The 576,716-nt window shown below is 41.6% G+C and overlaps 5 protein-coding genes across 12 annotated transcripts; 3 read left to right on the top strand and 2 right to left on the bottom strand.

The window, feature by feature from the left end:
- Window positions 1-5,431: 5,431 nt before the first annotated feature.
- Window positions 5,432-40,917, top strand: RAP2A (RAP2A, member of RAS oncogene family). The gene is made up of 2 exons (XM_054844451.1): window positions 5,432-5,819; window positions 35,801-40,917. The coding sequence occupies exons 1-2, from the start codon at window positions 5,506-5,508 to the stop codon at window positions 36,036-36,038; spliced, it is 552 nt and encodes a 183-aa protein (XP_054700426.1). The 5' UTR covers window positions 5,432-5,505; the 3' UTR covers window positions 36,039-40,917.
- A 131,995-nt stretch (window positions 40,918-172,912) lies between these two features.
- Window positions 172,913-219,779, top strand: IPO5 (importin 5). The gene is made up of 26 exons (XM_054840332.1): window positions 172,913-173,109; window positions 177,917-177,997; window positions 183,950-184,142; window positions 184,639-184,741; window positions 184,992-185,088; window positions 186,211-186,315; window positions 189,619-189,741; window positions 189,827-189,947; window positions 193,564-193,651; window positions 196,859-196,965; window positions 199,350-199,474; window positions 199,564-199,653; window positions 199,743-199,916; window positions 200,142-200,360; window positions 201,609-201,692; window positions 203,642-203,774; window positions 203,873-203,994; window positions 204,509-204,605; window positions 205,112-205,284; window positions 205,750-205,861; window positions 206,470-206,525; window positions 210,186-210,308; window positions 210,924-211,143; window positions 214,461-214,689; window positions 216,264-216,405; window positions 219,039-219,779. The coding sequence occupies exons 1-26, from the start codon at window positions 173,017-173,019 to the stop codon at window positions 219,123-219,125; spliced, it is 3,297 nt and encodes a 1,098-aa protein (XP_054696307.1). The 5' UTR covers window positions 172,913-173,016; the 3' UTR covers window positions 219,126-219,779.
- A 16,660-nt stretch (window positions 219,780-236,439) lies between these two features.
- FARP1 (FERM, ARH/RhoGEF and pleckstrin domain protein 1) lies at window positions 236,440-456,581 on the top strand. Of its 4 annotated transcripts, none has more exons than XM_054822026.1 (27): window positions 236,440-236,866; window positions 283,196-283,391; window positions 383,910-384,014; window positions 388,467-388,509; window positions 389,623-389,701; window positions 392,166-392,263; window positions 396,985-397,099; window positions 398,260-398,407; window positions 402,956-403,051; window positions 403,570-403,733; window positions 405,374-405,442; window positions 406,196-406,259; window positions 408,451-408,691; window positions 422,590-422,780; window positions 424,322-424,411; window positions 426,623-426,756; window positions 437,577-437,658; window positions 440,336-440,573; window positions 442,849-442,979; window positions 446,347-446,415; window positions 448,402-448,491; window positions 449,622-449,704; window positions 450,227-450,339; window positions 450,809-450,972; window positions 453,384-453,491; window positions 454,564-454,715; window positions 455,632-456,581. In XM_054822026.1, exons 2-27 carry the CDS (start codon window positions 283,221-283,223, stop codon window positions 455,711-455,713), a joined length of 3,120 nt encoding a protein of 1,039 aa, XP_054678001.1. In that variant the 5' UTR covers window positions 236,440-236,866; window positions 283,196-283,220; the 3' UTR covers window positions 455,714-456,581. The 4 variants fall into 4 exon arrangements, with proteins under 4 accessions (XP_054678001.1, XP_054678010.1, XP_054677991.1 ...); XM_054822035.1 differs by having other exon boundaries at window positions 236,496-236,866; window positions 422,593-422,780; XM_054822016.1 differs by having other exon boundaries at window positions 236,496-236,866; window positions 406,196-406,271; window positions 422,593-422,780.
- A 3,205-nt stretch (window positions 456,582-459,786) lies between these two features.
- Window positions 459,787-532,834, bottom strand: STK24 (serine/threonine kinase 24). Of its 4 annotated transcripts, XM_054808023.1 has the most exons (13): window positions 532,801-532,834; window positions 531,787-531,858; window positions 522,931-523,221; window positions 509,167-509,397; window positions 486,711-486,767; window positions 482,890-482,998; window positions 482,617-482,774; window positions 472,944-473,129; window positions 472,544-472,689; window positions 470,220-470,343; window positions 469,203-469,271; window positions 466,129-466,265; window positions 459,787-463,721 (listed from the first exon to the last, which is right to left on the bottom strand). In XM_054808023.1, the coding sequence occupies exons 2-13, from the start codon at window positions 531,808-531,810 to the stop codon at window positions 463,685-463,687; spliced, it is 1,569 nt and encodes a 522-aa protein (XP_054663998.1). In that variant the 5' UTR covers window positions 531,811-531,858; window positions 532,801-532,834; the 3' UTR covers window positions 459,787-463,684. The 4 variants fall into 4 exon arrangements, with proteins under 4 accessions (XP_054663998.1, XP_054664016.1, XP_054664006.1 ...); XM_054808041.1 differs by lacking the exons at window positions 522,931-523,221; window positions 531,787-531,858; window positions 532,801-532,834 and adding exons at window positions 498,109-498,246; window positions 522,389-522,772 and having other exon boundaries at window positions 509,349-509,397; XM_054808031.1 differs by lacking the exons at window positions 522,931-523,221; window positions 531,787-531,858; window positions 532,801-532,834 and adding an exon at window positions 522,389-522,772.
- An 11,123-nt stretch (window positions 532,835-543,957) lies between these two features.
- Window positions 543,958-572,024, bottom strand: SLC15A1 (solute carrier family 15 member 1). 2 transcript variants are annotated; one of them, XM_054838445.1, is made up of 23 exons: window positions 571,954-572,024; window positions 568,537-568,559; window positions 565,372-565,456; window positions 565,136-565,277; window positions 562,213-562,332; window positions 561,941-562,040; window positions 561,617-561,707; window positions 559,280-559,363; window positions 558,016-558,098; window positions 556,786-556,872; window positions 555,656-555,745; window positions 554,436-554,480; window positions 554,302-554,334; window positions 554,083-554,171; window positions 552,843-552,924; window positions 551,273-551,398; window positions 549,176-549,325; window positions 548,687-548,736; window positions 547,979-548,086; window positions 547,748-547,844; window positions 547,162-547,308; window positions 546,204-546,311; window positions 543,958-544,891 (listed from the first exon to the last, which is right to left on the bottom strand). In XM_054838445.1, exons 1-23 carry the CDS (start codon window positions 571,955-571,957, stop codon window positions 544,703-544,705), a joined length of 2,133 nt encoding a protein of 710 aa, XP_054694420.1. In that variant the 5' UTR covers window positions 571,958-572,024; the 3' UTR covers window positions 543,958-544,702. The 2 variants fall into 2 exon arrangements, with proteins under 2 accessions (XP_054694420.1, XP_054694427.1); XM_054838452.1 differs by lacking the exons at window positions 565,136-565,277; window positions 565,372-565,456; window positions 568,537-568,559; window positions 571,954-572,024 and adding an exon at window positions 564,849-564,995.
- Between the last annotated feature and the right edge of the window lie 4,692 nt (window positions 572,025-576,716).

The raw sequence follows: 576,716 nt of genomic DNA, 5'->3' as shown, positions 1-576,716 counted from the left end.
ACCAGCATGGGTGTAAGAGGGAGAAAGGTGGTGTGGGTCTGGGCAGGGTGGGGGAGCTAATGCAGCAAGCAGGCAGGGTCTGCTTACACCCCTACAGAATTGCAGAAAGTGCAAGAGACCATTTCAGATTTTGGCTCCCTGACTCTAAATACACTTAAATTAAGGCTATAAGCAATTTAAACTGAGGAGAAAAGCGCTGCCCACACAACATTTCCCATCAGCTGGTTTAAGATCTCCCTGTTCAGCATGCCTGACTGCTGGGAATCCAAGTGCTGAAGTCTCAATTTTGCCAAGAATTTCCTAGTGCTTACCTCAGCTTTGTGAATTGTCTTCCCAAAATCAGGTACCAGAACTAAAGCACGGGAATGCTGATCACCATCACACTTACTACACTTGGTGGATCAGCTGAGCTTCACTCCCTGTGCACCCTTGTTTACCAGCTTAGGGTGCTAAGCCTGGGATGGCACACAGGGCAACTCCCTGCACTTAGAGAACTGTTAACCCCAACCAGTGCAGACACTGATGACTGCAGTTCATCACTGCAAATTTTGACTCTGATCTTACAATGAGGTCCATGAAGAACTGCTATCCCATCTTTGCACACAGCTCCCCTGACTTCAGTAAGGCATAATACAGACACAAAAGCCATCTCACTCAGAGCTCACACTAGGCTTCACCACTACAAAACAAAAGCATACCTACTATACCTTCAAAACCAAGTGTTCAGATTTCCTTAAGAACAAAACAAAAAACCCCAAACAACACAAACTGGCCTGCAAGCAGTGAAGTTAACAAAACTTAGCTCCTGTAACATATTCTTCCAGTGCAGGAAGTTAAATCCCACTCTATGCTCTCTGCCAGGCTGGACACGGCGCTTGCTGTCACTGGTCGGGCTCTTGGGTGATGAGAGGTGCTACCCGACCGCTGACAAACAGGACAGAGGAGGTCCAACCTCCTTTCCCTTTACAAGCACACACAGGTGGTCTCAGGTGGTTCCTTCTCTCCTCTAGAAAACTGCTGTTTTCAGGAACAAAGATGTCAAACACCTACAATTTTGTAGTCAGTAAAAAAAGGGGACACTTACTGCTGGGATGAAAGGGAAATCAACAGTGTGATCACCTGAAAATGGTAAGGATAGGGTAAGAAAAGTCAGTCATCTTCCACTCCAGTTAGTTGCATCCTGAATTTGATAACTTTATAGACAGTTCTAATAAGACAATTAATTTAGCAAGAAATATTAAAGACTAAACAATCTCAATCTTAACACTGGCTACACTTCCTAAAATACTGTAATGACACATGGTTAGGAGCAATCCATGTGATGACAGAACTGCATTGACAGCCTGAATGTAAAAATATGACAGTAAGCAAGGACAGGAAATCACTGTTATTTACTAACATGCACTTAAAAGAGCTCTTGACCAGGGAAAATACACAAGAATCATTTGTAGGCAGGCTCTATTATCACATGTTCTCTTGTGCTTCGCTGTCAGGAAACCATCATCAGCTCTCAGAGGGAGGTGGCTACAGATTTCCCCATTTTTTATATTGCTCTGGTTTACATCTTGCCACTGGTACTGTTACTACTGAAGAATCAGCAAACCCTGGCTTTGGAATGGAAATAGATATTAGAGACCTTGTTCCTCTTTCATACAGATACCCTAACATGTAGTCACAGGCTACAATAGGTAGCAAAAAACCTTATGAAACAGTATGTTGGTTTCTGCATAAGATAAAAATTCAGTATTTATTGAGAAACTCCAGCCTATCATAAGACAGTGTGGTTAGCTGCAGGCTGCTATAGTTTGAAATAAGACATAAAAATACTTAGGGAGTGAGCAATAAAACTGAAGTTTCTAAACCCTAGGAAGCCAGCAAAAACCCAGCTGGACAGCACAGAAGGACTACATGACTCCTGAGAATCCTGTGAGAAGCTGCAAAGGAAGTCATGCTGGGAAAGCACGCTGTGGGCTGAGAGCTTTGCCTGGCAAGCCTTGCCCAGTTCAATCTATTGTGACAGGAAGTTTCTCTTCCACTGAAATTTACCTCCCCTCCCTCCCCCCTTTTTGGTAGAGAATAGGAGAGGTATAAGCAATGTGCATAAAAGAAAGACTGGTAGCATCTCAATGGCCCCATGTTCTCCACCTCACTATAAATAACGTCACATAACTGATACTGTATTTGGTTTTAGGGCTGAGGCTCCAGCATCTATCAGCTGAATTTTCAATGTTGTTGCTTTCCCCAGATGAATCAAAAATCAACCAAGGGTGAAAAACAGAGCAATAATAAGGTGTTCAGCCTCACAAGTGAAGTGGCTGAGATCCTTGGGAACAGCCATCCATTCAAGGCATCCAGCACCTCCTCCAGTTGGCCATCCTGCCTTTTCTTTTCCATCCTCCATGCTATATATACTGTCCATCTATATTCTGGTTTTGTACATGTTTCTTTAGTCCCTGCACAAGTCACCCCACTATCATTCAGTGAAAAAACACTTTGCTGCCCATTAAACCCAGCAATCTATGAGACTGGTGTAAATCTCTCCAGTGGGAGTATTCCTGTTACCTCTTTCTAAACCATTGCCTTCTCAATCTAATCATCATCCTCATCACAAACTAGCAGTCGACAGCTTCCTTCTGAGATGTAGTGAACATCAGGAGATTGTTCCAGTCTCAGGATGAGTAAAAAGGGAGGCCCACATCTTCTCCCTTTAACACAGATCACTTAAACCTATTTTGTGTGATTGTACATCATCTTCCTGTTCTGATGCACAACACATTTCAAAGCCTGTTAGACATGTTCATCTTTCACTGTTCTTAACAGAAGGTGAAACCCTCAGTCCTCTGAGATAGCTCTTAGTATTCTATCTAGATTATAATCAGTTTAGATCCATGCTCTTCTATCAATATTGTTCATTAGCTTAAATGCCTACTCACTTGAGCTTGACTCTACCCTAGCTTATTGGTTACTCATAACCCTCCTCCGCATTTGATTTTCCTAGGTTAATCAGACAAATATTCCTAGTGTACTCTTGTAGATAAGCTTTGTTCTTTTCCAGTAACCCTCCTGGGTGTATTTCTGTACAAGTTCCTCTTTCCTGGACATGATTTATCAGAAATGGACACAGTAATGTCTCACTAGTCACTCTCACAGAAGCTTGACTGTGTGCACACCACAGTCGCATTTGTGTTTTCACAACTGCATTAAATTGGCAGCTTCCTTTCATTGTTGACTAATAAACCCAGGTATTTTCCCATTACTCTGCTGGAAGGTTCCTGGATTTATACTACAAATACTTATTAATCCATGCATGCAGTATCTTGCATTTTGTGCTATTACATGTTCTTGTAGGCTCATTCCTATTACTTGAAGGTCTCAATGCACCAACAGAAATAAGATTATTCATTGAAATTATTACTCATTTCTGACTAGAGTGACCAGGCTCTGCAACATTTACAAATGGATTCTGACAGCCCTGTAAAAATTTCCATGTATCTCTTTGGTATTGAATGTATTTACATCACACAGATGTGTGGGGTTTTTGTTTTGATTTGGTGGTTTTTGACTACATGGGCATTGCAAGAAGCCAGCGAATAATCTTCTTTCTTCTAGACAAGCCAAAGCTCTGGGCATCCTACTAAGATAAATTTGTCTCAAAGCTTTGCAGTTGAAAAAAAAAGACACCAAACAGCACACAGAGGAAAAGCGAAACTAACAGCAGAAGGCCCAAGCAAAAGACTAGAAACCTTAAAGAACTGCATGGGGCAAGCATTTAACCAAAAGACTTAGAGGACAAATGGGCTCCAAAAAGCCAGAAATACATCTGCCACTCAGAAATTCCCAGTTAGGAAACATGAAAACATGCCAACAAGGAAGCAGAACTGGACTTGCCTGGAAAGCAGGCTGACACCTTAGGCCTCACCTAAGCTGAAGACATGACAATGCAGAGGGAAGAACACCACAGTAAGAAATGCAACCACAGGAGTGAGCTCCTTTTCTGATAGCTTTTGGAAAATATCTGAACAGCAGACTAATGGCTCTGGCTGAATCTTAAGCCTCTAATACAAATAAAGACTTTTCTCCCTATATCAAATCATTCCAACCAGTGATGTTTGAGAAAAAAAAATGAAGGGTTAATGAGTCTGTCTCAAAGTAGAAAGATAAGCATACAAATGTGAGCATCTTTCCAGAGTGATACTGGTTCCCATGAGAAACTGTCTTCTCATCAATCATCTTCATTTTTGTTACTGTTTACATGGAGTATTTTTCTCAAATTGTATCACCATCTTTCCTGGCCATCAGTCTCTATCAGAATAAGGAGGTAGGCACTCGTTAGTAACAAACACATAACCCGTGCATTCACAGGATCAGTGCGTTAGATTTTAGGAATCCCCTTTATTTTTATATACAGGAGTGGGATTAACAGGGTGGCGTTGGGTCCTCCGCACACACCGCAGCGGCCCAGCCGCAGATACCTTCTGCCTCCGGAGAACTGCCAGGTTTAAAACAGCAAGAACTTAACACGCCAGAGCCCCCTCCCCCAGTACACCGGAACCGGGGAGCCTGCACGGGGATTTCCCCTCGGGCGGCTCAGAAAGGCCTCTCTCCCCTCCCCCACTCTCGCCCACCTACCGGGACAGGGGGCAGCGCGGGAGCAGCTGCCGCCTCACCCAACCGCCCTGCACCCCCCCTCGGTGCGACGCCAACTCCCCCTCGGGCTACAGGTCGCTCCCGGGGCCCGTGGCGATCGCGCCACCCCCGCCCCCGCGGGGCTGCCCCGGCACCGAGCCCCGGCACCGCCGCCGCGGGCCCCTCACAGGCACTTCCGGCCGCAGAGCCGCCGAGCGCCCGCGCGCCCAACCCCGTTCGCCCCCAGCCCGCGCTCCCATTGGCTCATCCCACCCGGCGCGTGACGGCTGCGCTGCCGCTGGTTGGCCCTCCGGGAAGCGCGTGTCGCGGAGCTGGTCCGAAGACCGGGTTGGGGGCGGGGGCGGGCCGCTGTCTCCACGGCGACAGCGCCGGGCGAGGGACGGGAGGAGACGGGCAACCGCCGCCGCGACCCGCCGAGTCGCTGCTGCCGTCGGCGTCACGTGCGGCTAGCCGTGCCCGCCGGTTGGCCGGCGCCCTCCGGCGGGGGAGGGGGGGAGACGCGGGGAGGTGCCACGTGACGAGGCGTCGCCCTCCCTCCTCACCGCTCTTTCTTCCTCCTTAGAGCCCCCCTCCCCGCGCCGGCCGGTTGGCTGTTGCCGTGGCGACAGGGGAAGGAGGGGGCGGGGCCGGCGCCCCACCTCAGCCGCGCCGCAGCCCGTGAGCGCGGCCCCGCCGCTGGCAGCGCCGCCCAGGAGCTGCTGCGGCCGGGAGCATCCGCCGGGCGAGCGGAGCGGAGCGGAGCAGAGTGGGGGCGGCGGGCAGGGAGGGGCGGCCCATGGCGGGGGGGTGAGGAGGGGCCGTCGGCAGGTGCGGGTCGGGCGGGCTGGGCGGGCGGTCCGCGCTGGCGGCGGCGGGAGGATGCGCGAGTACAAGGTGGTGGTGCTGGGCTCGGGCGGGGTGGGGAAGTCAGCGCTCACGGTGCAGTTCGTGACCGGCACCTTCATCGAGAAGTACGACCCCACCATCGAGGACTTCTACCGCAAGGAGATCGAGGTGGACGCCTCCCCCTCCGTCCTGGAGATCCTGGACACGGCGGGCACCGAGCAGTTCGCCTCCATGCGGGACCTCTACATCAAGAACGGGCAGGGCTTCATCCTCGTCTACAGCCTCGTCAACCAGCAGAGCTTCCAGGACATCCGACCCATGCGCGACCAGATCATCCGCGTCAAGAGGTGACTTGCCCGGCGGCCGCTCCTCCGATGGCCGCGCCCGACGCCCACCTGCGGCCCGGCCCGCCGGGGCCTGCGGGCCGCCCGTCTCCCCCTCCGTCCCCTCCTCCCCCGCGCCGGGCCGCCCCGCAGTGCCCGGATCTCCGGCCCGGGGGCTGCCCACGCCCTGCCCGCTGCCCGCTCAGGTGCCTGCCCCGCGGCTTCCTTCCCTCACCCGCCTCCCTCCCTCCCTCCCTCCTTCCTGGGTGGCGCCCCTGGGCGGCAGGACACCCCCCCGCACCCCCCCGCCGGCGTCCGCAGCCCCGGGCGGATGCCGGCCGCTAGCCGCAGGGGTGGCGGAGCGGGGGCAGGGGGCTCCAGCGGTTTCCGCTGCTCGCCCTCCCCCCTTGCCCCCCGTTTGCGTTTACGACGCGGTAAGTTTGGGGTGCTTCTGCGTGAAATATGGCAGGCAGGCTGGCCGCAGGCGGCAGTCAGTGCCACGGCTGTAACCGGGAGGCGGAAAAGCAGTTACCCGAATATTGCATCGGGTCAGTCCTCGAGTGTACTTTCTTAGTGGACGTGCCGTAGCTGGTTTGCAAGGGAAGCGCCTGGGTGTTTTCATGCAGCGTACATGTCTTCGAAGGCCAATAGAAATCTGCCTTTTCAGATACCTGCATAGGTATTTCCATGAACTTCCCACTCCTCTTAAAAGTGCAGAATGCAAAACGTCTTTTTTGGTAAAGAGATGACGCCTGTGAGCATTAGGCCTTATGTATGTTGGTGTTTCTCTTAAATTTCCCACGGTTGCGTTGCCAGCCACTCTATTACGAGTGAATCCACAGTGGTGAAACACCGGTGCCTGCTGCCAGTTTGTTTTTATAACCACTATGTTGTTTAGATATACGTCAATCAGTTAGATGTCAGCAGCTGAAATGCAGCCAGTCACGCTAAAATAAGGGTAGATGCACCATTTGAAATCATAGCAACCGTTTGAACCGTAGATGAGAAAATGCCGCTGGCCAGATCATCGCAGACAGGGATCTGTTATTGCCTGTGGAGGGAGGTTGTAATTATGTCGCAGAACTGGTTGTAGCTTTCCCTTGGACATCTGAAAGGGAAACCCTTGTAAATAACTTAGTTGGACCACAGCTGTTGGATTCGCATCTTAATGTAGAGTAGAGCATAAAAGGTGATAATTGCTAATCGTATTGTCGGGTATGGTCTGTTCACAGAAAGTATCCTTCCAGACCAAGGCCTGGGGAAGATGTATTTTGAAATTGGGGAGGAGGGTGAGTAGGGGAAAAGGGAGGGAGGAGACAAAGCGCTGATATTTTTTAGAGACTTGCAACTTACTCCTAGTAGGTGTTTCTTAATGTGTGTCCTAACTCTTTCACTAGAGGTTTCTAAAGACCAATGTAATAAAGTTATTTGGAATTTATTATGGAAAACGCATTTTCCATACCCTCGCAATCCTTATCGTTGACACATACCTCATAGAAGAACATTTTTTCTTTAAGTAGTTAGGATAGATTTTATTTGTTTATAAATGCTTTAGGTTTCCTGTATTTAATCAGTGATATAAATTCAGCTAGTCTCTGAATACCTAGCTGTGGCTTTTCCAGCTTGCATTGTACCTTGCAATGGAGCATCTGCATTCAGACCCCAGCTGGCAACTTGTACTTCCATAGTTACGTTGTCTCAGAACTGCTGAGAGTGGGTCTAAATGCTGCTCTTACTTTTCTTTCACTCTTTTACTGCAAGACTTCAACTTTTGGCTTTTGGTTAGGTACTTTGTGAAAGACATATGACCAATGTTTTAATCCTAAATTTCACTTTTGCACGATAATCTAAAAGCAGCTGAAATCCTGACAGCTTTAGCAAGTCCTGAAAATTGTAGTTGAGTTGTAGTTGACAGGGACGTGTTGTTGACTTGCAATATTAAAAAGGATGTAGTTTCAGCAAGTGTACCAGATCTTTCCTTGTCAACTTATATTTGTGGGTTTTGTTGGTGTTATGTTTTGGAACTTGACTTAAGTTCACAGGCAGTATGAGACCTTATGTGCTGTTGACTTCAGCTTGCATTCTTTTTATCAGTTAAACTGGAAGAATGCATGTTTACAGATATAATATATATCTGTACAAGGACTTCCAAATTATAATTTACAGTTGCACAAATGCATTTAATCCATGTTGAGAGACAAATAATCATAGTCCTCTTTACTCCAGGGATTCTGGATTAGATGTACCTGAAAACAGCAACTATATGCTTATATTGATACAAAACCATGATCTAAAAATCTCTGAACTTTCATTGTACCTGAAAACCAATTGGCCTGGGCTCTAACTCGTAGGTATGTCTGCATTTTACATGTTGTCCTTGTTATTTTTTTTTATGAGAGAATCCCTGTGTTATTACATAATTAGAGAGTAATTTTAATTACTCTCCCAAGAAGTTGAAAAGCCAGGTGAAATTCCCTCTTCAGGTTAAGAGACACATGCTTGAGTCTTCTGCCTGCCTGGTCTAACCACTACATGCCAGGCCAAACCCAGCTAAGGGAGTCCTTCGCTCCACCTGATGAAGTTGAGTTACTTTATAGGAATGAATGACATGTTCATGAATGAAAGAGAGGAAACAAGTGGACCTTTACTTAAGTCTGAAGCTAGTGGTTAGATGAGGTTGAGATCATTCTTGCCAGTATAGTTTCTGTTCTCAATAAACAACTATTTAATATTTTTAAAAATGCATAAATAGACTTAGAAACAGGACTGACATCCAGGTCTCCTAGTCTGCAGAGAAGTCTCCTAATGGCAAAACTATAAAGTCAAGCTTCCTTGTGTACTGTGGGAGCCTTGCATCCCTTTCGGGCATGGTGCGTGGCTTTATCAAGAGTGGAGGATGCCTCCATAGCTTTTACACAGGTAATTAAAGTTCTTTCCTGGGAAATGGTTTAAATATAAACCATATCCTTTGTTTCTAAGTAAATAAACATTTTTGTCTAGATCATTCTAAGAATGAGTCAAGGTGCTTTACCTTCAGCAAGGGAGCTCTGTCAGTTCTGAGTGGATGGGTGCGCCCCCAGCAGCTCTGCCTAGACACAGGATGAGGAGAAGGAAAAGGTTTCAGAAGTGCTTGCTGTACCCTGGTGCGGAGTTTTGCACTGCGCAGAATGCTGCCAGCGTTGGATGAAGGATCTCGGTGGTACAAAATCACAGCTGCTGTTCTTCTTCCTCCAGATGCTGCATTTTACAACAGTTTCTACCCAAGAAGTGGCTTGGCTATAGCTTGTGTTGTACAAAGTAATCACTTCTGTTATCAGCTCTTCTTGCAGCGCCTGCAACTAGCCCTGCTTATCTGGAACCTGTGCTTTAGTCTCAGTACATGGCGGGCAGGAAACCGATGAAAGGGGATGTGCCCTAGGTGAGTGAAGCTGTGGATGCCTTGTTTTGCTGGAAAAGGAGTGTGATCGGGAGGTAGGAGGACAGAGGGGTTGTGCCCTAATGTAGGCCGGTAGGTTGTGCAGAATGAGGCCAAAGGTATAGGGTTGGTCTCTGGGTTTAGGAACTTGAGAGTTCCTCCATGCTTGTTTGAAGCTGTTATCACTGACGATGATAGCTAAGTAAACAGTTTGGGAGCTATTCACTGTACAGTTCACTGCTTATCTGAAATGCATTGTTCCAACACCCTGATCTTAAAGTTTCAGGCACCTAGTACCGATTTCTGGATCCCACTTGTGCCAAATACATCCATTAAGCCTTGTTTCTTCTGATTCTTGCAAATGCAGAAGGTTTGTTCTGTTAGGAAGATGGAGTGTCTGTAAGCATAATATTTCTTTTATGTGGTAGCTTTGAAGGATACTCCTTACTTTCTGTATACAAGAAGGATAAAGGGATTCGAGTGCTGCTTTACTGCCTCCTGGTGAGACATTACACAAAATATATTATCTCTGTGCATTTGTAGGTGCTGCGACTCTGAGACCTTATTTCCCTCTGAAATGGATTTGCAAGCTTGGCAGCAAAGAGCTGTTTGTTGTTTATGCTGCAGACAGAACTCACTCTAGTTTCAGAATGAACTGTTTTCTTGAGAAACCTTTTATTTGTGAGAGCAAGGTTAAACTGGATGAGTGGGCCTATGCCAGCGAAGGTCCACAGTGAAGTAAGAACAGAAGCTGTCAAATGAAACAGATTGGAAGTGGTACACCCCAGTTAGATATCAAGATTTAGAAATAAGTAGTAAGTAGTGAGATTAAGAAATGTAATTTGTTTTGTGCAAAAATTAGTTTGGTAACTGCTAACACTGTTGTGTTTGTCTTTTGTGCGATTAGAAAGCTCTCTGAAGAGAATCTGCTGGTATTTACAATATACTGAATTTTAATTTTGGATATGACTTTGCCAGTATTTTTCTCCCATGAAGGTATGTTTAAACTTCATTGGGTATGTATTCTAGGTGCTTATGCAGACTTCAGTAATGTAGTTTCTTAATCTGTCCTAAAGGCTTTAATATATATATATATATATATATTAGTGGAACTCTATGAAATAGAGAAGTACTATTACTTTTATTCAAGCAGAAAATTAAAGCGCAGAAATAAAAAAGAACTCACAAAGTTAATTCAGAGTTCTTCACTTGCAATAGTTTCTCTAGGCACCTGACCAGTGCTTTAAAGACAGGACCACTGTGTTCATGTTTTGGAGAATCTAACAGATTCTCCTTACAATAGTATTTCTGAGAAATGCTTTATTTCAAGTAGTGGAAGCTTTTCATTAATCTATTGCTTTTTCTCTAGGAAGCAAAGAGCAGAAAACTTACTAATTTAGATTGTCTGAGAATGCAGACTAAACAATATAAGTATATTGCTATGAAATATCACAGAAATGTGTCTCTGAGTTGAGAATGTACTTTGTCATGGTGTTTATCAACAGCACGAAGGTCTGTCTCCTAGTCTAGGGATTCTGTGTGGTAATTTAAAACATACAAGAGAGGTAATTATTGAAATTTATTAATTGTGAAATCAGCATCTTGAGTCAATGTTAATTGATGTATTTAGTGACTTAATGCTGATTAAGTCTGAAAAATGATACTTGAAATTACAAATTGCTCAAATGTCTAGTTTGAAAATGTTGCTTTCCAAGTACTGTGAAAACTAAGTATGTTTTTTATTCAAAGCTTGTTTAGCACGTTGGGGTCCAGATTCTCATTAAAACTAGAGAATATGATCATACAAATGACTTTCAGTAAATATACAGTTTTGAGGACATGAAATTGTTTAGTTCTTTAGCTCTTCACTGTACTAAGTGCTCTTTAAGCAAGGTTGAATTTACCAGTTTTCTGAAATTTTATGTATTTCTCATATTTTTTTATTTTAAGAAAATATTTTTCTTTTGAAAAAAATTTTTTTTTGAGAACTATTTATAGAGAATTCATCATAAACATTACTATGACAAATTCAACCACAATCAGGCCTCCAGCGTTCCAGGAAGAAATACCTAAGTGTTCAGAAGTGAAACTTGGGAAATATTATTCCCTCTGAAGTACTGTATGCAAAAGGTTGACAAATGTCTGGGGACTTTCATAGGTGCTAGCTGTGTAGAGATGTTAAAATAAGAACAGATTGAAATCCTGAAATCTTGTTTAGCAAGAGTTCTTTGGTGGTTGTTTTTTTTTTCCTTGCAATAATCTCAATCTAGTGGATTAATTGGAGTACTCATCTTTAAGTGAAAAAGGCAGGGCAGGTAATAAGCATGGCCCCCATTCTCTATAGGATGCTGATCCAAGCTGCCAGCCACTCTTGTGCACCCATCAAATGAAACTTAGCACTTTATTGCAAAAATGGATTAATAGGTTTTAAAACCTGTCCCTTGTATGTATTTCTGAGAAAACGCAGGAAGCTGAATGGTGCAGACATCAGCCATTGTGTTAAAATATTTAAGTACAACAGAAGAGCTATACTGGCCTCTCGTTTTTGTTTTTTTTTTTTTTTTTTAAAGGGACATCTATGGATAGCTATTTCTCAGGCGAGAACCTTATTGATTTACAGGAAGAAAATGCAAATATTTTAAGTGTCTCTAGAGATATAAAGAAGTAGTAAACACAAGTAGTCAGTCATATCAAATTGACCCTGAATGTAACATCAGTTGTATGGCCATCTCCTGTGTCTTGTTGGGGAACTGATACATAGACTGTACCCTAGAAAGTGTCTATAATAGAAAGAGTACAAGTATGCAAGATACAGGACATTACTGTAAAATCTATTTAGTTTTAAACTCAGATTTTTAGTTTCTCTTTGTGCTCTCATGCTTTTAAAATAAATTTACAATGCTTCTTTCTGCCTCTATAGAGTTTAGATTATTAATTTTTTTTTAGTGAATCTACTTTTAATTTGAAATTAATGAACTAATTCTGTCAGACAAAATTATAGGTTTCTTGATTTAACTGGGGAATTCATACATAGACAGTCCTCTAAAAAATGTATCTGACAGAGTGCAATTTTAAGCTATAGAAGATTATTTTAAAGTTGCTTGGCTTAGTCTTAAACTTAGATATTTCAAGGTGCTCATACATCTTTGGAACATATTACCTTTAATGTTTTCCTGTAGAAGCTTTGGAATGAAATTCCATACTTGCACAGTTCTCTTGATGCCTTTTTTCAGTCACTCTCTTGATACTTTGAAATATTTATACTACTTTAAGTTACTTTCTGTAGAAACCATGAAAATTTGAGACAATGTTTATAACCAATGAGTCTTCTGATGTGGGCTGTTTTGGGGGGTTTTTTGGCTGCTTTCTCCCCCTCCATCCCACCACCCCCTGCTAATTGGATAGGTATTCCTTTCCAAGATCTGTTTATTTTTCTTTGTAAGGTAAAGTGAAGTGATAGTTTCTATATGTGGGCACTGAAAATAAATCTTTTTATCCCTTCCTGCTTTTTTAGGTGTTCTTTGGACTTTTATTGAAAAAGCCAGGTAGGCAAGCTCCTTTTGTATGCATGTTTAGTTTAGATTGTGCTAGTTTAGAGTATAGCATATCTTTTTTTTTTTTTTTTTTATGATGCCTGTATCACTTAGCATCATCTTCTCTTTTCAGGTCTTAATTGCTGCTGTAGCTTATGTTGTTGTAGTGGTGTGTGAATAAATATGGATAGCTACAATTGTCAAATAGTAGAACAGTATGTGGCAAGACTTCTTAAATTTGTTTTCAGTTGTGCAGTGTTGCTTGATCATGTCTGTGTCGTAAAAAAGCTATTTAACGTGTTAAAAGACCAAATATAACAGTGACTTTACTGGCTTTCATAGTTTATTACAATAATATAGCATTAATGCTTGGGGTTGAATGTTTTCTATCTTGCTCTTTATTAAGCTGCTTTGACACAGATTTTTGCAATAAATATTTGGCAAATTTTATAAAAAAATTATTGCTTATTAGAATTTCTGTTTTGCCTTTGAATTTCTGTTTTGCCTAGAGGACAATAATTCTTTAAATACTGTTTTTTATAGCCAACACAGTTGGCAGTAACTTGCATCTCTTCTTTCAAAATAACCACGATTCTCTGCTCTTCAGTTGGATAGTATGTGGATAGAAACAAATTTTGTTGTTTGGTCATACATAAAACATTCTGGATAACAGTATGTTTAGTTAAAACTCTTATGCTAGCAGGCATACTTTTTGGACTGAAACTTCAAAAATAGACATTCTTTAGCGATTGAAATTTTTCTTTTTAGATGAAGATTTGAAAAGTCTGAGTGGGTGGCTCTCCTAAAAAATTATTAAATCAATTCCTTTTCTAGTTTTCCCTTAATTTAGTGTCAGATTTTTATTTTTTTGCACCTAAGAACAAACCTGAGGTTACTGGTTATTTAATTTCTCAAATATTGCAAGTGTTGCTCAAACTTTTTTTTTTCCCTTTTTTCCTCCTTGTAAATTGTGTAGGTGGTATGTGATGATAACGTTTTGAGAGAGAACAGGGAAGCAATTGGGACTGCAGTGCTAAATTATCCTGGCACGTAGTGACTTGTACAAAGATTTACGTGATTGTGAAGGTAATAAGAACTATAGCTATCTGCTTCTTCATATTCTCTTATTTATTAGCTTCCTGCTGGTCTATTTTGGTTAGGGTTTTTTTGTTCCAGAGGTTTCCAATACAAGACTAAGTATTCAGTTTTTGTTGCGCTAAGGCAAACAGTGTAGTCTAGGTACAGTTTACAATGACGAGGGCAACTCGAACACTTTCTTTGTCAATGGGTTGCATTTTAGCAGCTGTGTTTTCTTAAATCCTAGTCTAGACAAGAGAATTAAAGGTGTGATATGAGCACATTATCCTTTCTTAACATTAATGTCATAGGGCTAGCTCAATTAGGTGGTGCTGTACTCTTGAAAAATGCAGCGATGTCGATATTTTTATTCTTGTCTTGATTAGGCCTAGACTAGGTGAAAGAAGAGGTGAAGGACAAAAAAAAAAGGACTAAGTGTTTTTAGAGTTGATTAGCTTGTTTTGAAACATCGCTTGCATCATGTAGACAGAGCTTTTAATGTCTTTTAAAATATTGTTATTATCTTCTGCAAGAAGTTAGGGTAATGAGGCAGACATTCAAGCATTTCAAAATATTAGAATGTAATAACTTAGGGTAGTGGTCGGGGGTAAAATAAAATATAATTCTTACTTTATAGAATGGCTTGGTGACTTCCCATTATTGCTCTGGTCAGCAGGTAGCCACCTTAACTAAAAGATTAATAGTGTTTGAGATTCCCATGTGAGTATCAACTCAACTACAATTTAATTTGAACTGGAAATGAACTGGATAAGGGTGCTGAACTTAAAGTGCTCTGAATGTTGTGAAGAAGAGCTTTGGGCCTGGATTTCTGATTAATTGCAAGAAAAGATGCTTTCAAGAAATAGCCACGTAGATCGCCTCTAGGCGATGTCTGTGTGCTTGTTGTGACGAGCAAGTTTTGGTAGGAGAATGTTTATACTGTTTGCCTTCTTACTCCTAATATATTTTATGGTATAGAGGATAAGCCAGGACTGATCAACCTACTTTATCTGATTAGATCTAGTTGCAGTTTCCCACATTGCTGTAACATCTTTTTAACTGCTATACGAAATCTTATTTGAAACATTTTATACATGTGCAAATAATTGGAATGCTTTTTTCTTTTTTGAAAAAGCCATGAACTTTGATACCTATCTAGAAATGCATAAATTCTTTCCTGAAGAACTGTTTTTCTTTTGAAATTTCTTTACCATGTTTTCAATTTCATTTTTAAATTTTAGAAGCTTGTTGTTAGAACTAAACAATGAATATGAAATGTTTGGGCTTTATACCATTTTCCCAAAACGTTATAGATGAGTGCATTTGTAGAAATCTGTTTGGGTGGTTTTTTTCCCCACCTCTGTATTTATTGCACTTGGCTATGATGCAGAACCCTGGACGCGTGTATTTTTTGAACTACATGACAGCAGTCCTTATTTATATACTGCTATTTGTACACTGTTTTTAAGAAGGTATGTTTTCAGTCTGGATTACTTTCCACTGCCAAAAAGGACTTGATGTTGTAAAGGGTTTTCCTAGTAGTAGTATTTTATCTCCAGGTTCAAAATTTGCCCCTCTTTTGCTGTAATAATTCTGCTGAAAGCCAGTCGAACAGTGGTGGTTTGTGTTTTTGTGGTTCAGGGGTTTTTTTTTTAACTTCAGGAATTTGGGGTTTTTTTTAAAATAATTTGGAGGGCAGATGATGATCATCTTGAACTATTTCTTCTGGAGCATTTTATCAGATGCCTTTCATACACACACCCCCAAAAAAGAAATAAATCTAACTAGTCTGAGGGCTTCTCAGTCTCTGATCAAATCCAGGCTCTCCATCTCGCTGCTTAAAGAAAGCATCTGCTCTGCTAGTCTCAGAAGCAGTTAGATTCTTGGTAGCTGACATGCAGGTTACTCCCTACAATGCCTGGAAGAGAGAAGCATGAGTCACCTTCTGCTGGCTTACTGCTGCGGTCCACAATCAAAATCTAAGCAGTGATTTGGAATGAATTCTCCCATTGCTTTCATCCATTTGAGTGGAGTGTTAGGTTTTTGGGGGGAGTGTCGATGTAGTGCTACTTAAACCTGTTTAATCTGCTTGAGTTCTTTAACAGATAACCTCCTCGATATACAGTGGGGGTTTGGGCGTAGGAGGGGTTGGTTTCAATTTTGTACCAAGTGTGCAGACTGCTGTCCAAAGCAGAATGGATGCAGGGAATCCTGGCATTCATCTTCTGAACATGCAATGTTATTTGCTTTTTTTCATTTTTTTCTCCAGTGTCAGCTTTCTCTTTTCTTGCATTTCATTGAGAAAGAAATGAGAAATGGGTCTTGCAAAATATCTTAATGTTTCTTTTCCATATCAGTTCTTTAGGAATTTGCTTTGCTTTGCTCTGAGGTGCGTAGTCCTGTTGCAGCAAACCACTTAAACTATCTCTTTATGTCTGTAGAATCTCTCCTCTTAAGAGGCAGGCCCTCTCACTGACCAAAACACTTATATTCTGAAAGAATGGGAGAAGAATGGAAGCCACTATGTCATCATGGAGCAACAACTGACCTTTCCTGAATTATTGTGGTCACCTGGACTAGGGAAGTCTTCTGGTGACCATTCACTGTATGGGATATTGATTTTGCATTTTTGCAGTGATTTCTTAATCTAAAGTGAATAAGCAGTCCTGAGAAATCCCTGGGTTTCAATCCCTACTATATTTCTTCAGCTTGTACACCTGATCTTTTTTCTGTTGTTGTTCCCTCAGGATTTGTGAATTTGCCCTCATGTACTTGAGAATGCGCCACTGTGAAGGCAAATACAACAGCAAGATTGAAGAGCGTTTTGTCAACCTCACTTGTAGCTTAGTGGTTAGAGCAGCCTTCTGGGAGAAGCAGATCTGGAACTCCTGTGACTAAAGAAGGTGTATGGTGCAGGTCTTTTGCCTCCTCGATCAGTGCTGTGGTCGCTGTACTGATACCTTAAATGCGAGAAACAGCATTGCCACTACTTGCTTTTATTCCCATGGCTTTGCATGGAAGTGATATCCGTCGTGTTTTGTTGAGTATCTTACTATTGGTGTGTTACTAGGCTCACAGAGAAATGTTTAGTGAATTAGGCCTCTCGAGGGACTTGACTGCTTGCATGCCTCATCTATAAATCTCAAAAAAGCTTAAGTGTGTGACCCTGTTGTGGTTCCAATATATGGCTCAGCTGGGCTTGCACAGCTGTAGGCCTTCAGGCAGCTACCTTGTGTTGACAAAAACCTTAGATGGATGTAGCTTGTCAAGAAATGAAGTGGGTAGGCAGAAATTTTGTGGAGCAATCTCTTGGACACGGTTCCCTAAATTTTTCTGGAGTCACAGTGTATTTACCTACCTCAGTTTTGCATTCAGGCCTAGAAGTATTTGCCGTCAAAATAGTTTTCCTCTTTTTACCTCCTGCCTTTTCACATCAGTTTCATTCCTTATGTTTTGAGCAGTGAATTCCTGAATGCCTTTGTATGGATCTTGTTAGTACAGAATATTGAGTAGACCACAGACTTGATGATCATATCATCCACAGCATGGCCTTGACAAATTTTGTACTTCAGAAGTCTTCCTTCTCTAAAAGAGAGTTCTATGCACAGGTTATGTTGCTGTCTATAACATTATATTTGGAGTAGAATCTGCTTAGGTGGTTATCCTCATACAAATAGTTGTCTAAGGGGATAATAGACTCTTTCCTAGGGAGAAACTGAAGAAGCAGATAATATCAAGATAGCCTGCCGAGAGTCCACAGAGTTTTAATGTTAGATATCAAACATGAAGAAACTTGATTAATTAGTCTTCATAGGCCTGTCTTCTGTGTTTCCCCTGATTTGGATCTGCTGCCTCACTTAACATTAAAAGCTGCAGATGCTCAGCAGGCTGTCTTCAGATCATCTGCTTCTCCAGTAGTTGTTAAGAGATTGGCCATGTGAGAATAGATAGCCTTCTGCTCCTTGATCCTTGATGTTCCATAAGATTTAGGCATAACGGCATGTTCTGTAATTTCACCCAATCCAAACATTCCCAAATTTGATTCAAGTTGTGGAGAAGCTAGGCTGCCTGTTGATGTGGTGAATGAGTGGCTATGTTTTGATGGGATTAGGTTGGAAGAACTGTCTGCTGCCTTTAAAGATAACATTATGGATCAGCTGATAATTTTGCCTGGACTGTGTAAATGGATATCTAATGGTCTTGCCTCTAGTCTGGCACTATATATACATTATTGTTGTTCCATCTGGGATTGTGTAGCCTCTGTTGCTTACTGAAGTATCACTATCATTACATAGCTGCTGCAAATTTCTGATGAGTCTTTTTACCATCTAGCAGTTTTTAGTCAAACCTCTTGTAACCCTTTTTTCTACTGCTCTCTGTAACCAGATTTCATAGCAACGAAAGTCAGATGCTTGCTACCCATCAGATGATGAGTCTGTCAGCAACTGTTGGCAAGGAATGCTATTCCTATTACCACTCTAAGTACCAGCCTTTGCTTAAAGGTCTGGTGTTATTTTGGAAATAGCCCTGCTGTCACCAGGTCCCGTGCTTCGGATTCTGCACTGACCGTGTAATTGGAGGGTAGCTGGACTTGCTCCGCATCTGTGCAAGGGTGGTTTTCAGGAATCATAGTGAGCTAATGCAGTCCTTGGACAGCCTCCTGATGGACTGGGGCTACTGTTATTTCCATCTTTTTGATTTACACTGTTGGTTATGTTTGTAATTGCCCAGAGTTCAACTATTGGGCAGCTGTAATGGTTTATAGACAGGACATATAATGTGAATAGTTAAAAGCAGGGCCCTTTCTTAAGGGAAGGAAGTGACTGGCACTTGCAGACCATATGAACCTTCAGTCATACTACTAACCTATAGTGGACATGTTTAAAATACCATTATCTGTCTAAAAATTGTATCACAAGAAGCTCAAGATAAGCATCATGGTAGTCTGATCTGGTGATGGAAAGATGGCTTCTCCTGACTGCTTCCTCTTACTACTTTCCCAAGTGTTTGATTAAACAAATCCACATAATTCAGTTTTTACCTACCAAAGTTTACAATATAACTGTGTTCTGAAAAGGAAAATAAAACATACAGAAAACTGGACACTTGAACTTAAAAGGCCTGGATCGCTCTGGAACATAAGGAAGAGGGAGGGAGGGTGACATGCATGCCATGTATTGCAGGGCTTACTGGTGTATCCCTAGGCCTAATATGGACACACTGGAAAAAAAACCAAACCTGTGGCTACAAAGTTTTCACCTCTGGGAAGAGTTGCTACCTTGTAGACTCAACATAGAAAAGAAAGTAGGATTTTTCTTTGGGGGGAGGGGGGAGTTTAACCTATATTCTTTCCATGGATTCTCAAGAACTTGGTCATTCAATATGATTTGCTGTTTATTACAGGATATTGCCTTTTTTTCTTTATCTTGTTTGATCCCTAGTAAGCAGTATTTGGCTAAAATATATAATAAAGCATCCTTTTTAAAATTTTGATGAGCATATTCAAGAAAGAAAGCAAATCACCTAAAGATGTGAAATCACTGAACTTGGCGTATGTTGAATTCTCCTCCAGATGGTTTTTATTTGGAAATAGTGTCTGCTATCACGGTAGCCTCATCTGCCAGAGAGGGACAATGGAAAGCTCAATCTTGGATGAAAGCTGTGAAGGCACACCTTGAAAGTCCCTTATTACTCTAAAATTAACCAATTGTATTGCCTTCCTAGCTGGGATAATTGGACTGGTAATTGAAGTCTACATTCTTCTCCCAGAGATGATCAAAACACCTTCCTTTGAAAGACTTTCTGTCTGTCAGCAAGAAATGTGGTTAGATTAAAAGGACTGGGAACAGTCTGGGCTTCACACCCCCATACACACCTTCATATTAATTGAAATGGCCTTTCTGCATAAGACAACTTAATGTGGAAAAAATAATTAATGGACTATTTTCAGGAAATTCTAGTTACCAATTAGTGATTCAACAAAGAAGGTGTAATGGACACTACAGTGTGTGGTACCTTTAAATATAGGCTCTTTCTTAAAAGAAATCCAGCTTTCTCAAATATTTTCTTACCATTATTACTGTCACTTTTGATGGTTAAGTATAGAAATTATTGTCTTTTCTGTACCTAGAATGTGACAAACAGACATTTAAATATTTGGGTGCTATTTTGTTTCTCAGAATAAAACAAAGTAGTTGTAGTTTAGTGTCTTTCGGAAACTGTTACCTACCTCAATGCTGACACATTAAAAATAAGTTTACCTAGAGAGACAGCTAAAATGTACCTGTATACACAAATATATGCATATATGTGCAGAGGCATTTTTCAGTCTTGGAGCCTGTAAGCTCAGAAGCCGGGACAAAAACCAAAATGTGGAGTTTGCCAGGTTCTGCAGTCGTCTTCTGTTTACAAGAGTTTAAAATAGGCTTTGTCCACATGAAAATTTTGTCACTGTTACTTTCTGAACAAGTTTGGTTAAACCAGTGTAAAGCCATGTTGTTTGTTTCCTGCCTAATTTAAGGAACATTAAAATTGATGTCCATGTGGGAATTTGCAATACTTTAAAGAAATTATTTAGGTTTGCCTGGCTTGTTTGGTTTTTTCCTCCGTCTGAAAAAAATGTCAGTAAGAGACATAGCCTCTTGTTTTGAAGGTTTTATGATGGCATGACTGGCTGGGTGGCTGAGGGGAGAGCAATAGATGATGTCTGCTTTGGTTTTGATGCTGTCTCCCATAACATCTTCATAGGTAAGCTTAGGACACGTGGGTTGGATGAGTGGACAGTGAGGTGGGTAGGGAACTGGCTGAATGGCAGAGCCCAGAGGGTTGTGATAAGCGGTGCAGAGTCTAGTTGGAGGCCTGTAGCTAGTGGTGTGCCCCAGGGGTCAGTGCTTGGTCTGCTCTTATTCAGCATATTCATCAATGATCTGGATGAGGGGACAGAGCGTACCTCAGCAAATTTGCTGACGATATGAAACTGGGAGGAGTGGCCAACACCAGAAGACTGCACTGCCATGGAGAGGCTAGAGAGCTGGGCAGAGAGGATCCTAATGAAGTTCAGCAAGGGCAAGTGTAGGGTCCTGCACCTAGGGAGGAACAACCCTAAGCACCAGTACAGGTTAGGGGTTGACCTGCTCGGAAGCAGTTCTGCAGAGAAGGACCTGGGAGTCCTGGTGGACAACAAGCTCTCCATGAGCCAGCAATGTGCCCTCATGGCCAAGAAGGCCAATGGTATCCTGGGGTGCATTCAGAAGAGTGTGGCCAGTAGGCCAAGGGAGGTTATCCTGCCCCTCTACTCTGCCCTGGTGAGGCCCCATCTGGAATATTGTGTCCAGTTCTGGGCTCCCCAGTTCAAGACAGACAGGGAACTGCTGGAGAGAGTCCAGTGGAGGGCTACAAAGATGATGAGGGGACTGGAGCATCTCTTGTATGAGGAAAGGCTGAGAGAGCTGGGTCTGTTTAGCCTGGGGAAGAGAAGACTGAGAGGGGATCTCATCAATACTTAGAAATATCTAAAGGGTGGGTGTCAAGAGGATGGGGCCAGACTCTTTTCAGTGGTGCCCAGTGACAGGACAAAGGGCAATGGGCACAAAGTGGAACACAGGAAGTTCCATCCGAACATGAGAAAAAAACTTCTTCACTGTGAGGGTGACCGAGCACTGGAACATGCTGCCCAGAGAGGTTGTGGAGTCTCCTTCTCTGGAGATATTCAAAACCCGCCTGGATGTGATCCTGTGCAACCTGCTCTGGGTGATCCTGCTCTAGCAGGGGGGTTGGACTAGGTGATCGCCAGAGGTCCCTTCCAACCCCTGCCATTCTATGATTTTTGTTCTTTTTTTTTTTCCTCTCTCCCTCTTTCACACACACATGCATGTGTTGCGCTTTGTGTCAGCTAGCAAAGCCCATCCTTTCCATCATCAGTTCAGCTGAGTAACCATGTCTTTGGGTGACACAGGCCATGAGCCAGCGTACAGCCACTGGCAAAATGCCGATGTGGAGATGCTCCAGTGTCCTAAGGATGCTGACAGCTGGGAGCCTTGGGCTCTGACCCTGGTGCACCCGTTCCACTGCTGACATAGTTTTGGCACTGACCAAAGCAGCCAGGTGCCTAAAGCCCCAGAGATGCAGTGGTGTGGGCAGCTGTGCAGTGATGGAGTCCCAGGGGCTAACCTCACCAGTGCAGGCATGGCCTAATAGCTGATAGGGTTAATGTGAGCAAGATAAATCGGTCTTCTAGGTGATTGAGTGTCACAAAGTGTCTTCATAGACAATAAAATGGCTGTCAGACATGTTAGTAAAACTCTTCTGGGAAAAGGGAGCTTTTTTTAACCTAGAGTAGACCCAAAGAAATTAACATTTATACAGTAGTTAAAATATATATAAATAGCTCAACATTTGAGATGATGAGTATATCTGAGCTCCTCATTCTAGCTGGCTTCATTTCAATAGTTACTCAAATATTAGATTTGAGATATACATACACACATGTAAGAAAGAATAAAATGTTTAGATTTTACTGTTTTATATACTAGATACCCTATATCTGATGTCATTTTATAAACAAGTCCTTAACAGGAAAGTTCTGGATACTAGAATGGGTAAACTTTAGTTTCATGCCTTCCAGTATATTCAGGCCACTGGTTTAGAATTAAGTAGTCTGTTGGGGTTTTTTATGTAATTGGTACATTATCATTATTATTATTATTCCTACATTATTGTAGGAAGAATGAAAAATGTTCCTAAGAAAATTATTTCTGAAGTTTAGGTTCAACATAGAAGAGAGGTTATCAGTAAATCATACTTTATATTCACTGCATAGAGGTAGTGTGCTGGGAGGCAGTATTTTATACTTCAAGATGAACCAAAAACTTATTTAAAGAAAAAAAACCCACCAACCAAATAACCAAAAAACCTCACATGACTTTGGAAGCTCTTATTTTTTTATATTCATGTTTAGATACGGAGAGAATTTCACTTAACTAGCTGATGTGCTCTGTTGAATCAAATTTCTAGATTAACAAAGTTGAGTTGTTACAGATGGAGGTCACTTCTGAAAACTGTGGAGAAGAAAAACTTCTTGGTGCTCTGTTCATTCAAACATTCCAATTATTTAAACCAGACTTATAGTAATTAGATAAATTATTCTGTAAGATGAGGGCCACCAACTTTCTGAAGTCATGTCAGAACATTTTTCTTTCCCAAGTTAGAAGTCAAATGTTCTGGTAGAAACTCAGCATGGGGGAAGAAGCTTTCAGAACATCTGCTAATGAAACTAGTCAAGGCTTTCGGATTCTCATCTGTTTTTTTAATTTGTTGGTGACAAGTTTTATTTTGGTAAAAGAGAGCTTGACTATATTCAAAAGGATATGAAGTCATAATACTACTTCTGAAGTAAAAGAGAAAATTATAGAGCTTGTCCTATTTTCTCCTAAATTGGTTCACTATACCAGCATGGCCACTGGCTTAGAGTTTCTCTAAAATAGTCTATCTTCTGAAAAATACCTAGAGTTGTAACCTAATCATAACATTGTGAGGAAAATCTGTCTCAACAGAGCATTTTTTGCAAAGTTTTCTTATAAGCATTGTAGGATATTTTTATTAGCTTGAAGGACATTAAGCTGTATTCTTCTTTGGTTACTAGGGCAACAAAGAAGTCTCTACTTTGTATGAGACACACAAATTCTCTTCAGGCTATGCAATATCATATAAAGTCTGGTACCTACCTGCCTTAGCTTCTACATGGGGATTGATGAGAGAGCAGAAATTTATGCCAGGTTGTTTGCCTTTGACTCATAATCCCATTATTTTTCTCTTTATCTTAAGTTTGAAGTGACCTGAAGCTAAGCTTGTTGCAAAAGGTCAAATTCTTTAAAAAATAAATAAATAAAAGCCACTATGGAAATGCGGTTCATATCATTCATTTAAGAGGTTTCCCAGGGAAGCTGTGGATGCCCCCTCCCTGGCAGTGTTCAAGGCCAGGTTGGATGGGGCTTTGGGCAACGTGGTCTAGTGGAGGGTGTCCCTGCCCATGGCAGGGGGGTTGGAACTTTGAGGTCCAAGGATGATCTTTGAGGTCCCTTCCAACCCAAACATATTCTCTGATATCCATATGTAATGCTCAATTCTACAGACCAGATAGAGGCAAACAAGTTGTCAGAGGTGAATTTTGTGATCCAGGCTTGCATATGCTTTCAGAGGCTCTATCTGGGTAGTGCTGAAAGTCAATAGATCTGATTTCTTGGAGTGAGAGAGCTCTTACCCTGACATGGAGAAGAAGCTGTTGCTTTTTGTGTGGTTCTGACTGGACGGCACAACATGATCATTCCTGAACTCTAATCCTTTGGAAGCAGGTGATGCTGCTAAGAAGGTTTTGAATTAATTGTTAGGCCTATTCTTGAAGACTGTAAAAGTGTAATTTTAATGAGCTGGAGAAAATCCTATTAGAATAGTTTAAATAAGTTTTACAGTGGGATTTCTATCAGTGATTATAAATTGGTTAAAGGAATGTAAGAGTGTTCACTGTGAAGAGTGAAATAGTATCTTACAGGACTATAGTCTTCTGGCCCTTTTAAAATGCATATGCATTTGACTATTTTTGCTAGCTGAAGTTTCTACTTTCTGTATCCGCTAAAAAGTTTTACTTTCTATAGTTTAAATAAACAAGGATAAAGAGATTGAAGTTGTCATTAACTTTATGGTTGAGCTTTAGTTAATTCTGTAAAATCTGGTTAATTCACTTTGCTTTCATAATGATAGGATATATGTCTATCTTGAGTCCTGTAAGTATGATTATCAGTTCCTCTACATGAATGGCTATAAATATTTGTATAGCTTTGGTATTCATTTCTCAGCTCATTTTCTATGGAAACAAGCCTTATGCAACTCAGTTGTCTGCTTGTCTCATCTTCCTCCATTACCTGCCAGTAAGTTTTGAATTCTGTGGCAAAGTTAAACTAAATTAATTGCTGGGACAAGTTCCAAAAAAGGTTGTGGAAGGTCTGTGCTTGGAGGTTCTCAATACTGAACCTGTACATGGCCCAGATATCTCCTGGCTGACCTTGCTCTGAGCAGGGAGTTGGACTAGAGACCTCCTGAGGCCCCGTCCTGCCCATGTGGTTCTGTGGTTTGAAGTCTGGAACGAATTAGAAATCTAAATAGTGGTTAAGGTCTATCTGAATTGTTGGTGGGAAGGAGACCCTGTCAGTGCTCTAGTTGTGGAAAAATACCGTGGCATGTGCTCAACCCTAATTATGGGCTGGAGAATGGCAAGGGGAAGAGTTGTAGGCAGAAGTTAAAACTAGAGCTTTAGATAACAGCATTGACCAAGGAAGGGCTGGATGCTGCTTCAGCTTTTCCAAATGGAGTATTAACAATTCCATTGTTAATGGATTATCGAAGATTTTTCTTTAACCCAGCTACAGGCATAACCTGTGATATATCTGAATTGGTACAACTCTGGTCACTTTTCTTCTCCTCCCCCACCTTTGTCAATGTTTCCTCGTGCAGTGGGTTTACTGTATATTTTAAATTATTATAATAATTCATCTAAAGGTTTGCATGACAAGAGATATGCTTCTGAGAGAAATTTCTTGTGACAAAGCATGTATTGATAGATAAATGGAATGCATTTTAGGGTCACTATTAAGTTCTTTGAACATAGCAATGTAATAAATTAAAAATGTGCAACAATTAGAATCCATAGATTTGCTGTATGATGTGCAAAAGGCTTATATTGCTTTTAATAGCATCATGGTTTAACCCCAGCCAGCTACTAAGCACCACACAGCTGTTCACTCGCTCCCACCCCAGGTGGGATGGGGGAGAGAACTGGAAGAGAAAAAGTGAGAAAACTCGTGGGTTGAGATAAAGACATTTTGATAGGTAAAGCAAAAGCCGCATATGCAACCAAAGCAAGACAAGGAATTCATTCTCCACTTCCCATGGGCAGGCAGGGGTTCAGCCATCTCCAGGAAAGCAGGGCTCCATCACACATAACAGTGACGTGGGAAGACAAACACCATCACTCTGAACATCCCCCCTTCCTCCTTCTTCCCCCAGCTTTATATGCTGAGCATGATGCCATATGGTATGGAATATCCCTTTGGTCAGTTGGGGTCAGCTGTCCCGGCTGTGTCCCCTCCCAACTCCTTGTGCACCCCCAGCCTCCTCACTGGTGGGGTGCTGTGAGGAGCAGAAAACGCCTTGGCTCTGTGTAAGCACTGCTCAGCAGTAACGAAAACATCTCTATATTAGCAACATTGTTTTCAGCATAAATCCAAACCATAGCCCCATAGTAGCTACTATGAAAAAAACTAACTCTATCCCAGCCAAACCCAGCACAAATAGGTATCTGCATTTTTCATTGCCTTTGCAAAGGGACTGATTCTATCCCACATCATCAGAATAGGCAAGCTTTTTGACCTTGTAGAAGTTTTGTATGGAGAAGAAAGGAGGAGGAGAAATCCCTCAATGTCAGCATATGTTTTAAGATATTGTGAGCCCTTGCAGTTTCTGCTCAAGCTGTTAGAGTTGAAGTGAGGTAACAACCTTGGCTTTGTCCCCCATGCTGGTGTTCTTGTTCCTGGTCTGAGGCACACCTAATCCAACAGCTTTATTCTTTCTGCTGGCAGGCTTGGTGTTGGTGCAAAATTTGCCCTAATGCATCTGTTCTCAATAGTTGTAAAGAAAACCTGAAGATTTGTGGTGTTACATAGCCTACTCCTGACAACAGGTGGAATGTGGAATGTTTTTCTCTTGAAGAGTGAGCAAAACTGTTAATGCATCCTTCAGGGTGTTCAGGTTGCCTCCATTGCTAAGGATGGAAGCCCTCAGAAGTGTTTACATGCCATAGGAATTCAGAGGATAAATCTGATGACTGTTGTTTTCTTCAGGTGGAGAACAGAGGTACAGCGTTCAAGGGACTTGCTAGAAATCACGCAGGAAGTCTGTAGCAGGGTATAGAACTGAACCCACATGGCTTAAATCGTGTCAGCACTCTTCTCACTGGATGTTTAATGTGTTTTCTGCAAGGTATCAGGATAAAGTTCAATTATAAGTGGTTATGTCTGAAAAAAAGTGGTCATTTTAAAGAATTGTCTTTTTTTAAGACTTAAAAATACAAATAAAGGAGAGATGGTAATCTCTTTACTTTTAGTATCTTCCATATGTTGTACATTTGGTAGGTACTGAAAACCTTGACATACCCAGCCATGCTCATTATGCTGGAATAAATATTAATATATTAGCATGGCATATGGCTTAAAAAATACTTAAGGTCAGAAAACTGATACAGTCATTAAGAATAATTTTAAATTATGGACCCAAAGTTTAAATACTTAAACATGAGGCCTAATTTTCAATATGTTGAGCCAATCCTACAGCTAGTAGCACCAATTTTTGAAAAATTAGATGCGTAGCTTTAGTGTCTGGAAATTCTGAGCAAGAATTTTGTACTTAAATAACCATACTGTGTCTCATAATCTTTTCATGGTTTTCTGGACAACTAGACTTCTTTCAATGCAAACTAAGTATAGAGACAGCAACTACATGAAATCGTTGCACCTGTAAGAATCTCAGATTTGTAGGACATTCTGATTTTCCTGTTGCTTTTAGAAACCAGAGAATTAGTCACAATGGAAAAAGTCAGGTAAAACACTTGCCTTGCATTTTATATAGACTTGAAACTTGTGGTTATTGCTTCTTAAACTGTACCAAAGAACAGAAAATTATTTGAAAATTCCAGTGTTTCTAATTTGCTGAATGTGGCCAGGACTTCAGGATTTCAACAAGATGATGTTGACACTCGATTATATAAGATGAGGATTTTGATTGTCATAGGGAGGGAACTCAAGGATTAAAATACTGTTTGAATGCACTCACAGCAAACCTGCTGCTGAGCAGGTTGATGTTACGTAGCATCTTTTCAGTCTTGATAATGGACTTCAATGTTAGATATGAAGTGTAGTGATAGATACTAAGGAGAGGTGTCCTGTTTAAGGTGAAAGCTAACCTCTTGTTTGCAAAGGCTTTCGAGCATCTGAAATGACAGTGGATGAGAACTGCTGTTACTCTTGTCATAGGCTCCTTGGTGTCATCCCCAGCACTCAGAGTGCTGTTTGCCCCTCACTTCCTATGCCAGAGCCTTACTGCAAGGGGTACTAGTGTTGTCACTGGACATAGCTTAAACATTTATAGTTCTGCAAAGGTGCTGAGAAAAGGTCTACCTAAGATCTTGCTGTTCAGGGATTTTTCTTTAGGACTTCCCTTTGGTGATCAGTGAACTCTTCTCCCATAGGGCACGTTGACAGGCCATTGAATTTTCAGGTGTAGCTGCTGGTTTACAATCTAAGCAGGTGACAGAGCTGAAGATAGGCTTTATCTGCAGTGACTTGCAGAACCAGGCTGAACACGTGGAAGGAGTTTATCGTTATTCTAGTTACCCCATGAGATCTTAGATGTGGAAAATCCTCTATAGATGAGAATTTCTCTCTGAAATGACTGGAAATAACCTAGAACAGTTTTTAGTGTGCTTCACACAGAAATGATATGCATCACCCTGTTGCCTCTGTTGCAGCAAAGGAATGCAGGTTTGCTAGATAGCCTTTGAGTATGTGTATCAAGTAGTACCATCCACTGGTCTTGTCCCTTGGACATTCTCAGCTGTAAGCTGCCTAGAAACGATGTATCCGAGCGCTGTGGTTGAAAAGTGCTTATAGTTACAGTTGGGAAGCAAAATATATATAGTGTTTCATTATATTGAGTTTTGTTGTTATTGTTTCTTGGGCTTTTGCTTGGAAGAGAACTATTTCCTCTAATTACTTACAAGCACAGTACCAAGGGTAAGCCTGCCAAACAATTTCAGCAGAACTGGCATTGGTTAAGACTTTTCCTAGACCTTGAAACCAAACTGGAAAGTGTAAGGTGACTATAACAACCACAGAACTGAATTGGCTTTGAAGTATTTTATTTAAGTTGAGATGATTATTTCCAGAAAGTTTCATGTACAAGAACAAAGTTTCTAAAGCCTCCTCAGAAGCGATATGGTGTGGTGGTTATTTATTATCCTAATAGTATTCTTCAGGTAGTTTTACATTATTATTTAATTTGCTGTCCGATGAGTAAGTACAATTATCCTGACTTTGTATACCTCAGTCTATCCATCTGAAGAGTTTGTTTCCCAAAGGCTATATAAGGAGTTTGTGTCAAAGCCTAGAATAAAATGTTAGATCCCCAGTCCTGCAATTAGGCCATACACTGTTCTTTATAGCAAAATAATTCATGACTCAGCCACCTAATTGCAGTGGGACTTCCAATAAGCTCTTTAACATCTACTCATTTATAAAAATTATTTTAAGACTCTTTTTTTTTAGTTGGGAGTTGTTGCTTAAGTAATTAAATCCTTACACAATATAGCTTACAAAACTGAATATTAAATGCAATTAATTGGTAAACTGGAATGACGTATTTGCATCAGAATGGTGGGGGTTTTACAGCTGTTCTGCATGGATTTACCTGAGAAGCTGTAATAATTGCCATTAGAGAGCAAAGTGCTCAAACTTTGCAGTAACCTACTTACTTTTAAATTTACATATTTATCTCCTGACACATTCTATACAGGTATAGGCACATCTTCATTGGTGTGTATTTGCAGGGCTCCGTGGAAAACGATATAACTCTGCAGACTGAGCCCCTGCTGTTGATTTAACTCATAATATTAAAATTTTTTAAGCTACCAAAATACAAGGAATCAGGGTTTGGAAAAAGTGCAGTGTCCTTTCTGCCTAAATTTCTTAAGACAGGGTAGTAATCGCTTTAGAAGTACGTATGTATTTTTCCTGCTGCTTTGGTTCAAGAATTGCAAGCTTTCAACAAAGGGTTAAGGTTGGTTGTTTTTCCCTTGACAATTCTGTGATCTTGCTTCCTCTCATCCTGGTGTTTGAGAGGCTCGGAATCAGACTAGGGAACACTGTGTGTCTTATCCTCTGAAGCTGATGTCAGTTTTAACTATTGAGGATTCTGCATTAAACACCCAAGGAATTGTGTGAAAGGGATAAGAAAAGGTCTTGATAGTTACATTTGGAATATACTCTTTCTACAGATGAGGAAATTTCAAGTTATGACAGATTTTACTGCAGGCAGTCAAAGTTTGCAAGTTACATTACAAAATAATGTTTAGTAATATTTATGTATGATTTTGTAAACAATCTAATAGATTTAACTTATTTTTAATACTTTATTTCATATTGCACAGAATTCTTATCACAATTTTTTTTGTAAGTCTAAAACGAAGAATAACTTTTTACCAACCTTCTGATCTTATTTGCATCATCATTGTCCCTAATATCTTTTTACCTTAAATTACTTTCCTTTTTGAAATACTATCAAAAATGCCAGAAATACATTTAAAAAAAAAAAAAAAAAGAAAAAAAAAAGAGGGAAAGACGCCCTTCATGTAGAAGGTGGTGGTAAGGGTGGTATAGTACTGGAGACTCCTTTTGATGATTAGGAATAGTTATCATGGATAGATACCTTTACATTTCAGTGGTCCCAGTATTTAACATGTAAAGCTAGAAATCATACATCTTTCCATAAATGTCAACAGGACACAAGCTAGTTATAAGAAATAGTCTTTAAGAATACAGTTGTTTTTTCCTCTTAATTTTTGTTATACAGAAAGTTTCTGCATTTTGGTTGAACGTATTTGATATGAAGCTCAGGCAAAAATCCTAGAAAAGATGCAACATTTTCAGAATGTGAAATTTGAAAGCAGGAACCCATTCAAATTTTTTAACATCTGTCTTGGTCCAGCTCGCTTCTTTCCCCTACCCCCAGTTTAGGGGTATTGGGCGATCTCTAGCACAGTTTAAGGGAATCAGATCAGTTTATTAGTCTTGGTGTACATAACTTTTTTAATTCTTGCTTTTTTTATTCTTCATTTTTATTATATTTTCACTGCACATCATCTTTGTTTTTATCTTTATACAATGACAGCTCTAACGAGAAATCTGAAAAGTACCTTGTAAAAGAGACTCAGATGTGATGTCATGTACTGCCCATGTTTTTCTCTCTCTGAATAAGATTGGAGGTAGACAAAATGAGAGGTAAAAATCTCTGAAGAGCATTTACATACCATTCATCTTGAGGCTTTCTAAATGTTTTAAGCTGTTATTCAAAGTATACATATTAATCTAAATAGAAATGTGGATGATGTATGTGCCGTGTGAGATAAGATAAAATGTAGAAACTGTTTATCACTGTGTAGCACTTAAAGCTGTGTGGTCAGTGGTGCATAGCTGGGCCACATAAAACATTTAATGTCCATGCATTTATTGATTCCACATGGCTATGGTGTCCATCCTCAGGGAAACTGAGGGATTTACTGTGGCCTGTTGGTCCCAGAAGCTCATTAAAGATGAATAACAGGGTGGGTTTTAGCATTGAATAGTTATCTGGGACTGGGAAATATATGCTGGTTCCCTTTTATGGAGCAACAACTGTGTCTTGCCAGTAGTGATATCCTAGATATGATGATATTTGACTCTGCACCAGTGTCTTTCATGAGGCTATAAATGACTGCAGTCGTGTTATCTCTTTGGGAGTTGCCACTGCTCAGTATCTGTCGTATTGGAGCTGAAGATAGTGAGATCATTTAAACAGGGTGAAGTACCTTGTTCTTTAAACGTGTTCTGCAAACATGTGTAATTGGTCTTGCAAAAATTTGTTCCTGAAGAGGTCTTGAAAAGTCAAGCCTTCCCGTGCTGCATTTGAATATATTTCTTACAGGCTCTGCTATGATGTTTGCCCTAGAATACATACTGTGCTGCACTGATGCAGAGGAAACTGGCAGCAGTTCCCATTTTCAGGTGGCCCTCATGCTTTTCATTAGGAATGATCAGTGCTGCTCAAAGCTTTTCAGCAGTCCTGAGAAACTTGGATTCTCCTTCTCCAGGAACAGAACAGAACTGTGCCACTTCTCCAGTGCCAAGGGCACAGGCAGGGGGAGATGCACTGTGCCGAAAGGCAAGACCTCTGCCCAGCTCCTGTGGTGGGCTGAGCTGCCCTGTCACGCATCCTGCCATGGCAGCAGCAGTCTGGCTTTTCAGGGCTCTGGTATAAGCGGTGGGGTTTTAGCCTCTACTACTCTGCTAAAAGTATTTGTGAGTAGGTTAGACCCTACTTGAAGCTTTTGGAAGGATTTGTGAATTCCTGAGTTTGATTTTTGTGGTTGTATGGAAGGGTTCTGCATTGCTGCTTGAGCGTTGCAAGGCAGCTCTTTGTTTCCTTTGTAAAGAAGGTATTTACCTCTTGAGTCACTGAAATGCAACAGGGTGAAAAGCCTATGAGCTTCTTCTTCCCTCCAAATTTCATTAGAATCATGTAATTCCGCCACATCTGAGAAATCACCCTTTCCCCTTGCGGGCCTGTGCCGCTGCACACCACCTCAGCGGCAGGTGTGCCAACGTCAGGCCAGTCCCAACCTCTGGGAACAGCGAGTGGAGCCTCCAGGGCAGGCAGAAGTCACCTCCAGCAAGATCAGCAGCCATGGTAGGGAGAGCATTGAACCAGGGATCTCCCATACTCATCAGAAATAAATTTGCCCAGGATGCTCAGTGAGGCAGGACGTTTTGGCAGTGTTGGGAGGTAAAGGCTGGAGAGCCAGCTTGACCTTCAGAGCTTGTAGAGCTTGATTTACTTGAGCGGTAGGGCTTCTGTGGTGTGTTACCAGAACCCGAAAGCTGGGAAGTACAGGGCGGAGACCCTTAGGGACTCGGAATGAAGACCAGCAGGGGCTGGAACCACTACATGGAACCACATAGTTTCTATAAAGGCCTATTAATTCACACACAGTCAATCCATCATCATCATCATATTTGGAGAGTACAATGCACAGATATCTGGTCTGGCTTTCCCATCCTCACCTTGGGTCTGGCAGGACTGATACTGAACTGGAGCTCATAAGCCCGTACTGGAGCCAGTCTTCTGCTCAGTATCCAGGGACTGTTTTCCCATTATTTGCCATATTCCAGCCTCCATTATTGTAGATAATGGATACTGACTTTTCCGTGTAGAAAGACAGATTGTGTGATATTATATATATATGTGTGTGTGTGTGTGTGTCTATTATAGACAGATTTTATATATATTATAGGCAGGCATAGGTATATATATTTTTATACATTTTATATTTATATATATATTTTATATATATATAAAATCACACAGAATATACATATATAAAAAGTATTTTCTCTGTAAAATTGACTACTCGAAATTTAGGTAATACAAGGATGTATTTTGCAAGAGCAACTTTATTTTTGCCCTGTGAGGAGATGTTTGATAAGATGACATAATGAGAGTTTTGCAGAAATGCTTTCTTACACAATTTAATGTTGTAAAGTGGTTATTGGACCACTGGATATAATCTGGATTATAAGGTAAATAAAGCTATTGACTGTAGTATTCCCATCTCATTTTAAGTAGTAAAGGTAGGTAATGATTAGGGTAAATGCAAGAGGCAAAAGCAGGAAAAAGCAATACAGAAAAGTGCTTCTATCTGTTCCACCTAATAGTTCCTAGATGGTCCTGTGCAAATAAATTAAATTAGACTTTTCGCATCTATCCTGTCAGCTCATCAATTCCTTTTGTTGTTCTGCAGTACAAAACTTCACTATTTCCACTGCTCCATGTCCCAGGTGTTGAGTACCTGTGGTAAACAGATCCTCAGATATTTAGCTGCCCAGGTTTCTAGGGTTCCTAAACCTTTTTAAGCACTTGAATATTTCAGTGTAACTCGTTATAAATCTGCAACAAGTGTGGGGTTTTTTTCCCTCATATGTTTCTCAACAAATTGGAGTGATCTTGCAGAACAAGTAGAGAGGTGATCTTGTGTTTTAATTCTGGCTCATTTACTTCTTTACTGAATGCTTCTCAAGTGGCTGCTTTGAATTTCTCAATTTTTCCCACTGGTAAAATTGAGAAGGTACAGAATACCTGGAGGAGCTGGCAGGGGGAAGTTTGGGGCCCTCAGATATCAAGATATCAAGAAATGCAGTGAAGGTGTACCTGATTTCACTTTTAATGCTGTACAGCAAATACAATAGGACACATGCATCTGAACAATAAAGATAAAAAGAAATATTGAATTGCTGTCTTATGTGTTGAATGCCATCCGTCTTCTGTAATTAAAGACTATGCTATCATGTGTTTAAACGCGGGAGGACAGATTTCAAGATGCTTGTGTGTATTTTGGTACTTAATTAATGGCAGCTTAGCTCTTGCAAGAGTTCCAAAGGTATCGTTGTGCGAAATACTGTATATCCACTGAGTAAGAAATGGATCGTATCTCTCCAGATGGTAAATGAGGATAGGATAAATGGTGAAAGGGTAGGGAATTCTCTACAATTATTGACCACAGCCCTAGACTGCAGATTAAATGACATTCCCATAGTTAGCAAGGAGACATAACAAAGTTTAGAATTTCAGCTGCATCTTACGACGTAGTTGGACCAGTTTTTGGTACTTCTGTGGTGGTGTAAGAGCTGCTGAGGTGGTTTGAGAAGTTCCTGCACTTCTATCCTTTCTGACTCTGTGGGACCTCACCGTCCCTGCAGTAGAGCTGACAGGAGCACAAAGGTTCCCTGTTCTAGTCTTGACAGCTGAGTTTCATCATGGCTGGTAGGTTAGACCACGCTGCTGGATGGTTCCCTCAACCAGCTGAAGCACGTGCACCAGCTCTGCTCTGCTGCCCTGCCTGGGAGGGAGGGATGAAGGAGGACTGATAGGTGGCTTAAGAACAGTGACATCTTCAACTGCTGCTGCAGCTGTCAGCTATGACTGTTGTCTGTCCACAGCGGAGTCTTACTCAAGTCATTTGACTTAAAGCAGTACTATTAAGCTAATACAAAGTAGAAAATCAGATTTAAATTGAGAGGGAACCATCTTGTTTCTCTTAGATCTTTGTTTAGTTTAAATGCTAAAAGCCATAATCTGGTGTTCTCTCAGTCCTTGTTGCTTTCATGAGAAAACCCATATAAGAGTCTTTTGGAAATAGGCCCAGTGTTTTCTTCTCTGCTATGGCAAATATGTAAATTTAAAACCTGACTGAATACTTATTTAGTTCCATGTCTGAAGAAGGGTTTGTGCATATGAGGTGGGGGAAAAAAAAAAAAAAAAGGCAGGCATTTTAATTTTAAAAAAAATTTGGCAAGGAGGTGCAAAGTAATAAATTCCTTCATAGCTTGTATGATCTATTGTGCTGTCCAAGTTGATTAGGAAGTAGAACTGTGATAGTATTGCCTGGAACTTTTTTTTTCTTTTCAGCTTGTTTAACTAGCGTAATGATATGAATGCTGCAAGACAGAGTTATATATTCTGCATTAGCTAATACATGTTTTTATAGAACAATACTTTTGTGTATATACAGTACTTGAAGTGGGCTACATTTCCTGAAATTTTAAACAAATTTACTGGCCCTCTGGTTTTCTCCCTTTTATTGCAAATCTGAGAGTTCCATATCTATTAACCAAAGATAAATGTACCTTTGAAAGGGAGAGTGAGGCATCCTTATCACAAGCAGGAAATACAACATGATACCTGTTCAGGGAGAAGGAGGACATAATGTTGAAGGGAGGGTTGGACATCCATCCTGTTCTTACACCCTAAATGAGATTGCCAACATACAAAATATTATTATATTCCTAGTTTTTGTAGTGTGGCAGTGTTTCTCCAGATTTCCTGGTGGGAAAGAAAATTCAGAGGAGGAAGCGTTCCCTAGAACTCTTAAGAAAGCTCTGGGGGGAAAGAGATGTGCAACAAATCGCTAGAATGTGAAATATGCAAAACATTTTATTCAACGTAAAATTTTAAGATCATCCAAATGTCTCTTTCTTGTTGGGTCTGTACTGTTTGCAAATGTTTATATTTAGAATGTTGCTGGTTTTTAAATATAATTATTGCTGTTGTTTTTGTTTTTTAAACTGTAGATATGAGAAGGTGCCAGTAATTCTGGTTGGTAATAAAGTGGACCTGGAGAGTGAGAGAGAAGTATCATCGAGTGAAGGCAGAGCCTTAGCTGAAGAATGGGGCTGCCCCTTTATGGAGACCTCTGCTAAAAGTAAAACAATGGTGGATGAGCTCTTTGCGGAAATTGTTAGACAAATGAACTATGCAGCACAGCCAGACAAAGATGATCCATGCTGTTCTGCGTGTAATATACAATAGCATTAAAAATGACCTAACCTGGACTTAATTTACAGAAATTTTGTAAGGTGGTAAAACTGTCTACTTCACTTCCTGGTTTGTGGGTCACTTGAAATACATCTGTAGTGAAGTAGCAACATTAACTCAGAGCTGAGCATTGGAAGTCAATCATTGACTCAATATAATTGGGTTAAATGACCACATCTCACCCGTTTTTCCCTTTGAGCACCTGCAATTTTGTGGCGTAGCCAGTTTATCTACAGGGTCGTTCCGGTTAAGCGTACGTGTATTGTGTTCTCGGATCGGACAGCAGCAACAGCAACTATTTCTGAAGAAGTTGGAAAACGTATGCAAATGGGAAACAAAAGCAGTGGAGAGAATATCTCTGAAGACCATTCACAACTAGCACAAGCATGAAAGGAGAGCCAAGTCTTTCAGTGTCTAATTACTGTACTTCAGGACGTGCGCTATCACTTGTGGCCAAGTTTGTTCAGTCAAATATGTTGATTTCACCAGAACTTCTGACAGTGTTAGAGGAAGAGGCTACCAGAGACCTGTATAGTTTGGATTTTTTTCCAAAAATCAATGCTATTATTTCTACGCTTTATCCCACATCTTGAAATAGAAAGCATTGCATCAGTGTGTGAAATGAGGGGCAAGATCTGAAAACAAATGACAGGTGAAGAAACAGTCTGGCATTGGAATGTTTTAAATCTTTTGTTTTGCTGCTCAAAAATGGAGGATCGCTTCAGGTTTTGGTCTGCAAAAAGCCAAACAAACCCTCTGTTTACAAAGCAGGAAGCATCTTTATTTATCACTTTACTGAACCAGGAGGAAGCAACTGTGATGAAAAAAAATTGCTGAGCCTTACTAACAAGGAACACTTTAATAGATTAACTAGTACCATCTTGTAAGGAAAATTAAGCCATGTTGCATCCATATGTTCCCTTCTGCAGAAACCTCGTGGGACAGTATGAACATCCTGCAGTTTTAAGTTTGTTAAAGACAACAGTTTATCTTGCCTTTAAGGGCTACATTCTCTGGTGTGATCCCTAACTAACCTTTGAAAATCAAGTTTGCTATTTGATAGCTTTAATGTTGAAAACTTAAATTGAATAACCACGTGAAATCATTTGGTTCAGAGGTGAAATAGTTACGGTTGTAATTCTTTAGGTGAGTGTGGAAATGGCTCTTTAATTGCCTGACACACTATTCAAAGGTTGCCCCAATTATTGGAGTGTTAAATGGTGGGAGCAAATATTTTATTTTGAAAGGATGCTCGAGCTCTGACTTGCTAGTTTCATAGCAGTGAAGTATTTATCATTTGCATGACTAATGGCACAGAAATACCTATTCCGAAGTCTTACAATCAAAGTATAGAAGAGTTTTCAATCACAATGTTTAGATTTTAAATGCTGGAGAGATTGTCTTGAGCTGGATCTTTTATAGGTAAAATTGGCCATAAAAATACAGAGTCACTGAGCCTGTGGTCTAAATAACACCATGCGTTGATTAGTTTTTCAATCTTGTGCAGTAACAGTGTAGTTCCTTGTGTTTAAATGAGTGAAACCAGGGGTGCTGGGGTGTGTGTGTGTGTGGTGAGCGTGTATGTGTGTGTGTATATGGCCCTTAGAAATGCTGTAATTGGAGTTAGGTTCGAGAGTTTTGCCTCCATCTGCAGAACTTCCTAAAAACGCTCTCATCTGCTACAAAGGAAACTTGAGCACAAAACGCCTTGCAGATTTTCATACATCAATATCCTTAACATTTTTAATTATAGTTCAGTGGATGATAACTAAAGGAAATCATATGAATGGAAGAGAACTGGTCATCTCTGCCCTTAATCTTTCAAGAGCTTTCCACAACCAATGTATCAAAGGGCATTAGATGTCGTGAAACATTAAGCCTTACTAGAACGTAAATGTAGCCCGTTTCCCATCTACCTTGCAGAGCTTTCGTTACTGTACTTTGTTCTCTTAGGGAGATAGGCACACCATTTATTTCTGGCATCTGAATGCCCATTTTGGGTGCTCTGAATCGCCCTCCTAGAGGCACCTACCTCTTTCCATTGACTATATAGCAAACTTAGGCTTTTAACTTTGGTCCTCTGAGTCATGCAACTTCTATGCCTAAACTAGATGGTATGAATGTTCTCTTCCCCCCGCCTGCCCAGTGTGTCAGCCACCATGCTTAAGCAAGATGCGAGATGTTGAATTAATGGTATCTCAATCTTTAAAATAGCTAGATTGGGAAATGGTTTATTGAGCAGTGCAACTTATCTGTAAAACAGCTTGTCAGTGTGAGAGCCACTGCATAAGCACTCAAAAAAACGCATAAAACCAAACCCAAATTTGAAACTGAGTTGGAAGTGCATGTTATTGCAATGCTATTTACAGAGATGTTAAAATCTTACCTCACAGATTGTTCATCAACCGAGAAAATGGCATGAAGGACAATGTGAACAGCCTAACATGAAGTTCATAATATAAAACAGATGGGCTTTTAATATAGGAAACATTGCACAGTAAAATTTTTAACAGAGAAAATATTAATGAAAATATCTCCCAGTCTTGTTTCTTCATTACACTCATATATTTTCAAAAACATAGGCTGTATGTAAGCTACCACACAATGTGGCGGGGCGGGGGGGTGGGGGGAAGCGTAAGTGTTGTTTTTCGTTATATAGTTCTGAGGAAGTAGTTATGCACTATTTGTGTTTCCACTAATGTGAAGATAGTGGAGCTTGAATCAATGACAGTTGCACTCAACAGAGATTTTTCAAATTATAGAGGTAGCAGAAAGGGAGGTAAGTGAGCCACGCCGCAGTTGCGTGGCCACCCTGCGGGAGTCATTGGTCTTGGGTCACACTTTCATTTGTACCCTGGTAGGATTACCAATTATAGTATTTGAAAGTTTCTTATAACATGCCTTAAAATATTATGATTTGTTCCAAAGACCCACTTTTCCTTTGGCTGTTCTTGTAGAGCTTTGTACTTTTCTACAAAGACAGCATTTCTCCAGTTTTGTTGTTTTGTTTTGCTTTTTTAAAACGTTGCAACTTTTATTCTTTTAAGCTATGATAGTGAGAGCAACTGTTTCCTCTTTCCCTTAAAAACACACACAAAAACTAGTCAAAGCAAACAAACCAGAATCAGATCAAGAGTATTAAACATAATTGCATTGGGTTTTTTTTGTTTCAGTTTTGTTTTGGTTTTTTCCCTGTCATGTCCGTCCCCCCGCCTGCCCTTTCAGAGCATCAGAAAAATTTTGGTGACATTTTCTGTTCTGGTTCTAGCCTCTCCCTAACCCCAGTGCTACAGTTGCCATTACTTTTCTGTGGGAAAACTACTGGTATTTGCTTTCCTGTATAGAATGTTGCCTAAAGATGTCAGCCATTTGGTTGGGGGGTTTTGTGCATGTTTGTTTTTTATTTTATTTTATTTTTTGTTACCAGTGTGCCGTCAGAGCACTGGTTAGGCTTTAATTGTGAAACTCCGCAACAAAAGCAAATGTTTGACAACTGCAGGAGGCTTTTATCTGCATTGTTGTGCATCTGTTAATTCTTGATCAGGGTTTGAAGAAAGACTGAAGTGGGTTCTGAAATCAGGCTTAGCGCTGTTGATTTGGAGTTTCCCAGGGGTGAGTCAATGTATTTCACAGTTACTTGTTGAACTCTAATACAACTGGCAACTTAAAATGGGGCAACAGTTTGTTTTGTAACAATGTCAGTTGTTTAAACCTTGATGTTTCAAATAAAACAAGAATTGTACATAGAACTCAATGCAAACTCAGCAGTTGTATTTGGAGTTAAATTATTTTAACAAATAAATTTATTTAATGAAACCTCCCTTGCATTTCTTGTATTGTCTATTTTGATTTGGTCAAAAAGTTCATCCAAAGCTGACTAGGGCTACCCAGTAATTTCAAACAAACACCACTGCCAACTATTAGCAGTTCAGCTAAGTATTTCTTGCCAAAATGCTCTTCTGGTACAAATTAAATAGCAATAAGTGAAAAGCAAATGTACTTTCATTTTTATGGATGGATGCATGTTGTGATTCAAGTTATAAGCTTGATAAAGAACCATAACGAAGGGGGGTTTTGTTTACTTCTTTTCTTAGAGGGGTATACATTGACAAAAATCAGTAAGACTTGGTATTTGATGAGCTATAGCTCTTGCTATAGCAAGAGAGTAATGCTTGCTGTAAAATATAATCAAATGATGTATGAACTTGGTCAATATCTGCTATAATTAATACGCAGAACTACTTTTATAACACTGAGGTTGTAAAGGGTTAAAAAAAGGATTGTTTGTTATATCAGCTGTTCAATTGATGAGTGTTTTGCAGGCTTTCAGCACCATACAAAAGGACTTAGTGTTAGAAAGAACTTCAAATACAATTAGCATGTCAGAGCCTTATAAATGAACAGTTGAGCTAATGCTAACAGGATTATTCTAGCTAATTGGCACTGATCAGCAGCTACATTTTAGTCATGCCAGTATCACTAAAATACCCTGTTTTCAGTAATGATGGGTGCCCTGTGGCCTCTTGTTTTCATGTCATGTATGCCATAAGGAATAAGAAACCTGAGGCTGGCACATCTTAAAAGCTCCTAATTCTATGGACAGTATAGAAGGCTGACACTGCTAATTTTATGGTTTTCATTTGCCCATTCATTCTGTAAACCAGTTCCAGGAGAACTTTTGCTAATGGGTTCTTGCAGTCCTGTTAATTTAGTATTATCCTTTTGTTTTACCTGAGAACGTACCTGTACAAGGACAGCAGGAATTCATTGGGCTGTTCTGAACAGTTCAGAAAAAATGCCAGTGTGCAACATGCGCTCTTTGCAAATACTGAACAACTAGAAAGCTTTGAATATTGTACTCTTAACAAATGCCTTCCCTAGGCTCTTTTTTTTTTTTCCTAGCTACTACAGGAAACTTGTTGACTCTCTGAGATAGCTTTGTAAAATATTTTGATTGGAAATAAATGTCTAGTTACCTATCCTCTACGGGTATCAGTCTTACTGGATCACCACTCTTTGGTCACTTCTTCTGTTGCTGACCAGGGAGTCACTGGACTACATCTTCTATCCCAAGTGAACTTCAGTAGCGTTCTCTCCCTTGCTGTTTACCTGCTGCCTTGTGCTTTCTTCTCCATTGAAACATCATCCTTCTTCTGAGAGCGGGAGGAATTATTCAAAATTGCTGACAACTGTTTCTGTTACTCTGGCTCACACGGTATGTAGTCTTGTCTCCCTTTTGCAGGCACCAACTTGATCATTCTCTTTTAACAAACATAAATTTCCAGTTTCTGCTGGCTCTGTTAAACGCACTAGCACCCTAGCCAGTTGTCTTGTTATACATAATTCTGGTTTTGCCATAAAACCTGCAGAAAGATATTTTCTGTCTTCTGTGCTAATTGCAGTCACTGAATTTGCAGAGATTTTGAGCTGCAGGTTTCTCATCTTTCTTCTTAGGGACATCAGTTAATGCCTGTGTGAATACATCTGGATTTTGAGTCCAGTTGTTACTTATTTGGGCTTTGGTCAACACAACGTATTTTTCTTACCTTCTCACATTGGAGGTAAAAAGAATCAAGTTAGTTTAACATTTAAAATGTCTGTATTTTTTTGCCTCTGCTGCTATAATTACACTCATCATGTAGTCTTTTAATATTTTCAAATGGCACTTTTACATGAAAAGTGACCATAAAAGCACTATCTCAATGGTTGGGCTACCTAAATATTCAGAGTTGTATCTGTGCAAGCTTTACTTTTACTACTTTTTCCCTGGGAAGTGTTCAAGGCCAGGTTGGATGGGGCCTTGGGCAACCTGGTCTACTGGAGGGTGTCCCTGCCCGCAGCAGGGGGGTTGGAACTAGGTGGTCTTTGAGGTCCCTTCCAACCCAAATCATTCTGTGATTCTATTCTATGATTTTGTGCCTATTTGCCCAGCAAAACCAACCCAGCTGGGAAGCAGGAATTGGTGTTGCTCTAGCTGTGTCTCTGAGGCAGAGACCAGGCAGAGCCCTCACCAACATTCGGACAATAGGTTGCATTTACGGGCTGGATTGCAAGTGTGTGGAAGGAAAAGCCACATAGCTGTGAACCAGGCACCGTGCAACAGTGGAATTGCTAACAGCAAATCTTCATCCCACTCTGCTGGAACTGTTTTTTCTGTGTACTTTCAAGCTTGCACCTTTTGGTTTGACTTGAATATGAAATAGTTTGGGGAGCACTGAGAATTTATTTCAGACTTTTCACGGTGCAGCGACCACATATGTAGGCAACTGGTTAACATGCCTGCCTGCTGCTCCTAGGAGTTTTTGCAAGGTCAGACAGACTCATAGGAATCTCACTGAGGAATGGGAAAGCGAGTGGTTAACTGGCAGGAGGGGAGGGGAATGGGGATGCATCTAGGTAAAGAGGTGAAAATATAAAACTGTGAAAGATTTGTTCAAGAAAAATATGTGGGTAGACTGAGAGAGTGTTGTGTTGAAGGAGAGAAATATAACGCTTTATCACAGATCAGGATTAAGAGTATTCCTACACAAAAACACTTATTAGCTAAAGTTAGTAGGTAAATCAGAGAACTGGATCTTAAGAGTAGCCTTCTACAAGACATTTCTTTTAGTTGAAAGAAGTATAAAGCTGCTTCTTGAGATGTTGAAGAGAAAGATTCTGAATACTCGGATATTTTTTTCTTCTTTTAGAATCCGTGTACAGTTTAATAGCCAAAAGATGTTATCCCCAAATGTCATCCCCCAATACTTGAGACATGGCACCTTAGCTTTCCAGTTGTACAACAGAGTTTAGAAAAATGAAACATGCTTTCATCCTACAGCTGACAATATACTCTAGATTACAGGTCTTTTGGCTATTATGTAGGCTTCTTTTTGCTATTCATCCTCTGTTCTGGCAGATAGAATAGATAATCGAACTGAATAAAAGTCACCTGGCACTTTCCAATATGAGACAAGGTGATCAGGGGTTTTTTATTGCTTTCCAAACTATCTACGAGAGCTCCAGTTTTCTCAGGGTGACCTATCTGTCCCAGATTTGGGAGTGATTGGTTGTTATGTCTTTTTTTTTTTTTTTTTCCCTCCAATGATTCAGCTGTTTCTACAGGTAAAACAAAGGAAGATGCATCATTCTGCATGTGCTAAATTCTTGAAAACATTCTGTTAAGACCTGGCACCTTTCTGGTTTGAACCACTGGGAAATTGCCCTAAAAAACCACTTAGGACATGAGTCTAAACTTGGCCGAGTTATAAGCCTCTGAAAAGATGGTTTACCTAGTATGAAGAGGGAGAGAAGTCTGCATCCAAACTTCAGCTGCCACTGGATATGCTTTTGGCCCTTCATAGTTCATACATAGTAACTGCTGCGTGCAAGGCACAGTCCTTGTGCATATACATATATATATGTACACACTGGGTAGGAGCTGAGAAACAGAGTGGGAATGAGTAGGACGAGACTGATCAGCAGGGAGGATTTCCAACTGTAGATCTTAATGTCTCTTGCTCAAGAAATAGAAATCAATCAGCTTTGCTGACAGAGAAGTCCTCTAGGAGCAGATTCAGAGGCAGACTTCATTAACACCGGTGGTAGAGGATTGGTTTGAATGCATGAACATCACAACCTGCCTGACGGCTCATGACCAACACAGTGACACAAGAAGAGCTTTCCAAAAGTCTTAGCATAATTTTACTTTGAAGTCTTTCTCTCTTTAAGTAAGGCAATAAGAAGTTAACCTTTACAGTATTTGCTGTGTGAGATTTTAATTACAGGAACGCAAGTAATTGATTAATCCAAAGAAGATGGGATTCTGCAAAGCAAAACAGATGACACGTAAGTGTCTATTGATAGAAAGTAAATGGATGAGGACTCTTAATGCAATATGCATTAACTCACTTCTCAAATTCTCCATGAAGCCTGAAGAGTTGTATGTATCTGGTGCTGCTATAACAGGGTAGGATTCTTTCCAGACCTGTGTATTTCTCTAACTGCTTTTTAGCTAAAGTTTACATTTTTCCTGTGTGGCTTTATTGTAAATTTCTTTTGGGGAAGGCAACCCTTAAAGCGAGTCAGATGATATCATAGTTAGCTTTGTGGTTTAAAATGGAGGGAGATAACAAAAAACTCTGCTGCTTCTGCCTAATTTTTCAGGGAAAGATACAGCTGTGAAGAATCAAGGCTTTCCAGAAGTCTTTATAAGAGTTGGCACCTCTTTATTAGCTGAACTCAAGCACCGTTTCTCGATGAAGGCGGTATTTGCCGTTATTTCTGGGAACATGCTTACTCGAACAGTCAGAGACCATGAAGTGCAGGTGTGCATTTACAGCGTGTTGTCTACTGGTTCCTCTTTTCAACAGGGGAATGCTATGTGTGACAATGCATGATTCTTTACTCAGATAATCCCTAATCTCTGATGGGTTAACTCTCACTTCAAATGCAGAGATTAGGAACCAGTAGACAACCCGCTATAAATTTGTGTCCATCCTTAATCCAGGAAGACACCATCTACCTGGAGACAAATTGTCGGAGATGACAATGGGGAGGGAGCTCATCTCCGCTTCAGATCTAAAGCAAGATGCTTATTCTCTGGATCACTTTTCACGGTTACAAGAAATCTGAAGAAGAATAAACATTATTTTCTCCCTATCAGGAGAAGGCAGCCCCAGTTTCAGAGCTCTTTGGTTTGTCCAGAAACATACATTGGTAAAAACTTCATGTTTGTCAGTATGGAGGAACGATAGTGACAGGGAGGATTTACTGCTCATCAAGGTACACAGCTCTTCACCCGAGGCAAGTCACCTCTGCGGTCAGGTGAGCATCCTGTTCTCATGTTCAGGGTTTTTTTAATGTGGAAAACAACTTGTTTCACACAGGACAAGAGAGACTCTTCCTCTTTTTTGTTTGTTTTTTTTGTTTGTTTGCGGTTTTTTTTGTTTTGTTTTGTTTTTTAATTTTTGTCTTGGCTTTGCACTTAGCAGCCACTCTGTGTTCTTCAATCAATAGTTCATGGCAGATGCTGCTTATCCCCTGCTCTCAGGAGACCTTCTGATTCAGAAACGTACAGAGCCTATGTATCACTAAAACTATAAACTTAGTTCGCTTGTTTATAAATGGCAACGTTTTCCAAGAAATTATGAAGACCACATTTTAAAAAAAGGTTGTAATGCTGCCTCCTCATTAAAATTTTTCACTTGTTCCATATTTTGGCATGTTTGTCTAAAGTTTAAAAAAAACAAACAAAGAACCCCAAGCAGTAAAAACTAAGCAAACAGGATAGAAAATAATCCAAGCCCAATTCAGGGCTTCAGATTTTCTCATCTTGGTAACTCCAATGAAAAAATATTTGCAGCTACTATTTCTTAACTCTATGTGGCCAGAAGCCTATAAATGCAAATAAAAAGGAGAGGAAAGGGAGGACTGGGTGGGTGTGGGTGTGTGTGTGGAGAGGGAGGATTCTGACTGCTCACTGAGTTTGGATGGCAATCTCAAAATAATGTATAAAGATCTCTGAACAAGTGTTAAAAGAAGATGATGGAAGCAGGTGATCACTCTGAGCTCGGTGGTAGTAATCATAAGAAAAGTTCAAGAAAAAAGAAAGTTCACTGTTCTCTACCTATACAAGTCTCACTGTAAGGAAGTGCATGAATGAAGAGAGTCTGCCACATTGTACGCGTGCTGGGTGACGAGCAGCTCGCGCCAGCAACGGTGCTGGGAGCATGGAGAAAGCTGGATTAGCATTGCAGCAGCTGCTAGATTCGCTGCCTTTAGCAAAGCTTCCCTGCAGACCACAGCTGGGACTTAGTATGTTTAGAAACACACAGCTACTTTAACTGATCCATGTCATCACTCTTAAACTTGTGTTTTCCTTAAAAAACAACCTTCACGTGCTGGCCATTGTGTAGGAAGGGTGGGGTGCCACCCTTTTCTTCAAGGTGTTGGTCAGGAACTGCACAACCAGAGCATGCTGAATACTTGCTCTGCCTCAAGAAGCCACCACAGAGGATATTTTGAGATAAGCTGGGCTAATTGGGCTGCTGTGATTTCAGAGGTCGCTGCTCTGCCACTCTGCGAGAGGGGTATGCTCGTGCTAGCTCCTGATCAGCCACGTATCGGTATTGTCCCCAAATATTTCTTCTACTGGCTTTCTTCTAGTTTGAAAGTCTTAACTTGTGCTGTTTTCTGTCACATCATCTGATACGTGCAGTAATTGACTGACCCAAAGATCACCTAGCAGCTCTTTTTGCTCTGTGTACGAAATAATTGTTGAGATCAGCCCTCTTGGACTAATTAAGCAGAGATTGCCTCTAATCCCCTTAGAGCAGACCTCCCATTGCCCTGGCTTAGTGCAGACAGACTCTGTAAAAGCTCTGGCCATTGCCTGATTGATGAAGCAACTGTGTACTGGCCGAGATAAACATGCTGCCAAAGGTGTATCGGCAGGGTAATTCAGCATCCGTGCTGTCAGGTTTATTAGGATGTTTGGATGCATTAATTTCACTGAGTTGCACCAAAAGCAAAGCAGCTTGATGCCCCGGAGTACGATGTCCTGCTTGTGTTGTTGCTAACACTGTGAAACATCTGCAATGCTTATTACGGGAGCTTTTCTGGCTGGCTTCATCCTGGATGTGCCTGCTGTGTTCCACTCTGACGACAGCCTTAACAAAACCTGTGTGCTACTACCTGTGGTCAAGCTGCAGACCACGCCACCTTGCAGGGTGGCTCAGGCTGTGGCCCTTGGCATGCCTGCCCTGCATCCAAGCCAGAGATATAGTGTCCTGGTGCTGGAAATGGTGTAGGTTGCAGTCCCAGGGCACCCTCTCCAGAGAGACACATCAAGTGAGATGCAGAAGTCAGTTCTCTACTCGGAGATGTTCAGAGCATGAGAAGACGACTTGGCCACCTGCAAGTCACTGAAGGCGCAGGCGGTGATAGAACACCTTGTGTCAGGGTAGCGTGTAGGATGTTCTCCCTCTCTCTGAATGTCTCTCTACCAGCACCTCTCAGGTTCTTCAAAGGACGGGGCACTTCTTACCTGCCCAACTCTCGATAGGCACAACTTACTGCTGTCACTGGCAAAACACTCCATGTTGGCTATCTTAATAGTGACCAAAGCAATTAGCTGAGAGCGCGGGATGGGAGTTTTTCCTGTCGTTAACTGAACGCTCATAGAGACTGAAGGGTTTCTGAGGCTCCTACAGAAAAGCCAAATTAAAATCTAGTGAAACTTGGCAAGGCTCCTCATCTACTGATTACAGTACAACAGCATTTAAAATGTTCTGCCAGGACCAGTCAGATGCTGATGGTAAAAGTAGGCCTTTGAAGGCCTGTCTTAAAAGTCTGTAAAAAATAAATTACCCTAGTAATATCTGTTGAACATTTCCAAGAAGGTAATAGTTGATCCTCAATTAAAACAAAGTTAGTTTCCAGCTAAGACTGATTTTTCTGACTTCTTTCTTCTGCACAACTATTGTAAAAAGACTTTGGAAAAGGTGAGCACTTGCTTTTCCATCATCTAAGAGCCTCAAAGGTGAGTTAAACTCAGCACCCCAGGGGCAAAGGATCTCAAATGATTTGTCTTTCCCAACTTTTTTCCTATTGCAGCAGGGACACACCTTTGCACACTTGTCATGTTCAAGTCTGGGAATAAGGAATCCTTTCTTCTGCTGGTACTTAAGAGATCCTTTACTGGTAATTTATCCGGACGTGCGGGTAACCTTTACCAGCAGCATTTTGTTTAATTTCTTGCAGTGAAATTTGTTTTAAAAAACATGATTTTTTAGCTTCTCTTTGTTGAGTTTATATTATGTTTATTGGTCTCAGGCAATGATCTTTAAACTCTTGAGCAAAATGGATGCATTACATCCTCATTTCATGCTTATGGAAAGGAAGTTGTAGAGACAGTTATTTGCCCAAAGGAGCACTCCATGGCACAATGGATCCCTAAACTCTTGTCTCTGAGCAAAATTCCCTCCTCTAGTAACAATAAACGACAATAAAAATTAAACTCTGAAACTAAAGAAACTTGAAAAACCACTGGTTTCAGAACTGATCTGCTTCTAAGTGCATTGACATATACAGAGTGTAAGGCAACAGAGGAGGAAAGGAAGTTTGTATTTTTGTTTGTTATAAAAACTCAGAGCTTCAATCTTTCTTATTTCTCTTGTTTGAAAAATACCGATGAAGAAAGAAGTTGCTCTGTAAGTCTTCTACTTATAAAAATAGTCTGAGTAAACATAAACTCTACTCTAGTCCTTTTAACGCTGTATGTGGTGAAAGAGACAAAAAGTATTTCAAGCGCTCGAATGGTGAGTCTCCGGGAAAGGAACAGCCTGAATAGAGCCAGCCTTTGCAATGCCAGGGAAACAGAAGATCAGGCTGAGTAAATTAGCTAGAATTATTTTTAAAGTGCTGTTATAAACTGCAAAGGGTGCGTTTGTGTGTAACTGCACATTTCTGCTCACAACTGTAATGGACAGAGGAAATATATAATGCTTTTTTCTTTTTTTGGTCTTCACGTTCTGACTTGGTGGATGGAAAAGGAGAAAGCGAGGAGGGAACTTGTTTCTTGTGCAAAGCTCGGTTCTAGATGCTGAATGCTTTCCCTGATCCTGAAATGGTGAGGGAGAAGGAAAAAATGAAACAATGCTTTGTGAACCTGATCTCGGAGGCTCCACATGTAAAAGCAAGCTCGCCAGGCTGTTTGGCAGCATGGTGGTGAATAGTGAGCCCCTTCAGGGACTCTCCAGCCCTCACCCAGGGAGGCAGATCATCCTACAGCCAATTATTTAAGCAATGAGTATGGGGCACTCTGGCTTATAAGTGCATGGGATACCCTGAACAGACTGAGGAAATAGTGATTCCACAGACAGACTTTGGTTGTCATGAAAACATGATAGGTGGGAAAAAGTTTGTAATGAGAGTAACTGCTTTTACTGATGGATAAATTTGCAGCTGGAGAGGGAGCAACAAGAAAATGACTACAGGAGAGAAGTCAGTGTATGAACTTCCCCCCACAGAAACCATGGCAATCCAAGGAAATCCACTGAAAAAACTCTAAATGCTCTTTCTTTCCTAAAGAGGAAAGCAAAAGCAGTAGCTGAAATAAATGCCTGTTCTCACCATCAAAATTGCCTGTGTCTGAGAGCTGCTCTGAAGGGTCCTTGTGAGGTGATTCAAGCAGGCAGTTTCCACTGAGCACATTCCTATCGGGAAATGCTTTCTTAGAGATGCTAAAAATTTTTCCAAAAACACATTTTCAGGCTGAGGCCAGCTAACATCTCCTAGTAAAATCTGTTTGCCTGAAATGGACTCCAAGGGGAAAAGAAATAATTAACATAATTCAGTCTTGGTTCAGACCCACGCACCTTTGAGTTGGGCAAGGAGGAGGAAGGCTCACGCAGAAATATCTTCCCAGATGAGGCCATCGAAGAGCTTCGGCGTTGTCAAGCCAGGCCTGGCAAGACATGGCCGACCCTCCTGAGGAAGGGTTTGGTCCTGGCCTGAGCAGAGAGGATGAAGAAACAAAGCAGAGGAAACACCAGAGGGATGGCAAGGTCCCAGCTGGCCGGTGCAGGTGAGCACCGTGGCAGAGCCAGCGTGAGTATGGGAGGCCTCTGGCCACCTCCACTAGCAGCAGGCCCAGCTGTGGTGCGGAGCTGCAGGAGCCATAACCATGGTGGCCCCTTCTCTCTGCTGGTGGAAAAAGGCTGGTGGTCAGGCCTCTGCTCCTCCACCCGCACCAGCGCTTGGCCCTTTTGTGAGATGCACACTGACGTGCCAGCTTGTGATGAAGGCCTCATCTGCCAAATATATTGGTTTGTGACTTGTTACATGAAGGTTGTGGTCAGGGAGGCCCTTGTACCTGCAGGCTGAGCAAGTGACCCGGTCATTTTGCAAAGTGTGCTGGTATGTCCTCGCTTTCTTCTTCTTCAGTGCAGAAAGAGTTTCGCTTTTCAGGCGAGAGAGTGGGTACAAGCTCCTCCGAGGCCACATGCAGAACCTGTGCTCACCACCTATCATGCAGGCAATAATTATGAGAAACTGTAAGCAGAAAAGCATGGCCTCCCCGTCTGACCTCCTTCAAACGGAGTCAGCAAGGGCCTCCTTAAGTCGGCAACAGGAGTTGGGCCTTGTATTTAATTTGTATTTCATTGTATTTCTCCGCATATTTTCAAGCTAAAAGCAGCTTTCATCGAAGCTCTCACAGACCCTGTCACTGTCTCCCATTTTGACAGGTGATAAGTTTTAGTGACAACGTGCTCTCTCCTGTTGCCGCCCAACGCCTTTTCAAAAAGTCATTCCAGCCCCTGAGATGCTCGTTTAATGTTTGCTGTGAGCATTGCCAGTGCTAATTGAGATTCATGGCACCAAGGTGGTGTTGATGGGATGCAAGGTCGCGGGGTATATCTATTCCCTGATTGAGTACGGCTTTTAGAATCAACTTCCTTCTGCCGGTGCTTGATGTGAATTTGAAATTCGTTTCCAGCGCCTGTTCTGCAGACGTTTGAAATCCACTGTTTTGTGAACCCTCCTGCCGGTTGTCTTTCTGGGTAGCAAATGTACCATACGCCTTTGCAGGCTGTCCTCCTCTCTGTGAGCCTCTTCTGCGGCTGTGGGAAGTATCGAGCATGTCCCACCTGGAGCTACCCTGGACATTGACGAACACACATCAAGTGATTGCCAAGGCTTCAAGGCCGGCCATCAAGCTGTTTGCCCAGCTGTAAGTGCAGGAAATAGTACTGCGAGTGCTGAATGGGGAATACGCTCAAGTCCTTCAATGAAATGCCAACTTACGCAGAGCACAGAAACCTGCTAAGGAGTTTATCTTCCCACCGCTCCCCGCTCTGCTCAGAGCTGGGCGCCATGCCCTGCCAGGGCCTTCTTCAGCGCTAACAACTCGGACTTGGTCAGCAAAAACCACCTGGCAGAAGAGCTCACTGGCACTGTCAAACCTGCCCTTCCCACTCCCTTAGTAAAGGTACTCAAGGCACCAAAATGGCAAGAGCGGGCAAAAGATTTTTCTGATTATCAACTGAAACAGGCAGGCGACAAAGGAGGAGGGAAAAATGATTCATTTAAATGCAGTGAGAGGTGAGGAATTGGGTATGCTCTCCTTCCAAACTGACGACAGTGATTAATAGAGCTGTTAATGACCTGGAACAGCAGTGTGGGGGCTGGTAGAAAAATATACAGTTAGCTTCATAAATACCAGGGAAGCCTGGGGGGCTCTGGTATGAACTGGGAAAACTAGATACCTAGCACAATGATGGATGGAGCTCCTTTTTGAGATACACATGGAAAGGGATGATTTGAAAGTTTTAATCGTATATGGACCATATGTCCTAGACTAATTCAAGCACTTGGATCCAGCCATCACTGTACTTTATTGTGTTCAATAACCTGGCCTCAAAAAAGACAGCAAATCTGAAAATTGTCAAACTATTGAGCTTCTTTATAAATTTATTGTGCCTCCACTTGAAATACTGTAGACCATTATTAACATGCCATTTAACAGCATACATCAGAAACAGCAAACCAAGCCAGCGACAAGAATGAGGATTAGTGATACGCAAAACTTCTGCAGTCAGCAATGAAAAAATGAGAATTGTTTGAGATGAGACAAATACAATGAGACTAAGAGGTGAAGATGTGACAATTGGTGAGTGGTACAGCAAATGTAGATCCAGCAGAGTCCATGCACCTTCTTACAGCAACACCAAAAGGGAAAACATCTAAAGACAGTATAAATACAAGGCAGTGGAGTTTATTGCACATGATAACCATGGTCAAGAGATTGATAATGCTGAAATGGATACAACACTTAAGTGGATAGTGATGAGAAGGAATAAAAGCACAGCAAGTCATAATACTCCAGAGCTGCCCAAACCAATGTCTTGAAATTTCAGTAGCCACTGCTGGAAACAGGGGAAAAGACAAAGTGTGTCAAATCATAGAATAATAGAATCATTTTGGTTGGAAAAGACCATTAAGATCATCAGATCCAAACCTAGCACTGCCAAGTCCACCACTAAATGCTCTGCCTTGGGTGGGATGGTCCAGTAGAGTCAGTCAAATGTACTTTATATGTTGATGCCAGGAATAGCACCTGACCCTTTCTGGTGACCTTCTTACCCAGTGACAGCGACAGCTGTACAGTATGGTACAAACATGATGAACAGAACCTGAGAGCGAGCGAAGGTCCTTCCAGGATGTGCTGGGCTGACCCTGGCTGGAGGCCAGGTGCCCCCCAAAGCTACTCTATCACTCCCCTCCTCAGCTGGACAGGGGAGAGAAAATATAACGAAAGGCTCCTGGGTCAAGATAAGGACAGGGAGAGATCACTCACCAATTACTGTCACGGGCAAAACAGACAACTCAGGAAAATTAATTTTATTTATTACCAAACAAATCAAAGTTGAGTAATGAGAAATAAAAACAAATCTTAAAAAAAACCTTCCACCCACCCCTCCTTTCTTCCCGGGCTCAACTTCACTCCTGATTTCTCTCCCTCCTCCCCCCAGCAGCACAGGGGGACAGGGAATGGGGGTTGCGGTCAGTTCATCACACGTTGTCCCTGCCGCTCCTTCCTCCTGAGGGGGAGGACTCCTCACACTCTGCCCCTGCTCCAGTGTGGGGTCCCTCCCATGGGAGACAGTCCTCACCAACTTCTCCAACGTGAGTCCTTCCCACAGGCTGCAGTTCTTCACCAACTCCTCCAACATGAGTCCTTCCCATGGGGTGCAGACCTTCAGGAACAGACTGCTCCAGCGTGGGTCCCCCACGGGGTCACAAGTCCTGCCAGCAAACCTGCTCCAGCCTGGGCTCCAATCTCCATGGGGCCACAGGTCCTGCTAGGAGCCTGCTCCAGCACAGGCTTCCCACGGGGTCACAGCCTCCTTTGGGGGCATCCACCTGCTCTGACATGGGGTCCTGCATGGGCTGCAGGTGGATATCTGCTCCACCATTAACCTCCATGGACTGCAGGGGAATCTCTGCTCTGGTGCCTGGAGCATCTCCTCCCCCTCCTTCTGCACTGACCTGGGTGTCTGCAGAGTTGTTCCTCTCACCAGCTGCAGTTGCTGTTGTCAGGTTTTTCACCCTTCTTAACAATGTTACCGCAGAGGTGCTACCACCGTGGCTGATGGGCTTGGCCTTGGCCAGCGATGGGTCCATCTTGGAGCTGGCTGGCATTGGCTCTGTTGGACATGGGGGAAACTTCTAGAAGCTTCTCGCTGAAGCCACCCTTGTAGCACCCCCACCCCATTACCAAAAACTTGCCACAGAAACCCAATACGCAGGAGCAGTGCTGGATCTGGATCCTTTAAGGAAAAGCAACTTGTTTTCAGAGGCAGTAAGGCTGAGAGCCCTGGCTCATTCTGAAAACATGGTTGATGCTTTGCATTTAATCCTGTGATTATTAATGATCAAAATACTCTGCCAGCTGGTGGGTATCTGGCAACCTGCAAGTCTGAGTCAGATCTCCATGCAGTGCCAGCTCCGAGCTGGCTCCAATGCCGAAGCCATCTACTTGTTGGAAACCTCCACGGAGGAGCCAGCTAGAGGACAGACGGCAGGTCCTCTGACCAAGGCAGTGCTGGCTGCCTGCGCCATGTCTGTCCTTGCACATCCCTCGCAGCCGGGCAGCGCTCTGGGTGATGTTTGAGTGGGGGCCCATCTGCAGTGGCAGCTGAGACAGAGGGCAGAGTTTTCCTGACACAAATGTCCCGCCACTGTGGAGGTCTTGTGTAACAGTGCATTTGGAAGAGCCCAAGATCTTTATGCTCCAGCAGCTGCATTGCTGCCTGTGTCCTGCCTGCAGCACCTCTCTCCTGCCACCATGTTTCCCTGGGGATCGGAGCCAGAGCAGAATGGGACAGCGGAGCACACACCAGTGCAAAGAAAGGCACAAAAAACCAACGGCAAACCCTTAAATTACAGAGATCTTCAGAATTTGTGTGGCTTGCTCAACAAAAGGCATGTTTTTCACTGTAAGAAAGCACCACGTAACAATAGCCACATAAGGAGGAAGGGAGAGGGAATGGGATGTGCAGCATCATGAAAATCAGGTAGGATTTTCTGGGGTGCATTTTCCTCATCTTGTACCGTTAAAGCTGATGGGAAATCGGTGACCATCTCCTGTGTATAGCAACAAGCCTTAGAGCAAGAAAAAGTAAATAATGTATTCTTAAAACTCATCTAAAAGTATTCGAGCATTTGCACACATGAAACTGGAAAGCTCACTGCCAGCCCGTTCTGTAAGCTGATCTCTGACAAGAGCAGCAAAATGCATCTAAGTTTTAAATGCAGCTTCTTGGTAAAGAGACGCTGTGCCTGGCTGGGACTTATTGTAATGTATGCCATATGCAAAAGGCAACGCTGACCTTGCGTGCCAAAAAAAGAGGCTCATTTGAACCTCGCATTATGATGCTGTGCTTACAAGCAAATAAGATAATTTCTCTGGATTGTTACTATTTGCTTTACCAGCTGTCCCTCAAAGAGCTGGAGCAGATAATCTGAATGGTTTTGTAGCAGTTCTGGTGCAAAATCATTGCTACCCAGACAGCAAAGATCAGCCTTGCTGGATGAAGGTGGGCTGACCGTCACCTCAAATGCCCCCCCAGATGGTGGTCTGTGGGTGTGCAAGGGAGAAGGGCTTTATGGTGGGAGTGGTGTAAGGAGCACATGTCTCTGCAGGGAAGAGGTTGGCAGCACCTGGCCTGTTCCCAGTGGTGCCACCAGTGCCAAATGGTGGGCAAATACAGGCAGGCACAGCCCTCTTTGCAGGATTGTGGTGAATTCCTGATATCAGTAATTTAAGCGCTACCACTCCAAGCGATGCTGTAGGACACTGGCTAGGATGGCAGCCGACGCCGACCGGCTGCTCAGGAAAAAAACACCCAGGAGAAGTGCTTTAGCCCAAACGGTAAATCGGAGGCTGATGTTGCCTCGGTTTTCACTACAAGGATGCATGAGCCCTTCTGTGTGTTTTGCTGGCAGAGGATGAGCAGGTGGTCAAGGAAGGCACCCTGACCCAACTTCAACACATTGCCGAAATAATCCATGAAATTGCCGCCTGCAAGCTGTGCTTCCCCGTGCAGCGTGCAGTGGCATTTGCTGAGGTGCGGGGAGAGGACCGGCGGTACCCAGCGCCCTACAGCCTCATACCGGCCAGAATTAAGATGAGGCGGTGTGGTGGTGCCTTCCTGAAGCAACAGCCTTTCTGATTGCATTTTTTCTAACTGGAGTTCCTGCCACGTTCCACTCAATGCTGGACAAGATGATGCATTAAAAATAGCACAGGAACAGGCGAAACAGCAGGGTTAGCCACACACGTTGCTTTTGCTCCTGCGAGGATGGGATTGTCGTATTCAATGTACTGGTAGAAAAGCTGGGTTTAGCATAAACACCCTGACCTCCTCCCTTTGGACCTATTCTGTCTCCTTCCATTCCCATCCCCAAAATACTTTACAAAGATGCTTAAGAAGTCATTTTTCAAGAAGAGGAAATTAATTCTGAATGAAAAAAGCACACCATCGCTTCTGCTATTCAAGCACAACAGGGTGATCTAGCTACTGTTCCAGCAACTTGTGTAGTTAAAGCAAAATCTAATTATTTCCTTCTACCTCGAACTCCAGCTTCATATCTTAGAGTTAAAATAGACAAAATGAGCCACTTTTCAGGAGAGAACTTTGTACCACTGGAAAAATGTGCCTGGCAGTCTCCCCAAAATTCTCATCATTTTTATTACAACGTTCATGTTTGTTTTCACTTTCCCCTTTGTTAAACGTTTTAGGCAACTCAAATGAAGCCCTCACCATCAAACCAGCCTTTTAGCAGTAATGACATAAATTACATTGTTCTCCTGGGCTTGCAGCACCCAGCTATTAAATCTAACCATGGGAGCTTGGCAAATCTTTTCATACGCGAGGCAGCTGTTTCCTTTCTCCCCTGCCTCTGCCCCCCCCCCCTCTTTTTTTTTGCCTTGCATGAGCATGCTGTGCGCTCTGAGGGATGTGCTGTACCCAAACCCCTTTGCCTAAGGCGCTCTGGTCCCAGCCCATTGCAGCCCTCCAGGAGCACAAGGTCAGGCACCCAAAGTGGTTTCATGGCACAGAGCTGGTCAAAGCGCCATGACTTATGCAGCTGCCTCCATCACCCGGGGGCAAATCCTGGCTCCTGCCATCAGAGCACCTCATCTTGGTGCAGCATGGCTCTGGGACCATCCATGATGGTGTTTAGACCATGCTGCCAAGTGTCCATGCTCAGTTAAACAATCCCAAGCAATTCTTTGTTTTCCCCAAGATCTGCTGAAAGCATTTTGATTCGTGTTTGCTCGGTGTGATTATCTGCCCAGATTGAGCTACCCCATGAAAGCCATCAGCTTGCAGAAGATGTAGCTGTGCATATCCTGCTTCAAAGGGCACTTATTTTCATCCTTAAATTACCCTACCATCAATGGCAATTTTCACACTGTGCGCAGTTATTCAATGACAATACTGTAATGCAGGCTAAAAGATTATTAATTTGCAATCAGTGCTGTTTAACGTACACATGAAAATGGTAAAGCACCAGTCTTGTACTTCCCTTCAGGATGGATGTCTCCCACGGGGACACATGGCACGTAGCCCTGGTCGGTACCCGGTGTAGCAGCATGAACTGGTTGGTGCACAGATCGTTCCCGACCATCTTTGTCCCCATGTGGCCGCGGGACAACCTGCTGGGTGGATGAATGTGCCCAGGGACACCAACCTGCTGCCTGCTGCCATCCTTCCCTGGTGCTGCTGCTGCATCGCTGCCAGATGGTCGGGAAATGGGTGATTTGCACCCATCATGGGAAGCCCCATGCTCCCAGCCAGCATCACCCAGAGGGTATCATGGCAGGCTCAGTGATGGAAATGAGGAGCCCTGTGACTGGTTTGGGGCTCTTTGCAATGAAAAAATGAAACCTAAAGCCTATTTTTCTTCAGTAAGCTCTGGCATGAGCAGAGAATCCTCTCTCTTGATGATTTTTTTTCTGTGCAACAACAGCCAAAATAAAAAAAATGGCACTTAAATGGGATTTGTTAGAAGACCAACAAAGTTAAACAGATTAAGTTGTGGAAATAAAAGTCTCTGCTGTTCATATCTCCAAGCAAAAAGATGCCTGAATGTGCATTCCAGGGATAAATGTTCCTGTCAGACATATTTGCTGGCACTGCAGTGCAGAAAGACAGGCACTGCAGCCCTTTGCCTCAACGAGGAAAACCTACCTGGGCTTGGAAGGGAAGGAAATGTTTTTCCTCCCAAGTTTCAGAAAGCTGGTTTTGAAGCAGAGGTTGGAGGAGGCAGCAATGGCAAGGAAAATGCACCTCCCTCGCGGCTTAGCTGGACAAAAGGAGAAGCAGCACTAAGCCGTTCTGACCTGGCTAACAGAGGCAGGGACAGGACCACACGTTTACACAGATGCCATCCTCACCCCAACACATGCTCTCTCCCCAAATACCAAACAGCATGACTAATAGGACATAGTGAATATTTCCCAGCCACTGTGTCTGCCACCCAACCATTGTGCTGACCTGCCCCAGCTGTGGCACAACACGTGGGGCACAACAGGAGCTGTTGCTGGTCTCTCTCCTGCTCTAGCATGAGAGCCATGGGGTGTGGAGTGGGGCCAGGCAGTAGTTGCTGCCTGAGGAGGGATGGAGAAAGTGTGTGTGGAGGGGTAACCATTAGCTTTGCTGGGTCTGTGATTGACCTTGCAGAAAAGCCTCCACCTGTTTACAAAGTGCCTGGGTTTACAGGCATAGTCATTTGGAAAACCCTTGGAGATGATGACATCATGGGTGACCACACAAGCAGCCTTGTAAAGGATTGCATGAGTGCACCCACTCCGTTTCAGTGCAACGTCCCCAGGGATTTTAGCATAATGAAGGGATGCCACAGTGACATGATGAGTGTTCACATGCCTTGTGATGGGGTCCCGCTGTCATGGTGACAACCCCAGCAAGTGGGGGGAACAGTCAGCTACCAGGGCTTGTTTTCACACCATCATACCAATTGGGTTTGCTCCCACTCTCCTGGGATCGCTTCTTTCCTGTTAGGGTTATTTCTGGCCAACTCAAGAGATACAACTGTCCATGTGATCCCAACAAGAGTCAGTGGCACTGCTATCTCAACACTTCCAGCCACAGCCAGGGGCCAGATGAGTTAAGATGCTGTGTCCTGTACATCTACACCTTCCTTGATAGACTTAAACCAGAAAAGCCATGAGCACCTACAGCGGTGGATAATACACAGCAGTTTGCTCAAGTTCAGCAAATAACTGCTGAAGAAGTAAACTCCAATAAAAGCAAAATGAAAGTGAATTAATGTAGTTAATCTACTTTTCAACTTGATTAGCTCATACCAAATAATCATAAAATTCTTAAAAATTATTGATAGTAATGCTGAAAAGCAATAGTTGCACTTCCTCAAGCATCCAGGACAAAGAAAACTCATGTGTCATCCCCCCATGGCAGCAGGGCATGAACTGAACATCACCACATTCTTGCTGCAATAGTAGATGTTTCCAGGAACAGGACTCCTCTTGGCAAAGGGACTTCACCTGCATGCCTAAGCTACCAGTTTGGGGGGATAAATGCTGGCAAGCCTAGAAACAGAAGAGTTTTCAAAAAAAAAAAAAAAAATCAGAGAAAGTGGTTATGTGAGACTTAGGAAAGCCATGTACTTGGTTTTACTAGAGACAGAGGAAAGTAATTTAAAAGCAGAGATATCAATGGACAAAGGAATGAGACAAGGAAAAACAGAGAGAAAATCCTACTGTTGAAAAAAGCTTTTGTGTAGCCAGAAATGCAGAGGGTGAAGGACTGGGCCTGCTACAGGTAGGAATGTGGACAGGATCAGAAGGCCACAACCACAGTGTTTGCACACTCGTTAGGGAGCTGATCAGCGAGTGAATGGAGGGAAGAACATGTGAATATTGTACAGACAACAGTGGAGCAACAGCAATGACCACAACAGGTACATAGAAGATAATAGATGGATAGATAGACAGATAGATACAGAGACAGACAGAAAGAACAAGTGACCAATCTGTGAGCTGTTAAGGAAACATAGAAACCAAAGTAAAAAGAGGAGTGTGGTATTATCTGCTAATTTTGCAAGAGATGATTAAGGAACCAGGGATTGTGAAAGGGGCTCAGCGTGCTCTGCCGCACACTACTAGTACTGGCTTTAGAAGTGGGAGAAAGCTTTGCAGTTTCGTCAGAAATAGGTGCTCTTGGGAATCACAAAGACTTAAAGTTCACAGCTACTAACTGGAAAATGGTCCTACTAATAGTCAGCAGCCCCAGATATTCTTGGATGCAGCAGCTTACTTGTAATTAAGCCAATCAAGGGTGAAATTACCTTAACCTATTTTGTTAGCCATACAGCTGGTATGAGCAAAACTCATTGTAGAAGATGACCTTGGAGCAAGTGGACATGAGCAGATTTGGTTTAAGTTAATGGAAAAATAACAAAAGTAAACTATAACAAGATAATGTGGAAAAGGGGGTTTCGACTTTCTGTGGTCATGGCTGTTGTATCCTGCCATGTCTCTTGCTCCTGCCACATGCCACTTCTCCCATCATATTGATGCAGGTGTTTGTATGGTCGCATCATGGCCCTGGACCAGGGAGACAGCATGATGAAGAAGAGTGCTCAGCAGAAACTGAGCTGGTGAGGTTGGTTCAGCTGTGGCAGGCAGAAGAGGTTGAGGAATGGCACATGGTGGCCAGGGAAGGCATCACTGCCACCACTGCTGTCCCTCTGTGCTCCATCCTGGCCAACCCACCAGAGACCACCAGGGTATGGTTCCTCAGGCAGGGCGGGAAAGGGGCATGGAAAGACTCCAGGCTTAACAGAACACGTCACAACTGTCTCATAAATGCTCTTGTGAGTGGAGACCAAGAAAGAAAAAAGGAAAGGGAAAAGAAAGAAACCATGCATTTGAGATCAGACTGTCTATGGCTAGTGTGAGAAACAACCCCAGTCAGGTCTGGTTAGACCTTGCAAAGAAACAAAAAGAAATAGCAGAGATCTCTGTAGACATTGCATCCCCCTAGAAGTGTTCAACAATGTGAAAATGCTGTGTACAACCGGAGCAAGAAGAGGTGGCCCACTCTTGCAGCAAGGGAGGGATCAGATGAAAACTAAGGTTCTCGGATTGCTTAACCCATGTTGAAATCAGGAGCTTAACCTTTCAATTTAAGGGGCTTGAAAGAAGATGCTAATAAGCAAATTTTCTCAAAGACGAACAAAATGTTGTGTGGGAGCTCGAGTGCTTGGGACCAGAGAAATTGCAGTTGGCTGCTGGTGGGGTGGCCACAGTGACAGTGGCCCCTGGCTCTGTGGGAAGCCCTGCCTGGGCTTGGCAGCTCCGGCACCGTTCATCTGGGCCTGGGCCAGGCAGCCAGGAACCCATTAGAGCTTTTCATTCTGGACTTCACACATCCGTGGAAGCAAGCAAACAAAACTGCTTCAGAGCCACTCGATTCCTCCTGTTGATTTACCCTCCTAAATGAAATTATCTGTGAGATCCTGACATTCAGCTTCCTGCTCAGGTTAAAAGGAGTAACAATTTATTTAGATCTCAAAAAATAAGAGACTAGCTTGTCTCTGCAATTCAATAAGAATAATTATCTAGACTGCAGGGTCAGAGCCAGGATGACTAATGGAAATGTTCAGAGAAATGGAAATTACCCCGCTACAGATTGAAGCTAAATTCAGAGTTTAATGTATTCCAGCTAGAAAGACCAGATAATCTCCATACCCAGTGCTGAGGGAACTGGCCCATGAAATTGCCAGTCTGATAGTAAGGATTTCTGATTTATCAAATCAGAGATAGATACCATGACATGGGAATCCAGCTAGTGTGAGAAATGGGAGGGAGTGATCCAAGCTGTTTACATACTCATTAATGCAACCTCATCTGTTTACGAGCCTGTAAAACAAATTTTGAGTCAACAAATAATTGAAGACATGGCAGAAAGTGGGGCTAAAATGTAGCATAAGCCAACCAAAGGTCAGCCAGATGGCAGCCTTAGTGGCTCAGTGCCCGTAGACCTGCGGGATAACTACAGGTTGCTTGTTGTAAACGTGGGAGCAAACTTGTTGCCTGTCCCTGGACTAGAAGTGGTGGCAAGGCAGGAGAGTGGGGGGTGGCACACACCTTGTTCCAGGGAGGTAGCCCGGTATTGCCAGAGACTAGTAAATGAGAGGCACGAGAGAGGTCACTCTGACCACCTTTACTGTAGTCCAAGTATGTCACCTTGTGCAAATGAGCAGCAGCCTTACTCCAGTAAATCTGGGCTTGGAGAAAAAAAACACCCAAAAAAATGAAGCAATTTTGTCAGAAAGCCCATGGGTATTTTGAGCTAGTGGGTGAATGCAAAGGCACTACTTCAAACTTTGCAAAAACACCCATCTCAAAGGTAATGTCTTTTTTTGAAGAGCAAAGGTACTTGAAACCTGGACCTGCATTTGTAGCAAACAGGCAACTGTACAGTCTCAAGCTCATGGAGGAAGGGCTGAGCCCTGCTCTATGGTCAGGGAACATTCTTTATTTTTGGTGCTCAGTAACTGAACAACTTTGTTGAAATACCCAGTCTTTGAGTTTGCCAGCATGAAAAATCTATAGATTTTATATGAAAGCCTAGCATAAATTTTAGCAACTCTTTCCTTCTTTCCACTGTAAAGAGTGATTTTTCTTTTTTCCTTTTTAGAGGCTACTGGCAGAAAACATTTAAGGACACTTATTGTTTTAACATGGAAATTTTGCTTAACTTGACTTTTGTAGCTTTATAAACACTTCCCCTGGTTGGTCTCCTGTGAGACCAGTGGCATTGCAAGGCCACACAGACATCGGTGCTGGGAGGTGCAGGCAGGAGTGACAGGAGGAGGGGAGGAGGTGAAATACTGCCAACCTGCACTTTCCCTGCGAGGTGCCCGATGCCCAGACCCCCCAGCTCCCACATCCCACCAGTGCTGCGCAGAGTGCCAGGAGGTATTATTTTGGGGGGTTTTTGTCATTGCCCAAGACATTCTCAGTCTGAATAGAAGATTTTCCAAGTCTTACAACTCTTCATAATAAAGCCTTGGCTGAAAATAGTATTTACAGCATGATGTAGATGTACAGAGACTATTGGTACGCCACAGTGCTTCCATGGGGCTGATCCTCCCGACTGTCCCACATCTCATTGCACATTACTGCTGAAATACTTTGGCCCTCGTTCAACAAAGTGCAGACCAAAATGAACTGTGCGATCTTCCACTGCTATGTTAGTTAATTATTTCTGAGCTCCATGGCTCCGTCCTAGCCCTGCTATAATTTGCCCATGGACAGTAGTACTGTAGCCAATAAGTATGTAGAGAATTAAGGGTCTAGTCCTGCATTAATTCTACTAATAAAGACAAGTTAGAGTAAAATCAAGGAAAAAGAAGTAGGAAAAAACCTAGAAAGTATTGCTGTGGCTGTTTCCCCAAACACCCTTTTTTCTGGACTGACCCATGATCTCAGAACAAAAAAAATCCACAACTCCATGCAGACCTCTCCATCTCTGTCTCCATAAACACACACAAGGGTTCCTCACGTAGATCTCGGCAGCCGCAAGGAGGCTCTTGGAGGGTTTGCTTTCCTATATCCCCTCACTTCCTTTCCTTGCTCCAGACACAGCGTTCCTCAGACTCGTTGCTCTCCTTCTTCAAGGTATTTTGCACTTTTTCTACCTTAATTTAACAGCAGAGCCCCTGTTACACCGTAGCTCAAGGATCTCGGGAGAGTACACGTGTACTTGCCAGAACTGCTTGCCGAAGCTGGGATGCTGCTCGTCAAGATGCCTGTGTTATAAGGATATTTCTGTTAGCTTTTGGCCTGTAAAAACTGTCTCCCAGCTCCATGCCTGGCCAGCCCAGCATCTCAGGGAACAGCAAGGCCAGCATTTACTTCCCTTGCAGCTGCAAGAGCAGCCATGGCTTGAGGTGGGATTTGGCTGAGAGGCTGCAGTCACTTCTTCCTTGCTGATGCTCCTGCGGCTGCCCGCTCCACCCGGAGCTGGAAGACGAGGCAGTGCTGGCTGCCCCAGGGGTGACCAGGGAGGTCCCATGGGAGCAAGCCCCTGGGGACGCCTCCTGGAACTGAAACCAAGTGAGGGTCATTTCAGTTAGGTATTTTCTGCCTGAAAGCATTGTGATAAATCCAGAGTATCCTGTTAGAACATACTGATTTTTATTATTTTTGTTTTGTTTTGTTTTAAAATGGAAGAAAAAAAACCACCAACCCTAAACATTTTGAGCAGCTCGAGATGTTACCTCCTAACATATTTTCTTTTAATATGGGGATGTGTTGAGAAACACACATTTTCTGATATGTATTTTCTAAGTAAATGTTGCAAAATCTTTTTTCCAATGAAAAAGATCCCAGTTCTAAATGAAAATCAATTTTTTGTGACCCTGAAGAGAATTTTTTTCCACCAGGAATGTGGTCTAAGGGGAAACTTCAAGCTTGCTTCAATCTGGAATTAAAACAATGTCAAAAATCTTGGAATCTGTCACAAGCTGGAAATTTGGACTTCCACCAGAGGAGTTTGGAGACTTCCATCCCCTGTGAGCAGGCTGAGTAAAGGAGGGCTGCTCTGCCCCACAGCAAATTCCTGTACCATATGAGGTGGAAAAAGCTGAAAACCAGCCCCCAGCGTTGGTTCTGGGGGGGCTGTGCCCATCACCACCTCCTGATAACGGGACCCGGGAGCATCACGTTTTCTTGGGTAAGCAAGAGCCCTCCCTAATCTGCTGGATGCTCTTGCTGAGATTTCTGAATTGGTTGAGGTCTCCTGTGTTGCCTTCTCACAACACCAATGGCAACCACAACCCTGGGCCTTGCTGGAAAGGGCTGCCTCTTTCCCTTCTCCCACCCCTAAGGCACCAAGGGAGACAAATGGGCAGAGCTGAGGTCTCTCAGGAGCTCGCCAGTCCTTCAGAAAGAACATTTGCTGGTGCAGAAGAGTGAGTGTGGCTGAGGCAGGTTCCCTGGGTACCAGGTCTCCTGTGCAAGGTCATTAGAGTATCCCCCATTATGTATTTTTTTACTTATACTTTCATGCAGGGAAAGCAGCAATTTTCTTAATTTGGCAGCTATGTGCACACACAAAAACATCTAACCGATAATCAAACTACTCACAGTACCAGCAGACAGCAACATGTACTTTTGCAGGTGAGTTATAATCCTTTTGACTCTGGTGCTATCAAACTCCAACTTCATACATATTTGTTTTAGTTTCATATATATTTGTTTTATGTAAATACAGATTTATGCACGTTTTATATACGTGCATATATATACACACACATACATATGAACACGCTTACTTATATTTACCTACAGATAGGTACAATGCATGGTACCTGTAGTTGTAAGCACAGTCACACCCTTAGCAAGGGCTGTATCATGAATGGTCAGGGTGAGTCATAGACCTCTAAGCACATGAATACACTTGTATTTTGCCTGACCTCATTAGATACCTATTCTGGATATGATTTTACAAAGGACGGTGCTAAGCTAAAGAAAGCGTCTCCCTTACAGCTTTGAACAGAAATACAGGCCTTTGAATAATAATAAGAACAGCACGAAGCAACCAGATGAAACTCAGTGAGTATTTCAGGCCACTGACAAATAGCCCAAAATTTGATATTTCACACAGGTATGATGTCTGCCTGGCAGCCTCCGACTGCCCTGGGGTGATGTACAGCCCCTCCAAGGAGCGCCCTCAGCACTCAACTGGCCCCATGCTGACCAAGGGGGCAACGTCATCCTGCGAACATGCAGTCCTGATGGAAAACCCCTACGGAAAACCCTTCACCTTTCCCTCACTCAGCTGCCACATAGCAATTTGGCAGCAGCGCCGTGCGGTGAGCCGACTCGCAGGCGCGGTTCGGTGATTCCCGCGGCCAGGTGCCGAAAGGCACAGCTGTGCAGATGTTTAATGTGCCCAGGAGCGAGCTGGGCTCTCAGCCTTGATGGTGATGTTAAAACACTCACCTGTCATCTGGAAGTGCTTCCTCCCTTGTGAAGGGGGCTGCGGCACGCGCTGCCCATTCAAACGGGGACCAGCACACAGTCTTTGGGCATTTCTCTTCCACTCCCAGATGATTTCCGAGGAGCAGGAAAACAATTTAGTGACTAAGCGAGTGGCTCACAGGAGGAGGAGGTCATTAAAATCCTGTGATTTTTAAGGCCTTATGAGGCTGATGCGAGACTCTCGCACGCATTTACTATCTCTTTGGCCTTAAAGTAATATGTTTGTAATGTACTTATTGCTGGGAGCACCGAGTGTGCACCAGCGTATGGCTTCTTTTTATGCACTGCCACGTTTCCTGAAGAAACAACCAGGATGGGATTTTTAGATAAACCCAAGTAAAAATATTTCTTGGGCTTTAACACCTTATTCTCTTTGTATTTGCTAAACAGCTTGGAGGGCTTTTTTGGCCATAAACTGTGTTTTGCTGTGTTTTGAGGCACCCTTGCTGTTTTAGGGCTGCTGGTCAGATGACAGCAAAAAACGTCAAGCAGTTGGGAGTGAGGCAGCATGGGGCTATTTTAGCTTGCGTGATCCCATGTCAGACCAGTGGCAATTTGTTTCACCCTTTGCAGGGATTATATTAGTGGGGTGTAAGTCTATACCTATAAATTATTAAAAGTTTATGGATATTGGGTTGTTTGGGGTTTTTTTCTGTTCTCAAGCCTGCAAACACACACACTTTCATTTAGCTGAATGCAGAGAAATCCCTCTGGCTTCAGTGAAACTAATGACAGTGCCAGATAGTTGATGGTAGCGACAGGCAGTGCATCAGAGCGGGTTTAGCCTCTCTTTGTGGGGAAAGGTAGAAAGAAACAATATAAATAAAGCCCAAATGATGACAACGCTGATAATCAGCAGGAGGATTTTTGTTCTTAGAAACTCAGGTTTGGGGTGCTGCAAAGAGAAATGATCACACCTATTAAAAGCAGATCTGGAAAACAGTTGGTTTCCAAGATGATGAACTAGGAATAAATAATTTCAGGGGAGAAAGGGCTTCTGTAATGGATGGAAGACAGATACTCCAGAAAAAAATATGAATATGATGAGCAAAGGGAGGAGTGGAATAAAAGATAGGGAAGATGCTCTGGGAAAACCATTAAATAGTGCAATGGGGGTTTTAAAGCTCTTGTTAAACTGCAGGCTGACCTCATGAAGCAAAAGGGAAAAAATGTGAGCTTTAAAGGAAAACAGAAACTCAAGTGGAGTGGCAGAGGAGCATTTCTGTAAGCCCAGCACAGGCAGCTTTGCTGAGTATGGGCAGAAAAAGGATCTGCATTTTTTCGTCGTCTTTCCCAAAAGCAATTTCAAGATTAACCAGCCCTGCCAGAAATTTTCCTGCAGTTGGGCTGATGCCCACCCTCCGCAGGAGCCAAGCTCTCAGGCAGGAGGCAATTACAGACCCACAGCCCCTTTGCCACCTCCGGGGGCCTGCAGACAGACCCACCATCTTCTCATCCTTCCCGCACCCCAGAGGAGGAAGAGGCTGTGTGGAAGGCCTCGTGGTGGCACTGGCACAGGTCTGGCATAAGAAACAGCAAGGGTTCCCAGGCACCTGCGCTCACTCCATCTTCTCTGTCATCATCACTCAGCTCGTGCGTCCCTCCACTGCGAGAGCCCCGCAGCACAACTCATGTGGAAGGTGTCTGCTGTGCTCTTCTGTTCCTTTGAACCTGTGATGGTAAGACATGAGAAGGAGGAGGCTGGACAGTGTAACTATGGAAAAGCAATGTTCAAAAAGCCCATCAGTAGCAGTCACGAGGTTGGTTTCTTTGAGGTGGTTCCTGTCAGTAGTGAGGACAGGAGATGGTATGAACCTTGTCTGTTCATCAAAGCCTGAGGGCCAGGGGAGGAAGGAACAGCGAGTATGCCTCTGGAGAGAGCCTTTCCAGACCTGCAGGTTCCCAGGTCACAACCGGTGATGCTGCCCCAGCCGTGGTGTGATGAGTGACAGTGCCCGAGACATTGACCCATCCATCCATCTACAAAGCACAGCCTTGTTCTCTCATATGAGAGCTGGGTGGGAGTAGCAACAACAGATGCCCAAAGGCTGCAGGAATGGGATGGCTGCCTAAATGCCTTAGTTCCTACTCAAATACAAGCTCCAAGCCTGAGGGTCATGTTTTGGGAAGAAGAGTGGAAGATTGAGGGCCTCGCTTGTGTGGACACAAGGTACAAATTTGGGATGGGATCTCAGGCCAGCTCTATTCTGGCAATGCGTCACTCTTCTCACAAGTAGGGGTGGGTTTTTTTATTAAAATGCTGGCATTGGCAACAGGTAAAACAAGGAGTTCAGCTGGTAAGCCCACTGGGTTAGCTAGCCACTGCGCTAGCATCTCACACCAGTGGTGAGCCCCAGGGCGCCTCGTGGACTAAAAGAGCTGCCAATGACAGAAAACTCCCATGCTCCATCTGTTTTTGTCGGAGGGGGACTGGGCACCCATCGCAAGCATGTTGAAAGCGTATGCTTCTGCTGTGGGCTGGGAAACACCCACTGAGCTTCCCAGCCTCGACGCATGTGACTCAGAGGACAGAGCTTTCCTTGCCCCAAACCTGCTGGGATGTAACCACGGGACCATCAGCATTAACCTGCTGGCTGTCACCACAGGACCTGAGGAAGCAGGGTCACAAGCAAGCATTCACAAAGCCACTAAACTTTCTGCTATTAAAGCAGCCACAAAAGAGGACAGCAACATTATAGGTATATTTTTATATATATATATGTATATAGTTATCAGCAGGGTGCTGATGACAGCAATTGAGCGGAGACGCAAGGCCAGGGAGCTTTGCTGCATGGACAAGAGCCAGGCAGTCCCAGTCGCCCTTGGGGGCAGGAGTCCCTCCTCTCCCTCCTTTATTTAGCAACTGTGTTTACAAAAACAGGCAAGGATCCCTGCAAGGATCAGCCTCACAGGCTGTCTAAAATAGGAGCATGAGGACCAGCATAAGTAGGCAAACACAGTTTGGGTAAGAGCCTGGTCATCTTCCACAAACTTATGGAAAGAAGTTGTTTCTTTGCTTCAATCTCATTTCTCTAACTGAACTTCAGAAATGTCCATTTACGATGGGCTGACCCTGGCTGGAGGCCAGGTGCCCCCCAAAGCCGCTCTATCACTCCCCTCAGCTGGACAGGGGAGAGAAAATAGAACAAAAGGCTCCTGAGTCGAGATAAGGACGGGGAGAGATCACTCACCAATTACTGTCACAGGCAAAAGAGACTTGACTCAGGGAAATTAATTTAATTTATTACCAATCAAATCAGAATCACGTAATGAGAAATAAAACCAAATCTTGAAAACACTTTCCCCCCATCCCTCCCTTCTTCCTGTGCTTAACTGCACTGCCGTTCATCACACGTTGTCTCTGTCGCTCCTTCCTCCTCAGGGGCAGGACTCCTCGCACTCTGCCCCTGCTCCAGCGTGGGGTCCCTCCCACGGGAGACAGTCCTCCACCAACTTCTCCAACATGAGTCCTTCCCACGGGGTGCAGACCTTCAGGAGCAGACTGCTCCAGCGTGGGTCCCCCACAGGGTCACAAGTCCTGCCAGCAAACCTGCTCTGGCGTGGGCTCCAATCTCCATGGGGCCACAGGTCCTGCCAGGAGCCTGCTCCAGTGTGGGCTTCCCACGGGGTCACAGCCTCCTCTGGGGGCATCCACCTGCTCTGGTGTGAGGCCCTCCACGGGCTGCAGGGGAATCTCTGCTCTGGAGCCTGGAGCACCACCTCCCCCTCCTTCTGCACTGACCTGGGTGTCTGCAGAGTTGTTCCTCTCACATCTTCTCACTCCTCTCTCCAGCTGCAATTGCTCCTGGTGTTGCACAGGGGTTTTTTTCCCCCTCCTTGACAATGTTACCCCAGAGGCACTACCACTGGCACTGATGGGCTTGGCCTTGGCCAGCAGCGGGTCCGTCTTGGAGCCGGCTGGCATTGGCTCTGTCAGACATGGGGGAAGCTTCTAGCAGCTTCTCACAGAAGCCACCTCCATACTGCCCCCCCAAACCCTTGCCACGCAGACCCAATACAGCATTTTGCCCTGTGTTCATTGGGGCTGGCCGACAGCCATTATGACAGCAAGGAGCAGAGCGAGCTGCGTGCTCTCCTCCGTGCCCTTGTGCAGGCGTGCTAGGATTTGTGTGGCTCTGCAGGGAGGTTACCAACTCATTTGGGCTGAGAGGCACCAGGGCAGGGCAGGACAAACTTGGCCAGACTTGTCCTCTTCCTGTTGCAGAGAGCCCACAGTAAGACTGTAAGGAAAAGGAAGAGTTTTTTGTGATCAAAAGTGAAAGAAAACACCTCCCTGAACCTACCAACATTATTTTTTCTGAGCGTTGCTGTTGTGTGCTGCAGCTCTAAATTAACACTTACAAATCATGAGGAAATGCTCATAAGTGACTCGTTCCTCTTTCAATTAATTTAATTTTATTTTTAAAAATGTGGCATACCACTTTATTTTTGAGCAAAACATATCACTGCAAAAGAGAGACTTTTTCCCCAGGAGGGACGAAGTGCTTCGTACCAGGCTGCCGTGGGACTCCCCCCATCCCCTGCCACCCTGCCAAGGTGGCACGTCGCTGGGTAGACATGGGGCTGGGGCTGGCCCCTGCCTCGGCTGTGCCCTGGCTTTCTCTGCCATCATTCTCTTTGGGGAGGGAGGGTTTTCTGCCTTGCTTGGATTCATACCAAAAAGAAGAAAAGATTTCTCCCAACAGAGCCCGGGAGCTACAGAGGTTTTGAGGACAGGCAGTTCTGCCTGGCTGAGGACAGGCGGTCTGTCTTACAGAACTTGATTTTAATGCCATCTAAAAAATGTTTGCAATGTTTTATGCATTTGGCTGCCTTTCATTAGCCAGAATGCAAAAGTGTGTAAATAGGAAAGGGGAGGCAAGGAGCGTCCATCCAGGGCCTTGTACAACTGATGCCCAAGCAGCAGCAGTGTGGGGTAACATGAATTGGTGCATAGGGAGGTGCTTTGTTTTCATGGTATTTTGTTTCTTTTTTTTCTTTTTTTTTTGTGGCTAATACATTTGTTGCTGAAGGTTTATTTTTAGCTGAAAGAGAAATCATTGTTACGCCATGGCAACCACACTTAGGAGGTAAGTTAGAGCAAGCTGGTCTGACTGAAATATGTCTGAAAGTATCCAAATTGATTAAATATCCTAAAAATAAAGATGATAGTTGTTAGCATAACACAATGCTGATTGTGATTTAGAAACACAAACTGTTTCCGTTATGGCATAATTTTTTTTCTCCTAGTTACCAGCTGCAAAGGGAGGCCTGGAAAAGCATTGCTGGTAGTCATAAATGACTAATACCACCAAAGGATTTGCAAAACGGGTGGGATGTTCTACTGGAGATGCAAGGAAATTAGGCTTTCTCTTTTGAGATGCAATAAAACCCTCCCCACAAGCCATGCCTCAGTAACCAGCTGCAGCGCCGAGCTGAGTGGCTGGCGGGTGGCAAGGGAGGTGGTGGGTGGGTTTTTCCCCTTCCTCACAGGGGCTTGCTTAATATGTGCTGAGCCAAGTCCTGGCTGCAACGATGCTGGTATCCATTGGGATGTCAGTGGTCATCCCTCTCATGTACCGGGCAGCATGACACCACTGGGTCCGGACACCCAGCATACCTGACAGTTTTCACCAGTGTTGAAGAGCAGAAGAGCTGCACGGGGTCTGACCAGAGCCCCTTCCAAACCCATCCCTGGCAGCTACCTCGGGATGCTGAGAAGACAGGAGTGGGCAGTGGTCCCTGAAAAACCTCCTGGTGATAGGTGATTTCAGGCACCTCTGGACCATGGATGTGTTGTGATGTTCACATGCCAGCGAGTGAAAGCACTGTCCCTTTGGGGTGAGGAAGACAGAGGGCCTTGAGGACCTGGACTTCAAGGGTGATCCCCAGCTGGCATCTGCTGTGTGGGCTCCTCCATGCCAATAAATCTCAAGGGGGATCCCAGCAGTGCAGATGCTGGACCATGAAAGCAAACCAAGGCAAAAGGGGCAGAGCCAGAGCTAGGATGAGAGGCCCCGAGCCCAGGGCTGGGTTCTCCATCCAAGGGAGGTGGCTCCCAGGGAGGTGCAGACACCAGCACAGCCCTGTCAGCCCTCTCCTCCTGGAGGCTCTTCTCTACCACTGGTGGGAGGGAGGAAAATGGTCTCCATGAGCAGCTCCTTTGGTTATGGGGTCACCTCTAGGATCTGGCTCATTTTATGTAGGGGAACAGGAGCAATGGAGCTCATAGGCACTGCAGACAGACAGCTTGTGCTCCTCTTGCCATGCACAGATCCTGTCTTGGTGAGGGACGAAGTTCCTCTGCCCTGGTCGTGAGCTCTGGGTTGTTCTGAGGTGGCCAGATTTGGCGAACTCTGAACTGATGTTGTCAGGTGTTTGGGAATGGGGGCTTTGCTATAAGGCCACATCCACTTTAAGCTGTGGTAGACCCATCCACTCTGAAGGACCAAGTCACTCAGGCGGCCAGGGACCTCAAGAGATCTCTAGTCCAACCTTCTGCTCAGAGCAAGGTCACCACTGTCTTCAGATCAAGTCGATTTGTCCTGTTGGGTGTTGGAAGCCTCTGTGAATGGAGACTACACAACTTGTCAGGACAACTTGTCCCATTTTTCAATTATCCTTGCAGTTACTATTTTTCCCTCATGCCCAGTCAGCCCCAGCATCAGGCTCTTTCACCCAAAACATTCTCCAATGTCAAATGCATTTAAACTCTTCCTCTTTATACCCTCTTCCAATTCATTAATCGAGCTCTGAAAGTCCTCCTTCCTCGCTGGCCCTGATCCTAGAAAAAGCATTCAGCCAAAATTACAGTAAAGGTCCTGGAATTAAACCTTCTTTCCCAGCAATTCATAATTTGGTACTGCCTAATTTTTACCACTCAGATGCTACTTGTTGAAAGGAAAAATACTTGGGGAATATTGCCATGGTCTGGAAAACTATTCAGACCATACTTTTTTGTTCTACTTGCAACAGACTATGTAGTCAAGTATGAAATTTTGACAAATAGTGTCAATATTTGTGAATAACTTACCATTTTCAAAGACCATCTGATGTGCTCTAGTATGTTTTAAATGATATGCACAACACAATCTTTATATTTTAAACTATGAAAACTTAACTTGTCCTTAGTTCTAGTTCACACAGAATAAATGACTGTGTTTTTTATAATTTAAAAATATATCCCAAAAATGATAAATGAATCTCTTTCAAAATGCACCCCATAATTAGACTCCTCTTGACCTGTTCTTTATGGATGTTATTGCACCATTTGTGCACATTGGTTTGATTGACCTTCTGTTCTGATATCTATTTAGAGTTGTTTGACACCATGGGACATACTCTTAATGAAAACATTAATAATTATGCACACACTTAGAAAATCAAGCCTTAGCACAAGTATGAACACCAAGACTGAGCCAACAAAGTTTTTACATGAATGTTTCAGTGGGCTGGAATAATTGTCTCTCTTTGCTACGGCTAAAGGGATGTGAAGCTTTTTATAAAAAGAGACCATCTTTGGTCCAAATAAACTACAAAGAAAGGCCTTGATCTTGCAAGTGGCTTTGAGCAGATTCCTGAACCAGTGTGCAGCCGGTCGTGGCAGCATGAATGAAGAGCCCAGCTGTGGCTTTGTGCTTCGAAATTTTCCTTATCTGAGGGCTGAAAATCTAGATGTGAACCTCCACGTATGTGCTAGGGGATCCATTCCTCTTCCTTGTTCCACAGGGGTGTCCTTCCCTCTCCAGCCCCTCTGGACACTCTGGTGTCCACGCATTGCTCAACATTACAGTTGATGAAATACTACCAACCACCTTGAGGGATAATGGTGGTCTTCCCTGGCCCCAGCTTCCACTTCTTGCCCTGGCCCAGGCTCAGCCATGTCCCTGCTCCAGTCCCCAACCAGCACAAGGGGAGTTTTCTGCCAGTTTAGCTCCCTGAACGGCAGCAAGGGCATTAGCAGGAGGTGGAGGGAGAGCAGGAATGGCTTTTGGTCGCTGGTAGTCATTAGCTGGGATTTGACGTAGTGTGACCCCACACTCCTGTCGCACCCAGGATAGGAACCATAGCATCCACTGGACCTAGGGTGGATGTCCAGGCACTGAGGGCATGGGTGTGCTCTCAAAAGATAAATATGGACCCAGCTAAACATGGCCTGAGCTTAGAGTGAGCCATTATCTTCAGGGTTTTGCTGCCTGAAGTCTCTAAGATGTTTTTTCCCCAGTGCTGTGAACAAACAAGATGATTCTGCAGGGCAGCTTAGCTAGGAGGGCGAGCGTCTGTGGGGTTTCCTTCCCTCAGAACTGCTGGTGGGTGGCCCCAGGTCAGCATCCACATCAGGGCAGACGTCAAAACCCAGGGCCTTCAGCATCCCCATCCTACCAAGTGTGTGGTGCCCATCTTGCATCTCCTCCCACTACACATCCCCTCCTTGGCTTGGGACCAGGCTCTGGCAGGGCCACGGAGGCACAACCCCTCCCTTGCCCTGGGGCACGGCAGGGTGGCTGTCTTTCTTTGCTCTCTGCTTGTAAAGCTCTCGTCACCACCCGGACTCTCAGACGCTGTGATAATGAAAATAAGATGAAATAGTGCTCGGTTCATTTGGTGAAACTAAAATTGATTTTTAATTTTTAATAGGTTGACTCACCACTTGTGGGCATTGCAGACAGTAGTTAAAAACTACTTTGCACTGGAGTCAGAAAGTCAGAACTAATTAAAGAATGTGTCCACAAAAACACTGCTAATAGACTGAAGGGAAGACCTTAATTAGAAATTTGGGAGGTAGTAACCCTCCTGTTAATAATGCTTAAATGACATTTGGGAGCCATGCAAAATAAGTAAACAGCTCCTCTCTGCAGAACTGCAGTCGAAGACAAGACACCAGAAGAAAAATCTAAATAGGGTCTGGATGCTGCCACTCCAGAGCTGAAACAACCTCCTTCTTAAAGCAGTCTTCAGTCTTGCTCTCCACTTAGTAACAAACAGCACTGCAGCACTTAAAAAAATCTGTAGAGTGAGGCAGCAAGGTGACTCCAAGGACGGTAAGGCATGAGCAATAGTATGCAGAAGCTAGAACACCTCAGCCTACACAATATGACTTAACTCTGTTCTTAAAGCAAAGCTCCAGGCGCATCTTCGATTATCTGGCATACACAGCCAGTCAGGGCTCAAGAGAAACGTAACTGAAGCAAGTGAAATATTTCAGCATGTCGACGGCGATGCAGTGATTTGGTAATGATCCATGCTGGAAGAATAACCAGGCTAGCAAAATACAATGCTTAATGAGATTTCATTTCTATTCAGGAGAAAAAAAAACCCCAAAACTCTGATTATAATGTGCCCATCAACGCAAGCCTGAAATCCTGTAATTATATGTTAGCAGACTTGGACAGTACCGTAAGCCCAAAAGTGCCCTCTCATAACCTGCCGTGGCTGACCCCAGTGCAACCTGTTCTGACTGACTGTCCCAAACTCGGCTTCTCTCCCTACTCCAGCTGGTGCCTAGGGCCGCGGCGCTGGGGTTGACACAGCTGGGAAGCCGCAAGGACCCGTGGGTGACCTGAGACTGGCTGCCGCGGCACCCGCACCTCCATCGGCACCCGCACCTCCATCAGCACCCGCACCTCCATCAGTACCCACACTTCCATCGGTACCCACACCTCCATCAGTACCCACACCTCCATCGGCACCCGCACCTCCATCAGCACCCACACCTCCATCAGTACCCACACTTCCATCGGTACCCACACCTCCATCAGTACCCGCACCTCTATCAGTACCCACACCTCCATCAGCACCCGCACCTCCATCAGCACCCGCACCTCCATCAGCACCCGCACCTCCATCGGTACCCACACCTCCATCGGTACCCGCACCTCCATCAGCACCCGCACTTCCATCGGCACCCACAGCCGGGGTGGGGAGCGTGGGTGCTGCGCACGCTGCGGGAGTCATCTTTCGACAAGTGCTGTGTCAGAGCTGAGACATTAAAAATAACCATCGACATGTTCAGGCACGGTACCTCTTATACAAAAGAAGTACCGTGAATTCTTCCATACCTTTTGTGTTGTGGCTGCCAGTACAGAAATCTGCCTAAATTATAATATTGCTTGGGGGGAAAAAAAACCACAGAAATTTAAAGTGTGATAAAAAGAAATGCTTTTACTAATTTTTAGCACATTACCAGAGGACCTAGAGCCATCCTCTTTCTCTTCTAATCCATGGAACAAGAGCAGCTTGAAGTTTGAGGTGTTTCATGATCTCTGGGTGTTGTGGGATACATAAGCACAAACTATCAAAATGTTGGTTTATCTGGTTGCTGATGCCTGGCAGTTTCATAGCACCCTTCCCTAGGCATTCCTTGCAACTAGGCATAAATATACTGTACCAGAAACATTTAAAAATGGAAAATTTTATCAAGGTCACAGTTCTTGCATCTTTCTGGTTTTCATTAGCAAGCCAATTTTATTTTAATTTTGCAAAACTTTCAACTAGTCATTTAAAAAATACCAAATATGGGTAATTACATGGCAGAGTGCACTAACGAGAGGCTTATCGTATGTCTCAACCAGGAGCATCCTTCAGTAACCATTTCTTCTGCCCCCACAAAGCAGCCACCATGGTGGAAGGAAGATGAGAGCCCAGTTACAGTCTGGAAGCTGCAGCTGGAGCAGTTAGGGTGGGGGGAAGAAAAAAAAAAGGAGGGGAAGATTAGTGACCTCCAGCCAAAACATGAGCACTTGAATTGGAGCATGATCAGGGAATGAAGGTGTGTTGCCGTGAAGCCACCTTGCAGAGTGACCCGTAAGGTGGCTGCAGCCATCGTGAGCCGTGGAGATGGGACATCTCCAGCAGTCAGAGCTCCACTTCTGGATGTGCTGGAGCTGTGGAGCCCAGAGAGGTTCTGCAGTCCCTGAGGCCTTTGCTTTGATGCAAATGGAGTGTCGGTTGTCTCTGAGATGTGCCTAGAGAGCAGCCACAGCTGTCGCTGTCTGAGTACGGCACTGCGTTCAATCTCCTTCACTCCCAGCCCTTCTTTCTGAAGTCTGGTCTTGGGGGCTGGTGGAGAAGTCCAGATTGTGTTCATGTCGCTTCTTCTGTCACGAAAGCCTTTGTTACACATTTGGGGCTCCCTATCTTAAAAAAAAAAAAAAAAAAAAAAAAAGAAGTAAAATAACTCTCAGCACAAGACATTACTGCCGTTCAGCAGTGATTAAAAACCTGCCAGCCATGACATTAAAATAATTCTGTATCAGCTTTCACCACCTTCTTGTAGGGGGAGGCCTCTTGTTACGCTACATCTTTTGAAGAACGGGAACCCTCACGATAGAGCTGTCCCTGTCCTTGAACACCGAACGGTAGAAATCTTGCCTAAATCACAGGCAGGAAAAAACAATTTAACTTGCTGCCTGAATCAACTATTTTCAATCTGCTTTGGTGTAACATGTAAGATTGCTAATTTCTGTTAAAACAACTCCGTTGTGCCCAAACACCCCACAGCGAAAACGCGGTAGACGTCAACGGGGAAGCTGGCATCTCACCCCCGAGAAAAGCTGAGGGTAATCTGCGCGTGTGCCCTTGCTCCACTTCACAAAGGCCTTCAAGAGAAGAAGTGAAAGGCAATGCAGCAGGCTGGTATTAACCAGCCCCAGCCATTCAGATGCTGAGCCGAATTATCAACTTAGTTTCAAAAAGAAAAGAATTCAAAACCAGACCATTGATGGTAATTAACAACTGCACTTTGTGGGCTTTCAGTCTAATGAATACACAAATGAAAAATCAATGGAGGAGGCTTCCAAAAATGAACACGGCAACAATCTTGATCTTAGAGTTGGCTCAAAGACAGCTCCTCCCAAACCAGCTCTAAGGCTGTGTTCTTACTGTACGTTTCTGTTATTTCATTGCAGAGCTTTCCCTCTGAGGAACTCATTAGTCCTTTTATTGATAAAAGAAAAACAAGTTTAATTTTCAAATTAAAAACATTAAAATAATTACATCTCCAAATCCCTAGTTCAAAAATGATAAGAGATCAAACCTGTCAAAGGCTGAAAATGATTCCCCATCTTCTGAGGGTCATTTGAAAAATTTGCTCAGAATGAAGCAGCCACACTGAATAAAACTTTAAATAAAGAGGATTAAGCTCTGCAAACCACCAAACTCGGCTGAAGCTGCAATTCAACATTATAAATTGCCAGCTTCATCTCTTTTTTGTTGGAGAAATACAATATACATTTGTCTTTGTTACAAAGAGGTTCTGCAGTACTGAGATGAATACACTATAGGGCTGACAATGGCAAATCGCATCCAAAGGCTGGGGGAAGGCACAAATCGCATCCCCCCGGCGTCGTTTTATGGGCTCTATTGCCTCTGTATGGCACAGTCAGGCAGACTTCTGCTTCATACCTGGTATCATTTCTGAATTATGTCTTTGCCTGGAACAATTTTTTGGCAATGAAAAACTCCGTTTTAGCCAGACTGAATTATCTGTGAATTCTGGGAAATACTCACTGCTTGAGAGAAAACTTAAGCAAATTCGTGCAACCTCCAGTCAGAAAACCACACAGGATGGGGAGGCACTCCCGGCGTTCAGGACATGCTTCTGAGATGTGACATGATTTAAATTTCCTTCTTTTATTTATTTTTAACCCCAGGTCAGAACCTTGGTCCGTCTGCATCCTCCTACCATTTCCACCATGCTGCTGAATACAACACTCCATCACCCCATCCTAGTGTTGCAAGCCCAACCCATTGGTCTGATGAATAAAAAGTATTTAAAGAAACATTTGAGGGTTGAATAGAATGTTTAATTTGATTTGAGAAGTCCTTTATATTTGTCCAGAATTCAGAAATATTTTGATCTGGGGTGGATCCAAAATGAAAATTTGCATTTGGTGTAGTTACAATATTGCAAAAGCAGTGATTCCCACAGCCTCTCCCTCCCTGACAGCAATTGAATCTGATCTCACATGGCACATTTTGTGCCGCTGCTGCCTTCATTGATTGCATTTTTCTGCAACCAAGAAGTTGCATCCATATGCAAGTAAGGAGAAAACTTGGCGTGATCTTTTCAGGTACTTTGGGTAAAGTGATAATTTGGCTGCCAAGAGCTCAGAGGCAAATATATCTGCTGTTATCCACTCGGCAGCAGTTCATCTGTATCAGCTTTCCAGCCATAGAAAAATTTTTGTAATTAGGAGGCCTTGGGACAGAGAGAAGTGGTTGGATGCAGGCTCAGACAGGCATTTTTCAAAATATTTGCTGTTTATGACCAGTATGTCATTCCTGCTTTCATCACGCTCAAAAGTGAGTGAAGAACAAAGCTCTCCCACCTCCTGCACTGGGGCAGAACAGCTCTGTTTGGACAGTTACGGTTTCTTCCTCACCATTCTAAGCCTGTCTCAAGCTCCTGCTCCTAATTTTGTGTGATGTTATCACCGCAGAAACATCCTTTACGGTTGGTTAGTCACTGCAGCAAGCGAAGGACTTCTTATGCATTGGATTGTGTTCAGTTTCTTCCAGTGCTCACTCAGTTTCTCAAACCATGCCCTGAGCAGGACTGAGACACGTTGAGGATGCCGAGCTTGCTGCTGCACCGGCTGATGGCCACGAGAGCCTGGGGATGCTCCACCCAGATGGGGTACGATGCCCGGATGACTGTGGCAAGACCACAGGGGCTGGTTTCCTGCTGCTCTGCCTGTCAAGGGAGCTAATCGGCACCACCGACTTTCATCTTTGAGGGCTGGACCGCTTTATCAAGAGGTTATTCAAAACTAGAAAATCTAGGCACATTGGAAAACAAAGGCAAAGGAGAGCAAATTTTTCAACAGTGCCTATTTCATTTCGACTTCACTGCTCTGAACTCTTAGCGCCTTTGCAGAGGCCATCCTGCAGAAAGAGGTGTAGCCTCGCCATGTGGGAGGCAAACTGTCAGATGCTTGCATTACTCTTGGCCCTCACCTGGAGCAGGTAGCTCAGACCAGCCAAGTAAGAATAAACAAAAGATGGTCTGAAGCACACGAAAGCTGGTGAGCCTACGTCGGTGCTTTGCCAGCGGGGAGAGCTTCTCGACTCCCAGTTCTATGAAGTGGAGCAGTTAAGTATAGCTTATCCAGATAAAAGGACTTTCCTCTGAGAACGTGAATTAACAAGCAAGTTATAACTGGTGCCTGGTCTTAAGCCTGTGCTTCCAGCATGCGATTAGCTGGGTTTCTTCTCCTTTTAGATTTTTACAGCCATGAAACCCACCACCCTGGTGAGATCCACATGCCAGCCCCAGCTGGAAAGTGTTGTGCCCCCACAGCACCCACCTGTGCCCCAACAGTCAAGCCTCTTTTCAAGAAAAATGTAGAAACAAAACCCACAGAAACGCAACCCTCTTCTGTGGGAAAGATGGGCGGAGAACTATTACGGAAACATAAAAGTTCTGCATTATAATATATCCTTGCACTTGGAAACACAAATAAAAGAAGTTTCATGATTTCTTGTTCCGAGAAGTGGAGTTGCAGCAGTTAAAGCTTGTTAGGCTCTGGAAGTTTCAAAGCATTTAAAGGATGAGATCACCGTTGTTCAAACAGCTGGTTTTGGGCACGATGTGGTAGGAAGGTGCAGCTAGTGCCAGGCTTTGCTCAGATCCCACTGAGCCCACTGACCCATCAGTGGTGGTACCTGCCCTGGGACCAGAGCAGCCTGGCTGTTTGCTGCTGACACTGCCATATCTGGCGAGGGACAGACGTTTTTCTCCGTAACTGGCTGCTTGTGATGTATAGTAAAAAATCGTATGGAAAGAAGCTGTAGCTAAGATAATTTCAGACCTAATATTTCACCAAAAGTTGTGTGGCACACTTCAAAACTGAGCTTGATCATTGCTTTTGCCACAGAGATGCACGGAGTTGCTCAAGAGTAGCAGAGCTCTGCTGTACCAGTCTCTGTCCACGTCCCATATGTCACCATCAAGAATGTATACTCTAAAAAGGTAAAGGGAACAAATCCTGCAAGAAAAGAAAAACACAAGTGAGAGGGACCTCTCCCAGGGCCATCACAGGGCAATTCATCCTCTTGTAGGTATCTGCTCACCTGAGTGAGGTGAGGGCATCAGCTCCCCAGAAGCTTAGGAGGAGCCAACATGACTATCTTTGAGTAGAAGACATCTAAGGCTAGAGGTAAGGTGAATGCACAGATTGGCATGGCAAAGTCCATAGCAATGCTTCAAGCTGACCCCGCGTGTTCCCAGACTGCCTTAATTATGTAATCAATATAGACAAACGAGATGCTAGATTAACTTTACTTGAAATAATGTTTGAGTATCATAAAGCAGAATGGTGCACAGGTTATTGCAGCAGCACCAGTCTATAATGACTTTAAATTGGTCTATTCAATTGGTTAGAAATTTCACTTGAAAGAATTCACTCCCCAGCAGACTGGGTTTTTTTGACAAGATATAGCTGTGGCAGGAATGTTTACGGTTGCTTTCTGCATCTCCAAAAGCTGCTAAATGAACATCTCCCCCCACATTCTGTGCGGCTGAATGGTGGACTGGGAAGGCGGTGCTGGACACCAGGGTGGGCGGTACTGAGCGGCCAGGTCAGCCCCAGCCAAGGTGAGCGGCAGGGAAAGCTGCGGCCATCTGCCGCACAGTTAGTTGACCCGCCTGGGATTAATCTGTTCTCGAGAGGATGTACAAAGGAAAGGTATCAGTGTCCTCCAGCCTACCACCACTAATTAACTGGCATCTTTGCTGATATTAATTGATACCATTGCTGCTGTGGGAGAGAAGCCAGAAACTGAGCAGGGATGATCATCTCTTCTTCCTGAAAATGAGCTTCTTTCCACATGGGCTGAGGTGTGTTAGCAAAAAGGTGAGAAGAAGTCATGCTCAGCCTCTGCCCAGATGGCACCTGCATACAGCAGTGCAGAGGATGCCAGTCCCACAGGGATGCCAGTCCCACAGGGATGGCAGTGCCACGGAGGATGCCAGTGCCATGGAGGATGCCCGGGGACGCCTTGCCCTCTGGCCACCAGAGCAAGGTAACCATGCAGCAATGCCACAGCAGATGAGCAACAGATGCACAGAAGAGTCAGAAAGTTGGTACCTCATGCTGGTTTCATTAGAGCCCATCATGGGCAAGCCAACCAGTCTCTGTTGCTTTTTCAGTCATGTAAATGAAGAGGTTTGATCTGTCTGACTTTACACCCATAGCCAGGCATTGCTGCTGGAGCTGCCTGTCCCTCCAAGTACCCCATTTTGTACGAATCAGAGGTTGGCTTTGAGAGGTAATGACTCTGGCACAGCTTGTCCAATTTGTGAAGGACTTCTGAGTGAAAAGAATAATTGTCTTTATCGCTGATCAGCTGTTAAAGTGATGATGATACTAAGTAAGCCTGGGACAGGGAACAGGACTTGCTCCACTTGGGAAACTGCGTGATGGCTGACACTGTGCTCCCCCAAACAATCAAGTGATTTTCCATGTAAGGAGATATTAAAGAATGGTGACATGGACCAATGTTGTCCTGCAGATGTGGCCGTGGCAGCTGTGGTTACGTCCTCTGCGCGTGCTCCCTCCTCTGCCTTGGCTTAGGCAAGCTGGGTTGGTGCAACTGCAGAGCTCTCCCGAAGCCCCTGAAGATGTGCTTTTGATGAACCTTTTGCTGGCAGAAGCATGAGGGGTAGGTGGTAACTTCCCTTGGAGAAGTCATGGCATTCAGCTGGAAGCAGCATGGCTTTCCGTCAGCTCATCTGTTTGTGAAACGAATGCTTGGCTGAGAGCTTGTTATGCAGAGTGGCCAAAATGAGAGAGGGAAACAAGAAGCAGAGCTGGATGGGGTGCATCTTGCCCACCATGCAGCCCTCCTGGTGCCTGCTTCCCTGCAGCCATTCTTTGCCCCCAGCCTCCTCCTGTTCCCTGGCTCCGAAATCCTGCAGAAGACCAGCCTACATTCGCCACATGCCGTGCAAAAATGAGTCAGTCATTAAGGCTTTTAAAGATGACGCAAGAACAACTGACACACACGTATCTAGTGCGTGGGATAGGCGAGTGGCAGAAAAATGTTGTGCAAGTGAGTGATGTGCCAAATTTGTTTTTACTTGCTGCAAAGAGCAATTTTGTCTGTTATAGGCGAGCAATAGGCAATTTTTAATTTTCTTTTTGTTAGCTGAAATTGCATAGTAATTTGTTCCACAAATGAGCCAAACTGCGTTCTTACAGGAAAGTGCAAGGATATTTTTATTTTTTAGGAAGACCAAAAAAAAAAAAAACCTGGCATGTTCTGCTACTCTATTTCATGTATTTGATTTTGCTGTCTCTCCTGGAAAGTGGTCATTTGATAGGAAACTTCCTTCGCTGCTTCCCTCAAATTTGGAGGGGATCAGTTTTCCTCTTATGTAATTATTCCAGTGTGCCCATGTTAGTAGCTGCCAGTCTTACAATTATAAAATTAAAATAGATGATGCCAAGTGGTGACTTGGGTAAGAAAGGAAAGGCCTGCTCAGCTTTCACCTATCTAGGTCTAGATGCTGTATTTTGTACGCCATGTGGTTTGCCTGTGTTTTGTTGGCTTGTTTTCAAGAAGTTTACAGTGTCTGTATTCTCCATTCTCAGGAAAAATCTTGGGGGGGGTGGGGATTGTATATAAACAATTCATGGATTATTATGCTTCAAGGTAGGAATAATTCTTATAAATGACAGCTAGACTATCTCAGCCCAAGAGAGCCACCTTCTTCCACTCACTTTGGAGTCACTCAGTTAAGCGCAGGACCCTCAGGCTGGGTTTCCAGACCTACCTGCTGCTTCCACATATTAGTGTTATCTCCTCCTAAAAAAAAAAAAAAAAGCTTATTTTAGCAGGTACAGCCTCAGTCACAATATTTACAGGCTGAAAAGTGTGAGAACCAGGGTGGTTTTTCACGCTAAGCATCTTTCCCCTCATCCCTGACTGCGGTTGTGGCTAACTCAGTGACGCATTGCAGGATGTCATCTGACAGCATTAAAAAAAAAAAAAACAACCAAAACCAAACCAAAACCCCACATCATGTAGCCACTTTCAGCGCTAAGAAAGGATCTGCGCTGGAAGAGCTGGGTGGTACCCAGGGCATCCCCCTCTGCCCCAGCCTGAGCCCTGCCTACAAACTTCTCCCCTTGCCCCTCCACCTGCCCCTCTCCCACTGCCCGTTTTCAGAGGGAGGTGGTGCCCTGAGCTGTTCACGCGTTACCTCAAACCCAGGGGAGGCTTTGGGAAGTATATAGCATATAGTTCCCTCCATATAGTTCTCTGCCACCCAGGAAAGGATGGTTTCTGGAGTGCATCCTGGTTGCTTCTGGAGAGCGGAGAGCTTGTCGCTGGAATGGCTCGGGGGGTGCAGAGGGTCCAGCAAACTGAAAGCAAAACCTCTCTGCAGAAAACATTTTTGGCAGCTCTTCTCCCCAAAACCCCCATCTACCAGTGCACAAACTGGGCTCTGCAAATATCCTCATCATATTTACCAGGAGTAGACTATAGCTGTTTGCATTGTATCTAAGACAGGCTTTTTTTTCCACGCTATCCTCATCTTGTATTACAGGAGAGCACATAAAGAGTTAAAATATATTAAAAGATTCCACGGTCCTTTTTCTCTCTTTTTTACAAAGGCTAATTTAAATTTATCACACCAAGCTGGGAACATTTTATGGGACCTCTGACTTAAAACGTTGGCAACACATCACCGCAGAGGTCTGCCTTTCCTTTTCAAAAACCCATGGAAATATTAAGCTGGAACAGGCTGAGATGGCCAGCCTGTCTACTATTTGAATCCCATGAAAACTCAAATACAGCTGCAGATTCAACTTTGTTCTGGTCAAATACGGCAGTCTCGGAACACGCTCCTTTCCACTGGGGCATGAATAGTGTCAAAATTAATGCTATTCTCCTAGCGGTATGGATTAAAAGCTGTTTGACAGTTCCCTAAAGGCATGTGTAAATGGGGAATTATTCAAGAGTGGATTGGTTTCTCAGGAGGTCCTATAAAGATCAATTCCTGACTCTTTTTTCTACTGAATATTTTAATCAATGATTTGGGGAGAGAAAAAAAAAAAAAAGAAAAAAAAAGGAATCATGAGTGAGAAACTTCCAGGTGGCAAAAAAATCATGTACTAGCATGGACACAAGAAACCCATGGGCATTCTAACCCAGCCAAATATGAAATTGATAACCTGTAACTGCAGAACATAGGTTGCATTTACAGAACTTGATCTTGCAGGTATGCTGAGACCCTGAAAAAGACCTGAGCATCACAAAATATGCCCACTGCTGTTCGATAGCCTGCGCTGCACCGGTGGGTCTGAACGAGCTGTGATCAGAGGCTGTAGAACCAGGACAGGCTCCAGGAGGAGGAGCAGGAGGTGGAGGTGGGTGCGTCCATCATCCCCGCATCACGCATGACCATTGACAAAGTGGACTATCCATTACCTGCACCCTGGTTAGGAAGGACATTGAGAACATCAGGAGAGTTCAGGATAAAAAAGCCAAAAAACCGAGGAGGGTGATAGGAAAAGCGTGCTAAATAATGAAATGATCCAGGAGCTCCATCAGTTTTACTTAAGCAGAAGGAGGAAATATGATCACAGTCTATAACTACCGACTTACAGAACAGGAGTTTGAAGGCTCTTTATTCTGCAAAGAAAAGAGTGACAGCAGGCAGTGGCCTGGTGTTGAAAATAGAAAACTTCAGATGAGAAACAGGGCACAAATCATTAATATGTGGGTTCTTCGAGTCTGCTTAGCTTCTTGGTTTCTACAGTACTGGAAATTTTTAAATCAATTGATTTTTTCCTAGAACAGATGCTCTTGCTCCAATTAATTTGACAAAAACTCTTGGTCTGCCATATGCAGACAGTCAGAGAGATGGTCACTAGCAGTTCCCCCTGGACTTTTAATTTATGAGAATAAAAATCAAATTATTACACATGCTTGATATATATTTGATGCAATACAGAACTCTGTCACCTATACGTGAGTGCTGATATAATCACGCCCCTGATGCAGGAACAGCTGCCTTGCTTGTTTACTTAAACTGAGATACCTAAATTCTGCTTACAGCCTATTTTGGGCACCAGTGATATGACGGCAGCATCCTTTGCGAGGAGACACGGGCCTCTTGTCCTCCCCCTCCAGCTGTCTGGGAGCTAGAGCAGGGCAGGCTGGCTGCGGCTGCTTGCAGCTGCTTGCCAGGGACCAGGGAGACACCCCACGCTTCATGTGATCCTACCAGGATTTGCAAATAATAAAGGTTCGCTTTGTAGCGAACGGCCTCGATGTTCTCCCAAATGCGAGAATTAATTCTAGCAACATGCACGCAGCTTTTGGCAAAGAAAACAAAAGGTCTAGAAAAAGCTCCTGAGCTAGTTGAGTGCAAGGCACGACACATAAAGATACAGGAAAAGATGAGGTAGGAAGATTTTTGTGGTTAAATCAGTTGGTAACGCTGACATCCTGGAAGCACGGCATTGCTTTTTGTGTGTGTGTGTGTGCTCCCTTTCTTTTTTTAAGAGTCCTGTGTCCTTGGTCAGGAGGAAATACCACCCCGGGCTGAGAGTATAGGAAGCATACAATGGGTTTTATTCATACCAAGAATCCCAAGCCACTCCAGCACTAAGAAATTGAAAAATAAAATGAAATGAGGAAGCTGGTAGATGTGTAAGGCACATTGTGAATGACACACTGCTAATAAAACTAATTCCCTCTCTGAACAGCGACGGATCTCACAAAAGCCTCTCTCCTTTGAATAGCAGAGCCTGAATGAACTGAAAAATTGTGCCTCTCATGTAACCTTTCTGTGTGAATGAATCATAGTTCTGGCGCAGAAAGTTAAAAAAAGGTCTTTTAAAAAAATTTACAGCAAGGTAACAATAAAATTTCCGTGTAAAGCATACAATGAGTTCTTTTATTAATCTTTATCTTGCAAGTCGACCAGTATTATTCCCTCCTGTTTTGATCTCATTTTATTTCCTGTGTAAAGCCAAAAGGCTGCAATTCGAGGGCTGCTTTAATGTATGCCCGGAGTGTGATGATATTTGCATAACAGTAGCTTTCAGGGAGGCTCTTGTTTTCCACAAACTGCACTGCTTGCTTACACAGTATGAAAATCTTGATTGGATTTATGGCCCATTAAGAATTCCATTCATTAGGCACCCACCCCTGCAGATACCTCAGCAAATCTTCAGTTTCATTAACAGCCCCGTTCAAGTCAACGCAACAACCGCAGGGTACGTAGATGGGCGTAAGCACGCACAAAACCAGGCTCTCGGGTGCGATTATCCATTCCGAGCTGCGAGAGACTGTGGATGGAGGATGGAGCGAGGGCGATGCCCGCACCAGCTCCCTACGACAGCTCTCCACTATTAACCTAGTCCCTGTCTCAGAAATGTTAGAGGGAACTCAAGGCAGATAATGATCTGCTCCGTGATTTGATCCTGCAGCAGCCCAGACCCTGCGAATGGTCCAGTAATGGTCGAACTGATCTCTAATGTCATATTTGACTTGCACGGTGTGGAAAACTGGGTATATTCATTGTGGACAAGATGGGTTGTTCCCAAACATTAATATTCTTCACTGGTTGCTTTTGACAGGAAAGTGATAACTAATGGATAATGATAATCTGATACTGGTGATTGATATTGAGGAATTCTTATGCATTTCATGTTGATTAAATCATAGTACTTTCTGAAATAACTCATAGTTCAGTTATTAATATATCCAGCTGAGAAAAATCACTAAATCATCGTGACACTCTTATCATGGGTCCAAAATAAAGACTTCACTGAAATCTAGAGGGAAATTATTTATCTACATAGGGAAAATTACCGATGAAGTTACAGCACGGTTCATCACTTCTGTTAACTGAGAAATTCGAGGCAGATGATAATTTATTTCATAATTGACATATTAGGATATCCATGCTAAACCATTGCTCAATATTAGCGTATTTTTGTTCATAAACATCTGTAAAAGAAATGCTTAATCTCCTGAAGTTGATGGCAAAACTCCCACTGAAATATCTGCAAACAAGGTACCACCTTTCCAAAACCATTTTGCATTTTGGAACCGGAAACTCGTTGTTTGCCTCTAACCCTCTCGCGGTGCGGGACCACCAACAGCTGCACCGCCGGGTCACTTTTTCTATGAACGGGACATCTTGTCTTTGTCCCACCAGCAGCTTGTGACAATCGTCAGCAGCTTCTCCAACGTGGTGTGCCAAGGCCCGTTTCCCTTCCCCGCGCTGAAGATGAAGTGTGCTGGCCACGCTTTGCAGAAGTCACAGATGCTAACACTCCGGGAAGAAGGATACCCTGCCACCTCACTAGCTCTGCCATGCACTGAGTATGCACCATAAGCTATTTGAAATCTGCCTGTGTGCCATCTTTGGCCATCTTTCCTTAGTCTCTTGGTTTATAATATACAGTGCAATATCTTCACTCTTTTAGTGTGCCTGTTGCTCATTAAGCAACCACATATTACGATAACAAGCAACCCTCCCAGCCATCATTATTCCAGCTATTAGGTCTTCTTCAGCCTCTTCATTACTCAGTCACACAGATTTGCCTTATGACTACATTTATTACTCTTATTTTGACACACACAGACACGCAGTATGTGATGATGACTCAGCCATCATTATCCCCAAAATGATTGTCTTTAAATATATGGAGTCTTTCAGCGTCCGTATACAGTCCTCACTCTGCAATGCACTCCCCGGAACAATTTCTGCATGCTTGTGTTTCCATTTCATACGTATAAATTTCTTGTACTAAATCTGAGCAAAGCTAATAATCCTGAAAATGTTCAAAATCAAAAAGCATTAGAGTTTTAAAGCAGTAAAAATGTTAAATAACCTTTTTTTAAAGTGTATATTAATCTCCATTTGCATAGCCTCTGAACTTCAGCACTTTCCTTTATTTTCATTAAGGCAAAATTGGCTCCTGACCATAAAACCAACAATAAGTTGAATATATAATGTACCTGAAGATTCCTGGCATTTAAACGAGTTGGGCCACCGTAGTTCCTTCTTGTAATTTTTGCTGGTCTGCTTCTCTGCCCGTGCCTGTCTCGTCGTACATGACTGCAGCAGCACCCAGAGGAAAGGAGGAGGTGGGACTGAAACGGGGGTGTCTGCCATGCCACACACCCTGCACAGATGCGGAGTCCCGGGGTGCCTGCTCCAAAACTTTTCAGGCCAAAGGGGCAGGAGAAGGAGAGCGGAGGAGCAGAGGCCTGGAGGAGCAGGGACAGCTCCTCCGACGGGCTGAGCAGCTCAGTGGCATGGTCAAGTCCAGATGCCTGGTACTCCCGTGAGAAATGAACCAGGCTTGATTTCACAAAGATTCATCCCACGAGGCCCCTAGTCCAGCGCACAGTGGAAATGATAATACCTTTGGCTGAGACTGCTGGGGATTTTTCTTCTTTCCTTCTCCCCTTACCTTGCTTGCTGTTCGCCACTTTCCCTCTCCTTTAACGCTGCAAGAACAAACGACGAGAAGCCCTTGGTAACCGGCACTTAAAAGAGGAAAGAGAAAAATGGCAGCAAACATCATCCTTCAGACAGCTTTAAAAGCTGTCACAATGATTTCCATGTGTTTGTATCCCTGAGAAGGATTATTTTAAACTCAAACTTTGCAGTTTATAGAGAGAAATTAAGTACATTGCCTTGAGGTGATTTCTGGAAGTGGAAAAGAGGCATTTCACAGATATGTTCCTCAGCCTATAGTCCAGTAGCACAGCCCAAGAAATGGGAGTAAAATTTGCACAGAGAAGGCTGTTCCCAGTTCTACGTGACCCTTTTGATACGTCCAGCTCAGAAGGGACGGCCTGCCGGCACTTAAAATGTTTGTACCTCACAACCACGTCTCCTAAATGAAGTGCCTCTTTAAGTACGTCCTTTACCAACACCGCTGAAATCAAATCTCCTTCCATGATGTATCTAAATGGCACTCGGAACACGATCCATTCTATGCATTTGATTTAGCTAACACTCTTTTTCTATGAATTTATGTACTTAAAGGAAAATGTTGATATAAAAAAATAATAAAAATCCATACTACTTCAAGAAAAACGCAGTCCTTAAACTTAGGTTTGCCTGAACAAGTTTTGTCAGAAACAAAACTCTGTTCCCTTCTCTTTTGTCCTTGCATGGCCTCTTCCAGCTTCTCCGCTCTTTTTGGCTGGGCCCTTCCAGAAGCTTTTCTGAATCATGTGTTATTTCATTTGACATTTTGGGTCTTGGGCTGCGTCATTGATCACATAGAGAGGAATTCAACAGCCTAGTTTCCAGGCTAGGTCGCTGCCTGAGATAACTGCTGTACACTGAATAAAGCTCTACTTTTTTGTGTGTTTTTGAACTACATAATCCAATCCCAAACTAGAATGCAGAACACATCGTTTATCAACATACAACCAGCAATATGCTTCAGCACCTCAGCTGAATTTGTATTTTGGCCCTGTAGTTCACGCATGACTTCTAGAGGCTTTCAAGAAATTCTTGCACATTTCTGGGGATGTGCAAGAGGGTTTGAAGATTTATGGTTTCTCAGTGGCATTTTCATGTATAATTATTGCTAAAAATGAGTTCCAAGAAGGTGTTGGCATTTCTACTGCAATATAAACTTGGGCTAGTTTTTCTTCCATGTGGAATGATTTATTTCCCTTTCCCTTTTGAAACCCTGATTTACAGTTAAATGGGGGATTGCGGCAAAAGTTGGTTAGTAAGAAGCAAGCCTCATGCTTCCAGGTAGATGGTTATTTCCCTTTTTCCTTTAGCTCAGTGACAGCCACTGTTCTCTTTATAAACAACCTGGGTACAGACTGTTTTAATATTCTGACAGCTCAGTGTAGATCTCAAGCAACAAGGAGAATGTCATTTGTGGTTTTGGTTTTAATATTTATTTGGGGGTGTATCAATTAGAAAATCTATGGTTAAAGTCCATAGGGATTTCCTGTGGTTCGACTTAGGAATGTCACCTTAGATTTCCTGAGAAATCTGTAGTCTTTATTTAGTGGCTTGCTGTTATTTATCTTGTAAGAATTTAGTACAAAGCAGCCTAAGGGGGAAAACAGTACCATTCTATTTGGCTTCAAGTTTGCAGTGTTACAGTCCAGGAATGGTGTATTTTCTACAATTTTCTTGAGAGTATCAAACTCAACATGAATATTTTTCTGACATAAAATCTTGGAACTGAGCTTTCAAAGAACGCATCAGTCTAATGCTATTCTTCAACATACAACGAGTGTTGCAAACAACATCGGCATCAGGAAAATTGCTGCACTTACTTTGGCATGCTAATAGTTTGGATTTTGCTAACTGCCAGAATTAGACCTTTGTTAGTGTTGTGCATCTACAGGTGCGAAGGTTTCACAAAGAAGAGGGCATTGTCAGGCCAGTGAATCAAACTGAGTCGCACAGAAGAACAATCTTTCAGTGTCACCGTCAAATTCAGCTGCTCACTCCATGAAGCTGAAATCCATTACATAGTTCATTTTTCAGCTGTTGAGCACATTCACATAATGTGGCTCATTCACTGTGTGTCGCCTACTTCACGTATGAATGTGCATTCACTTGAAAAGCCCATGAATACCCCTAGGTTTACAACACAGATATTGTAGTGTGGTGCATTCAGCTTATCTGCATAGCTTTAGGACTCACATGACAGTATGAATTAATTACAAATGGAATGGTTTCCAACTTTAAAAGATACCAAAATACTATCAAGAAGATTTAGTCAGTTTTAGTCATAACAAAAAAAAAAAGAAATCAGAATTCTTGTATGGGATCTGGGTTGTTGCAAATTTCCTCCAAACTGAAGCTGAAGAACCCTCTTTTTCCCCATCTAGAAAATACATAGAAAATAAATGCTTGAAAAACTGTGTAGACAAATTTATTAGAATATTAGAGATGTTCTTGTAGCACCAATAGTCTGAGGATATAGGGAAGGCAAGGCTGGCGGGTAGAATGAATACTCAATACCCTGATACAAAGCATGACATCTACCTACAAAAGGTTACCTTGAAATTGCTTTCTGTTTCTCTTCACCGCTAACTTTAACACATATTTATCTCTAGAGTAAAAAGGTGCATGTCATCTGAAAGGAATACTTGCCATTTTCTGGGTAAAATGCAAGAACACTGTAATCCTATCCCTGTTTTGTAACTAGATAGGCCTACTGCATTTCCTCAGATCTGTCCTCATGCCATAATAATCTTCAATCAATGTATTAAGTGCTGCGAGGGCAGAGTTAGCACTTGGCTGTCTTCACAGTTGGTAGAGGGAAGGAAGAAGCCCTTTGCATTTTCAGTTACTGAATTCTCCACATTTATTGTGGAGATCCAGAACAGATTGGTTTCAGGGATGGAGAAATTATTCTGGTCTGGCCTCTGGCCAGCTCAAGACATGCTCTGAGGCCAAAAAGCAGAAACACTCTTTATGGCATTACAGACCTATAGACCTTACTACTTTCTCCACATCTCACTATTTCTTCTGTAGTCACGAAACCCTTCCTGACTGGTTCTTCTGCCTCCAGCCCCAACAGAGAACGGCCAATGCAAACAGACACCAACACCCCTGCCAGCTGGCTGAAAGAGCCCCTGTTTTCCTTGGGAAGGAGGTAGGATGTGCTATCACAGCTTATTACAAGAGTTCTGGTAGAGCAGAATCTTGCTCTTTGGACCAGAATACATATTTGTCAAAACCTGACAGCTTTTTAGTCAGTAGTATATAATTTTACTTCTACAAATATCAATTTTTCTGATGTGGCCAAAAAGAGCAATGCACAGTCCTTTGTAAAAATCCAGGACAAAAACAAATTCCAAAACCAAAAAAAATGACATTAATTACAAATTGTGAAAGATAAAGAAACACAGTTACATTCTACTAGATGCATTTCAGGACCTTTATTTTGTCATTTCCTGATGCTGTATGAGTGGGAGATATAAGTACATATGAAGTAGTGACTCACTCCAACAGCTCCATGTCCTTCTTATGTTGGGGCCCCCAGAGGTGGACGCAGTACTCCAGGTGGGGTCTCACCAGAGCAGAGTAGAGGGGCAGAATCACCTACCTCAACCTGCTGGTCATGCTTCTTTTTGAGGCAGCCCAGGACACGGTTGGCTTTCTGGGCTGCAAGTGCACACTGCTGGCTCATGTTGAGCTTCTCATCAATCAATACCCTCAAGTCCTCCTCCTCAGGGCTGCTTTCAATCCATTCTCCACCCAGCCTGTAGTTGTGCTTGGGATTGCCCCCACCCACATGCAGGACCTTGCTTTTGGCCTTGTTGAACTTCATGAGATTCACACAGGCCCATCTCTCCAGCCTGTCAAGGTCCCTCTGGATGTCCCTTCAATAGGAAAGTTGATACAAAACAAGGAGGTAAAGGCAGCATCGCCAATTAAACTAAGAGTGTTACGACAAGGAGAAGAAAAGCAAAATTCAGAGAACTGAAGGTGCTCAGGTCATAAAGGACAGAGCACCTGAGCTAGAGCCCATCATCCAGAAAGAATATGGATGCGCAGCTGTAGGCCCAGTAGCAAGGGTCTTCAGGACATTTTCACATTCAGAGGTGGTGCTATTGGAATAGAGAGTAGCAAATGGGACCTTTCATGCTACATTTTCTAAGAAAATGGGAATATAGTCTGTGCTACGGCAGATCACCACTCTGGTTTCAGTAATGCTGGTGGATAATTGTTGTGGTGTCTACCAGATAAGGCTTTAGAATAGACTTTAAAGGCAAGAACAATAAATGATATGGACAAAAATGAAAAATAAGATTAAAACCCCCACAGGTTTATCAAAGGAACATTATATGTGATATCTTTTCTTGATAGGATTGATTTTTCAGACAAAGGAGATGTAACTATTCTATAAAGCCTATGGTACTTTCTTGCATTGGAAACCATTAATAAAGATCGGCATTGGGATAGGAAATGTAAGGTAGAAGAGAGCAGATAAATGGAAGATGAAGCTAGTGAAAAGAGAACTGTTGGCTGGAGGGAGGTTATGAGCAGAGTTTTTCAAGGTTCAGTCTTGGGACTAATCTTATTTAATGTTTTCACAAATAAATTTGATGCAAAGTGAGAGTGTGCTATTGAGCTGTGCTAAAGACACTTAGGTACAAGGGTTTAAATATCATAAAGGGGAAAAATGAATGACTTTGCAGACTCCCATAATAGAAATGGAATTACATGCAAAAGCTTGAAAGGCAGGAATAATGTACATCCAGACAAATAACGAGATTTTCTGCTATAAACCAGAGGGACTATGTAGAAATGACAAAGGAAGAAAAGGACCTGATAGTATTAGTTATTGTCTTGATTATGATAGGTTACCAATTTGATGAGGCTGTGAAAAATGCAAATGCAATCCTTAAACATTAGTATGTCTAGCAGAAATGGAGAAGTATTAGTGCCACTGCATTAGGCATCAATGAGATATCATCTGTACTACTGTGTACAGTAGGAGATACAAGCTCCAGAAAGATGAATGTGAGCTGAAAGAGAGAAAGATTGTTGGGAAGGTTATATATAAAGAATAAATTAAGAAAAAAAAATATATATGAAGAATATATTGCAAGTGGAATAGTTAATAACATGTTTTTCTCAGCCTAAAGAAGACAAAGCTGGAGCAGGGGGAATATACTACCTGTGCAGGAGCAAAGAGTTGAAACAGAGACAGTAGAAAAATAATGTTGCTGCAATAACAAGTGGAGCTAAAGTGGCAAGGAAAAGCATGGGACCTATGACAGGTGAAGATCAGGCTCAATGATTTTGGAGTTCCTTTTGTCCTATGCACTGCAGATTGTATTTACTTTAGTCTACTGTGCTTGCGAGTTGCGTATGTTCGGTGCAGTTATGCTGCTTCTTCTGGCTCATAATCAAAACGATTCTTTCGCACTAAAAAAAAAAAAAAGACATCATGAAACCAAGTAAGAACTGCATTAGTGCATGTGCTTCACTAAAATGTCAATGATGGTTCTAGGGGATGTATGGACAAACGGATGTGACTGCTCTGTCGAGGAGCCCGGGAACAAGCGACTCTCCTCTAGGTGGGATGGGGTCTGTCAAAGAGACCTCATGAGCGAGCCAACATGAGATACCAGCCAAGAGATCCTGAGCAGACCTCAAGGGATCTTGAGTTGTGACATCACCCATTACCTTACACAGCAATAACCAGACTTCCCTCCTTACAGAGCTGTGGAGAATCAATTTCAGAGGCTGATGTCACAGCAGAGCTTAGAGGAGTGGTCACTGCTGGCTGATGAAAGAGCAGGACAGGCACAGCAAGGCAGGACAAGGCAGGTATATCCAGCTCTGTTCTGTGCTCCAGACCTTGACGGATGATGCTTTATATGTGGTGTCTATAATCAGCTATATTTGAGGTTAGGAATATATATATAGTTCTTATTTTAAAGCATCAGAAGAAACGCTCTTTTATCTTAGTACATTTGTTGGATAACCATGCACATCACTGGCACGAATAATATTCCTCTTAATATGTAAATAACTAGATATAGGAAGAACTATTTGAATGAATCAAATGAAAGTGGGAGCTGTGGAGTTTTTCTTGCAATGACCCTGAAAAGGGAGCTGCCTGTCAGCCCTCCTCCTTCCTCATATCAGCATTTCCCTGCATACCCTCTTGAATATTTTGGTGTATTGCTTTTCTCCTCCGTCCTGCACATGTGAAGCAGACCCCATAAAATAACCCAGAGTTTTTAGCTCCCAGAGCTAAAGGGGGCCCAGAGATCCCAAAACTTGCTTGGGATCTCACCGGCACTGAAAGCTGCCATGGGAGGAAACCAAAATGCTGTAACTTACAGGATTGCAGTTTGTTCTGCATCCAAGGCTGTTCTTAACCATTGCTCCTCTTTGGGTCACATCCCAGGTGTGTTTGACTCTTCCTTTCATATTTACATGCTATACACTGAATTGGTGCATAGAGAGAAATCTTTGTGAGCTCTTCTCTATAGAACAAGACCATACTGCTTCCTCCTCTGGGGAGCAGGAAAGTTGTGAGCTGCAGTGCAAAGGCAGACAGCAAAAAAATAGTGGGGGGTATCTTTGGATCTTTGTGGTGTTTACCTATCACTAAGCAGTCAAAGAAATGGATAATTAAAAGGCAAACCAAGCAGGTGACCTGGGACCAAAAGCAGCCTAAAATTTTCATGTTTTAGGAAACATGCAAAAACATAAAAAAAAAAAAAGAAGAACTCAAAATCATAACAGAAGGAATAATTTCCAGTTCTTTGATAGATTGCATTTGTCAGTGCTTCCCAACACTGGCCTGATTCTGTACTTTTAGGATTGCTGGGAAAACTCCTGCTGACTTCACAAAACCCAGAGCTTGCCTGGTGCTGAGTGCAGCTGAACACTCACACTCTGATTGCTCATCCCATCCTGATACACCGCGGCTTCTCAACGTATGATACTGCACTTCCCCAGGCTCACAGGGCAGCTTTCGGTGTGCCAAAAAAGGCTAATCTGGTAAGTAAGCAAAATATTGAATCTCTGAATATAAACTATGAGAGTCAATCAACTGGGGAAAAGTCAAGCTGAGTGGGAGGAAAGGGCAGGAAGAAGCATCTGGAGTGTATTTTAAACTCTGAACACTTTAATGTATATAATCATGGCATGTAATCCACATGGGACAAGTCTTGCAGCAATCTTTCAGGGAAAGTTCCCACTTGCATCACATGCTCTGTGCCTGTAAGGTCATGGAGGCTGTTGCCTTCACAGAGTTCCCAAGTTTTATACGTCTATACTATATATACATATATATGTAGGATGATATTTCCCAGGGGAGAGAGTCTAGAGATGGTGGGAAAGCTTATGTGTTTCGGTGACCCTGAGAGCTATGCCAGTGGAGGGGGTTAACTCTCGACAGGGCTACTCAAGCCTCAGATAGGAAGCTAAATTACAGAAAAACAGGAAAGCCGGCACTCCTCGAAACTAGCTGATAAGTAGGGATGGCAGAGGCCTCACCCATACAGCAGGACTCAGGCTATTGCATTTAATAATGTACGTGAAAGAAACTTTCTTCTAGAATTAAAAACATGGAGAAAGAGATAATATGCCACTTTTCTAGATAATGAACATCAGCACCTTCACCAAACTTGGATCAAATCTCACTTTCTTCTCCACCCATACTGCACAATGAAGACTCTGGAACAGCACATGCCTTCCCTTTTCTTTCCTTCTGGCAATGCCCAATTTTTTTCGGTATACACTGGGTTTAAAACCTCCACACACGCATACATGTACATTGCTATGAAGTTTGTATAAATTCTTTAGTTGTTAATTACAACTGGATTCATAATTTTATTTGATATACCATTGTATAGCTCTGGCTTTGCAACTTTTCTGTTTTCAAACCCAATGCATTGTGAGCATGTACAAAAATATGGAAGATGGATGTAAGTGGAAAGTCACTAGGAAATCTTGATTGATGTCTCTTGAGGCTTTTCATACTCCAAAGCAAACAGCTGAGTGCATTCTCTCATCATGCCACCGAGTCATTCAGGATGAATTTGCACCCTAAGTTAAATTACATAGCATTAAGACAAGAAAGCAATTTTGGGGTACAAATTGTTCTCCCTATGTTTTAGAACCACTTGATGCATTCTGTATACCCTAGCTGTATAAATATACAGACACAGGCACAAATATATATATACAAGCATGCATATATATAGGTGTATATATATACACTGTGGGTTTATGAACAGCACAGTGGCAGAGATGGGGTTACCAGACATTATGTTAACCCTTATGGCTGACTGTGAAGCCCCTCAGTTAGGTAACCAAGGCCATGGCCATACTGCTGTATAAGTGGATGCCCAGCGCGTGGCTTTGAGGCCGGTGGATAAGAAATCATTTAAATAAATTATTTGCTTGGGAGTTTTCTGCAGTCTTGCTGGGGAGCTCCTGGCAGAAGCCCTTACGAAAAGAGCAAAATTGAAAAGTAAGCTGGGGCGGGGGGAAAGCTCCCTGCTGTTTTGGATGCTTCTGTGGAAGGGTAAGGATGTTGAAACCCAAGAAAATTGGGATAAAATGCGAGCTGGGTGCCAGGCAGAGCCTTCAAAGGGGCTGACCACCACCAGCCGTGCTGCAGAGCAGCAGCCACCAGAGACACCCTCAGCCCAAGGCTGGGTCTGCCGTGCCCCACGTGGGATGTCCCATGGGTTACCCTGTGAGCCCAGGGAAACCAGCATTCAAGACGGTTCCTGCGGCCAGCCACGGTCACATCTTTTGGATCACAATCCAACCCCCTGCTCTCTTCCACCCACAGATCCAGTTTGATACCAGGGTTTGTAAAGGAAGCATCTATGGATTTGTTTTGGGCTTGTGCCAACTTGCTGCAGATTCAGATGCTAGGACTATCATTATGTCTCTCGCAGACCTCCTCTGGCAAAAGGGGCGTATTGTCTCAGTAGGGTCTGCGGGATGTGGCTCGCTGTCATCACGCCCATATCAGTATAAATTACTGTCATATCCTCAGGACGACGTGACAAATCCTTTACACTGGCTGAGTCATTCTGAGGCTCTCCAAGGATTCCAGCTTCATTTTCAGTCTCGAATATACAATCCATATTACAACAGTGCTATTCAGGAAAAATGTATGTAAGAAGTCTGCATGTTTGTTTAGTTAATGACCAGTGAGAATTCTACTTTTGGGGGTGCATAACTTTCTAATATCGTTGTATTTCTGCATTTAGTAAGGTGGTTGTTGCACCAAAGACAATTAAGGTGAAGCGTGTGTTCGGTTAAGTCTGGTAGTCAGCCAGCTGGGCAGATAATCTCCTGATGTTCCACACTTTCAGGGGAAATCCTGTAGTGCAAAAGGGTCTGGCTGCAAAACCCAGCGCTGTCTCAGAATACTTTTGCAACCTCAGCTTCTTCAGTCTGGCCACATTAAAGCATACTTCTTTTGCCCAGGCCAATTTACCTCTCTGTGCACTTCACAATTCTCTCCCATTCCAAGGATTTAATCAAAGTTGGGAAATCAGGCCTTGCAGCAAAGCAAAGGAAAATTTGAATCTGATTTTTACAGGTGGGAAAATAAAGGCCATCTATGTCAAAAGGCAAGATTGCTGCAGTCTCATTATCAGCTCACAGGCTATAATTTCTTCTCTGCTTTTAAAAATGCAAACAAATTCCTATAGGCACATAAAAAAGGGAGGGGGGCAGTTTAGGCTGAGCGGGGATCAACAGCTGTATTTCAGAAGGCACACTTTCAGGTAAACAGTGTGAGATTTGCTACTGCCGTAACACCAAGAGAAAAGAGATGGAAAAAACAGCTTGCCAAAGTTTAAGAAGAGCAACCAAAGCAAATTCCCTATCAAAAAGCACAGGATACAGAAGTACTTTGGACTAAGACACACACCGCTTAAGCTTGGGCATGTGCCCATGTGTGATGTGTGTGTATATGTATAGGTACACGTGGTGTCTTCTCCATTCATAAAACATGAACCATCTGCTATATGTCTTGGAAGATAAGAACAGATTCTCCTCCCCCAACATCGTATAGCTGATGGAAGTGCCCTGGGAGATCTTTTGAATAACAAATAATGCTGATTATGAGCTCGCTGGTTTTAACGTGTGTTTACCACAGCAGAGACAAGCTCTGTGGATTCCTATATGATTTTGCTTGCTTAGCTTCTGTACTCCCTCCATTGTGTATGATTGTGCTACAGTATAAAGCAACCTCCTGTAGCATATAATAAATGTATAAAGATGACATTTACTAACAGTCCCCGCTCAGACAATGAGATAAAGGAAGAATTGAACACTGTTTGCAAAAAGAAAGGCACTATTAATAGAAACAGGGTGTAGATCAGGATGTGCTTACTAGATTGCCGATAACTTGCAGGATGCTGGAGCGTGGCAAGCCCCTGCTGGGGCCAAGCACGTAACATTCCCAAACCGATACATGGTCCATTCCCTGGAGATGTGCTACCTCCAAAAACAGGCCACGAATGAAAGTCAGCTTTCCATTCCTATGAAGCCCAAATCTCCAATCAACCTTCCTCTTCCGGCCTAGAACAGACCTTAAAGAAAGTATTTAACCCTTCACTCCCTTCTCCAGGTGAGTCTGGGCTTCACCATGCTCTTCATACAGACTGCATGAAGACTGTCCAAGTTCCTTTTGCTAGCCCTGTGGTAGGCATCCATCCATGCAGTACTTTGGCAGTGAGCATACAGCCAGTAAAACACTCATACAGTTGTCCTGTTTACAAGCTCTTTTTTTTGCCATTCCTTCCTGTTTAACATTCCCAGCTGCCAGGCATTCCTATTTTTTGGCTGCTCAGCTGGTCTCCAGGATTGTTGCCCATACTGCTGTTCCTCATAACACTGTGGCATCATATCCTGAAGGAAGACTGGTGCAAGACAGTTTGCCATTTGAGTAATCTTTTTGTTCAAGCCGGAAGGATGATTCCTTTCTGTCATCCCTACAGGCTCTCCTCTGGTGACAAACCTGGAATTTTATAGTATTTGTTATAATGATGAATTTTCAAGCAGAGACCATCAAGTAATGTAAATCAATATGCCTTTGCTGGCTTCAGAAGAGCCATGCTGATTTACTTCAACCAATGATGTATCCTTGTCTGTCTGCCATAATAGAACAGTTCTCTCAGAAGCAAATTAAATATAGTAGGATTTCAGACAGTGGGGTGACTCCTTGTATTGCATCTTTTATTTCTCTTCCTATTATTTTTGTCATTATGCTTGCATTCCCTATAAGGTTTTCTGCCTGACTTAATGCAGTTATGATTCAGGCTTGGTCAAAACTGTTGTAACTTTGACACATAACACATACCATATCTGTGACTTCTGCACTTCTATTAGTCAGTCAGAAAAATTAGCTTTGAAGCTGGTGGTTTCCCACTGACTATCTCTGAGGAGTCTGGAGATAAGACTTCCTCTCCAGTTCCACCCACTGGGAAATCATTAGCACGGCTCCGTTATGGACATGAGCTCCCTATAACATGCTGTTCCCAGGCACTCTCTCTCCTCCTGGATTGCCTTGGTATCATGGAAATGCGATTTTATTATTTTTTCCATTGGTATTTCATTCTCAGGCGATCTCATAGTTTGCTGCGGTATGCTAGAACAACACATCCTAGTCCTAGACTCTGGAGACCATCCTGAGCATAATTGGATCTATATCGAGCCTGTGATTCTTTAAGGCTTTCTCAACATTTTACACCATGCGGTGCCACTGCTTCTCCCATCTGGTGACACGGCTCTAAGAAATATCAAAGAGCTGAGAAACCTATTTGTCCTTAAGCTGTTTCCTTTTTGAACATTGGCAATAAAAGTCCAGTTAAGTGCCAGAGCTGGTCCATTTTTAATTTTCAATTCAATTAAGCACGTAAGAAAAAGGATTTGTACTTGGCAGTTGCTGCCTGAAGGTCCTGGTTAAAACAGTCACTCACAGGAGCTGTTCAGGTAAGTGAAGGGAAGGAGTTTTGGCCACCTAAAACATTCCCTTGCCTCCCCTCCTCCTCTCTGCCCGCTCTTTATTCCTCCAGTTGTCCCCTGGCTCCTTTTGTTAAAGCCCTTCCCAGCCTCGCCGTCCCCAAGCAGGGCTTCCAGCAGCACCTCTCCAGGAAAGCCGTCCTCACCCTCTCTGACCTCCTCCCCGCAGGGGCCAGACCAGTCTGAATAATTCATGTTAGGTTAAGTATTCAACAAGGGGCTGGGCTGTAAAACTCCTCGAGCCTTCGGAAGAGCCTGAGTTGTGTTTGCAGCCAGGGCGCAGGCAGTGACCCGCTCCCTGACCCCAAGGGAGCAGCGAGGGTGAAGATTTAGGAGGGTGCCAGGTCTGTGCAGATCTGCTTAAAAATAGAGCCCATCCAAATTTCCGTGCTTAAATATGTTACTCACACATACCTACAGCTCCAAACAGATTAATAATTAATTGGCATTAGACAAGCAGTGATGATCCGCAGAAAGCTTTGTGGAGATATTTGTAGTAAAAAAAAAAAAAAAAAAAGAACATTTTTTCTCATCCCCAAAGAGTCCTCCAACCCGCAGAAGCAGTAGAGAAGGGACTGTCTTTAAGAACAGATAAGGTCAAGAAAGACCATAAGGCACAGGAGGAGCAGAGTGTTGCAGAGGAGTGATTCCCAAAGGCAGCCTATACATTTCTTGTGACGTATGACATACGTAACTGTCAGCTTAGCCCGTATCTACAATTTAAGGGTTCCTGCTGCGTAGCTTATGCTTGCTGCAGTGTAGTATCCTGGTCTCTTCTCTGCTGCAGGACAGGAATCCCTGTATCCTCTAGACAAACCCCACTTCTGTGGGAGTCCTGTGCGAATCCCACAGCACCGCATGGGAATCTGAGAGGAAGATTTTATTTTGGTAACACTGAAACAACAAAAAAAACCCACCAAGTAATCAAGAACAGGAAGGACAAAGAGACTTTTACGGGGAATGAACTATTTGGATGCCTCTTGCTTTGGACAAAGGGACCTCTACAGGGAATAAACTATTTGGAGGCCTCTTGTCTCTCCCCTGCACTACCAGATGTAAGGCTTGCTCATCTACTTTTCTTTTAAAGAAGACTTCCCTATCTGGCACACAGCTGTGGAAGTACAGACAATGAATTTACATGAGGAGAGCTCCTAGCAGCTTCCACGCTTCTCTGGCAGATTTGTACAAACTGGATATGACATTACCAGCAGCCAGCCACATCTTGCTCCAATAAACACTGTTATTTATTATTAAACTAAAGGGGACTAGCTCAGCAAGGGCTAGGGGACTGAACACTGCTGGCTAGCGTGTGAAGTAACTCAAATGTGTAGGTTTTGCCCAGATCCAGGCTGCAACAGTGATAAGTTTAATGCAGAAAAAGACACAAGGAAGAGTACTACCTTCACTGCAGAAAGCTGTATTTTGTGAAATCCTTCCCAAAAGCATGATTACTCTAACCATCCACCTTATACCTGAACAAACTCTACAGTAAGGTTATGCTCTGCAAGCCTTTTCTGTATTTTCCCCACTGAGAAACTGAGTGGCCACTGTACTCTGTTTCCCAGTGGCACCCTTCAACTTTGTTCCTAACTTCTGCTTCATGTTCGTAACTAGATTAGATAAGAAAAGGCCCAAACCTCAGTGTCAGCCAGGACGTACAAGACTCTTTCATGCAGGAGAGGAGAGGTATTCCACTTGGCTCAGCCATCACGTAAGGAAAGACCCTCCCAAAACCCTTCCTGTGGTTTCCTGTCATTGAGGTCCACTTTCCAATGTCCCCATTCAATTTCCCTGCTCCCCAGAGACCTCTGCAGAGTGGATGTGTGGTTTCTGAGCAGAAATCCAGGACATCTACAGTTCTCCACAGGGTGATGGGGACAAGACTCTGGCTACGCTCAGATCCAGCCTTGAGGAACAGAAAAGAGCTGGAGGGCAGGAAGAGTATCCCAAGGAGCCACATCCCAAAGGAACCAAGAAGAAAAGCCATAAGGTTTCCAGATATATGGTTCAAAAGGTGTTTCTTGAGGAAGGGCGAGATAGGGCTGAGTTGCAAGGGCTTAGGGCTTGACATAAGGCCCAGCAAAGAGGGTTCTTGCAGGGCAGGAAGGGTGTCCTTGGAAATTAACTCCAGTCTCACTTTTAGGCATACACAACCCCATGGACAAAGACATCATGTGCCACTGTATGCAATCACTATGCCTTATCAAAGTCTGTGGTCTCATGCCAACTTTGCTGAAAGGGAAGCAAAGTCTGGAGAATCAGAGACCACATGGACTTTGGGACCCTTGTCCAGAAAGCAAGGGGCCACTCAATACATGTTCCTGGGGTGCTGGGGACTGGAAGAGGGCCACTGGGAAAAGGTTGCCTACATCGAGTAAGAGGCACAGCCATTCTGCTTCCCAGTGAGAAATTTGGCTACAAATGAGCTGAGTGCTGGTGTGGGTTTGGGAAAAGCCAATGAGCATAGTGGGGCACAGCAATGACAAGGAGTCAGCAAGGCAGTCCCGGACTGGAGGCACTGGGCTGCTGAGGGAATGGTAGGAGTGTCATGTCATGGGATACCAGGGACCTGAGGGCAATTCAAGGCACTGCCTTGGGGTTAGGAAGCAGAAACTGTGGAGGGTGGCTCATATATCCTTGGAAAGCTGGCCCCAGGGGAAGTTTAGCCTCATTACTAGAAGTTTTCCCACGGAGAAAATGAGACAAGATGGTCCAACGGGTCTCGGTCATCCACGCCTAACCCTGGGATGGGGGCTCAGGCAATAGAGAGGGCTGGAAGAGAGGTTTCTCTGGAGCCTGCTAAGGCAGGACCATCCCCATGGCCTTGGCAATTGGTGCCTGGTGTGCACTTCCTGGCTCAGCCTTCGTCTAGCTATATGCTATTCAAGTTTCTTCTTTTTGGAAGGGAAGGTTTTGATAATATGCAGCAGTACTATTATTCCCAGTCCTTACCTTCCCATATGAAAATCATTATCCATTCCACACTCTCACCCTTGGCTCAAATAGGCCATGTGACAAGATATATTTAACTATGCCTTTATGAAATCTCAAGACTATTGTCCAAAAATTTAGTTCACATCTGCTTTTCAGAGCAGTGGATATTGATGTGCCTGACAGGCAGTGGTTTCATCACACAAGCAAGCTCACTATAAATAATACACTATATATAATATAACAGTGGTAGGAGACAACATTTGGAGGGGGGAGAGAATAGCAAACTGGGAAGCTGTGACATGTGGCTCTAAAGCTTGTTCTGAATTTTAGTTTTCCATGTACATTTGGAGAACAAACTTCAATTCTGAGGCAGAAAAGTTAAGAAAGTAAACTGCCAAAGAAGAATTGAGTGGCTCACATGAACTACAGAGCTCCTCAGATCATGTTTTCAGCTGGGACTCCACTCTGCTTTCCCACTCATGCCCCCATAGAGCCACATTCCAACAAATTCACTCTTATCCTATAGAAGTTTTCCTTTCTCACATACCTTTCTGCTTATCAGCAATATTGCCTATTTATCTCCTCCTCTTTTTCCAAGAGCAAGTCCCAGTGACCTAGCATATATCTGCAGGGAATTTTTCCTAATCTGAGGGATATCTACCCACAAACTCTACAAAGATGCTTTTCTCGAAAATGTTCAAGGTTGAAGACTGAGGCTTGCACTGTAGGCCAAGAGGAGGTGATAATGTGTATGAGAGATATATGTCAGGTGACGATAGACCTTGAAGGGCCTTAAAAAAAGAGACTTTCTTCATTATGTGACACAGTGAAAACAGAAAGCCAATGAAGAAGTACAGAGACTGCCAACATCAAAGTATCAAACTAGGATATCAGACTCCCTCCTTGGACATACCCAAAAGCCATCTGGACATGGTGCTGGGCAACTGGATATAGGTAGCCCTGCTCGAGCAGAGGGATTGGGTCAGCTGACCTCCAGAGGTCCCTTCCAACCTCAACCATTATGGGATTCTGTGAAGTTATCTTTGCAACACCATTTTAGATGAATACCTGGAGGACAAGACACTTGTATTTGTCAAAGCCAGAGACGTGGTCATTCAGGAATCAAGACATGCACTGATTCCAACAAGTGTATGGCCAAACATTTTAAATAAGTAGATAAACAGAAGGACTAGCTTGTAGGCATCTTACTCAGAAAGATCTGGAATGTGGTTGAAATCAGACCAGATGCCTAGCATAAGAGCCTGACCTGCAAGCAATTTAGTTATACTTTCCACAGTGCTGAAGCATTTAAGCAGGTCTTTCCATCCTTCTTGACCTTGATCAAATAGCTAGGCACGCATGGGAATGGCAGAAAGAAACAGCCTGAGATGTTAGTTTGGACAGGGAAAGAAAGTCTGCAATGGGGAGGAGGTTCTGAGGTAGTTCTAGGTTTTTGTAGAGGAAGTAGTTCAGCTGGCCATAATTACCCATCTTTACAGCAAGCTATTTGTATCTATTCTTAAAGCAATGCATTTTTGTACATTTCTCTGCTATAGTTTTTTTCCAGAACTGAATTTTCTAGCTTCCATATGAGGATGTCAAGTGTAATAGCTCCACAACATTCAAGAGATGACAGGTACCAATTCTCTCCTATCAGCCAACCCTGTCAGAAAAGATTAGATTGGTTCCACATGAGGTGTTCTTGACAATTTTGTCTTAGTTGTACCTTCCAGGTGCCCGACAACATTTTTAGCATTTCTTCCAGCAGTTTTTAAGAATTGAGGTTAAGTTGACTGGTTCCATCTTTTTCTTTTGATACTTAAGTACAAAATTTGCCCATTCCTGATTTTCTAGGGCCTCATACATTTTCCAGAAGTTCCAGAAGTATAGTTTTCTCAACTATACCACCAACAGCTCCTTAACTGCTGGTGGTCTCTAAATACACTATCATGAACTTCATCGGAACCAGGAACATGGAACCATCTATCTTGTGCACATATTCTCTGTCCCTTTGTTGTTATCCCTCCTCTCTTCAAAAAGGGCAAAAGGAGGACCCAGGGAAGTAGAGGCCAAGAGGCCTCACCTTAGTCCCTGGTAAGGTGATGGAACAAGTAATCCTGGAAGTAATTTCCAGGCACATGAAAGACAAGGAGATTAGGAGTAGTCAGCATGAATTCACAAAGGCAAGTCATGCTTGACCAACTCGATAATCTTCTGTGATGAAATGACTGGCTTGGTAGATGAGGGGAGAACAGTGAATATTGTCTGCCTTCAGTAAGGTTTTTGACACTGTCTCTAATAACACCCTCATAGACAATCTAGATGAACAGTGAAGTGGTTGAAAACTGGATTAACAGGCTCAGAGGGCTGAGACCAGTGGTACCAAGTCTTGTTAGAGGCCTTTAACTAGCAGTGTACCCTAGGGATCAATACTGGGTCAAATACATCTTCATTAATGACCTGGATGATAGGGTAGGGTGCACTGTCATCAGGTTTGCTGAAGATACAAAACTGAGTGGAGTGGTTGATACACTGGTCTATCCGGAAGGACCTCAACAGGCTGGAGAAATGGGCCAACAGGAACCTCATCAAGTTCAACAAGGGGGAGTGTGAAGTCCTGCAGCTGGGGAGGAACAACCCCAGGCACCAGTACAAGCTGAAAGTCAACTGGCTGGAAAGCAGCTTTGCAGAAAAGGACCTGGTGGTCCTGGTGAACACCAAGTTGAACATGAGCCAGCAATGTGCCCTTGTGGCAAAGAAGGCAAACAGTATCCTGGGCTACATTAGAAGTGTTGCCAGCAGATCAAGGGAGGTGATCCTTACTACTCAGCACCGGTGAAGCCACATCTGAAGTACTGTGTCCAGTTCTGAGCTCCCCAGTACGAGAGAAACATGGACATATTGGAGAGAGTTCAGTGAAGGGCCATTAAGATGATTAGGGGACTCAAGCATCTCTCCTTTGAGGAGAGGCTGAGTGAGCTCAGACTATTCAGCCTGGAGAAGAGAAGGCTCCTGAAGGAAGGTTGCAAAAAGGATGGAGCCAGGCTCTTCTCAGTAGTGTCCAGTGGCAGGACAAGAGGCAATTGGCACAAGCTGAAACACAGGAAGTTCCCTCTGAAACATCAGGAAATGCTTTTTCTCTGTGAGGGTGACCAAGCACTGACACAGGTTGCTCAGGGAGGTTGTGGAATCTCCATCCTTGGAGATATTCAAAAGCTGTCTGGACATGGGCCTTGGGCAACCAGCTCTAGGTGGCCCTGTTTGAGCAGGGGGGTTGGACCAGGTGAACCTCCAGAGGTCCCTTCCAACCTCAGCTGTTCTGTGATTATCTTAAGCTTTTATATTAATTTGCAGCAATGCACACCTTGGGTTTGGGTTCCTGACAAAAGCATACTTCTCAGGACATCACGTTGGGTCATAAGATCCTCAGAGGAAAGACAGCCAACCATTATCACCATTCATACCCTCACGGTGCTTGATCTCAAGTGAACAGAGAACCCTGTATCCCTTTTGGAGCCCATCAGGCAGGTGGCTCTTGCAGGGTAAGCCATTTCTCCTCCACTGCTGATGGTGCTGCAAACCTTAATAACTGTTCTTTTTTTTTTTTTCCTTAGGTATCTCTACTGACAAAATCTGATGAACTCGAATATTTCTCAGCCTAATGTAGAGCTGGAGAGATGCATCCAGTGCCTCTACTCACTCACCCAACATCTGGTCTTGCACTTCTTTTCCACAGATTCTGTGAGCTCAAGAAGAAGGAAAACTAGCAGTAGTTATGGTGCTACTAGCTTTACAAACCTCTTTGCTGTCCTTCGTATAGTTTCTTCCCAAAGTATTTCCTGCAAAGAGTCTGATAAGCCATTTATTGCTCCTCTCCCAGGGGATTCTCTTAAAAGGCTCTGACAATGTTACGCTGAGTTTTAGATTCTGTTATTATAACAGTTGCCTCATGACTTAAAAACTTATGCATTATTGGGAAAAAATCCAAAATTGTCAACATACGAAGCCAATACAGCACAATTTAAAATCTCTTTTAATTGTTCAGGTGTTAAGCATTACATTTTACTTTGAAAGACCGGAGTGTTTTCCAGGACTTGTTTCATGCATGCATCAGGACAAGAGTGCTGCATAAATCTGAGGCCAGGCATCCAAATAATCATAAGCTAATTCAACTCTGAAAACCCTGGGAATTTAATGTTTAAACACAGAAACGTAGGAAGTCAGTCATGGTCCAATCCCATCCAGCTGAAAGCACTGGGATGGTTTGTGTCTTTTAGCTTTGGGGACACCCAACAGATAGAACTGGTGGGTAGAGCTTCAGGCTGTTGAGATGCGCAGACTCATGCTCTCAATTACTCCCATTTGCAGCTGCACACATTATCAATATGGTAATATTCAGCTGTATGTGAAAACAGACCATGATGTAAATATACACAGAAGAGTTTAAGACAGATACCTCATTTAAAATGGCGCCTGCTTGGCAACATGGCCATCTTGGAATGAAGGCAAGAAGAGGATGCGCTGACTGGAAGCAGTGCTCAAATCCCCAGCACCAGCCTGTCTCCTTCATTTGCTTTATTTCAATAGCCAGGAGTATAGCCAGGAGCTTCAACAGCCCGGAGCTCACCGAGTCTTTGCTGAGACATCTCTTTAAAGGTGATTCTCCAAAAATATGAGGGTGAAAAACATTAAGAGAAGCAGGAGATTCTTGTAAAATTACAATCAGCTTCTACCCCTCTAGAAACATTCAAAACTTGCATGTGACCTGCTCAGATTTTTACTGCAAGAGCTTTTCTCTCTTACTTCTCCTTTTCTGCCTAAATATCCTCAGGCTCTTGAATGATTGAAACCCACTAAGAAAGACAGATGGCCTTTTGATAATTTCTAATGGAATGTGTAATCTGGGATTCCCTCCCATATTGAACTCTGTGACCCAGAATGAATATGTGCAAATTTCAGAACTCTAGTTCAATAATTAAATGGAAATATAATAAAGCAATTGAGCTGTTCTATTGCAAGCTTACACAGAGAGCTACGAGTATTGGAGTAAAACTGAAGATTTTACATGGGCAATGAATCATGTATAGAATATATGAAAAATATATTCTAGTTTTTAAAACAAAACCACATGTAAGGTAGTCTCCTTTCCAAAATAGTTAACTAATTGCATAGATTAGCAGGGTCATTGGGATACTCAAATGCATTATGGTCTATTCTTTCAAATGCAATTAGGAGCATTCAATTTAAGAACCAGTCTAAATGGGCTCATTTTACTCCATTATTTCAATCTAGCTAAGAGTAAATCAGTGAATAAATCAACATTTCACCATTATCTGATTGTTATGGGATTAACAGGAAGCTGATATTACCAAGCAGTTCTTTATAGATTGGCACTCCACTGTAATAAGCCTTGTTCTGATTAAGCTGCCAGTGTGCTTTTGCACTTTGTTATATTTCTGCGTGTTCTTATGTGCTTCTAAAAAGGGACAGTGACTGAAGAGGATATCATATATGGCCCAGATAAAGCCCATAATGCTCCTAACTGTTCCACACAATGTATTTGTTGGCTTCTTCAAGCTCCTCTTTACAGCGTTTCTACTATGCATGACAAATTGGGCTTACTGGCTGTGTTTGCAAGTCTTACAAGTCTTTCAGTCCTCAAAATATGACTAGGAGGAATTAAATCACAATAAAAGCTGAAAGCCCCAAACACTGACTTCCTGAGCTAGAAAAATGAATGCCCTGTCTGCTAAGAGTAAAAATGCTTTTCCCTTTAGATAGATCGCCTCATGGAAGGAGACACAAAACAATTACCCAGCACGTTCCACATGCGTAACCATCTGACAGCATGCTGTAGGCAGGCTCCAACCTGTCACATAGAATACTGAAAGGATTCAAGTACAGTCACCAGAATTTTTATGGAAGACTTAATATCTACTTAATAATTTCAAAGTGTTTGACACTTCAGCAAAGAGGCCTCTTGCACAGGAGCCAACTGAGTTAAGAATTAGAGTAGCAGAGAGCATTATTTGGGTTTCTGTACCCTGTTGGCCCCAACTTCCTCCCAAAAGTTACTGCCTCCACATAAGGTGTTTCCATCAAAACAGTATCAGATTATGCAAAAAGGCAAAGGGAAATCTTTAGTGAAACTGCAAGATGAGCTACTTAAAATTATTTCAGTGGAGAGGTGATGGACAACTAGAAGTAATGAATAGATTACTAACCATGAACAGCTGTCTCAAGTTTCAGGAAGAGATGACCATGTCTACCCCCTAAACAGACCAGAAGTCAGCTGAGACTTTGCAACACGATTGTTCTGTGTCTGTGATATTAGCAGGGCAAAGGATAAATAGACTTAGTTTTTCCAGATGAAGCAATACCAGGCCAGTGCAGTAAATGTAAAACCCTCCAAGGCAATTTCAGAAACACCAGTAAATAAAGGTCCCTAAGTATGTACATCTCAGAACATAAATTTGTGCCACCTAATGTCCCTGGAAACTATGTGAGTGAAGTCATACAAACTCTGCAAAACAGATTGAATACACAAGAACAGGGCTATCCAGTTGCCCATAGCAGTGTTTCACAAAATAGCCATCCCATCTTCAACCCTTAAGGAATATCTTCAAATCTCTATCAAAAAACAGCCCCGGAAACTACTATTCATAACTCAACTGAGTATTAAAATTTTAGATTCAAGGACGACACTGGGTTTACAACACTTCAAACTCTGGTTAATCCTGCCACAGAAGCTTGCTGACAGGATTATTTCCATACTTTAGACTGAACAGTTGTTGGATGCAGATGGGCGTCACACCATGACTGCTGCTCTGAACAGGGAGAGCAATCACCTGAATTGCATTTCCGCAGACCTGGATTCTGGGGTGGGCGACTGGCCTGGGACTGGGACCTCTGTGGACTTTGACAAGGACAGCTTAATTATGGACCTCTTTCGGGCTGAGGTGTGAGATAGCTATCAAGTAGCTTAGCTCTTTCTAGTGGCGGGCAGATATGGACATGGCCAGAGGCACAGCTTAGGAGGCCTTGGGAACTTCGGAAGAAAAAACTGAAGTGCTCATGGGGTTTAGGCACCTTCAAGGCTTACTGATGTCCAGCTCCAACAGCAAAGGCCAAATCAAACTCATGCATCCAAGATATGGCTATTGGATCTTGTCCAAAACTGCCCAGTCTTGCAGCTATACTGTGTGGAAGCTGATCATAAACAGTACAATAAAAGTGCTCCTGACAAATAATGCAGACAGATCCAAGACGAAGATTTTATCCACATGGGTGTGGTCCCAGCTTCAGACAATTTCTGAAAATCCACCACCTCTATCTTCTTCTGCAAGGTGACCGATTCACGTATTTCTTGGCCTACTGCATTACGCTGTACTGTATCACTTTAGGATGCAAGGACAATGAATTGTCAGTTCTTTATCTAAGTTTCTATGTTGTGCAACGGGGAGAGAACAGAGGGCTGTTTCAACAACATTACAGACTGTTCTGAAAGTGGATACTTTCAGAATAGAAACTATTTTGAGGAAAGGTTTGTATATTTTGGTTTGGAAAGCACTTAGCACATTTGTGTTGACAGTGGAAAGACAGCTAAATACCGTAATAACATCAAATTGAATATACACCTTTCCTAACATGAAATAATAAAATAGAATATAAAATACTGAAATAATAGAAATAAGAATATGCTGATAGTTAAGTACTACTTTTCCAGATGGAGCAGAATACTGGTTCTCCCAGATCATAATCTAATTATTGCATTTCTGAAACAATATAAAGAAGCAGAACATAACAGTCTAGAAACAAGTACTGTCTTTAAAGATTACTACAGGAAGGAGAATACTAATTCAGAGGTCAAACATTTGCGACTTGGATTAACAAAAATTAGTCAAAATAAATGATGCAGTTACTGAAATATACTGGGGAGATTTGTTGGAGGCAAACTGACCACGTACACTGCCTTGCCTGCTCTGTTCTGCATAATTAACTATCTTATTAACTAGACAATTGATTTGCTACTTTATTGATTGATTGTTGCATTCATTCCCTGTTTCTGCTTTTTGTTTTGCTGCCAAATTTATCAGTTTAATTGCACAACTTTCTCCCTAAGTGATTCATTCCCTAATCAACTCTCTCGTTCGCTGATGAGCCTGTTTCTCACCCAGTTCACCGCTCAGCCGAATCCTAAGCCTTCACTTGCCTGATCTTCTTGGCGTGTGTGACAAGTTGTGGGGCCTCTTGGGGTTCAGACTACGGGTTCTGTTTGATGCTTTGGACGTTAGGAGACTTGATATTTATTCTACGTGTGCCTGATGAAAAACTGCATTGTAAATTGGCAGTGATCTGCTTTTTGTGTTCTGATAGTGAACTGGAGCTATGAAAAGTCACAGTACAGGGGCTGTAAAAAGCCAATGATTCTCTGTTTATATGGATGCCTCTTTTAGACAATAAACTTGTCTACATGACAACTGACTGCTATCATACTGCCCGAGGTAAAACTGCTTTTCAAATCTTAATTACAGAAGACAAGCAAATCTGCTTATTGCAAGTCCAGAAGAGGACAGTCTGACTTCCTGACTAGCCTGGCTAGCTGGCCAGCTAAAAAGGGCAGCAAAAGCCACTTAAAAATTAAATCAGATTGCTTAGTGCCTTGTCCCTTCCAGTGTTGAATACCTCCATGGAGGGAGAATCCACTGCTGCTCCGGGCAGCTTGTTTCCATGCTTGACCATCCTTTTTGGAAGATTTTTTTCCCTGTCTCCAGCCAGTATTTGCTCTGGTGCAACTCATGACTGTTGCCCGTCCACCTTTCGCTGTGCACCTCTCAGAGGAGCTGGGCTCCATCTTCTCCATAGTTCCCCTCCCAGTAGCAGAGGGCAGCAGTTAGATCCCCCTCACCCTTCTCCTGTACACCACGCGCCCCAGCAGTATGGCAATAGGATGGCAAAATGAGAAACTGCCACGTGCTGAGAGCAATGGAAGGGGGAAAGTGGCTGGACAAACCCAACTGGGGCTAAACTACTAGAACAACAGGAGAAATTGTCAGATTTCCCCACACACAGGGAAAGGGATGTATTGGGAAATCCTCTTGGATGAAGGATATCAGACAACAGTGGGAATAGAGAAGATTCCCAGACTTACCAGGGTCACTGACTAAGGCCAGAATTACTAAACAATGGTCTAAAATCACCAAAACCAGGGCCAGTGGGGAAAGCCTAAACAAGAGTGGGTTGTTTATTTTGGAAGGGCAAAGAAGAGGGGGAAAAAGGTAAACCAAATAGTATGATGGGCTCATGGGTGCCTACCAAAGCAGTCTTGCCTGGACTGACACTGCCCAGAGGGTGACAACAACCCTGTTTTTCTCTCCATACCACATCCCCAATTTGTGTCTATGTTCAGGGAGACCTGGAAGGTTTCTCCGAATGTTAACAAGGGGAAGACCCAGAGGGGATGGAGGATCTACCAAACCTCTCTGACATACTCCTCTCCAGGCACAGGATTTCTTTCCCCTTTACTGTTTGTTACCATCAACTTTCTAGCCTTTCAGCTGACCCTACTCCACTCCACCATGCCCTCAGTCCTTCAAGTTTACTTGATTTTCCACCTATCACCTCATTTTTCTCCTCCTCTTTCTAGGTAAATTAAATGACAGTGCAAGCTATAACATGTAACCCTTTTTCATCCTCTTGTCTACTACAGTTAATAGTCTGTGTTTTCATAGGAATAGCTTAAACCACTAGATTTTTGTTAGCTTCCTGTCTTAAGAAAGTGAGTTTTAGGTCCTCACATTACATGTTCCCCAGTTTTCCCCAACACTTCTTGAACCCATTTGGCTTTTCAACCAGATATGAAGGAGCTGAGGATGATCAAGTTCCTACAGGTTCTGAGAACACCCATAGGCAGGCAAAAGAGGGACCCAAATTAGTGCTCCCACTGGCAGAAAAGTGGTCCATAGTCACACATTGCATGTCCTTTGGTAGCAGCTGGCAGCCCGAGCCACAGGCACACCGCTCCCGGCTCGTGACAGTGCTTGCTGGTTCTTGCCGAGCAGGAGCACCATAGGAGACATGAGGGAGAGCCGGAGTATTGCAGAGGGATAGCTTAAACAAGAAGGGACACAAGTCTGTAGGAAATTCTGCTGCTCAGGGAATTACTTGCCTTTTAAATCCATGAAAAGTTAAAAAAAAAAAAAATCACATTAAATCTTTCCACTGGTAAAGCTAGTCTCAGAGTTTTACAAATGCCAGGTTGGAACTATTTACTTAAAATCAGATTTGTGATTAAAATCAAACTTATGCTGTTTCAAATTCATAATAAAGTAATTTTAAAAAAATTAATTAAAAATTAAATTTAAAATAATTTCAAACAGCACTGTTGCTGATCAGGTACTTTGTCTTCATATGAGAAAATAGCTACAGGCAAAAGCACAATTGAGTAATACACACATATCTTTACCTGGAGAATATGCTCTCTGAGTTCAGTGATACTACATTTGGCATTAAAGTTAAACATGCGCAGCACCAGAGTACATAGCACCAGAGATTCTTTTATTTTAAAACAACTTTTAGTGGCAAAAACTTAACAAGAATGCAGTCTTGCTGTGAAGCAACATAGACTAATTTCGATCTACTAAATCAACGCAGATCATTTTATTTCAAAAAGGCAGCCGAGATCCGAACCAAGCTGGTTTCCTACACTCATCTAAACGTCCTAAGGAAGGACTCTCAAAGGCATCTCAGTGACTTCAGTGCCCCAGCCCCACGGACACAGGACACAGCCACGGCTGCTAGAGCAGCCCCTGCACTGTTGGGCTTCACTTCTCAGCCTTCCTAGGCAAAGGAGATGCAGGACACTTACACATGGCCCTCTTTGCAAGCACCTGCCTTCCATTTTCTTTGCACAAACGCATGGCTTTCTCATGGTAAGGGTGTTGGTGAGACGCTGGCACACACCCAGGCTCTCTCTTTCTACAGCATGTGTGAACATTTTAAACTGGAGATTTCTGAGAGCAAAGTCATTTCTCTGTGAAATGTGAAATTTAGGAGGTGTTAGGAAACAAACTGAAAAGGCAGCCGCAGGTCTGCCACATTTGAAATTTAAGATGATATGGTGTGAACATTTACAAACATTTCAACTTACAAATGGCTTAATCAGTGAATCAAATTTAATTATTTTATCTTTTTTTTAAATTTTTTTTTCTGCTTTCACTATATTCACACCTTAACCTCCCAGGCTCTTCTGAGCTCTCTGCCACCACCTCCCTGCTTACCCTCGGCAAAACTCCCCACACCAGCTCCCCAGGCTGCTCTCTGAACATGCTGCTTCATCTTTAGCCACCACTATCAACTTCAACTTTGGGAATTCAGCAAATGAAAGCTTTTGGAATTAAAATATAAAAGACCACGTGTCTGCAAGAGCAGTGTCTATGACTAAAGCAGAAGCCCTACACTTGCCGTTCATAGAATCATATAATGGTTTGGGTTGGAAGGGACCTCAAAGATCATCTAGTTCCAACCCCCCCTGCTGTGGGCAGGGACACCCTCCACTAGACCACGTTGCCCAAAGCCCCATCCAACCTGGCCTTGAACACTTCCAGGGAGGGGGCAATCCACAGCATCTCTGGGCAACCTGTTCCAGTGCCTCACCACCCTCACAGTTCATCATCACCTCCATTCTCCAGGTACACATGGGTTTGCCTCTGGATATGTGCTGCGTCCAAAAACATTAACATAAATACAATTTTCACAAATCACAAGACTCCAGAAGCTCAGTGTTGAAATTAAATGGCAAACACCATGAAACCCATGATAAAAGCTAGAGAAAGGACACAACTGATCTTACCTTCTGCACAGTAATGACTATGCCTTAGTGTTTGTTTCAATAGTCTTCTTATATGAGGAACATTTTCAAACCCCAGAAAATGACCTGAGATCCAGCTACCTCTGCACAATTTCCTCCTGGTGGGGATTTGCCCAAATTCCCCCCCGTGCAGGAGAAGCATGGCCGCCCACAGGCCTGGCACAGGAGGACCTTCCCAGCCCAGCAGGTCCCAGCCCTCCTGTGACCATGAACCCTGGCCAGGGGGCTACATGGAAAGTATAACACAGCTCCCAGGTTTTGTTTGTTAGTAGCAAAAAGAGTAAGTTATTTAAAAGACCTTTCTCTCTTGATTGTCTATGCCTTTTGTGAAAACAGATCAGCCTATTGGAAAAGATGTTTACAAGCAAGCCTTAGAACATTGTAGTCTATGCAACTTTTATGGAAAAACTGAGTAAATACATATGTAACTAATCTTTCGTCTTCCATGGGACTGACTGATTACCAGAACAAGTTAAAAAAACACCACATCATTTCGGGGCCAAGAAATTTTATTTGGTATATTTTGTTTTCAAAACAGAAAAAGTATTCTTTCTCTAAAATTAAGGACAGATTGAATGTTGTGTGAGGTCTAAACAGGACTGCATGTTCAATCACTTGCGGTTAGGAAAAAGAGCAATGGGCCATTTCTGACTAAGGTGCACGAGACATTTCTTATTTTTTTTTAATCTCCAGCTCTCCACAAAGCGCACTTGTGTTCAAAAAGAGATGTTTTCATAAGCAAGCTTTTGTGTACAGCAGCGTTTCGGCTGTATTTCAGAAATTAAGAGTCATCCGAGATGTGCTTTAATGACTAATTCCCCTACCATAGAGTTTAAAGTACAAAGAACTGCCACCGACTGGCAGAGCCAAGCTTTCAGTTGCCATGCAACACCCCTGTCGCAGGTTTCCCTTCATCTTTTAGTGCTTTCACTCGGGCTCTGTTCTTCATGGATGAAAGTTATGCAATGCTTTCTAGATACTTAACAGCAGATGTATTAAATTTCTAATCTGATATAAACCAGGCTGCAATTTTGCACTGAAAAAGTCACATCAATGAATTTAATAATGTTTTAAATTATAGTCTTTGATAGCAGAGTATCTAGTTTTCAAATTTACATTATGCTGATTTTCCTAGCATATGAATCAGCGACAACTCCCTTTTGCCTATGTCTTCTTTTAAGTGCCTGTGGGATTTTGCCAATATTTTGTGGGGGAAGAGATCTGATCTGAAACTTTGCAAAGCCACCTGTAAACACACTAGTTGGTGGCAAACGCAGAGCACTTGCTTATCGGGAGGCAGAGATGGACGCTGTCATTCCTGTGATGGTAGGTAGCTGCTGGTCACCTCATCCCCTTCATGCTGACCAGACTGGAGATACAGTCTAAAACCTCTTCACCTGAGTTGCCATAATAATGAGGAGCAAAGGGGTTTGCTATCGACTTGAACCAGATTTGAAGGAAAGAAGTAAACATAAATGACTTGATATTTTTCAATGAGACTCCGAGTCAGAGAGTTGTCTATGTTGGTACCTTTTAGTTAAGAGAATATCTTCCTATTTTGGAAAAGAGTAATTTAGTGTTATTAGTGAACTGTAACCACAATTCAGAGTAATCTAGAAATACTAATGCAGCTACACATTCACGCAAGGCATCAGAGGAGCTCTGAATTGGCATAGGCAGCCATTTCTAAGCACAACAGACACCAGTCATCCAGAAAACAGTGCTGTCACATACATAAAGATGATTTTCCTTTCTTTTCCCTACATGGATGAATGCACAGGTTCTCTTGTGGTGTTTCTGAAATGTATTTTGAAAACGTAAGAGCCTAATCCTATAAATTAGTGGAATAGTTTAAATTTCACATAGGGTGAAACTGGTGTTAGATTTTGTCTCTTTGCTGTGATGATGAAGACTCATAACTTTTGTTCTGCTATTTGGGTAATAGAATTACATACTAGTGTTTTTACAATAAAATACATTTTTGAAAAGAGACTATTTACAGTATCTAAATTATGTTCAGAAATAGTCTAGAAAGATGTTATTTTATTCAGTTATTGACCTGAGATTTATAACAAGTTTTACCATGTGATACATTTGTATGGGTTCAGTGTCTCTCTTTCAATACAAATGTTAGGCTTTGTTAGGTGTAAAGCTTAATAGGTGAAAGCCTTTTTTAAAGGCAATAGCGCTTTAATAAATTGGCATTTTATAAAGTGGGTTTTGCTTTTTCCCATGGAAAGCTTCATTCTGCTGCAGAAGAAAGTGAAGATGAGTCAAGAAAACAGAATAATTTTCATTGCATTCAGAGTCTTTGAGTGAAAGCTAATGTGTTCCCTGGTTCTGAGAAACATCACGTAAATCTTCTCCTGTGCAGATTTTCATGTGAGACATTCTCTTTTTTTTACAAGCAGCTTCTCCTCCTTCTCCCTGCTGTTTGCTGACCGAGGCTGGGTCAGCCCCAAAGGTATTGCTGGGAGCTGTCGGCACCCATCAGTCCCACACATTTTCCCCCCTTGCCCATTGAGAAGAAATGCATGGGGGTCAGAAGGGAGTCCTGCTCATCCCTGGCATACCTGTACATACACCTAGCCCTGACTTCAGACCTGGACTCCGTTGATGTTAAAAGATGAGCAGACTGCTTTCAAAGCCATCCAAATCAAGCCGGTCTTCTTAGCATTTTGTGTCCTTTATTTTTCCTCACAGCTGTTCCTACATTTTTGCGTCATTTTTGCCATAGCAAGGCTTCTTAAAAAATAGTGGCCTTTATCCAGCCTGTAGAAAAGGTTTTCTCTTTGTTGCTGTGTCATTGTTGCTCTGCTGATCGATTGCAAACTCCATGCATTACATATCCTTTACGTATGTTGGGGGAAGTGCAATCAGTGTTCAGCTGATAAAGTCAGTAAGTCTGAATGTAAAATATTCAGAAATCCTGACTCCAGTTTGGGCTGATAAAATATAGCAGTTAAGTGTATTTGACAAGACAGACAAGTATAATACACGGGAGAGAGTATAATACATAGGCTTTTGTTAAGGAGCATTTAATTTGACAATGACCACCTATCAGCAGATATTTTCTCTCGCTCTGAACGAAACCTTTACCCATACTCTTTACTTTATGTTGTTTCCCAAGCTTAGGATTCACTTATGCAACAAATAGCCTACTAGGTGGCTCTTAAGCCTCTCCGTCTCTGTGAGGGCCATGCTGGGGGTGTTACCCCAGCACCTCATAAAACAGAGCTTCTCACTGCCGCCATTTTCACTGTTTGCTCAGCCTGTGGCCTCCCAGGCTTGGGAAACAGCAGGACACCTCTGCACAAACCAGGCCTGCATCCCTCCTGCACAAGAAGAACCAGGGCAGACGTTTCCACCACAGACCTGGTGGAGGTCCCCCTTCACGAACAAGGAGGTGATGCACATGTTACACTCACGTCCCATTGCAGGTGGGGGACATGCAGCAGGTACAGTCCCAGGACAAACAGAGGCTATGTGAACCCTTGGAAGAGAAACCTGGAGCCCATCTTACGGTGAGCAACCCATCACCTTCAGCCTCAGGCTGGGTTGCAACAGGTCCAATCCAGTAACTCTTGGTGCTGTTTTTCCCTGGTTGCACTTATGCTAGTAAAAGAGGTGGGGAGGGCATGGGCTTGGCACTGACTTTCCATCCTCTGTATGGCTTGCTAGCTCACTTGCCACCCTCTGCTTCAGCCGGTGCAAACCAGCAGTCTCCCGGATGATGCCCAGGTACAGCTGAAGAGAGCGTACATGCTGTGGAGGCTATTCATCAGCAGCAGAGACGCACAGTTTGCCGTACCATTTGACTTCAAGGCCAGCGTGCGGGCCCTGCTCTGCCTTGTTCGGTGCTGCTGCGAGCAGAGCCTGGGAGCACAGCGCCAGCTTTGCACAGAGCTGCTGGATGCAGGAGTACGCAGCTGCCAACGTTTGCTGTTTCCAGGATGCTAATCTTGACTCGAGAGCTGGCTGCATTCCAGCAATGCACAACGTCTTTCCTTTCTATATAACAATGCGATGAACCGTTGGGCTTTACTGTGTAAAAAGTGCCACTGTACACAAGTGTGTCGCTGTCCCCCCCCACCCCCGTTAAAAATAGCAGCAAAATAAAGCAAATCACAGAAAGTCGACATGCCAAAAATATGTACAGCAACCTGGCAGTCATACTGTGCTTCCCATTTGTTTGTGACGCAGAAGCTGTATTGCAGCATGCTGCATGAAGGAGATTTGGGCATCAGTATGTATGGGTATGGAAACGTCCACCTGCGTCCATGCCCATATGTTAAAGGGTAGAGCATTTTGGCGGGCACTGTTGCGTGTAGTCCTGTAACTCCTTCCTCTGTCCTACAAATATTGCACCGTTTTAAAATCCTGTATTTTAACCTCCTTTATGCCATTTCTTTCTATGGCAACCTTAGCAATAAATAAAACTTCTTGCTCTCTACTTAATCTCTAACTAAAACTGGGAAACATGCATATCCTGGAACGGAGAATCACCTGTGTGTCATTTAAAATAATCACGTCAATTTAAACAATTATGATAAGAAATTAGATCACAGATGTCTCTTCCAACAGTGAAACAAACATTTAACATTGGTTAATCTCCTATTGATCAGGTGAGGATTGATTCTGAATGGACAAGCAACTCCATACTTGCAGGGAATGAGAAACACGTTACATGGAGAGAATGAAATGTGTAGCTTGTGGGACATTCTAGTGTGCATGGTGATGGACAAAATAAGAAAGATATGTGGGTACAATGAAGAAAAATATATGATAATTGACAGTACAGTCACATGCAAAATACATGGGTTTGTAAATGAAGATGTGTAAATTAGGTAATTATTTCCTTAGTTTGCAGTTAGCAGAGCAGATTCATAGGTAAAAATGATCGTGGATAACTTATTGGAACACTACCAAAAGTATCCCCAAACCCTAGGAATTCGAACAGTGTATTTGTTTGAAGTCTAGTTCAAAGCACCAATTTTCAAATTTGTTCCAATTAATGGCAAAAGACGAGAAGAAATCAGGATTGAAGTGGCTAGAATTCCAATTTTATTTTTCTAAATATAGAGAATTGAGAATTAATTTTCTACCTTGGGCACCAAGTTAACACTTCAGTTAAGCTACAGTAATTGTGCTACTCCTTTTACTTAGAATTTTAAAATTTTTGCAGGCGATGCATTTATATGAAGTAGATTTCAATACTGGCACTGTAACTGAGATATAAATATTTTAATAATGTATTTAATACAGGCAGTATTAATAAGGGATTCAGTAAATTTTGACTTTTCTATAATGGCTAATAGCACAAGAAGCCCAGGTCAAAACAGACTTCCTTTTTTTTTAAAGTAGAACACTTCTCTTTTTTGGTTACTGCTCTCACTTGTTTATTTTCAGCTATAAATATCAAGTTCCAAAATACCCTATGTGTCAGTCAAACTATTGTTCCAATAAGTTGCATAAATAAATGTAGTAATGTATTATTAAAATTACACGTACATATATAACTTTATATGAGGGCAGCAGTAACCTGACCCATTTCAGAGGCGGAACACAAACTGGGCATGGGATTGCAACGCAGGGGTTTGATTTACATACAGGGAGATATGTCCTTGTTTTGCAGAGATGTTAATGTCCACCATCCCAGCAAAACACAGTGTCAGGAGTTTCCTGAGAAACCACAGAAATCTCCTAAGTCCCCAAATACATTGTTTGGTTGGGTTTTTTTTCCCTTAGCATGTATTTTCCTCTACATATGAGACATTAAGCTCTGGATGGAGTATGGTCTTCTAAACTTAACAAAACTTGCAGTATGGAGAGTCCTGACAACAGATAACTTCTGCTTTGCTGAATTCAGTATCTGAAGGTCCTGCTTGCCAGAGACACCAGTAGCAGGGGTTTGCCTGTCAAGTTGAACTTATTTCTGCAGGTCCAAGTAAGAAGCACATGTGCCATGGTGGGGAGACTTTCTCTGTTTATGAATATTATTTTGAAGTAGGAAGTCACAAAAATTACTTATTATGATTGATTTATTATTTAAAAAGTATCAAAAGTAAAGCCTTGGCTATCCTATAGTTTAGACTGAAAAATTCCTTTCCAAAAATAGGATCAGATCTTTCACCTAATTTAATCACAGTGACAGCCAGGCTGTCCTGTTTTGGGTCATAGATACTGTGGGGGCGTTTTCTGGGTTTGTTTTTTTTTTGATTCCTCTAGTGCCAAAAAGGAAAAACTACACTCCTGCCTGGGGTGGTCAAAAGCAAGTGTCTCCTACAACATCAGGAAGATCCATTCAGGATTCACACTGTGAACTTAATGCACGACCAGTTTCTCCTGCCATAAAGGTCTCAAACCCTGCAGGAGCGGGTGGTGACGGCCGCTCGTGATGCTCCCCCTTTGCTCTTAAAGGCCTGCAAGCCCTGCTGCGTGCACACCAGCGAGGACAGTCTGGGCCGCATTCGGCAGGTACACTTTGGAGTAGTTGAAGTCCAAGAGCTGAGCACAGCCCTTCTGTGCAATATGACCGTCTGGCAAAAAGTACTGCTTTAGCAGATTCTTTTATAGCAACTGATATTGCTTATCGGCACAACGCGGGTTTGACTGTTCCTTGCCGCAGGAGCAGCCAAGGAGTCTAACTTCCCAGTGGATATTGGGGCCAGTTTCAGAGACAATTTGAACCCAACCATTCATCCTGGGACAGTAATACGTCCTCCACAGGGGTTGCATTCATGCTGACGCTGTTCCAGAAACCTGCAAAAAGCCAGTGTCTCCTCAGTAAATAGCACAGTGGGCAGAAACCACATCAGCCTGTTGTTACACAGCATGGTCTAAATGCCAGTAAATTCCTGGATTGATTTATGGGTGTCAATCACAGAATCGCTCTACCCATGTAATCCTAAATAGTTTGGAGTTTCTAATCTGCTCAGCTTTGTGTAACACCACTGGCACAAAAAGAAACCCAAACTGGGTCTCTGCAGGAGGTGGGCTGGCCTAGCACTCTGCTCGGGGACTGCTCGCAGGCTTTGAAACGCTCCACCACATTTTCTCTACCTCGGCCTCCCCCTGTCCCTTGGTGTGTTTGGATGTCCTGGGCTTCCTGAGCATTTCTTTTTTTGTTTGTTTGTTTAAATAGCATTTCACAAGGGGTGGGATGGACCTTGGCCGCCTAAAACTGCTGCTTGGGTAACTCTGTGTGTTTATGCTGTACCTGCACCAGCGTTTGTCGCTGCCTGAAGAGGGGAGGTGACAAACAGGAGAAGGGAGATGGAGTTGATGGAGTTGTGAGGCCACCCGGCCTATATGAGGACATGAGGGACATGGACCTTAGAGTGTGGGTGGTATTATTCTGCTTTGTAGACAGTCCCACTATTAGGACCTTCACAGAGCATCCGTAAACGGAACACGTTTCAAGCCCACTCCGTGCTCCCAGGCCCAGCATATCTAATAACAAGGCTCCCAGCCCCTTGCTAAGGGGCTCACATTGGACAAAACTTTGAGAGCTGCCAGCCTAAACGTGGGGTCAAGAATCTCCCTCTCTGCGATGTTGGTTTTTCAGAGGTGTTTTTCCTATCTGAAAAAAGGCAAAATCTTTTTCACCTTACTTATAGCCTAAAAATACTAGACTGAGGCACTTAAAAAGAGGACGCTCTGATTAGCACTCAAAGGCATCGTCTGATGACAAGCAGCCTCAAGGTTTTTTCGAAGTACAGTCCAGACTGATCTTTGCTCCTCAAATATATGGGAAGAATAATAATTTTCCAGCAGCCGCAAATCTCCATGGTTTTACCAGCACGCAAGGAGGCAACTGAGCCATGGCTGCAGCCTCTGCCCTGCGTGGCTCCTGCACGCATGGCCTTTGATGGCTTTGAGCTGATGCAACAGGAGGGCAGTCACAAGCTTTTTGGGCTGCAGTTGGACTCTGAACACCTAAATTGCACCCTTTGATCCCCAAAAGTATGAGGAAACTGTCCAGGCTAGAAATGATGCTTGGGCAGTTCACCCTACCCTGAATGTCACTCAACTGCCCTGCCGAGCAGTGACTTTTATCTAGTCCACCAGCAGTTTTTGCTGATGGGAAATGGGCCAAACTACCCTCAACTGCAAGCGCACCGCTTCAGAAAAACACGTGGGGACAAAGGAAGAGATGAATAAGGGAAGAGATGACTGCAGACCCTTCCAAAACCCTGGTCCTCCTTGTCTACACTGTATCTCTGCTAGTCCAGGTGAATTCAGGAATATGACTTAGATTTCCCAGACACTTAAGCATGTCTGCCCAGCCAAGCTGCTTGATAACAGTGCAAAAATTGTCCCCATTGCCCTACAGTTACCCTTGGGTTCTCAGCTTTTGTCACCAGCTGATTGCAACTGGAAAGTTGTAGGCATTCACTAACAAAATATTGGCAACAGCTCACAGGGGGCACGGGCTGAGGCGACTGTGTGATTTATTAGCACCAACAGCCGGAGTGGGCTCTCACAGGCGTTGAAATCAGACCATTGAAGTGGTTGCCGACCCGTTCCTGGACTTTGGTCCCCCAAGGCAGAGGCATCTGATCTGCTTATGCACAGCTCCTGAGCTGCCATAGTTTTCAGTCCACAGTTACGTTTAACTGCTTCATTTTTTCTTATCATCTCTCCCAGAGCAGTTGATACTCCCCTTTGGGAATTTTTCTTCTTCCTCATACTTCATAATTTGTAGTTTCTAAGTAAAACTCTTGACAAAATTAAGCAATATTTGGAAGAATCAATTAGGACTGTTGTTTCTCTGTCCTCTTATACCTAATCTCTTACCAGTCCTTGGGTTGCCTAGGTGAAAATTAGCTTTGGTACTCTGCACTCTATGACTATACTGGCCACGTACCCTGAGCAACCAGTTCAGGAGCACCTGATGCCAGCAAGAAGCTCAAGACTGGATTGATTTTTGTGAATGGTGACTCTCAGAACAAGCTTCTTGTCTCCCCAGCGCAATGAAGTCTAACAGTATTTTGCTCCGAATGGCTGATCAGCCTTCTCAGATTAGGTACTGCGGTTCATATGTTGAGTACTTTGTTCCTGTTTGGTCTTATTTATAACAAATTTAAGAGGCTGCATCACATTATTTCTAAATTCCCAAAAAAATCTGCAGTACTAATTAGAGGATAGTTATCCCAGCTGGTAACCTTTTATCTTTGCTGGATACTTCCATTTACCAGCAAGGCAAAAAAATAGATTACTGCTGTCACTACCATTACAGCAATCAAATGTTGTGGGCTGCCAAACACAATTTTTTCCCCTGATAAAACTTATTTCTTTTAATGAGAATAAATCTTTCCAAAGCACATTTTCTTTCTGATGTGAATAAGTGGTTTGAAACAGAAGCACACACATGCCTATGTGATGTCTTTTTAACATCAGATTTCTGGGCTCCAAGGAAACCAGGCATGCACACAATATACAGAACTACAGAGGACAAGGTGGGGGTTTTTTATTACACTACAGCGACGCTCTTTTATCTATTCTGGGCTGTGGGATATCATTTTGAGATACCTACTGGTGGCGATATCTTCACACTAGTCTAATGTTAGGAAAATCATTATACTCCTTTCTGAGGTGCCTCAAGGGAAGGAAGCTTGTGACAGGCATCTCTTCCCGTTTGCCACAGGCCATCACAGGAGGAGGTTCAGAGTGGAAAAGCACTGTGGACCTGTTCAGGAAGCATGGTGAGCACTGCAGCAGTCAGCACCCCCATGTTCAACAGAGAGCTTCTGGTCTGCTATGATTCACACAAAAATGTGCTGCTGCTTAAACCCTCAGGAAAAAAAATAAAATAATAAATCCTGTTTCAAAAATGCTCCCCGGGCAGGTCTGCTGTCACGTCGTGGTCCCAAGACCACCTTGCAGAGAGGATCCCAGGGCCCAGGGCTGGGAGGCAGGCTCATAGCGCAGATGGTCGGGGGTGCCCTCCTCCCCAGCACCCAGGGGAAGACCCCCATCTCCAGAGTGACATCGGTTGCACCCAGTAAGTGCACTGTGAGTGCTTTTAGTCTGAGCAAGAACAATACGCTGGCTGTGCTTGGATACGGAGTAGTACAGGATTCACATCTGAGAAAGCTTTTCTGTTGTTTTGCTGTATTTTCTAACCGGGGTGAAGAACAATCCTGAACTCTTTGAGGATGCTTTTGGAGCCAAAGTTGTTTTCCCTCTGGTTCCACCCATTTGAAAACGGAGGTTTTTAACCAAGCAACGAGCACAAGCAGGTCAGCCGCTCAGAACTCCCCCTGCCAGAAGGCAGCTGCCCAGGCTCGAACAAAAGCCTCCTTGCAACTAACACTCCGAGTGATACAGAAGAACAGAATGAGAATGTAAAATAGGGGTTTTAAAATGAGAGGCCACACTTGAGCTTGGCCCTACAGTACCCCTGTTAAAGGACAGAAATTCGTTAATGTGCAGTGCAGGTAGCTACCCAGAGGTTACCTTTAACCCCGAGCTTAAAAGAAAAAGCTGGAGTGGAAAAGGAAGGGGGGGAAAAAGCAACACATCTAGAATGCGCAGAGTCACTTATAAGTATGTCAGGGTACAGAGAGCCAAAAAAGGCTCAGTTAGCTCTCTCCAAAGGAGTGAAGGGAAATAAAAAGGGCATTTGCAAATATCAGGAGAAAATAGATTTTTAATAAATCAAAGGGGGTAGACTGCATGGGGATTCTGAAATGCAAAATATTAATTTCTACATTGGGTTTGCTTTCATCAAAAAAGACAGATAGATTTAGTGCCTTGGCTTAAATGATTTATGATGAGTAAATGAATATACAAATCATATACAATCATGCATTCATTCAAAATAATGAATAAGAAGAATAACGAAGAGAACAGTCTGATCATAGTTATCTGGTCTGATCACAGTCATCTGGTCTGATTTCCCATTTAACACAGTCTGTTTATCCTTGTTGGAAGTAGAGCAGATCATTAGCTTGTGGATTGAGGTGTCCGATTCCTAGATGTCTCTTAGCGCACATCTGGAAAAAACCCTTGCCCTTTCCTGGGACCCAGTAGCTGGAAACAGAATAGGCAAAGCTTTGTCTACATTTTCGCAAAAACACAGTCCAGAGAATGCTTACTTTGTGAATCACATTATTTTCTGAATCCAAATCACTCTTTGCACAACCCTCATAACCCAGTACTGGTTGGCTCAAAAGCAGGATGCAGTCTTCTTGTCCCAAAAGCCTTCCAGGAGCTCCCTGGGACTCTTCCCTGTGCTCAAAGGGAGTATGGCAGGAGCTGGGTCAGAGAACGTCTCCCTCTGCCACACGCTCCTCCGGGAAGTAAATTTTTCCCTATCAGAAACCCAGGTAAGAGGGAGCATTGCTCAGATATTCCTGCTAGGCTTTTCCAAACCTGGTGTACATTGCCAAACATTGAGTATGCTCTGTTCTTTTTTCTCTTTTTTCATGGCTTGTCTATAATATTAAGAGTTCTGGGTAAAGAGGCATTTTCTCTGACAGGAAATAAATTTTTCAGATACTACCTGGTATTTGATCAGTCAACTCATGTTACACAGTTGCAGCTGAGGCCTCTTCTTCCAACATTTCCAGAGCAGGTCCCATTTTAATAAGAGCAGAAAAGTCCCATTTCTTCCCAAAAGAGTGTTGGTCTGATCCCCTCTTGAGTGGAATATTTTCCTTCAGACAAACTCTAATATGGTGGGGAAGTCAGGTCCTCTGTTTAGACTGAACATCTGTATGAAATTCAGAAAGACCTACTACTTCTTCAGCAGCAGAGGAGCAGCAGATAAGGAAGGGCTGTCCCACTTGGGCTCCATGCCGGACCCCAGGAACCACTCCATACCCTGCTAATAGCAGACCTACCCCAAAACTTACTTGTACTCCAACGGAGGCAAAATCACACAGTAATTCTGTAAATATCAAGGAGGGGGAAAAGCCAATATTTCAGAAAAAAAACCCTTGTGTAATCCCAAAGAACAACAAATCTCCCCGAGGGCTCCAGTCCTTTGACACTAATCAATACCAGAATGAACACAGCACTCAGACACTGCTGGTACATTTTGCTGTGTTTGGCACCTGCATTTCCGATTATCTTTCTCCTTGATTTCAGGAACTTTCACACTAATAGAGTTTAGAAAGACTACCACTCTGAAAAGAGGCACGTGCAGATTTATTTTCATAACACAGTGAGGTACAAAGGAGGAACAGTAATTTATTTACCACGGACAGTAATGCCTGTCTGAGGCTTACTTTTGTGAACTGCTTATTGTAGGCAAAATGTTAATTAATTGGGCATTTCAAGGGAATAGGCAGGCCTCCAGGAAGCTCTCAGATTTGTCTGACACTGGAAGCCAACATTTGTCATCAGCAACAATCACAAATACAATTTTATAGTGGAGTTTCTTGTGTGCATTAAGTGGATTGTGTTTAATCCCCTGATGACATGCAAAATGACATTAGTCACTATCACTTATATAATGAATCACAAACATATCATTATAGAGTCAGCCTCCATGAGCACAGACTCTGGCAATAAAGAGCAACATGCCAGCCTAAATAAAGGGACATTGACTGTTGTGATGAGGAAGAGTTTTGCCCTCTTACTTGCTGTCCTGCCTGTAGAAGAGTTTTATCAAGGCAACTGGCATCCCCCAAGAGCTTCTACTCTTAAAAGTTACCACAAAAGGTTTTGTTTAAAAGCAGATTGTGCCCATGACCTGTCACGCATCTCCCCTCCACCTTAGAAAGCCTGTGCTGGTGGCAGACAGTACATGGAAACAAGAGGTGCAATGCATTGCCTCACAAATCAGCACAAGCAACCTGTTGACATTGGTGTGGGATTTAAGATGTTGGTTTGGGTTAGGAGATCGAGAAGGCTTTTTCGTGTCTCTCGGTGGCCCAGCTGTGCCAGCAAACCCTTCATTTCACATGCACCAACCCCTCTGGAGCCCCATAGGGGCACGGCTATAACCAACTTCCTCATGTCTCCTCAAAAGTTTGGGTTTTAAGAGCTTCAGGCTCTCTCCTTAAAGAGTTCCTGCCTCAGTGTCCCCCACTGACTTTATCCCTGTCTATGGGAAAATGAGACACCACTTAAAGAAGACAAACTTCAAAGAAATTAGCACATCCGCTACCTCTCTGACTACCAGCAGCACAACAGCCTCCATCTCACAAATATATATGAAAGTAGACAACTCCCACGTACTTGCCCAGTGCTCATTACTTTCCCGACTCACCAGAACAGCTCAGAAATAATTTAGGGATTCAATAAACTCATTAAGTACTTCCATTTACAATTTAGGCTGCTATAATCTGGTCTTGCTTATTTGCATAAATTAAATCTTTCTGACTCATATCATACCTGTTTCTTTCAACCTAAGTCTTTACTTAGGAGATTTACATTACTTCATAGTTGCACATAGTCGAATTTTCTTATTCAAGACATGTTTTTGTTAAAATATTAAAATAATTTTAAATATATGATTAATGGTTTGCCCTTTCTCATTAATAGGTCAATCTCTCATTCTTTTCTATTTCTAAGACATGTTTTTAAAGCAGGATAAAAAGTCCTTTCATTGCTTTTAGTTAAAGCTATCGCTGCTGTTGCACTTGCACTGTTGTGCACCTTTAGTAGCTCTGTGCAAGGCACCCTCCATCAAAGATGATCTTTACTCTGAAAGACTCAAACCTAAGGGCAGACAAAGAAATAAACTGAAGTTTAAATGAGGGAGACAAAAATACAGCCAACACACAAAGCAATTTGTTTCTCTGTAGCCAGGAGGCTGTTTCTGAAAAGGTGTCAGTTCCAAAATTTCTTCGTATTCAACAAAGCTCTCAAGCATGGGATGTAGCTTAGCACAGGATGAGATTTTTATTGAATAAGAACGAACTTGGGCTCATGAGTGTCCTATTTGCTGAGTCGAGGGTTGGTACCATTCAGATTGAAGTCAGTGGGAGAAGTCCTTAAATGACATGTGCAGGATACAGCTCCTGGGGACTTCAGATACAGAATTTCCAAGTCATGAAACTGGAGTTTTGAGGTCTTCATCAGAGACAGATGAACCCTGATTACCTTTTTTTTTTTTAAGAAAAATGGACCAAATAGTTTTCTTGCTATGAAAAATAGCTAGAAAAATTGGTATTAAGTTAAGTGGGGACATGTCTGCACCAGGCTTTTGTGTCCTGAGCTAACAGCACAGACATTGCACTTAACACTTGAAAACCAAAAAAGTAAGGAACCTAAATGTATTATTTCAAAGATCTGAGGATTTTTAAGTTGCTGTCAAGTTTTGGAAGGCTTGAGTCAGGAAGACAGCTTATCTGTGATGGGTTGTGCAGGAGGATGAAGTGGGCATAGGCATGACAGATGCACCTTGGAAGACTGAGCAGTGTATCCTTGTTCTCCTGTGGGCCTGGGGACAAGCCATTGCCAGGCCACAGCAAAATGGGCACTCTGCTGTTGGTTTCTCAGGCACATTCCATGATATAAATGCCTGGAGGTCTATATGACAGAAAACAAAGAAATTCCCCCAGACAAAGCAGGCTGTACGCCACAGGGACTTTCCCCTTGGCTCCTTTAGCTCCAGGGAGAGGGTGTGCTCCAAACCTGCCTGGAGTCGTGGACCCCTTCTTCTTTGTGCTATACCCTTTGAGATAGCTCAAGGGTCCATCACATGTTCCTGCAACCTTTTCTGCTCTGGGCTGAACGAGACCGTTTCATGTTTTCTGAAATCCTGACCATGCTTATTCCTCTCCTCTGCACTGCCCACACTGGGTCCTTGTGAGACCGCAGTCCTTCTAGATACATGGTTCCCAGATATCCCATATATCCCGTAAGTTGGGCACCTCTGAGGTCTTTCCAGTCCCAAGGAGAGGTTTATTTCACATATCTTGCAGGCTATGCCCCTGTTTAGACATTTGGGTAGGATATTCACCCTTTAGCAACAGTACATCACCACCAAACATCCAGCTTGTTATCTCTGGCAGACCCAAATCTTTTCCTGTAGGATTGTTAACCTCTATTACCTGCTCACTTGAACCTTCACTGTTGAAGTCCTGATGATAGGTAATACATGGAGCATCTTGTCTCATTTGATTTTATTTCATCATTCTAATAAAATATAAGCTTGTATAATATTTGAGGCTTCAAGAAACAATTTCATGTTTTCTTGCATGATCTTTCTTTTTCTTTTTTCTCCATTCTTCTGAATTTGAATTCAGAAGTAGAAATTTGGTCTACAAAAAGCCAGTCCTGTCAAAAAGAACAAATGTAGTCCCCATGAAGGAAACGGAAAACAGGTACTGGGTTTATTATTTACTTTTCAGTTCAAAATCTATTTCAAATGCCAAAGAAACAGCAAATTAGCGTAAGGTGGGCTTGCTGATATAATGGACCCAGAGAGCAAAACCACATTTTGCTACCAGAACTACAGGATGTGATTTGTCTTCTCTCACCATTTTTCATGCTGAATTTCACCACTTACACGCAGGATGGAACCAAGTTATTAAATGGAGCCTTACTTACATAAGAAGCATGCGGCAGAGCATTTTAGCAGTTCCTGCAAGGACGTTAAAATGAGTGCGTCTCTGTATGAGTAAAGCAATCTGACTGGAAGACCAAATACAAAGACAAAGATGAGCTTTCAGATGCCTCCTCCCGTGTGTGTTGATAATGTGTTTATTTTTTGAAATGGGGGTTACCAGCAGTGTCAGACACAGGCAAAGACTGAGGGCAGATCAGTTCCAGTGGAAAAGATTAGCATAGTTTTTTCTGAGGTTGGTATGTTCAATCAAAAATAAAATGAATAAGCAACACAAATTTGAAGTGTGTCATGAATATGTCTTTTGTACTCTCTAGCCCTTAAGCAAATAATGAAAAGCAACTCTAGTTATGAGTCATGATATTTCTTTAACAATGAGAATTTATTCTTGATGCCTGCAATGACATTATTTAGTTAGATACTGTGCAGTCTTTACCTACATCTTTTTTTGTAAAGATAAAGTTATAGAAATGCACCGAAGGGTATTTAAATCCCTTTGAGATCCGTCCATGAGCCCACATAAGGTACACTGCATTAGATATTCTAATAAAAAGAATTTTCAGGTGCAGTATCTAGTCATCAGTGCAGTGTTGCTTTCTATCCAGATTTTTAGCTAAGCTGAGCGAAGCTCAGTAAAGCTGAGTGGCTTGCTCTTGATTGCATAGCACCTTCAATCCATGGCTCAACTGTTTTTAATTTTTTTTTCAGCACCAGTCATAATATCATGAAGCTGGTTTAAGGCAGAATATGGAAACAAATATGGAGGCTCTGCACAAACTGAAGGCACTCAGTTGACTGAAAAAGGATGAAACAGTAGGACACCTACACATCTGACCCTTCTTTGACAACCCTTGGCAGGTATGGGTGAGTTGGTTCACATCAGAAGAATAGTGAGGAGTCCAAATGGGTCTTCATTGTGTGGAAGTAGAGGGAGGAAGAGCAGAAATGTGCTTGAAGATATGGAAAAGTTTGGTTGCTGGTGAAGGACACTTTAATATTTGTGACATCTCTCAGATTAGTCCATGGTGGATGCCTCTTGTTCATACTGCCCAGCAACGGGTCGTCGGTTAAGCAGCCAAGCAGTTCACATTGTTTATCAGAGACAACTATTCAAATCATTCATGTGTCTTCCATGCACCTCCTCAGCCCTTTTGGCTACTCTAACACCTCAGCACATACCTCACTCATCGCTCTACCGCCTTCAGTGGTGGTGAGGCCTGGACAGCAGTAGCAGAGGCTTCTCCCTTCTGCCCCATCAGTGTGCCTCAAAATGGTCCAAGATGCAAGATTACACTTTAGCTTACCTCTAGCATTCAGTTTACCCCCACAGAAGAAAGCCCATGCTGGGATGGGATAGATTAGACTAGACTAGACTAGACTAGAATACAATACAATAGAACTGAACTAGACTATTTCAGTTGGAAGGGACCTACAACGATCATCTAGTGCAACTGCCTGACCACTTCAGGGCTGACCAAGTTAAAGCCTGTTGTTAAGGGTATTGTCCAAATATTTGTTATGGCTGTGCCATAACAAACCCAAACCTGCTGTTGGTCTATCAGAGTACCTGTGAGTCCCCAGGTAACAGGGACTTTAGGACACCAGGACTTGCTATGACAGTATATCTACTGAGAGTGAGTTCACCTGTCACTGGAGCTTTTAGGATCTCATGATAACTTCGCTGCTGCAAAAAGCCATGTATGGCTCCAGGTACCCTACTATCCAGTAACCTCATCTCAAATCCCCCCAGGTTTACATTTTCCTGCAGCTTTACTAATTTTTCCCTGAGTGGGAAAGAAAAAATTTTGCATGGTGATGTTTTTGATCAAGCTAGGTTATAGCAGACAAGATTTATAGGCACAAAGGCCTGAAGTTCTTGCACCATTATGCAGCAGTTAATGCACAGACAGTGCTTGTGTTCTCTGCCAGGGCAAGATAAGGTTTCTCTTTTTGCCTTGTAGGTACAGGAGAGCACCCATAGAGATGGTGACTGCCTGCAAGACAGGCTGGCCCTGAGCAGTCTCTTAAGACAGAAGAGTGTCATGTGTGTAAAAACAGATAGATTCAGCTGCCTACACAGTATAAGAAAACCTATATAGTGTCCTGGAAAGCCAGTCTCTCCTGCAGACTCTTGCAGGAGGCTGGGATGGGAGGAGGACCCCCTCATCCAAACCTACAGCATTCATCACCTCCACCCACCTCATGACATCACCAGGAGTGACCATGGCATGTCAGGCTGTTACAGCTCACCTCCTTCCCTTTGTTTTCCAGAAATAATAAAGCGGCAGACTGATTTCAGCCCCTTAATTCAGGGGAAGTAAAATTCACGTTATTTCTATGCAGCTCTGAGTTGACAGTGCTACAGGTTTAGAATCAGTGAGCTATTTGCACCAGGGTGGTGATCTTTTGATGTAAAGCACCCTGCACATTAATGTATGGTATTTAAAAGAAGTCTTCTCGATATCTTTTATAACTTCTGCAGGTGGTAGGTCCTTTTTTGAACAGGAAGCAAAACGGGCCCTACCCACATGTGGTTTGGGCCACCTTTATTTCAGCTTTTATCACCCAGAAGAATGTGCTGGCCTATGTCTATTCTGTGATCCGCCACTACTCCTGTCAACTGCTCTTATCACTTAACTGTAGTGTAATCAGTTGTCACCTAGTTATGTGTTTATGGCATATACATTATACCATTTTAGAGATAAGAAATGATTACTGACACACACACCTTCATTAATTCACTGACAGAGGAGTAATAGCGAATACAACTGTCAAGGTAAAATGACAGAATATATCAGCATTAGGGTGATCAAACAATACAGGCAAATACCGTCTATAAACATAAACCTGTTACAACAGCAGTACTTTATGACTTTTGGCAGCCACAAAGTCATCAATAAGATCCTAAAAGCTCCAGTGACATGTGAACTCACTCTCAATAGATACGTTGTCAGAGCAATTTAATTTGCTTTGTGGTGGTGTCACTCTTTGTTGAAGAAGGACCTTTCTCACCCTCAAAGTTCATTAATGGCAGTGTCAAAAACAGCCTTATTGCCATGACAACAATGAAGAAAGTTGAATGGAGACTCCTGGATAGCAGAAAGCAGATATTTCACATGGATGTACTTGGCAGGCATGTTCATACCAAGCAAAATGCTGCTGTTTCCAAGATGTATTAAGGTGAGTTCAAATTAAACGTGCACAAGCAGCTTCTTAATCTTTGGAACGTGTCTGTGCATAAATTTTTTAACAGACACTAGGTTTTTTAATCATTTTTGTACCAGAAAATTAGGAAAAACTATTCAATGATTTCAGTCTAAAACCCTGCTCCATTTCATCACTTATAGATGAAAGTACCTTTTGGACCGTTTTCACCCATCTCATGTTTTCTTTCACAGCAATGATGACCTTGTTTATATTGTTGGGTAGTGGTTACGGCTGCTCTTTCACTTTGCAGTTTAGTCACACAATCAACATTTGATAGAGTATTAATGGTAAACACAACTCTGGGTTAATGATTTTTACGGTCTAATTATTTTTTCTGCAGCAACAAGATTCCCTTCTATCACTTTGTCATTTTCTCTCTGCGAGACTCATTGACTGAAAAAGTGGGTAAGCCCAGATGTTTGGTGTCCCAGGCTGGGGCAGTGAAAGCCGGATACATACCGTATTACCCAAATTAGAAATGAAGTAATTTCAGTTAACTGTGTGTGCCTTTGTGTAAACCATTGATTTTTCCCTTAGTCTTGTGTTCCCAAGCTCACTTCTCCAGATCATCTGCTGTTTTATATATTGCTATCATACTCCCACTTCTCCTTGTTTCAAAGGCAAATGATCTTGATCTTGTAAAACATGGTTTCCACTGAATATTTTTACACGCTCCCAATCGTTCCCATCACCCTATGCTGAAGCTGACATAGATCTGTGCTGTCGCTTGAGAGTGTGAGACCCACGTGGTCTTCTCCACAGAGTCACATTGCCGCCACATAAAAGCACTGCCTTCTTTTTCCGCACCTTTACCACCTACGAACTCGTTTCATTCTTTGGTCTGTGGCTATACACAGCTGTCCACCACCACTTCCAAGTCCCCTTTCTAACCTGACACAGGCAGAATGTTGTAGGTTAATGAGTTAAATCGTGTTTTCCTCTCCAATTAATATTATTGTGCATGTGTTGACATTGAGCTCCAGCTGTCATTTTGTTCACCCTTTTGTTCGGTTCTCTGGAGCTCCAACCAACCTTCCCCACTCATGACAGACTCCAAGAATATTATTCAAGAGATCAGTACTTGAGTGCTCTTAATCTTTTGCTTTGTTGGAAATGGATTCATCTGATTCGTTATTTCCTATTTCTTGGCTTTTGCTCCCAGACAATACATAGTTTCTCCAAACAGAAACAAGTGATGTTTTTATGTTCTAAGGAACCTTTTCACTCACCTTTTGAAAATTAAAATACATTATTTTTACTTTTTTTATACTGCTTTACATTTTTACATTGCATTACTGACATTCAGAAAATTCTAGCAGATTAGTGAGAGACAATTTCCCATTGCAGAAACTGGTGGATTGCCTTTTTCCCTTAATACCTTCTTTTTAATATCTTTTTCTTAATGCTTCCTTTTCTAGAGGTATGAGACATGATTACAAAAGCTATTATTATAATTTTCAACAGCGCAAGCCTGAGAGTATTAGGAAAAGAAGAAGCAATTCCAGACCAGCCTTTGATATCTCACTAAGATATTATTTTGGCACTCTTTTCTGGGTTCATCTACTGACTGCAAATTGATTAATCAAATTCTTAAAATAAACTGCAATGCAACCCAATTCTGTTAATTTATCATCTACTTGAAACACCGATTTTAGTCCCTTACACAGGTACACAGATACAACATATTTTCAACATAAAATGCAAAATGAGAAGCAAGGAGAGAAATAAGGAACTGAAGGGAAGCATAACCATTGAAAATGGGGTCATGAGAAGGCTCCCAGAACTTGATGACCAGACTAAGCACTGCAGATACATTTGCATCCATCATCTTCCTCCTCACATGTAAATTTTGCACTCGTATTTCATCTCTTTTTGCTTTTCTTTACCAAAGAAAAGGGAAAGAGGTGTGCAAGATACAGCATTTTGTCTTGTTGGAGACAGACATCCCATTCATCCCACCTTCGCTGTGCAAATGTCCTGCAGCACAGCTTGGGTCTCGGTCTCTCAGACTGGCGATCCATTAAAGTGTGCCACAGGGGTCTGAACTTTAATCCTTGACTCAATGTCTACCACAATTTGTTCCTCATCCATGTGAGCCCGGGCAGAGATCAGCCTTCTCCTGCTAACCTGCCAGTTAAGCACCTGTAAGAGACCTGTGGTCCTCGCTGACCAGCCGTCCATTCCCTGCCAATATCTTGCCTTTCAAAGTCGGGAAAATTATTTTCACTAAATATTAATTGCCCTGGCTAGTGAGGTTCTGAAAACACAATCAATTATTCAGTGGACTCTTCAGCCACATTTAATTACTAAAGAGAGGATGCCAAGCAAGCTGGGTGTCAAGTACTGCGGTTCCAACGTCCAAGAAACCAAGTGCTTGCTCGGTGAGTATGCAGAGCAGAGCAGGTTGGGGGGGCTGTGGCCAAGGGATGTTTCTACCTGATGCACTTGTATGGAATAAAAAAAACCAAAATACTGATGCATTTTTCTTCCTTTAGCAGAAAAGAACAACAGTAAAAATTCACCTTTTTAGCTTGATGAAACTTCTTTGCTATAGTTAAAGGTATTTGTTTTAGGTTACGGCTGATAAGAAGTAATTAACAACTTGCTTTGTGCTCTGAAATTATCATGCTCAAGCCACAAAGCCACTGCATTTCTTACTTCTTTGTAGTCAACTGTTGTAACCATGCCTTGTTTGGGGAAAAATTTGCTGGTTTTTTTGCTTATCTATGTACAAATCAAAAAGAAAGAAAAGACCAGCCACCTAGCAATTACTCGTAGGCTGTTGGTGAAAGGTTCCTCACAAAATATCGCAATAAAAAAAAAATTAACAGCAGTCCCCTGTACAAGGAATATGTCACTTAACACCAAGCTTTCACCACCAAAACGCCTTGCACCCACATTTTGTTGGCCTCAGTGAAAGATTTTATCGTGTTTTCACTGCTTGATTAGATTTGCACATGAGTGGATGAAGGCACATCCTTCGGCTCTTGCACTGTGCAACCTCTGTAGGCCAGTAATGGGGAGCGGGCTGCCCTGAGCACCGCAGCATTTGATTTAAATTGGAACAGGTCCAGAAGGCCACAGTCAGGTTAGGCTGAGCAGTTAAGAGGTCTCCGTGAAGATGTGCAGGGTCAAAGCCGAGCCATTTCAGCGTGCCATTAGCAAAGGAGCCCTGTGTCCCAGGTGCAGGTTTCCCTGCCCACGGCTCCTGTCACGCACACACTTTCCTGCACTGAAACCACCAGTTAGGCTGGGCTGTATCAGGAGATACATCCCCTGAGTGTTGTCCTCTGCCTTCAGCTGCTTGCCCTCAGCTACCGAACCATAATGGGGGGTTTCTGGGTCTCTGGAGATGGTGACCTTGATTATCTTTTTAATAGATGGGAATTATAAGAGCCCCAGCGCAAGCCCTCTGCGTATTCACTTCTCTATGCAGCAGCACATCTTGCTCCGTGTCCTCTGTTTGTATGTACTAAAACAGGTAGCAAAAGATTAAAAGATAGTAAAAAGCATAAAGTGTGATGTATTGATGCATGAATGGAGAGATTTAAAAGGCTCTGTGAAGTGAGACAGGATCACAAGACACTAAGGGAGTCATTTTGTTCCTGTATAATCAAAGTTACAATCCAAAACATGGTGATTGAAGTGTCACTTGTTCCACATCTTCTGTGCATAACAGTAGATTTGAAGTCCTGTCTGCAATGGAGGATGTATGGAGTCCTGCTTCAGCGAGGCAAACAACTACTAAGCATTTATATCTGTCTCATGGGGTTTTACAAATGCAAGTCATCTGGCTTGAGAAATCCTACCAGTCACCCTCATATTGCAGTGATGCTCACTGTAATCATGAGCATGTGGCTCAGACCTACAATAGATGATGGATATGACTCTTTTTTCTCCTTAAGTATGACCCTAATTCTAATGATGGATCACAGATGGGCTTGTGCACTAACCATAGTGAGGGAACGGCAAGGCAGGTCTCTCCCCTCCACCTGGACAGGAGCACCTACAGGCTCTATGCCTTCTTACGATCTGATCCAGCAAATGCACATGAGCTAGGGGTGTTGTCCATGTGTAGGCACCTACATGAGAGCTAGGTGTCTACAGGCCTGTTATAGTCAGCCAATATAGTCAGTGGAGCCTGGGGAGCTATCAAGCTAAGGAAATATTGGTGAGATTACAGTGAGTTGAATAGCTCTCTGGCTTCCCTTGTATTGACTAAGGGCTTGACAGAGTTGTCTAAAGATAGGCATCCAGTGCCATTTAAGGTATCCTGAATGGCCTCCAAATGCTGTCCTCTGGAAGGATACAGATCCTGTGCTGTATCTGTCACCTCAAATCAGACATCTCAGATACCAAAGGGCATCCCAAATGCCACCAGAAGCCTACATGTGGGCAGCTGAATCCAGCCCTAGATCTTGATTGACTATAATGGGAAGTTACACTCCCAGTTCACATGTAGACGTATACTGTAGGCAACTACATGGAGCTGTCTGAATCTCTCTCCTAATAAGAAACGCCTGATTTTTTTATTTTAATTTTATTTTTTTTTCCTGAAAAATAAGAAGCTTCTTAGATAAAAGTAATGTAGTAGATTTATTTTACTTAGATTTAATGCATGTCAGATGGAGATTGTAGGAGTGAATACAGGAATTGCAAGGGCTCTAAAAGGAGATTGAAAGGCTATTTTTTGACAGGGTAGATTTGTGTGATTTTTACACTGTTTTTAATTAGATCCTTGTTTCAGGGTTTCTACTAGTTGCTTGCAGTGGGCAGGAAGGCGTTTTTGTCTCTTGTTAATGTATAACTTGACTTCTTAGGTTTTTTCCTCCTCCCTTGAAAGTAGGAGACATGGTCTAGCTTCAGAAATAGGATGACAGGCAGAGCACATTGACAGTACCAAAAACTGCTAGCAAGCTGGTTTACGTGTCTTGATGACCGGCTCAGGCTTGGGCAGATCACCAGATTGAGGAGTAAGAAGGAATTTCCTCCCAAGTCAAAGTGACAGTACCACTGGGGGAGAGGGTCATTGCTTTTCTCTGTAATGTTGACATAGCCCAATTCCCAGCATCTTGTAGGCCTTTATTCCTTTCAAATCAGCTCCCATTGTAGCAGTCCAAGTCATTGGCCCTAGACCTAGATCTTTCCCTGCTCTTTCCTGTGACCTTTCATTGAATTTCTAGTACTTCAGCTTTTGAACTAAAGGTAAGGTTCATTTACAATGCGCAAAGGAGATGTTTCATGGCTTGTGGTATCTGCTCTGCAGGGAACGGGGATTCTACAGATCCTTATGGATTACACATCGACCAGATGAGGGCTTTTAATGTCAGAGCACTGGGCTGATGATTTAGGCAGTCCTAGTGGTCTATGCCTGAGAAGTCCTTCAAAACAGCACAGTCATAATCACCCTGTTTGTAGAAGATGAGAATGAGGGGTTGCACCATGATAAACACAGAGCAGAAATTGCAAAATTAGCTCAGGGCAGATTTTTCCAAAGCTATTTAGCAAAATTCTTTCTAAAAAATACATGCCTGTAGAAACTTGTTAGGGAGAACAGTCAGAAATTTCACAGCATTGAATTAAGAAAAAATAGCTTTGTCTTGGACCAAATTTTCTTCCTACAAGCATGCCATTGCAGTGTTACATTTATGTTCATTCACGTCACTGGCAAACAGCACTGGTGATCACTGGCTGTTTCCTTGTGATCCTTTGCTGGAATCATGAGGCTATACATCCCATACTCTCTGTTTACCATGTGAGGGTCATCAATTTACATGAGTCTAAGATCAGCAGGAGACAAATACAGAGTGCACTCGCTCACTACATGTGGGGTTCACCTCCTTTTGCAGTCATCCAAATTCAGGTGTCTACCTAGGGGTTGGGTGCCTGGTCAACAGCGATCTAGCCAGTACAGTCAATGGAGGATGAAGATAGTTCAGACTGATGGGCATCTGTTCTCACAAAAGGTGAGCAGCTCCCTGCCTTGATTCACCAAGTCTCCACCACCCATGATGGGAGCTTGGTGCAGTCACCCACCCAATGCAGAGGCAACCCAGCCACAGACCCAGAGGCTGAGCAGATATAACCCATGCCTTACAGGAGCAGTGGCTGGACTTCATGTGGCATCCTTTATGGCACCTTGAATGACAGCAGATACCTGTGATGAGGCAGCTGAACAGTGCTTCAGACTCACATGTCCATACACTGCACCTTCACACTGTGATATGTTATCCCCTATTGGCCTAAATCCCACCCTAGCTGCCTGTATCATGTCTGGCTTTCCCCAAAACCATTTCCTTAAAATGCATCAGGAACACAATTCCCAGCCTGTTCTTTAACTAAATGGGGTGTTTCAATGCCCCACCAGCTACAGTGCAGAGAAGATATAACAAGAAGAAACAGGGTAGTTAATAGGTGACCTGTCCTCCTCATTTTTCTGGATATGGAGCACCAGGGTATTTTTGTCTCCTTTGTCAGCAAGGATCCATATGGATGCACCAGTTGCTTCAAAAATAATTGTCAGCTTTCACCAGCATTCAGATGGGCCCTATTTCTGGCCCCACGCACGTAGCAAACAAAAGGTGCCATCTAGTGTCTCTGAGCAGCATCCAAAATCAAAAGGAGAAATCAATGCCAATGGTGCATTTAATGTCTACTTTCTCATTGACAGACACAAAACTGGTCTTCAAAATGCACAAACATTTCATTTCAGGGAAGCTTAATCAAGCCAGGACTTAGGCCTTCTCTCTCACTTTGTCTCTCTGCACTCTCTTCATCCAAGGTGTAATCCTGAACTTAGTTCAAGACAGGGGTGTTCAGGAGGTGGATCCATTGGTTCCTTTGGATTAAACAATTTGAAGTCATTCTAAGCAATAATGATTCCTTTTTCAACAAGTTGGAGCTTGAAATATAGTTTTACATATCACTAATAAATTTTTTCCTGCGAGGCTTAGTCCCATTTAAAGTGGAAAGCAATTTAGTCATTTGCTATCCCAGAAAGGAAAAAAGAGACAGTTTCAAAACTAACAAAACAGACAGTAGAGCTGGATCTATAAAATGACCTGAAAGCCTATATCCAGCCTAACTGCTTCTGTGGCTGCCTTTGACAGAAAATCAGAGCTGACTGATTGTAGATGTTTTTGCAGTGCTCTGTCCATCAACACAAAGGCCAGGCCAAGTGGTGTAGAGGGGTTGTGTCTACCCTGCTCAGTCCTCACCCCCTGAAAAGGTGAAGGGCTACATCCCTCCAGTGCCACTCGTGGCCCTGGGTGTCACCACGGGGTCAGAGTGATGCCCCCATCATGCTACAAATAAGAATGGTCTGGGCCTGAATTGTTTTCATCTCAAAGTGTCTCAGATAACAGGAGGACAAGGTGACACCCTCCAGACTGGCGTTTTCACAGCATGAAGCTGAGGAGGGATGCTGCTCGCCCTGGGGCACAGCGGAGGGGTCCATGGGAGTGCTGAGTGGTGGCAGCCAAAGCTCAGGGATGGTGCTGGAGGATGGTGTCCTCCAGCAGAGGTGGCCAGACCTGGCGTAGGCAGGTCCATGCTGTCTTTTGGCGGTATGAATGGAGGTCGGCCTGAACCGACCCTTCTTGGGTCTTGTTTCGGAGAGGACTGGTTTCCTGGGAGTGAGCTAGGAGGTTGATATTTGAGAGAGTAAAAACTTCTACCTGCATCAACAGGTGCCTCTGTTGTATCCAGCTATAAAGGACCAACCTGAAGCACCTGAAAGTTTACTCATGCATGCAAAATGGATGGTACAAAAAAAAATCTGGCAGCTGTTGCCAGCTTTGACTCTGGTTCCACAGTAAGGGACTCTGGCACTTTTTTTTCAGCAAAAATGGTAGAAAACATTTTATCACCACAGAGAGACTCCTTGAAAGAACAGCCATACATATTACCTGCCCCTAATTTGCAGGTATCTTGCTACTTCCTAGGTTGAGATGAGACCACAGAGGATGGGTATCCCATCTGAACATCTAGGAACTCATATTGCTGATCACCCTTGCAGAGCTTCAGTAAAACAACAACTGCAATAAAACAAAAGAAAATGAAAGAAGCCTGCAACAAATGTATTTCTGCTTTTTCTCCCCACAGGATTAACTCCCTCATAAACCTCTGTCTGCTCTATACTCTTTGTTGCATAGGCTGTATTCTTAAAGCTAAGTAATCAAGGATTATTCTGTGAGAACAAATGCCATAAATTATAGTGGGTTTTTTTTCAGAATCGTTCATCTTTTTACTTAAGAGAAAATCTGAACTACTGGGCGAGCTTATGTGGTAGTTACAGCTCTTTTTCGAAAAGAAAATTATATATAAAGTATTTTACAATGCATTTTACTCTGCAAATCTTTTCCTTGATTACTGGGATATCTGTGTGTATAAATAGAAGCTGCTTGTTTTGCATGCCTGATTCATTCTGCAATGCCACCATCCAGTGTTCGTGATGCTTCACTGTCTTTGCAATGGTTATAAAACCCTAGATATTGAGCTGGAATATCAGAAGAAGGTAAAAGCTGATAAAATGAAGCTGTGGAAAAGAATGTACCAAGAAGCACATTAAAAGGAGAGGTGAGTTTGCACACCACTGTGAGTCAGATTCACTTGCCTTATTCACAAGCTGAATGCCATAGCAGGACTCCTGTGGGTTTAAAGCCTTCAGTCGCATTCTTTTGAGAAGCAAAGATCATGCATATGTAAGATTACCAGAAAGGTCTTTTTCTGTCTTTGAGCCAAGTCCCCTAGAATTAGAAGAAAACATGCAGCAAACCTTCCTAAACTGATCATATTCTTGCTTGGAGTCAGATTTGCATTTTGTATGGAAAACTGTCCCTGGATGGTTAGAAGCTTTCTTCTAATTTCCAGAATAATTGATGTATAGAATTCACAGGCTTTTTTGTCAATACTGCTCCTTAATGTAAATAATTCTTCTTCTTTCCTGTGCATTCGCAGAGATCAAACATGGAGTCTTAGAATAATAAAGCTGGAAGAAAATCAAGAAGCCATGTAAGCCATTTCCCTGCCCCAAGGTGTGATCATCAGTATACATGTATATCATCCCTGAAAAATACTTATCAGCAAGTTAAGGCCTTCAGTAATGGTGAATACAAAGAATATTTAGGAATCTATTCCAGACTCTATTCAGAGATGTTTTTTTCTTAGTGTCTAATCTGTATCTTCTCTTCCTGAAAAATTAGGTCCGTTTCTTCTTGTCTTATGCAGTACAGACATGGAAACCTGCATGGAAAACCTCCTTTTACCAGCAGCCTTCGAAGACTGTTAGCATGCTTCCATCTTTTTTTACAGAGTCTATCATACAAATTATTTCAATCTTTTCTCCTAAATCACACTTTTGAGACATCTAGCAGCCATTCTGGGCTGTTTCCAGTTGGCTCACATCACTATGAGCTATGGTGTCCACGAATGGGTGCAGTACTGCAACCAAGACCTTACCATGCTGAGAAGTTTGAAATATTCTATTCCTTTTCATATATGTACTAATATGATGTCTGAATTTTTGAATCACGATTATGTTGGGATCCACTTTAGCTCCCATATCATTTTCTAAAGAGCTGCTATATGGCAATTATTCCCTATCTCACTTGGAGAGTTACTGCAAATTGAACTGCATCTTATTTTCCAACTGATTCCTGAGAAAACAAAACATATGCATTTGGGCAGCTGCTTTATCTGTTTACCTGATACTTTTTCTTATTTCCTTCAATTTTCTTGGAACTCATTTGCCTCTCTGTCTGATTTAGTTGAAAAGCTGCAAAAGTATTAAGTTCCGTCAAGTTGTGTGAAAATCAATGACCGGATAGAGAGAAAAGATGGAAATTACAGCCCCTGCAGAGGGCCAGGCTGTAGTGGGAGCTCGCTGGGCATTTATTTTGCCCAGCCTGCCAGCTGGTCCCTCTGCCTGGGCTAGCTCAGGGCTAGCCCTGTTGCCCACTGCCCCTTGCCCGGCTCAGAGCCAGGGAACACGAGGAAGAACCAGCCCCATTGCGGAGCGGAGCTGGGAAATAATACGTGGTGAGGGGAAACGGCACCTTACAGGGAGGGCAGAGGGGACGAGGGGAAGGGCATGCTCACATAATCTGCAGGGCAGATACAGACATGGGAAATAAACCCACAGCTCCATGGTTTGCCAGCGTGGCAATTTCTCTCAGGTTTCGGTCACTGGCAAATTTAATAAGCGTATCCTATTTCCTCATCCGAATCATTAGTAAAAGGACGGAGTCAAAACGCACCAAGGACGGATGCTGCTGAACCGTCAGCGCTGCCCCTTCCCTGCTGGCGGTGTAACAAGGACAATACTCTCCAAATACAATTTTTCAAACCAGTTTTGCTCCTATTCTCTCTCAGGATGTTTAAGCCGACTAAGCAAGTAAAGATTTCTCAATTTCTTCTTATGAAACAGGAGATACTGGTCCCAACAGCAGTTTCCACTTATCTTTAAAGAGTGTGGGTCGTTCAAAACTATCATCTTGAACACAGGTAACCAGAATTGCAGACAGGAGTGCTGAGGTGCCACAGGAATATCACCACTTGCACACACTACTTCATCACTACTGGAAATACTTTGTTTGACAGGCTCCAAGATCACATTTTCATCTTCACTGTCTCCCCATTTTCCCATCACCCTCATACACAACCTGCAATCAACTAATACAGAAAGTTTTTGTACAGTTCAGTCCAGCTGATGCATTCACAGCTTATAGGGACCTGTAATATGAATTTCTCTTTTGTAAATGCCTTGTACTGTTCCACTTCATCTCATTTTCCCTGCTGCTTGGGAAGTGATTGGGGAAGTCATGTTTGAGAACTCATAAAAAACTGGCTCTTCTAGCGCTCCTCTGTATCCAGAATGCCTTTATATCAACAGCAAATTTTGTTTGTATGCTGCAGGTATTTAAAATACTGATAAACTCCCTTCTGTCTGCTTTTTCATTTTTAAACACAGCCTTTTACCATCCTCTATGTAACTGTTTTGTATCCTACTTTAAAAAATAATTTTGTCAGTATGAAATAACAATTTTCCGTGTTGTACCATGGCTTTTGCTTACTGATCCTGAAGCAGTTGCGACCTTCACATCACATTTCACATCCTCATCTCACTACAGTGTCATAAATTTTTGTTCATAACATTAATAATTAAAATACTAGTAGTAATAATAATAATAATAACAATAACAGTACTAGACGAACTACTAGTAAAGCCATATCCATGGATTGATTTGCATAGAAATAATGGGTATCATCAGAGCCACGCTCACTGCAATTTCAATTCCTCTGGATTTCTCTTGGAAAATCCCCTCAGTCAGCTGGCCTTTATTCAACATGTGTCTGACAGAATAAACCCACTAGAGGAGTTTCTCGTTCTTGGATCGGGATCTCACTTGCAGCCTGCTGTGCGTCACCTGCCACCAACCTCAGCAAATCTCACCCATCAGCAAGTCCGGAGTTGGGTCAGCCAATGCCAGTCCAGGCGCCTCTGCAACACAATGTACACCCATCCTAAATGATTCAATGGAAAAACAACATACATTTTCTTCTAAAGGAAATGGTTTGTTTTCTTCCTTGTGGATATGCTGTATTTCACTGATGCGAAGGCAGAGACAACACAAGGTTTCTTTCCCATCCTCAAGATCCGATAGTCACCTAAGCACCCAGCAAGCCTTATGCCCAAGCGGAATAACTACACAGTGTCAGGGGAAAATGTTTATTTATGTTCTTACATCATTTATTATTGTGGGATCCTCTATTTCCATTTCAATGCTGGCCAAAGCTAGAAATTGCAGAGATACTATTACTATTAGGGAGAACTGGAAATACCTGAAAAAGTGTGATTTAAATGTCTCTTAATTAGCATCCAGAATGAACCACTGCAGTTTTTGAACTTTATTTGTGAGGAGCTGAGTGGCACCTAACTGTATTCTCCACCTTAATTTGCCTCTGGGAAGTCTAGCTTTCTTCATCAACCTTAATTAAAAACAACCCCCAAAAAAGTTTTGTTTTATATCTGAATCCTAGATTCAAATGTTTTACAGAAAACCAGGTTCATTTATCCACCCAAAAATTCTTCTGCATTCATAGCAGAAAACTCCCAGGGCCTGTGTCAGCGATTCCGTGTCATTTCCTTTCACATGAAAGCATCATGAGAACATGACTTTTTTCAAGACCTCAGTATCATTTCTGACTAAAATTATGACTTTAAAAATCTCTCACAATCGATACCACATGGGGAACTGGCATTACAAACCATTACATTTAATTATCAAGACCTGAAAATATTTTTTTTTCTTCTAAGAAATGCTGATAGACCTCCCAAGCTGTTTTCAAATCAAGACATATCTCCAGTGTATTCGCAGAACATATTTCACACCTGCTTTTCATCATTTAATATTCTTTCTGCTCCACATGACAAAGAGCGCATAACAGAATTCACTTAATGCATTCACTTACATGCTGTTTTAAAAACAACAGTTCTTAAAGCAGATGCATGAAACTGGGAAGGACACGTGCTGCTTCTGGTTTCCATTTTAGGATAAACTTTGGTACCTCTTCACTTGCAGATAAATTCTTGACCTTTTGTTAAAACAGAAGTTTCAGATAAAAGGAAAATAACATTTGGTTCCTCTTCCCAGGACGCCAGGAGAAGGTTTGGAGGCTTCCACACCACACATGTGCCCCTATGCCCAAAGCCAAGCTGTTCTGCTACCACAGTGCAGAGGGACAACGGTGTTCAGCAGAGCTCAGATCCAAGACAAAAAGAAGAACAGCTGAAGATGACCTCCCAAGATCCACCAGTAAACCTAATGAAAGCAGATCTCGAAAATGGAAAATATGTTATAGCTCTGAAACATGATAACCCATGGTATGGAAGATTTGTCACATAAAACCTGCATGCTAGGTCAGATACTCAAGCTTAGGAAAGGATGTAGAGAAAGGGTTTGCCCTGAAAGGTTCTGCTGCATGAAGTGAATTTCTAGAGGAATACTGGTAGCTTCTGAAATCTCACTTTTCTGCAGTGGATTGGCTTTTCTTTCCATCTTGCTGATAATTTCACTCAATGCACAAGTGGAGACAGTCCTACTGACACAACATGTCGATCTTTTTAAGAAAGTTTTTCTGGGTTTCTTTTTTGTCTTGTTTCTTATTTCTCCTTTTCTTTGGCTAGATGGAGAATATTAGATATTAGGATTCAAAAATTCACCTGCTTTTTCTTTTTCTCTTGATGAAAAACACTGTAATCCATTATATGCAATATCATTATTCACTGTAAATAAGCATGATGTCAAGAAGAATAAAACTTCATAGGAGGAATGCTTTCTAGGAAGTGAAGGCATTTTAAGCATCAAGAAGCAAGAACATCACTACACATCTGCATGATGAGAAGTATTTGTAAACAGAATATACAGGGCTTAAATCCCTCCACAAACTACGTGAGGAGTTACAGAGCTCCCTTCTGTTTACTCAACAGCTTGCCTATTAAAATATCAGAAAACCAACGCCTTCAAGCCAAAACTTAGATGCTCTCCTCAACTGCACTGACTCTACATCTGCATACCTGAATGAGGATTTAGAAATTCTTTGCATTATCTTTTTTGAGAGCCTATATCTCAATTGAACTAATAATATTCTAAGAATAATCTGAGAAAATAAAATATTTTAGAAAGTAATATATTTTAATTTCAGGAAAGCTAAGAATTACTATTCATCCATCTAACAGTATGTTTCCCTCTCACCTCACTAACCAAACACTTCAAAGATAAACTTCAGTGTAACGTTTTGGAAAAGGAATGGAATATAATTTTAAAAGGTGAGTACCTTATCTTCAACGATGTTGATCATTTTAATGGTTCTATCTGTATTGTAATGCCTAGACGAAGTATATGTCGGGAACATAAGCTGGGTAAAATAAATCACAATCAATGCTTGTGTACTCTGTGGCAAAATCACTGTTAGCTTCACATCAAAGCACCTGGACTCTGGGAAGTGGGATGGAGAAGATCTGAGATTCTTCTGAGTTCAATGAAGAGAGGAATAGAGGCTTTTATTGAATAAAATGGAAAATAAGGAGGTGATTGGCGACAGCCAACACAGCTTCACTAAGGGCAAATCATGCCTGACAAATTTGGTGGCCTTCTATGATGGGGTTACAGCGTTGGTGGACAAGGGAAGGGCAACTGACGTCATCTACCTGGACTTGTGCAAGGCATTTGACACTGTCCCGCACGACGTCCTTGTCTCTAAATTGGAGAGACATGGATTCGATGGATGGAGCACTCGGTGGATAAGGAATTGGCTGGATGGTTGCACTCAAAGAGTTGTGGTCAACGGCTCAATGTCCAAGTGGACAACGGTGACGAGTGGCGTTCCTCAGGGGTCGGTACTGGGACCGGCACTGTTTAACATCTTTGTCAGCGACAAGGACGGTGCGATCGAGTGCACCCTCAGCAAGTTTGCCGATGACACCAAGCTTTGTGGTGTGGTTGACATGCTGGAGGGAAGGGATGCCATCCAGAGGGACCTGGACAGGCTGGAGAGGTGGGCCCATGCAAACCACATGAAGTTCAACAAGGCCAAGTGCAAGGTCCTGCACGTGGGTCGGCGCAATCCCAAGCACAACTATAGGCTGGGCGAGGAATGGATTGAGAGCAGCCCTGAGGAGAAGGACTTAGGGGTATTGATTGATGAGAAGCTCAACATGAGCTGGCAGTGTGCGCTTGCAGCCCAGAAAGCCAACCGTGTCCTGGGCTGCATCAAAAGAAGTGTGACCAGCAGGTCGAGGGAGGTGATTCTCCCTCTCTACTCCGCTCTTGTGAGACCCCACCTGGAGTACTGCGTCCAGCTCTGGGGGCCCCAGTACAGGAGAGACATCGAGCTGTTGGAGCGAGTCCAGAGGAGGGCCACAAAGCTGATCAGAGGGCTGGAGCACCTCTCCTGTGAGGACAGGCTGAGAGAGTTGGGGTTGTTCAGCCTGGAGAAGAGAAGGCTCCGGGGAGACCTTATAGCAGCCTTCCAGTACCTGAAGGGGCCTACAGGAAAGCTGGAGAGGGACTGTTTACAAGGGCATGGAGTGACAGGACAAGGGGTAATGGGTTTAAGCTGAAGGAGGGTCGATTTAGATTAGATATTAGAAAGAAATTCTGTCCTGCGAGGGTGGTGAGGCACTGGAACAGGTTGCCCAGAGAAGCTGTGGACGCCCCCTCCCTGGCAGTGTTCAAGGCCAGGTTGGATGGGGCTTTGGGCAACATGGTCTAGTGGAGGGTGTCCCTGCCCGCAGCAGGGAGGTTGGAACTAGATGATCTTTGAGGTCCCTTCCAACCCAAACCATTCTATGATTCTATGAAAATTCATCTACCAACAATGTCACTACAGCCCTCTTCATTTCATTTAATTTATCCTTGATATTAGTTTCAATTAATGAGCAGTCATCCTTAATTTTAATTTTCAATCACTCTGTTGCAGAATCCTGGATAGAAAAATAAACCGTAGCATGTAGGAATTGGTTAAGTTGCACTTTAGATGCTTTAAAAACATATGAAGGAAGTATAGGCCTCATAAACACACCAACTTTGCATACCTTTAGTCACAACCACAAACTTAGAGCAGTTCAGTCTCACTAGCATGGAACTGTTACACCACTACAAAATGCTTTCCACAAGGGAAGGAAAATAAATCCCATCAGTTAAAGGAACCTTTATATCACTGCAATTATCCCCTATTATGGGTTATGTCAATATTATCATCCATTATTAGATTTCTGGAAAAAATCAGGTGCTAATATAAGTTGTGTAGTTTGTTCCGGAAAAAAGAGAGAAAGCATTGTCGTGTGTATCAGTGGTGCTCATAGGTCCAAACGCTGAGGGAAAAAGGCTTTTTTAATAAACTTTGGTGAAAACAGACGGGAGGAAGAACGTGTTTGCTAGCATCAGGAGTTAGGTGACTCTTGGTCACCAAAGCAGAAGAGGCCAATGCAAGCCAGGATTGCTTGCAACTATTCAAGCGTCAGCCCTAGCGAAGGTGTTCAATTAACCCAAAGTTGTTGGAAAAAGAACGCAGCCACACACAGCTCTTGAGATGTTTCAATTTTTAAGAGGGTACAAGAAGCAACTAGAGAAGGCTTTTGTAGATTTTATCCTTACCAGAGGCAGAAAGTGTTTGAGAATGCAAGACTATCTTTGTGTAAAGATAACACTCACATTCCCTAAGAAGGGAAGAGGCAGAAGAGCATAATAAAATAGGGATCTGAGGAAGTCAGACTTCAATAAGCACAGAGAATTCATGGGTAAAATCTCACTGGTCTCAAATATAAAGAGAAAAGGTGCTCTTGGAAACGTTGTCAGGGTACAGATGCTAGTTTTCAAGTGACAGTTTTCCCAGTGCAGAGGGAGGACAGGAGCTGCAATGAGAAATCAGTTTAGCTATCTGATGGTCTTTCCAGTGATACCAAATGCAGGAAATAAGCACACAGTCATGCAAGCTAGGTCAGACTGATTGGGGTGTATATAAAATAATAGCATAAGCAATTAGGGGGAAAATCAGAAACGTCTGGGGGGGACAAAAAAAAAAAAAAAGAGGAGATGCAAGCAGATGAGGGATTTCAAAGGTAACAAGAAATCAATCTCTAAGGATAGCAAGTAGCAAGAAGATGACCAAGAAAAACGTGGATCTGTTCCTTGATTGAAAAGACAACCTATTGGCAGATGACACCAGGAAAGACCAAATGCCTTTCTGTATTTATCTTCACACAAAACCAGAAATCAGTTAGTTAATGAACCAAAGAGAGTGACAAATCACTGTTTAAAATAGAGAAAAGACAGGTTAGAAAGCATTTAAATAAGAAAAGTGGGGTTTTTTTCAAATCAGCCAGGCCTCATGAATACTATCCTAGTGGATTAAACAAATTGACATTAGCAATCTTTGAACACACTTGGAGGACAGACGAGTTACTGTAAAACTTGAAAGGGAGACTGTGACACTTAGTTTTAAAAGGAAACAAAACCAAGAGTAAATACAGAAGGACAGCTAGTTGCCCAAACCACTGAAACAAACAACCCAATATCTTCAAGCATCTATAAAACAAGGAGGTAAATAACAGTCAATGTGGATTTGTCAAATATTAATCTAAAATAGTTTCCTTCTGTGAGTAGAGGAGAAATAGCAGATGTCACGTAGCTGGACTTGGCAAAGGAAATTCTCATAAATAAGCTACAGATGAAATAAATTACTGTAGGAGAAGAGCAAAAATAATTGGAAAACTATTCAAAAAGAAACTGTCATGGACCCACAGCAAAACTGAATGAAAACATGTTTCTGCAGGGCTGTCTTAGACATAGCACTGCCCATTACTGGCTTTTGGAAAAGAGCATATTCCTATCAAACCTGCAAATTAAAAAAAAAAAAAAAAAAAGGCAAATAAGCTTTAGGACAGGGTTAGAATTCCAAGTAATTGTTAAACTGAAGAAACTTTTTCTAAAATAGCATATGATTCAGCAAAGAAAAATACAAAAGTCTACACGTAAGCAGGAATAATGAGCTGCATGACTGAACCAGATAGCAGGTCTGCAAAGAAAGATCTGCCATTTCAGTGGATCATAAGTAGAGCAGAAGTCAATAATGTCATGCTGTTGCCAAAACTGTATCCTACTGGGTTGTAGCAACAGGAGTACAATCCATAAAGATATTAAATGACTCATCTGGCCTACCCACACTGGTTAGTTCTGAGAAAGTCCAGAGGACAGCAGTCAGAATGACAACGGCACTAGAAAATATGACCTGTGAGGAAAAACTGAACAAACAGAGGTTCTTCAGTCTGGAGAGAAGACAACCTCCACTCGGGAAAATTCCAAACTGGGGTCAGGGCTGTCTACAGGGAATACAGGAATGAATGGGCTTCAACTGCAACGAAGAAGATTCAGAGGGGATATTAGAAAAAAAAAAAAAATCTAACACCAAGGATACAGAAACATGGAATAAGCTGTACCAGGAATGTGGAAGAACCAACTTTTGAGATATTAAAGACTAGGTTGTATTACTACGTGTCAAGGAATGTTGCTGATAGAGGAGGTACTGCTTTTTGGCACAGGAATAGACTATACGACCTCTTGGAGCCTCTCCCAGCCATATAATTTTATGATTCTGTGCTTCCAAGATGATGTAGCTAATCAAACAAGCTAATTAATATGTCTTTATACATCTTAATTCTAGTCTCAGAGTTGCATCAGTCTATTTCTAGAAAAACAGCTCCAGTAGATTTGCTTTGCAACCAACAGTTCTAGGAATGGTCTTTAATGAAAGCTGACTCTGCAGCACTAGTCTATGCCAACTCTACAGGCAGATGGCAAGATTATAGACTCCTATACTGTGGCATCAACCCGGAGCTAAATCCCATCCATGATGCCTTCAGGGTGCTGCAAGGCCCAGTGGCTGCATTTGGTCCCATGGTGTTTGGTAACCCCTGTGCCCAGACCCGCTGTCAGAGCTGGACTTGACCACCAAGCAAGGACCCACGCAGCTACTGGCAGCTCCAGCCACCTCGGGGTCCTGCCAAGTGCTGCTGGTGGGGCACACGCTGTGTGGACTCTTTCAAAGCCAAAGAAATTGCTACTCACTTTTTTTAATGTTCCTGACCTGTCATCTTACAGTCTCATCCTATTATTAACTGCATACATTAAAAGTGAAAAGTAAAGCTAATTCATAAAGCCCTGGCCTAAATTTTGTCTTAATTTTCCTTTGTACAAAAACTGCCTAGCTACAGATACAGAATCATGTTTTGTTTTTCATTTTTACCAGCTCAACTAGGTTTACTCTAATTTAGAAATTGTTTGTATGGAATTTTTAAGCAACTCAGAGCTGATCTCTGCCACAAGCAAAACTGCAGTAAAACCGCCATCTCCATGCAGTCATTTCTAGGAAAGGCAACACAAATTCCTGTAGTCTTAAAAAAAAAAAAAAAAAAAGATTATACCGTGCATGTTTTATTTGCCACTAGGTGGGAGTGGAACATAATCTTCTAGTTAAACTTTATGTAGTCTCAATAAAGAAAGTGAAAGACAAAGTATATTTTCTCAGCTGGTCACTAAAGAAGAATCATTCTGTCAATAGAGAGTTACTTCAGCAATCCATAGGTGTCTACAGCTACAAGTTATGGGAGCAACACTGAATTTTTATTTCAGCCTTCCTTAAGTACTGATAATTCATAAGAAAACACTTTGATTCCTATTCAGAATGCAATTTTTTTCAGTCAGCATTAAGAATCAGAGGACTTCTTTTTTGGAAACTTACAGACCTAGCTGATGCATTTTCAAAGAAGTGCCTTGAATAATATAATATAATATAATATAATATAATATAATATAATATAATATAGCTCAGCCCTATCATCTATTGTTAATGCTGCATCTTTTGTCTGTATTGAGAACACTGCATACCTATATAAATATTCTTCAGATACATTTCACAACAATTTGTATACATCTAGAAATCATGCCCTTCTTTTCATCACACAAGGACCACTTGTGTTTTTTCATGACCAGTGACATTTAGGATCACTTTTGAAAGCCTCCACGTTGTAAATAAAAAGGGTGGGTTTTACAGTAAAATATCCTACCCGACAATCCTTCTGCATGTGTCTGTACCTGAGTTGAAACAGGTATACTTTTTTTTAAGCTCAATAACTTGGTCTCTCACCAGTAGTTATGAGTAGTTATCATATTAAACTACAGATGGATCATCAAAGAAAGAAAGAACCATAATCATGGGCTGGAGTCCTTCTTCCTTCTTTAGAAAGCATAACCTTAAAAAAATAATAACTTTAAAGGTATTTTTACTATTTCTTGGAAAAATACAAAGTTAAGGCATACGTTAGGAGGAATACACTGGAGGTTTCTAACCTGTAGCGTTATGGAGGTGTCATGGAGGTGAAGATGGAAAGATTTTGCATTGCTTCTCTTGGCACAAGAGTTTCCGGTGAAGTTAATAAGGAGCTGATTTAAAGAAGCAAGAGAAAGCCACTTTTCATACAATGTGCTGTTAAACTATAGAACACAGTGTTAAGGATTGCAATGAAGTCAAAAGAAAATGAATTAAAAAATTGATAACTATTCAAAACAAATTCTGGAAGGATAAATCTATTAGGTTTTTGAGCCTTTTTTTTTTTTAATGCTCATGAGCATTAAAAGCAATGGTTAAGATGGAAATAAACCTGTAGCATCTACATGTGGAACTAGTAGAAGTGCATTTGCTCCATTTCTTATGCTTTTTCCCCTTGGCTTTAAGAGCATCTCAGTTCTTGCTTGAGCCTTGAAAGCCCAGCCCTGCTTTGGGAACAGTTCTCCAGCTGCATGAAGGAGGCATGGTGCCACTTGAGTAAATCTCATCAGCGCTTTCCTCCGAGGCTGACCAAGTCCAGCGGCTGCCGGGCAGGACAGGCTTGTATCTCACTATATGTTAGCCTTTAGAGAAAGCTGCAGGCGTGCAAAAGCGTATCTGGTGTCATGCCTATTTGTGGACTCTTTTTGTCATTCTTCAGGGTACAGCGAGCTCTCTCGGGGTCACCTTACCCGGCCAGCTCTTACCATGTGCCAGGAGGCTCTGCCAGCAAGGTACACGCAGCTTTGCTGGGCGTTCACCAAGCAGCCTTTTCTTGGTGGATACACACAAAAGATAGATGGGGTTTAATGCGTTAGCAGCCATTGGTATGCTCCCCACCCTGGTAAGACCCCTAAGGAGCCTTTGCTGGCCCGGCCAGCATCAGGCAGGTGGGGAACGGTCAGCCCCGCTGCTCCGTGCTGCCGACCTACCTGCTCCTCCTCCTCCTCACTACTGTTTTCCTTTAGGATTTTATACCTTTCCACCTTGCTCTTTTTCCCTCCTGAATTGCTTTCAACAGCCCTACCTCCAAGCTGCAATTTTGCCTTCCTTGTCTCGCATGATTTTACTGGCAGCTCAGTGCTTTCGGTGGGAGCCCAAGCCGAGCGCAGCTGGGCCATATTCCAGCCGGGTGGCCGAGTCCCCGTGGAGGGGGCTCGATGCAAGGTAAAACAGTGCAGTGGTTACACCGTGTGCCATCTCCAGCCGGTCCGAACATAAATTGAGCCACCCTGGGCCACTAGCGGGTACTTCTGTGGTCAAAAATAGTAGGGATGACGCACACCCTGCTGCTCCTCGCCCCCCTGACTGCACACCCGTGACAGCTGACCTGCGACAAGGGAATATAAAGCCTCTCTGCCAGCTCCGAGTCAAAAGGGGAGTGTCTTTGTGATACAAAAATTTCTCTTTGTGATACGGAAATTTCTCTTCATGCTAAGGAAATTCTTCTGAGACCATTTCCTCATGTTTGTGCTTCCATCAGGCTGTACTGCTGCACCAAATTTGGTGCCACAGAATTGCCTGCAGCGCAGTATCAGTTTCTTTTTTTGACCAGGACTCACTAGCAGGATGTCATTGAAACAGTTTGAGCCCTTACAATCAAGGTTTTATTTACACTAGAAAATTGTTTGCACTGAGTTCAGGACAGACCCTGAAGTGAAGCTGCTAAAATACCTTCTCCGAGCTCTGAGGACATCTAGTAACATTTTGACTATTAAAAATTTGGGCCCAAAATGCAACTAATTTCAACGAAATCAGAAGAGTTTCAAAGCATGCCCTCAAGTGATACACTGGGTACACCCACGAGCCTGTGCCTCAGCAGTCAGTCCAAGTGGCCCGGGACCCTCCGCACCATTTCCCCCCATCCCCTCAAGGGATGCAGCATTCCCTGATCTCTTTTCCCCCCCTCCCATCCTTTTTCCAAGGAAGCATCCAGCATCCCCTCCCCTGCTTTACATTTTAGCCTAATTTTTGTGCTTTCTGCTTGCAGCTGTGAGCTAATGGGAAAAGGGTCACTTCCATAATTAGCAATTTTTAAGAGCGGGAGCGGCTGCTTCTGGGACATTGTGACTTCTGTACGGCAGAGTTCAAAATTATAATCAGGGTGATTGACAGAGACACGGCGTGCTTGGGGACTGTGGAGGACAGTTAGTAGGACGGAGAATGCAGCGTATGCTGGCACCATCCCAGAGGAAGCTTCTTCACCGAGGATGTGTTTCATTAGGGGAGGTAGCGTTACGGTGGTATCAAAAAGATCAGGTCTTGTCGGCGTGGAACAGGCATACAGACCTTCATGAAGAAAAAGCAATTTTTACCAGAAAAGCTTGAAATGCTCATGTTAGTTTATAAAACCTCATTTTTTTTCCTAGCCTGGCTAAGGCTAATTGTCCCCTGACCCATGTTTACACACATTTACCCACATATCAGCCACCTGGTCTAACTTGGAAGTCGGTCTTGCTTTGAGCAAGATGGTCTTCAGAGACCCCTTCCCAGCTGAATGATTTTGTGATTCAATATTTTAGTTAGGAAGCGCTATCGTAGCCAACCAGCTCGCTTTTAACATTAATTTTGTACTTGCAGTGCCTCCATAAAAATGACAAATGTAACACCAAGCAGTCAAAAACCACACTTTAGACGTTTCACCAGCCCGTAGGCTTTGACATCCCAGATCACTCCCTAACAGTTATCCCGGCAGGGTCTCTCTAATCGAGGCAAAGGGCAGGATCAGGGACTGTCATCTCCGGAGGGATGACGGCTGCCTCTCATTTGACCTATCTTCCTTTTTTAACAGCTCAGAGTAACCCGAACTGCGTTTCATCTCACAGATACTTACTCTCAGCTGCTTCAAACAAACAGCAGGCAAAGAAGAAAAGAATCTTAATGAACAGCTAAAATGTTCTATTTAGGGGTATGATTTTTATGCAGTGAGACATCATTCATTTTTAATACTATTTACATTTTTTTAAACTTTACTCAGTTTGGTTAGGAATTCCATTTTTTTCAGTCAGAGGAAATGCCTCTGGTGATTCAACTACCGCTAAAGTAAGAATTCAAAGGATTTTTAATATCGTAACACCAGCCAACGAAACATTGATACACATTAGTTTGGAAATTATGGGGTGAGGTGCACGATAATTCTCATGAAGAATAAGCAGAAATTCCAATTAAAAGGAAAATTGCAAAATACATCCAATCAAATGATCCGAATGACAGGGAAATAGAACCATATATTTTATCTGAGATAGTGACTGCTACAGCTAAAGTGATTGAATAACTTTTCTCTTGACATTTTAAAATAGCTCTGGAGAGAAAAGCTTCAAAGCCTTATTATTTAAAAAGTATTCAGAACAGAGGTGCTTCTGGTGACTAGCTGCTTTGAGAATTTCAGTTATGACAATAAGCAGAACTATAGTATAAGGAACACTTTAAATTATAGTTTTACCCATGATAAGTATACACAAGAACCAAACTAGAATAAGCGGGAAAACAGATTTACATGAACTTTGTGGATGTACACATTTCATTTTTATGTTACAGAAAAGGTTCTTACAACAGAACACAGCAAAAGAAAATTTCCCTTGGCATTGAGTAGAATAATGTAAAACTCAGAGGAAATGGTTGATCTGAATTTCTACATACATTCGTACCACCTTTTAAGGACTGTTGAGGGTAACTTCAATTTCAGAGTGGAAACAAAGTGCAACTAATCCTGCAACAGACTTCACTCCCCCTCCTCAGCTGGGCAGGGGAGAGAAAATATAACGAAAGGCTCCTGGGTCAAGATAAGGACAGGGAGAGATCACTCACCAATTACTGTCACAGGCAAAACAGACTCAACTTGGGGAAATTAATTTAATTTATTATCAATCAAATCAAAGTCGAGTAATGAGAAATAAAAACAAATCTTAAAACACCTTCCCCCACCCCTCCCTTCTTCCCAGGCTCAACTTCACTCCTGACGTCTCTCCCTCCTCCCCCCAGCAGCACAGGGGGACGGGGAATGGGGGTTGTGGTCAGTTCATCACACGTTGTTTCTGCTGCTCCTTCCTCCTCAGGGGGAGGACTCCTCACACTCTGCCCCTGCTCCAGCGTGGGGGCCCTCCCATGGGAGACAGTCCTCCACCAACTTCTCCAACGTGAGTCCTTCCCACGGGGTGCAGTTCTTCACCAACTGCTCCAGCGTGGGTCCCCCACAGGGTCACAAGTCCTCCCAGCAAACCTGCTCTGGCGTGGGCTCCTCTCTCCATGGGGCCACAGGTCCTGCCAGGAGCTTGCTCCAGCACAAGCTTCCCACGGGGTCACAGCCTCCTTTGGGGGCATCCAACTGGTCCGGTGTGGGGTCCTCCATGGGCTGCAGGTGGAATCTCTGCTCCCCATCATCCTCCATGGGCTGCAGGGGGACAGCCTGCCTCACCATGGTCTTCTCCATGGGCTGCAGGGGGATCTCTGCTCCGGTGCCTGGAGCACCTCCTCCCCCTCCTTCTGCACTGACCTGGGTGTCTGCAGAGTTGTTCCTCTCACATCTTCTCACTCCTATGTCTGGCTGCAATTGCTCTTGGTGTTGCACAGGGTTTTTTCCCCCCTCCTTGACAATGTTATCACAGAGGCACTACCACTGTTGCTGATGGGCTTGGCCTTGGCCAGCGGCGGGTCCGTCTTGGAGCCGGCTGGCATTGGCTCTGTCAGACACAGGGGAAGCTTCTAGCAGCTTCTCACAGAAGCCACTCCTGTAGCCTCCCCCCTACCAAAACCTTGCCACACAAACCCAATACAAACATTTGTGAAGGTAAAACTTCCTAATATTTCTACTAGGAATTCTTTAGAAAGTATAATTCAATATCACAATTTTCTCAAACTTTACTGGTGTTAGACTTATGCAACATGGCAAAGTGACACGAAAGAAAAAATATTTTATTTAGAATTTGATATTTGAGAATAATTATAAAATTATAAGGAATATGATGGGATATAGTGTATTTCATTGACACATTAATACCTCTTCTTGCTACTTTCTGCATGGGCCAAAAAAAGTCTTATAACAAGGTATTTTTCAAAGTTGCCAACAAGAAGGCAGTCTTGAGTCTTTTGCACCACTGGAAAGGGTTCTATTATCCCTGAAAACCTAGAAAGCTGAGAAAGCATCTTTTCCCCCTTTTCAAGGTTTACATGCCAGAGAGGGAAGTATCTTTATGACTCAAAGCCTTTCATTTCATGCAGATATATAGAAAGGGTAGGGACAGAGTTGATTTATTAATGACCTCTCTTCCTCTTGTCCTTTGCCCAGCCATGCACTAGACACCAAATTCATTTGCTTCCATGATGTGCTTCTTCCAGGAGATCTGCTTCACACAGAGAAAAAGAGCAGCTTCACTGGAAGAAGGGAGAGGAGACTTTTGCAAAAGGCCCTTCGCTTGCAGCCACAATTACTGCATCTCACTCCACAGAGATACCGAAGAGCCTGTTCAGCAGGACGTCCTTCTCCGTTTCTAGGAAGAGACACCAAAAACTATTCTCATGCAGACAGACTTCTTGTCATTTAATCTGGTTATTTCTATAGAGCTTACTTTACCAGACTACTTCTCAAACTGATGTCCAGATAGGTTCCTCTCTGGCATTTCTTACAGAGACAAGCATCAGCAATGGACTTGTGCACTCTGTGTGAAGTCTATGCATTGATTTCTGCAGCACTGCACCCCTTTGCAGGATTTCTGTAATTTAGCACAGAACCAAGCGTACATGACTTCAGTCAGCACCTCCTCCAGCTGCCCAGGCAGAGTAAGGACCTTGCCAAATCCCTCACACTCAGGCTTTCCCAGTCTACCAACTCTTCAAGACATGGAGCTGTTGGTAGTGCCAGCAAGCAGGGAGGAAAACAGCCATCTCTCTCTCTCAGCTCCCATGCCATGTGACAGAGGATCTAGACCCATCCCACCTAAATGGTGTGCCTATGCTGGAAATCCCATCATCCTGGGCTTCGTCCACAGAAGGAGGAAGAGAGGAACTCCCTGGGATAATCCCAGAGCCAGGTGATGTGAACTGCTCTTTGGTGACAGCTCCTGCTCCTCTTGGAATAAATAGGGAGCCTGCATTAAATAAACACCAAACAGATGCCTCATGGGGAGATCTGCCACAGTAAGTACAGAAAGGGATTAAAAAGGAAGGGAAACAAGATGGGCATTGCAGGCAGCAGGTATGTGAAGGTCCTTCAATGTGTCCAGAGGATGGCAATAAAGCTGGTGACAGGGCTGAAGGCATGTCCTGTGAGGAGCAGCTGAGGACTTTTGACTTGTCTAGTTTGGAGAAAAGGAGGCTGAGGGGCGACCTCATTGCTCTCTACAGCTTCCTAAGGAGGGGACGTGGAGAGGGAGGTACTGAGCTCTTCTCCCTGGGATCCAGTGCCAGGACATGTGGGAATGGTTCAAAGCTGCACTGGGGGAGGTTCAGACCGGACATTAGGAAGGATTTCTTTACCAAGAGGGGGGTCAAACCCTGGAACAGGCTTCCTGGAGAGGTGGTTGATGCCCCAAGCCTGTCAGTGCTTAAGAGGCATTTGGACAATGCCCTTAACTTCTGGTCAGCCCTGAAGTGGTCAGGCAGTTGGACTAGATTGTTGTAGGTCCCTTCCAACTGAAATTATTCTATTCTATTCTACTCTGTTCCATTCCGTTCGCCTGCATTTGTTTTTACTTTCATTTTTCAGATAGCATTTTGATAGCTAAGACAGCTAATTTCCCTTTCATAAAGAACCAGCAATCTCCACTTCATTGATACTAAATTAGTGTTAATGTAAATGCATGGGTTTAATGACACTGTTTATTTAACCACTAGTTGTTGTCCACTTAATCGTGAAGAAATAAGAAGTGGTAGCCATAGTCAAAAGTTTTCTTCAAGCATAATGAAACAGCAAACAACCCACACAAGCCAGTAAAACCATGCACAATAAACTGATGCTGCCAGAGAGATTTACATATTGTATTTGGTAAATAAAACTGATACTTCATTTGGCAAATAAATCAACCATTGGTCAATGCAATACATCAAGTGAATCTGGCAGGGGATATTTATGCAGAGTAACAGTCCTCACCCCAGGAGTTTTAAACACTTGGCACACCGTCAGTTATCCACCACCCATGAGACCCACACACACATTTCATGCTGTTTGGCTCATCTCAAAGCAGCACTTACATTGGTAAATGCTCGGTGCAATTTTCATGTGCGGCATGGATATGTGCACAGACTACAGTGTTTTACTGGAAGACTTTTCCAGTTGTGCAAAATCATTGCTTGGGGCTCATTCCATAGGAAAATAAAAAATGTCTGGTTTCAGAGAGGTTTTCTTGGAAAATTTGGCTAATCTCAAAACCAGTCCTTGAGGTAAAGGCCCTTTTCATTAGGGAATCATTATGAGAGAAAATTATTTAGCCACATTTGTTCATAATTTAGAAGCTCAATTAAGCAACCCCATAATCTGTCTCACTTTTGTAAGAAAACCCTTTTTCTGATTCTTCTCCAAACCTATTTGTGCTATTTCTCTCTTCTGGGAGTGCTCAGGCGTTCCCCAGTTAGGTGAAGAACCGGACATTGCTTGCGTGTCCTGAGAATCCAGTGAGCCCAGCGCTCCTGGGCAACCTTCATCTGCTCCATTCACATTGTCTCCACTCTGCTGCATGACTTACACTGGCCATGACATGTGAGTGGTCCGATCCAGCTGTGGCTCTGTTTGTCCTGCACAAGGCCTCCTCACTGAGGGTCCTTTTTTCCAGAGCCTCGATGTTGCATCTTTCTCCTCTTAGCAGGAAAGTTGTTCCTCCCCATCATGAAGACCCTCGGGCAACAGCAACTTGTGCCTGCAGCTCTCGCTGTGCAAGGAATAGCATCCCCCATAGATAACATGGTAACGTGGACCCTCTGCAGGCATAGGCGGTTCCAGGAAGATGCAGAATTTCTCTCTGTGAGCTCCCAAAGCCTGCTCTGCCAACCCTGAAGGAGGCCAGCTGTCATCAGACCAGCCATGCACTAGAAACAAGTGGGCAGACTGCTGACAGTCACAGGCACTGGGAGGAAGGTGGTGACATTGCTGGAGAGAAGAGCGAGCCGGCTCTACGGGCTCTGAGCGGCTTTGGCATGCAAATAAATCTCACACAGCATAAGAGTTCTAGAAGCAGAGACGAACCAAATCATAGCATGGAAGCTGCTCCTGCTGTGTATGCTGCATGTGTGCGAGAGGCAACGCTAATGGCCCTCAGAGCGTGATCACCTGAATCTAGATGGGCGGTGGTCCCAGAGGCTGCGCACATTTCTTAAAATGGGCTAATAAGATGAATCACAGCCAAGCATTTTCTCGCCTAAAACATCAAGATGTGTGCTCTTAGTCAAAGTAACCACACCTTGCATGTCATGTCTTCAAAGCTGCTTGCTGCTATCACAAATTAGACTGTGCTTTACCTGGGAAGTTCAACTATTATCTGCCACAAAAATCTTGCAGTCCTTGATTTAGCAGGAAAATAATTTTCTCCTTGCTAGAACCTCACACTTTTCTAGATCTAACAATTTTAAAAGTTCTTGAAACATACACTTCACAAGCAGATGCTTTCATCGGACAACTCATTTGCACTGCGGCACGTAAACAACTTGTGAGACATGTGGGAGCACTACTCAGTATAACCAAGGCAGAACTGCTGGTTGCCTGGAGAACGTTACATACTAAGCAGGATGCTGTTGGGTCAGCATGCTGTTTTTTTGCCTAACATTACCAAGGATAAGCAGAGGTCTATTTGAATTCATAATCTATTCTGGGGAAAGAGCATTTCCTTCTGGGAAATAACTTCAGGATACCCTCCAGGTGATATTTTCTGTAACTGATAAACAACCAACTCATTATGTTAAAATTTTTTCCATTAAGAACAAAAATTGCCATATTGAGTCCAGCTTACAATCCTTCTAATCTGGCACCCTCTCTGAAATGAGAAGCAAACCCAGACATTTCATGGGAAGTCAGCAGGTTGGAAGGAACTCTCAAACTTCTATTTTTAATAGCTGGAGAAAGGCATCTGCCCTAGTGCCTCCAGTTTAATATCTCAGATGCTTTGTCATCACTCATTGATAGATATTCCAGATGGGCATGTGGCAGATGCTTGATATTAGAGGATGATGCGCCCAGTGTAAGGAGACATGCCTTACCACATAGGAGCAAAGCATGCAGGGGAGAAGGCAAGAGTGAGGACCTTCGGACTCACAGGAGGAACCCTAATACAATTCTAAGTTTTCACCTGCCACCTCCATCACTGAATTTTCCCAGGGGTACTTCATTATGATTTTTTTCTTCTGGATCTTTTTTGTTATTTTCCAAAACAGAATTATATCCTCCCAAGGAAAGCACATTTATTTATGACTATGGCACCAAAGGAGGCCAAATATAGCAAGAGTCATGAAAAGGTTCTCCTTCTGTCCCTTTTTCCAAACAACCTACTTTCCAAGCTACGCATGGGTTGCCTAGGAAGACTTCTACAATTATAACACATCCAGGACCTGAAACGTGGACCGTAGCAGACAAAAGCAGTGACTGAAACGTGCCCAGCATCCAAATAACAAGCACAGAAAACACAGAGGTAAAACATCACACATCCACTTTTTCTATAGTTTTTTTCTTTATATTGCATTATATGCCTAAGGGGAAAAATCTAGGGCAGATCCAGCTGGTCCAGTGTGTCATCGATTTCCTTTGAGAATTTCTAAGAACAACAGAATGTGTCTGTCCCTACATTTCTGAAGTACTTGCATCAGTAAGTTAAAAAAAAAAAAAAAGGTAATCTGAGGAAAAAGAAAAACAAGGAAAAACCCTGAAGGAGACTTTTCTGCAAATTTATCATGCTTTCCTGCAGATAATTTTTATTCCATTTTACTACATTAATCTTAAAGAAAAAACATGTTCATCCAATTTTTTCCAATAATTTTATTTGACCATTGCCATGGTTGGATGTTAGGAACAACAGAAATGCTGGGAAAAAAAATAATTGGACTCTATTTACCAAAACTCAGCATTTAAATACCGTCCCACAAAAAACTTTCATTAGATAAATATTATCTTCGTTAAAAGACCTTTATTTACCCATAATGAGATTCTTTCAAAATCAAGCAAATATTGCTCTGGTAAGGTTAACCAGAGGTATAGCGATTTCTAAACCTTTTGTTTAGATGGCCGTTACTGTTTGCCAGTATTTATTACCTGCAATATAGCTTACTTGAAAGAGATAAACCATCCATCAATGGGACATGCCCCTTTGGCAGTTGTTTTATCAACTGTTCCAAGCATCATCCTTTTTCATTAACTGTTTCATCAAACATCTGTCTGTCTTTCATCATCTTCTTAGAAAAAAACCTCCACGGCAAACTACCATTAACACATCACCCCTTGCAGTGGATGATATTATGTGAGTTTTTTACAGTTTGCATTATCCTTTTCAATCTCCCCCACAAAAAGAAGGTGAGTAAAAGGTAGTACGTTTTACTGAACCATATGAAAAAAAGTCCAACATGTATTTTCAGGCACCCAGCCCTTCAACACATTGGTTACAAAAAAAAGTCTTTGCACTATTTACAATTATTTACATATTATAGCAAAATATGTAAATGTTAGAACCATATAACAGGAGATTACGACTAAACAACATATTCCTGTTGCTGTAGAAACTCAGCTTGTTTTTTTCTGCTACACTAGTAAGAAGCAATTGACACGCAAACTAATACCTTGGCACCTTGACATTTTGGGCTAATTAAGGTGTAAGGCACAACAAAGAAAAGACACTGTACATTTCTTCCCAAAGAGCATGCGTGATCCAGCAATATATTGTTCAAATTCTGATATTATCTCTTCAGTTTGACTGAAGTGGCAAATATTGTGCCCTGTCTTTGGCATAAAAAAGAATCACAGACTCTGAACAAATAAATTCAATGAGAGCACAAAGAATACATACGCCTGAACTACAGATAGCTTATGTGAGATTTGTTTGATGAAAGAGAGCTAGAAAGGCAATGTTAGGAAGCTAAAAGAGACAAGAAGAAAAATAAAGTACTTTCTAGACTTCTAAGATAAGTTTGGTATTCAGGGCAATTAAAACTAAATTAAATCTAAACTAGATTAAACTGAAACTCTTTGGAGTTCAATATGTCTTGCAGACTGTTCTCAGTCTCCATCCCTACTTAAAAAAAAAATCAAATCTTCTTTTAATTAAACAACTTGACCTTCATTCTTCTTTGGGAACAACTTTCAGTTTCTAAGGGATAATGAAAAACAAGTGAGTGGAACTAACGCCACTTCATACTCTATGTCTAACAGACCCCAGGAGCCACAGGCAAGAATGGAATGTAATGGCTGGAAGATGTCAGAATTATAAGAGATGACACAGCTATGTATCTTATAAATGAAAAGGTAATTAAAGCATGATACAAAATCAGCTGAGACCCCATTAGTTTTTTAATTTTATCGAATTCTAAAACCTGTGCTAAATTTTACCATGTTTGTATCAACCACTTTTATTCTGATTTCATGCAGAACAGTTAGGCATTTCCAAGAATGGGACTAAAGGACAGTATTTTGGTTTGCCCACATTAAAAAATCCTTACAAGTTTTTCTTTGAGGCATGCCTGCTTGGAAGGCCTTGAAATTTGCACTAGGGAATTTTTAAATCAATTATATGACATAAACTGTCTCTGGAAAAAGCCATTTTAACTTAGCACACTTTCAAAATATTGCTCAACCTTCAAAAAAAGTTACAATTCATACATGCTGAATAGAGACTTGTTATGACTTTTTCAAGAAAATTTCTCCAAAATGTTGATTAGAGTGACAATCCTATAGGCCACTGTTGAGCCAGATTTTTACTCTGCGAAAGCACATCTAAACCAGCTTTGCCCACGAGAACAGCTGGAACTAATCTGTAGTACCTGAAGAGTATAGAGACAGGTTCCAATACTCACTCACTGGAAAGCCAGGCCAGAGTGAAGACCATACCTTTACAATGCTTTGTCTTAATCTCATAAAATAGATTTTTTACTTTTAATAATAATCTAGAAAAATATTTAAGTTTACAAAGCTAAGGACTCAGGATTTGGAAAATACTAAAATTAAAGTTCCCTGTGCAAACATATTTCAGACCTTTTATTAACATTACAGCATGGTTACTTACATATGTGACCTCATATGATCAAGGAAGTTCAACGGAAATTTTTGAAAAATATAGTCAAAAGATTTTTTTCCTTTCATTTAGCCCATGTGTAAAGATATGTAATATTTCATATAACTCTCAACAGTGTAATTTGTGTTTGTAATATCTATCATGGTAATTGCTGATTATTTCTTCTAGTTTTTCCTTTTAAATGCATCCTCCCAGTTCCTTAATTCCAGGTTAGAGTCTTTCCTGTGATAAGCACATTCAATTTTCATCAAAGGGAATGGAAATGCCACATACACAACTTGTAATCTGCACTTGTGTTTGCTACTTTCCTCTGATCACACGAGGTGATGCTTCCACAGCAACGATCATCTCCACTCCAGGAAGCCATGCTTCTGTTAGAGCAACCCAAAAGTACATCGGTGGTTTTGCCACTCTATCACTTGACCAAATTGTACTAAATTTTCTACCTGTCTTGTGTCCATATGTTCTTCCATCTGCTTACCAAAGATTATGACTAACTGATTGAATTTCAGGTCTTTCCCCCCACCCCCCATATGGATTATTTAATAGTTTCTTTACATTGAGTCATATTTTCATGTTTTTCTTAATCTCTTACTAATACCTTTTAAATTTGCAATTAACCTTTTTTTTTAATCCAAAGATCTGAAAATGTTCTTTCAGAGGTGTGTTGAAACAGGTTGACAGTAGCTAAACTTTTCTAAAGGTGTGACATGCAATATATTATATACAAAATATTATCAAGTCATTTATGAGATAAACCATAGAATAAATGAAATTTGACATTCAACATGTTTTGGGCATGTAAATCTTAGTAATTTGGAAATGCACTGTGTTATAATTATGCACTTACAGAATATGCTTCCTTCCAATAGATTTCCCATTTATAAGCCAACTAAGATGCCAAACCAATTAATGCTCTGCCTAATGCACAAACAATTGAAAATTTGATTCTTGCTGAAAGATCTATTTTTCTATCAATGTAGCAAAATGGGTTGAATTTTGACTATTTAGCAATTTCTTTTCTCCCACATATAGGGAAGCTGGAAGGAGAAAACAAGTTGTGCAACAGTAAGGCAGAATCAATCCAGGGAGTCGTGCAGGAACTACAGCTCAATTCTGGCAAGCTGGCCTAGACATAGTAGTAGTGCATTTCCACAATGGTTTTCATGATTTTACATTATCTCTGAATGATACCTGATGAAATGTCAAACCTAAAGTACAGCTGACAGCAAAGAGGCTGTCAAGTTATCGTCTTGATACAGCAGGCAGTTTTCAGCTTTTTCAGTAGGAAAAGCAAAATTTTTGGCAGGAGCTCAGCAGGTATTCCATGGTATCTTGTTCATTGCCTCAGAAAAAAAAAAATCACTTTACTTTCATTCTGTGTGCTTATAAAATATGCTATACAATAAACAGGATAGCGAGTAACTAATAGAAATGTATGAAAATGGTTGTGAATCTGCCTATTCCTGCGCAGCCTGGCAAGATGCTTTGAGCACAGAGGCTTGCCAAAGAAATAAATATGTAATCAGACCTGCCAACATTCACTCATTCAAAACTACATTCTTTCATACTGAATTCATTTTAAGGTTGTCAAGTTTTGCCCTCTAGGGATAAAGGACATTTACCGTGGATATTATGACACATTGACAAAAATCTCACTGCCATTCATTCCCTGGGGACCCTGAATTTGTGATTGAGGAAATGGTGTTTCATCTAATAGCCCACACAATGGCAATGTATTCATTTTGGAGTAATTCTGTTCATGTCCATATCTTGCTTTTAAAAACAATGCTCCCTTTCTGTGCCAAGAAAAGTGTCATCCACAGACCAGCATCTTAAGCACTAGCAGGTCGTTTTAAGTATTTTACTGTAGTCTAGGCTAACACAGGGAGGGTCAGAAAGTTTCTTTACCCTGCCCAACACCTTTGTGACAAGGTCTGTTCAGACCAATTTGTCAGATGGATGCTTTTGACAATCTGCCCTAATAAAAGCAACAATACCACTGAAGCCATCTATAAATCTCCAATAATAATTAAATTCAATTCCAAGAAAGGAACTCTATGAATGACCAATTTTTTGTTTGATTTTTGGTACAAGCTAATCCCCTATGTCTTCAAGTTAGTCTCTTAGAGAGTAGTTACATTTCTTACCACCTTTGCTGTTATCAACAAAAACTGATTTATATTTTCATACTTTATCCAGTGTTTTCAATACAAACACCATGGTTTTTGCATTCTTCCCAACCTCTGTGTTGTCAACACATCAAATCATGCAGTCCTACAAACACTTGCTTCCTAAGTGTTGGAAAGGTGCCTCCTAAATTAAAAAAACCATATGGTCCTGTCTTAAACTCAAAGGCCTACATTCATGATGAATACATACGACTGTTTTTCCAGTGGGATTTGCATGTGCAGCTTAGTGAAGTTCAGCAGGTTGTAGCACTTGGTACGACAGCTCAGGCTGCTCAGTAAATTATCCACCTTGTCTTATGATACAGCAGGCACAGCCTCAGTGTAGTATTATCTGTAATGCACACAAAACCCTTCTCTCTTACTTGTTTCACTTTATCTCTTCAGTAAAATGACCAGTGGGAAGAGTCCTATGTGAGTAGCCACTTATCTCCACAGGTTATCCCAGTCCAGTACACTTCATTCTGCACTGTCTGGTGGTCTCTGGTAAGGTTAGCGTGAACTCTTTTATCAGGTATACCTGGTCTGTCAGAAAATACTCCCGGACATATATAGAAGTCCCTGTGAGTTCTGCTTTCTGGGTGGAGCAAAATTCCCTCAGTCTAATGTCCTGTAAAGGATATTTGACTTTTGGTGAGTAAATCTGGCAGGGAAGAAGTCTGGGATGCCTCCTCCCAGCTCTACATAATGTTCAGAGCTTCTTCACAGATACAATAGCTTTTCAAATCTGTAGTGTGTAGGGTCTGCCATATAATCTACGTGTGAAGCTTCCCTGTCTTGTCATTAAGCTCATTAACCATTCCAATGGTTTCAGAAAGTTCCCGCCCAAGAACTTTGGATCTCATTAGTGGCTGATGACAATTCTCCAGATTCCCAGCATGCTCACCACCCTAGTATTCCTCTTGGCTCTTGGCTAGGCAGAGTTGTGTCACCCCCATCAAGCCCAGCTGTGCCTTCCCAACACAGAAAACCAGCAGGAAGCCACAGGTCAGGGCTGCTTGGAGTAGAGTTGAAAGAGCAGCATCTCTGTCAGCAGCCTTTTTAGCTACAGGCATCCCACACCCCCGTGCTTTGGGCATGGGAACTGACCACTGTGCCCTTCCTGAGCTCTGAATACAAGAAACAGATAAACTAAGAATTTATGAAGACTGTAGTCCACTACAGATGCTCATAACTGACAGGCTTGCACTTCTTTGCCTTACCCCAAATTTTGGCCAGAACAATTCTTAGACACTGCGTCCTCCTAGCAGATAGCTTGCTCTGCCAAGATAGCTTTGGCCAGCCCCTGCTAGAGCATAGCTTGCCACTGACATCCACTTACTCCATTTTGTTGACTTTTGCTGGAAATCTGCCTTCATGCACTTTTTAAACTTTTCTCTGGCCCCTCAGGCTATCATGGCTGCATTTTTGTGATATGTAGAGGATATGGAATCCATACAGACCATCAACAGGCACTTTAAACGTATGGTAGATCTCATATGTTAGAGCTGACATGTTAAGGACTCTGGACACAGTTGGCTTGTTACTATGCTGAGTAACTAGGTTTGGATTTATTTTGTTTTATCTTCTTTTCTTTATCTTTTTTCTACTCTCCCTTCACCTCATTCTTTGCTTCTGAAGGTTGTAATACATACACGTCAAACCCTTCACCTGTAAGTCAGCATCAGAAAGTATTTTACAAGAGTCTGAGACACCTTTCCTCATTTTGTCTGGTATCCCACATCTCCTAATACTCTGTCAGAAGCCTTAGAGCATTCCTCAGGTATAATAAAATCATTGCTTCCCAGCTCTCCCTCTCTTTATAATCCATTCATTAGCAGAGTTGTCAAGTTTAACAGATACTTCAATAAAGCTTCCACTTTTCAAAGACCTGAATTTCCAATTTCTCAATCTGAGTTTTAAAATGTCAATAAAGTTTCTTTGGATGAACTACAGTTCAACTCATTCCTTGAGTCTAGACTGTTACAAAAGGTGAAGGTAGTCATTTTGATCTCTGCTATTTAATGAACATCTTCCTTTCTTTCAAAACATATGGAATAGATTTTAGTACTTCGTATTGTCTTTTTTTTAAATTGAGACAGACTGCAGAAGTTGGGCAATATCCAGTAACACCAACATTGCTGCTGACTGCTTTATGGCTGTATCTGTTTGACCTCTCCTCAGGTACTTGTTCAAGCCATCTTTGATGCTGATGATACCTGGTTCTTCAGCACAGTTTCTGGTTGCTTCCCACACTTTGGCTTCAAACTTGTCCCAGGTGAGAACAAGCACCTGATGTGGCAGACTCTCTGATCACATTGCATTAGTGACATTTTGAATTACTTGGGACTCTTTCCGATACCTTAACTGTTTTTTACCTATGTGAAGTTTTTAATCTGCTTTCACCAAACTCTGTAAGGATTTGAAGCTGAACAGCATTGATCTGCTGGGTTTACCAGCAGGTTATTCTCAACCCAGTGCAGATGCTCCCTTTTACACTTTAAACACCAGGGCTAAATGTATTCAAATGCATTCCTAGACCATTATATTACCTGAGTTTAACAATCATTATACACACTGGAATGGGAACACACACACACACGTAGAGTTTCTTGCTAGGCTTGCTCTAACAAATTGCATTGGGTTGTTTCTGCCTTCCCCTCCCAAGGGTGCTCTGACTGACTCTGACTTTCAACGCTGGTACTCCAAAGATGGTTTGGCAACTGGTTTTTAGGTCTTAGGCAAATTACTGATTTCATTTGCCTAGCTGTTTCTCAAAGACAACTACACAGTTTTTATGTAACAACTCACTCCCTGCATCCGCAGATGGAAAAAACAGCACAGGCAAGAAAACAATCTTCCATATCGTGCAGTTTACATTCTCTCCCCAACTCCTATCAGATACTGCATTATTTAGGTAATAATCCTACCACAGATTTATGGTGAAATCACCATTAAGACAAGTTAAGATGAAAGCAAATACATTTGTTCATTTACACATGGAAAGCAGACAGCAATATTACTAAATGCAATGTTATGGGCACTAGAAAGGCAGGAAATTGTGCTTATTTCAAGATCACATCCAAAGGCCCTCCAGAACCTGTGACAGGCTGTAAATGCCTAATCCACGTAGCTTGGGTCTGAGGACATTTACAGAAGAGCACTTTGCACTAGAAAGCATGCTCGCTTTCGTAATTCATCTTCACTTTTGGTCCTTCCAAGCTTTCAGACAGCTTAAAATCATTCTTTAGCTCTGCCTCCTATTCTTTCTTAATTCAGTCAATAAGACATTTCTATCTTTTCCCCACCAGCTCGCTGGCTGCTCCCTTTTTCTTTTAAAGCGCTGGCATCCCCTGGGCACAGCCCAGCTGCAATGCCTACCCAGACAGGACACATTCGGCCAGCCTCTGCCTCAGGGCTGAACCCCAAACAGCTCATTAGGGTACCCCAAGGCAGAAAGCCCTCCACCAGCAACGTTCAAAGCCTCTCACCGTGCATGTTATGAACCTTATATCCCCTGTGAGCACACTGTTATTCAACAACATACTTGGGATTCGTGAATGTGGCGTACTATTGACGGTTGTTTGAGATTTGACATAGCTTTGACTAAATCATCTGAACGTGAAAATACACACAGAGGTACGTGAGGGGTACTGGACTCGTCTGAAGCACAGCTAGATGAGGACCCATATAAATGTATACGAAGCAGGCCAACACGCTGGATACTACAACTTTATGCCTTGCACCCGTATGTGCACCTGCCACGCGACCCTTAACGTGCCTCTATTCCACAAGTGTGCCGCGTGCTGGGTTCTCCCGCGTTGTGTGACCCCACGATGACTGTTACTCCACGCACACCTCAGCAAACTGCCGCTCGGAAAGCAGCTGAGACCGGGTTGAGTCACTGCCCTCGGTGCCTTTACCCGCCCTGTGAGGTAACACGCAAGGTCCCCCACGCCCCCAGCAGGGCTCCGATACCTGGGAGTCACAGACACCTCTCCCGCCGCCGCCCCAGCCGCCCTCGGGGTTGGGGGGGGAAGGAGCACGCAGGGGGCGGAGCAGCACGACGTCACCAAGCAGGAGAGGGAGACGGCGGCACCCCGCGAGGAGACGCCTTGCAATCTCCCGCGCTTTCCCTCCCTTCCCCCACTGCCCTGCCCCAGCTCGGCGTCCCGGCGCGGCCCCTCCCTTCCCGCACCGCCCGACCGCGCCTCTGACCAATCCCGCTGAGACTGCCAGAGCCGCCTACCAATGAGAGTGCCTTTTGGGGCGTTTCCCCGCCTCTGCCTCCCTCCTCCGGCCCGGAGGCGCACCAATGAGAAAAGAGGAGACAAACCCCCATTCAGGGACGGTTGTTCAGACGCTCTCTAGTACCCCCTCCTCGCCTCGAGTCTCCAGGACGTCACAGAGAAGGCAGGCCAATCGGGGGAGAGGTCTCGTGCGTCGCGGCCAATGGGAGCGCTCGAGAGCGCGGCTGGCGCGGCCGGCCCCAGGGGGGAGCCGGGAGCAGAGCGCGGAGGCTCCGCCCCCTTTCCCTCCGCTGGCGGCGAGGCCGGCTTTCCCCCTCCCCGCCTCCCTGTCCCCGCCCGGCCTCGCTCTCTTTCCCTTTCGCAGCAATGGCGGCGACGGTGGAGCAGGAGCAGCAGCAGTTCTACCTTCTCCTGGGCAACCTGCTCAGCCCAGACAATGCGGTCCGCAAGCAGGCCGAGGTAACGGGTCCGCCTCGCCCCGGCCCCGGGCGCCTAGCCGGCCTGTTAGACCTCCCAGACCTTGCCGGAGGGAGGCGGCGGCGAGGGGGGGGGCAGGGAGGCGGCGGCGGGGCCGGCCGAGCCCCACGTGTGAGCAGCGGCACCAGCTGCCGGCGGGGCGGCCCGGGCCTTTGCCCGCTGTCGGCGCCGGCTTTCCGAGGGGGAGCCGGGCGGTTGCGGCGTTTCTCCCCGGCCGGGTGTGGGGGCCGCTCCGGCCGTTGGCGAGGGCGAGGGCTCCGGCCGCTGGCGCGCGCCCGCGCGCGTGTGGGCGCGTGGGGTCTCACTCTCCCCGCCCCGGCGGCCCTGCGTGTCTGGCACCGCCTCGTGTCCGCGGGGCCCGCGTGGATCCCCCCGGGAGCTGTTTCTCCCCGTTGCCCGTGGCGAGACGGGGCTGACTACGCCCGGGCTGGCCGGCGTGACGGAGCGCGGCCCCAGTTCCTTTTGGGGAGGGGAGGCCGAGCCGGCCGCGGGTGGTGGAGCCGGCTCTCGCTGGCTCGGGAGCGGGGGAAGGGGGCCCCAAAGGAGGTCAGGGCGGGTGTCGGTCCTCGATGGGTGCGGGGCTCGGAGCGGCGTGATTGAAGTGCTCCGCAGGGCCCCGGGGGGATGGGGGGGTGGCTGCACTTGTAGCATCGCTTCTGCGCTCCCGAAGCGGCTCTCGCAGAGGGTCGGCGCCCCCCCCCCCCCCGCCTCCACCCGGGCACGCCGCCTGGGCCGGGGCAGGAGCGGGGCCGCAGCCGCCCCCCAGCCCGCCGAGTACCTCTTCTCTTTCCACACAGTAGTTTGGTTTTTAACTTCGGGATGGGCCGTGTATTCAAGTGTTTCATCATCTAAGAAATATTTCACTAAAAGAAGCGTTTTCAATATACTGAGTTTGTCTGCTATCAGCAAAAACTTTTCAGATGTGTTATTTCAGCTGAAATTCTTTGTGGTGGCTAAGCCACGTTAATTCTTTCTCTCTGTCATGCTTAAGACTCCATTGTCAAGCCTAGTGGGGAATCTCTCCCATTGAATTAAATACTAGCATCTAGGTTTAGCATGAATTCCGACTGCATGGCTGCATTGGGTCTTTTATCGCTCTCATCACTTCAGCGGTCAGCAGAGTTCAGCGCATTGTTTGGTGAAGAATAAAAAGTATTATTGTTCCTGATGCTGCAGTGGAAATTCCTAAAATATAATTTGGAAATGAGAAGGAGGGGGAACGTATTTTTAGAAAGCTAGCAAAGTTCACTATTGATTACCACAGACACTTTCTAGAGAAGCAACAAGAATTATTCCCACATTCCTGAACACAGAGGTGGAATGGAGGCCATTCCCCAGGAGCTGAATTTCTTTCTTTTCTCAACTCCCTGTATGTAACATAAGAACACTTCTCACAACTTTTTGAACTTTATTAAAATTGTAACAAAGCAGTTTATTGGACAGCTGTGTCATAATACTTGTGAAATAAAACATTCTTGGAAAAGAAGTCTAAAACTTAGATTCTTACAACTGCCATATTCTGTCAGAAACTGGCTTGGAACCGAGTTGGAGGTTTTTTAATCTTCTTAGATACATATGCACTATGGTCAATCAGAATAAGAAACCTTAATTGTCATGATAGATTACCGAGCTTTTCAAGTCCATTAGTTTCATGTACAAATACAAGCGAGTAGTATAATTTTTACTTGTTTAACTGCACTGAATCTGGCATCGATTTCTGCATATTTGCAAGGTGTATTGCAAGTATTTTTATGGTTTAGGATCATTCAGAGTGGAAGGGTCCTCAGGAGGTCTGTAGTATACTCTCCTGCTCAAAGCAGTGTCAGCTATCGGGTCAGACCAGGTCACTCAGGGCTTTGTCCCGTTGAGTCTTGAAAGCCTCCAAGAATAGAGACTGCACAAGCTCTCTAGGCAACCCGCTCCTGCTCCACTGTCCTCATTAGAGCAAAGAGGTCTGAACCTCTATCTAGTCTGAAACTCCTTTTTTTTTTTCTTTTTTTCCTTTTTTTCCCTTTTTTCTTCTTTTTTTTTTTTTTTTTTCCCAATTTATGCCTGTTGTCTCTCATTCTTCCACCATGCATGGCTGTGAAGAACCCAGCTCGGTCTTCTTCATGGTGGGGTAATGAGCTTGTACCTAGAAACACGAATCTGTGTCTCTACAGTAGCTAGATTGACCTTTTTTTTTTTTTTAAGTTCTCTATTTCTGGAAGTAAGATTTCTTTGGATGAAAGTATTGCATAGGCTTTAAAATATCTGCTTACTGAAATCATACAGGACTCGTGTTTGATCTTAAACATCTGCATAGTTCCATCAGTTTTTTTAAAGCGTACTTACTATTGGAAGTCAATATTGAATGCTATAGGGATTCAAATAACTGCAGGTCGATTGAATAGCAGGTTTTCATTTGTGCCCAATGAAAACCAGTGGGAATGAGAAATGGATAGACAGGGAACTGAAGACGACAGAATTGGGTTATTTCTAATAGGTCTGATCATTGAAATTAGGATGAAGGGTGTTATGTTGAAGACTAGACTTGATGAAGATGTAGAGTCATACACTGGGTGGGGGGTGTAGTGAAAGCTGTAAAAAACAGAAGGAGGGGGAGGAAAGTAATCACCTAAAACCTGTTTTTATTTAAGTATTTATGTATATGGATCTATGTATGTATTAGCACACTCATAACTTCTTCTGACCAATTTGCTGAAACCTGGTTCATTCATTTTTATCTCCCATTGAAAATTACTGGAATATTGTCTGTTGACTATAAAAGCCTGTCTTTCTCTTATTTGTGTGTCTGTCTTCTGATAGAGAAGCTCTGATTTACTTTGTCTTGGTGATTTTGTGCTGTTTTTTAGAATATATTTCTCAGGTTTGGAAAACCTTGAGTACTAAGTGTAAATAATAGTGTAAATAATAGATTTTATTGTGTGTGTTCTGAAAGTTAGACATGCTGTGTGAGAAATGTGTACCTCTGGATAAGGTAGCTGGAGAACTAATCATGAACTAAACGAATACAGTGAAGATGTAGCAGGATCCAGGTACGTAGTTAGGGCGTAGCGAAGGCTGGTGGTAAGATGAGTGGAGCCAGCAAAGTGCTCCTCCACCAGCACAGGGGAAGGCTCTGGGTTTGGCCATACATTCCTCTTGCCTACCTTGCCCTGGTGCTCTTTAGCATCCTCTGAATCCCATTTACTGAATGGACAGAACTATGCCAGTGAACAACTGGATAGGTTGCTGCCATTTCTAGTGAGTTTAAAGAACTCAAAATAAAATTTCATTACTATCAGAATTGGCATGACGAAAGCCAGCTTTTACAGTGTCCATGAAAGTATAGCTTCAGGTCCGTGCTGGCCCCGTGTGTAGGGAACCTTCTTGTTTTGGTATTTGTCTTTATATTTGTAGATAACAGTACAGTGTAAATAATCATTCATGGAAATGGTTAATCTGAGAAGACTTGCTATTCTGACCCTAAACCTCATTTAATTTTGCATTCTCCGTGAAATGATTATATTAAATGTGGGGATTCATTGGGGATTCAGAGTCTCATTGACTGTGAGCATATATTAGCAACTAGAGAAAATATGAAGTAAGAATTGACTCTGTGAACAAGGTCTACCAGGAAACAGATACAGAAAGTAGGGGAAGATTGTGTCTAATAGAAAATGTGTGATGGGGAAGCTAGTTTATTGAAAATAGCAGGTATACTGTCAAGGTGTGTAAATTTGCTAGAGAATTAGAAAGAGCTGCTGCAACGGAAAGAATGGGAAGTAGGCAGGCAGGGAACTGATCGAAATGAACCTGGCCTTTGTGTAGTAGGCTTGTTCCTTGAGTTCAGTGTGGGATAGTGAATATCTGGAAAGGGCAGAGTAATTTATCTTCAAGATTGTGTCCACAGAAATAGCTATCCCAGAGTTAGTAAGTGTAGAACTATTTCTGAATGTTTCAGATGGTTGCTCTTCAGCTTATAATTCCCCTGCTATTACCTGCATAGGTTTAGTATATTAGAAACAAGCATTTATAGTTTTAAAATGCTCATGTACACCATGTTTTGGATAACAGAAGTTATTTTGCTGTGTGCTCATTCTAGCTTCCAAGTATCAATCTAATTTAAAAAGCCATAGTGAATGAACTGCATACCAGAAGCGTGTAAGACAACTTAACTGAACTTCTCAGTAAACTTCCCGTTTTATTAAGAGGGTTTCCCTAAGAGGGAGACTAAATAGTCTCTCTTTCTAAAATTCAGACAGGAGTTTAAAAATGAAAAGTTCTTATTCAAAACATGTAGTTGAGATGTGCAACTGCCACATGACATTGTAAAGGCCATAAAAAGTTCAGATAAAGAACTGTACAAATTTTTGGACTATACATTTGACAGTGGTTATTAACCTGTTGGTCATAGTTCAGTCTCAAGCTTCCAAAGTTCTTAATCCTTTGATGTGATAGAAGCTATGATGGATTCCCAGGAGGATACTTGTTCCATATATGTTGTATTTCCAGGAGGATACGTGTTCTGTTTATGTTGTATTTCTTAATTTGTCTTGTAAGTGGCCAGTAGTGCATATGTAGATCATTCCAATATGGCAGGTCTTATCAGGTAACTGAGACTTTACTCATGATTTTGAAACAGGTCAGAAATTTTTATTTTGATAGGTTTAATTTTTTTGCTATGTTATTTTCTATTAACTGGATGGATACTGAAGTTATTTTAAAAGGAAAGACAATTCATATTAATGCTTAACACATGCTTTCTCGTAATTGCTTACAATAAGTTGCATCCTTTTTTATGCAGGAGACCTATGAGAATATTCCAGGTCAATCCAAGATCACCTTCCTCCTACAAGCAATCAGGAATACTGCTGCTGCTGAGGAGGTATGTCTCAATTATCTTTGAATTCTGCTGATTTTCAAAGGAAGTTGGAGGAGAGGGGAAGAAATCAGTGCCGGTCATTTTGGGATAAATGAACAAGTGGGTCATTTACTGAATCATCTTAATTTACTGCAGATTTGTAGAGGGACCACTAATCTAGTTTGTTGCATGTCAAGTTCACTAACTGAAACATTTTGATGTAGGATATTTAGTTTCAAAGGTAGTCTTTCATAAGTGACAGCTTAGTTCTCCATTGTTTTCTGGTTGTGTGTTTTGCTTAATGAATGGGTTCTATCCTTGAAATGTGTAACTAATATATGACTGTTACTGTGATGTTCTTTCAAGTTACAGTTGAGAAATGCTTTCCATTTTGGGGTCCTGTGTCTTAATGTGTTAAACTTACGTACCATCTAAACTTCTTGTGTTTGTCAAATCGGAATTGGGGGGAGATAGGTAGCAGTTGTTTTGCATGTTTTATTCAGATGGCTTTTGTATTTTGTCTTATTTAGGGAGGATATGGTCATTAAGTCATCTAGCAGGGTTGTAGAATGAATGGAGAACAGTCTAAGCACTATATAAAACTTCTCTGTGAGCAGACAGTAAGTGTGCCTTTTAATTATTCCTTAATTTTGTAAAGGCTCACACACTTTAGCAGTCAGGTATAGTATTTATTGGTAAAACTATTATTCACTTGGATATGCAGAGTGAGGAACTACTAAGCTTTCAAGGTACTACAAACTTCAGAGTCACTTAAAAGTAAAAACATTTGACTCGTTCAGTAAAACTCTAGATTTGAAAAATGGAAGGATGTAGCATGTAGAATTTCTGAACAATATAAGGAGAGTATAAGTGTGCTGTTTTGCTGTGCATAATGATCTCTTCTGGTAGATTGTATTCAGTTTAGAGGTAGATGCTATTTGTGCTTTTTAATGCTAAGTAAGTATCAACTTACTAATACTGATGCTTATCTACTTACAAAGCAGTGTTCTTCTGACGGAATCCTTCAATATTATACTAGCAACTGGTTGCATAAGAGTTGTGTAGTTTTCCCTCCTGCCCCTCTGAGATGTTTCAAATGATAGAAAGCTGTAGAGCAGTCTCTCCTGTATTTAAATTTGCCATGGAAAATAAGATCTACTGCTGCTCCTTTTTTCATCAGAATAGTATCATATATAATAATCAGAATAAGCAGATAACACTAGACCTAGAAGTCATAGCTGCATTGCACATGCTTCTGGTTTGAATACATTTGATAAGTTTGAGTTGACAACTACAAAGTCATGCTTGTGTAAGTAAATACTCGTTCCTTGTATTTACTGATTTTATTCCCTTCACATTAGTTAAGGAAATAGCCCAGTCTAAAACTTGTTCAGAATCTTGCCAATGACTTGGCTTCCAACTTACTCAAGTGCAAATAAACTTTTCACCTGTAGAAGATACTCTTACCAAAGACATCAGTGATTAACATTTGTAGAATAACTTAACATTTATCTCCACCAATGGATAAATCAAAGAAAGGTTTAAATGTTAGCTCATAACTTAAGTAGACGTTAGGTGCTGGACTCAAAAAAATCAGATTAATAAAACTTGCAAACAGCCTCTCTTCCCTGTAAATCCAAATACATAGTAGCCTAATTAGAGCCTAAGTAAAGACATCCCCATGCTTGATCTAAACATTGCATATAAATATGCAGGGAAGTGTTCTGTGCGTGTTCAGTATGGTGCTGCTATCAACAGCTAGGCATTTTGTGTCTGCATATGTTTTATGTAGATCCAAATCTGGGATAGAATAGTGCGTATGTCACTACTGGATACGGCTTTGGGCCTAGCGTATGTCCTCTGAGCATGTTGAATGTACTGGCACCACTGAACACAGGCTGCTGGAAGAAGCCATAGAACTTTAAAGATCCCTTGCCCAGGCTATGGGAAAGCTAGGTTTGGATCCCTCTTCATCCTGAAGCCTCTGTATTGTTTTACCCCCTTCCAGGAAAATAGACTGAAGAAAATACTCCATCCTGTTTGCAGGAGCTGGGTTGCTGTGTTGTAGAGGGTACATGATTCACAGGACTATTTAGACAGCAGTTGGGGGAATCCTGACTCTGCAACCTAGGAACTTTGGCATTTAAATGGAGAAATGGGAATTCAGATCCTGCTCCCAGGACCCTTTGCATTTGACATGGAAAAAAACATTAAGCTAGATCAGAAATAACTCTTTTTAAAAACAAACTGTATAACATGTTTTCTCCTAACCAAATGCCTAAGCTGTGGAAATAATCACCTTTTCCCTCTGTTCTCGTTTCATACTCTCCTGATAGCAGAGTAACACTGTTCACAGAAGTGGAGGGAAACATCTGACTTAGCAGTTAGAACACTTATGTGCTACATGATATGTGAGTTTGTACACCTCAGGCTGAGGAGAGGCTTGAACCCAGGTCTCCAACTCCCTGACTGTGTAGTCTCACTGTTTGGAAGTTAGGACTCTACTTCTTCCTATGCAACTGCATTTTAAAGGGTTGAACATAAAGGTGGTATATATTCACAATTTGATGATTTTTATTCTCAGGATGTGTCTCAGGTGTTAGAAGCTGTTCCTTTGCAGCTGAATCTTAGAGAGAAACACAAGTTCTACATTTTCTCCTGCATTTGTTTTCTTCCTGGTTAACTCTAGATTGGCAGTTGTCAATTGTGTCCTAATTTACAGTTGACTAATTTTGAGCCCTGTGAATTGCAATAACAAATGCTGCGTAAAACTGTGTTTCTGCTGTATTCACAGTCCTCTAAGACGGCTCTGACCTTTCCCTTCCCCCTCTCCATATTGGCACATGAAGGGGTTGCATTTCTTGGTCTGAAAACTACTGCTGTGGGCAGCTTCCTGTTCAGCATTTGGAGAGGAAGGCAGGCAGCCCATGGACTTCTGACGCACCACAGTTCGGCCTTTGAGTTGTATGCAGATCTTAGGCACTGCGTGCTTTGAATTCCACATTGGGCTGGATCCCCAAATGAGGTTGTGCAAGTCCATCTTTGGACCATGTCCTAAATATTGATTGCTTCCATCCATGCATGTTTTCCTCCTTGAGCATGTAAAAGAAATAGTGAAACAAAAGTAAAAATCATTGTGACTCTGCTACACGAGATGGTCAGTCTTTTTCTTACAAAATGTGTAGGATTACCTGGACGCTTTGAATGCCATTGGAGAATATGGTATCCCAGATTTCTGTTCGTAAGTTTTCTGCTGCAAGTTGGTTTTCTTCTTGTGCCTTGGTTCCATCATCTGTAAAATCCTACAACATTTTTAAAGCACTGTAAATTCTGTTAAGAAGTGGTATGTTGAAATTTGAGTATTATGACTACTTTTTATGTTAATACCTTTGACGTTCCAGTTGTATGTGAACACCTCAGTAATTTAGACATGCAGAAGAATCCAGTGCTAGGAGAGAATTCTGCTTTTTTATGCTTCGTTGGTAGATGGAAGTTGTTCTTTGGGGATGTACACTTCATGTTGTTCCTGTTCTCATTAAAAGCTACAGCCGTTAAATTGCAGGATTTTAAAATGCTTGTTTGGCTACATATCTTGTAATACTTAAATGTAAAAGAGGCTTTGGTGTGTGTGAAAAATAGGTACTTTCTTCCTTAAAGCAGAAGAAACAGCCCCAGAGCTGCCATTAATCCAGCCATGTTTGTCATAATTAAATTGACAATGGTAATTTTCATATATAGGCGGATATCTGCTGAGGAAGATATGCCATGTATTATTAGAAGTCAATTGCTGCTTTGTCATGCCTTCAAACATTTGAATTTGCTTTAGGGAATTTGGGAAATTTTTTTCTAAGGTAGTAACAATAACCAGGAGCTAATTCATGTAGTGCTGATCTTGTGCCTTTCTGTATGCCTTGTTACTTGTGATTTTTACTTTGCAATTAGTCTGTGTTTGTCAGTCTTCTAATATTTTAAATTAAACTCTTCAGAGTGGAAATTCTTATCTTTGAGACTGCATGCTTTATGAAAACAAGCTCTATACCCTATCTGGCCACCTATTATTACTTCAGGAAAGGAACGAAGATAATGTGAGTGCAATCATTATCAGATGTCAGAGAATATGCACAGAAACACAATGCCCTGAGTAAGGGAAGACATTGCATCAGAGTTTGTGCCTTGTTTAGTCCCAGCAAACTTGCTCCCCAGTCAAGGTTTCTTGTATGTAAGTTAACCATACTAATGAGGAGAAATTTAATCTTTCACAGTATTGGTGCTTCTAGGAATGGGAGAAGGAAAGATGCCATTATATTGTGGTGCCATTACATTGTGGTACCATTAAAGTTTTTGGACACATTGTTAATGGGGTTTCCAGAGGCAGTGGGGAAAGAATCTTTCTCTTTCCTAACTCACTCACGTTCCCCATGTGATGACCTGTTGCTAGAGAACCTTGATTTATGATGGGAGCTACAGCACAGGTGGGCACTGTGACCCTCTTTGTTCACCTGCTGTCTTCCTTAGATCTACTAGGGAAGATCTACTAATCCTACATATGGCTTTGGTCCACTCTGGAGCTGTTGAGGAGGATGAGATAGGAATGATCGGGAGTAAGGTCCAATTCTAGTCCTTCCCTTCTGCTAGTCTAGAGACAAACTGTGTGCACTACTCTTCAGCTGTATAGGCAAGAGCTGGATAGATTGGAACAAGGCATGGTGAATCTGGAGGCTGCAGAACATAACAAGAATGGTGTCTTGGGTGATGTTCTAGGAATACTCGATTTTTACAGGGTATGTTAGAAGTTGAGACTTTGAAGCAGTTTGTGTTTCTCATCTATAGGTTATGCTATAGCAATATAGTTGAGAGATCTTTTGGAAATTGGACTTTATTAGTTATGCTGCTCATTGAACATTTTTTAATTCCAAAGGCTGTTATAAATGAAACTGGTTTTTATTCAAATACACATTAAATAAGAATATCTTAGGAAAAAAAATTGAGCGCATGTTGCATTGAATTATTTTTTGATGAGGATTTAACATCTGTAAGGTTTTGTTCCATGTGTTATACTTTGGAAGTTTGGGGAGTGGTTTGTCCTTCTAGAAACGCTGGTTAGTGAGCATCCTATTTATTAAATTATTCAGAGTGCATCATGTGTCGTTTGCCTTTACTGCATGTGTTGGTCTATTCATTTTGAATTACTCAGCCATGTTTTTTCTTCTAGTTCTTGTATAATTGTAAATAAATACAGCTATGTAAATGATACTGTTGTAAAATTGCTGTATGCAAGCAGGAAACATAGAAGATTGTAATATGTGGTATTGAGGTTCCTATCCTCAAATTCAAGTTTAAAGAAAAATGTTTCATCATAGTTCTGCAAAAAGCTGAAAGGTTTGGGGTTTTTTTTTGGGGGGGTGTGTGTGTGTTTGTTTTGTTGTTGTTTATTTTGTCCAGAGTAGAGTTTTATTTGCTAAAATCTAACTCTAGGTTCCTGAATCTTTAGCATTAAGTTTGATTGTTTGAGAAAGTGAAGGAAGGTTTAGAGGTTAAATGTCCAACAAAGTTGTCCCGTTAAGTCACCTGTTAATCCAAAACAAACCATCTGGACTGTAATTATCCTAGTGGGCCATGTAAAATAGAAAGATGACATGTTTTAAGCATCTTTCAATAATGCAGCTAAGTTCTTAACTTGCCACAAAATATGTCCAAGGTTCAGCTCCAGGAAAAAAAAAACCTGAATACCTCAGTGGATTTCATGATTATTTCTTTGAAGAGCTATAATTGTCAGAAACATTGTTGTAAGCTGATGTACTATGTTTTTACTTACTATCATAATTGTCATCTGTTGCTTGAGAGATATTCCATTCACCAAACGAGTCTACGCAGTGAAAACTGATCGTTTTGGAAGCATGATGTCAGTTGTCTTTCCTCATAAGAACATGGTATCATATCTAAACACTTTAACATACATAATTTCTTATTCAATAGGCTAGACAAATGGCAGCTGTCCTTCTGCGACGTCTTTTGTCTTCTGCTTTTGAAGAAGTTTATCCAGCTCTTTCACCTGATGATCAGACCTCTATCAAAAGTGGATTGCTCTTGATTATTCAGTTGGAAACACAGTCCAGTATGAGGAAAAAAATCTGTGACATCGTTGCTGAATTGGCCAGGAACTTAATAGGTACTTTATATAAGCTGATATTGTAGTAAAATGTTTATGTATTGATAGTAGTTGTATTTTTATCTCTTGTTCTCTAGTCTCTTGTAGACGTTTGCACATGATATACTAACTGATCTCGTGGTTTAAAAGAAAACCTAATATTTGTTTACATTATGCTTGATCAGATAAAAATAAGATTCCTTAACTTTTCTTTTTAAATTACTTGAGTTTAAGTGAGATTGTATTAAGGTTTAGAAATCCAATTTTGTTTAAATTCTTGTGAATGTTATGCTGAACATCTGCATCAGTTTCTTTTTTGAGTGCTGTTATATAACAGTAGAGATCGTTATCTGTTTCTGAGTGCCTTTAGATTTAACATTTCAGCCATATTTTACACTGACTTGGACACATCTTCAGATCAGTTTTTTTGAAATAAATTTTAGTAGTGATGACTGGTTGCCCTGCACAACTGAGATCTAACCATGCTTATCCTACAACTTTGTTGTGTTTAATCTAGATGAAGATGGCAACAACCAGTGGCCAGAAGTTCTGAAATTCTTATTTGACTCTGTCAGCTCTCAGAATGTGGGCCTGCGTGAGGCTGCTCTACATATTTTCTGGTAAGCTTTCAGACTTTGCTACGTTTTTGCAGGTTAGCCAACCCATGTCTGTAAAAATGTAAGAAAAACTGTCATAACTTGATTAACAAGCAATCATATACATTTCATTTATTCTGTTGTATTGTGGTTTACTTAACTCTTACATGTACAGTTAAAAATCTGTAGTTTAAGCAATGGGTAGGTTTAAAATAATAGTTAAGGTTAAACTATGTGAATTTTTATGAATGTTTTGGTCTTTTCTTATTCTTAGGAATTTTCCTGGGATTTTTGGGAATCAGCAGCAACACTATTTGGAGGTCATTAAGAGAATGCTGGTTCAGTGTATGCAAGATCAAGAGCATCCATCAGTAAGGCCTTTATGATCTTTTTTTTTAATATGCCCTGAGCATAAAAACTTAGTGTAGTACTCACCAACATAAAGGTTAAACCGTAGATTCCAACCAGAGAGTTGCATCACCTGAAACTGATGCACGTCTGGAGTTTTGACTATGTCTACTGCAAAACAAAAGGGTCAAACTTTATCATGGTCCTAAAGCTGACTGGCTGGCTCATATGTGCACTGCTTAGGCCCAGACTCTTCCCAAGTAGTTATGCTTGGAGAAATTTAGTTGTAGTGACCCAAAGCAGAGCCAGGGGTTTTAGCCAGCAGCACAAGGGGTCAGAAACTCCTTGTTAAGCTATCCTGGCCCTTGTGTTTAACAGTATAGATACATAGCATCTTTACACATAGTAGTATCTGTACACAGTACGTCTCAGAACTCTGAATGTATGACAGTTCCTTGAACTGTTTGTTTATGCTTTGCTGTAAGGGCATGTTAGCAAGCTTTGCTTTTCTGGAAGGCTTCAGACTTATTGATTTGTGCAGAGAATTGTACTTTGAAAATGTTTCTCTTGTGGAAAATGCTGGGCAAGGATGGGAAACCCCGCTGTGGTATATGGGTTCAGTTTGCTGCTCCCCCATGGATTACTTTTTCTGACCTTTGAAAGTCAACTGAGTAACATTTTCTAAAGTACCACAAGTCATGCCTTTAAAGAAGCATGTTTTAAACACTTAGATCATGCTTCTTGAAAAATGACACTTGAACACTTGCATACACATTGGAAATTGGGATGGAAGTTGAAAACAATAGGGGTTTTTTTCTTTCTTCTTTCATTAAAAAAAACCAACAACCCAAAACAAAAAAAAGCAAACAAAAAGAAAACTAGAGAATACTTGCCACCTCGTAATATGATAAACTTTTTTGTATCCTGGAGGACATAGATGCTGAAGATCTTCGTTATCACTTTCCCTTAACTTGAAGTAAGATGTAAAAGCTCATGTTAAAAACTAATTGCTATATCTGTTAGGAAAATGTAAAAGGGAAACGATAATACAAAATATAGTCTCATAGTAGGCCTAATGTTAAAATAAAGGCACATTGCATTACCAGTTCTTCATGTTTCTTTCTCCAATCTTGCCTGTCTTCTAGATCAAGACACTGTCTGCTAGAGCTGCAGCTGCATTTGTGCTTGCTAATGAGCACAATCTTCCCCTGCTTAAACATTTTGCAGACTTGCTACCTGGAATCTTGCAGGTAAGAAACCACACAAGAAATGGTTAATGTGCCATTACTGTTGATATAGACTATATACAAATGTAAATTATTGGTCTGCAACTTTGTGTAGCATATGAATTATTGCTGGGACCTGGATTAACTATATCTTAGTTAGCCTGACATCAGTCACCAGCAAGATACAGTGGAAACTCATAAGGAATTATGTAAACACAAGCTAATTGATAGGGTTTTAAGGAAAATAGTTCAATGCTTATTAATTTATACAGTGTTACCTAGATAAAGGAGTTAAAATTTTTTGTAAGGTATTTAACTCAAAATCATACAGCTTTTAAATTAACCATGGTATTGAAATATATTTTAAATATGGGCTACCCTGAGATTTCAAGGGTAATTTGTTGACCCATGATATCCTGCATCTTTTCAGTTTAGAGGAAAACACAGAATTATTTTGAACAAAGATTCCCAGAGTAACAACAGCAGTGTGGACAAAGGATCTTTATTGTTTGATAAATTAGTAACTTGCAAACAGAATGCCTTTTTAAGCATCATATAATTACTGAGTCTGGATTAGATCTCTCTTAGGATGGATGAATTTGAGCAAAAGTTGGAATTCTAATAGAAGGTTGTTTACTTTTGGGGGGGTAGCCTATTGTAAACCAAACCAGAAACAGAAATGGTTTGAGCTCTGAAGGACGACAATTTCCCAGTACAGTTCCCTTTCTATATTAAGAAAAAAGTGGAAAAAACTAAGTACCTGTGATAACAGTGGTAGTGAACTCTCGGTGATTTTAAATTAGACTAAATTTAGGTTAAAGGCTGACTTCTTGCTACAGTCAGTACAGCAGGTTCTTGTTGACAGTGTAAGCTATAAACCTTGTCGGTGTATGCTTTGTGGCAAGCTGAAGAAAAATTGTGCCAAGTTTACTGGCTTCTGCAACTGATGGGATTCTGCTTGATCTTAAATGGAAACTCAGAGGAATTTATTAAAATCAACTGAACTTGAAAATGGGCTCTAGTGTGTTCAAGATAAGTATTTTGATATTGAATGCACTATTTATTGGTTAGTCCTTGTCTGAGACTTTGGCAATGACAATTGTATTGTTCAAAAATTGTAACTGTCTGAGAGGACCTTGGCTACTGAGTACAGTTTGAGTGGGAGTGAGGCAGGATTTATGGTGGGCATGCTATTCGACTTGATGTTTGGCAATTAAATACTACGCTGTTTTTAGACTTCAGACTAATAGCCCACTTTGTGTGATATAAGTTTCAACACTGCTATTTTAGGCTATAAAAATACACGTACTTGGCTTGTGTTTTCAAGCTTTATTTTGCAAATATAGAGCACAGAACTATGCTATGAAATCTGTCTTTTTAAAGTACTTATTGCGAGAAGGACTACATTTTCTGGCTGTGGTAACACAAGATGGATATGAAGATCTGAGTTTATAAATAGGAGATGGGATGTGTTAGAATAGTGGTGAGTGACCTTTGGAGACAGTTGGATACTTTTTTTGTTGCTGTTGAAGTTCATTTTGTTGAAATATGGGCATGGTAAAGCTAAAAATAAAATTCTGACTTAACAATTCAGTCCTTTCAGTACAATTTCTATAACGGTTATGCTGGAAGTTGAACTTTCAGAGCTAGTAGTTGAAACTTGTATCCAGATTTATCTTGCAGTGGAGGTAAAAGCAGCTGGAACTTCAACTGTCTTCTGTGGTTGTTGGTGTTCAATACTATAGAAAAGTGTCTCTGCCTTTTAGGGCTCACTCTGCACTTTGAACACCTTTTTTCAGAAACCTAGTCTTGCTTTAAAAAAAACTGTCAAAGTTGCAATGGGTATAAAATACAGAGTTTTACAGAAACTTCCAGAAAATTACATTATCCTTTGCCAGAATCAGAGGATGAGTGGTAACTATTAGTCCAAAAGGCCTTAACCAAGATAGATTTTATTTTTTTTATTCTCCCCCCCTCCCCCGAACATTTCTGATACTAGAAGATGCTGCTTCTGTGTTAAAAGTGTGGGCTGTTTGAGTGGCATTATTAGAAGTGTGGGCTTCTAGACTTAAGTATTAAAAAGCGTCTAAACTATTCACTTTAAAAAAACGTTTCTACATTAGGAAGACATCAAATACTTTGTTAATGAAAATTCCTTTCAAAACCCCAAAAGTGTGTTTAAAGACTGTTTTTTCTTTGGAGGTTTGGGTTTTCGTGTCCTACTTCTAGAAGAGTGTTAACACCATTGAATAACAGTGTGTTGTTTTGGTACTAGAGTATCAACCTGGTCAGTTAAAAGTAAGTTTAAAATTACTTTTCAGAATGTAGCAGTGGGTTAGGAAAGATACTTGTAAAAAGCTTGATTTCTTTTTCTCTTTACTGTGTCCTGTGACTGAAGGCTGAAAGGTCTGCTTTGCTTTGGTGGCTGTCTAGAGTTGTCTGGAAAAAAATAAATTATTTAATCTTGAGATTCCTGGTGTTTGTACACTTAAGCTATTCAAAGCTGTTCTTGCGTAACGGGAAAAAAGGAGTTAGACTCATTTCCCTTCTTTTGGGCAGAATTACTCTGAGGAGTTGTTCTTTATTTAAAATGCATTTTGAAGTTGTGCTTGTCAAAACATAGTGTGTGGTTTTGCATGTTGGCACCTCTGATTTGTGACCTTAATTTTTTCTCTCTGTCTACTGTGTTAGATTAAACTAATAATGGTCAAAATTGATGGCATATAACATTGTGAGCCATAACTTACTTGTGGAAAACTTGTAGTTTTGGACCCTGCATATTATCTTTTTGTAGTTGTTAGGAATTTATGCATGCTGGCCACTGTAGCAGTGTTCATCCCTAGGATCCCGCTGAAAATACAAAATCCAAATGAAGGCTTCCAATCAGTCTTTTGTTAGTTCTTGGGTCACAGCTCAAGGTGGGTGCCTCCAGAGAGGGACCCCTACCCTGATTCACACCTCTCAATTATACCCATACCACCCATCACCCCATCCCCAAGTCCAATCGCTTATTTCTGGTCGGTGGTCTCTTGATTTCTTACTGGTTTTCACTGTTACTGGGCTGGCCTTATTCTGAAGTTACTTCACTCTCTTGGAATTGTCTCCATGATCCTTATCTTCATCACTATCTGCCAGATTCAGCTAGTTCTTTGTTAGCAGCACTAGTTGTATCAAGCTACTTTAGCTACTAGTGCTAAGCTACTCATGTTAAATGAGACTATTCAGAGAGACAAGAATACAGCTAATCAAATTTCTTGTGTAACAGTGGTCCCATTCATCGTATTATTTGTTTTTACTTAATCTTATCTTCATCTTATCTCTTTATAGGCTGTAAATGATTCCTGCTACCAAAATGATGATTCTGTCCTGAAATCCCTTGTAGAAATTGCAGATTCTGTTCCAAAGTATTTACGACCACATTTAGAACCTACGTTGCAACTAAGTCTGAAGGTAAAGCTAGGAATTTTTTTTTAAATCACTCTTTCTGCCATAAAACTTCTGTTCTAACCATTTGCTCTAATCTTCTGGAATGTAGTTGTGTGCAGATGCCAGTCTCAGTAACATGCAGCGTCAGTTGGCACTTGAAGTAATTGTGACCTTGTCAGAAACTGCTGCTGCTATGCTGAGGAGGCATACAAACGTTGTTGCACAAGCCAGTAAGTATTTTACTCATTGTCTTTGAAACCATTTGTCTTCCTTTACTGCGTTAAACTGACTTTGCAAGTGGTCAGTGGCAAAACCATGTCTAACTCATTTTGCTGGTGCTGGTAACTTTAGGTGACACTAAATTGAGTTTTCTTACGGAGAAAACCCCTTCTTATTATGACATTTCATAAATTAATCAGTGCTTATGCAGCCACCAACAATTTGAATAAAATTACAGAAGATTCTTCATTAGATGTTTCCAGGGGAAATACTACTTTCATGCTTTTCTACAGGCTTTGGAAATTTGTGCTGTTAAAAAAAAAAAAAAGTTAGTTGATGCATTTAGTTCTGAAGTTCTACGTTTGAAGTTTGGTATGTAGGCCAGATACTCTGCGGTGCTGGCAACTGAAGACTGAAGGAATTCAGCATGCGTGTTGAGCTTTAGTGTTGACTTAAAGCTGTGAATTAAAAATCAGACGCTTATATAAATACTTAGAGATAGTCTAATTAGTCTATTTAACATGTGGATTATAAGTTCTTTGGAGAGGCACTTTTTTTGATCATGCATTATTATTTGAGATACTAAAAATAACTGTCTTCTGGACAGCCCCAGCAGCCATGCTGTACACACTGGTGTTTCTCTGCCTTTTAAACCCTTTTTGTGAGTAGATCAGGGCACTGACATGGCAGTGTAGCATGCTTTTTGGAAAGATTCTTCTCCCTCCCTGTCACACTTGTATCTGTCTACATTCTTGCTTGTTTTCTGAAACTTGCATAAAGACAATCTATTAAAAGACAACTTTTTTTACTTGTGTGCTCAGGCTGAGGAAAGTTGTGTGTATATGTATGTCACTAATCATAAAACTTCTGGAAAAAGTTGTAAACTGGATCTGCTTGGCTTAAGCGTTTAAATTAGTGACTAGAAGTTTTGTTTACTTGTAGAATAGGTTTTTTTTTAAAGACCAAATTCTTTCAGAATATATTTTGAAATTTGGAAATGTTTAGAATGCTGTGTAGCTTGTTGAGAATATCAACACTTGACACTTGCTGTCCCACAAATCATTACAAGTTTCTTATCTGGTCAGGCAGCACAGTGGAGAAGTACCTCATATCTCTTTAGAATGTATTACTTTTATATTGGGTTGCTAGTTGCTGTTTAGGAATGAAATATTTGTATTAAGATACTGTATTAAGACACTGCATGGGAATGAAATGCCTTTGGTTTGCAACCCATTGTAAAATTGCTCTTAATAATAATGAATCACTGAGGTGAAAGACATTTATTTTACGGAACTAGTAAAGCAGTTATGTTCAGGGAATGATAAAAAGGCAGCCAAAAAGGATTACTTTTGTCTTGGTTTTGTGCTTTAGTTCAAAAGGCTTTCTGTTTTCATTCAACTAAAAAGTTGCTAGATCACTTGATCCTCACAACTAGAACTTGGTCTTAGGCAAAACCGTCATCTTATGCTGCTTTTATTGAACATGATGCTGATTTAGGAGTAAGTCTTTGTCATGTGTACCAGTTCTCTGCTCAGGAATTTCATTTGGGTTCAGACTTCCCTCCTTGAGCTCAGTATTCAAGATAGTAGACTGGTTTATTGCTCTTTTCCTAGAAATTAGAGCTGCAACCTATCTTTACCTGTAGTTTCGCTCAGTCTCCAGAAAATGGAGAGTCATGATGTACTCTGAGAAGAAGCAGGCTTAGTAGGCTCATCCTTAACTTGTCTGTAAAGTCTATATATTGGCAATAGTTACATTTTGAGGGCATATCAGGACAATGTTGAAATTTTAATGCACAACTAAAAAAAAGTCTTTGCGAAAGTATACTTAGTGGCAACTGCATTCATATTAAACATCTAGAAGAAACAACATGTTAACAAGCTTTTACAGGTTCTGGATATAATGATGGCCAGACAGCTTTGGATGGCAGTTTATTCTCAGCCTTGCTTGTTAGTAGCAATGGACACTATGACATCCGTTTTTTGGAACTGTGTAGCATTTGTGGCAGCGGATGGTTGACTTCTGTATTTCAGAGGTGTGACAGTACATTGTTTTCATGTGTGTACTTAGGAGTGTCTGTGTCTGAAAAGCTTCTGGGCTATAATTTTTTTTTTTTTTTTGAGGAAATTCTTTTCAGTGACTAGTAAGTATAAAGAATTTTGACATGTGGGCATCATGTGAGAGAGTTCACAGTGTCCATTAGGTTATCTTGATAAGTATATAAAAGCTGTCTGAAGGTTTTTGCAGCCATGGTATAATCTCTAACTGAAGATATGTAGCCACATCAAGCAAATCAATCCATAATTTGATCTTTTCTTGATACTTGCCCCACAATGCTGTCAAGGAACAAGTTTCTTCTGTCATCAGTTGACCTTAAGTTTCTCATCTGTCTAGATGTATGGTGAGGTGAGTTTGCTTAGGGTTGTGCCTCTATTGTAGATTACAGTAGTGTAAGTATAGTATGAAATTTATCAGTTGCAGAATACCTAAGTCTCAGCAGCAGCATGGACTACTGTATGCTTACTAGTTTTTGAGGTAGGTTGCTGTAAGGGATGGTTAACTATGATGCCTGTTTCCAAGATGCATGGTAGACTGTCCTAAAAAGATTATTAAAGCTCAAAGTTTGAGTATTTGACTAAAAACTTTTGTTTCCAGGGCAAAGTGAAGCTTTTTTGCATAAATGATGTTGAATTCAAATGACTGCTCTGAGTGGTTAGTGTAATACAAAGTAAAGAATACTCAAGAGCACCTTAGTTTGCTCTGAAAGTGCAAGATATGCTTTTCACTCCTTGGGCTTCTGAAGTGCACAGGAACAGGCAGGGTTACAATAGCCAAGTCATTCCACTCCTTCCTCCTTTAAGAACAACTCAAAAGAAAAGGTGTTTATTGCATAGTAGTTGAATGTTATGATAAAGATTGTGTAGTAGTCTCTATAAAGACTTACACTGAGAAGAGCAGACAGAATCAATCAATCTGCAGAGGTAGAAGTAGAAAACTGATGGAATATGTGCAAAATATGTGCAAGATAGTTTTATGGTACAAAAAAATAATTTACATTAAGTGGGGAAAAATATCAAGTTCTAAACCATTACCTTATTGTAAATGTAAAGCTTTATGTTGTGACCAGTGTACATATAGTTAACAAAATTTATCATGTTAGTAAAACTATGGGTTGAGTATTGTTCTTCCATAACAAATACAATCTCTTTCATCAGTAAATGTTCAAAGGGTGATGTCAGAATTTTAGCAAAATGAATGAAGTATATCTGATTTCTTAAAGCTTATAATACTCTTTCTAACTCTTTCAAGGAACTGAGACTTTATTAAGGAAGTTACTTTTTACACTCTTCCATGATTTTAAAAAAAATCTTATGTTGCACTATGAGTCTTGGTAAGAAATACTAAAGTTTTTTTTTACTCTTGATTTGAATGTTCTGAAAATACTTTTCTGACAAACTATTCTGAATTATTGGCTGATGCAGTTTGATAGACTTCATTATTTGCTACTGGAAGAAGAGGGTTTTTTCTTCAATTATTTTTTTGAAAGGAGAAAACTTAAAATTTATGCTTCTTATTTGAGAATCTATTTTAAGAAAGCAACCCAAGTGTATATCTTCTTTTTTTCAGTTCCTCAGATGTTAGCAATGATGGTGGATTTGGAAGAAGATGAAGATTGGGCAAATGCAGATGAGCTTGAAGATGATGATTTTGACAGGTAATTGCAAAACTAGTTGTTTCAATATATTATCAAGACTATGTGGCTAAAGGCAGATTTTAAGTGCAGGATGCAAATGACTGCAGTGCATTACTTTTTCTTTACTGAACTCTTCTAATTTTGTTCCCTTGGTCATGAGCAGTATATATGACTGTTCTCAGATAGTTTATATGTAGGTTATTTAGGTACTGTTCAGCAGCTAAGTAAATTCTTTCAGTATTCGCGTATTGCTGTAATTTACTTCTAGAAGTTGCATGTCCTCTTGTCTGCTGTTTTGCATTGTTTTAACTTTTCAAACTTTTGTTTCTTCTGTCACTTATGTTACTCAGTCCAGAAGTCAGTGCTTCCTAACCCTTTAAATTGAGGGTTTATCCTGAAGTTAACTGGAACCAAAGCTGAAAGATACTGACCTGTGTAATTATCTATAACCAATCTCTTAATATTTTTCTGTATCTATGCCTTTGAAAAGGTGATGTTAAAGAAAAAAGCTGTCAACCTTTGAAAGGACATCAGAATGCATGGTGGAATTCCTTGCTGGATTTCATCTAGCTCAAAAATATTATGATTTTGCTATTATTTTAAATCCCTTGGTATGGTTAGCAATAGCTTATCTTGTTGTGTCTTAGGCAAGAAAGATTTACTAAAAATGTCCAGTCTTTCTGATTTGCTTATTCCTGCATACTTTGTAGCTTGCTCCAACTTTTCTCTAGAATGACAGTGGTTTGTCTACAACACCCTGTTGCATGTGCTCCTGTCCAAATACAGTTAGAATGAAGTAGAAGAAACCAGAAATATGTGTAGGCTATAACTATCTCCGCACTTCTGTAAAGACACAGATGTTCATTTACCAGTCTAGACACCTTTTTGCCACATCTGGCATCTCCTCCAAGACTCGAATGTAATTAGTGCTTTGAAACAATTTGTCACAGAACACTTTGAGATCTTCATAGGGAGATAAGCAATAGAAGAGATGTTGATTTACCACTGAACTGTATAGTGATTTCTACTAGATATCAGGCATGCAAAGACACTTGCAAAACTGTTGCGTGGGAGTTTATGGAAGAACCTGTTTCATCTCCACTTGACTTGAATTTTTTTTTTTTGTTCCCCTTGATTATAGAACTGAAAGTAAGCTGTCCTTTTTTCCCCCTCTCACATGGTAGACCAGACCCTTTTAACCTGTTTCGTTTCCTCAGCTTTAGAATTTTGCCATACAGGTGGAACTTTCAGACACCACTGTCTTCAGGTTTGTCAAGTATTTCAATCTTTTCAGCTAAATTTCAAGGAGAACTAGAATATTAAAGTTCAAATCTTCATCAAGCTTTCCAGGGTGTCAGAGTTTATTTAGATGGCCTGGTTTAGGCAGCTAAGTACGTACTCTGAATTATCCCCTTGAGGTATGCCAGTTTCTTTTTATTGTCAGCAGAGTAGCTTTGTTGTTCTAAAACACAAGTTAGCTGCCTGTGGATTTTAGAGTGAAAATTTTCCTTTTTTTTTTTTTTTTTTTGTTACAAGTTGTGAGTAGAGGGAGCAGAGATCAGAAAACAAGTTATGCTTGGCAACCTTAGCCTAAAGGAGAAACGTAGCTCCTTTGACCCTCCAAGTAATAGGAGAGCTTGAGTCTTAAACACAAAATACTGGATGTCCGTAGTCTCTGGTGATTGTATGTGGTGTTAGTTTTTTCTTTTAGCAGGTTCGCTCATGTTACTGTGCGTTTCCTACCCCTGAAGTTCACCTTTGTGGAGAGTTGTTGATTAGCTGTTGTGCATCCTAACCTCTTCTGGTGCTTGACTCTTTATAGCTATGTAAGAAGATTGGAATTTCTGTGCAGTCCAAGAAACAGGGTAATGATCATCAGGCTGTAACCTAGTTAGGGTGTGTTCAGATCTGACTAAGGGGGATGTGAGTCAGCCTACACAAAAGCATCAGGGAATATTTTAGCATTTCCATTTTTTTGTTGCTCTGACTTCATAAAGCAGTGAAATTCTAAAGGAGGAAAACGTTAATCCAACTTCCTCTTTCCCTGGCAAAATCCTTGCAAACATTGCAGGGAGGTGTGTGGTCATTTTTCTAAGATGTAGTATTTTTATTTCCTCAAATTGAATGTATGAATTAATGGAGGAAGGAAAGAGCTGAAGGAATGTCATTTCAGATGAAAGTTGCCAGTAGCTTCAGTGAGCTTGCTCCAGTCTAAACCTGTGTGCCCATGCTCCATTGTCCTCCTGCTGGTGATGCTTCTGTTTATTTGAACATGACTAATCTGAAGAACAAATACAATACTGTCAGTATCTTTGCACAAACACCTTTGTTCACAGCATGTGAGTTTCTAGGCTGTCTATGATTTGTAATGAGGCCTGGTGATTTAAGAATAATAGTTTGAAGACGTCTATTTCTGACCCAGCTGTCTGATACTTAGAGGAGGGAGATTCATCCCTTTCTGAAGCATTACTCAGTTTTTCCATCAGCATGGGTGTCTAGGATGGACTGTAATAACCTTGAGTTATTACAGTTCTAGCCATACCCAGACTGTAACAGTAGTTAACTGTGTCCTAGAAACTTCCTTTTGCTTGTCTGTAGGGAATAATTCTATTGGGTGGAACAAGTCGCCTTACACAGATAATGTTTGGCTATTCTCAATTCTGGAACTGGCTGAGAGTCACAAATTCCTCACCTGGACTGGATGTTTTCTGCCCAAGTCGTAGGCAAGAGAGCATGCTACTAGCATACTGGTACCACAGCCGTGCAGGAGGAATGTCTCTTATGTGCTAAAGCTTCAATTCTGCTGGTTCACCTGATTTATAGCAAGTCTAAACTTGTTTGTGTTCTCATGACAAAAAGATGATGGCCAGTATTATTGCATAATTCATTGCACATTTAAGTTACAGCTTTCTAGGTATGTGTAATTGTTGCAAAATTCAGTCTATGCCTTCAGTACAAGTAAGGCCCAAGTTTCTCTGGTACGAGACTTATACAATGGGCTACAGAAAATAAACATTTAAGTGGAGGGTAAATAATTATTTTGTGACCATCTGTGGCGTGTGTGTTTTTAGGTTCCTGTATGTTTTATTTATTTACAGAGGCTTACATGTATTCAGATGGCAAAAGTTTGAAGTCTAGAACTGCAGGAAAGGGTACTTCTGTGCCCTGTTGAACTGTTTGTTTTATTGTAGATATCAAACCATTGATATTTCTGTAACTGATATTTAGCAATGCAGTTGCTGGTGAGAGTGCACTGGACAGGATGGCATGTGGCCTTGGAGGAAAACTTGTTTTACCTATGATTAAAGAACATATTATGCAAATGCTTCAGAATCGTAAGTAACTGCAAGTTTTTATCTTTTTTCTTTTTTTTTCCCCTCAATTCTATCCTTTTTGAGAGCTCGGATAAGTCTTAAATCTTCCTGTTTAGCTACTTAATATATTTTATATGCTTCCACTTTTGATTTCAGGAGCAAAAACTGTAAATGCTGTGAACTTGGAATTTTATACCTTTTCTTAGACTGGGATTTATAAAACTTATGTACAATGCATCACAACTTTTTGCTGGACTATGGGCAGATGAATAGGGATGTCAGAAACAAAACAGTACTTTTTTTTTAACTCAGTATGTGAATTAAATATAAGGGAATACTTTTTTATATTTTGTAATATTCTCTCTATATCGATATACAATGCCCCACAGTACCTTAAGTGTGCCTAAACTGCCACCTGTTATTCTGTAGCTCATTTGGTTTTGTTTCTTCAGAAGTGCTGCATTTAAATGAAATTTTAATACTTTACAGTTCACAGAGGAAAAGTTGTTTTTTGGTTTTGTTTTTTCGTCCTGGAATTTGATGGACCAAAATACAGCAGAAATCTGTGGTAGACTGGCTGTGTTTTGGTATGCTGATTTTAATATCTGTTTCATGAGGTGATTCCATACGTTCTTATCAGTTGCTTTGTATGCTTCTTTTCCTCTTAAAATATCTGTAATGCTTGCTCAGGCAATCATTCAAAAAAATGTCATGCATTTGCTGCATACACTTTCAATTGACCTATGCTTTGAGCCTTTGAAGTAGAAGATAATGCAAAAGTTCTGAGTTTTCCTACCATAATGATTTAAAACCCAGTCCAAAAATTGTCACCGTAGTGGATATGGAATATGGGGCTACTCAAGGTACCACTTGCAGAGTGTGAACACTTAGAAAGTCTGTTTCAAGTTTTCTGGTAAAGAAAGTTTTATTTTGGTAATAGATTAACCTGACTCTTCCCATGTTAATAGCTCAAGGCTACCAAACACCTGGTTTTGTAGTGTCCACAGAAAGGTGTGGAGTTTAGTGGCTGTAAGACCTGACTGCTGTGAAGGGGAGAAGTCATGCAGTGGTGCCTGATGCTTGCTTTCTGCTGGGTCAGAGCTTTCCATAACCATTAGTACTCCTTGGAAAAGGGAAATCAATAGATATTGTTTGATTCAGAGGCTTTCACTGGTGGGGAGTTGGTGGGAAAGATGAAGACATTTAGATTAAAACATCATTGATACTCTCGGAAATCAAACTTTTCCTTCTCCTATCCTCACTGCTTTTCTCACAAATATTTATTGAAATTATTTATTGAAATTTTAATTTCTATTTGAATTGGGTAGCCAGATAGTCCAAACATGATTGCATTTCATTTTGCAGTATCATTAATTTCAGGTCTGGAGTGCATGCTAATAGTAATACAGTGAGAGTAACAAGAGGTGCAGGCTTAACTAGGAGCATCCAATGAACTTAAATAGCAACAAAATAAACTGCTTCTTCACTGTACCTTCTGTCAAGATGATATTTTATCTCATCTTGATCAAACAGAAGCTTAAGTGTCAGGATTCCAATGCTCTGAACTGTGGTATTCTCTATTCCAGGAATTTAATACGTTACCAGCGATAATGAAATCTTGCGTTATTTTGGGAAAGAAGTTCTGTTCTATGCCTTTCCCACAGGTTGTTTGATAAACCTGTTTGTTCTTCTGGTTTTCTTTTCAGTTATCCCCATGGTTTCTTGCACAGAGAAAGATTTTGTAAAAATAAATAAGTAAGAAATTCTCATATGTTTCCCTGGCCTAAAGAAAGAGGATGTGAAAGATCCATTTCAGCAGTACCCACTAGCCTGAGAACAGGCTAATAGGACTTGGAGAGAGGGAAGGCTTTACATCCCTAAATGGAATGTTACTGTTCTTAAACAGTCTTGGGGAGACTGCTGAAAAGTTTAGTTCTGATTATTTACTTGTTTTAAATTTAGGTATTGTTTGGTTCGCTATAGACCTTTTTCCCTTCCTGACTTAGAGGAAGGTATAGGCTGTTTTGATATAATTTTAAAAATTAAATGAGGTGGCGGTGAGGGAAAAAGAAATACTGTCTTGATGTTTCCCAGATTAGCTTATTTAATGAAAATGCAGTTCCAGGTTTTAGTACCATGTCCATACTTGTATCAGCAGTTTAGAATTCTTTTTTCTAGGTCTGGAATTGGCCTGGATTAGATACATAATTCCAGAGATGTACAAAAATTTGAGTATGAGGAAAAGTGAAAAGTATTTAATAAATCAAATAGATGCATCAATTTCCTTTCCCTTTCCTACTCTTCCTCCTCCTGTCCCATCCCCCTAAAAAAGGTGATTTGTCTGTGGTGCTTTGTAGTTTCCAAAATGAATAATATATATTTATTTTCTTTTTACTCATCTGTAGCGGACTGGAAATACAGGCATGCTGGCTTGATGGCACTCTCAGCCATTGGAGAAGGTTGCCACCAACAGATGGAGGGAATTTTAAATGAGATAGTTAATTTTGTTTTGCTATTCCTTCAGGATCCTGTGAGTCTAATTCAATTAATTACTTCAAAATGTTTTCATTTCTGCTCTCATGACTACTTGTTAACTATTTGAGGGAAATACTTTTTCAGCATCCAAGAGTAAGATACGCTGCTTGTAATGCTATTGGACAGATGGCAACTGACTTCGCACCTGGTTTTCAAAAGAAATTTCATGAGAAGGCAAGTAGTAGAATAGTAAAAGAAAAAAAAGTGGTAAAGCTGTGCCTCTTTTGGAAACTTGTTTTTCTGAATAAACACTTCTGTTTCAGGTGATAGCAGCTCTTCTGCAAACCATGGAGGATCAAGGCAACCAGCGTGTTCAAGCCCATGCAGCTGCAGCACTCATAAACTTCACTGAAGATTGTCCCAAGTCACTGCTTATCCCATATTTGGATAATCTAGTGAAGCACCTTCATTCCACTATGGTGATAAAATTACAAGAGGTATAATGTACTGAACAAATTGCTTCATGGAGGGTGATCTGTCGCAGGCGCAGAATAAATTTAGCTGAACTAATATGTATGAACTAAGCCAGTAGATATATCTATTGATGTTGTTACAAACTGACAGGAATTAGGTTACATACAAGAGAGTTTTTTAGATTTGGAATGCTTTTAAGTATAATATGTACTTTAGAAATATAATGCTTTATTCTTTCTCTTTCCAAGTTGATACAGAAAGGCACTAAGCTAGTTTTGGAGCAAGTTGTGACTTCAATTGCATCAGTTGCAGATACAGCAGAGGAGAAGTTTGTTCCCTACTATGACTTATTTATGCCCTCTTTAAAACACATTGTTGAGAATGCTGTTCAGAAAGAATTAAGACTTCTACGAGGAAAGACGATTGAATGTATCAGCCTAATTGGTCTTGCTGTTGGTAAAGAAAAGGTAAGCTTAGATCTTATCTAATGGTCTAAATGTGTTTTAAAGCACCTTTGTTTTCTGCTATGTTAACACTGAATTAATATATATTCACTTAAACATATAGCTATGTTGCTGATTTCTGTTTGTCTTCATGTTTTTATTTCTGAGGTAGCTGTCTTGCTGATTAGATTCACAAATTCAGGATAGAATATTAAGAAAATATTACAGCTTAAGTTATTCTTATCATATTGGATAATGTTGAAAGCACAGTTTTTTCTTTTTTGGGGGCTTTTTTGCCTGAAGAGAAATACTGTAGCATCTCATTTAGGCAGTTTCAGAATGGCAGGTAAAATGTATGTAGCTAAAAGGAAACTTAGCACTGTTTTTTGAATGTGGATACCTGAAAAAGTTTAAATGTGCTCATAATAGAACTTGAGGTACTTGTTTGTCATGAGGCTTGATGATTTAGCAGGGGGTTTTTCTTGATGTTAAGTTGGTTAAAATGTGTCTCTGTAAAAGTATAAAGAAACAACAGTGAAGGACTAGAGTCGAAGTGATGTTCTCATAGCAACTTTGCATTACGTTTTTTAGTTTTTCATTTTATTGAGTGAAGAAAACAGAAAATCACGCTTTGAAGTAAAATAATGTGAGGTACACAGTACGAAAATATTAGTAGCCCCCAAATTACCAGCCTTTTCCTTTGACTTAGAAGGACTACCAGTAAACTTACCATTCATGCAACGAAATTCTAAATGGATTTTAAACATAACTAAAGTTTAATAAATTATTCTTGGAGGACTACTGGGAACATGGGGATTGAAAAGAGGATAGGCGTGACATCATTGGGACATCTGATGTCCCATTTGATAACCTAAAATATTACTAGTGCATGAGTAAGTAGCTCATGCTGTCAGCTTTTATCCCAGTTCCATAAAGGAGTCAAAATAATGAGGGTGTCTGGAGAAGTTAGAGTTGTCAGATTATGTTTTGTGAGTATTAGTATTTATTTATGACATGTTTCATTTCAATAGTCCTCTGCTTTCAAGTATATGAATAGAGGCACAGTGAAGCTTAAGACACGAATGATTTGGTGATACTTCCAGAAAAAGAACTTGTGTTTTTGCTTCCATCCCCATTTCAGCCTATTTCCAGCTTTAGCTTGTGTCTTGATAGTGCGTTGGACATAAATGCTCATTTAAATTGATTGGTGTTAAGTCTCAGAAATGTACCTTTTAATTTGCCTTTAAAAACATAGTTGCTTCCTATATCTAGTTTATGCAGGATGCATCGGATGTAATGCAGCTATTATTGAAGACACAAACAGACTTCAGTGATCTAGAAGATGATGATCCACAGGTACATTAAAACTGTCTCTTTATAGAGCGTAGCTCATGGGTTAGTATTAAAAATGTTCTTTGGACATCTGACGTTTCTCCCCCTCCATGTAATTGCACCTTCAGACTAATTGTTCAACATGTCTTATAAAAATTGAGATTGATTGCCCTAAGATGGCCTTATAGTCTTTCACAGAACTGTATTTAGGAAATGGGACTTCCAGGACCTATATTTGCTGAAGAAATTTTAGCATGTGGGTAATCATTCCTTGTCTACTCGTAACTACTTTGTTTAGCATTGTATGACCTATTCCCTTGCTGTCACCTTCTTATAAATAGTTCAATGAGACTTGTTAGACAGCTGTTCTAATGAGTGGAGAGCTATTTTGACTTTTGCATCTGAAAACAAATACTCCTCTGAAAACACAGTACTGCTCTGTCTGTCTTTCTGTATTTGCTATTTTCAGGAATGTTGCTCAGTAGGATCATTTTAAATTCAGGAAATTATTAATTTCAGAAAGAAATTTACTTTTCAAGACAGTCATGATTGCATTACAAGAACATCTTATACTGTCACATTTTTACATGTATAGCAATTTCGATCAGAGTTACTGTCACTGTTCTTGCACATAAAGACTTGTGACAGGTCGGTGGTGGGTTGACCCTGGCTGGAGGCCAGGTGCCCCCCAAAGCCGCTGTCACTCCTCTCCTCAGCTGGGCAGGGGAGAGAAAATATAACGAAAGGCTCATGGGTTGAGATAAGAACAGGGAGAGATCATTCACCAATTATCATCACAAGCAAAATAGACTTGACTCGGGGAAATTAATTTATTACCAATCAAAATCAGAGTAGAATAATAAGAAAGCAATCTTAAAACACCTCCCCCCACCCCTCCCTTCTTCCCAGGCTCAACTTCAATCCCCATTTCTCACCCTCCTCCCCCCAGCAGCACAGGGGGACGGGGAATGGGGGTTGTGGTCAGTTCATCACACGTTGTCTCTGCTGCTCCTTCCTCCTCAGGGGGAGGACTCCTCATACTCTGCCCCTGCTCCAGCATGGGGTCCCTCCCACGGGAGACAGTCCTCCACCAACTTCTCCAACGTGAGTCCTTCCCACGGGGTGCAGTTCTTCACCAACTGCTCCAGCGTGGGTCTCTCCCACAGGGTTCAGACCTTCAGGAACAGACTGCTCCAGCGTGGGTCCCCCACGGGGTCACAAGTCCTCCCAGCAAACCTGCTCCGGCGTGGACTCCTCTCCATGGGGCCACAGGTCCTGCCGGGAGCTTGCTCCAGCACAGGCTTCCCACAGCCTGCTTTGGGGGCATCCACCTGCTCTGGTGTGGGGTCCTCCATGGGCTGCAGGTGTAATCTCTGCTCCCCATCATCCTCCATGGGCTGCAGGGGGACAGCCTGCCTCACCATGGTCTTCTCCACAGGCTGCAGGGGAAATCCCTGCTCTGGTGCCTGGAGCACCTCCTCCCCCTCCTTCTGCACTGACCTGGGTGTCTGCAGAGTTTCTTACATCTTCTCACTCCTCTCGCCAGCTGCAATTGCTGTTGCACAGCAAGTTTTTTCCCCCCTCCTTAACAATGTTACCCCAGAGGCGCTACCACCATGGCTGATTGGCTTGGCCTTGGCCAGTGCTGGGTCCCTCTTGGAGCCAGCTGGCATTGGCTCTGTTGGACATGGGGGAAGCTTCTACAGCTTCTCACAGAAGCCACCCCTATAGGCCCCCCCACCCCCTCAAAACCTTGCCACACAAACCCAGTACAGGGTCTTTTGAAGTTGAGGGTTTTTTATATGAATTGCATATTGGATGAGTTCTTGTCTTTGAAATGAGTTTTGTGTGCTGCTGACAAATTCTTTTAAAAAGCCCTATTGTATAATGTTCTTCCTTTATGCTTTCCTTTTAAGTATGCATTAAAATAAAATGTGAGACATGAAAATTCCAACTCTTACTCTCTTTTATAGATTTCTTACATGATCTCAGCATGGGCCAGAATGTGTAAAATTCTTGGAAAGGAATTTCAGCAGTACCTTCCGGTTGTCATGGGACCTTTAATGAAGACTGCATCCATTAAACCTGAAGTAGCTCTTTTAGACAGTAGGTTTAAGATAATGTTTTGCTTGAAAAAAATACTGAAATAAGTTACTTTGTAGCATTTTCAGATTCTTTTTTTTTCCCCCTCCTCTGTATAACAGCACAAGATATGGAGAATATGAGTGATGATGATGGTTGGGAATTTGTAAACCTAGGAGATCAGCAAAGTTTTGGAATTAAAACTGCAGGCCTTGAAGAAAAAGCAACTGCATGCCAGATGCTGGTGAGTAGTAACAGGACAGTTTTGGTGATCTGTGTATTGGTGGACAATTGAGTCTGTGGCCAAAATCTGGAATAAAAATATTCTTTATAGTATCAAATGAAATAGTTCTGCTTTTCTTTAGGTGATAGTGTTAAGTTTGGATTTCAGACACTTTTTGTGTGGTTTACCTGATCAAAAATAGTTTCTTTAGTTTGGAGCTTCAATTTTTAGGATGAACAGATAGTTTTCCTTTGGTAGCATAACTTTTAAGGAATTGGTGATGATAGAGTAGTTCCTTTTTGCAAAAAATGATGTTTCTGAAACAATTGGTTTAAAAAAACACACATGCACTAAGAGTGAGAACTCATGCTGCTGTCAGGGTTTCTTAAAATACCACAATGGTGGGGAGTAGGTAAATGGGGGGTTTAATAAATTACAGAACCTCAAACTTTTACAATCTTTCTTACTGTTAAACAGTTTAAAAATATTAGTAACGGTATTTTCCCTTAAAGGTGGAACTTGCTTTGTGTTTCAGGTTTGCTATGCAAAAGAGCTAAAAGAAGGATTCGTGGAGTACACAGAGCAAGTAGTAAAGCTGATGGTTCCCTTGTTGAAGTTCTATTTCCATGATGATATCCTATTAATGAATTCTACTGTGAAAATCGAAACTTAGTTTGGAAGAATCGAAGTCATGCTTACTGTTTTCCTAAATGAATTGAAAGTGTTAGTGTTAAAATATTCTGTTGCTTTATAGCAGAAATTGTTTCTGCGAACGTTGTTTTACACACTATTTTAGGCAATGTATCCTACTTTTTCCCCTAGTTTCTTTTTAAATAAGCATGTCTATAATGTTAAAAGCAAACTGTAGAGAAAGTGATGTTTGTGCCAGCAAAGTGAAAGAGAACTTGAATAGCTTTTCTGTCATGGCCTGAAACAGGCTTGAAACAACTTTTAAATAGCAAACAGTTTAATTTTCCTATGATCTTAATCTGTATCTAATTAAGAAATCAAATGCACTGGACTGTAATAAAAAAATGAATTTCAGGTAGAAAGCTAAGAACTTCATTATCACAATGGGTGCTTAAATTTGAAGCACTTTATGTTGGCCTTGATTGTTTTATTTCCTTAATAATGCAACGTGTTCGAGTGGCAGCAGCAGAGTCGATGCCCCTCCTTCTTGAATGTGCTAGAGTTCGTGGGCCAGAGTACCTCACACAGATGTGGCACTTCATGTGTGATGCGCTCATCAAAGCCATTGGGACAGAACCAGATTCAGATGTTCTCTCAGAAATAATGCATTCTTTTGCGAAGGTAACTATTGCTTACACATTTTGTGGCGTTACTGTTCGTGGGTTTTTACAGTAAGAAAGGACACGCATTTGATGTTCATTTAAATGGCTGGAAGAAATGCAAGGGTTCCTCTACATGAATTTTGGTTTGACTATAAACATTCTTGTAGCTGATTGAAAGACTTAGCTGTACCTTTTTTGTAAGAACCAAAATATCAAAATATTTACCTAAAATAATTGAGATTTGTTCATTTTAACTGCAGACCACTGAAGTTATGTGCATGAGATGTACAGTGGTACATCTTGTATAAATTGAGCCTTACTTGTATAAATTGAGCATTGCTTACAGTATCAATGTTCTATTAGTATTATTTCTGCTAGTGATCACTTAAAGCAGAGCATGTATTAATATTCTCTGTGTGCTTAGATTTCATTGAGACCGCTTATGTAACTTCAAGGTGAAAACCTGATAATTTTATTTCACTAGTGCATTGAGGTAATGGGAGATGGATGCCTTAACAACGAACACTTTGAAGAACTTGGAGGAATATTGAAAGGAAAACTAGAAGAGCACTTTAAAAATCAAGAATTAAGACAGGGTAAGTTAACACAAATTCCTGTTAATGTGTGATAATGGCTGTTCTTTAAAGCAGAATTCGTAATAATTTCTGAACACAAAAAACCCCTTAGTTCAGATTTCTTTAATTTGCATATTTATGTAAGGTAATTGGGCTTTGTAACAACAGAATCCATGAGTTATATTTGTAAGCTCTGGGAGGATGAAGATGGCATCACTTGCAGAAATACTTTAGTTTAGTCAAAAGTTGACGGACAGATTTACTTGAAGACAGTGCACATGTCTACGTTGTTGTCATTTCTGTGGTGTTTTTTTTTTCGTCTGAAGTCCCTGCAGTTTTCTCAAAGCAATGGTAGTTTCTTATTTCTATGCATTTTTCTTGTCCTTGTGGACAAGCTGGTGTGTTTCTATTTTATGCACTTTTACACATTCTTAAACTGAGCTGTCTCATTATACTTCTTGTTTTTCTGTGAAAGCTCTTTGAAGCTTCTTAAAGACAGAAAATTCCTGTTGCATCTTCAGCTACTGTTCCCTGGTTTTTAAATTTGTTTCTGCATAATTTTTTCCCTTTCATGGGCTTCTTATGCACTTGTAGAAATGTAATGGTTTAATATTTGTTTTTTAATGTAGTGAAAAGACAAGATGAAGACTATGATGAACAAGTTGAAGAGTCATTACAAGATGAAGTAAGTTGGTTTGGGGAATTTTTCCATTCATAAAGCACCAGGATGGAAATAAGTTACGTGGATATGCTATGCTGCTTAGTTAAAGCATAGTATATTCTCAGGATTATTTCTTCCTGGAAGAATGTTCTGTTACTATATTCCTTCAAAACTTCCACTAAGAAATGGATCACACTATGTGCGTGAATTAGAAAATAGGAAGGGTTTCCTTGCCCAGTATGCTGAAGGAAGAAGTTCAGGATATAGCTCTTCATTTTCTTCATCCTCTCAAAAAATTCTTAGATGACTTTAAATAGTCTGCTGTCAAGTGCTGCGTAAGTGACAATCTAAGGCCTAGCCCTGATGACTTGCTTTTCCTTTGTGCCTTATGACCTAGGCAGCTCTTAACCTTGAGCATACCTCTGATACCTAGACCTCTGACGTGTCAGGTCAGAAGCCTGTCTCAAAAAGAATAGACTTAAAAAAGTATCAGAGGAAGACAGCAGGATGAAAAGCTGGCATAATGTGTTTGCTTATGAGAGAATACCAATGTGACTGCTTATCCACAAGATACCGAACTGACTTAGTAGATTGGAGGTGACTGATACAATAGTTCTGTTAAATCTTTATTGGTATGGAGAGAGTAATAAAGAATAATAAGTCACTGCTGCTTATAACATACTCAGTAAATTTAAGAACTAGGGATTTTTTTTGCCAAACAATGCAGGTGTGAAGCTTGTGAAGTTGAATTGTGAAGCTTGTTTACATGAGTTTAACCTGTGTGCAGACTCCAGAATATAACAGATCATGCACCCATATGTAAATAACAGTGCAGTTCTTGAGCCCCTTTCCTTTGGGAACATTAGGTCAGCATTCAAAAGGATAGACTTTTGGCACCTACGTACTGCTTGGGATCAAAACATAACAGAACTCAAGTTCTGAGCTAAGAGCCTTTCCTGATTTTTCACCTTTTCTTACTTGTGATGTTTACTGTTCATTCTTGTAGACAGTGAGTTAGGTGCTTCGTTATCTTTTTTCCTTATGTGTCAACTCTGTGCTGATCATGAGAGAAAATGCTAGCAAGCAGCAGTTTCAGAAAAGCTGAATCCATGCTCTGCAACAGAGTTGAAAGGCATTTTTATAAATGCTTTAATTTATATTTGATGTTGCTGATTTTTTTAAAGACTGCAAGGAAGTCTTGTCTGCGTTATGCTGAAAGTAGGAGTGGGACCGGAATGTCACTTGCCATATGGACAGAATTAACTTATGGTAATGAGTAACATTTGGATAGACACCTTTGGTCCCAGAATACGTTTATGTAGCTCTTACCTCAAGGCAGCAGAAATATAGTTACAGAAGTCATGAAAGATATTCAAACAGTAGTTTCAGTAAGATATCCAGATACAGCCCTAGCTTAGGCAATAACTTAACTGCTGATTTGATAGAGGGAGAAGGCATACACTAAGCAAGTGTTACGCTCTCCCTCTGAGCATCTGCTGTTAGTAAACAGGCAATACCAGGCCAGGTGGACATGGTGGTGTGCTGCAGCAGTTCTCTACCTCTGTTTTCATTTGTGCCTATGGTCCAGAGTTACCGCTTTAATGATGCGTTGACAATGCAGAAGTTGACTAACCAGGAATGGCTTAAATATCCAGTTGTGGGAAGCTGCCTGTTGCATGAGAAATACTTATTAGTTTCTCACTAGGGACCAGAAACTAGCTGTATTCTGTTTTCCCTGTCTGTTAAGTATGAACTGATAAAAGGAACCGTACTGAGTACAAGAGAATTTGCTTTAAAGCAAAGTTAAAGGGTTTTCCCAACACAAGTGTGTCCAGGGAACAATCCTCACTTGCAGATATAACATGAATTGATAGCTGAATCTGAGCCAAGGATCTTTACTTCACCAGCTTGGTGAAAAATGGAGTTAAGTGATAAGAAGAGAGGATTAATATTCCTTATATTTTTGCCACAGTCTTCTGTCACAAAGTCAGTTATCCATTTACTTTTCAATAAAAGCTTGTTAAAGTATCTGTAAGGTACAGAAGAGGAAAAAGGCCTTCTGTCTTCTGTAAAGGAAATCTGTTGAAGCAGTAAATTTGCACAAGACAGTGTTTGTCTTGATTAAATTTTTTCTGTACCTGAAACAAACCTTCAAGTCCTAGGCAACTGAGTACTAGCAATCGACATACATTTTTAAGAAGAGTAAAAAGGAGGACCCTGGGAACTACCAACCAGTCAGTCTCACTCTGTGCCTGGTAAGACCATGGAAGCTCTGCCTGGAAGCTATGTCACGGCAAGCTGACATGGCTTCACAGAGGGCAAATCATACCCAACTAACATGGTGGCTTCTGTGATGGAGTGACTGCATTGGTGGATTAGGAAGAGTGATTGATGTCATCTATCTTGACTTCTGTAAGGCCTTTGACACTGTCCCACCCAACATCCTTGTCACTAAATCGAAGAGTTATGGCTTTGATGGGTGGACTATTTGTTGGATAAGGAATTGGCTGGATGGCCGTGTCCAAAGAGTTGCATTCAGTGGCTCAACATCCAAATGGAGATCAGTAGCAAGGGATGTCCATCTGGCGTCTGTACTAGGACCAGTACTGTTCAATATCTGTATTAACAACATGGACAGTGGGATTGAGTGCACCCTCAGCAAGTTTGCCGATGACACCAAGCTGTGTGGTGTGGTCAACCCACTGGAGGGAAGGGACCTTGACAGGCTTGAGAGGTGGGCCCGCGAGAACCTCATGAAGTTCAACAGGGCCAAGTGCAAGGTCCTGCACGTGGGTCGGCGCAATCCCAAGCACGACTATAGGCTGGGTGAGGAATGGATTGAGAGCAGCCCTGAGGAGAAGGACTTGGGGGTGTTGGTGGATAAGCTCAACATGAGCCAGCAGTGTGCGCTTGCAGCCCAGAAAGCCAACTGTGTCCTGGGCTGCATCAAAAGAAGTGTGACCAGCAGGTCGAGGGAGGTGATCCTGCCCCTCTACTCCGCTCTGGTGAGACCCCACCTGGAGTACTGCGTCCAGCTCTGGGGACCCCAGTACAGGAGAGACATGGAGCTGTTGGAGCGAGTCCAGAGGAGGGCCACGAAGCTGATCAGAGGGCTGGAGCACCTCTCCTGTGAGGACCGGCTGAGAGTGCTGGGGTTGTTCAGCCTGGAGAAGAGAAGGCTCCGGGGAGACTTCATTGTAGCCTTTGAGTATATAATGAGGGCTTACATGAAAGATGGAGAGAGCCTGTAGTGACAGGACAAGGGGCAACAGTTTTAAACTAAAAAAGGGTAGGTTTAGATTGAACATAAGGAAGAAGTTCTTCCCTGTGAGGGTGGTGAGGCATTGGAACAGGTTGCCCAGAGAAGCTGTGGATGCCCCCTCCCTGGCAGTGTTCAAGGCCAGGTTGGATGGGGCTTTGGGCAACATGGTCTAGTGGAGGGTGTCCCTGCCCATGGCAGGGGGGTTGGAACTAGATGGTCTTTGAGGTCCCTTCCAACCCAAACCATTCCATGATTCTGTGATTAGACCAAGAGTTGAAAAATAGTGGACTCTAAAAGATTTGTTTTAAACCAAATCATCAAACTACTTTATTCCGTTACTTTAGAGACCTTAGCATTTCATGTGACTTCCAGTATTTTAAAGATCATTTGTCTTCATGTGAATTGTATCCTCTTCCTATCAGGATGACAGTGACGTTTATATTTTGACTAAAGTATCGGACATTTTGCACTCAATATTCAGCAGTTACAAGGAGAAGGTACTGCCGTGGTTTGAAAGGCTACTTCCACTAATTGTCAACCTAATTGTAAGTACTTTGCTTTCTTTTAATTTGACTTTGATTTTTTTTTTTTTGTGATGTGTTAATAGACCTTAGACAACTTAGCAAATAGAATGTAGTAATTATTGTTTTACAAAATAGAGTTGAAGGTTTATTCCGGATCAAGTATGAAGTTGTTACCCTATGTTTTTTGAACAGTTGCACTGCTGTGCTACTTCTAATTTCTGTGTTGCAAGACCCGGGATCATTGACACAAACTATTTTGAGAAGTTTAATTTGCCCGTGAGTGTCTGACACTCTCTAAAACGGATTTTAAGAGGAGGGCCAAAAAAGTGTTGCAGACAAGTGGGGAAAATTGAGACTGAAATAGGTAATGGAGTGTGAAATAGAGGTAAAGGATTTAGCCTAAAATCATTATTCTTTTAATTAGCTCAGGTATTCACCTGGATTCTGTTTTGTTTATGGTATTGCTGCAAGTATCACTACAGAAAATCATGGGTTTGTAGGATTAAATTTGATCCAGGCAGATTTTAACAAAACTACTAGACCACTGTTGCTATGATTGTGCTGTTGATATAATCATTGACTGTAAAACAATTACCAAATTTAAGGTGGCTTAAACATTACCTGGTTTTGATGCAGTGTCCACATAGGCCATGGCCAGACAGGCAGTGGGGGCTCTGCATTTTTGACGATATTGTAGAGCACTGCAGCCCTTCCTCGTTCAAGTACGCCGAGTACTTCCTGAGGCCAATGCTACAGTCGGTATGTGACAACAGCCCAGAGGTCAGGCAAGCAGCCGCCTACGGCGTTGGAGTTATGGCACAATTTGGTGGGGACAGCTATCGTCCTTTTTGCACAGGTACGTACGTGCATCTGATAAAACCATTTGAATGTGTAATTTGGAGGGGAGGTATTAAAAATTGCTTGCCTTTTGGTTAATGAGGCCTTTTCCCTTTGGCAGTGAAACAGATTGCCAGTATAACCTGTGTGGCAGACGGATGATGATGAGTGAAGTACCCAAATTCCTTGGGCTTTTAGTGGTGTTCTGCTTAGTAGCATTTCTGTGGCAGCACTTGCTGCTTAGCAAACTTGATTTTAAAAAAAATATGATGTGACATGCAAATGTTCATTTCATAAAAAATAGCTTTCTGGTACACACCTGTCTCATAGTTGCTTTTTATTAAGACTAATGTGGTTACATATTAATGCAAAACCCTTTAGGTGTCAGGAAAAATTATACAAGTGACCTCTATCAAGGAGTAGCCTAGAATACAACTACTGTGGCACTCTGCTTTCCTGTAATATAAAAAGGAGGAGCCTGATTTCTGTGACTAAGAAATGAAATGGGTATGATAATGCCTGTCAGAAACACTTTGCTTTCTTTCTGAACGTCTCGTAAAACTTCAAATTCATCCTGAATTTAAAGAAATTATTGTCTGCTGGCCATCTTACCAGTCAACGTTAATTTTGCACACTAAATAGCATCTTTTATCAGAGTGGTTGTTTTTTTCCTTTTTAAAGAAAATACTTAGTCAGCTGTTCCAAGTATGTATGTCACATGAATCTTAAATGAAAGGTGAATTAAATGATTTAAGAAAATCATGTGATAGGGATAAATTAGAGCTTTAACACACGTCTTACCTACATCAATAGACATAATTTTCACTGTTAATGCAAATATAACTGTCACATGGTGACAATCAAAATGAGGTGTATGTCTTTAAAAAAAACCCAACCAACCAAACAAAAAACCCAAACAAACCAGGGACGGAAACCTTGCAGTGAAACATTAAAATTTAAAATTGTCTAGAAAAATACTTCCTAAAAGGTTCTTGGTTTTGGTGAACTTTTCCATAAGGTTTTTATGTCTTGTAGGTCTCCTCAGACTAGAGGAGTAAAGGCTGAGGTCAAGACAGTCCTGATTTTGGAGTCTGGGGAGTTTTTAGTATCTATTGAAGTTTAATTTTCTTTTTCATTCATTAGACTTTACCGTGGCCCACTTAAACTTTGTAACAACTTTGATCATTTTCTTTGTATTTGGACAAATAATCCTTGATTAAACCCAGACTTCTCCTTTAGCTGGATGTATTTTAAAGTCTTCTGTGTGTACATGAAAGAACTTTGTGATTTATTGTAATAGATGATGTGCTGTGATTAGAAACAAAGTAAATCCATGACATGAGATGCTTTTTTACCCCATAGGTTTTACTATCTTCTCTGAAAACACAATGTTTGTGAGCTTTTATTTATAATTGAATTTCTTTACTGATTAATATATAGCACTGGCATATTGTTCTATTGCAAGTTTGTGGCAGTATGTAAAGACCCGAGACTATTCAGAAAAAGCAGATGTATTAACATGAGCATTTTTGGCAGTCAGTTGAAAAAATACAGGAATATAGGGAGAACTAGTAAATGGCACAAGAGCTGTGTTCTGATGAAGTAAAGAGAATTAAAAATAGAGTTAGTAAAGAGCAAAGAAATAAGATTGAAGGCAAAACTACAATAAATCCAGTAACTTTCTAAATGAGGTTTCAAGTTTACAATTTATGTGACTGTCAACCTTGCTTCTATTTCTTAAGTTGGTGGAAGGATATAAGCAGCTATTCTCGGTGAATATTGTATTAATCAACTGCATGTGTTTCTTCCGAAGTTGTATCAGTGGCCTCAACTATTGGCAATACGAGATGTCAGAGCAGTCAGTCCTTGGGAAAAAACCCTATTATTATAGAAGATGGCCTTTTATAGTTAAAAGGGTTTTTTAGGGATTATCTACCACAACATGTCTATGAGAATAGATCTGTTTTCTAGACCAGAAGACAACTTGTCTGCTAAGCTGTAGGGAGGAGACTATGCTGATTCATTTTGATGCCCTCCTAATCTTACGGCTGCAGGGACACACATACCTACAGAGTCATCTGTTAGCATTAAGGGCTATGAGGAGACACAGATGAGATTTAGCTTCAGCTGGCAGAAAAACCTGAGGTATAAAATACAGACTCAGTTTGCCCGGACACTGTAGACTTCTATGAAACAAATTCTGCTTTGCAGAGAAGTCCAGCGTCATTATCCTGCATTCAGTACACAGACTAGTGGGTCTGACCACCAACGTTTATCAGCCTCATAAAAGTATCCTCATCTAGCTTAGGGTTAATCATATTTTTCCATAGCTGCTAAATTCTTAAAAAATCTAACTCAGTGAAGTTAATATAGCAAGTGTCACTGTGTATTCCTTAACTGCAAAGCTGATACTTATCAAAATGAAGTAATGTGAGATCTCACTCTTCCTCAGCAATTGGAGTTATTTTGAAGTGTGCTTTCTGCACAATTCCACAACCTGTTTTCTGTGCTGATAATTTCACAGCTTTAGCGTTTTATTTTTAGCAGAACACAAGGACAATTGTTCCTGCCTGCATGTGGATTGCTCTGAAGTCTGCATGGATGCTACTAACTAAAAATGTGACATTAATGTTCATCTAGAAGTGTGGATGTGGTTACCCACATGACTATTTAAAAAAATATAATTGCTCTTAACCTAACAAGAAAATTGGCATTTTTGATTTTTATGACCTAAGCCATGCCAAGTGGCTTCACCAGATGAGATTACTCCTATGAGCTTCTCAGAGTGCACCTTTTTAGTGGTGGGAGGTGTGTATGTGTACGCACATATATATTTATATATATGTGCGCACAAGCAATAGATGTCCAGCAGGCATACACTGTAGACATGCACTACAGTCCAAATTAATGTGAATGTCACCTGTATCGGTGCTTTTCAGCATTCCCTGTTTATAGAACCTGTTAGATCAAAAAGATAATGCTTGTTATCTACATATTTACTATAAATTACAATGTCTTGCATATTGTAGATTGCATAACTCCAATTGACAGACACAGGAATAATTTTATAAACTTAGAAAGCAAATCCAAACTTTTGCGGTAGCTGTTTTCTTGTGTTTCCTTGCATAGCTTTATCTGTATGGTTTTCAGATGATGATTGTTGAGCAGGGAAGAACCTGGAAGTAGTGGGACATTAGGATGACTGGATTTTGGTGCCTGGGCCACAAAACAATCCCATTTTTAATACATGCAGTAGTCCTATGTAGAATTTGTGATGTTAATAAAATAAAATTTGATTGTGCGTTAAACTTAATTCTTGTGTTGTTTAACAATTAGAGGCCCTTCCATTGCTGGTGAGAGTCATTCAGTCACCAGATGCCAAAACCAAAGAGAATGTCAATGCAACAGAGAACTGCATTTCAGCTGTAGGAAAGATAATGAAGTTCAAGCCCGACTGTGTAAATGTTGAAGAAGTCCTGCCACATTGGTTATCATGGCTTCCGCTTCATGAAGATAAAGAAGAAGCTGTTCATACTTTCAATTATCTGTGTGACTTAATTGAGAGGTAAGGCAAAGTCTTGATGTCAATGCAGGAAGTAAGCCTGTTTGCAGGTTCTTTCCTTGCATTCATTTTCCAAAATGGAGAAACTGCCAGGTTAATCTGCATATGCTTTAGAGAAGATAATTTGGATTGTCAGAACTGAGCCTGCCATGATGTTTTTGCTGGGGTTTTTTAAACAGTCAGTGTTCTCATCCTAACTAATGTCTGTATGGCTTGAAAAAAATCCTGGCTGCTTTATATGTATGTGATGGGAAACTGGGATTAGCTGGGAACTTCTACAGAAAATTTCAGGAAAATTTTTGATACTCTGCTTACATATCAGCATTAATAACTGATTAGGTCTTTTTACTTAAAAGCAGCATGCATGCCCTTGCAGCCTTGTTTTCATAACCTTTTAAAGTAGCTTTGCACCTTTTTGCTTTCCACAAGCTTGAGTATCAACAAAACGAAGTGTGAGGGAGAGAAGTAATACAGATAAATTCATGGTACAGTGCTATCTCCCTTAATAAGTTTGTAATAATAATTCTGTTATTATTGAAAGCATCTTGTCCCACAGCTTGTTCTTTAGATTTGTGTTCCTTCCCATAGGTCAATGGAGGAAAAAAAAAGACAATTCTTCTAGCGTGGGTGCAAGTTGCGCTTCATAACTGAGTGAAAGAATGTCAGCTTCTGAAAAATTATGTAGTAGCCATGTTATTGCTGACACTGTATTGTATCTTTGTAGAAAAATAGAGAGGAAATAACTTAGATTTCTTACGGTCTTTTCTACTATGTGAAAACCTTGTATCTCTTAGTGCTTTATTAAGGCAAGGTCTCAAAATGGGTGGTGGCAACCGAGGTCCCAAGACTGATAATAATACAGTTGTGTAGAGACCCCGTGATAATACTGACATGTATGCATACACACACGTGTATAGAAATCAGGAGTTGCAGTACTGGCATGCTTTTGTACCCAGCTCCATGCAGGTGGCTCAGCCTTGCTATGTGCTTCTCTGGAGCTCTGTCAGTCCTACACTTGCAGCCTCTGCGTTCCAGCAGTGGTGAGTGGCAGGGCTGGAAGTAGATCGCGTTTTCCACCCAGATCCCTGGTTGCTAGTACTCCTCTACTCCAACACTTGGCTGGGAAAGAGGGAGCAGAACTGCTTAGTTGCTGTGTCAGTGAGAGTGCTGCCGAGAGCTGAAGTCACTGGCGCTCCTGACGCCAATAACACAACCTCCTCCCCCTTGCAGCGCTGAGAGAGAGAGAGAGGAATGAGCCTTTCTAGGCTGGGTATTTCTGTCACACTATTTACAGTTCCATCTGCATGGAATTTAGCCGTTCTGTAAAGTTCAGAACTTCTTCCTGATAGTGTAGGCTGATTAAAGAATCAGCTGCTTAAATATTAACAGGAGAGGGAACATTCTGTCTGCAGGCAACAAAGCTATGCATACTTATTCAGCTGAGTGAAACTTAGATGTAAATAAGCAGCTTTAGAATAAGGTATTTCAAAATCACTCAACTTACATGTAAAATGCTTGCATTAATTTTTTTTACTTAAACGTGAATTTATTTGTAATATGTATTTTGATTGTAACAGCAACAACCCAGTTGTCCTCGGTCCCAACAACTCCAACCTTCCCAGAATATTTGGTATAATTGCGGATGGTGAAATTCATGAAGCTATTAAACACGAAGATCCATGTACCAAGCGGTTGGCTAATGTTGTTCGCCAAGTGCAGGTAAATAAATGCTTGCTTAGATATAAAGGGAACATTTAGAATCTACTTTCAGAAGTAACCAAACTGTTAAACCAGTTTTGAGAGGCTTGTCTCCTTAGAGCATAATGCTTCAACCAGTGATCTTGGAGATCCTTGGATATTCCTTGAACCATTAATGATAAAACTTCGTAATGCTTGCACTTGAATAAAGTCTGTCTCTTGATAAACTTCAGAAGCTTATTAATTAAAAAAAAATTATATGCAGCTAGAGGCTTAACATGCTAGCCAGTATTAGGTGTTTGTGGGTTTGTTTGGGTTTTTTTCTGAGCCAGAAATTAAAATCTGGAGAGAAATCTACCTATCTTTGTATCAGTAAACTGTACTGCAGGATTTGTAAGGGTCCCCAGCACCCTATGGTGACTTACTAATACTGCAGAGGCTTGGGATCTTTGCTAGAGAATGAGTGCAAGCCAAAAGTAATTTACAGCTGCCCTCTTTAATCCAGTGCAAATGTTCGCTTCCTTTATGCCATAATGAGTACTTACGGTGCCGGGTGATGAGGATGCCCAAGTATTTAAGCTGCACCTCTCTACAGTGTTGTAGGTGATGGTGCTCATAGGGCAGATCTGGTCCGGGGCCAAATGTTATCAAGTGGACGTACTTGACAGCCGCAGCACCTGATGATAGAAAGTAGTGTGCCTGGCAAGCACAGAGCTTATAGAAATGTGTAGAGGATTTGGAGCAGTAGCTGCTCATTATTGTCCATTCTACCTGGCATGCTTTGGCAAAACTCAGGTCCAAGAATTTTAGGAATACTTGATTTTGTAAAGGATTCGCTTGCATGAGTGTATCAGCCTGTGAGATCCGTTATGTCTGGTAGAAAATTACTTGTTAAAACTCTGAAGGCATAAAAAGAATGAAAACAAGCAAAGTTTCAAAGTGAAAGTGATATAAGTGGCTGCTCTATTTTCTGGCTGAGAGATAGGAATCCTTGCTGTTAATACTTAAAGTCTAGGTGTGGAACATTATATTAAGGTATGCTAACACATTTGTTCAGTGTACCTTAAATGCTCAAGGTTAATTGATTATAGTTTTTAACAATACAATGGCACATACATGTATAGATGAGTTGTGTCTAGCAAAGTTGGAATGATAGGAACATTAAGATGGAAAGACTTTTGCATTGGTTAAATGATTTATCTTCAGACTGTGGGGAAAAAAATCTTTTTAAAAATGTAGTTTGAGCTTACTGTTACCAATTGTTACCAATTCTGTCTCTCTTCACGCATAATACTTTGACTCTAGTAAAGCACTGTAAATGTTTCATACCTTGGTAGGAACTTCAAAGGCTATGTAGTTGCTAACAGTCTGCCTGCTGCTGCTTCCCAGTTTCCAGGAGAAAGACTTTTTTTATTTAATGATGTCAGTAAGCTGTTCCACTGCCAGCATCTGACATGAGTAACATTATGGTCATAGTTGGAATTAAACATCAACTTTTTTCTTCATGCTTTGGTATTCTCAGGCCAGCACTGTTTCAGTGTAGAGTATCAATTTAAATCTGTGTCAGAACTGCTAGAAGAGCACATCTAATTCTGCAAAGTACATTGAGAGTCTAAAATGCCTAATATTATTTAAACTAAAAAAAAAAATCCAACCTCAACTGGAGGACTTTGTTTTCAAATTCTTTCAAATTCTGTGAATCCATTTTTATTTGGGTTGGGTTTTTTTAAGAGTGTGAGAAAAAAGGGCATAGTAATAGAGTGGAATACCAAATACAAATGAAAACAATTATTTTTAATTTACTTTGTTTTTTGTGATATCAGTATACTCAATCTAAAGACCTACAGCCAGTCACCTGCAATTTTTTTTTTCCTGTCAATGTCCTCCTAAAGAAAGCAGGGTTCCAGTTGCTTCCAGCCTCTATTGATAAGTGAATAAATACTCCCAACCTTTTTTAATTTTCAACATTTTCTGGTGCCATTAGAACCAGTCCCTACTGATGGTGACTTTAAAAGCTAGTCTCAGCCGAGGGCTGTGGTAACACAGGTGACATATACTGAGGGGAAGGAAAGTGTGGGTTTGTGTTTACTCAGATGCTGTGTATATTCTCTTCTCTCTGGGAGGTAATTTACCTTTCCTTTCACTAAAGAGTAGTGCCATGCGTAAGCAGCAGAATTTTCCATGTACCCATGTAGTGTAGCATGTCATGCTGAAATCACAGTGCTCCCCTCCTCTGGAGGCGTTAGTGGTGCTTCAGTGCCCAAAAGAGACTCTAGCATTTAGGCATGGTTCAGTTTTGCCTGAACATTGATCTTTTAACTTCAGAGCAAAACGGAGCACGTGGTTAGGCTGTGATTAACTTGAGAGAGTCGATTGTCACTTGACCCACTTAGTTATAGGGAGTTCCCAGGAGTTTCAAATCAATTACACTGGTGCTGTTTAACCAGAGCTTGCCTCCGTTGAGCATTTTAGAACATCTGTAGTTGAACCTACATAGGACTGCGTATAACTGAAAGTTTCAGTCTGTTCTCTTTGGCATATGTATCACAGGAATAAGCCTGGTGAATGTTGAGCTTTCTTAACCTATGGAAGTTTAGCGTGTGCCTTAGAAGCTTGTCAAACTGCATAAAGACAACTTTTCATTTGTTTTCTAGACATCTGGAGGACTGTGGACAGAATGCATATCACAGCTCAATGCAGATCAACAGGCAGCCATACAGGAGCTCCTGAACTCTGCTTGAAGGGCCTTAATTATCATCTGCAAGAAAACTAACTCCAAATAAACGTTTACCCTATTGTTTAGGTTTCTTTTGTTTCTTTTTTGAGTAAAACCAGAACTGTAGTGCGTGTAGGCCATTCTTCTGCAACCTACAGGCAGTGGCAGCAGGAAGAAGCATTCTTTCAGAACGGTGTTTAAATCGGTTTCTGTCCCACAACACGGAAGAAGTTTCCTGTAAACCCTACAATAGCACTGAAGAGTATTTTTCTAACGGTATAAGCCATCCATACGATGGTGAAAGGGAAACAAGTTGAATTTTCTCATTAGACATAATGAATTAAGAAACAGCTTTAAGACCTTGTATTCAGCAGTAGATGTACGTTATAACAGATAAACGTTTCTCTACATCTAGTGTTAATTGTATTAATTGGAGTGTGAGTCTTTGTAGGGTAGAAAGTGTCCTTCTGCCCAACAAATTAGTAGATCAAAAGATGAAAAACTGAAGACAAACATCGAGCATGAAGACCTCATTGATCGCACTTTCCGATTCCCAAAACCAACTTGTACAGTGACTCAATGAGGAAAGCTGTTCAGCTTCCAGCCCTTGAATGTGAAGTCTCTTTGGCATGTCTGACAGTATCTCATTCACTCCTCAATAAATGACATTGAAACACAAGAAGCTTGTGTAGAAGTTCAGTGATGTGTGGTTCTTTTCATTTCCTCTTGTGAAAAGATGCAAGTGACAAACTATACAGGTCATGATTTTATATTTGAAACTTTGTATATTGTTGCCTATTACAGATTTTATGCATTTTTGTTTCTTGACTTTTTAACAAATTTTTCACCTGAGTGTGCAGAATGGAAACTCAACGGCATTCCTTTTATGACGGTAAACTTAGCGTATCTTAACTTAAAAATGTTTTCCATGTTCAGATGCAATTGCATTTCATAACTTATAAAATGTAGTGCTGTTCCAGCTGCGAATGTGCAATGTGACGTGGCAGCCAGCGATACTGTTGTAGCAGCATGTCTTTTGTTTAAAACAACCAGTTAATAGCCTGACCTGAAGGAATCAAAAAAACTTTTCAGGTCTTTTTGGTACTGCCAGAGCAATACATCATTTACCAGCAAACATAGGCATAGAGTATCTGGTTTCTAACAGAGGTGAGTGAAGCTTTTGCATTCGGTTACTTTGAAGATGTTAGTATATGCATTGATGTTTAAAAACTTCAATTGTCTACTGAAGTGTTCAAATCAATATCAGTAGTCTCTTAAAACATACAAATCTTTTCAAAGAGGGTGTAAGTTTTCTTTATAACAAGAAAAGGTAGAACTTTACATGTAATAAATTCCTCTTTTACTAAAGAATAAACTTAGTTTTGCCTTTTAAGTGTTTCAGAAAAAAACCAACACAGAATGATGTGTAGCAACAACTGCCTAGGACCATTATTATCCAGACATTTGTGACACAAAATGCCTTAAGCATATGGGTTGACACTGTAGTTTGTTTAGCGGGAGCTGCAGCGGTGTAACAAAGTATCTACTGCTCCAGTTTCCACTGTGTTAAATACTGTTGATCTTGTATTTGCAGAAATTCAAGCATTTATACATCTGGAAAATGAACTGTCAAGGATTAGGTACCAGTACTGTGAGAGTAGTGGTAAGTCAGGTCAGTTATCTCAAGCACGAATCCTGACTACAGAACCTGGGCGATATCATACCTTTCATCTTTGTTGTTAGTGGTGTTTTGTTTTGTTTTTAAGTATTCTTAATTTTTCCTCAGTTTAAAACATTTAAGTTTTTCCCTGCAGCTTGCTTTTTGTACTTTTTCCTCAAAGCTTCAGGCTTAGAATTTTTTTCCCTTTTCCCTTCTTTGGACTACCGCTATGTGGAGAAAATAGTAGCTTGTTTGGCATTTCCCTGAAAAGCATCAACTTTGGCTCTCTATAATGTAAGAGAGCAGCATTCAAGTTGCTCTCCTAACGGACCAACTTTAATCTCCTTTTCTTCCTTTCAGTCAAAGTAAATGAGAACAAATAGAACCAGGAGATGGGGTTGCTCTGTGTGCCAGAGCCAGCATGCAGCAACTTGGTGCAGTTGCTTCTACCTTGTTAACAATCATTTTATTAAAAAAAGGGCACTGAGTGAGTCAGTGTGCCAGCTTGAAGGTAGGTCAGTTCCAGGCCGTACCTGGAGGTCTCCTCTTGCCTGTCCCCACTGAACTTCTCAGGGTTAATCCAAAAGCTTCTGTAGCATTTTCTCAACTCATGCAAGCTTTAAAAACTGTACACTCCCTTTCCACCTTTTGAAAAGCTGTCTGAATCACTAATTTTAGCTTTTCAGGTTCCTTACTTGATACTTAGAGTACAGAATTTTTAAGCAGTCAGCCATTCTTGATCTTCCACAAGCACTGAAGTACTGTTGTTGCCCAAGCAAAATATAGTAGAGCAGTAGCTTTATCTGCAACTATCAAAAAAATAAAAAGTCATCCTTAGGAAGGAGTTGAAGGAATCTGTGGTACTGTGATATGGGAAGGGTTGTAGTTTTATGTCTACCACTTTTCCTGAGTATAACTCCAATTATGTTTTATCAAAATGCTCGGCCATTGTGTTTGGTAAGATACGTACCTACTGTAGCATGAAGAGCACTGCAAACAATCACAGTGCTCCGCTTTGGCAGAACAAAGAGGTACCAAACCCACCCTAGACAAGCAAGCAAAAGTGTACAAAGTTGACCTCGGTAACAAGAAAAAACAACTGGAAAACTCCCTGTGCTTTGGATGCTGTTCCAGTATTGTAGTTTCATTAGCTTATTTAAGCATAGGATAGTAACTAGCGTTCATGAGCATTGCTTTCTAAAGCAGCTCATCTGAAGCTTGGGTGAGTTCCCGTCTAAACTCTCATCTGTTCTTATCCTTCTGAAAGTGAAACTACTCACTTTTTGTTTGCAGCTCTAGGCTGGTGATGAAACATTCATGCAGATAAATGCCTAGTCTCCTTTACCTGGATTTGTCTACATCATCTCCCTGAGAATCCTGTGCAAAATCTGTGTAAGAAAAGTGACGTGTAGACTTCATGTTCTCAACATGGGGTTTGTGTACTGCCGCGGTGTTCTGTCATTGCTTTTTCTCTGCAGAGACGTCAAAGTAATGCTGAGTGCAAGGGCGGGTGTTCCCCAGCGCAGAGCACTTGTTATGCCAAATGTTGTCTGTTGTTCTCTCCACAACTAGATCTTTCAGCCTCATGTATGGAGTACATGCGTGTGAGTAAGACATGTTGCGCAACTGGAGTTTTTTATGAAATAAAGAATTAAGGAAGGTGAATTTTCTAACGACTCTGTGTGTGCATGTATGTACTGGGTAGGCAGCTGCCTGGGCTCTTGAACTGGAGCTTTATTTTTGCCTTAGTGGTACCTATAGGAGTGCACACACACACCGAGTCTTCCAAATACAAGAGAGTGGTGTTAAACATAATACAAAAATCAAGTATTTGCCACTCCATACTTTTTCAACTTTTAAGTATTTTACTGTGCACCTTTGGGGAGCAGCCTTAGCCGTTGCTATTTAACCATTTAGTCCACTCTTACTTTGCTAATTAGCCAATTGTACTTACTTGTATGGGGCTTGATGCTCTCTTAAATTCTAAGCAATGCATCTGTTGTGTTCTGAGAAGCAGTGAACAGGATCTAAGCTTCTGTTTACTAGAGGTCCTTTCCCTTTTTTGATGATCACAAAGATGTTTGCATTGCGTCAGGAAAGAACATCTCTCAGGACAGCTTAACATCTGTTAAGACTTCAGAGGTATGGGCCCAATATTGGATAAAAGTCATGGGATTCATCATACCTGATACTGGATGTCTGTAACAAAGTTTGAGACCAAAGGAGACTACTGTCTGAGTTGGTGCTGGTAGATGAAAAGTTGTTAGTAGCTCGGGTGGCCCTTGGGATGGGGTTGTTATTGGCAGTTCAATGGCTCCCTGAATAGCCTCAGTAGTTGTACTATAATGCAGCTACTTGGAAACGCTTTGATTTCCTGGAATCTATTTTTTTCCTACTCTGAGAAACAACCAATTAATAAAAAAATCCATTCTCAGACAGCCCCCTGCTGCCTCCTCATGTCAGCTCTGAAGGAGATTGCACTAACTCTTGAGGTGTTTCACACTGACAGGTAAATTACCAGCTATTTAATCCCCATTCAAAGGTGCGATTCAGAAGATGCTTTTATTTCCAGAGGGCGTAAGCTACCTCCATTGATATCTCCTTTTGCCATCAAGTTAGTTGGATTTCTTTCTGATTTATGTTAGCCTTAGACTAATATACTATTAGCATGCTAACAATTAACAGGTGTAACACTGAGTTTGTGCCTCTCTGCCACTACTGAATGAACTTTCCTTTTTAACAGGAGCCTCATTCAGGAGGCATTACCCACTACTATAGCTCTAGAAGCCGTAAGTTTGGTTTGCTTTCAGTTCAGGAAAAGGTTTCTACAGCATCTTTTTTGACTCAAGAGAGATATGACGAATGGAGATCCATCTCAGGATGTGAGAAAGCTGCGTGTTCTGAATCTCTGAATACAAAATGCTAAGCTCAGTAACAGTATGGCTATTCTAGTAGAAATCTAGGGTTTGTCTCTTGAGGTTTAGAACTTTTCTGTATCACAGTATGTGCTTTTCAAAGGCAGTGCCTTGTTCCTTCACGGCCCACAAGGCTCAAATGTTTGGTCTTTATATTTGTTACATGTTCACAGATTTTGCTTATAGAATTAACTCTGATCTTTCTAATTACCTGATAGAGAAGAAACCAAATAAGCCTCTCGGCTATTCTGCGTCTATTCAGAAAACCAGCCCGGGAGTGGCAGCCTGGGATGATGATCTCTGAGCGTTCTTGCAAGGCTGGAGTTAGAGTGAAATTCACCTCTTTGCCATTCCTCGTCTCAAAACCAATTTCTGCTCTGGTTTGTTTCTACAATCTCTGTGAGATCTTTTCCTGTCATTCTGGTTCAGACCAGTGATGTAGTTTTCTCCATGTGTTCTCAAGAAGGTAAGGTAGGACCTTGAATGTTCAAGTGAGTTTTGATTTTTATGATTTTGCTTTCTCACTCCCGAGGCTGCCCATGACCTTGCTTTGGCTGCAGGGAATTTTTGTGGCTGCTAAACCATGAAATCAAAATGTTGTTTGAATTTAGTACTGGTATCACTCTTGGCTTAAGAATAACTTTAATGTAGCAACAAGATGCACACAAGTATTTGTACTGCAGTTTCACTTATTTGGCAATAGATACTGAAAGATCAAGAATAAGCAGTGACTGCCTTAAAGGATTTTTGGAGAACGTGGCGTTGTGTGTTCCTCCTCGCAGAGGAGGTTCAAAGCTTTCCTGAGGCACCAGATGAGCAATACCAGTTGCTGAAATGGAATTTTGGAATTTTCTTCCAGAAAGGCGGGAACGATGTGTGTTGGCAGACGCTCCCCAGGGCACTGTGACCCAGGGGTAAATAGCGAAGTATTCCCAAGTTAGCAGTGACTGATGGGAACTGCGAGTTTAACTTCAGTCAGGTTTGCTCAGAAGGTCGTTACTTGTCTCTCGTTTTGCCAACACCATTACTGCTGCTTGCTTGGGATGGCCAGTGTCTTTTGAGGGTGGGGAAGGAGGAATAAAAGAAAGAGGATATTTCTTCAACTTACTATTGCCTCATTAAATGCGTGACTATTTTTTTCCTAAGTAGCAACAGAAAGTTATATTTTAAATATATCTGAAGTATGTTTTTTCATGTAACGTGCTGTTAACAAAACGTTGTTCTTTAGTAACTGCATGGTCCTATCTTGAGGTGATAGGATTTGATGTAAATTAATTAAAAACTTTAATATTCAGTTCATATATTATCTTAAAAACTAATGCTAATTTTCCAACCAAAAAAGCTCGGAACAAAACTCACATATTGGATTCAGACCTGCAACAAATATGATCGTAACACAGTATCTTGAATTGGGGAAGTTAACCTTGCCTGGATTACTTGAAGTAAAATTGTGCAACATCACCTTTTCTAAATATCTGAGAATAAAATACAAAGAGACATTTTTACTCCAGAGTTTTGTCTGTTCAGGAGTTGGTATACCAGGGAAACAGGGAGGGGGGACAGACACCAAAAAAACCCACACCAACGCAAAAACCAAAACACCCTCCCCAAAAAACCTAAAGCCCAAGACCACCAAACCCCCCAAAATTGCTAAAATGGGGCCTTATCAACAGTGAGCTTGACATGTGTAGATGCAGTGGTGGTATTTCATCACTTCTGTGCTCCAGCTAAAGTTTCTTCTGGCCAGTAGATGGAGACGGTACAATTGAATATTCGAAGGCTGTGTGCTTGTACTAGGCAAGTTTGCTACTTCACAGTCCCTCAGTTTTTGGGAAGGTCTTTCTTAATAGGACCATTTTATAGGTAGACTGTTAAAGTGTAACCTTAACTGTTTACTGGAAACCTGTGCCCAGAGCAAGTAGTTTGTCTTGAGAATTGCCTATTGCAACCTTAGAGAAAGCAACAAAGAGAAAGGAGGAATGTTAAATCAATACAAGTTTAACCAGGTCTAGTCCCTATCCCTGTTTCTCCCATCATTAAAAAGTCCGAATGAAGTACATGTCCATAAATAAATGTCTCATTGTAGAATGACACAGGCATAGCAAATTTCTTCTTGCCACTACAAAGGCAAACTCTGCCTTTGGTTTGGAACCTGCCACCTCTCCTCAGCCGTAGGGTAAGGAAGGAAATGAGTTTCATTCCGGGTTGCCTATCAGTCTCTGGGAGCAAGTGAAAAGGAACGGTAGCTGTGTGGATGAGCTCCTGAGGCTCCGTATTAACATCAAAAAGTGTGGATTCCTGTCTTTAAAATGAGTAAAAGCTTAAAGATATTGCTGGAGGTGGCAGAGTGTGATAAGAAAATACATTTCAAGTGGAAAATTAAAAAGGCATAACTGGGGGGAAAAAAGGATATGAAACTGAGAAGGTGGGGTCTTCCTTAGTCCTCATTGCTATTAAACAAAATCTTGCCACGTAATATTTATTACCCTTGGGAAAACAAACCCCCAAAAACCCCAAACAAACTACATATAAAATGTCCTAGCCCAAACCCCTAAGCTGCTGGAATTGGACTCTTCTCATCACTTATGCCAGAGTATAAAACAGAAGAAGTTGCCTGTTCTAACTTCTGTTTTCTAAATAAACATTGAATAATGTTTTACAGGTCCTAACATAAGTCCAGCAGATAATTTTATTCCTGCCTCATTTTTCAGCCATCTTGTCTGTAGTGTTTGGTTTGCTGGAACCCGAGTCCTTTGCTAGTCCTACAGAAAAGATGGTCTGGTTACAATTAGTTTTGTGGGTCTATTTTTCTTCTTTAACACAGCTATCGATGCCTTTCTGTATGAAAAGTGTATTGAAAGTTCAAACAAGTTTAAATAAATGAACTTCTTGACAGTAAATCACATGGTCTTTGTGTCTAAACTGTGAGACGTGGACACCTAAGTATTTTCTCTCGCCCTTATTCTGAAATACCATCCCTAACTTCAAAACACAAACTTTTATCAGATAATCTAAAAAAGAACCACAATTAATTTTCCCCAAAATTCAAATTTTCTCTGGTAATACTGTTGTTATGTTGGCAGAGAATGATTGCTTTGGTTGGGAAAAAGGGTGACGCTCAATGACTTCAGGCTGATTTTCCTTGTAAGAATTCCTCTTTTTCCTAAGGAGGGAGTTGAGCAGCACCCACTGCGGTTGCCACTGCTGTGGCTGTTCTGTGCAAACAGCTGTGCACCCCTGCCTTGACTTTGCATGCAGTCCTGATGCCAGTGCCAGAACAGAGATATAGCGGACCTGGAAAGGTTGAGAAAGAGGTGAGAAGTTCAAGAAGTATGCAGTGCAGCCATCTGAGGTGAAACGAAAGAGGTTAGGGCTCTTCCGATTGGAAAAAGGTGACAATGCCAATGGAAGTAGGATAGATGTCTACACAGTGGTGAATGTAGGGGAGTAGGTGAACAGGGAACAACTCACTGTTTCTCATAGCACAAGATCAAATGCTACCCAAATAAAGTATTAGACAGGATGTTTAAAACCAACAAGAAATATTTTTTCATACACTGCAATTAAAGCATGAAACTAATTTCTGATGGATGTGTCTGGAAGTCAAAAAAAGAATCAGACCGATTATTTAAGAGTAGGTGTGTGAATGGTTAATAAGCAAGGTGCTCCTGAGGAAACTACTTACTCAAGTAGTCCATAAATTCTCAGCTGTCAGAAGCTGGGAAAGCAGGCTGGCTAAAGGATCACTCTACATTCGCCCCATTTCTTGTATTCTTTCCCTCAGGCTCCCTTACTGTATCTCCTGTTAGACACACGGTTCTCTGATCAGGCTTCACGTGGCCATTTGTACACATCCTTCATTGCAGTGCTCCTCTCCCTCCCTGGTTTAGTTTGTACAGATCAGAATCTCCTTGCTATGTGTGCGTGGGGCTTTGTGAGGTAGAGATAATTCTTCATCTGGGTCGTACAGAATTGACTAGAACAGGAATCACTTCGTATAAAACATATCTCAGTGCTAATATTCATGTAGACGCTTGCTCTGGGGACAGAGAAGGAAAAAATGTTTTCTTAGCTTGACACTGTTGACCATTACATGGATTCTAAATAAAAGACAAAGAAGAAATAGATAATCAAATAAAAGCATAATAAAATGTTCTATCCTTTCTCTTCACTGTTTTGAAGGAGCTAGTGGTTTTTTCATATATTCAGATGCTCAATTTAGTAACTTACACAAAGGATCAAAGTGCAGTAGAAAGCAAGGCTTTCCCTAGTAGAAAATTAAACCATTTTAATATTCAGGAAGTTTTATGAGAACTGCAGCTCCTTTGTTACTCATCTGCCTCTTTAGGAGGAGAAATTACAGCAGGAAATAGGGATTAAGATTTCCTCCCCAGTGCCGGAGGGAGATACGGCACAGTACAGATGTGCAATACCCAAATACCCAGTGCTGTCAGCAACTGCAGAGAGACTGTGGAGGGAACAAACTAAATAGGCAGCGGTGAAGCAATTGGAAATAGCAAAGAAAAGAATGCATTTCAGAATTTAAAAGCATGAGACAATAGGCATCTTTATTATAAAGAACTGCGTAAATTTAGTACAGACTATTATTAAAACTACTGGAGCTTTAAAACATTTCCTGGGGACTATTCTGGTCAAGCCTGTCCTATTTCAGTAGAGTGAATCCAATCCAGTTATATATTAAGCTTATGTTCATTTGGAAATCTAATATTTAAAAAATAGGATTATTTATCTTTTTTTTTAATTTGGTCCCATTGCAAATAGCAAATGATCACTACAGATAAATTTGGTGGCCTTCTATGATGGGGTTACAGCATTGGTGAATAAGGGAAGGGCAACTGACATCATCTACCTGGACTTGTGCAAGGCATTTGACGCTGTTCCGCACGACATCCTTGTCTCTAAACTGGAGAGACATGGATTCGATGGATGGAGCACTCGGTGGATAAGGAATTGGCTGGATGGTTGCACTCAAAGAGTTGTGGTTAACGGCTCAATGTCCAAGTGGACAACGGTTACGAGTGGTGTTCCTCAGGGGTTGGTACTGGGACCGGCACTGTTTAACATCTTTGTCAGCGACAAGGACGGTGGGATCGAGTGCACCCTCAGCAAGTTTGCCGACGACACCAAGCTGTGTGGTGTGGTTGACATGCTGGAGGGAAGGGATGCCATCCAGAGGGACCTGGACAGGCTGGAGAGGTGGGCCCGTGCAAACCGCATGAAGTTCAACAAGGCCAAGTGCAAGGTCCTGCACGTGGGTCGGCGCAATCCCAAGCACAACTACAGGCTGGGTGGGGAATGGATTGAAAGCAGCCCTGAGGAGAAGGACTTGGGGTATTGATTGATGAGAAGCTCAACATGAGCCGGCAGTGTGCGCTTGCAGCCCAGAAAGCCAGCCGTGTCCTGGGCTGCATCAAAAGAAGTGTGACCAGCAGGTCGAGGGAGGTGATTCTGCCCCTCTACTCCGCTCTGGTGAGACCCCACCTGGAGTACTGCGTCCAGCTCTGGGGGCCCCAGTACAGGAGAGACATGGAGCTGTTGGAGTGAGTCCAGAGGAGGGCCACGAAGCTGCTCAGAGGGCTGGAGCACCTCTCTTATGAGGACAGGCTGAGAGAGTTGGGGTTGTTCAGCCTGGAGAAGAGAAGGCTCCGGGGAGACCTTATAGCAGCCTTCCAGTACCTGAAGGGGCCTACAGGAAAGATGGAGAGGGACTGTTTATCAGGGAGTGTAGTGACAGGACAAGGGGTAATGGGTTTAAGCTGAAGGAGGGTCGATTTAGATTAGATGTTATGAAGAAATTCTTTACTGTGAGGGTGGTGAGGCACTGGAACAGGTTGCCGAGAGAGGCTGTGGATGCCCCCTCCCTGGAAGTGTTTAAGACCAGGTTGGATGGGGCTTTGGGCAACGTGGTCTAGTGGAGGGTGTCCCTGCCCACAGCAGGGGGGTTGGAACTAGATGATCTTTAAGGTCCCTTCCAACCCAAACCATTCCATGATTCTGTGATAATTAAGATTTTTTTCTAAAGGACAAATGTGTCTTAAAGACTACTGATAAACCAGAAACAATTGCTTTCTGTGTTTCGTTGTCAGAGCAAACAGTGAATCTCACATTTAAAATATTTATGAAGTGGAAAACTACAATAAACAGAAAGACTATGGAACACCATAATGCTGAAGGGAATGCAGACATACATGACATGCAGACCACTAACTGAGGAAACAGAAAAATATACTAGTACCAACAGACATAAGAGGCTTTTTTTCCTCTTGAGTGGGAAAATTATCTACTTGGAAGCAGTGATAATGAATTATGAATGATTCTATTAGGTGGAAAAAAAGGGCCATGGGAAAAATGCATGCCACCTTCGCCTGTACCCTGCATCTCAGAAAATTAAGACACTGGAAATAAAAACTGTTCCCTCTCCATCAGTCAGCACCAGAACTAGGAACCAGGACAGCATTCATAACTTGCACTTAAAACTCCCAGGCAGAGCCCAAGTTGCTACAGACACAGGAGAGGTTAAATAGGATCTTTGACGGTGATAGACCAGCTAACACATTTACACAGGGAAGAGCACGAGCAACAATTCTGCATATAAAAGATAATAAGCAGGAAAATAAATGCTTTTTAAGTCTCTAATAATTTGATTATTTGATTTTATTAAACATAAATTATGCAGATTTTGATAAGCTTTCTACAGTGAAATAGTATTTCTGTAAATTATTTAACACCTTTCTGAACAGAAAGTTTCACAGATCCCTTTTGAAGAAGAAATTTCATTAATGATATTAAACCTGGAGAGAAAATAGATGGTCTTGTTTCTCTGCACTCTGCTACATTTCTCATATGGGAAGAAATAAATTACCACCCTTAGAAGACCCAGCTTGTGGTCTGACATTTAGGAATGGGCTAATTTCAGAGGCTGTATTCTGAAATAGCAAAATCATATGTTGAATTGATGTATGCTTTGACAGGTTTTACAGTTGCTCCCTCCAGCCAGATTTAGATGTTCCAAAAATTAAAACAGAAGAATATGACAATGGAGAAGACAGTAATTAAGCCACCTGTTGTAACTAGCTGTTGTAAAAATAAAATCTCTATCATCCAGCATGAAGTTAGAAAGGGCCCATGGGTGATCCTGAATGTGACAGAGCACTAGATAAGGTTCCCCCACCACCACTTTAAAGTGGGGATTATCCCAGAAGGATTTATTCAGACACACTGATATGTTCCAGATGTATTCCCCTGCAGAAGGTCACAGCAAAAATATTGGCAAGGGGTGCGGGGAGAGGAAAGCAAGAGGGTTATTATTTTCATGGGAATCTTTATGTCTGATCATGCTAAAAGCCATGTTTAATGTTCTATATTCTTCTCATTGTCGTATTTGCAAGGGGACTCTTTTCAGCTGCGTTTGCTCATGGTATAAATTCTGGTATAAATTTTAGAACCATGCTTGCTTATATCAGTCCAGGTACTTAAACGGTGGTTCTTCTTCACAGTGCTAAATGGTCTCAAAATAATTTAAGAAATTTAGTCACACTGTCCTTCTGGAAAGTATCACTTTTTTCTTTCTTTTCTTTTTCATGTTTTTTAAACAGATAAAAAGTTTGCTCTGCCCAGAATGACAAAAGCACTGGAAAAGAATGAACTATGGTGCTGGGAGTTCTATGCTAAACTCTGAATTCTAAGGGCACATTTCTATTTCAACCACCACACTCGGTCTTGTTCTCAAAAGTAGTATTGAAAGATTAATGTGGTTGGTTGGTTGGTTTCTAAAAGCCACATTCAACAGGGCCGTTATGAGCTTTTCATTCCTGCCCATCACACTGCACCTTGCACGACGGACTCAATGGCACTTGATGAAGGCAGCAGCTCTTTTTCAGTAGTATTTTTATTTGTTACTCACATGTGAAATCTTCTCATATCTGCAAATATTTTCTCTTTCCGTTATAGCTTCTCTCTCCTCACCATGATGGAAGAGGTACATTGTTTCTGATGCAAATACTGGCATAGAATACATATTTTGTCCTGATACTCAGTATTCCTTTTCCCTTCTTTTGGGAGAAAAGGTGAAAATGGATTGTAGGAAAGGAAACCTGAATATGAATAGCAAAAGGATGTTTGATTAATTTTTTTTTAAAAACCCTCTGTATTTTCCCTTGGCTTCTATTTTCTTGAAGGTTCTAATGTTTGTAATTTGATAAATGATTTTATAGATAATTATAATAAATTACTATTAATGTTTTTATTCACTTTGCAGTAGTTGACAATTTTGGCCATTAATGAATACTTTGGAATCCTCGATGATGTCATTTAAAAAATGAGCCTTTTTTTCCTCTTTGGATTTGCAGAAGGCAAAAAGCAAGCATGAAGCAAGTATAAGCCAACACAATCTATGTAGTTTTGAGGAGTATAAATTGTTCATCAATTTCAAGTGAACTTTTTAGCTCTGAAGCTTTGGGGATTATTCATCTATTAACTCTTGCACTGGTGATCATCTTAGCACAGATACGCAGCTAACATAACAAATGCATTAATCCTGAAACAGGCAAATACTTTGGACAACAGAAAGTAAATATGACGACCCATAACAGAGGTGATGTTGTATGGTATTAACACTGAGGTTAGGGAGAGAAGCTTGTTCCAACAGCTTCATAAGCAAAAGCTCTCTTGATATAAATTCCTAAGGACCTGGGAAACTTTGGCATATACCATTAAAAGGCTCTCTTTTCATACATGTTACTATACACTTTGAGGAGGCAGTAAACAAAATCTGTTAATTAGCTAGTTCTAAGTGCTTAAATGGCTTCCTTTCAATGGCTGCGTATTTCTTTCACATGGAAATCCTGAAGCTTGAGAAAGGAAATGGACTCCTTTGCTAACTGGCTAAATATTTATTTGTTTTTTTTCCTTTGTTTTTTCCCCTTAAAAGTTAAGACATGGTTTACTGCTAGTATTATACACTATTATGGAAATTGTTAATTACCACTGTTTCTAGCTGTAGTTTGATGTTGCATTCTGATGTAGAAGCAAGAAAGACATATTAGTTCAACATTAGTAGCCTTACCAGAAAAGCTAGTGGTATAATAATCTTAACAACTGATGACTGTAATAATATTTTGAGAAGACATGGATAAAAATATATTGCAAACAAAAGCCACTGAAATAGTGGGATGCATGTATGCTATGAAACGTGTAATAAAAATAATGGTGAAATGATCCTGAAAGAGCTGGATGGATAATTCTGTCACTCTCTTGCAATGAAAGTAGCAAAAACAGAGGAGTTAATACAAGTTAAAGACATGTGAGAGAGAGCCTAAACCTGACCAATCAAATGCCGTAGGTTTGCAAGATTGAGCCCCAAACCACATTTATATGAGAACATACTGATAAATCTAGCAGAAAAGTATTTGCTGAAAGGGTCTTTCTTTGAAACAAAATTTCAGGCTCCAGGGAAAACATCTGTGGAATGTTTTATGAAAAAGAATTACTAGACAAAAGACATAGCTGAAATACACAGATTTCGATTAGGGCAGCATCTTAGCTTCTCACCTTAATGAAACACAGAAAAAGATTTTAATTCAACACATATTTTAAAGTAGTTTACAAAAGAGGCATACATTTTAAGTCCAGAAGGACTACTGAAGAATCTAGTCTGACCTTAGTGTACACCAGACCAAAGAATTTAATCTGCATACTTGGGTTTTGAGTCGAATAATTTAGTTTGACGAAGCACACAGATAGGCAAATTACCACATGGCAGGTGAAAATGTGAATTTGCAGGTACTCTGCCATAACTGCCAGCACACGTGCATAACTTCTAGAACCTCACAACAAATATGAGAAAATGTCAATGAAAAAATAACCGTAAATTATCCCAGCATACAAGAGTTTTAAAAAGTGAAGACTTTCCAGAGATCCGTATTTGCATTCCATCACAGCTGTTGCTATTTCTTTCCTAACAGGGAAAAAGGCAGAAGGTGCCGAGAGGCAGTCTCTCAAGACAACAGAACCCTTTAAACGTATTTCTCTCCTTCCCTTCCTTTCCCTTGGGTACTCTCTTATCAGGTAAGGCAGAAATGATCATGCCAGCTTGGTCTTGCTTAAATCTGAAATCCAGTTCCAGCTCTTCTTTGTCAGTGGATGCAAACAAAGTTTATCTGTTTTCTTTCAGAAACACGAACTAACTAGAACCATTTTTCTGATTTCAGTGACTTTTCAAAACCAAATGCTGTTTCTCTCAAATTCTTTCTTATGTGATGTCCCAACAAATCCCACATCTCATTCGACAGGGAATAAATGTAACCCTATGTACTCCAGGAAACAAATGGCAGCAGTGAGTGCTTTTCTTAGCAATCACATCAGAAGAGTGGAAGTTGCTGCCACATGTAATTTACAAGAGAGAAATCTGTTTTAGAGAAAAATTGCTGCTTAAGAATTGTAGAGAGCATCAATGGGAATAGATGGGTGAAAGATGACTTTATGATCAACTAGATAAACATCAAGAGACAGTAAAGAAGTCTTTTTAGATATAAGTCCCTAGTTGTCCTTGATACCTTCAGAAGATTCAAGAATCAAGGGTTAACAAAATAAACACAAGCTTGTCCGTGGTTCCTGGAGAAATGACCAACATATTACCATCCCTGATGCTTCAGTAAGCATACCATTCCAGATAGTATTTCACCGTTGCTTTTTGGAGCTCAGTAATAAATGATCAGTAGCTGCAGGGCAACCTGTTACTTCTATTCAGTACTGAGAAACGTTTCAAGGTCACTGAAACTTGGAAGGCATTGAAGATGACCTCACTCATTTGATGTAGATTACAACAATTCTTTTGTTAGGTGTGAATGAGGCATTAGTGATCTGGAAGTGTACATAAAAAGCACCAGGAAATTGTAAATGCTACAATTGACCCTTGCAGTGCTGCTTTTACCCTAACTGTACCTTAAGTAAGAGTTAAAACTGCTGACAAAATAAGTATTTGGGAAAAGGCAATATTTTTTTATTATGTCAGTGTTTTTAACTACAGTTCATATGGTCAGGCAGTTGGACTAGATGACTGTTGTATGTCCCTTCCAACTGAAATACTCTAGTCCTATTCTAATTCTATACTATTGGTTTTGAATTCTGTTCCATTCTAATTCTATTCTATATTTCCAGAATGAGAACATAATCTTTCTTCTTGATCTTCTACAGGCAGACCATGTTTTGTGTGGAAAAAGTCTGGGAGAAAATAACAATAATTACTATCTTAGCAAGTATTGACAGCTAAAAGCAATTTCCAGCCTTTCAGTCAGTAGCCTATGTACTTCGGTTAAGGTTTCAGGGCTGACCAAAGAAATTAAGTTCTCTTGATCTCACAAGGTTGGCTGGTATATGCATTGAGGTATTTGTAGCGAAGTGTTTGTGCATAGAGGCATTGCTGTTGACAGCAGAGGATTTTGTCTTTTGGGGATTAAGCAAGGCCCAATATTTATAGCATTCACGTATCATTTCTCTTTCATCCAGTGATTAAAAACTAGAGAGAGTAGCTGGGCTCCTCAAATGGTCTTTAAATAGGTGCTCAGAAGGGTTACTTTATAAATACACACCTAGTTTACTGCTCCCTCCTGGGTCGCTGAGAGAACTTTGAAGACCTGCAGCGTCTCCCCTGCATCACTCATTTGTGTGCACCACCCAGTTTTCTTCCTGAAAAAACATTGGGTAAAAGGCTGGAAAAGGCTCAAGGAGACACACACCCTAACACTTAAGTTATGCAAATGGTAGTGGTGTTTTAAGACCTGCTGCATGCAGACACCTATGCTGGTCCTAGGTGTGACAGCCTTTTTGCTATAGCTCTACATCTTCTCTGAGGGAATGTATAGGGTCTCTGGAAAGTTCCTTTCTACTCACATACTGATGTGGAGACTGTTTTGGAGACAGCCCTTGAAGCCCTACCTGCTAAATTTTACAGTGCTGTGATCTGTGGTTGTCTAACAAGGAAGAGAATATAGGTTACTACCTACTAACCATAAACGTGAATACACTACCCATACACCTAGTCCTTTGGTTTCTCTGGCGCCTCAGGGAAGCACTTGGACTGTGATGAGCATGGAGGGGTACCTCTTGGTAAATCAAGCATTGTTCTGTTCACCCCTCCTAAAGCGAAAAAGCCGGGGTATTAATGGGTTTGCACAGACCCCTTGAGGCAATGTCCTGGTTCCTCCAACGGGCCACCTAGTTTAACAGCCTCTCGGCTGCCGGTGAGTGAACCAGTTCCCTCTCCAAGGGCAGCAGGGGACAACCTTACTGCGGGCCCCCGTGACCCGGAGGGCCCCCACGTCGGATTGTCCCCAAATTCCACAGAAAGGGGCAGCGATCGCGTAGGGCCTCCCCTCCCCCCTGGCCGGGGCACCAGCTCGAGGCGGGAAGGGAGGCCCCGCCACCCTCACGGGCCGCCTCACCCCTCGCAGCCGCCCTCCCCTCACGGCCGCCCCCCGGCCGAGCGGGTGCAGCCTGCTTTAACCCTTCCCTCACGCCGCGGCCACTTGGGCACTGCCCAGCCCTTCTGGTGCCTGGGAGGAGGAGAAGGAGGGTATCTGGAGTCCCCTCCGGCACCGCACAGTGCTCGCTGCTCCTCCTCCCCGCCCCCCGACGGGCTACCCGGGTACCTGCGGCCGGGCGGCACTGCGGGGGCGGGCGCTCCGCTCCCTCCGCTGCCGGCAGCGCTGAGGCGAGCGGCCATGGCGAGCCGCCGCCTGTGAACGCTGGAGGGGGCTCTCGGCCGCCTCCTCCCGCCGGCGGCTCCCCCTCCGGGAGGGGGCAGGGTTAGGGGAGGTGCAGCCGCGGTAGCGCGGCGAGAGGCGTCCAGTTCCCGCTCCCCCGGTCTGCAGGCGGCAGTAAGACCCCTCCCCGCCTCCATCGCCGCCTGTCCCCTTTCTCCTCAGCGCCCGGCCCGGTGGGCTTCCCCCCCGCTGCAAAGCCGGACATGGCGACCCTGCTCCTGCGAGCCCCCCGCTGTCCTCCTCCTCCTCCCCCCGCCGCCACCACCACCACTCCTGCCACCGCCTCCTCCTTCTCCTCCCCGCGGAGCTTTTAATGGCTCGGACCTCCGGCGGCCAAGCGCGACTGCCCCTGCACCAGCCGCAGCGAGGAGAGCCCGCGGGAGCCCGCGCAGCCCCAGCCCCACATACGGTAAGGGCGGCACGGCGAACAATGGGGCCGGGCGGGAGCGGTAGCGGGTGGCGCCCGCCCCGCCGGGCACCGCGGCGAGGGTTGCGGAGCAGGCGGCGGGACCCGCCCGCGGGGTGGTGAGGGCGCCGGCGGCGGGGAGAGACGCCCACGCCGCCCCCGGTACTGCCGCCCCCTCCGCGGGCGGTGACAGCCGCGGGGCCGCGCTGCCGAGTGGACACCCCGCGGGCGCCGCTCAGTCCCGCTTAATCCCATTACCGCGGGTAATCCGCGAGAAGGCAGCGCGCCGAGCGGCGCCCAGACCGCCTTCCCTCCCCCGCTTCCCCCAGGCCACCGCGGCTGGGCGCAGTCCGGGCGGTGGCGGGGAGGGCGGCCGCTCAACTTGGTGCCTTTTGTTTCGCCCCCGGGCTGGGACCCGGTCCCGGCTCCGGGGGCGACCCCCCGGCAGTTGCCCGACGGCGGGTGGGACGCTCCGGGCGTCCGTGCGGTGGGAGCCCTGAGGGGACGCTTGGTGACGGGCGGAGTTGGAAGGACGGACATTCCCGTTGGCCCAAGGAAGGGTTTAGCCCAGGCCGGCAGCCCGCGGAGGGAGGCGGGGAGGTGCCGATTCCGGGGGGCGTGCGAGGGCAGCGCGGCTCCCTCCCCGCCTCGGCCCCAGGGCGGCCCGGGGAGGACGGCCCGGCCCGGGAGGCAGTATGTGCGGGCGCAGGCCAGTGCCACCTCCCTGGGTTCCCTGAGCGGCTCTTAACGGCGCTTCCTCCGCCTTCACACCCAGGGGTGCGGCGGGGTGGCTCCAGCCTGGTTCCTTCGACGCCTCTGCCGTCCCCTCGCCCCTGCCCGAGCTGGAAAGTTCGCTGCTTTCAAAACCCAGCGTTTCCCGCTCTGCAGTATGACCGGCCTGCATCAGGCATGAACCGCCGGGGAAAGTTTTGAGTAAACAGAAGTTTATTTTCAGAGTGGGAGCTCATGTGTAGTAGGCCTTATCTTTTGTGATTCGGCTGCTTTTCTTTTTCTTTTAAAGCAGACACAAACACTTTGGATGTTTTTTCCAAGTTGCTGGATTTGCTTGATTGCTGGCATGAAATAAATGAAATGCGTAGCGTATCTTTTTCGGTCACAACCTTTTTACCAGGTTTTCTTTCAGACATTTGTCCCTGGAGAGTGCAAAGATGATTGTTCTAAGGGAACAGTATCACTCAGCAGTTTTATTATTTGTATCTCTCAGATACTTTCATTCTTGCTCCTTGTATTGCTTCCAATATGTATTTACAGCAAGCAGCTGATGTTGGAATCAAGCCAACAAAAACAAAATTCTCGAGTCCAGTTAAGAAAAGCCCCAAACATTCTTCTGAATCAAGATATCTTCTTCCCCTACTTACAGATGCTTATGGGAGAATTGCGGTATCTAGCTAATTAGTGGATCTGAGCCTTTTAGAAATGGTCCTGCGTACCAAGAAAGTACAAAATCCTCTTAGCTGTGCCTCACATGTCCGACCTGCCCGGGGTCTTGAAACTCTGTGCTGGTTGACCTGACAGGACCGGACTGGAGCTGTATGTGCTGTGCTTGCTGCGGTGCATCCTGGGGCTTGTAGTTACCCTGACGTGCACCTTGCTGGTAAGCTCTGTGTGTGAGGACTGGGTTGTTAGTACAGCCAGGTGAGAGCTGCTTTCCCCTTTGCCCTGGCCTACCCTGGTACCAGAAGTATCTGGTGCTGACCGAAGTGTAAATAATTCTGTGGCTTGAGGATCCTGCTTAATGTTTTTGCTTTCTAATTCAGAGCTTTGTTCTCTTAGGTATAGTTTTGCTCTAGGATTGGGTAGAGTCTCTTTTCTTTGTAAATAGCAGAGATAAGGGGTTTTGTGTAATAGACGGAATTACAACAGCTATTTTTGAAAGCTTAGATGTCGATATAGCAGCCCAAGTGCACTGTAACCTCTTTTATCCCCACAGACTTAAGTTCCAGTGTGTCTGTGGAAGAGATCGTTGGCAGTAGGACCAACTGTCATCATCACGGGAAGGGGTTAGAAAGCTGTATTTTTCTGCTTGCTTTTTGCAGTATCTTGTGTATAGCCAATTAAATTGTGTTTGTTTTTCCTTCTGCACTCTATTTTCTCGAACAAGCCAAATAAACTAGGAAAGTGGGCAGAATGTTTAACACACAGTAATGTGGGACTTCAAAATGTCAGAAGTTGGTAAGAGGTTGAATGTGTAATACTAAAGCCTGACTTTTATTTAATGGCTGAACTTCAAGTTGGAAATCTCCACACACTGCCCCCCTCCCCCCCCCCCCCCCATTGACACAGTTCTTAGTCATTTTGTGATCAATAGCTTAGCACATGCTACTTGTAACCAAACCTGTTGAAAGACACTTGTGGATTATAAATGACCAAAGGGAAAACACTACATAAATGTGATGGTTTGAAAAAGAAAAGAGAAAGATTTGGTTTAGAAGATTTATTTCTGCATTAAAATTCACATGTGGAATTCTGAATTTATAGAGCTATTCAGTAAAATTTCCCCGCTCATGTTAGGTTAATTTGACTTAGGAAAAAATCCAAACTTCCACTTAAGAAATTCATATATGATGAAAATTAGCATCTCTTTTTAAAAATATATAAAAATTCTTGACACTGATGAATACAAGGCTGCCAGTGTTGGCAGCTTTTTAGATTATGTATGCTTTGTGATGGAGCTACCCAAAAGAAATGGTTCCCTGGTTTGAAATATCTTTCATTAAATCTTTGGCTGGCATGGATTTCTAAAAGGGACTGACTAGTGCCGTGACTCCCAAACTGGGATCTGTTAGGGCACAAAGCTGGGAAATATGGTCTGTGGGACCATATTGTTTTCACAGCGTTTGCACTGAAAAGTTGGCTCGTGGGCAGAGAAACTTCAGGGCTGCCAAAGGGTTAAAGATTAATGTGAATGTTGCTGGCTGAGTGGGTCCCCTCAGGTTTTGCAAGGTGGAAGACTCCAGAGGACTTGCATCTTAGGTGGTCGTTAATGGTTGTTGGTCCCTCTTTCCCAGGACTGGAATTTGAAGTGCAGGTCAGTGCTCTGACCTCATCCTCCCCTCAGCTTTGCCCGGGGAAACGCAGATTTGTGTCTTGCTGTGACTGCAGCACAGATCTGGATCCAGAACTTCACTCCAGTAGAATTGACTCGACTCATCTTTTTAAACTTACATTCATAATTAGGAAGTATTTTTTGCAACTGTAGGATTGGGTTGCAAAACCTGATCATAAATGAAGTTCTAGTAGGTGTTTTCTGCAGTTAAACCTCTGTATTATTAATCTCGGTTACGTTCTAGTACAGAATCAAGTGCATTATACTTTTCATACTGTCCTGTGATGATAATGATGGGACTAAACTTACTGTTTTGGGTTTCTGATTTGTGGGGGGTTTTTTCATTGTTTTTTCATGGTGCTTGTCTGTGCCAGTGTCCTTATTTCATACTGTCTTTTTTTAGGAAAGCATGATAAGAATGCTCTTTATTGAATTTGGGTCCACCAACTTCTTGCCCTGCTTTTTCTGTTCTTCTAGAAAAAGGCATGTTTATCTTAAAAGGACCTTTCCAGACTTAATTTCATGACCTTGAAAGGTTATAGTTTGTGTATCTTTTATTTTATTTTTTATTTTCCCCTGTACTTTTCTGACTGGTAGGTGCTGAGTAGATGGTGATGTTTATAGTTTGCAGACTGCTGAATTAGGGAGACCTAAAGGGGCAACTTGCTTTTCTGGTTGTAAAGGCACAGAAGACTAGTTACAGAGGTATAAAGGGTCATCAGGCTCAGCCAGCTTTGAATTTGTGCAAAATGTCAGTAAACTTGGCCTGCAGAAATGTAGGCGAAATCAGACAATTAGGTCAGTCTTTATCAGATATGGGCACTATCTTGTTTGTAATCAATTGCAGCATGATGAGCTTTTCAGTCTTGTCTGTAACAAAGTGGACTTCATTAAATATTATGAGAAATGAAAATATGTTACGCCTTTTGGGAGAGTTGAGACACAGGGTATGAAACATTTTTTTTTTTTGATCTGGAAATATAAATGGAAGAAATTTTTAATGTTTGGTTGTCAGAAAGGACTTAAAAAAAAGAATGGTGACTCAGTTCTCAAATAAAGTGAAGCCTTGTTGGTGAAATTCACGGAGGTGCTAAAGTTCTGTTTTCTGTTGATCTCAGAGGGAACTGTGATTTTTTTGTAATGTGCCCTTGAATGTTATGCAGTAAAGTATGTACAGTAAAATCTGGTTTTGTGTCGCTCTATAAAATGGAGGAAAGAACATTCTCAAGCCATGAAGTCTGCATACTGAGGTTTACAGTACCAGATTTCTGTACAGTACATGTTTGTTGCTAGTCATGAGGAATACTTGCAAGTGGTTGGGTGGTATGTTAGTATAAGGCAGGGATGGTCTTTCCAGGCTATGTTTTCTTTCCCAGGTTATAAATTGAGTGTAGTGGTAAAGCCCACTGAAAGGTGGGAGACGGTGTCTCTGTCTCTGAGGTGGTGTTGCTGGTGCCCTTACTGGTGGTGCCTGGCCTATGCAGCGCTCTGCTGCTTGCCATTAAAATCAGGTTTTTAGCTACCGTGGCATCAGTGCTGGAGGTTGCTGTCCCATGGTACAAGATTTCTCAAATGAGTAGTAATGTTAACGATGACTTCAGTCCCAGTTTTCTTCCAAATATGCTGACTTGGGGGGCCAAAGTAATGGTTTGGACCTTGCAGAGTGACTGAATTTGGGAGAAAGTACTTAAAGAGATAATTACAGTCCAATTTGACCTGTGATTCTACTGTCTTGTAAGACTCTTTAAATTACCCTTTCAAGATCTCTCCCTCATTGGCTATGTTAACATAGAAGTGAAAAGGGTAAGTTGTGCAACCAAAGGGGACCCTCCACATGTCCCCCAAAGTATAGGTTTCCCCAAAGCATCTGTTTCGGTAATACACAAGGTATTTAGGTGTATAATACACAAAATATTATAGAAATTCTGCAGCGGGAGACATGTCACGTGGAAAATTTTGTTTGAGGAAAAGCTGTAACTTTCTGAACAGAGATGTTAGTAGCAAGCCATCCCTGCTTGAAACAACTGCGTTTGAGTGCAGGCAGTGAGTGCATATGCTCCATATATGTAGAGGAAATGGGATCATTGCGTCTGTGGCAAGCTGCTGGAGTACCTGGACTGTCTCGTGCAAAAACATTGATAGGGAAGAGCACACATTTCTATAGGTGAAAAGATGACTTACTGGTGGAAAACCTAGCAGTAATTGGCAAGAGTTGATATTGTTGGCTGCTTCCTTCTCTGGTCTAAGGCTTCTGCGGGCCACTGTCGGCCTTTCTGCATCTTTCACTCCTGATTATTGCAGGACCAGTTGTTTGATCGCTGGTCACTAATAATACTGACAACTGTGTCTCCTTAATCAAGGACCCTTATTTTCAGTCACCTGCACCACAGGCACAGGTCAAGAAGACATTTGTCAGTTTATTCAAATAGCAAATGTAGCACAAAGGGTGTAGCTGCTCAGTAACCTGTATACATTTAATTGGCTCTTTCTGCTCCGCATCATTCATTTTTCTGTTGGTTACGCTCTTTCAAAAAATTTTTTTTCTGTTGCCCGGATTAAGCACTTGAGCTGCAGACATTGTGTGTTCATTTCTTCCATCTCTGAGTGTTATTTTTGGACATGTCCCAGCCTCTGTCTCCCCACTGAACAATACCAAAGGTGTTCCGCAGGGACCTTTGCTAGCCCAGCAATGGAGCACCAGCAGGCTGCTCATTAGTCTTTTATGTCTCTCCTTATCAGTTTTACTCTGAAACTCCCTATCGCTTCAGTTGCACATGTTAGAATAATTAGGCTTCCTGTTCGGCAGGTTTGTACAGCATTGATTTTGGCCTGGAAGTTCAGGGGAGGGGAAGATTACTATTAAATTATATGAAATGGTAAGTATGTCTTCGGTAGTTGCCTTTTTCTGTTACAAGGTGGGTTTAAAACATAGTCTTGCGCAAAGAGAGGCAAGAATGCAAAGCAGACTTTCATGCTACTTATATGGGAGGTGTTTTGTGTTAGTAAATAGGTGAAAATAAATCTTAAAAATAAACCTCTTTTAGGAGGAAAAGAGAGGATGTGGTGATATCTCTATTCGATTGGAACAGGGCTTCCCATCGTTCAGAGGCTCTGGGAACACAGCAGGTATCAGACGGACTTGGAGCATTTCCCTGGCCACCCTGGTCTTCCTACAATTATGGAGAGGGAGGATAGAGTGTCTTTTGGGGGTTGAGGAATGATTTTTCTGTTCTTCCATTCCTATTTCTCGTTTCCCTAATTATCCTGGAGTTTGCTGCTGCTTATGATTTACCATCACAGTGAAATGAATTTCATTTGTTTTTATTTTGTTAACTCTCTGCAGTCTTATGATTGCAATAATAGTGATTACAACTGAGAAGGCTCTGGCCAGCTCTTGCTGTGGTGTATAATAGTAGTGTCTTTTTCAGATTAAAGAAAAGTACAATTTGTTTAGTTTGTCCTGCCTGAGGTTATTTTCTCAAATATCAAGGCTAAAAAGGAAGGTAAAGCTCTTGTAAAAGTAAGAATCTGCAGAAGTTTCCTATTTTCCAGGGAGCAGTTAGTATTCAGGCCCATAACAGTATGAAAAATATTAAAGGGAGAATGAGGAAGGGAACATTCAGTTGCTGTACCTTTTGGAGAATTAAGAGTTTGTACAACTTTATGTACCAAGTAGTCTCAGTACCTTATGGAAGTTAAACTTTTTTTTGTGTGAACCTATAAGATTAGCCTCCTTGGAGGTAACTTTCAGTCTTTTTATTTGAATACCTCAGCTTTTATCTTATTTTTGTGGAAATTCCTCCTGAAAAATCTCTGTTCAGCATTGCATTTGTAAGACCTGAAACCATTAATGTTTACCTTTTAACATGTTAAACATTTAATATTTTTGTTGCTTTTTAAACAGAGGCATCAGTATGTGCATGTAGGAAGTTCAGCTGTATGGTTGTGCTGTTGTAACCTGTGTTGTTCATTAGCCATTTTTTACAGTTTATCTGAATTAATTGGTGCAATGTGTAAAATAAAATTGTTTAATGTTTTGGTGCAGAGCGCCATTTTTTCCCCCGTGTCCTTTGAAATGTTGAGCATAATTTTCAGTACTATGAAAAATAAAATCCTAGAAAACGTGAAAAGAAATATAAAACAAATAAAAAGGAGAAGGTACCTAGAATCTACAGTCAATAAATATTGAACCTGAAGCTAGCAGAAAATATCCTCAAAGTGCCTTGATAGCAAATAAATAAAACAAATACAAAACAGATGGCATGATAGTATTGCAGTGGAGAGAAGGGAAAGTGACCCTGCCATTTGAATATAAAAAAGGTTTTAAAAGGCATTCTAATTAAGTGCTGCTCACAGCTCTGCGTTTTCTAATAATATTTGAATTTTGAGATAAGTCACAAATAGCACAATTTCAAGGATGAAGGATCCGCTTGCCTAAAACGAGTGAGTTGGAAGTGAACTTCTGAGAGAAGAATTTCTAAATAGACCTGTAGGAGAGAAGTTGCTGTTGGTAATTTGTTGGGGCAGGTATTTCCAGCTCTCTCTCTTTTTTTTTTTTTTTTTTTTCCCCTCCCCCTGTGTTATTTACAATTAAGGCTTGAATGGTGATGTTGCCTCTTTGTTTCTGGTTATACTCTGTCTATACCTCTGTAAATTGTTGGACATCTTCAACCATATTAGACAAACAATGAAGCTTAATTAAAAAATAAGTATTAGAGGAGAGACTTAAATCATTGCAGCTGTTGCTGGAGGTCATCTGTGTTGCCTGTCAGCTGCCAGATTGGCATGTGTGTTGGCTGGGCAGTCACATAGGTACTGCTCAAAGCAAATGCAGCCTCGTAGCTTCTAATTAGCAGTGAGTAAATAGGACAGTGTTGAGGGAGGGGTCAGGAGGGCTGGCAGGACAGGAGCCGTGCAGCAGCTGGCTTTTTGTTGGGCAGGGGCTGAGGGAAGAGTATCAGTGGGGTGGAAACCAATTTTTATTAGCTCTGTTGGTCACCAGACATGAGCACATTTACATAGTGGCTCTTAGTGGGTAGGAAACAAACCTAACACTGATGAAGTCTGTCCAGAAAGTGAAATCTTTATAAAAACCCTTGGCTGCATTGGCACCAAGTGCATTTCCCACAGTTATCTGGAAATGCTTTCCGTACCCATGAAGTACTGAGCTTTTATCCAATGAAGTACCAAACTGATGGTGTAAGAGGTAGGATAGCCGTGTGAAGTTTACCTCCAGTTATCCAGCTTTTTAAAAGGAAATCAAGGACTATTTCAGATTCTGAAACAAGAAATTATCATCAAGCAATACCTTGAACATGAGCATTTATCCGTTAATTTTGTGTGCAGTGCACGCTAAGACACCAGAGAAATCGTCGGAGCAGTTTCTAGTTGTAATAACGCTTCAAGGATCATTTGAAGCAATGGACGAACAAAATGACACTTGATGGTAGCTCTCTGCTTGAGAAAACCCAACACAAGGAAGCCATTCCTGTCCCCCTGAATGAAGGGAAAGTACGTGATGGAGGAGAGCTAGGGACTAATAACGGCATAGAATCATAGAATGGTTTGGGTTGGAAGGGACCTCAAAGATCATCTAGTTCCAACGCCCCTGCTGTGGGCAGGGACACCCTCCACTAGACCACGTTGCCCAAAGCCTCATCCAACCTGGCCTTGAACACTTCCAGGGAGGGGGCATCCACAGCTTCTCTGGGCAACCTGTGCCAGTGCCTCACCACTCTCACAGTAAAGAATTTCTTTCTAACATCTCATCTAAATCGACCCTCCTTCAACTTAAACCCACTACCCCTTGTCCTGTCACTACACTCCCTGATAAACAGTCCCTCCCCATCTTTCCTGTAGGCCCCCTTCAGAAACTGGTAAGCCCCGGAGCCTTCTCTTCTCCAGGCTGAACAACCCCAACTCTCTCAACCTGACTTCACAGGAGAGGTGCTCCAGCCCTCTGAGCAGCTTCGTGGCCCTCCTCTGGTCTCGCTCCAACAGCTCCGTGTCTCTCCTGTACTGGGGCCCCCAGAGATGGATGCAGAACTCCAGGTGGGGTCTCACCAGAGCGGAGCAGAGGGGCAGAATCACCTCCCTCGACCTGCTGGTCACACCTCTTTTGATGCAGCCCAGGATGTGGTTTGGCTTTCTGGGCTGCAAGTGCACACTGCCGGCTCATGTTGAGCTTCTCATCCACCAACACCCCCAAGTCCTTCTCCTCAGGGCTGCTCTCAATCCATTCCTCGCCCAGCCTGTAGTTGTGCTTGGGATTGCGCTGACCCATGTGCAGGACCTTGCACTTGGCCTTGTTGAACTTCATGCAGTTCGCACGGGCCCACCTCTCCAGCCTGTCCAGGTCCCTCTGGATGGCATCCCTTCCCTCCAGCATGTCAACCGCACCACACAGCTTGGTGTCGTTGGCAAACTTGCTGAGGGTGCACTCGATCCCGCTGTCCATGTCGCTGACAAAGATGTTGACAAAATGCATGCTACAAGCATATGACTGAAAAATTAGATCACCGTTGTGATGGAATAGCGTGTATGTATGTGTTTGTATGTATGTTGAGAAGTTGGAGTGCAGAAATATTTTCTTTTTCTGGAACCAAGTTGTAGACTTTTCATTTTCCTCAGCAAACAAACCCAACAATCTATATATTCAAGAAAATTCAGACATGTTTGTGAAAGCATTCAAACTGAATGCAGTATTGTTCTTAAGTGTTTGCTAGGGTTGCTTTGAGTCCCTTAGGTCTTTTGGTAAAATTTCACTGGGCAGTAGATAAAACTATCAAATTTTCCTTCAAAGTTCCTTTCCTTAAAAGTGAAAGTAATGTTTGAAAGTACATATTTTATGTTATTATTTAAAATACTTTGAGTGGAAAATAGGTGATGAGAACATCTAATGCACAGACAAAGAGGAACCTCATTAAAGCTGAAGTAGTTAGCTGTAAGATGGTGAGCTGTTCAAGTGTGTACCATAATAGATGGATGCAAATAACAGAGCTACATTTTTCCTCCCAGTGTCATGTAAAGACGGTAACGGGGAGAGCTCAGTATGCCCCTTCATCTCTGGATTCGGATTCTCTGCAAAACCAGTGTGCTATGAGGATAATTATAGCTGCAGAATTAGGTGATGTCTGTCCTTTAAGAAAGCTCAATGAATTTTCATTTTAGTGTAAACACAGTTCAATAGAAAAAAATCCTAAGGAGAGTCTATATTCTACTTTTCTGCCTGCTTTTGTTAAACCAAAATGCCTCCTCCAACCTGAACAAAGTTCTTTGCACTTAAAAGCACTCTAAGATTGGAACTGAAGCTTGGATGTGTGTGAAGGAAAAATGGTAGCTATACATCTAAAAAATGTCTACAGAAAAATGTAAAATGCTTCTAGAAGTTGTAAAGCCTTGTATCTGCGGCAGTTCTGGGTTTACCTTGGAGCAGAATGAATTTTAGAGAATGGCGATCTGAGAACAGTTCCAGCTTGGCAAGGAAAATGTGATTTGGAGACATGGAAGAGAAAATTAATCAGAATAATAGGTCTGGCTGTTGCAAGTATATTGAGCCTAATGAAATTAATATCTGAAAATTAGTTATAAAACCAACCTGATAATATATAACAGGACCTAAGAGGATATTTGAAAATCTGCAGGTAACTCCAGGATTTTTCTGTAGAGGAGTTCCCAGGAGTGGAGTAAGAATACCTGCTTTTGTTTTCCCATAGAATATTTGAATTGCAGTAAGCAACCCCAGTGCACTCATGTGCGCATGTTTCCTGTTGCAATCAAGTGACAGTTTGGCTCAATTTGGAGAAGGCTGAAATGCCTGAGAGCTGGATTGTACAGTATCAGCTGGGTAAAAGGTTCCTAAAGTCTTTTGGCAGTGTCTGACTTTTGTGAAATAAAATATGCTGCAGCAATTTATGATTTCTGTGTGGGTCTATTAACCAACAATTGAATTTATTCTAAGCATTAACTTGCTTGTTTATGACAAATCCTGGAATAGCCTATTTTTTTCATTAGATTTCCAGGCTAACTTTAATTGGAATCTTGTCAGAAAGACAAGCTAGTCTGATTACTTTTGAATGTGTTTAAGGAAAGTTTCATAACTCCTTCTTCGGTATTCCTCCAGTAAGGCCTGATCCTTTTTTATCTACGAAGTTTAAAGCTTGAGGGGACAATAAAGACTCAAATCAATTGGAAGTAATTGCAACTAGATCATCAGCATAGTTTTGTTTAATTTACAGTGTTTATTTAGTGCTCTCCTGTTGAGGAAGTTTAATCAAATTCCTCGTGCTGTGGAGCACTGCAGGGAGGAATAGCAATGATCCGGGTGCTTGTTTTGAGGGCTCTACCTTATGTATGTGTAGTTCTGCGTTTGGGAAAGAAAGATTTTTATTACCTGGTGTGGCAGCTGGAGTGGTTCCTGTGTACCTGAGCACAGGGATGCAGGGGGTCCCTGTTGGCTGGGTGCTTTTAGTGGGGCCAGGCTTGTCCCACATCGATGCTCTTAAAGCATCAAGAGGGAGGAGCTCCATTTTTGAATTAAAGTCACACAGCAACATAGGTGAAATGAGTCCTTTGAATGTTAATAAAGTGAATACAATTGTGTTAATACCACATCCCTGTTATTTTGGAATAGACAGAATAGGCTTTAGAAGCTCTTGGCTTCTCACTGCTTGTTGTTTGTACTTCTTGTTTAAGTGTGCTTTGTTACAGTGCTCATCTTTGAGGGCTGTGTTGGTGGTGCCTGATGTAATACTATGCTGCACAGAGACAGAATCCTTAAACCCGAAGTCTGAGAGTCTGTGCGCTATGGGGCAGCTTCATACTGTTCTCTTCAGGGAGTAAGATTTGACAGGGGCAGTTGAAAAGCAGAAGTCTGACCTTTGAACGCATGGAATGTCGCGGGGGCTTATCCTTACCCAGTATGCAATTAGTTCATGTTAGAGGGAAGAACAGTAACCCATTTCTTTATGCCTGTTTCTTTTGTCTACCCTTTATTTCCACCTTCTTTCCCCTCTTTGAAATTCCCATACACGTATACTTTCAGTGGTTTCGTAGTGTGTTATGCTGTTTTCTGATTCACTAGTAAGGCTGAATTTTGTTCAGGGTGAAAGAAAAACATGATGTAAATTGAGGTTCTGTGATTTCTATTTCTGCACGTCATGTGTGCTGCTGTTGGCAGTCCTGGGAAGAACCATTCCTCTGTCTTAGTTTTAATGACAGTTTGTGAGCAAAACCAAATCCAACAGTACTGTCACCATTGCAAGGCTAAGATTAAGGAAACGTATTTATTCACTAGAAATTAATGAATATATGGCTTTTCTTCTTGAAATAAAGGGCAAAGAGTCTGCAGTCTGAATCATTCCTTTAATGAAGGTAGGGTATTACTGGTGCTACTTTTATGAGGTTTTCAGGTAGTAAGAATTATTTGGTGCTCTCCAAACCTGACTATATTGATTACTTGCACAACATTTACTTCTTATGCCTTCTTGAATTCCACATGTTTTTATTTCTCAGACCCCTTTTTTAATGCACTTATTATCTGTGACAGCATTCTATAGTATTGATCCATAATACCTGTATTTATCTTTTCCATTGTTAACGCAACTGTGGTGAAAGGACACACTGTTCATGTTTTGTAAAGTTTTGGTAAGCTTGTAAGTCAAAACCGTTGCTGGTATAGAGACTCAGAACTTCTTCGCTGTTCATTTCTTCAACAAAAGTGTAACTATGTAAGTTTTGAATAATATTCTTTTTCCATTAGTCCTACAGCTTTCTTAACAGTAAGGAAGGAATGCAAATCTTTGGAGGCTCATCTGGGATTTTGATGGCCCAATAAAGCTAAAATTTTTTTGGCATGAAGCCTTTAAGTGTTGCAACAGATCTTGTATATGATTGGTATGATTTAGAAGGACTGCAAACGACAAGCCCTGTATTGGACAGTTATCTTGATGGATTTGTTAGAGGCTTTTTTCCCTTCTCCCCTGTGGCAGAATACAGTCAACTAAAGATTTGCCTTGTGATCATCACGAGATTCAAATTTAAAAAGGTCTTGAAATTCTGTACTTTGTCATGTAAGTTCTACATGTACTTTGCTCTGTACTGTGTGATTAAGAAAGAAAAATTTTAAGAAACATGCATGGGTTGTGAGGCAGCTATCAATTATTAAGAGAATATGGCTATTAATGTCTGATTAATTTTTTTTTAAACTCACTTATTTTTCCACTAAGAGAAATCAGTCTTCCCCCCCTCCATGGATTTACAAGTCACTTTTTTTTTTTCTGTCACTTAACAGATTAGACACCTTGAAGAGTTAAACATTTATCTTTTACTCTGTAATGCACAGGACCTTTTTTCTGACTGATAATTACCCTTGATATTACCTGCTTCAGGTTTTGTTCAGTGATTTGTAGGGTGAGGTTATTATTGTTTCCATTGCCTGCAGAGCTGTGTTTTCAGTGATTGACTGAAAGGACGAGTTTTAGGTAACTGCAGGCTTGAGCTAGTGTTTATAAGAATCTTGGCAATGGTCCTAAATTCTCTTTTGTATATCTATAATCTGATTCAAGGGTGCTCCCTATAAGGACTGATGTTTTTGTTCAGGCTTCTTTCAGATGTCTCTAAATACCACTGGTTCTATTAAAAGAGGAAAAAAAAACCTACTCCATAATTTACAATCTTACTGTTTGGGATCTTTCCTGCTGGTAAACTGGCCTGTGTAAAACTGCTCTAATTCTTCCTAAATCTTTAAACTTCCCACTTAACTTGCAAACCACATCCCTTACATGCTCCTACACTTTTTTTTATGCTGCAAACAATTTGTTCCCTTGCTGCTTTGCTGTGGATCCCCTTGGTTCTCTGGGGAGCTTTTCTTCTCCAGGTCATCCATTTCTAGTACAGAGAGCGGGAAGGAGCCCTTCAGGAGGACTCACTGTGCAGGGGTTTGTCTTCATGGCAATTGGCTTTCCAGAAAGATCTGACCTGTGATTCTGTGATCATGTGTAACCTAGTTACTGGACCAGGAGATCTGTCAGTCTCTCTCTTCACTTCTGAATTTTAATATTTCTCTAACTGCTATCTTCTGTGTTATATAAAATATTCTGTACATTTGTTTTCTTGAAATGTATTTACTCATTTTTATGCTGAGCTAAAGCAGTTAGTGATTAATAACCTCAAGGTTCCCTTTTGTTACCGTATACTTAGTCATTTTATCTGTATTAGTAAGGCATGATGACCTATTTTGGTTAGTATGTCTCTGTTTTTTGAGCTGAAAGATGATAGCAGAAGTTTATCTTGGAATTTCTTGGGTATGCTAAAGACAAAAAATGGGAATAAAATACCAAAAATGTTAGTGAAGGATGGGTTCTGTTCCATAAGATGTTAGAAATGTGTTAGACTATGAAAGCTTTAATGTGTCACCCTTGTTTTAAAAATTGTCTTTAATAAGGAGTTTATATATTTATATACTTCTGATCATTTTAAGACCCTTCAAGCAAGTATGACTTTGCTACAGGAATTCAGTAAGGTGCCACTATGCCTTACATCCATTAACAGAGGTTCTCTGCTGCCTGGCAGTATGTATTCCTTACTGACCGAGGCAGCTGCTAATTTATTTTTTTTTTTAGATAAATACAACTTTGAAGGCTCCTTGCTGAACAAATCCATTAAGAGAACTGCCTAAAGGATATCTTATTTTTGCAGAACATGCAAAAAGTCACAGTCACTTTGCAAGCTGAGGGCTGTGGTAACATACTATTTATTTTCCCTTAAAGCAATATTGCATTTGTCTGTTCTGCTGGTGCTTCATGCTTAGAATTTACTAATTGGCGGGAAAAGACTTTAAAAGGATTGAATAATCATACCTTTTTTTTTTCATTATGTTGTCTTCCATTAAAAAAATCCCATTTTTTTCCTTAACTTACAAGATCCATTGACTTCATAGGTATTTGTTTATCCATTTCCCCATCTTAAGCACTTGAGACGCATGAGAACAAAGCCATAAGCTTCCCAAATTATTCCCTAACTGACTACTAATTAATCGTAGTAGTTGCAAGACTCATACTTTGTTGCAAGAAGGATGAAAATGTCAGGTTCATGACTTGTGTGTCATGAACACGCCATCCATGTTGCTGATATCCCACTGTCCATGTTGCCGACAAAGATGTTAAACAGCACTAGTTCCAATACCAGTACTCCTGAGGAACGCCACTCATCACTGGTCTCCACTTGGACATTGAGCCGTTGACCACAACTCTTTGAGTGCGACTCCAGCCAATTCCATATCCACTGAGTGGTCCATCCATCAAATCCATGTCTCTCCAATTTAGAGAGAAGGATGTCGTGCAGGACAGTGTTAGATACTTTGCACAAGTCCAGGTAGATGATGTCAGTTGCTCTTCCTTTGTCCACCAACGCTGTAACCCCATCATAGAAGGCCACCAAGTTTGTCAGGCATGATTTGCCCTTAGTGAAGCCATGTTGGCTGTCACCAATCACCTCCTTCTTTTCCATGTGCCTGAGCATAGTCTCCAGGAGGGTCTGCTCCATGATCTTGCCAGGCACAGAGGTGAGACTGACTGGCCTGTAGTTCCCTGGGTCTTCCTTTTTCCCCTTTTTAAAAATGGGGGTTATCTTTCCCCTTTTCCAGTCAGTGGGAACTTCACCAGACTGCCAGGACTTCTCAAATATAATGGAGAGTGGCTTAGCAACTTCATCTGCCAGTACCCTCAGGACTTGGTGAACAAAGAAGTGTAATTCACCTAGAGGCTGAACTTTCTGAGGCAGTGATACAGGAAAAAAATGTGTAGGCTTGGTAAATAGGGATGAAACTCAGGATCCATCAGAGCAAACCCAGGAGATAATGTGAATGATGAAACTGACTGCAGGGTTTGGCCTTGAACACAGCTGATAATTGAAGGGTAGGAACAGTTTATCCTCCATCCACAGGATGCTCCTGCTGACCTTGTGGCGTTGCACAGGCTGAGAACAGTGCGATTTTCCCAAGCATGCAAGAGGTGAACTGGGGAGATCTTACTGGGAGAAGGGGAGAATTAGCACTTGCTAGACACCAGCATATAGTATTGCATGTGGCCGTTTTCGTTACTTTTCCTCCCCCTCTGTAGTGCCCTACTGCAAAGATTAAGTGTGTTGGTAGCTTTTCAGTATTGTGGTACAGTTACTGAGCAAAATGAGTTCTATTGCTGTAATCTGCAACAGCCAGTAGAGCTTATCAAAATTATTGCAAGGCTAGGAGCACCTCTCCTATGAGGACAGGCTGAGAGAGTTGGGATTGTTCAGCCTGGAGAAGAGAAGGCTCCAGGGAGACCTTATAGCAGCCTTCCAGTACCTGAAGGGGCCTACAGGAAAGATGGAGAGGGACTGTTTACAAGGGCATGGAGTGACAGGACAAGGGGAATGGCCTTAAGCTGAAGGAGGGCAGGTTTAGATTAGATGTCAGAAAGAAATTCTTTACTGTGAGAGTGGTGAGGCACTGGAACAGGTTGCCCAGAGAGGTTGTGGATGCCCCATCCCTGGCAGTGTTCAAGGCCAGGTTGGATGGGGCTTTGGGCAATGTGGTCTAGTGGAGGGTATCCCTGCCCATGGCAGGGGCGTTGGAACTAGATGATCTTTGAGGTCCTTTCCAACCCAAACCATTCTATGATTCTATGAAAATAAATACACTGTGTTTAGCGTTTATTTTAGCATAGTTAGGACTTCAGATCCTTTCTGGTGTGAACCTTTTATTCTACATATGAGTTGCCATGTACAACTCAGCCACTTGCACACATTCCAGGGATTGCTCATACCTCCCCGGAAGTGTTACCCTAGCTGGTCAGTTAAAACTTGCAGTTGGTACCACAGTCATTATCTCCTCTTTGGCACCATTTTATAAGTACTTGAAAAGTTGACATAAGTTGCCTCTGTACAGCCTTCTTTTGATTTCTGCAGAAACATCACTTTTTTCAGGCAGAAATATTCCAGGTGGCATTTCTTGGAGGGGCAGGAGGGAGGAAGGGCTTCCATGCCTCTCTTCAGGTAGGTAAATGGGTTCTTTTCCAACACCTACTTCCGTGCAGGATTCCTGGATAATCGTCCTGTTGAGAGAGTCCTTGTCTGCACAGTGAGCCGGAAAGGTTGGTGTTCTTTAACTGCGTGCATCTTCAAATTCAGCCTCTATTGGTAGGAGAAAAGAAATTGAGCCATATTTTCACTTTTGTAACCTTAAAAAACCAACCAGATGTAGAAACATGGAAACCATTAAGATTTCTTTCCAAAGCAGGGGGGAACATCCCTCTTTCTGAAGTGTTCCATCATTCTGCATCCAGCTCTGGGGCCCTGAACATAAGAAGGGCATGGAGCTGTTGGAGCAAGTCCAGAGGAGGGCCATGAAGATGATCAGGGGGCTGGAGCACCTCTCCTATGAAGTCAGGCTGAGAGAGTTGGGGTTGTTCAGCCTGGAGAAGAGAAGGCTCCAAGGAGACCTAATTGCGGCTTTCCAGTACCTGAAGGGGCCTACAGGAAAGCTGGTGAGGGACTGTTTATCAGGGAGTGTAGTGACAGGACAAGGGGGAATGGGTTTAAGCTGAAGGTTTAGATCAGATATTAGGAAGAAATTCTTCCCTGTGAGGGTGGTGAGGCACTGGAACAGGTTGCCCAGAGATGTTGTGGAGGCCCCCTCCCTGGCAGTGTTCAAGGCCAGGTTGGATGGGGCTTTGGGCAACGTGGTCTAGTGGAGGGTGTCCCCGCCCGTGGCAGGGGGGTTGGAACTAGATGATCTTTGAGGTCCCTTCCAACCCAAAGCATTCTATGGTTCTTACGGGCTGTTTTTGCATAGATGGGAATCTTCTGTAACACAAAACATTCATTTCTGGTCTTATTCTGTGGCCTGGCTGTAGCAGAGCAACTGGTTCTACGGCTGCTGCATGACATGTCTGCGTGCGCTTCCTTGGAGCCCCATGAAAATCTGTGGGCTCTGCTGGGACAAGCTGGAGGCTGCTGTGCCCTCCCTGCTGTGGTAGCATGAGTTCAGAGAGAACTGAAACACAGATCTGTGAAAGCACTGAGAAACTGGCAAAGAAAATTTTTAAGTTCTTGGATGTGTTTTCCGTAAATAGTAATGAGAGGTCAGATCCTGAATGCTGGCAGCAGTCTGCTAGTATTTCAGCAGGATTTTGAGTGAAATTGTTTCAGTGTGGAAGCAACAACTTGGAAACGTTAACTTAAAATCGGTAGTGGGAGATGGCCGTAATGCTTAATACAGAGCTTGTGAAGTAGCAAAGCTGTGGACAGTGAACAGGTTGACACCAGGGTGGATAAAAAAATATGTAAATGTACTGTTTTAAAAACCTCCTCTTCAGAATAAAACTGACAAATTTCAGCCTTAATTTCTACTTTTGGGAAGGTCTTACCTGTATGTGTTACTTTCAGCTAAGTAAAACACTTTGTATCAGTGACTTCTGAAATTAAGTAGTGTCAAAAGATGCGACTTTTGTATTGTCATTTATTGTATCCATTGTGTACAGTCATTTAAAATATATAAGGCAACTGAAGGGGAACTACCCTTTAAATTTTTTAGATCTCTATTTTAGTGTCTTTACACTGGATCAAGTTCTGCTTTTTACGTTTTTCCAAGTGTAAGTACTTTTCATTTTTTGAGAAGCCCAAAAGCTTTTGTGTTTTGTATTTGCTTTTGGTTTAGCTGCCAGATGCAGAGGGAATATTTTCTTTTTGAATGAACTCAGGACTGAGAACTCATCTGGGAGATCAGAAAGTAGTAAAGCTTTTTCTTCTTCCTTTGTCTCTTTTAATCTATGAACAAAATAGTCAGATGGGAGAAAATTAGGATTATGTGCATTAAAGCTTGAGGCACACAAAGAACTCCAGATATCTAACTGAAGGCATCATGCAAATTAGGTATCTCACGGGCTTAGTGGTTTTTAGATACCTAATAGAATTTCTTGGTATTTTAGTAAATTTTACTATTAGTGAATTATGGTCACCAAATCTTAATCTCTCTATTGTGTAATAAATAGTTCTGTTTTAAATAGCAGTCTTGTTTGTGGTAAAGTTTTTTTTCATTTTCTGATCCAGTTTTTAGGATGACTTTTAAGACATCTTAGTGGTTTACATTTAGTTCCTTCCAAATGCAGCGCATTGAAAGCCGTAGTAAAATTGGCATCTTACTATAAAGAAACAAATCCACTACTGATTTCTTGGACAAAAGGTGTAAAAGCATGTGCTGGTTTAGGCTGGGATAAAGTTAATTTTGTTCATAGTTCATAACTTCATAGAATTAATTTTCTTCATACTATGGGGCTGTGTTTTGGATTTGTGCTGAAAACAGTGTTGATAACACAGGGATGTTTTCATTACTGCTGAGCAGTGCTTACACAGAGCCAAGGCCTTTTCTGCTTCTCACACCACCCCACCAGCGAGTAGTCTGGGGGTGCACCAGGAGTTGGGAGGGGACACAGCTGGGACAGCTGACCCCAACTGGCCAAAGGGATATTCCATACCATATGATGTCATGCTCAGCATATAAAGCTGGGAGGAAGAACAAGGAAAGGGGGACATTTGGAGTGATGGTGCTTGTCTTCCCAAGTAACCATTACACGTGATGGAGCCCTGCTTTCCTGGAGATGGCTGAACAACTGCCTGCCCATGGGAAGTGGAGAATGAATTCCTTGTCTTGCTTTGCTTGCGTGCGCAGCTTTTGCTTTACCTATCAAAATGTCTTTATCTCAACCCACAAGTTTTCTCACTTTTACTCTTCTGATTCTCTCCCCCGTTCCAATGGGGGGAAGTGGGCGAGCAGCTGCATGGTGCTTAGCTGCCGGCTGGGGTTAAACCATGACAAAGCAATAAATGTAAACAAGGCTATATAACATTTAGGAAAGTGTGTAAATATTGTGGAACCTGCTGGTTATGGAAGAAGAAGTACCAAAGTAAATGCAAAGACAATATTTAATTGCAAATGAATCTTTGAGATATATCAACTAAAAGAAATGAACTTCTAAAGGAAAATGACAGAAGCAATTTTCATGTAAGGTTTTGTGCTTACTAATGTGTTTACTTTCCAATAATGACTTAAGCCATCTGTTTTATCTTTCATTTGGACCATAAAATTTATCTTAAAATACTTCAAAAATAGTCATGCTGTCTTTTTTTTTTTTTTTTTTTTTTTTAATTCCACAAGTTTCATGTACTAGTAGAGCGTGTATTCAGCCACGGAGGCGAGTCAAAAGGAACACTGCCAAGGTGCAGACTACAACATAACTCTATCTGTCTTAAATGTTGAAGTACAGATGCATAGGAAGGCAGGGGTTTTGTTGTTATTTGTGCTTTGCTGAGAAAAAACCCCCAGTTCTTTCCATGCAAGGCTCACGATACTACTGCTACTAGTCCTAGTCCAGGAAGTTAGAATAGAATAGACTATTTTCAGTTGGAAGGAACCTACAATGATTATGAATTGTATGAGCCTCAGATGTACTTTTGATGTGCTTGTCTGCATTTGAGAGATTTTCCCCTCATTTTCCCCTACAGACTATTTTGTGCATGGCTAGAAGTGTATTCAGGTGAGATTTCTGTCCCCTATACACGTGAACTTGAATTTCCTGCCACTTCACGTTGGAGGGGAGAATGAAATAACCTACAAACAGATCCTCCCAAGCACAATTCCTGGAAACTGTATACTGTTGTGGGTATGTTTATTTTCTACTTGTCTCCTTGCTGTGATAACCTCAACTTTTTGAGGAAGGGAGCAGACCGTTTATTTAAACAACCTGTTACAGCAAAATGTCATTTACATAAGCAACAGCAGATCCCTTCATGCTACTGAACTCTGTTTTCCTTTGCAGAGACGAGGGAGACTTTTTCTGTGAGTCTGACCAAAGGATGCCTGGAGTCTTGAGCTACATTACCCTGTAAAATTAGAGAGACTTCTTCAGCAGAGGCAAGGCTGAAAAACTCAAAATCAATCAATCTTATATATGCTTAAAGAAATTGAAAAGGGCTATACCTGAACTTTGCTTTTCAGAGTGATCAGGAGCTCAGTCCAGTCTTCAGGCACCATTTGTGTTTGTAGTCTAAGGCTGTTTTGTCTTCAGGTCTTAGTGAAGTCAGAGGATAAAGAAATGTCCTTGGTGATGTGATGAGGCTTTGCAGTGGTTTTTTTATGCCTGCCTTCTCCTCCCTTCCCCCAGCTACTCCCCTCGTGGTTATGTCCAAGCCTTAACTTTACATTATTGAGACTTAGTTTTTGCTTGGATACTACTTGATACCAGAAACTGGCTGCTTTGCATAGATATGTCTGCTGACCTCCTTTAACAATATGAAAACTTAAGCATTTCCTCTTTCTGCAGGTGGATCTAGAGGGGATAGGCATACTGGTGACAGTGGTTCCCAGAATATTAATTTTTTATTTATGCGTAGTCACAGACCTTCCCAAAGACAACTGGAATGACAGTAGCTTTCCATTTGGGTTAAATGAGGGAACAGATAAATACCCTTTTGTTTAGGTGAGACAATAGTCTCAGAAAGATCTCCGCTCTCCCCCTCCCCCCAACAATGGTCTTGAGACTGAACAGCGCGGCTTGTGCTGAGCAGTTAGAGCACTGCTGGTGGTTAGCTTCATTGTCTGACTCCTTGACTCTGATTCCTGAACACCACAAAGAAGCATATTAAAAATCACATCTTTTTATGACAGTGAATCTTGTATTACTATTACGAAAAGGGTTTAGCCAAGGTCCCTGGAAAACGTTCTTTGCTATAATAGTTTGTCTTGCAAGTTGAACCTGAATACAGAAGAGGCTTGGTGATTGCAGAGACGCCTTGTAGACAAGGTGTCTGGAGCACCTAGCAGTTTAGAGAAGCAAAGTCTACAGGCTGTATATAGAAACAGATGAGGGCAGGGGGTGCAGTACCCCCAAAATACCCCCTCCACACAGTGGTACATTAAAAACAACTTGTCAAGAATATGTCTGATATTGGGCAAGGTGTGAACTATTATGGCAAAGTTTCCTGCTGATTAGGAGGTCTTGCAGAAAGCTGTAAAGCTTGGTGCAGCATTGTTTCCATTCCATTCATAGGGTTTGTTTGAAAAATACCAGGATCATAAGCTGCTGAAATTGGAAACATGAAAGGAATTTCTGGGGCTGAAAAAACCCAGGATGGACAAATGTATCTTAACGTGAACTTCAAAGGGTTTGTAATACAGACGAAGTTGTTAAGACTGATTTTTTGATTATATGCCTAATATAAAAGGGGAAGAGTTAGTGCTGAAAGCAGAAGAGCATGGAACAAGGTAATGCTGACCTCTGATCTGAGAGGGAAAAACTGGCCTCCTCTTCCTTTTGTAAGATAGTTTTCAAGTATCTTCTATTTGGACTAAACAGTTGACCATAGTAATGAGGTCTGGTTTTCCTAAATGTATTATACTTGCCATAAAAACACCTGGTGGTGGATCCCATGACTGAATCAGCATAATTCTGGGTGTTTATAGGAAAGTACAGGTCAAAACTTCTAATGGCCAATATCTATCCAGTTGGACTGGTTGGCTAAAAGTGGCCCCAGAATAATAAATTCCCTCCTATTAAAAGATCTGGAGTCATATATTCTGATCTGGATCTAGCACTGGTAAGTTACAGGCTAGTACCAGTGAAACATCCATGGAGACACATCTCATTCTGTCTATTTGAAAACAAAGTGAACAGTGCTTTTATTTAAGAAATGGTCTCAGAATTAGTGGGACCTCAGAGGCATGCAAAGAGGAATGAGGTACCAAGAACTAGACTAGAGCTGTAGTCCAAATGCTTCTACGGTTTTGCAGAAGTTGTAGATAAGGCAGAGTCTTGTGGGAACACAGCATTATCACAAGAGGTAGGGCAGCAGTTATGTGAAGTTGTTGCTATGGATGGAGATGCACTTTGGTGAGATAAGTGACGCTGTTTTGAAATCACAATGGAGAAGTAGGGGCGAGTCACTGAATTAGTCATCTTAGTGCTGGTATTGAAATTTGCGGGTTAATCACTGAGCTGAGACAAATAAGCCCAATAACATGACAAAATAAGCAGTAACAGACTTACTTACCATCTGACAAGTGGTGCTAATATCTCAAGGAGGAGTTGACCTCTTCACACAACAGCATAAGGCATGTCAGTGACCGAGCTTTGTTGTTTAACAAGCTGCTCAGATGTATTTCGTATCATGCTAAGAGTTATTGTTAGTGTTATCTTTGGCGCAGGAAGGAGAATGTGGGCAACTGTTCCGTTGCAAGTCTGTCATCGTAGCCAGTAGGAACCAATTGTGGCTTTATGTGGAGGTTTGTGCGGTCAGTGCTGTACAGCTCAGAGCCTGGACTGTGGATGAAGGTGATCTCTTCCAGCCTCTGTGGCTTTCAGTGATTTGTGCAGGAAAGCCACCACCACTGTAGAAGTTACAGGGCAGCTGAAGTGGCAGTTGAGCCCAATACAGTGTTAGAACAGATTGGGTTTTTTGTTGGGTTTTGTTTTTTGTTTGGTTTGGGGATTTTTTGGTGAAATGGTGTGTGCCTGCGTGCAGAACACGATGGAAAAGTGTAAGAGATGGTGTGTGGAAGCAGAGAGAGAATACACGAAGCACAAGAGATCTTGTTGAGCAAGCTGCTATCTGGAAAAAGATTTCAAATTGGAAGTTTCTGCATGACTGATTCCTACTTCCCAGGGGAAGGATTTTCTCTGGGTTTCAGCTCTATCAGTTTCTCCCAAGAGAAATAACATACCTAAGCTCTAAATATTTTCTAGGTACTTGAGCTAAAAATGGGTGATACTGAGAAATACAAATTCACTTCTCGCTGGAAGCTCCCTTAGTATTTCTGCAAGGGAACCAAAGTTTGTATAATTTCTTTAAGGCACTTTAAGTATGTTTTTAACAACAGGTAAGAAATTCAACAGGTTAGCTGCTAGGCACAAAATTTAATTGTATTTATAATGTGATGGTAAGGCTGTGCAAGTGGGCATATATCTCACCTTATGAGTGGCTGCATAAATTTTAGTGCCTCATAAATCTCATCAAGAGGCCATTTTCTTGACATCTCCCAGATTCGTAGTTTGCCTGCCAGCCGTTTTAGGAGGTTCTTGGGAGGAGAGCTGCGTGAGTGGCAGGGGACATGAAGGCAGAACAAGCTTTAATGCTGTCTGTAGTGCCTTCCCTTGCCAATCAGCTCCTGAAACCCTGCAGAAGTAGAGTGGCCTCTTTCTTCCTCTTTCATCTTCTTCATCCCCTTTTTTTACTGCCTTTCAGAAACTGTGCAACTTCTCAAATGGCTTTCAAATTCACCAGCATGGCACTGTAATTGAGCTCAGCCACCTGAAGTGGGGGACAGGAGCTGCTCTTGTATACCTCAGCTCTAGTGAGGTTTTTGGTACGAGGACACAAAACAGATGTACATCTGATTGTTTAATGTAGGCAAAATTACAGGTTGGCCATGCCTAACCCAGTCTAGAAATGTGTAGCACAGCTGTGTTCATGTGACAGGCACGTGCTTAATCGAGTGCATCTTTCCAACAGGAAGCAAATCTTTGTCTGGTGGCTTCAGCAGGTGCTGCGTATGGGTGTTCCTGCACAGTCTGGGAGGAACCTTCAAGAAGAGAGTGGAAGAAGTAATGCTTTAGGAAACAGACATCAAAAGATGGGGCTTCCCAGCACTGCACATCTTGCTTGAAGATTCCTGGGCCTGTAACATGGGATTTAGCTCTGGTGTTTCCAGCCAGAGATATGGTTTAGCCCAGATAATGGCCAGTAGTAATGCTTAGGGGAAAAAGCATTAGGAAAGACAGTGATCCCTCCCAGCTTTTGGCAGGCTGCAGTTCAAGGACTTTAAGCAAGAAAGTCATGTCTGCAGCTTTGTTTAACAGTCCTTGACAGACTTTCTTTTATGAGTACATCTAATCATGCATTAATCTGTTTTAAATTTTTGCCTTCACAACATCCTGTGACAATAGGTTCTGCAGTTAATTCTAGTATGGAAAAAGTACCTCCTTTTCCTCTTGTTTTTAAACAAGCTGCCTGATAAACTTAATTTTATACCGCCTAATTCATTTATTCAGAGACGTGATTTCCTATTTGCTTTCTTTATAATACAACTCATGGTTTTATGTCTGTCATCTCATCCATCTCCCCTTCTAATCTAAAAGCACTTGTTTGTTTATTTCTTCGTAGGTTAAAGATGCTCCAGGCCTCCCATTGTTGTGACCATTCTTTGAACCTTGTCTCCTTCTGCTATGTCCTTCTCCAAGGAGGGCTTCTCAGAGCAGCAGCTCTAGGCTGCACCAAGGATTTGCGGTGGCACAGTGGCGTTCCCTGCTCACTCCTGACGTTCCCTTTGCTCTCCCAGCTGGCACTGAGCTTTGCCGTCTGTGAGCGAGTGATTCCTTGCTTTAATTAAAACTGCAGTGGCTCCAGGGTTTCCAGTCCCTATATTGGCTATTATTTTGTGTTGTGCATTTATAAATACCTGACAAACTTATCTGCATCTCTTCACAGTTAGTTCTCATGATTTGATAATCACCAACAAACTTTATCGTATTACTGCTTGCTCCATTTTCCACATAAATAATAAATACATTGAGTTACATAAATGCAAAACCAGAGCTGTTGTGAAAACTGGCTATTTGGTCCTGTGCCGTTTCTTCTCATCTAACCAGTTGTTAATTTGCTGAAGGACCTTCCGTCTTATCCCATGACAGTTCAATTTCTTTAAAAGCCTGCGGTGAGAGACATTGTCAAAGGTTGGTTAGAGATGCAAGCACGCACTATGTATCATACATACCACACTTATCCATATATGCCATGGGACGTTTGTTGCAAAACCAGTATGTCATATTTGTTTGCATACCTGCTAATTCTGTTCTTAAAATTTCTATCAATTTTCTCAGTGTAGGGGTGAGCCTATAGCTACCAGCCTGTAGTTCCCTGGAGCCCTTTTATTGAAATTGGCAGCGCATCCTCTGCTTTTTATATCTTGTTTGTTAAGTTTTCTTAGAGGGAAGCTAGGCAGCATGGTTAATAGTTCAGTGGTTGTACGTTGCAGTGCCTTTAAAATTCCTGGGTGAATAGCATCTAATTCTGGTAGCCTGCTGTTGGTCCTAAAGCCTGATCTAATGATCCTGTTGTTTCAACAGTCATCTTGCTCCTATACACACCTTGCATTTCCCTGAGTTTCAGGAGAGCGGTGGCCAATTTCTCTCCATTTTCCCTTGTCCCTGCTGAGTAGGTGGGGAGACCTTCCTCCTCCCATGTTGCTGCCCCGAGTGCTTGCTACATGTGAAACAGGAGTTGGAAAGGAGCTGGCTGCTGGAAGGCAGGAATTGCAGCCATGGGGGAGCATCTCTTTCTGCATCAATTCTGTTTTATGCTGGCTTAAGCAGGTCCAGAAGCCATCACAATAATTATGTGTATATGTACACCAGTCCTTATCACTCAGAACAAATCTCATTTTCAATTAAACTAAACTTACATGGATGAGCTTTTTCAAGTTTTTGCAGAGGTAATGGATTTATTTAGTATATTAATGCGTACTGTTCTGTTTTGAATTATATTCATAGCAACATTTTAATGCAACTCTTCAAATGTATGAGGCATTCATAGAATTTAGGATTAGAGTGAAGAGGAAGATGTTTATTGTTCAGAAGAGTTAATGTACATTTTGATTTTGAAGCACTTCAAAATTCAGTGTTTCATATTCACTCCTGCCATTGATTTTCACTATTTGTAACAAAAATCCTCAATTGTGTGCAAGCTCTGTTTTCGGTGTGCATCTCTCCTGTGTCTTTAAAGGCTTTCTGGCTGTTTTTCTGGTTTTTACTCCCTGGAAAGAAAGATGTAATTCATTGTTCTAGTCTTAGAATATCTGAGGTGAGACAGCAGTGCTGTTTTCTTCCTCTCTTACCTGCTTCATTTTCCCCCTTCTTCTGTCTTTCTGTATGTGGATATTTTTTATTCCACTTCAGTTTGTGTGTGCGTGTCCCACAGTTTTCCTTAATTGCTTTTTGCTCTGACTGTGCAGAATCCTGGCTTGTGTGTGTGAGGTTTGTGCAACCATTTTTATCTAGTTTCTGCCTTTTTCAATGGCTTCTGAATCAACTTCCCTCCCTTGAATCAATTGAGGTAATGTGGTGTGGTGTTGCTTAGCAATGCAGGGAAGCTAATACCACCTGGGTGATGTGTGAGCTGTAACCACGCTGAGCAAAGGAGACTACCTGTCCTCTGTGCTCCATGCAGAGAAGAAATCTTGCATTTTCTAACGTTTTCAGCATTCTTGCCTTTGTGTTTGGATTTTTTTTCCCTTTAATGTTGCTGAGTAACAGTTTTATAGACTTACAGATTTTCCTTCCCCCTTCTTCCTGATATATGCAAGTGTAAAATATTTCATAGCATGTAGAATCAAAATATAATTGCGATGTCGATCTTTAAAGAGTTGGGTATCTAATTAACTGTCTTGAGAAAGGTATGTTTTCTGTCTTCCTCCTCCACATACCAAGCAAAGCTATCATGAAAGCAGAGCTGAGCTTTGTAGGATGTTTCAGTCCTCCAAAGCAGCATAGACTGGCAGCCAATCTAGTGTGCGTGGCAGAGCATTAAAAACCAGGATGAATTTGATACCTCCAACCATGTGAGAATATAGAATGAGTTATTGCAGCAGCAGATGTAAAGGTGTTAATGGAAGTTATTAGCTCTGAAATATTTCTTTAAAGTAAAATCGTTGATGTTTACATTGAAATCTCTGAATTTTTAGCTGTGGATAGATTTTAATCTCATTTAAATGGCAAAAGAAGTAAAGTGGTTTTTTCTCCTACTTTATTGTTTTGTTGTTTTTTCCAAAGTCAAGGAAAGTATACAATAAATAAATAAATTCTGCTGCTTTCCTTCTATCCCTTGTCTTTTTTTTAGTAAAAAGCACTAGAAAAATTACATATAGGGGAATTGAATATCTTTGAGCCACAGTTTTACCAGATGGCTGCTCTGATTATTCACACAGTATTGAACAGCATGGGATAACCCCATATCTAAGTCATTGGTTAGGATAAGCGTGAAGGTGTTATCTTCCCCTTTTAAACCAATTAGGATATAAACTAAATTTTTAATTACAATCCTAGGGGAAGAGAGGGGGTGTTCTCAGTCACCCTTGAAGGAGTTGTGGATGCTGACATCTTTTCTTTCTTTGATGGCAATTATATTGAGTGTACTCGTATAACAGGTATAAAAGCTTCATCAGACATTTCTTTTTTTATTCATTTCATGGAATGATGTTTGTGTTTCAGTAAGTGTAAGTCCACCCTTCTTTTTCAGAAACTCTCCCTTGGTGTAGGAAGGCTTGCAAACTCCTTGCAGGCTCTGGGTACAGTTAGCCAAAGCAATTGAGTAAGCAATCATAGCCTTCAGGTGCCTGTACCCGCAATCTCAGCGCTGCCAGGTCATCTGTTCCTTCAAGCCTGGACCCCAGCACAGGGCCATCTTAGAGAGCAACTGGGCAAGCAGCTCTGGTGGTGGGATGGAGGAAGGGTAATGATGAGGTGGGGGCATGGATCTTCGTGGCCAGATCGTGGGGGCCCAGCCTGAAGAACAAATCTGGATGCTGAGGGTGCAACCACTGATGTCAAAATACATCCAGGAGCAGACAGTGGTGGTGGTAGAGAAGTGCAGTCTGGAGGCTGGCCCCTCTTAAGTGCTGTTTGTTAGAGCTGTAAAGGATTTCTTACTAGGTGTCAGATTGTTGAGTGGTTGGTCTCTCTGATCAACTACTCCTACCTCTCTTAACCAGTAGTTTTCATAACTGACAGATGCATTTCCAGTAGCCTGCTAGTTGTTTCATTTCTGGTTTAGACCATTTAATCCGTTGTATGCGCTCATTTATCCTTGTCTATAAGGAAACAAAACATCGAGCTGGTGAGGGGATTTATAGCAGGTTCATTGCCATGGTTTCAGACAGCCTTACGTAGCCTAAAAATAGATACAGGAAAGAATATTCTCTTCCCTTCTCTCCTTCCCCCAGCTCTCTAACTAACTGGAATTTCCTTTTGTGTTTGTATGTTTTTGTTGTTATGGATTTACTGACTGACAGGTCAAGCAAATTTGTTTGATGGTTTGTTTGAAAGAGGAAAGTTCACCATAGTATATAATACATTGGGGAGTGACTTTCCTGGTTGTGTGCCAAGGTTATTACCTCCTGCTCCTCTCTGCTTACACTTGAGTAGTGCTACTTTGGTAGACTGTAGCTTATTACAAGCTGGTGCAGTAGTCCAAGCTGTTTAAGGGACCACCCTGGGGATACCTTTGGAAATTATAACCTTGACGTTGCCCTGTGCTTAGTAGGGGAAGCATACAGAGCACATGATGATGTGCCTTTAGCAGCCTGTGCTGCTGCCTCAACAGGCTTCTCTTCCAGAGTCAGGCTGGCCGCTTTACTGTGTCTCCTGCAACCCCACAACAATGATGTTGCAAACAGGTTAAGGATCACGGCTGTAGCTTTAGCAGAATAAGTTTTAAACTGCTGGTTTGTGTACAGTGGCGCTTGGGCTGCAGCAGCAAGGAGCTAGGGGAGGCAAACTGGGTGGGTGACCTTTGCTTCTCCTCAGTATCCTCGCTGAGACAGCACAGCAGCTACACAACCTTGGCTGGCTGGCTTAAAGCTTGCTTGGGCATGGCTTCGCTATCTCCTGATTGCAGTGTTGTTTGTCTGCGTACGTCAGAAAAATGGAGGTGGAACAGTGATTGGCAGTTAATATGGTCTCTTCTGATGTGTACCGACTGAACTATGTTTGGCTTTGGGTTGGGTAGCTGAATTTCCCCCCACCCCCTTCAACAGAAGTGTTGACTATTTCTGTTAGCAGGAGTCCCGGATGCTTTTAGATCTCTCTCCCCAGACAGGAAGGGCATGGATTGGAATCACACCGATGCCTTGGATTTCCTGCATTGCTTCCTGTTGAATTGATGGGCCAAAAGCTAAGAGGAGAGATACTGTGTTACAGGGCTTGTATTCGGTGTGCAACTCTTGAGGTTTGCAGCATGCCTATTTACGTTGGAAAGTAAGTAAATAGCCTCACAGCAGGTTTATCAACTCTTATCCGTTAGTGACAAGTTTTGGAGTGAAGGAAAAGTGCTCCAGGTTGAATTGCAAAGGGTGAAAAAATCCCGTGTGGGCTCTTAGCAGATTGTATGGCAAACAAGTTGTCGGTACTGCTGATCCATTTTTCATGACCAAGGCTTTGAGTGCCCAAGAGATGCTGCGGTAAGTTTATTGATTTGTATGTGTTGCTACTGTTACTAGGCTTTTTCTTTCTTCCTGCTGCTGCTTTGTGGTCAGTGTGCCCCAACCTTTCTCTGTGGGGACTAAATGGAGAAGAGCTGATGTGCTGTCAGGGTGCAAATATGTTTGTGAATGGCTGCAGAGTATTGCTATTTCTTTTGCTTTTTTGGCTTATTTACTGGTTGTAAATACTTTCAAATTTTCTCATGTTTCTGAACTGATAAAGATGTGGCTTCTCTTTCCATATACCATATTGGACAAAATATGTATATTTAGGAAGAAGGGGGTACAGGATAGATAGGACTGCGGATAGTGATTTTTCTCTTCCTGTCTGGTTGGGCAGTATAAATGTGTTTAGGACAGCTTAAGGGAGTACCTGCTATTCAGAAGAGATTAAACCTTATCCAGGACTCTGTGTGTCTATGTAGGGGTAGAAGGGTCAGATACAGCCTGCAAGTTGAATTTTCAGTGTTTTGCTATGAAGTCTTTTCTGTTACTTGCATGCTGCATTGTACTTGGTATCTGCAACATGTGCCTATGCTTTCCTGTTCCTCTGTGTGCTATTCTGCAGTATTTATGTGCCTGACTTTGGCAACTGGAGAGCAGGAGAAAAGCAGCCTCCAAGTACAGATGAGGGAAATGTGCCTTCTCAGCCTTCCCCAGAGGCAGGGACCTGCTTTGGCCTGTTCATCACCAGAGGAGGTCAGGAGGGTTGAGGTGGCTGTTTTATTGTTGTTCTGAAGAACCGCTCTGTTCCTCTTTGAGCAGAGGTGAGTTTGCCATCTTTTTGAAGGATGCACACTGGGATTTTCACAAAATACTGGCTCCCTGGCTATAAGGAGTAGCCATGCAGTCTCTTCACATTCAGTGATTTTCAATTTCCCAACCCAAAGTGAAGCTGAAGGAGTTCCTAGAGGCTCCCAGGGATGAAAGGATGACTACCATCTGTGTTTGGTCATGGGGAGAAGTGCAGACTGCTTCATGCAGGCCAGCCCAGATTGCAGAGCCAGGCCATGTTAGTCAACGTTTGAAAATATAATCCTATCTGACACTGGAGGGGAAAATTGTCCATACCTGACAGATGTTTACATATTCTTTAAGTAGACCTCCCTTCTGCTGTAATGATTTAAGCCCCTGGAAATACTCTATGCCTGAATTTACATAAAATAAATCAACCTGCATATTACATCAACACACTGTAGCTGATCGTCTCTTTACCTTCCCATCTATCCAACACTTGTGTTTCAAACAGTATCATTTTACATCCATTTTTGTTCCCTCTGACCCTTCCAGCCACTTCCTTGCTCCTGGACACCGCTCGCTGCGCACCAGCGTGTTCCACATGGGAACGCTTCTGTGTGTGCATGCTCCTGAAATACGCCCAGAGCTTCGCATGGATGCTCACCTCCTCCATCGAAAGATGCAGAGACTGGTGTGTGTGTGTATTTGGGGGTGGAGGTGGCAGATGTCTAGAAGCAGAGATTAGGAAGAGATGACAGAGTATACATGGAGGAGCTAAGGCGGGGACAAGCTCTTAGTGCATCTACAGGAGTTGGGAGCAAAGTGAAAGCAACACCGTAAGCATCAAATTGTATGCTGTTTGTTTTGTCTGGATAATGAGGCAGGTTTGAAGGCAGATGCTTCCCTTGTAGACCTTTTAGGAATTGGAGTATTCATATTCAGGAAGGATGAAAATGAAGATACTGTTTTCTGGACTCTCACGGTAGTGCCAGTCATGTTATTTGCTTTCTTTAATGCTCGCTCAAGAAGTCAAAGCATCTTCATACTTCAAATATAATTATAGATTAGATTCCGTTTAAAGAACATGATTAATGTTGCAAAGCAAAAGTCCACAGTGAAAAGCTGTAATTCTCCCTTTTTGTGACATATGACACAATCTTTAATTATTTAGTTACATTTTTCTCCCTTTTTATGATCTCCATCTTGTTTATTGGGTATGGTAGTTCTCCTCCTACAGAAAAATACTGTTGTATATTATGTTGTCTGTGAGAAAGGTCTCATTTCTTACATTTTGCAGATATTGGAAGAGGAGGGTGGCTGAAGAGAGCTGATGTCCTCCTGCTTTAAAGGAAGTGACTTCAATTCTTGACAGTTCCCTGCATTGTTAGAAGTGACTTAAACACCCAGAAAATAGTTAAACTCTTGATAAAACTTGAGATCTGTGAGCTAATTCTTGGAAAGCCTCATGCTCCTGGATGCAGCCTGTAGTAAAAAGATCTGTAATCATGGATAAAGAAAGCTGTGGGATGTGAAATACTTGAAGAGTGAGTTGCCCCTAAGAGTCTCAGTTTGGGAATACAGAGTCAGTGGGTTTGCTTTGGACATCAGTCTGTTTGACCTGGATCAATAAATGGATTTAGACTCCAAACTCCCCATGGAGCCAATATGTACGTGTCTTGAGAACCTCGGTTTTCTGTTTCTAATTCCCTATATAGGAAGTAAGGATAATGTGGTGCCTCCTCCTCTCACAAGGGTATCATCAAGTTAGAGTAAGTACTTTTTGACAGAGTAAATCAGTCCACTATACAGAAAGTGCAGAAAGAGAGCTGTTAATTCTGTCTTAACAGGTAGTTAATAAGCCTTAAGGATAGAACAGAGAGGAAAAAATAAATCCCAGGTGCCTTCCCCATAACTGGCTGCGCTGCCCTATGTGGTGAATGAGTCAGAGTGGTCTTTGGCAGCGCCAGGGAGGGAAATTGGTGAAGGTGATAGTGTGCAATAACAGGAAGGAGTAACTTGTGGTTTGATGGCATGGTTTAACGCAAACAATTCCTGATTCTTAACTCTTCCTGCAAGGGGTGCAGTTTTCTCTTAGAGAAAAAAAATGAAAATCTCTTCTGTTTGAAAATGGAAGCTGCCGTAGCAGCTGTAAAATTTACGCTCTCGCTAGATGTTCTGGCACTGGGGCGAGAGCTGTGGGTGGCGGCGGCAGCAGACCGTTGTGCTCTGCCGAGCAGCCCTGCACCCGTTGTTGCACATGTGCAGGACAGGGCTGTTGATGTCAGGTCCCAGCTCTGGAGGGAAATGGACTTAGTCCTCTGCTAAAGAGCACCTTTTTCCCCCTCTCCGATTCGTCTTGTCCTTCCTGACAATCCTTTTGCACTTTTTGGGGCCTGTCTCCAGTTCTTGGCTTCTTATTCTCTTACCTTTCACCTGCGCTTTCTCATCCCTTCTAGACTCAATGTCAGAGACCAGACACCGTGCCTGTCCCGGCCCCCCTTCCCCATCCTTGTCCAGTTTTCCTCTTTTCTTTCTTCCTTTTTCGCTTTTCCTGCCTCATTTTGTGCACTGCCTTGGGATCCCTGGCTCACTTCCCACCCCGTTTTGCTCTCTCCCTCCTTTTTCGAGGCCCTTGTCCCAGTCTTCTTTGCCTCCCTCAGGTCTGGCACTCATCCCCGCTGCTCTCCAGATGCACGCCTTCCGCTTCCTGGCTGCCCGGGTGCCACCAGGCCCGCCACGGCCAGCGCAGGAAAGATGGGCTTCCCTCCTCTTCCCTCCAGGGCCTGGACCTGCTCCAGTTTGGGCAGCCATGGAAACGAAAGGCGTCTCGGGCTCCTCTGTTCCCAGGCTGGCGCGTGCTCACCTGCTCTGTGGGGAGACGTTTGGTTGCCCATTGGGAAAGCGTGTGAAGTTCAAGCATGATCAGCAAGGAAAAAGTCCTGGGAGATACTAGTTATTTAGTCTTTAGAGGTCTTTGCCTGCCACGGGTATGCTGTATACTACTATTGGATATGGGTATAAAAGCTGCTTTCCATGTTCAGCATAAACTGAAGTTACTTGAGACTCAGGAGCCAAGAAAGGAATACGGGGAGTATAGGATGTTCTCCAAGGGAAGAGCCATCTAATACCCAGTCTCCCATTTGCCTGGCACAGCAGTGCGCTCTGCCGTGCTGCTGCATTGGGAGCCTCGTATTTAGTGAGAGGGCCTGTCAAAATCCTTCAGGCAGCATTCACTGTGAATGATTTGAAATGTATTATTTTCCATGTCCCTCTTTCTGCTTGATCTTTCACTGACAACTTCTACCTCTTGATGCCTTAATAGTAGAGAAGGATCTGAGTCTTACGCCTCTCCGTCCTGCTTAGATTGTAAAAGCTGTTTTGGAGTGTTACTTCCAATGATATTTTGAGGAGATGGTTGCAGACCAGTGGGCTGCTTTGCCAGTATTTCTACTTTCTCTCCTTGTAAATGCTATGAGGAAGAGAACAGAACAAGAGAACTGATGCTTTCCACTGTCCCCTTCAATAGTAAAAAGTACAGATTCCCCAGATAATGCTTCTAAGCAAGTGAGTAATTAGTTTTGAAATGTAACAGAAACCACAGGGATGTAATCTGCACTGGAAGAGGTTTGTTGATGAAGGGATGATGGGGTAGTTGGACAGGCAGGCCCTTCTCTAGGTGCAGCTTCTAAAGCTTGCAATAATAGTGCTGTGCTTTGGAGTAACTTATGCCAGTTTTCATTGTGAAGTGAGTTACGATGGGAAAAGCAGTTTATTCTGCAGACACAACAGCAGCTAACAGAGCTTTTTTTGGTCTAAATCTGTCTTACATGAAAACCAACCCTAGTCTGTCTTCATGAAGTGTATATAATATAAATATTCTAGCCAGACATAAAATGAGGACTTACCTGTGGCAGCAGTATATCTGTATCTCTGTCTCACAGTATCTCTGGTAGCTGTTCACAGAATAAAACCAGTGTTACAATTATCTAAAGACAGAGGAATACTGTATCTTGAAAGATTGGGAGAGCTGTCCTCAGACAAACAGGGCAGACAGTGTCTAGACCGCGCTGTTCAGCACAGGTAGAGTTTCTCCAGGGATCTTTTAGTGGTTCAAGTATTTGCGCAAAGAGAAATGAGATTCAAACTTGCTCAGGTTTCTAAGTGTTGTAATAATTTTAAAAATCATTTTGAAGGAAAAATAAAGACATGATTTTAAAACACTGTAGGATATTTGAGTCTGGATATTATACAATCATACCTCATGACCTGTTATATCTCCACCAGGATGCCAAGGAATCTATTCAGTTGTTTTCTAAACAGCAGTACACAAAGCAGTTTTTTTCTTGATGGTACGAGCATTTCCGACTGGAAACTGTGACATTACCAAGTGTGGTATTTCCTTGGTCAAGCACAATAAAGGCTTCTGGTGAAAGACTTAATTAAAAAAACCCAACATTGAATATTCAATTATATCGAGCAGTTTTACAAACTTATAAAAAAGTCTCTTTTGGGAACAGATGTATAAAATATTTAAAGCCTGCAGGAATTTTTTCTGGTTTTATAGTGGGTTGTATACTGAGCATACAACTGTGACCATAAATACGTTTTTCCTGGTGGAAGACCTATGTAATAATTTTGTGGGAGTCTGATCACAAGCTTTGGGCAGAAAGGAAACTAGGCAAGGCCATAATGGCTTCAATTTAACATGTTTGGATAGGCGTTTTCCCTGGGTGCATAACGCTGAGCACTGATGTCGTTGACCTCTGTGGTTTTGAGCCACTGGGCCATAAGGGTCCCCCTTTCGTGCAGTACGGTGTGCGTGGTGGCAAGCTCATGAGTTTCTGCTCCGTACTCATGCAACACACCATCAATGCAACAAATCATATCCCATCTCCCTCAACAGGAGAGAGAAAGGGATCCTGGCATGCTGACTGCTGCATTTTGGTGTTCTGCTAGGGGTCGATGTGCTCAAGGAAGGGAGAAGCTCCTCCAAAGGGCTGCTGAACACCCAGATTAGGCTCTGGTGCTTGACAGCTCTCCAGAGTAGCCAGCCTGTGTTTAGGCAGCATGAATACCTCTACTATATACTCATACTTGGTTCAGAGAAGTAGTATTTCCCCCAAGCTGTTTATTTCTCAAAACCAGAACTGTATCAGATTTTTCTCCAACTGCTGAACAGTAGTATTAATGTAGTGTGTTATTTATTCTTTTGACATGTTTTTATTTCATGGAAAACGTCTACGTTATGCTTGAGACTGGGTATGAGTTGCTGGATCCCTTTCAGAATTCTGTTAAATCTGGAAGTAAATCAGATTACTTTCTTCTACTATAAGCACATTCGGCTTGGCTTTCACATGAGGTGTTGTATGGGTGAACGAGCCCAGAGCACTCCAGCTGGTGCAACAGCTTTATTTATGCAGAGTGATGGCATGAAAGGGTTTTGGAAAATGCTTTTAATGGCTTCAGGAGAGATTTGTATGACTATTGAACCACTAAACTGCTTTAAGTTCTTACCCACTTTGCTTGTGTTTTCCAGTGACAAACCGCAGGCTCAGGTGATGACCCAGCTGATCAAGAAACCTTATGCTGGCTGGAAACACAAGAAAGAGAGGTTTTCTTAAACTCTCTTTATATGTTCATAGCATTTACCATGCGGCAATAAATCTTCCATGGCCATTCTGTCCATAGTGTGAAATAGCTTTTTGCCCACGTGATGATGCTTTTATATCTCAACTTTAAAAAGCTTTAGGTCTTTGTAAAATGATAAGATGTACTTTGTCACTTTTACAACACATTTTATCATCAGTGAAGGATTAGCTGAATGACTTCAACATGTATTTCATGCATTCTTTACTCCTAATTTTTTTCCCCATGGGTTGTTTTTTTTAAATTGCATCTTGTCACTTGTGCAAGCATGTTGAAGTTTTACTTCTTTTTCATAGGTTTTAGTGGCAGAATTGGCACAAACAGGTTATGTAAAATGGAAGGGGTGTCAAGGAAACCGAATAGAAGTATACGATACCAGTAACTTGTAGCTTCTTCCTAAGTCGTTTCTTATGCAGGTAGTTTTGACAACGGGTTGAAAAACATCTCAGAAAGCAGGTTGTGAGTTTCACAGTAAAGAAGAAATATTCTTCCGCTTCCTCGAGATAAAGCAGAAATTTTATAGAAAAGATGTGGTCTGTTCAGTTGGGAAAGTAAAGTGGCAGGAAAGCATTTTCAAATAAAAACACTGTTGAACTTCATGTACAAGTTATAAACACATGATGGTAGCTAAATGGTGATACAATAAATGAAAAACAAGTGGGCAATATTTACTGCAAATTTTAATGTGTCTAATAACAATTGAAGCATTTCTGTAGAAATATCTCCCTCTGGGCTGTTAAGGGATTCATGGGTCCAGGAGCTCCCCATTTTGCTCAGACCGTGCCCTTGGATTTGAAAGGAAAACACAGTTGTTCGAAGAGTTGCTAACTGAACAATTGGAGCTAATCATCCCCTTGGCTTAGCAGATGAGACATTAATTTTCCTTCCAGGAATAGCCAGAGTTACCTGTTTGCCTTCAAGTTGGCTGATTTAAAATCTGAAGAAAAAACTTTAAAATTGGCTGTGCTGGTTTGAATAGGATATTTGCCTTCCTGATTCAAGTAAATAGCGTTGCTCATGGTACAAGGGTACGTAGTGAAGAATAAATAGCGAAGCCAAGTCCTTATAGGTTGGGAAATGGTCACAACCAGTCACAAGAGTAACTTGTATGAAGAGCATTGCGGGGGGGCTCCTTGGGAAGGGTGAGTGTAGGAAGACTTCACTTATATAATTGCTCACTTACATATACGTGATGGCTTTGCTTGTGTGAGATGCAGGGAAGAAAAAGAAATGCTCCTTGCCTGCAAGAAGTTTCTAATGCAAGGTTATCCGGAAAATGTAGCATGCAGTGAATCAATATGTTTACTGTCTTGTTTAATATCTTTGACAGTCATCAAAAGTAATTTTAGTTTTGTGGGTTTAAAAAAAATACTTTACTAAACTGGCTTGATTCACAGAACAATCTGTATTTATGCTTAAGGGATGAGGGTTTTTCACAGAGGCAATTGCAAAAGCATACAGAAATTTATTACTCCACTTGTTGATAGATCTACTGACAGGTGTGTGGTTGAGGAAAAAAGATAGCATACATCAGATTTGTGCAGGGTGGGACTGCTCTTTGCTGACATCTGGCAGAAGATTTGGAATCTGGGACAGCTGCTAGCACCACAGAATTGCAAACAGCTTTAGGGCCTGAATGCAATGAAGATAAATGAGCTCCAGTTGGAAGCTGAATGGCCCTAGAGGTAGAAGCAGTAATGAATGTGGGCACTCTGAATGCTGTACAGATAGGCTTGCAAGAGGTGGGTTTTTTTGTCCTGTACATATATAAATGTTCATTATTCTGGATAGCAGGCTACATTAGCAGTGTACTGAATAGTTTGAGTTTGTAAAGCTATGTGTAACTGCTTAGGTACCTGAATTTAACATTGTTTTATATTCTAGCTGGTTTGGTGTTAACAACTAAATGTACTGGATTGTTCTAGGAATCTGAGTACTTTGTCCATCTGCATGACTGTACCATAGAAATGGAGTCAAGAGATAAGACAGTGTCATTTAGAGGTTTTCAGAGTCTGACCAAGATGGGCAAGTTTGTGGGCTATCTTTATTTTCATGATAGGTGATGAATTATTCTGTTATAGATATTCTGCCTTAATTGAGGGCATTTCTTATTGCTGCAAATTTTAGGAAGTCTGCAGAATGCTAGAGTATCCAGTTGCAAAAAGTGGACAGCCATGGTGTTTTCTTGGGCAGGCAGGTTTTAAGAGGTTAATTTTCTGTGTCTTTAGGGACATGAATAAGAAAAAATAAATTTGTGTTTAGAAATTAAGCCCAGTTTAGGAGCTTCCCCCTCCATTCTGTTCTCCACTGACTGTGCAGGGGATTAGATGTGAGCCTCTCTTTAATGCTTATCTTCTTGACCATATCTCACCTAGAGCCTCCCTACTTCTGACTTCATGAAACAGCCATCATTTACAACACTGCTTTTTTTTTTTTTTTTTTTTTTAGATCCCAGAAGGTAGTCCAATGGTAGAGGAGAATTGGCTTTTAATAATACTTCCTTCTCAGTTTGAATATTGTGGATATGAGCAGAAAGGGCAGACAGCAGTCTGAACACGAATCCAGAAACTACTTTCTCCTGCAATGTTTTCACTGGAGGCTGAGCAACCCAGCTGAGTCTGCTGGGTGCAAGCAGAGAAGCAGACACCCAGCACCTGTGTCTATACTACTGCCCTTCAAGCTTGAGCTATTTTTCTCTTAAGAGCTTTTGGTGTCACATTTCTTTCTTTCCACAAAAATGCTGGTCCATTAGCCTAATGAGAAGTTTCTGGATTTATGTTAGATTTCTAATGTATGTTTTTCTTTGTAAGGACCTTCATGTAATTTCAAGGGTGTATGAGAATCTGTGTGGAATAACATGAAGCATGAATGTCATGTTAGTGAGGCAGTTGTTTGAGGGTTTTGGTAGTTCCTTAAGAAAATCAGACTTTAAAGAGAAAATTTTCCAAGAAATCATAGAACCATAGAATGGTTTGGGTTGGAAGGGACCTCAAAGATCATCTAGTTCCAACCTCCCTGCTGCGGGCAGGGACACCCTCCACTAGACCACGTTGCCCAAAGCCCCATCCAACCTGGCCTTGAACACTGCCAGGGATGGGGCCTCCACAACTTCTCTGGGCAACCTGTTCCAGTGCCTCACCACTCTCACAGTAAAGGATTTCTTCCTAATATCTAATCTAAACCTACCCTCCTTCAGCTTGAACCCATTACCCCTTGTCCTGTCACTCCATGCCCTTGTAAACAGTCCCTCTCCAGCTTTCCTGTAGGCCCCTTCAGGTACTGGAAGGCTGCTATAAGGTCTCCCAGGAGCCTTCTCTTCTCCAGGCTGAACAACCCCAACTCTCTCAGCCTGTCCTCATAGGAGAGGTGCTCCAGCCCTCTGAGCAGCTTTGTGGCCCTCCTCTGGACTCGCTCCAACAGCTCGATGTCTCTCCTGTACTGGGGCCCCCAGAGCTGGACGCAGTGCTCCAAGTGGGGTCTCACCAGAGCAGAGTAGAGAGGCAGAATCACCTCCTTTGACCTGCTGGTCACACATCTTTTGATGCAGCCCAGGATGTGGTTTGGCTTTCTGGGCTGCAAGCGCACACTGCCGGCTCATGTTGAGCTTTTCATCAACCAACACTCCCAAGTCCTTCTCCTCAGGGCTGCTCTCAATCCATTCTCGGCCCAGCCTGTAGTTGTATTGAATATTCTCCCATGAGAAACTGCCAAAGACTCATAAGACAACAGTGACTTCAAAGCTTTTAAACTCCACCCCGTTGCCCCTTCCTTCTCTGCTGCAGACTTCTCCTTCCTCCAAATTGTGTTTGTTTTGTATTTGTGAAGAAAATAAATCTGTCACCTCTAGGTATTCCCACAGAGTTGTCCCATGTGGTGCCTGGTGACTTCACGCTCAAGAAACAAATTTTGGTTACTGTCATTTGCCTGGAACAGGGCTGATCCAGTCACTTTGTGTAGCATGACTTGAAAATTTGCCATTTATTGCTGCCATGGCTAGCTGCGTGCATTGTGTCTGCTGCCTCATGGGCTTTCACTACTGCTGTGCCTGGTGCGCATGAGCTCTCTGCTGAGCAAAGTGCTGAGGATGATTTCTTTCTTTAGCACCAATTCATCATAACTTTCAAAATAGTGGTTTTTAGCAAAGAAATCGCATTAGTGTTATTTAGATGGATAATGTAAATTTTTGTAATTACCATGTTTGCTTTGTGCAAGACTGCCATGGACTTGCAGAAATTAACTGTGATAATGTTTACAAAATACAAAAACCTGAGCTGTGTTGTCCCTCTGTCTGCTCCCCATCATTTCTAACTGAATTTGGTTTCAGTCTTCCATGTCCTCTTACCTTGTTATATTATTTTATTATTATTTTTTTAATGTGGGTTCAAGAAACTTGCTCCCTTATTTCATGTTTATGGTAATTTTGGTATATTAATGAAAATGCAGCTTCATTGACAATGTATGCTGCGGGTACAGAATTTTCCCTTGGTGAAGATCTGCTGTGTGCTTTTGGCAGGGCTGTACATTTATACCTACTTTGCTGTTGTCCATGGGGAGGGAAAAGGAAATATGAAGGATCAGCACATCATATGAGAAGTGGGCTTGGTTGATAAATTAGTCTCTGCAGTGGGGCAGCTGAGGTGCAGATGTGTCCTGCTCCTTCTGCTTTGGAGTATTCATGTCCTGGTGCAGGAGTGGACTGAGCCTGGGAGAGAGGTGGCATCTTCACCCTCATGGTTAGATTTGCCACAGCTGCTTTCTCTGAGCTCTCCACATGTGATTGGTGTGTATTATCCTGTCTTTCCTTATAACTTATTTATTATGATTCCTTAAACTTACTCCAGTTTGTCAAGTTTTATGTTTTTCTGCAAATATGAAGGTGCTTAGAACTGAAGATGAGTACTTGACAGGAGTGTTAGCTAGCAGTATTCACAGTAGTCCTTTCCACAGCTGAGGCTTTTGAAAAGTTTTACAAGAAGCTGAGAGTTAAAAGCGCCTGTGAGCAGTTTGCCTGGATTCCCCCTCTTTCTCCTTGCTGCTTCACATTCATTATCCTTTGAAAGATCTGGATTGAATTTGTTCCTCTCTAGTCCTCTGGTGCCTTCCTAGTTCTCACTGATGGTTTATAAGGCATTGAGTCTGAGTCATCTCATCTGCTGTTATATTGATTACTTCAATCTCTTTCAAATGTTTCATTGCCATATGAGGTGGGAGACAGTGTTGAGCCAGCTTCTGAGAAGCCTCGACTGCAGCTCTGGCACTTTAGGTCTGCCTGGTGACTTTACAGGCCAGTCACACCATCCCACTCTGCCTCAGGCTTCCCCATCTTTAAAAGAATAGTGAGCTGTGCAGCTTTCTGTTTTGTCCTGTGAAAATGTGTTTAAGCAAAGCAAAAGAAGTGAAAAAGGTCTCCCCCGTAACAGGAGCCGTCAGGCTTTGGGAACCTCTTGCATCAAATGTCCAAACCTCATTGCCTGACCTAGCAGAGCAGAGTGATTAACAGATCAGATTAGCATCTATTCCAACATGAGCTCTGCTCATGTTTCTAGCAGTGGCTTATTGATTCTCTTTTCCTCAGGATTTTGTGATTTTTTTGTAACCCTTTATTCTGAGCACCTCCCACCCCCACAACCCTCTCCCCCCAAAAAAAAGAAAGAGTGCTGTTTATACTCCTAGTTCTTTGGACTAAGTCAGTTTGATTGTTTGTTCATCCTGTGAAAGAAAAATACATGGATACTGTAACTGGCCTCAACCTTTCCGATGCTGTAAAAGGTGCCTGTTTTGAACGTGGAGAACTAAAATGACTTTATGCTGAACCACATCGTGGCCTTTGTCCAGGTACTGCTTAAGTATATACAGAACATAAAATTTTCGTCTAAGCATGCAGTATCTGTGTAAAAGGATTGTTAATGTGTGATTAGACCAAAACCACATTTACTAATCTATCTAATGGCAGTTGTAGCTTTTTTTGCCTTTCAGGTGTTTCACGTAGAGTTAGGTGAGATGGCTTGAGTCAGTCTAGTGGCCTGCCAGCAGCTGGCTGGGCTTAGCTCACCCTGGCCTTAGGTTTGCCGGCCTGCTGAGAGCTGATTTAATCTGCTAACACAGCAAAGAATGAATACAGAGTTGGGTTTTTTTGGGTTAGCAAGGTGTATTGGCTTGGCGAAGGGTCTGAGGATGGTGAGAGTCAGTGCATGGCATCAGGCAGGGGAGGAGCAGGAGGTTCTGAGGCTCCTCTGTGGGCAGCTCAGCTGTCTCGGGTACCTTCTCCCCTCACACAGGTTGGGATGCAGGTTAGCTCTCTGCAGCAGTCTCTCTCCATCTTTGCAGATGCTGCTGCGCTACTGAGAAGAGACTGACACCCAGCAAATCTGCAGCAGAAACAATAGATGTTATTTTAGCCCTGGGTTTCACCAGCTGTCAAAAAGAGCAGGCAGAAACTCTTAATTTTCAGAGTTCAGATGTATTCTTTTTATTTGCCACACTCTCGGCTCCCATACCAGTTGTCTACCTCCACTTATATTTTGCTTGGAGCTGCCTGTGCTGGAGTCTGGTGGCCACTGCTTTTTCTTCTCCACTAATACCCTCCCCAATTCATCAATGTCTTCTTCCTACTAGAGTGCGTTTAAAATTCCCCATCTTCTGTCCAAACTCGTTCCTTGTCCTCATTGTGACAGGCATTAGGCATCCTAATCTCCCCAGGTTTGTTTAATATTTGCTTAATACTCTTCTGTTGCATTCTGTGACCTTACTTCTTGGTTTTCTAGACCAAAGTGATTTCGAGAAAGGTATACAGCTTGACTGATGCACTGCATTATTTTAGAGAGAGTAATTGTCGTAATTTTTAAGGCCTCTTTTACATAAAGGCATAATAAAGATACCATGTTGATGTTATAGCACAACAGTGAGTGAGACTAGTGTCACACAGAAAACAGCCTTAAATAATGTCCAGTGCCACGTGCTGATGTTTAGATATACATACGGATTAAAAAAGGAAAGGTCTGCTTTTAGTTTTGTAAGTAGCAGATGCATGTGATCAGGGTTGAACAATACTTGTTAGATCTTTGCTTCCAAAGGGAAGTGTGCGTGTGTAACTGAATGGTTCAATATGTATTTATTACAAGAGTTTCTATCTTACTAAATAATACTGAATGGTTCAATATGTATTTATTACAAGAGTTTCTATCTTACTAAATAATACTGAATGGTTCAATATGTATTTATTACAAGAGTTTCTATCTTACACAGCTGAGAGGTTGTTTTTATTATTATTATTTAGTGTATGGAGTGGTTTGGCTTGTACCTTTCCTCTATGATTTTTTTGGCTCCTAAATTTGGGTCTTTTTTCCTTGTTTCACTAAGTTTATTGGCCTGTCTGAATGTGTGTGTGTGGGCCACTAGATCATCTAGTCAGAACATTTATAGAAAGGTTCAAGCTCTGTAATATTTCCTTGTGTTGATTATTTAATGGTACCGCTTGAACTGACTGGATTGATTCCTGTGTTTAGGATTTAATGGAAAGAACAGATTTCTTTTTCATCCACTTTAAATGTCTGTACCTAGCCAAAACCTATCGTAGTAACACAGCAATTGTAGAGGTCCTTTCTGCTGTGTAGGCACTGTCTGTGGTAGATGGTTACTTCAGAAGAGCTCTTAAAACAGCTTTTGAATTAATAAGGACATGGGCAAGTATCTTATCAGTGGCCCTTCCAGACAGGGTGCATGTGTTACCTTTTTAAATGTCCCCATGTACTTCACATGCATGAAAACCAGATTTATTTGTAAGTAGACCTGGAGTCTTGCTTTGTAGAGCTTGGTCTCTTCTGGAATTCCTGCCTCCAACTGCAGCTTTCTTGTTGGCACTTCTTGTTTCATAAAAAAACTGCTGGGTAGGATAGTGCTGGTTCATTGCACAAGTTTGTCTGCAGGTTTTTGTTTTCCTTCACTTACGTTGAGCTGATATGTAGAAGTGTGTGATCCCTCATTTTTCATTCCCTTCGTTCTCAGCTAACACTATTTTTTTCTTTTAATCAAGGTGCTTTTTAAAAAAATTTTACTCCAAGCCGCTTGCCGTGTTAAAAATCTGTGGGAACAAATTAGTCAGGATATGGAAGAGTTATATGTACTAAATAGTATATCCTGCTGAAGACAGGACCATTTTTATTATGTCCTTACAGAAGGAATGGGTATCTTATTGCACAGAACTGTTCTTTATAGTGTACTACAGAACTGGTGATGCATTCACTAATACCTAGGCTATCCTTTGCTTTCTATTTTTCCCATAGGCTGTGCGGTATTTGTAAACTCAGAGTAAAAGCCAGGCAATGATGCCAGTACTCTTCTTGTGCCTCTGTTCAGCTGGAAAGTTGCATTTCCATTCTTTCTGTGTGCTACATGTTTTCTATTGGTCATTGATCAGCATATGACAGTCATGCAGAATGGAAATGCAATTACCAAGAAAGATAAATAGCTGGGTTTCATCAGAAACCCAGCTAGAGTGTCAAAAGGGGCGGGGGGAAGTGAAATAAGATTCTAGTATGATATGTAACATTTGACAAGTAAAACTAATGGTCCTTGAATTAAAAAAGAAGGTTCAAAGTTGTGACAGTTAATGAAAAATCACACTGAATCACTGTTGTAGCTCTGCTCCCTTTTTAGGATAGAATAATTATTTAGCAGAAATGTGCTGTGTAATGTGGTGTGAAAGCTGCACAGAAACAAAATTAGCAAGCCAGTTTCTGGGGTTACTTTCTGTGAATATGAAGCAGCTGTCCACATTCAGCTTGGGGGCACAGGCGAGCTGGTGCAGGTGTGTAGCCTTCCCCTAGCACAGCAAGGAAGGTGTGTTCCTTGGTGTTCCCCTCCCACTTACAGGGCTCCATGGGAAATCAGATTTCCCTTGCTTTTTCCAGCGAGTGTTTTTGCTCTGGCTGCTTCTGGACTTCCCAGTAGCATGTCCTCATAGACCTTGGCCCATCAGTGGGATCAGGCCAGGATCCAGGTTCTAGAGCAGCTCTGGTCCCCAAAGGAAACAAAATATTTAGGCCATGTAGTTGTGGTCATTTCGCATCCCTTTGGTTTTCCTGCTTTGCAGACCCTTAGGCAAGGTGGCGGCTGTAAAGACCAAAGGAAAAAATGCTGCTATGCCCAGGAGGGAATGATGGTCAGCAAGTGGTGAGTTATCCCACCTGCTCTGCTCACCTTCCTCCCTTCTCTGGGAGCCCTGGCTGTGGCTGCTAACAGCCTGATTCCTAAATACATAAAAATTAGCATAATTCATTGAAATCTGAGTTCTGTCGTGCTCTGTTTCCAATATAGTCTTGTTTCCTTTTCCAGGAGGAAAGACATACTTTCCCATTGTGCAGTACTGTAGCTGATCTATCAGCCTTACCCCCAGGAGGTGATTAGCTTGTCTCTTTTGAAAAGTATAAAGTTTTCCTGGTTTTCTTGTCTTCATATGATACATTTAAAAAATTACCATAATGGTTATTACTTTGTGTTAATGGTCATATGGTTTATTAGATGCAAGTATATATACCATAATGCTTATGTGCAAGAACTTTTATAAGTGATACGGTTTTCTTTGCCCTTATTCTTTTATCAGATATAAGAAACGTGTTTCTCTAAACATGGGTGAGACAGAGCAGAGACCAACAGCAGGATCCCGGTTAGGAGCTCAGGAAAATGCTGGGATCAGTACCTTGGAGCATGGACAGAAACCACCTATGACACCTCCAGGAAAACTCGTCTCCATCAAAATTCAGATGCTGGATGACACACAAGAAACTTTCGATGTTCCGGTAAGGATGTGGAGGTTGGGGTGGCTAAAGATTATTCAGTCATTTCTAAAAACTCATGTTTTAAAACCAGTTCTCTTTTTATTGCAACTCTGATTCTTTGGCTAATGAATTCATGTTGTGGAGAAAATGTCTGTTATATCAACATTAAATAGATCATGGTGTAATAGAATCACATTAAACAGTGAAGTGAACTGTAAATTACAGTTATTATTTTGTTTCTGTTTGAACAGCTTCAGAAGAGGTAAGAGTCCTTGGTGTTTTCTTTTTTTCTTCAAACATTACATTAATGATTTCCTCTACTTTCTGAACAGTTTATATATTTCCTTGGTGCTGTTTTGGTTTTGATCCAGTAAATCGTAGATCTATACAGATTTGTTTCCTTTTCCTCTGGGAAGTCATTAGGATGGTAACTTGAAATCATCAAAGTTTTCATTAATTTCTGTCACTCTTACTGATACCAAGTGCTCACATGCATTGAGTGCAAGGAAAGAATCACAGCAGTCTCATCTAAAGTTTCTCTATACAGTCAGTGCCCATTGAAATTAATCTAGGTTTGTACTTGCCAAGTAAGGAAACAGAGTTACCACCGCTTTTGCGTGAGATCAGAAGAATTAGTTTGAATTAGTTTTGGTACAAAACGATTTTGTTTTACACTGTCTAGCTGTTAGTATGATTTTAACACACCATGCCTAGGTGATTAACATGTAAGGTGTTTGAACACTGTTGCTGTTATGAAAGTGCACTGGAATGTATATTTTTCAAAGTGCTTGGAGTTCAGTGAATAGGAAACTGGAAACCTGAGTTCAAATTTCGTCCTTTATTACTTGCATTTTATGTAGCTACGGTAACTTCCATGCCTTCATTGGCTCAGTTTTCCCTTCTGTGAAATGGGAGGTTACCAGCGAGGTACTTAGATCTTACATGTAAAGTGCTCTGTGAAAGCAGTTATGGTCACTGAAAAAATGTTATCCCTCTATTAAAAATGAAGGAATTTGGATAAGGAAATTCCTCGTGGGAAAAAAAAAAACTTTTTACCTGTTTATAAGGTTTTGTTTGTTTTGTGTGTGTACACACACATGTGTTTTGGTCTGCTCTCTGCTCCTGTTTGTGACCTGACTACAACCGTGTGTTCAGTCTCAGATTATCTTTTAGTAGAAAGTAAATTCTCTGGACAGATATTTGTGAACTGAGCTGTCAGCAAATGAAATGCTTGTGTATGTAGCAATGTGTTATGTTTTTGTGCCCTTCAGAATGCCTATCAAATATCCATAGGAAAAAGACTAAAATTAGCAGTCTTCGGGTAATCATCACTGTTCAAAAGTGTAGTTCTAGTTTAAATTATCAAATGCTAATGAAACTTGTGCTGCTTATTTTATGTGGTACAAATATCCTTATTAGCCCAGAGATGACTTTTTTTCCCCTGCAGCTGCTATTTCACCGTACTTTAGAAATTACGTGCAATTTGTAAGAGTTAATAATCCTATTTAACAAACACTTAGTAGGAACTATTTTGAGATCAAGTCCCTTTCATCAAATTGTTTTGAAGCAAACATAAGTAATGAGTGAATGCAGTGCACCCGTGTAACTCCAGCTTTGCTTCTGAGAGTTTGAGGAAACGGTATGTTTTTGATCTTCGGTATTAGAAGATGTCCACGTTACTTTTTGTTTTTTAAACTTCAGGAAGACCTGGGTTTAAAAAGCCTCTCTGTTCAGATCACTTCACTATGATTATTTTCTGAGGCTTTTGTTTCATAAATACATCTATTGAAGGAGAGTCCAGTTGGTTTTAAAGTCAAATCTTGTGGTGAGATTTGCAGGATGCTTAGATTCTAAAGTCTCTCAGAGCATATTACTAAAGCCTTTTGTCTTCAAGGTACATATAGTCAAATGGAGCAATTCACATTGTTGTCAGCTTGCTCTAAAAGGCATTAATTTTTTAGTCTCATCTCACAAAACTGAAAAACTTTTAATGCATCTAAATTGAGATGTTTATTCACATTGGAAAACCCATCTTCCCATTTACAAGCTTGCTGTTTTCAGCCAGATTGGTACAGTATACACAGAAAGTGATACCATTTCAACAAAATATTTTAGGAACAGCAAGTGTGGCTGTGGGCAGATGTTAAACATACATGTCAAAGCACATCTGTGGGCTTGCTTTCCAGTGGAGAATTATAGGCTTTTTGCACAATTGAAGGTATGAACTATTCTTTCAAAACTTGAGTTGCCATGGTTATGAAAACAACCTTCCAAATATGATAAAAGTATAAAGTAAAAAGGTTTTGTGTTTCCTACAGTTTCAGGATTTTTGCTGGATGTTCTTTTCTCTTCTTTGGCAAATGGGCCAAAGTTTCAGTAGTTTATTGCTGCTTACAACGTGTTTTCTAGGACGATATGAAGTTTAAGTCATGCCAGTTTATTATTTGCTTGTGAACTCTGTGTGGAAATAGAAACAGATACTGATGCTACTTCTGTCTAAATTTGGGGGAAGTAGTTGGGACTGTCCATCTGTCTCATCCTTCTTCCTTGCTACTCCTACAATTTCTTTTATAACAGCTTCAACCTCTCCATTAGCTAAAACTGGGAAAAAATCTTATCTGTGTGCTGTTTTTCTTAGGTTTGCATTTGGTTTGGGAGTGTTTTGGTTTGGGTTTGTTTGTTTTAAATTATCTTAGCACTTAGGCAATCCCCTTTCTCTCATCGTAAGCTAATGACTTGTTTTTATTAGAGCTAAATCCTTCAGATTTCTATGTCTGTTCTGTAGGTAATAACCAGGAGAAAAACGTGACCTGCTTCCATTCCCACCCAGTGCTGCTGCTCTTTGGGCTGTTTAGAAATGAAGTAACTCTGTCCTTCTAAAGGAAAGTTGATTTTTACTGACCAACTATTGGTGTTAGCATTTTAGTGCTCTGTAATCATACTGTGTCCAGCTCATTGTACTAGCTTCTCCCAAGGGAAAAAGAAGAAAAAAAAAAAACGGAAAGAAAGAGACATCCTCATGGTTTCATATGGGCCTGTAAATGATTTTTTTTTTTTTCTAGGGAAAAAACCCCCATGAAGTATATGGAGAGAGTTTGTGTGGCAGACTTGAAAAACAGAAGCCCACAATGAAGATCTTTTCATCAATCTTTGCAAATTCAGCATTGTAAAAGGAAGGGAACATAAGAAAAATCTTATGTTCTGCTTGCTGTTAACAGACACTATTTCATTGCAGAATATCCAAACATTCCTATATTCCAAAAAGCCAGTGAAAGCTAGAATAGATAAACCTGGATCTTTCACATACACCTAGTGTTCCTTGTCAGCCCAGTTAGCAGGTTTCATGACCCTTTTCAAGCAAGTGCAGGTGCTTGGGGGAGGTGGGGGAAAGGTAGGCACTGCTGCTTTCTAAAAAGTTTATCACAATATTACTTTCACTTCATATTTATTGCCTTTAACATAAAAGGAAAGTATAAAATTCATCAATTATCTTTTTGAACATATTTTTCTCTGTTCTGCTATGAAAAGATAAATTACATAGAGCATCCTTCCCCCTTTTAAGTTATTCAGCTCTTTCTGACTGAATTTCTGTACCTTTAGTTTGTGTCTGCCTCAGACAGGAGCTGGCTTCAGCTGCGGTTCTAGGTGATGAGTGCCTGAAAATCAGGCTGCTAGTTGAAAGCTAATGATCATACAGTGCTTGCAGCTGTTGGTCATGGTCTTGGCTTTGTGAAGGGGTTGCATGCAAGTGTGGAATGGATTTTTGTCTCTTGTTTTTTGTTTCTAATTTCCAGTTTGGCTGTATTTATCGAAAAATTTGTTGGATATGCTAACTGAAGACTGCAGAGGTCCAAAATACACGAGTCTGTTTCAGCTAGTGTTTGGCTGGGTTTTGACTATGAGATAAAATGAGCAAATACAGTCCCTTTCTGCTAGGTAAGAGGAAAACAGCTTTAGCTAAAATGAACAATGTGAAGGAGGAAGAACATCTTTTCACCCCTGTACACATAATGATAATTATATATGGATAGATCTTGGGCATTTTGAAAGGTTGACACTTCTACTGTAAGATTTGCAGAACCCAACATTGGTGAATAGAAGTTGTGTGTTATACAAGAGACTGTGGAGGTGTACAGTTCTGCTTGATTTTGCTCTGGATTTATTTTTACCTGTCTCCTCTAAGTTAGTCGGAAAAGAATGGGATTGATTCCATGAAACCATAGTAAAACATAGGGATTTTTGTTTTAGTATGGTCTCCCCTGTAGAGTCAAACCAGTTTAAGTAAAAAAGAAATACAGTTTTTAAGGAACAGTAAAAATAGCTGATGGTTGCATCTACTTCTTCTGGGGAAGAAAACCCTTTAATGTTTAGCATTTATGCCATTTATATTTTATTTACTTCTATAGTTGTTTCAGAGCCAGGAGTAATCTGCTTTAAAACTACTCTTAAGCAGAAAGAGTTGGTGTCGTTCCTTTCTAGGTAATGCTGAAGACATGACTGATTCTCATGTTAGACTGCTGGGGTGATTCGGTGACTCAGACCAGGTTTAACCTGACTGACGTGATGCCTGTCATTGATCATATCCTACTCTCTGAGTGAATGACACTGATATGACTGGAATGATACTACTGATGTTAAATAGAAAGTCAGACATTTCTTTCCCGTTAGCATCAAAGGTGAGATCAAAGTATATCACAGAAGGTAAGGATTCTTCTTCTGATTAGGATCCGGTCTCTTCAATTAAAACCAAACCAAAGTCCTCTTTATTGTGTCTGGAAGAAAATAGTTGCTGCCTCTTTGTGGCTGTCTTTTGGAAAGACCGAAACATGCTTGCCTGTCAGATTACTCAAGTTTATTAAACATCTGTTTTGTGTCTTATGTAAACTTTCTTTCCCTCTGAATGTGTTCAAGCTTTGTGAAATATGCAGGCTTGGAAAATGTCATCCACTCTGAGGGATTAACACCTGGTTTCTTAAGCAACAGGAGTCTCTTAATAGAAAGCAGGGTGAGGGTATAATCCTTAGTAAACATTGCTTGTAAACATTTCATTTCAATTTGCTTTTCTCTCAGAAGAGAAAGGCTTCCTCATCTTTAGGTTATCTGAAAATAAAGAGAATAAAGACCAAATGGTCTTGGTCTACAACTATTTATCTTCCACTGGAGTTCAGCTGTAGTGCCTTGGCAGGGAATTTCTGTGCCCCAAGTCCAAATTTTCAGAGAGAAGGACTTCATAATCCTGCTGGTTTTCTGTGTCTTAAGGCTAGTGTTCTGGGTGGGTTTTTTGTTTGGCTGGTTTTGTTTGTTCATGCAGCCGTATGATGGTGGTTCATTTTCCCCTTGTGGGGAAAATGCCTTCCATTAAGTGTACTCCCCACCAACTTCAGGCTAGTGTAAGCATGCCAGAAAAAGCTTAATATTAGAAAGGCTCAATACTTAACAGCAAAGATAATGTGTGCTTTGTTATAAATTTGCACAAGCATTGTGTTACTCTATTAAAGTCAACGTTTCAGTCACGGTTTTATAAATGTTTAAATTATTTTCTGTAACATTTATGGGTTACGGTAATTGCTTTGTCCTAGGTATTTACCCCTGCCCTGAATATGTATATAATAACCAGTGAATAAAACAATTTTATAAAAAGAGCATTAGACAGTAAGGCAATGCAGAAACATGAAACAGTGTTTCATGCTTTCTTAGCCAGCTTCAACTTCAATTCAATACGAATTGCATTTTTTTCCAGCTTAGGAAGTGAACAGCAGGTCAAAAGTCAGTTATTCATCAGTCTGAGACTTTCTTTTCTTCTCATGCCTGAAATTATTTGGCCATCACCATCAGACTATTTCCAATGAATATCAAGCATTTAAATATTCACTGTCACACCAACCCTGTTGGATATTCTGAAATTACAAGAAAAGCTTTTTTTTCTATAATTCTGAAACGCATCAGTTGAGTTTTTCTCAGCAGAAGATTATTAGTAGACAACCAGTAAACTGCAATTTTTGTTGACAGATGATTAGAATGTCCTTGTTGAAAGACAAGTGATTTTAGTGACTTGTGTTAATAATTCATGTGCTTTTCAAAACAGAAGAGAGAATTATCCACAGGCAAACTTCTGTAACCTGAGGCAGCAGGCTGTTTAAACTGCTGATTTCTTTGTTACGATATTCTGTAGAATGAACAGAATAAGTGGGAATATAATTTTCAGTGCCAACAGATCCAGTCCATTTTCAGACTGGATTGATGTATTTGAAGATAACCGGAAAATGAATGTAATTTTCTTGAATGAATTAGCCTAACTTGTAATCAGGGAAGGCTTCTCAAATAATGCCTTTTCACCTCTCTTGGTTCAGCTGACTCACCAAGTCACACACAGATGCTTGAGCCAGCACAAAGCAGAGGACAGGGCTGGCTCTGGATGAAGAGCTGCCCTAGCTGAAGGGGTCAGTGAAATCATGCTGTTAATTTTGCTAACCATGTCTGTGCCTGTAAGTTGGTTTGCACGGTACTGGTGAGGCTGGATTGGTGCTCAGAGGGGGCAGCACTGACTCCCTCCCCAGCTATGGGGTGTTTGCCTCTGCCACCCTGTTTGGAGGTGGCAGCTGTCCAGGGACAGTGGGAGGTGTTTGCCGTCTTTCTTCTCTTCAAAGTGTGTGTGTATGGGTGAGTGGGTTGTTAGTGGTAGAAGCGGAGGCTGATGTTGCTAGACTATGTTTTCCTGTTTCAGGGGCAATGGGAGGGATGTCCTGCCTCTGGTCAGAGGAAGGAGGGGAGCTGAACTGTTGTGTTCTTCTTTCCTTCACCTCGAGACTGAGGTTAGTCTCTTCTGGCTTTAAAGATTTTAAAACTAGATGTTAAAGCCTTGGCTAATCACTCTTTCCTTCATAGTTAGAGTGAAAACAAGATACCTTCAACAGACTGTTTGTCACTATCGTCTTGAACATGTATTTTAGGATGAGATTAATTGCTCTCTAGAGGTTCTTGGATATCCCTGTAAGGGGAGCATAGGATGATGGCTTAGACTTCATTTATCATCTAGGCACATAACTTGTTCCACAGGAATTCTTTTGTTTCCTTTTAGTTCTCAACCATGCCAAAGTCATATGTGAGTCTTCCCTGCACCCCATAGCTGTCTGTCTGTCTAGCTCAGATATGCTGGGGTAGGTGTATTTACTTGCCAGTAGTGCTGCTTTGCTCTTAGTTGTAACAGGGAACAGTTGTAACAGACATGCTGTGGAGGAACAGTGCATTGGTGCTATGCTGCGGTGGTGCACATGCATGCCATGGTTTTCTTAAGCCCGTTCTTTGTCAGCTCAAGGTGGTCAAGCTTAAGTTACTTTCCTTAAGCTCTGTACAAAAAACAGTCATCTGCTTCTGGCCATATACTCTAGAGGGGCATAGTAAATGAGTGGGAGAAGCTTCTGGGAGAAAATAGCTGCCTTCCTCCTCCCTAAGTGTGATCGATTAAATAAGTGTTTGTTGTCCATAGCTAAAGAAATGCAGCGTGTGATACTTTGCCAAGAGCACAATCTCGTGTTAGACTTGAGGCATTTCAAAGCATACCCGGTTTATAGTCATGCAGTGAGCAACAGATCAGAAAACTTGGGCTCAGATGCAAAGCACTACTACTAAGTAATGGTATCACACAGCATGATGAATGGCCATTTAGAGCATTGTGAATTTCAGTAACTTAAATTGCAAGTAAAAGCATATTTCCCTGCAACTTGTTCTCTCATCTATTTGAGAGATGAAGGAACCTTTATTGTGGAATCTCTGTGCAGTTGCTTTCCTCTATTTTGAACAGAATGGAAGGCTCTGTGTGGAAACAAGGGCTTAAGCAGTACATCAATGATAAAAGAATAGCAACATTTTATAAATTGTCCATTCGTTTCCCTTTCAGTTCATTCTCAGTTGAATATGGTCATGTGTAAACAATTTTTTGCCTGGTGGTAATGCAACCTGTTGAAATGCCTCTCTCTAGATTTATTTGCCTACCATGGATTCCTTGCTCTGCGTCCAACATTGCTTTGTCTTTTAGCTTGGGATGTTGATTTTTTCTTTTTGCACTGGGATTCATCTCCATTTGTTTGTCAGGGGTCATCACCTGTGCTTGTTCTTTGTGCCCCAAACCCTCTGTTCCTCCCTGGTTCTGCAGGACGCCCAGGTTGTTCAGCCGGTGGAGCCACAGCCTTAGCAGCTACTGGAGGTAGCTGCGCTGACAAAGATGCTTGTCTGACTCCGTGGTATGGCAGCCCATGGGGGCAACCCTGCATAAAAAACTTTGGTTTTCACCAGTTTAGCTACAGCCAGAGGCTTGCTACAAAATCAGATAGATGCTGATGTGGGTGCAACATAGGGGAGGGAAGGAACAGGACCGTGTTAGCAGTGGTTCAGACTTGGGTAAAGCTGCTGTGTCAAAGTACACAGCTGCAGAGGTGGGAGAGAGAATAAATGTTAGGAACTCTTCCAACCCTTAAAATACTTCAGAATATGACTTTATATTGGTTCATATTTTAGCACTTCCTTGGTTTTCTCATTGGTATCTCTTGCTGCTTCCTTGCTTGGCACTAAGACATGCCACTTTACATTGCTTATCCTCTTCAACCTTTCTGCCTCACCACGGCTCCTTTGCAACTGCTGGTTCAGTTCCTTGCTATTGGTATTCTCCAAACAAACAGGAGATAGCAGTGCAGAAAGATGTGGGAGTCCTGGGTGTGCCTCCAAGGTCTTCAACCAACTTCATTCTGAGGATGATTAGGGCAATATCTGGTCGCTATATTACAAGTCATGTGTTGGGCTGTGTAGGGGAGCAAGCGCTGATCGCTTTTAAAGGCTGTATCTGCACTGCAGAACTGGGGGTGTTTTCTGCAATGGCATAGTCAAATTCTCATCCATACCCAAACTCTGCAAGTAGGGTGATCTATCCAAATTTTACCTAAGATAATTTGTGGGTTTAAGGTGAAATTTGACCAGCTTAAAATAAATTTAAAAACCTACAACTAGGATGACATGATTAAAGCGATATGTCTTTGTCTGTCTTGGTACCATCTAAAGGAGCTTCACCAGTTCCCAGATTTAAAAGCCTTCAGAAAGACTTAGTATAGGCTGTGTACCTGTAAACTTGTCTCCACTGCTCCAACGAGGTGCCTTGACAAGGCTGTGATTACAATATGCGTGCACAATTAAATGTTGCCTTTTACATGCCAATATGTCACATAAAATGCATGGCTGAAAATATCTGCCAAAGCCTTTATACATATTTAAATAAGGCTAGTGTGTTAAAATCATTCTAGAATAAATATGTCAATTTTTGAATAAAAAGCAATGCATGATGCACACATCAAGCACCAGATAACTCAGCGAATATAAACAGCAATAGTAGAAGTAGATTACAATATCTCCCTTTCTTATCCCCATCCCCAAAAAGGAGGCTTTGACTGATAGAAATTGCACAAACGTAACGCTGCCAGAATATAAATAGCAAATGGTGAGTTATGACTTAGTGCCAATTTGCTTTTTGATGGCCTGTTGGCAGATGCAAATATTCATGCAATGCACAGCAGCAGGCAGTTTTTCTCCTTATTTCTTTCACTGTTACATTCTCACTTGGTTTTCTGACTGAACCTGGAGTCCTTTCTTGGTTTTTTGTTTTTGTTTTTTTTATTTTTTCTTCTTTTTCTTCAGTTTGCCTTGCTTTTATTATTCTGGTCCTGTTCTCATGCTGACTTTATTTGTAATAATCTTCATTTAGTAGATAGTGGACAGTATTTGTGTGTAGATGTTGCTTAGATTCAGAGGCTACTTCTTCGTGCACGAAGGGGGACATCTTTTGCTCTTAAATGACTCTTCACGTTTCATTGCTTCATTATCTGGTGCAGATGCTCAGTTTTACTCCCTTCTGTCATCTCACCCTTGTCTAACTTCTCAGTTTTGTGTTTTCTTAGAAAACATCTGGTTTTGTATCCTCTGTGCGGGCAAGTTATATAATTCTTCGTACTACTTTGTTGCAGAGCTCTCTTTCTGGTCTTTTACAAGGAGCGCATTTGAGCAGAACAGCCAATACTGGATGTGGAATGACTGTCAGTCAGAACTCCTTCCCCTTCTTATTACTGACAGGGATGAGCCAGATCCTCAGCTGGAGTACACTGTCTCAGGTTGACTGGATTCCTGAAAAGAAGCTGGATTACATTATGAGATGATATGATCTAGGAGTCTCCTCTGGGTGTGTTACCCATTGGAATTAATCTCAGATACTAGAATTTTTGTGAACAGAATTGAAATTAAAGGGATTTGGCAGAATTAAGTCACGTGTAAACTGATGTGAAAGAGAATGCTTTTTCAAACCTTATGTACAAAAATATCTTACAGGAATTATCAAAGGTCTTCATCAAGTAGTTTTTGTTCTAGCGTTGGATTCCCACAGATTCACGCTGCAGCCGGAAATAAATGTAGCCTGATGTTGCAGAGTAATTCAGAAACACCTCTGCACCCAGGGACAAACACTGGTGGCTGGCAAAAGAAAATGCTTTTCATGAAAGCACCTGAAGACTCACTCATAGCATGATACAGATTGGAAGGGACCTCTGGAGGTAGTCCGGTCCAACTCTGCACTCAGGGCAGGGCCAGCTGTAAGCAGGTAAGTCAAGGTCCATAAGAAACACCAACTGCAAGGATTCAGGACTACTGTGGTTTAGGATCTTTCTTCTTTGAGAGACTTAGTTGAAGTTCAGAGTTACCAGTTGAAGATCTGTCACTTTTAAGCCCATGACTGGCACCTCTGAGGTAGAAAGCTTCAGGGTTCTGTGTGGCAAATGGGCGTTCACAGCCGTATCTGTGGGCTTATAAAAGAATTGAGGCAGTTGTCATTTTATACATGAGAGACATGTCATAAGCTTACTTATGTTCTAGAGTTTGTCAAACTGTTCAGGTTTTCTTAGTTTTTTTACTTCATGTCAAAGGATTACTTTGGGTATGTGTGCTTTGAAAGACTATGGAAGATTCTAAAAATAAAATTCAAGTGGAAAGCAGACACTTCAAATGGCTGATTGTGTCACAACATGTTCAACTCTGTGATTTTGGCAATCTCAGGAAGAGCAAGGTAGAAATATCAAGCTGCAGGAGAGCAGGCTTTGTGAACAGCAGAGACTTTCATAACTGTAGCTGCTTAAAAAAAAGTCAGCAAAACCCTCCTGCAAATCTCATGAAAACCTTCTGGAGTGACACCAGCTGTGAAAGAGCTAGGCTTTCAGACTTTTTTCTATCAAGTCGAACTGGATTGCTCTTGTTAGAGAAATAGAATTAGGAGCAGGTAGTCTTTTTGTTTAGCTAGCATAAGCTGAGTGTAGCCATTGCCATTTCTTTTTGTATCGTTTCCACAAAACAAATAACTTTGAACAGATATATGCCTTTCAGTAGAAAGGTCACTTCTCTGCAGAGCACTTCAGATCTGTACTGCTTGCGTTTCATTACAGGGAAGATTGGATACGTGCAACTTAGCTGGGAGAGGTGACAAAAGGTTACTGAGGAAACAGTTCAGCATTTTCTTGGACTGAGGGAACGAATCTTTGAGGGGTCAGTTAACACTGTTGTTGCTAGTTGCACTGAAATGACTGATTTCGCGTAAAGGTATAGCTGTGAAGTAAATGATTGTCTGTGGTTTGGATTTGGTGGGTTTTTTTCCCTTTGAGCTTCTTCTATTTAGGATGTTGTGGGGGAAGAAAAAACCAGAAGTCACATCCTCAGCCTCTGTGGTAATATTTTACTGAGAGTTAAACTGAAAGTTAACTCCTTCAGCACTCTCAGAATTAATTTGCTAGCCACTGCCTGGTAAATAATTACTTGAAAATTGAAATTTTTGACAAAATGGAACTTGTTCACCTGTCAATAAAGTAGCATGAGAGGATTAAATAACTAAAGTAATTAACAAACTAATGCTTTTGAATCTGTTGATAGCTTAGGTGTTAACATTTAAATTTTCTATTTCAAATTAGCAAGATGGGAGATGCTCATTTAACAGGAGATGCCTGACTAATTTGACTGTGAATTATGATTATTCCTGAAGATAAATAGCTTGCCCTCCTCCCCCACAGACATCTTTGCACCATTCATCGGTAATTCATTTGTCCTTCTTAGCCATCAGATCTTCATATTGATATTTCCCAGGCGAACGGTTGTTACCAGTTGCCGTTATTTTCATCTGGGGGCATTCGAAAGCCCTGCAAAGGCTGTCTAGTGGTGTTGCAGATTCCTTTGAAAAGATCTTGTGCGTGGAAGGCGATACCATATCAATGAACTTCTTGAAGAAATGGTCCATGGATTCTTGGATGCTGATTGCCTTAGACTGAAAACCACTACACTAGGACATCAGGTACTTGGGTATGTGTACAGCCCTGTTACCTCAGCATATAAACTTTTTTTACGCTGCTTCTGCCACAATTTTACACAATGTTCTGGCTCTGAAGAGCACTGTAGCAACAAGTGGAGCCCACTCTGTAGAGGGAATGCCTTTGCTTTCAGGCTTCAGTCCAGGAATGAGTTTCTTTTGCATTCCTGTTGTGGTAGCTAAGAGAACCAGAGAGTGAGCTGGAGCACTAGGCCCATGATTTTCCACACTCCTTACTTATTAACTGAGTTTCTGGCTGTGTTTTACACTGTTCCAAGGAGATCTCTCTGAAATAAGTCTAGCTTTGAGTGAGGGCTCAACCTGACCTGCAGGTCAGTACATGCATTTCTAGTCTTTGGGGTTGGGGTTGCTCCCTCATCCTCTTTTATGTACAACTATAAGGATAGCCCTGGGGTGTAGCTGAAGATGTGGCAACTCTTCTAGCATGCAGGATAGTAAGCTTGTTGGCTTCATTTTCTTCCTGTGTTTTTTCTGTGTACCTTGACCCTCTCTGATAAAATCATTTCATGGAAGCATAAATGCCCTACTGAGTAAGGCTGGTGGTCCTTCTGGCTTAACATTTTTTCTCCCACATTGGCATGTGAGCTGACTCCTCTGCCTTTCTCTCGTTATTCTCCAGCATCCAAGGTCCCTTTTGAACCTGCTGATGCCTCCTACCTCTACAATCTTCTGTGGCAGAGCTACAAGTTTGCTGCTGCTTATGTAAAGCTCCTTCTTTTACCTCCTCTAGATTTATGGTATTAGTTTCATCAACTAATCTCTGCTTTGTAAAGTTTGAGCTATACTATTTAAACTGCATCACAAAAAATAAGCCAATTATTATTGTTTTGGATGATTACATTTTGGTGAAAAATAATCTCTTTGGTTGTTGACTGACTAGCAGAGTGGTAGGTGAAGAAGATGGGTCTGTTTAGGGGACATCAAATCTACTTTGGTGACAGATCAAATGCAGGCAAGAGAGTGATGGAAAAAGTGTACGATAGGTGGGAAAAAAGGTCATCTGAAGATGCAAATGTATAAGAAAGCACATTAAGAGAAGGAGGAAGGAATTGCTCTGGACTTGTCTAAATCTGTAACTTTCCTGAATTTTTTTTTTTTTGCTGTACTTGCAACCCTGGTGGTCTGATGCATTCATGTCTTCAACATCACAGCATGACAGAGTCACATAAAGGGAGAGCACTAGAAAGTAGCAGTGACTACACAGCACACTCAGTGTCAGAACTGGAGGCGCTTGCTCCTCAGTTTAATTGCCTCCTATCAGATGCCTACACATAGCAGAGAGTCAGTGATGAAGCTCTCAATAATTACTGCAAATTGCAAGTCTGTTACATTAATATTATTAATTTGAACTAAAAGCTGTGGCTAAGATAGTGCTAAGGCATAGTTGCGTATAGAGCTGTAAAGTTGTATGGGCAGCCATAGCCTATTCCTTTCTCTCCGTGTTCTGTAATGGCAGAAGGGGACCGATCTGTTAATTTTATTTTTGGCAGTATCAATATAGGTGTCGGGAGAATGATCTTTTAAATAGTCTATTGCATCTAAATTACAATGGTCTAAAATATATTCGAGTCAAGAAAATACCTTGAATAAAAATACCCAAAATAACCAAATCAGTACAGGCCGTTACAGATATCCCAAAACGATGGACACTTGACTCACAAAATGAAACCAAAGTGGTAAACTTAACAGTAAGGTGGTACAAATCAGCTTTATGCCAGCTCCATGCTTTCAAACATTGCAAGCTGCAGCAGTTTAAAAAGAAACTCAGGTTACTGAAAACACAAGTGATAGAGAAAGGAACTATGATTTGGATTTATTTTGATTTTTGAACCTGTTTGTCTGAGAGGCAATTTAAAGTTTTGAGTTCTCAGAATGTAGAAAGATTGGAGGATTTTGATCCCCTCCAGGAACAGCGTGCCCTAGCCTGCTTAAGGGAGTTCATCTCCTACTCAGCTTCACATCTTCTCATTGCCTCTCTCTGCCACCCCCATCTTCACACCAGAGCAGGAGCCCTGTGGTTCTTCTGGCCCCTTTCGCCTGTTCCAGCTTCTTATTTCCGAGGCTGCTGCCCCTATTTCAGCCTGTTGCCAGCTGCCCAGGGAAGAGCTGCCATAACATGCCGAGTACTGCTTACTGTGTGAATGCTGACCCTTGGGGAGGAGAGGGAGAACGGTGCAGTCTGGCTTCTGTAGAACAGGCTATATTCTCCAGAAAGGCAGGGAAGTGAGGCAAGAGTAGTTGGAGCATGTTTCCCAACATCTGGTTGAAATGACCAACAAGGTAATTCTAAATTACCAGAAAGGTAGGCTTTCTGCTGCCGTGGCAACAGAAGTTCCAGTACTGACTGAATTTGCAATTCATGGAAAAAATAAGGCAAGAATTGGCAAGGCTAGTCCTGCTTATTCTTCTACGCTTTCATTTTCAGTTTCTCAGTGTTGCAGTGTTTGAGATATGCACATTCCCTTTCAATGTCTCTGTTTAAAACAAAATTGGAAATGTTTGGGTTTCTTGCATTCTTTTTAAGAGTGGAAACATTTTCATCCTTGGTACAAGAAAGCTTTTAGTGAGTCAAGCTTGAGCTAAGTATGATAAGTCAATAAAACTTGTAAGTAGCTTGAAGGTTTTTCAAGTTTGCATGAACTTTTGTCCAGTGAGCCGTTGTCCTGCGAAGAAAACGTTTAGCTTGAAGGTTAAGATGAATTAGGTGACTTTTGATTATCCGAAGAATGAAGCCTGTGTTCGTACCCTCATTCCAGTTCCTTTGCATATGGTTCTTTCATCCATTCAGTCTGTGCTAGTCAAGGAGGAGGACTGTTTGAAGAAGGCACTACAGAGCACTCTGTCTCTCATCCAGCAACAGCTGAATACTTTATGGAAGTATATTAAGTCCTTGACAGGAGAAGGTAGCCAGCTGGCTGCTGCAGCAGGATGTTCTTGTTCTCCCTCACAACCGAGGAGGAGGAGTTGGCAGAGCTCCTGCTGAGCTTGCTAGGGAAGAGGGAAGGCACAGACTCTTGCAGTATTTTAACTAGGTGGGCTGTTAACCAAAAAAATAAAGCAGAAAGCACACATTTCAAGTCTGCCCAGGCCACCAACTGGAAAGTGGTAAAGGGCTGACTTTAATATGAGTAATTACCACCCAAGAGCCTCTGTGGTTTGGGGTAGCTTATAGAATCTGCTTGCTTAAAGGTTGCAAACAAGTAAAGTAACTACACCAATATTTGTCCTGCTTGAAACAGGATGCAGAGTGGAGTGTCTCACTGGTTAAAATAGTGATGTGACAGTTCTACAAAATCTGGAGTTTGGAGATTATTTTGCTGTCGTTTCTTGTCCTAATGAATACAGACCAAGTCAAGATGCCAGCGTGGGTTACCAAGAAAGATAATTGAAAAGAAAGGAATTCACATTATAATTGGCAAGTTTAGAAAAGAGAGAACACTGGAACAGTGTACATTTCATTATGCCAAGTTTTGAAACAACATGAGATACTATCCAGTCGATCATCCATTTCAAAAAAGCAAGCAGGTGAAAACAGCTTTAAGGCACAACCAGTTAGCACAGAAATAGATATTTATTTTGGGGATGAATGACCCAATGTGCTGAGGTACAAGTATTTGAAACAAACTAAGCCTCAGGTCATTAATTTACAGCCTGTTCTTCTCTATATGCTTCCTTGAATGAACTCTCCCAAGAAACACTGTGTGAATGCTCCATTGAGTGATAAAGTGAAGCTCCTCATTTAAGCACTGAAGTTGGTGGTCTGGGAGATGTTTTCAGTAATGTAATGAAGGAATCCTGCTGGCTTATATAGACTCAGAGGACAAACCAGATTTAGGTTCTGTGTTCGTAGACGCTGTTCAGTGACCTCCACTGTATTTTGGAACAGACCTTCTCCCAGGTTTTTCACGAGTACTGAAGGCAAAGGTGATATTAACAGTAACTGCAGAGGCCTATATAGATTTTTGGCAATTGAGTTTTGTGTACTCAAAAGGTATTTGAAACAAACACGTCACAGAGGTTCAACCATTACAAATATGCATTCAGATATTACATGGTTCTTTGAATACATAGTCATACCAAGCCTCCATGTCCAAGAGCCAGGTCGCCATTTATGAAGATGACTAAATAGCAATGTGGTCTGGACTGACCTTTCAAAAGGCAGGAAATATTGCTCTGAATTGCTTTCCCCTAATTTTCTTTTGATTGACCTCCTGGGTAGAGTTGGGGGAAAACAACTGAATGCTGGTATCAGTTTTTTCTCATTTCCTGAACCGGCAAAATTAAAATAGGCTCTGATACTTTTGTGCTAATTCACAGTGAATCAGATGTGTTAATTAAAAAAAAAAAAACAACTAAACTTTTGACCCCAAAATGAACTGGTTCCAACTGAGGTTTAAGATTACAGGTTGTTATAATAGGTGCTGGTTTCAGCACTCTCTTATTCATTGTCCACTTCCCAAGATTAAAGCTTATCTGGCATCATTTGATGCAAATAACCAATCTGCCTCAAATTAGCAGAACCATACAGAGGTGGGTGAGCTGCATTGTACATTCATCCAAAGTCTGTTTTTCCTTAACTTTCATTAGCAGCCAGCACAGTTGCAATGGAAGTAATTAAAAATATGGGACTACTTTATGTGTATAATGTAGATGTAACTGCTAACTGAGATGTTGAAAGTAACTTTGACTCTTTGTCAAGCATACTGTGTAATCTTTGCTTGCAGATTTATTTTGCAGCTTGCTGCTGCTTCAGCTACTAGTAGAGCTCCATGGGCAAAGGTTGAGAGGAGGCTTGGGAATTTATTGTGCTTTTTCAGTTGTTCAGAGAAGAGGGAAAGGATACAGCTCAGGTTTCTCTTAGCAAGTTGAAGGAATTTCAGCCCTTGTTTTTAGACTCGCAACTGCTTGAGGCTTCAAAGCTGTATAAGTGTGAAAGAGAGGGAAGGAGGAATACCTAGCAGTGCTAATCTTATGTTAACATAAACATGAGGGTTGAAACCCCAGCTGTAAGAAAACATCTGTGGTAGCAGAGGGGATATTCAAAGCACATGCATTCAGTGCTCTCAGAAACAGGTAATACATCATAAAGACCTCTGTATCCCTTTCAACAGGATATTGATTGTATATTCAATTTTTTAAAAATCTGCAGCTATTTTTCACTTTTACTTCCAAGAAAACTAGTACATTTTTAGTTACAAAATCTCACCAGCTATTTTGTTACTTGAGCAATCTGTATGTAATCTATGATAAGGAGAACATTTTCTAGAATTCATCATACACTGAAGAATTGGATATAAGGAGAGGTTAACATTTAAAAAAAAACAAAACCAAAGCTCTAGTTTCATTTGGAGGAAGAAAATCGAAGCTTCAGTTGCTTATTTTTACTTCTTGTCCAAGTGGTGAGAGCACTTAAATGTGTGTGTCTCCTGTTTTTTACTGTGTGTGTTGTCAGACTTCTAATGTCTCCAGCTGAAAAAGGAAATTAAGCTGGAATCCCAGTTCCTTCTGTTCTTTTGTACAGCGGCACTTTCTCACAACAGGGCAGCTACTTGCAGCGGAGCAAGAATGTGTTGCCAGTTTGTCTCAAACTCTCGCTAACCACATGGGAAAAGTTCAAGAGCAGAGGGAAGAATCTTGGTCTTAGTCTGTTTTGTTCTCTTTTGCACGGGGGCAGAGGAACTCACAAGCCTGAAGAAGCACTCGCTACATGGGTACAAGAGCTAAAAGTGTCGCTTGTTTTTGAGAGGGAGGTAGCTCTGCTGTAAGACCTCTGCAATGAATCTAGCTCTGTGGGTTGCATTAGAAGAATACAGTTAATAGACAAAATAAACCTGACAATTATTAAAATACCTAATTTCTCTCCTACAGTCAGGTAATATTTCAAATTTCAGTTCACTGAGTAGAACAATTTAGATTTTATATCAGTCACACAGTAGTGTTGTATTAATATACTATTTAAAGAGAAAGGGAGAGAGTATGTGTGTATTAGTATATGACATTACAGGATCACGGAAGGGTTGAGTTTTGAAGGGATTTCTGGAGGTCATCCTGTCTAACCCCCTGCTCAAGCAGGGCCACCCAGAACCGGTTGCCCAGGACCATGTCCAGACGGCTTTTGAAAACCTCCAAGGACGGAGACTCCACAACCTCTCTGGGCAACCTGTGCCAGTGCTCGGTCATCCTCACAATTTCTAGATCATTAATGGCTGAACTGACAATCGCTCTGCAGGGCTCCGCATATACGCTTGTCACTTTGGGGCATGAAAGCTGTAGTGTTGGCAAGGAAATCTCACTGAATGCGTTAGGTTACTTTTACTATTTAGCTGGTGAATTCTCAGTAATGGACAATTGGCTCCTATGCGCCAGGAGTTAAGGGATGAAACTGCATTTGAACTCCTGCCACATGTGGAACATAAAGATATAGGATCTCTTATCAGGAAGGCTTCAAAGGCAGCTATCATCAACTGTATAGAAACCTTTGACACATGAGCCAGTTCCTACATGAAACCAGGTGGACTGGATGCCATGCATGTGTTTTGAAACAAAACAGAATTACCGCCAGAAGTTTTCACAGATTTATGTGTCTTAGAGGTGTTTTTTGTTCTTTACTTTTGAGTGGTGATTTTGTTACAGGACTTGATGTAAGTCATTGGAGAAATTCATGTTAGATTTTGCAATTTTAAACTGCTTGGAAGAATGGTTGATGATTCAACTAGCACAGGTTTCAGTGTTCCTGCTATGATAAAAGATGAGTTTTACAAAATGTATTTTAACATATACATGTTAGCATTGGAAATTATTATTTGCATTTTTGGAGTAAATCAATAATGCATATCAGACAGCCCCTGGAATACACTGGCTTGTGGTGTTAGACATAGTAGCTACAGACAGGGATAGAAAGTTCCTGCTTAATTTTCAGATTTGCAATCTATACAGAGAAGAGAGAATTGTTCTCTCTCTACTTCCGTTAATCCTTTGCAAAAGAGGAGAGATTAAGGGATATGATTTGAGGGGCGACACAAGTTTTGTACTAGGACTGTGAAAAAGAAGTGGTTTCTTTGGACTGAGTGCAGTAATCACAAAATACCCATTTTCTCTAATATGAGAAATTATGGATATTTTAGCAGTGTTCCTTCCCAAAGATTAAGCATTTACATTTGTTTCTAACAGTTATAGATATCTGGAAGCGCTAGCATAATCCCATGGGATGAGCCTTCATAAGCTGCAAAACCATCTGATAAATAGATATTTAGGCTTGGTTAGGACTTCGTCCCCTAGAGCCATACTAAGCTTGGGTTTATCTCATGTGCCATTTGTTTGGGATGCTTTTATTCAAGAAACTGTCTCTGATTAATCATAACATTTATTCAGACCCACTCTGTTTTCTTTTTTTTTTTTCCCCAGCTAGCAAGAACATAGTGCTATGTAGGGATATAAGTGCCCCTTCACTGCAGAAATTCTTTTCCAAGAGTCCAAAATAGCTCAGATCCAAGATTTTTCTTGCAAATGTTGTGACCAGCAGGTCGAGGGAGGTGATTCTCCCCCTCTGCTCCGCTCTGGTGAGACCCCACCTGGAGTTCTGCGTCCACCTCTGGGGGCCCCAGTACAGGAGAGACATCGAGCTGTTGGAGCGAGTCCAGAGGAGGGCCACAAAGCTGCTCAGAGGGCTGGAGCACCTCTCCTATGAGGACAGGCTGAGAGAGTTGGGGTTGTTCAGCCTGGAGAAGAGAAGGCTCCTGGGAGACCTTATAGCAGCCTTCCAGTACCTGAAGGGGCCTACAGGAAAGCTGGAGAGGGACTGTTTACAGGGGCATGGAGTGATAGGACAAGGGGTAACGGGTTCAAGCTGAAGGAGGGTAGGTTTAGATTAGATATTAGGAAGAAATCCTTTACTGTGAGGGTGATGAGGCACTGGAACAGGTTGCCCAGAGAGGTTGTGGAGGCCCCCTCCCTGGAAGTGTTTAAGACCAGGTTGGATGGGGCTTTGGGCAACGTGGTCTAGTGGAGGGTGTCCCTGCCCATGGCAGGGAGGTTGGAACTAGATGATCTTTGAGGTCCCTTCCAACCCAAACCATTCTGTGATTCTATGATTCTATTAAATACTCCAAATAAGAGTTTTAGTAAGTCAGAAATGCTGAGTTACTAACTTGATTGATTATTTTTGTCATATTAACCTTGAACTAGTAAACCAGGCAGTAGTTGCTGTTCTGAATGCAAGTAGAACTGTAGCTGGCCTCAGCAGCTATTGTGCTATTTTGCATTCTCTATCTGTAGTCAGAGTCTTCTGTTTCACTTTGGTACCTGCTGGCATTTACAGACCTAAATTCTTGAATGACAGGTGCACTGAGACAGTCAAAAATATGCATGCGCAAACTTACGAAATGGAGATCATTCTTAAATGCCTTACAAGGGAAGGGAACCAAAAATGCAAAGCCAAGACAAATTATCTGTATAACTTGATACTATTAGCAGCTGTTGGCAACTTCTGTCAGACAAGTTATTCAAAGTGTTTATAAAGCATCCTGTATCCCTCTACCTGAATAATTTACTGTTAAAAGTATTAAGAAAGTTCAAATATAATTATTTTGAGCTATCTATAGAACAGGGTAATATAAAATACTTAGCCTGCTTCTGTTGTTTTTAAAAGTACCCAAAAATATTTATGTTCTAAACACTGAGATATATACTTTTTCTTTATGTTAAAGGGACAGGCAAGTTGTCTTCCTTATAGTTTATCCACTGCTCACTTTTTGCAACTGAGCAAAAATCTGAATCTTTTGGTTTTGAAGCATTTCTATCTGGAAATACCCCTCTGATTAAGTTCCATATGAGACAATGTTTATTTCACTTTTAAGTGAGAGGAAAATAGAACCGTAAACAGGAATCTTTAGCTTTATAATTCTTGTTCCAGTGACTGCCAAACCATTGGTTTCCCACCATGGTTCTGGTTTTTGAATATCCATCAGTTACAATTTCATGAATTCTCACTGCTGGCAGTAACACACATGTTTTCATTTACTGCATTACGAGTATTCTCTAGACAACCAGTCTGTTGAAAAGAAATTAATCCCAGCAGTGAACTAAGATACAGAATTCTCAGCAGTTTGTGAATACATGTTTTTACATTGAGGCTATTTATATCTGGATTGAATTAATTTGAATATGTAACCAGGTGGTTGTGGTTACATCTTTTATTATCCATTGGATGTGAAAAGCTAGCAGAATGCAACTGCAGGATGGGAAAACTCAGTAAATGTAGTTGGGAAATACAGCATTGCATGGTTGAAAACTCAGCTTGTATTTCTCTCATGTCTGTCCATGATTTCAGGCATGACCAGGATCAAGGAATACAATCATATAATAAGTTGTAACCAGAGTATCCTAAGTAAGGCATACTATATACAATTTTTAGATCTGACTCATTTTAAAATTTCACTGAAGAGGAAAATCTAATAACTTGTTGCTATTTTATGCTGTGGTCCCCATTTCACCAGCAATGAAAAGTCGCAAAATATCCAGACATCTTTAGACAACCTCTTTTAAAGGAGAGTGGAGACTTTATAGATAACTTGCAAAGCCTGTTACTAAGCTGCAAATTCATACTCAGCAGGGTTGTGCTTTTTATGTCTGTCTTCAATGAATATTCAAAATTGTTGGCTCAAGGAAGAAATGGGCTTAGTCCTGAACTGCATTACATGGAGCAAAGAAAGTAAAAAACTTTAAGTTTGCTTCTGTTAGACATTAAGCACTTTAAACTACCCAATCGATCTTCTTCAAACTGGGTTGCTCCTTTAAAGAGGAAGCTTCCTTAAAATGCAACGTCTGTCTGTAATTATCTCCTCTACTCTATTTCGCTAAGATTGAAGGCTAAAGGGAAGTGAAAAATTGAAGGGAATTTTATCTCAATCCTTGATTTGGTTTTGTGCAGTTTGAGAGAATTTTGTAGCACAAAGTGGAGAAAGTGGCAAACTTGGAAGATTGTAAAGGCAGATAAACACTCTGCTGGCAAATTCTTTAGGATTATATTAAGCCCCAGTTAGGCATGTCCCCGTGATGTTACTCTTGGCTGTACTACTCGGTCATTCTGGCTGCAACTAAACAGCAACTGCAGAGTGGGCAGTGGTCACTCCTGAAATCTCTGCCAAAAGACGTACCCATTTAGGAGGTTGCCTTTGGTGGGATGTGGGTGATATGTTTCCTAACACTGAGCAGTTTCTGGTCTTTGGACAAGAAGGGATTTAGGATGATAGATAAGCCGGGCTTTTTTTTTTTCCCAGAGGTTGCATTGAAAATAGTCTTGCTTCCCTCTCGAAGACTTGCACTGGGAATTCACAGTTTATGATGGATTACTTGTAGTAGCAGTCTCTAAACATAGCCTGCCTTTTTCTAGAGGACAATATGCCTGGAAGCAAAAGTTTCTGAAGTGTTAGTAAATAATTGCATAGTTCGTTTGCAAAGAAGTACACAGGCCATGAGTTGGAATACATGCAGATAGTTCAGCATTTTTAATAATAAGAGTATGCATAGCTAGAGGATTAGAAAATATCTGTTTTAGAAAGTGTTCTGTTGTCTTCTTTTTCACTATATTGATTTTTACAAATTCTTTTTATCTCGTGACTAATATATGCATGAGGAATGTTTTTGTAATCCCTTGTGTCTGAGGGTAGCATCTCTGTTGAAATGTGTTTCCCAGATCAGTCTCAATCAGAATATTCTCTTCTATGTTGAGTTAATATACAAAGAAGAGGAAAACTCATGCAGTTTTATTTTGTAAGTGGTAAAGAGAAAGGAAGCTATATGGTTGTTTTGATATGGAAACACTAGGATGACATTTTTCCTGCTATGTGTGTCCAAGATACATGTTGATAAAGCTGTACAAATGATTTTGAGAATACCCATTGGACTCTCTGTAATCTTACGGAAAACTTCAGACATGTATTTGCATTAGAGGACATTATAGTGCATTCTGGTTTTCCTTCTGCAAATCGCTGTGTTTGAATGCCATCAGTATCTTTGTTAGTTGTTCATCTGCTCCTGTATTTTTCTTTCTTGAAGTAAATAATTTCCACAGGAGCAGTTTGGGAATGGTGGTGGTGCTTACTTATGCCACAGCAAATAAGATTAAACAGAGAAAGTACATTGGAAGAAACTTTTAAAATTAAGAATAACTGTTTTTTCTATAGTAAATGCCTCTCTATATATTGTGGCAACGGAGAGAAATACAACTGACAGAGAAATTGTTTGTTTTGAGGTTGAATTTATTTGTTCTTCGGGGAGCAACCAAAGCCCAGCGACTCACACTGCTGCTGATGGTGGGCCTCCCTGATTTTTCTCTCCATGAAGAGCAGCTCCCTGCCCTGGCTGAGGCTTAGCTCCCCTCGGTGGGAGTGCAGGTGCCAAAGGTAGCTGCCAGGGTACAGCCGCTCCTTCTGCAGAAAACATGAAATCGAGAAGCGCAAGCCTTGGTTGGCATCCCTCAGGCCTCCGCCCCTGGTGTAAGGCAGCTACTATTGACAGCAGACGTGAAAACTCTGAGATGCCAAAGAGCAGAGGGGAGCTGTTCTTTGTATTTTCCTGGCATTGCCTCCTGTGCAAGGAGAGTCACAATCAGGAAAGCTGTATTAGTTATAGCACACGTAGTGAGACGAAAGCTAATGTAGAGCAGAAGGGATGGAAAAAGGTCAGAAAGCCGATTTGGGACGGAAACGGAGGCTACTGCAGCACATTGTCTGACCACAGGCTTCAGTCCCGTTCCTGAGGAGATCAGCGGGAAGCTCCTGGCAGGGCCCGCTGATTCAGTGGGATGGTTACAAGCAAGGCGCTCCTTACTTGTGCCCAGTCCCTTCTCCTGCCCCTCGCAAAGCTGCGTCATCGCTCCTGGCTAAAAGTTGAACAGTAAGTTCTGCAAAGTTGTTCGCTGCCTTAAGTGGTTCTGTGTAGCCATCTTGTCTTTCTGCTATCGTATTTAATGTGGTGACTTCTCACAGAGTATATCTAAGAGTTTAAATAAATAAGTTCTCAGTAATTCCTGAGGTTCTCTTTGATTTTTCTGGTCTCTGCAGGAATGCCACTAGGCTCTATTTTCCCATTTTATGCATGAGAGAGTGTATGCAGGGCATACTAAACCACTGCCTGGAAATGCAGTACAATATAGATCATACATAGAGCAAAATTAGGTTATTCAGAACAGTCAGTTTTGTTTTTCTCCCAACTTATAAAATATGTATTGGGTGGGGGTTGGGGGAAGGCTTCCACAGCGGTTTATGTTAAACTTCAGTTATAGATATAATTCTGTAAGTATAAAAAGCAAATACAAATATTGTCTAATAGATACCTGTAAAATCAGTATCTGTGAAACCTTCTGTATTCTTCCGCTTTTCTAGCTAATCCACCTACTTTGGAAAGGGAAAACAGGCTGGGAAAAAAATGTGCATTCATGAAACTGAGGAATGACCCTAGGCAGCTCTGTGTAAAAGGCTTTAATTGTTTGCACACCAATTAAAGGCTAAATGGCCTACTTCTTACTAGCTAAGTCTAATTTTGTTTCTAATCAGGAAACTAAATATCAAGGCAGAAGGGGCTTTTCTCATTTTTTTCAGTGGCTATTACGTAAACATTTCATTTCAATGCACCTATCTAGGAAACAACACATGAATGGAGCGGTTCTGAATCCTTGTGTTGTTATTGGAGTCTGTCTTTTTTCCTGCTACCACTGTGATTTAGAAGGGCTTCTAACTTCTGAAAAATGTTTAGCAGATGTACCATCTAAGTAAAAAAAGTATTCAACATAGCAATAAAAAAGCTCTACTCTTTTCAGTACACCGCTGTGTTGTGTTTCTCCCCCGAAGTTAAAATCTCACCCTGCTAATGCTATTAGCAATGTCACTTTTTTCTTCCAAATCAATCAAATCAAGCATCCTTTAAGAAGAAAAATCAATTTAGCCTATTAATTAGCTGAACTCAGTACAGTGCCTGAAGGCCAGAATGTCATTTCCCATAAGATTTACTTTAAAAATACAAACTAAATTGGAGCATTCACAACTTGTCATCAAAAAGGGCTCTTAATATTTCAAAATACATCTGTAATCTTTAGCCTGCCTGATACAAACCTAACTGAATATTCTAATTAGATATTTTTGGTTGCATTTGTTTTGGTTTTCTTTCTGCGACATGTTAGATATAGCCAGTGTCTGGGCGAAACTTCAGCCAGCCAATGTAACCAGTGTCTGGGCAAAATGTTATGACAGCAACCTACTGGAAGCTTGGTACCTGATAATGGATTCTTTTCCCATGGTATAAGGCTCTTTAGTTTCTCAGCCCTCAACAAAAGAGATTATAAAATTTAGCTTACCAACTCATAAATGAAGGAAAATGAAAATGAAAAAAGTTATTAAATGAAAGTGGGAGTGTTGTAACTGTTACTGTATATTCATAGTTACCAGTGATCTTCCACCGCACCGTCTCTCAAAGCTGCATGGGGAGAGTGATACTTCTTAGTGAAATTCTGCTTCTTTACCATTATGTCTTTTTGGTGACAGTAATGGAATGTATTGCAATGGATATTAAAAGTGATTTCTCTTCTGAACCCAGTAGTTGGTACATGTAGTGTGATTTGAATGGCTGTCAGGAATAGAGGCAGTAAATTCACCTCAGAGTCAAAGCTCTCGACAGAAAATCCCAGCTAATACTCAGTATCTTATAGTCCATGAAGCAGAAGGAATTAAATTACTATTCAGAAAGACAGTGTATAGGCTTGTATGTCTCTGGTTTCACCATGACCAGAACTCAAAGCTAACGCGGTTCTTGTACGGAGGCTTGCCAACCTTTCAGCGAGCCGTCTGTACTAAACACCATATTGGTAACGGCAGCGACTCAATAGCACATTGGATTTCTTGTTTGCTGAGCCTGCCAAATAAATGCTGTAGGAAAGGAAACTTTTACATACTCAACCCCGAGTAAACAGCAATTGCAAGCGTACAGTCCCTGCTTTTTATGTGTTCTTGTAACTGCTCACCAACTAGCAGCTTCTAAAAGTTTTATGAGAACTGAACTATACTAACCCAAGCCCTGCAATGGGCTTAGTAAAGGAGAAGGTTCCTATTTAAACAATAACAAAACCAAAACCTAAAAAGACCCAAAAAACCCCCCACTTAATGATTAAAATGTTTTAGCAATCAAGCCACCTTACTTCTGACTTTAATATGAATTTTAGGCCGTGTTTAGGACTTCCAACTCTAACAATTAACTTAGAATATATCATGAGCAATCAAACTTAGGTTTTGTTTTTAAAGATTGTATGATTAAAGTAATAAACTCTTACTGTGGACACATCAGCAGTTTAGTCTTTCATCACTTTCCCTTGTCATACTGTTTGAAGGATTTAGTTCCCTCATTTGCCTTGATTTGTGTCCTTATTGTACAGTATATTTTTCCAGAGATTCACCTGGCTTACGCTGCTTAAAATGAGAAAGAAAGAAAAAGAAAACCTCAAGAACTATGTATCTATTAAGTGCATGTTAACCACTGAGGAACTTCCCTCTAAGGAAATGCATCTGAGTGTCATTTAAGCAAAGATCATGTTCTGCAGCTGATCTGGCCAGGCAGATGCCAGTGGGATTCTGCAGAGCCACTCACAGAGCAGCTTGTGGGATTGGGACTGAAGATTCATTAAAACCATACAAATGTCAAAATCACATGCAGGAGGAAACAGGAAAAGAAAAATGGAAACCATGATAATTTAAAAAATGTGGAGTTTGTGGATTTTTCAACTTACAATTCTATTTATTTTTTTGAAAGCAGCATTTGCAGAAGTATTCTCAGATTTGCCACACCCAAGAGTTTAAACATCCAGTTGGAAAGACTTAAGAATCGTGTTGGTAGTTCTTATGTTCATAAAGAACTTTCTTTTTCAAGCTTTTAAACTTTCTCTGACCTTCCTGGCAATGCATGTATGACAGTTATAAATTGAAAAACTTGGCTTGCAGCACATACACAATATGCACGTGAAGATTCTCCACTTTTCTGAGGTGCCTTCCACACCTTCTCAAGGGTCCCAAAAGTGATGGCATCCTTCTGCCTTTTGCCTGTGAAAGGAGTTGTTGTTACTGGGCTGACTCTTCTCTTCCCATGTGGTGGGTGAGAAGTAGTTCAGGTTACTGCTACCAAGTTCAGAATTGTGTCTGCTTTGGAAGCGGTCAGCATGGGAATGCTCTCCTGGTTACACAGGAGCAGTTACACCAGTACCTGTGAGGCGAGTAGATCACAATCCTACCACGTTCTGACAGGGTTGTTTTGGTTTTTTCCTTCAGTCCCTTGCTGGGTGATGTAAGCTAGAACAGAGAAGATAAACTTTTACATAAAAAAAGAGTACCTGCAGAGAGTGACGATCTATGGTGGTATAAATGAGAAGTTTGTTCCACCTGTTATTGAAGTTTCATGATATTTTCACACAATAATACCATTTTAATTCACTTGTTACTGTACTGGATTTTTAAAATATGCACAGTGCTTTTCGTTAAGGGTGTTCGTCTGACCTTGGATTTGTCCCTGATTTTTTTTCAATAAAAATTGTTCACAAAGTTGCAGAAATTCAATTAAGTTATGAAGTGCTGTGCCTCGTCTTGTTCATCTCCCTAGTTCTCAACAAATGCAACATAAATACAGAGGCTTCACCCTTTGCTGTGCACAGCTTTGCTATGCCTGTTAACCTTTTCTTTGAAATCTCTTAATGTCACAGTGCTGTAGAGCAGGGGGTCTCAAAATTTTTGCATGGAGGGTACACATTTTGGTTAAAGGATTGACTCTGCTGATTCACAAGCACCAGCTAATGAATCCTTATGTCACCTAAGTGGTGTGAGGGATTGTGAATCTTCCCTTTTTTTTATGGATGGAGAACCGTATGAGAGCACACACCCACAAGCATGAGCTCTCAGCTTTGCTCTCAGCTGGGCAGGCTTTGCACTAGCATCTCAGTTTTCTCAGGACAGCTACTCTCCACCCCAAGCAGAGGTCGGGATGGGAAGGGGCACTCTAGGAAGATTCAAGGTCTGTGCAGCATTTAAAACACCACCACCTAAAAAACCCACACATTCCCAAGAACAAATTAAGCAACTGAGTGAAGGGAATCTGCAGTTGTTCTTTTTTTTCTGCCAGAGCAGATTTTGCCTTAAACAATCACTGGATAATGTCCTAAATCTGAATAGATATTTAAAAAAAATCAGTTGTCCAGTAGAAAGCAAACATTGTGGGTTTAATGCCATTGAATTAGTAGGACCTTTGCTTGATTTCCTGCACGTTGAGATTGACCATTCTTGTGCTTGGAGGAGGACATCCTCATTGTTTTTAATGGGAAAAACCCCAGAATCTCCTGATTTGGAACGATCCATCTCAATATATAGTCAATCAAGTAAAGGTGGCAGAAGCCTGCATGGATGAACAAGGAGCTCCTAATTAAACTCAGACATAGAAAAGGAAGCATGCAAGAGTTGGAAGCAGGGACAGATGTAGCAGACTCAGGAGGAATACAGAGGTATGGTCTAAGTATGCAGGGATGCAGTTAAGAAGGACAAAGCCCAATTGGAATTGAATCTGTCAAGGTACATGAAGGGCAACTAGAAGGACTTCTCCAGGTATATCAGCAGCAAAAGGAAGACTTGGGAAAATATGGGCCTGCTGCTGAATGGGAATGAAGACTTGATCGCAATAGGCATTGGGAAGGCTGAAGTATTCAATGATGACTTCACTTCAGTCTTCACTGGTGTAAGACTCACCTTTGGGAAGTCCATGAGGCTTCTAAGGCCAGTGAAAAAATCTGGGGCAAGGAAGATTTACCTTCACTAGAGGAGGATCAAGTTAGAGAACATTTAAACAAGCTGGACATATGCAAGTCCATAGGACATGAGACACACACACGGGTGCTGAAGGAGCTGGCCGGTATCTTTGCAAGGCCACTCTTGAAAGGTGGTGGTGATCAGGAGATCTCTTCCTGAGGACTGGAAGAAAGTAAATGTCCCTCCTATCTTTGAGAAGGGTAAGAAGGAAGATCTGGGTACTACAGGCTGATCAGCTTCATCCTGATCCCTGGAAGGTGATGGAGCAAATAATTCTGGAAACCATTCTGAACAGGTGAAGGACAAGAAGGTGATTCAGGGTAGTCAGCATGGATTTATAAAGGAGAAATTAGGCTTGACCAACCTGATTGCCTTCTTCAGTGAGATGACTGGCATGGTGGATGTTGTTTATCTCAACTTTAGCAAAGCTTTTGATACTGTCTCCTGTAACGTTCTCATAGACACTGGTAAAGTGCAAGTTAGGTAAGTAGATGGTATGGTGGACTGAAAGGACTGAAAGCTGCCTGAACTGCGGATGCTCAAAGGTCAGCAGCACAGAGTTCAACCAGAGGCAAGTCACTACTTGACAATGAGACCAATGTTGTTGAACATCCTTTTTAATGAGCTGGATGATGGGGCATGGTGCACCCTAAAGAAGCCTGCAGCCAATTCAAAATTGGGAGTAGCGGTTAATAGACCAGTTGCTTGTGCTTCCAGTTAGATGGAACTTGACAGGCTAAAGAAATGGGCCAATGGGAGCCTCATGAAGTTCAGCAACGGCAAAGTTCTGCCCCTGGGAGGAATAACCCTGCACACCAGTACAAGCTGGGGACAGATTGGCTGGAAAGCAGTTTTGCAGAAAAAGCCCTGGGGAACATGAGCAAGTTGAACATGAGCCAGCAATACATCACTGTGTAAAAAAAAAAAAAAAAAAAAAGCTTTTTCCTTGTGAAGGTGGTCAAACACTAGAACAGGTTACACAGAGAGGCTGTGGTGTCTCCATCCTTGGAGGAGATATTCAAAGCTTTAATTGAACAGGGCCCTAAGGAACCCGACCGAACTTTGAAATTGGATCTAACTTTGAAGCTGGCCTTGCTTTGATGGGGTGAGAGGGAGTCTGAACCAGATGATCTTCAGAGCTTCCATCCAACCTAAGTTAGTTTGTAATTCTCTGATTGTAGCACAAATGTTATAAACAGCACTCGTTTCCTCCAAAAAAGTCCCAGGGGAAAATACAGGCGATAGTCTTTCATGTTTGTGTGCTGTAACACAAACTAAATCAAAACATATGTTTCTGTGGCTTATAGTTTAATAAAGATTTTCCCACGTGTTGAATGTATTTAGACTAAAAATGTACAGTTTACACCAGTCCATCTTCAATGTTATACAGTTTTTTTGCTGCTTTCTATTGTTTAAGCTGTGCCAAATGCTTTTCCAAGTCATTTTTTTTCCTTTCTCATGGACGGTGTGTTTTTTTCTTTTCCCCTGGAAATTTTTCTCTTTGGAAGAATTCAGTATTATGGTTCTCAAAGACACAATCACTTGAGTTGTTATTGCATTTCCTTCTCAAAAGGTACAAAGGCACTACAGTTCTTCCTTTGCTGAAGGTGTTGCAATGCAAGCTCTCCTCAATTTTCATTGTGACTTAACTTTGGGGGGTGGTGTATAGCAGAATTACAGAATTTCTTCTTCGCTACTTTTTTTTCCCCCTCCCTCAGTGAAGTTGGGTTGATCTTGCATTCACCATCTAACCTGTGAAAGTTAATTCTAGATAATAAGTTGACATTCAGTTGACTTCAGTCTGAAAAAGATGAGAAGAGGCATATTTATTCTCAGAGGAGTCTACTTTTAATATGAAGTAGAATTCTTCTCAGTCCCCCATGATGTTATTGTTCTCTGAATCAATGAAGTCTTAGGCAGTAGTACTAGATTTTTGCTTGTGTGCAATTCTCACTCTCGGTTATCTAGATATGAGTAGATAGGAAGTTTTGCAAAGAAAAATTTGGGGAAATACTACATCTGAATAAAGCTTGAGCTTTTTAATCCAGAACACCCCAAGTCTGACAAACTTTTAGCCAGTCTAGACCAGGATACCTACCAATACCTTGAATTTGTGTTGGTCTGTATGAGGGCTGGATGTAAATGACTAAGATAGAACGAAGTATTTAAGATCCCAATTTCCTATTGATTGTGGCAGAAAGTTGGGATTATTAGTGTTTCATTGGACTTAGACCAATATGCTTATTATTGTGTTTTGATTTGAAATAACATCAAAATTCCTGAGGTGCCTGGAGGAAGGGATTGTAAGGACTTTGCATAGGCTTGCTCTGTTTTATTCTTGAGATAAGAGGAGGAAAGAAAGTTTTGACATGTGGATTCTAGAAGTACTTTATCTGATATTATCCTAGAAGAGATGAAATGAGGATATTTGGGAAGCAATAGGTACTAATTTTGCCATGAGACATCACCATGAAGAAACATCGGTTTGCATAAGACATGTTTGGTATTTACCACACTGTGAATCTCAGAGGTTATTTGAAGTCATCCACTGTCAATAAGAAAACCAAGCCCTAGGTTTAGCAAATATTAACTTAGAGATTATCTTTGCCTGTGAAACATTTTGTTTCAATATAAATTCAGCCTCGTGCATAACTCTTTGAAGGATCTGGGCCAAAATTTGTTACAGTTGAAGCTAATAGGTTCTAACATTTTGGACTGAAAGAAATTTTAAAACCTTTTGGGAACCTAGGAAGCAAGTCATAAAACCCAGGAAAGTACCCACTTTTCTTTAAAGGGAATTGGAGTCTGGATGTTTTCTGTACCTCCTCTGACAAGCTAATGATCTGTGGAATGAGCAGGAGACATGCTAAATATCCCTGTTCAGTCATGTCATTTATTGCATCCTACATTTATTTGCACTGATGTCACCCTAGACCGTAACCTGTTCTGGTTGTGGACCTTGTAAGTCAATTAATGCTCTTCTGTTGCTATATATAAATATTGTTTTAATTTTGACCCTTCAAGACACCATTTTTTAAAGATAATATTTAAGAGCCAACACATTTTAACATTCCAGTTGGCATTTATGTTAATTTGAGTTCAATTTGTTCCCTGAGTTTTTGAGATCAGCTATTTTTAGCGTGGTTTCCTGAGGAACTGAAGTTTATAGGATGGCTGTATCCATCCATCTGTCTTCCACTGAGCTTTTTGAAGCCAATGATCAACTATCCCAGTTTGGCAGAGAGAATGAGGTCTCAATGCTGTTAAGCTCTGGCAAGTTTCATTAATACACTTGGTTTGGTAGAGACACACAAATGGCTACCCCACCTAAGAGAAAAGGTGTAAGATAAGCTCAGCAGTTGTGTTGTGTATCATTTGGTAGGAAACCAGTTGAGCTGTGACTCGGTGCTGCCTCTCACCGGGTAGTGAGAGATCATGAGCGAGAGCTGAGGTTGCTGTGGCTGGGGGGAAATTCGAAGTATTAAGGTTGTGAAACACAGGCTGTAGATTGTCACAGTTGGGGGGGATGCGTGGAGATTATAGACGAGGACCCCGCGTTACTGCAGTGAGGAGAATGTGAGGATGTAGCAAGAAGTCTGTAGGGCATCAGTTTTACAGCTCTGAGAACTGCTTACCTTTCACAAGAGAAGCTCTTGTGTGGACACTATTCATGTTGCTGGAAGCCTGCAAAATATATAGCTTATTCTTCATGTTGGGAGGAGGTTCTTGGACATGGCACACAGGCTTTTGTATGGAGAATTTGTACCTTCAAAACAAATGATCTCAAAGTCCTTTAAAAACAAGTTGGGCTTTGTTTCTCCTTAGCCCCCATATAAATGAAGCTAGGATTTATTTCTCTTTGGGAAACTGGAAACAAAGGAAGAAATGAGACCCAGAATTTTGGTTATGAATGGTAACGTGATTATGGAAAAAAACGCTGAGCTGAGCTCCTGAAGTCAGCTCTAAAAGCCACCATGCCTAGTGATGATTTTTAAAAAAGTTTCCTAGCAAAGGTTGTGCCAATAGAGTTTACTGCCAGGAGACAGTTCTCTGGTTTCAGTGACTGAACTTTAAGTATTTATATACTGAAGTAAAGCAGAGATTTTAATTTTTCAGGAGGAGTCTGCTTTACCTTCTTTTCTTTGGTATTTAAACAGTTCTTGAGAAGCTCAGTGTCTAGATAATCAATAGCCGTGATACCTGTTAAAGGAAGAACGTTTCCTTTACATGGAAAAAAAATTAAGTCTATTCCACGCACTCCTATGAAGGGAGGATTAGCACTAAGAATCATCGCATGGCCGCTGCAGTTGTGCTCATAGTAAAATATAGGATGTGAGTTTTGTTGAAATGCCTGTCAGCTGTGATATTCTGTTTCATAAGCTGTGTTACCAGCAAAATCTGTTCAGTTTTAAATCTCCGAAAGACTTTCTTGGGCTTTGCGCTGCCTTCTAGTTATATCAATGCTTATTAACAAAAAGCACAACACAGGACTAGAATGTTACATTGCATTTTTCTGTCTCCTCCTGTATAAAGCATGTATGCATTTATCTGTGTAATTACAGATGCGCTTGTAGAGAAACTTCCACAGAGGTAGACACTCTGTGTTTCAATCTAGTTTAGTAAATTTTGTTTTACTTTACAGAATTCATTTCTCAAGGAAAAAAACCCATAGATTTTGGTTACAACAAACTAGAAAAACAAGATAAAACTAGGTTTCAGTTTCTCTTCTTTAAAGCTGATTACCTCTTCAATTTTCAGAATCCAAATCAAACCCCCTGCTTATAAGCCTTAAGTCGGCTTGTGTATCCATTCAACTCAAAGAAGGGCTGGATAATTTGTAACGGAAACTTAGAGATCATGCAGTAGTCAGCTGGAATGCAGAAAATGAGGTCATGTGTTTTGACCTACGGTTGATTCTTCATTGCCCTGTTGTATCACTGAAATACATAAGTAAAATTCAAAGCATGTATAGTTTCAAGCATTTGGAGTTTTTATAGTTCTTTTATTTTACTGCTTATTTCTGCAGTCATATTTGGGATATTTATCCTAATTGACCTTTACGTGTATCTAATGTACAAACACAGATTCTATAAAATATTAACAAAACAATCTGCTGTACAGATCTGTCCATGGTAAAGGTCTGTCATTTGAGAGCTTGTCTTATGGAAAAGCTTCTCATTTTTGGTAGTGACAGTATATTAGCAGCTATGTTTTTGATGTGCCGGTTCCTAGAGATGCTAGCTATTCTGTTGTGCCAGCCAAGCTGTTTTGGCAGCGAAGAAGATCAGAATTTAATCTAGCCCAATAATAACGCGCCACCCACCCCCACTCCCCTTTTTTTCTTTTTTCTTTTTTTTTTTTTTTTTTTGGTCAGGCTGTTGTTTTAGCTGAATCAGTTCCCTGAATTGCTTTCCCAGCCTGAGAATTTCTGCCATGTATGTGAAGTTGGTGAGGCTAATCTGCAATTTTGAAACTTGAGAATTAGTGAAAGTGGGCTCCAAGAGCCTGGGAGATGAAGGTTTGACTGCCTGTCCTCTTGGTGCTGAGAGTTTGTTCTGCCATTGCGTAGCCCAACTTGTTGAGTGAACTATCGCTGGAAGATAGCTCTGCTTGGAAGATCTCTCCTCCTTGTTTCCTTCCCTTCTCCAGGAGAACATCTGTCTGTCTGCTGCACCTGGGGGTTGTTACTGACCTGCCTGGGAGAGCAGCAAGAGCTGAACGGGGAGAGGTGCGGGGTTCAGCTAGAAGAGCTTTGGGTGGCACCTCCCTGACCCAGAAAGGCATCTGCAGTTGCCTACCCTGGAAGTGGCTGGCTCCTTTACCAGAGAAGGGGAAGGGAGGTACAGACGCTGAACAGCGTAGTTCGGAGTGGGCTTATGCATGGGGTGTTCCAGGGTCAAGCAGTTGTCGTGATGCTCTGGTCTGGATAGAGCAGCACTTCTGTGTCCGTGTGCTGTGGCCCCCCGCTCTGCTGTAGTCAGTAAGCTGGCAGGAACTAGCAAAGGTGAAGGGCAAGGAGGCTGTGTGGTGAGGGAAGAGCCTGAGATCCTCATTGCCTGTGTGGGTGAAGAGCTCAGCTGTGGAACAGAGTAAGGAGAAGAGTAGAAAATGTTTGTTAATTCATTTCTTACTGGTTTTGTTCCTTCTTTCTCCTGTCTTAAAAATACTCTATGCTCTGCCTTCAGCTCTATCCAGTTCATGACTTTAAGCCCAGAGAAACTCATGCCTTACCACGAAACTTGTTCCTGACAGTTATTTTCAGGTACAGCCACACTGCAATTCTTGAAGATACTGAATGTAGCAAGAGGAATGAGAACCTGGCAGGAAAGGAGGATTAGTGTGGAGGAAAGGGAAGGCAGGGGAAGATCAGACAAAATGTTAGATCAGAATGTCCCATGTTAAAACTATTGGTTTGTGCACGCCTATGTCACATGTACTTCTGCTCCACAGAAATGGCTTTTTCAATGTAGAAGATAGCTTAGCCTGAAGGGGTGAGTCTGGGCTTTTTCCTTTTGACTCATGCCACTTTCAAAACACTTTTCTTACCAACAGGTATTAAAAAATTCCGTCTTGTATTAATAACAGAATTTCTCCCATCATTTACTTATGAAAACTCAGTTAACTGAAACTTATATTTAAATGCCTATTTGAGAGTTCATTGGTCAAATTACCAGTGTACCAACTTTGTTTTTTAAGGGAAATTGAATATGCTGGGCTGCTTGATTACATATAGAACTTACAAAAACATTTTTCACATTTTTGTCGGATAAATATTACTGCAAGAGGATAGAGTTATGTGCAAATACATTGGGAGTTCCATATAATAATATATGTGTGTACTGACTTGCAGGTGCACGGGCAGCAAATGATATTTAAAGACATGCTGAGAACCAAGTATGTACTGATAGTAGCAGTGCATTTGCCACAAAGCTTGATGTTATATTAGCAATGTATATAGGCTGTAAACATTAGTGCCTAACACAAAAATGAGCAGAAACGAGGATGAAAGTTTAACGGTCTTATCTTGACATTTCTTCGCTAATTAAGTGCCTAAGCACACCATCGTTACTTTGCTTCAGAAAGGAGCCTTGTATATTTCCAGTATTTGATATGCATCAAATCCATTGTACTGAATTTCTGTCGATGCATTTACCTGAAGTGTAATTTGGCCCAGAATTCATATTTGAAGGCCACAGCTACTCTCAAAGCTGGAAAAAAAAAATCTAGAATTGAATTGCATTTCTTTATCAAATACATCTTATGTATCCTACGCCTTTCCATTTCTTTCATACTGGTTTCTGCTGCTCTGAAGCTGGAGAGGCAGTTAGCAGAGCAGTGCGATGTGAGCAAGAAGTTTGAAGCTATCAATAGCCATTACTTACATTTAATGTCATTATTAAAATCTTTACCCTCCTTTCTAGGCTTTAGAAAAATCCTTTAGGTAATCGAAAGCTCAGCTGACAAAACTAATTGTATTTTTTCCATTAAACACTTGCTGCTACAGTAATATAAGGAATCAAATATTTTTGCACATTTTTAAGAGCTAGGTAATTTTCTACCATATCAAGAGCTACATCCGCTAAGGTAATTGTAATAAAAATCAAAATTTAATCAAAATAAACCAGGGCATAAAGTGGTTGCGTTAAGGAGGCTGAGAAGAAATCTGTGTTCCCTCAAACCCCATGCTCGGTAGATCACAGCTAGCTGGGAGGTGCCTAAAGACTTTGCTCTCCTCTGCAGGGTCACATCAGAGGCAGGGCGTTGAAATGGATTGACTGTTGATAGGATTTGCCATGCTGGATCACGCTTTCAACAGTGTGCTTCTCTTCTAGCCTATTACAAGCAGGCAGACTGGACACAAAGGCTGTATTGAAATATAGGTTAGGTTATATATAGTACAATAGTTAAGAATAGCCTCTATGTCATGAGAAATACGGTCAGAAAGTGTCGTTTTTATTGTTATCTGCAACAAGGATCTGTTCAGTTCAGATTTTGTATTGGGATGTTTCACAAGTATTTTCCAAATATTTCTAAAAATTATGAATAGAATCAACATAAATATGAAGGTTGAATAGATACATTTTAATTGTTTGAAGCGTATTCTTTTGCATTGGAAAGTAGATGAGGTACATGGAAGGGAGAAAATAATAACACATTGTATTGTTTTCTGAAAAAAACTCCTTAGTGTTCTTTAGTTCTTCCTCCTGGAGAGAACATAAATTGTTGCTTAGAGTTTTAAAAGCTGATGGAACGCGTTCAGAGTTTTTCAAACTATTTTTGGATTTGCTTTCAGAAAAATCCAGGAGCTGGCACTTTCATAGAGTTTAGAGATGATAGACTTTATTTCTTTTAACTAACGTACACTGTTGGTCAGCTTTATCTAGTTCAGTAATTCAAAGAATATCAGCATGGCAAAGCAAGATGGAGTTAGCAAAGCAATGGGAGAGCAAGGTTGAACTGGTAATGACCCTGAGGTTTTGAACTGGAGTGGTATGTTCGTGCTGCCTATGTTGTCAGTACTTCAGGGGTAGAGCTCCCTAGGATGAATATAAGAAGTTCTTTACAAATGACAACTCTTCCGCATGGAGTGTTTCTCTATTTTCTGTCCATACATGCAGGGGCACCACCACCATGTGCTGGGTGCAGCTTTCCTGTATCTTATAATTCTTCTGTCTTCTGACAGATGTTCAGTGACCAAATTCAGATGTGCTTTTCAAAATAGTGAGTAATCCAAAGTAATTTGATGGTGGTCCAGATGTATTCAGACTTTTGAGGCTCAGAGCAAGAACCTAAGCTAAAGACACAGGAGCAAGTGACCACCAGTAGAAATGGGCATGCCTTGTCAGCTCCAGCACTGGAAACTGGTGATTTCATCTGTCATGCCCACCGATACCTTGAAGAGCTGCTGAGATTCTGACCCCGATCTGGTGAGGCACTCTAACCTTACAGCTGTTGCTAAACTGGGAGATACTTCTGGCTGACAACAACCTGAGTGATGACAATGACAAAGAAAAGGCTTTTCTGACAACTTGAACACCCAACACATTTACAGAACATAGGACAATATGTTTTGTGTGCTAGATAAGAAATAGCAATCTGAGAGGCCAAAATGCGTGTGATCTGCTTATATGAGCACCACAGCAGGATCTAACAAGATAATTAGATAATAGGCTTCCAGCAGTTGCTTTGGTTGTACCTAGTCACGAAAAGAGGAAGAGGTAGCCTGTAGCATATCAGGAAGTGATATAGAAATAAACAGAATATAGAGATAAAAATCAAAAGGCATAGGTTATCATGAGAAGGAAAGGATTGCAAATGCTTTGATTACTCAGCATTATGTTCTTGTTTGCATGGGACTTACTTTACTGGAGGACAGGGTGACAAAACTGAGCAAATTGCTCTCAACTGGGGAATGTTTAAAGGCCAGATTTCTAAGGACGTTACAACTCATTCCTGACAAGGAAAAAGACATTTCTTGTCCTAAATGTTTGTGTTAGTGTGAGAGCTTTTTTGTTTGTTTTTAGGAGAACCAAATGTTAGCAGTGTAGATGAGAAAGAGAAGTCATCAGTAACTCCTTTCTTCATCTGCTGCCTTTGTCTATCTGCTGCCTTTCTGCATCTGCTGCCTTGTCTTACAGAACATATAATTGTCAGAGATTAGACAGAAAATAAAAATGCATTAAGTAGGTTCTGTTACCTTGTAGTGGGTTGACCCTGGCTGGAGGCCAGGTGCCCACCAGAGCCACTCTGTCACTCCCCCTCCTTAACTACACAGGGGAAAAAAGGTATAACGAAACACTTGTGGGTCGAAATAAGGACAGGGAGAGATCACTCACTAATTATTGTCACGAGCAAAACAGACTGAACTTAGAGAAAAATTCATCTAATTTATTACCAAGCAAAACAGAGTGGAGCAATGAGAAATAAAATCAACTCTTAAAACACCTCCCCCCACCCCTCCCATCTTCCCAGGCTTAACTTCACTCCTGGCTTCAACCTCCTCCCTGCCAGCAGCACAGGGGGACAGGGAATGGGGGTTGTGGTCAGTTCATCACACGTTGTTTCTGCCGCTTCTTCCTCCTCAGGGGCAGGGCTCCTCACACTCTGCCCCTGCTCCAGCGTGGGGTCCCTCCCATGGGAGACAGTCCTCCCCAACTTCTCCAACGTGAGTCCTTCCCACGGGGTGCAGTTCTTCACCAACTGCTTCAGTGTGGGTCCCTTCCATGGGGTGCAGACCTTCAGGAACAGACTGCTCCAGCGTGGGTCCCCCACGGGGTCACAAGTCCTGCCAGCAAACCTGCTCCAGTGTGGGCTCCTCTCTCCATGGGGCCACAGGTCCTGCCAGGAGCCTGCTCCAGTGTGGGCTTCCCACAGGCCACAGCCTCCTTCAGGTGCCTCCACCTGCTCTGGCGTGGGGTTCTCCACGGGCTGCAGGTGGAATCACTACACCCCCTCATCCTTCCTCCATGGGCTGCAGGGGGACAGCCTGCTTCACCATGGTCTTCACCACAGGCTGCAGGGGGATCTCTGCTCCGGTGCCTGGAGCACCTCCTCCCCCTCCATCTGCACTGATCTGGGTGTCTGCAGAGTTTCTTACATCTTGCCATTCCTCTCTCTGACTGCAAAAGCTCCCTCTAAGTTGTTTTTTCCCTTCTTAAATATGTTATCACAGAGGCGCTGATGGGCTTGACCTTGGCCAGCGGCGGGTCCGTCTTGGAGCCGGCTGGCATTGGCTCTGTCAGACGCAGGGGAAGCTTCTAGCGGCTTCTTGCAGAAGCCACCCCTGTAGCCCCCCCCCCCCCGCTACCAAAACCTTGCCACGCAAACCTAATACATACCTGTTTACCATCCTTTTTTCCCCAAACCTCCTTGCAGGCTTTCTTTAGTCTCATTCTTACTGTTTTGCTTGTTCTTATCTATTTGTTAGCTTTTCTTCCATTCCATTCAAAGCTCATATGCATAATACAGTCTCTCTGCAGGGCCCTTATTCTGTCTATATTTAAATCTCTCTTGACTCAGTTCATTGAAAGTGAATCTTCACGATACATATATTGCCAATTTGTTCCATTTCCCTTAAATTCTTTATGCTTCTTTGTCTAGCTTTATGTTTTGACTTATTCTAAGAAGTAGGTCTCATCATGAAAAATTGGAAAGACCTTCCCTTGTGTTGTTAGACTACGTAAACTGACAGCTGAATACTGGAGCACTGTTGAGGGAAATGGGAGTACGACTGAGTTGTTGCCCACTGAAGAAAAAAGAATGGCAGTGGTGCTCCAAGACAAAGCTGTTTGGGTTACCATGATAATTTTTCTAGCAAGTGGAGTTGGTTGAATAGATTTACCAGCTGCAGACATAGTAAATGAGGCACAGATCATGCCCACTGGGTTGGGTCGTTTCAAGGAGGAGGATGAAATTTGCGCTGACACTTCTGCATGTATTAGAGCAAAGCTCCAGGCTGTAAAAGAAGTGAAGGAATCTGCTCATGGATCCTGCCCTGTGGTAAAAGCATATAGAAACATGAGAAAATTACTATTGTCACAGTCTGTGGATTGTCCCAAATATATGACTTTACACATGTGTTTGCCTCAGATAATTTTAAAAAAAACAGACAAAGCCACTACCCTTTTTCATAGAACTAATTTGTTATTTGAGGTTGCTGGTGTCACTGGGTATCTGTGAAGCATGCTCTGTCCCTGGTGTCTCTAAGAGCTCCCTTTTCTCATCCAGTGGTGGTATTTTAAAGTTTGTGTGTCTGTTAGCTCCTGCCTCATGTCCATCGTCTCCCAGCTCCCTGCAGCTGCTGCCAGGTCTGACCCTCCTTGTCCTTTGGGCAAGTTCTTTTGTTGATGAGCCACATCTTGTCCAACTTGATCATACAACCTCAGGAAATCATTCCTCCGTGTCTGTTTGCTCTGTAAGCATTCACACTGCTTTGCTGGGCTGAGCACAGGGAGCAACTTTCATCCTCTGTAGCCCATCCTTTGAAAAGTGCTAATTCAGAGTAGTCTGGCACTGCTCACCTGTTATCTCCTGCTCAGATCACAGCTCTTGATTATTTAGATTTACTTAATGGCTGCCTGACAGAGCTGTGGCTTCCTCTCTCCGCTTGAGGATTTCTCTGGGAGCCCAGCTGAATACAAGTAAGATATACTGCACGCTTTATAAGAGGCCTCTCTTGTATCTGCACGTTGTGCGTTACAGCTCCTCAGGGGTTCAACTGCAATAGTTGTTAGGTATTACAGCAGTGACTTACAGCATCCTGATGTTATGTATAGATTACTTAATTGCATTTGAATGCCTTATGTTTACAGGCTTAAGAGATGTTTCTCTTTTGCAAAACCACCAAGCAAAAAAAGGTATTTTCACATTGAAGCCCAATTAGATTTTTTTAAAACCTATGTTGGAACATACCCACTGTTAGATAAGTATCACTTGTTTCAAATGTTACTTGCACATACTGAAGCCTTTCTCAAGAGCTGTATGAAAAGATGATACTTTGTTCTGATCTGAAGTTGGATCACTTGGAGAAACATTTTCTGCATGAAATGAAGAATTGTTCTGCATCAACAAGGGAAACAAATTAAGAGAATTTTTTTTCAGTCTCTCTTAATCCATTACACAAGAAGGAACATTTATTTCAGTACAAAAGTATAGCAGATTATGTGAGTTTTGTTGTTGTTTATCCATGAAAAGACTTCAGGGGAAAAATGTAATAGTGAATGCTTGTTGGTGAGATCCTTTTCTCTTGGAGAACTGACCCTAAAGTAAAAATGGCATTTTCTTGTACTTGTGAATTTGGTTTTTTTCAACGGTTCATAACAAAAATGTCTTTTTAAACATGAAAAAATATTAAACTTGTAACAGCAGGTTGTAGTAGGCAAGAATATGACTTCTAGTTTAAATGTGATAGTGTGTTTAAAAAAACACACCCCAAAACTGGAGAACTGTTTTCTCTCAAGCACAATAAATTTAAATTTGCTACTAATATGGACAAAAATCTCACAAGTCTGGCTGAAGCACAAACTGGCATTGACAGTGTAAAGATACAGCAGCATTTAAAGTGTTCCAGGCAAGATTAATTCCCACTTAGAAGCAAATTTAAAGTTGGGGTGGGGGGGGAGTTTGGAAAGAGACAGATATATAAATAATTGCCTCCTGATCTGGAATTTCCGCTTGGTTCCTAGCCAGCTGGAGGAGCGGACTGCTTGAGGCAGGACAGAGGTTGTTAGTTTTTCTCATCATTAACAGTCAAGAAAGTTTGTCCTTCGACTTGCTGTTCACTGAGAAAAGATGTTGAACGGTTAAAAATTGAGCTGTCCACGAGTATGTTCTTTTTATGCAGCAAACCGCATCTTTTAAATGCATTATCTCAAATTAGTCATTAAAAATCGTTACCTTTGACAGGAAGGAGGCGTATTTCATCTACAGTGTTTCCTTACATACGCAAGACCTATTTTACTACATATTTAAATAATTATGTAGTATAGTATTGATAGAACAGACTTTCTTAAATGCTGGTGTGCTGCATGTGCTAACGTGCATAAACGTGGCCACATTAGTAGCTCCGTAAAATGCAGCGGCCCCTGACATTAGAGACTGGCATTGCTGGATCAGAGCCCGGGAAGCAGGTTGTCTGTTAGCTCTGAAATAAATGCAAATGACTGTGATTGAAAGAAAAAACAACCTTGTCGCCATTTTCTTTTGGTGCAAATCGGAGGAATATTGGGCTTGGTTTGCTATGGGTGATAGGGGCCTCTGTGCCCAGCCTGCATGACCCCAAGGAGCATCTCAAGCCTCATCCATATTCTCGGTGCTGGGAAGCATCTCGTAGTTCTTCCTCCCCGCTTGGGCCCAGCCCCGGTGCCCTCTCCCCCTGGTAGCCCCGGCTGGCCTGGCAGGGAGGGGTGCTGTGCCAGGGCCCCAAGGACATTGCCAGGCCTGGCTGTCCCTGCCCGTGGCCCAGGACCCCATGTCAGCCCCCGCCCTAGCAATGCCCCAACAGGGTGGTCTCCAGTCCCCACAGCTGGGCCATGGGCCCCCTGAGCCAGGCCCATGTCCTGTCCCAACCTCTGCTGGGGCTGGCTGCCCCGGTGCCCCCTGGCTGCCCTGCTCCTGGCTGGGGCAGTGGGATGGGCCCTGGCTGCCTGGCCTTGCCCTGCCACCCCATGGGGAGCCCCCACTGCTCCTGGTGCCCCAGAGCATGGGGGGTCGCTGGGAAGTGCTGCTTCTTGACACTGTGAGACCATGAGTCCTCTTCAAACCAGACTGCTAACATTTACTGCAGCCAGTAGAGCAAGAAGGGTTTCGTAAACAAACCGCAGCACAAAGCCTAGGGATACACCCTGCTCTTCGGGGTGTCCCTGTCTCTGCCAAGGCTGTCGTCCACAGCTTGCGGAGGACAGGGAACAGTGGATCTGGCAGCCCCTTGGTCTGCCCTCTGCAGCCACACCACTGACCTCTTCCAAGCATTTCTCACCGCCAGATCTCTCAAGCGCTGATGGAGGAGCTGCTATCATTTTCCTTCTTTAATGCACGGTGGGAGTAAGAGGGATTGAAGTTGTTTTCTGTCGTCACACTGTGCTTTCAGTGCCAGCAGCCCCACTCTGGCTCCCTTTAATTACTCTGAGTCAATGTCTGAACTTTCTCCTGAGCCATTTCTGTTTAATCCTCCCCCCCTAACCTTCGGGAAAAAGTTGTCTTTGTCCTCCACTACTCACCTCCCCCGCACCCTTTAAATGAAAACTCATTCACTAGCTTTCCATCCCTAGCAGAGCAAAGAGAAGTTTAAGAGACTTAATTACCAAAGATGTGCTGCAGTAAATACAGAGATCATTGATAAGAGAATTAAACCTTGGTGAGTAAAAAACCTCGCATTTCATGTGTGGAAAAATTAATGCTGCATGGATCTCAAATAAAGCCAATTAAAAGAAATCAGTGACTTCGATGAGCACTACTGTCTGCTGCTAATCAAAGTTGTTATTTTAGAAAAAACTCTGTGCTCATTAAACAAGTTGCTTCCTATATGGCAAGACACTCATGTCTTCAGTAAACTACTCATTCATATTCCTTATTTTCTGTTTTCTGTTGCCAAAACTCCATGATTCTGTGTAACAAAAAATATAACATGTGCCACAGTACTGTATATTTAAATATTGTGGTGTGAAATAACACAAAACAAGTAATGAACAAGAGGTGCCATGAGTGACCACCTCAGTGCAAACCTTTCTGTCTTCCTTATTGCTCAATATATGGGAATAGGAATAACGACCATTTTGGTCACAAATAATGTGCTTACCCGTTAAATTGCCATGAGAAAAGATCCTCTGTATATTTCTGTCTGCCTTATGCCTCCTTGTTGGGCATAATGCACACGTAAGATGCCTACATAAGGAACACACACTTTGTTCTGCATAAGATCTAGAATCCATCTGTTATTAATGATTATAATGGTTAGGGTGTGCGAGCCATAGCTGCCATTCCCACAGACAGCAGTCCCTCCCCCCATCTTCGCATCCCCACAGTGGCAGCATCCCTTTAGCAGCAAGCTCAAATTTCCAGGTTTCTTCAGCTCATCCTGTTCTTTCCATCCCATCTTTGCTTTCCTCTCCGGTCAGCGATCTAGCTCTGCCCTGTCCACTGTCTACTGGTGGCTCTCGCCTAGACATGGGTGGTATAATGCAGTTTGTCAGTACTACATGGCAAACCACATTTGAAATGGTTTTTCCTTGGCATATTTTCTGTTGCTTCCAGGTCTCACCTATCAATGCATGAGATAAGCAGCAATTCTTTTTCAGGCTATACCTGGGGACTCATAATATTTTTGCAAGTTGTTTTCAGGTCAAGTTAGATGTCTTTCAAAGATATTATATGCTTTTTAAAGTGTAATTTAAAAACAGAAGGCCCTAAATAATTTCCAGTGTTTTTCCTTCAAAGACAAATGCATCAAAACAAAGTCGTTTAAGCTTTTGATTTTTTTCATGAAATTGTAGAGCTTACATATTACAACTTACCTTGGGTACTCCAGACTGCCTGTTGATGGATGTCTATCAAGATATTCTGACTATGAAAGCGTCAAGGAAAATACGTGCCATTCAAAAACATTTGTGTGTGAGACAAGTACTGAAGAAACAGTTTTCTGTTTTCCTACAGGAAAAGTTGTGAATGGTGCTGCAGAAAAAGACAACTGTAAAAATGATGGCCTCGGTATGCAGGAAGTGCTAACCAGCTTCCTTGTCCTTTGGATTTCTAATTGAATAGAAAAATGAGTGTGAAAATCAGAGGGATAGTGGGTGGCATCCTCACTGGTGCTTATTTACCTGTTGGAATAAGGGCTGCAGGTACTTCAAGCTTTCAAGGCCGTACTTGCTGTTGATAAAACACTGGTTTTTTTTGAACATCAGAAGGTATCAGCAACCTATGCTCCATGAGCATAGTCAAATCCAGAAGTAATCAGTATGTTTCTCTCTTTCTCCTGAATGTTTGCTGCACGTTTGGAGTGCAAATGCAGCCTCTTGAGAATGAGCCAACCTGGCTCCATAAACCTGGTGAGTGGTCCAGTCTCTGCTTCTCCCGGACCTGTCTCCTGGCCCCTGTAGTGGTTGTCTGCGTGGGCAGTGTGTCTTTGCAGTGGGACACAGTGTCCTTTGGCGGAGCATATCGCGAGACTGTGAGAGGTAATTTTAGCTCAAACAATGGCCTCTTACGTTGCCAATCTGATAACAGCCATCCTGGTTTACGGAGATCGCTATCTGTTTTATGCTTTGTGCAGTCAGTCTTTTGCACATTAAAAATCAAATACTGTTTATATGAAGAAACAAAGTGGAAAAAATAGTTTCTGTTGAGAACTTGTCAATTTATGTTACTAAATGTCATATGTTTTTCCTGCCTGCGATCATTTTTTTTTGCTCTGTGAACTTGCGGGGGAAGCACCGCGCAGCATCTTGCGGAGAGGAAGCTGCTCATTCGCCACCCTGACCTCGGAGTGTCTCCTAGCAGCCCGTCCTCAGCCCGCTTCCTATGGCTTTTCCCACTGCAGAGCCCTTCCGCTGGGGACCGATCTCACTGGGCTGATGCGGCTTCTGCCTTAGGATGCACAAAGTCTGCTCAGCCTCTGCGCAGCCTGGGAGGTTTTTAGAAGCTGTTTGCCGAGCGGCATCAGTGTAGCAGCTTCTCTCCTTTGATGCAGAGAGCTGAGGATGAGTTCCCAACCACAGAGATGCAGCCTCCGGCAGTCTTGCCACCCACCTCTAGCTGGGTGTTTGGCATTACGACAAGCTGCTGTGAGCCAGCCGGCCACCCCTCCCACATCAGCTCCAGCTCGTGGTGGAGAAGCACTGATGGCACGAGGCAGGGAAGGCCAAGGACAGTAATCCAGAGAGGTACCTGTATGGTCAGGGTGCCTCAACCAGGTCCTAGGCTGCAGTCTTATCAAACTCAAATTCTCTTAATCCTGCAGCCCATGCTTACAGTATCTATAAAGCATCCATTGCCTATCCGTGAGAATAAAAGCCTCCAAAATCCTATTTGTACAATTAAAATCACTCTGACCCAGTAGCGTGCAGATACTCTTGCCTACCCCCACGATAGTCTGAGGTGTAGCCAAAGACTGTTTCTGCTTGTGCTGCAGAAACAACTGCTGAGCAGGAGCTGTCTCATGCTTTTGCACCATCTTTTAGTAATTAAAGGCCAATCTTACAGCTGCCTTAAATAGCAAAATGGAAGCTAGCTCTGCCATCTTCAGACTTTTTTTTTTTTTAATTAAATAGATTGCAGTGCAGCATGCCTTCAAAATCTCCTCTTCAAATATGTTCTTTGCTGTTTGCTTAATATGTATTCCATAGTCTTACTACCTGTTGATGCACTGATGGCTTTAGATCTTTGTATGATACATGAGAATATTTTGTCAGTGTGAAGCAATGGCATCTGTGTTACAGGTTGGGTAATCTGGAGTCTCAAATTGTGTTCCTGTCGGTAAGAGCACAACATTCCTTTGCACCCTTAACGAAGAGGAAATGAAATGGAAAAGTCTTTGAATTTCAAATATTGAGAGATGGTAAAGGTCTACTGTGAATTGCCTCAGGAAAAAAAAGGAATCCAGTCTTTTTTTATATATCTGAGCATAATTATTTAGATATTTAAACTCATTCCTTGTTGGACAAAGACTGCAAGATCAAGCTTTACAGTCCCTCGTCTGAAAGTCTGATACAGTATCAAGGTGTGATATGATAAAATCTAGACAAAGAGCAGCTCACACTGCCTTTTTCTTTCCTTTTGGGGGAATTCTGTGTTGCTTAAGCAGCACTGGATATTTGGTGCAGTCTGTTCCTCACCCCTCCACGCCAAGAATAAATTGTCAAAGATTTCTCAGCCTTCTGAACGTGATTGATCTCACAGCAGTATGTGGTTTGTCATTATTTTCTTCAGCACTCTTAAGAAGGTCTGTAGGAGAGGTGGATTTACTGTAATGGTGGCTAAGTAGTTTAACTTAATCCTCAATAAACAAACAGATGCTCTCACCAAGGACCTGGCATCTGGGGCTGTCAACATTTATTACTGCAAGGCTCAGAAGAGATAAAATTATCATTAACCTTCACAGAAAGACCATGGATACGTCTTGAAAGGAAGGTACTGCAAACCACAAGCTAGCCCCTCAGAGGAACTAGTTTTAGGTATTTAGATGTCTGTATTAGTAATGACACAAACAAAATGCTGCTTTCTTCACTTGGTTTGTGCTCCAGAGCTTGCATTTTACATGTTTGAGGTTCTTCCCTGAGGGCTAAGGCTGAAATAGGTGTGCGTTTACAATTGTACCTATTTGCATTTACAGTTATGTGTCTGCATCCTGCTATGAGTTTATACTCAAAGTTTTGTCTACAGCTTCTGCTGGTTTCTTCTAAAAACATCTCCATTAAGGAACCCGAATGTGATTTAGTAATTAGCTGAGGTTTGGTAGGGAGCAGCCATATGGCAGCGCTCTGCTGTCAATAAGCAGGCTGGGGTGCAGCAGCCATGGACTGCCAGGTCCAGGGGACTGCGCTGGGCGTCTTTATTGCATATGCCTGTGTAAAATACCAGGGTCTAGGATTATTCAAGGTTTCAGGCCATCAGTTTTAAACCTGTATCTGTCAAAACCCCTTATTTCACAACTACATGTTTTGTTTAATGCAATAAGGTGGTGGGTTTGTTTTCCCTGTGATCATTGTTATTAGTGGTTTAAATAGAGAACTTCAAACCCAGATTTCATCCCAAAGAAAGGTATTTTAGGAAAATTTGCATAAGTAATTGAAAGTGAATTTGTAATAAAAATAATACGTTTAAAATTGACTCCTAAGTATTTCTCTGAGGGGGAACACCCCCCACCCCAGCCCCCAACAGTACTTCGATTTCAGTGGGTGGACTAATATTCCTTGTAAGCCTGGGCTTAAGAGTCTTACTGCAATTCCTGTGAGAGAGAAAATGTTTTATGAAGAAACGTCTTTTCCTCCAACCCATATGATCTCCCTCTTTTATAGTAAAGCTAATATTTTCCGGACTCTGCCAGGAACACTCGTGCAGAAGGAGTGTTGGCCACTGCTACTTGTGCCATGCGTGCCGCAGCTTGGGTCAGAAAGCTGTTCTGTGTGTTTTATATACGAAAGTCAAATGCTCAGTGGAAGTTTATTCCATCCCAAGGTCTCATCTCCCATTTGTAGCTGTACTTCCCTTTAAAAAAGTGTATATATACATCTCAAAGCAGTGCTGTCCTTCTGAAAGGTTGGAGAGCTGTGTATGATATATTCAGACTGTGACTTCCAGTGAAGTTTCCCAATAATGTATTAGTTGAATGAGTTTCAGAAGGGTTGAGTTATCCACAAGAGGGAAGGGTGACTTTCTGGTCAGGCTTGTCATAAACAGCTGTGCTTGGTAGACTGGAAAGTATTTTTATTAAGAATTCTTCATCAAGATTGGACATTGGGTTTTTTGAGAGAGTATCTGTAGCAGGAGTCCAAGTACCGGAAAATGGATTGACCTAAAAAAATCTCACTGCATCAGTGGACTTTAGTTCTTCATTTCCTACGGGATTGAAATAAAAATTTGTTTCTGAATTATTTCTTTCAAAGACCGACCATAGAACACAGAATTTTGGATTGAGCAGATCAGAACAATTTGGATAGAACAAGATAAAACACATTTGGAAACTGTGAAATTTCCTCCCAACATCATCTGAGAGCCTTTCAGTCTGCATTGCTTCTGTTTTCTTCTTGCTTTCACTTGGCAGTACCTTATGCCAGAGGTAGTTGAATTAAAGTCAATAGGCTAGATTATGTCCTGAGGACTTGACCCACAGTAATTGTGGTATGTTGCTGAGCAACCTCGCAGGAGTCCCCAGGAATGAACTGTGCTTAGGGACCCACAATTTACTCTTGTTTTTTTTTTTTCCCCAAGGGTTTTAGCAATTTGTTGCCAGTAAACTGCTTCTACTTAGCTTTTTCCAGTACTTGCTCAATTCTAAACCTTAGCTGTTCTCCAGCTACCTGTCCTAGGAGAAGCAAATGGGGGCCTGTCCCCTGGTCCCTCATACACTTGTGTTCCAGCAAGGAGCAGAAAGGGGCTACTTACAGCTCTTGTTCAGAAGCCCACCATATCAAAATCAGTCTTGAAGGGATTGAGTTGCTCATTAGCTGTAAAAAGACATATTACAGTCTGGGTTAAAATTTTTATAAAAAACAGATTATTTTTTTCTGCATGTATACCAAGGCAAGCAACTTTTTAGTTTTACTTTGAGCAAGTTATTTGCATGAAGTTCATATTCTGTGGTTCTTTGTGTTATGAGCTGAAAAAAGAGTCAATTCTTTCAAGGCCAGATTTACCGCTGAGCTTTGTGAGGGAAATAATTATTTTCAGAATAAAGTGACTTTTATTTCAGATCAGCGTGTCTGCAGGGAGAGCGGAGCTATTCCAATGTAGTTTATTTTTCAATACCTCTTCCCATTAACTTCTCCATATAAAGAGGGCATTCGTTCTAGCATTCTTCAGGAGCTATGCTGCCACTGTTTAAACTGGATGCTCGTCTTGGCAGGGGAACAGTTTGTAGAGCAAACCAGCACCACGACTAGACAGCCAGAGTTATGGTATGTTATGGTACAGAATTATAGGCGTTTGTCCACAGGCACACATTGGTACTATAAATAACTCACAGGAAAATCTTTTTATTTCTGCAAATAGTAAGCAAAGATCTTTTAGACTTTCTTCCTGGACTGAACTGTTAGGCAGAGAAACAGTTTGGCAGTGGGGCCTTAAGCATTTTAAAATAATGTTGCAGCAAACCCATGATGTATGCTGTTAATGTACAGGAGGGAACCCAACCTCTGTAATATTAATGTTCTTACTTTTTACGTGAATTTTATCTGTTAGGACCTATGTGACTATTGTGACGCTACTTTTTCATTCCATTAATGCACAGAATTTCATGTCTCTCCTCTCTGTGTAAGCTGCATAAACTTGCAAGAGGTTTGTAGCTTCTAAGAGTAGGTTTTCAAAACAGCTGCTTTGATGACAGGTATGAAATTTGCACCTGCAAAAGATGAAATCTCTCCTTTGATGTCTTCCCCATGAGAAGCAGTACCATTAAACTGCTCCAGATGAGACTTAGTAGTGTTGGGGGCCATCTGTCTGTATGTGAATTTTACTCGACCGCACACTTTCTGTAGGTATTAGTTAAGTCAGTCACCTGTTGGGAAGGTGCAGAAGCAATCTCAGGAAGAGCCTTTCCCACAGAAAAGGTTTGAAATGTATAAATGGGAGTTCAGGGGGCTTTTTGTTTAGTGATGCTAGAATTGCATAAAGAAATTATTGCTAAGTCTGCTCTTTTTTTTTTTTTTTTTTTGGTAAAATTCCTTTGTGTTTCCTGACTTTGATAAAGGGGAACCTAATAGACAACAGAATGAAACGAAATGATGGAAAAGATAGAAAAGGGCATTTTTGGCCCTTGACATTAGCAAATTCATCTCCTCGACAGGGTAGAGGCAAGGGCTGCAAAAGCACAGACAATAGAAATAAGCTGGAATTAGCCAGCTCCGTTAATGGAGAACTTGGGGTTTCTGCCTCTGCACAAGTCGCTGGAAGCTGAGCATGTGGTAGCTGTTGCTTGCTCTGATCTCCCACTGAAGAAGCACTGTGTTTTCTGTCCTTACGAACTATGGACTGCTGCGATTCTGTTCAGCAGCTGGCTGTAAATCATTATGGACTCTTATCAGGTTTGGGTTTGGGAATCTGTAAATAATCAAACTGGTTTTATCTTTAGCTTTGTCTACCAGTTGGCCAATCATCCCTACTGTCGCACAGAAAATGCGGAGTAGTTGGCCCAACATTTCGCAGCAACCAGCTATCTCATTCCACGGATGTATGCTATAAAATGCTTAAGCAGGGAGGTTGGTAGATGTCTTTTTAAATGGGTGCAGTATGAGACCGTATGTGTATCTGTGTAGTGGGAGGAGGGAAAGAGATGACAGTTCATTGCTCAACTTGAAAATCTGTTTACTTAGTCCTAGCATTAGTAGACTTCAGACAAATACTTGGAAAAAACCCCTGCTTGCAGGCTCCCCGCAGGCTTTTTACTGCTCTGTTGCTTCTGTGCTAAAGTTACCTTCACCATTACAGGCTGTAGAAAACAAAAAGCCAACATGATATGATGCAGAATTGTGGTTGATAGCCAGATGAGCAGAAGCAGCAAGTGTGGTTCTTCCATCAAGACACCTAATGTGCTCCATGGATCCATCAGCAGGAAAATGCCAGACAGGTCTGGCAAGGCTGTCTTACACCTTTAGAGCATTAGAGAAATACCACTAGAATGTTGTGGCTGGTTTTGGTGCACAGCATTGAAGATAGCTGGTTCATTTGCAGACATTTCAGAGGAGTTGCAAGAGTGAATAAAGGGAAGAGACAAAAAAAGTCCGCTGTGGAAAACAGGGTTGTATAGGAAACGACGCTTGAAGTTTGGGTTGTGGTAATAGAGGAAGCAACACAGTGTGAAGCATTATACTGCAGTGAAGGAGAGAAGGTGCTGGCATGCAGCTCAAGTGCAAGCAGCAGGTGGACCTATCCTAGACATTGCACAGGGATTACTCAACACCAAGATCAGAGGTAAAAATGAGGATTTGAGACATCTGTAGAAAGAAACTGGAATTGGATGTTATTCCAGCCATCCATCACAATTTTTCCTTATACTTGTTGGAAACCTCTTCCCATCACTCTGAAATGAACCAGACCTTTTCCAACGAGTGTCAGTCTATCTGGAGTTCACAACCATATCCATAAATTCTCTTCCATCTTTGCTTGGCAGAACTCCTCTGGGTTGTCTGCTTCTGCAAGCTTAAAATAATTAATTGGTTTCTTGCATCCAAGACTTCTGTCAAGCTGAGATTCACTCATTTGTGATACCACCAGATACTGAAGTGTGAATCCATCTGCTCACCATGCAGAGGAGAAGTAAAGGAAAGTACTAAGGTAAAAGCTTGGCAGCTGAAGAAAATTGGCAGCTGAAGCCTCCTTGGTGGTATTACTCCTCATGTCCATTCTTTCATGTATGTAGGTCCCTTTACCAGCCCTTTTTTGTCAGACTTTGAACATTTCAGAGAAGATAAACTGGAGGAGTAAAGTCAGTCAAAATCTGTCACTTATACAGAAACTTAGAATGCTGTAAAAGTAGCTGAATTTACACAGTTTGCAGAATGATATAAATTATTGTTGGCTATATTGGCTGGAAGCAGATGGTGATTGTCCCTCTGAAATCTGCTTCTGGCTGTTGGTTTTGGAGAACTTTCTTCTTGGCCAATTTTTCAACAAAAATGATTTGGTAAACCGCTGTCTTCTATTCACAATACAGTATGCATATCAGCATACTGTCAAATCACACCTTGCTCCAGATTTTTTGGTGTCATGGCAATCTCTTAAGGCCCGTGCAGCTTGTTAACAAAAGAAAAATTTGCATAAAGTAATAAGGGCACTTAAGTTTAAGGGGGAGGGGAAGCATATGTTTTGATGCAGCCGTTCCAAATTTTTTTCCTTCTGATTCAGGTAGTTTTTAAAATTGCTTGACACTAAATTGCTGACATTTTTGCATTGTTTAACTTTTTCTACGTTGCCAGGGGAGGTAGGGAGAAGGTTGTATTTTATTGGTGCCTCCCCTGTGACTTTGCAACAGAAGCATTTTATGAGTTACACATAACTTTCTTCCACTGTCTGAGATGTAAATGCATTAGGCTATCTGTGCAAAGGTCCAAGTTTAAAACTGTTTCTGAAGCAGAATGGGATGCATCTGCTCTGGTACACTGTTTTAAAGCAGTGGTCAAGGAGGATTTCAAGCACATGTTCACCTTCATCTTTGGTAAACCTCTCTGAATCTGGAGAAGTTAATTTTAGAGGAAAACTTTTACTCTAATAAAAAGCAGATATCTCTCTATCTTGCATTGCTTTTTTTGTGGCTTCTATTAATCTGGTGACATTTTAGGAACTCTCCTACTTTTTTTGACTCCTTACTTGTAACTAATGTGTTTTAAACTCAGGCCAATCTTAATGCAAACTAACCTTCCACGTATAGGTGAGTCCTTTCCTTAAACTTCTAAGCTGCATGAAATCCAGCTATGAATGACACAATATGTTCCACTACTTATATTACTAAAAGTGGAAATAAATAGGGTAATTTAGTTATCTCTGTGATAAGTTGGTCAATGGTGTGATTTTTTTAAAAAACGAACAAAATATGACCAACTTAATTCATTGCATCCTGTTACTGCAGTCATAATCATGAATAGCAATTGTGGTTTCTCTCTGTTACATACAGAAAACAAACGGAAGGTTTTGTCATTACTAGATTTTGCAGTACAATAGCATATGCACTAATGCAGTAAGGAGTAGAAAGGCAGGTTTTAATTAAAACTCTCCCTGCTATACCAGGAAAACTTACCGCTAATAGTTTAGCACCTGGCCCAGAAAAGACTTCATGTGAAAACAAATACAGGAGAAAGCAACACTGCCTCACCTGGAATGCTCTGAAAGACATAGTTCACTGAAAAAACTTTAAAAACTTGAGTAGAAGTTATATACCATTGTACAAGCTCTGCGCAGTGTAATCGACATTGATGAACATTTATGTGCCAGTGTAGCTAGATGTGAGATGAAAAGTATTACTTGTGTGTGCAGTGCACCTAGTGACTGGGAAAAAGCAACGTTGTAGCCAGCTTTATATATACTGGAAAAGTGCAATCTTATAACCACTGACAGAGCTTATTCAAGCAGCTGCAGAAGTGAACTAAGCCAGCAGGATGTATCTTATGTGGTAGTTGTGTTTCAAGGTGAGGAAACTTGTAGAGGTCGTTTGAAAACAAATTCTTAAACACTGTTCTAAGCCCCCAAAATTTAGCATGAGGCCCAACCTTTCTATCCAGTAAAACCTTTCCTCCTTGACCAGAATACTTGCAAAATTGACTTTTCTACTCTCTCCCTTTTCTATTTTCAGTAAAACAGACAAGCTGAAGTCCAACAGAAGGTGTGTGAGTGACTCTGTAGACACCAGTAGGCACATTATGGCAACCAGGCTTTTGATTTGGAAGATAATCAGATGTTTATGAGTTTGGGTAAGAGTAAAGACCTGTAGATTAGGAAAAGCATGAATTTTTAAATTAATAATGGCCCATAATTAGCATACAATGAATGTAAGATGTAACCATAATTTTGTAATGATTGTTTGCTGATATAAAAAGTAGTAAAGGAAGAAGAAAGTATGGTGTTTTAAACCGTACAGCTTTATCCTGTAATTCCCCCTTTATCTGTTGTATGTTTTAGAAACATTGCCTTTATTTATGAACTTGGACATTAAGCCCTCTGACCTCAGTGCTACAGATTAGCTACTGCTTGAGACACTGGGAGAACACCGAGGCAAAAGAAAATGGAAGAATCCGCTTTTTTCACTCTCTACAGTGTGAGTTCTGGTGCATGTAGGATGTCTGTCATTGTTTAATACTTTTTGTGTTACCGTAAGGATAGTCATCTTGATATGAACAAAAGCATGTCCATGCTGCATCCAACGGCATGGTGTAGCCTAGTTAGATATGAAAGTTAGGGAAGTTTGTTTTTTGAAAGATGGTTGTCTAGATTTATGGACCTAAACAATGAAATTAATATAACTGCATGTCCTGGGTGTTCTTTCCCCAACTTAATTAACTATCTGTAGCTCTCATTGCCTTCACTGACAATTGGTTCTGATATTGCTCCAATTTTATGTGAATTTTGAATTCCAAACTAAGACACCTTCTTCTGAAATTTTGTCTGAGTTGTTCTGATTGTACTGCATCCTCCCTGCTCTGCTTGCACCTTCTTTGTAGGAGGTATGTCTACAAAACAGATTAACTTTCTATGCTGAAAATTGAGATTTTTATTTCCCCAGTGCACGGCTGAAATTTCCTTTTGCTCCCTGTTTTCTATCCCTGCAACAATTACAATGGAAGATAGAGGCACTGTACGCTCGGTTCTTACAAGCGTGCAGTAATGCCATTGCTTAGGGGCATGTTGTAAAAAGCTTATTACATCCTTGTTCAGTGCTTGGAATTTTGCATTCCTATAGCAGAGAGACATTCACTCCAAGTGTAAGCTTTGGTCTGGAGTTTAAATATAGCACAAATATTCAGAAGAATTTTTCCCTTCTCATGCCCTCCCACCCTTGAGCAATCCTCTTGGTTGGTGTTGCTTTCCAGATGTTTTTATGAGAAGCAGAGGGGAATCACTGAATTTGCACAATGGGTTTTTTTTTCCATTAGCTCTGCCAGGCAACCTGATGTGCAAGATCCCAACAAGTTAGATTGGCTTCAAAACTGGGATGAAGAAGAGGGGACAAATGTTTTGTCAATAACAGAAATTATTGATGTCACTGGGTTGTTCTATAAATTTTTTTGCTTATTGCTGTTCTCCATGCAAACAATAACCGTTGGCGTAAAGGTGAAGACTGTAAGGAATGAGAGATCTGTAGACCCTGCATAGGTCATTTCACATTCTGGGTTTGCAACTGAATTACAGCTAAATATAAATCTGAAGATTAAGTTATGCTAGTCCTGAGCCTCTAAGGTATGAGTCCAAACCTAGCAGTTCAGTGGTAGGCTGCAAGCATCACAAGTTGTTTTGCCATCTCTGAGGTCTTTGACGGAAGGGGTGGAATACTGACTATGGAAACAGGACAAATCTCTTCAGAGTCAAGGTGTTGTTGGGTTCCATTTTTTGCAATTTCACTCTTTGAAAAGCTGGACCCTTTACTTTTAGAATACATGACATACCTCGATTGTCAGAAAAAGTCTTCTAAAATAAAACTACTGCTGTCTTGTTTGTTCCTCCCTGAAGTTTGGAGAGGAGAACCTGCTGACCTGCACCATCCTGGCTCCTGAACTTGTACGGAGACTGAATTGTTACTTTGCTAGTTTTGAGTTCTTCTCCGACTGTATCCACTTGCTAAGGTCATTGAAGAAGTATTCATGGTGGTATTCTACATTAGGATTGGAGTTGATATACAAGCACCTTCCAAAACAGATAAGGCCATGTAAGAATTTCAGTCTGATTTTAACCATAGTTAAAGTAGGTCAGATATACAATACATACTCAGAACAGAGAGGAAGGGCCCCGACTTGCTGGTGTAAATTTTTAACTTACTAAGAAATTAAAAATACATGTCTTTGACTCTCTTTTTGTATGGATACTGTGGTAAAAATGATCATTCCAGAGACTTGGGCAAGGTGGGCACTATCTACGTGAAGAAGAGTGAAAAGGGTAAAGCAGAAGTTGAGAGGAATGAGCATATGGGATGTTGTAGATAGAATTAATAATGGACCCGTGTCAGTAATAAGGTACGTAATTTATGTTTGACCGGTAGGAGCTTCAGCAGGAAATCTTCATAGTTTCTAAAGAGCTGTCAACATTTCCTTTGATTTCCATAAGAACTTGCAGTTTACAGCAGCATGTCGGAAATGTGGAGGAGCTTTTTTTGTGGCACGTCACTTTTTGTTCCCAGAACACTCTTCCTGAAAACGAGGAGTTCTGCAATGAATTCAGTATTGGTTTTACTTCTGTCATTTCCGAGGTTTAAGTATTTTCCAGGTGAAGTGGTAATATTAAGTCAAATGAATGCTTCTTCCATTGGATCTGACCCAGAAGGGTGTTACATGCCATTCATTTCCACCAACTCCAAAGGGGATCAGAGAGACCACAGGATCTTGCTGATTCTGGCCTTCTAATTGGAAATTAATGTAGTGCTTTTGATGTTGAACACTCAGGGATACCCTTCTTTTTATAGAGTTGCTAATTACTTGATTCATTAAAAGCACTACTGTACTGCCATGAATGCAAGTTAAGTCTTCCTTTCAAACATATTTCTGAACTTCCTGAAACCACAGTCAGTACCTGATGTCAAACACCTGCTTATTTTACACCCAACTCATGTATCAAAACCTAATGATCTGATGGTTTCAAAAAGGCTCCCCACCCTTCTATAAATTGTATTTGGCCGAACAGCTCTACTACCACAGTGTACATACTTAACATACTGTAAAACAACAGTTCATGTTTATGAAGTTTCATAGAGTGGAATTGTTAGATATTGTCGGATTTGGAAGATGATGGTGAAATGCCATCTTCCTTCTCTTCTTGTAGGTTTCTGATAAATTTGAAGCTCTACTCCCCTCTAGCTGCTGTTTTTTCTCTGTTTCCTTATTGTTGAGGGGGCCAGCAGGAATTCTAGTTTTGTTCTCACTTGCATGGTAGGTCCTTCCCCCTATAGCGATGTCTTGCCACCTACTGTGGCTGCTCTTACTTCAGTCACACAGCTATCCTTGTTAAGTGGACATAACTCCCAACTGGTTTGGTTTTGACGAGGTGGTCTGTCGGCGTAGCAGCGGCTATGCTGCTTGGTGTTTTGATAATTCCATACTGTAGCTCCTTAACAAAACTAAGCCTCAGAGCATTCAATTTACCTCAGACTCTGGAATATGGCATACGCTTGGTTGAATATTTCTGAAGGTATTTTTGCAGCCATGAGAAGCCAAGAGAAATCCTAGGTTCTGTAGAAATTAAGAGTGTTAGGTCCACGCACACGACATGCAGAGCCTCTCAGATGTTCCTGGTGAGTTGAATTTCCATGCATCTTGAGTGGGTTTTGTCAGAGCAATGCCAGCGTGATCTGCAACTGTAAAAACTGATCATGGAAACACTGTTCAGCAGAAAATAACTGTGGTAGTACAGGTAATCTCACGTAGTTGGCATTTACATAATTTCTGCTCTGCTGCACATTTACAAGTGGTTTTTACCATCTCTTATGTTGTTTTAAGTGGAAGGCAGAACTTTCATTTGAGCTCAGCCACTGGATCAGTTCATATAGTTGGTCTGATTTATTTTCTGCTAGCTCAGCTGCTTGCTTTCATTTCAGTCACAAATAAAATGTGCTTAGAATAAGTCTAAAGATTACTCTATCAAAGAATAGCATGTACCTGTAAATTTCCAACAGTGACAGCTACACCTTAATAATACTACAAAAGTAACAGAGCAGTAAGGTGGCATTTTGTGGATCAAAATTTATCAGTTAGTTTCTGGATTCCTCTGCTGCTAAAAAATGTCCAAAGACGTAATGAAGGCTCCGCTGATTAATGATAATGTGCAAGTCTGTTTGTCACATGTTCATTAGGTAGAATATGATTCCTATTGCTACCGTCCACAAGTGCAGTATTTGCCTGGTAAATTTAAAAAATATCAGGCAAGTTACTCTTTGGATTTGCAGTCTTGCTGGAAGATTCAAGTCATAATATGTATCTGTATGTATTGTAAGCACTATCAAACCTTCTCTGTCCATCTCACATGTTTGGTCCCTCTGGATTAACAGCAGTGCAGCATGAGAAAATCAGCACTCTCTTGTGTTGACATCTCACTGGGGTTTAGGAAGGCTGCCCCTGTTCTGTACTTGCTTAAAGCCTTCCAAAATGACTTTGCTGTTGCACAGCATCACAGCCGCACGGTTATGACTTTGTCCCAGTGGTTGGAGCACAGCTGATAAGCCTTTTAAGTTTGAAAGCATCTCCCTCATTGCTGGTAGGCTGGATGATTACGTTTGCAAGAACGATTTTTCAGCCTCGCAGAGTGGTGTGCTTGAGGAAACAGGCACCCAGGCTAGCTTGTGCACCGAGGTCCTGCCCGGGCAGGAGGTAGAGGAGTCCCTGAGCCTCCTCTGCGGCAGGGCATGTGGGGTTTTGCATGAACAGGTGAAAATACCTGCTGTTCTAGGGACTGGAAAAGCAGGCCCTGGGGACTGTGTGGTTTCAGGTGTGCACCTTGGCTTGGCGCCAGCTCTGACCTTGTGAGCAGAGAGGAAAGGTTGCTGGAATGTGCCAGGATCCCGTTCCCTGGGAGATCAGGAGCACAAATGAGCCCAGCTCCTTGCATTGCTGGTGGGTGAATCATGCCTTAGAATAGCTGGCATTTTTAACACTGTTGCAGCCTTGAGTTTCCAAAAGCTGATGGGTGTATAGTCCCAGGCACAGTTTCGCTGGGCTTTGGGTGCCTCTCAACAGCATGTAACCCTGGTACACCATCCTGTTGCACGTGGGCCAAACCTTTATGTTGAAACCAAAACAGCGTGCTTATGGTGGTCTGCAAAAAGACCATGTCAGAAGGGCTTTTTTTGTTTGAGATCCGAGGCCTTGACTTGAACAAATGTTAGCTTTGCTGCACCCGTGAAAACTGAACGGGGCCACAGTTTACACCCCTCTCAGGCCTGCCGGCACAGCTACCTGCTGCTGCTTGGCCCCTGCTGTTGCAGGGCTTGCCCTTGCCTCACCCTCCCCAACTGTATCCCTTGGTCTGATTAAAAAAAAAAAAACAAACCACAAACTACCTCCTCCTTTTCCAACTGATCATGCCTCTGGATGAAAGCATGCCGTAAAAATTCAAGCAACTGATGCAGCTTGCAACTGATGTGGCATTTGGCACTGCAGCCTGTTTGAGCTCCTCTTTTTCCCTTCTGGGTTTTTTTCCCCCCTCTCTCCCCTTCATTTACACAGGCCAATTACCAGTGGGCTCATTCTGTAAATAGCTTGCTGTTCCTATCGATCAGAGAATTGATTGGGCTAAAACCTAATTCCTCCCCGCCTCTCCTGCCCCTGAGGTCCCTTTCAGGTAGGCTGGCGCCCTGCCCCGGCGCACCGAATGGCGCTGTGGGTGCAGGTGCTGGTAGCAGGGGGGAGCTGGGATGAGCCCCCTCCTTTCCACGGGAGGTCAGGGTGGGCTTTGGTCTGCTCTGTTTGTGACACTCGACCCAGGGAGGATGGTGATGGACCATGCAAGCGTGTGAAGAGACAGATTGATTTTTGTCACCAGTGAAAGCATATGGGTAACTACATCCAGAGTGGGTCAGATCACATGGGTTTATATCCTTAATGAAAGATTTATTGTGCTGACGTCTCCTGCTAATTAACATGGAAAACCGAGGTGGCCCAACTGTTTTAGGACTTCACTGATAATTGATGCTGCTGGTCAGAGCAAAAAGCAAACAAACCCTTTATCAGTTTTATTTTATATTTACCTGGAGCAGGTAAGTGTTTGCTTACCTACCCAGAGCTTGTGAGAACAGGAATGGGATACGGAAAACATTCTCCTCATAGCGTAACTGCTTCAAATGGTTGTGGTAGAAGAAAAGAGCTGCATGCCCTTTGCAAAGTGCCTGGCTTTAATCAACAGTGTTTTTTTCACCTTTTCCCTGCACTGTGTACCACATTTTAATATTGCCCCCTTCACTACAGCTACTTTTGTTTCTTTTGGAGGGAAGCGAAGAATCTTGCCACCTCTTCCACTTCTGCTTTGAAGTTGCTCCCTCTTCCCTGACTCATCTTCCAGCTTGTGGTTTGTAAAGGAGTTTGTGTGTGTAGTTACTATGGAACACTTTTTTGATGAGAGGTTCTTCTTCTGTGTATTCAAACTGTGCAGAAGAAATAATTATTTAAATATACCTTGGTGACATGGTCTGCAAATCACATTTTACACAGGGAGATTTCCTTTTGATCTCTCAGATACCTCAGCTCTTGGATAAGAGCCAAATTTCTGTGTTCTCTTTCAAGGATGCTTCTACTTGGTCCTTTCTAGACTCCACATTAGGAAATAAAGTTGGGGAGTTGAGATAGGATGCTATTTGACACCTGGAGTTTTGTCTCCCTTTGGAATTGTGTAGCTTTGCATATGTAAAACCCAACTGCAGTGCGGAAAAACCTGTGTCCTATGGCAGCTTCAGCAAGCCTTACTAAAAATTTCAAGTTCAGGTTTTCTTAAGCTGCTGCTTATTTTTCTTAGTCAGTATGGCTTGGTGAGCGAACTTTGTTCTTCAAAGGGCTAAGCGCTTTGCAGAGTCTATATAAATCCCAATTTTTTAAAAAATTATTGTTATTACTGGCTATGCTGCACAAGGAAAAAAAGAACCGTAATTGAAAGACTGCACTGTTTTTCCCAGATCAGCAGCCAAAACACCTTCTTAATTTGAACACAGGGTAGATCAGATGTACAAGATGTCAAGGAAGTGATGTGTATGGATGGGGCCCCATACCACCTCTCTGAGGAATGGAGTTCGGGTATTACTGAATTGTGAGCAAAGAGACATTTCAGATGAGATGGCAGTGAGAATGCCACCTGTTTACAGTCATTGCTTCTTAATCTGCCTCCAAGATTTTCTTTTCCTTCTGCCTGCATTTCTGCTAGTACCACTGACCTTTCGGCTTTAATGACGCCTTCACATTCTCTCCTAGAAAAGTTCTGATTTGGGCAAAAAGAGAAATCACAAGCTGTTGGATGATAGTGTAAGGGGGAATTTAATTGATGCACATATTCTCCTTCCTTTGCCCTTGATGCTGTGGAAGTTTATATGCAGTGAACTGTTAAAATCATCTGCTCTGCTTTTACGGAGTTTGTTTGCATTTGTTGTCACTATTAGACAACAAAACCCTCTATTGATAGTTGCGTTTGTTTGTTTTTGGCATGGTGCTCAGTTTGAATTGCTTCTTCAATTCAAGATAAAGTGTCTTCAGCTTCCTGTTTCGGCTTTTCCCTTCTTTTTGTCTAAATCTGCAGGGGATCTAAACAATGCAGTTGCATTTCAGGTTTTGTACAGATTATCTTTAAACAGACACCTACTTTTCCAGTCAGTCTGAAGAAATCTGTGTGACTCAGTGTTTGTTTGATGGGCCATATAAATTTTTTTTTCATGCTGAAGGAAAAGACTTTTTGAAATATGATGATTTCATTCTCTGTTGATAAATTTGCAATATTATCTTTATCACCTTAAAAATATTAATGCTTAGCCAACTTGTATCTCACATTTTTTATAGCACTCATGTTCTAAACAATTTTCATTTATTTTCATTTCCTTCACGCTTCAACCTTATAGCCTTTATTTTGCAGCTTTTGCTGTGAAGGTGGACTGCATGTCTTGTGAATGTCTGGGTAATCACTTCCTCCTGAAATCTTCTCTGGGTTGTAACCTTTGGGATTTTTTGACACTGCTGTGCTAATTACTAGCTCCTTGTGGTTTTCTTTACAGGCTTCTGGGCTGGCTAATAAGAGATACAAGCCTTTGGCAGGGGACTGCTGTTTGCCAACAATATGGTTCTCCTAAAACCAGGGGAAAAGGGAAATTTTGCTTCCTAAACTGCCAGCGTTTTCGGGCAACTGATTTTCTGTTGAAGCAGTGAGGTAGTTCAGTCCCTGCGATAAGCATCTCTGTGATGTTTATCCAGTAGCTGATCCTGCCTGGGTGAATAGACCAAGAAATGGAACCGAGTCCAGACTGCATCACTTGAGATGCCTCTGGTGGTGCGAGTGCTGTTGTGTTCAGAAGTGAAGGTCATCTTGATCTGGTAATTCCCTGTTAGCGTTTAAAGCGGTGGTGTACCATGCACATGTATATGTATGTGAGGATCCAGATACATATCGGAAGAAACAACGGCCAGAAGTTTTTGATCACTCTTCTTCTCCGGTTTCTGGATTCTTGGAAAATCCTCAATACTCTCCTTAATGCCTGAGAAATAAGGACATGTCCCTTTTTCTCTTTCCATCCTCAGCTTTTATGGATGGATGATTGTAATTACACATTGACTTACTGATAGTGAAATTCTCCGCAGATGAGTACAGTTGAAGGGAAGTCACTCAGATTTCATTCCAAGGAGATGTAAACAGTGCTTTGAAGTTGGAGTTTGGAATGAGCATCAGTATTTATTAACAGGAGGAGAGGTTGTTCACGCCATAGATGTGTTCCCCGCCCCGGAAAGCCCTATAGGCACAGCGAGGGCTGTAAGATGCCAGATCAGCTGTGACAGAGCGCTGCTAATCACATACTGCCCTGGGTAAGCGTGTATAGATTGCCGTTGTAAATTGCTCTCAGAAATCCTTTTAACTGAATGATGGGCCTTAATTTCATTTTATGACATTTGTTCTGGCAGGTGAGTAACTGTTTATGGATTTGATGACATTTCTGCTGTTGCAGGTGTCCTAACAGAAATAAGGCTGTTTGCTTAGTTGTCCTGAGAAGCCACGGGCATTTGGCAGAAAGCCCGCCCAACCTGTGGGGTTTTTTATTTTTTTCCCAATTGGGTTTTAACTGAATCACTTCCCTTTTGTACCAGTTGCTCTTTCTCAAATATGGAGGCAAGGAGCATCCCGATGGAGCATAGCCAGCACGAGTGTAAGTCGAGAGCGAACAAATGATTTAAATTCAGTGGATTTTATTACCTTCCTATTAAAACAAGATTTCAAGATTTTTGAAAAAGAAGTAACTTCAGGATATTTCTGGTGAACCATTATTTCTGGTTTGTGTTTTTCTTTGGGGTTTTTTTTTGTATCATTTGCACTTTCTGCAAATGATAGTCAAAACTTGTATCCCTTATGGAGCACTTAACATAGATAGTATCACACCGCAATCTCCACTTAGACTGCAAGATGTAGTAGTATGTCTCTAGAATAACTTACTTAACATAAATCTTTTGTTCCCCTGAGGTTTTTAGATTTGAGAGGAAGGATTTTGATGATGTTTTTGTCCTGTCAGCAAGTTTTGCCATCTTAATATGCAAATCATGGACCCTTCTGGATTAACTGCTACAGTTCTTTTACTTGTACAGTTGTGCAAAACTTGCATTAACTTCTTCTGAGTGTGCATTTCTCTCATCAGTTCTCCTTACACTGTGATACAGAAATAATCCTAGAAGTCTTTTACAGCACTAGAATTATCTACTACTCTGGGGGAAAAAACTTGGATGAATTGATCTGGAGAAAGCTGCATTTTGAATATGATGGGGACTTCAACCTCAGTGCTCTGAGATTTGAAGTGCGTAGCAAACAGGATGTTTGTATGCCTCTGCTACAACTAATATAAACAGCTTTTTTGCGTTGTTTTGTTTTCCCACCATCCTCTCTAAGATATGGAAGAATATTACTGTGCTCTGTGAGACTACAGGAGGTCACCAGGTATCTTTAAATAAAAACCACAACATTGTCAGAATTAAAGCCTATGCGCTTTACTGCAGGTAGTTAATCATTCTGGGTCTGGAGGGAATATACAGAAATAAGACATTTCTCTGGGTGACAACATAAACCATGCTTTTGATTGGAATAATCATGTGGTGAACTTCTATATGTGTTACACGGTATACCAGACTAAAACAATGATGCCAAGTGCCTTTCTACCAGGAGAGTGCAAGGTCCTGCACATGGGTGGGGGCAATCCCAAGCACAACTACAGGCTGGGCGAGGAATGGATTAAAAGCAGCCCTGAGGAGAAGTACTTGTGGGTGCTGGTGGACAAGAAGCTCAACATGAGCTGGCAATGTGCGCTTGCAGCCCAGAAAGCCAAACCATGTCCTGGGCTGCATCAAAAGAAGCGTGACCAGCAGGTCGAGGGAGGTGATCCTGCCCCTCTACTCCGCTCTTGTGAGACCCCACCTGGAGTTCTGCATCCAGCTCTGGGGTGCCCAGTACAATAAAGACCTGTTGGAGCGAGTCCGGAGGAGGGCCATGAAGCTGATCAGAGGGCTGGAGCACCTCTCCTGTGAGGGCAGGCTGAGAGAGTTGGGGTCGTTCAGCCTGGAGAAGAGAAGGCTCCTGGGACACCTTATAACAGCCTTCCAGTACCTGAAGGGGCCTACAGGAAAGCTGGAGAGGGACTGTTTACAAGGGCATGGAGTGACAGGACAAGGGGTAATGAGTTTAAACTAAAAGAGGGTAGATTTAGATTAGATATTAGGAAGAAATTCTTCCCTGTAAGGGTGGTGAGGCACTGGAACAGGTTGCCCAGAGAAGCTGTGGACGCCCCCTCCCTGGAAGTGTTCAAGGCCAGGTTGGATGGGGCTTTGGGCAACATGGTCTAGTGGAGGGTGTCCCTGCCCATGGCAGGGGGGTTGGAACTAGATGATCTTTGAGGTCCCTTCCAACCCAACCCATTCTATGATTTTATGAGAGTTCATCCAGCCAGCAGCCTGCTTTTTTCTGCCCTCTTCTCACAACTGCTCAGACCTGTGCAGGGATGGAGCTGCAGCACTGTGCACTCCTGAAGTTTTCTCTCTGGATTTTTTCCACCAGAAGTCCTGGGATGGGACTGTATCTGCCAAGGTGCACAGCAAAGATACATGCATGAGTTCGATGACGTATGATAGAGATGGCCACATGCAGGTCAGGCAACAAGCACCTCTCCAGATATGCCATAAAACCAGGTAAAAGCCACAGCAGCTCACTTGGTTTTTCGCAATAAATGTTTTCAGCTCTTTGCCATAGCTGTTGTCCCTGCTCTCTTTATTTTCCTGGTTGAGAGAGACTGGTTTTCACAGAAGAAGGTTTGATATTTTTAACTTGTGTTGCTGAGAGGAGCCCAGAGTGATGTTGAAAGCCCCGAATGGATCAATGCTGATCTTGGGGCATCTGATAAATTCTTATTTAGGTCAGGCCTCCTTGGGGCAACCTGCGGAGAGCAGTACGTTAGATCCTGTGGCAGCTATAACACAGTCCAGCTCCCTGAACGGAATAAGCCAACCCTCTGTAACTGGCCTACTTTAAGTTTTTCTTTAATAGACCTGACAGCAGACAGCTCATTTTTTATTTTTTTTTAACAGGTAGACATCTCTCATGCTCAGTCCATGCTTTTCACTTATTTAGCAAGATAAAGAGTACCTGTTGCCCACAGTTATCCCTTTTCTTGCTTGCAAGCACTGTAAGGACATTGGAGGAACAAGGGGAGCTTTGAAATGCAGCTTTATCTCTAAATGTGGTTCTGCCTCTTTTCCAGCCCGAGTACAGCAGAAACTGAGCAAGACTGGGGTAAGCAAATGTTCCTAAAAGCATCTAACCGCAGCCTTTGTCACTAGAGTACCTACCTCCTTGCTGCCCACTGTCCTGCTTTGGAGACTGAATTTTCAAGAAGTTGAGGCAGATTTCATAGGCAGAAGCATCGGAGAGAAATAGATTTGCTGTAAAAGGCGAGGAGGGCACCCTCTTCCTGCCTGGAACAGCCTGAGCTGGTTATGAGCACAGAGACACTATTGTTCTGCCCTGGGAGATTGTGCTAAAAGCTTTGAAGCAGCATTTGCATGTAGGTGTCAGTTTTCTAAGCAGTTTTCCTTGTTTAAAAAAAAAAAAAAGAAAAGAAAAGGAAAGAGCTTTGCCACCCTCCCCTCCCAGCCTTTTCTTGGCAGTGGCTGTTTGACTTGGTAATTGTTTATTTTATGATGTGTTGTTTAGGCTTCCCAGTTTTTCTTTGGCCTGGCTATTTAACTTCTTTTCCTTGTTGGATCAAAATCAACATATACTCAGTGAGTTGCTGCAGGAACTTTGCCATTACAGATAACAGAGATTCATGCTGATATATCATGCAGTATAGTTGGTGGAGTATTATAGGTGATATGTGATAGAGTATTGTGCATGTTCAGAACTTAAAATTTTAAATTCTTTCATGAAATCAAAAGATTAATCAAATCTATGATAAAATATCTTTTATTTTATAAAATATCTTTTCTCTTTTATAAAATGTGGGCAGGAGCTGAAGAACTGTAATACATAGTACTACTATTGTGTCTCAGGTGCGCTGGGCAGCTCCTGGGCTGCTTAAGTCCAGCTCATGTGAACAGAGTTCATCAAAGTTTGAATCTAGTAAGGTGTCACTCTGAACGATGTCATGCTGCTCTGCCTGTGCGTAAATCTCAGTCAAGTGCTGGACGACACAATGAAATTTTTTTTTTAATCTAGAGACTCAATTCAGATTGAATTGTGTTGGAAAGTTTCAGGGCTGGTGCAGTTAATGTAGGAAAACCAGTAACCTACCTTCCTGCATGACTTTTCCCAGTCTGCTGACCTGCACCTGACTTGCATTGTGTCAGGAATAACAATCAGGGGAAGTTTTAAAACATTTAGGTTCAACCAGTGTTTGAGAAGAGCTAGGGAAGAAATTCTGTTCTGCTTCACCATGTGATAGCTTCCTGTTCCATCTTAGCAAAATGTAAGATCCTACCCAAAGTGGAAAAGAGAGGCATATGTTTGCAGATGAAGAACATGAAAGTTGCAGGAGGTGGGGGTTTAGTATAGGAAAGAGCCTGGTATGTCATGCTTTATTACTCTTATCCCTTTCAGAAGGAAAATCTAGAGTGAGTTAGAGCAAACGTGGAAAGAGTAACCTTTCTTTCTTCAGAGAGCCTGTGGGGACCATGGGGTGATTGAGCACTCGTGCAGAGAAAGTTCTGAGCAGGTACGTGCAAGTCACAGGCCATGCAAGATAGAGTCATAAAGTCCCTGTGGTCTGTTCAAGGACATGATATTGCTATATTCAAACATCAGAAAATAAGCTTTAAAAATGTGAAAAGTGGGAAAAGTCATTCCCCTTCTATCTGTGTTTTTTGGAGATTTTTAGATTGTGTACGGATTGGGCTTTTAATCTTTCACGTGAAACTGTGAAAGCTAGACTCTGTTCTTTTTCTGAATGAAATATCCATGTATTGGACACATAATTCCAGATTCTGGAGTTTTAGGAAAATCACCAGGACATGTGTTTAAAAGGATGAGAGTTGGCAGAGTAGGATATGGCTTACCAGAGGGCATCCCCGTAGGGATTCCTTTAAGTGAGGAAAGAAAAGACTTGACTTATTTCTTCTCTTACTCCCTTGGATGGTGGATAAATATAAATTTACTCCTCTGTTTTCATAGATATCCTGGTATTTTTCAAGCAGTGCAACTACGGCATGAGGAAGATTGTATATGTTCCCATTTGCCTGGGTGTGAGTGTACTGGGAGAAGCGAGGAGGAGAAAAGTGAAGGAGCTGACTGCCAGGAACGGTGTGGTGCCCTTGCAGAGGTTACGCTGGCTTTCCTTAGAGCCCTTCTGACCTAGGCTGCCATTAGGCCCTTGGTTTGAGCAGCTGGAGAAGGCATCTGGAAGGCTGGGGCAATGTTCAGTGAGTTGGTGGTGGCCAAGCAGGAGGAGCCATTGTAAACCCAAAGGTTTTCACACAAAAAGGTCCATGAGAGCCATCCCTGAGTGTCTCAGGTGGTCGGGGATTTGCTGAGTCTCATGGCTTACTTTGCATCTTTCTGTCGCCACATTATGCCCTTGCTCAGAAGCTGCAGTCCGTTGGTTGGCCTGGTACTGCCTCATCCTTCAGCCTAGGTTTTTCCAAAAGCTTCAGCCCACGCTTATCAATGCTGCACTTTGCTACCTTCCCCTTCCTCCTCCAGACGCCCACGCCATCTGGGAATGTGCAAGGAGCTGCTTTTGAGAGAGGTAAACATCCTGCCTGGCAGCTGCCTGCTTCATAGGAATAGTCATTAGGTTGCCTGCAATATCTGCCTTTTGCTTCTCGGCCGGTGCAAATGGATCAGGCTTGTACCTGCCAAGATGCGGGGGAGAGGTGAAGGGGTCTTGCCTGGTGGATCTGAATGGGGAACCCTTTTGCAGGGAAAACGTACAGAAAATGCGGTGTAGGTAGGAATACACAGCCCGTGGAAAACCATGCAGCAGAGGAAGAGGGAAGGAGTAACGCAAAATACAAAGCCGTTCAGAAATATGGTACAGAAGCTGGAAAGATGGTGTAGTAAAACCAGGAAGAAAAAAAGATGCAAGAAAATTAAGAGATACTATGTTTTAAAAATAGGTTATAAGGAATTTAATGAATTGCAACAGCTTTTGAGGTGGGAAAAGAAAGAGTAATAGTGCTACATAGCTTTAATCCCTCATAGTAGGTATAATACTGAGCTGAGAAAGTAAAAATCTGTGAAACCTCATTTTATGGTTAATAAATACATTTCGCCGAGATGCTGATTTGCGAGTGTTGAATTAACAGCATTGGAAATGAGGCCATTTGCCACCTTCAAATGTAAAGCGTTTTGGTTTTTGTTCTCAAATAAATAATTCCGTAACTTCTTACGAGCTTTAGTGAGCAAGTGCTAGCGTGGCAAAGTTAAATTCTTTATCATCCCTTTTGATCTCTGCTAACTTGCTGTAGTGAGAAGTGTAACTTGTCCTTGGGTTGGAGCTGCTGCACGCCGGTCACAGCACGTAAGTGCAGAGTGTTTGTTTAACTGGGACTGCGCTGCCTTTGCTCCAGCCAGCTGAAGGGGAAAGGGAAATTCTTTGGATACACTGTACCAAAGGGGATGCAAAGGTTTCACCTGGGGCAGAAGATCTGGTGCTTTGTCTCTGCTATTTCAGAAGAGCTGAATGTGTTGAGGAGCTCAGGAAAATGCTGATTTACCTATTTTGAAAAATAGTACAGAACCCAGCAGGGAAAAAAAAAAGGGTGCAAAGCTGGCGTATGTGTATGTTGTTTTGCCCGTTCAGAGAGTAGATGTGCCCAGAGAAATGTGATCTGCAGAATGGCAGCGCTGGCCCTTGACTTTGGAGGTGGAACTGGGCTTGGATTGATTAAGGGGAAAAAAGTGGTAGTTGTTAGGCGGCAAGGGCAGACGACAGACTGATCAGAGCACAGAGAGGGAAAGTATTTTCGGCGGATGTAAGACATTCCCTTTCCTTTTTGTCCCTGGAGCTCACCTGAGAAAGCCTTGTCTGCTTTAAATTGTGAAAAGTATACATCTACATTTACTAAAAATACTCTCTTTATATTGCACCTTTATTCTTATTTTAACCTGATTTTTATTGTGTAGGTTTCAAAATGACCCCTTAATCTTAAGCGTGTTTAAGCTTGTGTTTGTGTCTCTCTCCCACCCTCCACCAGGGAACCTGGAGTAAGGTTCTCTAAAGAGCTGTGGTGAGACCAAATGGCAAGACAGAAAGGGGAGAACAGAGGTGCCAGCAGCAAGAGTGTTTGGCAACACACTCCTAAAATGAAGACATAGTGCATTTTGGTGTGTTTTTTTAAATAGCATGCAGAAAAAAGTGGTTAATCTGGGTATGTCTGAACTCTGAATTTTGTATTTGATGTATCATAGTTCTTTTATTTTTAAGGGGTAGACTACAAGGACTCAGCTGACTTTCTAGAACATGTTACTTCTTTCCTTTTTTGATAGGAGAAAGGAAGGTGAGATTTCAGTGATCCTAATGTGCCATTCACAAAATTTGTGTTAAATATTTATGCGTGTTTTAGTTTGCCATTCAGAATAGTGAGTATTTTTAGGGGGAAGAAAAGTCTAGCACACTCCAGACTCAGAAATGTTCCCAGTCAATCTTCTTCATTTCTGGCATCCATAACATGGCGTATTAGCTTCTTTGCGCCCTACCCAAGTCATCTCCATACATCTTAGTGAGGTATTTAACAGTAACAGTAATTTCTTTTCTCCTGACAACTGAGTGAGGAATAAGATGTTTATCTCATTCATTAAGTTAAATTTATCATTAGAAAGATGCATGCGTTATTGATAAAGATGAAGATGAGATAATTCTTCTTGTGCCTGATTCTGTCCTTGGCATGGCGGGACCCTATGAATGCTTAAAAGGGAAAGGAAAAAAAACTTGCTTCCTTGATGGCACTGCTGAACTCTGCAAAGCTTGCTAGTGCACACTTAAGGGCTTGGTGCCCAAAGAATCATGAAATGTGGTTCTGTGCTAGTTTCCCTCCCCCTGTAATTGTAGAATAGGAATGACAAAGCCGTTCAACACAGGAATTTTGTTTCTCGTGCGTGTGGTAGCTTTCTTGCTGAATTAATAGAAGTGCAAACAGATACTATGCTGCTTGCAGTTGCTGTGTAATAATAAAAGAAGGTACAGTCCTCAGTTTCAATAGCAATTTACAGTCCCTATCAGCAGAGTTTGTATTGATGAAGATTTTGCAGGTTTTTGGGGGGTTTTTTTGAGAGTAGGCAAGGGAGGAAAGATAACTTGTGAATCCAGTTAAAAGTAGGGTCTTTATTAAAAAAATATATCTGTATTTTTGCAAAGTACCATGTAATGCTGCAGAAATTTTATAAATATTCATGATTGAATATGCAAGTGTTTTTGTATGATGAAAATCGAGGCACTATACTTTGGAAGTAGTGCTTCAAACGCAGTCAAAGTATGAGTAAGCACTTGTAATTATTTTTCTGGGCTCCACAGAAGTGTCTCTTCAGACTGATGAACTTGCCTAAAACCCAGTTTGAGAGAAACCAGGTCAGAGAGTCATATAGTAATTTGGGGAGGGTGTTTGGCACAGTAGGGTCACGGAAGAGAAGCTCCACATGGCAACAGAGAGTATGCTGCTCAGAAAGTCTCTCTTCCAGTGAAAGCCTTGCCAAGGAGCCACAGCCCAAAAGACAGCCATGCCAATGTGTAAAAAGTATGGCTTGGAGAGCTGCGGGAGGCCAACTGCAAGTTGTATGCTATGAGTGTGAGACTTAACAGGCCTGTATCTTGCTTATACTTCAAAGTTTTGATGTAAGAGAAATATGGATATGTGTTTTCAGCAAATAAAAATACTACAGATTTCTGGAGATTGTTCTTTGCTCCAAAAGGCAAGTGGAGTTTTATACATAAACCAGTTGTATAACTCCATGTCACCACTATATGTCTTTATCTCCAAGTACCAGTCTAAGAGGGAAAAGAAGAAATCTCTTCTTGTCTTCAGGTGTGAGTGACTGGGTAGGGCTTTACCTACCAGCTGGGGTCACCCCACCACAAGTTGGAAGGTTCAGCACAAAGAAATCAGTATAACATGTTTAAAAGGGCCAACTCATTTCAAGAAAGTTTGCTTGTTACAAGCAGCACCCACATCCAGCAAACCTACTTTGGTGGACCAGGGACAGGCACTGCGCATGCAGGCAACCAGGAGCAGAAGGTTGGGGGCCAATGGTGGCCCCGAATCCAGCTGCTTCTCTGAGGTGCTGCCACCAGCATGGATGTAAGAACAAAGCAAACCCCGAGGCCCATTTCAGCAGCTCTTTTTTGCCTGGCTTGGGTTCTGCGAAGTTTTGCGTGCCATGATTTTTCCCAGAGGCTAGCGCTGGGGATCGTGGTTTCTGACTCTTGTTTTTATTGCAATGGTTATGATCATCGCTCGCTCTCAAAGAAGAGCTAGCAATGAACTGCACGCAGTAAAACTTTTTGTTTGCTTCGATAGAGCGAACTTGTCAAGTGCCAATGTTTGAGATCTATTTCAGCACAGGAAAAGGCTTCACCTTCCGATTTGAACGTCATCCTGCCCAAGGGAAAGGAGCTTTTTCCTCCTGACAGATTGTTTCTTCTTGGTTAAGCAGCAGGCAGACACTATCTTCTTCAGTTTACCTCTGAACAAGTGACTAGACAGTTTAATCCTACCCAAAGAGCATTAATGTTTCTACAAGTTCATTGAGGGCAGGATGTAATTTATCAGGAAAAGAACATTTTAATTAATATTCTTGCTGTTCTTTGTCAGAGCAGAAGGTTTGGGAAGATTTGAATGAAGGTGAAGCCCCAGGAAGGCTCGCTTTATGAAATGTGTTTTTCCCCAGGGTAGGCAAACCTCAGGACTTCAGACTAGCCTAGGAGCTGGCAGGGCTTGTGCCTTCAGAGCTGGGGGATACAGACAAAAGGAAAACCTCCTGGCTCTGATCTGCAGTACAGCTAAAGCCAATTTTGGTCTCCTGTTTGCATATTGCTAAAGAAATTATTGTCGCTACATTCTCTTTGTGTTCAGATTGTGGAAGGAAGTTTTCAACTCTCACCCTTTTCTGGTGTTAGGGGCGATTTCAGGGTCACTGTCACACAAAAAAACCTTCAGTTGCCACAAGTGCAGGGATGTTCAGGTGTCCGGCATCTCGGTACAGTTCTCCTGGGCATTCCAGAGATGATAGATCAACAAACTGCAGTCCCTGTTGGGAATTACTAATGCAAGCTTCTCTGCGATTGAGATGACTTTTAATGGGATACAGCAGTGTAGTTGCGGGGACAGAGCGAGCTTGAAACGTGGGGATGTCTTAGGGGATTTTGAACAATATCTCAGTTTGATTTTGCATGCTTGTCTGGGTATATGCAAATGACAGCTTCAAAATAATTTCAATGTGTGTTCTTTTCTACTGCCAAAATATCTGATGCTGCAGTAGATTCCATGGTCATAAAGCCAAATCCTACATTAGTTTCAGACTATAAGAAGCTGAAATCATTAAGTCCTTCCAGAAGGCAATATTGGAGTCAAAGGGAAAATGATCATATGATAATAATTTTCACTCTGTTCACTGTCTTCAGCTCTCAATCAATCTTTTGGAGGTTCTCTGGTGGGAGGGGGTGGATGTGTGTTTGTGTTGCTTCTTTTATTGTGAAGCATTTTAGTTCACTAGGGTGGAGCTTTCACAAAAGCAATTTTTAAAAAAATAAATCCAAAATAATTGAATAAAAATGTCTTAAAAAATGTTCCCGTTGTTAAATTGAGCCTACAAATATAAGCACGTTGTACAGTTAAGGCTCTGCAGCCTTATTGCAGGTTCTGATAGAGATGCGTTATGCCATAAATTAGACTTTTCTCAAAACAGTATACTTCTGCCTGGAATGGTTCTGACCTTAGGCTATTCCTTGTCCAGATTTTAAGCCCCTTCTCAGAAGCAGGATACCAACTGAACCTTTGCAAAGAAATACTTGCAAGACTGGTTAAGATGAGGAAACAGTGGATGGTTGGGTTTTTTTCCTCATTTTTAGTCATTCGCCTAAACTGCTGTGGTTCAAACTTTCCTAAGAAAATCCATTTAGTATGGAACATGACCTAGCAAAATTATAGAAATAACTGCAAACAGTGTTTAATAGTGGAAAGTGCCTGACCAACCCAACTGTAGATGGCACTACCTACTTCCATGGCACGTCGCATGTTTTTCACGTGCTGTCTACTTAAAATAAGTTATCCAAATAAATGTAGGAGCATTTGGAGCCTTTACGGCATGTAGACCTGCCAATTGTGCCTTTGCTTGCAAGCATCATTGCATCCAAACTGAATCCAAACACTTGACTCTTTTCACCTGTCTCCAGTCTCTGTCAGTGGTAGTGGCTACCTAGAGTTGCCATCTTCAAATTTTTTGTTGATGGAGTATTATAAAGACTAAAAATCTTCCTGCTGCTGGCCATATCCAGCTGATTTTTCCAGTACTGATAGTCCAATGACAAATGCTACAACAATGTTGATACCTCTCCTTCTATTGGAATATGGTGTTTTCCTTTTAAGTGTCTTACCCCAGTAAGGAAGCTGTATTTTACTGGGATTTGAGTATCCCTCTCCATAGCAAAGCTGAAGAGTATGCCCTCTCTTAACTGATAGCAAGAGTGCTGTGCTCAGTGATAGGACAATCTTCCAAGGGCTTACTGCAAGCACTGGGAGTAAATCTGAGTGCCTTCGTTAAAAGTAGACAGATTCAAATGGGGATAAAAAGATTATTTTATGGAAGACCTTTTGGACTGGGCTGCTTGCAGGGATTTTACATATCGAACGCAATTCCAAGAAAACAGAGTTCAGGAGAAAGACAATAAAGTGGAGCAAGAGTGATGGTTTCATTACCAAAGCAACAGTTTCATGAGCTGTAGGCACTAGATGCAGAAAGAGTGGCCAATGGTCAGTTCAATATTTCTTGAAATGCACTTATTGCATGGTTGCTTTTTAAAGTGACTAGATCTTTGTAAAGTGGGCATGACTCAGAAAGTCATTGTATGTGTTTAAAAATTCACAGCACATCAATGCGTTGCTGGATATTAGGTTTGATGGAGAAAAAATAATTCACAGCATCATCCGATGTCTGTGGTGGGTTGAAGAACACTAGTGTGCAAACTATTATGATCATAGATAAGCAGACAAAGTAAAATTAAAAGGGTAGAGATTGTAGCTTCAACAAGTAGTGCTTAACAAATTTTCTTAATTTTAAAGAAAAAAATAGTTTCTACTTTATAAAAAATAATGCTATTTATATTTCTATCTGTTAAATGTAATGCTATTTCATTAATTTTTAAGCTGTCTCCATACCCAGCATAACTCAGAACTACTGTACCTTTAAAATATGAATGTGAGATGCAAGAATTACAGACTTTAAAGGTCATTGACATTAATTATAGATTAAGGACTTCTTGAAGATGTTAGCGGATTTTTCTTCTGCTAGCTATATTGTAGTTTGCTTTTCGGGTCGGAAGGAGGACAGACAGGTTTATGCTTGTGTAATTTTCTTCCAACTGTGCATTCAGAAACAATGCTTAAAAAAAATATGGAAAGGGATTTGAATTCTCATCTTCTGGATTGCAGTCATAACAGACTAATGCAGCTGTAGAGATGTGCTCAAGTAAGAGAGTTTGTGTTATGAAAAAGTTCTTTCTGATAAACAAAATCATGGCCCTTGGGATAATATAAAACTATTACTCATAGAACAGTTGTTTTGTTACCACTAAAATATTTAACCTTTTCATGCAAATTCAAGGTCGGCAACTGCTTCCAAGGTCCAAAGCAGCAATTCTGCTATAGCAGCCGCAGTGCTTGAGGGAAACGGATGGACCAGGCTCTCTCCTAATGGCCACCTTCTGCTAATGTGCAAGCAGTAAGCAGCAAATGCCAACTAACAGGAATTTGAAAAATAGTCTTGTTTTTTGTTTTTATAATTACCTTCTAAAATACAAAGGGGATCTGAAAGGTGAAAATAAATCTATAAATCTTTCTATTCATGGATGTGACACTGTTCAGTGCTGGTTCTTTAAGTAACAACTTTGCGTTACAGATTCATTGAGAAGCTTTGGCTTTGCTCTGCTGGGCATTAGGCACCTGGAGAGGGATAAACACTCAGAGTTAGCCATGTGAAATGTTGACCAGCAAGAGCAGAGTGCTTTAGATAAGTGTCATTCCTTGTGCTGAGCAGGGACCCTGAAACCAGCCAGCAGAAAGAGCCAAGAGAGTTTTAGATGCTCATCTGTGGTCTTGTGGCCAGAAGGAGAGCAGGCTGGGGGGGCCTGGCTTTGGACCTTGCTGATGAAAATGCTTCAGTTGCAGTCATGAGCTCACCTCCCTGCTCTGGAGGTCGTGGATGTAGTTTCTCACTAAACTTGAACATGATATGAAGAGTACTTGGTGTTGGGATGGAGAGGTCCAAAGCCCAGTTGGAATGCGTTTGTGAAGGGGTTTAGAAGTTGATATTCGTTACCTCCTGACTCACATTTGCCCGTTAACATAAGGGGGGGTAAAAGTGGAAAAGTTTGAGTATGACTTGGCAGCTTTAAAAAAGAAAACCAGTGTAAAACAAGGGCTCATTGTTTTACTACTGACACACTGAAGTGCTATCTTTTATGTAGACCGTTTTTAATAGGAATTTTCCAGTGCCTCCTGTTTATCAAAGCTGCCTGAAATATCTTCCCCAAATTTTCTTTTTGGAGTATATAAGAATGTGTTCCCATGCTTGGTGTCAGTACCCGATGGACTCATTTTATTTAGACAAATACTCTTTTTGGACAGTAATGGGATGCTTGCTTACCCACTGTAATATGAGTCCAAAGTGCCTTCAAACTCATCAAATATAATTTGAGTGCAAAGTCTACAGTCCAGCACCTGTATTGCATGAAATTCAAACCAAAATGCAGTTGTTTTGTCACAAGAGAGAGTGAGAGGTTTGGAGGTTTGATCTTCCCATCAAGAATATAATCAACTGTTGAAGCGGTTTTGCTCTGTAAATAATGCAGGGCTTGCTGCTGTTAGTGTAGCAGAGAGCATGGCTGGTTATTATTGGGGTTTTTTTCTCCTTGTAGCTACACTTTGTTCAGGCTGTCACGGTGATGGTAAGGTCTTACTGTGTCCTGATGTTGTACCCTAGAAGAGATTCCTCCTTCTCTGATGCGTCATGTCAAAGGTGGCAAATGGAATAAAGAGACAAAGCGGTCAGAGCTCGAAAAAGACCAGGGAAGTGTGAAGGGATAAGACTAGAGAGCCACAGCAGCTGTGGAAGTACTGCGGGCACGACAGCATATGGGGGAAAGGAGTTCTTCAGCAACCCGCTATTTGTGCTTGAAACTCATGTCTGCCCACATCTTGAAAAACAAATAAGAACTCAGTCGTCCTCATTACCTCTACCAAATACTTGTGTTTGCTGCTGCCTTGGAAGTTGAATAAATAGCTCTCAGGAGTCTCCTGGGAATAATAGAAATTAATTTTTAAATTGTAACATAATTATTTTTTATATTACTGCAGTACATTGGTATCATTTGAGTGCAGATATGCAGAAAGAATGTGAGTAAACATTTGGGAGGTGAGTTGTCTTTTAAATACTGAGATGAAGCTATCCTAAACCTGAGAAGTGCTGGAGTTTTTAAAATTAGCTGGGGTTTTATGAGTCCATTAGTAACAGGACTGAGTGCCATGGTTTGCCTTATATATCAGCATGATTTTACAGCATTCTTCTTAATAGATCCATTGACTTTTGCTCAGAAACAACCAACTTCTAGAGGAGGAAGAACTGTGGCTGGCAATGAATCAGGACAAAACCAAGGGAGAAGACCTCAAAGCAGCTGAAAAACAAAAAACACTGTGGCCAGGACAACAGGCTGAGAGTGAGCTCTTGAGCAACCAGAGGGCTGTGGTCAAAGCTCACAGCTGCTAGCTGCTCAAAAGCAGCAGCAGCAGCAGAAAAGAAGTTCAAGAAGTCTTATTTGAAAGTTGAATGTTTAAATTAGGCATCTACACTCTTCCATTTTTAGGCATCCTTGTGCATTTGTGTGCTAAGTTTTGGACTCCTTCACACTTTCCTTCTTTGAATTGTCAACCTAAGCATTCAGAAATCATGAATCAGCCTCCCTCTGCCCCCAGTGGCTTAGAAACCATGAGATTTTAAGAAGTAACAGATGTTTTGTTCTTTTTATTTGCCTTCTGGTTTTTGAGCTTGCAGAGTTCATATTTTAAAAGTCTTTCTCCTTGAACCCCAGGCTAACACTTTATTCACTCTTTAAATTTAAAACAGATTCTCCCATCAGCCTCAGTAATAGGGGCTTAAAGAAGAAAAATTCCATCCTCATGACAAAATCATGAGTTGGCATTGCTTGGTTCCTTTAGGTTGTCTTTGGGAATATAGGATAGGACTTGATTTTCTGGGTTACTGAGCACAGTCCTCTCTTATTGCAAGCAGCCATGTACATAATCCCATCCAAAATTTGTTTTGACCCCATCTTAATTGTACTTAACGTTTACTGCCCTGTATATTCACTATGTAAAAGTATTCCAGAATCTCACTAATTAACCAGTTATAAAATTCCTTCTAATTTCTAATCTAAATATATTCATAGCCAGGTTAATACCCATTTATTCTTGTATCAACGTCATGCTTCAGTTGATGTGTGTAATGTTCCTTGGGTTTTATTTCTGCTTTTGGTCTCTTTCCTGACACCTAGCTTTTGTTCAGGTGTGGTCAACATCATCTTCATCACTGCGAACTATGAGAAATCAGTGTAGCCTCCTCCTATCTGAAGCTTGTAAACCATCCCCAGCACACGGTGGCCTGTCTTTCTTTCACATCTTTGATGTGACCAAATTTTAGGGATTTTGTGCATTTAAATATAATGTTCAAATATTGACTCATTAGTTACAATAAAAGTAGTGTAGTCTAGAACAAGATAAGGTTATGCTGCTCTTGGGAAGCAGTGTAATAGAAAGTATGCATATGCTTTTCATTAACAGTTCATCCTAAAGATTAAGCATATGTTAATATGTAAAGTGATTTAATGGCAGTATGAGAATGAAGTGGGGAAAGTGTGCTGCTTGCCTCCCAGGTGGTGTAGCCTAGCCTGGTATGTAACTAGTTTAACTGGTGTTGTATGGGAAGTTGCAGTGGAAATGATGTAAACATTCAGGCAGAATGGGCGTTTCTCTGGAGATTGTCCCAGCTAATCATTGCAGATTATATTACCTCACGTTTCAGTCTTACTTTGAGAACACACTTTTCAAACTTCAATACCAAAAATGAGAAAATTAAGTTGACGTTTTGGGGTTTTCCGTGGCAATTCGAATGCAGATTGAGCTGAAGACCTGCACCTCAGTTGCCTAAAAGATTTCATTTGAAATTTCTGTCAGTGTCCTGGGCTTGTTTGAAGCACTTAAAGCAATGTCTGGGGACATACGGGATGTTGTGTCAGATCCTTTGCAGTCAGGCTTCCAACAGATCAGCTCTATGGAAGCTTCTATCTCCATCTCAGACTTTTACCTGTGTGTCTCAGATTTGGTTTTGGTCAAGGGAGGTGATACGTGAAAGTGAGGTACTTTTGCCGTAGCTGCTTGTTCTCTGTTAATATCCACTCTTTCCATAATCTAAAGGATTCCGAAAGGATCACTATTGCTAGTGGCTGGCAGATAAAATGTCTGTAGAGAAAGACCTTCAAGACACAAGCTTGGAATGGCAAAATGAAGAAAGTTGGCCAGTTGCTGCTTGTGTTACTGCTTTCCTAAATGGCAACTGCAAGGTCTTAATGAGTCATCTCTTATGCAGGTAATTCATCATTTAAATACATGAATGAATGTTATTCTATGCTCACTGGTCTGGTGTATTTTGGCTATACCTAGGTTAACTGCATGACAGTTCACGGTAACAGATGTTTTGGAACGGATTTGCTGAGTTTTTACAAAAAACTTGAAGTATAATAGTAGTGGTAGAGGGTTTTTTGGTTGTTTTTCTGGATAACTATCACTATATGTAGGAACACCAGTATGTGATCAGACATGCTGGATTTCACCTGCATTTGTGGAAGATTGCTGCTGCCTTTGTCAAAAACATGTTCATTTAGGATATCTTGGTCTCACTGGCTACCATATTTGAATTTCTCTAAGAACTTGTTTTATTATGGGGTGGATTTCTTCTATTTTTAATGACACATACAGGATGGTAACAGCAGTCTGGAAATCTTGTAACATCCACTTACAACCCAGCAGCACCTGAAAAAATTTATCACCTACCTAAGTCCCTGCACCTGTGATTAGTTAGGAGGCTTATTGTCACTCTTGCGGTAGGGTCTGCTTTTAGGCTTTGCCTTCTTGTGAGAGGAAAAAAATGATGGTAGCTCAGAAACTGATAGCTCTAAATTGGCTGGTGTTCCTTGTCGGAGCTCCTGCTTGGATTTCTGTCCACCTTTTGGGGGACCTACAGTAGGTCGCATTATTGTTGTTGCAGGCATTCAGACTTTTGAGGTGGAAATGCTAGGCAAACTGGGATTCAACTGAGAGCAGCTGTTGTTTTTGGTGTTCTCTCTCTTTGTTACGGTAGCTGGCTAAAAGGTTGAAGGTTGGTTTGTTTGTTTGTTTTAACCATATAGACAGATGTCAAGAAAGCAAGATATGCTTCCAAAGCTTAGGAAATGTAGTATTTATTGTTTCTCTCCTGACATAATCAGAGATTAATTTTTATTCTACTGGATGTGAACTTTTAAATGTGAATAAAGGGTCATGGAGTGGCAGAAGCTGCCTCTTTATTTCTGTATGATTTTGAAATGTGCTTGGCTGTGATAGCATGTGCCTTTCTCTAATGACACTGGCTGCAGGTAAAACATCCATGTACACACATCAGAAATTAAGTAGAACAACCATTGCCAAATGCGCTTTTGGCCCTCTCCCTGGCCTTGTGAGAGCGCAGGAGGAATTCCCAAAGAGACTGCCACCACCAAGTCATAGTGGATCTTAGGAACCTCACCCTCTTGCCTCCCTGGTGCTTGTTTTTTTGTTTAAGGACACAAGTTTCACAGTAGCAGTAAGTAACTTCTGGGCAGAGTTTTGATGTGAAGGCTGGCGCCCCTAACACGGTTCATGCTATGGGGGCTGGCTTTCCCCATCTTGACCAGCGAGCACAAGCATGTGCTGCCTTCTGGGCACCCCTGTGTTGAAAGGGCAGTGGCCAGGGTTGCAACAGGTACCGTAGATTTGCCTTCCAGTTATGGACAAAATGACCTTTTGCCTCTGTGAGCAGAAACAATGCATTTAAAAAACAGCTGTGTAGTGACCAGCACAAAAGAGAGAGAGCAGAGCATGTTGTTGAATGAGAAACCCACTGTTTGGTGAAAACAGTACTCACAAAGTAATTCAGAGATAGTGATGCCCTCGAGATAGGAGACATTAAGTTTCTGGTTCAAGGTGCGTGGTTGTAAGGGACCAATGTCTGTCATTCTGGGGTTTTTTAATATGAGAAGTGAAACTCTTCAGAAAAGTAAAGCAGAATAGTCAGTATTGAAAGGTGGGTTTGAGCACAACATTTTGCTTGAAGTTTTCCATCAGTCTTTGTATAGGTGATTGACAGTTTGAAAATGTAATACTTGGTGTTGTAGCAGTAGCTTGTGATTCTGTATGAATAGTGCCTGTTGTTTTCATGTAAAAGCCATTGGAAATAGTAGTATATCATGTATGCAGCCTATTACATTGATTGCTTTGACTGCAGGATCAAGTCTCTAGTTTATGACACCTGTTGAAAACTGAGTGATATTTTTCTTTCCATATGGTGGTTCTTGATATCCTAGCATGCAACTGTATTATCAGATTATTAGACTGTTACTTCTATGAATATTTAAAGGTTAAAGGTGCAGTTTTGTTAAAGACATACTGCTGTAGTGATCTGAATATTTAGGCTATTTTTGTTGTCAGATTTGGGCAGTGTCAGATATTCTCAACAAAGAAAGCAAAGCCTTGTTTGTTTGCTTGATTTTATTTATTTATCTGTTTATTTATGATGTATGGGCTTCTGCAATGTTGGAGCTGTGATTTACAATGTAGCATTTCAAGCCTATTGTGAATAGAGGTCTCTCCAACCCCTGCATAGGATACTTGGCTAATAGTGACTGCACAAAACATCTTAAATGTAATCACAAAACCAGGTTTCACAAAACAGTTACACTTTTTATGTTGCTGCTATCTTTTCTGCTGGTTTGGGGGGGGGGGGGTCGTCCCTTTTTTTTTTTTTAACACAAGACTGGCTGTTTAGTAAAGTATACTATTGCTGGAAATAACAGTAAGCAGATTTTTGCCTTTGGCAAATGCAGTCATTAAAACAGGGCTATAAATCGCCCCTTGTATAAGTGCATGCATCGTGTGTGCTGTGAGTATTTTTCAGTCTGTTACTCTTAGAGTGGTGAAGAAAAAACCACCATGCATACATGTATTTTCAATAAAACTACATAAATGTATAGCTATCTAATGGGTTTTAGAAGGTGTATTTTTCCAGATCACTTATTGATCTGTTAGTGTAGAGATACTGGAATCAGAGACTGTGTATATCAGTTACTTAAGTGTTTCTTTTAATTGATAATGCCAATTCTTCATAACTAGAAAAGTATGGCTATTACACAGACATGTTGCTCCATTATTTGGTATCCATTTTAAGACCTTAAGCAATAGCCTACACATAAGGTGCTTTATTTACATTTTTCCTATTTGAGTTTCTTCATTGTTCTTGAAGACCATTGGTGAGCAATTTTCTGCTAACAAAATTTTGCCTGTGGGGCCACGTGTGCTCTGGGAAATACCACGAGTCATTCCAGCCAGCTGGCCTTGCAAGCCGCTCAGTTCCTGAAGAGCAGTGCCATGTGTCTGCAGGGCTGGGGCTCGCTCAGCACCTTACGGGATGGGTCTGCTAAGTCAAAATTCGATCCTTATTCAATAAGCCACTGTCGGACTCTGAATCTCCTCAAAACCATCACTTCAAGTCAAAAAGAAGATGGAAGTCCTTCTTTTGATCAGAATAGTGCTACTGAATGTTGTGTTGCTGAGTCTTGAGTTGCCTTTCATCGATTCTCTAGATGTAGAAAACTGCTCAGTGTTTGTGTTTAGGTAACAAATTTACTGGAGCTCCTTTTCAGTACAGGCCACAACATGATGTTGAATGGAATTGGTTACATTTACTATGAGAAAACACTGGACTTATATTTTGCTTGTGATTCTGATTTGTAAGTGTTGGGCAACACACTTGGGAAATAGAGGGTTTTGCTGTTACTCTTACCCCGTGCTGTAGCTCCACTTTGGGAATCTGTCCCCCTTGTTACACATTCTCAATGCTACCTTCTTTATTTCTGCTTTGTCTACTGTTGTCTTCTTAAGTCCCTTCAAGACCATTATCTTGCTTAAAACAAATACACAGCTTTATAAAAATGTATCTTTCTTCTATTTGCCCCTCTTCCCCCAAAAGAAAATGCCGTATGTATCTTATCTCAGGCATGTGGAAAAATTGCAAGGAAAAAGTGTGCCTGACCATAAAATCTTACCTGTGCTGAAGTTTTGGAGTAAGATTGATCTCACCTGATTTTAGTTGTTTGAACATCAGATTTGCAGGGAGCAGGAAAGTCTCTTCCAGTTGTCAGTGGAATGAGAGGTGCCCCAGTGAGCAATTCACCCCAGGTGTGTGATACATCTGTCTCCAGATGAGATTAATTTTCTCTCACAATACTTCTCTCTTGTCCGACTGCAGAGAGACAACCCAGACCATGAGCTTAGACTAAACACATAACTTGTAGACAGCCAACAGTGGGTGAGTAGAATTCCACCGTGGCCACTGGTGCAGCTGTGGGAGCACTCTGCATAAGCCCACCGCTCACCCCATAGCTCAGCCCTGACAGAAATATGTTGCTTTTACTGCACTCGTTGCCTTAGTTAAAAGCATATTTAGGAACATTTGGGGACGCTGTTGCCAGCAGTTACGAGCAGTGAAATGGATTTTAATAGTGTCCTCTCTTGACTGTAATTATCGAGAGTGGAAGACAGTTAGTCATGCTTTTGTCGAAGTGCAGTTGATGGTGCAAGTTCACGTCTCCACTGCTTTCAGGATGAATGGCTTTTTGCATATCGGCAAACATGTGGTCTGTGGAATTTTTGTGTTCAGTATTAGATCCACATGTGATGTCAGAGAAATGACCTCAACGGATCTTGTGATTTCTCAAGCTTTTAAAATTACTCAGAGTAATGCTAACCCTAATTATAAATCTCCAGCAAGGGCATGTATCCAGATGTATTCAGCATCACTCAAAAAGAAATGTAAGCCCTTCCTTAAATATTTTATTTAATGTTAGGATATCCTGAAATAGCTGGTGGTGAGAGCTGTTTAATGGGTATGAATTACAGTTTTTATTGGGAAATGTTTGTCTTTAATAGTTTGGTCATTTGAATTTAGTTTCGGGAGACTGTTGAAAATATGCTGATGATGTCAGCTAATATGCGTAATGTCTTTTGTGTAAGCACTTATCTGTTTCCTAACAGCACAGTAGACAAAATACCTCATGAATGTTAATGATAACAAGAAATAAGCATACCTCCATGTTAAATCGCCTAATCCAGAGGGAGAAGCAAAGTAGCAATGAGATGAAGGCCAAGTTTGTCTATTCAATTTTGGCTGGCCTGGGTGTTTCCCTGGAAGTAGCCTCTCTTTCCTTTTGCCATGAAGGAAGTCCAGGGCAACTGGATGCTGAACTGCAGTTAAAAAGGGATGAATCTCAACCCAAGCAAGGCTCTGAGGGTTGGGGGGGAAAATATCCATCCTAGTAATTAACATGAAAATACGTCCCCTGGCTAGAACATAGCCAGAGGTGGAGAACACCCTGTTTCAGTGCCAGGGAATCACGTTACTTTATACTCAGGAAGGAAGTGTGTGCCCTCTGAATGAATGGTTTGTGACCATGATGATTGTAATCCACCCTTTCCTCGCCTTAATTGTTTGCAGTCTGCTTACAGTTGTGTTATGTTGGATGGAAGAAATTATCTGGAGGGGATTGAATTCCTGTTTTGGACTGCATCCTGGTTTTCAGCCCCTTTCCCTGTAGGCTACAGAGAAAAGGTAGGGGCAGCGTCTGGCTGTGAGCATGTGCCAGCACTTGGGAGCAACAGGAGGTATTGGCTGCTGGCGTTTGCTGCAGTACTGGTCCTCTCCAAGGCAAAGACTCTGTCTGGGTACAATGGTCCCACAGGTGAGAGCCACACACTGAACTCATTGTTGGACAAATCTTTAATTCATATTGTCACCGAGTAAACCTCACTTTGTTCTTGGAGCAAATTGTCTGTGCTCTAAGTACCCATAATGCATATTGATTACTTTTTTTTAGATTTTTGGTACCAACAAAGGTGATGAGATATAAAGTCCAGTGATGAGAGACACCTCTGTATTTGCTAGTCTTTGCACTGCCTCAGCCTGGTTTTAGACCTGCTCTTTAACTACAAACATGAAGACTTTTTTCTTGGTGTGATCTCTGGATGGCTAGAAGCAGAACTGCAGCACCTTGTTTGGTCACCAGGTCTTAGGCCTTCCTGGGGCACGATGGCCAACCTCCTCATCTCCCCCAGGGTGTGCTCTGCAGGAGTCTCCCACTGGGACTCAGCGGCCACTGCCTTCACTCAGTTTGTACCAACCTGCTGAGGAGTATTGATGAGCTGGTAAGAATTAAAAAGCCAGCAGGATGCCATGACACGTGGCTCCGCATATCGTTCTCATCTTGCAAAGCCTATGCTGTTCTCCTGGCCAAGACCTTGTTCAGTGTGGGGGAGTAGACAGGATGTCTCAATATGTTGGGTACCGAGTGATTTTAGCCCCCAATTTACTAAATATTTACAGTCTAAAAAAGCAAGAGCTGATAGAAGTGGCTCCTTAGTGCCAAATGGGGGTTATGGCTCTTCATTGTTTAGTCACATGGTGGTTTTTGTCAAGCATTAGGAGACATTGTGATTGAAAATGAGTGAAAGGCCGCTACAAGAAGCATGCAAGCAGTAATCGTGGTTCAATGCTGCTGCGGTCTTCTGTACGCAGAAGTTCTTTCCCTGTGGAGATTTATTGTCAGTCTGACAGGGTAGTCTGACTTCTCTAAGTTATGGTGAAACAAGATAATTTCTAAAGCTGGTAGCAAGACAGTTTTTCAGTGGAGGTGACTAAAGTATGTGTATGTGCTGGCCCAGAACTTCACTTGCGGGTTGGTAAGAATATGGATAACCTAAACATTTTATAAATAAGCAAGGGCGAAGTTATTTATTAGGTCTTATAGTAGGTACAAAAGCCTTTTTCACTTTGGAAAAAAACAAATCTGGAGCAACTTTCTGATGAGCCAATTAATGTAACAGGTAAACAGTGGTAAATTCTAAGCAACATTTTGCTGGCTTTTACCTCGAGATATTCATAGTCTTTTAAACAATTAATATTTAATGGGAGTGGTGGTTAATACCTGAAGTTTATCATAAGGTTTTATATCCTATTAAAAATGTTTGCAGGAAAAAATGATGTCATCCTTTTCAGTGTTTTGGCAAATCCAATCTTATCAGTCAGGCCCTCACTGCTTTGTAGAAGTCCATTACCTTTTCTGCTTAGGTGCCTGGCCAGGAGAGGATAGTTGCTCTCAGATAAGCAATAGCTGATGGTATTGAATTCTGGCTGTTACAGGTGCAGCTGTCCTTCCACTGGCTCAGTCTTTGTCTGGAGGCACCTTCAGCAAGCAGGGTGCTCTCTTTAGACGTTCGTTTGCTTAGTTTTATCTCCCTTTGCTCTCTGCTGGGGAGCTTCGAAGCCCATCTAAGGAAGGAGTGGGAACACTGCTTTTATTTTGGTCATCTCCTGAAATGTCTTCTTGTAGTAGCCAAAACCTGAACCTCTTTGTGGTGGTGGTGTTTTGGGGGGTTTTTGGTTTTTGGGGTTTTTTTTGTTTTTTTAATTTTGAATATTGTAAAGACTATATTTCCATGTAAAATTGTCTTTCAATAGCATGTTTATGCCTGCTGTAGTTACTCTAGTTTACAAAATAGTGGAGGAAGAGGGGTCACCTCCCGGATGATTCAGATCTTAGGCTGACTGACTGGTAGTCTGAAAGTGTTTATTTCCCCTCTGCTGATTAGAAAGGAATTTGGGAAAATTGCTGTTTTGCTTTAGGCACCTCAGTTAAGTGCTTAGAGTTAGATGGGGTTAACCTTACCCTTAAAATAAAAAGCAGAAGATGGAGAAGTTTGTTTCTGACAAGTTGCTCAAAGCCTGACAGATAATAATTCCATGGCAATGTTTATTGATACACTCAAATGACATCTCAGTAATAATCACTTATAGCATCCAATTATGTTGTTCTGTTGTAAATAAGTCTTGCTCTTGCATACCCCAGGAATCTGGAAATTACTTGAATACTAACACTGAATAAAGCGTATTTGTAAATGTAAATTTAAAATGAGATGCATGCCATTAAGCACATGAGGGCTTGGTTTTCAGCACTAAAAAAAACCCCCACGAATTAGATAAAATCAAATCCTTTTCCACTTTACACACATTATCCTCAAGGTTAAATGAATGAAAACTCTCTTTCTAGAGGAATTCAACCTAAGACTGAAAACGTGGTCAAAAAAGTCGCATTGTGTCAGCCTGATGTTTGACTTTTGATAGCACATCCCCAAAGACTTCTCTTTGACGTATCCTGAACAGAGAACGCTTGTTTCCCACGAAGCCTGTTGTTGCTGATAAAGCTCATCTGTATCGAAGTGGTATCTAATACAGCACTGCTGTACTCTGACCTTAAAAAAAAAACAGTTGAGTGGCTCATTTGCCTTTGTAAATCTGCTGCGCCTAAAGATTTATTTTAACAATTCTGTCCAAAGCCCAGATCACAGTAACTAAGTCTGTACAACACGTGTTTTTAAACAGAGCATAAAAGAAAACAGTATTGCAGGTTAAAACAAAATAGAAGCCATAAAAGTTGTGGTTCAGAGACTGTGTTGATGTACTTGTGATAATAACATGGTGTTGCTTTCCTTTGATATTTGAAGCCTCTGTCTGAGTGACAGAAAGCAGATCTCTTAGGAATCTCCTTAGCTTGAACATTTCGTGTGGTTAAACGAGCAATGAGGCAGAAGGGTGTAAGCTGTTTTCCTCCAAAGTATTGCACGTTAACTGCAGGCACAGGCAATTCTGTAAGGTACGCGCACGTATCTATGTGCGCGCGCACACACGCAGCATAGGCAGAAGGGGTGGGAAATCAGGCCAAAGTTGAATGTCCCAAGTTCAACGTAGGCAAGAGTAAAACCTTGCTCGTAGTTGGGAGGAAGCACTCTGAGGATGGGTGAGAGGCTTTTTGCCCAGCTCTTAACCTCATGCTGTTAACAGACAAAATCATGTCCAGCTTAGAAGCCCTGCTGGCCTTTCTTCCCCCTCCACCTCCCCTGGCGCCGCAGATACAAGCACAAATCCCTTCTTTCCCTGGTTTGCCACAAATGTATAAGCAGATCTCTGCTCTGTCTGCGCTGCTTTGCTGTTTAATGCTGGATTCAACATATGGGTCAGTCCCAGCAGCTTTGGATTTTGAAGTGACTGGAGGCTAAGTCACTGTTTCTCCAGTGCACTCCTCTGTTCGTGCTCCCCGGTGATTGCTCCAGTTATGTGTTGTTTGCTAACATAACCATCAGATTTTTACAATCCAGAGCCAGTTTCATCTTTCAGAGACCTGGGATGACTCACAGGTGGATTTTTCAAAGCATCTGCTGTGTTAGGGGGTGCTGCAAGTTGCAGGCAGGCTGCAAAGAACGACCAGAAAAGCTCCTGAGGATCATTCTGAAAAACTGTGTAGCTGTATTAAAAAGGGAGGTAGTTATTTTTTATCTTTCCTTGAAAATGTGACTTGACTACATCATTACAGGTGCCTCTGAAATCTGTTGTTAGAAGCAGCCATTATTGTAACACCCACTACACCAGTTCCCCTTATTCTTCTTTCCACTCTGGTTTGTGTCCTACCAAACGTAGCACTTTATTGTGACGCACCAAACACAGACCTTATACCTTCCCTTGCAAATCCCGTAAGTATACAGACAGTTTTCACTTTTTCTCCTATGCCTTTCTTTACATGTTTAGAAGACGGTTCAGACTCTCAGTGAATTCGGTCTTAAGGTCTTTTGAGGCTGCTTAGAGAAATATTGGATACAATTCCTAAACTTCCATGATACAGAGGTTACTGAGATGTTTGAGTCCGTCAGGTTGGTGGTAGATCTTGTGTGACCAGACAAGAAACTCTTGTGTATTGGGAACCTGACTGACAAAATACAACCCAAAACTTCTGCCTTTCAGGTACCTATAGATGACATAGCTGTTGAGACTTATGTTTTGCACTTAGATGTTTCCTTTCCTCAAAAACATTTTATGCATATGAATTTTACTCATTAGGAATGAACTCAGGACCATCTCTGTTTCAGTTTCACACATAAAATACAGGATTAATCCACGTCCAATCTGAAGTAATTGTAGGATGCTACAGACAAGCTTTTCCTTAGCCAGTCCTCGTCGGTTTTGCAAGACCAGTTGGCACCAAGCGGATTAGGTTAGCAGCAGCCACAGCCTGAAGGCTGCATCTAAGGGTGTCCTTTCAAGTTAGCAATCTGGTCATGAAAATTGCTGTATCCTATTGCCAAAATGTGCTTTCCTTCCCCCTGTAAAGTAGAAAGTAAAATACGTACAATCCCACATGGTGTCAGCTCTTGCTCAGATTAATAGTCATGTTGAGATTAATGCAGGCTGAACAGGGATTATCTGAAGCTTTTTCCTGTTACATTTGATTTTGCTTTAGATTTAGGATTTAGTATTTTGCCTGAACATCTCTCATTTTTTGTTTTGTTGGGGTGTTTTTCTGGGCCTAAAAGTTCTTGCATTACGATGATTTCTTTTCTTCAAAGAATTTTACTAGAATCATGGCTAAACTAAAATGTATCCAAATAAAAATAATAAATAACCACTTCGCATCTCAATGTGGTTTTATAGTTGTTAACTCCCATGTAGTCATAACACTCCATATGCTCATGTTTCAATCTGCCTATAAGGGTTCTGTTTTCATATTTGATGACTTTAGAATTGCCTACTCCTTCATTCTAGTAAAGTGTTTGCTTATGGCTAAACAAAATGAGGAAAAATGAGCAGGCAAAGAAAACAGACCAGAGAAGAAAGTGGTCTGAATAATAGAATGATTTTATTTTCTTCTCAAGCACTACTTAATCTTAAAAAAGAAAACCCGAGAAGGTGGTTATACAATTTTTGCCTTGCAACAGAGAGGAGTGGAGAAGTGGGAGGCAAGGGGTGGGGGCTGTCACAGAGATTGGGGTTTCCATCCCCAATTACACACTGGCTGCTACGCTTCTGAATTACACTGAAAGCACTGAATGGTGCCATTATATTCCTTTTCAAAAGTTGTGGGCTATGAAATTCAATCTGAGGTATTTTTAATGAGTGTTCTGAGCCTCAGTTGCAGCTCTTCCCAAGAAACAAGGAGCACAGTGTGCCGCTAAATAGCGCTGAGGCCGGGGGTTAAACTCATTCAGTTTTTTGCTCGCAGGGAGGGAAAGTAATATCAGCATTTATTTGACAGGTATATACCTGCTCCAGTAAAACAGCTTTCCATAAAGAAAATGTTCTGAAAAATGAGGTTCTATCAGCTTCACATCAAACTCCTGTCTAGTTTCTGAACACGAGTCTTGTGTGTTTTCTAAAGCCAGTGCCCACAGTGCACACGCCAGGCTTGTGCTGTGGGCATCCCAGCTGGGAAAATCTGTCCACTTACACCCCCTGGCTGTCAATTAAACATAGATAATTCAGAGGTAGTCTTTGTCAGAGAGGTGCCTGCTGGCATCCCTGGGTCTTCACTAAGGGTTTTGGTGCCATAGTTGTGATGGCTTTGGGGTGACTCCCTCCCTCCTCACACCTCGCAGTGAGACATAGCTTTTCAGGGAAGCTTTTTCAGCGTGCACCTTGATTTGCAAAAAGTATTTCGTTTCAGATCGTGAGGAAAGCACTGTTTTATGCATCTGCCCTGCAACTCACTCCAAGATCTGAAATTCATGTTGGGCTGGCTCTGGTTCTCGCAAGTCATCACCGTTCAGTGTCAAGGCTCTGAAGCTGGAATACATCGTGCTGGCAATGCTCTTCAGAAAGGAAAATAGTCTCTTCCAGCAGTGGGTGTCTGCCTTGCTAACGGGATAAAGAACAGCTGCAAAACACTTTAGTTTTGCTAGTAAATTAGGCGGAGATGACTCAGCGTTTGCAAGAGCTAATTTAGGGAGTAAGATGACATAGTAGTAGTAAGTTTTTTCATTGTTCTTTTAATGCCTCGTTTTTCTTGTCCACACTGTGTGTTTGAAATGATGTTCAAGGAAAGTAATTTTGGTTTAGTAACAGAGGCTCTGGCAAGAGTTTCCCACTGGAAGTCTCCAAGAACTGAATGGTTGCTGTGTGAAATTTTGTAGCCTTAAACAGTTACTTAAAAGACTCGCTCTGCCACTACTGATTTCCCACAAATGTTTTACATCTATCCGAAGGAAGTTAGCAGCAGTGGTTGGGCTACAAGCAACAAGGTTTGGGTTTTTTTCAGGAGGACTAATTAGCTTGTGCAGAGACTTCTTGTTGCAGTTTGCTGGGTTTTGGGGTTAGCGTTTTTAGGGAGTTACTGAGATCAGCATTCATCGTTTCATGTGAAGGCATGCATTCTCCCCATCAGGACAATTTCTTAAAGGATTGTTAGGCAGACAACAATGAAGTTTTTCAGCTGAATTCATTAGCAGAGGGGATCAGAGCATCCCTTTTTAGTTGATAAAGTCATTTTCAGGTGCATATGTGTCAAATGTTTTTTTTTTTTTTTAAATCAGTGCAGAAAAATTAAGCCAAAGTCAGTTGTACTTTCTAACTGAGAGTTAGATATCAGCTAGTTAAAATGCTGTAAATACAGCTAAAGGAGCCAGTAAACCAGGAAACTAATCATGAAGTGTTTTGTTAATGCTCTTCACCATGAATAACATTTTGTAATAAACAGATGTGTACATGGGTTTTGGTCCGTAGGATTTGTGGTGTTTAGCTGATGAGAAGTTCCAGATTTCCTTTGGCATTGATGACAGTGGGATGGATGTGCAAAATAAATTCTCCTGTGGGATTTTGTTCCTACAGCTACCCAAGGAGAAAATTCTCCAGGCTACAGGAATCTGCCTCTTTCTTCCCCTTTCTTGTCCTTTACAAAGGGCTCCACTAGCTTTGTGATGGTTGCTGCTGGCTCCTTTTCAAGTAGAAATTAGAGTAATTTAAAGGTGGGAAATAAAATCACTATTAATATCAGTTTGCATTTGTAAGAACTGCAAATAAATGATTGGATCATTACACCTGAAGATGACAGGTTGGTCTGTGGTATGAAAGGCTCAGTTCTGAAGGTGCCCAGCCCATCTCTTCTCCTTTTTCATTTCCTCACTTGCAGATTGAAATGCATATGTAATACAGTGTGGGTGGTATTTGCCCATTAAGTTAGAAAGCTATGATTTTATGAGCCAGGTGAAAAGAGACCAAGCAGAGCCTGCAATTCCAGTAGCTTTCCTGTAATTAAGGAGATGTACAGTTACCTGAGGATTTACTGTAGCTGAATTTTGTATTTGTCTGACTCTGTTGTAAGAAAAAGTTTAATGAAGCACTACTGAACATAGCCTCATCATAATACTTTACATTAGCTTTCATAAGTAATCTTTTTCTTTTTCCTGCCACACTATTTAACTATTAAAGAGGATTATTTAGTTATTTCTTTTCCTGATAAGTATTTAATTTTCATGTGAATTTTACCGTTGGCTATTTCTAGTAAAGTTGATTTTGGGCATTGGAAGAGAGTTTAAAGTCTAGTCAGAGCAATCCTTCTGCTTTTGCCTATTTTAGAAAATATTTTGACATAAGCCAGTTTGTGGTGATCAGAAATCCCAGAGCACGGTTACAATAACAAATATGTGTATGTTCAAATGTAGAAAATTGCAAGTTTCTTTTGGAGAAGGTGCTAGAAATGCAAGTGAGTGAGTTGGTTATTAAAAATACTTCTCTTTTTGTATTTTTTGCCTGGATAATTGTTTGCTGTGTTGATTTTTGGTTAGCAATCACATATCTAAAATAGCCATTTTTGAAGTCGTCTTGTTTGTCATAGCTGATAGGTGGGGGGGGGGAAAGTTTAACTTTGCTGCTGCATTTTTTTTAAGGGCAGGTATTTGGAGTAAAACACACCTCAAGTAAAGAGCACCGTATCTTACAATCACACTGTTTAAAAAAGACACCAGCACCAGCAAAATTGACTGAAGGGTAAAAATGTGCATCAGAGACTATGGAAGGCAAGCACTGATGTTAAAGGCAGTACAGCTTGTGTGGTGAGTGTAAAGTGGGAAAGCAGTCCACTAAAATCTTGAAAGAAAGGAGCACTAAATAGTCTTATTGTACACACACATCAGATGATCAATTGCCTGTTTTTAAGGCAGTATAAGGGACTTATTCTGTTACTGCTTTTGGCCTCGATCCTGCCTTTGATGGTATGTGCGCAGTCTGTGCAAAAGCATGTGGGATGCATGCCAGGAGTGGAGCCTTCAACTACATTCAAATGGAAAATATCTTAAAAGGAATGAGGTGCTGTCGGGTTATCATGAAAATTTGCCACTTCTACGCCCTCCCTCCAAACGGGGTGGGTACCCGGGGGCTGTAGGTACAGAGTGGGGATCTGCATACTTAGAAGTAGTGGTGGCAGTGTGTGGCTGCTCTCTTTAAAGGTGTCACTTCTCTTTGCTTTGACCTGGTATGTAGGGGTGACGAATCACGCTTCTTCCAACGCTTCCAAACTACCCAGCCTAAGCTGAACAGCAGAGTAAAAACTGGTAGGCCCAGGTGTAAGAGCTATCGTTACGGTCTAAAGCTATTTTTGTAGTCATCTAATCCTTCCTATAGGATTAACACCTACACTTTGAAAGGGAGGAGAGGAGAAAAAGGGCAAGAGGATCTCCAAGTGTCTTGGCAGTGTTTGATCCAGAGCAACAACACTCAGACCAGTAGTTACTGCTTTTAATCCTACTTTTCGAGCAATAGACTTTTGCTAAATACGAATTATGCATTTCATTTTACACCAGAAAGGAGAACTGTTTAAAATATGAAATTTGTCTTTGGATGCTGACAGCGTTGTTCTCCTGTGAGTAGTTTTCAAGCCTCCTTGGAAGCATAAATTTCTGGCATGGTTATTTGTTTAAGAACCATGTTGCTCAATTTCATCTTTAAGGTTATTTTTATACTATTTGCTTATCATGAGCACTTGTTGGTGTGGTGGGTTTTTTTCCTTTCAGAGCTGTATATACATACATAATTTTTAACAGCTTTGAATAACTGAGAAAATTCATGCTGTTAAGAATGTGGGGTTGTTATTTTCAGTATTGATTATGACTGTGTATGACTTCAGAAATTGTAATGAAAATACTGGGTGAAGTTTTCACTATCATTTCAATGCACTTGTTAAACTGGAGTATAAAAATAATTTGGGAATCAGACTGATCTGAAGTACAAGGGGTTTTCAGGGTGATTTCCTGCAAAAGAACAAATACAATTCTAAAGTTTGTACAATATAATATTTAAGTATTTATAAAATATTTAGCTTGACCAAATTGTCACATTTCATTTTTGAGCACTCAAAATTTGACAGGAACAAGGCATTAGTGGAGGAAACGTCTGCCTTTATATTGTGGCAGGTGTGAATGATGAAGGTGCCTTTTTCTTTTAGATGAACGTAAAGGACTTACTTTCTCTTCTTATCAGCTGTTACGAAGGCACAAGCAAGTGTAATTTAAAAAAAAAAACAACACAACCCACCAACTTTTTTTCTGATCCATTTGTAGCAGTTTTGAGGAAGAAAAGGAAAACAGAATAGTCTGTGCTGCCACGTGAAGCTGTCTTACTTTGACCAAAACACTGATGGAACTTATATTTTTCAGATGTTCCAAAGAAAGTGCTGATTTTATTTTGTTTTTTAACCTGGTATTACTGCTCGTTAATGTAAAAACAAACAAACAAAAGCCTTTCAATTAAAGATCTGTTCAATCTGAGCTCAGAGATTAGTTGGCTAGACAGATAAAAAATGGTAAAATTGCTATTTGATCCTACACGGACACTCTTTTTTTTGGTAGATGGTTTGTGAAATAATTGCTAAATTAGCTGGGAGGGTAGAGGAATATGTCCAAACTCACTTCTTTTAAAGTCCTGGATATCTTCCAGATATTGCTATGCACTTTCTTTCTTTAAAAAGATCTGCATTGCAGTCTGTGCCAAATAATGGTCTAAACAAGTATGTAGAGGGAGATTTTTTTAATGATTGGTGATCGCTAAAACATTAAAGAATTGTCGAAACTATTAAAATATTCACCACTGGAAGATCATAAGCAACATACTGTTTTGGATTTTGGTAGGAGTAAAGGGAGGGTGAATTGAGTAGGACTGAAATAATGAGCAGACAGCAAATGTTGAATGCACAGTGCGTAAAGCAGGCTACTTTGGGTACCTTCATAGCTTGCAGCTAAATGTGGTGATGCACATTATTCATAATTTAGAACTTAGCGGCCTGACGTTCCCTGAAAATGTAAAGTGACTTTTAAAATGTGATTTCACAGAGCTAAATGAAAGGCTGGTTCAAAATGCATTGAGCAATAAGGATGTGTAGCTGGAAACCAGTGAGCTTCTTTTCACTGCAATGAATTTATAATGTAATTTTAGTGTAACTAAATACCACCTCAAGAGAATAATAGTAATTCTCTGCTGTCGGTGCAGCTGGTATTCGCCTCATCTAAAATGAACCCTGTAACACAGGTGTCTGGGCTCCTTGTCGTCAGGAGTGAAATAGTACAGCTGTATTGCTAAGGAAAAGTTCCTTGCCAATGTGCTCAGATGGCTGTTTTTGGGTAGGAAGAATTGCCCTCTGGAGCTGCATCTTCACTGATCATACAAGAATCTGGCTATCAACAGGAGCAGGGGACTGCCACCCGCTGCAGCTGCTTCCCAGCTCCTGGGTGTTGCATGTGGCCTTCCCACAGCTGTATTCCACCAGTGTACCATACCTTCCTGTTTCCTTTCCTGCACTGCCTCACACTGTGGCATCTGTGGTAGCGAAGAGTCTGGAGGTGTAGTCTTGCCACCAGCCTTCGTCATGGGAGCTTCCATGTAAGTGTCCCACTTGCATGCCGTGTCCTCCTCTGATCTTCACCTTCAGGTCAGTTTTTTTCCCTCACTGTTATGAGCTCTCATTCGATGATGCTCAGGGAGAGCAGGAGATAGGTCTCCTGGCTCTCCTTTCCCATGTCCTCCACATTTGGCCACAGTGATGACCTTCCCTCATCCCTGTGTATGAGGCTTTCGTGGCGGTCATGTACTGGGCCTCTGCTTTCTCACTGTGGCAGGGAAAAGCCCTCCTATAGCGTATGCTGTAGTGCAGCCTTTCCCCACCCTACAGCCTTACACACGTGCGTAGCTATTTTGGGGGGCTCATGGGCCCCCATGGCTCAGACCCATGCCAGCGTGTAGCAGGGAAGGTATCCAAGCTGTGGCTCGTGGGACATGGGTGCAGCTGCGGGACTGTGGGGCAGGAGCTGATGAAGCTTACCTTGTGCTTGCTGTGTGAGGCATGGCAGCAGGGCCACGCTTGATGTTTGGAAAATGTCTTCCAAGTTCTGGAGAAATCTTCTGTTGTCCCATAGGCCTTGCAACCACATTCAAGGCAGATGTAACTGTTGGCTATGGATGATGTCATCGGTGTGGCGCACTCATTCCTGAATGCTTTCTCTGTCAGCTCATGTTTGCTGTGACCTGAGTGACTGCTGGTTTGCTTCCATACCCAGCAGACTGAGATTTTAATTTATTGTGTTTAAATTTTTTAGTAGGGATGTCATGGAACTGCACTGAATCAACATCTCTGGGAGACTGGAGAGTTCCTGCTTTTGTGGATGTTGTACTTCTCCTTCTGGTCCTGCAAGACTGGATTGTCATCAGGCTTTAAATCTCAGCAGATTTTATATGCACCGTGTTTCCCTTGAATAAACTGTCAGATTTTATTTTGAGGTAGACTGATCAAAGCTAAGATGGGTTTAAAATAATAATCTTATATACAAATACTTGAGTAAGAAGCATTTCATGTTACTGAGGCACACTCCAGAAAAAATATCAAGTGACATAAATGCTACAAGAATGCCGTTCCATCGTCTAAATGCATATAAGAAAAAAAACTTTATGAAAACACTCAGCAGGTTTTAATCAGCTGCTTTTACTCGTGGTCTGAGATCAGACAGGCTTGTTTTCCTCAGCTAACCTTGGGCGGCGTGATGGTGCAGGTGGGCTCTCTGTCTTCTTTTCCTGTTGGTCAAAAATCTCCACATTGCCAGAGGCACATTTATTTCCCATGAGGAATGATGAGTTTGGTCTTTGCCAGACAGGAGTCCATCAGGTACTTTAGTAAGACATATACATACGTATGCACAGGAACGTTTCCATGTTTCTGGTTGTGCACTTGGATGAAAGCAAATATCCTCTGCCTCTTGCTGTGTGGGTGGCTGTTAAACACATCCTTCTGCTCTCTAGCCGCCGCAGCCAAACCGAGGAGGCCTGAGACTAGTTTGGGAGCAGGACCATTTGCCTGAAGTTGCTAAATCATTCGTAGGTGTATTTTCAGAGCAGTAAACTACTATCATTATTACGCTCGATCTAATGTCTTGTTAATATTATTCTGTTGCCTCAAATGAAATGCACTTACTGGGAAGCTCTTTCATTAAGAGACAATGTATGTTTGGATGCGCCTACGTACAGCGATAGATGGAGTAGAAAATGTGGGAAGCTTTTTGTTAGAAAAACCATGACCGGTGTGGGCTGGGCAGTGATCATTGGGAATGCTTTTGGTTTAATGAAGCTGGAGAATGTGAAGTGAGTGTATTCAAATATATTTGCGCTTGAGAGTTATTTTGGATGGCATTACATCAGATCAAAAGTGCTCTGTCTAGAAAAATAGATGTCTTTTTTTCCTTGCCCTTGCTGTATCCTCTTATTTGGCATTTTGGTATAAATTATTTTAGTTACTGCAAAGTTGGTTATGAAGAATGCTTGAAAAACCTAGGAATCATATTCTATCTGTAATTGTTCTTGATGGGTTTTCTGACAGTATTCCTGAGGCTAATGTTTGCTACAGCTAACATTAACAAACAGTTAATAAAATAACCTAAGTGAACATTGCTTCCTGGTGGCATAGGCACTAGGACTGTGTTGGGCAAAAACCTGCTCAGTAAGTTCCTGGGGAGGTGAGCTTGGCTTTTCCCTTCCAACTTTCAAAACCAGCCAGTATTGAAGAGTTCGGTCATTGTGTCCTGCATCACCGGGGTGGCAGCGCTGCTGTGGTGGCACATCTGTCCTGTGCCTTCCCTAGAAATACATCATCCTTTTAATTTCTGTGATGTAAGCCTCGCTACTGGGTATTTACTTTTCATAATTCATGTTAGACAATGTTAGATAAATTGCCTTTGGAAAGATGCTTTGTACTTAGGGTTGTGACTGGAAACAGGTATTGCCCTAGGTGGAAAAGAGCTGGGGATTTGTTTTTTAGTATCCCAGTCAGAGAACTAACTGCATAGTGAAAGCTGGAGAGGGACTGTTTACAAGGGCATGGAGTGACAGGACAAGGGGGAATGGCCTTAAGCTGAAACAGGGTTGATTTAGGTTGGATATTAGGAAGAAATTCTGTACTGTGAGGGTGGTGAGGCACTGGAATAGGTTGCCCAGAGAAGCTGTGGATGCCCCCTCCCTGGCAGTGTTCAAGGCCAGGTTGGATGGGGCTTTGGGCAACGTGGTCTGGTGGAGGGTGTCCCTGCCTGTGTCAGGGGGCTTGGAACTGGATGATCTTTGAGGTCCCTTCCAACCCAAACCATTCTATGATTCTGTGATATCTGGGAGGAGGCGGGCTTGAGCAGCTGCCCACCAGCAAGTAGCCTGTTGGTAGGGGCACTGCCTGGAGATGCCAGGACCTGGGTTCAGGCCCAGGTTTGAGCCAGGTTGGCTGGACTGCCTGCGTCTAATGGTTTTATTTTCTTCGCTTGGTTACCACTGTTTTATTGTGCTCTGGTAATTATTTACTGGGCAGACAGGGAAAGGGCCAGTCTGTAGGTTGAGTTGCAAGGACATTTGTCCGGGGTGCGATGGGTGTCTTGTAACGTTGGAGTTTGTGCAGTTTAATGGGTTATTATTTGTTCTGAAATGAGTGTTTCAGGGCCTCTTGAGTTAAAATAGGTGCATTTGTCCAAGGAACAAAAACATTTGATTTCAGTGATTGGCCTTTTTATACAGAAACTGTTTTTTGCTGAAGACTTGCTGGTGAGCTGTAATTTACAGTATTTGCTGCAGGTGTGGATTTAACTGACGTGCTGATGAGAAGAATCCTTACAGTCGGCAAAGCAGCGGCTCTGGGAGCTAATATTGGGCTAGAACATCTGGTCTTTATAGACCAGACTTTCAGTGTGTGGAAGGAAATGGTTGCTCTTGACTCCTCCGAATTACTCGACAGCTATTGGGGTGGCACAGACGGGCTGCAACCACCCTCGGTGCCTCACAGCAGGAGGCTCAGGATAAGCCCCTATGTAGTCAGAACCCAGGACTTGAGCCTGTTGCATATCAAGCAGTGTCCAGGAAATCCTTAAACCCTTGCATTTTGTATGGCAAGTCTGTCGGCGAGCGTTCTGGTTTCAGTATTTTGTACACAGATGTGGGTAGCACCACCTGACACGGCTTGAAGGGCCATGGGATGAAATAGCTATCTTGCAAAATTCACAGTAGAAATTAGCCTTGGCAGACATAAGAAAACTATATCTCAAGTCCCCCACTTTTACCTTTTCTATTTCATGGTATTTTTCCCTCAAAAATAAAAATGCACTAAAGATGGATTCTGAGCTGCCATCCAGGGATGGATGTGTATTTTCTGTAGCTGTAAAACTAATGTAATTATTGTCAACTGCCCCATGGGTACGGTTGGAATATCCACTGATTTTGTAAACTGTTTTGACAGTGTTGTTTGCTGGACAGTTTCTTAGCACAGTAATTTTTCTGCCACTAATTAAAAGCATCTTTGTAACCCTAGGCTTTCTTTTCTTCTTACAGCAAAGAGCTCCGGGGAAAGTTCTGCATGATGCTGTTTGCAACCACTTGAACCTTGTTGAAGGCGACTATTTCGGCCTTGAGTTTCCAGATCATAAAAAGATGATGGTATGTAAAAGGATTAATTTTCAGCTGATTTTCATCTACATACACACTATTAGTCTCTCCTCCTGCTCCTTACTTATAAGGTATGTTTGATCCTCAATCTCCAAAAGAAAAAAAAGGACTCTTTTTAAAAGATGTTCTTGCCTGCTGGAGTTGAAGAAATGTTTTTAAAACCTGATTACTCCTGTCAGATTTCATCTGCGTTGAAAGTAGCAGCCAGTTCAGACACAAGTTGGAAAAGCATTTTATCTTTATCAGTTGCAGTAGAGAAGCCAAAGGCTGGACTCTTGCAGAGTCTCAACTTTGATTTTACAGTCCTGCTTCATTTGGAGTGCAGGAATAGTAAAATCTTTCTCTGCAGACAGAGAAGATTCAATGATTGTGACCGTTCCATGAAAAACATCATGGGGCAAGAAAATGGATAGATAAAATATAATGAGGTTAATCAAAAAGAAATCAAGAACAAAAAAATGAATAAATTGATGAAGGTCCTGCCTGGGGAGCTATGTGGCACAGGCAGGTGTCCTGGTCCTGACACTTTGGACTCTGAGAATAGCTGCCAGCAACATTGAGGCACTGCAGTAATACTTCTAGGGTAGAAACAGTATCATGTAGCAGAGAAAGCCAAAGGCTAATGACTTCTCAGTCTCTAATGACTTTCTTTCTGAAGTTTGTTTTACTTTAAACTTATTGTGTGACCGACTGGCATGTGTGCTAGTTATCTGGATTGTTTGACCAGTACATTCTGGTGTATACTGGATTTCCTGCCTGTTCAGTGAATTCTGCACTAGTAACCTGGCTGACCTAAAGGAGATGACTTTGGGCAATTAGGAAAAAAAAAAAAAATCTATTTTCTGTCCGTCTGTATCAAATTTCTTTGAGGAGCAATATTTCTTAACAAAAGAGGATTTATCTGCTCCTGCAGTAATCTGTTGTCATGCCTTAGTGCAGGCTTACATAGACACTAAAACTGAACACTAGTGGTCATCATGTTTTAGACTAACTGTAATTAAAGAGGAAATTTAAAAAAAAAAGGACATTTATCTTTAAAAGTGTTCTGCTTCACAGATTGCTCCTGGATTTTCATGGAACATAGTTTACTAGAGAGTTTTGTATTCTGCCAGATATCCTTGGCTAATGCTTTAGGTAACTTGAGAGCTTAACATAACTCTTCAAAACAGTGCAACTGTACAGTACTATTACAACAAAGGGTCCATGTAGCCATGTTAATAATGACATACTGACATTCCTAATGTATGTATGTATGGAAAGCTGAAGCAAATCCTGACATCTTGTGTATATACAGTTGCTTTTTAGTTTTCTAGAAAATAGAGAAGGTCATTTGATCGACCTTCTCTACTTCACAGGTCATTAAGTTTCAAATAGATGACGCTCTGTGTTTTGCTCAGAGACCTGAAGTAAACTAACAGTTTTCAGTCTTGTGAAAACAAAATGGTTTATTTGCTTGAGGCAGAACACAGAAGAGATTGAGGTGCTGCCAGTGCCAGAGGCCCTCGCAGTGGCAGGAATTGACTGGCTGGAAATATGTCCAGACGATCACAGTGGGGGAGCCAGGCCTCTGATGAAGAGGAAGGTGGAGAAAACCTCTAAGGCTATCACCAGTTTGACCTGAAGGAAAATGCCTCTATGCATCGAGCATGGTAACTCACGTGGCCCATACTCTTGCAAAAGGAAATATTAGCCAAGTATCTGAGCGCGCCAGTCCGTGTTCCTGTTGGTTGTTCCAATCTTTGCTTCTGAAAAAGGGGAGAAATCCCCAAATCTTGCCCACATCTAGTCAGCTGTGCCCCAAGAATAGTGAGATTCAGTGGCAGCAACACCTTCGACCACCTAAAAGCAATTCATAGAATCTCCGAAGCAGGAGATTTGATTATGAATCATTGTTTCAATGTGGAGCAGCACTCTGAGAGTAATATGTACACTTAAATTATAGTAACCCGTTTATATGATGCAGTTGAGGTGAATGTTCCTGTGGGATTCAAAACTTTCTGAGCTTCATAATGGCCATAATGTAGAACTCAAACATTGTGCAAATAAAAAAGTTGCAGTTAATGATGTGTCTGAGAAATAAACCACACGTGCATACTTTACATTCATATCATCTGAAGAGTATGAGTTGCTTTTCCTATGTAGAGTGCAATGTAAAAGGAAAAATAAATATTTAGAGCATATTTGTTTGGATGTAATCATATGTATGTGAAGTCATATATTCACAGTTCAGCTGTGTTTGTTTCAATGTGCAAGGCTCCAGACCTCCTATCTGACATATTGACAGTTGTATGTCAAGATGCCTGGCAGCTGTATACATTCAAGTGTGCTGTGCTTGTAGCAGAGAAGATCTGCATGGGAGATGAACGTGGAGGGTCTGAGGGCTGCACTTCCTGCTGGGACAAGGAGAAACTAGGCATTGTTGCCAAGCCTGGGGTTTCACAGAGTTTCATCACACTTAATGTCTGCCCCAGTTCTCCAGCTGCTGAAATCTGGTCACTATCGTGGAATGCCAAACTTTGTTTAAAAAATAAATAATCTAGCCTTTGTAGTTCAAGAGAAAATTGAAAACATGAATCTTAATTGAATCCTCACATTATTTTTCATTTCCAGTTTATAAACCAGTCTCAGATTGGCTGTGTTTAGATACAGCGTGGGAGTTGCATGATGCATAAGTTTTGATTGCTTGGGTTTGGTGATAGTGGTGAGGTCTTTATTTTGCCCCACCTTTCTCCCTACACATGTTCAAGGCACGCATTTGTAGCACCCAGCAGTCTGGTCAAGGATGTTGTAACTTGCTTGTAGGAGGATTGGGAAAGTGGAAAAAGGAATGACGCACTTGCGTGCTCATGCTGTATCATAAACTCCCTCTGGAGGGAGAGAGAAGATTTATTTATTTTTTTGTGTCAAGTAAAATACATTACTCCCATGTTCTTGTAAACTGGCCGTTTTATATTCAAGATTATTTTTTTTCCCCACTAAACTTGACAAAGTCCCTGACCTTCATTGCAGATTATGTACATGCCAACTTTCTAAAACAAAACGCTTTTAAGTTACTGAAATGCCGAAAAGTGTCAGAACCAGTTTAACGTGTGATAAACACTGTGCTCTTATTCTTGGATAACCAAGTTTCTTTAGCCCTTCCAGGAAAAAAAAAAAAAGGAAAAAAGAAAAAAACTTTCATAGGGTGAGAAACATAAAAAGAATTCCATTGAGAAACATTAGTGGGTGTGAAAGGGCAGGAATGTGAGGTCTTTGCTAATTGGAAGCACTCATATTGATAATGATGAAAAAAGCAAACAGGATGGGAGCAGTTATAGCAGTATTACAGGCCTGTTCCTGTCTGGCTTCTCAGGTGATTTTCTAAAATGGATATTTTGAGTATGTTTCAGTCTCTGCATAATCTAAAATTATTAAAGGTCGAAGATGTATTCATTTCAATACATAGTCTTTTTCTAGAGGAAGGCTGGGTTAATTTGGTTTTTAATGGCTTTAACCTTTGTGACAGTAGTAGGATGTTCCTTCACAAATTCCAGATGTCTCCATGGGAGGCTCCGTGCAATTTAGTGAGATAACAAAATGCAGATCTTGGGCATAGTTAGTTGCCAGCTGAGGACCACGAGCTGTTGCAGGAGGCCCCGCAAGTCGTTTGGCTTTTACCTTCTGCGTGATCGTGTCTCAGCTTCCTGTAATATTTTGCCCAGGCCCTTCTGACTGAGACTGCAGAAGGGGCGTTTGGGCTCTGAAAACTCTATTTCCACCCACTGCTTCTCTTTTGAAAGCTGAAGGAAAGACACATACCCTGTCCTGAAAAATGGCTTGTTAAAAACCAGATGAAAGTAAACTATATGCAGAAGTTACACTACCCCCAGTTAAAAAAGTCTAGGCCTGATCTTCCTAGGTTTGTAGAAAAGAGAAAATCTTACATGGCTATAAAGTAAGGTTCTTTCCACCTGTGCTTTGCGCAGTGCCGGTTCTTGTTTCTCTGTTTGCCTGGTGTTCCCAGTTCAAAGGCAAGCACCAGCCCCTTTCACTTGCCTTTCTCAAGATTAATTTAGGTGAGGACCACAATGACAGTATAGGACTGTCTTTTTCTGAACTCCTTGTTTCAGTTGTTCTTTCCATAAAACAAATGGTTCCTGACCAAGCGTGCCATGATTGTTGCTATCTGAGACAAGTGAGGGGGAGATCTCCTCGCTCTTTCCCAGCTCTCCGAATCTGTACTGCTTCAAAAGCTGTGCCATGGGGACAGCCCATTAGCAGTGCTGTTTCCTGAGCATCTTCCAGAGTTCGGGGGAGAAAATCCACCACATATAGTTAGGGACAGCATGATAACCACGCTGGAAAAAAATAAGTAAAGGAAGATCTAACCAGTGCAATGAAAAATGCTCCTTTGCGAGCTGTAGTTTGTTCAGAGATGATAACACCTCCTTCTTTTGTTTTCAGGTGTGGCTTGATCTTTTGAAGCCTGTTATGAAACAGATTAGAAGTAAGTACTTCCTTGCTGACATTTATTTTGTTGATCTGAGAGTACTGGAATAAATGAGGGCTCTGTCAATTGGGATCTTTGTCTTCTCAACTTTCTTCACTGAATTTTGTGTGGATTATCTTTTATTTCTGTCCTGTCCTTAAAAGATGAACCGTGCGTGCTGTGAAATTACGTCATGTGAACATACAAAGGGGCTGACCCAGTAGGAGACAGAGGTTTAGTCAGTCACTAGAAGAGGCAGTGGTTACAGGAAGAAACAGTTTTGTAGAGAAAAAAAGCATGCAGTTAAAGGACGATTAAAGGAAGCAGACATTGCTAGGTAACAGTAATCAGGATAAAAGAAAAAGAAGAGGAGGACATTATTGCTGGGAAGGAGCTAGCAAATATGTTAGAGCTCTCTGGGACATCGCTGCAGAACTTGGAACTGTCTGAGACCAAGAGGAGGAAACAGTTGGGTTAGGGGCATCAGGGAAAGTTATGGTGGGTGGTGGGAACCAAAAGGAATTTGTAAATAGCCATCAGCTCTGGGAAGAGTAGAAGTGAACAGAAAAGGTTTTGGTGATTTTGATTCTCTGACAAATATCAGCAAAGTTGTTCATTTACTGAGCTTTGCCATTGAGATTAAATTTTCCTAGGTGCCTCTCTGGTCATATTAGTCTGAGTGTATGCTCTGGCACCTCTCTCTCTCTCATGAGAGAGAGACATGCATTGCTCCTTTTGTACTTGTAAGAGTCAGAACAAATGTGCTGCTGTTAAAACAGAAATAGTAATTTGCTAGTGGACTTGAAAAATAGAGTGTATTTTAGCTCCCTCCTGTTCTGAAGCAAGGAAAATAGACATGCATAATATATTTTATTGGATCAACTGATGTAATTACTAAGAACAGACTCGGTTTTGGCAGAGTATCCCACCACCTAGTTACTGTTCTCTTTTATTGTGTGTAAATTTTATTGCGCAATTTCTAAATAACCTGAATACTAACAAAGGATAGGAGGTTAGCATGTATGTATGCACTGCAGGTTTCATGAATCACCCCTTGAACATCATTCTGCGTAATAAAATTTGGCCAGCATGTTACTGATGTTTGCTAACTTCCTTTGACATTTCCCTTAGGACCGAAGCACGTTGTTGTAAAATTTGTGGTAAAATTCTTCCCACCTGACCATGCTCAGCTGCAGGAGGAACTGACAAGGTTAGTAGCTTTTTTTTTTTTCAGTTAAATCTCTTTTGGACAGAGGGGACAATATGGGATTTGAGATGACTGGGTGAGGATGGATGGGTGCCTCTTAGTATTAGTTTCATGTTATTTGCCCCAACCTTGAATGCAATGGAAAAATACGCACCTAAGATTCTGTTGCAGTCTGTGCTGAGAGGTTCTGCAGAGTGCAGGAGTCCTTTGCCTCCCTGGATTTGAGGCCCTGGGAGAGCTTTGCTTACCCCAAGAGAAGGCAGTTCAGCAACAGAGTTCTCCAAGCCCCTTTGGCAGGGGTGTTGGAAGGGACCTAAGGCAAGTGCTGGTGCCCTGGGGTACTCCTCTGCTGAGGGACACGTGCGATTCTGCACCCATGTTTGGGAGAGAGTTGTTTTGTATGAATTACCAAGTTGCAGCAGCGTTGGATCCTATTCCTATAGCCAACGCAAGTGCCAACGGTTTGCACAGGTAGAACTGTGACTTCAGAGATGGAGGAATGAAAAGGAGAGGGAATAAAATGAAAAGTAAGAGGAAAGTAGAGAAAGATACAAACGTATGCAGAAAGAATGCCTTAAAGATGTGTTTATTTTCAGTGCATTTCAAAAACTTCAATTAAGCTTTGAATTTCACACTGCATTGGCATAAAGAGTCATATTTCTCTATAAGTAAATACGTATGTGAGGGACCTATTAAGTTTCTTCCTCATTAGCAGGTCCTTCCTTTTTGGTCAGAAACATTGTTTTGTTGCACTATTTCTTCACTGAAGCTCTTCAAGTCTTTTTTCTTATCTACAATATTACTATTTTTTAATTACATTTTTCCATTCTGATTCAGTATTTTCATTATTCGTGTTTACTTTCAATCTTCTCATAAGATGAAGTCCTCTTTTACAAAGAGCTCTTGTGTCCTTATGACCTGCTTCATTAAAGAACAAGTCCACCTTTGTGGTGTTCTGTGTTTATCTCTGTCTTGTTTTATTTTACTAATAGAGCAATGGAATGGAAAGAAAGAAATGATTGATATCTCTTGCTAGCCTGGCCAGAGAAAAGTAGAAAAGTGGGTTAGGAAGAAGGAATATTTACTTGAAAGACTGAGTAAAAACAATAAAGGGGATGAATGAAAACTCACAGTGTGATGGTACTAATGAAACATTTCTGTTTCCAAGTAGATATTCTGCATATCAGTTGCTTACTATGTGAACTGTAAATTGGTTTTTGGTGATCTCTTTCTGCACCTGGAGACATGTCTCTGAATCCTAATGACTTTTTTGGTTAGATTTTAAAATGGGTATGCTAGGGAACTTGAATATATGTACGCAGCAGTGTGTAGGATGTAGGATGTGAAAGCATATCCACAGGGAATAGCTTCATCACTTGGAGAAGCAGAGAATACAATATTTTTGTGCTGTATTCTTCTACTAGGGTGAATTTTGTATGGGTAGGCAGATGTCTCCAGGTTTCAAAAGCATGTTATTTAGATATGCTACATTATTTCATGTACTGCTTATGTTTCTGTACTCAGCTTGTCCTTTTCATTTAATTTACCTACATCTCCTCATTCAGAAACTCACTGTTCAAATGAGAACTTGTCACTGAACCTATTAAAATCTAGTCTTGCTATAAACTGCTGAGATCTCCTAGTATAAGTTCTCCAGAGGATGTGCAGTCTTTGGAAGGCTTGTTAAGGTGTCTAACTAGTTCAGGTTTCATATAGGAGAAATGCTTACTGCTAGGTCACTTTTTTCTAGGGAAAAATTTGATGCTGAGTGGAACTAAGCAATTTCAAGTCCTGTTGAAGCTAGGAGAAATTTAAACGTTGGAAAAATGTTGTGCACCTGTGATGTCTCTGCATTTACACTCTCTATGTAGAGTTGGCATACGTGGCTGAGATGGTTTGGAAGCAAATATGTTAAAAATGGCTGGTGCACAGGCAGTGTAGGTAATGGGGCCACAAAAGTATCAGAGCTAGCTAGAGTTGTTCGATCAAGATCTTGCTCCTCATTTCCAGGTGAGTGCTAAGGTGGAAGTTTAGAGTTCTCCTTGTGTTCTGCGAGAACTAACTGATAACTCGAAATCACCTGTTTATCTGGCATTTCTTCATAGTTACAAGCAGCTCCATTATCTAGTGCTGCTTGCTGTGCAGTTGCGGAGCACTTAATAGCTGTCACATTTGCTTCCACTGTCATATCGCTTCCAGATCTCATTGCTCCAGTTCCAAGGAGGAGAGGAAGAGAGAAAGAGAGAGATATCTTGGTTCTGCAAAGCAGCCACCATGTAAGACTCTAATGGCTGTAATTCAGTATCTATTATGTTTTATTTAGCCTCTAAACCTGGGAAATTCAGATCACTTCTGTAGATGCCAAAAAGTGGAAGGAACATGTAGTCAAAACCACAACTGGCGTCGAAATAGTTTCCCCTCTTTCCCTCATATTTTGCATAACTCTTTGTTCACTTTGGTTTTACAGGTACCTATTTGCGTTGCAAGTGAAGCAGGACCTGGCACAGGGAAGGCTAACCTGTAATGATACCAGCACTGCCCTCTTAATCTCACATATAGTACAGTGTAAGTTCCCTTTTTCCTTCTTTCCGGGAGGATAAACAGGATGATTGATTGGACATGCTTTGCTGGGGTACCTGTAAGTAGTAGCCGCAGGGACAGGTTTAAGCTGTATGGACGATTAATTATATTTCTGTATAATGGCATTCAAATACAGATAATTTACTCTTTCAAATAAAGAAGAGCCCCTGGAGACTGGATTTGCATTTTTAAAACACTGCATTTGATAGTCTGCCTAGGATCATTTAAAAAGCAAACTTTGCAGGTAGTGGCAAACAGGTTGAATTCTTCTGAATTCCTGTTTCATTATACTTTGTCAGCAGAGCATTCAAATTCCTGGAGATCTGTATGCTGTCTAGAGAACGTAGTAAATAAACATACTTAGAATGCCAGACTAAATCACAGTCGTAAGAGGAAACTGATAGGGAAGGAAAAAAACAACAGATTTTAAGCTTTTTTTGTTGTTGTTTTAAATTGCAAAGTATGCACAATAAGACTGTTCAGCGGAATCATACATTAACTTTGTTCATCACATCAAAGCTTCTTTAAGCTTCCAGATCACTTGAAACACAGTGTATATTTTCCATTTCAAGGCTTTACAGATAGTCATCTTGAGAATAACATTAGGAAAAACCACTTAGTAGCATATATAATGGTCATACTAGACCATTGTTTTGAATGGTCATTGTACAATTCAGTATTGCATTTTTCCACTGAAATGCTGTTGTATGGAAATTGCAGTCAACAAAGACGTTCAGAAGCTCTTTAGTAATGAACAGATAAATCTCATTATCCTTCGTCATAGTCTGTTTGAGTGTTAGGGCAGTTTCTCCTCAATTGCTATTGGAAAGGCAGGTATTGAATGGTTTTCTATTTGCCATTGTCATCATTGCCCAGTGGGACTGAGTGGTAATAAGAAGCTGTACAACAGCCTCTGTGAAATTCTGTATTCTTCATACCATTTTAAAACCAAGTATTTTTGCAGCACAGACTTTTTAAAAAATTGATCCTTGCCTAGCAAGCTTTTTGTGTCTTTTCCCATTGTGGTGTCCAGCACACCAACTGTAGTTCTTTCCTTGATTAAGCTAGTTCTAACTTCCTTTCATCTCAGGAAAAAATGTCTTGATCATTTGGGGGAAATTGTGTATCATTTGTTACACTGCATTCTATGAGAGTGAGTTTTCCTTCTAAATGCCTGTGCACCAAAGAAAGATATTGGGGAGAGGACACCCTAATGCATGTATCTCTCTTCATGTGAGGTATTACTTCATGATCATACTGTCTTAAGCTCTTGTAGTTTATATGCATTATTCTCCTTATGATTTCGACTTAGATCCTATTTCATGTCTTACTCATCTCTTGTCGATTACTCAATTGAGTTCTTCACTGAACCATGTACAGCTCTGGTGTCTGAACTGCTCAGAGTGCAACAGCTAGCTTGTTTTCCTAAACCAACAGCATAAGAGGATAAAATACAGCATGTTCTTTCACCTTTACAAGCTGTCTTTTTTCCTTTCCCTTCTCCCCACAGTAAAACTCAAATTTAATTCAGTGTTTTTTTCAAAATTCCTCCGTTATACAGCTGGCCATTCCCCCTGACACACCCATGCAGGCCAGCAAGAAGTATTCATTTTAAAGTGTGCAAAAATGGCAAATCCCCACCATTGCTCTTATGCTGCTGAGATGCATTATACTGTTGGATAAAATAATTTTCCTCAGTTGCTGGAAATGATCATGATGCATTGGAAATCTTTCTAGTTCTTTGTCCCCTTCACTTGTGAGCTAGAGGTGCGGAGTGATTCTGAACTGAGATTTTAGGATGCAAGTAGTACTCTCCTTACGGGGAGAGTAAGGTAAGATATTTCTGTACTGAAAAGTGGAGTTTTTCCATCATGTCAGAAGGAGAGAGGCGAGAGATTCGTCATGCATGAGTGAGTATTCACAGAATCTGAACTGCCATTTTGGGCGGAGGGATGTTGTGCCTCATGGTGCACCTGCAGTGCTGCTTCCCCTCATCATGGACTTTTTTTTTGCTGTTTATGATTTTTCCTCTCTCTCTTTTTTGTGTAACAGTGTTTGCTAGAAACCTCTGCTAGAATTTTGTGACTGTCTCATTTATTTATCCATCTTGTGTCTCATGAACATTTTCTGTGAAATAAGCGTCTGTAGCTGTATCTTACCCACATGGGCTGTCTTTTGTATTTATTTTCTTTCTGGCTTACTATTCAGTAGCTAAAGAAGTATTACATATTTGTTTGTAACAAAAATAAAACTAGACAGCTGATAAGAGTAATGATATCAAAGTGGAAAGATTGAGAATGCAGGAGGTTAGGTATTGTATGTCTTATCGATGCTGTGCCTACGAGTGGTTTCCATGGGGGATATCTGATTCCAGGAGGCCCATTATATTATGTGTACAAGCTTATGTTAATATTATAGGCTGTTATTTATATGAAATAATAATATGACAGCAAATAGGTTTCTGTTAAACTAGCATGTATATTACAGAATGAAATTTATATTTGAAACGTTCTATTTTAAAAAACCTTAAAAGCACTACAGAAAGTGTTAGAAGTGAGGGGACACTGATACCGCAAATGATGCGGTAAAGTAAGTGTGTGAAGTAAGAAGATGGATTGTTTAAAGGAAAAGAGCTGAAATACAAAGCATGAGCCATATCAGAAGTGCTAATGCAGACAGAATACAGCATGGTGTAACACACTTGTAAGGTAAGAGAAAAGGGAGCATCAGTGGAAATCAATCTTAGGCTAAAACACATGAAAAGATTTTAAAGAAGAGTTGTATGTGAGGCTGACAATATTCAAAATAGAACTCCCTCTCATTCTAGAAGGAGTGCTACTAGAAAGGCATTTAAGATGGAAAAGGGGGCTAAGGAGAGAAGGAAAAGCTGTTGAGTATGAGGTCAGAGAGAACAAATTCAGAAGTAATTTGAAAGCCAGGAGGACAATTTTGATGGTGAATTTGCAGTTGGCAAATGCAGAGAACTTTATAGAAATCATGTAGCGGTGAAGTAAGAGTCTTCTGTACTCTTGGCTCTGAAGAAAGCCCTACAGAACGTGATTGAAGTCCATCCATGTACAAGGACGTACAGGGTATGAGCTACGTTTTAAAGAATCAAGGCCCACATTATTTGAGGTATTGAAACTTAGGTGGGCTTATGGCTTCAGTAAAGAAAAGAAACTTGCCTTTCATTTGAGTTAGGGTTAAAAACACACCCTAAAGATTTGTGACATTGGGGCAAGTAAAACTGGAGTGAGGGAGCTGTTTCTGAGATGGAGATGAAAGGGAGAATTTACAAAGGAGAATTCTCAAAGATTCTGTAGTATTTCTGCTGTCTCAAGGAATGATTCGGAGCAGATGCGATGAGGGAGGGGGTGGAAATCAGACAGTCTCAGTTATCAACTCTTTTCCACCTCTGACCTCCACAGTATAAAAAGACATCGTGTGGCTGCAGGCAATTTGGGTTGAAAGGTTACTGCTCTGTCATTTATAGATGCTTTGGTCCTCATCTTCCCTGCCTACACAAGGTTATTGCTCCCCGTCCACATTTGCAGGTACATCTGATCCCAGGCAAACTTTTGTCAGAAATCACCTGCAGTGTTTTAAACATCATCTGAAACCTTTCTGTTTTCTAAACCAGCTTATTTTGGACAGAACTGGATTAAGGGATCATTTACATAGGCAGAACTGACGTGAGGATAAGGCAAGGATCTAAGCTTGGGTCTGTGACATCGTAGGTCAACTGTGCAACATGTCTTGACTGCAACCTGGATTTAATTTCAGGGTGTTGCATTTTAATTTCACTGACATTATTAAGGTAGCAGCCTTTGTTGTAGCGTTGTTGGTATTATTCCAGCACGTTTGCAGGCAGAGGCTGCTATGCTGTTCAGTGAAAAAGCTAATAGCAAGATTTTCAGAGGCATTCCAAGAATAGCAGGCAACAAGATAGTAATCTGGCACCCACACATAGATTGCCTGCCCCTCCCCACTGCGCCCCCCCCCTCCCCCCTCCAAAAAAAGGAAATCTCACTGAATGGGCTGCAAAATGGAAGGTGGGTGTGACATACTGTTGCACACACGGTATTGAATAACTGCAGCAGATGGGAGCGACTTTGAGGAGGAGGGAGACAGAATGTGTCTCAAACTGCTGCAAAATTAGAGGAAGACAAATGTTTCGTAACCCCATGAGGTGGAATACATGCCTACATTCAAACAAGCAAACAAAACCATCTCTCTTCAGATTTTCCCCAAAGATTACACCGTGGGGCATGGGCCTGGGGAGGAAGCTTGTGCTTGGCTGCTCCAGGGAAAGGCACCTGACCACCCCATGTGTATGAGAGGTGGATGAGTTCTGTGGGATTAGTGCTGTCCTCCCTGTCACCTCCTGCCCCGTTATCCCACACACAGGTCAAGGGAGCACTGTGCTGACTTCATTTGCTTAGTCAACATCCAACAGCTACCTGGTTGTGGTGGATGGGAGGAGTCCTTGCGCTTCTTCTCACATATTGGATACTAACACGGAGGAGAAGGGAGGAATGTGTGGAAAATAACGTAGCGGGAATCTGAATCATAAAACCATGACACAGCTTGCAAGACATTATGTTTGCTTCTCTGCCCTCTTCCCAGCTGTCTGCACCTTTTGGATTGCCCGAATAATTCAGATTTAACATAATGTTTTAATAGACTTTTCTTAAAATTCTCCATAGCTGAGATTGGGGATTTTGATGAAACCATAGATCGTGAACACTTAGCGAAGAACAAGTATATACCTCAGCAAGAAGCACTAGAAGACAAAATCATGGAATTTCACCGTAGCCACATGTAAGATGTTTTTGTTCTTGTTATTGGCCACCTTTTCCTTTAGAGTAGTTCTAACTGTATGATAGATCATAACCACAAAAGAGATTTGGACCTCTGCGTTTCTCAAAGGTTACTTCTCAAAAAATGTTCAAGCCTATGAATTTCCTGAAAGTTACTCCTGCCTTTCGCCCGTCATCATAACAAGATGTTTAAAGAGCAAATGATTTTTATATTCATTCAAGCATGCCCTTATTTTACAGTCTATTTCCTACAGAATGCTTCACTGCTGATTTTGTGCATGCAGGTATGATTGGAAATGTTGACTGATCAGTCAGGCACTTCTGACAGCAGTCTTCTGGATTTCAAGGACACTAAATGTTGCCTTTTCACCTTTCCACACTGTATTTAGAGATGGGTGAAGAACGGGTTTAATGATAATTTCAGGAAAAGCAAAAAAAGTGCTTGCAGAATTAGGGATTTGGGGGAAATATAATTTAAGATGATGGTGCAAATTGGTATCCTAAGGCCTGGAGAAAAGACTAGTAGTAAGAAGATGGTTAAAAGAATTACAAATAAGATGTAGGAAGGTTTTATTTTGCTTTTGAGAACACTTCAAGACTTGAACAGTTTCATTTTGAACTACATTGAATTAGATGTGAGTGGTAAGGACTTCTATAGCAGTGATAGTAAATACTTGCATAATTTTGTCATGATTAATTTAGTGCTTATGGGTTGCCAAGTTTTATGTCTTCTGTTTTACTTCATTTTGGTATTGCATTCACTTTTATAATGAACAACTTCTTTACATACTTCTGTTTATGATTTATTATTTTTTTAAAGGAATATAGCATGTTTTTCCAATGGAAAATATAAAGAGAGGTAGTAAATTGTGTTAAAGTTAATGGTTCAAAATCTGGCTGTATCAGGTGTCTCAGAATTGGAGTGATCAAAATTTCTAGTAGGCCATAAAATCTGTGGATTCTTTGGTATTGGTTTAGACTAAGAGAAAATTGTTGTTCTAGGTGATAGAAATCTGGGGACATAGAAAAACCATACGTATATTATACATCTGACAGATTTCAGTCTCTTTGATGAAATGTCTCTTTGTTCTCTGGAGGACCTGTTGATCTCTATTAAAAGGTGTGAAGAATTTGTATGTCTTCTCTGCTTTCTTTCTCAAGGGGACAGACACCAGCAGAGTCTGACTTCCAGCTTTTGGAGATTGCCCGTCGGCTGGAGATGTATGGAATACGCTTGCATCCAGCCAAGGACAGGGAAGGGACAAAAATCAACCTGGCTGTTGCCAACACAGGCATTCTGGTGTTTCAGGTTAGAGCTGCTCAGGACATGACTTTGTACTTTATAAAGCAGAGAGATTTCTTACAGCAATAAGAATTCAGGACCTCAGCCACGTCTAAGAGAATTTGGTTGGGAAAAAACAGTAACTTCCAAATTTTTTCTAACAATGACCTTAAACCTTTTATAGCTGCATTAGGTCATTCACTTCCAGGGACTCTTACCTCATTTGCATGCACAGGGTAGATCTCCATCTGCAGCTACAATATGCTGTTCAAGGTGCAAACTGATCCACAGCTCACAATTTACAAGTCGGTCATGCTGACACCTACATATTAGGAGCAGGGAGGTCTTGCAGGCATGGGGCATACTAAATGGGTGTGAAGCAGGGACAAATGAAACAACAGAAAACCGGAGTACATGAAGAAGGATGTAGGAAGTGAATGTAAGCTCTCTGTAGCGTTACTTTGTCAGAGATTTTACAATCTTCTTGACCAGCCTTGGCCATTCTGTCTTTGCTGAATCCATTAATCTTGCTTCTTTCCCTACAAGATCCAAAGTATTTTCCTTACATTTCTTTCGTCTCCCCTCTTACCCCTGTCAGCCTAGTAAATATTCATGAAGCATCATTAGTAAATTTATCAAATTGTTGTTGTGCAGTTCCCCTTAGATAAATAACAAATTGGGCTTTACAGTTGTGAAGGTACAGATAGTCAGCTGGTGTAAACTGCTTTCACTTCGGATGAACTTATGTCTACTAGCATCCAAAATCATAGAATCATAGAATGGTTTGGGTTGGAAGGGACCTCAAAGATCATCTAGTTCCAACCCCCTGCCATGGGCAAGGACACCCTCCACTAGACCACGTTGCCCAAAGCCCCATCCAACCTGGCCTTGAACACTTCCAGGGAGGGGGCATCCACAATCTCTCTGGGCAACCTGTTCCAGTGCCTCACCACCCTCACAGTAAAGAATTTCTTTCCAACATCTAATCTAAATCGACCCTCCTTCAGCTTGAACCCATTACCCCTTGTCCTGTCACTACACCCCCTGATAAACAGTCCCTCACCATCTTTCCTGTAGGCCCCTTCAGGTACTGGAAGGCTGTTAGAAGGTCTCTCCAGAGCCTTCTCTTCTCCCGGCTGAACAATCCCAACCCTCTCAGCCTGTCCTCATAGGAGAGGTGCTCCAGCCCTCTGATCAGCTTCGTGGCCCTCCTCTGGACTCGCTCCAACAGCTCCATGTCTCTCCTGTACTGGGGCCCCAGTACAGTACTCCAGTGGGGGTCCAGTACTCCAGGTGGGGTCTCACGAGAGCAGAGTAGAGGGGCAGGATCACCTCCCTCGACCTGCTGGTCACACTTCTTTTGATGCAGCCCAGGATGTGGTTTGGCTTTCTGGGCTGCAAGCGCACACTGCCGGCTCATGTTGAGCTTCTCATCAATCAATACCCCAAGTCCTCCTCCTCAGGGCTGCTTTCAATCCATTCCCCGCCCAGCCTATAGTCATGCTTGGGATTGTGCCGGCCCACATGCAGGACCTTGCACTTGGCCTTGTTGAACTTCATGCAGTTCACATGGGCCCACCTCTCCAGCCTGTCAAGGTCCCTCTGGATGGCATCCCTTCCCTCCAGCATGTCAACCACACCACACAGCTTGGTGTCGTCGGCAAACTTGCTGAGGGTGCACTCGATCCCACCGTCCTTGTTGCTGACAAGGATGTTAAACAGTGCCAGTCCCAGGACCAAGCCCTGAGGAACACCACTCGTCACCGTTCTCCACTTGGACATTGAGCCATTGACCACAACTCTTTGAGTGCGACCATCCAGCCAATTCCTTATCCACCGCGTGGTCCATCCATTGAATCCATGTCTCTCCAATTTAGAGACAAGGATGTCGTGCGGGACAGTGTCAAATGCCTTGCACAAGTCCAGGTAGATGATGTCAGTTGCCCTTCCCTTGTCCACCAACGCTGTAACCCCGTCATAGAAGGCCACCAAATTTGTCAGGCACGATTTGCCCTTAGTGAAGCCATGTTGGCTGTCACCAATCACCTCCTTATTTTCCATGTGCCTGTGCATAGTCTCCAGGAGGGTCTGCTCCATAATCTTGCCAGGCACAGAGGTGAGACTCACGGGCCTGTAGTTCCCTGGGTCTTCCTTTTTCCCCTTCTTAAAAATGGGGGTTATGTTCCCCCTCTTCCAGTCGGCAGGAGCTTCGCCAGACTGCCAGGACTTCTCAAATATGATGGAGAGTGGCCTGGCCACTTCATCCGCCAGTTCCCTCAAGACCCTCGGATGCATCTCATCAGGTCCCATGGAGTTGTGCACCTTCAGGTTCCTTAGATATTCTTGAACCTGATCTTCTCCTACAGTGGGTGGTTCTGCATTCTCCCAGTCCCTGCCTTTGCCTTCTGTGACCTGGGCAGTGTGGCTCAAGCACTTGCCAGTGAAGACTGAGGCAAAGAAGTCGTTGAGTACCTCAGCCTTCTCCATATTCTGGGTAACCAGGTCACCCATTTCATTCCAGAGGGGACCCACATTTTCCCTCCTCCTCCCATTATCACTGACATACCTATAGAAGCTTTTCTTGTTGTCCTTGACATCCCTGGCCAGACTAATTTCTATCAGGGCTTTGGCTTTCCTAACCTAAATGCCACTTACCTCACTGTTAAAAACAGTAAGTAAACTGTTCTTTAGAATGTCCATTTTTACAAATGTCAGAAAAGGCTATTCATTTTAACTGTTCAGTTAAAATACTAGTGTTTCCAACCTTATAGTACTTTGAGTCCTTTTATAAAGAAGAAACAACAGCAACAAATGCAGAAATATGTCTGACCCAAATGCTTCAAGATCTAAATTAAAAAACAGATAAAAAACCCAATGCTCCTCAACTACATGGGTTGCTAAACCCCAAAACTGAAGCATAGCTTGAACCATGAGAACACCAGGATGTTGTTAGAAACGCACATAACTCAAATAATTGTATGTTCAGGCCCTTCCCTTGCTCCCCCACACTATTTTCATCAGCTGAATTAATGAATTGCAAAGCTTTATAAATTAAGACTGTCTTACAGCTGGAAGTACGTGTCCACACAAAACAGCATAGACCTCGCTAAGTCCCAGCAGACAGCTGGGATCCTCCTGTAAAGATGCAGCTGCTGCACGAAGGCCCAAGGCCTGATTTGTAAAGCTCTCAAACTCAGTCATCTCTTCTTGTCCTAATGTGTTTGGGACTTTCAAAACAGTTTTTTTCTGAACTTTCAGAAAAGCTTGGAAATTTTGCTGAATCAAGCTTCAAGACTGAAAAGGAAGCTCAGGTCAGGCTCTGACTTGCTGGAGTCTGCCCAGCAGCTGACATCTGGTAGTAGGCTGAGGGGTTCCTTCAGGCACTTCATAGGGCAAGAGCCTTAAGTCCATCTTTTTATTTTGGATGTAACTGAGAGAAATTGAAATATGAAGACCTCATTAGAATGACCTCAAGGAAAATAAAGGTTCCCTCACAAATGGCATAGGCAGCACTCAGACAGACTTGCTTTAAAGCCTGCCATTTATTTAGAAATCAGTGTCAGTGCTGCTGAATATTCTAAGGGAGATTAATTATGTGATTCTTAGACAGCAGGTTGACTTAGCAGAGATCATCACACTGTCATTACTCCTACGTCCGTCTGGTGACGGCGCCCAAATCGGCATGGGTTTCTGCATTTAGTAATCCTGTAGTAGCTCTGTGAAACTTATGCTCTGCGCTGTAGGCATGTTTGTATTGAAGTCTTTATTGAACAAACTACTTTAATTAATTTTTTAAAATAATACCTCAAATACCTTCTAACATAGATTAAGAAGAGACTTCTAGGGGGTAGGGGCTAGTGATGCAGTCACTGGGAATTGTAGTATTTTGAAGATAATTTCTCTCAGACTTTCTGTTTGCTTCTGGGTTTTGGTTGCTTTTTCTTTTTGAGAAAAGCATTTTGTGACTCTTCAGAGACAAGTAATTTATTTAGGTTCCTTTTACTTCTCTTGCTCCCTATGAAAGGTCAAAATGCTCCCAGTATTTTGTACTTCCAATACAAAACTTTCAGTTGCTGGTTTTTTCCCCCCAGTTAAGTAGTATTTAAAGGGGTGTTTAATTTGCCCTGTAGAGGCAAAGGAAAGAGGCCAAAGAGGAAGGAAATCTACCCCATCAAAGTGAGGTGACGTTATGTGTCTGGATTCCCTGCATTCTCTGTAGCTGGTGGAAAGAGAAGGAGGCACTGCTGGGAGGTGACTTAGTCCGCTGAAAATCTGAGTCTGCATAGTGGAACTAGATATCATCTGGGCAAAGCTGGGCCACCCTGTACTGCGTCAGAGACTTTCACATCAACTCAGCATACCTAGTCCTATAAATATGCAAGAGTTTAACCATAAGTACATGCCTTCAGTCACGGCACTAGATGCTTATGGTTTGTATTATCAGAAGATGAATGATAAGAAATACCATAATTTTAAGTGAATAGACGATTAATTTATGACAAGCTTTCTTTAGCAGTTTAGATTTCTCCATTCAGATCTGGAATGCTTAAACTCTGCTGGCATTGTTCTCTGTAGGGTCACACCAAGATCAACGCCTTCAACTGGGCTAAGGTTCGAAAGCTGAGCTTCAAGAGGAAACGTTTTCTCATCAAACTACGGCCTGATGTGAATGTAAGTCCTTGTCAGGAATTGATGAAGTTGACAAAAGGTTATCTGGTAAATTTCTAATCATGTAGAAATACATTTTTATCACCTCAAGATTTTTTTTTTTTTTTAATTAATTGCTTATGTTCACTGTTGGTACTGCATGCATCAACCTGGCATCTCAGGTGAGCAGTCCTAGCAAAGGAAATGTAAATGGAATGTCTGGCTGCAACTCTGGTATTATATCATCAATTCTTAAGTTACAGCATGTAAGCCATCTCTTCTTGTTAATGTTAAGACCACTGCTTTGTATCTGTCATATTTGTCAGTGAAAGGAAGTTTGAGGAATAGCTCTGATACTGCCAGGCAGACTATTGATGTCTCAAAGTGGGAAGGATAGGGCCTGTTAAGCCTGAAAGCAAATGAGTTGGGAAAAAGCTTTTTTTTTCCTTTTTTTTTAATAGCATAGCATCTGCTTTGTTAATGCATCTCTGTAACGTATGTTGCTTGCTTGCTTACATTGCAAATGCTATCTCAATTTTCAGAGTTCATTCCAGGACACTCTGGAATTCCTTATGGCCAGTCGAGATTTTTGCAAGTCTTTCTGGAAGATCTGTGTGGAACATCATGCCTTTTTCAGGCTTTTTGAGGAACCTAAACCAAAGCCTAAACCTGTTCTTTTTTCTAGAGGTTCATCATTTAGGTTCAGGTAAGACCTGCATTCTTCTTTCCACCTTTCTTGCCTCCCTATTTCAAAATCACATCCATAATGATCTAGGATTAAACCTACTATTTTCAGCTCCCCTTTTTTCCATTGTAGTTTGCTCCTTTATATTTTCAGTTGCATCTTCTCAACCAGAACACTGCAAAGAACTCTGTAGGGGAAAAAGCCTGCATTAATTTTGTAGTAGCTGTTGCAAAGTAGCTTTCTGGAGGTAAGATATAAAGTACATAGATTCCAGCTCGTTTCGCATAAGAAAATCCACCTGTGTCCTAAGCAACACTAGCTACCAACTTTTTGGCACTCTTTGCATCTTCTGCTTCTAGGATGGGATCTTTCCTGTGTATCAGCGTAGAGATTTGTCTTTTCATTGCATGTCCCTGTAGTAAACCCATCTCTATGCAGTTAAAAGCAATGGCTTGTCTCTATACTGAGACCTTTATGCTTGCAAAGGATTTATGAGGGACGACTACGTCTACCTGCGATATTGTTAAAGCTGTAGAAAAGTTTTTAATCGTTGGGTTATTGGGGTTTTTTCTTACACTGGCAGAAACCTCATTGTAGATACTGCATTGCATATGCCGGGGGGAAAATCCTTTTATTCATACAGTTTATTTTGTTTCCAAAGCTGATATAAGCTGAACAGCCAGAAACCCTCTTTGCTGAGATAAACCATACACTCTAGTTGCCTTGCACAAGAACATAGTAAATATGGCCATTCTAGGTCTATTCCCGCTTTGTTTCCTGCCTGCAAAGTAAATTAATTAAGATGGAAGAACCTGTGTTGGGGTAAACAAGCTATAACTAGTTAAGTTTCTGCCTGAGTAAATAGAAGACTGTAGGTGCATTCAACTTGCCTCCTGGTTTGGAGAGCAGGTTTTGGCTACATCCTCCACTCACTGTGATCTGTGCTACATACATTCAGTAACTTTTTCCGGGCCTTGTGATAATTCAGTTAGTTGAAAGCCCCTAATGAACAGGAAGGACTTGGCTCTCTGTTGAGCATTCTTGCGGTGTGGCTTTCCTTCACTGCTCTCAGTTCCCTTTGGAGTTTATAACTTTGCACAATAGGAAGTGCTGGACTTTCTCACTATTTCACAGCCTGTAGCAGAACGAGGAAGAGGGATTTCCAGCCTAAATCTCTACAGAAAACGTATGTATGCTTAGTTGATGTGTTTAATAGTAGCAATCGAGTCATTAAATGCATTTCAGTGGTTTTCATCTTGGTTCCAGGACTTACTGGTACCAGGTAAGGCTGGTATTTGACTCAAAAGGATTCAAGAATGTTTTTTGTTCATGAGAGGAAAACTTAACCCCTGCTTCACTTTCTATTGTGGTGACTTCTCTGTAATGTAGTACCCTGTAAAGGGCACACAGCTGAATTTAAGCAGTTCTGAAATGGCATCAAAAAGTAGCTCCATAGCAAAAAAAAGAGGCAAGTAACATACAAAATTATAAAAATCTGTGTGTATCTGACCAGATCCCCTTCGTTATGATCTTACATGAGTTTCTGCTGATAGTGACAAATACTTTTCTGGTTGCTGTGACTTCATATCCAGGCCACATACATGTTTATGATGACCAGGTGGTATATTGTATTAAATATTTTAACTGTGGTTTTCTTCCAGTGGTCGGACCCAGAAGCAAGTTCTTGACTACGTTAAAGAAGGAGGGCACAAAAAAGTGCAGTTTGAAAGGTGAGAGGAAATAAATGAATTATCCCAGTATGTTTTAATCAAAGAAAAGTCATGATTTCCAGTTAGTTATGTTCTAAGATCTTGTCCAAGATCTTGCTCCAGTCCAAGTAAAAAATTCCTTCTTTGCTGGTTTGACAGTTTATCACTTGTATAATAATCTCCTTGGTCCTGAATGTTTTGACGGAAGTTGGCATAACCTATAGTTCACTTAAAATCAATAGTCTTCAATCTGTTTTTCAGCAGTGAGTGTCCTACCATCACAGGTAACTTCCTCCCATGCTGATTTGCACCCTCTTTGGTGCGATGTGATTAATGTATGTGAACAGACATATTCACCTCAGAATAAAAGTGAAAGTAACACAAATAGGTATAGCCAACCTTAAGGGAGAGATCTCCAGGGAAAGCTTCCAACTTGCTAGAGCCAGTTCCATCTGAACTCATCTTCCTCATGGTGAGCTGAAAGTAGTGGCTAAAATGCCACAAAGATCATGACAACAGTCCATTGCTTATGACTCATGTCCTGGTGATAGACCATTTTTGCTTCAGTGCCTCTCCCTTTTCTTACAATGGTAAGTCCACAACACGTAGCACATTTAAATTTTACAGAAAAGAAGAATGTTAATCTGTTTGGGAGCAAACTTTTATGAAAGCTGCTATTCAAAGGTTTTGTTTTAAAGGATGCATGTCTCTCGATTCCTATTTGTAGAAAAAAACTGAAATGGCTTCTTACTGTGATTTTCCTTTTATCTCCAGGAAACACAGCAAGATTCATTCCATCAGGAGTCTGACTGCACAGCCTTCAGAACAGCATACAGAGGTGCCAAAACAAGTCAGTGATGTTGATGAAACCATGGATCATGCCTTTCAAACATTTCTTGTTAGATTACCCTCCACTGATTGCTGTTTTGAAACTCCATAGCTTTCTGTTCACTTTGCATTTAACTGGGAGCTGAGGAGCCCTGGGTGTCATAAGTTTTATGTTCTGCAAGTGGAACAGGTTCATTTCCACTGTGGAACAGCATTGCTTCCAGACAAATATAAACAGCGAGCTTCTCTGAGCTGTATTAATGGCCATCTGAAAAATTGCAGATTGTGTTACTGCTGGATTGTAGCTGGTTATCACATCTGGGAAGAGTTCAATTCTTTTCGTTCACTTAGGGAGTCTTGGTTGCCCATGACAAGGTGTTTTGTTGTATTAACCAGGGAGGAGAAAAATTATTTCCTCAGAAGAATTACAGCTGTGGACTTTTAAGCCATTATCTCTGGTAGATACCTAATGTATTTGTCTTATGTTAATAGCTGTTATGTGTTTGCAAATCTAGTAGCTTGGTAGTGGTGAGGTTGCAGCAGCTGCATGTTCCCAGGTCCAGCTAGTAGTAAGGCTGAGCATGCAGTCACTACAGGCACCTGCGTAAATGGACATACACTATATATATATACAGAGCCAGCCACACAGGTAAATGCAAACAGAAAACAGCACTCCTACAAGCACAAATGGTGCCAGGGGCCTCACTCTGCTTCACTCTTCGGCTCATCAGGACGAAAGTTCATTAGCGGAAAATATGTATACGTATATATGATATGGATCCCTCCTGCAACTGATCTTAGACACTCAGTCTATCCAGTAGCGGGCCCCTGGATCCTCAGGTCTCCCGGTGGCTGGCATCTGATGTACAAGCCCCCAAGGCTCACGGCCCCGCTCCAATTACTGGTACTCAGATCCACACATACACATGCGCACGCTATGGGTTCCTCCAGTAATTCATCTTAGACACCCCGTCTACCCAGTAACTGACAGCTGGGTCCCCTGGTTCCCAGTTACCTCACGCACAGACACACACATGCAAAGGTGTCTCCCCAGTAGCCGGTCCAGACTTATGACATTACCAGTACTTGGCCCCAGGCTCCATGGCCTTTCCAGTGTCTGGCCTGACTTACGGCTGCTCCAATACTTGGCTCCTAACTCTCTTATCCTACTCACCAACTAGTCCAGTTTAATGTTTGCTAGCAATTGCACATTGACCTGCCCACCCAATCAACATGCACATGTTCTGGTCTGTCCGGTTGCTGGCATCTCAGACACACCCAGACCATGGGCTGATGGCTCCACTGGGACAGCCCCCAGAGGAGCTGGGTCAGGGGCCTCCATTTCCTTGACTAGGTTATTGGGGTTCCTCCACCTGATAGTGTTTCTCTGTGCTCATCTGTGTTTGTGGAGGCGAACCTTTAACCACATAATCTTACATTAGGTAGAACTTAAATAGCAGGAGCAAGCTACTAGGTTAATGTATTTAAGCATGCTACCTGTACCTTCACCTTGCATTGCTTCCTTTTGATATTCATGGGCTCTCTCATTCCTGCAAATCTAAGAACTTCAGAGAATTCTGCTATACAGACAGGGCTTTTCAAATGTCTTTTAGTATTTTAATATTGCTAAGAGAAGCTCAGGTAGATGGAACATGGCTACTGGGCAGATGCAACATATTTCTGTGTGCAGAAAAGTCAGCCCAGGAATTAGTGGCAGGTATGCTCCAGGGATTGAATGTGGGTTGTTCAAAAGCCCACACACAGCTTTTTTAGTTTATTTAAGTAGGCTGTGCAAAATCTGTCTTACGCGTTTATGTTTTTTGTCCCTCCAGCTTCTCAGAGTAGTGCAAACAGGTTGATGTTCTTAGTGTTGATGGATGCCTTAGGGCATTGAAACACCTCAAATTCCCCTTTTTAACATATCACTACGTTCTGTCTGCCTTCTTTTCCTTTGCTTAGCTTATGTATTTTTCTGTTCTTAAGATCAGAGACCTCTTTTTTTCCTTCTAATTCCTTCTGAAGCTTGGGTTACCGCCTCCACTTTCAAGAGAGTCCTATGTTGCTGCAAGATGCAGTGCAAAATTCTGGTGCATAATTACACATAGCCTTTTCCCTCTGACTCCCTCCCCTCCCAAACCTTTCCCCTCCCACCCCTCCCTCCCCCTTTGTCTCCTCCTTCCTTCCCTCCTTTATCTTTCCAGAGCTCTAGCTTTGCCTATGGAGACGACAATGATGCTGCAGCAGTGCAGAGCTGCCGACAAGGGAAGGAATTGAAGGCTTCAACAGAAGACACTGGACAGCACAAGAGCCCTTCCTTGAAGAAGAGCCCAAAGGAAGGCAGAAAGGTGGATGGAGCAGTGGTGTCAACAGTGGAGGAAGAAGAGGAGGCTGCTAAGGACAGGATGCAGCAGAACAGACCTCAGTCACAGCAACCAAGCACAGGTCCAGCTTCCAGGGCTGCTCATGGCAGCAGCACCTCCATTCCTTTCATTGACTGCAGTGATGTAGATAGCGAGTATGATCTCCTCAGAGGACAAATAACCCGGTCATATTCCCAAACAAATGACAATTATGAGGGTGATTTGACCAGTGGTGCCTATATTCACTATAGAGATGAAAATCGCAATAGAACTAGATACAGGGATTCCTCAGCCTCTATAAAGTCTTTCCAGTATCTCTCTGAAGAGTACCTTGATGATAACCCAGCTAATTTCTCCTTCTACACTGGGGGAAGCCCCAGGATGCCAAGGCACAGCTCACTGGTTGATGAAATGTTTAGAGGGCCAGGGAACCGTAGTCCGCTGGCCACTCCATTGCCTCCCAGTAGCAAAGGGTCAAGCCCTAATATGAGCCTGAGTAGAACTGGCTCTCAGGGTTATGTGTCAGAAAATGGGCATGACTGCGGGGTGAGGACTGGGGAGGAGGATAACCATGCCGGTAGCTGCCATGGGTATGGCAGATATTCTCCAGGTTCTCAACGGCCTCGTGCACAGAAAATCCCAAATCTCTGCAATAAGTCAGTTACAGATCCATTTATCTTGAGCCAGATATCCTCAACCCCTGGGCAGGAGTATAGGTCAGAAAGACATTGTAAAGGAGGCGGGGTGTCTAAGATGTCTTATCCAGAAGGCAAAATGATGGCCAACGGTATGCCAGCTGGGGCACAGTCAAAGCAGAGCCCCGTCATGCAGTCGCTGCATGCCAGTGGTGTGATGGATCACATGGCTGCAATCCAGATGATGGAGGTGTCCACCAGCAGTGGGACAGAATCTAGTGATTCTGACTCAGAAATCATTAACCCCTTCACTCACCCCCTGGTGTTTGGAAATCCTATTGTGCTGAGTTCCTCTCCCATGCCTAGAAATAAGTACTCATTTGGAAGCCTTCAGCTTGATGAGGAGGTAGAGGAGGATGTGTCTGTTGGTCTCAGTGATGAAGATGGTGTGCAAGTCTTCAGCTGCTAGGGACCGGGCATATGAGACCAGTGGATACTGTGATTGCTCATTAGAGTGATTGCATCTTCTGGGACTCATGCAGAGTGGCTGGTAATAATTTCAGTGCATGGGCTATTTCAAACGTTATCATTGCACTAACCAGCCAGAGGGAAGGGATGCTAGAAATACAATAATAAGTCTCAGTGAAGCTTAACAGTAATGCATCTCCTCTGAAAGGCAGGAGGAGAGGAAAATTATTGCTGATGTAGGTACCTTTGTAAGACTTTATACACTCACCTGTTCTTTGTATGAAGTCATATTTTAGGTATATATTGTAGCTTCTTTGACACTTGACTAGTTATTTTGACAAAACAAACAAAAATGAAATTAAGTAGGTACGTTGTGCTCTTTTATATGTCTATTACAATTTTTTTTCTCTCCCATATAAGGAGAGCAACTTATGAGTGCCTCAACAGAGTTAGGGGAAAAAAATTAAATTGATGGCCAAATGCAGGCAGCTTGATACTTAAGACCAAGACTTGCTGAAATCTTGAAATATGCTGGAAAATCTTTTCATAGCAAGTATGTATTTGGTCTACTCATCTTCATAACCCATTTTATAATTTTAACTGATAACTGACAATACAAATTTGGCATCTATACAAGAACAACAACATTATTGGTCTTTTCAGTGGGTTCAACAGGCTGATTTGGTGATGGAGATTTTGAAACACCAAACTCTTCCTTAGGCGAGAAAGAGAACAAGATGAAAGATACAATGCAAGTGAAAAAAACTTTGAAACAGCTCTGAGGAAGAGTGCTATGAGTATTACTTGCAAGGCAATCCTTTCTGTCCTTTATCAATGTGGTATAAAGATTAATTGCAAGAGATTTTTTCCCCTTATTCTTTCAGTGGAATTATTCACAGAGACATCAAAGTTCTGTTGTGGGTGATTTTTGGTGGGGGGTTTGGAGATGGTGGCTGTTTGATTTTATTTTTTGCTTTGATCATGAGAAATCTTTATCTGTACAGGATCCAATTAGTCTGTCGTAAGCTATTTTTTTAATAGTGCCACCTCATACATTTCTCATCCCCTGACGCTGAGAATGATGGGACTAACTGTGGTCCAGACTGATTGTCTTCTGTACTGTATATAGAGTAGCGAGATTTTGGCACATGTGCAGAAGGACAGAGAGTCTAATTCTTTGTAAAATTGCTTCTCACAGGCTAAAAGTATTGAGAATTAAGGCTGTATACTAATAAAATCTGATTCTAGTTTCTCCGAGTTAATTAAGAAAATCCAGGTGAAAGGTCTCCTGTATGGAAAGTGTTCTGCAATTATTAGAGCTGGAAGACAAGATGTGCTCTTTAACACTGGCCTTAATTTTAACTTTTATATATTTTTCTTGTGGGGGAAGGGAACTAAATTTGAGAATTTTAAGTGATGAACAGCAGCATTGACTGAACTGCAGGTCACTTGCAGTTCATGCAGTACACGCATGCAGCAATGATGAATCCACCCACATAAGTACCGATGAACAAGTTACAGGACTTTGTAAATCTAGACAATATAAAATTTTCAAGATTGTTTTTACAAAAATAATAAAATAAGAAGTCTTCTGAATTTTTCTAATGCCTTGGTCTATGCACATTTTAGCAGAGTTTAATCTGAGTGAAGGATATTTAAAAAGAACCTACAGTAGTTAGACATGTCTTGTTATATACTTTACTTTTTTGCAGTAAAATATATCTTTGTGTAAATATAAGTTTTAACCTGCGTATCCCCTTTAGTCTAATGTTTTTCTTAAAGATTAGATACCTCTTTTTTGAACAGGAATGATTTAACACATCTCTTTAGACAGTGATATTTTGGTGATAGGGAATGCTCTCGTTTGTTTCTATAATTTAAAGCATGAACGTAGAAACAGCGAGACTGATAATTAGGGAAAAGCTTGCTTGAATATTGTTCTAAAGAAAGGTCGTTTGTGTTTTGGATCTAGAATAGCTGTAAAATAATTGCCTTGAACTTCTCAATATTTAAGATGAAATATAACTAGTTGAAGCCTGTGTTAGCAGACAGCGTGAGCACGGGGAGTGGGTGCATGAGTCTCCTTTTCATTTTTTTGCTGCCTGCGCAGCAAAAGTACCAGTAGTTGTTATACAGTAATGGCAATCTGGACAGGTGAATTAATTGCTTTGTTAGCCAGTAAAATCAGAGTTCAAGTAATGGATTTTCAACAAAAGGATTTGCAGTTGTTTCTGCTACTTAAGAAAAGTGAATAGATTTCATATTGTTTGGATTTAAGTGAATATCAGATTTTATAAGTGATGTTTACTATTTTGCATCCTTTCAAATACTGTTTTCAGGCCTGATTTCTTCTCTCATATGCCTACAAAGATAATGGATTTATAATTTTACAAGAACAGACCTGCTGGTAGCTGGAGTTAGCTTAGTTGTTAATAAAGTATCTCAACAGCTTTTTTTTTTTTCTTTTGAATATTATTCTCAAAAATGAAATATGAGGATTTCTCTGTGACTATTTTCTATCATTTGGCATTTTTTCAACTTTAAATGTTTAAGTGGTTGTTGTTTTAACACGTGGAATTCTTCCAGTTTGAACAAATAAAGTTTGTAAATTACATAGGAAATAATTTCATTTAGGATGAATGCTTTTGCGGCATTCTTATGCCACTGAAGTTCAGTTTAATATCAGTAGACAAGCGTTTAATTAAAAACAGTCTGTGGGCCAAATTCCTCCACCAGACATGTGGTTCATATCTGGGTGCTTGCCAAGAATGCGAGAGAGCAATTTTAAATTGACATTTTCACACAGGATCAGGTCCTTCAGAATTCCTCTGGGAGTTTTGTTTCTGTGGGACAAATACAGAAGGGCCGTGGAGGAAAGAACAGGAACCTTTGGGCAAGACTGTGGATGAGATGGGGAAATTCTTGTTTTTCTAGTTCACAAAGCGCACGTGGGAGGAGGAGCTTGTCAGTTCATGTTAGTCGTTGCAAGCATTGATTGATCTGCATGTCCTGGTCAACAGCAGTGGTCTAAGCATACCTGTGTCTGAAGTCTAACAGAGGTAGCTATAGACCAAGTAAAAGATTTGATTCTCCCACCAATTCCAGTAGATTTTGGAGCATGACTGATGGTACTTCAGATTCACTGCTCTAAATTCTTTTATTCACAAGAATTAACTTTTAAATACCATACTCTCAAAGTGCCTAGGTATCCTTAGGCAGTTGCTACAAATGAGGGAGCTGAACCCCAGCAAGTATCGAGTAGCTACATCTGCTCCAGGATGAGTAGTCCTGAGCCACCCATCTTCTGTCCTTCCAGAGGACATGGAGGAAGCCTCCCGTTGGGCTGTCCGGACAGCTTATCACTGTACTGGACCAACTCTGTCCATGTAGTTGAATGAATATGGAGTCCAGTTGCAAAAGCAGTTTGGGAGTTTGTCCCAAAATAATGTGCAGATGTGGTTAGCAACTGTGTCTATGGATAAAAGGTACTCTGCTTCTTTCTTTGCTATTCCAAGTACTTGACCATGTTCAACCATCTGCTACAGTGAATGAAAAAAATCTTATCGATTTTAAGTTTTCTCCAGCTCACCAGCAGGTCAAACTTACTATGTCCTGTTGGGATCTTCTGGAGGTTTTGGTTTTTTGGGGCTTTTTCATATCACCCTTTCCTAGAATGTAGTTTTCCTCAGTGACCTGGAATATAAAATTTGGGAATAAATTTGGCTAGATGAAGGCAACAGATAGTGGCAAGTTGATGTAGGAGCCAGGACCTATATAGGGAGTTACAGGTTTGGAGTTTTGAATAATTGATATCTGAATGGCCTAGACTGCGCTGTTTTCGGTTTATGTCCATACTCCTTGTGCATGACAGAGAGGGGTGTTCTCTGAAGATGATTTATGCCTAGTGCTGCCATTGTCTCAAATGACCCATAGCTCATAGGCCTGCCTAACAGGTACCATCCCATTAGCCATTGTAGTGCATGCTAAATACAAATTACGTCAAAGAACTGGAAGAGAAATTTCTGTAGCTGGAAAATGTCAACATGTAACTGAAAGTTTTTAGATTTGCTGTATTTGCATGTACATTATGTGAGCTATATGGAGCTGAGATCAGTTATAGAGTAGACAGATGAACATAATGAAAGACTTGCATGTTAATAGTTTGAAAAATTAAGTCAATTTACCAGTTTGCTTCAAGATTGAAGGGCATGCAAAATTACACAGAATTTTCTCGACAGAGCAGCATTGGCGATGCTGAACGTAATCACTGGAACCCAGCAAAGGGTGAAAAAAAATGGTTTGTGAATTAATTCACTAAATGGGATTAGTATTATTAGACCAGACCGTTTCAGGACCTGTATTTTCCCCCTTGAATATTTGTAGGGCTGCTTTCTGTTTGCACAGATGTTCATGGAGCAGCTTTTATTAGTTGAAGCAGCTGTATTCATTCTGAAGCAGTAGCATTCATGCCAGAAGTTCCTGTCTGGCCTCTCCATACATACAATTACTTGCTGGTGACCAGAGAAAGTCAAATAGAAAATGGGTTAGACAGATCTAAAACCTGTTTGTAGCTCCTCCTTTTCTTCACTAAGAAGAAGAGATGTTTTAAATTCTGTTGTCTTCTGTCCCACAATAAAACTCACACACATGCAGAGTCTCCGTAATCAACTAGAAGTTTCTTCTGGGGGGCTCCAGGGTTGGAAAGACAAAGGAAAAAAGAAGAATAGGAAGTATCTTAACTACACAAAAAATGTCCAGCCTTTGGCAGAGTGTGCTTTCCACTCTTGTCCTGAGAGTTTAGAGCCCCAGTAGTTTCTTAGGGTACTCAGAGAGCAAGAATTGTGTAGATTAGTTGAACTGATGAAGCAGACCTGATTTTGAATATTGAAAACCAGTGATTCAGATCTCATCAGTATGATTTATATGCAATTAGCATGAATTGTGGCTATTTCTGGAACAGTTCTTCAACAGAAGAAAGGATGTCTGACCTATAAATTTTGTCAAATACCGTGTTTGTTTAACTAGTCTCATTTGTCATAATGAGGCATTAGACTGCTCTCAGAGGTGACTTTAGAATGAAATTTTAATTGCTGCAATTTAACTTCTAATGATGAAAAACAAATTAATAAGCTGAGTTTTTCCTGACTTCCACATGTGTGTGAAGGAGTTGGGTGTCACTTACCTTTGTGCAGAAGGATGTGGACCACTGGAGATCCACCTCATTCAGCAGCGTGGTTGTTACTGGCCGGAAAGGGCAGCCAGTGTGAAGGAAAGAGGTTCTGTGTTCAAGCAAGTGTAAAGTGAAGGAAGCCAAACCCATTTAGGCTTCCAATAATGCTTCTCTCTCTGAACGGTGTGGTTTCTTATGGCAGCTTTTGTACATTTTAGCGCATCTGTTTCCTCTTCATTTAGGGGATCAATCCTCTTCTCCATACCAAATACGAGACACCCTAAATATATGAGGGAAATTGAATCTTCTGGAACAACTTTTAATATATACAGCTTTCTTTTGTTAGCTGCTGTCAGACACAAGTGGTAGGAGAAGAGCCCTTTTGTCAGAAACCCAGCTGCCTGTTGCTGTCTCCAACTTGATAATGATGGGTTTGGGGTTTCTGGTTCTAAGTGGCTGATGCAGTGTGTTAACATCAGGAGGTCCCAAAGATTAGACTGATGTGTAACTTTTCTCAAATGTCAGTAGCAGCAGACTCTCATTTCAGTCAAGCGACATTAGGAAAACTTTTTGCCCGTGCTGTCACGGAAAGGAAGGAAATATAAATCCTAGGAAGTTAAAATTAACAAAATCTTTCCTCATCTCTTTCAGTAATTTCTGTAGTTGCTGAAATATGCCTAGACAAGGGCACATATCTTATTTACTTATTTATAAGGGAAATAATTCTTGTGCAACATGGATCCTGAACAAAGGCGTCTTCTGTGTTCCTCCCTCTAGTTAGGCTGTGTGGTGCCATTGATATTTTAGAATACAGAACTTCTACTTAAAAATCAAAGGCATCATATGAATAAAAAGCCTAGTTTGGGTGACATGTAGCAGTTCTTTAGAGTATTTTGTCTTCTGTTCTAGTTCTGTGGTCTCTAAAGAGCGTGTAGAATAAGCTTGGTTTATGTTGTTTGTTATTAAAAGCAGTGAGCACTTTCTTTTAAATGTTATGAGATCTGGAAAGCCTGTGTGCCTGGCTGAGCTGTGTATTCACAGGCATGTTTTTCACAAGTATGAGTGTAAATAATGGTGGTGTTATTACAGTAAAGGGGGTAAAAACCTTAGAATCATAAATTTGCATGACATGATGGTAAATACTTAGTTTGCTCTAGAATGATTAGAGTTTTAAGGTGTAATTTTTATTGATGATTTTTTGGTAAAGTTTTGGGCCCTGAGAACCGTAAAAATCCACAGTTCCTACTGATAAAAATTAACTCAAAAGCCAGTAATGATACAGCTGTCACTGATTGAACATGGAAAGTTGAAGGAAGATGAATGCTTTCTGATTCAAGAGCTTTCAAGCTTGTTAAAATTAGATTAGATGCTTTCTTTAAAATGCTGCAAATCCTGTTTTGAGAAGAAAACAGGTTTTTGCCTTTGATGGTTTACGGCAAGATCGGAGGTACGTCTCTCCGTTTAGTTCAGTGAATGTTAGAGCTCGTGCCTGTTGCTTTTCCATGAGGCACTTAAAAATCTTTGATTAGCTGAATCCTTATTTTTCCCCTTTCCTGCTAAAAAGCTCACCTGGACCCACTAACAAAAGTTCATAAGCTTGGCAGTGTTTCACCTATCCGGCCCCTTCCTGATTTCTGTGTGTGCACATGCATAGATTTTTTTAAGAAATCTCGATAGTCAAAATTAATTTTTAAAATTGAAAATGCTGGGGACTTCATTCTCATTTTTGTCATTTGTTTAATACCGTTTAAAGAGAAACATTTTTTTGTTTCATTGTATGCCCTGTTTTGTCAGCATGTACCTCTCTGGGAGAAAAAGCCTTTTCAATGTTCTGTCTATCCTCAAAGCATGGTGTATCTTCTGTTCCTTGCATTGTTTGGAGCACTGTCTCAATGTCCTTTTACTGCAGAAATACCTATTTGTATTGGGAGTACCTAATTCCTCTTATTACAGTGATCCTGTCTCATAGAGCAGTCCTCACTTCAGAATTGGAGAAAAACCCCACCAGGTTGTGAGTCTCAAGTTGAGAAACCACACAGTGTTGAGGAGCGGAAGAGTGGAGGGAGAGGGGAAGAAGGTCTGTTTTCCAGGGCATTTGGGCTCCATTGAGCATGATCGGATTGCTCTTCATTTCCTAATGAAGGCTACACCCAACGATGATCAAGTCCACCTGCCATAGCTCGTAAGCAGGATCACTGCAGTCTCGGGGAGATGTCTTGTTGAAATGGACAGTATCTGTGGCAAAAGCTTACATGGGGGCTGAACGTTTTCAGTTCCATTGTAGCACTGTCTCGTGTTGGTTTGGAGACAAACAAACAAAAGCAAACCAAACCTAATCCTGGGTACAGCAGGGAATCCTTCTATAGGTTGCTCTATTTCTGTCTGGAAAGATCAAGGCCAGACAAAGGACTGATGCCCAGTGACCTTGTATTCTTCCCAGGCTGTAATGTTCACTCTTTGTTCTTGAGATGCGAGTACACCCTGATGTAGGCCAACAGCAGTTACTGTCTGATTTCACACTCACCGCTGTCTAATACTGCGGTATACCAATAAAGCATGGACCTTTACCAACTGGAGAGGTTGCTGGCTACTAAACCAAGACCAAGCTTGATGAGACTATAAGCATGTCAAGCCATTTAACTGTGTATGCATGGAATTAATTTTTTTTATTATTTTTAGTTTTATCTGTACTGAAGGCTTTTACTCATTCTAACTGGTATTTTGCTGTAAAACTGTCACTGGTTTAATTGTTCTGTCCATTTGCTGGCTGATGCTTTGTCCTAAATATGAGGAAATTGGTTCATTGAGAAGGTGCACCTTTCTCCCAAATCCCTGCCACTCCCTGCCACCCTTGCCACAGGCGCACATTTTGAAGCTGTGAAGTCAGAGCTAACCTTTCTCCCTGTCGTGTTCCTCCTCAAGCCAGGTGGAGTTATTGGTTATGTGGGACATGGGATCTCTTCCTGAGCTGTTTTTTCTTCCTGTTCCTCCTCAAATTCTTTGGCACTGCTTTCAGGGATGTTTGTACATACATTTATGGCTGATGTATAACTACTTTTCAAGATCTTTAACAAACTGTATCGAGCACTCTAGCTTGTTTTGTTTAATGGTGAAGTGCAGCTTGATTAACTGGTCCCTCTCAAGCTTTCATGGAGGTCAGTGGGATTTTGTTCTTGCATTGAGAGATCAAAGCAGAATCTCCATCCCGTAACTCTGTTAGTTCCGCAGCACGGCTGTGCCTGGTTATAGCTGGGGAGAGAAGGGATGGACACCCTTATTAAACTCTTCTCCAGTCTAAGGTACTTCAGTCATTGGTGAAGTGCATATGAAAATTCCTGCCACTTCATCAGGTGCTATCTGTCCCCCATGTCATTTTGTGCTATGCATCTTTCTCTGACCAAAACTTTTAGGTAGAAGTTAGAGGTATGCAACCACTGTGACTATGGAAAATTAAGCTAGACCTAACTGTGTGGCCACAACAGCAGCAGCTCTGTCAGATACTTTATTAAAGAGCCTTCCTAAGTGGTATGCTCATTAATGCAAAGGACAAAGGGGCAACAGCTTGGGTTTCATCTACCAGACTGGAGTTTAGAAAATGCTCATCTGCCCTTAAAGCAGAGTAACTGGGATCTGGATGTGACAAGCTTCCCCTGACTACAGAGCAGGCTGTGGAGCAGTCCTAAGAGAGAATAAGCCCTGCAACATTCCAGATATTGAGAAGGGTGCTTTTCTGGCTCTTCACACTTTTTAATTTCTAACCTATAAACCTTGAGAACAGTTGAGTTAGTGAGCACTGTAGCTGTACATGAAGTTTTCCAGCAGGATTTCAGTTGCCTTCAGTAATGGTTGATGTTTCCTCTCAGTTTCCATAATTGAGTCATTTTCACTTCTTGGTACTCCACAGAGGAGGGACATACCCAGGAGCATCTTAACACTGCTGTAACTTCCTCACTGTTAAAACACAGTGCGTAGGGATGGGAACTGTTTCTTCTGAAGCAGATACAGAACACTAAACGGCCTGAGTTTGTTACTCAGCAGTTTCAGGAGAAAAGGAATAGAGGAGGCTTATCTTCAGGATACATTGAGTCCCATTTGTCTTCCTCACAAAGAAGGGAGCCCTCCCACGTTAGGTTAAAGTCTCTGACCAGGGATTTCAAATCATCTTAGCCATGTTTTAAAGCGGTATAGCTTAGCCAGCCCAAGGGTCCGTAGGTGCCAACCTCCGCACCAGTCCCTATAGGTTAACATCTGTGTGTGACAGCAGCCTAGAGTAAAACAGATGCTGCTGGTGGGATGGATCATGGATGGCCCCTCTCTGGCTGGGCACCCCCAGCTTGCCAGCGCTCCCATGCGTTCCCACCACCAAATTGCAGCAAGCAGCTGTGATGTGTGTTTTGACAGAGGTAGAGCTATTAAGTATTTGATCTTAGCCACTGGCTTCATTTTACTTAGCACATGGAACATGTATGTTGATGGGGAGTGATTTGAGACACATGTAGAGCGAGGACCCATATTTTCATGTCCAGTGGCCGTGTAAAATGCCATTGTCATTTTCTAGATTTTTTTCAAGTTCACTTTCAATCAAGGTTTACTTCTTCTGTCACCTTCCCTGCTGCAGCACCTTTCCCCAATGTCTGGAGAGTAAACTATCTCAGTGGAACTAAGAACCACTCCAGGTATTTTGGCATTGATGGGCCAATCTGGCATACCATAGTGAAGTTCATTCTCATTGTTTGCCGCTGTCATTGACCACTGGTTGTTTCTCTCCTTAAACCCAAGCTCAGAAAAGAATTGAAGCGCACACTTATTTCCTACCCACTCCACCAAGGATATAATTTTAGTATGTGTTTAAGAAATCCTTAGATAAACATCCTTTTGTACTTGTCTCTCGGTTTCTGTATTTATCGTTGGCTGCATTATATTTGAAAGATGGCCCAAGTCTGAATTTAAATAAAAATCACATGGAAGTACGAGCAAAGCCAATTCCATGTTACCAGCCACAAACCTTTTAAGCCTCCAATGTGCTGTGCAGCACCACTTGATATCTGGCAACTGATATACTAATAATTGCCTGTCAATCAATGAATCTTTTAGGTTAAAATGTGAGGAATTTCCGTATCTTTTAAATAAGATTGGTCTTCTCCCTTCTGCTTCTGTTTATATTCTGCAGTGTGTAGTTGGTGAGTAGAGCCTGTATGAATATAGTCTTCTGTGGCGGGAGGTCAGACAAAACACTGAGAAAAGACCATTTGGTTAATGCAGGTTATTTGTTCCTCACCTCCATGAAAAAGAGAAAGTCACCTCGCAGCACAGCCGCAACCCATCAGCATGACCCATGTCCCGATTGATTGGCAATGGGGGAGAGAAGACCTTCCATTTTCATTTCTTCATGACTTACTGACTTTCTCACAGCAGAACGGGTTTGTTTCCCACCTTTACCAGAACAACATTCAATGTGTTGATTTTCATGGCTGTGTTGGTTGTAATTAGGCCTCAGAATGTACTAATGTAACAGCATTTTGAGGCCCTTTTGTAATCTAGCCACCTTCTTACACCTAGCTTTAATTTTCACTTGTTCAGCATGTTGGCGAATGGGGTCTGACTGAGTTCTTGGTTGTACGTGGTGGTGGTTGGAGTTGGTCACTGCTTATGTCCACATTGATACCAAAAAGGAGGACGTAGCATTTCAGCTTGCTGCAAAATAACTTTGAATGTCAGTGATGTATTGGTGTACTTTTCCCAAGTCGTGTCTTCCAAGTGTAGGTTAGGAAGTCTTTTTAATTCATTGTCCATTTGATACTTTATAGTTTGAAATACTTGAGTTGTACTGATAAAAATTCCAGTACATCAGAAGTTAGATCTAGGATTATAAATAGGTAGGTAGATATGTCGATATATCTATCTATCACAGATAGGTGCTATTTACTTCTAGACTATAATGCCTGTGAACTTCTCACAGAGGTGCAAATCATTTATTTGCTGTCATATGACAGGCATAGTGCCAGAATTTCTTTGTTTCCACATTTGAGGTGATATCACTTTTCTTATGTCTTTTGTAATGTAGACTTAAGTACTTTTAACCTTACAACCTTGCTATTAATCTGTTTCACTATTTCTCGATGATGAATTCCATTTCTTTTGAAAACACTGTATACAGTTGTGTGCTAGTGTCAATAAAATTGACATTTGTGTAACAAGCTGTGGCATTTTCTCAAATTTCACTGAACATTGATTTAGTGTGAAACTGTTGGTAAATCCTTTCTTGCTAGCTGTAATAATACAGACCTTTATTTCAGGCAAATACTGCAATGACTTTGATTTATAATAGGCTACATAACTGTCATGATTACGTAAACTGATAACTGTATTGCTTTTTTCCTTCTCTTTTCAAAGGAATGACATATAAACATGAACTGGTTTGGAATTGGAAAACATTCATGTTCTAGCAATAAATCTTCAGTTCTTCCAGAAAATAAATAGGTTTTACTACTGGCCTAATTATTTATTGGTGCCTCTGTTTACTGGAATATCTCAGCTGTGTTGTAGCAACAGGAACAGTTACCTATCATAATCTAGGGAGGACATAAACATGATAGAAAAATGTATTTGACCTTAATTATATACGGCAATGTATATGTGTTTTACATTTACTCCTACGTAGCCTATTAGCTGTGGTAATCAAGAGCTTGTGACTTTTTTTTTTTGATGGATTTTAATGTATGATGCCAAAACGATACAGACTGTAAATGTTCATCCACATGACAGATGCATCTTCTAAAACAGGTTTAGATTTTCAGAGGTTTGGAGGAGGGGATAACTGGGAGAACACTGGGCATTTTTGGCAAACTCTTTCCTTTGTGCAGTCAGTAGTCTGGCTGCCTCCCAGAAGACAAAATGATAATTGCAGTAATATTTCATGTAGTGCGTATGAATCCATGGAAGTGTAATTAATTGTCTAATTCTTTAATATTTTTAATCCAAAATTAAACGGGACTTTATATCTGTGAAAATCTAAAGTTGTCATGCTTTGTGCATTAAAAGTATTGCTTTTCTTATGTAAATGTATTGCTAGCATTTCCATCCCAAACAATCAGAGGAGCATGGAAAGACCTACAAGGTATAATATACATACTTGTGTTGTGTGTAGAAATTGGGGAACTAGTAGTTTTCTCCCTGTATGTTAGATCTGACTGGTCTTAGCAGCAACACTGCTGTAGAAAGTCATCGTTTCTTTTTCTCTAGACTTCCACTAGATAAATTTGTTCTAACTTGTGTCCTATAGCTCCCTATGAAGTACTGATTTGAGTTGTTGAAGTTCTACTTTGCTAGAAAGAATGGCACTCCTAGGGTGACGCCTTTATTGTTCTATTTATTGTTTTTCATAGAGTGGATTACAATGGTGAAAAATTTAGTATTAATATGATGTTTAGCAGTAAATATTGCAGCTCGGCCATATATGCCTTGATCCCTTCCCTACAGAGACACTAATTTCAGCCAGTTTCATCAGCTAGAAGAGCACTCCAGTCCCTTGGTTAATGCAAGTGGATGTGGTTCCTCTGACTTCAAGTCCATTTGGACTAGTTTGAGGACCCTGATGGCTGTGTCTTGTAGTGTAATATCACAAGCTGCAACTTAAGGTTGTAACTCTTTTTGGTACTCTCTAGAGACAGCCTGTCCTAACTGATTTCTCTTTTACCGTTTTTTTAGCAGGTTCTCTGACTGGCAGCCCTCACCTTTCAGAGCTTTCCATCAATTCCCAAGGAGGACCATCGGTGGCAAATATGTCTTTATCTCCAAACTTGAGCCCTGATGCCAAGCAGTCATCTCCCTTGATCAGCCCTTTGCTGAATGACCCATCATGCATCAGGACTGACGATGAGGAAGAGGTCAAAAGAAAGGTAAGGCAGAGGCAGTTGGCCTTGGCTTTCGTCTCCATGTTGTGACTCCTGCTGTTTGTCAAAGTGACTGATATCTAGACCCCCTGCAGCTTCCTCATCATAGATCCACATAGATAACTTGAGTTGGGTCACTTGGTACCTGCTGTCCTCAGTCAGGGTGTGTCCAAGAGCATCCAAGTTTGGAGCAGGTCAGGCCAGAACCACAGAAGGAAAAGAAACAGCATTGAGCCTGTGCAGAAGTGTCCAACCCAGGCTCTCCAGTCTGTCTCTGCTGGAAACACCACTGGGAGCATTTGGTTGTGGGAGTAGAAAATGCTCTCTTTGAGCCACAGCCTGCAGCGTCCAGCTGGGAGTGTTTGGCTCAGCCCCATCACTGCAGGAAAGCCATAAGGGAGCATCACATCCAGAACTGCTTTTTGAAGATAGAAGTGATTCTGTCTGAGCCAGGGTGTTCTGGGTGCCTGCTGGCTCGTCCCTCCTGTGCTGCAGAGCCAGAGGGGGTTGCTCTTGTCCTTCTGTCGCCTGCTTTTTTTCCTGAGCTTGGAGCATCTCAGGAGGGAGAAAGTAGGAACTCAGATGGCTTTGCTGGAAAGTGGGAGCATGTGTAAGGAAGAACTCTCTTCCCACTGTGCACAGTTAGCAAGATGTGTGAGAGAACTTTGAGAAGAAAAGCCAAGAATCAGTTAATAGACTCAGAATTCTCTGTCAGTCCAAGTTAGAGTAGCCAGTGACTGCAGTATATACCAGCTGATGATGGTTCCTATGGGGTTGTATACTGACTAGGAAATGCCCACACAGTCTCCCCTTGCATCCCTTTCTAGTGCAGCCTCTGCGTTGCTTATCTTCAGGGAGGAAGTGTAGAAGCAAAAGATTTATGGATATTTTGCTCTTCCTTTTTGCTTCCTGAGCAGCACAGAGCAAGATCAATTAAGATCCTTTGGCTCTTCAGAATTAAGAGGTCAAAACCACTTCTGCCTCTTGGATAACACAGGAGGATTTGGGGGTTTTTTTCCTGAAATTTGAAATTTGTAGCTTACCTAAAATTCTTCCCCTCTCCCACTGTTAGGTTGTCCAGCCACACTGGGAAAATCTTGCAGATTTTTTTTTTTTTTTGAGAGTACTTTTACTGTGGATTTTTACCCTGACAATGAAACTTAAATAATCAGACACTAATTTTTGTCATTTTGTCAAATTTTACATTTGTCAAATTTGATTCAAATGCTTATCTAGCATTTCTAGGATTTCTTTGTGAACGTCAGAATATGTCCTGCTCCAGATGTGTGGAATAAGCTGAAAGGAACATCAGCACCCCAAAGCTGGCAGAAAAAAAGTCTCTCAAGAACCCGTAGAAAATACTTGTTCTTTTGTGTTTGCAAGGAAGGATTGTTTTCAGGGCTTCGAACACTCAAGCATAAATCACAGTAACCACAAGCAAGGGTCACTAGTTTGTAAGTTGCTTGATGATTATTGTCTGCAGTTTTTTCCTGCAGAAAGCAGCTCCATAAAAGTAGATGAAAACCTAACATGTTTGCAATTTACAGAGATTCCCAACTGAGAAAGCTTACTTCATTGCTAAAGAAGTAGCTACCACAGAACGAACATACCTGAAGGACCTTGAAGTCATCACATCGGTATGTTTACTTGAGCATTACTCATGAAACATGTGAAGCTCTAGTCAGCAGTGGTATTTTATCTGCTCCATTTAACATCTTAGCCGTTCCATGCTACTTGTATATTCTGCACTGTAGGTATTCTCTGCAGTGCACAGGAGTACAGCTCTAGGGAGGAAATAACACAAAAAGCAGAAAGTAGAGATTTGCGCTGTGGTTAGTAACATGCACTATGAAACTATATCAGGTTGAGGGACTTGGGACACAGTTCAGTTATTTTTTCTTGCTCTCATACTTTGTGGTTGTAATTACTAAAAATGCCTGTGGGTTTTCAATGACTTCTCTTAAAACTGAAGTAGCTCCCTAAGGGGACATATAAATGTTTTCTCCTGGATTAAATGCCCTCCATTTAACATGAAATACTGTGGAGTACCTATTTGAATGATTCTGATTTTTCACTAAGTGAAACTTTCTGTTTAATGACTCATTAATCTGTAGCATCTGATCAAAGTGTGTTGAAGTCACCAAGGCAAATACGTGCCTTCTTTGCACACACACCAACGGTCTTGTTTAACTTCCAAGAGTAACGTGCGTAAGATTTGGCCTTAAATAACAATTGTCTGTAAAAGGTCACTGGATCCAAAACCTTTCATGGCATTTCAGCAGGGCTGCCAGCTCCAGACCTCCCAACTGTTTAATCTCTCAGTGTGTGAAACTCTGTGAGGTGCATTGCTACCTCCTGCCTTGAGTGTTGTGGTAAGGAGGACATGCTGCAGGGAAGAGTCTGTTGGTACCAGCCGGGAAACAGGGAAAGACACCTTCTCCCCAGCTTCTCCTGTGTTCCAGGAGCCCACATGGCAGATGCAGTTGATCTGACGCCAGCTTAGACATAGCAACATGGTTGTTACAGGCAGCAAGATAACTGTGGCTCCACTGCCTACTTACCCTGGCTTTCTGGGAAGCCAGGCCAACAAGGGAAGAAGCCAGGTTCTGTGGGACAGTGGTCATTGCTGCCATCTTAACAGCAGATATACTGGTTTCATCTTCTGTTTCACCCAGTGGCTGCAGAAACAGAAAGTTTTAGCTCTTCAGAGCTAAAATCCATTTCCCACCCTGGCCTTTATTCTTGTGGCAGGCAAGTTTGAATTTGCTGTGTCACCAAGAGGCATACAACTGGTTCTAAGCCAGGCCCATCACCTGTGCCCCCACAGTTGTCTGGCCCAGCAGGCCACTGAGAGTGAACAAGTAGCCAGCATCACTGGAGAAGGTAGAAGGAACGAGTGTCATGCACGAATTTTGAGACTTGTTAGGTGTGCTATTCTTCAACCTTAGCTCTGCTCAGTGCAGAGGTAAAGAGGGGGAGAAGGAGGCTTGGGAAGGGTCTCTCTTTATCCCAGGTCTGGGTCAGCTCCAGCTGATGCAGTTTCAATCAAGACTGCTGTAACAGTGGTCCCAGCAGCCTTCTAGGCACTGCTGGAAGTGAACCATAGATAGCTGGAACCCCTCAGGGCAGTGAGGAGGGAGTAGCGTTATCATGTTGAAGAGAATAGTCTGTGCCACCTTGCCAAGCCCTTAGTCCTACGGTTTTACATTACCCCGTAGGTCTATTAGGATGAAATAAAGAGAATATGGAGCAAAACTGAGCGAAAGCCTGTTGCAGTCTTAACAGTGTTTGCTGCTGACCCTCCTATTTTCTGCTACTAGTTTCTTGTCTTGGAAGTGCCAAGTACTGCCCTTCTACTTGTTCACTTTGCAAAGTACGTGATGTTCTCTGTCTGCACACAGCAACATGGGCTTGAGTGCTTACTGTACCACCTCCTGTCAAGGGATTTCAGACAGAACTCAGCAAAAGAAAATGTAGAGCATATTTTTTGTTTTACTGGAATGTTTGCAAGTTTTACAAGTATTACAATACTCTTCCTCTTGCACCTACAGCATTTGCAAATTCAGTTTGTATTGACCAACCAGTTTGGGCTTGAAAAGAATTTTCAGGATTTGATCAGTGATGGCAAAGGGGAAGAGAGTTTCTTTTTTAACTATGCAGGGCCTGACTGCTGATAAGAGCACCAGTTCAGCATGTGGGAGTGTCAGGGGTAGCCTGGGTTGTATTCCTAATGCCAGCTAAATAAGGTCCTTACTGAGTTAGGTGTATTTGGGTTAGGTGTATAAAGATCTATGATCATACCTGCTGCATTCCACCCCCCGATAATGTTGCTTCTTTTTTCTTTGTAGTGGTTTCAGAGTGCAGTGAGTAAAGAGGATTGCATGCCCGACACACTGAAAAATCTCATTTTCTCCAACTTTGAACCTTTGCACAAATTTCACACTGGTTTTCTCAAGGAAATTGAGCAGAGACTTGCTCTGTGGTAAGATTGTTGTTTGTTATTTAGCTGTGTTGTTTTATGCAGTTTAGCATTTTTGTGTTCCCTTTTTTGCTAACTCTGTGATGTACTGTAGTGATTCATTTCTGAAACTCAGAGATATTGGTTATTAACAGACTGGGTATATTGAATCATGCTTTGTTCGTGTTTACTCGACAAATTCTGTTGTTTGGATATCTCAGGTACAGGCATATGTAAATGAGATCATAATTCTGGATGAAGCTTTCTCTTGCCAAATGTCAGTGTTTCTGTATGGCAGCTCTTCTAAAAAATATGTTGCAAGGAAGGCTTATCAGTAATAAAGAGGGAGCAGCGAAGGACCAAGTCCTGTTTCTGTCAAATAGGTGTAGGCTGGGGGGGCATTTCAGAAACCAGCTTCCCACTCTGCAGCGCTGCAGCTTTGACAATCTAAGGGTCTACAGTGCGCTCTACGAATTGATGGATTGTTGCAAGAGGACACTGGGCTTAAAAATTATCTGTCCTTAGCATAATAGTGACAGAAAAACATGGCATTTTTGTGAAATAGCTATGAAGTGAGTAATTTTTCCCTGGCAGGACTCTTAACTCAGTTTATTTGACCACTGATATCTGAGCAGAGGCAGCACACAGAAGCCCTCTGCTTGTCCTGATTAGACCTGTCTGGACTAGATTGTCTTGCTCTGTGTAGGCATTTTTTGGTTGTTTATCTTCCATGCTGGGAACCCAGCTTTTCTTTCTCGGTTAGTAAAGTGACAATGGAAAATCATGTGAAAGCAGAGCAGGCGGACCTGATGAGTGCTAATCAGTTTAATGCCTCTTTAATTAATCAAAACAAAAGCAAAACACAATCTTAGAGTGTGTGAATTTAGCTCTTGCAATGTGATGAGCGAGGTCATGGAATGAGAGCACAACACATTGCAGACTAGTGCTATCCAAACCCACCCTGCACAGTTCCAGAATTAGTGGGTATTTTATGGGGAGAGGGAATGTGATACTGCCTCTTAGAGTTGACGTCCTCACCCAGGACTCTGCGGTTGATGTAACCTTGAGATAAGGTTACTTGAAAGGCATGCGCTGCACAGCAACTCTGCCTGTATCTCCCTTTTTTCATTGGGCTGCTACAGTTTTAATCCAGTCAGGATTCTTACTGGTGTTAATTGCTTTCCAGTAAGGAACATTTATTGCAGGTACTCCAAGAAGGCTCTTTGTAATGTTATAAAATAGTGATTGTTTCTCCAACCATGGTGTAGGATTAACAGTAGTTAGGGTTAATCCCCAACTACTTGAGGTTAAGGTTGCATGGTGAGAAAAGGAAAATTTATAGTTAGTAAGGGGCCAAGTTCTACTGTCTATCAGACCAGTCTAATCTAGCAAGCTTGCTGGGTGCTGATTCCTGGGGCACGTGTGGAAATAGAGATTCCCTCTATATCTTTCTGGTTGCTGGTGGCATTACAGGTGGTTGCCAACCTCCTGTTCAGGTGTGATGTTTTTCAAAAATTGGATGATGCTGCAATAACAGCCTGCTGTGGAAAGGTGCAGTTGGAGCAAGTGGGGGGAGGTATACCAAAAGAAGGAAAGAATATTTAAGCTTTCCATGGTTTTATTTTCTTTCTTTTCAGTTAGCTGCTTTAAGAGCTGAGTAAGCCTTTTGTTTGCCAGCTTCTCCTTGTGTCCTAAGACTATGGTTTCACAGAGCAGTAAGCCTCAGTTTAAGGTTCTTAATACCACATTTAAACTGCACTTGCCCTAAGATATCAAGTGCTGATCTGCTATGAAGTTACTTTGCAATCCAAATCTGTTCAAAAATATTCTGCTGAGGTAACTTTGTCCCAGCTGGGCACCTCGTTCTGACTTTGTCAGCTCAGCTATTGCACGTCCTTCCGCAGTTAGCATAAAGCCACTGGGAATTCTCTGTCGGCTGCTCTGATTCACTTGACAGAAAAGCAGTCACGTTCCTGCCCCTGGTCTGCATCCAGTTTGCAACCAACAGCATGGGTTTACTTAACGTAATACCACTGTTGTAGATGATGTTTGTTTTTCAAGTTCTGGAATGTTTGAATACGTGCCTTAGGAAGGGAGGCAGATTTGCTGGCAGGTGTTATTTTGGAGGTGTTGGTGTTTTTATATAATACCACAGATGCCAAGATAAGCTGCAAGCAATAAACTCTATCCTATAGAGATTACCGTTTAATTAAACAGTGAATGACAAAAATAAACAGCCCCTCAGCATGCAGAAGAAGAAGCCGGTGGCAATGTGGTAGGGAATTTCTTCAGCAGTGTGGTCAAGGTCACTTAGCTCAGTGTCTGCGCTGCCACGATCGTACCTCTGTCTTCGGCCCCAGGTGGTTTTAAGCCAGTGGGCTTCGGCCGTGTTCACCACCGCAGTGCAGAGCGCTGCCCAGCCTCTACGCCAGCTGTGTGGCATCTCAGGGGCCTGGCTGAGCCGGTGGCACTGCTGCAGGCAGGTGTGGGCAGGATTCAAGGCAACTCATTTGAATCTGACTTTTCTATGTCAGCTCTTTTACATTTCCAGGAAGGTGGAGACGTAAGCACGGTCTGCATTAGTCAGAGGATGGCATGTCCTACGAAAAAAGGGCCTTTAAATGAAAGGGTTGTGGACTTCATCAAGCTGCTGGAAGCCCCTTGCTACCCAGGTGTGTTGTAGGAGCTTGTCCAAGAGGAAGAGCCTCCCACAACCAGTCATCTGTGTTGCCCTAGTGAATGGGATGCTGGGTTTTGTGAATTTAAAGTGCAGTTCAGCTTGCTCGCTCTGCCTAGACATCAGTGCATCTGTCTAAGGTTTGTTTCAAACCTTCGTGCTGCATGTTGGAAGCTCTTATGGGAGGCCATTCTCTGGTCTCTTAGGACTTGGATCACATTGAAGCTGGTGCTCTGCAAAAGAGCTGTGAGGAGAGCAAGGCCAGGGAAGGATAGCACGTAATGATTGTTAAATGGCTCTGTGCTTTTAATTTGTTAAAACATCTATAGACTTTTAGTATTGGGCTCAAAGAAGCTCAGGTTGTGCACATTATTAAAAGCATTTCTGGCTTGCTCAAAGGCTTCTGAACAGTTTGAATCTGCCATCAGAGGCAGGCTGTTTGCTACTGAACATTTTAAGGGCTGGTATCCTTTTGACCCGGTTATAGATTCTGGCAGGTCTGATTTGTTTCTTTACACAATTCGCCCATTTTTCTCTTGAGTACTGCCATTTCCTAAGAGCAGCACATCTCAGTGTCTAGTGCACAGTGACAAAGTTTTTAACAAGATGTGAATTGATGCTGACACCAATAGTCAACTGCAGAATATAGGAAGTTGCTGCATTTTTCACAGCCCGGGTTTCTTTCTGGCCATGAAACTGAGCAGATTCCTGGTGGTTTTATCGCACAACATCCTAAGATCAGTCATACCACGCTCTGGGGGATGATTTCTGCCCTGCCTGTGCTGTTGCAGGGCCAGTGAAGCAGCCCGTGAATCCCTTCGGTTGCCCCGATTGTGCTGTGCCCTCTGTTCATGAGACTGACCACGTTCCTGGGACCAAGGCAAAATACCCCCCTGCAGTTTGAGGAGAAGAAGGATGACCTTTGGTGGATGCAGGCAGGCAGCAGGCAGGCATGGGGCTCTGCCCTCTCGTGCAAGGGAGGAGGAGGGAAAAGAGATGGGAGAGGGAACAGTGCACATCAGGTTGTCCTGTTAGCAAGTGCCAGGAGAGCTGTGTCCGGCACCCAGGCATCCAGGTCCTGGTCCTGGCTACCAGGACTCATCCAGGTTGCTCCTCAGCAAGGCTTTGGGTGCAAGGCCAGGAGTTCCCAACCCTTTTTGCTGGGAGGAAGTACGGGACGCGTATCTCAGTGACATAAAGCTGGCTGCTGTTTCCCAGGGCCTGAGAGATTTTATGGCAAGGAGGAAGAGGTGCAGGCGGAGTGTGACGTGCTCTATTAACATCTGGCCAGTTGAATCTGAGAAGTGAATTAGGTTTTGCTCCTTCATTTATCTAAGCTGTTTAATAGCATATTCATTTGGGCCACAAGCACTGTTTTCCAGCCAAAAATATTGAGCTCATCTTCCCACACCCCTTCAAATGTTTGTATTACAAGTTTCCAAACGTTTCTGTAAATCCTGATGGAAGGTGGCAAATGGAGAACTCTTAAATTTTGCCCCCTTGGTCGACTGCTGAGCACTGCGGAGAGTAATGCTAGGGCAAGCCAGGATAGCCATTTCTGTCCTACGAAGCCCTATCAGGTAGCGTGAATCTGTGTTTTGGGCCTTATCCATGTGCTAGGAAGAAAAAGCGTTACTTACTTTCCAGAAATGGAGGCAGACTTACCCTCTCTGGGGAAGCCAGTAATTTGACTCCCAGTTCACAGGCACTTCTGAGGAAAGCTGCTACTCTGTACTACCAGATGTGGCTGAGAAATGTGCGGCTGGTAATTTGCAAAAAAAAGCTCTTAGATCTTGGCATATGAAAGGAGAAGGCTCCATCAGGATTCATGAAAGCCAGTTTGAAAACCTATAATAAAAAGCACTCAGGGAGGTGTAGGAAGATGAGCTAAATGTTGATTTATTAACCATTTTTTGTTTGGGAAGTAGTACTTGTGGTCAGGAAGAACAGCCTGATAAACAGTTTATATAAACAAGGCAGCAATCCTTATCTGCTCTCTCAAACGCATGAGTGCTGACTATTCAGCTGGTTCTTGTGCACCTAGCGAAGAAGGATTTGAGAGCGTCTTTGTCCTATGAACAGAAATGAAGTATACATTGTAGTATAAACCTCAGAGTCAGGTAGCATGGATTCCTGAGACAAAGACATTGAGAGGGGCTCAGTGCCAGCGCATTACGCTCATTTTTGAGAGGACAGTTTGCATTGCTGAAGTCACTTTTGGGTATTTCTGGGGATTAGAGCCGTGCTACACCCAAATGAATTTGAAATGGTTGGAGAGCAATGACTTGTCCAGGATCCATTAGTCACACCCAGAGCCACGTTACATCCATCTCTGCGGCTCTCCCAGGTGGCATGAGCCCAGGATCACCTCTGAGGAGGTGCCACGGCAAGGTATGAAATGTTGTTGTGTTTTCAGTATATTTCCATGCGATGGTGTTACTTGCTCCAATCTCTTACCTCTTAAAAGCATCACTGACACGTGCTTGCTGTAGATTGGGTTTCTCTCACAACAGGGATAGCCAGCTCAAAGTCTTTAAACGTGCGCACGCTCCCCGAAGGCTTGATGGGACTCTGAGAAGCTCTGGTGGCTTCAGCAGTACATTTTTTAGGCTCTGAGCAGCGTTTTGTACACCACTTACTGCTGAAAGGACAGCTGCAGCAACAGCTGGAATGGGCAGGGCGCTGTGTAATAGCAGGGTGTGAGCAAGGAAGAGGGTGTTTTGCTTTTATCAACTCTTCTTTTCCAGTTACAAAATGTTCCTCTTATTGAAAAGACAGTTATAATGGGGGATGTTTAAGGTATTTTTTCATATTAAAACTTTAGTCAATAATACTCTTAAAAAGTCAAAAGTATCTTCAGTGTTCAAAGACAAGCTGTGGTATCGAGGAGGGAAGTGCTGTTCCTGAGCATGTAACAGAAGGTCACACACTGTAAATGTAACTTGCTGCAATTGATTATTTTTTTTTCTGCAATTGAAGGCTACAATCAAAGTTTTTTATGTTCACCTGGGGAAAAAAAAAATCTCTGTTGAGATGTCTTTCTCTCTTTCTTTGCCTTCCCACCATACCCATCAAATTCTGTTCCTTCTACTACCATGCCTGGATGATTGAGGATAGTATGGGCTGACTTGGGATGTCTTTCCATTCATTTTTCAGTGATGTACACTGAGAATTTTATGTAATTTGAAAATCCAACATAGCTGCTTGCATAGTCCCTGTAAGTCGAGCTGGTAGCCATTTTTAGTAATACATAAGGTAGTGTCTGAGTTTCTTATCGGGTATAAAAGTCTACCTCTTCCTTTTTGTTTGCAGTTGTACACTTTCATTACTGTAAAAATTAAGGGACTGTTTTGTTTGGAGAAAAATGAGAAAAAAAGCTAATTATAGAATAATATCTCCACTGTTCTTGGAATCGTAGAATCTCTGCTATTCAGCATGATTTTCAGTGGCTTTCGATGTCCCCACGCAATGTCAGTGGAGTGATGGCACATTATGTGTGGGGAAAGCAGCTCCTACATGTTCTATGGAGCTGGGGGGTCATAAATCAGCTCCTGATGAAATTTTCTAAGAACCTAGTCCCTGAGCTCTGTCACTGGCAGATACCATGTTCAAACAGTGACCCATGAAAACAAGGAGTAAGAAGAACAGTTTAGGCATCGATGCACAACAAATGAGCAGCTTCTTCCCCCCCCAGCAAGCTGAGTGGTTTTATTCAAAACGTACACCGCAGGGAGATCTCTCTTCTCTGCTGCTGTGCTTTGGGCTGTTGAAGCAGTAAGACACTATCTGATGGATCAGGCGTTTGGTTTTTATTTTAATATTCTGTGTATTCGGATGCTCTTTTCTTGAGGTTTCTTTTCGTCTTGTTTAATTGGGGTTTGCATGTTAAGGAGGTGGGGAAGAGGGCAGTGTAGTGTTGGGGTTGCTGTGGAGTCCTGTCAGAGAGCTGGGGCAGAGTGGAGGATGGGGTTCAGGAGGCAGATGTGAAGCCATCGTGTTCCCCTACGCCTGGCGTTCCCTGCCCTTCTGCTCCGCATCACAGTCTGCACGCATACGCATCATCCCCAGTGGGAAAATCATCTCTGTTGGGAGAGGCAGCGTTTGCATGGAAATAGCCAAAGCAGGGAGAATGGCTGGAAGAAGGAACAATACCCAGCCATCACATTTCTGGATTATCTTAGGGTTTTATTTCTTCCAGCAGTACACATCTGCCTGCGGCATAGCTTATCTCTGTTGGCCTGGGCTGAGGGCTCTGGTACAATTCAGCCCTTCACTGTTCAGCCAGCAGAGAGAGGCTATTGCTTTTGGGAAACCCCTTTCTCTCCCTCTTTGTCACTCTGCCAAGATGCAGAGTAAGATCTGAAAGACCTCAAACTGTTTAAAAAAAGCCTCGGACCAGTCTGTGGCCAAAGACAATGAAGGAGAATGTTTCTGATGCTTCGCATGTGACTGATGTGGTGAGATGCTGTGCAAGCAGTCAGGCCTGGCTGTGCTGAAGAGGGGCCAGAGGGTGAACTTTTAGGAAATATGGACCTGACTGTTCAATGAACAACAGCACTAAATATTAGCTGAAGTTCCCGAAGTCAGTGGAAGCACTCACTATGACTTTGGTAGGCTTGGGGTGAGCCTTCGAGTAGCTAGCTGGTAGGTAAGAAATTTGCAACAAGTATTCCAGCCAACCTTTATGTAGCCTTGAGATCAGAAAAGCAATTTCTATTTAGAAATAGCAGTCTGTAATGATGTGCTTAATATTTATCTTGGCAGTAAACTGTAAAGGTACCAAACTGCTGAAGTCCATTAGATTAACTCAAATGTAGAGACATAAAAAAGGATCCAGGCAATGCCAGAGAGTTAGAGAACAACACATAAAGCAAGAATTCTTCTAGAGATAATTACCAAATACCACGTCGTTACTGGCAGCAGCACAAATTCATCTGGCTTTGACATTTCTGGGATTGTGCGCAGCGGCGCAGCGTGTACCATTTGGGATGGGATACTGCACGCTGGCTGCACGGACGGAGGGTGACTTTCCCTTGCTTCCTGCCAGTGCAGTGCTACTGCCTTGGACTTCAAATGGTTGTGGTTTTCAGCGGGGGCACTTTGATGTGCACCGCTTTGAGCAGAGCTTTAGTGGCTGGAAAGTTTTATTTACAACCTCTGAGAGGAAATCTCAGTAGGGAGAGCTGCTGGATGGATAGGACATGGGGGAAGGGAAAGGCAGGGAACAGCACGGGGGGGATGACTTGACAGACGGGCTTCCTGGAGAGAGAAATTGGACTTTTATCCAGTGCGGATAACTGTAATGTGGAGACTGTAGTCTTGTAACATCCATACATACCTCTGCTGTTCCTTGCAATATAGACCATTTCTTGGGCATGTTTTGACTACAGCAGTTGACTACAGCAGTGTTTATATAATGTCGTGCTTTTGCAAAACTGGCGATGCTAATTAAAGCTACCATTGACACCACCCAACTTCCTACCCTGGTGTAACCTTTGGATTCAGAAAAAACCTTGTTGAGAACTGTATTTTTCTTGCTTAAATAGGCATGTGAGTGCCTGGAAGACTTAACACAATAGGAAATAATTAAAGACAGCCTATGAAACTGGATAGTGTTCAAATTAACATGGAACAATCCCTTGTTTATCAGATGAGTCTCTTTGTTGAAGGATAAAATAGGAGATGTTACTGTGTAGTATTCATAAGCTGTGCCCTCCACATTTCCCAGTTTGAAAAGCATGCAGGGAGTTTATCCAGCATGAACATAACCATGTTTAACTTCACAAAACAAAATATATATTTGAATATGCATCTATTCATGTAATAGTATGGATTTAAAAAAAAATAAAAATCTGTGTGTCTTACCAGTGAAAGTGTATTCCTAACAACAGCTGTGTCCCCTATGATTTGGTGAGTGTGGGACCTCTCTGGCTAAATTGTTGGTACTAAGGAATGGAGAGATTTACCACCTGGTTGTCCACTTACCCCTTCACTGCACACAGAATTTTGTTAAAAGCGTGAACTACTGCAAGTGGGTGAAAAACAATATATCCAGTTAGTGATAACACAAAACAGAGGTCCTGTTATCCTTGGGTTCATTTAGAGCTTTGTGGTGGGTTGACCCTGGGTGGAGGCCAGGTGCCCACCAGAGCTGCTCTCTCACTCCCCTCATTCACCAAACAGGGGAGAAAAGGCATAACGAAATGCTTGTGGGTCGAGATAAGGACAGGGAGAGATCACTCACTAATTATCGTCACGAGCAAAACAGACCAAACTTAGAAAGGGAATTCATCTAATTTATTACTAGGCAAAACAGAGTAGAGGAATGAGAAAATAAAATCAACTCTTAAAACACCTCCCCCCACCCCTCCCATCTTCCCGGGCTCAACTTCACTCCCAGCTTCAACCTTCCCCCCCTCAGCGGCACAGGGGGACGGGGAGTGGGGGTTACGGTCAGTTCATCTCACAGTGTTTCTGCTGCTTCTTCATCCTCAGGGGGAGGACTCCTCTCATCGTTCCCCTGCTCCAGCATGGAGTCCCTCTCACGGGGTGCAGACCTTCAGGAGCAAACTGCTCCAGCGTGGGGTCCCCCACAGGGTCACAAGTCCTGCCAGCAAACCTGCCCTGGCGTGGGCTCCCCTCTTCACGGGTCCACCGGTCTGGCCTGGAACTTGCTCCAGCGTGGGCTTCCCACGGGCCACAGCCTCCTTCAGGTGCCTCCACCTGCTCCGGCGTGGGGTCCTCCACGGGCTGCAGGTGGAATCTCTACACCCCCTCATCCTTCCTCCATGGGCTGCAGGGGGACAGCCTGCCTCACCATGGTCTTCACCACGGGCTGCAGGGGGATCTCTGCTCCGGCGCCTGGAGCACCTCCTCCCCCTCCATCTGCACTGACCTTGGTGTCTGCAGAGTTTCTTACATCTTCTCACTCCTCAATCCGGGTGCAAAAGCTCGCTCTCTCTCTAAGTGTTTTTCTTCTTCTTAAATATGTTATCACAGAGGCACTGATTGGCTTGGCCTTGGCCAGCGGCGGGCCCGTCTTGGAGCCGGCTGGCATTGGCTCTGTCAGACACAGGGGGAGCTTCTAGCAGCTTCTCACAGAAGCCACCCCTGTAGCCCCCCCGCTACCAAAACCTTGCCACGCAAACCCAACACAAGCTTGATTATATTTCTATCCTCTTCCAAGGCAGTGCATTTCTTTGGCTGAATTGCAGTTGCTCACATCAGGACTGGATCTGTCTCTCAATACTCAGATGTGGGAGTTGAACTGAATTTTAAAAATTGAGGACAGCATGTAAAAAGCCATGCTGCGGGAAACTTGGATGCAGTATTAAAAGTTGGAAAGGGGAAGGGGACAGTGCTTCTCACACTCCCCTAGTGATTTTCTTTTCAAAACCTAACTTGGTTGGAACAGATCTGTAACAGTTAGGTTCTTATATTCATGATTTTTCCTCCTGTGTTTTCTAAAAGATGTGTTTGGATTCAGTCAGAGAGTGGTATCCCTGCCTGTCTTGCACATGGGTTTAGAAGCAGGAATATCTTTTTCATCAGGAGCTGGGTTTCTCCCAAGTGGAGCACCCACCCAAGTACAGCTGGGTGGGTGGGAGGGAGCAGTTTGCATTTTTAATACCAAAAGTGACACACTGAAAGAAAATTCCTGCCAGTATGTAACACTTATGAGTCAAACCCAGATGCTGGACAGATTATTTTTTTGTGTCCCACTGTCCCTTGCACAAGCATAAAGGTTTTCGGAGGAAGACCACCTGCAAGTCCTGTCCCGAGGTGCAATCCTTGTTTCTGAACAGAATTATCCTTCTGCTCTAAGCCCACATATTGTCATGGGATTTTGATGTCTTCCTTTTTCTCAAGCCATTTCCAGCCTTCTCTGGTGTGTTTAAAAACGCTAGCAATTTTCTTCAAAAGTCTAATCCTTCTGTTAAGTGCCTGCCCTCTCTGTTGATAGGAGTGCGAGCCAGGCTGGGTGAAAGGGTGTACTGTACCTGGGAATTACATGTCCGTCAGGAAGATTCCTTGCACGCTCTCAAGCGAAGGAGCATGGGGGTCAGGATTTTAAAAGAAATAAGCTATTGAGTTCCTTTGTGTGCTTATAAGTGATTATGCGGTTTTATTGCATGACTGAAGTGTGTGATATTTCTGTTGCTGACAGGGAAGGCCGCTCTAATGCTCACATTAAAGGAGATTACCAAAGAATTGGAGATGTTATGCTAAAGAACATTCAGAGTATGAAGGTAGGAATGATCCTATAACTATTAAGCTTTGACACGGATTAACATTAGTGTGCTTTTCATTTTCGTATGATGTTGCCTCTTGTGCTGGTTTTTGCCAATTGTAATCAAGGCTTAGGCTATAAAAGTTTCCTCTGATGAAGTAGCAAGTGTTTGATGAGCCCTGAGATTTCAGAATTTTAAGCTGATTTTAAATTGTCCAGCCCCTTTCCTCAGTCCACTCTCCAAATATAGGAACAACGAACATAAAAGTTCGGGAACATTTCATTTCCAGTTCCTTTTTCTTTCAAATAAGAAGACAAAACATCAGAATTTGTGTGGCTGAAGAGACTGTTCAAAAGCTGAATGTGCCTACTTGTGCATGCAAATTTAAGTGCTAAGATATTGCAGAAGTAGTGACCATAACCTACATATTGATTTGATTTGGGAAACTTATACTTGTGCACTGTGGTGCCAAGTTAGATGAAAGGTTTTTGAATAAATGTGAATAATTGCCTTTAATCCCTTTAAAGCTAAAAGCAAAAATAGGCATATGAAGTGTAAGTCTAGGTGTAACGTTCAGCAGACTTTGCATCTGTGCTTAGTCTGGCCAGGGTAGTATTTTCTGATGCTCTGTGTTACTGAACGAACAGTGTGGAAGGCAGGCACGGGAGCCTGGGAAAACCCTACAGATTTTTACAGTATGGATGGATAATACACAGCTCACCTTATTAATGTAGCTATGCGTCCAGGTCAGTGTGTGGCAAAACATAGCTCTGCACCTTTGGCATGTGAATCTCAAAGTGCTTTTGAAACCATCTGATAAATCTTTCCTTGGTGATTACCACTTCGGCATTCTGCAGTTAGTAAATGGAGCAGCCTTGAGTCCTTGGCTGGAGGAAAGGGCAGTTTAATCTCTACAGCTCTCCTGAGAGGTTAGTTAGCACTGGGCTTATCTTTCAGAAGGATGGAGAGAGATGAAGAGAGGTTAAGTGACGTGCAAATGATTATACAGCAAATCATAAAAAGAGAATGTAGAAATGTTGATTTACAGTCCCCTACCCAGACAGCTCTGTCACCAATAAGGTGGCTGTACCCTTTTTGCAGTGTACTTGGCAGGAACTGCTTTTTCCCCTCAAGACACAACTCAGAGGCATTGGAAGAAGCGCAGGGAGGGCTTTCCTACCTCCATCCCTGCTCTCATGAACTATGCACCTTTGCACAAACAGTTTTTTGGAAATTCAGCTTCTGACAGGCTCTGCTTCTGCCCTTGGTACCTTGCAACATTAAATCGTCTGTCCTTCGCTGTCTGCAGGTCCTTCTGTGACACTAGTTTAATGAGAGCGTACAGTCCTCACTGTAACTTAGACCTGTCAGTGGGCTTTCACCTTTGCCATTCTCCTTTTCCATCAGAGGATTTTGTTTTGAGAACCACCACTGCCGATAAGCACAGATGGGTGGAGGAAAGAGGCAAAACCCAATTTGACTTTAAGAACTGTACAGGAAACAGTGAAGTTAGTTAAAACTCCACATATTTATCATGAGACCTGTTAAAAGACCGGAAAACTGACACTCCTTGTTTAATTAACATAGGAAAGAAGTTAAGAGCAAGTAATTAATGGGCAGTCTCTGTAGTAGTCCAGAGGGTCTGCTGTGTCATTGCTTGAGTTACAGGCTTGTAAAACGAATGTGCAGTGTATGGGAGGAAGCAGCTTGGCTGTAGGGAAGGTGTATTTCTGGTAAGAATGTCACAAATCACAGGAGAGGGGGAGTTGATTGGAAATGTGTCAAAAAGCAGGAGCTTTAGAATAAGCCAAACTGTTTTTTCAAGTCCATTCAACATATGCATTCAATTTCTTTTTTGTTGCTGGTTAATATTCTACCAGGTACTGGGCAACTTGGTTTTGCTGCTCAGAGAAGCTCTGCGCATCCTGAAGAACCGATTTACCATTTGCAAAACACAAATGAAGCCTCTGTGTTAATTGTTCCAAAAAGTACTGCTAAGTTGTTTTAAATGGGTCTTGTGAATGTCTGTGATATTGAGACCTTGACTAGGTTATGTATTTCATGCAAACCTCATTCACTTGCTGGTGCCTAACTCCCCTCTTGCCAGTGGGATCATCTTAGAGACTGCACTAATCCAGGGATGAACCACTCTAACATACCCAGTTCTGTCAGACAACTCCTCTATTTTTGTGTTAGTTTGGATTCCCAGGAGATGCAGCTTTTCATTAATAATAGGGGAGCAGAAGCTAGAAGTCCAGTTGCCTGCATCTCAGTTCCCCAAAAGCACCTAAGGGAAGTAGGGCAACTAAATCTCTTCATCCTCCTAGGCAATCCTATTTTGTTTCCTAGCTCTGCCGTCACATTGTCTAGCTCTCTCCCTGTTGCACCTACACTTGCATGAGCTATGTTCATGCCATCTCCTTGCCTTTGGATTTCTCACTAATACAAGACTTGGTTCTGTTTACTCATGTACTCTTATTTTACAGGGAACGCGGGGGTGTGTACTTCAAACGAGTAATGCCATTTCTCCTTTTCAAGTGAATCTCAGAACCGTTGTGTTGCGCAGTGATTTTGTTTGCAAAATCCCAACTGCTGTGCTAGTTGGATTTTTTTATTGGAATAGGTTTGGGCTGAGTCATGTCTCACAGTGATTGCTAATAGCTCTACCACATGCTCTTTTCTTTGTGCCTGTAAGCAACTGACAATTCACCTGTGGAAGCACAATGAGATTTTAACGGAGTTGGAGAACGGGATCAAGAACTCTCGCAAGCTGGAGACCTTTTGCAGGGATTTCGAGTTACAGAAGGTCTGCTACTTGCCTCTCAATACCTTCCTTCTCAGACCATTACACAGGCTTATGCACTACAAGCAGATAATGGAGAGGCTTTGCAAACACTACCCACCAAGTCACATAGACTTCAGGGATTCAAGAGGTAAGTAAGAGAAAAGACACCAATTCCTGGAGCTGGGGAATGGCATCCAAATCCTTTAGAGGTGCATAGCTGGACAAAAAAAATAATCTTTTTTTAAAGCCTGCACTGAAAAAGGATTGAGTTGCAAAACCCAGCACTCAGAAGACCATAAATGGTCGAATTAAGGTTGCTTTTGTATACACATTATGCCACAGTCTGGACAAGTGCTTGGAAGAGAAGTCTGCTGGGGGTTATTAAACACACAGAAATGACATGCAGTTCAGGAAGTCACTTGAACTGAAAACAGTTGGGAGGTTGGGAGAGAGCACAGAGACCGTACCATATGCACTAGGCTTGTTCCTAGCTTTCCCTGGAGATCTGCTAGGACTACAGAATATTGGCCCAGGTGAACCCTTGGTCTGACCCAGTGTGGCTGCTGTTATTACATCTTTAAGTGTTATGTGTCTTTATGTGTTATTTTTCCAGACATAGTTTGTTCTATTGCCATTTCCATGATTTGTTTCAAGAGCTCAAGGCTGCCAACATGGGTTTTTTCCAAATGTGGAGAAATATTTCTCCTGTAGTCTGAACTCACTTCCTGCTATTTCTTTTTGATGATTTGTTTTCCTCCTTTCTTACCCCCGTCCTGTTGTAAGCTATCTACATTTAAAGATGACAGTGTTGGCTATAGAGTTACCAGGGAGCAATGCTCAGCATGACTCCTCCCAGCTGTAAGGTGTCAGCTGAGTTAGCTGGTGAAGTTCTCTTAGATGCCGTGCGATGAGACCCACAGCAGTCAACGCACAAAATGCAGAGGTATCTTGACCTGTAGCAATAGGAAATGCCATAGAGGTCTGTGGCACTGAAGCGCTGTGACACAGGTGTTTACCTAAATGTAGCTACTGCCTGAATGATATCAAGGAATGCAGTGAGTAGTGCCTTCATTTCTTTTAGCCAAGGCTAGATGATGTGTCCAATCCCACCTCTCCAGAGAGTGCAGCAACCATCGAGGTTTGATTCCTGCTCCGCTTTTGAAATGGATGCCAACACAGGATTCAGGGGTGAAAATAAGAGAGCATGAGAAGGGCAATGGGACTGGAGGACACCATCGCTGTTGGATCAGTCTCTTACTGAGGTGTTTGCAGATTTTTGTAAAGGAGGCAAAAAAAATGGGAGCAGTGGATGTGAATCCCAGCAGAGAGCACAGGTCTCCCACTAACAGGTGGATGAACTGCGCTCTGAGCAATGACATAAGAAGGAAGAACCAATGTTACTGTTCTCTTGACTGTATTTTTTTTAACGCAAATGGTTGTAACTCCTCTTCTAGCACTAAAGCCGGTGAATCAGTTTGGCCCATTCAGAGCCTGCCCTTCCGTTTAGGTGTATCAAGGTTGGTGCTCACATATGGGATGGCACAGGGAGCCAGTCCATGAGCTGGTCCCCCAGAAAAGATTAAGCAGTGAAGTGATTTTCGGCACAGGTCCCTGAGTTGACTTACTGCGTTGCTGCACAGCAAAAAGACAAGGCGTGGGAAGCAGATTGGCAGCAGCCTGCGCTTCAGTTGGCTTCTGCTGCTGCGGAGTGGGACTTCATCTTGCCTCCTTCCTCTTGTATTCCACCTGATCCTTCTTCACACAGCAAAAATCCCCTTTGACAATGGCGATTTTCCTTAGGAAAAACACTCCCAGATGTTAGGTAATTCATTCTTGGTGGTCTTTTTGGAGAGAATGAAGTAGAGCCATGATGCAACTCAGCGACATGCAGCCCTTTTAGTTGTGCTCATTGCTGGGATTGAGGACAAACCCCAAGATGACTGTGTTTACCATCTGAGATGATACAATAAGTAACACTGCCATTTCCTGGTGTTTTCAAATATGGACTTGACCCAGTGTACTGCAGGCAAGGGGGGAAATGCATTTTTTTCAAGCATAGAGAAGATCCCTAGATTAATTGGAGATGTAGGAAATTAAGTCCTTTACGAGAACCCATTCATTGGTGCTCTGAATTGACTCGAATATTCCTACAAAGTCCCTGTGGCTAAAATAGAGCAAAATTTTGACTGAGGAAATAGACTGTCTCTTCATTACAACACTCCACCCTCTCCCCTCCACTCCTTAAGGTGATGTCCAGAGTTTGTGCGGTTTGTAGTCTGCCTGAGTAGCTTTACACGGTGAAGGAGAAGGGCAACACAAGAAGGGTGATGTTCATGAGCTGGGTGCTGTGGACAAAAGCTGTCTTTCTTTTTGAACATTCTTTGTAAGTTTTTAATAAGCATTTTATGGTTCTGTCCATCTAGCTGCTTTGGCTGAGATTTCTGAAATGGTGGCTCAGCTCCATGGCAATATGATAAAGATGGAGAACTTCCAGAAGCTGCATGAACTCAAGAAAGACTTGATAGGCATAGACAATCTGGTGATACCAGGAAGGGTAAGTAGCACAGTTGTGATCAAGGTCTTACACAATTTCAAAGCATTAGGTATGTTTTAGAAACTTGTTTCTTAGGAGCAACTGTGAAATTGCCTTTTCTCATATGAACCTTTTTCTCTCACCAAAAACTACCAAATGTAAACATAATAATACCATAGAAAACAGCAGCCTTTAAAGTGGGAAGAAGCAATCATCTTCATTACCTTTTTATTGATTTTATTAGGTTTATCTTATGTATAGATTTGGACGGTAGTAAGGTAATCCAAACATCTATTACAACAGGGGTGGTAAAAATGTAATATTTATCACAGCGTTCAGAGCTTGAGCAGTTGCACATTTCCTCATTTCTTGCTGCCCTTATTTTTTTTTTCAACCCTCAATGCTAAGGCATGGCAGATTAAAGGAAAGTAAGACATTTGTGCTGGAGGACCTTCAGCCCTTTCACAATGCCTCGCTTTGAAACTCATGGCCCTGGGGACGAGTAGTCTTTTTAGTCTACGTGTAATGTTAGGCAATAATTTTTGAGACAGTGTTGCCTTAAGTAAACAGTTTTAATTGTGTTATAAAAATACCAACATCTCTTTCTTACTTGTCATGCTTTTGTAGAAACGGTGGCTTATTTCAAAATAAATGAGCCTCAGTGTAAAAATTTGTAGCTGTCGTGGCTTAACCCAGCCGGCAGCTAAAACAACCACACAGCCGTTTGCTCACTCCCCCCACAGTGCGACGCTGGGGAGAAATGAAAAGAAAAAAAAAAAGTAAAACTTGTGGGTTGAGATAAAGACAGTTTAATAGGGCAGAAAATGAAGACAATAATAATAGCAATAATAATAATAGAATATACAAAACAAATTATGCACAGCACAATTGCTCACCACTTGAAGCCAGCTCAGCTAGTTCTTGAGTCAAACTGCCTCCCAGCCTGCCTCCCAATTATATGCTGAGCATGACATCATATGGTATGGACTATCCCATTGGCCAGTCTGGGTCAGCTGCCCTGGCTGTGTCCCCTCCCAGCTTCTTGGGTGCCCCCCACCTTCTCGTTGGCAGGGCAGTGTGAGAAGCTGAAACATCCTTGACTGCTTGGCAACAGCTGAAAACATCAGTGTGTTATCAACATTGTTCTCATACCAAATCCAAACCACAGCACTATTTCAGCTGCTGGGAAGAAAATTATCTCAGCTGAAACCAGGACAGTAGTCTTTTTTACTTTTCTAGGTGCACCTATCTGTGCGTGCAAACTTGAGAGTGGTCTGTTGTTGAAGTAATTTCCTCCCCACTCCCCTGACTTTTGTGTGTAATTGCAGCAATTGAATTGCTGGCAAAATGCATTGCTAGACTGTTCTCGCCCCTTATGCTTTTCCGGGAAACAGCTCGGAAAAAAAAGATGAGTTTTGCATTGAACTGCAAATACGGCAGCACTTGAATTTGCCCTGCAGCCCGTCCGTCCAGCCCTGATGCACGCCGGCAGGCTGGCCCGACCACCGCTCAGCGAGAGCCACAGCCCGGGGTCAGCTCACCAGGCCATGTCCGTGTCTGCTGCCACAGTGGGGTCATGGCAGAAAGGCAGCTTGCTGCACTCTCTAGGGTCTAGTTCATTTAAGGAGTCAAACATTTAGAAAAAGGGGGTTGAAGTTGATGTGCCGTTGGGAAGGCGTCACTGAGCACAGGTATTTCTCAATTTGTGGCTGTTCCCTGCTTCCTCACTTTGCCCCTTCCCGGTCTCCCAAGCAGCCGTCACAGCTCGTGCCTCCTTCCAGTGATCCACAGACTGTTCACTTCCTTGGCAAGCCCCTCAGGACATTTCACAGCCTGTGCATCTCTCTGTCACAAGAAATTAAATGCTGTTATTGGTTGTTTCTGCTACCCTATCCTATTTAAAGACAGAGTAGTCTTCCTCTCCTAGGAAGTTCAAGAAAAAGGCGGACAAGGTACAGAGGTTGTTTGCCTGCCAAGACAAAAAGCATTGGCCACTGCACTCTGGCACGTGCCCAAGGTGTCACTGCTTGCCAGCCCTTTGGTCGCTCTTCCAGCCCCACCGAAATCCCTGCCCCAGCGCAGGCCGAACTGGGAGGCAAATGCCGCTGTCACCCACGGCTGGGTTTACCCAAAGGTGGCTGAACTCCACGTCTCGGAGAAGAAGTCTCATGTTAGGCTGGCGATTCAGCTGTCCCAAAGGGGGCTATGGGTAACCATCCTCTTCACCTTGCCCCAGTCTGGGGCTTCTGCTGCCACCGAGCTGGTTCCTGTATTGGACATTAAAACAAGCTGTGCTTGCTCTTAATTCACGTGTTCACATGGCGTTTGCCTGCTAATGACCATTAGGTGGTACCGTATAAACAGTAATTGTGATTAATATTCTTTGGTGGCCAACAACAGCTTCCAGTGGCCTCTCTAGAAACATGAGCTTACCGTGCTATAAGGATAACCGCCTCTAGTCACTTTTCCACCCCTTAGTTAGTCCCTACGCAGTGCAGGTCGGAGGACTGGACACATCACAGCAACCCTGAGGTGACTGGAGTCTCTCTCTGAACAGATTAATCTTCGACAGCCAGTTTATTGCTAAGCTGCAGGTGATTGTGACACTTTATAAGCCTTTTACATGCACAGTTATGAGTAGAATGACCTTCGAAAGACTGTAATAAATAAATATAAACCTCTTGGCAGAAGCTGGAGGGAGTTACTGAAAAATGTTATTTTCATGGGTTTCAGATAAATGGAAGGGTGAGTTACTTATAGTTCAACATAAGCCCAAGAAATCCAGCATTTTGAAAGTTTCAGATGTGCTACTTTTCCTATAATTCCATCCCTAACATTCTTAAGCAGTTTGGTCTGAATTAATGTACTGTATTATACAACATGGGTGGTACTAGGATAACTCACACTGCCAGACAAATGTCCCTCTTCTTCTGTTGTTGAGGGTGTTGTTGATTTGTGCAACTGATTTTCCATCTCCATAAGAGCTATGTATGCCATATGCACAACAGAAGCTAACCAATAACATACAGGCTAATTCATCATTAGTTTTTACATCATTTGTAACGTGAAAAATACGCATTCAGAACCAATGAAAGAGGGAGCTGTCTGAAGGACTCAATGTTTGGTAGAGAAAATTTTGCTTAGCTGAATTTTCTTAAAATGAATGAAAGACTGTGAAAGAGTTTAGGATAAAGACAGTTACAAATGAAAAGAAATTGTTCTATAAATACTATCTTTAACACATTTAATAAAGACAAGAAAAAAAGTCTTGGTGACTGATAGTCAGGTCAGTCCTCATGACCAAGTAGTCATATTTGGTTTTGCATAATAAAAAATTGTCATCACTTTTGCAGAAGATACATCTTTGTTTTGTATTTGTTTCCAACAGGAGTTCATTAGACTGGGCAGCCTTAGTAAGTTGTCTGGAAAAGGTTTACAGCAACGGATGTTCTTCCTGGTAAGCAAGAAGGCAGTTTTTTCTTTATATAATGAAATGTAACTGTAAGCAACTATTAGGCAAACTATTAGACATAAATTCTGAATTACAGTAAGTATTTCTGAACAGCTTTATTTAAGTTAACATAATACATCACTATGTAGCCATTTGTTTAGAATTTATGTTTTGCTCCAAACCCAATATTCTCTTTGTAACTGCTTCTTACAGAGAGAAAACTGACTTGTTTTTATATGACTCTGTGAATATCCTGACAAAATAATATCTTTTATCAACATTGTGTTAAATAAAAGCAGAGTCATTATAAAATGGAAAGGGGCACCAGCATTAGTGATCATGTCCAGAAAAGAAGATAAAGAGTAACTCGTGGTGATATGAACAATAATCCCCATAATGCTGTCAGGACACAGTATAGAACCAAGTTTCTCCACAAACCATCCAGTTTCAGCCCATGAGTGCCCAGCATGTTGAAAGACCTGCCTTTACCTGGAGATGCATTTTGTAGCTCTTGCACTAGGAAAGATTATCTCCTCCCACCAGCACTCGCAGCATTTTCAGGTTACGGCAATCTCACTCAGTCTCTGACCCACAAGAGCCAATCAGATGGTTCCTCTCCCTCTCCCCTCTCCCTCTCCTCTCCTCTCTTCGCCAGCCAAGTTGCTCCCAGGCTCCCCATCCTCCTGCTGCTGAGCCCTTGGTGCCGGGGCACTGGGATGCCCGGCAGAGTGCACAGATTTTATAGTCCAGCGTTATGGAGCAGAACGTTTAAGAGTCAGTGCAATGTGGCAGGAAAATACTTCCTTGGCTCCTTGTGTGCAAAAGGTGAAGACAATGGGTGTGTAGAACAGCTTGCGAGTGTGCTAGGTTTTGCGAGATGTTTGACAAGTAATCTTTCAAATGAGCCCAAGGTATAGCCGCTAAATCTACCCGAGTAGGATTATCCTCTGCCTTTAAAGGGAAGCCTAAAGAATATGGCGCATATTTTCTTGCATATCACAATTCTTATTACCAGCTGATACCTCAATATTGTACTTGTGTAAAACATATTTAAAATTGAGACTAGACTCTCAAGTCAGTCTTAGTTTTTATCAGTTGCTTGTACTTTCAAGGAAGCCTTTGGTCTGTCTCGAGCACCAAAATCTCTTTGGAGATAAAATCCCGAGTCAGTATTCTGAGACTCAGAGTACAAGTGTGATCATTGGCAAAGTTCAATCCCCCTCTAGTGGCCGATCCACAAAGCTTCATGAATTATTACTGTGGGGTTGTAGATGTGTTTGGGAGAGCTCTGTTTCACACCACAGAGTATGATTTTTCTTGATGCAGCTGTCTGGTTTGAGAAAAACATCCTTTGACCCAGGCAGCACAGTGAAAATATGCCATTCGTGTTACAGCAACACAGAGCAGGTGATCATTTGACATGCTTTTACGTGCAAGAAGCTCCGCAAAATTGAGATATTTGCTCTCTTCACCTTCATGTTTCTAACCTAAAGTCACCTACCTTAAACCGGGTCTCACAGCTTCCTTCTGAATATGTGGAATAATAGATGGCCCCTTACTTCATGAGAGTTAAGCTGGACACGCCTCTCAGGACATGCTTGCTTATCTCTCCACACAAATCAGAAAAAAATATTGGTGAAACACACCTTCCATAGCTTCAAAGTGCAGCGGAGTGTGAAATGTACTATCGGGTTTCACTGCTGTTGCGGCTTGTTCTGACCCAGAGATCAGAAAGTGAATATTAAACGGCATCGGAAGATATCCAGTGGAAACCTGGGAATGTGCCTGAGACTATCTGGGAAGGCAGGCAGGGAAAAGAACAGGCGCTAATACTGGAATCTTGTGGAAGGCAGGATTTTGGATTCATGCATTAGGACTGCCGTATAAAGTCAGCCAGTACTGGCTAGCTTTCCCATATTTACCATTCTGATTTTGTTTTCTACATACATACACACCGACACTGTTCTAATAACATTTATTCTTGCTTTTTAGTTTAATGATATTTTGTTGTACACAAGTAGAGGCCTGACAGCATCAAATCAGTTTAAAGTCCATGGGCATCTTCCGCTGTATGGCATGACAGTAAGTATTGTGAGAACTTAAGGGATTCATGCTTAAGTGGCCATTTGCTGTCCCATCTTAATTGCTTGATTAATTTCTGCCGGATGGAAAGCAGCAGCAGATGGCTGTTCTCCAAGTCAGAGAAGTTGTGGCTACGTTCTGCAGTGCCTGATGGGGCTGTGCTGGGTTCAGCATGTGTTCATGTAGCCTTCCACACAAAGGGGATGATATAGTAAAAGTGGGGGGGGAGGGCATTTTGGGGGGCAGCTTCCTCATAATGCAAACTTCTTGTGAGATGGGTTCTTTATTTTTTTTAAAACCAGAAATTTAACCATGATTCTTACAAGTAATTCATCACCAATTGCTTATAGGTGCACTGTGCAAGGCAAGTAAACAGTAGCAACAATCTAATTTCTATTAAAAAAAAAATCATAATGTTTTCAGCTCTGTATCTTAAAAGCCAAAGTAGTGGGAAATTGGCAGCAATATGTCATTTGGAGCTCTTGTTGCAAGTCTTCTGGAAAACAGCCAATTTGAGCCAAAAGCACCTAGTCACCTCTTCTAATGTGATTTCAAAAATGTTTTTGCTAGTTTCAAAACACTTTCACACCCCACCCCACCCCCGCCATTATTTTCAGTGAAACTTCTCATGGGTTTGTATCTATTCCGTACTGTTTTCCTGAGAATTGAGTTAGATAATCACTACCACAGTAACTGAATCTCTCTAAACACCTGTGAGGCTTCAAGTTTTATCTAGTGTTTGTAGGAATCTCCTCAACTATTGATGTCCATTTGACGTGGACTTGTTCACAACAGAACTGTGTTATGCTGCAGTGTCCAGAGCACTCTCAGCCTTTAACACATTCTTTGGTATGGTGAATCTCTCTTCTAATAAAAATACCACTGTTTTCCTCTTCTTTTTTTTTTTTGACACAAAGCCATGCTTTTGGTTTAAGAGGTTATTGCAGAACTTACTGGTTTCCCAACTTGCAAGCCACCATTTTTTTCTTCTCCATACCTGGCTTGAAATGTTGTTTGTGAACATTTCTCTTAGTTTTTCCCGGTGGTTAAGGGCTCGTTCAGTTCACTGTTTCACCTTAAGAAATATGTACTTCCTGCAATCTGACTGCATTGGGGCTTTTGTCTCTCAGATAGAAGAAAGTGAAGAGGAATGGGGAGTTCCTCATTGTCTAACACTGCGAGGTCAACACCAGTCCATCGTTGTTGCTGCAAGGTAATTCAGTGAAGACAACATACACCCGTAAACCGTATTTCTCTGCAGCTTTCACAGTGGGACAGGTAGAAAAGCAGAGAGGTATCATTTTGTTTGAATTTACTCCTAAAACAATTTCAAAGGGATATTCTTTTGTGAAAGTCACTTGTGGGGGGAAAAAAAAAGTGAATGGGACAAAGAGAGGTTGTGGATGCCCCCTCCCTGGCAGTGTTCAAGGCCAGGTTGGATGGGGCTTTGGGCAACGTGGTCTAGTGGAGGGTGTCCCTGCCCATGGCAGGGGGGTTGGAACTAGATGGTCTTTGAGGTCGCTTCCAACCCAAACCAGTCTGTGATTCTATGAAAATAGAGCGGCAATTGTGCAAGTCAGAACCAAAACTAAGTTATTAGGGGAAAAATCCTTAGCATCTTGTGTCTGCATTTATTTATTTATTTAAATTAAAAGTAAGCTCAGCTTGTGACTGTTTCTTAAAGTTTGCTTTCAGCCTGTATGAAAGTGAATAAAACCCGAATTTTCATTGTTAGCACCCGCGCTGAAATGGACAAATGGACTGAGGACATTCAGATGGCGATAGACCTGGCAGAGAAAAGCAGTGGCCCTGCCCCAGAGTTACTGGCTAGCAGCCCACCTGACAACAGTAAGTAAATGCTAGAGAGTAGGTTTTATTCACTTTCAGCTGTATGATTGGTGATTGCTTCTAAGGAAAGTAGTGAAAAATGCTGGGTTTTATATAGATATATTATTTTTTTTTTATTTATTTGTATGCCATTTTAATGTTCTTGTTGATGTTAGCAGAAAGTTTCACTGACTAGAGAAGTGACTTAAACATAACGATTCCAGGAACTATTTAACAAGATTTGGGCAGTGCCTGTCCTTGGAAGGTATCAAAAGCACCAACAAAGCACGGTAGTTAGTCTTTGATTCTAACACTTGCAAAAACACGTTTAAAAAAAAAAAATCTACTTAACGTCTGCACAAAATTATTTGTAAAAGTGTGTTTTAAAATTAGTTCACAATATTGTGGACAGAATTGATTTGTTTAATTTTTCCAATTATATATGTTGTTGCATAGAGGAAGAAAGATGCTTTTTCCCTGCATTTCATAGAGTCTCCTGATGAAACTACTGTAGACCAGGAATCTGAGGACGACCTCAGTGCATCCCGCACCTCACTCGAACGTCAGTCACCACACCGTGGCAACACTACGGTGCACGTCTGCTGGCACAGAAATACCAGTGTTTCAATGATCGACTTTAGTATTGCTGTGGAGGTATCGGCCTCAGAACGATCTGAACTGCAGCTCCAGACTCGCTCTCGAATGACAATTTCCTTTTTGCTCCTCCTTAATAAGCGCGCTGTTCCGTTGTCTCCTTTTGGGGAAGTTTCAGGCACACCAATTAAACTGACTCCCACATCCTCAAATGATGGTATAAACCATCAGTCAAGAAACACGTATCACTCCCTTAACGCATCTTTGTAAAATGAGTTAGAGCAGTAATTTTCATAGAAGTAACGGTCCGAAAAAAAATGCTGAATCCCTTTCAAATTTAAAGCAGATCAAACTGTCTTAATGCTTTCTGTTACAGAGGCATTAAGTCATTGCTTGAGCTGAAAGGATATTGTCTTTAGCTGCTGCAGCCAGAATTTTAATTATGTGTATTACTAACGTACTTTCTTTACCTAGCCATCTTTTCTGGAACCTTGTCTCATTGCTCAGTCTCATCTGCTTTTTCCTTTATTTGCCTTTTCCACTTCAAAATAAAAATCCTTTTTTTCCCCCCGCCCGATCACAGCTAAGCCAATTTGATACACTTTTCGAGGATTAAAATGAAAGACTCCTGATTTAGTGTAGGTTTTAGGATGAAGTGATAAGCCTGCTTAGGTCTTCTTCCTTCACCCAAGAGAGGCTCCAGGGAGCTCTCAGTACTTTATCACAGTCCTCATCAAATGGAAATTTATGCTCAATGAAACTGGTGAAAGGAATCTTAAAGCTGAGTCAGCCCTCAGCCACCAGGCCACCCTTGCTCTAGAGAAGATGGGCTGATGCAGAATGCAGAGATGCAAGGACAGACCCTAGGCGTAGTTTGTGTAACTGCTTCGCGTTTTAAACAGAAGGCGAGTTGGTTGCTGAAATGTGGCAGAGAATACGATTCTGTACTAGCAAACGCTGGCTGTAGAGCCTCGTTACGCTCCTGTGCAGGTGGATTTTCTGCTCTTTATACCCTTATATCCTGGAAGGGAGGAACAGTTCAGCATGGAACACAGTCTTGTACTTTTTCCCTAAAGCAGAGGGCTTATTATAAATAGATATAAAACTTAAATCATGACTAATGCTAACGATTAAAACATTTAGTTAGGCAAAGCTTTTACTCTGAGCACAGCGCTCATTGTTCCTTAATTTTGTTCCTCCCCGTGCCTCAAATGAAAGCAAACAAAGCAGCGAAGACCAGACACACCCTGGAGACATACATTGTTCTGTGAAAACATCTTCAGTTCCACTGCTGTTCCATGTGTGGCAGGTTACGCTCATGCTCACGTCATTCTGTTGGTGGCTCTCACTTCAGCATTATCGTTTATTTTCTTTGTGTCTCTCCCTCCTTTCTGTCTCTCTCGTGGTAGAAGATCCTCTCTCTGTCAGTGACTGTACTTCCCTACCTGCTGGACTGATCAGTGATCAGCGGCCTGTTTCCATTTCATATGTCTGCTGGTACCGAATGCAAAGCCTGTCCTTTTATGATATCCTCCAGAGTAATGAGGTAACAGAAAATTAAGGAGTACTCCTGTAACTTAGGGCAAGGAGGCAGCGGTCCAGATATCAGAAAATGGGATGATTTAAGGCAAAGGCTTTAATGTATATCCAAGACTGGTGAAAACAGAACATTTCAAGAATATTTCAGTTGTAGTAGATAGATCAGGACCACCAGACTTTGACTGTTTAGCTTTACAGCTTAAGTCATTCATTAGCTTATGCATTATATAATGCAAATGATGTAAACAGCTATTTTGATCCAGGTGAGAGCCCTGACAGTCAACATGGAATGGGAAGTAATTAATAATTCACTGAGAACTCCCCTTCATCTGCAAGGCACAATGGTGCTGGACTTTACATCTTCAGTTTCTTCAACTAGATGTTACTTGTCCTTGGTTACGGCTTCTTCCTCCTTTTTGTTAAAATATCAAAATCCAGCTAAGGTTAACCTTAAACAGTCCTTGCTTTTGAAATCTTTGAAGAGTTACTGTGTGAACTCACTGGGTACTGAGAGTTCAATCTCTATCTGCAATTCTAAAGTACGTCATAATTTTCCTTTACATCACAAATTCATGTCAGACTTTCTGTTTCCATTATTCTATTTTAGTATCATTTGAAAAGAACAGAGTAGGATAACAAGACTGATGTTTAGTAATGTATTACCAAAAGCCATCTTGATTGAAAAAAACACCCCAGTAAGTGTAGTAGCTTGAAGTTTTGGGCAGTACCCAGCTACAAAACACAAAAATGTGTTACATTAAGTACTACTTAGTAGTAAAAAAATGCAGAAGAAAAATACATCCATTCAATCAAAACATTTTCACATACAACAAGATCACATACAACCAGATAAAAGCAGATAATTTTTCTGACGGTAATTAAACTGCAGGTACCTTTCACTGTTTTATTTGGCTACTTTTGATCTGTTTCAGAACCAGCTGTCTGGAAATCTCCTAAGAAAATTCAAAAACAGCAACGGTTGGCAGAAGCTTTGGGTGGTGTTCACCAACTTCTGCATGTTCTTCTATAAATCGCACCAGGTAACGGACTGCACCAGCCTGCGTGGCTGGAGAAGACCTTTTGTTTTCAAAGCAATAGCTGGGAGAAAAGCAGACATCACTCAGGGGTGCTGTAGGCAAGAGACGTGGGTGCACCGGTCACGGCGACACAGCCGTTACTGCTGCTGTTCCAATCGCTTCTCAATTGAAGAACTTGTTTCCTGAAACTTTGAACAGTCACAGTGCATCTCGTCTCTAAAAGTACAACAGCCATCACTACTGCTCAGAAATTGTGCAAGTTTAAACAAGAGTTTTCCCTTGTATGAATTCTGAGATTATTACAATTTAAAACTTAATACTGGCTTAGAAACTTTGTTTACCATCACTGGTGCTCAAGTCAAAGAAGAGAGAACAACGGCCAATGACTAACCCATCTGAGCAAACATCCCACCGCACAAGTAGGGGGTTCCTGCCAAAATCTGTTGGATCTTTGAATCTCTCTGTTCAAGCACGGCATAAGCACAAAATCATTCCAATTGCTATGTCATGCTTTCATTGCTACAGAAAGCCTTGATGCTAGAGTTTCTGCGCTAAAAAAAAAAAAAAGAAAAAAATGAATTGTAGGACATTCTGCACGTTAGCAGGATCAAGAAATTATTTGTTCTTACATGTCACACATGACATAAAAGGCCTTAACCAATGAGTGCTGCAGGGTGGCCATGATATGTCAAAAGCAGTAGGTGTTTGCAAGCCTAGGATGAACACGCCTGGTGCTCTGCAGATGCCAAACGATGGAGTTCTATGTTTGTCAGTTGAAAATAGTGAAAGTCCAAGATTTCAAACAATTGTTCTTATGAATAAACACTGACGGGATCAGCCTGTATCAGATCCTTATGAGAAGGGCCTATAAAGATGGGCAGCTGAAACTAAAAAGCTGGAACTACTAGACAATTAAGTTCATTGTGATTATATAAAGCTGGTATTTTTTTCCACGCACACGTGGAAACACGATGGTGGCCTTTAAATGAGCGTGCATTTAGCTTTCATTTCACTTATGTGCTCCCTTTTCTCAAGTGCATTTGGTCTCACAGCATCTTCCATCATTTCTTTTCAGGACAATCATCCTTTAGCCAGCCTTCCTTTATTGGGATATTCACTTACCATTCCTTCCGAATCTGAAAACATTCACAAAGATTACGTCTTCAAGCTACATTTCAAATCCCACGTGTACTACTTCAGGGCTGAAAGCGAATACACGTTTGAAAGGTCAGTCAGTCTTCTGTCAGAGGGAATTTTGTAAAATTGCGGGATTATTTTTCCCCAACAAGGTTACTAGATGTGAAGTTTAGTAAATTGATTGATACAGGCAAGTAGATCAGCACAGCTAGAGAAAGAGTCCCTTAAAATTTTAAAAGACATTTTTAAATCAGTAATGCTAGAAACTAGTCATTGTTTTTAATACCGTGGTAGCTGTAACAGTAATCCTATGTATTTCTGCCACTTCAGCGTGTAATTTTTACACCTCCCACTGAATTTCAGATACATGGAAGGCCAGGAAACAGGCATTACTTCCTGAAGTGTGGTTTGAGCTTGTTCATTCTGGGAATTAATTTAGCTGTTTTATATGAAGCATTAACATGTCAAAAAGCTTAATGTCTTCTCTTATTCAAGAAAGCTATTATTAAGTTTTAGCCATGTCAGTCTAAAACTATAAATAAGGCAAATTGTAGGAAAGAGGTGATTGAATAAATGGATAAATTGGAAAAAACGCAAAAGCCCTTTCTCAGCTCTAGAGGAAAGTAGCAGCAACCACAGCTAAATTGCATTTTTTCAATCTAGAATTAAGAGTGGTTGGTCTCGACTTCTCATCACTTGGACCATCCAGAAAAAAAAAAAGAAAAAGAGATTTGATGTCTACAAAACAAGTAAAACCACTACTAAGTTCATGAATTTTGGGCCCCTTTTCCCCCTGTTTATCCTCTTTAAACCTCTGTTCATAAATGCGTTTGGATCTAGAGTGCCTTGATTTTGGACGGACTTGGGAGTAAAGTAGCAAGATTCTCCTGCAGGCACTGAAAATAAAACTGTGCACAACTAATAGCGCAGACTATGTCTTTCAAGAAATCTTTCCTTAGGGATTGATCGTTCTTTTGTTTGTGTCTCTCCTCCTGCCTCCTCTCAGGTGGATGGAAGTGATCCGAAGTGCCACCAGCTCTGCCTCACGCACTCGAGCTCTGAGTCATAAAGAGCTTCATGCCTATTGACGGCTGAACAAGCCGCCGTGTTGATTGTCCAGCAGCTGCTGATTTTCTAGAGGACATTTGAAACTCTTTTCTCCCTCCAAGTTTAGTAAAAACTTAAAATTTGGTAAAAGAAAAGAAAAATTTAAGTATGGTTTTGCAGAAACTGTCACAATTCCTCAGCAAAACTTTTTAAGTTCTCCGTATGTTCAAACTAGCTTACCATCATCCCAGTGGCTGCAGTTCGTTTCATGTCTTGTATTTTGTCATTCTGTGCTGTTTTTAGCTTGTGCCAGTATTAAAATATTGTCCTTATTAGAGTGCCAAATGCCAAAAGACATTTTGTTGCCTCAAAGATTGCACCTAAAAAAAAAAAAAAAGACTTCACGATCTGAAAATGTTCTCATCTGAGGCAAACACTATTTCTTCTCGTTTCATAAAAATATATTATTTTTTTTTACCATGTTAATCTGTAGACTGCTGGATTTTTAAATGTAGATGGACTTTCACAGTATAGAATATAATTATATATACAGTAAGCAGTCTAACAGGAATGAGATAACTTTCACATTTCTTTTTTTTTTTCCCCCCAGTCTTTCTACATTTAATCAGCAAGGAATTACTAATTTTCTGTCTTTAACAAGGAAACCGTTTACAGCTCGTTCTCATTTTCCCTTTGGGGTTACAAATCCATGAGATATAAATAAAGTATAGGATCCTTATCTAACCATTTTTTTGGTGCAAGTTGACCAAATTGTTCATCTGTTGGCTTTGAAAAGTGAATACTACTTGCAAGATGAAAAATTTTTAAAATAATCCAGTGCAATATTATTTGGGCTGTTGATGTACTGTGAATGGTATGTACAAGAAGAAATTAAAGGCTGTGGTGACATTCTGCTGTTTGTTTTACAAACTCAAAACCTGTACACTCTGAGAACCGCAGCTACTTGTCGTTAATTCGCAGGGTGTTTCGGACTAAACTGCTCAAAGCTGGGGGTACTACTCAAGGGCCAAGTTTTCATCCTGCCCCCGCTGCACATCCTAGCGTGACTTTCACTTTGTTGTTGGAATTTCCCTCTCTCCCCCTCCCGGTGACACAAGCAGCAGCAGGAACACCCATTTCCCATACCTGGCTTTAACCTTAGCTATCACCGTATTTTGGATAAGCTGTCAGCCCACTCAGAAGGTTGGTGGCACTAAGTCTACTATGCTTAGGTGCTTTTCCTCATGTTTGAAGGAACACTTCACCATGAGGGTGACGTAAAACACATCCCTCACCATTCCGGGCCTTTGAGGAAACACAGCGCTAGGCAGAGGGGGCCCCAATATAGATAGGGAAAAATGAAGCTGGAATAATTCTGCCCCTACTTTTTCTTCATCTAGCTATTCACTTTGTTAATGGCTTACCTACATGCGATGTATAAAATGACTTACAGCTTTGCTCACCAAGAAAGGGAATAAAATACCTCACAATAGTGTCACGTGTATTCCTGCTTCCAGAGAGTAAAGCCTGCTTCCTATCCCCTCCTCCACCCCCCCAACAGAGATAGATCTCTCTCTCTCTCTCTCTTTCCATCCAAGGACAGGATGGGTGCCTGGCCCCTTCGGACTAGGAGTACAGATATAATAATTGCATCTACCCTACCCTACAGCATCGCCTCCATCTGTTTATGACACGATGAAGGACAAACTTAGAAAGTAGGTAGAAACACCTGAGGAACTTTTTCCCAGTTGCAGGTCCCACGGGCTTGCCGATTCCAAGCCTGTGGCCCTTCCCAGGAGGCCCAAGGCAAGGGAATTCAGCCAGCTGGGTGAGCAAATCACTACAGGAGCTGCCGTGCTTCAGGACAGACCCAGAATGTCAACAACAATCGTGGTGGTGATGAGAAGGGGCAGTAACAGGGCAGAGATGAACAACAACTCAGCAGCAGCCTACAGCCTTGGAAAAACAAACCTGAAGAAGCAACAGCACCCGATGTTGCCGTCACGTACGGTAAAGGGCTACAGACACCCCCCCAGTTATTACTGAGCTGTAAAATGCTCTCTGCAAAGCCTCACACCTAGGTCTCTATATCTGCCCTTTACAACTGTTAGCTATAACAGCAAAAAGATTGCTTTTTTTTTTAAATGGAAATTTATATCAAGGGCCAACTGAAACTGAATTTTATTTTAGATCACTGGGGCTCGTGAGGTACAATCTTCATTACTGTTTGCTGCTGCAGTAGTTTATTCTGAGCTTGCCAGAGGCTTTTATTTCCATTCCTGAAACTGGATAACCCCTTTTCTGGGTATGTTTCATTTTCATACAAAGTAAGTTTGGACAATAATTTTTCTGTTACCTCTAAGGCAAAGCTCAAGCCATGGTTTTATTTGTCACAACAGCAGAGACCCAGCTAGGCTGCGGCTGCAACTGCAGCGTATCCACCCGAGTCATCATTCAGCATTTTTACCTTTTTGTATTATATTTTTTTCTACAGAAGAGCTTTAAAATAAGAGGTTTTCCTTCTTTACCAGTGTGATTTTTTTTTTTTTTTTTTTTAATGGAAGGCATTGAACTGCTGACATTTGTCAGCATTTGTCTAGTTCTTTATTCCTAAGGTGAACCCCAAACTGAAATAGTGGTAAGAGAATAAAAGCGACTGTCTTGACGGTCATATCTTAAAATCAGTTTAAGGCTATGTGTGTGAATAAAACTTGTAGTTTGCTAGAAAGCTGTAATGTATTACCACTTATTTCTAACTCTGACATCATGCTGCTGTCCATGTATCAAGTGAGGCATGGAAACATGCAGAGTCACTGTGTGCCAGGTGAGCAGCCATGACTAAACACTCCATTCTCATGTTTCAGCGGGGGGGGGGGGGGGGGGAACCCAACCTCAAATGGGTCACTCCAAGAGATTTACTCTTGTTGTTATTACTCACCATGAAGAATCAGTTGCTGGCCTCAAAGCCAAAGAGGAACTCGCTTGCCATAGGAAGCTGCGCCACACGCAATGGGATCAGCAAAGCCTGGACTCCTGGGGATTTGCACCCACAAGGCTCAGCATCTCCCCATCACGTCTCTGCTGTACTTAACTTTCACAGAGACATGAGTTGATTATTAAATACACCTCAGGCCTACCTATTTTCCACACTGTGATTGCAGAAATCATGATAAAGGTCTCTGGATAGAGTGAAGAGGTCTCAAGGCAAGCTCATTTTAGCGAGACAACCAGGTGCAATAGCCTACTGCTTCATCAGCCAAGAATGAAACAGAGAAACAAGCTGGACCTGAAAAGCCTGATTTTTGACTTTTTTTTTTTTTCTCCTTTTTATACAGGACTGATTACATGGTCTTACTCCCTCAAAAGAAAGCACACTATGAATGAGCAGATACACCTCCAGCTGCTAGAGCACAAAAACTCTCTCCCCCCCACCCCCAGGGCACAGAAAAGCTCGTAGAGAAAAAAAAAAATGGCAGTATGGCACACATTTGTTTTTTAACAGGAGAAAATAGTAACGAAATATAATTACGGGGGGTGCAGCTATCACACAGCATGTCACTTGGTTACACAGGTAATTAAGGCCAGGATGTTTGGGGTTAAGCTAATGCCACCTGAGGCAAGCACTTCAGTGGTTTCGCTGGGCTGGCAGGATGGGGAATACGAAGCGGTTTGAAATCATTGCCATCTGAACTGGCACACTGTCTTACTATAGGACAAACTGTAATACAGAACTGCATGTATTTAACTGAAACAGTGCACTATCAATCACTGGTACATGGAGATCAAAAAAAACCTTAATCAAGAAAAGAACTAAACTTCCCACACAGTTGGGCCATCTGTGAGATACAAACTTACTAAGTTCCCCAACAGAAAAAAATATTCTCAACGTTCTTGCTCAGAAAGTGGCATTTGAGTTTGAACAAGAGTTTTCTCTTGTCCAAGTTTCAAGGTGATTACAACTGAAAACTGCCCATCCATTTATAAACTTCCTGCTTACCGTTATGGACACGTGGGCAACCCACAAAAACTTGCAAAAGCATCCCCTCCTGGGAGGAGACACACACCCCACACCCTCCCCCAAATCTCATCTGACTGACCACTCAGATGACAGAAGTTCATTAAACGGTTCCTTCTTTATTTCTAGGTCATGTAGTTTACAAGGAGTTTTATTACGTTGGCGTAGAGTGACAAAAGTAAAATTTGAATACACAGTTATAAACAGGCAGCAATGTTACAGAAAACAAGATATACACTGTAATTGTCCTCTGTAAATCGTGCTTTAAAAGAAGGCAGAAACCCATTACATACGATTTGTCTACTGCATATGCTCAGTGCAATTACTAGCACATCTGCAAAATATAGTTAAAAAGAGCAAGCCTGCAGATTTGTGCTATACTTTAAGCTCCTCCCCAGCAACTTACAAAAATAATTTGCGATTGTGCTGATCCTTGCATTGTACCTGTGCTTATTAGCGCTCCCAATCATCTTCCAATGGTGGTGTTTTTGAAGGCAGAAATAAGTTTCCTTAAAAGTAAGGCTCACATAAGACTTACAAATTGGTACCGCGTTGTTTAAAAGTAATACGGAACACTGTGGAGTAAGAGCTAAACGAGACATTTCACAGGTAGAGTGAAAGCACAGGCAGATGAAGGAAGGAGTTATGGTGGCTAAAGTAGGAGGTGAACTCAGACCACGCCAGCGGCGTTGCAGTCGAGTGCCAATACGCACGCTCCTACCTTCCCTCTATGCGGCGAGGGCAGGACACCACAGTTAAATCGTTCTGCAGTAATTGGTTCATCTGTCCGTACCCACACGGATGCACACAAAATGTCTGGAGCTGCAAAGGAACCATAGCACTTCAGAGAAAGAGCTGCTTTGTTATTACACCGCAAGCGTTCTGTACTAGAGTGATCATGGCATCATCCTTCAGCCAACTGGTGATCAACTACAAAGTGCAACTGCAAGGAAAATGAAGTTAAAAAAATAGATTACGCGTCTGATACTTACAAAAAGCAAGCCTTCAGTTCAAACGACTGATTTTATTTACTGCCTGATCTTGAAATCCCTGACAAATAAGCAGTTCCACTATGCTACCATAAATAGGGATAGCTTGTCACTTGGTGTAGTCAAGACCAAGTGAGGAATTACTACCTGCACAGAAAAATCATCAGTGCAACATTATAACACAGACATGGGTTTAGCACAAAACAACCTCTCAAAAATATCAATACACTTCTTTTTTCTTTCAGAAACTGAGGCCATGCTTCTTTCAAATGAAGCTGCTCTTCTCTCAACAATATAGATCTGATTTTTAAAGCATCAATACTTTTCAATAGCAAATGATTGTTATGGTACATTCAAGATACAGCACGCCTTTTCTCCAGTGAATCTCAGTTTAAGATAGTCTATATTTAAATAATCTATATATTACATATAAAAATACACATCTCTACCATAAATGAGGTCTTTTTCTAAATGTTCTAGCCTTTTGGCCAATTGCCCTTGCTGTAGGTCTGACTCATCTTAAGCTCCTAAACCACGGGACACTTTCACCAAGCAAATTCTGCCACAATCTACTCAGAGAAGTATTTCCTCAACATACAGCCCTGGAATGCAACTAAAACGCAACTCAAAAAAATGTATGTATAACTTTTTAAATGATTGTTCAAAAATAGCATACCTTAGAACTTTGTTTAATTTTCCAATTGAGAAATTCTTGAGATTCCAGCCAGCACCATAAATTTAACTTCCTCACTAACTTTCTATGCATTTCCAAGTAAGCTCACTTTAATGTCAATTCCTTACATTAAGAGATGAGTGGTGGAAAGCTGCTGTTATTTTAAATGCAAACACATCTGCTTATTTCCATGCGCTGTGCTGTAACATCACAGATTTATTGAGTGTCAGAATGTTTTAATACCGAGATGTCAACAGGTCACTTTCCCATTGCACTGTATTCAGATGCACCTTTCACGATAGGAGAGCTAAATTTGTTTCCTCAAGGGGAAAGCCTATCCTTAATGTTTACAAGCACACAAAACAACGTATTTAAAGATATTAATCAAAGGGGAGTTATAAACCATTGCTCAAACTTATGCATTGTTCAATTTACCTGAAATTCACACAGCCGCAAAGGAAAACCATTACCTCACCATGCTGGCATGTGTGTGGCGTCGAAGATTATGGCTACAAGAATGAGTGCACACAAACCCATTTCTTTCAACTATTGTTTCAACCTGGTCAAAAGTTTCATAGTTCTGTTGGCATGTCAGTGTCCTCTAACTGTTACATTATTAAATTAATAATTAAGGCTATTAATATGCATAGAATAAGGGCTACCATAGTGATAGGAAATCCTGCAAAGAGACCTCACCAGCTTCCAGAATGGTTAGAGAACCTGGGTCTTTCTGTACCAAGCTAGGCAGATACGCCTTTACTTTTAAAAGGTTAATCCTTTCTGTTCCAAAACTCCTATTCAAAAAAAAAAACCAAAAAACCAAAAAGAACCCCCCACAACACAAACAGTGAGGTAGGTTACCTCACTGTTATTGACAACATAAAATCATCAATTTCTTCATTAAAACAAGGCAAAAAAGCTCTCAGCTATCAGAATAAGAAGCACCTGAATACTCCCTTAGTGAAACACACCAAGATAAATCTCAGAGTAATACTGAGAAAACAGATGCCACCTCATCAACTGTGTGTGTAACTAACATTAAAGTTTTATAGTTCTTGGAAACAGTAAGTCAGCTATCTCGGAGCACTCACAGAAACAGTGGAAACTTCAGAAATCAGAATTTTCAAGAAATAACTTTTTTTCTGGGGAGACAAGTAATAGGACATCGCATACAACACTCAGGCTCAGGTTTGCAGTCTTTCTGTCTAACATCTATCACTTTTGGTAAAGAGATGCACAGATTTAGGCAGCAAGACCGAATGTTGAATTTATGGATAATTTTTCTTTTACGCTTCAAGACATTAATTTTTATGATAAAAACAGGCATGATAAAGAAATATATGCCACTGTCTCAGATCCAACATCTTAATGAGATATTTCAGAATAAACGTAGATAATAAAGATTTATTTGTGTGAGCATTCAAACATGTTTAGATGAAAAAAAATATTGTATCTGAATTTCACTACAAGCTTCACAAATATCTATTACTAAAATCGAACAATACATATGGTTCAGAATTTGCATTGGCACAATTTATAACTGAAAATATGAGAGAGCTCATTCTTTAGGAAAAACAGTAATTTAAATGTAAAGCTTTGAGAGACAAGGTGTATTAAATTTAAAACGACTAGGAGTAGTACCATAATTAGAAACTCACGCTCAGAATATAGATAAAAAGGAAGAAATACCGGAGAAACAGAATAAAATTGTGTCTTTGCTGAGGTACGAAGAGAAGGTTCCATAGTACAGGATTAACTCTTTCAATGGCAAATCCTTCACATACAAAAATCAAACCAAGATTCACTTACCACAGAATTCAAAATGTACATGTAATAAAGGCAAGGCAATACTCAGTTATGGCCTGTCAAATATTTACCCCACTAACATTATCTACAGAAGCACTTTACCATTTTGTACACAGTGATTCCTTATGCACATCGAAAGGCTTTCAGTTAAAAAAAGACATTATATACATATCTGTACACAATTCCAACAAACATACTCCATCTCCCAGTGGAATTCTTAAAGCAAGATACCTGAGGTTTCTCAATATCTTCAATTTCTCTTATCACAAACCTAAATATACATTTCAGATTTTACAAAAAGACACCTCCCTGGAATATGTGCATTATCATTAAAAAAAAATTATAGCTTTAAGGAGCTGAAAAAGACTGCCTCCATCTGAGAGCCTTCATTTTCACTCTTGCACGTTTAGGAACATCCTTCCACCAAAGGACATTCCAGTGACTGAGGGGCAGAACAACATTAGGGCGCGCGCCTTTAATGCAGACACTGTGGGATCTCTGTTGTCTTAGAAAAGTCAAAAACAGCATGTCAGTAGGATGAAGTACCTCCTCCAGCGAGGGAATATCTGAAAAGGAAAAGTAACAGTTACCATTGTGACTTTCAGAAAGGCATTCTACACCAAGCAGCAACTAGAAGTTATTCCATTTTATGCTATTGAAGTTCCAGCCTTTTTCCCTGCAGAATGACATCCACTGCTGCTGTCAAGGACAAAGGCCATGGATGTGAAAAACACGTAAAACACACCCTATTAGAACATCGCTGCTTTTCTAATGAATAGCAACAACCCATGCTCAAGTGTGTTACTGAGAAGTAACGATGATGTAGGAATTCTGTACACTGTGGGCAACATTTAGCAATTACAACTTTTCTACTTGGCAAGTTTACATCATAATCTTTCCAAAATATCAGTGGGGCAGGAAACCTGCATTTCTTTGTCTAAGCAGGTGATTAAATCATCCAAAGAAAGAAGCACACATTTCAATCACATCAGGCTTTCAATACGCTTTATAAAACATCAGAGATCAGAATTGGAGGGGGAAGGTAAGTGGATTCACTCAAGTTCTTGGGCACTTCTCTTCTGAGCATCCCAACTAATTCATTCAGACAAACTTGGGAAATCCAGTTTTAACCAATCATAGAAGGACTGAAAAATCTCATTAGAAAGATGTTGTTGAAGAGCCATCTTCAGCTATCAAATTGAGAGGATATTGCAAGTGAATACTGTAAATGACAATGATGTAACAGAGCATACTTCTTGTAGTACTCAAACAAGAAACTCTTTTTTCAGAAGCTGACTAGCTCCAAAATAGCTTTGTCCATGAGGGATATCTACTAAGCTATGGGATAGTTCAAACTCCTCTTTGGCGGGGGGGGATCCTGCCATTCACTTCTCGCACTTTCTGGAAGGAGCACTAGTCATGATCACATACTAGCTGAATATCATCCCTGGTATAAGAGAAAGTTCACCCAGACATGAGCCATCAACAAATGTTCTCTATCAATATTTCTCTCTCCCCTTCAAAGAAAATTAATTGCCTGCCTCCCCTGTTATAAGACATAATAAGTGACAAAACCAGCAATAGTCCAAGGAAGCACAACAGAAGGAAAACAAAATGCTAAATAGGTACATAAAGGGTTCTAAGACCTGTCTCCCAGGACAAAAATGATGACTGTTGCTTGTCAGGAACAAGTAAGATCATCTCCAGCATCCACAAAAGAAGTGCCCAGTGGAAAGCCTGTCTTTGCATGGTCATTTTCACCTTCAATTGCAGCATCAAAAGTCTTTGAGGTCCCCAGTTCCAGGAAGGCTCTGTACCAGACTGATCGAAACTTCACACTAAAATACTGGGCTGATGAATGACTGGGGTCAGTTCTGGAACCCCTAATGGAAGCAAACTGACATGGAAGCTCCAGAAACTCTTTCAAGCCTGCCAGGATCAACTAAAAGGAGAATCAGGACATCTGGCATCAAGGAGTGACCTTTTAACACTACAGATGCTGACTGGGCTCCATGCTTAACTGCCCAGAAAGCAAGAAACACAATTGCTTGCAGATCTCTTTGCATTGATTTTTACTGCATGACGAAGTGTCAGCTTGGCAATCCTCTGCTTTAACTTCAAAGGTGTGAATTCTTAAAGTTTACCAAGCTGTGGTTAGAGACAGTATAAGGGAGACACCTGCTCAGGGTGACCTTTTTCAAGGCAGCAGTCCATGATCAATTACTGCCATGAGTTCTTAATAGTACCAAGCAATCCAACCCGGGTGGTATAAATTCACAACAGCTGTAAGCTCCTGGATTCAAGGTTGGATTTAAAGTCTCTTCAAGCAGCAATCCTGAAATTTATAGCCCTGATCTCTTCTTGTGTAGCATTCAAAAGACCAGCAAATTGAGTGTTTGTTAAGAATGTATTCCTAACCTAGGCAGTTAGAAAATCTCTTACGAAATCTGGCCTTTTGATGTAGTATTTTTTTTTTAAGTAATTACTTTTTGAAGCTATGGAGGTACCACCGAAGGGCCATACAGACTATCTTTAATGAATGAACAAGGAACCACTTAGTTTCTGTTTCATTCAGTCACATACTAACTGAACAGTCCATTTATCTAAGTGGGTAGAAGAAATTGAGTGTGACACAGGGCATCCTGTGCAACACACACCCAGACACTAAGAAAGCATGAATGTCCCTTACAGGACCTGCAAAGGGAAAAGGCTGTCCATTCTCATTTGACACACAATATGCACACCAACAGGACGAATGTACATACAGGCTAATACCTGAGCTGGAAGTCAGAACTGCTGATACGATTAAGGTTTTCTCCTACTAAGCAAACACAGTTGTACAAAACTGTAAGCACAAGTGGTTTTTTTCCTCTATGATAAATAGAAATTAATTCTTTCAATTTAACACTAGTCAAATATTTGTAGAATCAGATCTGCAATTTTCTGTAACCCCTAGTGAAACAGTTTCATTACCTCTGAAGCCTCTGCACAAGGTGTGACACCATGTTATCTGCAATGCCCGGACAAGCCTCTTCAGCTAAATAAATAGCCTTTCTCAGTTCTTCTATGGAATCTGTGTTACCGCCACACACTTCACTCTTCTCTTTCAACTGAAAGAAAAACAGGAAGAGATGTATTAATGTAAGATATTCATAAATATTTCTATAAACAATCTAATGAAAAAGCTTGTTAGGAAGTGACCACCAGTGTTCACAGTGTCACGATTCGACACCTTCTGGGATATAATATGGGCAGGCATACCCTTTTGGCCCTACTTAAGTATAGCACACGGCATTATCACATGGAGTAAGCATGATCCCCAGAAAACAGCAGAAAGCAGAATTAATAGATGATTTCGAGTTGTGTAATACAAGACATTCCGGAGGGAGCAAAGCGGCAATGAAGTTCTTCAGAGATGTCCAAGCAGTAAAGCTGCCTTTCAGGACTTCCTGAAGTGGACTTTAAACAGGTGTCAGCTCAAGAGTTGTCATGGGCATTGAGGAAAGTTTTTTCTTTAAAAAGGAATCTGAGTCTTGAAAGGGAAAACACAGAGGACATAATCATTGTTCTAGTTTCACATTTAGCGATGGCTTATAGGTATGTTAGGGCACCCTCCTGAGAGTAACTCAGATCTCAACAAAAGGAAATCAAGAGGACTCTGCGTGTACAACAGCTGAGGTACAACCGCAGCAGTAGGAAGGCTTCTGCATTCTTTGTTGGCTGGTGCTGCTTGTGTTCTCTTCTCATTACATCCAGGATGCTCAAGAGTGAGATCTTTCATGCAAAGCATAGGTAACAGGAAGACACAAATGCCTTTTCTTTTCCCAGTAATAACCCTTTCTTAGTCTAAACTGGGAAATCACAGCTTGAGGACAAGATGACAGAAGTAGACAATAGTGGGAACATTACAACAAAGGATCTCCTGCCTTCAAAAAGGAACCCACAGAATGAGTCACAGCATGCAGTACTCAGCCAGCATCCCCTGATAAGGAGAAAGAAAGCACATCAGGGTGGTAGCTGGTCACTGAAGATCACAAATAACTGACAAGCATGACAACTTTGTTCATTTTCAGGGTGTGTTTTGTTTTCTGTTGTTTGGGGTATTTTTTTCATTTGGGGTTGGGCATTTTGTTAGTTGGAGGGGTTTTTTTAATTGCTTTGCTGAAATGCACCAAGCTTCACATTACACATTACTTCCAGCAACACAGAGAGGCAGGGCCCCATAGCTGAGCAAGCCTCTTCAGCCAAGGCTCCTAAGTTGTATCAGAGTTCAACCGAAGGAGAAGGATGCAGCTGGTTTTAACACCTGTCTTCTGTGCCAAAAGCTTTGAAGCCTCCATGATGACAAAAAGCTCTGAATGACCAGCTTTGTTCTTTTTGGAGGAGTTCCACGGAGTAACTCACTAATTTAACTAGTAAAAATTCCTGTAGGTGCAGATTATCTGTGGTTTGAATGCTAAACAAATGGAACACTGAAAATGTAACATATGGCTTCCTCCAGACAACAGAGACAGTAGCCATGCCCATAAGAAAAAGGAAACCCTGCAATGAGATTCTGGAACAGTTTGGGAAAGTTGTGGCTATCCACCGGAAGTTGCATGGAAGAGGAGTCTAAAGTAAGAACCAAACAGCAGACACAAGACTAACAGTCTTCTCCCATAGCATGAAAAGATACAACAAACAAGCATCTGAGGAAAAATTTTTCTGTAGCCCCTACACACTATAGAGATGAAAGTAAATGACAATCTTAATAAGGACTGCAATGATAAATGTTCGTGTTGCTGCAGCAGTGCGGGGGAATCATGTATCCACCGGATCAGCAAACTTCAATTAAAATAACTGCCTTGAAAATGAAAATGGGAAGCAAGAAAGGCAAAGAATGACACAGCAACTAGTTTGCAATATCATCGGAAGGAAGAACCCAGAGCAGAGATATCTAGAACACAGGTAATAAAGGGCATAGTGGAGAGAAAATTAAAAATAAAGGATAAAAATGGAGGATAGAGTGTGGAAGACAGTGGATGCAGGACCGATATCATGCTTGGTGTATTGGAAAAGAAGGAAGACCTAAAGGAGATGCACAGTAACCAGAAAAATGTTTGGGAGATGGAAGGGCAGGGAATTGAAAGAAAATTCTCAGAGGCAGGCAAGTGGGTAATACATTAAGAACTGCAATGGAAAATGCCAAAAAAAATCCCCATTTAATATGTTTACATAGGAGAATGACAGGCTGACTTAATACTGGAGTCCACATAACCAATACAGAGGTAATCCCCTTTAAATAAAGTTTAATTGCTTTACTGCACTCAATATTCTTAATGAGCAGCGTGCAAAATTCAATGATAATCCTCTGAAGCAGGACTTTATTCATTAGAACAGAAGTAAGACAACATTCTTTTATTAGAATAATTTCTCTTTGTTTCTGTAACAGTTACAATGACTGAAATCATTATTTAAACAAAAAATTTCATATCAAAGGTAGGGTGAGAGGGGAATTTTTGTTTCTTAGAGTCTATCAACTTTTTAAAATAGTCACATCTTCATAAATATCTGGCTTCCCCTTCATATGATTTTTTTAAAGTTGTTTTTAAGTATTTGGAAAAAACAAATATAAAAAATGTAAAATTCAGAATGGGAACAAAATATAGTTTTCAACACTGAAACTCAAAAGTTAAGTTCTTGCTGATCTGGTCCACAACCATATCTTGGAACACTGAAGAACTTAAAATTTGTAACAGATAAAATGACAGATAAAGAGATATAGCAGTGTAAAAAAAACGGAATGCTGCAATCCAAACATTTACATACCTTTTTGTTTTTCATGTTTATTGCTTTAGGCTAGCACTGTTGATGTTGCTACCAGGCATATGAAGTACTGTTAGAAGCAAAACAAAGATCTCAAAAGCAGACGTGCATGAAAGCAAAGGGTACAGCTAAAACTGTAACGCAGTAAGATCCAAATGTCTTGTAGAAACCTTAGGTGTCATTCATCATATTTTTCAGAGACATAAATCCTGGAATTGTTAAGTTTAAAAGCAATAACTTACCTCTGCAAATAAAGGGGATATAACTGTAGACAGGCATTGGGACAGAGGCCTCTTTGGGATATCCTTTTCCTTTAAAGAAAACAAAATTCTGACCAATTTTATTTCTGGAAAAAAGCTTCCTTATTATATTCTGTTTCTAATTAAAGAAAAAAATAGTTCCAACATGCTATACTTCTTGAAAAATCCATTTCTATGTATATACAAATATGTAAAATGTTCTACTACAGACAATTCCAAAGCACTGTGGAAAATGGAGGCTGAATTAAAATTTGAGCCTGCAGCACCTAAAATACATACAAGCTCAAAATAAATTAAAAAAAAACAAAAAAACAAAAAAAAAAAAAACAAAAAAACAAAACCCCCCCCACAAAAGCCCCACAATCCTACTAAATTATAGCCATGCTGATATTTACTAGGTTCCACCCATATGATACAATATTTTTCTTATATTTCTCCAGTTCTGATAAGAACACACATACAGAATTTTCAGAGGCTGGGTAGCAACCCCAGCCACACAGGCTGCAGAAAATACAATGCAGAAGCTCCTAAACATCCCTTATTCTGGGGTTTTGTAGGGGTTTTGGAGGTTTTCTTTGGACACATGCACATTCTATTCTTTGCTACATTGTAGTCTTTTTTTCCTAAACGACCAGAATGCCTTCCCCAAAACCCCAGCCTAGCTTTATACCGTACAGGTTTATATTTACTTTACAGAAGGAAGAGTTTAAAAATAAAATATCACCTCGTCTTCCTCCAGTGGAAATATTTCACAAACCACAGAAATATTTTGGTACATATTTCATGAAATACAGAAAAAGGACATGTGTACAGAATACCCAAACATCAAGACTTACTCAAAATGTTTTGTCAAAGTAAACTGTAGAATATACATTTTTAGCAAGAGTTCTGAAAGTTTTACAATTTAAAGGCTTTTAAAGCTATAAAATAAAAATCACTCCACTAAATCATTAAAGCAAGAATTATCTCCTTGTATAATACAGTCAATATTTTCAGCACCTTATTTCTTTGCAACTCCAAAGGCTCAGCTGCTCCATTCTCTAGATTCTTGGGGTCTTTTTCTCTTATTGTAAAGATCCACTCCCCTGAATCACTCCCACCTGAAGCCTGGCCATCTGGTTCACTTCAAGGGAGGCAAAAAAAAGTTTTTATTACCTACATCTTATTGTCCATGTTCATTCAATATACATTCCAAACACAAAAAAATACAGTCAAAACCAAAATCAGAATTCTACTGTGCAAGCTAATAAGTATAAAGACAAGTATGAAAAATAATGTAATTGGGGAAATTAAAAAAAACAAAATCGAGATACTTCACTAAATGTTAAATTAACTTCAAAAAGAGAGAGAGGCATTACAGATTGAAAACATTTTCCCAAGCTACATAAACAATTAACATGAAGTGTTTTACTGCTATCTGAAAACTGGCTTTAGCAGATTACCTCAAGTTATTAGGGAAGGGGGGAAAAAAGATTAGAAGTCTTAATTCACTTTTTTACCTAGAAAAACAGCTGAGACATTATTTTAGAACACCTTTGAAGACGACAGTTCATCCCCAGCCTGTTAGCAAGGTAAATTTCCCACTTCAAAAAAATTGGCTAAAAAAAGTACAGATACAGCATGGCTTTAACAAACTACATCACCATAAATCAATCTTTTGCCTCATTTTTTGTGGATGGCATAGTATTTTTTTCTGTAACTCCTGCTACGTTAAAGAACAAAAGTATTTATTCTGACACACATCAGTCACTGCATTACATTTCTCCTCTCACTACCAGAAATATCCTTCTCTAAATTCATTTCTTTCTGATCTGTGAATTAAGAGTGATTTGCAAGAAAACCACAGTTAAAAGGGCACCTAGTGGCCACTGTACAAAATGTATTTAGTACAGCCAACAAATCAAAAAGCACGTGATCAGTGTAAAAAAATTCTCCATGATTTCTGCTTGAAGTCACATAAAACTTCTGTCTGTCACTGAAAGAGGCAGGTCTACCTTCCATGTATACGTTAGCTCTAGCAAGCTGATCCAATAGAAAAATATTTATCCATTTGGAAAGTTAGTATTCCACCATGCCAAATCAACTCACCCTTTTATCACAAGGGCTGCTGTGGATGCAGAGGAGGGGAAAGCAGACTTACACATAACATTACATTGTCTCACGAGCACTCAATAACCACTCTAATTCCACTACTCCCCTGTGACAAGCTATCAAAGCTGGTCTGATATTCCACAGGAACAATGAACTGTAACCTCAAAGTTCAGTTAGTAACTGATCTGAGACCAGTTTTAGGACTAGTAATTTACCTTCCAAATCAGACCTGGTTTTGGGCTGGAACTGTGATCACTGGAAGGCATGAAGCCATTAATAATGTAGGACAAATGTACAGCTGTAATGGCAGCTGAGAAATCATAACCAGCCTGATGCCTGCCATTAGCACACAGACTGGAATTGCAGAGAATAGTTGTGTTGTCTTTATTATGAGGAATTTAATCCATTTGTGAATAAATGGTGGCAATCTCTTCACTTGATTTTCTCAAGCATATAATCTGATCATACCTGATCATCTGATTTTCAAAATTACTTCTAGACTAACAAAGTTAACTTTTTAACTGAGTCATAACTATTTGTAACTTGGTTTCCTAAGGAAACCAACTTGTGAACCTATTGAACAGCTCCATCAAAATTTGATAGAGAGAAGTAAAAATTGGAAAGGAAAGAAATCTGAAAATATTTATAACACTTCTCCTTTTTCAATACAATAAATAATTTGACATTTCATTACTGTCACGCTGTAATGGCCCAACTTTCCTGGAAGGATAGGAAAAAAAAAAAAACCCTCTCATAAAAAAACCTAGGTAATATGGTTTGTACCCCAAAACCCCATTATCACAGAAACATTGTCCCTCTCTTATATGCAAGGATATGCTTCTGCCTGTTTACTCAGATAGCCAAAGTGAGGGACAACCTGCCACCAAGGAGACAACTCCCCTCCTTCGGTGGCCAGGCGCACACACACGACAGTGCACGTGCACACTGCTACCTGGCCACGCAGGGTGAGGCACGACACAAGTAACAGTTGGCCTTATGTCTAGGGAGGGCCCTAGACCCTACATAAAAGAGAAGGTAGTATAGAATGGGCCAGAAGAATTGTTCTCAGTGACTATTTGCATGAAATCCCTTGCAACACTGAAATCAAGATTTCATTAGTTTACCAAGGCTGCTAAGCTGAAAAGCTGTAAATAACAGAACACAGGAAAACGTGCTAAAAATAACTACTTGGCTCCTTACTTACAAAGGATATTTTACAAACTAAAACTTACGTATCTGAGTCATCAGAACTGGAGTCGTCATGACTTTGTTCAGACTTCCATCTCTTGTGCCTATCAATAAGGTCAGTCAGGTAGGAATTTTTCTTTGAGTTTCGTAAAATGAATTTGTGTTTTAAGAGCTCTTTTGCCGTAGGTCTCTTAAAAAAAAAAAAAGTTTGTTTTTTTTAACTGCGTTTGAGACTGTTAAGTGACTCACTATAAAAAGATTAAGAAATCCAGACTTCAGTCTTGATACAAATGAGATTTTAAATATATACAGTATCTTAAGGGGGGGGGGGGAAGCTTGTGAATATGTTGCCCCATATTAGAAAAGCTGAACTGCACCTATTCATGTAATTCATGTAAACCAGTCAAGTTCTCTACTACACACTGACAAACAGATGAAACTCACAAAGCTTGGGTCCTTGTTTAAGCAGGCCTCAACAAATTCTTTAAGGGATTTGCTGAAGTTTCCTTCCAGTGTTGGTGGATTGTTCTTAGGAATGAGAAACAAAACCTTCATTGGATGTAAGTCTGAATGAGGTGGCTCTCCTTTTGCAAGTTCTATGGCTGTTATGCCTAATGACCAGATATCTGCCTGTAAGAAACAATGCTTGTAAGATTATGTCAGAGAAAGAGAAGAAACACTGTTGCTTGCAAAGGTACATTATAAACATCTAATGTAAATAATTTAATATGTAAATTGTTTTTGTTATCATGGTCTGGTTTATGAGGTTAACCACATGAAATAAAGTACACAGAGTTCCTTGGTCATTTTTACTCTACAGCATAAAGCAGTTCCACTTACTAGAGTTTTAAAACTTTTTGAAATCAATACTACCTCAACAGCAGTTATGACTGATCTTGAAACACAAATATTTTTAAGAAGTAATGGTAGAGTTGTTATAAACTAGCACGTTATCCACCATATTCAAGTACATTATATAAATATGGGGCAAGACTCAAATATTGGCATAAAGGAAAGTGTTATGCACAAGATTTTTCTTCAATAAGCATCAGCTAGTACAACCATCAGAAATTTAATACATTAGACTATAGTCTTCCTGAGGTTTAATACTGTCTTATACATCATTCTTATTCACAGACTAGAGAAATGCAGTCTAGAACAGTATTATTCAACTTTTTCAGCCCAAGATTTCAACCCAGTTAAGTATTTGGTCCAAGTAGCTTCTGAACTATTGACCACACTTTTCTACCCAATCTGCTTTGTAGACCTTCTCCTGTGAGCCACGTCTTGTAGGCCAAGAAGGCCTGATCCAAATCAAGTCATGCACATGCAAAATGCAGATCCAAAGGGTCACTTGCCAAGTTAGAGGGACAAATCAAGTAATGCAGCAGAGACCAGTGCTAGATCTGCTACCGTTTAATTTCATTGATGAGTTCCATTCACATTGTTGCTGGATGCCACAATATGCATATTGGTTTTTCGGGGACGATTATTTAAATATACTTGTTTCACAGGTTTTCATCATCAAAATGTGATACTCTTTCTAGGGAATGCTGTCTTCCTAGATCCAAATCCTATTGCCAAATCTGCCTGAAGTAATGTGAAGTAATGCATCATAATTCTCTACGTTCTGCTGAAATAACAGAACTAAAAGTCAAAAGAACGCATGAATAAACCCCTCAGAAAGGTGAAAGAAAAAAATTTCATAGAAGTGTATGTTCCAAAGGACAAGATACCAATTAAAAATATTTATGTTTTGGTTTTTTCTGTTTGTTTTGAAGTAGAACAAAGACTTATTGTCAGGAACAGAGGAAAGATCTGAAGTGAGCTGCCTGGTTTTACTCTCAGAGCATTTGGAACATTGCTATGCTGTAAACAGACCTATTTCTAGGTACTGGATAGAGATTTATCACTGCTGTCCGTACTAAGCGTCCCTCTAATCCCCTACTCTTTGCTCAATTGATATGCTAGGTTATCTTTGACTAACTCATATAGGACTACAGGCTGATAGAATCATAGAATCACAGAATGGTTTGGGTTGGAAGGGACCTTAAAGACCATCTAATTCCAACCCCCCTGCCATGGGCAGGGACACCCTCCACTAGAGCACATTGCCCAAAGCCCCATCCAACCTGGCCTTGAACACTGCCAGGGATGGGGCATCCACAGCCTCTCTGGGCAACCTGTTCCAGTGCCTCACCACTCTCACAGTACAGAATTTCTTCCCAACATCTAATCTAAATCGACCCTTCTTCAGCTTAAGGCCATTACCCCTTGTCCTGTCACTCCATGCCCTTGTAAACAGTCCCTGACCATCTTTCCTGTAGGCCCCTTCAGGTACTGGAAGGCTGCTATAAGGTCTCCCCAGAGCCTTCTTTTCTCCAGGCCAAACAATCCCAACTCTCTCAGCCTGCCCTCACAGGAGAGGTGCTCCAGCCCTCTGATCATCTTCGTGGCCTTCCTCTGGACTCGCTCCAACAGCTCCATGTCTCTCCTGTACTGGGGTCCCCAGAGCTGGACACAGAACTCCAGGTGGGGTCTCACCAGAGCGGAGTAGAGGGGCAGAATCACCTCCCTCGACCTGCTGGTCACACTTCTTTTGATGCACCCAGGACATGGTTTGGCTTTCTGGGCTGCAAGCACACACTGCCAGCTCATGTTGAGCTTCTCATCCACCAACACCCCCAAGTCCTTCTCCTCAGGGCTGCTTTCAATCCATTCCTCGCCCAGCCTATAGTTGCGCTTGGGATTGCCCCCACCCATGTGCAGGACCTTGCACTTGGCCTTGTTGAACTTCATGCGGTTCGCAATGGCCCACCTCTCCAGCCTGTCAAGGTCCCTCTGGATCGCATGCCTTCCCTCCAGCGTGTTGACTGCACCACACAGCTTGGCGTCGTCGGCAAACTTGCTGAGGGTGCACTCGAGCCCACTGTCCATGTTGCCAACAAAGTTGTTGAACAGTGCCGGTCCCTCTACCGACCCCTGAGGAACACCACTCGTCAGTGGTCTCCACTTGGACATTGAGCCGTTGACCACAACTCTTTGAGTGCGACCATGCAGCCAGTTCCTTATCCACCGCGTGGTCCATCCATCGAATCCATGTCTCTCCAATTTAGAGACAAGGATGTCGTGCGGGACAGTGTCAAATGCCTTGCACAAGTCCAGCTAGATGACGTCAGTTGCCCTTCCCTTACCCACCGACGCTGTAACCCCGTCATAGAAGGCCACCAAGTTTGTCAGGCATGATTTGCCCTTAGTGAAGCCATGTCGGCTGTCACCAATCACCTCCTTATTTTCCATGTGCCTGAGCATAGTCTCCAGGAGGGTCTGCTCCATGATCTTGCCAGGCACAGAGGTGAGACTCACCGGCCTGTAGTTCCCTGGGTCTTCCTTTTATCCCTTCTTAAAAATGGGGGTTCTGTTCCCCCTCTTCCAGTCGGCGGGAGCTTCGCCGGACTGCCAGGACTTCTCAAATATGATGGTGGCCTGGCCACCTCATCCACCAGTTCCCTCAAGACCCACAGATGCAACTCATCAGGTCTTGTGCACCTTCAGGTTCCTTAGATATTCTTGAACCTGATCTTCTCCTGCAGTGGGCGGTTCTGCATTCTCCCAGTCCCTGCCTTCTGTGACCTGGGCAGTGTGGCTCAAGCACTTGCCAGTGAAGACTGAGGCAAAGAAGTCGTTGAGTACCTCAGCCTTCTCCATATCCTGGGTAACCAGGTCACCCATTTCATTCCGGAGGGGACCCACATTTTCCCTCGTCCTCCTCTTATCACTGACATACATACCTATAGAAGCTTTTCTTGTTGTCCTTGACATCCCTGGCCAGACTAATTTCTATCAGGGCTTTGGCTTTCCTAACCTAATCCCTGGCTGCTCAGACAGTTTCTCTGTATTCCTCCCAGGCTACCTGCCCTTGCTTCCACCCTCTGTAGGCTTCCTTTTTTTGTTTGACTTTGCCCAGGAGCTCCTTGTTCATCCACGGGGGCCTCTTGGTGGATTTGCCTGACTTCCTCTTTGTTGGCATGCATCGCTCCTGAGCTTGGAGGAGGTGACCCTTGAATATTAGCCAGCTGTCTTGGGCCCCTCTTCCTTCCAGGGCTTTGTCCCATGGTACTCTACCAAGCAGGTCCCTGAAGACGCCAAAGTCTGCTCTCCTGAAGTCCAGGGTAGTGAGCTTGCTGTGTGCCCTCCTCGCTGCCCTGAGGATCGTGAATTCCACCATTTTGTGGTCACTGCAGCCAAGGCTGCCCTTGAGCTTGACGTCCCCTACCAGGCCCTCCTTATTGGTGAGAATAAGGTCCAGCATGGGACCTCTCCTCGTGGGCTCCTCTATCACTTGGAGAAGGAAGTTATCATCAATGCGTTCCAGGAACTTCCTGGATTGCTTGCGCTCAGCTGCATTGTCCCTCCAACAGATGTTGAAGTCCCCCATAAGGGCCAGGGCTTGTGAACACGAGGCTGCTCCCATCTGCCTATAGAGGGCCCCATCTGCTCGGTCCCCCTGGTCAGGTGGCCTGTAGCAGACCCCCACTCTGATGTCCCCTGCTCCAGCCCTCCCTTTAATCCTGACCCATAGGCTCTCAGTTGGCTCCTCATCCATCCCCAGGTGGAACTCCATGCACTCCAGCTGGTCACTGACATAGAGGGTGACACCCCCTCCTCGCCTGCCCTGCCTGTCCTTCCTGAAGAGCCTGTACCCTTCCATCCCAACACTCCAGTCATTGAAGCTATCCCACCACATCTCTGTAATACCAATAAGGTCATAGCCTTGCAGGCACACACACATCTCCAGCTCCTCTTGTTTATTCCCCATGCTCCATGCATTCACGTAGAGGCATTTCAGTTGTGCCCCTGTTGAGGCTGACTTATTGGCTGGGGTGGCTGGGATTCTTTTGATGTATGTTCCCAGTGTTACCCTGTTGGTTCCTGTTGCATCCGGAGCCCCTGGCTTGTCTCCTGTAGGCTTCGAGCGTGCTGTAGTGCATCCAGCACGTCTCTGAGCAGGAGGCTGAGGGCCCTCGCCAGCTCCCCATTCCTCCAACCTGGGCACGTTGTCCCACAACATGTCGCTGGCAAGCCTGGTGTTCTCCTCCTCCCCCTTCAAGCCTAGTTTAAAGCTCTGTCAATGAGCCCTGCTAGTTCTTGGGCAAAGATCCTCTTCCCCCTTTGAGAGAGATGAATCCCATCAGGGTTCATCAGGCCTGGTGCCATGTAGGCCACCCCATTGTCAAAGAACCCAAAGTTGTGGTGTTGACACCACCCAAAGTTGTGGCGTTGATAGCTGCAATGTATGCATCCATTCCACCATCACAGCTACATTGCCTGACTAAAAACAAACTCCTTCCTTCTTCAGACAGTATTCTATTGTTACGAGCTTAGTTACTTAATTTTGCAAGGATGTATGGGAAAAAAACCAAACTGAGTCAATTAGTATACCATCAAATTAATGACATGGTGTTTTGTTAACTCATGTTACAGAACTGCCATCTTGTACTGAGCACAGAGGATTACATATGTATGAGCTCTGAGTTTCATTTATCTTAATAACAGCATTACCAGCTAAGCTCTCCTCAAGTCTGAGTATAATTGTGAGTAACTTCCCTCTAGCAGGAAAGCTTTTTTTGGTTATGAAAGAAAAATGTCAACAACTGAGTATTATTATTTCCAATTTATTCTGAGTTTCAGTTTCTCAAGAGAATGTGTTAAAGCCATATAAATGAATAGATTTTCTTTTGCCAGACTTTCAGTCACAGATGGAACATGTGCATATGTAAGTATAAAAATCAAATTTATACGTGTACGTGTGCATAGATATCCACATGCATACACACGTATATAAATACTTTCTTTTTTCCTCATATATTTATAACTTTCTACTGCTAGTGACCTTCCTCCGCTAAAAATAAATGAAAAAGTCCAAACGGGGGCTGCACACTGAAGTCTTTGAAGTCCAAGAAGGGTTTTGGAACCCATTCTTGTTGGAAGCATCAAAATAAATCCCCCAAATTCCTCTGGAACCATAATCTCTCCTTTCATAGATAAGAAAGGATCTCAAAAGAGGGATGCAAGTACCAACTGCATGTGTATCCAACTAAGCATTTCTAAGATGTGCTTGTCTGTGACAATGAAACTCCAGAACAGGTGCAAATCAGTTCTCCAAATGAGGAGGGAGAAGCATGACCTTAAGAAGCGATGACACTATATCATGACTAAGTTTTAGCATATGTTATAATTTTTAGTTTCAAATCTTGAACAAAAATTATTCTTCCAAGTTCATATGAGAGTCAGCAAATCACTAGTAGCTACTATTTATTGCAGTAGTGTCATAAGCCTTTCCTCTTCCATTCTAAGAAGTAAAATTTAGCCTGACTGAATCTCTTCTAAGTAAAAAAAAAAAAAAAAACACCAGGCTATCTGCAAGAAAAAAAAAAACACTTTAAAATTAAATATTTATTTTTCTATTAAAAATTACATAGTAGAAAGGACTGAAAACCAGATATGGGAAAACTGAAGCAGATAAAAGATGCCAGCCTTCAGATGAAGAAAGGAATCAAAATAGGAGGAAGAACAATGAACTATGGCCAAAAATAACATAAATTAGAAAGAAAGGAAAGACTCTATGAGGACATTATATCAAAGAACAAATAGCTTGGAGAGAAGGAAATAAATGGTATGGGAAAAGATAAATAAAAAAGGAAAATAAATTAAAAAAAACAGGTCGTAGCTTTAATATAACGATTATAGTCATGTTTTGACATTTTGCTATTTTTCCCCATGGCTGATAGTTTCTTTAGCAGCTAGATTTTAATCACCCCCCTGTACTACTTGGCCTTTAAAAACAAACTAGAAGGGAAAATGAAAAATAAACTTGAAATTTTTACTATCCAGTATTGCCTCTCAGATTAAGCTAGTGACCACATTAAAATGCAAATAGCTAACATACTCTCTCACTCAAGCCATCTGGAAATCCTATGTTCTTAAATATATCAGTCTGAATTATTATTTACAGAAGCTATTGAAATTTTAGTATCTATGTCAAAAATTACGTATCTTGATTAATTTTTAGGCAATAAAGACAAGTGTTGGAATGCCTTGTAAATATACCTTGCAATATATGGTCTGAGAAAGAATAATAGGAATATCTTAAGGACACAAAACAGTTTGGGAATGGGACTGAATAAAGCAAGAATGGAATGGGCAAATTCTGTATGACAATTAAGGAATACACAGCTCACGTATGCATAGAGCAGTCCAACAAGCCTCACATAATCTTGACAGCACTGTATTGGGAACATAAATTGGGACTTGGTTTGACATTGTTAAGTTTCACATCTTTTAAAAGAAAAAAAAAAAATACACAAAATGTATGCATTTGTCAAATCCTGAATTTAAACAACATTTTTCAAAAATGCAGACATTTTTTATCTGTGAAAAGATCTACTTCTCTACCTTAACAAAAGATAAAAGATATTTATTATATACATACATTTCCATAACATACGTTTGGGGAAAAAAATAAGACTATATTCAAAATCACCAGCTTAAGTATTCATTACTTTTACACAATCTTAAAGAGACATTAAAGTGAATGTTCAAATATTAAAGTAATGCAAAGACAATAAAGTGCTTTTGGTTAAAACAGAATAAGTGCTTCACACAAGGAAATTGCTCAAAAGGTTGTCTCTTCAATTCTGAAATCTGTTTGACGTGATGGTTAACTCAAAAGCACATCTGAATTCAGAGGAGGTCAAACTGTATCTTAATATCCAAAACTGTTTAAAGTGGAAATCAATATACTGAAATAATAATTCTTGCATGAGTTATGTTGAAAATATAGCGTAAGCCATGGTCAGGAAATCCACCATCTGCCCACAATATTAAGACAAGTGATAATAGTGCTGAATCAGCAGGAGACCTTAAACTTTATAGCAATAACTAGCAATGTTAGACCTCAGGATGCATCTGCCTTCCTTTAGCCTAGTTAGTAGCTTTATGTCATAGCTTGGGTTTTGCTTCGACTTGCACAGTTGTGCTATTTTAGCAGTCAGCATGAGCAAAGCCATTAATCCAATAAGAAAAGGAGCAATAAACAGTTTAACAGTTGGTGTGAGGCATACAGTAAACGAGGAAAGAAGCAGATGAACTGCATGAAAGAAGGAGGTGAACTGTGCCCAAGGTAGTGTTACAGAGCACTTTCAAGCTTTTATCGGGAACCCATCAGCATGTAGGAAGTAAGAGGATTCAACAAGGCAAAGAACAAAACTGGGTAACACAGCAGCTACACAATGGAAACTCCTTGCACCTCACTGGGACTATGCTATGAAGAGGGCAGTCCTGCCTAAAACCTCTCAAGCATGGCCAGCTTATGGAAGGAAAATGAGGTTAGATTCAGATGTCTGTGTTCTCACATATGCGTAAGTATCTTAAAACAAATAGGTCTTTTCAAGTGGTTGTTGTGCAACAACAGCAAAACTATTATCTGTACAATTTAGTCTGACTTCTACATGACAAAAGGCTCACAGTCACAAATAAGTATCTCTAGTTCATTCAAAACTCGAGTTCTGGCTTTCTAGGGAACTGATCAAGTATCCAAGACCTTTTTATGACCACCTAACATTACAGACTGAAACAGCTGGCATTCAAAACCTGAGGACTGAATCATGCTTTGTCCAAGTGAAAATCACAGAAGTCAAACCTAAAAAACCCAAAAAACCCCAACAAACCCAACCACCAACACCTCAAAACCAAAAACAAACCAAAACCCACCATCCACCAAAAAAACTGTTTACTCAACCTTCAAATTGGGAACTTCGGGTCATTTAAATGTCTAGAGGCTCTACAGAGCTCTGCTAGTTATTTTTAAAAAGCCTCTCTACAGAAAGATATCAAATAGGGAAGGAAGTAATAATGCAAACAATCTAGGCCAGAGTCAGTATTTGCAAGTTCCTTACATGGATGAGGGTGGAAAGAAACAGGCCAACCTGTCTCATTGCATGGAGATGTGACCATGAACAAGTCTCAAAGGGGATCAGAGGAGATGGGCAAGAAAGATGAGCTCAGGGAAGAACATAAGGAATGACTGCTAATTATCAGAAAGAAAGTTGATCTTATCTCAACACAAGTGGGACTTGAGGGTGACCTTTTTTTCAGATACACAGCTGCACCAGTGGGTCACTGAGTTGCACAAATAGCCTTCCCCGAAATAATCAGTAGAGCAATGTCTTACTGAGCTAGGCAGACCAGCATGGGGGAAGGGGAAGGGAGGGGCAGCAAGGAGGTGCATATGTAACTTGGCCTAACAGAAATATAAAAATCAAGTAATCAACAAAATGAACTTTGAAAAGAGCAACGGGCTTGAGCTGGCTTCAATGCATGTATTCCTTCCTGGCAAGTCAGGACACCCAGTGCCATGCTGGTGAGCACATGGAGACCAGCAATGGGAATCACATTTCTACTGTGATCCAACTGTATATTACAATTGACACACTGCGCTTGTGTTGTGATTTCAGCACGCTGCTGTACCACTGCTAAATCAAAATCCTGTGTAAAGTAAATATCTAAAAATAAGTAAATTTAATTAAATTAAATTAAATTAATTAAATTAATTAAATTAAACCCTCCTTGTATGGCATACCTAAAAGAACATGGTCAGAGAGTAGTATAGACCTATGTGGCACATTCTTCCATAGGTGAATAACAGCACTTTCAAACAATACTATCACACCCACTAAATCCGCATTCTTCAACAGTGTTGCTATTTTTTTTTCTAAAAACAAGCAAAAGCACATTAACATTTTGTACATATTTTCTCTCTTCTAAACAACCATCAAAAATACTTATCAATAGAGTGGGATAAAAAGTGACAGGATGCACTTGTCAATATTGTAATATTTCTGGCCATCTGGATGGGCTTAATACATTAGGAAACTTAAGGTTTGGATACAAATTAGGAAAGCTGCTTTCTTTGCCAACAGCTCGTAGCTGCTAGGTATCATCTAAACGTACACCTGTCTAGACACAGCCAAAGTTATTAATTACGTTCTGAAGACCAACCTATGTAATTCAAGTTAAAATACAAAGGGACTTTGGCTAATGCCCTGAAATACCTTACCTTTGAATCATACGCTGATTGCTTTATTACTTCAGGTGCCATCCAAAATGGTGTTCCCACAAAGGTATTCCTCTTTATCTGTGTATCTGTTAGTTGTCCTGCTACTCCAAAATCTGCTAGTTTTACTTCTCCTTGTTCAGATAGCAATACATTAGCAGCTGGAATAAAGAAGAGGAAATAGCAGAAATTCAGACATTTGACACTGGAAGGGTGTTCACAGATACTGCATGAGCTCTTCTAATATTATTACAACACAAATAAAAAACAATTTACCTTTAATATCTCTGTGGATTTTCTTTTCTGAATGCAAGTAATCAAGTCCTTTGAGTATCTCCCTCAATATTGTAGCAATCTGGGTTTCATCAAGTGAGCCAGGTTCTAACTGGGAGACACAAGAAATTTTTACATATATGTGTGTGTGTGTTATGTTTACATATGCATATATATAAAAAAGGAGAAACAGAGAGAACAGAAATAATGCTGTGACTATAACAAGACTACAAAACTCCTTCTGTTACTCCTCAAAACTTCCAATTTACTAACTTTGTAACATGAGATATCACCCAAAATACTCTTTAAAAAAATTTACATAGTTCTAAAGTAATTGGCCTTATGAACAAGCAAAGAAATACTTCAAATATCTAAAACACTTTTAAAATGTTTGTTAAAGGCTCCATAAAGACACAGTTTCAAGTTATTGCTTTGTGGTCAGGTCATAAATACATTGGCATCTACATTGTAATCACTGAACTTAGATGTGCAACTCCACAGGCCCTATACGGACCCAAATCTCAGTGTGTGAGAAAGAAACTAAGGCATATATGGTACCACATCAATCACATATCCTATTACTATATACTGCAAGGGATTTTGTGAAGCTCTCTAAAACACAACTCAAACTTCCAGGCTGACAGAGCATGGCATAGTAAAAAAGTTAACTTTTTTCATATAAAACTGAAAGTATAAATCTCCAAATTGATAGAATTAAAGGTTTCAAGGAATTTAATTCTTATGAGAAGAAACAGCATTAGTGGAAGATCCCAGAGCTCTGTACAACTGATATAAATTCTAAAAGTGAGTATGCTACTAACTCTAAATGGACAGAGGAAAGGTCACTACCCAGAGAGGCTTCTTAACCAGTAAGAGCATTTTGAGAGAGACTCTGAAACTTTGTGGACAATTAATATTGGAAATATTCCAGTATTCTAGTTTACTCCACAACAGCAGTCACTGAAACACAATCAAAGAGTTACATCTCTGAAGCTTCACTATGTGAGAAAGCAAGCATTTCAGATAAAAGTTTTCAGTTAAAAATGAAAATATTACATCCCTCAGAAATCCTCAGCTAAGAGGTAGGAACAGAGGTAAGATTTCATGTAATGCAGACAACATATTTGTTTTACCTTTGTAGCTTTACTTACAGTCTGTTTTGCTTTTCTTTAGCTTTGATAATATACATGATATTGCTACTCCTTGAAACCCACTGAGACATTATAAAGGCTTTGCTCTGGCTAGGCTGCAAGTGCCAGTTCAAGACTTGGCAACATGACACAGCACATCTAACGGGGGAAAACCTCTTTTGTCAGATGTTATCTCACCCTAGGAAGGTGACGAGGTTAGTGAAAAGAGACTAAGATTGAGAATGTTAGCATTTGTACCTCAGCCACAAACCGAAACTACACTCAAAGTTGAACAACAACGTACATGTAATTGCATGAAATGTACTTTCTCTTGTGAAGTGTGATTTTCAAAACAGCCAGTGCATATTCGAGTACAGAAAACACCACGCTAACATGACACATCTATACTTTGAACATGGAATTCAAGAGTCCTATTCAGTCTTGTCTCGAGTACAGAAACATGATAAAGTGTGCCAGTTATCCTACCAGATTCCAGTTGAGAACTATAGTATGCATGTTAGAACTAGGAAAACACGCAGCAGAACATAAACTGAAAATGAATGAAGCACACACAAGATGTTTAATATACACTTATATGATGATTTCAGTTCTGTGGAACAATTTCTTAATAACATTTCAGGATGTAACCAAACACTTTGTGCTATTTCTAGGCAACAAACTTAGGGAATAAACATGTGGTCATCACACAAGTGAAATGTGCATGATTACAAAAAAAAGACATGAAAATACGGTAATAGCTGTTTTCTTTCTGCTCTTTCATAGCTTTTTAAAGCACAAAGAATAATTAATTTATAAAAGCAAACTCAGTTTCTAATTGCTCTTCTATCAGGAAAAAGCTATCACAACAATAAATAAGCTTTATCTTTATGGGGAACATTATGCATTTCTACACAACCATAGAACTCCTTCTAACAGGATGTGGAAACTAAAGGTATAAATGGGTTCCACAAGGCAAATACAATTAAAATATGGCAGCACAACAGCAATTATTACTGCCTCCTGTTTTCTGGATGTCACCAGCTAAATCCTTCTACACAAGTCTTTTTCCTTTCACTCTTTCCTCGAGCATTTTTCAGTTGCCCCAGTTGAGAACAGCAAACTATGCTACCGAGACATTCAGTCTCAACTGGTATGACAATTTTCACATACTTAAGACATCCATTTTTATTTCTATAATAGTATTTTTAAAACCTTCAATAAATATAAGATGGCATGTCATTTTATTTATTTTTTCTTTAATAGCTAAAGTAAATGGCCAGTATCTAGTCATGGAAAACACAATGTGCACTGAACCTTTTGAATTATGATTCAAAACTGAGTAATTTTTTTGTTACTGTATCTGATGCAATTAATCTAGTCTTTCAAATATCCTGAACCATATCACTAAAAATCACACTTTCTTAAGCAGATCTCCTTGCAGAGTTACATAAATCTTTGCCAGAAGACAAATGGAACAGATAGGGTTCAGTAAATTTACAAGGTTCTATTGTGTATTTACTGCATGCAAACACAGAATAAGGTGAGCCTGTTCCAGTGACTGACAACCCTCTTGGTGAAGAACGTTTTGCTAATGTCCAATCCAAACTTCCCCTGACGCAGCTTCATTCCATTTCCTCATGTCCTGTCGCTGGTTCCCAGAGAGGACCCCTTCTCTGCTGCCCACCTTGAGGAACTTGTAGACTGCAATGAGGTCACCCCTCAGCCTTCTCTTCTGCAGGCTGAACAAATCACATGACCTCAGTCATTCCTCCTAAGTCTTGCCCTCGAGCCCTTTCACCATCTTGGTCACCCTCCTCTGGACACACTCTAATAGTTTGATGTCCTTCATGTATTGAGGTGCCCAAAACTGCACACAGTAGTTGAGGTGGGGCCACACCAGCAGCGGTATAGAGCGGTCACCTCCCTCAACCAGCTAGCTATGCTGTGCTGGATGCAGCCCAGGACACGGCTGACCCTTCTGGCTGCCAGGGCACACTGGTGACTCACACTCAACTTGCCATCAACCCAAACCCCCAGCTCTCTTTCTGTGGGGCTGCTCTCCAGCCTCTCATCCCCCAATTGGTACTTACAACCAGGATTACTCCATCCCAGGTGGAGAATCTGGGACTTGCTCTTGTTAAATTTCATATGGTTAGGGATTGCCCAGCTCTGTAGTCTATCCAGATCTCTCCATAAGGCCTCTTTACCCATGCAGGAGTCCACAGCTCCTCCTAATCCTTTGAAATGTATTTTTTAATACAAGTCTAAATGGCTTTTATGTCTCTATTTAGACTTCAGTGGGACTTCAAACAGGGAAATGTTTGTTTGTTTGGAGGTGGTGGTGGTGGGGAAGAGATGTTAAAATGTATACACTAGGAGGAGTCGTGGTGGCAGAATTAAGAGAAGAAAAAACTATTTTCAGCCACTAGTGTTCTCTGGCTGACTGAAGGTTACCATTCTAAGATGTTTATACCCTGCTTCCAATATTATGTTGCTTAGTTCCCTTCCATCTATACAAATAATCAGTCTTGCCTCATGGAAAAGAATATTTTCCTGGCATTGACAAATACTTTTTCTCCTTTACTGGAAGCAAACATTGTCATAGCAAAATGACATATTACAGTTTCCAGAATTATAAGATAGGAAAATAATTATGTGAGGTAAAATAACAAAAAACAGACATAATTTACTTACTAGATCAAGGGCAGAGCCTCCACCCAGATATTCCATTATTATCCATAATTTTGTATCCTGCAAAACAAAAAAACAACAAAAAAATCTATTAAGTTTAAAAAGAAATATATATAATTTATTAAGTTAATGGGCCTTGTTCCATTCTTTTTGCTGTAGAAGAATCTACAGTTTTGAAACACCATTAACATTGAGTTGTTCCTCCAAAATATCTCTGAATTATTCTTTAAGATATATTATTTTTAGTCCCATCTGATAAGGAATTAATTTAGTCTGTCAAAGCTTTTTACACAATTGTGTGTGTTCACCAAAGTTTCATTCTGTTCCTCTAAATTAACAAGAGGAAAGGCTATGTCACATTTACCAATAGGTAAGAGCATAGACATTAGAAGTTTATTACTTCCAAATAATTGATGCATACTCTTAATGTCACACTCAAGCTCATTTCACGGTATCTCTTTTTTGTACTGATACTAATACTACTAGAATATAGATAGTACCCAGGGAAGAAGAAATTTCTCTTTAATCACTACCAAAGAGTCAAGCAGTAGAAGGAAATCTCTTGCATTTATGCCGACTAGAACTGGACAAGTATTCTGAGCCTCTGAGTTCACCAGCATAGTAACTCTCAAAAGCCACCCACCTAGTTGTTCTTATCACACTCCTTAGTACATTTTGCAAACATGTCTTCTGAGACAAGAAAGAGACAGACAGGCCCACTCAATGAAAATGGAGGAGAATGAACTTACATTTTAAAACCCTGATTATAGACATTCAGAACACCAAATAATAATTACATTACATAAAATAAATTTTCTTTCCTTAGGAAAAATGTCTTGATTTTGTTGATTGTCTTTATTTGTACAGATACTCCAAAATATTTTCTTTAATAAGCCTGACTCCTGTCTAGGTTGAACTTAATTTAAAATTTATTCTTCGCATCCCTGCATTGTTTCATTTTCTTGAACAGTCATCTGTCTCTGACCTAAGGAAGAATACTAGTAAGTTTTCTCCACTAATGCTTATACATCTGATACACAGTATAGAATTTTGGACAACTGTGTTCAAGAAAGATGAAAAAAACCTAGTAATAAAGTTATTTAAGGTGACTAGAGCAATTTGCTAGATTTAGCTAGTAAAGTAAAAGCTAATAAAAAAGTTTAAAAAAAAATCATCTGCTGTATTCTCAAGGGAAAGCTTGATACATACTATGTTTCACACAAGATAGACAATACACGATGCTAAGAAAGAGACTGAACCTGACCATTTCTTTCCACTGCTTGCAGCATCTTATCCCTAAATACAGTAAGATAAGCAGTTAGTCTAACTTTTCCTTGCAGTACCAGCCCTGAAACATGTTTTAAATCTACCAGATAGATATTCAAATGAAATTGCTGTGGGGAACATATGGTGGGGTTTGGTTTAGTTTTTATGATTATCAAGTTATATTATGATTTGTTAGTTTTAACTCTATGTCGCAAACATTCATAAGACTTCTAGCATAAAAATGAAGGGGTCTCAGAGCAAGGAGCACATAAATAGCAAAAATACTCATTTGCTTCATCCTGCAAATTAAAACAACATAAAAATAACAACTCACAGCCATGGCAGGTAAGACTCTGAATACTCATCTATAAAGATGGATTAAAATTTTTGGAAAAGTGATAAATGTGTTGCAGAAATTAACTTTTTCTAAATCCCCTGAGAGATTAGAAAATTTTAGCCCTTAGTACTCACTTAAGCCTTTTAGTCATTATTATAGCTGTAGTGCCATCTGCATCTCTCCTCACTCTGATCTCAGAATGCACCTTCTGTAGGTAAATGCACACAGTCCTTCCCACCTACCTCCAGTTCTACAAACTGTACTATTTTTAGGTAAGAGTCAGGATTAGAGTTCCTTCATCACCCACTATCTTTAACACGTAGATGCAGCTAAATTTAGATACCTTTCTTCAGGAATCAACTAATATTATTTGACAAACACAGACTTGTTAAAAATATTTTAAGAGAGCTGGAATACATTTTTTGGTAGAAAAAAGTAATTTTAAAATAATATAAGCTATCTTAATATCTACATACAGCATTTTGATAATCCTTACTTTCTGCAGACACCACAGATATCCCAAGAACTATAGCTCATCTTGAGAGAGTCCCTCATACTACCGAAATACTTGCTTTGCTGCTAAGAGTTTCTCAGATTTTGCCTGCCCCTTCAAGGCTCCAGGTCCTAATAGCTTCAGAACAAGTATGCTTCTGAGAAGCATCTTGTAGTAAGTCATTTCATCTTCAGAAATCTTCCTAAATTAAATCAAAATTTTACATACATATTTTGCTTCAGCCTGGTAACATGTCTTTTAAAGCTGCATGAAATTTCCTGAATATTCAGATTTTGTGTGCCTGCAAAATTTACATTTAATTTTAATAGTAATTTAAACACAAACATGTCAACTGTATCACTAATTTTATTTCAATGGAAATGCCTGGGTGGGAAAGAACAAGGTAGGACAAACAAATCCCTCGATCCTCTCAAAAATAGAAGGAAAAAAAACCCCCAAAACCACCTCACCAAGAAGTCAATAAGAGATGGATATTCTCTTTTCTATCATCTCTATTACCTCATGGATGTAAAGAGCTAACAACTTTAAAAAAAAAAGATACAATTCCCCAAAAGAGAAATTCTCCATAAAAGTAGCTACTAAATTCTCCAGCTGAAAATTAGAAATTATGAGGTAGCAGAAAATAACTAAAAAGAAAAAAAAATTCATTTTAATTACATAGTTACATAATTAGGTAACACAGTTACACAACTACAAATTATACAATTCATAGTCTTTTAAAATCATCATTTATCCTTTTCAACTCTTTCCTGGTTTCCTCAGTCTTCAAAACTTTCATCATCAGCTGCTTGGGGCCACATATCTGAATTTACAATATAAAAGCCATGGATCCAGTTAACTCAATAACACATTTTAAAACAAGTGAAGTATGGAAATGCAGCTAGGGAACACACACATAACTGTATCTGTATCCCAGTGTGAAGCTAAGCAATAGCAATCTATTGCAATTATGGCATCTTTATACCTGTAGCCCTAGATTCAAAGCGATTTTTAATTCCCTATGGTTCCCCCTCCCCCTTGCCACAGAAATATTACTCAACTTCACAGATGTTTTGGGTTTGTTTGTTTGTGGTTTTCTTTAGTTTTCATCATTCATATGAAGTATCTGAACAGATGTAATTCCTATTGTAGTGAATCTCACTATCACCTTTAATTCTTGCTGGAAATTTTATTTTTTTTTTTAGCTTATTTAAAATCTGCATACATTGCTTAACAAGAAAATGCAAAGAAATACTTTTGGTGAGACAGTTTTAATGAATTGCTTAATATATATTCTACCTTAGAGCCAGTAACCTACATATACTTACTTTACACCTTGTAACAAAAGCACAAGGCAACTAGAGCACTACTGTCAATTGACTTCGGCATCACCAGAGCAACAGAGCAACGTGCCTCCTTCTCTCCTTCCTTTCCAAGTATATCTGGCATGCTTCACGTTCCCTAACACCTACAGTCACTTTCCTTTTTAAAGCTGCCCAAATTCTTCTTTCACTTGTACTTCTCACATTCTTCTGTACATATTCTCCACTCTTCCTCTCAAACAGAACACCAAAAGCACTAAATTTTCTTCCATAGCCTAGATTAGTAATTACCCATTACACATAATCACTTATCTTTTCAAGAAGATACTACGCTTATATACTGAGACTAGCAATATTTTAAGTGCTCCATTTTAAGATCTGAAATAAGACCAATTTTCTTCTTTTAAGCATCAGTCATAACACAGCATTGAATTTTCTTCCAGATACAGTGAAGCCATGGTGAGTCATCAATCCAAATTTAGGATTATTATTTCTCTATAAACATAGAAGAGCACATTAATGAGGGCACATGGAACATTGCGTTTTTCACAGTAGGAACAAGAGGTTTTCCTCTGATGCCATGAAACTGAGCTTTGGAATCTAAATGAAGGTCTGTTACAGAAAGGCAGAGTTTCTGTAAATCCTTTCCAAACTAGTATGCTTTTCTTGACATCTGACTTCTGATTTTAACTCTGGAACCACAAAAAAAACCACCTTACAATAGCAGCTTTACCTCTAATGAAGTATTCTCCATTAAGTCACTGTTATACCATGAAAGTATTTGTAAAATAAGTGCAGTTACAGCAGGTGAAGAACTTCTCTTAATATGTAAAAATCAAGGACTATACATCAAAAAAATAGGTCATCCACCAAAAAACTCCTCTAGTCTCAGAAGCACATTTTAACGAAAATCAGATGACTATAGAAGACATATACAGAAATAAGTAATCAAGATTAAAATGTTTATTTATAAGTCCTTTCAAAGTTAATAATAATTTGACTAAACAGGGAGAGGCTGATCTTTAGAGTTGCTTTGTATATTTTTATTTATTTTTAACATGAAGAACATAATCACACATTTCTTAACGCTGTGATATTACAGAGGAGAGATTGACCTAAAGCAATTAAGCCACAGTACATATTGATGAAAATGTTTCTCAGTCACCTTTCTTGGGAGAAGCAACGGCTGCAGAGGAAAACTAAACACAGAGCCGCAAAAAAGGACTAGAAGAACTCGGAAGTAAGAGCACCAAGTGACCTGTACAATAATTTAGAATTTAACTAACGCAATTTGAAAACAGTAGCACAACAGTGAGCATGTTTGTTTCTAAGTGAAATAAAATCCCCCCACCTACTGTGAGAAAGAGCATTTCCCACCTTAAATTTATTGTGAGAAAGGGTATTTTTCATCTTAAATTTATGGTACACAATTAGCAGCAGAATAGAGGGTATTTATAAATATGTACAAAAGGCTTGTTTAGTTCTGCAGAGAAGCCATCTCCAAATTCCACTTAGAATCTGTATTTAAAAGCACTTTATGTCAAGAATCACAAGCAGGAAATTACATACTTAATTGAAATAACACAACAGATTTGCTAATAAAAATAAGAACTAGCTTAAGTTGATCTATATACTAAAAGTTTTACCATCACTGGAGTAGTAGAAAAAACTGCAGTATTGAAAAACAGAAATAGAATCTCTTAAATAGAACTTTAATCTAAAAAGAACAAACTAGTTCCAAAACTGATACGCATTGCATAGTGTGATGTGTGATATTTTGTTTAATAAAAATTTCAGTTTAACTGATCTATATGCCGAAGTAATACAGGCCAGAAAGAGACACTTATATTTCAATACTAGCATAAATTTAGTATTAACGTTCATACCGATTCTCCAGCATAAGAAACCAGATTAAAAGAACCTTGAGATATACAATGTATTAAACAGGGTAACTCTCTAAGTGGCCTTCCTGCTACAGGTTGTTACCACTCCTCATGGAGATTTGTCTCCTGTTAACTTCATATATGAAAATACCCAGGGAAGTTTGACAGCTGTAGCAATCAGAAGCTTCTCAAATACTTGCACTCTGATTCTTAGATGCCTGACTTCCAAAACATGATGCAGTGATCATAGAACTTGTCTTCTGTATCTGCTTTAAGGAACCTTGCCCACTGATTCCCTGATTTGGAAGGAAATAAAGATTTTTTTTTCAGGATTTCTTCACACTTGTGTTTTTAACTATGCATCTGAAGCCCATGCTGTTCGATAAAACCACCAGGTGGCAGAATCGCATAATGCCAAATATGCTCTCTAACTACCCGCACCCCCTGCAACAAAGAAGGTCCAGCCCCAAAAGAAGCAGTGCAACCCGACGAATACAGACGCACAAAACTACCTGTTTAAAATGAATCTGAAAACATTTTGTGAAGGATGTCAGAGTGATAAAAGAGGACGAAATGACTAACCAAAGAAAAATACACCTTAAGGAATATGATAGCTCATGTATCTGAATTCCTCAAAATGCTTTCCTTTCCTCACAATCATCAAGTTCAGCTTCAGGCACCATTTTATTCATTCACCATCTCCTTTGAACACCAAGTCACAACAGTAGTCACTGTCTTGTTATACAGGATGAAGAAGAGGTACACCCTGGTATTTGAGCTTATATGCAGAGATAAGAACCAGAACAATGACAAAAAATTTAAGGTTTGGATGATGCCACAAACGATGCATTGAGGTAGTAACAGGAAATGGCATTTGTATATTTGTGGTGCTTGCTCCTCTCAGAGGGGCTCGAACCTTTCACAACAACACTAAACCCTGCCAGCTGTCTCAAATCTGAAAACATGTATTAAGAAGTATCAAGAACTCCAACATATTTTAAATATCCTCGCCCTGGAGCTTATCCCTTCATAAAAAAAGAATGCATATACAAGAAAAACATTACTTTAGGCTTTAGATAGAAGGCACCTATGAGTTGATGTATTGCCATTAGATCCCTGAAACTCATCAGGATTTGCAAACTTTCCAGTTGTTTAGTTGACCGTTCAATTTCTAGACCCACAGATTAGTATTAGAACAGACAGCATTTGCCAGATGTGTGTTCTTTAACAGTACAAGGTGGCTATTACTGTTATTCAGCAAATGCATGGTTTTGGCAAGGAACGCATACAGCTCTACCTCATGGCCTCAATTCTTGTCATTTCTTGACTAGTTATAAATATTACCTATATATACATTATTGGTTCAATTTAAATCTAATCAGAACTAGATCCAATGCTGCCATATGTTAACATTACAGATTAATAGCATAGCACTATCTGCTTTCGTTCCATTCTTTCCAGTACGCAATCCTTGGACACAGGGAAGGTAAACAATGCACCCTTGAACTTCAAACAGCCTATCCAGATGCCAGTTCTGTTGCTCGATGTCATATAATAACTCCCTTGACAGATGAAAGGATAGAGTTACTGATTGCAAAAGAAAGTTTATTTACATTGCAGTTTCTCCAAAATTTGAACACCCAATTCTGTTAGTAGAAGCAGTAAATAATCAAACCCTTTCTGTGGCAAATGGACAAACTGACTCCATACTGTTTAACAGCTATCAAGAAAGGCTACAATATTTTACAAACTTTTGGAACTGTCTACATAGAAGACAAAGTCAGGAAAAAAAAATCTTTCAGTACCAACTCACACCACCTTTCTAAGACAGCGTAGTTCATTCTCAAAGGCAATCTCAGTAAGCACTACTATTTTTCTTCCATATCTGATGAACAAAAGGTTCCCTAGACTCATTACAAGGAATGAAGAAAGCCAGCATCATTCCAACACTTCCTAGGAATCATACTGATTTCCATCATGCAATTAATCCTTCGCTTGAACTTTTCTTTGACAATTTATTCATCTGCTAATGTTCTTCCATCTATTTCCACCTACTACAACACAAGCTTGTATAGATTGGTGTATCATTTTATAAAGGGGGAAATTATTTGTTTATGTCATTACATATTTCATTAAATAAAAACAAAAGGTAGTATTTCCTAAAGACACTTGTTTCAGAGCACCTGGAATTCAGATGGCATGGAAAGACAACTGTTGGCTTTGAAGAACAAGAGAAACTATTTCATGAGAGAACAAGGCTAAAGACACCCAGGTTGCCTTAGCCACCAAAGATATCCTCTGGATAAATCATCCTGTCCCTCTCCCCCATCCTGTCACAACTAGCAATCCATGTTTTAGAGCAGAGTCTTCAAGTACTGTCCAGTGTTCTTAGAAGGGTGAAAAATAACTGAAACACCAACAACTGCAGTGAATTAGCCATCTTTAACCTTGGAAATTAATATACTGCTTGGGGGTTTTGAAGTGTAAGAGGAACAAAAGCAGATGTTATGAAATACAGATTAAGATAATATATTTATCAAGAAAGTATGAGCAAAAATCTAGCCACACTGAAGTAGATCATCTGGTATACTATTAAAGAGAACAGTTAAAATTGATTTTACTTCTTGAATGAATGACTGAATTTTACTACCAATTTTAAAGGCTCCAAAGAGAAAGAATACTGCTTTAAAAATCAGTTCCCTCCAGGAAAAATTGATGAAGCAATAACTAGATTTAGATTTGAAAGGAATTCTTTAAGTATTTCAGGAATTCCAGAGCCTGCAAATAATGTAACACTTCCTACCTATAGCTAGGTCTCTCATTTTATCAGAATGTATGTCCATCAACAGATACTTTATTTCAGATTAGAAAGAACTCTAGCAATACCCAGCCCTGTTCCTACTCTTTCCTGCTGAATTCGTAGAGAAGTAGGCATAGAGCAAGTTTACTTTTAAAAAAAATGGTCGCACTCAAAGAGTTGCGGACAACAGCTCAATGTCCAAACAGAGACCAGTGACAAGTGGCGTTCCTCAGGGGCCAGTTTTGGGACCAGCGCTGTTTAACATCTTTGTTGGCAACATGGACAGTGGGATCGAGTGCACCCTCAGCAAGGTTGCCGATGACGCCAAGCTGTGTGGTGCGGTCAACATGCTGGAGGGAAGGGATGCCATCCAGAGGGACCTTGACAGGCTGGAGAGGTGGGCCCGTGCAAACCGCATGAAGTTCAACAAGGCCAAATGCAAGGTCCTGCGCATGGGTGGGGGCAATCCCAAGCACAATTACAGGCTGGGCGGAGAACGGAATGAGAGCAGCCCTGAAGAGGACTTGGGGGTGTTGGTGGATGAGAAGCTCAACATGAGCCGGCAGTGTGTGCTTGCAGCCCAGAAAGCCAGCCGTGTCCTGGGCTGCATCAAAAGAAGTGTGACCAGCAGGTCGAGGGAGGTGATCCTGCCCCTCTATTCTGCTCTGGTGACACCCCACCTGGAGTTCTGCGTCCTGCTCTGGGGTGCCCAGTACAGGAGAGACATGGAGCTGTTGGAGAGAGTCCAGAGGAGGGCCACAAAGATGATCAGAGGGCTGGAGCACCTCTCCTATGAGGACAGGCTGAGAGAGTTGGGATTGTTCAGCCTGGAGAAAAGAAGGCTCTGGGGAGATCTAATTGCGGCCTTCCAGTACCTAAAAGGAGCCTACAGGAAAGCTGGAGAGGGACTGTTTATCAGGGGGTGTAGTGACAGGACAAGGGGGAATGGCCTTAAGCTGAAGGAGGGCAGGTTTAGATTAGATGTTGGGAAGAAATTCTTTACTGTGAGGGTGGTGAGGCACTGGAACAGGTTGCCCAGAGAAGCTGTGGATGCCCCCTCCCTGGAAGTGTTTAATGCCAGGATGCACAGGGCTTTGACCAACGTGGTCTAGTGGAGGGTGTCCCCCCCCATGGCAGGGGGGTTGGAACTAGATGGGTTTTGAGTTTCCTTGCAACCCAAAACATTCTATGATTCTATGAAAAACCCAACAAAACAAGCAAAAACTCCTCCACTTTCACTGACACTAAACTGCCACTCAAATGAGGGAAGTAAGAAGTTGCCTTTGTTTCCTTCTCATCTGCTCACAGGGGAGGGCATCCCATTGATAAAAACAAACTCTATTTGTGATTTAGTTTGTCTTACAGGAATAGAATAAATCTGGTATGATTTACACAAGGTGCATTGTGCTACTGCTCATTTTGGCATATTCAGTAATACCTTGTAGAGATAAGAAAGAAGTGTTAGAATAATTCCCAAAAAAAAAAGATTTGCAGTTTTCTGACTTTCCTTCATTGAATTTGAATATTTGTTTTGCGTCTTTGAACACCAGAATAAGAGGTATAGAATTAACACATCATGGAAAGACTATTAAGAAAAAAATCCAAATTCCTACAGATGAACAACATACAGCATATGAAGTGTAGAAGATTACAAAAGAAAATTTTCCAGTGAAACTAAGGAAGCTGACTACCATAAAAGAAATCTCAATATTTGGGGGGAAAAAACCAAACACAAAAACAAACACAAAAACCCCAAACCCAGAAAAACCAACAACAGCAGCCACAAAACATTTGAATGAAGTTAAACAAAACCCAAGCTGATTTAATCTATCAACCTAGTCAGGACCTGTAAACGTAAGTCTGAAGGATCTGCAAATTGTTCACCCTATTCATGGGTAAATCTCTCCGAAAGCCATGTAAGTATGGAATTAGGTGGGATATTATTTTACAGGATGATCCACTTCTTTACTACCTCAACATATTTAAGTTACAATCTGTAGGACCTTTGTATTTAAATGGTAGAGCCCGATAAGAAGGCTAGCTAGATGGCAGTTATTAAAAGTACTCTATGTAGTCAGAATGCTCTTACTTAGGTTTAAAGAAGTCAAACTAATAGGTAAATAATACACTCTCATCATACGTGGAAAAAACAAGGCAAAAATTGTTAAATAGGTTACCTGCAATCATACAGGACTTAGTAACAGATATAGCTTAAATGATCTGAGTGCCAACTATGCTCTCCAAATCCACACCCTTAGGGAAAAAAAAAATAAAAATCTGTTCAGCGAACATATAACTTATATTTACTAATGGTCTACTATGTTCCCAAATATTCCCGTTAAAAAAAAAAACACCACCAAAACCCACAAAAAAAAAATTCTTCCTTATGTCATGTTCTTAGTGGGTTTCATATAACGTTTACTGGAATAAGAACAAGAAAAGAAAGATCTATAGCTCAGTATTCGTACAAGTGACCTGAAGGTGGGTTGGGAAGGGGTGGAAATCACCCCAAAAGTCTGTTTTTATAAGAAAAAAAAAAAAAGCATGGGGTTTTTGTGTTTAAATTTCTGATGTCAAAGTAAAGTTCTGTTTATTTTAAATTCCTCTTTCTACTAAGTAATTAATCCGTAGGCATTTAGAAGACATGAACAGCTGTGCTGCATCTAGGTGGCACCTCTAACAAGAAAAAAAATCCTAGGGACATATTTCCCTCCAGGAGGATGAAATGTACTAGTTTGTTTCCACAGAACTTTGCTGGGATAATGCTCACTAGAAATTTAAACACACAAAGAATTAGGTGGAACTCATCGGCATATGAAAGAATCACTCAGAGATCAATAAATTTAGAGAAAAAAAAAAGAAAAAGCCTTTTAAAACTGTGTGGAGCAAGCAGGGTTTGGTTTGCTTTTTTTTCCCCCCTGACTTTATCCTTAAGGATCATAAATTGATAAAAGCTCAAGTTTGAACTTCATTCAAAATATGAAAAACAAAATAAGGGAAGGACAGGACCTTATGTCTGAGTACAAACCCAAGAAGTATAAACTGTCTTTTTCCCTTACACTGGGGACACATTCTTAAGCAAATGGACAAGGATTACTGACAGCAATGGATATCTCCATGAATCTTAAGGACGCTGCAACCAGCTGATGAGGCCTCACGGAGTTCTCAAAAACTTTTCATGAAGGAGCCATGAACAGAAACCTGTAGGAGATGGTAATGCTGTACTACAGAATATTACCACGCTGGGGTGCAGGACTGATGAGAAGTATTTTGTCTGGGGAGCATTTCTGAGGCGCTTACCTCCTTTGAAGTCTCTTGGCGTCAGGATGAATGCTAGCTGTCCTCGGGCTGCCATCCCTTTGAGGGGAGGGAGATACAGATGAGCCCAAAGGTTCTCTTCTAAACACAAGTCCTTACTGCAAGCTGGCCAAAAGGTCCCTGCAATCAAAGAAATCATTGTGGTTTTGCATGTGGCGCATTTATGTCCTTTAATCAAGGTTTGTCAGCCATCTAACATGTTCAACCACAAAGAAAAAAAAAAAAGCATCTGCTGGGTAGCCAATGCAGAACAGAGACTAAGGAAAGCGAAGAATTGTTCATTCTAGTTTGGACACTATGAACTCCATGAAAAACACAGGCAACATGATTTTTCAGACTAAGCAGAACCACCAGTATTTCATATATGTATAGATGTATAAAAAGAAGCTATTTGCCTTTGGAATCATTTTCCAACACTCTGAATTTCCTGCCTTCTTCAGATCTCAAGAAAAACCCTCACATTTTCATTTCTAGACATACCTACTAGTCAATGTATTCTACAATCTAATGCAGTAGTCGCTCTTCAACAATTATCTCTTGCAATTACCACAGCAGTATACAATTAATCCTTAAATGCATCCTTTTTGCCATAAGCTAGTTGTAACAGAGCTTGTAGAGCCACTTGCTAGGAAAAAAAACCAATGGAAGTTCTGTCACAGTACTGATAAAAGATTCCTTCAGCAAAACATTTGGCAGACTTTTGTGTTTGCATGCCAACATGCTAGAGCCACAAGCTCCATGTTTTCCTTAGTGTGAATCATCTCTAACAGTGTCCATATTCACAGCTTCTTTGGCACACTTCCTGGGCACATGTCCTTCCACCATAGAAATGAATCTTTATAGCCCAGCTGTCACAAGCCTAGGCATGTCATATCAAGCACATCATTTCCAAGAGCTCCAAACTAATGGGCAATCTTGGTTTATAACTCTTCTACCAAAGTATATTATAGCAGAAGCAAACAGACACATATTTCTTGTATTGGCTGCAAAACTAGTTCCTAGCTAGTAAATACAAGAAACTTACACAACAACCAAAGAACCATATGCATTTCACTTCCTAAAGCAGTGGGTAACCACTTCTTTGGAGCATAAGTGTACGCAAGTCCATATTCTTCCTCTTACCACCTAAGTATAGCTATTTTCCTCCTTCTCTCTTCAAAAAACAGCGGTGGGAGAATGAAAAATCCTGTCCCTTACAACCATTATCCTTTTAACTTTTTTTATTGCCTAGTGAGACTGACAAGTCATCCTCCCCTTTTTTGTCCAGCAGGCTAACCACTACTTCATAACCACACCTATTCAGTCATTACCTTATGGGCAGATCTTTGCCTGGGAAGTCCATTTAAAGAGGCACAGGAAGATTAATGAGCGACTTAAGTGATTCTATGACAATCCCAACATTTCATCTATGCACCTCTTATAGATAGTCACAGAGAAGGGAAGAAACACAAAAATGTAGCCCATAATCAAAGTTCCACATGGAGCTGAATTTTACTGAGAGGTATGTCAAATGGTTACTAATAAACTGTACAAAGTCCCAAAATGGGAAATTGGAAGCAAGAGAAAATCAGCATTAGTTTACAGAATTAATTCATTCAGATAAATTGCATTACAACAAAAGCAGGACTAACACACGAACCTTGCATCCGATGAAGACTGAGATTAGTAATTTATTTTTTTTTCCAACAAAATGTCACCCTACTTGCATCTACATATCTTAAATCTATCATTAGTAACACTAAGGGTTTTACAAATTACTTCCCTCTCTAGACCAGAAACAAACTTCCAACAGAAAATATGAGGCACAAGAACCCTTTCACCTCCATTGTCCAAAATACAACTGCTCTAATGCTTACATCTGTTCCTGTTTATCCATTACATCAAATTAAATTCGAAATGAAAGGTACAACTCAAATTTACTTCAATGCACAAATATCAATCCACCCATCAGTTTAATCCTTTTTTCACCACTTGTGTACAACTTCCAAGGTCTTTTGCATCACTAGTCTGCAGCCTGTAAATCTTTACTCCTCTTTTCACTTCACCTTTTGCATTCACACTGCTATTAAATTTCACTCCTTCCTTTACAGGATATTCATAGGCCAATCCTTCTTCAAAACTCCTACTACTAATGAAGTTGTATGTATGAGCCCTAGTATTGCCCAGGATCTTCAACTCAGACTTATGCCAAACTCATCACTTCAATCCCTGCAAAACACATAATTTTTCTGCAAACTCATTATTATTTTCCACTTTTTCTCTTTAGTGCCACTGGTCACATTCTAGCTGAAAAGCCTTGTGCCAGGAAGCCTATTTGGGCAACAAGATGGGGGAACCAGGCCATGGAACTACTCCCCCTAAACCTGGGTACAAATACATATACACACATGCTTTTTTTCAGCATTACTGTTGGCTGATCAAAGAAGTTTCATAAACAATGATTTGGCAGCATGCTCCCATAAAACTTTAGACCAATCTGAACCATCAGTGTACAATCATCCCCATCCTAAAAAAAAAAAACCAAACCCCCAAAAAACAACCAACACAAACAACAAAACCAACAGAAAAAAAGGAAATTAGTCCCCTGCCTACTCAATGAGCTGAACCACTTCACTGAAGGTTTAAATAGCCACTGCTGCTAGGGCGAGGAAGGAGCCAGTCGCAGGACAGAGTGGGACTTTCCCTTTCAGCAGCAGCGGAAAAAAGCTTGCATCTAGATGCCATACTAACACTCCTTTTTCAGATATCTCGCAGGCTTGCAGCAACAAGCGTAGCAGTTAACACACAAGATACAGAAGGACATTTGACATAAGCAATATTACATACTGTTAGAAAGAAATGCTATGTCATCCTGATCTGTACGGCCAAACTAAATATAAGGCTTCATGCTACAACTAATCTAGAAGCAAGCTGTTACCAAAAACCATGATCCTTCTCTCTTCTCCCCCACCTCCCAGTTTTGGGGCCACCTGACTCCACTGTTGTTTTTTCTTTTTGTTGGTTTTTTTTTCTTTTTCTCCTTTCCCCCCCCCCTTTTTTTTTTTTTTTTTGCACTGGACCTAGCAATTTTGAATCCACGGGTCTGAAGTGGCTCATCTGTAAGGGTTTGGGATTTGCTCTTTTCAAGAGCCAGGTTATTTTTGGAAGGGACAGGAGAAGGCATTGGGGAAACTTGTTTCCCGTGTGAATTAAGTCATTATGCAGTCAACAGATGCAATACAAGTAAAATGGCAAGAACATGAAAGCAGGCTGGAGAACAAGATATTGTTGCTGCCTATTTCAGCAGCAGCTAGCTGTTAGATCTGCCCGAAGGCAGGTACCAAGACGTGAAATTATGCACAGAGTATTTCATACCATACAGAAGCCAGCAATCAGAGCAGTACAGAGGCAGCTTTTAAGGCCATCACAACAAGCACAACACAAATATATTACTTCCAAGAAATGGTATTTTACCTTGAGCTTTCTAAATTTTTGTTTAAAACAAGATCAGAATAACACAACACAGTTAAGACATTAGGCAATACAAAATATCGTTATTATGAACTCTCAGTTTTGAGATATACTAGTGATTCTTCCCAATCTTGATACACTCATACAGTAAAAATTATTTAGCCATAAAAGAATAACAGTGTACAATTAATTACACTGATAAACAGGAAAGTTCTTGAAGTCACCATTGTATAGTAGGTAGATTTTTCCACAGATTCAGAAAAATAGGCCAATATCATGCAGATTCCAGAAAATAATAATCACTTGGAAAGTAGTGGAATAAAAAGTTGCTGAAGTCACAATTCAAAATAAAGACAGCGCAAACAACAGACAGGACTATTCTCATTAAGAGCACAACAAATGACTGCAGGGAAAGACACAAGTAATAAAGACTATGGGCAACAAACGTTCAGAGTTGCAAGGTAACCATCTCTAAAATAGTTCTTATTTCAAATATGAAAACAGGGCCTCACAGTAAAACCACCTGAGCTAGAGACAGAATGAGTTCATGGGTTCTTTCACACGCTTTTGCCTTTGTCTTATTTATGGCTGTTAGGGGCTGTATCAATAGCAACTTTCAGCTAAATCAGTAGATCAACTAGATCTGAAAGCCTAGCAAGAACCATTACCAAAACTCTCTTGGTACCTCTTTCAGGGCTGTCCAGCCAGATGTCGGTTTCACATTTACTACAAACAAATAAAGGCAACACCTGCTTAACTCTTCTGGAGGCTAGTGCTGCCTGGTGAGAACAGAGGGGCTTACCAGGCACATCAGAAGAAAAGTTAGCATGCCAGAATAGGGACTGCCTCACGGGAACCTGTGCCTCATTTTGTTCCTAATGTTGTTGCAATGAGAGAGAATTTGCAGTCTCAGCCCCCTTCTCATTTCAGCTGCAGGAATTCCTACAGGATAAGACAATTTCACCTGGCTGTGGTCAAGAGAACAAAGACAACATTCCATCACCTCAACCCCTCACAAAATGCAATAATGACAACATGGCTGCAATCGTAGCACACAAAATGAGATATAGTTACAGCTTTTTTTTCATTTAAGTGTGCCTAACCCCCATCCAAAGTTCAGTGACTATGGTTTGCAAAAAGCCAAGTCTGAAAGGGCACTAGCTGCTGCTGTGGGGCTTGGCACACAACACAAAAGATAGAGATCAAGAAACTACTGACACGTTTCACTTCTCCCTGCGCTGAGGTAGCAGCCCCTGTTGCAGTGGATTCTACAGTCCTAATGTTAAGCAGGAATCTCTGGTCTGCTCTCCCACCCTGACAATCACAATGTAACCTGCCACAGGCTGCCTGCTATATCAAATGACAACAGAATGCACTAAGTCCATTAACTTCTGGCTGACCCACAGCATACATTTAAGGTAACATTTATGAGCGCCTCTGAACTGATGTGAAAGTTAAACCTATAAAGTGAAAGGACATTGACCTAAAACTTATTGAAGTCACATATTAATACCCACATTCAAAGTTACATTACCTAGATTGCCGTGGTAAGAATATTCAACACATCCACATTAATGTCTCGGAGTTTCCTAAAGGCATGCAAACTTCAGCTTCTTTAAATTCAGCAAATACTGATTTAAAAAAAAATAACTGCAAGTGACAAAATCCACCTCATAAACTTTTCCAATATTTAAGCTATCTTCCCTTTTAAAATGTGTCTGTGATTACCAGATTAAATTTGCTTAGCTTGACCACTCAGCAATTACATCTTGTCACATTTTGGCATAACAGATTAGAAAACAGTAAACTATCAAGCACTTAAACATGGAAAAGGTTTCATGTATACACATCAAGTCACTTCCAAACCTTCTCTTGGATAAACAAAACCAAGCTTGAACTTCAGTCTTTCTCTGGAATACAGGTTTTCCAAACCTCAAACTGTTCCTGAAGCTCTTTACTGAACGCATTAAAGTTTTCCAGCCACACTGTGAACTGGCCACGTTATTCCAATAATGGCCTCACTGATACCACGTACACCTAGCCCTAGCCAATACACGATTTATTTTGGCTCAGTCACAGCATTAATTACCAACCTCATGTTCATCTGATTACCTAAAATAAACTATACATTACTTTCAGAATCATTGCTTTTCAAAAATAAAGATTTATTTCTACACTTCATTTGCCTGAAGTCATCGTTCTACAGAGCTCAGTTAATCAAACTGCATAGAAGGGGCATGGAGGTTTTTTTTCATTGTGTCATTCATAAAATTTAACCAGAAAGCTATTTTCTGGGGTTTTTCGCAGTCTATATAAATACCAGTTTGACTTAGAGCAGTGGGTATATAATACCCTAGACATGAAATAAATCTTCATACAGGTATAAAGACCCAAATGAAAATTATCAGCAGCTATCCTTTATGAATTTTACCAGCATCGGCTCTTCTTATATCTATATATTTTTTTTAAAGAGTTCTTAAAATACTCTTACAGAATGGGAAGTTCTCTGGGTAAAAGAAGGGGGGAAATAAACCAGAACTCTGATTCTAATTGGGTCAAGAAGTTTAAACAGTTCAAAAGAGTATCTCAAAAGCTACGAAGCGTGCTAGAAAAATGCATGTAAAGGATGAAGAAACAAGAGCTTAGACACAGGTTGGTTTTTTTTTAAATACATACTACTAAGACTAGCTCAATACCAGTTCAATATCACTTGTATGTAGTTATACTGGATGTTGAAACTACTTAGTGATCATGTGCTCTACCATTATATGAATATGTATAAAAGTCTGAGACAGTTAATTTAAAGACTTCTTAATGTATACATATATAATATACTGATCTAAGCTTTTGTCCATGTACATTTATTAACCTTAGCTTTGAGTGACATACATATATGCAAAAAAAAGCCAAGAAACTTTATTCTTCAACCATTTAAAGACAAATTATTTTCCCCATGTATGTTTTTAAATAATAATCCAAGATCAAAGAAATATGAAAATGTTATGAAGTTATAATAAAGCAGTAATTAAAGTTATTAACAAAACTGAAGAAACATTATCAGAAAGGGATCTGAATCTTGGAAATAAAACATTCCATACAACTTGGCCTAAAAAGGACAAGAGAAACAACTTCAGAATCAAATCTAACTAAGCTCTTGACAAACTGGTAAAGCAGAGTAAGATGCAAAAAGCAGAGCTGACGAGCTCCTAGACAGAAAAAACTTTTTGAATAAATAGTATAGCAATACTTTTAAAGAGTTACAGTATGGCAAAACTCAGAAGAGACAGCAAACAACTTTAGACAATTTTGTAAGAAAAACAAAAAATAAATGTAACAAACACAAATAATCCCAATTCTATTAGAAAGGAGGCAGCAGATGCTATTACCTAAAATCTAAAGTAAACAGACCCAGAGAAGTTTCATGAATTAATTTTATAAGGATCTAAAAAGAACTATAACTCTTCTATCCATGGAGCATTTAATCAGATCATAGATGGGACAGATGAACCTTTCATTTGGAAGATGGCAAGGATAGATATGGTTCCCAGAGCAGAGAGATAATGGAGTCACTACCTATTTTGTTAAGCCTACTTCATTAAGGAACATTGATACAGGTTTTTAAACACACCATGGCAGATAAGGAATGGCAATTCCTCTAGATATATGCACCCATATATCTATGTCACTGCAATATGCTTTAAGAGCAACATCGTAGTGACTTACTATCTCTTGCTGTAGACAAAAGCTCTTTGTCCAAATAGAATGAGAAAGTGAAGACCTATTTTAAAAGATGGCTTTAAAAAGGGGTACTTACGTATCTGTTTTATATAAAGACCTTAGGGTTTCTGACAAAAGGATGTTCTGCAAATTTATTTATATCCAGGATGACAACCTAAACTGGTACCTACTTCACTACTGCTTATTGCTCTGTTTGAATGAACAGCAATTATACACAAACCTCCAACAACAGACATAAAGAACAAAGTCTAGAGGGAATGGAAGACTTGCTCTATGCAAGCAATAAGCTGCTTTTTATTTAAGACTACTGCTTTAACACAGCGAATACCTCACACAAACAGGTATGGCTTAGTCTCTGGATATGAAGAAAAATGCTAGAAAGCAAACACATTTCTGAAAAGATTAAGTTGGGATATAAAAAAAATTTAGAGTAAGAAAATTTAACAAGGCATTTGAGTATATCACTCTAAAAAGTACCTAAAAATTAATTTTTAAATGTAAATTTATAGGACAAAGTAATTACATTAACTCATAAAATTATAATACTCATTTCAAGTTGTACTTCCATGTATATCATGCAGTAGACACCAAGAGCTTGACAAGCTATTCTCATGAACATCATGTGAGGACAGTAAAAGGCCTCAGGCAAGTACAGCAGTATTATATAAGCCTTCTAAAATTTCAAGCAACAGGTCCCTTAACACACTGGCATGTATAATCATGTAGCTTAATTGAAGCAGGTGTGGAATAACAGAGAATGAAGAACAATACAAGGATTTATCAAAGACAGATGATTCAGATGTGGGGGTTTTTTTTAAAAAAAAAAAAAGACAAAAAATACAAAAAAACCCCACAACATTCTGGCTACCTAGAAAATCTTCAAAAAAATATAAGTTTTCACGGCAATGTCCATCAACCATCTTTGCTGAAAATACACAATGCATCTTAAAACATGTCATATATTTTCAAGGATGTCAGAGCACGTATTCTGCAATTACATAAACTTGTTCTAGAAAGAGACGTGAAATATTAATCATCAGGTCTGCAGTGTCCCAAATGGGATAGAAATTTTTCTTTTCCAGTGTCTTGAAACTTATTATAACAAAATAAATACCAAATAGTTCTCATAAAAGATACTTACTCCTACTTAACAACTGACATGGGAGTACTTAGGAAAAAAGTTATTACATAATAAGACACCTCATCAGCTCACAAAAGGATATGCAAGAAATGTAGGGAAACAAAGACTGATCTAGAGCTAGAAGGAAAAAAAAATGAGTGAGATTTAAATTGTTATTGGAATTGTTATTTGTCTGCCAAAAATAATTTATAGAAAATCAATTTAAGAGTCTTCTATAAAGAGTACTTCTTTCTATTCAAGATCCAACAGACACACGGTCAGCATACATCACACTGCACAGGCTTTAGAGAATAATAATCGCTGCAGTGGCTAGCAATATAACCTAAGATCCTATCATTTTCCCACTTGCTTACTTCAAAGAAGTTCATTGTGTGAGGAAGCATTCATCTCTTTCCTGTAATTAGAGCTAAACTGTCCAATCATGGAAGAAATGTCTGCTAATCACTCAAGAGGTGGCAAATTAATGCATTGAACATTCTTGATGATGGATTATCACATTGTCAAAAATAGAGTTAAAAGATTGTCAGACCCTTAGAACTACATATGGCAGTCCCGGCTTGCAAATACAACAAAGATCTGCAGCAAATAAACCTAGATTCTTAGCCAAGAATATTAACCAATTCATTTCAACATTAATATAGTCCTTTTTAAGTGTGTGTGTATATACATATGATGACACATTATTACTATCCAATAACAAGACTTGACCCTTACTTCAGAAAGCTAATATAACTGCAAAATGGTTCCTTTCCAAAGATTCTGTCACTTCAGCATCACCTAGTAACCACCACAAACTAATTTTTAGCAGCATAAAGAAATGAGGTTTTTGTCTTTAAGACCAAAAGTTCTGTAGTACCAAGTGTCTTGCAAAACAACGTACATTCACAAAGAACTGAAGTAATGAATAAACATGACTAGCTGTACAAAGAGCTGTACTTTCCTCCAAAAGTAACTGAGTCATACATAGCCCTTGTTAGTAGTGCAGTATCTTAGAAAATTGGCACAAGTTGTTAAATAGCCAGGCTACTGCACTTGACAGAAGTGATGCAGAAGGTAAAAGTATTTTCAGGAGGTCCTCCTCACAACAATAAGCACAAGTATCACTAATGACACATCCAGCCAAACCCATTCCAGCTACAAAGCCCTACAGTCTCCTCTCTCCTTCAATTAGGAAAAGCAACAGTTGCCATACTACCTTCACAAAATGGTGAAGTTCATTCAGTCTAAATTTGGACACTAGTTTCTCTTTTTCAGCCACATTGTTATTGTACATTTTAAAAATTATTAAGTGGCATTCCTATCAAACTTCTATTTTTCTTGTATTGTTTCACTTATCCTGTAAGATCTTACTGTTCCTCCTCTAAAACGAACAGATTTGAAGCAGGAAGACAGTCCAAGAGAGAAAAACCACTTTTCCCTTTTTGCCATACTTCACTTAACTACCAAACCTAGACTGAGAAATTTAAGTAGTAGTAATAAAAGCCATGATGAAAAAATGTATCCAATTTACTGTGCTCAATTATGTGCGCTCTGATGCTTCCAAGATCTAAACAATACATAACTTTTAAGTCCAGTACTGGTATGGGTTATGAGGTCTGAAACCATTCACAAAGCCTTCAGTGATAAGATGTCCAAGCAAACTGGTTCAGAGCACAAGGAAGAAAGGAAAAACTGTCCCATCAGTAATGCATCTCCTGGATTCAGAAAACAATCCTTTTCCCCTTGGAAACTCACTGGCAATCTCAGAAATCCAGAGATAAGTCAGGGTCCCCCTTTCAGAAGCTTCATGTCTTTGCTGATAAATAGAATGCTTCCACAAAAGCAGAAGCAGATTGAAAAATAATTTTGCAGTATTTTCTGCCTACTTGTAACTTCAAACCCTGTCAAGAGAACAATCTCATATCTAGATTGCCATCTCACTGTCACAAAAGAAAGAGCTATCCAGATGGGGCCAAAATCTGATCAAAGAAAAGGTAGTACCAAAAGTTTCCAGATATTTTCACTATCTTATAGAGGTAATAAATTACTATATCCATCAAATTAAAAAAAAAAAACCACCACCAAAAAAAAACCCCAAAACCCACCACCACATCTATCTGGCACACTTAAAACTGAACCCTGAAATTAATATGGCAGACGGAGGGAAGGGAACCTCTTCCATTAGCTTCACTTATGGCTAATGTGCTGTTTGCCAATGTGCAAATAAACTAACACTTAGATTTTAATTTTTAAATCACTCAGATGAAGGCTAGGTTCGGTCTCCTTTGAATAGCAACCTAATCTTTGCCACTAATTAAACCTTGACACAAACTTTCAAGCTTCGCAGAACAGCTGATACTACATTGGTTTTAATGTTTTGACAATTCAAATGCAGACTTAGGTTACATTTTCTGAATTTAAACAAGAGTTAGAGTTATGTTCTCCTAATATTAAGAGAATCTAAACATATTACTTAGAGCTTAACAAATTGATGTTATTTAAATTAATTTCTCTTTGTACAGAAATAGCAAGAGACGTGTTTTTTTTCTTTTAAGTTCTGTCACATACTTCACAAAATAACTTGTTCCTTCTTTGGAACTGAAAGGACAAAAATATATTTGTTCTTCAACTGAGGTCTGACTGAAACCTTGCCAATGAAAACAGGCACAATTGGATAACTTGGAAAAGAATTTCTTATAAAATCAAATCACCATCATCTGCGATCATCTTACCTTTAAATAGGATCCATAATATTTAGTTACATATGGACTGTCACACTGACTCAGCACTGTGATTTCTTGTTGGATGTCTTCTATTTCATCTTCTGCTTCTTCTAGGTCAATAATTTTTATAGCAACCACTTTCTGAGTCCGATTGTCAATTCCTTTAAAAACTTCACCAAAAGAGCCCTTACCAATTTTCTCCAGTTTTGTAAACAGTTCTTCTGGATCTGCCTTCAGAGTCTGTTAAAAATAAGAGAAAAGTTACTCAGTATTTGTAACATTAAAACAAAATGTGATATTTTTAAAGGCAACAAACACTTCAAATTCTACACATTCCTATTTATCCAGCTATTCTTTTCCTACCTCCATAATTAATGTGTTCTTCCTACATCCCTTATATGTACACACTGCAGCATTTATGCTTCCCTGTATATGAAGTACAAATTTAACACTGTCCTTGTGACAAGGTTTTATGCTATCTGGCATCAGAAAGTGCCACTACTTCTATTTCTTTTTCTTTGACAATAAATTGCACCCAGGCACCAAGAATGAAAGACCCTTACAAAGATTTGGTTTCTGTTAAAATCAAAATAGATCAAATACCGCTACCAATAAAAGCAAACCTTTTGTCTACCTTTTTCTCTTGAAATTAGTTCCTTCCCAGAACCCAAGGTTCTACTCTCTTGAATTTTTTGCCTATCTCATACTCAAGGATTTTGTTCCCACTCTTCAGTGCACAGACTACCATTTCCTTTCATTTGATGTGGCAAGCAATCCTCTTCAATTTTCTCCTACTAAGGATCACCTGCATGAACTGCCATGCTTCCTTCTTATCCCTGACCCCAAGGTTTTCTGGAGCAGGATTTATTTTTCTTTTTCTTATTCTCTCAGCTGGGTAAGGTCATTCACTCCTAAAAAACATCCTGTTCCCAGCTATCTTGATTTGAACAGTCACATGAAAACTACAAGCGCTCACCTAAACACGTAAATGTAAGACCTGGGCGGACTACTCTGCCATATTTTTCTCCACTGTCAAGTATTCAGCTAGCTACTGCTGCTCTTACACATCTCACTTCCAGTGCACAGATGGTAAATTCCATTGTGTACCTTCTTAATCTAACAGCAAGGAGACTTTATAGATAACAAATATATATATAAATTACAATTATACTGGAAAAGTCACAGGTAGAGGGAATAGTCATGAAATGAAGAAAAATAGGATTACTTAGAATCTTTCCCTTCAGAAATAAAGCAAATACTTCAAAATACTTATTGTTTTTAAAAGGATGAGGTTCCTGCTAAGTGAAAATACATTGTTCATATAGAAAAAGGCTCATACAAGAAAAATTCAGTAATGCCTAAATACGCATGAAACCACACAGTTTATACTTAGCTGAACTTTTTAGAAGCATAAAAATAGGGGAATGAAATTTCTAAGTTACCACTGACAAGCATTGAGCCAACATTTTCTCTTCAACAATTAAATTTAGTTTACACGGCATCTCCCACCTATACTTCTATCTACTTCTGCTCTCACATCTCAAAAGTGACATAACTAACCCATGCAGCCCCCTAGAGGAAGATAGTCTAGAAGATGGTTTAGTTTGTCTGGAGGTATCTGAATTTCACAGCTGAATTAGGTGTTTTGAGGACTAGGTAGCTGTGACTGACTGAGCCCAGAGATAAACCCACTCAATTCTTCAGGCAGTGTGTTTGTGGAGCAGTCTGGATTCTATCCTCATGTGGTGAAAATTCTGAGTACACTCCTAATACTTTAAAGTAAGCTACGAGACATCACAGTTTTCAGATAATCGTCCCAGGAATAGATCACTGTCAAGATCAGTCCAAAGAAAAAAAACCCCTACACTCTTAAGTATACTGCAAGACTTCACCAGCCCTAAGAATTTCCCCCTGATTTACATCTTATTGATCCATATTTCTATCCAAAGACAGTTTCATGAAACAAACAGAAGGACATGGGGTTTCATCGCCCTTTTGCCATTAAAAGGAACAGAGCAAGAGATCCAAGTCCCTTCCATCAAAACAAGCTCTTTCTTCCTTTAACTTCAACGTAATGAGAATTACATACTATTACGCACTATTAAATACTACATACACACTATGCTAATATATCTCCCACTTGGAAACCACACCAGGGCACTTCATGTTTTCCAGCAAGTGTGGTTATCCTTTAGCTACACAGTAGCCCCTACTAGTGCTTCCAGGGACACAATTTATAGGAGATCACAAAACTAGGACCCAAATCGAGCTGTAGTGGTTCTCCTCATGCCCTACAGAACGGTCTTTTGTTAATAATCAAAGCAGTCTTCTCTGCAAATTCTTCATGAATAAAAATAACCTTGAGATTATCTGCTCTAGATAACTGTGCACGCCTAATCCATCCACACAAGCCTTCTAGTTCCATTCACTAGCCACAGGAATCTAAGCATTACATCATTACAAAGGTATTTGTGTAAATCACAAACCAATCCCAGTCACAGCTGCTTAAAAAATTCTGTTTCACCTCCAGAGACTAAAAAGCCAGCACTACTCAAAGTTGCAGTTGTTCATATGGAGAAAAAAATACAAGGGCTACCAGCCCGCAGCTCTCTGAGATCTGTTGGTTGTATGTATTCATCCTCTATTGTCCCTTTTCCCCTCAACCCCTCAAACATGTATTACAATCATTTACTAAAGCCCATTACTTTATGACATCACAATCTTCAGACACTTGCAGAACTCTCATAGCTTCATTTTTACAGTATCAAGCTCCTGGGATTCTGGTATTAGGCCAACAGTTCTATAAAACAACTGCAAAAGAACATTTTCCCAGTCATTTTGTGTTAATAATTCCAGAAGAGCAGGGAAGATAACTGTTCCTGAAAGTCCTGAGAAGCAGGGAAGACTTGCTCCTGTTTGATTTTTTACAATCAAAATTTTGCAGCCATTTTGAAATGTTAATTGTTCAATAATAGCTGGAATTAATACAATTAAATTTATAATTAATAACAGTTCCTTCTCCAAGTTCCTTGTGAAATTACTAATTATAAAAAAAAAAAAATCAACACTTTTCCTTCCCAAATCAGAACTTTTGTAAATTCCTTTCTTAGTTTTAAAATTTAAAAGTTTCCATTCCTGAATTTTGTTCTGAGCAACAGGATGTTGCAGTTGGGTTGTTCTGTTTGTTGATGTGATGTTGGGTGGGTTTTGTTTGTTTGGTTTTTTTTTTTTTTAAAAAGCAGCTCTCTTGCTCTGTAAGAACATCCAAATTTTCTTCTTAGGAGACCAGGTGTTTGAAGTGAGAGCCTTAAACTACTGACAATCTGTGTTTTTGGAAAACTACCAGTTGCTCTCTTTAATGACCTGCTCTATTTCAAAAACAGATAGATCAGGCCTCCAGATACATAAGGAACTACTTGAATTTCAAAGCACGTGAATGGTAAATTCCCATTCAGTTTTCTAAGATCACATCTGGAAAGGATTCTTGCCAAATTTATTTTTGTTTGCTTTTGTAAATACTTCCAACAGAGCCAAAACAAACAAACAGCTTTATAAATATTCTCTTTCTCTGACTGAATAGTGAAAATGCCTTCCATAGATTCCATCACTACAGTTTTGCTGACTCTATTCTTTGCAAGCTTTCACTAAGCATATACCTTTTTCCTACTACTATTAAAATAAAGGGAACTGATAAAAGAGTTTTCATGTAACAGAGCACACCAAATATTGCTAGAAACCAGTGAATAAAACAGCAACATGTCCTGCAAAAGGACAAAGCTTGTTTGATAAGGAGCTAGATCTCTACCACTAAAATATTTCCTTCAAAGCGTGTCACAAAAAATATATTGTGGAAAATCAAAAACAAATTCTGGAACATTTAGATCTAATGATTACAGAAGATTCAATTTCCATAATCACTTGAATTAGTCTGTTTTTTGTTTTGAACAGGTTTTTCACACTTCTCAACACGAATCACAACCATCTTGTCTTGGTCTCCTTAGCCACGCAGAACAAATCCTTTACTTTTTGCCATAAGCAGAGCCACCACTCACCCAATTATTTGGGTAACCTCTCTGTACTTCTTCCACATTGGATTCATTACTTTTGACCTTCATCAGCCACAAAAACATACTGCACTTAGGTACTGAGAGGAGTTAATTTTAACATCACTGTTGCCCACTTCTACACAATAGTCTGACACATTCTCAGATCCTATTTGTTCAGTTTGGCCTCATGGCTCAAACTCAGCTGTGACCAACTAAATGCACTTCCAACTAATAAGCTCTCAGCCTATTGCAAAGGTTCTTTGTAATAATTAATACTTATGACACCTTGCACTTCATACTATTTTGTTCAGTAATGCAAATCCTCATGGTTGTGTAGTTCTTTAGTAATGGCCTCAAGAATAACAAGTGCCTTTAAATTTCATACCGTCAGCAATTTTTTTCAGCACGCATTGCCTTCTTTTTTTATCCTAAGGTCACCAACTGTCAAGAACAATCCTGGAAAAAATGGTAATATCATCCAGTCTGACATCACCTCTCCAGCAGTCCCCTCACAGCCAGAACTATACACATCTTACAATGTATTTGTTTTCATGAATCTCTAATTCTCATCTGCACTACCTGCTCCTATAGCTCAACAGAAAACATTGCTGCAATTCAGACTAGTTAGATCAAACCTTATCCATAACCACTCTGACCTAAGATATAGCTTTAACTGAGTCTTTTTCTCCATCTCATTCCAGTTCTTATTTCTAACCTCCTTTTATGAAGGGTTATTCATCCAGTTATTGTAGGAAAAGGTTAAAAACCTATTTTTCTCTTTAACTTAGAAGAATTACAAACCATCTCCATATTCAAGTTCTCAAGCTTATTTGGACAACTGATTTTACTTGCAGATCTCCAATTTCACTATGCCTAGTCTTTTGAAATAGACAATCATTTTTCAACACCTCATTTTTGTATACTTTTCATTTCACCAATTTCCAATTAGTCGGTCCAATCCTCATTCCCTATAAAGACTGAGTGCAAACTACCATCATCTGAAGATGTTCAGAGTTTTCTGCTGAAGATAAAATACCACATGGTGAACTGGCTTGCGATTGTTGGTGATTACTACTGTCTGCTACCACACTTAGAGCTAAAAAGAATATTTTGCACCTTGTTCACGCGCATGCAGATAAAACTGGATACACGCTGTAATAGGATGTTACAGACAGTGAATCCTACAAATTCATTAAGGACTGGAGAACTAATAGAAGAAAAGAAAAAAAAATATCCATCGAGATAATCACTTCTGGCTCTGGAAATCCTTGAGCAGTGAAATTTAACAGCAGCTGTGGAAGTATACCATAGAAGTATTACAAATTACTGTAGTCTTACACTTTTTCTTAGACATCTTCCAATAATCGCTGTCAAAGACAAAACACAACTATGTAGGCCTATGATCCGACCCTATTCAGCTGATGGATGCAAGTAATTTGAGAACATAAGTCAGAATTTCAAGCACAAATTAAATTCTATAGCACAGTCAATGCATGTTATAGTACAAAATTAAACACACTTGAAATCATAAAGGAAGACTTTAAGGCCACTGCAATTTGAGGAATTCTGTTCAAGGTTCCTTCCTTGGCCCCATAACTGCACATCACCACTCTTTCACATTATAAACAAGATACTGAGACTTCTTTCACTGATAAAAACAAAAGATAAAAATAGAGGGAGAAAAGAGAGGCATGACATTGTTTATATGACCGCTACTACAGGTTTGTTCATTGGTAACACGTATGGTGATTATCAGGTGTTCCTTTCACACAAAAACGTCAACTTCTTACAGAAATTAATTTCAGAAGATCGTAACAAACACCAACTACTTCATATGTATTCTTCAGAAGCAATTGAGAAGTCTGGACATCTCAGGTTAGGTGCGTAACCTACCACATTAAGGAACAAAACAATTTTTATCTTCTACAAGAAGGTGCATCAACTTCTTGCTCAAACTTTTGTACTACTTACACAAGTAAATCTATTTAATATAGAAACAGTGTACACAAAACATTAATTTTATTACTACATCATGAGTAAGCTGCAAATGGTGGTAGTAGGAGATACTCTCCCTGTGAGGGATGGAGATCCCAATCTGCCGACCTGAGCTGCTATCTAGGACAGCTTGGTGCTTGCCAGGGACTCCAATGTAGGATCTTTTGGAGAGACTGCCGAAACTTGTTCTGTGCTTGGACTATTACCCCGTGCTACTCTTCTGCATCAGGCACCACTGAAATAGCCTGGGGTGACCTGGAGCATAGCAAGCATGACTACACGGCCCTGGGGATGAGGGTCAAGAGCAAAGAGGCCCAGGTGGTTTTCTCTTCAAGCCTACTGGTGAAGGGCTCAAGGAAGAGTTCCCACTAAGAGGGAACAATTCCACGCAAAGATACTTCCAATAAACAAAGTATTTATCAGCTTATGAAAGCAATTTCACTAAAAAAGACTGTTTATTCAACACATCTCTTCAAAAGTAAACTACATTTACCTGATTTTGGAACTATACATCCTGAAAATATCCAGGAGTTTGGTTTCAGGTAATATACTAAAGCCTAAAACAAGCTTGGGAAAACAAACAGATTTTACTGCTATCAACTAACTTGTGAAAGCCATCATCACCTTGTATTGATCATGGCTCAAGACCCAATTAGACATACAACCCAAACACATCATCAGCTTAAGTGAGTTAGCAATTTTGTCGAAATGAAGTTGCTACATTCACAGTCAAGCTTCTCTGAACCAAAACAACTGGAATATGGAAGCTGAAGACCACCACAAAACCAACTTTTCCCTACGGGGAAAAGTAGACCATTTTAATGATGGGATGGAAACCTGAGAATAAAATTGTTCTGGGACTGTTCTTATATAATATAGAGTCATTTTATTATCTTTATGTCTTTTTCTCATGAAATTAAATATTCTCTTATACAATTTCTCCCTCTACATCTCAAATTCAATACACTGAAGTGATGCTTCCTAATGTATCTATCTTCTCTGTTATTGTCAGGTGCATACCTATACATGGAAATTTACCCCAGCTTAAAGGATGGACAAATTCAAAGTCCTCAATTTAAAGAGTTTTGATTATATAGCTGCATCCACACAAATGATTACTTTTAGCTACACAGAACACCACTTAATTAGTCCTCCACCAGAGCAGGTGTATCATTACAAAAGCAATAGCTAGGTCAAATTATTTTACGATGCAGTATTTTATATTAGATGCCTTGCTGGGTTTGTTCATCAGTGTTTGGTACATTCCCCCACCCCAGGCCCCCAAGAAAGGGAGCATGAAAAAAATTTAAGCAAAATTTTAAAACATAACCAAGATACATATATACATATACCCATTTCCTATCTCAGAAACACAAAAGATGCCACTATGTAAAAGCTGACATCAAAGCCTTGTACACCACTTATAACACAAGCCCCAGTATTTAAATGTATTCACTACATCAATAATCTTTTCCGTCTCTGGGGAACAAAGATGATGATTGACTCAAAGGGCACCTTACTCAAATATGAAACTGGTACATGAAACTTGCCATGACATACAACTAGCCTGAGTAGTCTATAAGAGTACCTGAAAGATATAGTCACCATAAGCAGTATCTATTTACCTGTTCTGGAAAGCCATTGATGGAAAATATGGGGGTTTTCCTGTTCAGAGGCTATTGACACTAATGGTGAGACAACAGTTAAGATAGAAAGGTGAACGCTGACATTCATCCCTCAGTAACTGACAACCAGCCATCTTGGATGTGACTGATACTAGAGCAAAACATCCAAAACTGGATTTTGTAAGGTCAGCCTTTGGAAATTCCTTTCCTTACCTCCTCTGCCTCTGTATAAACACCCCACCTTACCTCTATATAAAGATTTAAAATTAAATTCTAGAAAGCATGTCTAAAAAGCGTAGCTCCAAAACCACAGAAGGGCTGAAACAATGCAACACAGAGATTCACAAAAAATAAGGATTCACTATTATTAATCCTTATTGCAAAAAGCTGTCCTAATAAATCCTTCAGCTATTCATGAAGTGATGAGGTCAACTCAAAAAAGTAACATACTGAGTACCTCAAGCTGCTCCCCAAAGACAGAGAAGTCTATACGTTATAGTTAATTACCAGTTATTTTCTACCTAATAGAAAAGGACCTGCAAAGACCACAAAAAGAAAAGAACAAAGAAGCTTAAAGACCAAAAAATGAAACTGTAGTCATTTTAACTGTACAGTCTGAGTTAGCAGCAGCAGGATTTAATAACATTATCCAAATCAGAGCTTCCTCCTGCAACGACTTCCTAGGAAGTTAGGGAAAGCACAACACCAAGAAATCACCCATAGTGGCATGTCCAAAAGAAACCAACTCCAACTCCTCCACACATGCTTAACTGAAAGATTTTGGGGGTGTTTGAGGGGAGGGGAAAAAAAAAAAGGAAAAAAAAAAGCTTATTATGCACATATTCACTAGAAGTTGCTACACATGACTTCCCCATATCAATAGTTCCACTGTTCCCAAGAGTTGACTTCTCTAAAACAGCTCCATACATGTATTGCATAGCTCTGACACAGCCTTTGACCTACAGAGCAAGAAGATGCCAACTTTGTTTTCACAAATTAAAACTCTTCTATCCTTGTACCCCAGAAATGAGCTTGCAATATGCCACAGAATCATTACATCTATCCCCAGGATATTTTAAAACAGATTAGCCATGATCATAATGGTCCAAAGATGTGTTAAATAAGCGCTGTAAGTTACCGCAAAGTATTTATCAAACTATAACTTAAACAGTAACAGTGAGCACAAACTTTCAAAAAGATTCAAATTGGGAAAAATTAATGTCCTACACAGAAGCTGCAAACGGAAGGCAGCAGAGACTAATGTTTCGCAATTACCAGAAACAAAAGATCACATGAAGTAGTTAAAACAGTTTGTTGTAAAAGTAGAATGAGTTATAATAGGGAAGATAGCAATACATATAGTGTGTAAGAACAAAAGAATAGCCATGCTGGATCAGAACAAAGGATCCTCTAGACAACAGCACTTCTCCTACAGCACTCAAAAGTGAACATCTTGGGAACTGTGCAAGAGCAGACAAGTAAATAGCAGTTATTTCCCAAAACATTCTTCCAGTCTCCAGCAAACTGACAGTTCAGACACTTTCTGAGCCAGAAATGGTGCCTTTATACTTAACAACCTTTCTTTTCTGCTCATTTGTAAAGTTGCCACTTAAATTTAGTTAAACTTCTAACATTTCTTGAAGCATGATGGTGTGAATGTCAATGCTTATTTACATTTTGGATTAAAACCTGTAGCTCTTGTACTGACAGTAACAGTGAAGAATGAATAAAAATAACTTACTGCATAAATACTGTTATTGTCACCAAAAAAATGAAAGGGAGGAAGATAAAGGTTTTCATTGCACAGAAGAGGCTTTGGCTTAAAGATGATGGAATTTTAAAAGCACCTTAGGAATTTTATGAAGCTGACACCTTTAGGCACACCTAAAAATACAAATAAACCTTCTCAGAAACTTATTTTTCTGGGAAGAGAAAAAAAAAGGTTCAAGGCATCAGGGCATTCAGGAGTGGGTGGGGTTGGGGTTTTCTATTGTTTTTTCCCACCTTTAGGAGACTGAAACAGGAAAAAGAAGGTGACAATTATTTCTAATCAGTAACTCCACAGTCCATCAGCATCAGTGTTTATTATGCTACAGAAGTGTATTTGAAACTCTTATTCACCTGAAACTTTTAATTATCTTTACTATGGAAGCACCTAGAATTGCAACTAGAAGTCATACCAAGAGCCATTCTAACTGTGGCACTGTACTGCCTGAACACAGCTAACTCCAAAAAGGCAAACCACTTGTGGGCTTTTATCACTTCTCTAGGATCTGAAGCTGACGGAGCCATTTATCTTTCCTCAGAAGGAGTTTAAAATATTCTTATTGTTACTATCATAATACAAGTCTCATTTTAAAGCAAGTTAATAAAATCTGTTTTACACAGTTATTTCACACAGATAGAAGCACAGAGAAAAGCTAGGGTAAAAAATTGCTTTTCTGGTTCTCCAACTTCAGAAACAAAGAAAAATACAAGGAAAACAGATGCAGCTTAACCCCAGAACTTTTTAAGCGGGGAAAGAGAGGAGAAAGACAATTAATTGCTATTCATTTCAGCATTTTATTGTTAACAATTACCTTAAAATTGGCTGCTGCCACATATCCAACAGTTTGATGTACTGCAGTACTGTGTTCTACAGCTTTATCCCTTAAGATTTTTTTCTGCCAGCCTACATTTCCTGAGCTTTCTGGTCCAACACACTCCTGACACACTTCAAAGTATGTTACGGTTCACCAAGCACCCTTACCATAAATTTATAAACACAACACTTTATTATTTAAAATATAGTTTCCATAAAGAAGCTATAGAAGCTTACCACAGCCTTGAAATCCAGGCCAGTCTGAAAATCAAGGTCATACACACTTATTCCAAGCCAGCCTTGCACAAATCTCATGCATTACAGACAAAAAAGCACTCTCCCTAGGCCACTTCTATAAAGCATAAAGAAGGAAGACAACATGTTCTCAGTTTAATGATGATGCACCTTCACGCCACACGCTCAAACTCATATCTGCACAAAGCCCTTAAACCAAGGCCAGCATAAACTTTGAGTCCAAACTTATTTGCATGCATAGAAATTTAGGTCAAAACCCAACTGTTTTTATTCAGGTTACAACATGCCCACTTTGCAGCAGACAGCAAATCTCGGGTTTTGACAACCTTCCAGCACCATCCTACATTTCCTCCACAGTTTTTTATTCCTTTGGCTTACTCTCTACCCACTCACTTTTTATGCATCACTCCTCAAACATCGATCAGATATGTGTTCAGAGAAAAATACATTAATCCTTCATTCCTCTGCTCTATTTACACACCACTCCACTCACACCAAACAGCATTAACAAAGCATTGTCCCTGCATGTGATTGTTTGGGGGTCAAGAAGCTACTCCTGTCCACACTAGGATACCGATTGCTCTCTTGTGTAAGTACAGCAAAGAACGTAGGAGAAAGCTGCATAACTTGTCACTGACATTGCTTACACCGTTTGTTGCAGAAGCTAGTAGGTGGGGAGGAGGGATCACACTACAGAAAAAGATAGTCCCGTGATTTAGGCAATGGAATTATAACCCACAGAACTAAGCTCTATTCCTCTCTCCTCTACATAACAAAAAGTCCCAAACCATAACCTTTGTCTTATTTAAGTAGATGTCACACATTGTATGTGCCTCACTCTTTGAATATTTATCTGCAAGTAAAACCAAAGAGACTCATGTACTGAAGACAGACCACTATAAAATTGCTATATACTCTGACAGAATGGAAATGGATGTAGACATCTTGGATTGGGTGCAAAAAATTAGCAAGTAGTATTCACATTGCTGACAGACTTTATGCCTCTAGCTATCAGCAGGTCTTAACTTTGGTGTTTGGTGGGGGGTTTTGTTGGTGGTTTTTTGTTTGTTTTTTACACTGTTAAAGTTCATACTTGAGAAACTCTCATAATAATACAATAAAGATTCATGAGAAAAATAACACTGTCCTGAATAAAAAGAGAACTGAAATCAATTCCCAAATTATGTGTACTAACAGAACCCCTGCATATCTACCCATTTAGTACAGCTAACAGTATTACAAACTAAATAACAAATCAAGTCAACAAAAAAATGCAGGTCCTTAGAGAGATCATGCAGTGACACACATAAGCAGTACAGGCATATTGTTGGAATAATCATTCTCTCACTTCTGAGCAGCTACAAATCTGACTTAATTCTAAAATATTATAGATTCTGTTTCAAAGTAAGCAGATAGTCATCTTGGTTCTAACATGTTTCAAAAGGATAAAAGATACAACATTAATCTAGCCCTAGCCAGAGCAAGAAACCCCTTATTCTCAGTCTCTGGCAATCAGCAAACTGCTCATATTTGGAAGGTGAACTTGAACACTCAACAGCAGTACCTACAGAGCAATAAATTTATCAGTTCAGAGTGAGGGACTACGTACTCTATTTGGCATCCAGTACTATGCCTGAGCATATAATTCATGCTATGCCTAAGCATGTAACATTTTAAATTCAAATCCTCAGGTTATGCAAAGAAAAAGAGATTCATGACTTAGAATCTTGACTCATGGAAAAATGAACCAGAGCAGATCAATACTTAAACCAAATGAAGCACAAAAATTTTCAATCTAGGAGAAATTGAGAAAAACACTACATGCCATTCACAAGTTTTTCTTTTGGAGGTTAGGGCAGGGAAGTTTCTAATATGATGTGGGAAACATTAGAATAACCACACACAGATACCAATGACCTTAATGTTTTTTCTGGCAGTTGTTTGCATTTGGACTAAGAAAAATGGGGAGAAAGCCAGTTCAGTCACCAGAAAACCACACCAGTTATTTCAAAAATAAAGTTACAACACAGAACCAGCAAAATCCATCGTATAACAGCAGCAGCTAACCAACTCTTAGAGCCAAACACAACCCCAGAACACCCACCTCAGACAGCACTCCCACTAGCCAGCACCACAGAGATGGGCACTGCAGCATGCGCTGAAGGTCAACATTTTCAGGCCCTGGTTTTATATATGCTTCTCCTAATCACGTCAAAATAACGGGACCGAAAATCGCCCATCAAGACACGCTTTGCTTCATGAATTAAAACACCGAAGAGAACTACTGCATGATGGGAGACAAACCACGCACCCCTCCGCTCCGCACACTTCCAGCAAAAGAGGCTACTGAGGAAGGAGACAGGGAGCGATTCACCAGGCGGAGGGACCTCGTTAGGCATTACACGAAGTGCTGACAGCACGTTTCGTTTCCACGGGTTACGAGATCCCTCTCCTTCCCCCCCCCCCCCCGCCAGTCCTCAGGGCCGAGTCAGAGTGAAGAGGCGTTTTCTCCCCTCGCCCTGTCCCTCCACCCCAGGGAACCCCTTACCGACACGCACCGCGCTCCTTCATACCGTTCCCCCCCGATCCCCACACGCGGAGAGAGGCCGCGAGGGCCCATCCCTCGCTCCCCGCCCGCCGGCGGCGGTGCGTGTCCGTGCCTGCCCTTGGGGTTCGCCTCTCCCGCCGGCCGGGGCCGCGCGGGGGAGGGGAAGGCGGTTGGTCCTCACCTGCATCCCCGGCAGGCCCGTCTGCACTGGGGAGTGAGCCATGGCGGCGGCAGGGACGCGAGAGGGATGGAGCCGGCTCTCCTCAGGCGGCTCTGGGGAACGGGGCTTAGCTCATCTCCACGCTCTCTCTCACACACACAGACAGACAGAGCCGTCCTCCTTCTCGCCCTTCCCCCGACCGAGCAGCGCCTGTGCGCCGGCAGTGGGAAAGGGGACGTCCCAAGCTCGGGCTCTTCAGGCCCCCGTCACGGATGCAACGGCAGCCTCCTCATCCCTCCTCTTCCTCCTCCCCTGGCCGCGCGCGCAGGGCGGCCGTTACTGGCGCGGTCGCGCGGGGCCCTGCCGGCAACACGATGACAAACCTGAAGGGGAAGGAGAAGGAGGAGGAGCGGCAACAGCAGCGCGCGCGTGCCCGCCCCGCCTCTCCTACCCGGCTACCTGCACGCGCTACCCCGCCCCGGTTCCCACCGCCGCCGCCATCGGTTAACGGCCGAGGGGAGCGGGGAGGCAGAACTCCCTGAGCGCCGCCCGGCCATACGTACCGTGGGGTACGGAGACCCGCCAGCGCGGGCCTGAGTCCCCTGAGCACCTCTGGCAGTGTCGGCTCCCGGGCGCCAGGCTTGCATCGTCCTCAGAGTGGGAGGCGGCAGGTTTCGCACCGAGGCTGCGGCCTTGTGGGTTTTGTTTGGTTTCGTCCTTCCCCTTTTCGGTGGGGACAGCCCACAACTAAAGACCTGCTTCTCCTCTCCCGCAGCCTGAGAAGAGCGACTTCCCGGCTGCCGGTGAGGCAGAACAGGTGAAGCGAGGCAAGCATCGGGCTCGGAGGCTGCTCGCTTAAAATAAGGAAACCGGGGTGAGGCAATAGATCAAGATGGCAGAAACCCTAGACATTTTCTGGTATGTCCTTTTCCTGTCTCCCCTTCACTTGGACGCGTTAAGAAAGGTCACGGTAATGCTATCGCTCCACTGAGGTATATGGTTTCAGGAAGCACTTGACTTCCTGTCAGAAGTTGCAAAAGCAGTAAACCAAAATAACGGTCATGTTTTTACAATGCTTCCTAAATGGAATAAGAGTGAGTCAGCAGCCAGAATGAGAAACCCCGGACCCATGCAAAACCTTTAAGAAGTTGACAGTGTTGTATTTCCTGTATTTGGTCTATTTAAGCTGAGATTAAACAGCTCCATCACATGATTTCCAACGCACTATGGAATGCCCTGTGATTCTCTCCTTTTTAGCCACAAAAAGCTAGGTAGTTCCATGTGTATTAAAACTACTGAGACCTGTCAGCCAGTGGGTCTGGGATGCACAGCACAGTGGCTCACTGTCTTTTCAACTCAATTAAAGAAGGGTGAGCATCCATCGCAGCATAAATTACTTTTCACAAGGTAATTCACAAGAGAGTTTGTACAAATCTCTTAACTGCAGAAAACACGTTAATATATAAAATGGTCTTATTGATACATGGTTAGAATTCCCATTGAAGTTTTTCCTATAGTTAGGATATTCTTTGTTGTCTAACATGGGCTGAGCTAGTGCTGCATGGACTTGTTTTCCTGAAACAGGTAGAAACACAAATGTCTCTTAAGATTTCTACCCCTGAGGCAAACTTGAATGAAATTAGCTAACAGCCTTATACAGGCATGTATGTGTACACACACACACACTGATTGTTTCCCTGAGAAATAAGACTAAGTATACCAGCTCTTGAGTACAGTGAAACACAGGAAGGATGATGGATGGAAATTGTGTAGAAAAATGAACTATTGCAATTCTTTTATTAGTTGTTCTTGAAGGAGTTGCTAGTTTCCTTAATGCTGAAACAGAATTTAAATTAAGGGGTTTGTAACTTCAGGAAATATGAAAATGTTTCTACTGTTTACTGGTATGTAATTTTCTAAGAAATGTAAAAGCTTTCATTTGAGTTTTAGCTCAGTCAAAAAAATAAGTCACAAAAAATGGCATCAAAAGTTTCTATTTAGATTGTCTTCTACAGCATTTTTGCAATTTTTTTTTAAAAAGTAGAGTTTTACTATCTCCGTGGTTGTTCCACTGTTTGCAGTAAAAATTTTTAGTTTGCTAAGGAGAAAGTCAATGGGCTACAAGTGAGCCTTTTCCTTTGTCCCATGAATCACAGAATCATAGAATGGTTAGGGTTGGAAGGGACCTCAAAGACCATCTAGTTCCAACCTCCCTGCCATGGGCAAGGACACTCTCCACTAGAGCACGTTGCCCAAAGCCTCATCCAACCTGGCCTTGAACACTTCCAGGGAGCGGGCATCCACAGCTTTTCTGGGCAACCTGTTCCAGTGTCTCACCACTCTCACAGTAATGAATTTCTTCCTAATATCTAATCTGAATCTATCCTTCTTTCAGTTTAAAGCCATTCTGCCTTGTCCTATCACTCCATGCCCTTGTAAACAGTCCCTCTCCAGCTTTCCTGTAGGCCCCTTCAGGTACTGGAAGGCTGCTATATGGTCTCCCCAGAGTCTTGTCTTCTCCAGGCTGAACAGCTCGCTCAGCCTGTCCTCGTAGGAGAGGTGCTCCAGCCCTCCAATCAGCTTTGTGGCCTTCCTCTGGACCCTCTCCAACAGCTACATGTCCTTGTACTGGGCACCCCAGAGCAGGACACAGTACTCCAGGTGGGGTCTCACGAGAGCAGAGTAGAGGGGCAGGATCACCTCCCTCGACCTGCTGGTCACACTTCTTTTGATGCACCCAGGACATGGTTTGGCTTTCTGGGCTGCAAGCGTGCATTGCTGGCTCATGTTGAGCTTCTCATCCACCAACACCCCCAAGTCCTCCTCCTCAGGGCTGCTTTCAATCCATTCCTCGCCCAGCCTATAGCTGTGCTTGGGATTGCCCCCACCCACGTGCAGGACCTTGCACTTGGCCTTGTTGAACTTCATGCGGTTTGCACGGGCCCACCTCTCCAGCCTGTCAAGGTCCCTCTGGATGGCATCCCTTCCCTCCAGCATGTTGATTGCACCACACAGCTTGGCGTCATCGGCAAACTTGCTGAGGGTGCACTCGAGCCCACTGTCCATGTTGCCAACAAAGATGTTAAAACAGCATTGGTCCCCATACTGACCCCTGAGGAACACCACTCGTCAGTGGTCTCCACTTGGACATTGAGCCATTGACAACTCTTTGAGTGCAACCATCCAGCCAATTCCTTATCCACCGAGTGCTCCATCCATCGAATCCATATCTCTCCAATTTAGAGACAAGGATGTCGTGTGGGACAGTGTCAAATGCATTGCACAAGTCCAGGTAGAGTATCAGTAGACATCAGTTGCTCTTCCCTTGTCCACCAACACTGTAACCCCATCATAGAAGGCCACCAAGTTTGTCAGGCACGATTTGCCCTTAGTGAAGCCATGTCGGCTGTCACCAATCACCTCCTTATTTTCCATGTGCCTGAGCATAGTCTCCAGGAGGGTCTGCTCCATGATCTTGCCAGGAAAAGAGGTGACAGTGACCTGTCTGTAGTTACCCAGGTCTTCCTTTTTTCCCTTTTGAACTCCACCATTTTGTGGTCACTGCAGTCAATGCTGCCCTTGGAGCTTCACATTCCCCACCAGCCCCTCCTTGTTGGTGAGAACAAGGTCCAGCATGGCACCTTTCCTCGGCGGCTCTTCTATCGCTTGAAGAAGGAAGTTATCATCAGTGCATTCCAGGAACATCCTGGATTGCTTATGCACTGAATTCCATTGAGCTTTTATTAAGAAAGTTTCTTCACTCTAGGTTTTCCACAGCAGAGTTCTAAATCCCATGAGATAATTTATTTGGGTGGTACAGCAGTTGTAACAGCTCAAGCTGGGTGCCTCCACCGAGGGACCCTGAACAAAGAAATTCCTGGGCACTTACAACCTTGCAATCTAAGTTCCCCTCCCCTCACACGACAGTTCAGACCAATAGTAATATTAGGGTCTGGGGTCTTCCCATTCTCCATTGGGTCCTTTCTTTGTCTCTAGGCGGGCTGCTTCTCTTCTTGTCTCTAAGGTTGCTGCCTCTGCTGATGGTTGTAGCCTCCTTATCTTCCAGCTTAAACTAGCTCTGGGGCCTTCTTTTACTTAACGAGGAAAGGGTTCAGCAAAAGTTCAATATATCTAGGTGAAATTTCATTGCTTGTGGCCTACGGTTTTGGCAAATTTAACCACTTATGCTGTTAGTTATGCCAACACTTACGCTAAGCTTGACAACTAATATTTCCCAACACTTTTCCTACCTCACTGTTGTGGTTTAGCCCCAGCCAGCAGCTAAGACCACATGGCCATTCGCTCATCCCTCATCTCCTCCCCCAGTGGGATGGGGAGGAGAATTGGAAGGAAAAGGTAAAACTCATGGGTGAGGGTAAAGACAGTTTACTGGGACAGCAAAGAAAGAGGAAAATAGCATCATCAATACTTATAAAAGTATATACAAAGCGGATGATACACAATGCAATTTGCTCACTGCCGACCCAATGCCCAGCCTGTCCCTGAGCACTGACCCCTACTTCGCAGCCAGTCCCCTTTATATACTGAGCATGATGTCTTATGGTATGCAATACTCGTTTGGTCAGTTAGGGTCAGCTGTCCTGGCTGTGTCCCCTCCCAGCTTCTTGTGAAAATTAACTCTGGACACTCATATAATATTAAAAATCCTCATTGAGAAAACGGCAGGTTTACCATTTCCTGTGCAGCTTTATTTTTGCTCTTTGCTATATAATCGTTAGGATACTGATTTTTATCAGCTGCTTTACTTTTTCTACAGTTGCACATTCAGTGCAGAGCGAAAATAAAAAAGGTATAAAAATAAGTTTTATCTTTTGTACTATGAAAGGTAGGAAGCTATTATTTTCTGCCCATTAGTATACTCTTTGGGACTTAAATAATTTTCATAAGGTACATATACCTTATTTGCTCAAGTTGTTTATGTTTTATCTTGCTGATTTCCCCTCTACATTTAGTAAATGGAGGGAAACAAAGGAGCAGATTCAAAACACAAACTCTGTGTCATAAACCAGATACCACTCTGAGTTAAGTTCTAATGAAGTCGGAACAACATATTAGAACATCTAATTTCTGTCAGCTTCTGTATTATATACTGTATCTTATGTTCTGATACACTTCCAGTTTCTTCCCTGGACTTGAAGAAAATTCTAACCAAATAGTTTGGAATGTAATCTTAAAATAATGAACATGTTTCTATGAGCTGTTAGTCTTGTAAATGCTAATCTTTCAGTCTAAATTTCAGCTCCATCCCCACCGACTAAATAATAGAAACCTTGCAAATTTCCTCTCCTTTTCTCAACCTTTTCTGAGAAAAAATGATTTTGCGTGTCATACGCCAAAGAAAGGCTAGTCTTGCAGAAATCTTTATTAAAAGTAGAATGATTACATGTTGTGACAGCCTGCCATCCTAGTACAATGTGAGAGTCTTCAAAAATAAACAATTCTTATCAGTTAGATGGTTCCCTATTATATCTTTTTGAAGCCAGATGTTTCCAACATGCAAAGATTCAATTGATTCATTTTATGTGTAGACTTCTCAATACCTGGTTTGCTTCCCATTTAAAATGATACTTTGGATATGCAGAGATTTTCTGCTTTGCTGGTTATTTAAGAAAAAAGAAAAAAAATAATTCCATCATGATAATGGCAGTGACTGTGAACTTTTTTTATAAACATTTTCCTTACTGACCAAGACTGAAATTTCTTCTCAAATGAGCAATGTAAGACCATTGATATTTTCTAAAAAGAAAGACGTACCAGAAACTTAGTTCTTTTAAAGTTTGTAATATACCATAATTAAATAAACACTGCTATTTTGCAATAAATACACTACAAAAAGCACTGTGGCTTGTAACAGATGGGACATTAGTCTACAAAATATAGCACCTGAGGAATGTAATGGTGAATAAGTAGCAGGCACAGTTTGACCTGGGGAAGAGAGAATGAGGTGGCTGGATGTGGGACAATACTGCTTGCAGTAAGGTATGGCTACAGGACTATGGAGACTCCCATGCAGACAGGGTTGTGTTTGTGTCCTGGTTTTGGCTGGGATAGAGTTAATTTTCTTCCCAGCAGCTGAAATAGTGCTGTGGTTTGGATTTGGTATGAGAACAATGTTGATAACACACTGATGTTTTTAGTTATTGCTAAGCAGTCAGGGACCTTTCGGCTTCTCATACTGCCCTGCCAATGAGAAGGTGGGGGGCGCCCAAGAAGCTGGGAGGGGACACAGCCAGGGCAGCTGACCCAGACTGGCCAGAGGGATAGTCCATACCATATGACGTCATGCTCAGTATATAACTGGGGGGTGGGCCGGGAGGTGGCGCGGCTCAGGAACTAGCTGAGCATCAGCTCCAGGTGGTGAGCAATTGTGCTGTGCATCACTTGTTTTGTATCTTTTTTATCATTATTATTATTCTCTTCCTTTTCTGCCTTATTAAACTATGATGTTTATCTCAACCCATGTGTTTTCCCTTTTTTTTCTTTTTTATTCTCTCCATCATCAAAATGGGGTGGGGGAGAGTGAGCGAATGGCTTTGTGGTTGTTTTAGCTGCCAGCCAGGTTAAACCATTACAGTTTGTCCATCTTGTATGGAACCAATATTAGGTTCCTAGTCTTATCCTTTTTTTAATTACCCTGTTAATAGCCTGATGGACTTTGTACTCAAAATTAAAGTCTCAATAGTTTGTCAGTAAGGGTCCATTCTGAATACTTACGGTTTAAATGTATGACACTTGCCTGTATCATATGATACTTGCTTTGCCACCTGACCAGGGAGATCGAGTGGATGAGGCCCTCTATAGGCAGATAGGAGCAGCCTCACATTCACAAGCCCTGGTCCTTATGGGGGACCGCAACCACCCCGACATCTGTTGGAGGGGCAGCACAGCAGGGCACAAGCAATCCTGGAAGTTCCTGGAATGCACTGATGACAACTTTCTCCTCCAAGTGATAGAGGAGGAGGACCTTGTTCTCACCAACAAGGAGAGGCTGGTGGGGAATGTCAAGCTCAAGGGCAGCCTTGGCTGCAGTGACCACAAAATGGTGGAATTCACGATCCTCAGGGCAGCGAGGAGGGCACACAGCAAGCTCACTACCCTGGACTTCAGGAGAGCAGACTTTGGCCTCTTCAGGGACCTGCTTGGTAGAGTACCATGGGACAAAGCCCTGGAAGGAAGAGGGGCCCAAGACAGCTGGCTAATATTCAAGGGTCACCTCCTCCAAGCTCAGGAGCGATGCATGCCAACAAAGAGGAAGTCAGGCAAATCCACCAAGAGGCCCCCGTGGATGAACAAGGAGCTCCTGGGCAAAGTCAAACAAAAAAAGGAAGCCTACAGAGGGTGGAAGCAAGGGCAGGTAGCCTGGGAGGAATACAGAGAAACTGTCTGAGCAGCCAGGGATTAGGTTAGGAAAGCCAAAGCCCTGATAGAAATTAGTCTGGCCAGGGATGACAACAAGAAAAGCTTCTATAGGTATGTTAGTGAGAAAAGGAGAATGAGGGAAAATGTGGGTCCCCTCCGGAATGAAACAGGTGACCTGGTTACCCAGGATATGGAGAAGGCCTAGGTACTCAATGACTTCTTTGCCTCAGTCTTCACTGGCAAGTGCTTGAGCCACACTGCCCAGGTCACAGAAGGCAAAGGCAGGGACTGGGAGAATGCAGAACCACCCACTGTAGGAGAAGATCAGGTTCAAGAATATCTGAGGAACCTGAAGGTGCACAAGTCCATGGGACCTGATGAGATGCATCCGAGGGTCTTGAGGGAACTGGCGGATGAAGTGGCCAGGCCACTCTCCATCATATTTGAGAAGTCCTGGCAGTCCGGCAAAGCTCCCGCCGACTGGAAGAGGGGGAACATAACCCCCATTTTTAAGAAGGGAAAAAAGGAAGACCCAGGGAACTACAGGCCAGTGAGTCTCACCTCTGTGCCTGGCAAGATCATGGAGCAGACCCTCCTGGAGACTATGCTCAGGCACATGGAAAATAAGGAGGTGATTGGTGACAGCCAACATGGCTTCACTAAGGGCAAATCGTGCCTGGCAAATTTGGTGGCCTTCTATGATGGGGTTACAGCGTCAGTGGGTAAGGGAAGGGCAACTGACGTCATCTAGCTGGACTTGTGCAAGGCATTTGACACTGTCCCGCACGACATCCTTGTCTCTAAAATGGAGAGACATGAATTTGATGGATGGACCACGCGGTGGATAAGGAATTGGCTGGATGGTCACACTCAAAGAGTTGTGGTCAACGGCTCAATGTCCAAGTGGAGACCACTGACGAGTGGTGTTCCTCAGGGGTCGGTAGAGGGACCGGCACTGTTCAACATCTTTGTTGGCAACATGAACAGTGGGCTCGAGTGCACCCTCAGCAAATTTGCCGATGACACCAAGCTGTGTGGTGTGGTCAACATGCTGGAGGGAAGGGATGCCATCCAGAGGGACCTTGACAGGCTGGAGAGGTGGGCCCATGCAAACCGCATGAAGTTCAACAAGGCCAAGTGCAAGGTCCTGCACGTGGGTGGGGGCAATCCCAAGCACAACTATAGGCTGGGCGAGGAATGGATTGAAAGCAGCCCTGAGGAGGACTTGGGGGTGTTGGTGGATGAGAAGCTCAACATGAGCTGGCAGTGTGCGCTTGCAGCCCAGAAAACCAACCGTGTCCTGGGCTGTGTGACCAGCAGGCTTGAGGGAGGTGATTCTGCCCCTCTACTCTGCTCTTGTGAGACCCCACCTGGAGTACTGTGTCCTGCTCTGAGGTGCCCAGTACAATAAGGACATGTAGCTGTTGGATAGGGTCCAGAGGAAGGCCACAAAGCTGATCAGAGGGCTGCAGCACCTCTCCTATGAGGACAGGCTGAGAGAGTTGGGGTTGTTCAGCCTGGAGAAGAGAAGGCTCCTGGGAGACCTTATAGCAGCCTTCCAGTACCTGAAGGGGCCTACAGGAAAGCTGGAGAGGGACTGTTTATCAGGGAGTGTAGTGACAGGACAAGGGGTAATGGGTTTAAGCTGAAGGAGGGTCGATTTAGATTAGATGTTAGAAAGAAATTCTTCCCTGTGAGGGTGGTGAGGCACTGGAACAGGTTGCCCAGAGAGGTTGTGGATGCCCCCTCCCTGGAAGTGTTCAAGGCCAGGTTGGATGAGGCTTTGGGCAACCTGGTCTAGTGGAGGGTGTCCTTGCCCATGAGAGGGGGGCTGGAACTAGATGATCTTTGAGGTCCTTTCCAACCCAAACATTCTATGATTCTATATAATGCAAAGCAACTTTAACGAGGCTCTTCACAAATGGACCTTGAAGAATTTAAGTGGTCCTGGGGATAGAAGGGGAGGTCCTCACATGGGTCTGTAACTGATGATAAAGAGGAAAGAGAAAATAAAAACATTTCACAGTGGAGGTTGTTACCAGTAGACTGTCACAGGAATCCATCTGGGACCAATCTTGCTCAGCGTATCCATGAATGACCTAGAAAAGAGACTAAAGAGAAATGACAAAATAGTCTCACATTGCCAAGTATCATGAAATAAAAATGAAAATGAAGTGCAAGGAGTTGCAGAAGAATCTCAGAGTGACTGACTGCTGAGTGACATACCAGCAGATGGGAGTTCAGCATTGAAAACTGTACAGGAGGAAAGTATACGGGAAAAGAGTTTAACTTCACATACTGGAGTTCCCACCAATCAAGAAGGAAATCTTGGCTGTCACTAGTTTCAAAACAGTCAGAAGGTGAAACTATGTTAGGAGTTATTAGGAAAGGAATAAAGAATAAGGGAGACAACTTTGTTATGCCTCAGTATAAATCCATGCTGCTCCTATAGACTGTATCTTCCATTTCCAAAATGATACTGTAGCATAGAAAAAGATACCAGAAAGGGAAGAAAACTGTGATCAAAGATTCAGAAAAATTTCTCTAGATGGAGAAATTAAATACATTATGACTCCTCAGCTTAGGAAGGAGACTCTTCATAGAGTTCTGTAACCTCATGAATGACCTGGAGAAGATGACTAGGGAGTAACTGTACGCTTTTTCTCATAACAAGAGCTATCAGGCAGAAACTTTAAAATAGAAAAAAGCAGGTGACAACACAAATGAATAATGGAGATCACTGCCATGAGAGGCAGTGGGGGGAATTTTGATTTTTTTTTTCATTTAAAAAATTGGCAAATTCATGGAAAAATTGTTCATACAACAGCAATATGTTAGAAATATCTTGTTCCTGACTTCCCAATGTCTGTCTATAGTCTTTACTAAGACAAATTAAAAAGAGTATTAAGTTTTGATAAATTAGAGTACTAGAAGAGAAAAAAAATAACAGGACTCTGGTGAGCCCACTAAGGAGTAATGAAAATCAAAGAGAGAAAGTCAGGCTTTAAGCTTCAGGTACAGTGTCTGAACAGTGAAATAATCAAATAGCCTACCCATATAGCCAGATGGGTCCTATCCCTTTCCATGTGGTTTTATGTTGACATCAGGAACAGAATTGCTCTGAATGAGAAGAAATAAGCTATCAGAATCTGCTCTTTTGACTTAGATGAGGACAGGATTAAACCCTCTATTACTGAATCAATATAATAATTGTAGCTGAATTGGCACATTACCATTTAGATTTTTTTTTTTCATTTAAATAATATATATTTTCATACTAGAGGTTTATTTACCTACAGTTTAGAAACAAAACTGTTCAACCATTTCTGAATTGGAGAATGGGTAAAAATGCTGCGTGTCTGGCACTGAAGGTTTCTATTTGGGTTCTAATTTGCTCTTGGTTAAATGAGATGTGGCTGAAGGGATTTTATTCAGTGAGGGAGGGTTGGTAGGGAACACTGCACTAGAACTTGTAAGCTACAAGGCTGGCTATGTGGTCTGCTAGTGAGCTATGGAAAAGTGGATGGCTGAACCCCGCAGGGAGTCACCTTCTACTGGAACAGCATATGGAGGTTGGCTAGTGATAACTCTGAGCAGCCTTGACCCTCCTGGGAGACTAACTAGGTAACAAAGTCCCTGCATCATGCTCCTCTTCATCCCTCCTCTACAGCTGTGTGAGGTGTAAGAGGCTTATTGCCCAGGCTGCCCTCCGTATCTTTCTTGTTACACTTTATAAATGACTCACCGGCTGTTCAGCTCTCTTGCTATACTCTCCATCAAGAGTTTCACAATCAAAATTTAAAATGGTCTGCCTAGCTGTTTATGGCTTGAGACTGCATAGGAGGTCCTGACCCAAAACTGCCTTGAGAAACAGGAGTTTACACCCTCTAGCAGTTTTTTGGAAACACTTTTTAGCACTAAATATATTTTTGTAAAAAAATAAAATTATTTCCTACCCTTGTCCAGTTCCTTGGCTCATCTGTGGAAGAATAAGTCCCTGTTTGAGCAGACCTCTCAGAAGGGAAAGCGGAAAGGACTGGGCATTGTTCTGAAATGAGAATCCATAGCCAGGATGACTCAATGTGCAGAAATGAACTATAATTATATCTGTGGGCTTTCATTCACTGATTTAGCTATTTCATGTTTACAAAGTTTGCCCAGAAAGCTTCTTTTCTGTAGAGCCTTGTTAAGGATATTTACAACAACCATATTCTGACAGTCTTCTACTGTGCTGAAGGAGAAATGCACATTTCCCTCTTTATAATAAAAAATATTCTTGTCCTATCCAGGATGTATGTTTTTCCTGCCTTTAACTGTGTTTGCTCTACAAGATTAGTTTCTAGTGTGCTTTCAAACTATGTAGGGATCATACCCCTACAAAACATTGGGGTTTTACTGTGTTTCCACCAACATTTGAAAATTTTGGTTTTCAATTTTTGGTGGAAAGAGGGTCCCTTCTACAAAGTTCATGACGGAGCCTTTCTTCTTCTCGGCATGTCATGGGTAACCCTGCAGCCATGTATTTATGCCAGCAGAGAAAGCTTATGTAGCTTCGAAAGCACACAGATTGCCTTCTACAACCAGACTCAGCTGCGCATTGAAGTTCTGGTTCAATGAGCCATGTTGTCAGAAAATGGTTTTGTCTATTACAGAAGCCAAGTTTGAAGTTCAAACAATTATATTCTGCTTTAGGTCTCGTGAATGCTGAAGAGGAAAAAAGAAAAAAAGGCTATTAAATTATGTTCCCCAAAGAAAAATCCAGCATTTTGCTATGTTTGTATAAAACATGCTGTTCTATATATTTTCCTTCCTGCAGTGAGGTACTTCATATCTTTCATAGCAAATTGCAAGTTTTTGAGATTCTTATTAATAGGAGAAAGTTCACTTTCTTATAGTACTGAGAATCATAATGGATAAGCCGGAATGAGGCAGGAAATGGAAGAAACATCTCAAGTGTTGTATGCCCTTTATTAATAATGAACAGAATATAAGTGCCTGAAAGTATTTTAGTATTCCAGACAATTAAAATTAGATGGGGACCTAGAGCTCATTAAGAAACATGAGATTGATTATACTGCACTATGCCTCTGCCCCTGAAGAGCATCATTTCATTAAATCTTGCTTGTTATAAACCTTTCTCTTACCCTCTTGTCACACAAACCAAACAGAAGAAAACAGAAGAAAACATACCCTCTCTATCTTCTTCTCATATTTCACATTTTATAATGGAGACATCAGTTCTTATCTCAGATTAATGTCTATGTACACCACAGACTAGCAAAACCTCCAGACTAAATGGATGCATTAAGGATGACCCTGTAATCATAAAGAGATGCTCTAACCTATAACTATGTCCCTAGACAGTCCATGTCATCACAGATCTAAAATGTTTGCTTGTAGACTACAGTTGTCCTAGCAGAAAAAAGTTACACTATGTCTCATTGATAACTGGTAAGTAGTGGTCTTAACAATCGACTGCATTATTTCACTATTTTCATTCAAGAATGGTCACATTTTTAACCCTCCATTAATTTCATGATATACCAGAAGCTACCTGTAAAATCTTGGGTTGACAGAAGTTTATTGTATTCATCCGTTGAACACAAAAACACATGGATTGCTGCAAGTTTCAGTTGTCAGTCTAGGGTGTTGGTAACAAATGAAAATCATTGTGATGTGATGGGTTTTTTTGGGGTACAGCTTCATGTTGTGCTTGATCGAGTTTAACGGTGCTGATCCTGCTCTTCCTTTCTCCCAGCCCTGGCTCCTGTTCTTGCATTAGCAATCACATGCCCACATGGTGATTTGGAATAGTTCACCGATCCCACGGGAAATGCTTCCCCATCCTGCTGGATTAGTCTTCTGTGGCAGCAGTCTCTGGGTGTCACGCAGCAGGGACACCACGGGTGTGAGAGAGAGGGAAGCCGGCACATCCCATTCACTGGTAGCCCGCAGTTAGCTCAGAAGGGATAGAAAGTGAAACTCCATCCAGGATGTCTTGTATGGAGTGGGATGGCGGCTCCAGCTCTTTCATACCACAAAAGCCACCTTCTGAATTTGCAGCAATGAATGCTCCTGCCTATGGTTTAAGCCCAGAGATGTGTATCCAGAGCGGTCAGTCGGTCTTTGCAGAGCAGGTACAGAAGCAAACAGCAAAGGGATGACTTTGCTGCCATGATTGATACTGAACCTCTTTGCGAGGTAGAGACCCTCAGTACTTAAGAACACCAACCCGCAGCCTTCCTAACCCCAGAATTTAACACCCAAGAGTGAAAAGCCAGAAATCACAAATATCCCCAAAACGGCGAGTTTCTTATTTTGGGAGGGTTTCTAATAGGAAAATAAATTGCAGTTTGTAAGCTGTTTTCCAACATTTGAACCTACCATCATCCCCACTAAGTATGTGTGGGGGACAGTTACAGCCTGTAATAACTGTGCCCCCACAAAAATGCAGGTCCTGTGCATGTGTCCTCCCACCTTCCCCATCGTTCCCATCCCACAGGCTTCTAAAAGTAGTTACCCAGTAAGTTCCTGTGGTGTTCGCAGTGCTCTGACATGCTCCAGCAATCTTCCACCTCCTCCTGCAGACCTCCTTTCATTCACAAAAATCTGCTGCAACCTCCCACTTGCACCAGACCTTTGGCTAGATCCCAAAGCCTTGCACTCCTTTGGCTTCTACAGTTGCCAGCTCGGTTTTCCTCCCATCTTTTTCAAGAGAGCAGGCTTCCTAGGGATTTTGGACTGAGCATCTCTCTTCTTCCAGCTGAGATAGTGGGTACCTGATGCTTTACTTGCAAAGAAGAGCAGATTTTGCTGCTCCACATCAGCACTGGTGTTTTTCCCTGCTCAGAGGTAGGTTTACAGGGGGAGTTATGGGCTGTAGGTTCATATCAACATTGCAATGGAGTAGCAGAGCTGCACAGACTTCCCATCCCACTGTCTCCTGATAGCAGAGGGATTTGCCTTGGCACCATAGCTGCTTGTAGAAATGGTCAAAGGGAACTGCAGGAGACCACAAATCTACATTTATTTTCTGATGAAGCTTAAGTGAGATGTACATAGATTAGCCCCCGAATCTGCTACCGAGAATTATCTTTATCGACACTGTATCTTCTGATACTGTGACTGTCTTACACATCTATGCTCAGTTCTGCTCATTCTGCTTCCTGCCCCCCAATTGTACCTCCCTCCTAAACTCCCTTGATGCAAATCTTGGCCTTCCCCTCCCTTCTCATGAGCTCCCAGTGCCAAGATGCCACCCACCCATATCAGATATGGAAAAGCTGATGTAGTTATGTGCGCTGAAGGGCTCAGGCAAAGCATACTGATATCAATGGAAAGATTCTCATCGACTTCACTGGATTTTTTTTATTTCTGCTGTTTCTAGGCAGTACGTAGGCTTCTCAGCCCATGAGACTTCTTCTTCGTCTTCCTTTCTCACTTGTATAGAGGCTGACACTGTAGCCACTGACTTATTTCCATGAGCAATTTTCTCAACGAGCAAGCTTGGCTTGCATTGTAATGCAGATCTATGGTATTTGTTTGCATTTATGGAAGTAAAATAAAAAATTCTAACCTGGTCCTTATTAGAGCTCAAGCTTTTACCATGTATTTTTATATCATTCTTCCAGCAGAAACACAAGACCATGTATTCATGTTCTGGCTGTTAAAGAAAGAAAGAAGCACTTTCAAAGTATGTGTATCTGTGATTTTTATACATGTAAAGTCTTTGTATTTAATGATTTGTGTGTTTAACAAACTTATGTAGAGACTGTTTTTAAAGCACTTCAGTTCACCTTTAAAATTAAATTCCAGGCTTCCAAGAAGTCAATGTGAGGATGAGGGAGCAGCGTCATTAGGGGTTTTAACTGCTCAAAGACTGCCCCTCCCAGTGACCATCTCCTTCTTCAGCACTGGCATCATTTCATATTAACTTAACCTGAGCTGTAAACCACACCTCTAGCCTACAGCGATCCTGAGCTGAAGTTTCCTCTGCTTTCCATAGGGCAGACACCGTGGAGGACAGAGCAAGGAGGAGCAGCTCTGGGGAGAGGGATCAGGGTGCAGCAGTCCTTGCACACAGGTCTTTGGCCCCAACCGGAAGATCTGGTTAGAAGTGCCTCAGGAGCTGCCATCCAGTGACTCTCCTAACTCCTCCCATCCCAAAGCTTTGACACCCAGCGTCCCAAACTCTCCCACATCAGCCCTTCCCAAACTATTTCAGCATGCAATGTCAGGGCGATCCAAATCTCTCCTCCTAGCAGCCCTACCTCCCAAAGCCCTCCCATCCAAGTTAGGACTCACAGCAAATCCCTTCTGCTTTGAAGACCTCCCCAAGGCCACTTGCCTCAGGGCCCATCCAGACCCTGCTCACAATTCTCCCAGTCCTTGCAGCAGCAGCACCTGCAGCCTCACAGGCTATGGAGGCTTCTTGTTGCCTTCCAAAGAACTATAACAGTCCTATAACCAAAGCTCTTTCCTAAGTACATCTGCATTTGACCCTAAATTTTGCGAGGTAACTCAAAAATCTGCTTCTGTACATGCTTAAGAAGACATCAGTGTGAAAAGAGCAGTGTTTAGGAGAGGTCTAAAACTGAATGTCATTCAAGAATGAGATGCTCTTCCAGCAAACTCCCCTAATGGACTGTATCTAGTTGGCATGGCCTCCCCAAGTGCCATCTCAGAGAGTGGAGGCCCCTACCAAATGTGGTGAGTGTGGCTTTCTTTTTAAAGACAGGGGCTGAGCTGAGTGGTTGTACAACAGATTAACAGCTTGGGAAGTCACCCAGGAGGCAGGAATCCAAAATCAGTGCATCCTTATTCTGTCAGAACTGAGTGCAGACTCAGCTCAAATTCTGTATGCACTCTTTTGCTGGAGTGTCTGTACACCCCTATATTTAACACGGTGCTGTTTTCCCTGGGGATGAGGCTGCTGTGCCCACAGGAGCCAGTTTTGCTTTGTCTGACTGACATTTTGCTCAATTAAAAAAAACTCCCCCAAACCTGTTTGTGACTTTGCTTCTTAGGGCAGGGTTTCATGCCCAGGGTTTAAGTCCCAACAGTTTCATGTTGTGCTTAATCCAATTTAACATGAAGCTGTTCCCAGGGAGTTTATCATCTTTTAGAGTAAGGGTGTTGAGTGCTGCAACATGGTGGGCTTTATTCTTGTTCTTTACTACTGTTTGGTATCAAAGTCTCTTTATATAACACCAGTTTTAACAAGTTTTTAAAAATCTTAAGAAGAGATGACTTCCAACAGTGCTGCCAGAGACCATCTCTCGCTTAAATCCATCCAGATAGTTTTGTTTTCCTAAACGTACAGCAGCCCTACGATCTTCAAAAGCCAATACTGACCTGCGCACGAAATAGTTTCAAAGGATAACCAAGGGCTTGTGATAACTACGAGTGAAAAAAATCATTAAGGGAAAGATGCAAGAGGGTTTTCCGGTTCCCTCCCCCCCGCCTTTTCCTGCCTCTGGAGCGTATTTTCCTGCCACCTGGTGGTGGGAAATGAGTGACCCGCCGCTCCGGGGCCGGGGGGAGAGAATTGCTGGGGACCTCGGGCTCACACTTAGAGAAGTTTTGCCTGAGCAAGGAGCCTGGAATTGGGGGGGGTGGGGAAGGTTAAATAAAGGTAGGGGATTGCCGGGTATTTTATCTTTATTGCTATTAGCTGGAATCTGTAGTCACAGGTTAGTGCTTCGTTGTAAAACGCTCGCTCTGGGCAAAGCAACTACATCTCTGCTGTACCGCAAGCTGCCTCGAGGCAGGTGGGACATGGCTCAGGGCTTCTCTGATTCTTGCTGCTTCTGCCAGGCTCCCCGAGCTGGAAAAAGCTGGCACAGAGCAGCACCTTGGGTCTGCCTCCCACAACCGGGGCAGCAAGTCAGGAGAGGAAGTTCATCAGCCCTGTACCTTGCATGGAGTCACTGGGCCCAGGGGCAGCCATCCACTCTGAAGCCGATGTGGTGGAGAAATGATGTCACACTTGCAATGAATGCATGAAATGAAGAGCCAAAACAAAAACAAAAACAAAACAAAAAACCCCAACAACAACAAAAACAAACCACACCCAAAAACCCCAACCAAACAAGAAAACCCCAGGCTGGATTTCCGTAGCTCAAGAAGCAATTTGATGGTGACTGACCGCACCCTGGTGTCAAACAGGATGAGTAGATGGTCTGTGACAGTAACTTCTTGCCCTGCTGCGGCAGAGAATAGCACGACCATTAGCCTCATATTCCTGCTTCCTGCAGAGCAGCAGAGGTCCAGGGTGCAAATGTAGAGGACCTGGAGGTCCGCCCTTTCCCCCCTGCCCCCCCCCCCCCCCCCCCCCCCCCCCGCCATTTCCATGCTCAGTTTCTCAAGTGCAGTCCCCCCGTCCCCATGCCTCCCCGCTCCAGGTTCAGCACTCAGCCCTGCCAGCACAGGTTCAGCACTCAGCCCTAACTTTAGTAAACTCATGCAGCAGTGTTGCCCCCCCCCCCCCCCTCCCATGTCTGGGATCAGATTTCAGTAAAAATGCATTCAATAGCATTAATTCAGTTAGGTGGTTACAGAACTGATCTCAGGCACTCTGTTGAAGTAAAGTACCAGCCTGAAGGAGCTGCAACAATTGAATTAACCTTTACTTGAAACATTTTTTGTAAGATAAGACCTTTAGGAAATAGGACTCCCATCTGAGTAGAAGACATTTCCAATTTTTACTATGAAGGAAGCATGATATGGTTCCAGGAACACTGATTTTTTAAAAAAAATTTTTGTACTTTCTTTTAAGTTTCTTAGACTTGAATAAAGTGTTTTTCCCAGCTGTAAGGACTGGATGTTCAATTTGGAGTAAAAAAGCCTTATATGGGCTATGATGGAAAGAAGCTCTGACAGGGATATACATTGCGGTCAGCTGAATGTCACAGGAGGAGGACGAACACAATTTCACATAAGCAGACAGCTGAGATTTCATCTTAATCTCATGAGGATTTTATTTGCCACTAACAGCAGAAGCGGGTCAAACGAAGAGTTGCAACAGCAGCTAGAGAGTGAGTGCTGTTGAAGTGCCTCACTATTTCATGCTTAGCTCTTGCATCATTTTTATTCATTTTTTTTATTTAGCTATGCAGCTTCCACAGCTTCAATTTTTATTTTCCCCTCACCCCCAAAATACAGCAATGGTGTTACCGAGGCAGCGCCACTTTCACCACAGATAGTTTCCTTATGTTTCAGAAGGTCTTACGGCCGTTTTGGCATTGCAGGGAAAGCTGGCTTTCTCTTTCCAGTACATCTGCTGGCAAAGGCAAGCCTATCTGATTAGCTTCTGCAATGATTAAGATTCCTTTAGGATGCAGTCAGTAGCAGTTGTAACACTGCTTAAGACCATTAAATCAGTGTTTTGTATGTCAGTACCAAGGAAATAATAACATATAGTTTCTACGAGCTGTCCCATTGCCAAAAAGCTTTGGGCTCTGCACCTCATTGAGAATGGCCCTTTACAAAAGCACAAGTGGCTTGGCTATGTCCAGCCCAGCTGCTGCCCAAGAAAGCAGTCACGGAGGCTACACAAGGAAGAATTGTGCCTGCTGCGGCGCTGGCTTCAATCTGTCAGGGTGCACTGCCTATGCCCCAACTTTCGTGCAAGCTCACTCAGGCTGCAAGAGACCTTCTCCCAACTCTTCACTGAACTCGCTACACTTAGGAAACACCTACCCCAGCCCCTCCTCTCCAAAAAGGTGACAAACCAATTCCCACTGCCTCCCCTTCCCATAGAGCCATTGCACCAGGATGCTGCTGAGAGCTTCCCAGAGATGGAGTAGGTGTCAGCAGCGGGTGGCTGCTGATCTTCACAAAGCTTTTTAAAGCTTCACAAAGCTTTTTAAAATGCACCTGTGATTTGAACCGATTCAGGTAAGCGCATAGCTACTCTCTGAAAAACACAGGTCCTGTTTTGCTCATCCCCGATACGTAGTCAGATCAGTTGTTAAACTCCCCAGGACACGGACTGTGACTTGTTATCCACCTATGGATATTAGATATTTATACAGAGCTTTGACTCAGATTAGGAATGAGCATGGGAAGGTGATAAAATATAACAGCAATAATGGAGAGTCTATTGAATTGAGGGCTCTCGTGTTACCTTTGCACTGTGCTGAACTCTGCAAAATCCTGTCCTGCAGTGGTGTCTGTAGGAGGAACAGCAGTGATTGAATTCAGCTGGGAATGGGGCACCTTGATTTTCCTGAACCACCTCCTGGTAGAGTCAGGTAGTTTCAGAAGTTCTTACTTCCCCTTTGATAATTTGTCTCTCTTTAAGATGTGATCCAATTATTTTATTATCAATATTCTAACCTCTGCAAGATGGTCAGTGATATGATGCTAAAGCACTATGTCAAGGTATGAATGAAAAATGTAAAAGTAATTTGTAGAGTAACAGTATGTATAGGTGACTTGCAATAGCTTTCAGGAATTTAATTCCAGGAATTAAAAAACCCAACTATAGAGAAGTCTGTGAAAGGAGTGTGCTGCTTCTAGGCCCGTTTTCAAGAACGGCAAATGGCAGGGACTGGATTAATGTAGTTCACAGAATCTGACTTTGAACAGTTTTAAGTGCCGTAGTTCAAGTGTCATAAGATTGAGCTGACGAGCACTAGGAAAAATATGGAAGCCATACAGTGTATTTGTAATATTAGGAAGCATACAGATTTACACATTGCTGTATCTACCTCATATGAGCACAAAATTGATTGCTAGAACAGACTTTCATAATTCACCACTCTTGCATATTTTTTTGGGTAAAGGTTTTTGGTTTTTTGTTTCAAATAAGGACTGGAGTTAGAATGATAAACTGTTAATTTGATTCATTTCAAGGTATCTTCTCTGTAACAGAAAAAAATATGCAAAAGACCCTCTTAGCAGTCTGGTAGCCTAGAGAGCAGAACACAAAACTAACCACTGTCAGATTTAGAGGTTAACTTTACCTTTTTTAATCCGCAAAACTAAGGGACTGAAACCACTTGATTCCAGCCCAAAGACCAACTCCCTGCATGTGGCTTCTAGACACAGACACAGTCACAGCAACGCCGACGAAGGCTGCCCAGGTGCCTATACAAGGTTCCCTGGGGTTTTTTTCACATCAAATTTTGGAGAAGGCAGATTTTAACTTTAATTACATCACTCCTTGTTGAAAATGAGATAAAAATCTCATCACATATGACTATCTCCATACTATCATACAGGGCTGAAGAGATGGTGGAGTATGTTTTCTCCTCATCAGAAAGCTTTCCCATCAAATTTTACAGCATTAGTGGGTTTCTACCCATAAAACACATCCATGTAGTAGACGAGTGGGTTTGCTAGAGTGCTAACTTCCCATAGCTTATGATATAAAAAATATCAAAGGAAAAAAAATGTTAAAATGCTCAACAAACATTTCACCTGGCATGGGCAAAATAGTAGACAGAAGATGCTATCTTGTAGGGATACAGTTGAGAGACAATTTATTTTGCCTAACTTGCATGGCAATGGAAAGGCTGGTTAGCCTACCACAGGTAAAGCTGGTGCAAAACCCCCTTAGCTCCTCAGAGCATGGCAGGGACCCAGCTCCTCACAGGGCTGTCCCAGGAGACCCTCAGCCCCATGGGCTGGAGGGACACCCAGCACCTTGAATCCATGGGAAAAGCTCTCCCTGGATGACCTTAGACACCAATAGGTATTACTGCCTATGGGGTACAGAAGAAGAGCACCTTGGACTTGCCTTATAAAGCTCCATTTCTAACTGTTTTCATGGGTGAGGAACTCTATTCTCTGTGTCCATGGAGGTCTAAGTGCCTGCAACTGGAGTAAGAACCAAGGGGCCTGTGCATCTGCAGTGCCAGTAACATGCACATTACTTGAACGTGTATGTCACTGTGACCGCTTGCACATATCAAGTTGTACCAGCTGTAAAATAGGATAGAGTATTGGGAGCCAGGTATCAAAAGTAGCTATAAATCTGGCCTGGCTACTGGAGGGGTCAGGGAGTCCACCTCCACACCTGCTAGAGAAAGTGTAGGGTGTGGATCTAAATACAGGAATTCCCAAAACAATGCACAGACCACTAGCACTCCATAACATGGTCCACAGAATCCTGTTAGGCAGTGAAATTTAATCTTCCCTGCTATAAATTTGATAGGTGTTACAGGTATATTAAGATAGAGAAGACTGATGCTTGTCCATTAGCTTCGAGTGATGAAACACATAAGCAGCAGAGAGGTAATAGCAAGTAATACTTTTACATCACTTCCATTACTTTGTGTTGTAACACAAGTTTTATTGCTGTTGCTTATTCCAAATCTCATTTGCCATTGTCTGTTTACCAGAGTGGACATTAATACATTTAATTAAAAACATAACCAGGAATTAAATGGGTAGTTAACAGACACATAAAGCGTTATATTACAGGGCACGTCCAAGTTACTGCCATGCGGAGCACAGACAGCACTCGAAGCTGAGCAACGCCAGAGCTTTGCTCCCATTATCCCTAAGGAAGTACACGTGACCTGCTGCTTTCAAAAGTAACAGGGAGGGTAGAGGGGTCATGCAGACAATGTGGCTTTAGTTACTATTTTTTTTGCAATACTTGTTTCTTTCATGATATAAAATTGAAATGCAGTATAAAAATACATCTTTTCACAGGGTCTAATAGTGCCGAGTGCAACCTCAACAGTTTAATGCAGTAGTATTTAAGCTTGAGGTACATTAAGAGTGCAAATTCTGCTGGAGTTTCTTCAGGATACCATGTTCAGTTCAAGTCTTTTCCTCTTGCTTCCCAAGAGAGGCTGCATTTTAAATTAAAACAGTTTGTTTTTTTTTTAACCTCTCCCATAGAGCATATTATGCAGAGGTGCTGCTGATACTGTGATTCCTCTTACTACAGGGATAGTTAACGGGTTACCATAAGTTACAAACACACCTTGAATACACCTTTTACATCTGAGAGTCATCTTCAACTTGCTTTTCATAGACTTCTTGATCCTTTTTGACTTGTTTCTTTTCTTCCTCGTCAAGTTGGGCTTCAACCTCGTTTGGATCAATATAGGTATAAAAATAAGCCATGACAGCAAAAATGATGCAAACTGCCAACAGCAAAGCAGCAAACAGCACGTACTCTGCCCACTGTAAAAAAAAAAAGTATAACTTACCCATCAATGTTTGTTCCTCAAAAGAATTACACCTTTTTACTATTTGCAAGGAATGAAGTTAATTCAGAACATGAAACTGAGCACATTAACAAATACCATATGACTTAAAGAACTAAGTATTAGAGGTATATAATACATATTAAAGCAACCCATAATCGAGACCCTTTCAAGCAGTTCTGTCTTCAATGAAGAGACAAAAGTTCTATGAATGCTGGAAAGTTCTACAATATCCTCTTCCTAGAAGCATGGGAATGGAGCAAAAGCCCAAAGACTCAGCCCCTCCTTTTGGTGAGGTAATCTCATTTTTAACCAGGCTGGCAATCATCCTGCTTCCACTTAGGTCAGCAGTAAAGTTTCTACTGACCACAGATCTGGGCAGAGAACAAGAGCAAAACCTTTGGTTTCAAAGTGCTATCTCCACCTGAAAAACCTCAACAGCTCTGTTTCATGCTCTTTCTCATTAATTTGGCTGAAACCAGGCCTGCCAGACCCATTTCAAAGACAGGCTCTCCCCTCTCCCAGATACTGCTTTTGATTCATTAAGGAGTGCCACGAGCAGTCTGAGAAAGTCTTGTCCAAGTGCTCTTCACCAGAAGAGCCACAGCTTTCATGCCCCAAGGAGTGAGGGTTAAAACCAACGGAGCTAGAAGGGACATGACGAGGCTGAGGTATGCAGGTGAAGGCTCATTAGCAGTGAGCAGAATTTCAGTAGGTTTTAATCCCATTAGTGTAGAATTTCAGCCCAGAAGTTCACAGCATTTCCACACCATGAAAAGCAATTTATTGCAGAGATGCTAGAAACTGCTGCTTGCAAGAGAAGGAGCCTGACAGAGCAAGAGTTAGGAATGGCAGACAGCAGATAAGGAGTAGAAACCTTTGTCGAAGACGTATTTGTCAGAGTTGTTTAAAATTTAGTTTGTGCATGTACATGCATACACATGTTGGGGCAGTACTGGGGAAAAAGGCCGATGGAAACTGTAGAAGTGGCTCCAGAAAACGATTTACCACCTTGTTGTTCAACACTAGCATTAATCCAGATAGCTTATAAAGATTCATAACTCCGTTACTTATATACTCCAGTGAGATTGAGCCAAGCACTAGTTTTACGACTGACTGGTACACTTGTAGCTAACGCTAACCTCCTACATTCCAATTACAAATGCAAATCCACCCTAATGCTGATGTTCAAAAGTTGTAGTTGAGGATTATCAGCCATGAGTCCCCCCCACATTAAAGCTGCTTTCTCACAGTGTAATATGAAAGCATGCAATTTCTTTTGCGCTTACCTGCTCGCTGAGTTTGGATGCTCCAGCCACGATAAGGACAATTATATTACCAACAGCCACCGTCAGCAGCCATCCTGCCTGCAGCACTGCCTTCATGTTAGATGGGGCCTAGAGAAGTAAAGGCACTTAAGTTTTAGTCAAATACTGCTATGATTTATTTTCTGATGTTTACTGCATTCTTTATGTTATAACACTGGTTCTCTGCGGGGAGGAGGATTTCTTGGGGTTTTTTGTTGTTGGGTTTCTTTAATTAAAAATTGCTAGAGAACTAAACAGGCCTGGGGAAGGCTCTGAAGAGCAAGAGATTAGTAGTACTGACTATAAAACACCTTTTGCTTTGTACACGCTGAGTAATTAACAGGCACATTTTACTTCTGATTCAGTCGCACATGGTACATGTTAAATGAAGAAATTGAGTGCATCATAGTCTAGCAAGCCACATCTTACAAAGTTCCCATCACTGCAGTTTATGGTCTCAGAATTAAGGGAAGAAATATGCCCAGCTAATACAAACTGAAGTTGGAAGACAAATGAATTAAGAATGTCTAATTAAACTGCTCCTAAAGACTGTATGGAGGAAATTGGTGCGGAGATAAAGTGTCAGTACATGTTCATTTGAGGGCTCTCCAGTTTGGTTTTCTAGCAGCAGTACAGTTCTCACTTATTTTCAATGGAAAGTCACATGTGAGAAGGAGATTTGAGGACTGGTGGTCAAGTCTTCAAACAACGTAATTCAGCATAGCTTTATGGAAAGCACTGAAGGGTAGTGAAACAAGGCCAACTCGCGCCAGCCTATAGTCCTGCTAGGGAGCTCTGAAGGACTTCATTGTTCAAACAAAGCAGCAATATGGAACCAGCACTTAAAAACAATAAATCACAGAAGATCTTCATTTGTACCAGGGCAAGGACTCCACTCAGGACTTTTAACACAATGATAGCTCTGAAGAGCAAATCCTACCTGTGAGTATGAAAACTCCAGCCCAGTGACAGAGAAAACTACTTCTGCGCATGTAAGAATAAAATACTGAGGGATCTGCCAAGCCATATGGACTGTATTGGGCGGGATATCTTCAGAATATAATATATCAAGACCATCTTGAGAACACTGGAAATTAAAACAGCATGTCAGTAATAGTGATAGAGTCTGTACACTAAAGGCACGCTAAGCAGTTCTATGTCATCTCTATAATCATATATACACAAAGTTCTGGGTAAATAAGAAATAGTGTATATGAAGCGCTGCATACCTAGTTATGAAGCAATAGTTATTTTACAACAGACTTCATGCAAATCCTTTGTGCCTAGTAAGCCTAAAGATTTAAGGCCATTAGTGACGAACATGAATTCTTGCATCATATCATTATCATACCCATCACTATTTTTATAGTTAATGATGTTTTTATGTTCTGTTTAACATACCAGAATTCTATCATATGTACAATTAATGACAAGAGGGATAATTCTACAAGTGTTTTTTTAATTAAAGAAAATATTGAGATGAAAAGTAATTCTCTATTGTCCATTGAACAGCACTGGCAACTCACCCCGTTAATTACAATTGTATAGGCACTGCCAAATCCAAATGCCCTTGAAGTAATTGAACAGGGGACTGAATTTATAGAAGCCATAATCTCATCTTTTCTGAAAAAGAAAAAAATACAGTTCAGACCATAGGTATAGACAATTGTGTGTATTCTATAAAATAAGAGTTTATGTCCTTTCTGGAAAGACAGGCATGTCTAAGTGGTTAGATTAGGGTAAAGGAAAATGCTTACCTTCCTCCTGGAAAGAGGCTATAATTACTGGCAGAAAGAGGCTTCAGTATTCCAAAAGAAGTGCCACCCATAGTGACATTGATATCATCAGGGAAATTGTTTATGAACCTTTAAAATGCAAGAGTGATGAAATACTACACAAAATATGCATAAGTCAAAGAATACATGTTTTACTTTTAATTATGTACTGGCAGCACAACAAGCACGTCTTCCCCTTTCATTTTGTCAGTTAACATTTCTGAAAGAACTCCAAATCTCTTAGAATGTGGCTAATGCAAAAAGCAAGCTAGACCCACATCAGCCCTCTGCCTGCTGAGGAGTACGTCAAAAGCAAGCCTCTACTACAACCAGTAACAAATGCATCTGCAAATAGAAGATGTAGAAGAAAAGCAGAGAAGTAGTAGTATATGTCTTACCCAAGCCTAAGACGTGCAATTTGTGCTGGTTGTCTACAAAAAAGTCCAGACAGAGCAAAACATACACTTCCAATTTTTGCTAAGTTATACCCAAAGTAGATATGCAAGATAGGTTAAATGAATCATGCCCCAAAAGTTCCTACATCCCCTAAACATTGAGTGAAGTGTCCAGCAAGCAGAGAGTTCCTGCAGAATAGAAAACTCCGTTAAGCAAGAAGAAGAGTCCACCCAAGAGGCAGATTGAAGAGACAGTCTCACTACTGCCAGAATTTGGGAGCAAAACAAACTCTACCTGATGAGATTATTCCCTTCTTCTGGTTTTGATGTGACCTCATCAGACAGCTGGTGGAAGAGACCGTTATCAAGATACTTCATTGGCATCAGCGAACAGCTTAAATGTGTACTATTACATAGCAGTGAGAATTGACAGAGGCTTCAGGACAAGACTCCAGACCTTCTCTGTTAGGATCCTACTAGGATACATGCCTACTAGAAAATGCTGTATTCAGGTACATCACACATTTAATCCTTGGTGAAAGGGTAACTGCCAAATTACATACTAAGTTCGTAATTTTTTTAGATTTTTTAAGTTTTTTTTTTTTAAACAACATCCTGCCCTGCTCTCTGTAGCTCCTCTGTCTCACTTGTACAGCAGAGAGGGGAGAGACAGAAAACATGATAAAGGGAAAAGCTACCCAGATCTTGTCCTCTCAGCTTCACACACTCCACATAGACGGCTGCTAAGGCAGGAATGTACAGCTTGGGAATTAAGCAGACTTACCAATTCAGCAACAACGCTCATCGTGTTAGTTTTAATTCCAAGAGTGTAACGGCTTTCCTCTGACAACATGACAGATTTAATTGTAGTTTTATTTCCATAAGTTACGGTTAATGATCGCAACTGAGAAGTCTCAAATGTCATGTAGTCCGTCTACAAAGACAAACAGATTGCTATGAATTTCCATGCACTGCATAAGTGTCTACACCTTTGAGGAAATGTTGTGGACTCCAGGTGGTCAGAAGCTTACACGTGTGCTACTTCTGAAGTACCAGAGACCATAAGTATCTCCTAATTTTCATTTTTATTAGGTTTTCCACATCAAGTACTAAATTTGATCATTATTTTTTATTAATTTCTTTTGTTAACACAAGCTTTAAAGTAACATGAGCTTCCCACAAGCATTATGGAATAGCTGATATATTTTCCTGTGTATTTCTTGCTCGAGATAAATCAGGCTTACCACCACCGCCAAGTAAAATGCTGTTTAGTTACAGAGGCAGCACTAGCATAAGTTAAGATGCAGCATTTTCCAAATAGCAACACCTCCTAAGAGATGCAAATGCAAGCTACATCTTTATGGTTTCAGCAGGAGTGACTATTACCAGGACATGTTTTAAATATTCTAAATACATTTCATCAGCACAAAATACTTAAAATGTTAAGAAACACGTTAATGCAATACTAAAGTAACCCTTTTGTTTTATAGGATTATAAAAAGCATTTTATAATCCAAAACATCTGGATTATAAGATGTCTGTAGTAAGGAGTTGAGCATTTTACACCCTTCCTTTTCAGGTGTGCACCATGGTTATATCAATTCCACATCAGCATACAATTTGGGTGCCCTTATCTTCTCCTCACAACTCAGTTTCCATGTGAGGCAAGTTTGGAGGAGGACAGAGTAAGGGTTTCTCTTCTTACAGGGAAACAGGACTGCAGGCTATCAGAGAACACGCTTCCTAACATGCATTTTTAAAAACGTCCATCAGCTCCACCACATTTTGCTGTCAATAGGGTTGTCAAGGTTATGCTGTAATAGAACCTGATAAGGTTCTTTAACAGCAAAATCTGAAGCTTAATATACATGATGTAGCCACAGAAAAAGTAAGTGAATACTCACAGTACGAGCAGTGACTTTCTAGAGCTGAATGGACTTTTATTGAAGGAAGGGATGTTCTTGCTGTTAAGAAATGGCACCTTGTCCTGATTTTGGCTGGAATAGAGTTAATTTTCTTCCCAGCAGCTGGTATAGTGCTGTGTTTTGGATTTAGGATGAGAACAATGTTGATAACACACTAATATTTTAGTTGTTGCCAAGCTGTCAAGAACTTTTCAGCTTCTCACACTGCCCTGACAATGAGAAGGTGGGGGGTGCCCCAGAAGCTGGAAGGGGACACAGCCAGGGCAGCTGACCCAGACTGGCCAGAAGGATAGTCCATACCATATGACATCATGCTCAGTATATAACTGGGGGAGTTGCCTGGGAGGCAGTTTGGCTCAAGAACTAGCTGAGCATCAGCTCCAGGTGGTGAGCAATTGTGCTGTGCATCACGTGTTTTGTATATTCTTTTATCATTACTATTCTCTACCTTGTCTGTCCTATTAAACTGTCTTTACCTCAACCCACAAGTTTTACCTTTGGTGGTTGGGGTTTTTTTGTTGTTGTTTTGGGTTTTTTGAGGGGCATGGGGGGGATTCTTTTTGCTTCTCTTGCCCATCCCACTGAAGGGGAGAGTGAGGGAACAGCTGTGTAGTGGTTTTAGCTGCCTGCCAGGTGCAACCATGACACACCTTTTTAGCAACAGTGAAATTTTCAATTAGTTCAAAAGTCACTAAGTTTCTTAAAGTTTCTTAAAAAAACCACTCTTGCCAAAACAAACTAGTACTGCTTAGAATATTGAAATAGTTACCATTTCTTCATTCACTGTGTTTTCAGTAACAATTCATTCCACAATACAAAAAAATCTTTACAATTATTAGAGAAAAAACTAGAAAATAATCACATTTGAACCATTAATTAAGAACCACTTTGACTTGCTCCATTAGATTATCTTTTTTGTTTTTTAAATTTGTTATTCCCCATCTCCCCTTACTTACCGATTTCATAGACATTACATTCACACTGTTAAGTTGAGATCCAAACCCAACTGTTGCATTATTAGTATCTAGATTTATAATTTTTATTTGGGATTGCCCAGCTGCAGGGAAAACTGGAAGAGTTTTCTGTAGGACAGAAAAAAAGAAAAATCAGTGCCCTATCCTAAGTCACATGGAAAAAGTACTATAATTACTGTGGTCTTGATTATCTCAATATGAAGATTAGCATTTGCCTGATGATCTGTGACTGTCAGAGGGCTGCAGCTTTAATAATGGGTTTTGTTACTAGACTCACAAGCTCTCTTACTGCCACTTCAGGAAAGAAGTGTCTCATCCACAACAACGCCTCCATGGCCAGATGTGGTTCCTCTTTGATCAGGTCCTGCAGCATGCTGCCATTACCGAGGCTGTTCTGCAGTTCAAGGAATGGGCTTTTCCCACCTCCTGTGGCTGCCTGAGTTCCTTTGTACCATATTCTGACTCATTCTCCCCCGGCACTGGTGCTGCTGAACTGGACAGAAGCATGTGTGGGCACTGCCTGGTGTGACAGCCCAGAGAAACTGAACTTCGAGACTCCACTTCTTGCTCTTGCAGAGCATCAAGAGTTGGGTCTATTTCAGTTCTGCCTCAACCTTTCCTCCCTTCCTATACTTTTATCCGCTTCAATCTCTTCAGGTACATCACACAACAAAACCAAGTCTATCTTCACCTTTCTGCAGAAAGTTCTTGTGCAACAGTCTGGGAAGTTACCGGCTTTAATGAAGCTTCTGCCCAACGCCAGTGTGCACGTGTGTGCGCAGCTCTGGCCTTCTGAACAGGGTATTCAGGAAGACAGCCTGGATGTGTCTATACCAGCTGAAGGCCGGACTCTTTTCTTCTGACTTCAAGAGACAAAGTTGAATATAAAGCTTGTTTTGCTGTTGGACCCAGGCAATAAGAAGAGAATCCCTCATTCCTAACTAAAGCTGTTTAAGAGTTGAGTATCTTGCCTTGATAGTGCATGAAGACAGGCAGGCATCTCTGGATAGCTATTCAGATCTTGGGGTGCAATGGATCACCTCCCAGAGGTGCTGCTGATGCCCCAGCTACAGGGGAAACCTTCATCCAGTTCAGGCATGACACCTCCCTTTGGGGCAAGGAAAGTTAGGTGTGATGAACCCTGCCTTAAACAGGTATCATCTTTGCCCACGCTGTGATGATGCTTCCCAGACTGTCACACTTCACTTCCAGTCTAAATATCAGAAGAGATCAGAGATACAAAGCAGCCCCTTTGTAGGCCAAACGAGTCTCTGGTTTTCAGCTTTTAGTCTCAGTTTAAAGACCTGAGGTTGCCTTTAATGCATGATTTACGTTAGTGGCAGATGAGGCGTTTTGCAGGAGGGTGTTTATAGCTAGTTAATTTTATTGTGCTAATCACACTACTGCATTAATATTTTTCCTCCCTCTGCTTCTGTGCTCATATACTTCCTTCCAAATTTAGGAGTCTTGGCTCATTCTCCCCTTAAGCACACTTTATTCTGTATTAATAACTAAATGTTAATAGCAAATACTTGCACATGGCTGAACTTACGTCTATCTGCACTTGCACAAGGGCAGCAGCAACAAAAGCCAAAGATGCAAGGAACATACCGACAGTGATCTTCCTCAGGGGCCTAGTCAAACAACAACACACATATGTGAGTTTTAAGACAAGTTCAAAGTTTCAGCTGTTAGTGATTTCCTTTTCACGGTAATAACATCGGTCATTCAAATGGTGATTATGTGGTAGTTGTGGTCGTTACAGGAAGCGTTCTGCTAAGCTGGGCTGTTACGCTGTCAGCAAATTAAGATGCTGCAGGTAAGATCTATAACACGTTACTCCGCATCTCCTGGGCTCAAACATTGACTGAACATAATTATTAGGTTTCTGGAAAAGTCTGCTCTGCAGGAAGAAGAAACCTAATATAGTACAGTTGTTAGCTTTAAAACAACAAAAAGACAACAAGTTATGCTTTTTAAAAAGGGGTAACAACTAGTGTCTATATTGCTATGTTTAAATCAACAATAAATATTGAGCAAAAACAGTCAGGGAAATATGTTGGATTAGGAGACATCTACTGACATTCAGGTAAGCTGTAAGGGTACATTTAAGGTAGATATTTATTGCCTCATTCGTCAGATGTAGAGTGTCTACAAATGAATGTTTCCAGCACAGCACATGCCCCCAGATGTCCATAAGTAGATGGAAGAGCAGCATTGCATCGTAGCCCTATAAAAATTGTTTTAAGAATTGTGTTCTCTTCTGCCTCTCCAACTTGCAAGTGCTAGTCACTTCATGACCAACATTAAAAATAATGTGCAATAGCCCTCTGAAGCTACACCTACAAGTATCCAGTGAGCTGACTCCTCACTGGGACTGAAGAAGAAACATATCTTGTCTCAGGTGGTTTTAAGCCCAAAACATGACACATGCTAAGGATGTATGTTGTAGTTCTACTACTTATACTTGGGAGAGAAGGGGGGTAGACATGGGGGAAGTGGAAACCAGTAAACAGCATCTCTCCTGCAATTGAAAGCTTTTACCCTTAACTGGAAAATACTGTTACTTCACTATTAGATTCTCTTCCCCTAGTCTGTGGTGCCTGTACACACCTCTTGCAGTATTCTATGGTTTTAACGTTCATTTCTTTAAAATATTAACTCTATTTTAAATACACTACTATCTTCTCCTTAGCTGAATGCTTGCTCTTGTTATATTAGGGCTGGAAGAGCAGTTTAGAGAAACCGCTAAAGTGAGCCTCTGTTGAAGTCAGGTAAGTACATCAACTTACGTAAAATTGATCTTGCATTTCTTGATTAAAGGATAAATCACACCATCTACAACTGGGACCATTATAATAATCAGGATTGGATTCACAGTCTGTTGAAGATTAACATAAGAGAAAAAAAATAAGTATTTTTTAAAGTCCTTTTTTAATGAAGGGTAATTTATATATATATAAATAATCTTTGGGAAGTACTTAGAATTGGCAGACAGAAGATAACTGTACCTGCATTTGGTCTGGCTGAATCTGAATAGCTCCCTGGTGAAGAAAAAATAAATAAGTTTTAATATTATGACAACAAGTAAAATTTATCTGAAAAGTAAATGTTAAAATGTTAATTAAGGAAAAAAGTAACCTACAAAATTCCCGTCCATTGTTGTGGCTTGCAGTGTCCATCTTGACCCCTTAACAAAAGAAGAGAAAGTTAAATACCACAATAAATCAGTCTTCCAAAGTTCCTCTTGAATTGTTTTCATAAGTATGGGAAAGACATGCAATACAATAAAAAAAAATAAAGCTAGCTTGCTATGGGAGTATTCTTACTCTGCAATGTAAACATTTGAACAAAGCGATCCCTGTGACTCATTTCACTTTCTTTACTGGTTTTGTGAAAGAGTGGAAAATTTAGATGCAGAGATTATCTTTCTTACTCACATAATGAGTATTTAGTTCTGAATTTCATAGCAGGGCTCCCTATTTGTAACACTGATGGTTACAGCTCACTGGTACTAGACTAAAGCAGCACGATCTAGGCAATCTGGACCAAAATTCCTACAAGCTGCCTTGGATACAGCTTTCAGCCCCTGGTTCTCAGACAACCTCCTAATTTACATTCAACTATGAAAGCCTGCTTCCATCCACAAGTGAATGAGAATGATAGGCTTATGCTTCTGCTTGAAGGTGTGAGGTATTTATAGCAAGTTTGAGTGATTAAACAAACTGGCATCCAGGTCATTTCAGGCCTGGTTCTCCAGAGCATTTACACTAGGACCTTACATTTAATCTCACAAGAGTGGAAGAAGTGTTAGAACTAAGAAAGCTTTCATAGAATGGTTTGAGTTGGAAGGGACCTCAGAGCCAACATCTAGTTCCAACCCCCCTGCCATGGGCAGGGACACCCTCCACTGGACCACGTTGCCCAAAGCCCCATCCAACCTGGCCTTGAACACTGCCAGGGAGGGGGCATCCACAGCTTCTCTGGGCAACCTGTTCCAGTGCCTCACCACTCTCACAGTAAAGAATTTCTTTCCAACTTCTAATCTAAATCGACCCTCTTTTAGTTTAAACTCATTATCCCTTGTCCTATTACCCCTTTAAATTACTGTTTCCTCTGAGTCCTAGCTGATAGGAGATTTGGAGAGGCCTCGGTCACTGAATCAGTCCTGGGCATGTCCAGATAAACTGAGTTTCCCCTGGCTGCAGAACATCCTGTACTGACATGACTCAGTAACCAGAATAAAGAATTTGAAAAGAAGTATTTTCCACCCTCCCATAGGTGCCTTTTACATCTGGTGACCTCAGAGTACATAGAGTGACATGGTACAGCTCTGATTGCCAAGCCAAACAATTTCTACTTTACCTGCTGGTCAAAAAGTGCCCAGAACATGGGAAGAGGTATGTAAAGGAAAAGCACCTTCAACACCATCTTAGTCTGAGCAATCAGTCGTTTCTGCAGCAAATGAGAATTACACAAGAGGAATTAGAGGGGAAAAAAAGACACAGTTGCGGACTGCTATTTGCAGCACAGCAACAGGTAAAGACACATCATGTAATGTTTGCCCACATCCTGAAGTTTCTATGTTGTGGGTACTTCTATAATTACTATTAAAAAGCACAAGGTCTGCTTGTGGGTGTGGGAATGGCCGCTGGTTAAGGTGCCACTGATATCACAGACCTGCGCCTCCTGGCATATATAGTGATGGCAGCATGAGACTTTGCACTTAGCGCTGGGTTATTTTTCTAGGAAGGAGACATTTGAACAACGAGTGACTGAGGAATACATTTCACACTTGAAAAATGCATGTAGGCAAAAGGAAAATAAAGAGGAGAGGCTAAGGTTTGTGCTGCTGTTGACAACAGGGCAGGGTGGACAGGTGGCAAGGGACATGGTTGGGGACTGCGGGACACGGTTGGGGACCATGGGACACAAGGGTTTGAGAGGCATGGTAAGGAGCTTGTACTGAGGCCGAGTGGATGCTGTGTTTATCCACTTCAGCTGAAATGCCTAAGCATAATTCTGCAGTTTGATCCCAAGACAAGTGTTATGGCCCTGAGCATTAACCATGACAGTCCACACCATGCCCATTTATCCCTTCTGCAGTCATTAAACCAGCATATTTGAAGCCAGTTTACCAAGAGAAACAAAGTTGACAAGGATAATGTTTGCTATTTTACTAACTCAAAAACTAATGGGTGCTTATATTTGTTTGACAAGGGAAATACTCTTTTCTTCATCTCTCTCAAATTTCCCTGGGCAGCTTATGATCACACAAAGCATCAACTCACAGAGCTCTGCTTTCTCCCACAGGAGCTGGGGTGATAACTTGCAATCCCAGGGGAGCACTGAGGTTTGGCCAGACCATGAGCTTCTAAGCTATTGAGAGGCCTAAAACTATTTGCTAAGTGCTTGAGGCAATGGATCAGAGCAGAGAGCAGAGAAGCTGAGGGTCAGGAGATGTCACGTCACAGGAGTTCTGATGCAGTACTTACATCATACTTCTCGCTCGCCCAATCTAGCCAGTGCTCTCTCTTGGGGAACTGCTTGCTGCGATGCCGAAACCTGTTTTTGATGGCAAACTGAGGAGAGACAGAATTTTGTTTAATGGCATTACAAATATTTATAAATGCTATAAGCTGTTTTGTCATTAAAGATGACACTCCTGCTTCGAGTGTTTCGAGGGTGCTAGAAGCGACTTATTTCTGTTAACTGCACTAAGCATCTACAGGAATATTGCACTTAAGGCCTCACACAGCATATCCAGTGGAGCGTGCACCTGGGATTAGGTGAACCAAACAACTCAGAGTAGCCTCTCTCAATGCGGGTGGCTGTTAGGAACTTGAAGACCTGCCTACGTCAAGAATTACTTATGTACAACAATAAATAGAAGAGCGCCACATGCACAGGTTTTCAGAGCTGAATGGCTGTAAGAGTAGATTTCACTATGAGAAGGTACATCTTGTAGATATTCCTTATGTCTTGACACTGAACATACACAAATATAGTCCTGAAGGACTCCTAAGACTTTCTGCATGGAATAACGTACAAGGTGGGCCTTAGGAGCAGCAGTCTAAGCTATGGCCAAAGTCGCCTATAGAGATTTAGTTTTGACAATGCTTACAAGACGAGCAATGGTCTGGGCTATTACAAGCTGGCAGAATGAAGAAGCCCATAAATAAAAAACTAAAATCCCCTGATCTCAAAGTTGAGGCACTGCAAAGTTGGGACATGCAGTGCTATTCCTGCAGATTGAGCTCCCTCCTCGCAGGCTTGCACTGACAGGTAACCTCTCCTCGCCTCCCTAATACAGTGGGGATCAATACACCTCTGCCTTGTAAACAACATTCTTCTCCTGAACAATAAATTTTTGCTGATAAGATATACTGGTAGCTCTGCTCTTGGCTTGGGTCAAGGCATGTTTGTCTCTTACTACAGGGCTACATAAAGGTGCACAAAACAGGAAGAAGTTGAGATAAGCTTTGACACAACTGACATTTTACTTTTCCTTTGTGCATACATTCACATATAAACCAAGATATAGATAAATAAAAAGGCATTCTGAATGTGGAGGTGTCTTTAAGAAGCCTTCTGTAAGGCAAAAAAAATAGTAAGAAACTTCAGAAGCTTTCCTCATACTATGACAGATTTCTGATCTAGGCAAGTTTACTGAAGAGTTTTAAGAATTGCTGCCAGGGTTTTGGGGAAATACAAATAGTACTTACTCCAATGCATTTGGAAACTTGAATCATTATATTTCCTTGAGGTTGAACTTTCTTGTACATTCCACTTCCAACTATAAACACAACTACAATACACAAGCAGAAACCAAAAGCAACTCATGATTAATTGAAAATAGTGGCAAATAATTTGACATGGAAACTGTAACAGTCAAGGAGTTACATGAGGGTGGGAATAAGCCTCCTAGGGAGCAACGAAATTGCTTATTGGCATGTTATCGTACAGTAAAAGAAATCAAATTAATACCAGTACATTGCTTCTATTTAAGACAAAGGACTAAATCTGGAAACACTTAAGGTAAGTCCTCAGTGGGATGTTAGCTTAATTGAGGGATGATCAAAACAAGGACCACTTCAGACCTTGGCCCTGGCCTTGCTGTACCAGAATAAGACAGCTTTACGAGCTCCTTTTCAGGAGTCCAGGACTCCGCAGCTCATGTAAAGCAGGGAAACGTGAGGCTCTGCCCGAACTGCAGGACTTGCCAAGGTGCCCTTGGCTCCCACAGCCAGGCACGTTCCCCAGCCTCACCCTCCCACGTGCGGGGCAGGGACACGGGCAAACCCCCACAGCCGCCATCTGCTCTGGGCTGGGTGCACGTGCAAGATAGGGTCACTGATAGCTGGAGATCCACTGGATGAGCTCCCGGTTGGGTGCACGTGCAAGATGGGGTCACCAGTAGCTGGAGACCCACCCTGGGTGAGCTCCTGGTCAGGACCACGAGGGACTGACACCTCCCAGTTTCTTCGTCTTTATGCTGCAGCAGAAAGGCTCGGGGAGTGACCCATGGTGCAGCTAGTAAAAATGCAGGTGTTTGAGAAATACTGACAGACCGGCATGGCCTTTCTCCAGTGCAAGGGCAATTACCTTATACAGTTCGCTATCCTGGACTACGGATAATTTCCGAAACCCACATTTTCTCAGAGTTCTCAAACTATATTCAAAAGATCTTATTTATACACCCCAGTAGTCCGAGAAATATAGAGAGTAAATTACATAATGCACAGAATTCAATGGTATGTTTGGGCCTCTCCCCAGCCCCATCAGTCTCTTCTGCAAAAGCAAGTACTTCAGGTTAATTCCACCTGCCCCCTGCCCAAGAAAAAAGTTTAAGTCAAAAATTGCAGAAACAATCAGGTATCGGTAGAGGTTGATACCTGGAGATTTATACCACTTTCTCATTATTCCAAGATCATTATCATCTAATGACATCTATAACTCAAGTAGCAAGATGGGAACAGTTCCACTCACACAAGGAGATAGCCATGAGGGCAGCAGGAACTCCAAAAGCTAGTGGGTAACATCGCTGTTTGCTGTGAATGCCGCACTCTTGAGCTGAAGTACAAAGTAACATTAGATAAAAGTTCCAGTTAGCGTTGCCAGTAGTTTATATAGGGTTTCTGTTCTTTACATTCATTGTTGACTCAAGGAAAACAAATCTCTGCTGACACTGACAGAGTGGATGATTATTATTTAACTTATCTTTCATTATTGAAAGGGAGAATTATGTATCAAAAAAATAAAATCGCAGGATGGTTGAGGTGGAAGGCACTTCTGAAGGTCACCTGGTCCAACCCCACTACTCAAGCAGGGCCACCTAGAGCCAGTTGGGCCAGGGCTGTGTCCAGAGGGCTTGTGAATATCTCCAAGGATGGAGACTCCACAACCTCCCTGGGCAACCTGTGCCAGTGCTCGGTCACCCTCACAGTGAAAAAGTGTTTCCTGATGTTCAGAGGGAACCTCCTGTGTGTCAGGTTGTGCCCATTGCCTCTGGTCCTGTCAGTGGGCACCACTGAGCAGAGCCTGGCTCTGTCCTCTTTGCACCCTCCCTTCAGGTATTTATGTACATTGATGAGATCCCCTGGAGCCTTCTCTTCTCTGGGCTGAACAGTCCCAGCTCTCTCGGCCTTTCCTTACATGAGATTTTCATTTAATTTTACACTGAGGAAAGAAGAATCCTGCTAGGATGGTCAAATGGATGTTCTTAGTGGAAAAGGAACTAGATTACAAAAGTTGTGTGACAAGTAGGTAATATAAAAAGTGTAGCTTTTTAAAAAGGTTAGCAAGCAAAAATGTCCTCCAGTAGTAGTGATTTGACTTTATAAATTTCATGCACACATCCTGAAATGATGCTCAAACTGTGGACATATCTACTAATAGGGAAAAGTAAAAGACTAAAAATTAGTTTAGAAATTTTTTCACCATACTTCTTCTAACAGGAGAATTAGAAAGTTTGATTCGAAAAAAATAAAAATATTAGCTTGCAGCTAATTCATGTCTTGATGTAGTTGTATTGGCCTTTTAATTAGACCTTGACAGGACGTAATGGTATCACTTTCCTCAGCTGAATTTGTCCATTTTTCCAAGGTAGTTTTCACCTCATATCAGCATGGAAGTAAACTGCATATTGTACCTTATGCATATCTCCTTCTGTTTTGAGAAAAGATAGAATTTGCATTAAGCAAACATCTAAAGCGCTTCTACAGAGTTTGTTTCAGTCAAGAACTCCAAAGGCCAGAATTTCAGCCCAGTGCTTTGGAGTTATTCTGAGAACTTGCATGCTGTTTTCCTTCTTTTGAGAAAAACAACCTTCCTCAAACTGCTGCCAAGCACATCCATACAGCACCATCTGTGCAAACTTGCCATGAAAATCCATATGCAGATGGATGAGCAAATTGTTTGCTTTTTGTTTAGGATCACGCTATTCATTATAAGCAGAAGAAGATAACTTTCTCCTTCGACAATGAAAAACATGATTTACTTTGTCACATGAATAAATGTGTTTCCATGGGCATAGATGCTTCTTAGTCTGGAGAAGAGGAGGCTGAGGGGAGACCTTATCGCTCTCTACAACTACCTGAAAGGAGGTTGTGGTGAGGTGGGTGCTGGTCTCTTCTCCCAAGTAACAAGCAATAAGTCAAGAGGAAACAGCCTCAAATTGCATCAGGGGAGGTTTAGGTTGGATATTAGGAAAAATTTCTTCACCGAAAGGGTTGTCAATCATTGGAACAGGCTACCCAGAGAGGTGGTGGAGTCACCATCCCTGGAGGCGTTCAAAAACCATGCAGACATGGCACTTCGGGACATGGTTTACTAGATGTGGTGGTGGTGGGTTGACGGTTGGACTTTATGATCTTAGAGATCTTTTCCAACCTTAAAGATTCTATGATACTTTGCATGGCTACACTTCAGAATAGTCTCCAGTTCCAGAGTAGAGGGCGCTCTCCCCCTTCCCACCAAAGAGTACAACTCTCTCTTGTGTGATTGTTTTGAAGACATTGGAAGAGGTGCCATATTTGTATCTCTATGGAATTAAAATGTGTTAGGCATAAAAATTGATTGCTTCAGCAATTTCAGATCAGAAATACTAGATCTGATGGCAATTCAGATCTCAAATTGGCTTGGTTTTGACAGTACCTCACCTGCAAAAAGCTGGATGACATGCAAGAAAACTTGAAAGCTATTTGCCAGATAACACCACAGGACGTCAAAGAACAGTGGAAGCCAAACTGTTCATTTAACCTAACTGGACTGCAATACAATACTTATTGATGTTTAAATATTTTATAAAGAAACATGTGACCTTACCTCTGAGAATTGGGGTGATTATAGTAGATAGGAGACTTCCAGCATTAATGGACAAATAAAAGATGGAGAAGAATCTACTTCTTTGTTTTTCCTACAGTAAAAACAAAAAAGATGTTTAGGGAGGCTTAGCCAGAACCTCATTGGTCAGCCTAGATCAAACCATCAGCGGCTCTGTTTGCACAGTTCAAGACAAAGCTATCTAGCTCCTTCTTCAGCTACTCAGGAAATACTACAGTAATGCACATATCTAAATATGTATATTAGAGTATTACAGTAGTCAAACATTAGTATTCATATGATTTAAAATCTGAAAGACATCATTACCTGATCATCTTCAAACTGATCTCCACCAAACGCTGACACACAAGGTTTGATCCCACCAGTACCAAGTGCAATGAGGATCAAGCCAATCATGGACAGAGCACTGGGAGAAAGAAAAGAGAAAAAGGGGGAAAAAAAATAATTTTGCTTTCTTACTTGAAGCGTACATAAGAGACTGCTTGCAAGACAGTTGAAATTCAAGCAGCATGAATTTAAGGTGTAAGTTGTCCCACCCTCCATCAGCCTGGGAAAAACCCAGGTATGAGGCAACTCACATGTGCACCGATACATTATCAGGGAAGCCATCCCGGCTGTGATCCGTCAGGTCATTTATGGAGCTCACAGACATGACTACCTGCCCAATTGTATAGACAATCGATAGGGAGACAATGGTCCTGTTATAACAAGAGGAGATGAATTTTTAGATATGTTAACACAATTACGCACATATACATACACACACAGGTAATGCAGACATTTGCTCATTTCAAATATGCTTAGTAAAGAAGCGTAACTAACAGATACGACAAGTTATGGACTCAATTTATCACAAGCTTCTGTAAAAATCTGTCCATATACCTCTGTCACAATATTTCTATTCTGTTATTTTTTTTTAATTATTATTGTTTTAGCTAGCCATGTTTAATTGAGCAAGGCAAGATAACAAATGGATTCTTTAGGTATCACCAGGTTACGGGAGATATTTAAGTATCTTCAGTGGTTGCCTTTTTAATAGCCAACTCAAGAATGTCATTACCATATTTTATATATGGTGAAGTTCACATAGACTACTCTACAACACTGAAGTATGCCATTTACACTGATTTTAATATTGATTAAACATTCTCTATGTTCTTTTATATTTTAGCTGCAAGGAGTGAAAAAAAATACAAAATTAAAAATCTACTTTAAACATGGAAACTCCCCCAAAATGCTGTCATGAACAACAGCTCTATTACCCCACTCTCTCAGTTGTAAGTGCACCGACATTTTAAACTCAGGGCTGAGCGACAGCAGCACTGAAGAGTGGAGACTGCAGGATTTCAGTCTGACTTCCCTCTGTCAGGAGGTGCCTAGGAAGGTAATACGATGGATCACCAGCCCCCACCACCGTGCCATTTTAACTTTGTTGATGCTTAAGTACATGACTATAGTTTAATCCACGTTCATCTGCTTCCTTGGTCGGGTCTCCATTCCATAGGTATAGACCCAGATCTGCAGTTTTGAGGAAAAGCAGGAGAAATAGGATGCAATAATGTGAAATTATTTAAAAACTCTAGTTTGCAGGAGAAGCAGTCCCAAAGCCAGTGCAGCCCATGACAATGAAGGGCAAGGCTCAAGGACCCAGGACAACCTGAATCTATTTAACAAAGGCAAGAGATCCTCACAGCAAGCTTGGAGCAGCCTGATACAAGAGGGACAGAAGAAGCATCACTCACACCATCGATGAAGTTGTTCTCACTTTAGAACAAGGTTTCTCTGACTTAAAAATGCTCTTCCCTCTAGCAGGATAAAAATCTATACAAAGCGGGGCAACAGTGAATCTACTAAATAGCAGACAAATTAGAACTTTTTTTAATTAGCACTTCCATATAGTTACTTTGGTTGCTTAACAACTTGGGAGAAAGTTTCCAGTTGAAGTTAAACCTAAGTTGACCAGGAGAGAAACTTCTGGGTTTTTATTTGTGAGGCTCATAAGCATGTGGTGAAGACAATGCTTACATAATTGGTACTGCATAGATGGTACCCAATTAAAAAATAATTGTGATTTCTGTACTGTTTTCCCCAAGAACTTCACATCTAACAATGTGAGCAGGTCCCAGCATGCTCCTTGGCAGACATTGCACAGAGTGCATGGACTGTGTAAGGTTTTAGTCTCTCCTATAGGAGTGCTTAACAGTGCTTGGGTAACCTCCTCTTCCTCTTGTCATCACAGATTTTTTTTTTTTTTAAATTAATTGTTGCTTAAGACTTCTTCATGGCACCTTGTATATATTTTAGGGCATCTATACATTAAAATCAGAAAATTGTTTAATTTTTTTTTTTTTTCCAAAAGCATGGGGTTTTTCTTGTCAAGCTTGAAGTTCCAGATTTAAGCCCTGAGCCATCCTACCAAGCTCCTGTTAAGGGTCTGGGGGCTTGCAGCTGTAGCACCAGTACACACGTGTACCAGAGGAGAAGGGATGCAAGGTCTGCAAAGCTTCATCTGATAAAACAGGTAAAAGCCAAAATAGATTTTAAAAAAAAAATGATACCATCTGAACAAATGAATGCACATATTTTCAGGCTGCAGTCTGCAAGTTATCGAGCTATTTGCAATGGCTTATACCAGTCAGGCCAGCTCCACAGAGCGCGCTGGACAGTGGTTGCAGCCCTGGTCTCCCAGAGGCCGTCAACACAGCAGAAGATGGTGCAGCCTTCAGCTCACCGACTGCACAGCCAGCTTCATCTCCAATCTCTGGGAGACCTTTGACAAGTCAGCTAACATTCCTGACTCATATCCCTCCATAAAATCTTTATTGTGCTTTTTTTCTGGCAAAGTAAACATTATTAGAATCACGACCTCAGTAAACAGAGCGAGATTAGGCTGCTGGAAATAGATTTAGATACATTTCAAAGCACTTCATTCAGCAGTACTTTTCTGAGCAACTAGCACACAGGTAAAAACCCAGAATTCATCATTCAGAGAAAGAGTTGCAACTCAGTCAAACCTCCCACTGAGCTGTCAAGCCAATACTGAAGTCACAGAATATTTTAGAACATATTCTAAGCCTCAGTTAATACCAGATAAGAGTCTTGCACTATTTCATTGGCCAACTGCAATAGGTAACGATTCAATCCAATGTAATTGTAATCTCCAGTATCTGTTTATTTTCAGAGCTTGGTGAATACTTTCCTTAGTTTAGCTTACATTTTGTCCAGATGAGAGAAAAAACACGCAGTATGCGTGGAAAGCAAGCTACTACCCTTAACTGATTAGAAGAGCCATAACATTTGTTAGCTTGTAGTGCAGTTTCAGGTCTGAGCTAAAAAAATTAAGACTTCAAGCTTTGGGAAAAAAACCACAAAAAATGCTGGACTAGTCATCACCAGCTCTGAAGCTGTTGTTCTGAGCTGCTGCTTTAGGAGATGGTTTAAGTAACACTGTTTTCAGGTGAGCTTTTGTGGTTTTCGGTTGGTTTCAGAGGAAGCACTCACTTAAATTTTCCCAGCCAAGAGTCCGCAATGAGCGCTCCGAGGATCGGCGTCAAGTAGCACAGAGCAACGAACGTGTGGTAGATGGCTGTAGACAAGTTGTCATCCCATTGCAGAAAATATTTGAAATACAAAACGAGCACCGCTGTAGGAAGAAGAACAAAACAACGGGTTACAAACCAAAGTCAGAGCTGGGTAAGCAATGGTCAGACTGAGGAGACACAGGACATGGGACATACCTCGCATGCCATAGTAGGAGAACCGCTCGCAGAACTCATTGATGATGATGAAGAAGATGCTCAAGGGGTAGCCAAAACAGCTCAGCTGGAGGCAAGAGACAGACAGCATGAGCCCAGAGCTGTGCAACACAGGCTAACATTGCTCACCGCGACCTAAGGCTTGAGCAAGCTCCATATAGACTCAGCAGGAGTGGGTAGGTACTCGGGGGTTAGGAGGCTGCACGAGCTTCTGTGGAACGACACTGGCTTACTTGAACTGAGAGTCAATTCTCACTTTCCCCTCTTGGCCCCAGAGCTCTACAGGCTTCTCACCTGCCCTTTGCAGGAGATCTTTGGCAGTGCTATATTTGCCCTTCAAGCATTGTGCTATGCACATTTGGAATCTTCAGTATCTACCCTTAGAGCAATCTTGACTGGTATCCAAAAATATGCAAAAAGCCAATGTTTTTGAAAAAAAAAAAATCAAAACCCAAAGCCAACAAAAAACCCACCACACTAAACCCCCAAAGCACACCAAAGTTAGAAGCCTGGTGCTATTTTTAAATACCTCCAGTTGAGACAGACAAACATTTTATTGAAACAAGTCTCTTGGGAAACCTCACTATCCTTACAAATACTCTGCTTGATGAAGAGTTCTTCATTTCTTCAGACTTGCCAAATGAACCAACTTCAGTCCTAACCTAAAATGGCATGGCATTAACTGCCAGACTTACTGAGCCTTCACCTGCTATGATAGGCATCTCCACAGTCACCATCACACAGCTTGTGACATGGCTCTTGCCATTGTGACAAAGGAAAAACATGCATCAGGTACAAATCTGGCACAATCGGTAGAATTGGAAGTTTAATTTCTGGTCACCTACTTTTCTTAGTGGATGAATACATTATACCATTTCTATTAAAATTACTAGGAATGCGAGTTGAACATAATCCTCCCTTTTTACCTTTTTTAATGGATTAAATTCTACAAGTTGCAAAAATCAAATTTTTAACAAGCCTCAGGACATCCCAAAGGTAAAACAGCTATGCAACTTAAGCATGGACAAGGAAAAAAAATTGGCATTGGTTGTCTTCATGTTGTGAAGGTTTAGGAATCAAACCAATCCATATTTCATGTGAAACAGAAAAAAGTTAACTCTGTAGATCAAAAGGAAATAAACTTCACATGGGAAAATCCTGCCTGACATGAATAAATCAGAGAGCCCACGTCTCCAGAAAGAGACACTGGGCAGAACCTTACTGAACATTACAACACTTTGCGAGATTCGTGTGTTATGATAAGCTTTTTGTGAATACTGCAAGATAAATGAAAATAAGAGAGAGTGGCAAGAGTATTGCTGACTTAATCTGACTTGAATGTGCAGATGTGCAAGGAGCCTGAACAACATTGATCTTTTTTTATCAGCTGAACCAAGTATAGTGTGCATATTATCATGGTTTGATAAGCAGGCTTCACTGAAAGAATGTGACTTCAGCAGAGGTGGGTGCCAAGTGGGACTCATCTAGCTATAAAGCAACAGAAATTAGAGGCCTAAATAGAAACTTGTCACTCTTGATTTATCACATCCTCCATGGGCAGAGAGAGGTGTCTCCAAAGGAAGACCATCCACATGTATCCCAAAATTAGTAAAATTCACTTGAAGGTGCCTACTACCCTCACCTGAAGATAGCAGGAGCTCTGTATGACTAGCCCCAACTTGGACACAGCTTTTGATAGACTGGAGTTCATACAGAAGAATGCCACCCAGCCCTGTCCATCACTAAGCCAGGCAAACATTTGTGCTCCTGAGGAGGTGGATGGGGAACCACATTGTGAAGGTTTGGCTCAGCACCCACAGACATACCCAACAGGTTTTGGTTTCAGCAGTTGTTGGGTCAGGCCCTAGAACAGAAAGCCACTCTGTGCAGCTGCCTTCTGCCAGTGTAACTGGGTATAACCTAGGTGGGGAGGAGAGGATGTCCCCATCTGAAGCAGCAGACAGCCTTCCCTGTGTTTGGGCTGCCTACAGAGAAAGAAAGGACAGGCAAGTTCTGGCAGGACCCATCTCCACCAGAAATTCACAAAACCTCACTAAAACATTTTAGTCCTTCTTGCAGTTCTCAAACCTCCCCAGTATTAGGCCATCACGCTGCCCAACAGCTTATAGTGTAAACAGTGTTACATGGTGATCTGGGGAGGTAACAAACTTCCACCAAGGCTGGGTTTCTGTTTTACGTCACTAGCACTTACATCCTTGGCAGAGATTTCCTGCATTCACACGCCAGCACAGCAGCCACAGATGGGTTTTTACCAGCTGCCTCCAAGCTGGTGGAGATTTGCGTGTCACAGCTGCGGCTGCACACGAACAGGGGCACGCAGCAGAAAGCTACAGGGTCTTTCCCAAGGCAATAGACCTTCTATTTCTCCAAGATGATACCAGCAAGAAGAGAATATGCAGTTATACCTTGATAATATATGATCTATACTGTCCTCTTAAACCTCTGGTGCATTATACGTGTGTATGCACACATATTTATTGAAACATCTTCTGTTGTGATCCCTATTGGCCAGAAAGCACTGGATCTACCACTGAAGAGGTAACCTGAAGGTTATGTTTTACAATGCTTTCTGTAACCTTCCCCTGCCCTGGGGTTGCCAGGCACAGGTCTGACACCACCCCGCTGCACAGCTTTGACTTTGGCTGCTGAGGAAGCCACTAAGCTTAAAAAAGCTGCGGGGAAAGTCTAGAGAGTAAAACCTTGTGAGATAAGAAAAGCAAAGACAGGGACAGAGTTGCTGAGACAGGTGTCATTAACAGTTCAAAGATTCAAGAGGAAGAACACTAACACCAAAAGGTAAAAGGGTCCTAAGGAGAGTCAACAGATGATGACAACTCAGCCATATGAAGGATGGGCTCCAGGGACCCTTCTCCTCCCAACCCATGTCTGCTCAGTCAGCCCAGGCTCTTCAGACATTTTATCAGGGTGGTGAGCACACTAATGCTTCGCTTGGATTTAATGAGCTACCAGGCTGCTTTGCATGTGGTGGCCAATAACTCATTATTTTATACTCTTAAAGTACATTTACAGGACTTTTTTTTGTGTGTGTATTGCTAAAGTTACCCAAACAGCATAACCCAAAGAGAATCAGTATAATAACTTTTTATAAGAGAAAACAATACTTACCGACTTGCCCTTACTTTTTGCAGCTGTGGAGGAAAAAAAAATACAAGTTAACGGAAACTACTAAGTAACATCCCTTTAAAACCACTGGAAGACAACAAGAAAAGTTCAGCTTGAAACAAATCATGAAACAAACACAGTATTGTACAGGAAGAGTAAGTTTTCAGTTGGTTAAAGGGGGACTTTCTGTGGTGCAAGGAGGTTATTAGGAAAAACTTCTGCCTTTTGTTTTTCCAGGCTACGCATAGACTCACACACACTCCCGGGGAAAAATCAAAAAGGACTGATGAGACAAAGCATCCCATCCTACTACGGCTGCTCACCACACATCAGCCAAGGTGGTGGTAGACCACACACAGAAGATGACTCCTGGTTTAATTCACTCTCATGGATGTCACCCTAAAAGCAATGGAAGGGTAAGGAATAGACTGAAGATGCCCTGCCAGGGGTGGATGCCAAGTCCTGAAAAGGGACGAGCTTCCCATAGCTCAGACTGAAGGAGGGCTGAATACATGGCCCAGTGGAGTGATCCACGTTAGCAGGCATTCCCATGACCTGGAGATTAACCCAGGAAGCCCTGGAAGCACAGGAGGGGTCCCACCAAGGTCAGCAAGACCAGACAGCTGCTTGCAGCCCTGAAGTCACTTCCAGCTGCTCACGGCAGGTTTCGCTGCCCCTGGCAGCCCTTCAAGCAGCGTCCTGCAGGGCTTGCTCGGCTCAGGGGACAGGCTCGAAGGCTGAACTTGCACCACTTCAGATAAAGGCCCTGTGCCCACATAGCGGGTGTCAGCATTTCCTATAATGACAATGAACTCACTTATGTGGTCTTAAGTACGAGATGTGAACTTTGATATCCCTGCTTGCAAATGAAGTGTGCCCATAATAGATCTCTCAAAAATACGTTTACCGAGATCATTATTTAGTCCATAGTTCACAAAGGATGAAAACAGCTGACAGCAACACTGGTGTTTGACACAATACTAAATAAAGTGACTTTCAAAAATTATTGAAACAAATTAATCTAATTCTCTCCTTCACTGCTGTGGACAACTACCTTCACAACAGAGACAGTGGTATTATACAAGTAATTCAAGAATATATTTTCCTGAAAAACAAGTAACATCCAGAAAGTGTAACACACCAACTTCAGGGCACATACAGATACCTGAATCAATAAAGTTATTGGTAGTGTCCTTTACCCAACTCATGTGAGCAAATATACTGAAGGATGCCAAGTCACTAGCGATAGAGACTGTCTTCACAACAGCTCCTTGATTATTTCCACTTGTTGGCCTTTCCAGCGCACATGCATTATACTGCTGGTTTTTTATAATGCATACAGGGAACATAGGTTTAGGCAGCTCACTCCTGTCTGTTAGCTAAGCCTTGGGAAAAAACATATCAAGGAACTTGTAGTTGGTTGGGGGGTTTTTTTGCGTTTTTTTTCCAGAGGGTAAAAGCATCACCTCCTCAAGAAACCCTACACAGAGAACACTGCAGAGGCATTTTTTTCTAGACAACATTGACTGACTTCAGTGTTTGAGATGCTTTTTTCTCAGTTTTACTTTATCCCCTAGTCTCCTTTTACGGTGACAGTCTGAAAACCCCCGATTGCATTAAGCAAGCACTGCTAAACCTGCAATTCAGTTTCCAAGGAGACCTAGAAAACCACAGAGCATTTTACACAAATGTCTGTGATAAATAGAGGGTGTGCACATCGGAACAGTCCTTTGTACCTCTCATTCTTTCCCACGAAGAACAACCTGCAGAACTGTTCGTTTTTACCAAAAAATCCTGAAGAGCTTTGCATTTTTCCTCCAAACAGCTATGTACTTTGTACTCCTTTAAGATATTAAAATCTTTTTAAACAGTGTAAAGACAGAAGGCACTCAGTTCTTGGCTTGAGCACTGAATCTGAGTAGTTATTTATCGGTGGGTCACTCTTCTCCTTCCCACATTTGCAGACAAGGTGGGGGCAGGCATACAGCTCTGACCCCTTCCCCAACAGCTCCCACCAGCACGGTTCCCTGCAGTTGCAGAGATGCTGTGGGATGCTGCAGCTCTTGAGGGTCATGGGCCACATCACAAGATGGGAACGCATTGCCTTGGTCCATGCAGCCATCACAGCAACTTTACCTAGCTGAAATACTTTGTGTCTGTGGCCAGGCTAACTTTGTACACAACCATACTGTCACCTAGGATGTTCCTGGCTCCAGAGCAAGCCCGCTCTCCTGCCACCCAACTTGTGGCACAGCCAAGCCTGTTGCTTCTACTCCTTGGAGCAGCCTTACAGTGCCTACACAAGCATGCTGCTGCTGTCAGAACAAGTGACTCCAGGAGTCCCTGCTTCACACTTTGCTCTTCCACAAAGACACTGACACAGAAACCATCAAAGCAAGCCTACAATGCAGCAAACCCACTATTACATGAGCAGACCCAGCTGCATCAGGTTTCTCTCAATTCCCAGAGCCTTCACCATTTTCCCAGCTGACTGCCCCAGCCAGCAAGACCTTGATGCCCCTCTGGGCAGCAGCACTGCCAAGCTCTGCCTGCGCACCGCTACAGTTTCCTGTCCCCAGAGCACAGATTTGCCTGCTGGAAGTGCAGTGGTGCTGTCTCATTTTTTGAGCACCTCAGCTTCCTCCCACGCAAGACAAAGTTTCTCCAGCTCAGGAACTGCTTGCCTGGAGGCACACCAATGTGCTCAAACACTACAGGAACAAGGTTCCAGGAAAGGGCAATGGAGAACTAGACCACAGAAAAGCCTCGTTTGTGGGTTTAATACTTGGTGTTCCACTTTAGACAGGAACAAATCCCCAGGAATAGTTAGCTAAATAAGCTTATCCCTTACCTGAATCTTCCAGCTATGCTTCTACGTATTTAAAGAATACTGATTAACTCAACCCCAGGTAAACTCTCTTGTGAAAAAGAATTATTCAAGAACTACGAGAAACACCACATTTAACTTGTGCTAGGATTTAAGACTCAAAGCACTGTAAAAGTTTAAGATAAACCTTACCAGCTAAGGGTTCAGCTCCAAGAGCTTACAAAGGCTAAGGCAGCATCACTTGGCTTTCACCAGGGTTTCAATGCAGGCTCACACCAGCCTGGCTATAGCCTTGCCAGAAGGAGAGGGCTGGTGAAGAAGCGGTGGCCGGGGATGGCCCGGAAGGGTGTCCTCACACCCGCACCGAGCCGCAGAGCCAGCCCTGGGGTCCCGGGACCCCTGCGCCACGCTGCCAGCTCCCCGCGGGCTGCTCACAGCCCAGCGGGACACCCGGCCCGGGGGAAAGGCGGCTGGAGGACTCCCGGGTGCCCTGCCCGGTGGCGGCATCCCTCCGGCCGCCCCACCACCCCCCCGCGCCGGGACGGGGAGCGGCCCCCGCACCGCACCCCCGGGTCCCGTCCCGCAGCACCTACCCATGCTGCCGGCGCGATCCCGGCGGAGCGCTCGGCGAGAGGAGAGAGGAGCGGGGCTGGAAGGAGGATGCCCGCAGCGGCCGGGCCTTAAAAGGCTCCGGGGGGCGGGCCCGGGCCGCGCCTCTTTTGGCAATGCCGGTTTCAGCGATTGAGGCTGCGAGCTGCGGAAAGTTTAGCCGGTCCCAGCCCTTCTCTACTGGGGCTATGTTTTTCTTTTCTGTGACTGCGCGGAAGCACAGAGGCAGCGCTATGACTACAGTGAGCGCTGCGCAGCGCTCATGCCACAGCCGTTCCTGTCAGCTCCTGGATGGAAAACTCACTAAGCGAGCGAGCGGGCTTCGCGCTGTGCGGACGGCAGCTTTCTGCCTCCATCCCTCCTTTCCAGCCGGGGGACCGAGTTTCTCCCGACTGCTGCTGCCAAGGGCAAGAGAAAACACAAGTTTGCCGGCTGGCACTGGGTTTCTACTGATGACTGACCTGCGGCTCCCGTGACCTGCTGCTTCTCAGAAGTTCCCAGCGAAGCTGTGGACGCCCCCTCCCTGGCAGTGTTCAAGGCCAGGTTGGATGGGGCTTTGGGCAACATGGTCTAGTGGAGGGTGTCCCTGCCCATGGCAGGGGGGTTGGAACTAGATGATCTTTTGAGGTCCCTTCCAACCCAACCCATTCTGTGATTCTATGATTCTGTAACCCCATTTGCTCATCACTTTGTCCATCTGCAGCAGATGGCTGACCTGCGTGTTATGTGCACAACCAAACTACAGGGAAAGCTGGGAGAATTCTGGTCAATATAACACAGTATACACTTCATGCTGAACTATAGCAATGCTGGCACCTTACTCAATTAGATTTACATGTGAAATAAATGGATGAGAAGTTCAGCATGAGAATTGCCAGACTACAAAGTTAACAATAAGAGCGGATTAGGGAAGCTCCTCAATACTAAGACTTGAATGTACTCAGAATGCAGAAATGGAAAAAATATTAGCAAGCATTGTAAAAAAACCCCAAAAACCCACAAACCTGAAATTTCTGAAAGAAGAGTAAAGCCTGTCTCTGAGGCTTGCTGATGTTGTTACGCTGGTCTGTGGTTTATGCGGTTGATCGTATCTCCTACAGCATGCACTTGATAATTACCTGGCTGCTGAACAGGTTGATTTCTTCATAGGTACAAATCAAACAAGCGTTGCAATATATTGCAATGTGGAATATTTACAGTCGGCATTTCAGGTGCTAAAGAAGGCTGCTCTGACCTGTGATGTTGCGCCACAGCTGAACCCAGACTTCTTAAACTGTGTTTAATGGGGGTAATCTGCCTAAAGGGGCTTATCAGTTACTCATACTCTTGACTGTTAAAATTCATGAGTAAATTCTTAAGGTAAAAAAATGAGTGTGTGGTTATAGTTATATTTATAGCACGCAGTCCTGTAAGAAACACAAATCTTGCTGCATAAGTTCTACTGCCACAGCTGATGCTAGTCATATATCACTGCTCTGTGATATATATATATACATGGCTGCACAGCACAGGCCGTGTTGTTTCTATATTAATCAGTTACTCCAGCAAAACAAGCAGTCTGTAACACAGCGAAGAATGCTGAAAACGCTGCTAGCTCATTCACCTACAGAAATAACTGAGATACTACCATCATTTTTTGAGCTGTTAAAGTATGAAATGAAATGTGATTTTTTTTTTTTTTTCCCCTGAACATTTGGTCTCTTTCTCTTGCATGAACAGTGGTGGTGAATGGAACTTTCAGTTTGTTCCCAAACACATCTTATATACCCCCGTGCATTTGGTGGAAACAAAGAGTAAGCCTTTGATGTTTCTTCATAGAAAGAGACATGCAAGTAGGAAGCAGAAATTAAGAAAAAACCCACCTGTTTTCTCAGCAATTTGAGATAAACAGGCTAGTTGGATCACCATGGCTTCCGCTCATGTTATCTTTCAATATTCAAGGTCTCCCTTAAACCAAAAATGAAAAAAAAAATTACAGAAATCTCCTAACAGTACTAGTAAAGAATTCACCCTGATGAGTACAAATGTTTTCATTTGCCCTACAGAGAGAGATAAAGGTCCACACAATTGCTTCACAGCTACTTCTGAGGTGGATTGGATTCTGCTTTCATTCAGTGGGTCGATGCCACAAGATTGACCTCTGCAGGGCTATTTTGTGGTTGTACTCGTTGGAGGGACAGAATTTGAGTTTCCCAGTGAGACTCACTTTCTAGGAGAGCTGAGAGCACAGCAAGGCTGTTAAATATTCAGCAAAGATGAAGATGTAGTTCTGCTTTCTTCTACAAAGCTCTGAACTTGCAGAAGTGCATTTTCAAGGTATAATAGAAAACTCAGGCAACATTTTAATAATTAAGTAATAATTAATAATCAGCTTTGAATAGTTAAGTATAAACCACAGCATGTGATTTCTGTAAACTGTGCAGGTTAAAATGACACATTGTTCCAAGACCATACACTAGCACCAACTGTTTGGCTGTACGGGTGGAAATTTCAATTGATGGGTACCTTACTCTGTCATTAGTTAAACGCCACAAACTATCACTCAGTTAAAGGTTGTAGGGAAGTCGGTAGGATTGTTTCCTTGTGTCTGGTAGGTAAGAAGAACACGATCATTTCAGAGAAGCTGGTGAGGTGAATCCATAATATGGAATAGTTGAGAACAATGATTCATTATCCATTATTTAAGGAACCTGAATTAAGATTGAAGCATCTCAAAGAAAATGAAGGGAAATTACAATTTGTTATGACATATGTATTTTGTAAATCTTAATAGGTGTTTTTGAGTCAGTATTTTAGATTGGAAAAATGATAATAAACATAAAGAAACTGCAAGGGTGCGCAGCTCATCATGGGATAGCTGGTATCGTGTGGGATGCTGAAAACTGATTCAGGTAGTGCGTTAACTCCATTATGAACAAAGACTAATGGATTTCACTCTATAACCGCAACTTACTTGGCTTTCACACTGGTAGTAGCCAAATACTAATGCTAGTCACTTCCCAGTAACTACTCCTCCCAAGATAATACATCCTTCCAAGAAGTGTATCCCCACCTTCCAGATAGGGAATCCAAGGAAAAAAGTGATTAGTGAACCAGCTGGTGCACAGGAAAGCCTTCCACGGAGCAGCTGCGCTTTCTAACGTAACTGAGGCATCCCACTAAAACCACGAACGTTCGATAACAGAGAAAACACAATTTGTTTGCCATCACCTTTCTCATAGCACCACGTGTCATTTTGTTTCTTGAAGACGCGGTTTTCTAGCAGAGCAAATAATTGATGGGATGGTCTGGAGGAGATGGGGAGCGCAGGGAGGGAGGGCACCAGGGGTGTCTGAGAAAGGGGCTGCAGCATTTCAGCCGCCTTTGACCACCAGCAGCACAGCTGCCAGGTGCTGAGCACTTCCATACGTAGCATTAGGCTTCATATTTGAGACACTCAATTTCCATTCAACAGTCAACTTTGGCCCCAAAACACATGGACTTGCTACTTCAGAAGTTTGGTAAACCAAATCAAGGACATGCAGAGAAAGAGATGTTTTCTACCAACCCAGCCTGCCAGCCCAGCTTGGCTGTGTTTGGCAGGTATTTCTCCCCAGAAAAAGGAAAAGACTTCACCTCCTGTGAAGTCCCAGAAAGGACGCGGCTTATCTAGCAGGTTGGTTTGTACACACACTGAGTGCGTGGGTGGAGGGGGAAGCAGGGCAGCGGGAACTAGAACAGAGATCTGTACGTAAATAAAGTAACTAGGTAAACTTTATTTACCTGGAGCTGCCCCAGACTGATGCCAAAAACTTTTGGCTCATGAGCAGTGCCGGTGGCAACGCACAGAGTTAACATAGCACATGTAGACCTAATGAGTTAATGGTACACAAAACATTATAAAGTCACTTCTGCCAAGAAGCGTTGGATATTTTATTTTTGCTGAGAACATAACTTGAGGTCAATAACTCATGGAGTGTTTTATTTCCAGTTCAATTCCTCTGTTTGATAACACTGCCAGTTATATTCACTTGTATATTTATTGGTGAGGAGAGTAGAAAATGGGTTGCCAGCAAGGGAAAGAAGCCCCGCGCAGACATTTGTCAAAAGCAGATGCAATCCACTGTGAGCAAGGGGTGTCCCCGCTGAGACGGGATTTACCCCTTGTCCACTTCTTCCTTATATCCATCTTTTACGCAGTAGGAGTTCTGTCATGACAGCACCTTTGCTTCTTTTTTCCTCCACAGTTATTCCCTCAGGGAATCTGATGGGACGGTGTTTTGTGCAAAGCCTGGATTTAATGTGGAACTTTGGTTCTGGAAGTGCAGGTCCGTATGGAAATCAGGATTAGGTGACACGTGCAAGGAGGCGTTGAAAAATCATGATTTTGGACTTCCAGATGTCACCATCCCTTCCAGCCTTGAAATGCCTTTGTGGGTCCAGCCTTGAGCCTTAACCTTTGTACCACGCAGTTAATAAGTAGAGGGAGCTCACATCACGTTGCGCCTGTGTAACACATCAGGCATGAGACTGGGAGAGCAGAAACGCGCATGGTAATCCCGGTTCCGATGCTGAGTTACCGTCAGACCTTATGCAATCCACCTCTGGGGCTGGGAGATTCTCGCCTGCCAAGCGAGGGCACTCCCAGCAGATACGTGAGGTAGACAAATAGGAGTGTTAGCGTAGGTATTAAGGGCAGCTGGTCAGGGAAGTAGGGCAGAACAAGAGAGCTCCTGATTCAAAGCCTTTATGTATTCGTTTTGACCAC

The sequence above is a fragment of the Grus americana genome, chromosome 1 (assembly GCF_028858705.1).
Source record: "Grus americana isolate bGruAme1 chromosome 1, bGruAme1.mat, whole genome shotgun sequence".
NCBI lineage: Eukaryota > Metazoa > Chordata > Aves > Gruiformes > Gruidae > Grus > Grus americana.
This window is presented reverse-complemented; position numbering and strand designations above follow the sequence as displayed.

Coding starts and splice junctions, on each gene's coding strand:
- FARP1 (XM_054822008.1), top strand. CDS start 283,221: ATGGGTGAGACAGAGCAGAGACCAACAGCAGGATCCCGGTTAGGAGCT. Junction 397,100..398,259: donor GAATTTCACCGTAGCCACAT/GTAAGATGTTTT, acceptor TTCTTTCTCAAG/GGGACAGACACCAGCAGAGT. Junction 426,757..437,576: donor GAGCAGAGACTTGCTCTGTG/GTAAGATTGTTG, acceptor TGTTGCTGACAG/GGAAGGCCGCTCTAATGCTC.
- SLC15A1 (XM_054838445.1), bottom strand. Junction 556,873..558,015: donor AAGTTTCCAAATGCATTGGA/GTAAGTACTATT, acceptor GTCTCTCCTCAG/TTTGCCATCAAAAACAGGTT. Junction 554,172..554,301: donor TTCAGCCAGACCAAATGCAG/GTACAGTTATCT, acceptor AATCTTCAACAG/ACTGTGAATCCAATCCTGAT.
- STK24 (XM_054808023.1), bottom strand. CDS start 531,810: ATGGATTCCTGTGACAGTCTACTG. Junction 473,130..482,616: donor AATCAGCGTATGATTCAAAG/GTAAGGTATTTC, acceptor TGTTTCTTACAG/GCAGATATCTGGTCATTAGG. Junction 472,690..472,943: donor TAAACAAGGACCCAAGCTTT/GTGAGTTTCATC, acceptor TTTTTTTTTAAG/AGACCTACGGCAAAAGAGCT.
- IPO5 (XM_054840332.1), top strand. CDS start 173,017: ATGGCGGCGACGGTGGAGCAGGAGCAGCAGCAGTTCTACCTTCTCCTG. Junction 184,143..184,638: donor ATTGGCCAGGAACTTAATAG/GTACTTTATATA, acceptor TGTTTAATCTAG/ATGAAGATGGCAACAACCAG. Junction 193,652..196,858: donor GAAGATGATGATTTTGACAG/GTAATTGCAAAA, acceptor ACTGATATTTAG/CAATGCAGTTGCTGGTGAGA.
- RAP2A (XM_054844451.1), top strand. CDS start 5,506: ATGCGCGAGTACAAGGTGGTGGTGCTGGGCTCGGGCGGGGTGGGGAAG. Junction 5,820..35,800: donor CAGATCATCCGCGTCAAGAG/GTGACTTGCCCG, acceptor TTTAAACTGTAG/ATATGAGAAGGTGCCAGTAA.